We start from the raw sequence: 576,716 nt of genomic DNA, 5'->3' as shown, positions 1-576,716 counted from the left end.
GGCTTGCTTAAAGCTGATGCTGAATTACCAGGCTGAACTGAGGCCTTATCCAGTGACCTGGGGTGTCTGGTTGGCGCCTGGGGAGCCAGGCACTTGAGGGAGTGGGAGGGGGAAGTACGAGGAGTTGGCTCAATCTCCCCGCCCTGCCAAAAAGCACAGATCCGGCTGGCGGAGCCATGGGGCAGCCTTCACCTGCGGTGCATGGTCACACTGAGTCCTGTGTCCTTGGCGTGCCTTGGTACGTCCTGGGTATCCACATCTCCAGTGGCGGCACTGAGCGGGCAGCTCTGGGTGCGCAGGGAGCGCAGCACCCGCCTTGCGGGGTGCGTCTTCTGGAATAAAAATTCTGTTCTTCAAGTCTCCGTATGAGTCTCCGTCCTGCTGGCAGCGAGTCAGGAGATGACTACCGCGGACCCCTTCAGTGCAACACCACCTCTTATAAAGTCATCAAAACCCAGAGGGAAGCCAAGAATTCCTGAGGCTGGATTGCATCCCAGAGTGTCCGGTAAGCAAAGATGTACATTACATGTATGCCTAAAATGGAAACACGAGCTGGTGCTTGCTTCTACAGCCTCAAAGGCAGCAGCCAGCAAATTCTCTCTGGAGCCCAAATGCTACTCCCAGCAGACAGCCCACCATACAGGCTGAGAACGAAGGTGAGCGGCAGGTCCCAGCCCGCAGGTGCTGGAGCATCTGCAGAGCAGCAGCCAGATCGGGCTGTACACCGGAGGATATCTGCAAATAAAGTGGTTGGGTCCCACCACGTCTGTAAGAGGACTAAAATGTGCAGCAGTCAGAAAACGTCTCAGCAAATCAGGGTTTTTTCCTGCAAGTAGAAAGATGTTTCTTAGTAGCAGCTTCTGCCCATGTCCGGCTGCTTTGTGTGACTTCCCTTTTCATTTTAAACTGTCTGTACTGAACGCCAAAGGAAACTAAGCGGGATTATTTTACACCCAAATTGTATATCCCAAAAGAAAGGGAGCACCCTGCTGTGCCAACTAGTGGTTTCCATACAGTGGCAATGCATAGAAAACAGACACTGACTTTGAAAAGTAAAACCCTCCAGGGAGTCACCGCTCTCCCTGAGGAAATACCACTTTCTGTGCACCAGCTCCATTTGTTCCAGGGACATTTCTAACCTGTTGCCTGGATTTTAATGCAGTTTAGGTTGTCACTTCACACCAAGCTATGAGCTGCCTTTAGTGGGTAAGAACAACGGGCTCAAAGGATTGGGTTTTGTTGGTTATAAATATTGTTTATTGACAAAGATTAATGAATGAGCAGCCGGTGTGGAGCAGTCAGGTAATGGAGGCAGAGCACTGATGCCCTCCTGGCATACCAGGGACGGGAGGACCGATTACCCCCCGCTCTCGGTTTCCACTGGGGTCTCAGTGCCGAGCTCCAGCCAGAGAGGTGAAACCGAGCAGTTTCCATGTTGCCTGCATTCCCTGAATATTCATCTCTCCTGCTCAAAAAGGAAAAGCAAAAAAAAAGGAAAGAAGAAGAAAGCAAGCCTCACATTTTCTGTGGCATCTCAAGCTGGGGGGAAAGGCCGAGATAAATGGATACTTTCAAGGTCATTAGCTTGTGGAGCTCACAGTTTGTATCGCCCTGCCAGAGCTCGGCTTGGAGAGGTTATAAATGTTTTTCGTCTGGAGCAGGGAGCTCATTGTTGGAGTTTGGATCCTCTGCTTGGCTGACAGTGAAAAATCCAAATTCTGGTGGAGCAGGGCCCCCCTCCCCGCCTGGGAGCTCTTTTGTCTATTCATCTGTAGCAGAAAACACAGGGAATTAGATGTGCAGTCGAAGGTATTGCGATGCCTCGCCGCTATGGTTGCCACCACCAAAAACGCCGCTGGGCAGCTGACCTTCCTGGCGGCCCACCAAAAGAGACACAAGGTCAAGTGTTGTTTGCTCTCCAAGAAAATTACCTCAAAATGATGTCCAGTCCTCTCCAGCCTCACCAGCTGCCAGCCCCATGGTCTGTGGAGAAGAGACAGGGCGAGGGGCAGAGTCAGAAACCCAGGGTGTGGGGCAAGGCACTGTCTCTCAACCCTGGCAGACTGCAGATTTTGGGGGCTCCCTAAGCTGAGGCAGTGGCGGGCATTTTGCAGCTGCGGCAAGTGCAGCACCGCAGCAGCTGAGCCCACCTGCTGACATGCAGGTGTCTTCTCCTTGCCTCTGCTCCCAGGCCTGCCGAAAGTCACCGCTTTTGGCCGTGTGTTTGTCTGAGTTAATAACCCCTGCACCTGGCTCTTTTCTGCGCTGCTCTGGGCCCCTGAGGGGTCTGGAGGTGCAGGGGCACAGCCACGGTGGTGGCGAAACCCGGCCTCTGAAAGGGGAACTGGTGTCACCCTGCCGGGCTGTCTACATCTCTTCTGCCTTTTCCCGTTGCTTTGCCACCCAGCAGCAACGCTGGGCGCGGGGAGGGTGCCTGCAAGGGCAGACATCCTTCAATCCCATCGCCCTGCCTTGAAGGCTGCTGTACGACGCTATGTAAGACCAGAGTTCTTCCTTCAAAATCGGGTCTTCTCTATTACGCCCAGGCGCGGGCTGGGTTGGCTTGGTGGATCGACACTCCTCCCAGCGTCTCGGGCCCCATGGGTTCCAGGGGACTCAGAAATGGTGCAGATAAATTGTCATTTGGCGTCAATGCCACAGACTGAAATGGATAGAAAATTCCAGCTATTTGGTGCTCAGTCAGGCCAGATGTTTTATAGCCTCTGGTGGAATATCAGTAGGTGTATTTCACAGCGGTAAAGGTCAAAGATGGACTCTAAAATAAGTGGAGCCAGCATTTTTGATGGCTCTCAGATTAGAGGAATATTTACTGGCAGATAATATCTGCAGAACAAAAACTTCTCGCTCAGGAATGGGAGAAGAGTTTTTAGCAATGGCCAGGACCTCTGGGAGCCATCAGGTCTCCCAGACATCAGGCTGGCATGGAGGGTCCACACAGATTTTGCTCTCTTCTTCCAGGGCATGAAAGGCACCCTGATAACAGAGCAAAGCCCCTCTGCCTCTCAACTGTGCACCACTGAAGGGACTCCCTTGGTGGCTCCCTTGGGAACCACAGGGATCTCTGGTCATCATTTCCAGGTCATGACACTGAAGCACAGGGAACCTGAGAGCTGCAACCTCTGAGATCTCCATCACCTCTCCTTCCCTTACTCTGGGTCTGGCTCGCCTGCTGCCTGCACCGGCTGGGTAGCTGTGGGGAGATGTCTTTCCAAGCTCTTTATCCCCACCGCTTCCAGAAGCAAAGTCCCAAGAGCCTCCAAAAAGCTGCTGCTCTGTAGGGATGCCTCAGCACACAGCAACTAACATTTATTCCCACTTATTCGCAGCAGGCTCTGCAGGACAGCTGGACCGATCTGAGATTTAACTGCCAGGTACAGGTCCATTTTGCTACTGAATTTATCCCCAAGATAATCTTCTGTGGAAGTTTTAGCTTATATAAAGATCCATCCCCGAGCATATATAAACTAGAGGCTGCAATAATACAATTTGAAAGTGGACAGGGCACGAATTAGCAGTGCTTTTCCAGAGATATTTCTGAAACGGCACACAGAAATACTGAGAGCAGATGTTATATTGCTTTTAGAGGACAAAAATGGGTCAGACCTTATAGCAGAGTTTCTAACCACCGTGTAGTCTCTGCTGTCCTATATTTCTCAGGATGAGAGCGGGGAACACTAACTCTCCTGCTCCAGGTGTCCCGAACCCCTGGAACAGTTTCTCTCCTAAAACGCTACTGAGGCGCGGTGGTGTGTGCAAGAGGAAGGTCTGCCTCCCCGTCTGTCACCTTCGGAAAAATAAGCTGTCTCCACATCTGAATCAGGCAAAAGTAAAACGATCAGCCCTGGTGTCGCCATCCTAAGAATGAGAGTTTGGGGAGCAAACAGATCCCAGGAAGCGTGGGGCAAACCCAAGCGGCTGCGAGTGCTCTGGATGTGGCGTTACACCATGGCCAGGGGCTGGAGGGGAGGAGGAAGACCCACGAGACGCGTTCGACACCAGGCACGTAGCACAGACCTGGCAGCCGGGGCAGGAGCCGTGCTGGGGCTGGAAACCAGGGACTGAGTGGCAGGTTGCACCCGGGCAGGGCTGACCTTGGCTGAGGTGGAACGGATGGATAGCCACGAGGCACCGGCAGGACCTCCCCAACACACAGACCAGCCTGAAACGTGAGGCCTCCGGACGGGAGCCAGATCATTTGCCATCGCCTTGTCAGCGTCCTGGGATGACCTGGACACTGAACCACTTCAGGCTGACTCGAGCCTGTAGCTCCTCGGACAAATAGCTTACCTTCACCTTAACCCATTCGGTTTGGCTAGCAGGAAACTACAATTCTGCAGGTTTTTGGTAAAAGGTTGGATCTTTTTTCAAGTATGGAGGGTCTTCCTGAAGAATTGCCTTAAATTCATCTGATGCTTGGGTAGCAGTGGTTAAAGGACGCACTCATATTGCCAAGGTCTGTATTGCTCTGTGCTGGCTGCAGGCAGTAACAAGTCAGCCCGAGGCTGTGGTAGCAGGAGAGTTATAGGAAAGGGAACAGTATGCACGGGCAGCCTATCTGTGATTCCTGCTAGCAGGCCCCCATGACAGCAGAAAGCAGGTAGCGACACTTCAACTCTGCTGAGGACATCAGCAAAAGGCCCCCTGCCTCCCTACGCAGCCCAGGCTTCGGCTCCAGCGTCCCTGTCGCAAAAGCAACCGGGACAGGAGGGCTGTGCTCCACAGGCATGGCAGAAATCCCAGACAAAGTCTAAGAGAGAGGCCACCGGTCTCCCTGAGCGCCTGCAACGCTGGGGCAGGGCTGCGGGGCTGCGGGAACGGCCGGACCTGGCGGGGCTCCCCCCCGGCGCTGGGGGTCGCAGCCCGATGGCTCCCGGCTGGGCTGTACGCTAACGAGGGCGAGCCTCGGGGACGAGCATCTCCAGAGCAACGAGGGAGACAATGGCAGGAATGCATGCTGGCCCCGACCAAATAGGCCATAAGTCAAAACAGGCTATCACACCCAAAATCATGTCAGGGGATTTGCTAGCACTAGTGGAAACCTTACCGGGTTTCATGCTTTAAATAAACTGACCTAAAATATCCTAACAAGGTACCCAGTCAGAAAAATGCCAAAAACCAGCCAAAAGCTTACCAAGGCAGTCAGCAATGCAAAATAATTCAGCCATTCAAAACCATTCTTTTTTCACGTCAGTCCTTGATTAATAGGCGCTTAAATTAAGTTTTGTTTGTTGGTTTGTTTGTTTGTTCTTCTGGGATTAGCTGTTTCGCTTTGAAAGAACACAAGCTCCTCAAAAGATAAATGGAGGCGACATGCAGCAAATGTCCACCCTTTTTTGAAAGGCTTAGATGACTTCTGACTCTCCTTCTGGGTTTCCACCTGCCTGAGATGTGAAACAGGAGCTTTGTGGGTGCGCGAGGTGGCAACAGGCTCACCGCTGTGCTGGACCTTGGCGAGAGTGTTGGTGTAGCTGGGCTTTGGTGACTGATGATGAAGCAGGCAGGAGGTTTTGGGTCTTCCCCTTATCCTAAAACACCATCCCAGGGAGGTGATGCCAGGCTCTGAGGTCTCTGGTGGAACAGAAATTGGATGCGCTGCCCATCTCGGTGAGAGGAACAGAAATTAAACTTCATGAACTTGAACAAAAGACTAATCTCTGGGAGGGTAGAGGGGAGGGAAAGAGAGAGGAACCACAGACAATTAGTACTCTGCAGGCTCTGACAGAGTCATTAATGAGGGATAATATCCAATTAAGGAGGAGGATGGGAAATTGGGGGAATGCCTGTATATATTCCAGTAAATTGCTGGTGGCTCCTCCTTATTCCCCTCCCCAACTTTGATGGTAGTCTAAAAGGGAAAGAAACGTTCAAGTGAAATATAGTTGATGGAAATATTTGGAGCCTACAGGTATGTGGCTTGGTGCCCAGATGTCCTGGGAGCGCGTCCCCGCTCACATGCCTCATCAGAGATGCGCGTGTTGAAGGGTGCGCAAGAGGGAGCCTAAAAGGTTCTGGCAATGATTTAACTCAATTAAAGTCTGTGGGAGGGTTCAGCTTCACATCATGAGGCAAACACAGGATGAGTAACTGATATAAAACTGAAAGGCACTTTACTTGTGTCCTTTGTCTTTAGGATGGCAGGAGGTGGATAATATTCCTGCGCTGACAGGGTAAGGCTGGAGCTGGGCAGACTCTTGTAAAGCATTACGGGTTTTTTGTTGTCAAAAAGGTCATCAGCAGCTTGGAAATGCAGATTTCCTTCCAGCAGGAAGTCTTTTTTTAAAAAAACTTCCTACCCATCTCAGCATTTCTTTAAATGGAACTGTTAGTCCTGTTGATGTGACCTAAATCAGCAATGTCCTGCATAAGAGAGAGAAATAACTCACAGTCCCCAGTGCCTCAGAAACACTTGTCTGGATTGACAGAGCGAGAGTCTGTTTCCAGAGAGTCTCCTATAAAAACAGCTGGTAGCAGTTTTCAGAAGTTTGAATTGTCTGGGTTTGGGGGTTTTGGGGTTTTGGGGGTATGGTTTTTTGGGATAATTTTATTTTTAAAGCAAAACCCCCAAAACATTAATTATGTCAGCAGTGTTGGGTTTAATTTAGTACCTCCCTTAAAGTGATTCCCAAAGTAGTTTTGGGAGTAAAGCTTAATTTGTTTAAGGCTTTGCACGTGCTGTGTAGGGGGAGAGCTGGAAGAACTCCTAAGACTTTTCCAGACCTTTAGAGCTTTTTTGAAAACCAGTAAGTCCCTTTTCCCCTCAAGCTTTATGACTAAATTCTCTCCCCAGCGTTGCTGTAAGGAACAGAGACCTTTACATGTCTGCATTTACAGATGGGCTCTAAACAGCATAATCACCGAGTTCTCAACGCTCTGAAGAATGGGACTTCACTTGCTCTCACCGTCGCTCCTTTTCTCCATAAATATATATATACTTAATTCCTCTCACCTCCAGTGTATACAACCAGTGGTTATTGCATGAGTGAATGTTACAGATCCCATTTTTCCCAGGGCAGGGCCCTTAGCATACACAAAGGCACAATGCAGGGAAGATTAATATCAGCTTCTGCTTTGCCATTCCAAGCCCCTGCTAACTGTAAATAATATTTTAGCAAAGATCTTGATGCATCATGATCTATTGTGTTGCAGCGATGATGCTGCTTGTTATGTCTTTAGCAGTGATTTATCATCCTCTGCAATGACACAAATCACGGATGGCTCATGACACTCCAGGATGTATGATCTCTTAGTGGTGGCAGTGATGAATTCTGCGCTTAGATCATAACATTTTGAAACCTGGGATGTGGAGCTGATCCTTTGCTTTTTACTTCTAAAAGGTACCTAAAGCAATAAAATCCTCTCTTTGTTAACAATACGTCAAGTAGCGCATCTCCCCCTTTCACAACAGCTCCATACAGTTAATTTTGGCTAAGCCTCGAAGGGTTATCAGGCAACTCCAGATTACTCATTCCTTTTGCTTTTCCCCTACTACCTCCTAACCTTTAATGTCCTCCTCCTGCATTCTGGTCCCAGGGACATATTTTGAAATTCTGCTGCATGTATAATGAGTATAAAATGTTCCTCTAGGAGCTGGAGAAAGCTCAGATGTTTGGGTACAGTAGGCCCATTCCGACACAACAAGCCTACGCTCAAGCTGTGATCCCAACAGAGAAGAAAGCGTTTCAGGTCTGAGCTGCTCTCATCCAGTGAGCTACTGCCGTATCAGCTCCGCTGCGAGGAAGTGGAAGTACTTGCTTTTATTTATTTTTATCCTGTGGCATCGAAACGCCCCAGGTAAGAGAGGACAGACCAGGGAGGGAGGTGTTGAAGGTTCTCACCCTTCACTGCTGGGTCCCTGCTGCCGAGACAGTGCGCATTTCTTTTAGGCAACACATAGGTTATTGTGAGAATGCAGGTTTTCTGGTTTTAGCGTTGACAAAATAGACATGAATGTGGAAGGCAAAAAAAAAAAAAAAAAAAAGAAGAAGAAGAAAAAAGAAAATCCCAAACAAATCACAGGGGGCCAAATGCTGCCTTTGGTGATGACCACCTGAGGAGCTGCTCTGGCTGCAGTCGGGGGACCCTTTGGGCTGCCTTTGCCTTGGGTACGGGTGGAAACCTGGGGTGGAGGGCTCGCTCCAGCAGCCAGCACTCCCCCCGGGCTCAGACTGAAGTGAAGGGGCCCCTCCTGGCCTCGGCCCCCGTTGCTCTGCCTCTTCCCAGAAGCGATGGGGAAATTAGCCATCCCTTCCTCACTGCCCCCACCCCGGGGAGGACTTGGACAGGCAGCTGGCCAGCCATAAAGCACCACTGGTACCCAAAGGGGAGGGTCCCCGGCTGCTGCTGCTTCCTCGGCAGCCGGGGCCGTAAGGCAGCCATGGTGTCTTGCAGCCGGAGAGGTGCTGGAGGCCCGAGCCAGCCGTGCTCTGTGGGGGCGGCGGCTGCACAGCGGGGCTGCGTGCGCTCCCGCACCCCGGTGCCTGGGGAGGAGCTGGGGCAGGCGAGAGCGTCTTCTTGGAGGGCTGCAGGAAACACAGGCAGGGCGGCTGAGGCGCCCTGTGCCCCTCGGCCTCATCCTTAAAGCCTGGAGGCTCCAAGGTGGCTCGTCACCACTGGATGGAGCAAAAGAGGTGGGCGAAGAGAGCCGAGGAGGCCTCCCGGGATGCTGGGCTGGCTGCCTGCCTGCCCTGGCCCCAGCCCCGGCTCGGCTTCCAGGGAAGCCGTTAATAACCCGGAGCCTGCTTTCCCCTCTGCTAGCGGGGACGGGGCCCCCCGGGGTGCCCCCCTGCCGCTCGCTGCCCAGCCTGCTGGCCCGCCAGCCCCCTCCGCCACAGCTGCTGCCGGCGGGCGCCAGCTCTCCAGGTGCTCCATCGGCCAGGGACGCCCCGACGGCCAAGAAGTTGTCGGTGGAGGGACCTGTACCGGCACCCGGCACATTCGCTCTGCCGAAGCAGCAGACTGTCTCAGGGAGGGCGGGGGATCGGGTCCAGGATCTGCGCTGCCCCCCTTGCAACTTCTTCCCGGCCGCAGGAGGTGGACAGGGGGTTCCCCGACCCCCAGGGCCGCGGCTCGGCGCAGCAGCAGGGCGCTCACCACGAGCCCCGTGCGGTGATCGAGGCAGCCGGAGGAGCACAAGTGATCACGCCGTGAAAGCCACTGACCGTGCAGCCTCAACACCCCCAGAAAGGAGATTTCCTATTATTTCAGTGCAGTGCTGGAGCCCGGGGTGGCGGCTCCCGCTCCCCAAAGCGGGAAAGGAGGGGGTGTTGCAGGCAGCAGCAGCACCCAGGGGCAGCTCGGGTGAGGGAGCGGGACGAAGGCACACCACCCCAAAGCGTCGTCTGCTCAGGTCTGCGCAGAGGATTTGCTTCCAGCCCATCTCTGCCGGACCCAATCAACCCGGTTTCTTCAAAGCTGTAACATGGTCAGACTCGGCAGTGTTTGACTGACGCACCATATCGTTATCAAATCTCAGAGAGCTGACGTTTTTTCCTATTCCTTCCATCAAAGAACAGAAGTCCTAAGCCAGTCAATTAATATAAGAACTCATTTCACATGAGAAAACGACCCTATTTAAGGAAGGAGCTTTTTTTCTAAAACTTAGCAAAACAAGAACCATAATTATCAGCCTGAGACAGCCAAGCATCATGGAAAATTTTACCTCAAGTGGTGAATGTTCAGCCACGTTAGGATATAACAAAGCAAGATTTTAGAATAGAAAATCTTGGGCAATCCTGTTTATAGTCTTCAGTGCTCATTAGTGCCTGTGTTTTCTGTAATACTGTAATTTGTTCTATAATACGATATCATGATATGATATTGCTGCAGTAGGCAATGTTGTCCCCTAAGAAGAGAGTTATATTGAGCAAGAAACAAATATATCATAAATACATACTTTTTAGGCTACATACTCTGGAGTGGTCAGCTATAAAAACACATAGCAGCCTTTCAGACTGAAGCCTGCCCTATTACTAGTCTTAAATGTCCAGGTCCAGAAAGGGAAACGTGTCCCGGTGGCTTGCAAAGGTGAGAGGCACCATTTGAGATACACCACCTCATGGTATCACATTTCTTCAGTTCCCAGTGCATAAATGTGGTTGTCACCAAAATTCTTAACAGTGGGGATCTTACACGTACAATAAATTTATCACATATAGTGCTCTGTAAATATAAATATGTATTTGAAACTTAGAGAGATGCACTAAGAGCAACCTTATATCTTTTAGTATGTAACACTTTACAATATACTTCTCACTATTTTATATTTTCTTTAAAATAAACATATTTCCATACCTCATATTTCACCAAGTATTTTCAACTTAACCTGTGAAAAATGTTGTTAGAAGGACTGTGCAAGTAATTGGGTTATTGAATGTGTGTATTGAAAGTATGAATAATTGGATTTGATAAAGAATTACAATGAGTTACACTGACCAAAACCAGACAAGAATTAAAAAAGAAAATCTAAAAGTGATTTGATTCAGATAAAGAAAATGAAGCATCTTCCTAAGCCAAAACAATTACAATAAAATAATTACGATAAAAAATATTAATGAAAGCCAAGGGATGTAAATGCTGGGATGACAGAATGGGAGAGAAGTGCTCCTGTGAGCCAGTATCTCGGCAGCCAGAGCAGTTTTGTTAACGTGGAGGGCTCAGGTTTAATATTCAATATTCTCCCATGCCCAGAAGAGATGTGAAGCCGCACCACAGCCCTGTTCAGATGACACCCTGGACACGGGACTACAGGCTTAATTGACGCTGAGTCTCCTTGCCCTTAGCGACTGCTCTACCCACTGTGCTATTGAATAAAAGGGGATCCCTTGTCCTTGATTTTATAGGAAGCCTTTTTTAACAGGTGCCTGAATCTTTTGACTATGCTAAAACAGCTAGCAATGGAAATTATGGGCTGGTTTGTCTACCATGTTCTGATGTATTTCTTTCAGCTGAAAGTCTCTGGCAAAATTGCCTTGAATTTGCAAATATGTTTGAGCTGCCCTGAAATATCATTTATGGAAGCACCTGGTATTTTCCAAAATATGATATGATGATGATGATGATGATGATGATAAGAGTAATGATAACAGCTGTTATTGCTCAGGTAACTCTACCAGTATTTTCTTATTTCTTCTTTTACATCACTTTTTTACTCCTTCCTATTTCTTTACCTACCTGCAGCATATTACTTTACGTATATTTTCCTATTTGTTTTACTTCATCTTTTCCACTGCCATGCTGATGGTGCCCTCATGGCTTCATATATCCTCAGGTGCAGAGCCCCACGACTTCTTTTTATATTGCGTGGGCCAAATCCTTCACAGCATTACTCCAGTTTCCCTCAGGTGTGATGCCAATGAAATCAAGTTACATCAACACAGAGTTGTGCAACCGTGGAAAAAGCAGAGCCCTTATCTGTATAATGCCTTGATATATTTTTTTTGTTTTGTAATGTCTTTCTCTGCACATATCTTTATTTACAGTTTCCTTTTTTATTTCTCTGCACCTCGTTTTACAAACCTGGCTTCTTTACATTCGGTAGCCATCACCGTGATCTATCTGATCTAGACAGCTGTGCCGAGACAGGGGATTTTGAAATATTACTGTAAAAACTGGAAGCTTTTTGCCACACTTGTATTCATTTTAGTGGTTATCACTGTAACAGTTAACAAAAGACACAAAGACATCCATACCCAAAACACAGCATATGAAGATTTAATTTTTTTTTTTAAATGGCACATACATTTAAATAGCTCCTACTTTTCCCATTTGGCAAGGCCATTGTTGTGGCTAATGTATGTATTTCTGAAAACAATGATACATTTCCAATAGTATCTTCCACGATTTTTTTTCAATGAGCAATAAAGGAGGTTGAGGTGGGATGTGTTTTATCCCACCACATTATATCATTCCTCTTTTTCCTCTTTGTTGGATGGCAATCAGGAACCCTCATGCCAAGCTTGGGAAGCAACAGCATCTGGCTCCTTGGCAGATTCTGCAGGCGGTCTTGTTGCCAGCCTTTAAGCTGTGTCTGGGTCTGCTGCATGGTTTGGCTGCAGATGGGCTCTCTGGGTTGCCTTGTGCTTATGGGTGCCAGTTTTGGCTTACCTTTGATTCTGAGGACTTTACTCATTTTTATTCATTTGTGAATAAGGACCCATCCAAATGCTTCATGAAACCAATATCAGAGCGTACCGATATTTAAAATGAAAAGGGAAGGAGGCTGTTTCCCTTCCCCCTCCCCTCCCCAGGATGAAACATTATAATAGCATCTGCAAATGGATCTGGATCTATCAGTATTTCCATTATAAATCAGAGGCTTAGAGCTTAGCCATGAATATTCCTCCCAGAATGAAATGCAATGCCGCCACTGGTATCAAAACAGCACCGAAGGTTTTTTCAGACCACCAGGCATTCCCACACTTGCTTTCCCTTCCTTCGGAGGGGGATCATTTTGAAGACGTGACAGTCTAACACGAACGTATGTCCAAAAACATCTGCACAACAAAAAAATGCTTCTTGCTGATGTTTCTGGACTGAGGTTCAATGCCATTTTGGAGCCATTTAAAAGAACAGTGCCTAGGCCTGGAAGAAAAGCTTCGAAATCAGAGACTCCGTGGACACCGAGGGAGCTGTGGCTGTGCACAGCCCTCCTGCCTCTCCGACCCGCAGACCCCCGAAGGCTGGGAGGGTGCAGCAGGGAAGCGCTGTACCCGTCTCCTGTTTCAGCACCTGCTATCAGCTCCTGCCGCGCTAGAGGTGTTGCTGGTGAGACCCGGTTCAGCCACCCTTCTGCCTGGATTTGGGCACCCAAACACCCCCCTGGCAAGAGCTGCCTCTCCTGGAGAGGATGGGGGGAGAGCGGGGCGCGGGGAGGCTGAGCTCCCTAATCGGAGGTGTCAGGCTGTTGTCGGGGGGGAGCCAAGTGCCTCTGCCCAGCCAGCAAGTATGGATACCGCTCGGCACAGATGGCCGGGGGGGGCTGCCCAATTACCAAATTAAGCCTTCAAAACACGATGTGACTCCTAGCATTTTGGAAGGAACCTTTCTGGACCTCGGGCGGAGGTGCCTGCACCTCCGCTTGCCCGGCCTGACCAGGAACGGTGCTTTCTATCATCTTGGGACGGGTGTCTTTGGGGCAGCTTGATTTCTTGGGAAGCAACATTCCTGCTGAGCCAGGGGAGGTGTGAGGACCTGGCGTCCCAGAAAAGTGGGTGGGATGGGGCTGGAGGGAGCGGGGGAGCGTGAGGAGCTTGTTGGCACCCTGTTAGAGTGTACATACGGTAATACAGGCATCGGCTCTTGGGGACCAAGACACTTCCCCTGCCTACGACTGGGCCCTCTCGGTAGTGCTGGATACTGGGCAACGCTGGGTCACAGCTGTCCGTGCTGATTCCCAACATGACCCTGTTTCCCTGCTGAGTGCTTCTAAGTGAGCAGAGCAGCCTCCGAGCAGCCAGCCAGGCACTGAGGACAATGCACGGCAAAACCTCTCCTAATTACATCAGGATCCACGGGCAGAAGTTCCAGTACCAATAACGACAAAAGAAAATTAAAGCAAAAGAAAACAACAACACTTTTTCGAAAGGGTATTTCTATTTTTCTCTTTGCTATACACAATGTAAAATACCACCGCACGAAATTTTGTCCCTATGTATGTGCTGAAGGAGTCACGTCAGTGACACATACTGTTACACGAAATCCAGCTAAACATAAAGCAACATTCAAAGCAGCAGTGTTCTGGTGTCCCTTGCTTCCTTTTTTAAACCTGTCTTTTCTGTATTTAGAGAAAAGGTTTCTTTCCTTTGCATATTTCCCTGCAGTCTATAGGCAGTCTCCGCACATGATTTATAACAATCTTTCTTGTGCAATCTCTTCCAAGATTCATCTTTTTGCAATCCTTTGTAACAATCTTTCTGACAATCTTATGTTCTTGCAGTCTTTCTTAAATGAATCAAGGCAGAATGTCAAATATGTTGGTCTAATGGCTGGCACCTTTCTCCCCCCCCCGCTTTCTTGTTAGCAATGTGAGGAAAAAAGTTAAATCACAACAAAATTGTTATAGGTTCTCTTTTGCAGGTTATTTGGGGAGGGGAAGCGATTCACTTTTAAAACTAGTGATGCTCCCAGTTTGGTGAAAGACCTGAGCACCCGTGCAGTTCCAAGTATGAGAGGAAGCTACATGCATTTGATGAAATTACTTGCCTTTTAAATTAAAGTGCTTAATAAGTTTCAAATGTCAGGTCTCATTTTTGCATGTAGGTCAGAACCTTGTCTAAAGTTCATTTCTTTTTTAGGCTGGTAAGAGCACACGTTACAGATCAAAATAATAACCAAATAACTGGTTAGGCTCCTTAATGTGAACCTCTCCCCTCTCCTGCATGAGTAGTAAGAGAATTCATCAGGAAATCACACACTAGCATTAAAAATACAAGCTAATATTATCTCCATGAAAGACTCCAACATGACCAAAGACTGAGGGTCCAAGTAACAGAGCAGGTTAAGTGCTGAAAAACAGGACTGGTGAATATTTGTTTAAATTCCGTTTGAATTCTCATTCCATGCTGTGTCTTCTGGATATTTCCTTAGGGAAGTGAGGGTTGACTATTGTTGGAGTGGTTGGTTGCTCTTTGTAATGCCCTCATTCACATAAAAACCATGAATGTTTATGTGTTTGTGGTGGTATTTCCTTTTTTATTGTTCTCTTTGACAAGTTTCACCTACCCAGAGGGAAACAGAAGGGGTACTGTGTGGTTTAGGTGATCAACTCAACACCATGAGGGGTGAATGGCAAATAGGAAACTGTCAACTCGAACAGCTCATAAATAAGGCACAAGATGAAAATCATGAGTCTAAACCATTGACAGCCAAAAGCAAAAATATACCAAAAACTTAACAAGTACGTTCAGTGCAGTTCCAGCTGGTCCATCAATCATTCACCAACAGAAATGCTACAACCATGGCAAATAATATTTGAACAAATAGTATTACTAATGTTGGCTGTGTTGTGCACGACTCCTGTCTCACAGAGGAGGGTTAGGCAGGGATCTCCTGCCCTGACTTTAGAACATGTCAGAGGTGCTCCACAGAGATGCGTACTGGCCCACTCTGCGAGTCCAGAGCCACCTCTTCCATCTCAGGTCGTTGCTATATAAGCATAGAAGTACAGGATTCAGTTACTGCTGCTGGTGGTTTGCTGTGGATCTAGGCACAATGGTTGAGAAAGGCATCTTTATTGCTGTCTCACTGTCCAGTTTCTAGTGGGCCAAGGAGCACAGCACAAAAGCTGTCATTCCACTTGGCTCTCATCGCTCTCATTTTTGGCACCAACAGCTGAGGCCAAGGACTGAATGAGCACAGGGGATGAATCCTGCTCTGAAAGCTTGCAGATCAGGACTGAGGCATGTTGGAAGAGCAATGTGAGATACCTGCACACCTCCTTCTTGCATGCTCCTGTTCTCTGGGTAAAGAAGGAAAGTATGATCCCGTGGGGCTAAGGGCTCTTCTAACGATTTTGGCATTCTCACTAATGGTTTGAGAAGGTGGTCAGGTTTAAAAGCTGTACTCCAGGAAGGAGCACTTCTGGAGCAGATTGGCCTTTGGGCTGAAAGCAGCCCCTTGAATTCTCGTCCACAGGTAATTTTTTTAAGAAAAATTTGGAGAAAGTCCATGTCAGATTTTTTATTCATTCTTTAGTTTGATTTGCAAGCAGTGCTTTGCCCTGCTTTGAACAGTCATCCCTAGAACATTTAAACAAACACCTTCTTATGTTTTCAGTTGGGCCTATCTTTTCATTTCCCTTCTGTGGCATTTTACCTGCAAACTTAAGGCTCTTGCCATTTGCCAAGACACATCCTCAACTCCTCACTGGGCAACAACGCATGCACACATGAGCAGCAGCTGCTCCTTTATGTGTCTGGAACAAGCAAAACTTGGAAAGTCGGAAGAGCCGTGTAGTGCAGCCCGATGTATGCAGAACTGGGGTATTTGCCGCACAGCAAGCCAGCTATGTACATGTTGGCCCCGCAAAATGGCAGAAGCCCTATGTGCCTCCTGTGCCTGCCCACTTTACTCTGCTTTCCAGCCAGGGCAAGGCAGCCCAGCATGCATCAAGACTCCGCTGTGCCCCCGGCCGTCCTGCCTGAGGGACCGAGGGAGGGGACAAATCCTCTGCTCTGGCCCCAGTTCCTGAAGCAGAGGAGCCGTCAGCCAAGAGCGCAAGTAAAACAATTGAAGTAAATCTTCAGGTTTCAATAAGATTTTTTTTTCCCTTTTCTACTGTGTAAGCTGTCTCTTGTTTTTATTTTCCACAGGTTTGGCAAACATTTTGCTTTTACAGCTCAAGCTTTGCCCAGTCACTGAGCTGCATATAGGCTTTGCTTAGCTTTTGACTTGCATGTTAAACAAGAATTAGGAAATAAAAGAGATATTATTAGGGTTTGGACTTTCTGCTTTTGGGGTCAACAGGAGCTTTGTTGTCCAATCCTGGCAGAGGAGGACGGAGAGCAGACTGCCTCCTCTTAACGTTGTAACCTGGTAAGTTTGCTCTTGAATCCCAAACCAGGTACGTGCTACCCATCTGACCTCTTCCACAGCCTTGCTTTCAGTCCCGGGCAAGAAAAACCCTTCCGTTACATTCCGCAGCAGCAGAATAGGGTCCAGGATGTTTAAATCTTCAATACTTTCTGTTATTTCCTGACAATACCCAATTCATTGGGCCAACATCTGAATACACATCTTCCTCGCACCATTTCACAAAAGGCTTGGACCCCAAGAATAGGAGAAACCACTGCAATACAACAAGGACATATAAATATGAATGTCAAACTGCCCCGTCAATGAAATGCTTTAAAATGCAGGGAGTGCCATGGTGCAGTGGGCCACAGAAACACAATGAAATGATAATGAGGACAAGCGGAGATGAAGACCACCCACCAGTAGTTTTATGACTGTGACTTGGAACGACAGTTCTCAGTGGGGCCATTGCGACTGGATGCCATTGTCATTTTTAGCACATGCTAAAGTAGCAATTGTGCATGGACATTTCAACTGTTGCCTCTGACAAACAGCAGCCAGACTATTTATGAACAACCCCCACCCCATTCTTGTACGTTTGGCTGCGCCTGTAGGTAGGAGAGAATGGAAGACTGCTACTTTGTTCTGACAGGTTTTCCCATAGTCACTGTCTGCTACTCCTTGCATTCGCCTAATTTTCTCAGGAAGAGAAATTATTTACTCTGGCCCCTTCCTAGCCAGCTCTCCAGCATTAATCTTCTCTTACGCAAGCTTCTGCCCCGCTTAAGCTGTAGTCTCCTTCATACTCCATTGCGTTTACCCTCCTTTCCTAGGAAAAAACCCAACATTCACAATTAGGGTGTCAGAGTAAACTCTTCTAGGGCTTGGTTGTGCCCTTAAGACAAAACTTGGGTTTTGGAGGCATGAAGAAGAGGAGGGACAGACGAGGCGCAAGTACGTTCCTGATACATTGGTTCACCCTGCCAGGGAGGTGCGTGTACTGGATCAGAGCATCTCCCAGGTGTCCTGGCTTAGGTTTCTGCCTCTCCATTCCCAAACGCTGACACTCATTTTCTTGGCAACTCTCCCCAACACCTCACCTCTAGCACAGGGCAGAGGGGGTGCAAACAGGGTGCAGGAGAAAGTTCTCCCACCCAACTTCCATGTCAAAAACAGTTTGGCTCAAGATTTAGGTAAGCAACAAGTCTTCAAAACAATAATTCAAATGCAGATCTTTTCTGTTTTGTAACTCTGCTAGAAAATTACCAAGTCACATTCAAAAAACCCATAGCCTTTTAGGTTTGCTCACTGTTTTATAAATATCTATAGATTTCACAGCACCCTACCAGCTTACCGTTAAGTTTTATTGTATTAAGAAACTCATCCGAAAAGAGGTTGATAACTAACATACTCTTAATTCTTCACTCTTCAGATCCTGTCATAAAATGTGTAGCTGAGAGAGGCTGTTCGCATTAACGTGCCACCATACCAGGTCATCACTCCCAGAGCTTTCATCATGGGATGTCACTGAAAGGTGCCACTTTCACAGCCAAGAAATGTCTAATTTATCCATTAGGCATTCCTTTAGTAGTCATTTAAAGTGAGAATGATTGGGGTTTTTTTTTAACTTTCTATGTTTTACCAAGAAGACAGCTATAGCATCGCTCAAAAAATAAGCACTCATGTTATTCTCAATGGCCTGTGAAGAAAAATATGTTTAATTTTCATGCACATGATGATAGAGGAAGCTGATTCAGAGCGAGCTGTTGGTAAAAGGTGCTTCTGGATGGTCAGATTTAAGGGACTGCAGGAGCACTGAGAGGTGTCCAGCATGGACCAGAGCATTGCATGCCTGGATGGTGTTGTATAACCCCTTTATAAAAAGATTGGGAGTTAGGTATTCATCCCTGAAAAAAAGAAAAAAAAAAGGAGCTAGAGAGGGAGAAGGAGAGGAAGAGGGATGCGTGGCAAACAGAAATGCGCAGCTGAAGGCACAAGGGGTCAGGCACAGCACACCCAGCTTATTAACCACTGCGGAGGTCATTGCACATTCAGGCCTGGTTTTATCCTAACAAAGTTTTGGGAGGAGACCTGAGATATGTCCCTGAGACATGCCTTAGGTATCCTATATAGTCAGTGGAGAGATGAACTGGAGAGCAGCAATTTAATAAGACAGTTCAATAAGCCTCAGATAAGAGTGTCTTCTGGAGCTATCTATCACTTTCTGGAGACTATGACAGAAGTCTAGTGTCCAACCTCAAAATGTGGGGTCCTACACTGTCACAACAGCACAGGTATGGAGCAGGCAGCCAACTTCACTGGCTCAGGAAGCTTCTTACCAAAATCTTCATGAGACTGACAATCACAAAATACGTAGCGTGAAGCTGAGTGGAGCAGGAGCAGCTCTGCAGGAGAGATGTGCTCTGCCTCTGTGACTCCCCCGTACAGCTCCTGTGCTAGGCTGATAGCTCAGGACTGGCAGCAGAGCTCTTGAGCCAGAGGACTGTCTGTGTAATTCAGGCTTCTGTTTGTGGAGGTAGGAGAGCCAGAAAGGCCTGCACCATGAAGTTGTGCAGACCAGCTGCATGCCCAACCCAATCCCATCCCACTACGGAGCAGAGGGGCTCCTGGATAGCAGATGTCATCTCCTGCCTGAGCACCTCCTCCTCATCTGAGCTTTCCAAGGCACAAGATAGGGAGGGAGCGTCCAGTGACTCTCTGCCATGAACGAGATTCAGGTTTGTAGATTCTGGGAGGGGAACTCAGCCTTTCTGTGCAACACAACTTTCCAGATATAAAGCCAATGGATCTACAATGGCTGTAGAAGTGATTGAGAGTAGCACAGGAAATTGAAATTTCCCCTCGCTCTTGGTCTTTGAACTCACCACTCCTTGCACCATCCCATGACTTCTCTGAAATTTTAATCAATGAGTACTTCGGTTTGCCGTGGAAATGTGGTGCAGGTATATGGCAGTGGTCTTTCATACCTCACGGGATGTTTGCTGTTGTGTAGAAACAAGAAGACTCACCTCACAGAAAGTTCAGCAGAATACGCTTGGCAATAGTATTGACATTCTTTGCCAGGCATGAATCCTCAGACTGATGTTTCCAGATCTCAGAGCCTCCGCTTCCTTTTCTGCCTGGTTAGCTAAAAGCTTCTCTATAGTGCTAGCCTAAGTGGGATCTCAGAAACTCACAAACACGCATCAAGGACACTCCCAGCAAGACCTGATGGTGCGGGCTGACTGGTGTCCCCATTTGACAGATTTCCCAGTCGAGGCACATGTTGGTGAAGTGGCATGTCCAACAGTAAAATTTCTGGTAGAACTGAGAAAGGAACTCAGTGACTTTGACTCGAAGTTCTCTGCCTTAACCCTCACTCCTCCTTCCCCTTCATCCTTCCTTCTCCCTGAATCCCCATTCTTCTTAATGCCTCAACATACAGATTCAATAGGCCTTATCATATGAAAAAGAGGATGCTTGTGGCTGGAAAACGCTGTATGTTTAAACTCGGCGTAGCTGTGACAACAGGCAACAAGAAATGGGATTACAGTCAAGCAAGTTCACACATGTTAGTTATGTCCAAAGAGAGTTGCTCTCCTTTGTTACCGTGTGCTCCACTCATCTGTGCAGCTGTGCATCTGGCCTTTTGTTTCTCTACCTATTCTCATAGGTGACTGTTGTAATGAGGAATGACAGACCCGAGGAGCTGACGAGCAGAAACCTCCCGGATGGGGTGAAGCGCGGGACTCACATGAATAAGGCACTTGAAGCAAGGGAATCTGGAAAGATATTCAAATATGTACGAATACGTAAATGTTACGAACAAGACTATCGTATGTCAGCCCCGCTTCCCAGCAGACAGACCTCTGTATGCATTCAGCTTCGCATTGGACCCTCCAGCAAATCCCTCCTGTTTATTCCGCGTGCGTCCAGATACCACAGTGGAGACTACACAGGAGCTCTGATCACCAGTGTATAGCTGGTCCCTCCTCTGGACTGTGCTGGGCTTCTCCCTGTTCGGTACAGCTTGTTCTCCATGCCAAGCACAGACCAAGCGATCTAGCGCAGTATTTTTCAAACTCTGCGGCTGATCTCTAAATGGTGGGTTTGCTACTTTGTAGGGGAGATTGGAGCCTGGCTGCCAAGGCATGTTTATTTTTGTGTTCTTGCCTAATCATTGTCACAGATGATTCAGCAAGAGCAGAACCACCACTCTGCCTGAAAAAAATTCTGCTGGGGCTTGGTCTTGTTCAATTCGGAGTGGAAATGAACAAAAACATATAAAAAGCTGTCCTTGTGCCCCCAGAGGGTACATTTCTGCATTTTGAGGCAGGAATATTAAGCTAAAATTGGAGAAACTGCACAGGTAGAAACATTATTAACATAGTTAATGACTTATGTAAACCAGGAATAATGTTGTCTGGGGGATGTTTTGCTGTTTGCAAAAACCCAGAGACCTAACAGGTACCTGCAATTCCACGTCTTGATGTTATTTAGCCAATTTTCTCCTGCCATGAGGAGGTCAACAGTCATGTACCTTCTGTGTTGGACACTGTCAGGTCTTGTTTACTGTCATTAGAAGGTCCCAGGAGAAAGCTGGTGAGTTTTTGGCAGTTTGTGGCAGAGGAGAGAGCTACAGCTGCAGAGCAGTTGTTGTCATAACACCTATTCATCATTATCCCTCCCATCATGAATCACCTCCTGATAACCAACCCCTCTTTGTTTACATCCATCACATCTAGAAAACCCGCACTTGCTTCCAGGAATCGCATCTCTACCTGGGAAAACTCTGGCCGGTTTTGTGCCAGTATTTCTTCCCCAAACCCAGAAAATTCTCGAAGTCTCCCTGCTGAGAGAACAGGGACAGCTTTTCAAATGTTTTGTTCACTTCCACTTAAAATTCAACCAGAGTATCTAAATTAGGAATGCTGCTACATTCCAGCTCAGAAAGCTGCAGTGCTCTGTTACAAAGAGGGGCTTCGTCTCCTCCTCATCATCCAGAACCCCATCTTTCTGGATCATCTGGTCCATTCGCCTAGGTGGAAAGCTCGGTAGGGGACCCGTGTTGTACCCTTCCTTCTGTGTCTGGTACAGCGTGGAGCACCATGTCAGCGACGCACTAATACACAAGAATAATCAGCTCATCAAATCAGCTTCATTAGTTGGAGCCCGAGAGCACAGCTCCGCTGCCCAGCCCCGCAGACACGCAGCCTGCCTCACCGCTCCATCTGCTGCAGCTGAGCAGGAGGGGTCTGCCCATTCGGCTGTTCACACAGAAGTCCAAAAGCCCGGGACACCGGGGGTACTTCAAGCATGTGCCATGTTCCTGCCTGACGCATGTCATCAGGGGACCGCTGCTCCTCCCCTGACTCTCGTACGTAAGACCAAATCCAACTCCGGAGCGCCGGCGATGAAGCCGCTAGAGCGAGGTTTTAGGCCACTAATGATTTCCCTGGTTTTTGGGTGGAGGGGAGCGGGGTCTGGTCCGAAAAGTCTGCCTTGCGTCCCTATTGTAACGTGGGCTCCCAGAGGCCACCCCGCGCTGCTGGCGGGTGGCCCCACAGCGGGGACCCTCGCTGGGAGAGGGGAGAAGCGGCAGGGCAGAGGCTGCTGGAAGGTGGCTTCTCCCCACAGCAGGCTCAGGGCTCTGCGGTCCCTGTATGTTGACAGCAGAGGAGCGGGACACCAGCAGGTCACGAGTTTCACAGATTTGTTCACTGCTTGGAATTTCTGAGCGAGAGTATTTATGGATAGCTCTGGAGTTATTTTTACGGGAATGGCTCTGTAACTAAGCACTTCAGAAAAAAAATTAGGCCACCATGTAGATGAAAAGGCAGGTGGAGAGGGCTTCGCTTGAGCGTATCCAGCTTGGAAATGGATGGTGCAAGCACCTAGTGGGCGCTTGCTATGAAAGCCCCTAGGACCAGTCATCTTTGCAAATGCTCTTCTTCAAACAATGATGAATAATAAACACATGTATAAATCTCTCAGTCTTTGGTATTGCCAAGGGTCTGTGCAGAAGTATCTGTTGCTTACACTCAAGTTCTCTCTCTCTCTTTCTCTGTGTGTATTTTTAGCATGGATGGAGATACAGTCTCAGAAAATGTAATGACATGTGACATGCAGGATTCATATGTATCTAGGCAGTATGGGAATGTACCATGTAGGAGGAGATGTAACATACTGCTTGGCTTCTAATACCCATTACTTAAGCATAATAAGGCGCATTATGGAAGCAGATAAGGGGGCTCCCCATTGCGCCTAAGCATTAGAAGACATATGTTTATCCCATACCTGTATTTTCCCTTTGCTTTATGTCATTACATTAAAGTCGATTCTTGCAATATTGACTGAAGATTTACACTGGCTTGTCAAAAATACTCTAGGCGTTTGTCTTTAGAAGATGATCAGTTTTCACAAGAAAACAATGATCAACTTGATTGCACCTCTCCCATGCCATTAACAAATACCTGCTAATGAGTCCAATCGGATACCAATGCAACGCTATGGCAAATCATCTAATGCTCAGGAGAATTTCTCTGCTGATTTTAAGAGAGTCAAAAGGCAATGTTCTGTCCCGGAGTTACCTTTGTAACTCTAACAAGAGGAGACAGTGAAGTTTTGCCTTATAAGTGGTTCTAACGAAATGTTTTTCCAAAAAATAGCACGTTTAAGGAAGCATTTAATGTCCACAGTATCTCTGCCACTGGGAGGAAGTGTCTCAAACAGAAGGGATCAGCCTCTTCCCGCCCTTGTTTTCATGTTGCAACCTAGTTTTAACAGGAGCTGTAGCCTGCAAGTGGATACAGAAAAGGGCTGGCAAAGGATCTTAGTATCATAGTTCAAGCAAAAATGCCTATTTTCCTAACCAAGGTTTGAATTGCATTGTAAAGATAGACACTGGAACGGTTGACAGCTTTAACAAGAAAACTGTGACTGCAATCCTAGTGCAAACCATACATCTTGTGAGATCAAGTGGAATGCTCTGTACAGATGCCAAAAAGAGCTGAATTTTTAAAGCCTGTTTTTTTATTAGTAGTTAATGGTATATATTTAGCACTGAAAAGATCATTTGACAGCACATCAGTCTTGCCAGATACATGAGTAAAAGGAAACTCAAAAAACCACATTTGTGTGGGGTCTTTTTCGTCTGAAATTTTAGGAGGAACCAACCTACTGGATGCGAACTCCGCTGAACTAGATGGAAAGACAGCCACTGATTTCCACGGACTTTAGATCAACCATAAGGAGAGGAAGCAAAATGCATGCTAGGATGTTTCCTTGGTTATTTGCCTGTCCTTTTAAATGCTATATGTGACATTTTAAAGTTCAGGTGTTAAAAAAGGAATGATAGCTTCATGAAGGGTTTGTCAGTGAACTGCAGAGTTTAGAAGGCTGTTAAAAATATGAATATAAATGTCTCTGTGCATACACACTACAGGGACAGAATTTAATTTAGCTGGAGCTGGTGGTACCTGACACTTTCTGCTACGAGAGCCTGTTTTCAGTTTTCTATAACTTTGCCAAGTTTTAACCATTCGGTGTCTACCTCACACTGAATATTTTGCATCTCTTGATTCCACCAGCAAGGTGATGAAAAGCTACCCAGTATCGCAGAATGGAGAAGGCAATCAGGGGATCTGGCCACACGGGAGAGGGAGTAAGTGACAGCGAGAGAAGCATGCGGGTGGACAAAGGAGGGGACAAAATGAAATGGAAGGTAAATCAGATGGGGGCAACCAGACATGAGAATGATGGGGTAGGGTGAAGGGCTAGGCCAGCAGGAGAGGCAGCCTGGGAGAGAAACAAAGGAAAGGGTGAGGAATAAAAGACCCCCAAAGCAATCTGAGCAGTAAATCCTTGAATCACGTATTCATCTTCTTTAGGTTTTTTTTTTTTTTCTTTTTTCCCCAGGCTAAAGAAAATGATTTATGCAGCATCAAGCATAAGGGGGCCCCATTCTCCACTGGCTGGTACGCATTGCTGTGAGGAACACAACGGCAGCAACAGCAAAGACAGGAGAAGACGCCTGTTGTCATTTCAAAAGCCCTGGGAATGACTCATTGGTCAGACTGCTCCCAAGAAGAAGAGTTGCTTATCGCAACTGTTTGCTTTCTTTTCCCGTTGAGATTGCAGTTTTTATATTCATTTTCCAAGCACGAGGAAGAGGCTACGGGACTTCAGAAGAGGGCAGAAGAGCTGAGAGGGGAAAGGGAGGGCAAGGGTAGGGGGGGACGAGCAAAGACACACAGTGAGGAGGGAGACAAAGCACAGATGAGGAAAGAAAGCAAGTGAGGACATGCGGAGTGGGGAGGAACCACCAGATGGGGAACAAAAAGCCAGATAACAAAATCTCTCGGTATTTGTAACTCTTCCCCAATGTATGTGTATGTTCCCTGTGCAAACATTTCTTCCCAGAGGCACTTCATCTCCTGGGTACAGGGATGGGTGCAGCGTCAGTAGGAAGGACAGCTGGAGAGGCAGATAGTTTGATGTTGATATGTTAAAGGCTGTACCCCTATAACACCACACCGATAGAAATGCTCGAGGAAAGTCCCGATTCCTGTGTGCTCTCACACCCCAGCTGCTAGGTTTAAAGCCTAATTTCCAGGAAAGCAGCACACATTTCCTTGTGCATTGACCGTGGGACCAGAAGCCAGCCCCACCTGGGGCAGGGTGAAAGTTTCCTATGTTTCGGTCCACCGGGACATTGAGTATCACATCTGTTTTGTGGAGCTGTTTACATGCGGTCCCGCTAATATGCACTCTTCTCCTCTAACAGCCTGTGTCTGTGCGTGTCCCTGATCCGCAGATTAATGATAAGATCATGCTTGTGGTAGCTGCCTTGTTGCACTGCTGCCGGGAAACAGCATGTAGGCAGGGAGGTGTCCCTCATGCTCTATCGGCATGTACCCATCGCAGGCATTTGTGTAAGGGAGGTTATTTTGGAAGAGCAAGGAATCACACGATTCCGGCACAAATGTTTCCAGGAGATGTTGCTCTTCCTGCATCTGTTCTGAAGGGGAAAAGAAAAGGGGAAAGGTACAGGGAGGCTTCCAGCCAGCCCCATTAGCTTTTGCAAATGAATTCTCTAACAAACGCAGCCTTCTCCTTGCAGCATGAATTTTGCACACAGGGTGCACCAAGTTCATGGGCATGCCCCTGTTCATAGCTGCCTGGCAAAGAATTAGGGCAAAAAAGAGAAACACTTAAAAATGCCATCCCGGACTTGTCAGTAAACAGGTTATTTACAGTCTTGGCTAATCATTTTCTGTGATGAATCTGTCACCCAACTTTAGTGGCATAGTCTCTGTGCATGGCCGCCATAGGAAAACTGTTTTGTTTTGTTTTTTCCTGTTCAGAAATTGTCCACACACATTCCCTAAACATTTGATGGGTCTTAGAGTGTGAGGCTTTTCCAAATGGCTGCAGAAGCCCTTCTGCAACTAATCTATCCATGTGAATATTTATTTCCTAGCAATGACACCGTTCCCCTGATGGATGCAAGCATCTGTGGCAGTTAGGCTGCTTTGTGTGACAGGACCCTAAGTGATGACCAAGAGAAGAGGAGAAGATACAGATGTATGGGTCGAGCAGAGGAAGGAGGCCAGGCAGGGTGACTGCTGTGGTTTAAACGCCCCCAGTTGTGAAGAGGTCATGGCTTCTCCTGCTTGTCTCACTTTTCCTTTCACAGATAGTCTGGTGACTACAACTACCACCACCATGTTGGTAAGTAAATAAGGTCCATAACACCAGCAGAGGGAATCAGTAGTTTTTATTCACTAAAATATGCGTTGTTTTTTTTTTTAAAGCTGTAGTCACACAGCTGTAGTCTGGACTCCCACGTTTCAGCTGTTCCCTCTGTCCACAGGCAGAAGTAATGCGTCACTTTCTGAATTGTTTCTTTAAAAAAAAAAAAACGTCAGTTAATCAACAGCAGCAGTAACGCCAAGTGGAAATGGTCCTTTCAGCTTCAGCCAGGAGAGACAGCGTCAGTGAGAGCAGGTAATAGCTGCAAAGCTCAGCATTGTTTTCGGCACGTACTGCCCCCCCTCAGCCCCGGAGGGAGGCTGGCCTGTCTTACCAGCACCCAGTGCCGCCCCAGCGCGCTGGGCCAGGGTTCACAGTGCCCGGGTCTGCCCAGGCACCGAATAAAGCCGATTCTGTTAAAATGTAAGAGAGGCTCAAAACACGGTGCGTTCAAGCGGCCTGCTGCAGGTCCCCGGAGCCGCAGCCTGGCCGCAGACGGGGCAGGAAAATGCTGCGTTCCCCGGCAAGACGCACAGGATTTCCTGCAGTGGGTCAAGAAAACATACCTTCCCATTGTCCCCGCCGAGTCACGGGGAGTCCTTGTGCTCCGCCGGGGACAATGTCAATTCCTACCCTTGGCAACCAAGGAAAACAAGGAAGGTTGTTTGGCATTTTACACGAAGCTGCCGCCTGCCTCCCTCACCAGAAAGGCCCGGCACTGGGAGAGATGGCGTTCCTCATGGCCGCTAACGAACATCCCTTGTTGGCCGTTTGTTGGCTGCTGAGGTGGAAAATCTGCGGCAACCTAAGGAAAAAAAAGCTGTATTTAAGACAAACAAATGTTTGGGGGGGAGGCGGGGAAGAGTGGACACCTGCCAGCTCTTCAAAGCGCGGTGCTGACTCCTGCCCTTGGTCTGTCGGGAGCGGCGGGCAGGCCGCAGCGTGGTGGGGCAGCGGCGGGGTGTGAGGCCTGGCTGGGCAGCCGGGGAGGGCCCCTGAGGGGCGTTTTGGGCCAGGGACGGGCCCAGCTGTGGCAAGGGGGAGTCTGGCACTCAGGGCCTGGCCCAGAGGCACAGGGCCAGCGTGGGAGGCCGACTGCCCTGCAGCGTGCCCAGGGCCGGGCTTGGCGGCCGCTCCTCCATCAACCCCAGGTTAACTGTAGGGTGGGCTTCATATTGCCCTGTCCTGATGTTCAGTATATTTGCTGTTATTGTCATATTTTCCCCCTCTAGAATCACTTTAACATTAAAAAAACAGTCATAGCGAGAAAACTGCAGTCTTATGTTCTTGCAAAGCCCAGGGACTGAGTTTTCTAATGGGTGTTGAATGCACAGAAACCCTACACGCCGTGCTGGACCTCAGAGACATGGCACAGGCCTCACCAGCACACGTCTCTGAAGCGCTTTGAGTCCAGGCCCCGTCAGCGCAGGCTGGATCCCGACATGCTTCAGAGCCCCGTGATGGAGGTCAGGAAAGTCTCAGCTTTGATACTGTTGGGCTGGCACACCTCCAGGATTAAAGGCACCGTTTGCTTGCTGTAATGCTTTCGTGAACCTGCGTTTGCTTTTTGTCATAACACCAAACCAGCAAGTGCAGGATGAGACAGAGCGCCTGGAAGGCAGTGGCAAAGATTATAAGAAACTGAGCATTTTACTACAGCTTAAAGCAAAGAAATTCTCACTCCGACCCTTTAAACTAAGGTCATCTCAAAATACCCATGGAAAAAGTGTAAATCAACTTATTGTTAACAGCGACACACGGATATGTTTTTGTTTTTATAATGATAGAAGAAAATCTCTGAAAAGTTGACTTGAATAAAAGAATATCAAACCGTAAGAGCTGAAAAAACATACAGTCAGTGCATGGGACATTACCCATTATCTCTGGGCTCAAGAAATGTCGTTTCAGTTTCTGGCTAAAATACAGATTTTCCCTCCAGTCTTGAAAAGTCAGTCTGTTCTACGTTTCAGTGCCCCATAGAATACCAGAGTTGTTGTTGGAATAATACCGGTTATTTGCTTGATTAAGGATTGTTAATAAACCCCTGCATAACGTGAAGGTGAAAATACTTAAAATACAGCCCTAGAGATAGAAGTGCATATAGGCCACGCCTCTAGGCTTCAGAAGTGCCCCTGCCACTAAATCAGGTGCAGACCCAAACGGCCACTAAACAGAGCTGTGTCCAGAGCCAGTGTTATTGTTTGGCAAGGTCCTCGGAGGGTATCGTGTACAAGGCTGCCCTTTCAAAGAAAGGGAAAAAGGACACGTATACAGAGATTTCAAACATATTTTAATGTTAGATAAAAAAAAGAGTTGAAGAGTGTTTGTCCAGGAAGGGGGAACATGTGTCTTTAAATTTATCATAGATAAATGGGCAGAGGGAATAGCAGCCAAGATTTCCTTGTCTGAGAGGCTGAAGCTAATACTGTCATCTGTGGTTAAGACCCATTTGTCAAACAGAGTATGCTGAAAATAAAGAAAATCAACTCTCCCTTCCCTTTTTAATTTGACTTAATTAGCCGTAATTCCCCTTACTGAAATAAAGGCATTTGCAATTGCGGGACACATTTCTGTGCCCTTACTTTCGCTAACGCAAATACATAGCTTTGCATGCAGGGAAAGCAAAAGCCGAACAAATGTGCTGCAAAAACAAGATGCTCCACTACACTCACCTCCTTCCTTGGGAGAGGAGGACAGAACAAACAACACGTGGCAGATGTTAGCCGCACAGTTCAGTGCCCTACTGGGAGGCATGCAAATACTATCGTGATAAGCGGGCTGGGAGAAACTACATAGGAGAAAACAGCGCACTTGTTGTATGTATGTCAGATTTGCCCCTCCATAGCTAGGAGGAGGCATGCACTCATAGCACGGCACGGAGTACATACCGCAATTATAATTGGGTGCAATATGTTCACAGCGTTTAAAAAACCGTTGTCTTAAAAAACTGAGTGCCACGTTCAGATGGCTTAAATTCCCCATGAGCCCCTGTGCCTACTGCTTCCTACTGGCTGCTTCTGGTCCTTCAGCGGTGCCCAGCCAAGAGGAAACTTCAGGGCACAGATGGAGTTCAGGCTAGACAGTCCATAACCTTCACTGGATCCCGCTGGCATCCTGTGGTGCGAAACCTGCATCCCAGAATTACTTGGAGCAGTCATCCTCCCGAACCCGATGAGCACACTTGCCTAAAATAGTCGTTTGCAAAGGTGTGGCGAGGCCAGCCTCGGGGCTCGCAGAATTGCTGAGGGGGACTGTGAGCCTCAGAATATCCTTGTAATTTGTCTGTAATGTTAAACTTTAAATAACTGCCTTCCTCTTTCACTCCTTTCTACCTCGGCTAAGAAATGCGACATGCACTGTGTAAAGGGACTGTCACCAGCTGTTAATAAGAAAGCAGCTTTAGCTTCTCTCCGCTTCCCTTGTTCACACGTAGACAGTGTTGGAAATCAGAGAAAACGGGTGTAGCCCCTCTGCTACCGCCACCGCCACCTCCCACAAAGAGAGCAAGTGAGAAAGGGAAGAGGAAAGGTTGAAGAAACGGGCTGACCTACTTAGGTACTGCGAAGGACGAGCATGCAGGCTCTGAGCGCTGGGATGGCTGCGCGCGTTTGTTCTGGGCACCTACTGTTACCCTGGCATCCCTCCAAACAAATGGCTTTACACCCAATTCCAAAACAGCTCCTTCCTCCTCCTCTTCAAAATATGCCCTCCCCACCGTGCACGCTCTCCCTGTGATCCTTGCCGCCTTGGTTTTAAAACGGCCGCTTCCCCGAGCAGGCAGCCAGCCCCTGTCTTCTCACCCACCTGTTAATACCTGGCCTCCTGTTTGTCACATGGCAGCTCTGGGCTCTCGACCAGGATCCCCCCCCTGCTCCTGTGCCGCAGCCACTGCTTCCGGCATGGGCCACCTGTCCCTCCTGTCTCAGCTGAGAAAGGACAGGACCTAACTGCAGGGTAGGTGGCTGTCAGCGAGCGGACCCGGCTTGCGAGGAGTGGTTTCCAGAAGCAGGAAGGAGAGAGGAGGCAGGTCTCCTTGCTCTCGGGAGCCCTGACTCAGACCCCTTCCCGTGTGCCGCACGCCGCCCCCTCCCCTCCGCTGGCTCCGAGCCCCCGAGTGGCATCACTCGAACCCTGCGAGTTAGCCAGCCTGAAAATTATACCCACTGGGATCTGGCCAGTTCGCAAAGCCTAATATCAGCGATTGCAAGGTGGGATCAACGCATTCAGGCGACACAAAGATTGCATTATAAACCCTTTTGGATTTAGATGGCAAGTGATCCTTTTGCTCTTCAGACGGTATTTCTGGCAATTCAGAGCAGTTACAATTGCTCGTCAGAACAACCAAAAGTGCTTCCCTGGCAGCACGGCATATCTTACTGAGAGACTGGAAGAACCTTCTTTGGTTTCTATATAAAACCCACTGATGACTCATATAGGACTCAGAAACTGTCCTAGTTAGAGATAAATGGGAAGATACACTGCAGATCTGGAGAGTGAAGCCTGAGTCACAGAGCTGGAACCGGGATCAGAAGGCAAACTTCCCTGAAGTTCGGGGTCTCAGGGAGACAAAGAGGGGTTGGTTTGCATTTTTCACTCAAGCATCACATTCGGCATTTCTTCTTTCTCTTTTCATTCCTGCTTCCTCACTGGCTGTGTTCTGGAATATAAGGAGTCTCGTAGTTCCTTTTGCCTACTCCCTCTACCACCTCTTGTCTTGCTTCACACCAGTGATGTCTCAGAGGCAATTAGAAAAGGTTCCACTGAGTTCCACAATGCCAAGTCTGCTTCGGTCCCTTACCACAGACTACGTAATGACGTTACACACACACAAACCACAGTGAAAGATCATTACTAAGGGTGGCAAAATCAAGCACTGAGAAGCTAGAAAAGGCCACTGCTAAGCTGGCTTGCGGAGCTTCAGTTTGGCCCCTCTATGCGTACGCACGTTGCAGCAGTCTTTAATTACATGAGCATAATCCTGCGCTGTTTGTCCCACAGAACCCCTGCCTCATCCAGCTCATGGAGCAGGTGGTGCTCGCTTAATGAGCAGCTATTTATATTGGGTCTGTGCTCAGCGCAAGACCCCGTGCCTTGTTCGCTGAACAGTGTTCAGACCCCGGGAGCAATTCACTTTCCTGCAGGCTCTTCTAGTGTACTTACCACTGTCGTACCAGTGGGCTTCATTTTCACAACACCTTTCGGAGATGAGGAGGTAGAATTATTCCCATTTATAGATGGCGGATTACACAGGGAGATGAGAAGGGTCCAGTTCTTTGGGGTGACCCCTGCGGGGCTCCTGGGCTTTCTGTGCTCCACACACAGGCTCCCACCTGCATGTGGGAGCTCAGGACTTCTACACAAAAGACTGTAGTAGGCAATCTTGGTGGAAAATCTGCTTTCAATGATTTGCCTTATATCGTGCCGGATCTTCTAGAGCCTTCTGGGATTTCCTTTGTATACAAATATTTGCCAGAAATAATAGTGGGAAAGAGATTCTCTCAGCAAAACTTTTACAGCTCTTGCACGCTAGTTATCCCAAACAGCTAATTTTAAAATATTAATCTCTCTAGGAGTAATTTTATATACCCTTCAGTTATTTGTAGATTGGAAAGGACTTGCACATCTTCATTTGATACTGATACGTTGCCCCACTTCTTTCCAAGTAGAACGAAAAAATGCACTGAGTATTTCCGCATCATTAACAACGTTGGCATCCCCCCCACCAATAATAGGCTGATGCCAATTCCTTTTGCTTCTACTATATTAAACAAATCATTCTTGACCTTCTCAGTCTGCTGTTTCCCCTGCTCTTTGAACCTACTTTGTTTTTGTTAAAACTTGGTAAGTTATAATGCCTCTTGTTTGATCTCTCTTGCCCTTCCATTTGCGTTTTCTTCCCCTAAGAGATGGCTCCTCTTTGCCTCGAAAACAGAATGAGTTGTCAGACAAATCTGCCCTTTTTCTTAATTGTGAAAGCTTGACCTCTTGATCATATAATGACCTGAGTATTCTTACACATCCTTCTTGGTGTCTTTGCAAATTTTTATTCCCAGTTTTCCTCACATTTCTTATCACCCTGAAGTATTAGCCCTTCTCAAGTGTCAAGTATACGCACTACTGGGGATGCTGTCTTTGGTGTAGTGAGTGCAGTTAGGTCACGATAAAGGTCCCTAAGCAGCCACCAACTTCCAGTCCATTGATTATTTGATCTTCACCCACCATAAGGAAGTCCAAACTGGAATTCCCTCATGCTGGCTGCCATGCCTCTTGTGTCAAAGCAGTCTCATCTACAGTGCTCTCCTGTGAACACATTTCTCCAAATAGGAAATCCATTGGGATCCCCTATAACAGTACAGTTGTTCTAGAAAGTCACCAAGAAATGTGCTCTGCTGCTCATGGTTGGTCTGCCCATTCCTCTTCACGCTTTGGCCTGTTCTGTCTCCTGCCCTCTAAATGTTTTTATGTCACAGCCTCTCTGCTCCCTATTCTTGCCTTCTTGTTTCTCTTGCCTTCTAGACCTCAAACTTATTTAGCCCAGGCTCCTTACCTCACTAGATCCAGTCTCTCCCTGACAGCTTGCTCTCTGATTGATGGTCTACGCCTTTTTTCTCATACTGGCAAACAGGCCTAGATAAGCTTTCCTGAGCTTTCTGTCCAGTTCTGGTGCTCTTCTCCATCTCCACTTTAGACCTTTTACTTCTTGTCCCAGGCCGTCCTCTATAACCACTTCCTTACCACATTTGTCTTCCTTCCTCGGTTCTGTTCTCCACCTCCAATGGTCTGATCATCCCCTGTGACCCAGCCTTCCTCCTGCCCCAGCTCCACAGATGACCCCGTTGTCTGCCCACAGCTCCTGTCTTGTGCTCGCTCACTTCAATACTCCATTGCTTCCCGCCCCCGGCTCCCATTCCCAGCCTACTTGTCCAGCTAATCCCAACCCCACTTGATCTTGCTCTCCTAGCTCTGGTGTCAACAAACCCCTTGCTTCAGTCTTTCCATCCCTTTTCCCATCCTCATGCCAGTTGCTGTCTCCTCTGCATTTGAAACCTCCAACTTAAACAGCCACTATCGGGAGGGTTACTGAGGCAGTAAGTTGACTGAACAGAAAGTACTGAAGGTTTTGTGATCTTCGGTCCTGATTCCCTGGTCATCTGCATCAGAGACCTGGACAGAGCCTCTGCCCACCCCTCTGGAAGCCAGTTGAGTGGCAACCTGATGAATACCCACCTACAGAGTTGGGACATGTTTGCAAGTCCACCAATGTAAACATAACCTGAGGGTATCATACGGATATGGTCCTGTACGCTACAGATATGGCCCCTCTTCTCACTGCTGGCTCTAACTCAGCCGAGAGCAGCTATTACAGGGAAAGGCTGGCTTCTCTCCCGTAACGCTGGCCTCAGGCGTGCACTGTTATGCCACAGAGAGGTGCATGTTCAGTCTCTACTGTCTCTTGGAGATAACGACCAGATGGAGCAAGCTCCATGAGAGTGGCATTCTTGGGGGCTTTATCTGTTAACATCTATAGATGTTAACACTGAGCAGCTGTGAAGTGAGTTTTTTTTTCCCCAAAAGCATGTGTTGGCCAAATTAGGTGGATTTTCAGAAAGACGATATAAGGCATATCCCTGAAGTCGAGGCCAATCCCCTGCTAGATTTCAAGCCCTGCTTCGAAGCATGGGAATTCTACAATGGTTCCAAGAAAAAGTTGCCAGAACATTTAAATTTGGGCAAACCAACATATTTTTCCCAAACCTCATTCTTGGAAAGGCCAAAGCTGATGGATCAGAAATTTTCCAAAAAAAGAAAAAATCAATCAACCTGAACAGTATGGTAAATTTAACTTCAAATGATTAATGTTTGGCACAGCTGTAAGCTGCCAAAACCATGGTCTTGTAATACAAAGCTGTGGGCAGTTTTTACAATAAACAGCAGCCCCAAATCACTTGTAATCATTATTATCCCCCCTTTAATTTTTTGTATGCTTCTGTCTTTCCCTCTTGTTTACAAGTTAAAGTGGATTTTTATGCATCCTAAAAGATCTTGTAAGGTCAACACTTCACATTAAAATAGGCGATGGAAATAGATACTGTGCTCTTACTTTCAAAAACCAAAATCAAAATTACAAAACAAAAAATAAGACTGGGAATTTGCTATTTTTCATTCCACAAGCACACCTCACAAATGTCAAATTACTTAGCTATACAATCAATAAGTGAGGTGTAGAAAATCACTAAATATTTTTCATCCTGATCTGAGTAAACATACAAACAGTGACTTATTTTCATGAAAACGCACAGGAGTGTCTCCTTGGCTCCAAAATTAATTGCCACATCCAAGACAGCTAAAAATGAAAAATTTGGAAAATGAAAAAGTTTTACGGCAACCAGTTTTGTGCAGATACCCGAGGACTGGTATCACTCAGTAGTCGCTAACTGAAAGCGTCCAGCTCTTAAAAGAAGTGTCACCAATGACAGCGTTACGACTGTGTCGCTGTATCTTTCCTTTAATGATACAGGGTGTTATTGCTTGGTGCCTTGCTGCGGATGTTGTAGAGCCAGAACTTCTTTGACCTGAAAGTGGCTTTTCCTATGCAGAGAATTTAATTTCTGATTTACTAGCTAAATTTTTTGCTCCTGTCTTGGTGACTTTTCTTCCCCAACACAAAGTATGCATTCAGATATCTTTTTGAGAGTTGTCTCCTCTGGCTTCCTCAGGGCAGCAGAACCACTTTATTTTCCTTCACGAGATGGCCGAGCTCTGTGGAAACCCTATTAAATGGTTTTAGAATCAACAAGAAATAACGTAGAAATGATCTGTGGAAAATTGCAAAGGGTGGAAACGATGTCGTCATATATTAGCAACGCTCAAAAATAGAGTAAAATAGCTCCACAGGGCTTTTCCAATATTTGTGGAGTGGCACACCTCCAAAGCACACTCAGTAAGGACAGGGTGCTTTCGGAAAGGTTATTTGCATGCACCCACGCATGCAAGCACACACACACACGGACTGCAGGCACAGAGCTATTTTGCTGGCTTGGAAGAAGTCAAGTGTTGGAGGACACTAGTCAATGAACTGCTGCCTGCTGCCAGGCTGAATAGCGTTTCTCAGTTCTTCTGTACCGGCGGTGGGTCACAGATGGGAAGAGCAGTCCTGCCCTGTCCTCGGCTCCTCTGCGACTCCCCAGCAAGGCAGGCAGGAGCAGGACGGCCAGGACCGGCATCCCCCATGGGAGACATTGCACAGGAAGGTGCCAGCAATGCGCTGGGGGTTGCGCTGGCCTCCAGGAGGGGAGAGCGGCGGCTGGAACAAGCTTGCATCCCAGGCCAAAACTGGTTGGGGAGAGCTTTAATCAAAGGATAATATTCACAAAAATTCAGGAAACTGGGTATCATACCTAGCAGAGCCGTCCTGACGTTTCCAAGCACAGTGCTTGCTGATGACAATCTCCATACAGAAATCTGGTGTGCCCTGCTCGCCTCTCCTTATGTTTGTATTAGACTTTCACTGAGGAAAGTTGCAGTCGTAACCGGCTTAGTTACTCATTTTCTCCCCGGCCCCCTTAGCACGAGTAATGAGCACACTGAGGCTCTGAAACGGGTAGACAAAAGATGACAGCATTTCCTGAGATTTATATGGCACATAAATGTTTAGCGTTTGATTTATGCCGTGTTGATGCTATTTGTCAATTGCCTTATTAACACCCAGAAACTTTGAGAGAACGTCGTAGACAGGAGAAAGGAAAGGGAAGTCTTCCCTCTGATGCTGGAAATGAGGAAGAGTCAGAGGTCTACGTGTTGTGGGAAGAAGGAACCGCTCTGTCGTGTCTCTGATCACTGTGGAAGCCACTGCTCTGCTTTTGGTTCACAGCCTAAGGGATCAGAAAGGATCTGCTACTTTTAATAGGTAGCTATAGCTGTACAGCAGATAAAACCTGGTGGATTGGGAGTTGTGCTTCTTTTCCCTCCCCCGTCCCCAGCTTAGAGACAACGTAGCTGCGAGGACGTTGATGTGCCAGTGAAGGCAAGGGTGAGCTCAGTCGCACGTCATTTGCCAAGCGGGTGAGTGTGCGTGTGTGTGCCCGGAGCTGAGTCAGAGCGAGGGCATCTTTGTCGTGGCCTGGGGGAGCGGAGCAGAGGGACCGGCAAGATCACAGCCCCAGAAAGTTTGAGGTGGTTTTGTAGTCAGTAGCCACTGCACCAGTCATCTCTGCATATTTTAAAAATGACAGGCAGTTTGGGCATCTGCTTACATCAATATTCTGTAAATACAAGGATAAATTGGTAGCCCAAAACAGCGAGAAAGCTTTGCATAGGTTCTGTTTTGAATGCTATTTATTACACAGCATGATATACACAGAACTCTTATTCATGTCAGTGGGAGTTTTATGCAAACATGGAAAGCAGAATGTGGCTCAAAATTGTAACTTGATTTGCTGTAGACAGGCCTTTCTGCATGCAAGGCTGCGAAGGCAAGTTCTCCTCTTCACACAAAAAGAGGTGCAAACCCGTTACCTAAACGCAGCGTAATAAGGAGGCTGTGGTAAAGTGCGGAAAGGTCCTGCTAGCTGGCGTGATTTTACGCCAATTCGCCCGTCACCAACAGGAATGAAGAGAAAGAGGGAAGAGAGCAATACTGGAAAATATGCATAGCTAAAATGTTTCCCTACAGAATTTGGTTATATTCAAATTTGCAACTGATTGTTTTTAAGGGATAAGTGTATTTCTAGAGATGGGATATTATTATGGGGAGATGGTAAATTCTCTGTAGATAATGATGTACTTAGACTGCTGGTAAAAAAACAATTTCTATCCCCCTGGCATCATCTAATCTAAAATGACTGACCTGAATAATCATAGGTTTATGGGTTTATAGATTTACTCTTTTGCTAGGTGTTTTGCTTTGTTTTTAAAAGTAGTGTTGAGAAGACCTGCCTTCCTGACAACATGGAAGTTTAAAAAGTAAAACTAATTTTTTTTTTTTCTGATACCTTATCTAAATTTTTTCTTGCCCTAAGAGTTAGAAATCTTCTTATTTATACTGGCCTTCTTGCTCACTAGCACTCTGACTTTTGGATGGTACTGTAGTGACACTTAAATTTGGAATTTCAGGAAGGCATATACCTTAAGTATACCTTAAAGTAGCCAAATTTTATTACATATTGAAACAAGCGGCCACAGGGTTTGTGTAACTTGGAGATCACAGATGAAGAAACACCATCCATGGGAAAACCCAGATGCTTTGACAATACAGCATTAGTACCGTGTAGCATTACAGCACTGACAAAGATCTGCCACTGAAGGCTTGGACATATTTATCACCCAGAACTCCTTCTGTGATTGTAACTGCCACAAATAAACTCCTGCAGAGCACATAAGCTTTGCACAGAACAGACTTTTTTCCCTTATTTTTTTGCTTAGAATAACGATGGTCTCCCTTCACAAGCAAGATTTACCCAAGATATTTTTGAAGAAAATGTAGCGGAAGGAATCCCTAAAAAATTGTATATCAAATGCTTAATTAACACACTTGGGCTGTGAATGCAGATATGTACTATAAGGAAAAAAATAGTCCCCTATGTTGAGTCTATTTCATATTCATTTTGGAAATTCTAAGCTAAGACAAAGTTTTCAAGATATTTAAAAATATACTTGCAAGATTCAGCCTTAGAACTCTGTGAACCTTAACTCTGCCCACTACTGATGGCAGTGTGCCCTATCTATCACTACAGAGAGCAGCGTAGCCTGTATACCTACTGCTGAGGACACTACCTATTCAAGGAATCACGGTGCATTATGGCTGAGAAAACCCTTCTAATTACAGCAAACTGCCACCTGGACTTGCACTCTACAACATGCCATGTGCATCACACATGGGTCAAGTGGCTGGAAAGCAGCTTTGCAGAAAAGGACCTGGGTGTCCTGGTGGACACCAAGTTGACCGTGAGCCAGCAATGTGCCCCTGCAGCAAAGGCAGCTGATGATATCCTGGGCTGCATTAGGAGGAGCATTGCCAGCAGGTCAGGGAAAGTGATCCTTCCTCTCTAATCACCACTGGTGAGGCCACACCTGGAATGCTGTGTCCAGGTCTGGGCTCCCCAGTGTAATAGAGAGAGGGAGTTACTGGAGACGGTCAAGCAAATGGCCACAAAGATGACTAAGGGACTGGAGTATCTCTCCTATGAGAAAAGGCTGAGAGAGCTGGGATGGTTCAGCCTGGAGAAGAGAAGGCTCAGAGGGGGTTTCTCATCGATGTATACAAATATGTGAAGGGAGGGTGTAAAGAAGCTGGAGCCAGGTTATTTCCAGTGGTGTCCAGTGACAGGACCAGAGGCAATGGGCACAAACTGAAACACAGGAGGCTCTGTCTGAACATCAGGAAGCACTTTTTTACTGCGAAGGTGACCAAGCACTGGCACAGGTTGCCCAGAGAGGTGGTGGAGTCCCCATCCTTGGAGATACTCAAAAGTCATCTGGACATGGTCCTGGGCAATCAGCTCTAGGTGACCCTGCTTGAGCAGAGGGGTTAGACAAGATGACCTCCAGAAGTCCCTTCCAACCTCAACCGTTCTGTGATTCTGTGATACTATTAAACATGCTGAGCAGCAAATTTAAGCCTACTGACTAGAGGTGTCCTTTCCACAGATCCTTTTCTCAGGCCTATCCAGATACCTCTGGGCATTGGGTACTACACTGAAAGCAACTCAGCTTTGTCAAATATACTACCTTGCAATTAAACCACTGTCCTGATTTTACCTTTTAAACAAATACTGACCAAGCAGTCTAGCATTTATAGACCTCCAAAGCAATTAGAAAGATTTTGATCTTTCATGTTGTAAAGAGAGTATATGCATGCTATAAGGACATCTATCATAACACTCCTGATGGAATCAGCTTTGATCACAGAGATGTCTTTTATTACGGTAGAATACAGGTGAAAAGTTAGTGTGTGGGGGCTCACTCATTTTTTAAAATGTCTACTGCTTGCTTTTTTGAAACCTTTACATTCCATTTCAAAATCCTGACTTGGAAAAAAGTCTTAATTTAAAACGTTGACAAGTTTTTTGCAGTATTTGATCTGTTTTTGCTAATTCATCTTCATTTTCTGACCAGAAATAACTAATTTAACTAGTACTGCTATTTATTGTAGTAACTGATTTAGAACCGGTGCAACCTGGCGGGGCTGCTTGTGCCAACGGCATGATGGTTACGTCTGCAGCAGAAAACCTGGCATCACTGCTTGTCCTGAGGAGTAAGGAATCCAATTTGGAATATCGTAGCTTTTCTAATCTCAACCCACAAATCCAGCCTTGTGCACACGTTAAATCCCATCCGTTTTAGGTATGACCTGGAAATGTGCCAGTCCTGTCCCTGCAGCACCACGTGGACCAGCAGGTCTGACCCGCAGAAGAATTTGCTGGGAAAGCATCACGTGGCTGCTGAGAAGGGGGAAACGGAGAAACCAGGATGTGACGAGTATCCCGGGGATGGGGAAAGGGGCATGAGAGGAGCACCGTGAGGAGGGGAAGCTCCCCCCTTGCACCAGCCAAGCTTTCACCTCTGTGTGCATGTGTCCTGTAAGTGATTTTCGGTGCACGTAGCATTCCTCATTCAAACCTCTCACTGAGGCAAGTCATTGCCAAAAAGACCCCCCCCAGGAGACTTCAGTCCTTCCTCACATCATATATTAGCACCTCAGATCTCCTGCATTACTGCTCAGACTAAATGTGCATTTAAAAAGAAAGAAAAAAAAAAACCCCACACATTGCAATCTTCCTGTGAAAAAGAATCACAAACATGAGGATAACACCCCAGCCCCGGCTGTCGGGAAACAGTCTCGGTTGGGGGGGGTTTGCTAACTCGTCCCCTCTGTGGCGGCCGAGCCACCTCAGCGCACAGGCAGTGGAGCGTGTGGTGCCCACTGAGGAGTGTGGCCCTTCTCCTAGTATCGCCGCTACAATAGCCGACTCGTTAAATAACTGCAGCACTTGGAGATACACGGAGTGCTCAGTGACCCTCATAATTTCTCATTTCTTCCCTCAGATGGAGTGGTCGGCAAGTTGTACTTATGGTAGTAGTCTGAAAGATGTAGGAGCTCTCGGATGATCTCTGCAAGATGTGCTTTCACTTACCCATGTGCATCTCTTTGTTTCTGAATTTAAAATGTGGTACATCTGAGTGAGGAAAACTAGGTTTCTATGCAGGCTGCTTCTTTCTCAGCTCAGAAGTAAAAGATTTCGAAATATGCTTTTTGAACAAATCTGCTTAGGGGCAGGAGGCTTTCTCTAATGATCAGAAAAGCTCAGAATGACCAAACTGAAGTAAAAAACCCAGAATGGTGGGGAGGAGGGTATCATTATTTTTTACAGATGGTATGTCTGAGCAGCGTTTGGCTTTGGTTCCTGGACCAATGCAGCATGTTCTTGCTGCCGGTAGTGGCAAATCCAGCCTACTAGAGGTGGGGGTGCTGCAAGACACTCCTAAAGGCTCCCTGGGATTATTGCAGCCCTGCCTCATTTGGGGTCATGTGGCCCCTTCTCCAACCTCAAATTTGCAAGTGTCAAAGTTAATAGAAAACACTGAAGGAGGTATTTAACAGAAAACCTGAAAGGTTTTCTGAGCAGGAATCCCAGAAGTGCATGAAGGAGTTTTTAATCTGAGCACCTGTGTCACTGAGGCATCTTTGAAAGCTTTATCCACAGCCTTCCTGCTCTAGGGCTGGTTCCTGGCAATGCAGTTTCTGACTGGAATTTTTTTTGCAGGGATTTGTCTGCCCTTGTCACTGAGGATTTCCCACTGCAAGTACCTAGAGGTGTATGTAGCCCAGGACATGTGATGAGAAAGGGCTCTGTGTATTTTGTGGTTTTGTGGAGCGGTGGTGCAACCCAGGTGGTACAACAGTGCCTCTTATTTCTGACTCTGGTACTTCTTTCTTGGAGAAATCACTAACCCTCTCAGTGCTGGGGTTTCTTGGTCTGCACACTGAGAATGGTGGTACGTGCTTGCCCTCCTCTGTAAAGTGACCCCAGCAGAGTTGGTGAAAATTTCAAAAGCAGCAGACTTTTTCATCGTCTTGGAGCTGCACAAATAGGAGCAGAGAGTTTGTGGGCACTGAAAAGACTCAGTATGTCTGTCACAGCTTGCTTGTCTCCCCAGATAGCAGCTATAGAGTACTGGAAGCTCAAATGACTCAGGAGGGGAAGGGGGAACCTGTGAAGTCAGTGCTACCAAACCCCAGCACCTAAGCGGTTAGGGAGAGACTGCCTCGCTTTTGTGTCTGCGAGTAGGACAAAGCACTCCTGGTGCCAGCCTGGAGTCAAGTCACCCACAGCAAGCTGTCCTGTGGGCAGTGCCAGCGGCAAGCGAGCTAATATACTGCAGCCAGGTAAATGGCCACGTGCGCTCCTCCGCGCACCCAGACTGCTCATTTGGTTGCCGTCTAGACGGCAGTGCCCCGGCACCTCCTCCTGCCTTCCTGCCCTCCTTGCGCACGTTTGCTCGCGGACTTCCCCGTTGTGCGGGGCTGCGGCGCGGCTCGCTCCTCGCCTGCTGCCCAGGTGGGCAGCCAGGCTCCGTTTGCCCTGAGGACACCAGCTCAGGCATCAGCTGGAGGGAGGAACTTGACGGCAGGAGAGAAAACGAGTAGTTTCTCTAGACCCCCGCTTAAAGACAGTTACAGAAATTTTTATTCGCTGCCCGGTGAAACGCGAGTTAGCTGTTACATTGGCAAGGCAAACTTTTATGGACTGTTCACGCCCTTTGGGCACGACCCCGGTCCCGTCTCTAACCTCCCTCACACATGTGCGAAGCAGAAGTGCTTTGTGGCAGGCAGCGCCGTCACACACGCCTGGTGAGATGAGAACCAGACTCGCCTTTTTAGTAGCCTCTAAATGCTGCTGTATCCAAATGAACCTTTTCATTAGACGGGCGTACAGCATGAGTCCGGGCGGCAAAAACGTGAGATTAACTTGTAAGGCAGAGGTCTAGCCATCACAGGGAAGAAATTATAATACCGGTATAGGCAGTATGCGCCCCAAACCTCCACTGGCAATATCCTCCAGAAAATGTAAGCGAGCCCTAAAATTCCAGGTCAGTGTTTTGTGGAAGGGACCCCCCCTCCCCTCCCAGCGGTTTCCATTTCATTTTTTGAATTATTAAAAGATCAAATGTTGGAATGCTGGATAGCCTGAATTCATTTGTCAGATCACGAAGTACTCATAACATTTCTCAGCCTTAATAACACATCTGCTCTTAAAATGTGGTCTCTTGATAATAGCTGGCTGAAAGTGTCTGAATTTAGGGATTATTTGAGACAACAGATTTCCTTCTATTTGGAATTGAATGAGGCATCTGCTCCCTCACCGTCAGCTTTGTGGGATATTCTCAAGGCAATCATAAAAGGGCAGATCATTTTGTACATTATGAGAAGGAAAAAAGACCTCTGTTGGCAATTATGAGACTTGGAAGGGTGAATTAGGGACCCGCAAAGGTACCACTTCATGTCCAAAAAATCTAGCTACTCCATCCATTCTCCCCTCTGCGTCGGGTGGGATGCAGATTTATCCGATGAACAGAGAGGGAGGGGGCAATTCTCCTGTCAAAGCCAACGTTAGCAAAAGGGAAAGAGAAAGAAAACGAGTCAGGAAAGGATGTATGCACTCCATCTTGGATAACTGACCCAACAACATATTAGAGAGATTAGGGCTTGGGATGGAGAGCGAGGCATGGATCCCTCGGAGGATTAAAGGAAATTCTGCCAATATTTATGCCAGTTTGGTACGTTGGAAAACCAGGACAAAAAAATGAATGCTTGCAAATTATTTAACACATATTCATCATCAGAATCTCCTCCCACATATCAGCGGGAGATGATTAATAAAGAAGTAAAAACAAAAGCAATCAGAGCTGAGAGGAGGCACTTTGCAGGTATATCATTCATTTCTAGGCGTGAAACATTACAGGCAGCGCTCAGATGGAGACATTTGCTAAGGTAGGACAGGATGCATGCTCTGAACCGCCTGCCCTGCCGAACACACAGGTGAATGCACACAGACACATGTATACATAAATATACACAAATACATACATATAAATCTATATGCATCCATATACAGCATATGTATGTACTCACATACGTACACATATCTATACATATAGATGTATAGGTATGTATATATAGCTTCTTAGTCAAATGACGCAAACTGCTGCAGCTGGAAATAACTGTCTGCTCATGAAAAGACAGGCATGTACTTAGACTTATTTATGTGGTAGAAAATGTGTTCAGGGGATGTGAGCTGCCTCAAAGCCTTCGTCAGAGGAGAGGGGAGCAACCTGCAAGACACCTTCGCTGCATTTGGGAGTAATTATTTACTAAAAGACTGATCCTGACATGAAACACCCGGAGGGGGACCTCCTGCTGCAGGAAGGGGTTCAGGCAGGTGGGAACGCGTGCCCCACGGCCTCACCATGCTGCGCAGGCGTCCCCAGCGTGTGTCGGTGAAGACTTTTTGAGTTGGAAGGAGGTGAGCTGCCCTGTCTGTTTTACCTGAGATGGGCAGAAGAAGGTGCCTGACACTGAGCTCTGGTGTGCAGACATACTTGTCAAAATATGTAACCTGAGTTTGGAAAGGCCGCTGAACCTTAAAGGAGTTGCCAATTATTTCGTGCTTTCTGGTACCCATCTAGATACCCAAAGACTGACTTAGAAGCCTTGTCTGAGGGTCCGTTTTTGAAAATCTTGGCTCTTCATTTTGAATGACTGAAATCTAGAATAAAACTTCAGGACCTCCCAGCTCCCTGCCCCAACCGCAGCACCAGTGCCATAGGCATTACAACTGCCTCCGTAAAACGGGGTGAGGCAGAGATATATTGTGCTTTCCCGCCATAGAGAGTGTTTGGCACCTTTGCACAGTCTGATGTACATAGGACCCTCCCAGAAACGGAGAGGTCGTGGCTGGGCTTTCTACCCTGGGCAGGTAGCGTTGACGTTGGGTCAGAGCAGGCATCTGGCTCACAGCTGGCTTGGGGAGAAGGAGCAAATGCAAATGCACTGCATAATGCATATTATACCCACAGGTCAGTGAGCATTGCGCATCCTGCTTTGCGCTGCAAAGTAGGAGTCTGCTCTCGTTCTCAACCCAAGAGACATGCTCTTTAGCGAAAGCTGTAGAGGCTTATGCCGTGAAGGTCCGCGGTGCAATCCCCGGTCTTGGCAAGGATGCCTGGCAGCACCAACGCCACCCCGAGCCGCCCTGCGTGGCCCCCAGCTGCAGGCAGGACCCGGCCAGGGAGCCGGCAACACATCCCCGCGCGGGGCCGAGTGCGGCTCCCACCGGGAGCTGGGCTTTAGCATGCTAATCCTCTGGGTGAGGGCAGGGTCTCTAGCTACGGGGTTTTCATTCAGGGACGGCTCGGTTTCAAAGGCAGCTTTTTAGCACTTTGATTGAGGCCTGCATCAATTCTTCATGTTTTATATTAAATATTGCAATTTATATTAGGAGAGGTGTTTGAAGTGTCTGATTTTCCCCGTGGCCACCTTTAAATCTCATTTCTAATCCCTTAGCCCCTTTAATGAAGTTCTCGGTAGTTTACATTGTTATTAAACCTCTGTTTGGGGAATAATCCTCATTATATGCCAAATATAGGTATCAAATATTCATTGTGTAATTGCAATTAAAAAATACGGCCCCCCAAAGGATCTTTTATATTAATTTAAATTATCCTGCACTTATATTATGGTAGGAAATAACCTGTACTGCTGTAAATGTCTTCATTGAAGTAATGTCTGTAGTTATAGTTAGAACACCTCCTTGTTTTGGTTAAATCCTGTTCTATGACACTGTAGCCATGCAGATACAGAATTACAGCAGTATTATATTTGAACCCTTTTTCTTCCCTCTTTGTACTTTAAAGAAGCAGTTGAAATCACTGATTTTGCTTTCAATGTTAGCAAAAGTAGAGTAATTAATCCAGGCAGCTTTTTTATGCATTTGACAAAGCTTCATGTCACATGAACTGTTTTCTCTTTATAATCAGAGAGACAGAGTCTTTACTCCTGAAAAGCCCTTGCAAATATCAAGAGAGTCAGCAAGAAAAATCCCCATATAACAAATGAAATGACTTAAAAATGGAATTTACAATTTCCAACTTAAACATGGAAAAAACAATTTATAATCTTTTGGGTATAGATATCATCGGTTGGAGCACATTTGCAGTGGATTTCGACAAAGTAAACTGCTTACAAGATTATTCATTTAAGCTAGTGTTTGTAGATAATAATACCAACTTAGCTTTAATGTAGCTCTCTTTATTCTTACGCTGAAGGCCCTTTACAAAAAATGAAGGGGTTTTTTGAAGTCTTTAGATGACGAATGTTGTATTTACAGATGATGATCTCTGTATTTGAAAGCTGCATTAACTGGCATCATCTTCAAGCAGAGACGTTTAGGCACGGCCAGGCTTAGTGTTATGTAGCAGGTTGATTACAAAGAAGGGACTCCAGCCCTGACCTCCGGAGTCAATACTCCGAGCAGCCAGTACAACTGGCTGGATTAGCCACAGCAAGACCCACTCACTAGCTTGCAGTCTGCATTGACATGATCGCATATTTTTATTTAAACATTGTGGAAGAAAGCATAAAAGGTCACATTTCTGCCTGCCACATACACCTTTTTTTTTACAGCGGTAGTAAGTATTAAATGGAGAAGCTGTCAGGCTAGAATAGAATTAGGATTAAAACAAATTCCAAAATCGAAATCCCACTACACTTGGAGACAATTTTTGCGGTCAGCCCCCTGTTTCTGCAAACTGAGAAACCCAAATGGGAGGGCCAGGTGCAAATTTTCAAACTCGGGCCTGTCCCTGTTGGAAGCATGATCTCCAAGTGTGAGTGGTGGGAGAGGGGACAGGAATGGGAAGGAGGTTTGGCATGGCAGAAGAACTGGGGCATTCCCCACTCTTTCCCTCTAACAGCCTGCTGCGGTCACTCAGGAGAGCAAGTTGTCCCAGCAGTGTCTTCAGAGAGCCCCGCTGCTCAGGCCGCTTGGACGTTGCTAGCAAACGGCTTTTGGAGGCCGAACACTCTTCCCAAGAAGATATAACAGGGTACTCTTTGGAGTGGCAGCTGCCACCCAAACCATAGTGGGAGTATTTAAACAACAGTGGGACACACCTTCTTCTGTTGCAGTAGAAGGAAGGAGGAGAAGGAGGGAAAGTTAAATGGAGCCCAGGCATGAACGCCACGTCCATGACTCCTTGTACCCTACAAAGACTGATGGCAGCAGTCAGGCTAAAAAAGAGTTTGAAGCCAATTGTGATCCCTGGCGCCAGTTTTGGTTGCTCCTCAGCCTTCAGCTCTGAACTTCCTGGCCTTAGAACGTGGCCTTCCCAGTTAGAACGTGGCCTTCCCAGTCCTGTGGTTGGACCTGGTGCAGGGCCCGGGAGGCTGGGACTCCCCTCCAACACTTCATGCCCTGGAAGTCTTATTGCCCATCACACGTCATCTCCCCTCTTCCCATCGCGCGGCGTCTGTGTGTCACCGGCCCTTAGCACACAGCTCACGTCCCTGGCCACCCACAAGGCAGCTGGGACCAGGGGACTCCTCCTTTTCCTGGAGTCCCAGCAAGCAAAACCAGGTGGTGCAGGGAGCGAAACCCAGCCCTTGCAGGCAGGGCGAGGGGTATCAAGCTCACTGCCTCTGTGGTGATTCTCCTCAGGTCTACTGGGTGGGAAATTCAGCTTTAGTTGAATAGCACTGTATTGCGAGACATGATGGCAGAGCAGCTGCTGACAGATGCTCTTGGCCCAGCCCATCACTGCCGAACCGGCAGAGGCAGCTTGCGGGTATCAGCAGTGCCACTCATTGAGAAGGGGTAGGAGGAGGTTGGGGCCTCTCTGCTCTTCATGTGGATCAAGACCCTAAGTGGCAATTCACCCATCACTGGGATCGCCTGCACTGTGGTGACTCAAAGCTTTTGGCAAGGTGGACCTCACCTTGCCTGTGCCTCCCCCTCCTCCCCCAGCCCTGGCTGAAGCGATTCTGGTGGCGACGACCCCATTTGACTTGCAGTTTAGCAGTATGGTGGTCCCTGGGTGTCCCCCGGGCAGACCCATGCCAGGCTGGTTTCTGTAGGCTCCCCACCTGCAGGAATCACCCTATGGAGGTCAGAGCTGGGTTTATGGTAATGGTCCCGGGGAGCATTTTTCTGGGGAGCTCAAGGGCATGAGGACCTTCCTTAACTGGCAAGACTTGACATCCCTTTCTCAGAGGGCTGGGTTTCTGCTTTTAAATAATGAGCATTGCAGGTTCACTGTCCAAAATTACACCCACATTTCTTTTACCTACAGGTATCTTATCCCCGTCGCTAATTCCGTGCACAGGCAAGCATTGTTAGTACTTTAAGAATTAATCACATACTGTTCGGAAAAAAAATTGACATTTGCATTTCAAAACTCTTACCAATTCTAAACATTTATTCTACAAAACTTGGAAAGATTGTAGTTCTGTTTCAAATTATTCCAGCACCGTGGGCATTGCCACAGAATGTAAAATTACAGAACATATGAGACTGAAACCTGACACCCGTTCTTCCCTGTTGTGAAGTGTCGTTGATGAAAAATATACTAGATTGAAGGAAAAAAAATTACATAGGAGCATGACCTATTCCCAAAGCAGCTAGCTAAATTCATTCTTGTTTCAGAGGGAGCTGGGTATGTAAATAGAGCAGGGGTCCCCTCTTCAAATACAATTATTTCGATTTAAAATAGTAAGAAAACATGAAATAGCTCCTACAGAATAATCTCCTGATGCTCTTGCGAGAATGTTCAGAGTGTTAGCAAAAAAGAAAAAGGGCAGGATACTTTCTGCAAGTATATCTCTTCTGTAACAGTGATTTTGTAATCAGAATGACACAGAATTAAGTAAAATCGGTCTTTATTCTATTCTATAATCCTTCTTCCTTTAAGCATTTTCCAACTAGGCATTTTTAAGTTTTGTAATCAAAGAGACAATGACTTTTGAATGTAATGAACAATCTACGGAGACATTTCAGTCCTTTAAAATGATCTAGAAAAGATGGTGAGATATAGGTAGAAAGGAGCATTTGTACGGAGATGACATGAGTAAAACTGGAATTGAAATATAAATACAATTGTATTTTTTCTAGCAATGTAAAGATAAGTATGTAATGCATGTTCTCATTCAGGAAAAAATCTCCTGTGTGTATTTGTACGTATACATGTGTATATTTCGATGCACACACACTGATGTAGCTATACAACATTTTCATCTGAAGACCCCAAAACGCTTCAGAAAGCTGAGTATTGCATTTTGCTGCTCTTATTTTACAGATGGGGAAGTTAAAGTGCAGAGAGGTTACATGTGCAAAGCACATTGCTTTCTTGAATGTAATAACCAGTAAATGAGTTCCCAGCTCGCAGAAGAACTGCCTCTGCCACCTTCAGCAAACCACCTGTTGCTTTTGAATGAAGAATTAGCCATTTTGGTCCAGGCATTTCATCTTCCCATTCCAGCTGCTAGTTTTCCCTCTACCTGAAGAAAGCGTGGAAAGCCACAAAGAAGTTTTGACATGTTTCAAACAGAGCAGCCCGTTCTTTAAAAAAACAAGCCCAACCTCACGTGGTCCACGCCCTTCATTTTCCTAGATCTGGACCGAAGTCCTGCTTCTCACCCGTGCAACGTTTAATTCGCTTTCTAAAACTCTTCTTTATCCACAAGTAGATAGGAGTGTTATTTGAGTAAGGAATGAGCAAGAGCTGTAGGCTTTAGCCTTTGAGTTACAGAGACAGAATAGCTTGCGCTCACAATATGTTGTATTATTTGAAACGGGGAAATAATTTTTCTTTGTGAAAATTAAATTTAAAACATATGACTACGATTGTCCGCATCTTTCACAGAACACTTACATGTTCCTGAGGGCCCTGATTTCACAAAGGTTGGACAATTTTAGTTTGATTCCCTGGACTGTTCATTTACTCTTCTCTCTCTGATCTGTTTTGCCTCTTACTCTGTTTTATCAAATTACCCGGACAGATAAAAATGAGCTGTCCCACATAGATGGTCTTTTCTGGAGCGTGTATATAGCAAGAAGCCCTCCAAAATCCCAGGACTGCAGAGCTGGCATCCCCCCCCCAGGATTTTATACATTGAAATCCGTACATTTTCATATGACTGATCTGGCCAGTGGTCCGCTGAGGGGTCCGATTTTAAGACACGAGTTCGCACATTCTCTGCCAGCAATGGCCGGGGAACAGCGATAAAGGAAAATCTCTCCACTACCCGTATGGGCTGCCTTTGCTGTAGAGTATAAAACCCTGGCAGACCCCCCCCGTCTCCCTCTTCCTCCCCTCCTCTTTCACACCAAAAATGCTCTTGGAGAAATTTAATTTTAACTGTTTCTTCATCACGTTGTAAAGCCTGCGCTGCTGCAGATTTCTGTGCTGGAAGAGCTGCTGCTCACAGCCAGTGCCAGCAGCAGCCCAGCTCCTGGAGCTGAGAAGTCATTGCCTTGGGCTCCAGGCCCGCGCTGAGCTTCGCTTCCCTGCCGGCGGGGTGGCTGGGGCAGGGCAGGGGCGCAGGCTCAGGTCCACCGCAGGCTCTTGCCCTGGCTCCCCCGAGCCCAACGCCTTCAGCCCTCCAGCCTGTCCCTCTCTCTGCTGTTTGCTTCTAGGGGCTTCAACCTGGGCTGCTCACCCCTGTAGTCCCAGCCTCTCCTGATACCCCCAGTCCTCCACCACTTTTTCTTCACCGCTACCCAGTCTTGCTTTCCAGGCTCCTTCCAGTCAACTCCGCTTCCTCCCGGTTCCCAGACCCCCTCTCCCACGTCATCTCCACATCTGGGATGAACACGGCTGGAGCCTTGGAAAGATGGAGCAGCTAAGGGGGCCAGCAGGACCTGCCCTAGGGGCATATGGGAAGAAAGATCTTCTAAAGGCTGGGCAGTAGCGTGATCAGGGAGAGCAGAAAAGAGGCATGACCCTCACCTTGAGTCTCATGGCAATCAGAAGCACCTTGGTACTGGAGGTCATGAGCCAAACTGTGGTAAGATTAAGGTTTTAATATGAGCAAACTAAAAAGTGTTGCTCAGTCTCATTATTTAAAATGGTGGATCTGTTGCAAACTGCCGGATTAAATCCCAACACTTCCATAAGACACTTTTGGTTTCATCGCCTTTATAATAGTTACACTGGGATTTTGCTCCCAGTATGCTCCTCAGTGGTGCATGATTCACAGTCAGATTTATAAAGACATTTAGGTGCTCCTTCCCACTGATTAAGGAAGTAAAAGCCTAAATTGGTTTAAAAATCTGCCCTTGGGAGCTGCCATGTGTGTCTGGGCACCCGAAGCACTTGAAGATTTACTGTATCTAAAGACCCAGTGAAGATCAGAGAAATTCTTTGCCAAACACAAATGGCAATGAGACATACTTTGCACTGTCAGAAGTACTGCCTTTAATCTTCTTTTCTAACGATCAGTGTCAACGAAGAATATGCTGAGTCTGGGTTTGGGGACCAAGTCTGCAAATTGGGTCTCATGCTGTTGCCATGAAACCAACTGTCATCTCCAGCAGAAGCCAGACCAGACGTAAATGACTGACTTGGTGGCACATTTCAGTGACATTTCTCCCGTTGAATTGGACCTTATTTGACACGTCTTTCTTGGTTTCCGTGGGTTCAGAGGAGAACTAAGATGCCATGCCCACGGAGAAGCAGAGTGCTGGATCCCAGCTAGTCTGCAGGGACCGCGTGCAAATGCGTGCACACCAGCACTTCTTCTTCAGCTTTTGACTTTAACTGTGAACTTGGACTTTTCATGCCTAGCTGGTAATGCCGGGCTCTCTGAGGTACACACATTTGTTTCTAATGGGACGTTGGAAACAGAAGATGCTTCAAGGTACTCGTGTGATTTTTTCTGTTTGAGCTGGTTAAACTGATTAGAAGATGTCACAGAATCAACAAGCAAAAAATGACCTTTTCAAACACATTCAATTTGTTTGAGTCCATTAGGCTTACAAGAATAAATAAAACCTCTCTTAATGCTTCATAATATCAATAATACCCCAGAAATTATTCCGCACTTAATGGCCAATTTAAGAGCATTAAATGCTGTTAACAATCAATTTACTAAGTATTATTGTGCTTCTGTTTACAAATGTCTGATTATATAGGTCAGGTTTGCTTGTAGCGTGTTACCTTTGGTAGCCAACTGCAGTCCTCGGACTCAACGCAGTAAAAACCAATTGCTTTATAAACCTCTCCTACAAACAACAGCAACACCGGCGTTCCCATTCATCTCTCTAGGTTTCTGCTTTGCCGTCAGCATGCGTCCCCCATTGTCACCCCCTCCGGCCCCATCCCTGGGCACGGCCGCCCCTCCGAAAGCAGGTAACGAGGAGGGCAGAGCTGCGGCGGAGCGGGGAGCACCACACGCCTTGGCAAAGGCTTCCCATAAAGTTCTGTCCTCTAGCTGCGGCTACAAACTCAAGCTGGTCGTGCGCACAACTCCAGCACGCCGAGCCCACTACCCCTCGGCACAGCCAAATGTTTCAGCAGCTGCCCTTTTGTCCTGTTTCTTAAATAAACAAAGAACAGATACAAATTAATGACCTAAATTTATGGCAAAGCACACTGCCTTCCCAGAGCAAATAGCCTTAAAAGAACAGATGTTAAAATAGCATTTTGTACTCACAGAGAGAGAAAACGGCTACTGTGCAAATGTAAAAGCTCGGGACGTATAGAAAAGAGTATCTAAAGCATCTAATTGTGCCACGCTGCCTCCCGCTACACCACAAGCCCCGTAACCTTCTGATGGTGCCTTGTACAGAATAATTATTCTCCCCGGGGCATTCCCCAGCCCTTCTTGCCTCCTCTTACAATCCCAGTAAACTTTCTCCTTTCATTCCTTTATATTCCTTTCGGAGATGAAAAGAGCAAAATGATCATTTTGCCAGCATGTTAAACAGCGACTGGCAATCAGGTGCTGTAATCCTCGATGTAATTTAGCCTGGAAGAATCGTGCTCCCGCAACGCACCATCTCAACAAACCATTCCTTTGAATTACCTCTTTGTCTTACCCTGAAGGGCGCATTCATTACGCAGGGGAGATTATTTCTTGCTAATTTTTTTTGCTGAGACTTATCTTGCCAACGCCTATATTTAAGCAATTGTTAATTATACCCATGTGCAAAAAAAAAAAAAAAGTAATTAAGAGGGACAGAGGCTTTGGGGAGGGGGTAGTTATTTAGTTATTTATTTATTTAGGCGCAAAAGCAGAAGGAGACGCAATCGCGCGCGGGAGGCAAACGTGCCTTTCGGTCGGCGAGCTGTCCCCGCCATCCGGCGCCGGCGAAGGCAGGAGCGAGCAGCGCCGGGTCGTGGCGAGAGGAATTAAAAGGCATCTCCGCTTTCCCGCCCAGCGAGTGCATTCTGTTTATACTACACCACATTGTATTTCCAGTCTTACTCAACGTTTTAATATACATTTTCTTGTCAGGCGTCTTGGCAATCGGGTACACGACTTGCAAGATGGACTGAGAATTCCACAGGTGGACTGATTAGTGGGTGGCATTTCTGAGCTCCAGCAAGCTGTTAGCATTATGTCTGTTTGCTTTAGGTACAGATGTGAAATGATTTGACAGTCAATCTCAAAGTGTGTGCGAGTACTTGGGCTTTTTTTTTGCTTTTTTTTTTTCCCTTCTTGGTATGTCAAACTCTTCTTATAATACAATCCTTATCCGTCTGGTTGTCCATTGAAAAAGCATCCCCCCCGCCCCCCCTCCCGTAGCCAATCTGGATGCGTCATGCATTATTCAGGAGATATAATTTGTAAGTGTCAGAAGTGGCTTTGGTTTTCTTTCCTGTTCGCTCGTTTGAGGACCACAGCTGTCGCGACCAAGAGTCCTTGCCGGGCACGGGGGTTATCCCGCTGCAAAGGCGAACTGATTCCTTTGGGCAACTTGTCCGAACGCGAGTTTCCTTAACAAAGCCGTAGTCGTAAGCAAATGGTGTTTGACAAGTGGAATTTTCTGTTGACTTGCTCATTTCATTTCCTTCTTTTGGCAGAAACACTTGGAACTTGATTTTCTTGCAGTTACTATGAGCCCAGAATAATAACTCCTAAATCAACACTGAGGAGGTGGAAAGGTACAACAACACAAACACTCAGTAACAGTCAGGACAGCGACATGGAAATATGAGTTGACATGCAGAATAACCACAAGTGGTGCATAATTTATTGATTGCACCTTGTCATGGGAATGATGAGCTCTCAGCTAGAGGAATTATATTTTATATATTTCACAACTTTGGGGGAAAAATATAAATATTATATATACAAACTGCATATACAGTAACTAATGGATAGAGCAAGATTCCTATTTCCAGTTAGTGAAAAAGTTGTGTGCATCACAAGGCATCACGTTGTCTGGAGCCGGGCAAGCCCGGGAGAGGGCAGGCAGGAGGGCGGCGAGGGGGGATGCGGTTCTGCAGCACCGCTTAGGTGTTCGGGTGGACGTGGTGCCGCTCCAGTGTTAAAATTCCCCAAATGTTGGAAGGCAGATGTATTGTATCGTAAACACTGAGCTTTAAACTTGCCCTAAGTGATGATATAATATTTCAGTTGTGAAATATTATATATGTGAACCCGCAGAAAACTGCAGCATAAAGCGGCATGTGAAGAACAGCAAATTACCCTGGAAAAGTAGGGTAAAAGGTCTGAGAAGTGTCTATTTCTCAACTCCTTTAAAGCTTTCAATCAGGCAGAGTCTCGAGCCTCTCCGTGGCTAGGCACAACCCAACAGCTTCACTCTCCTCGCCTCATCCTATTTGTTTTCAGCACCGGGAGAGCTGCTTGCTCCCAGGCTGGGGCTGCCCCCCTTCCCAAGCCGTTGCTGTTTCCTCCCTGTTTTAATCCCAGGGCGAGCAGGGCACTGACTGAAGCGGACCGTTTCCCTACAGAAGAGGAGGCACAGCCGCAGCATCGTTTGCTGAAGGACAGCGGCTGAGCCTCGGGGCGGGCGACCGGCAGCAGAAGCACAAGCAGGAGGACCACCGGCCGCTCCGCCAGCAGTCCTGACTCGACTGGATGGTTGAAACCCACAAAATAAATGCACAGGAAATCCAAGCGTTCGCCCTATCTAGGTTTCATCCTATAGGAGCAGGCTGACAGGTTAGCCAACTGAAAAATCAGTTTCCGCTACTTTAAATAAATTGATGTTTCCTCTTTCTGCATTGGAAAAACATGTAAGCTCTTTGATTTCTGTCGATTACCTACTACAGCACTCGATTTACAACCCTGGAGTCAAAGCTTTCTCCGAGCAGAAAAGCTGTTTCTCCAAGTGCCTCTTTTTCGGTGCTATGAAGAAACATGTCAGAGGAGACACAGCAATGCACTCCAAATGAGAAACAGGGGCTCGGCTCAGTACTTGCTGGTATCAGCAACAGATTTGTCTATATCACCTTCTGCAGCTAGGAAAGTTACTGCTGTACATTTGCCATTTAAGTTGTGAGCTGGTCTCATGCTGCTTAAGGAACAGCTTAAGTTGGAATAAAAGCAGCTTCATCGGAAGAAACCAGTAACAAAGCCTTGGGTACCACGGAATCGCAGCAGAAAAGTGTCCCTCAATATTGTGAAGAAGAAAGAGCCTTCAGCAGAAAGCTGGTGGTCCTTTTCTGGAAAACGGCAGCCGCCGCCTGGGCTGAAATGCAGTTTGGTTTAAATGCGCTCAGGGCCCACCCTGGTTATGACACACACTTTGCTTGATTTTCTCCCTCCAGACCCAGAAATATGTTTACCACCCTGCTCCAGGCGATATATATCTCACCATTTCCCGTGATTTACAATTAAATCTTATCTCACAAGTGGAAATCATTTCTGAGCTGTTTATAATGTGAATGTGATGGAGACCTATGACTAAATATCTCATTTATTATTTTGCATTAGTCTTCTGACTTTTTATGAGGTTTCTCTATGTTAAAAATAGAGAACGCTTCTGTTAAACACATATTTCAGGTGACCTTCTCAGAAAAAGAAACTACCGGCCTAAGTACACCCAGATGTGAATCATGAGGAGTATGGGAGGGCTGTGGAAGGAGGCGAAGGCCCCTGTGTGGATGCTGCTGAGGGCTGCGGCAAGGGAAGCCGGGCAGGAGGACGCTGCCTGTCCCCCTCCCTGGCCGCTGCAGAGGCACCCGCCGAGCAGCCGGCAGTGGCTGACGCACCTCGGCGGCGGCGGCGGTGGTGGCGGCGGCGGCGGCACCGGGGTGCCAGGGCTCTCTCTGAGAGAGACAAATTCCTCATGAGAACTGGGTCTGCCTTCCTTAAAGCAGAATTATTGACCTTGGCAGCCAGGGACTTGCTGGGTAGGGAGGTGCATTTAGTGGGTCCCCAGGTCGGAGGGGAGCAGAAGGCAGCAGTGCTTTGCTAAACACCCAGGTTTCGCCCCGCGCAGCCCCTGGCATCCCTGGCGCGTGGCTGGAGCCCAGCTCCCTCCGCTCAGCGCAGTCGTCTCTTGCTGTGCTGCTTATTCACACATCCCAGCTCGCTCCGTCTAGCTGCCTGGGTACCGATGCCAGGGAAGCTGAAACACCACAGGCTCTGCAAGCCCACCCAGACCATAGGCTCCAAAGTGCATACTGCTGCCTCTTCCTCCGAAATTAATATCTCAGCTAGCTAAATTAAAGCAAGCAGGGTTTCACCCAGGCATGTTGTGATCACACCTCCGACTTGCAATATAGACTTACCATGTAAACTGCTAAGCAAGGTACAGTGCTCTCCCAGCAGGAGAAGACAATGTCTGCCTGCAAGGAAGAGAGGCTCGGGGCGGGAGAGCGGGGGTGCGGAGCCCTTCTCCAGACGGCTCCCGGGCACCTGTCTGCGCCGGCACAGGAGACCCGGCGCACGGGGAGAGGGCTGCATCAAGAAAGACGTTGCTCACCTGGAGAGCACTAAAGTCAGAAGCACTACACGCGTTTTATAGAGGAGACGGAAACCACCAGAGCTGGGCAAGGTGAGGCGGGGAGGTGGGGCCACAGAGCAGGCCACCGCCGGGGCCGAGCCCGCGCTGCGGAGGAAGCTGTCCCCGTGTATCCCAGCCAAACGGCGTCTTCTAGGATTTTTGTGCGTCTGTGCAGAGCTCAGCGTTTGCAGGTGGGTCGTTTCTTCTGCCCAGCCGCTCGCTGCGCCTCTGCGGAGCACTCTTCAACGCAGCTTCGTCTGCGCCTGACGCGCTGGTGAGGCTGCTGGGTTTTTATTCTTTGCTTCTAAATCAGTAGACGCGTTACCATTTTTTAAAAGTGTGAATAGCTGCAACAGAAGCCATCAATTAGCACAAGCAAACAGGGCCAAAGTCCTTCCTTCCTCCTCCCCCACAGCATATTGTGAGGAGAGCTGTGCTCTTCTACTTTGGAGGCTGCTGGAGAGGCTCTGAAGTTGAGCGATCCCGCTGCCGCCTTTGCATCTGCTCTAGGACGGACAGTACGCTCGACGCGAGGGAAGCAGGATGGGCTTTCAGCACTGGCACCGGGACAATGGGAGCGAGACCAGCTCAACACAGCAGCAAAGGAAGGCAATTTTTTTCCCCTTTCTGTTCCAGAGAGCCTTCCAGGGCTAAGGGAGGTTGCCAGAGGTTGCCAGGTTTTTTCAAGCACTGCTCCCCCTTCCCAGTGTTCAAGAAGCTGCAGAGGGAAGCCCCTCCAGCAGCTTTGCTTAATTACCCTGATCTGTGGAGAGGCTAGAAAAGCCTCTCTGCTGAATAGTTTGCAAACTGGACCGTGTGTGCCAGAAGATTTCTGTTGATTAGACGATGCAGAGTATTAATTAGAATATAGATTATATGCAGGGGCTTTACCATAAGTTTGCTGCCATTTGGTCCAGGCACGTACGTTTCTTGCCACATTGTTTTTTCTCCCAGAAAACCAGTCTCATGGAGCCAGCCCAGCTCCTAAAACAGTTCCCATCCAGCACGGAGGAGGCCGATTGTGTTCCCACTTGTGAGTGAGAGCACTGGTCCTTACCAGCCCTGCGAAGGATGCTAAGAATTAGAACAGCACTGACCAAAACCCACCGAAACGCGCGGTGGGTGAGACCCACCCCTCCTGCCCAGCCCCTTGGCTGGTGCCACCACGCTGCAGTCGGACACTGGTCACCAGCCAAACCAGGCATGGGAAGCGCAGTTGGGTGGCCGCCGATTTAAGTGCCAGCGTGCACTTGGCACGGGCTCTCCCTAGTCCCTTTTTGAGCTACATCAAATGCAACCTCCAGGGCAGGAGGGTTGTTCCAGCCACTGGTTGCTCTGTGTTTGCTGGGGCCTGGGACTTGCATGTCCAGTCTCCCTGGGTCATGCTCTGAGTGGCTCTTTCCAAGTGCAGAAGGACATCTGGGATGCAGTTACCACTGAAAACCACATCGTAATTTTTCAGACCACAGGGCAGATCAATAACCTATCATCTCACCTGCTACTCTTGCCAACAGCCACAGGTCCTTGAGAGCAAGGTACAAGAATCCTATATGAGGCAGTTTGGGAACCATGTGGCCCACGGGGGACATTTCTTTCCAACCTTTCGTTGGCTTACTTCCTAAAGCATGATTTATAGCTCATTATCCATATAAATGTAACCTTTTTATGCTCTTCCAAGAACTGGTACCTTGTGGCATAGAGTTCCAGTGGTATATTACCCATGCTTGAAGAATATTTCCTACTGCTGATCATGTGTAAGTAAATAGAAATTAGAGTCTCATACAGAGTGAACAGGAGCACAGGCTTATCTCCGCTGTGCTGTTCACTGCCTTATATACTTCTAATGTGCCCCTCTTCCTTATCCTATTTCTAAATTAAACAGTCATCCTGTTTTTCACATCTCTCATTATATAGAGGTCTTTCCATATGTCTAACATTTGTTTGAGTCTCAATACATCAGACCATGTAACATGCTGATTCACAGAAATCTCACGTTCTGTAATGACCCAGCCTTTGAAATCTGCCTGCATTTTTAAAAATCTGGCTCAGATTTTGACTTATCAATGTTACCTGACCACCTCTCTTAATCAGGGGTTGCTAGTATTGCTTTCAAGTCAGATTTGACCTCAAGCATTCACGCTTGGTTCAAACTCAAGTTTATTGAAAACCGGAACTTTATTCAACTCTTAAAAAGACAGATAAACATTGCTCTGCCATGTTTGCAACTTGGAAATGTCTTGCTATTACCCCGGATCACAGCTCATTTAAAAGCAGGCAAACCCATCGCTGCCCCTTCTGAAATACCACCTTCATATCTGAGAGCTGCAATGCCTTCAGATGTTTCTGAAACCTCTTCAGTCCCGCAGACGTCACGCTTCTGCAGCGCAAAGCCGTTGCCTCGTGGCGTTAGAGGAGCCGTTGACAGCCGCTCATTCGGTAGCACGGGAGATGCCGTGGTGCGGGGGCGGGCGGCCGGGGCATCCCCGCCGGTACTGGCCTTCGCTAACTCGGTGTTCAGCGCGGGTAGAGGTAAGTCATTTCAGGTCCCACGCAAAAATTCAACTCTCTGTAGAAAACTGGCCAAGCAAAATGGCATCTCTCTTGCTTAATGTTTGCCACTGGAGATATTCAAAAGCCACCCGGACATGGTCCTGGGCAGCCTGCTCTTGGTGGCCCTGCTTGAGCATGGGGTGGGACCAGATGACCTCCAGAGGTCCCTTCCAGCCTCAACCCTACTGTGATCTGTGACTCTGTGATAACACATCTGCCTCTGGGACTCAGCTGGTCACAGCAGCTTAATTAACGACCAACGCTGTAGAGCCGTGGGTGCTGCAGAGCCGTCGTGGGTCTGCAGCTCAGGTTCAGCGCGGGGAGGAGAGCTGTGGCCCGGGTCCTGCCGCGGGCTCAGGCTCTGCCCTGGCCGCAGCCCTGCGGGGCTGCTGGGACAGCAGGTCCCCCCGGGGCCGGGGAGGGCACCTCCTGCCCTGCAGGATTTACTGCAGGTCAGCACGCCTGGGCAGAAAGAAACAACTCATCTGTCACATCCTCAGCTGAAAAACAGCTATTGCTGAACCCAAATGATGCATTTCAGCGTTACGCACAAGTAAAAAAGTAGACCCGTCATGAGGGTCCACACACCCGCGGCGCTGTGGTCAGATGTCCATCGTACTGGGACCGCAGAGGCGTTTCACTGACCCATCCCTGCTCATGGTATTGAGTCTCCCCGACTCCGTCTGGACATTGGAGATGCAGAGGGCCCTGGCCCAGAGGCCCCCCCCCCCCGTTTTTTCCACCGTGCAATTCCCTGAAAAATTTCACATCTCACCCCCTTTACTTCTACCGTTAACCGCGAAGGGCTGTGCCCCCCCTGCACCGAGGACGCACGTTCATCACCCTCTGGTTGTTCCTTGTGACCCTGATATTCAGATCGGCATCCGACCAAATCGATCCAAACCCGGGAGGTTTCCTACGCGCCAGTCCTCCAGCTACTCTGCAGTGTAACCCACCCTGCCTTTCATGAAGCTTCGATGTAAAATGTCCCTGGTATCGTTTCATCCCCTTGAGAGCCTCTACCTGTTGGCTCTTTTTACATTTCACAGACCAGTGGATTTATTTGCCGCTTGTTCTAGCCCCTACTCACACAGAGCATCTCCAGCTTCCTCAGACACCAGTCCTCCAGCCCCATCTTAGAAACCCGTTTGCTCTTTTAGAAAAAAGACTTGTCTATTAATTAAAATAAATTGCATTCACTTTTACTGGTCACAGATTGCCACAGTCACTGGCTTAGGTTCATCTTTATGTTCAGGCAACTAATTTGTATTGTATTGAAAGGTTTTGATCTCTTTTCTGGGGGGCTGATCATTGAGCTCTAACACAAAGCTCTGGTTGAATGCCATCCCTTTGCTGTTTTTAAACAGAGTTAGGACTAGAGAGGGGATGGTTCAGTGCTCGGGACACCGAGCGGCAACACAAGGGACTGTGCTGCAATTTCTTTTCTGGCACCGGCTTCCCGCAAGGCTTGGAATGGTCACTTGGTCTCTTTGGCTCCGAGTGCCCCAGGAAGGGCTCGCCAGCACGGCTCCACCACCCAAATGCAATTACTGCCCATTGCAGAGGCGAGAGCTTTTCCTCGGACATCCTTAAAAAGCCCTGCTCCCCGAGCGCAATGATCTAACCCAGGAGAAGAATGTTTTACCCCTCTAAATGCAGCCCCTGTTAGGCTGCGATTAGCGCAGGTGCGATGACAAGGGACCTGAACCATGTCAATCCGTTTTTACCACCGCCACTTGCCAGGTTTGCATGGAGAAGTTTTGCTGGCGTAGCCCGGGCCAATGCATCTCCGAACCTTATGTACGAGGGACAATAGGCAATCCAGGCCTCACAGACTATTTAAGAATAAACTCCAGACTGTGAGCTGCTCAGACATCTTGGTTGTCGACTGCATATAGGTGCCATCCTAAAACTGTGAAACTGAATACCCTTAATTTAAAAATTCATGCCCAGATCTGTGCTTTGCCCTTCATCCTTGCATTTACAGAAGGCTAAATCGAGATCCCAGATTTTACATCCAAACGCTGAAATGTTCACAATTCAGACTCCTGTGAAGGCTTACAGACAAGCACTTTTAAAACCGCATCGTGTAAACTGTTTATGTGCTGAAGGAAAGCCAGGGATTTTGCTAATGACAAAGAAATTGTTCTCTCCTCTGATAGCTGAAAGAATTCCTCTCATGACAATAAAGCCCCCTCCTTTGCAAATTTGCTTTGGGTGGATGGCAAGATTAAAGAACATCCAGCCCAGCTATGATTTTTCAGATCGCATAAGTACCTTAAAAAGATGCTCATTATCTGAAGTGACGCCTCTTCCCTAATTGCAGTGCCACTATTATGCGAGATTAATTTTTTTTCCCAAACCCTCGTAGATGGTAAAACAACATTTTAGGCTCAGGAGCGAGCCCCACTCAGAGAGGTAGCGTTTGCTAACAGAGATGGGGGCAGGCGTGGGTCCCCCCTGACAGCCGCCCGTGCCGTGCCGCAAGGACCGCACTGCTCCTGTCCTCGCGTCACCCCGCCACATCCAATCTGCTGCCCCAAATCGCAAACGGGAATAAAAAGGAGCACAAAACCCTCGACTGGGAGGTGGTTACAGAAAAAGCTGAGGCTGACACCGAAAACCACGACAGCCCGGACCGACGTCTCCGACAATTTGCCCGCACGGAGAAATGTTTGTTTGTTTGTTTGCTTGCTTCGCCTCCCGCTCCCTCCCGTTCATTCAGTCCTGGTGCCGTGCCAGGGCCCAGCCACCCGTCCCGGCGGGACAGGGCACCGTGCCGGAGGGGGAGCGCTCGCAGCCCCCGCTCGCCGGCAGCCGGCCGACGCAGTAGCTCACCGGCTGGGGAAAACCGGAGGTTTGCCGTCGCTGCGAGAAGTTCGGCACAACCGAGGCTGAAAGCATCCCTGCCCGGCCACCGCAGCGGGCAGGGCAGGCAGGGGAGCAGCCTGCCTGCGCCGGAGGCTTTCCTTCCCGTAGGGACAAAGGTGGAAACAAAGCATCTTTCTTGCCCGGGTGCGTCAGGCGCAATTCGTCCCAGGAGCCAAAAGGGCACCCATCAAATGGCTGTGAGCAGGGTGGCCGCAGCACCCCAGGGCCACTCCTGTCACCTTGGGGCAATACGCGGCAAAGGCAAAGCTTGCACCGAGCCCCCCGAAAGCGCTTGTGTCTCCTGCCCTTACCCAAGCTCCTGGCTCCCACCAGTGTCAGCAACGCGGCTGGCGGGGACCCACAGCTCACCCACGTTTGCAGGTGGCCGTCAGCGTACCAAAGGGGCTCTGGAAAGAGATTGTAACCCCCCTTCCATTAGCTTTTCACAGCATCAGTGTTATCAGGGCAATAGTTTATTGGGGTTTCCTATTCCTCTCTGAAATACTGAAGTATAACATATGCATCCATTCGTACGCTTGAAATTTCTGGGAACTCCGTAAACCTTGTAATTTTAATCCTATTATACGCTTTATATTTAATTGATTCCTAGTCAGAGATGAAAATTTCACAGATATTCTAAAAGAATGAATATTTTTAATCAGCTCATTTAGCTAGGGAAAAGGATACGCGTCCTCTCTCTAAACCAGCATTTCACAGCGCCGCGCAGGTTCCAGCTACTGCGGGAGTCGGTTACCCCTCAAAAAAAAAAAAAGTTGAAAATTAATCCAAAGCTAAATCAGTGACATGATTGTATTCCCATTACATTCCACTTAAATGCATATGTTTACAATATCCTTTAATAATAATAATTATTAAACATAGTAAAATACTTCCAAACTTGGCTCACGGCATCATTATACTTCTAGGGGAAAAAAAATTATCTGAAGCCTTGTCAATATGCCACTTCCTCCTCCCCCATCTTTTAACAGAAGCAGCCTCCAGTGAAATAATCCAAGCTGTGTTCAAGAAGTTGGCAAGTGGGTCCAATTAAATGTGGTTTTAGTGTATTCTGGCATTTGCATATCTAGTTTGCCAAGAAGTAATGTTTTAGGGGAAGAAAAAAAAAAAGCCATAAAAAAAAAACCAACCCACAAAAGAACCCCTGCATCGGTCGAGACAGAGAGTGGATGGTGTGATGCATCGCTGAACTTTGTCCTACGAATCACAGAGATTTAAAAAAATAAAAAAATAAATCATTTTTATCTCAACTATTGCCCCTTTTTGGTTGACAGGCTTTACAATAATCTGTATGTGCTATAAAAGAAAACATACAGGGGGAATATTAGAAAATTAATGCAGCAAACTGAAAAATCAGCTTTATTATTTAGTGAATCATTTAAAAACTTAAATCACAATGACCTTTATTTCATAGAAATATTTAATGCCTTAGCGGAGCCGTTCTCCAGCTAAACAGTGATTAAATAAAGCAGTCCATCAAAACAGCGCCTGTTCTCCAGGACGCAGAGCCGAGAAGTCAATCGCTGTCAGCGAATGATCGTTTACCGCTGCTGAGAGCGGTGCCTTCTTTTCGCGGCTCCTTCCCCTCCTCTCGCTATAATAACCGTCACCGTCCCGCCGGTACCCCAGCCTCTGCTTCCCCTGTGCCGGTGGGTTACCTGCCGACCCCTGGGTGTGGGAGCTCTAATGTCCCAGTGCCATTTGGCCACCATTTGTGGGACGGCACCGAAGGGCCACAGATGCAACCCCTCGCCTCCTTCCCCCTCCAGCCCCGAGCAACACGGACAAAAACACCAGCAGAGGAGGGATGTGTGGAAAAAAATCCCTCCCCAAAACCCCCGCAAGCCCTAATCCTCCACAAGGCTAAGCGTAAAATGATGTTTAATGTATACTGGCCAGCCCTTTCACTCATTTATTCCATAGCCGGGACAACCTCGCTACAAAGCAAGGAGAGTTAATTAATAAAACGAGGCAGCGTGGGGTTATATGGAATCTTTAAAGCCTTTATCAGTTTGCCAGTCCATTAGCGGGGCTGCATTCTCCGCAAACTCCCTGCTCCAATATGTGCAGCAGAGCAGTTAATTTCTTTTGGACTCGGTCTATGGCACCAAGCTGGTTTTTTTTTTTTCCATCTTTATCCAAACAAACTATTAAATAATCAACAAATAAGAATATTTAACCCAAAATAATGAGAGGAACGATCGCTCGCCTAAAAACTATAAATTAAAGCTATCCAGTCACAAAAGAAAGTTGAGTCATCCATTAAGCAACAAAGGAGAAGGAAAAAATAGATCGCACTCGGATGTTTTTGTGGCGTTGGTTGCCTCGTAAATGTGCCTCAGCCGAGGCCCCAGGAGGATGGACGGCCGGAGCCCGAAATCACTCAGAGACCATCATCAGGCAAGAGCTTCCAAAATATTGGAGTACGCCCCAAAAAAAGAAAACAAAAAGACGAAGGCCACCGTGGCCCTCTCTCTGAGCGGCAGGTAGGTTAGGACCCGGCGTTTGGAGCTGGCTGTGGAGGCGCAGCCTTCGCCCAGGAGCAGCACGTGGCCCGGAGAAATACACCACGCGGCCGTGGTACGGCGAAGCCCGGCGGCACCAGGGTCCAAACCGCCCAGCGCCCGTGCCGCAGCGTCCCCGTCCCTCCCCAAAGGGCTGGGGAAAGGGGCGGCGGAGGGACCTCCCCGCGCCGCTGTTGCTCTGCGGGGCCGGGAGCGCTTCCCTCTCCCTGCCCGTGCGGAGAGCCATGGGGCCATGGGGATGCCAGCAGGCTCCGTCCTGCCTGGCCACGCCGACCCCTGCCCTGCCCTGCACGGCTGCTGCGGGCTTGGGCAGCAGCAAGGCTTTCCACAGGGCTGCAACTGAAAGCAAACCCCACTTTTAGGAGGCTCCGCTCCCCTCTCTGTTCCCTCCTTCTCCTCACCCCCCCGGCAGCCACGCAGAAGAGCCATGCTTAAAAATGGCGGGGGGGGGTTTGCAGTGATTTCCAACCCCCTGGTTGTACTTCTCAGAGTAGTTTTCTTGCGGATGCTGTGCTAACAAGATGCTTGACAGGCACCAGGCTGCGCGCTCGCAGCCACGCCGCCGACTGCCGAAATTCACAACCCGCTTCCGAGCGGCGCGACGGGCGAAAGCCTCGTTCTCGGTGCGTGCCCGGGATGGCAAAATGGTCTCCTAGAGAAAATGGGGCTGGGGAGGTCGGAACGAAATGGAACAGTCACAAGAGTATCCATATATCCTGGAAAAATGCTACAGCTGAGGTCATTAGTCCCCTTCTTATTTTTCTAAATAAATAATATGGACACAAACCAGGGGTGCCCACTGAAGACCACCAAGTATCTCAGGAGGATTTGTGATGGAACGAACCTTTCCATAATGAGCTTAATTTCTGCCCAGAACCCCGGGATGAACTTTTATTTAACCATACACCTCTGTTGTTCTCCAGAGGACTTGAAAATTATTTTCTCTCACCAACAAATAACTCTGGGAGAATGCGTTCAGCTCGGATCAGCCGACAGCAGAAAGGCGCGGAGCCAAGCCTGACATCAGGCATCAAACATGGTGCACAAAGGGGCTGGAGAGGTAGCACAGAAGATGTGGTGAAAACACTCCGAAATATCAAACCCTGCCTCCAGCCCCAGGATAAACATGACTTTCACTTCCTTTTTTTTTTTTCTTCATCTTTCTTCAGTAAGTTCAGCAGCTTTGAATAAGTCACATCATTTTACTAAGCAGTGTTGGCCACGGGCTCCCCATCCCCAAAGCCTCATTCAGTAGCAGGGCAGGAGAAAGCCAGGGACTTCTGCTCCATGGATGGGGTTCTCGCACTGACCCAACAATGAGACTTCAAGTGTGGGCTTCAAAACCGGGATTCTGCCATCTGTAAAGTCATGAGGAGGAGACTTTCCTTTCTTTGTTCAAAAAAAAAAAAAAAAAGAAGCCTTTGAGATGAATTAAAAATGCTTCATCCTCCGGCACTGCACCAGGAGCGAGGCTCACAGCCTTGCCGTGGTATATTGCTTCCTTCCTAAGAGCCAGCAAAAAAAAGGAAAAAAAACTCATAATGCTTTTTGTCCTTAATAAGAATCAAAGTGGTGTAGAAAAGAGGCTTTATACCTCCCGTTCCCATAGCCTGATTAATGTGCTCTGTCTTTCAACATGTGCTTTCCCTTAAACCTCATTTTTCTGTAATTTCCTTCATTCTTTTAACAATGTGCTTATCCCTCTCCTAAAAAAAAAAGCCATTATTTACAGATGTTCCCTCTCTTCTCACCACATTCGAGTCCAAAGCGCAGGCTCCTCCTCCTTCTTCTAAATAAAAGGAGATAAGATCGGAGATAAGATCGTTTCAAAAGGTGAGCACCGATATTAAATTTTAGCAATACATGCTAAGCCGATGTCTTTATAAATCATTTTTTTCTGCTCCAGACATAGTCCTACCCTGTTCTGGAAGTAACAAGAGCTACCCGAAGGAGCTGGGTACCTTCAAAAGTGAAATTTTGCATGAACGACTGTAGGACCTATCAAAGGCTCTTGTTAAAAAACCCCAACGCATTAGATGGTCGTGCTTTTGTGTGGGGGAGTCCTGAAAGTGAAGAGCGTCAACCTAAAATAGAAGGCTAACATTAGGACGAGTGCTAGTCATCTACTCGCTGTCTTGAGAGTGACTCACATGTAGTTCACGTCAGGTAGGTCCCAAATCTTAACATCTCCGCTCGCCCGCGGGCTTATATTCCACGAAGAAGGGTTGAGAGATCAGACCCGTACATCTACTCTATTTTTTTAAAACAGCATTGCGATACAGCACCCAGATATACAGCTCCAGACCATCCGGCGGCATTGTTAGTTCAGAGCGTAACACTTTAAAATCAGCTTATACCGTCAGGAACTTCTGTGACTTGCACGTCCCCCGGCCGGGGCGGGCAGCGAGCGCTCCCATCTCCGTTCTCTGCCGAGAAAGGGCGAGCGCGGTAGTTTTAATGCCTTGTTCGAATCACTCCGCGTTATCCAACGTCTTTCCAGAAGCAGCGCTTCAGTCATTTTCAATCCCTCCAGCAGAAGCGTGCCTACAAACCTGCTGTCGTTCGGGGATGGAGGTCCTTTTTGCTGACCTCCGGCAGGCTTGCTGGCGAAAGGGCTGGGAACCGTCCAGCGTGGCCCTACGGACGGCCCCAGTGTTTGCCTCCCACCCGCACCCCGACACGAGACCCTCGGGCTGGGAGGCAAATATGGCTCTGCTGTGTTTTCTCTGCTCGGCAGGAATCCCACCTTCTCCTCCAAGCTGCAAACTCCATGTTATATATTAGAGAGAATAAAAGAGCACGTTAAAATTAGCACTCTGTTAAAAAAAAAAAAAAGAAAGAAAAAAGCTTGATCTACTCTCATTTTTAACTACTGGTTATGGGCTTTAAAAGGTCTCCTTACCGAGATTTTAAAATGCATGGGTTTCTTGATGCAAATGTAGGCTAAGAATAACAAACTTCCGAAGTGAAGTACTGCTTTATGCCATTTTTTGTCCTCACTTTTTTGGAAGTTTTCTCTCTGTGAGGCTTTTCCAATCGTTAACGAAAAAGAAATACATTTATGTTTATCACACTGAATTGGGCAAAACACAACTTTGTGTTCACCTTGTGTCTCGGGAGCCTTTTCTTTTAAGCAGTAGATTAGCGGTAGTAGATTGGCGGTCTTGAGAAATCCTTGGAAGTAAGTGGCAGTGAGTTATCCAACACTTGCAGAGGTACGTTGGTCTGTCTGTCAACAGGGAGCCCAGCGTTCATGTGTTCATTAAATGACATCCTCATAATTCATACAGAGACGTACGACTCTCCATTTCTCCAAAAATTAAGAATTGCCTACTTAGTCTCAGCTTGTTAAGACACAGATCTTTCTCAAAAGTCACTCACTCATTTGAAAATAATGAAATATTGATATTTATAGTGTTTTCAAGCTGTCATATATGTAAGCCTGAAAATCATCTACGAACAGAAATCAGATTCTGGATAGACGGTGCCAGTCGAACTACTTTAAAAAGAGAGAATAAGCCTCAGAAAATGAAGACCTGGTAGTTATAGCCTATGAAGATAGGATATGTTTCATTAAGATTTTAACTATATTTTATCTCGGTATGAATTTCCAAAATTATCTCAACATGAATCCTCACTAAGTGCGAATACGTGGCAAATGCAGTTGAAAATAAATCGTATCTTGTATGATAAACCTCTATCAGTTTCAAGGGGTTTTATTTATAGATAAAGTACATTTTTAAAATTGTAAAACGTATATTGGGAACACATCCAAAAGTTTATAAAAAGTAGCTTTAATGCTAAAATTGATGACAATTTGACAAAAGCCTAAAATGTAGCATTGAGGGTAGTTTTTATTTTCTTAATAGCTGTAAATAAGACTTAACCAAAATTATTTCGGGAAGGTTGTGAAGGAAATATTTAAATCCCTAGCTAGATTTACATGCAGATATAGCATATACCATGTCATAGAGCTGTTTCGAGACAGTTAAGCCTTTTAATATACCTCCTGTAGTACTGAGGCAGTAACATACTGCTTTACCAGTTAAATCCTTTCGGAAGTCATGATGTACAAGTAACTTGCTCTCTAAGCATTATTTTACTAATTTAAAGCTGGGTTTCATGCACTGGGTTGTAATGGCTGGGGATGCGCTGCCTAAATCCCTATCTGGCATGTTCCGGACGGGGCATAAAAAAATCCTTCTTGGTGCTCAGATTAGCGCTGGTAACTGCAGGAATCACAAGCAATAGGTTGCACCAGACCACGTCATGTTGGCTGCTACGTACGAACACTAAACACGTCTTCTAAAGATCTGTAAGGAATAACGGAGGCTGTGATTTCGATGCACACCTAAATAAAAATTAGCAAGTTATTTTAAACTACTTCCTCACATGCACACACATATGTTCACGCACAGTATGCATTTTAAAGCGCAACGCTGAGTTTGAGAAATACCAAAACGCTGCACATTAAAACGTCCTAAAAAATAATCACCAGCTGTATTTTGCAATTAATCATTTATTTGTTTCCTGCAATTCCCAAAATCCCCAGTCACATGGAAATTTCAGCTCCAAGGCTAGACTGTATACGTTCTCCCTTGTAGCCCCAAGCAAAAGCTTGTTAGAGCCGGGCTGTAAAATCTCAAAAAGAAAAGAAAATTTGGCCCCACGATAACAGCCGTGGTACAGGAGAGGCAGAGAGTCCGTCCCAGCCAGGGGAGCACAGGAGTGCGCACTTGTGGCCCCCTGCTACAAATGGTTAATCTTAAGGAGTTACCAAGAATGAAAACTGCGTATGTTCTGCACGAAGACGACGGTGGATTAGTAGAGTGACTGTCTTCTAAGGAAAAAAACCTGAAAGAAACTAAATGAAAGCAAAAAGAACCTGACGGTTATAAGCAGACAACCTAGGCAAGCTCTGTCAGTCCGAAAAATTAACTAACCCAAGAAATTCCAATGTAAGAGAAATACTCCAGGTCAAACACGGATTATTTTTGAAAAAACCTTTTTTTTTTTTTTGACAAAACGTCTCCATCACTCGAAACCGCTGCAGCGTTTGCCGTCACTGTCACAGTTAAGCCGGTTCCACCTTTGGCTTTCCTGCTGCCCGGCTGTGCAGAAGACTCACCCCTCTCTTGCTCTGGCAGAGCTGGGTGAGCCGCCTGTTATTTGCACCGAGAGCATTTTGATTTGACAATCCGTTAAAAGTAATGCTTCTTTTTTAGCCTACGAGACTAAAATGGATAATCTTTCCGAAAAGGACGTAATCTCTCATCGGTAAGACCCATTAACAGGTTTAGCTGAATTTTATCACACTAGCAGGAGCTGCTGACTGTAGGTTTTAATAAGCAGGGCTCTTCTACCCGTGACTATCTTCATTTGCGGCAAAAGGGAACATTCCCACCTTCTGCCCAAAATCATTCGCACAAATAAAGAACGAACTCCTCTCTTACCATCTAGAAAATATTTTTTATTACCAAACTCACTACATTTAATGACATGATTAAAATATGAGTGAAGCGCAACAAAAATTAAACAAGGACTCCTGAACTGGAATATTTTGAAAGAGCCCAGAAGATTTGTGCTTCACTTTTTCCTCCCTTTGAAAATATCTGTTCTGTTAAAATTCACGTTTACTATCCCAGTAAAACAACCTTAATGCTTTGGTTAGATTTCTTTTATTAAAGACCAGGCTCCCTGGAAATATTTCGGTTTGGAAATCACATGGACAAATCGTGTTAATAATGTTTAAGTTTGAGAACCCTGCTACGGAGGACTACATGACAATATTTTAGAATCAGTTTTCTAATTTCAGGGTATTTTTGCAGACTTGAAACGTATTTCACCTTCATTCTGAAGGAGTTTGCATTGCTTCAAAGTGAGGGGAGGGAGCAGGTAGAAATTTTCTCCCCTTCCAAGTTCTCCTCAGCTACAAATTGCTGCAGCGTCGTTGATCATAAAAAGGGGGGCTCAGGGTTTCATTTTCGAAAGTAGGCTGGAAAAATATATTTTAAAAGTTATATATTAGGAGTCCATTAAAAAGTTAGAACATTTGATTATTGTAGAATTAAGTAGGGGGGGGAAGTCAGTCCACCGCCGACAAATCACTTGATCCATCATCTGTAGAAGGAAAGCAGAGGGTACGCTGCGGCGGGGAGAGAAAATGGTGGTGTCCTTCCCCAGCAGGCGAGCCAGCACGGCTGCTGGGCTGAGGCAGCACGGGGGGAGAGGGAATCTGCCCCTTTGCAAATTAATTTTAAAATTTTATTTAGGCTTCCAAGAAGGCGATGCAAGTTTTGAAGGGATACGCTGGTTTCACTTAGGCTGAGCAGAAGTATATGGAATGGTTTGGTATTCGTTTTTACCCTAACGCAGGAGAGCGGGAACAGCAATGAGGATCCCTCCCCTCCCTCGGCCAGAAAGTTTGGTTTTAAACTCCTACCAAGCTCTTCTTCAAATTGCACCTCAAACACCAAACCCCTACGCTTGAGTTTAGAGAAATCATTCGTAATTAAAGAACGTTAAGCTATCACAGGCAGCAGTTAAAAAAATAGGATGATATATTTAGCGCGTTCTCCGTGAGTCTTGGGCTAGAAGTACTCACAGTTAAAACGTGATGACTATCACCGGTCAGAGAAAGTCTTCTGAACCTGTGCAGTTCAGAGCATAAGTTTCCATTCCTGCAATTTGCCTTCCACCATCATGGCAACATGAACGGTGAGGATTTTGTTACCGTGTACCCTCAAGCCAAATAAAATGTTCTCTCATGCTTCATTATCTAGGGACTGTATTAAAAAAAAAAAAAAAAGAAAAAAAATTTACAGCTATTTAGATATGTCAGTACATTAAACCTTATGGAGAGAAGCAACACGCAGGAGTATGTTTCATCTTTTCATTGAAGAAACACTTTGATAGCCACACGCAAGCGTGTGCTGCACATGTATAGACCATCTAGATAAAACCCGAAAGTATAAAGGATATTTTGAATTATTTTGTTGTTAATGGCTAAGTGATGTTTTCCGTTACCCTTCTGAAGAAGGGCTCCTTCTAAGTCTAGTTTTATTTGGGAATCTACAATCCCTGAAAATCTTAATGTTGGAGAACAAATGGTGAATCTGCCTAGAGCCACATCCAAAGCTCATCAGCTGCACGGATTTCAGAACTGCAATATTAGCCGTTTTTCAGTCTTGATGACACTTTAAACCGTCTTAACTACACATAATATTCTATCATATGAAAGCCTACAGAAAAGGTCTGCTGCTAGAAAAAGAGAAATCTATGCGGCTGAAGACGCTAACATTGACAAAAGGAAGCGTTTTCAAAATATCTGTAATAACTCAAGCCACCCCCCCCCCCCCCCAACAAATTTCATTGTTGAAATTGTTATAAAGAATAAAACAGTGAAAAAGATTGTTTTGGCTAAGTACAAATTCCCGTAGATGTAGGAAGATGAGCAGAATAGCGTTAGGCACTGAGATTCACTTGGTCAAGGCACAGCTTCAGTTGTACCTAGGCAGATGACAAATGTAATGAAATGTTTAAATTAAGATTTTTTTTTCCTCCCTTCAAATTGGTCCTGCTGTCTCTGTTCCAGACTTCTAATTTAGCTCTGCTTTCGTACTCCCATTGGGCTCTGCAGTGCTGGTCTCCTTCCTAGGATGGAGTGGCCTCAGACAAGAATTCTGGGTATATCCTGCAACAGGCACCTAAACCAGGTCTTTTTCAAAGGTTTCGCTAAGCTTCATTTCATTTTTTTTGAAGAAACGTTTAGTCCATAAGAGAAATCCGCAAACAGACTTAGGATTATTTTAATTTTCCTCTGTAGTCCAGACAGTTTTGATGTATTACCGGTATTTTGGACATTTTGACTGCCTAGTGTAAGGCTGACGGCCAGTCAGTACCCGGCCAGTGCTTCAGATTAAGTTGTTGCCTTCTGCTCCAATATTCTGATAGAGACTGAACACAAAGGAATGAGCCCGAGAGAGCTCCTTGGGGTGAAATTAAGCCCAGAAAAGGAATTGTGTGTCTGCATAGATTTTTGCATGGAAGCAAAATTTCTGGAATTTAATAGATTGCCTCTGCAAAAGTCTTTGGGGAAGAAAAAAATAATAATAAAAAAATCCTTCCACAGAATGATCGAGAGCTACACACACAGAAATGCTTTCAAAACACAAGCATTTAATTTTTTTTAAATGTTAAGTGAGATGTAAATATGTACGTTAGCAACAAAGTGCTCAAAAGCATACTGAAAACATATTCCATACACAGTTAGCAATAGAAGTCTGTACAAAAGTAATAAAGTTACACATTATAAAAAATACTCCGTAACTATAATTTAAAAGAGGGAAAAAAGACAAGGGAATTGATTTCTCAGTTCATATAATTTATTGCAGTTAGCACACAGTTTAAAAATTCACCAACACACCAATAGTACAAAACTAAACAGCATTATAAGTTATTCCCCCCTCAGGAAAATAAAACATACTATGATTGTCAAAGCTAGATGTCAGTCTAAGTTTTAGAACAAAAGAAGAATGTGAAACTAAGGAAAGGAAAAAAGCAATCACTCACGAGGACCACAAAAAAATCCAAGAGAAAGTCCATTTTCCTCAGACACTGATTGTCTTCTCTAACTTAAGAAAAGAATGTAGTTTTAAAACCTAGAAACTATTCAAGTAACTAAAGATAACGCTCCAAGGCCATTTTCACAGCTTTTTTTTTTTGTTTTAAATGCCATTACAGCCAAATTAACACACATTTGACCAAATATTTCCAAAACAGTCCAGCAATACACAATGGAGTTTTCCATTCAGTATCTTAAGCACAAAAATAGGCTATGTTTACAGTAGTTAAGGCGATCAAATTTTAAACAAAAGCAGAGAAAAAAAAAAAGGGAAAAAAAAAAAGGAAAAAACAGCAAACGTTTTCCATGCTACTCCCATAGACCTTATTTGTAAGTGCAAGACAGGAAAACAAACACTGTGCAAAATGCTTTTGACCTGCGTGTTGGTCATTAAAACCACACGTCAGGCTGCAGTCTCTGCTGCTTGGATACACATAGTCCTTCCCCTGCCCTCCCCCGGCCCCCCTGTCACTCAGGCCTTCCCAGGCCTTTCAGCCCGGGGCTTTTTCTTTTTTTTTTTTCAGTCCACAGCCTCTTTTCAACGGGGGGGAAAAAAAAGAACGACCTATTGTGGTGGAGTGGTGCAGCAGGAATCCTACAAATGCTCATCTGGGGAAATGGACGCACCTCAGTTGGAGCTGGCGTGGGGTCTGTGCAATTAGAAGGGGTCTGGGGTTAGTAAATGCACACCGCACATGCAAATCTCGAAGCCTGGTTGTAAACATTCATTTTTTTTTTTTTCCTTGTTAACGTAGCTAAATCGGCGACTCGTAGCTTAAGTTCTTCTCAACTTAAAGACAGTGGGAAAGTAAATTTAAATTAGGTAAAATAAAAACAGTGCATTTCTCTTCTTCGTAACACCGGCATTTTCAACGGTGTCGGTTTTTTTTCCTAAGGAAATTAAATAATTTTCAACTCACTCGTTAAAGTTATACAATGCAAACAAAGACAAAAATATACTGAAAATCATGCATTTCTGTAGCGTTAATATTTACTTTTCAAGACTCAACTAAGAGCATCAACACAACCTGCCAAGTTCTTTGATACCTCCCCCCGGCCCATGTAATCAATTACAGTATACAATAACAGTAATTCACATTTTTTAAACACACAGTTCATCACTGCTGAAGCTGCAATATCCTTTTTCATCCCAAGCAAACCTTCACGTAAGACAGAGTCCCAGTGATCCCAGTGTACTCTCAGGGTTTTTGTTTTATGCTTTTGTGTTGTTTTTTTTTTTTTTTCCAGTGGGAACTGTCAGAAATCCAGAAGTTGCCATAATAAGTTTTAAGTCAACCGCTTGTTTAAAAATAGATAATCCAGCATTTCAGAAATTTTCCATTTGGGTCTAAAAGCATTCAGGTTTCCAACAGCTAGAAAGGACTCATGCAATTATAGAAATGTAAAGGAACTGACAAAATTGGGAGAGGATTTCTACATTCAGATTTTAAGAGGAAAAAGATCGAGAGCTTAAAAGAACGCAGTGTTTTGGGGAGAATAAAGCCACGTCCAAATTTTTTGAATTGGAGACTCCTTAGAAGTAAAGTATCCGCTGGCTTCTATTCCGAAAAGGGGGAAAAATACGCTCCGTAATTTGTTACTTTGTCGGATTACCTCTACAGTTCATTTTTATCGGAGTGCTAAATTGGTGAAATATTCATGCTGCCTTAAAGTGCAAAAACAAGCTAATAGCCAAACTTTCAGTTCAAGGAAACAAGATTGCTTTTAGACTGTACCACAACTATATAGATTTATATATATATTATTTATATATATAAAAATTTTATTTCCAAAGTTCTTGTGAGCTATCTTCTAAGGTCCAGTCTCTGACAGTAGGTAAGCTCAGTGCTTCGCTTTTGACAGACAATGAGTTCACCAACTCACAGTGAAACTTCCGAATGTGTCTGTAAAGGTCTCCGGACTGCGTGAACCTGCGTTCACACCACTTACAAGCATGAGGCTTCTCCCGCGTGTGAACCACTGCGTGGCGGCTCAGGTTGTGGGAGTACTGGAAGCTCTTCCCACACTGGGTGCAAGTGTAGGGCTTTTCACCTGAATGAGTCCTCTCATGACGTTTCAAGGTGTACATGCAAGAAAAAGTCTTACCACACAGCGAGCAGGTCGGGACATTGACATCGGTAGCAGGCTTGCTGCGGATCCCGTCCTGCTCTCGAAAGTGCGTGCTTAAATGGATCTGCAGGATGTGGGGGCTAGGAAAGACCTTGTTGCAGAGAGGACACATGAAAATTTGGCCAGCGGGGCTAAGTATGTTTGACACGTAAGGGAGCAAGCTGCTGTCCATGTTTCCTTCCACCTGGACTCTCTCGTTCTCGGGAGTTATCATTTCATCATCGCTTGCCTTGTCCTCTCTATCTAGCTCCCTCAAGACCGAATCTTCCCTCATCGGAGCCAGGTGGGCCGGCTCGTACTGTACCCTGTTATTAGTGCTCACACTTTCTTTCACAGTGCTATGTTCCATATCATAGTCATTAGTGCCAACATCACTCTCATCACAGGAAGCCTCTTTCTCCACCTTCACCTGAACCAGGCTGCTTCTAAGCATGTCCTGCGAAGAGAAATAAGAACTGTTCAAATTTTCAACTCCTGAAAGGCTGGACTTGACAGACAGGTCCAGCACGCAGTCAACATCTGCTGAATCCCTCACGGAGGTGACAGACCTCTGGGACAAAGACTCTGTTGAGCTGCAGGGGCTGGCTACTGTTTTTCCAGCTGCTGCTGCGTGCGGCTCTGCCTCTCCGCCAGTCTGGGGAATGCCTGCTGAGTCTGAGGGCAATCTCATCCACATGTTCCCAGGCTCAGCCGCCAAGTCCCTTTTGCTAGGCAGGATGTTCAATTTTTCATCTTCTCCGTCGTCTTCATCGCTGGGCAAGTCTCCTGGCATGTGGCTGCTGCCGTCGGAGAGGCTCTCCACTTTGTCTGAACAACTTGAGGCGTCTTCCTCCTTTTTTGTACTGTCTGCCTCCGTGGTTGCTTTCTCTTTCAGCTTCTTTTTGCAGACTTTGACAATGTCATACATGTGGAGATAACTGGCAGCTGCTAGCACGTCTTCAATGGGCAAGTCTTTGAACTGGAGCTTTCCTTCGTACATGAATTCAAGCAGGAGAGCGAAAGCTGGGGCTGTAACAATGTCGCTGTTCAGATGAACAATGTCCCTTTTGTCCAGCTGGTCCTTGTAAAAGAGGTGGAAATACATGCTGCATGAAGCCAGTACAGCTCTGTGCGCTCGGAACTGGGCATCTCCTACCAGAACAGTGCAATCACAAAGAAAACCCTGATGTCTCTGCTCACTCAGACACTGTAGCAAATGTCTACTGTGGTCAGGAAACTCCATACTGTCTTCATAACCTACAAGCAATGAGATTTTTAAAAATTAAATGTAGGTCAGAATCACAGAACTTACAAATCCAAATTATTCCACACTAAACCCCTCGTATTTATATTGCCAGAATTCTGGTACTGACACCATGCAAAGATTATTTAACACGCACGTACGATGGCAACTCTCTTCCCGATCAACCACTGAAGTTACGATTTCCTTTCAGTGGTAAATAAGCCGTTCTAATAAGTGCATAGGTACATCTGTAATCTTTTTTAAAGTATCACTGCTGTTCATAAAATCTGTTCAACAGTTTTTTTTTTTAGGGAACTTCCTCCAGATTGCGTCCCTAGGAGGGCAGACCCAAAAAAAAAAATTTTTTTCGCTGAGTTTGAGAGATCACAGAAGGGGAAGGAAAAAAAGAAAAATCAGATCATCAACCTTCTTTTTAAAGTCAAATTGTAGTAAGAGGAGAGGTTTGCACGCGAAGAAATGCTAATATACCCAAATCTGAAGGTCTAACATTAATAAAGTATAAAAATTATTTACAGGTGTCAATTTATATCCACAGCAAAATCAAGGTTTTTAAAAATTTAGTTCATGTGCTTTTCTTCTTGTAGGAAGTACAGTTTCAGGTTTTAAACCTTCTCCATACTATACAATAGAACATGAACATTTTTGCCAACATGCAGAATTTACAAAAGAAAACTAACAACCAAAATGCCAACGAGCACCGCTTCCCCTATGCAGAAGAACAGAAATTTCCCTCCCCTCCCACACCAGCCAGAGTTTGCAGTACCAAACTTAAAAAAAAAAAAAGTCATTCAACGTGAGCGTGTGTGCATGTGTGCATATTTAAAATCAGTATCCCGAGTACTGTTCTTACCCAAGTATTTTTCTATTCACCTTCCTTGATGATAAAGAAAAAATAAACTCCAAAGAAGTAGAGAAGTCAAAACTCTAATAGAAAGTAAAATATCTTAAAAACCTGTCTTAATCTATTCTTCTGTGATTGATAGCAATGTTCTCCCAAACCATCTAAGCAGATCGTGGCTCTCTAGGCTGGCAGATATTCTTGAAAAATCCTCATCCCCTCGCAAACCACGGTGTACTAAAACTCACGACACAACCCCTACTATATTCTGTAAAATACCATTGCTAGAGTAAAGCACGAAGATTTACAATACAATCACTTTAAGTGCCCCACAGCCAACATCAATCCTAATCCTTAAGAGGTCTAAAAATAAAGATTGGAGGGCAGCTCACAAGGTAGCTGTGATCAAATTAGGAGGCTGAAAGGACAGAGAGGGACGAAGAAGGAAGCTTATAAACATCTGATCCAGCTGACTGTGGCCATATGGCAGCTGCTGCCCAGATAAAGAGATTAAGAATAGAGGAGTGCGATTACAGCTGTCTGGCCAATTCAGGCAGCTCAAATCTACAAGTTCTAAATTAGTCGCAAATACAAAAACTCCTTCAAATAATTATTGTTATGCTGAAATAAAAGATTTCAAATGCTACATGCAAGAAAGAAAAGAGGAAACCAGTCAAGCCATTCTCCCGGGTACAAAAGTTTTTAAACACATAACTGATTTCTATCTTTCAGAAGCACTACAGCTGTATGCTACTACGGTTCTGAGCTGCTGGATATTTAACCGTGAAGTTTAATGAAAGACTTCCCCACAAACACATTTTAGCCAGAACGGTCCTTTTTTAAAAAAGCACACTTTTGTCTATTTCACTAAAACCCCCGTAAAGTCATTTGAAAGATGCAATACAAGAACATAAAGCAGAAATCTCTTTAGGCTCGCCACTAAATCCATTGCAGTTTTGGTCTCAGAAATGAAGAATGAACTTGCTCTCTCCTTCTTCCAAACCAAGACATTCTCACAATATACATTAAAGTTAATGCTAACAATGTGCCCAAGAACTGATACTCTCCAACTGCAGCCCAAGCCTTTTGACTAAGTCCACTTATCTATTTAATACTCAATTTCATATATTACCTCTAAACTTGGTTAGAAAAGTAATGTGATTTTTTTTCTGAAATTCAATAAACAACACACCAAAACAGAAATATGCTGTATCTAATCTATTGCTACTCCTACCTTTAGTACACATAAACCTGATTAAGTCCTTTCCTCTGAGTCTTGCTGGCTCCAGGTCTGTTAGATCGGTGGAAAAAAAGCAGACTAGGAGAGACAGATGCAAAGTGGAGATGATGTTAGAGAGGAATGAGATACCTTCTCCACACACAGATCTGCACACACTAACTCCCTGTCTGTGTGTTAGAATAAAAGGCTGAGGGATGGCAGGCTGTCAGCTGCTCTGACATCATGTTCAGATGGAAATGCTACCTCCAGCTGTGCTCCTTTTAATGCCATATGCTACTCCTCTACACTCCTGCCACCAGCTTTTTCTTAGGAGAACTTTTCTCTTCTGTTAGTATAAACAAAATACTTCAAAGTCTCTTTTTTTCAAACTTTCTAACAGGGAGGGAAAAAAAAAAAAAAGAAAATCCTAAACATATGGGGCTCTACTGTATTTGCAGCATAGCAACACTTCTGCCTGAAGTTGGAGGACCGCTTTATATACTGACAGCATACCCCAGCCACGGGGTTACCCGAGAAATCCATACCGATTCGGTTTTACTGAGCCCAGAGGTTCAGTTAAAAGAAGAAATTAACCGAACCTATTTACTCAACTCACAGCTCCCCGCTTCGCCGTCGGTCCTTTCAGTTTCAACGTTTAGACAGCCTAAGGGACACCGAGCACTCCCACTCCAGCTCGTTTACAGGAGCGAGGCAGTCACCCTGGCCGGGGCACTCTCTCAAGCCTCCAGCTTTACTCACAAACCGCTTTTTCCCTGCGGGGGCTCAGGCTGTCATTTATTTGACTGCTGTGGCACCGGCCGCCGGCCCCAGCCCCGCTGGCTCCGCAGCCCCGCAGGCTCCCGCCGCCCCGCTCCCCCCCGCCAGCCGCTCGGCAGGGAGGGGAGCGGGGGTCGGCGCGGCCGGCCGCCGTGCCCCTCGTCCCGCCGGCGGAATCGGCCCTGCCGGCCTCCCCCCGGCCCCCGGCGCCTCCGGCGACACTCGCGCCTATAAAGCGGGCTGTTCACCTGCCCGCTGCCGGGCGGGGGACGAGCCCGCTGCTCGCCGCCCCCCGGGCCGGGCCGTGAGGGGAGGCGCGGCGCCGCGGGCCGGCGGCGCGCAGCAAGTTCCCGGCGGGCCCGGCACCCCCATCCCCGCCGGGCGGCGGCAACTTTTCGGCGGGGCTGCCACCCCCCGCCCCGACACCCCGGGCCGGGGCCGGCCGCCCCCCACCGCGCGGGGGCCTGCTCCCGCCGGGCAGCGCCGCCTGGGGCCGGGGCCGGGGCCGGGCCGCCCCGCGGGGAAGGAAGCAGCTGCCCGGCGCGCAGGAAAAGCCGCCCCCGGGTCACGGCGGCAACAAAAGAAAAGTAACCGGGAGCGGCGCCGGGGCGGCCGGTCCCGCCGCCCGGGGAGGGCTGCCCCCGCCCCCCGCCTCTCCGCCCGGCTGCGCCCACCCCCCGCCGGACCCGCCGCCAACTCCGCCCGCCCCGCGGGGCCGCAGCGGCCCCGGCCCCGGCCCCGGCCCGGCCCCGGCCCCGGCCCCGGCCCAGCGGGTGTGTGGGGATGGGGGCAGCGGGACTCACACTCCGCGACGGCCCGAAGTCCCCACGCTCCCGCCGCCGCCCGCCGGCTCCTCTTCGCTCACTTGCCGCTCCGGGATCGCCTCTCACCCCCCTCCCGCCCTCCCCCCGCCCGCCCCCCGCGCCCGCTGGCCGCCGCCCCCCCGGCCTCCCCCCTGCCGGCAGCTGAGGAGCGAGCGGGGCAGCCGGCGGAGCGAAGCGGGCCCCGCGCTCAGCGGCTCCCCATGGCACCGACGGCCGGAGACGGCGCGGAGCCCGGGGCCGGGCGGCCGGGCGCGGGGGAGGGGCGGGGGCCGGGAGGGCGGGGGCGCCGGGCGCACGCAGCACGGGCGCACGCACGGCGGCGGCGGCGGCGGCGGCGGCGGCACAGCCGGGCCCGGGCTGCGGCAGACAGATGTTCGCCCCCTCCCCGCTCCCCACTTCGGACTCCGCTCCCTGACTGACAGCCCGGCCCGCCCGCGCCGCCGCTGCCGCCAATCGGCGCGGCGCCCCGCCGATGAGTGACGGGCCGCGGCGGGCGCTGAGTGGAGGAGGGCGGCCCGGGAAGGCCGGCGGCGCCGCCAATCGCGGCGCGCGGCGAGGCAGAGGGCGTGACCCGGCGAGGAGCCGAGGCGGAAGGGGGCGGGGCCCCGCCGAGCCCGAGGAGGGGGCGGGGCCGCGGGTGGGGCGAGCGTGGAGGGGGCGGGGTAGGGGCGGAGCTTTGCCCCTGAGGGCGCGCGCGGGCCGCGGCCTCGCGCCGGTTGCCGGGGCGGGGGCGTGGCGCGGTGCATGGCGGGACGGCGGAGGGGTGAGGGGGCGGTGGCAGGTGCGGCCGAGGCCGAGGCCGAGGCCGGGGTCGGTGGGCCCGGGGCGTCGGTGGGCCCGGGCGCTGTTGGCGTGTCCCTGCACGCTTGTCTGGCCACGCAGGCGTAGGGCCACCTGTGCCGGGCTAGGCCATAGGCGATGGGTTGGCGTGTCAGTGTGCCCAGCCTGGCCGGGGAGGCCATGGCTGCCGGCGTGCCTGCCCTGAGACAACAGCCCAGCCCCGTCCTCCCTCGCTTCGCAAGGAGTTTGCCCACAGTCGCCACCAGCCCGGTGCAGGCTGCCCGCCACCTGGGCGTTACTCACCGTGCTACCTCGGGGCCGCTCAGTGATGTAAATTACTGAGGCTGCGCCGCCGTTAGGAGCCAAGACATTATTAGCGTACAATTGCTGCGTTACTATCTTGAGCCCATCACCTGCCCCTACTAAGAAGAACAAGCGATCGACTCTGATAAGGACACTTTTCGCAAAATTTACTGAGGGATCCATATCTAAGAGAAACACAAGTTGCTGATGCCTGATTACTTTGCAGAAGTTGATGACAGAAACATCTGGATTTACAGATAAACCACGAGGATGCTGATGGATGCTGCTGCTGCAAGACCTACAAAAATATAGCTGCTTTGCTGTACCACATTTATGATTGGATAGTAAGAAATATGCATTAGTAGGTAATTAAGTGATTCACATCATACCCTCGTGTAAAACCCCTAAAGAAAAATCCCTGGGGTGTGCCCAGTTTGGCTGGGGCACCTCATGCGCATGAATAAATATTTACTTTTGTAAATCCGTAGTTTGTGTCCTAGCCTCTCTCCTCGGTTGGCACAGGCCAGTTGTGAATTTGTAAGGAGAGTGTGATGGCAGTATGCTTTGGCTCCTCTCTCTTTGAATGGATTGCCCTGCCCTGGGCTAGAGTTTCCACCTCTAGCGTTGTGTTTTGGTTTGTAATCTTTGTGCTTCCTGCCGCGGCAGGGCAGGTTACGAGGAGCAGTGCCAGCAGGTGGTTGTCATTTGGGGTGCGCATGTGCCCAGGCCTGCCCGCTCCTGGGCAGCGGTGGGAAGGATGGTGCCTGAAGGGAAAAGGAGCTCTCCAGGCCTCACGGGGGTGCACAGGCAGATTGAGGTCAGCAGCTTTGGAGAATACCACGGCTTAATGGTGGGTTAGGACAGGGCAGTGGAGACCAGGTTTGAAGAGCTAAGGTCTTCCTTAGGAAAAGACTAATCCAAGGAGTTGGGTATTTCCCCATCTCCCCTTCAGCTTCAGGTAAAGAGTTACACAGAAGTATTTGAAGAAAACAAGGCTCACCAACAGAGACCCAGAGTTTAAAGAAAAATAACTCAGTTATGTATTAGTAACCAAAATTGATTGAGTCGATACAAGAGCTGAAGGCACGTACTTAGTCTCCTCCAGTAATACGAAACCGTTATAAAGAAACATACTGAATTCTAGCTGTGCCTAATGTATTTGACAGCACTGCTATGTATATCACGTAACAGCTAGCATCTAGGTGTCCATATGCTTCAAGCATTACATACGTGTATATAAAAAAATATAAAATTTATCTATGTACAAAAGAAGACACTTTTGTCTCTATCCTTTGGTGAACTGGTTGCTCGCGTGGACCTGGTGTGGGATTTTTTAATTACTAACCTCATAGTGTCTCAGTCCATCTTAGATGCTGTTACAAGTCCATATGTAAGGGTTTTTTGTTTTTTTTTCCATTGGCATCCTGTTCCATATTCCATTATACCTGGAACTCGATGGGGTTTTGTCCTTGTCTTCAAGACACAGCAGCTAAGATGCTGACTCTTCATGTTTCCTGATTGTCTCCTCAGTGCTAATAATCACTTCATCTGAGAAAAATCAGTACTCTATTCCCTGCTGCCTGTCATTTCTTGAACATCTTTCCTATAACTACTAAGCTGCTTTTTCTTTCAATTGCAAAAATAAATGTTGAAAGTATTTTAATAGGAAACACTGTTGAAAATAGTTCTAAAGTGTTTTTTTTTTAATCTGAAATATACAAATACCTTATGCAGTTATATATATTTGAACTGTCAGTGAATGTGCCTGAAATGATTACATTAACTGTGTTGTCCTAGATCTGTAAACTGCATCCTGCCTCGTGCTTCCTAGTATAAGCCATCTCACCAGCTGCTCAGGGTCGGTTAGTAAGACTTCAGTTTATGAATACTTACTTTTACAAGTGCAGCTTTACTGAGGGAGGCAGTTTAGTCACTCTCATGATACAAAACTCTGGGAAAAGCGAGGCTGCTTGATACGAAAAAATTCAAGGAATTTATTTGCTAAAGAGGACATTTAGCAAAGGGACTTTCTCAGGTCCTTATAGACTTTTACAGGACCTGGAATTTAAAACTAATCTTAAAATAATATTTCATGGGGCATTACTGTTTATACATTCTGTTCACTTATTCTTTCCTCTTCATGCACATGAACTACCTCCTTACGTTTTAAGATGTACTGAGAAAAATCTTACTGCCCCTCACCTAGTATTTACAGTGCTGACCCCTGATTAAATCAGGTTGTATTTTCTTTTCCATTCTATCATTTGAGTATATGACCTTGGGCAGATCACTTTGTCCTTTTTGCCTCTTCAGACTGGTTTGCCCTCGGGGCTACAGGTTATTTCTTACTACAGTTATATTTAAGAGAATGATCTGCAATTACCATTTATACAGCTATTATAATAAACCAATTTTTTACTATTTCTAAATAGGAGATGGAGTGAAACAAACAACGTGAGTGTAGGTAACACTTTAAGATTAAAAATCTTTTTGGCAGTGAGTCAAACTTCATTGATTTAAACCTGGAACCGTTGACATTTGCCTGCGATTTTTTTTTATGTGAAAGGAACTCTAATTTTTTTAAAGAGTACTTAGAGAGGTTTAAAGACTTAGCATTAAATATAGAAACAAGATGATAGAAAAGTGAATTAAGAAAAAACCCTACACAGGGAAAACTCACAAATACCCTGTAGTCCAGTTGATCCTGTATTAGAAAAAATAATGTAAGACGGGCGTTCCATTGGAAGGGATGGTGAAGCTTTGTTGTAAAGGGACGTAAACATCTGGCAATACACCTGGTCTCTACACATATTTATAAATCACCTCAGGCATCCCAAGGTACCGTAGAGAGCACACACGAAAATTGAACTAAGAACATTCATAAGCCAAAGAAAATAAAAACGGTCTCGATTTAGTGTGGAAAGAAATGAGTCTCATTTACTGCACAAACACAGTTTGGAAAGACATGATGCAATTTTGCACTTCTTGCACCTTTGCACCTGCTGACTTTCATTTATATCCTCCAGGCAACAAGCAAGCCTGAAGGCCTTTGGCTCATAACCAATGCTGACGTTGCAACGTGGTGCTACAGGAGCGCCTGAAGCTCTGGTGGAGCCTCCCTGCTCGCCTCTGATCTGGGAACGTTGAGGTTTCCTGGCGTCTTTTCTAAAACGGTTTGTGTGTGGTGAATCTCCCAGTATTGTTTGTTGCTGCTCAAGATTGATTAATGCGTAGTGAGCTGCTTTGCAGATGCCAGCTTTGCTTGCGAGCCTCAAAATGCGTTCGTCGCATTTGTTTCTGGAGCTTGAATGTTGCTATGTGCTCTTGGAAACTCTTCTTGAGGACAGCCCAGCAGAAGAGCGTGAGCTGAAGTCGAAGGTGCCTGCGTGATATTCGGGTCCAGAGCCATAGATTTAGATCTTAACACAACACAGCTATACTGTGGAACCAGCTGCAAATTTGGCCCTTAATACTTCTTTCTTATACCTGCTATAACACAATTTGCTACATTTTCTTCAAATTGTAGAGCAATGCTGTGCTAATTACCATACATACCATCCATTTTGTTCTCCATGGGAAAACAGAAATCGACAATGAAAACCGCTCACCGGGTTTATGCTCTACAGGTTATTTTGGACCAGAGACCATCACCCATAAGCATTACTACTGTTTTCAGTGATAGGACAATGGAAAGTGGGTACCCCCTTGGCAAATTAAAGCTCTCCCAGCATGCTTTGACTAATAGGACTGGAGGTACAGCAGCAAATATCTCCAAGGTTATATATCGCAGAGAAGTGAAAATTAGGACTTGTGATCATGGCACTCTTGATTTTTTCCTATATTTAATGTATTTTTTTTAATTGTAGTGAAACTTAATTAATGGCAGTCTGGTTTTCAGAAAAAAAAAGAAGTTAAATAGTTTCTGGAGCTGCCATCACACTTGAGGTTCAGCTGATGTCACCGTGGAACTGAGTTTTCTCTCTGGGGAACCAGTGTTGGGGAAGTGCCAAGATAATATAATACAGCTTTTGCATGAATTGGCTAAATGTGCATCTTATTGTGCCAGAGTCTGACTGGATCAGCAACTCTTATCAGCCCTAGCTGTGGTGGGTGAGCCACCAGGCTGTGCTCAGCTAAGAGCCTTTCTTAGCACGTGGGCCAAAAATTTTTCTCTCTTCTCGAATACTATCACGTGAAGGAGAAGGAGCACCATGCACCGAGGTTTGTCACCGAGGTGGCTGCTAGAATTCACGCTGCAAGCTGAGGACAGGCACCGCTGTCTTTCTCTAGGTCCAGCTCTCCTTTTCTGGAGCATAGATTTGTCTAGCTTTAAGCTACAGCTTCTGCTTCACACAGGGAAAATTACCGAGATCAGTGACTTCTTTGTTATGTCCCAAAACAATTTCAAGGCTCTGCGTAAAAATTTGATCATAAAGAATGGAATTGGCCTCGTGGGTGGAGATGTGAACTGGAATTCAGTTGGATTTGTTTGTTGAGTATTAATGACACACACACCATCACTGGAACCAGAATAGAAATGTTTTCTCTCAAAAGACGGCTTGTTTTGGATACAAAGGAATTGGCTTCACATTTCTAGCCAAGGAACACCTGGCTGCTGGAGTCCAGTCTCCCACAACACTGGCCAACCACGAACAGATACTTAGTCCAGGACAGACCTACACCATGTGCCACCGCACGCTCGTGATAACCCTCAAGTATTTCCCCAAACATATATAACAAATGCAAAAGCTAGAGTTCAAATAGGCACAAATCATGATGCACCGAAAGGAAGAGAGCGGGAGAGGTTGTTAATTTGTGCCCTGGCCCCCTGCAGTGGCAGAGAGGTGCTGGGTGGGACTGCTCAGAAGACATCTAGATACCCTCCTTCCACAAAACCTTCTGCGGTTCCTGCTGAGGTCGCATAGGTGCGACTGGGTATTGTAGTCGGAGTAATTCTGAGAAAGCTTGAAGGTGTGAAGCCTTTTCAACCAGCGTGGTGGCCAACACCAGGTTCTGTAGGATTGCCTTGTTCAGAAGTTAATAAATAAAATGCCAACTTAGTTTTACAAAACCGTTTGCTTAATTTTTCTCTCTTTATATGCTGTGTGTGGGTGTACGCATCCGTGCACGTTTGGGGGGTGCCCCTTCTACAAGGACATGCTGCAGAAATAAAATAAGTAATAGCGGCTATACTATTATTTCTCTATATTTAAAGCAGACCTAAAAAATACAATATTTAACCAAAACCCAGTTAAATTGTCTTACGCTTTTTCTGTAATTTCTTTCCTATCATTACAGATTACAAAGACATTTATGCCTAAACAGAAGCTGTCTTCTTCCAATCAGCCTGCTCTTTCTGCTCAGTTCATTCACTAAATCATTTAATCACCCAAGGCCATATGTTACAATCTTGTGTAAAAGGGGTGGAAGAGAAAAAAAAAATGCAAAAAATCTCTGCGCAAGAGTGGGTGTCAGCATCCAGCACAAAATATAAAATATTATTACCAGTGAAAGTGACTACAAAAATAAACTGAGACAGACAAAAGAAAGAGACAAGGCATTGCAAAGGTGAAGGAGACAGTCTTCGAATCTCAATTCTGGGTGGAAAAGTTATGGACTAAATGTTACGTGTTAGTCTACGTGCTCGTATTCTCAATACTCTGCCCTTAATATAGTTGCTGTGCTCTGCTGTAATTAGCTTGAAAGTGCATTAACTCATGCCTACAGTCCTCTTTTTCGCATTGCGTGAATGAGACCCTGTCCCTGACTTGGTTCCCTCTTGGCTCTTCTTTTTCTCTCTCTCTCCATGTACTGGTGCACATTTTGTCCCAGGTATTTCTGTGCGGAGTCATATGCTTTTACCACTCGGCTTCAGCTGCTGTTCCCTGTCACGATTACTTTGCGTGGTTTTCTCTCTTGGCACGTTTGCTGGGTGACAGACCCTTGGGAAACACATGGCTCGGAGCAAATCGTGGGGCGTGTGTGCTCCCGTCAGGGAACGAGGAGGCTTGAGGCAAGTTAGAGGTGGAAAATCTATTATTTTTAAAGCAAGGGGACTTCCCAGCTTTACGAAAGGACCCATAACCCACCCTTTCTTCATACCTTCAGGAAGCTATTGTGTGTTTTCTTGCCAGTGAGCTTGTGACAGTGCTGCAGTTGGAGACGGGAGAGCAGCTGACTGAGGGGTCTCCACCGAGGTACCACTGCTGCTCCCCACTCACAGAGGCTCCCAGGGCAGGGACATCACACTACAGACCGCAAAAAACCCCCTCCTCTAAAACTGCACATGCCGGTTTATCCTAAGACTATGAAAGCATAAAAGATTATATTTTCATTTGCATGGTTTGCTGGTTTTTATTTGGCAGCTACAATAACAACAGGCTACAGTGAGCCCATAAAACAAAGTGAGAACAGCAGCTCATTTTTGTGGCAGAATGTAATGGCTATGGCTAAAGGGCTTACATAATTCATCTTAAACCCTTATGCCTCTACTTACTGATGTTTAAATGAAAATTAAACTCTTAGAGCCATAAGGAGGCTTCTGGTATCTGAAATGGGATTTTGATACCGATATTTGTATCCCACGCTACCAGCTGAAAGCTGCTGTCCGTGGCGCTGGGAGGGGAGAGGGGAGGCCTTTCGCTGGGAAGCACGGCGGCTGGGCAGGGCCAGGTCTCCCCTCCCCTGCCCGCGGCTCAGGCTAGCGCCGAAGCCCCTGGAGAACCGCAGATGGTGGAGGGATTGACTGGCCGAACTGGGGAGTCTGACCTGGGAGGTTGCAACTGTCAGCTGCGTTTCCGTGGTGGGAGGATGGTCACTGAGGTGACCGGCGAGAGAATATTTACCGCTTTGGCAAACTGAAAGGGTGAAGTAAAGCTGAGGCGTCTGGTTTCCTCAAAGGCAGCTTATGGTAAGACCAGCATCTCTGTGATTACTCTTCCTAAGATATGAGAAGACAAAAGATTCAGCTAACCATACCGTTAGGGTAGAGAAAGGATTTTTATTTCCCGGAGGCTTTTAGAAGGTTATTTTGTTTGTTTCTCAGATTTTTCTGTGATGTATCATCTTTTTCCCCCTCTCTATTCTCCAGAAGATAGAGCAGACTCAGGAAGTGAATTACTGCTTAGGGAAGTGTCCTGCCTCCAAGCTGACTTACATAGTAGGACATATGGCATAAGTTATATTTGGACAGATGTGAACAAGTAGTCAGTGGATTTGATAAGATTCTTTATTTAGACTAACTTGCACAGTGTCACTGTTCTACCATCTTTCTCTCCTTCCTCAATCTGATCTTTTGCTGGTTTTAAGTATTTTAAATATACATTACGTCTAACTAGTCTGTGAAGCTTTAAATGCATTTAAGAGCATTCAGTCATGACAACAATATCTGATTTTCTCCACACTATGATTGGCAAATACCTGCTTTTGGTGATAAAGCAGGCACAGATGATAAATTGTATGAGTTGCAAATCCCAAGTGATTACCAGTTTGAGACAGCCAAGCTCAATGCGAGTCATTTTCATTGATTTGTTTAATTTGGCCCCTGATACTTCTATTTCATCGGTGTGGAGTTGAGGCACAAAGTAGTTTTGCACCTCCCACGGGTAACATAGAAATAAATAAGTAAATAAATAAATGGGATCGAATTAATTTCAAGAGATTACTTAGTTCATCTCTCTACCTGGATCCCTGTCAGGATCATCTGTATCTGGGCTGTTTCTGACAAACACTGGTCTGTCCTGTTCTCAGAAATCTCCAGTGAAGGAGACCCCACTGTCCACCCAGGCAATCCTTCCCACTGCTCCATTAGCCTTCCCAGAGATAAGTTTTTCCTGGTGTCTTCTTGCAAGTACTGTTTTAAGAAGCTTGTTACTTCTTATCCTACCCGGAGTGTCCATGCAGAAGAGTTTATTTCTTCCATACTCTGATAGTTCATGTACTGGAGGTCAGCCATCATACCTCATCCAGCCTTGTCTTCTTTAGATGAAACAGCCCTACATTTCCTTGTAGGTCACGTTTCTCATGTTTTGTTTCATTGTTTTCATCTTCTAGTTGGTCCACATCCTTCTTGGCCATGCCCTGGCTGTGGATCCTGCACTTACACAGTTTATTGTTCCTGCCGAAGCAGAGAATTTTGCTTTCGTCCCATCTGCCACGCACCCAGCTTTTTCGGGCCATTTTCCAGTTTGCCAGAACCATTTTGAACTATAATCTTTCCTCCGGTGTGATTGCAGCTCATTCCAAGCTGGTGTCATCTGCAAATTTAAGAGTTGTACTTTTAATCTGTTAATGAAAAAATTGAGTTGTGTCAAATCTAGGACAGCTACCTGGAGAACTGGAGTCAATATAGCCCTTCAGTTTGGCAGCAAATCTTTGGTAACGATCCCTTGTGTACGGCTTTTCAGCCAGTCCTGCAACCACTGGGTAGTTTTGGCTTGACCACGTTCCCTGGTTCAGTGACAAGAGCGTCAGGCAGGGCGAGGTAAGCGGCCCGGCTGAAGGCAAGGCAAGTGTCGGTTACCTCCCCCCTTCTCCCCCGGCCCCTTAACCTGTCTCAGGGAGGAACTGGACGCGTTTAACACGCTTCATTCGTGATAAATCAGTGTGGACCGTCGCACATCTTGTGGACTTCTAGGTGATTTTAAAAAGTTTAATTATTTGTTCCTGGATTTTTCTGAGAAATGAAGTTTGATAACTGTCCCATAGTTCTCTTTTCATCCTCTTTTACGGATAGCCCCCAACTTGTGCCCCATCAGTTCTCAAAAATAACTGCTACTGATCACGCGATTGCTTTAACCAGCCCTCTGATACCCAAATGCGGGAGGGTACGTACACTGCGGACTATGAAATAATGGGCACCTTACCAAGGACTTAACAGAGACTGTCTGGCGGTGCAAAGGAGGGGTCGCGGTGCAGCCTTTCGTCCCAGCGCACCGCTTTCTCTCCGGCCTCAACGGAGCCCACTCCCTCACGTTAGCTCCTAAACCACAACTCTGCAAAATTAAACTTTTCTAGCATGCTGTAACTCTCAGAAGATAGCGTGGGTGAAAAAATACATTCCTCAAGGCTTGAAAATAGATGTACGTGGATATTTGGCATAAAGCTAACGAAAAGAAAAGCCATGGAAATGTATTAACTGCCACAGCGATGGGTTTCACATGGCGGTTCAGCACACAGGTTGGTAGCTTGGCCTAATGCTCACCTTTTTGGTACAGACATGTGCCGCATAAGCATATGTGCCATTTTCATTTCCAGCCCCACTTTTTAATGGTTAAAAGCTAATTAAAACATACAGTGGCATTTTGAATCAATATAGCGTATGGACTGCTGCAAATTCTCTCATCAGGCGTGTTGCCCTCAGGAAGCAACATTAACTTCAACAGCAAAATAGGGCTGTGAGCTCATTAATCATCAGGCTCAGAGACAGTCTGGGTGGCAGCGGCAGCAGCTCCGCGTGTTTCTGGTGGTGAAGATCGGATACAATGGTGAGATATATGAAGTGTTGCACAAACATTAACTATTACAGCCAACTGTCTTTGCAATTGGCATTTATCATCTCAGCTCTTCAGATTAAAAAGCAGAGGCGGACCGCGAGGCGGATTTTTTTTTTCATGCAGTAAATAGGTGTCAGGCTGCTGTAAGAACTCAGCACCCTGGCCTCCTAACTCTGAAGTCCTCTTATTTCCCTGTAACAAAGAAAGAAACCCCCCCAAACAACACCCCTCCCCCACCTGGGAATGAATGGGGAAGAAAAAAATATAAAAGAGGGAGAAAAAGATTCGGTACAGAGGTGAAAGAAGAGTTGAGGAGAAAGAAAAGGAGAACGGGAGTCAGAGATAAAGCTAAGGTTAGAAGAAATTAGCAGTAATAAAGGAAATTGGTTTATGTATATAAACATAGTCTTCAGTGCCTATGAAAAACTTCAAAAGCATCTTGTGAGCTCTCTGCTTCGGTGAAAGGTGCTCACTGAAACCAAAAAGATAGGCCTTTGCAGCCCCTATCCCACTTCTCCCAGTCAAATCAACCTCAGTGAGATAGGGCTCACCAGAATAAAGCAGAAAAGGCTCCTCACGGACGACTCCGTCCTAATCTTGCTGTTACCCAGTTTAGCACGGCACCCACTGAAAAGCAAGGGTTCGCCAACTCTCTTTTGTGCTAAAACCTGCTAAGCCGTGGCAGTTTTGCTGTCCTTGCTGCAGCCAAGAGCCCTTCTTGCCTTTTGTGTGGACTCTGGTGAGCAACCTCCAAGACATACAGCTGGCACTTGTCGTGTGACCCTGCGATTGGTTTGTGCCTGATTTCCCTGGGACATATTGAAGAGCAGAAAGAAAACCTGAATGCTGGTGCTTAGCTTTGTATAGGATTCAGATGCACGAGTTCCAGTACAGACTCTTTTTATTGGGACTTTGTGTTGAGAAGAATTCATATTTTCCTTTCCATCAAGTCTTTGTTAAGCTTTAGAGCTTTTAGCTATAGAAGCTCCGTATGCATGTATGCTGTGGAAGAAGCTAGTCACCTCCTGACTGAGCCTGTATGAACAGAGGGTGACCAGTCAAGCTGGGTTATGGCATTGCTCTTTGTCTTCCTCCTGCACTTGCAGAGTTGATCTTTATGCCCGGCAGCGAGTTTCATACCTTCCACTTTCACCTCTGGAGCCATACAGCTTCTAAGAGCCCCTGCCAGGTTTCTCCTCCTTGAGGTGCTAGGGCCCTCGCTTTTGTTCTCTTTTTTGAAGCAATTTTTGAATTTGGAAGATGGAAGAAAGATCTAGGGGGAGACGTAGGGGCAGAACGAGGAGAGGGGGATGCCTGGCGTGGTGAATCAAAGGCACCTTTCCTCAGACTTTTTCAACAGGTTATTTGGCTGTGTGCTGGGGCCAGTACGACCTGAAGGCAGCTGCTCAGAGAGGTCTGTCCTGCAACGGGGAGGCTTCAGTACTAACCCTCAATTAAAGTGAGCCAGTGCTCACAGGGCCTTCCAGGCAGAAGAAGAAAATAAGATAGCGTAACATAAGAGGGCACAGGAGAAGGATTTTGCTCTGTAATGGCAAATTACCCACTCAAAAATAACATAAAGAAGGGAGGAAAAAATTAACGAATAAAGTCTGCACATTATTTTAAATCACAGAAGTGTCAAAAATGGTAATGCCTATATCAAGGCTGCCCTAATGTAGCTTTAATTTGCATGCCACTGGCATTGATTTGATGTGAATATTTACTCTCCTATTCAATTAAGAAAATCCATAACTGCCACCATATTTTAATGTTAATGTATTTTTACACAGCTCTCTGTTTACCTTATTTTCTCTTCTATAACATTAACACTTTTTTTTTGTTAAAAAATGTGTGAAAGATTAATTTGTAGAATGACGGGATATGTGGGTGTGTAGCACAGGCCAGATGGAAGGGGTGTAACATGACAGTTTTCTTCTGTGGCTTCGTTTTGTTTTTATTGTTGCAAGCGAGCAAAGTATAACTAAAATTATCATTTCTTCTCTGGGCAAAAAGAACTAAGTGGCAAGTTCCTCTTTTACTCCCCGTGGCTCTCCGTGCTCACCGTGCAGCTGCAACCCTGTTCAGCATAGCTGACAGGTTGATAAACATTTGTCTAAAACTTCAGCTTATGTATTTGAAGACCGCTGTTATTTAAAGAAGGGAATTTGTACGCGGCGCTCCATAATTCGGTGCCGTGGAATAGATCTGAATGCAGATTTATTAATAAACAAGAGCAATTTGGGGAGACTTATTAGTCTTCTCTTGGCTGATAAGGGTACATAAGGGTGAAAGCAGCCGCTAATGCTGAAAAAAGAAAGAAAAAGGAAAAAATATATCCAAGACAAAGCCTTTTTAATCTACAAAGCTATCCATTCAAGAAAGCTTTTTAATTGTTGAAAGAGGGCTGTTCCAAGGCCAAATTCTAATTTACACATAAGTATTGTAGGAGTTTGGTATAGTAAATGTCCTTATTGAAGAATAAAGCAATTAGCACAGTAACTCACTGTCATCTGGCACGTAAAGGCATTCCAAGAAAAAGTTAAGTGTTGAGGAAAGGAGAGAAATTCAGGACAGCATGTGGGAGAGGAATATGGAGGCTCCTTTTTATGCCACTCAGGAGAAAAGGAGGGGAGAGAAAACCCACTGCAAACTTAATCTGTTCCCTTACCTCATCACAAATTGACCCAAGTTTCTTCCCTTCTTTTAAGGGAAGGGGGAAAAAAACCTACCTAAGTTCTTACTTAGCGGCTAAAATCCTGAAACCGTGATACCATAAGCAATAGCTGTACATTTTGCAACCTCGTACACAAATGCTTATTCTGCGTTGTGAATGTGCCCGTGTGCCTGTGACCGCGCGCAGGCTTCACGAGCTTCCTCTGGTACTCGAGTCTTCTGTGTCAGTGCTACCTGCTCCCCTATACGTGGGAAGTCATCCCATAAAAATGGTTACCCTTTTTTCCACCGTACATCCACATACATCTCTTGGCTATGTTTTAATGCCCTGCAAGTATACCTGCTGCATCACCCGGGATCTTTAAACAGGCACACAGGGCTTACGTCTGTCTATAGACACATGCACACATGAAAATGCTGTTAAAATGCACATCAGGAAACGTTTTTACTTGCCATTTCAACCACTTTCAGTATGGGTGCATGTATATGTGTACCAGCAAAAGTGTCTGTTTTACTCCATTCTCTTGATTGAAAAAAAGAAGATTTGCTCAAGTTTTCGAACAAAAAAATTGTTTTGGTTTAATGCTTAGCACGACAAGTTTCAATCAGAGAGGAAACTTCTGAAAGGCCAAAAGTAATGGAAATGGAACATTATAATTCAAATAACTACTTTAGCAATAACTTAATTTGATTTTCTACTGTTAGCGTAATAAAATAGAGCTAGAAAGCTGTATTAAATCTTCCCATCCCTGTCCATCCATCCTACGGCAGCTGGAGGATTATTCCGTTTTGAGTTTTTGCCCAATCTAGGTTGCTGGGCCTTAGTTGGGTGGTTTCTTAAATAAAAATAACAAGGTTTTTACCAATTTCTCTGGGAAAACACTGCTTTCTGTTAGTGTCATGGCATTGGTCTGGGGCTTGCTGAGTCAAGAATCCCTTCTCCTTTTTCTTTTTCCCATTTATTTTTCAAACATTAGCAGGTTTATGCCCTAAATTTAATTGATGCAGAGCAGTTTTCCACTTTTCTCTTTACTATTTCCCTCAAAAGTAGGCCTTCTAAACCTGTGAGCAGTTGTAGATTCTCCTCTGGTTTATCAACACTTGGGTGTCTAGCCTCAGTTACATACCTACAATTACTGGAGGGCACTCCAGAGCCACCGGCAGCTTATCTGGTCTGTCTTGGGCTTGGTGTCACTGGGGATGTTTTGCCTGTGTGTCACATTGTGAACTCATATCTAGGACCGAGGAAGTGATGCAACTACGAGAAACGAGGTGAACGCTTCCAGTGCACTCAGGCGAATGCGGGAGTAGACCGCAGTCGTTGGCATTGCACGTCATCCCTTTACGTATCGGCACTGGAAGGGTGGGTTTGTAGATATGCAGAGGCTTTTGGGTGCCGACTTCATGGCTCCGTCCCAGAGCTAAGGGGGTGCAGTGCGAGGGCCTCTAGTGCTGTAGCCACCCTCCCCCACCAGGCACGCAAGATTCGCCCCAATGTGGTTTATATGGCCGCACGTGCCAGCCCTGTGCCTAGTGAGCCTGGTCCATGCCTGGGTAGGTTTCATTTTCTAATTCAGCGACAAACAATGGAAGAAGTGAGCTCAGCGAATGCCATCAGAGAGGGGCAAGTGAAGCCTCATGTTGGAGGTGGGGAGAAAACTAGGTAACGAGAACAGTGCCAGCTCATTATGCTTGCCCTTCCACTACAAATACACCGTGCTGTGTTGAGTGACTGTCGGGAGCTAGCTAGCATTATTTAAGTCCCCACAGCAATGAGCAGTAGCAAGACTAACTATCAGAAAGCAAGGGCTGCCCATTTCCAGGTAGCTTCCTGGCTCCCAGGAGGGTGCTGGAGCTGCTTCCTCCATGCCCAGCAGCTTCCACCCGCTCCAGGGGATACGATGGGTGTCGGATGAGGAGATAACCGAGCAGGAACAAACCATGTCAGCAGGCAGGAAGGTATGTTTGCCTGGGGAGACCCTTTGCAAATCAAACTAGGTAAAGCAAACAAAAAAGAAAAACAAACAAAAGCTTCCTCAGCCCAGGGGGGTCGACGTTGTTTCTGAGCCCAGGCAGGGAGCTGAGCTGCCCCACAGATGTGCTTCCCCTGTCTCCCCAGTCGCCTTCACTATGCCCTGCCTCTCCCTTCCTTCAAGGAAGGAGGAAAGCTGGAGTTCACTCCCTGCTTAATAAAGCCACCTTACGCCATGTTATGCAGCGCATGCTCTGCAGGGAGACCTTATTCTTTCAGCAGCACTTGGCTGTTTTGGGGTGACATTTCTTCTCCCCTTCCATCACACCCCCCCAGCACACACTTCTTTGGAGATACTGTAGTTTGGTTCCTGCATAAAGGGGAGTGGGACATAGCTGATGGCTCTCGGGTTTAAAAACTAGTCCTTGTCAATACTTGTCCTTGTCAATATTTATGTCACTCATCGGCTGCATATTTGTCTGTCTTGATATGGACAAGCAGTTTTTAGTTTCCCACTAGTAATACCAACAAAAAGGGCCTTCTTTTTGCTTCTTAAAAAACCCCAAGAAAACCCAAATTTTCATTGTTAAAAACTCATTGCCAGTACCTTTTTTCTTTTAAAAAATGATAACAACCAAAACTGAGAAATCTGTCTTCAGAGCTGTTAAGACAGTCACAGTAAGGCTTTGAGGATGAACAGGTACAAGTGGGCTTCAGAAAAAAAAAGTATGCATTTCATCACTGTAAAAAAATAAACAAACTCTGCCAAAAAATCAAAGTACTGGGGGAAAGCAAGCAGACTGTCAAGCTGCATAACCTTGTCAACTGCCATCTTCATACCTGATGTACAGGATTCAAATCAGTACTGAAAATATTGATTATGTACCACATTTTCTCTCCAGTTTTCAGAAACTAGTTTGTTTTTTTTCCTTTTCGTCCTGTACATTTACCACACTGCCGCAGGGCTGTACTTGCTCCATAGGTGCAGCTGAGGATGCAGAGGGGTGGCTGCATGCCAGCCTGCTCTAAGTCCTGGGCATCTTGGAAGCGGGCAGATGCCCGATCAAGCCACAGCCTAACCTGGCCCATCCTCAAGGGCTGGGTGCCAGCTGCAGCCCCCGAGCGCAGGTCCCCAGCAGCCCAGGTGGGAGACGCCTTTGGAGATGTCCCGTTTTCTCTCTCTGCTTATGCTCCTCAGTCTCTGGCAGTGTTCTGGACTTCCACGCCTAGCACCAGGGCAGGGTGGGGAAACCTTCCAGGTCTCCTTCCAGCTACAACACAGGGGGCTCACGTCCATCGAGGCAACTCTTAGTGGAGAGGCTGGACTGTGGCCCGGAGCCAGGACAAAACGGTTGGTTTTAGTTTTTCATGCTGATTTTTGTGGTTGCTTTTCATCATTAGATTGCATTTCATTGCTAACAAAAATAATTTCCAGCCTTTTTTCCACTGGTTGGTCTTATTTTGTCTCTAGTAATCATAAAATGCTAGAAGTACCACGATGCAAAAGTTTCTTGTGTATCAGTCACTACTAGTAGCCAGCTCGACATGGAGTCGCATGCTTTTTCCAAGCACAAAAGTAAATTTGACCAATTTTAGCAAGAGGCTGAAAAACATTATGCACATCGCTAGCAAATATTCCTTGCCCCAGCCAAATGAACATTTTGCAAGGCTGAGCAATAGTGTCGTGCTTTCAAGATACTCTCTGCCAAGGATTTTGTTCTCCTGATGATACTTAAGCCTTCTACTGATGGGGCAAAGACGTCTGGGAACCAGCCACAGCCAGAGCTTTCCCGCTTCACCAAGAGCATGGGGTAGCAATAATTTTAGGGAAAGGAATGAACAGAGAGACTCCACTGAAATCAGCTTTAAAGAAATACATAATTTGCCTCTGTTCCTTTGTTTCAAAAACATTAGATACTGGAACATTGGTGTTTCTTTCTTTGAGACCTTAGTCAGCCTCAGGGTGGGTCAGGGGCAGGTGGTTGCACCCTTGCCCTACCACTCTGCACTCCTCAGTGGGTGGGAGCCAGGAAGCAAGATCTAACCGGGCCACCTCATTTCTGGAGAAGCTCTGACCCCTGTCCTGCAGGATGGAGCTCGTACGGAGTGTGCTTATTTGTTGATGTGCTCCATAAAAAAGTGACACTCTCAGACTGCATCCTCTGTATTCAGACTGGGTTGTGTAGGAATGGCAAGATGAGCTGCAAGGACGTCACCTGGAAGGTACTCGGCTTCAACTGTAGTATCCAGAGGAAGGGCATGGTGGAAAGCACCGAAGCTACATTGCCTGCCACCAGCTCACTGGTAAACATACGTTTTCTTCAGTGACATGGGGGTTTCCCTGTAGGAACCTCAAGAAGAGAGATCAAGCAGTTTAGGTCATTGGGCTAGGACTCTGGAGATGGTCTAAGCTCTGCCCTCAGCCCCACAGTGGATTCCCTGTGGCATCCCCCACCTCGGTAAAGGAGGTTCGAGTTACCAGTGCTGTGCTCTGCAGAGCTACTTGGGAGGTTCTCAAATCAGACGGCAATAAGCTCCACAGAAAAGCTTATAAATATATTAAATTTATGAACATTTACTGTACGCTGCACACTGAAATCTGCCAACACTAATCCAAAAGAATTACACATTTTAGGCCTGAACATAACATACTGTATGCAGTAACTCACATCAGAGCAACCCATATGCTACTGTTAATGTGCCAACTGACACATGTTAAGCCACAAACATAAGAAAGGATTGGATTTCAACTGCATTTTTGTATTCCAGTTATTCCTCGGGTCCATTATTTTTATTCACCATCATCTTGTCTCCTCTCTCTAGACAGCCTGCTCTCCCTAATACATCTTCCACTCCCCCTACCAGATTTCCTGCTGGGTAGAGGCTGCCCCGGAGACAAAGCGACTAACATAAGCACAGGCCGAGAAGGACAGAAATAGAACCCCCCCCGCAATAATCTAGGTCACTTAATAGCCTACTTTCAGGGTTCTCGGTGAACCCTGTACCCACTCCTGCTAGGCAAAGAGAAACCCTGAGAAGAAGTGGGTGGATGAGTAGACAGCCAGCCATCCCAAGTGTCAGATCTGACTCCTCAGGAGAGATGCGTCGAGGATGCTCTGACAGAATGTGTCTGAGCTGGAGGCAAATGTTTCTGTATTACATTCATGACACAAGAGTTCTGCACCTCGCAATATGTGCGCACTGTCGCTGCTTGATGTACTAACTGGATTTTTCCAGGGAGCCGGTGAAAACACCCCAATGCTGTTACAATAATTAAGTCTCCAGAAGATTTATTGAGCTAGGATGATCCTCCAGAAATCGGTATGTTTTACATAAAGCGAGTCAGGATCACAGCGGGAGACTCCGAGCATAAATGTGCCCCACGTAGCAGGAAGGAATCTGCTTCTCCCCGTTCAGCTTTCTCAAGGTGTGACACGAGCAATCGAAACATGCGACAAGGGACCAAACTGCAAGCGGCTTCAGTTCTCCCCCCCAACTAGCCAAACTCATAGATTCACATAGGTTTAGTGGCAAAAATTGTGCAAAAGATGCTATTTCATTATGTAAGCAGAAGGGTTTAAAAAAGGAAAACCAAAAAGAAGACAAGAGCACATGTCATCATGCAGATTTAAACGACAATCTTTCAGTTACCTTATCAGATAAATACTACTTAGGGAAGTAACTAATGTATTTTATGTAGGCCAGCTACTGAAGAGGATCTGATAGAGATTTAAGTGATAGATTCCGCAAGTATTTGGCAACGCATCAATAACGTACTGGAGAACCAGACTCCCGAGTCTCTTCTTGATTAAAGGAAAGCAGCTGCTGGAGTCTCAGAGCTAGAAAAAGCAGCTAAGTGTGCCATGTGAGAAACCAGGATTCGGCTCCCACCTCTGCTAGAGCTGACCTGCTGTGAATTGTGAAATGAAGGGAAGAATAGCTGGCTTCTGTTTAAGGTAGGAGGTGAGACCGCACAGTAAAAATGTCCTCCAGTGCATGGGTAGAGAGAGACGACGATGCACATACCCCCAGCCTTTACTTCAGCATATTCCTACGGATTATTATCTCTCTTTCTCTGTCCTTTTGGCCTGTGTGGGCAATGCAGTGTAACCCATAGCAGCACGTGCTGCAAAAGCTAATAATACCCTGGAGACGATGGAAATAGCATCCTTGAGGTAAGAGCTTGCACTTTAATTTCAGCACACAGAAATCTTGTGGGATTCCCTTATTCAGAGTTATAGATCTCACTCTTTTCTAGAAACTTCAAAGACTTTTATGCTAAAGAACCCTTTCAACATGTCCTCAGACTGGCTTAATTAAATTTAGGAGACTACTGCGCTTATATAAAATAAGCAGAAAAGTGTCTACCATTTAAGCATACTACTGTATTTAATTTTATTTTTCATATTATTCCAACTTCCTTTTTTATTTCAAACATACGTACAAGATTTGCGTGTGAGTGACTGCAGAGCCTAAACTCAAAGAGATTAGGCATGTTGATAGCCCTGCTCATGAAAGTCTGCAGGATTTAGGCATTTAAGACAGTTCTCAGTATAAGACAGAGGGCTGTTCATGAATATTAACTTTAATTTGATAAGGAAAGTCTCCCAAGACTCTCTTTCTAATCAATGAAGAGGGAGGTACTACGCTGAGGTCTCTTCATTAGACCTGCACTCCAGAGCCCTGCCCAACTCAGGGGCCAGGGCAGGACCGCCCCTCTCTCCATTGCCATAAGGGAAAAGTAGCAGGGAATAGCTGCTGAGCAACATATCTAGAAGAAGTATTTGGAATAGGCTAGCGTGAATCCTCTCCAGAGTGTGTTCAAAACAATGCCTGCTTTTTATTCCTAAAGCATTTGTCCATAGAGGTGAGACAGAAGTCACTATGTGCAGTAAATGAAGTTCAGTAGCTGAAGTTCAGTAGTGGAAGTTCAATGGTTGACAGAGGGTATGAAGGACATGAGAAGAACCATGCTGTGTCAGATCAAGTGCCCATCTAGTCAAATATTCTGCACTGAGCAGTGACCAAAATACGTTGTGGGAAGAGTATTAGAGCAAGAGAAGCATGTAGTGAAACATCCTCCCCTAACAGTCCCCCAGCCTCCAGCGATTTGCAACTCAGTGACCTTCTGAGCCAGAGGTGGCACCTTGGTGTTTAACTGTCGGTGGATTTTCTTTTCTTCTATGAATTTGTCCAGTTGCTTCTTAAGCCTATATAAACTTTCAGCTGCTTGTGGCAGGCCATCTCTAGCTAAACCAGATGCTGTGTGTCAAGGTGGTGAATCTTCTTTCATGTATTTTGGACCTGCCATCTGACGGTGTAGCTCTTGTATTAGGAGAGACAATAAATAATCCATCCCTATTCACCCTCTTTACACCACTCATTTTTTTATAGATTCTTGTCATATCCCTTTCTTTTCCAGGGTCTACTTTGTCGTTCCTGATACGATGTGCATGAATCTACAAGTTACATGAAAATTAAATTGCTTTGTTCAAGAAGAGCTAGAGTGGATAGATGAACAGAAATGCTTAAGCACAAGTAAGAGGAAACCAGGAAAATGATTAGGCTTTAGTAGATGTGGTACTTCTAGCCCGTGGCTCTCCCAGGGAGAGGTGGCTGGAGCTCCTGTATCAGTCCCTGCAGGTGGTTCTCTTGGGCTGATGACATTCCTCCAGTATTTACCAGAAAAAGCAAAACCTCATGTTTTCCTTTTACCTTATTTTCCCATCACAGCTGTACAAAGCCTGGTGAGAACAGACACCCTTCATGCTTTAGTAGCTGTGCCAGGAAACCATTTCTTCCCCCAAAACATGCTGGAAGAAGCCTCCTGGCTTCTGTAAGGGAGCTAAACTGGAAAATTTCTTGTAGATTACCCTGCCCCTCCCAAAGGCTTCAGTTGACCAGGGAAGAATAGTTGCTCTCCCTGAAAATGGTGATTATGACGGTGAGCCTGAATATGGTGCCCTTGTGTTCACGCACACGCTCTGGCCTCGTGGCACTGCTTCTGCCCGTGAGAAAGGCTGGGGGAGACACACATACCGGGATGCTGCCGGCACGTCTATGTGCTTGGTTAGTATTCCGAGCGAAGGTGTAGCTGGCTGGGAGGAAAGAAGGTCTTTATGGATGACTCCTCCTGAAAGTGAATTTGGGCTACAGTATCGTTCACTGCATACGTGAATGTCGGTCATGTCATCTTGGACCCCATCCTATCCTACCGCTTTTTCAACTCACTAAAATTCAACTAAAATTAATAAGGGGATGACTGGATTTAAAATTTTGCCTTTAAAGTGGCTTTAAAGCTTAATGCTGTCTTATCACACGTGGGGGCATTACAGATGGAGCGGGGACCAAGATACTGAAGTACTGGTGTTTCCTTAAAAATAGATTACATTCCTAGTGACCTTCCACCGCCACGTGTTATCTGGAACTGAAGTTGAATAAGGGAGTCAATGATTTCATTTTCATGGTTTGAAGCAATAGATTTGAGATGTTCGCTCTCCTCCTTCCCCCATTCAAGCGAGAATGCAATCTTTGCAAAGCGCTGCTTTCATTTAGCTATACCCAGTTGGTACTTGTTGCCAAATGGAACGTGGATGTGCCTCAGAGAAGATCACTCTTGACTAATGAAATGGCAATTAGTTTATGCAACTTATTAGCATTAGTATTTATTTTACTTTACGATATTACCTAAAAGCAGCCCTGAGAAATTTAAACTGCGGCATTATCTGTTCAATGCTATCTTTTAAATAAATCGTCCTACTAAATGTAAAAAGCTGGCATTTGTACTGCATGCACCTATGTTATCATCGTCGCAAAGCAGATGCAGAATGTAAGGCGACTTGAACAATCAGCACTGTAATTTGCACAGTAACATTGTTTTAGATCTAATTAGTGCTTATGCAGATCCCTTACAAAAATGTGAAAACCGCACCAGGATGTAATTGTTAATGAATTTAGTGCAAAGCACATCTGCATAAATTCCATTTCAGCAGGAAAAAAACCCCCAACCTCTAAGTTCAACTGCTATTTGCTCAAGAGCCAAAACACTGTGAATTGTGCCCACTATGTTTTAGCCTTGCTCTGCTGGCTTTGATATTTCAAATAAATACTACAAAGTTAAAGCCTCCAGCTGCAGACCAACCCATCTGTAGATGTTTGTTATATTTGGCAGTATTCAAAGATGATTTGCCTTCCTGCTGAAAAATAAAATAAAAAAAGAGGTTCTCTCAGCAAAAAACCAAAATTGAAATACTTATCAGCCAAAAAATAAAGTTTAAAAATATTCTGCGTGGGTCAAGTGGCAGAACTTTTGGAACAGCAGGCATGCATGTATACTGCACCTATAGCTTGAACTCTATACCTCGCTCCATGTGTGTGCATAAGTCCATCTGCAGTCATCTCTCTCTGGTCTGCAGAACATATCCATGGCTAACAAGGAGTGCCACTAACGAATGCAGTGAACTGATCTTAAACTTTGTGCAACAGCTACCTTCATGCTCATCTGCCCTTCAAGAATAGCATCAAGATCTACTCCACATACCTTCATTTCTTCAGAGTTGTTTTCTGGGTTTTAGACAGGTCTCTGGAGTTGGTCTTCCAACAAAGCACTGGGCTCAGATGTTTTTGTACCAGCATCAGAAATCTCACTCAAGAGTTTGAAGTTTGTCATGAGTTTCAAGATGAGAACATCTATTTGCTGGGTCTTGATTTATGGCCTTTAGATGTGAATGTAACTCAGGTGGACTTGCAGCTACCAAGCCTTCAGTAAACTCCTTTGTAGGCTTCTTTATGGAAGTCTTGGATGCATAGTTTTCCTCCCTGAATAGAGTGGAGGTGGTTTTTACAAGACCAAGTAATAATTATGATTGTTCTGACTGGCATTAGCCCATACAGAGTTAGAGGAACATCAGAGCAGGAGTCAGGAACATCCAAAACAGCAGCTGTGCCTTCTTCCTACCCTGGTCTACCTCAAAAACATCTTCTGATGAACTCAAGTCACTCAGAACAAGTGAGTGACCCAAAATTAGAAGTTACATGGTGTGTGATACTGGAGATGTCTTACACAGTAGCACATTGATACCTATAGACACAAGAGACATATACTTGAAATAGATTATCAGTCTTGGTCTTATTTTTTTAATTTCTGGCAGTTTTTCCCCAAAATCTGACATTCATAGTCAGGCTCGGACCCTTTCCCTTGGTTATCATTATCTGAAACATTTTTCATATCTGTAGTTTTTTAAAAAACATAATTTTAGTTTTGCCTGTGCCTTTTGTCTAAGAAATCAGAATGGATTCATGGAAGAGGTGGGAATGGTGGTGCAATTCAGAGAGCTGTCACAGACTTCCTATGGGTGATTAAATCAGGCAAGCAATTTAACCTTCCATACCTTCATTCTCCATTTCTGAAAATGAGAAACGATAGCACTGGTTTACCTCACTGAGACATTCATGATGAATGACTACGTTAAAGATGCTGAGACATTCAGATATCATCTGAGGGACCTACATAAAAATCTTAATATAATCTAGATTCTTGGATTGAAATGGATAGCTTCACAAGTTAATAGATGAGTCTAGTGAGATTGCTATCTATAAATTCGTTAAAAGGAGATTAGTAAGATACATTCTGGCCAGCAGGCTTCATGCTTCCTTTGGCCAGCAAAAGCACGTGCTAAATGCCTGAGGCCCACAGCACTTTAAATTTCAGATGATCCCATGCCAGTGACAACTGCTGCGTCAGCCCCTAGAGACGGAACCAGCACTCCCAAGCTGCTCGCAGTGGGTGTTCATGCTGCAACCTTGACAGCCCGAGGGAGTAACAGGGTAGGAACAAGAGGGAACTGTAGTAGACCTATAGACTGATGGAACTAGAGGGGGACACCTAACACCCAGTGAGACCACAACAGCATTGTGTACATGTGCGTTTCTTCATATAGGTATGCACCATTTCAGACAGAAAACTCCCCTGCCATGCTGAGTTCTGCACAAAGGACTCAGAGAGAAGACCTCCTGGTGTATGTTTTTCAGTTTGAACCAGCAAGCAACCAATTTAAACCAGGCTTTTCATCTCCCCCTCTTTTTCCATATTCTTCAGTAGAACCCAACGTTTCTGGGACCAAAAGATCCCTTTCTATCAAAAGGTTACTACTGAGCTCTTCAAAATTACAAGTTAGGTTGCACGGGGTTTTTTTTTAACATGATATTCACAAATATGGAGGACTTAAGGGACTGAGGGAAAGAGAAAGACTCTGGTAGACAGTAGAACAGTAGAACATGATGGCAGGAGATGAGAGGGTCGACCGAAGGAACGGAAGGAGGCTAGAAGAAGGGGAGGAGGACAGAGAGAAGCAGGCGTCATTGAAAGGAAATGAGGAGACAAAGAGGAGAGTAGATGCGTGTGAACTGCACAGGAAGCTTCCTTTCCAAAAAGCTTAAATCTCAGCAGTTATCTTCGTTTTCTGTTTTGTGAGGAAAAATAAGCACTGCACAAAGATGAGGGGACGGAAATTCATCGAATGCAACTGGTTTGCACCCACTTATGGTGGCAGTGATTTTTGACTGGTATGCTGGGGCATTAGGAAACTGTTTCCATTCAGAAGGTGGAAAGGTAGAGGTTGTGGGTGCTCAGTATAACTGTTTTCCCTTTCGTTCCCTCAGGGTTGATAAAATAAAAATCTCCTATTTTTTCTGAATAGATCTTCAAGTACTTCACAGTTTCCAACATCCAAAGCCTTGTTTTACACGCTGGGAAGTGAGGAGGTACCCAAGCTACCCAGGGTAATGGCAGCCAGCGATACAACCAGTCTCTCGTCTCCTGACCTGCTCCCACATCACTGGCCTGGCTCCTGGACGTGCCACCAGAAAGATTTTCCCACGTGAGCAGCAATTAATGCTTCTGTCTTTTTTTTTTTTTTTTTTGGTTCAGTTTGGATTTTTTTTGCTTACATTTCAAGCATTTCTCCGTGCTCTTCATCTGTTGCTGGAGATGACCGTGTCTATCTGCTTCTTTTGAGAACTAGTTCCTCCAAGCAGTTGCTCGTGCGACTTGAGCAGCCATAGGAGGTGAGGCGTGCTGCTGGCCTGGACCTAGGAAGAGGCAAAATGGGAATCCTGAGGAATCGCAGGAGGGGGAAAGTCTCTCCTCCATCAGCACGTTGGCTGAAACCTGGCATACAGGGAGGACAAGCGGACATTTTCTTTCTTGCTCTGAGAGCCCTTTTCATGTAAACTGTGCAATATAGAAAATTCAGCTGTTCCCTGTTCTCGCAGGTTAGCACGGATAATGAAGGCGCTTCCCTCTTTGCTTTCAGATATTTTTCTAAACAGTTTTGATCCTTGAAACGTTTATACTAACAAAGAAATTCCACTGCCTCCTTGTCTCCCTTCCTCCCGCCCCCACCCCAATAACTCGCTCTGTCTTGTATCTCCGACTTGATTTTTGGCATATATTTGCATACATTAGAAACGGAGAGAGGATTAAAGTTTAAGAGGAAATTGTGGCTAGTGTGAAAGGGGAACAAAAGGACATCTGTGAAGTAGCCCACAACTGGCAAGGAAAGCTATTCCACCTCCAGCACCAGCTGCAGGGGAAGTGGTGCCCACTACCCCAACAAGACCTTCTTTGTTTTGCTGCAAAAACTGGGAGTGGCGGCTTTTAAAGTGACACAATTCGAGGTGAGCAGTTTCCCATTTTGCTGCTTTATTCCAATATTATATGGCAACAGATGTTTCCTAAGGAATTAATTCCTCCCACTATTACCCAAAAAAATCTTCCAAATGCAAAGAGAGTACAGACTCATGGTGCTGGGTCTCTCTGCACCCGCAGGCAGGCGTGCAGGAGTCACCACTGCAAATCCCTCCAGGGCCCACCAGCCCTCCTAAACCTGCCACCTCCGCCCATGGCCGAGGAGGACATTTTCCGGCACCGCTTCGTCCCGCAGCAGCAGAAGGAGCTGGGGGCTGCACGGAGGACATGGGAGATGGGGGGAGGCAATGCGGGACAGAAAGCAAGCTGGGGCTGAAGGGAAAGCTTGAGAGTAAAAGAAGAGGAGGACAAAAAGATACAAACTGGAAGAAGAAATGTTGAGTGCAAAGCTGGCTGTGAGTGAGGTAAGAAGGAATTGAGCCTGCTCCGAGGAGGAGCGGCAGAGAGAAAAGAGGTAGGGAAACACAGGAGCGCAAGCCTTATCCCATCCAGTTGCAGGACCCACTTTTTAATTCTGAAATGGTGGAGGCTCTCCGACTACATTGTAAGTGTCCTCCTAATACTCAGTGAAAACAATACTCCAAAGCTTTGCTTGCCTTCTGCTTGCAGATCCCCTAGAAGATGTAATGTGTTCATCCTCTTACTGGGGACCCTAAAAAGAGATGTGTCTGGAGGCAGACTGGTCAAATCTCTCTCCTAACATTTGCTTTTCTCAAGAGTTCGAAGCGCTGCAGCCGGTCCCCCATCAATATTCTGCAAAAATACGGTTTTGTGCCATGAGTCTGTAAGGCATGAGATCTAAAGCTTATGTCTTTCCTTCCAGGGTATAAGAAGAACTTGGACTGCTTGGCTCCATTTCCCCCTCTGCCTTGGCCACATTGCTGTTCTCTTCTGCCCTGGTTAAATTCCTGCTTGGAGACCATTGAAGACCGTGAGGTCAAAATCAGTCCTGGGGGTTTTCCCGATGTGAGATTAACGGCAACATAACGGTGACAACTACCCAATGTGTGCCGCAGGCTGCCCAAGGCACACAGCTTGCATGTTGGGATGAGTATCTTCCAGACAGACTCATCCATACTACTTTTATCAGGCTGGCAGAGTCCTCCCTGCCTTCCACCATCATCAAGCTTTAATTAAAAAATAAAAGTGGCTCCAACCATCAGCTTTAAATGACTTTCATGGAAAAACCGCTCAGCCAAACCAAAAAAACCCCGCACGAGCTTTCATTTGAACATATGCAACTAAATGTTTTTAAAAGTCTCTGGAAACTCTCACATGTCGATTTTTTGATTTGATTTTCTGTAAATCACTCGGTAACTGCCAGGCTCCCTTCTTTCCTGGTATGGACTTGGAAGAGGAGGAGAGGAGGATATCTAAGCTTAGCGCATACCCAGGAGGGGCAGAGCTGAGCTTTGTCAAGATTTTTTTTTGTTACTTGGTTTTTCAATTTGTTCCCATTAAAACAGGGTGGGATTTCTTCTTAAAGATGAGAATTATAGTTGGAAGTACCAACTGCTCAGCTCAAGGTCATGTAGCTTTTAAGGACATGTGCAGCAAGGACACATGGGGAAGTTTTAGGAAAAAATCTTACTTCTACATGTGATTTTGTAGGAAAATTATTTTAATTCTTGAAATTGTAACCTAATTTTTGCTGTTGTTGGCAAACCCATGTTTAAGGCAATACTGGGAAAGTCCCAAATCCTGGTCTTTGAGGGGCAGATTAAGTGCTGGGTGCCACTGAAAGGTTTACATTTCTACCTATCAGTGTCCTCATAAGCTGCTATGTCGAGTCTTCTGATGAAAATTGACTAGTAAGATGGATATGAAAAACTCTTGTATTTATCTGTACTGATAAAATATATCTGACAAGATAAAAAAAGATCATTGTTAATGGTCAAGCCTGAAAATTAGCCTAGAATATGAAAGAAGAAATCAGTTATTTTCCTGGCTCTTGTTAGCTGAAATAAGCTGACTTTCCATTTCAGCTTCTGCTGGCTCCCATTTCATTGTGGATACTGCCAATCGAGTAGACCAAGTCTCCTTGCTTCGCCCTGTGTTGGCTCCCAGTCACCGTGGAACAGGCTGTGTGTATTTCACAGACAGAGTTAGGCATTGCATATGGAGTTGGAGGGTTAATGGTGATACGGCTGGTGCACCAAAAGGAAAACAGCCCAGGTGCCCATGACATGAAAGCTGTCACTCTTCAGAACTTGCCCTCACAAAAGCCAGGAAAAATTTATGTTCATCACTAAAATGGTAGCATGGCTATATCGGCAAAAGAAACAGATCTCAAGTGTAAAATGCCGTTTTTTCATAGCGGTTTCAAGGCAAAACTGTCCTGAAAGATGGTGCAGTGAGTAGCCAAATGGTGCCGAACTGAGGAAGCCATTCAGAAGTTCAGAGTATGGAGACAGACAACCACTTAGTGTGAGAGGTAGTTCATCTCAGATTGACTGGACCTGACTCAAAGAAGAACCAAGTGACTTGTAACAGAACAGAACAGAACAGAACAGAACTAAACTAGACAAGACTAGACTAGAATAGACCTACAACGATCATCGAGTCCAACTGCCTGACCGCTTCAGGGCAAGTGGACTAGATGTTCATCTGTTTTTAATGAATTTATTTTTTTGCCACACACCTATTTAGCTGTTGGATATTAGCATGTATTCTTCATCATGGTGCATGAAGATTTTACCTTTATGCTTACTGGCTGATTGAAAAAAGAAATAATAATCAAAACAAATGTATACATTTCAAAGTATTGAAAATATCGTAAGTTTTCCTCTATTTTCACAAGAGTGAGCTCTACAGTAAGCACATTTCCAAGCGGCTGCTCACTGTTCCAGCACTATTCTGTGACCTTTTTTGAAAGTACACAATCTAGTGCTGATTCAGGACAATGTTTCGTGCCATGTCAGCCCATCATTGGCAGGAGAAAGAAAAGAAAGGATCCAACCCAGATGTTTCTCAGAGTGTTCTGATAAACTCAAGATTTTAATGGCATTTGCTACAATAGAAAAATAATGAAAAAAGGGGGAGAAAAAGGCGAGTGGGAATGCTGGGCAGTCATGCAGAGGTGATCACTAAATGTCCTTTATGTACCCAATTTGTTCTTGATACTTAAGGACACTGTGGTGCTTGTACATGAACTGGAGCCACTTGTCGCTAGAAAGGCTGCCAGGATTAAATCAGTAAGAAATTGTTTATTCAGCCTGTTCAAACAAAAAATGAATTGTTTTGATGAATGAGATTTTTTTTAATGAATTAGCACATGTCATGCCAGTAGTTTTTAAATGTAAAGCACTGAGAGGTTTTTTTTTCCTTTCATTCTGACATAACTGCCCTAAAATAACTGAAGTATCTGGGCTCCTGCAGCAACACATTACATTATGTATTCCGAAGGACATAGTTGCAACTGTAGGTAGACGAACAGCACTTTAAAAAAAACAAAAACAAAACCAAAAACCAACCCAAAAACCAAAAAGCAAAGAAACAAAAAAGCCCTTCATACACTGTATATATTCTGTAGTAGCTTTGATAACATCATCCTTATTTTCTGCAGCAAAAATCCAGTGTTTCTGTTAAATGTACTTTCAGAGATGATGGACATTTTTAAGTCCCTCAGAGGTCTCAATACGGGTGGAAATTGCACGTATCAGACTAAGCCCTAATCTTCCCTACTGTTTTCATGCAAGAAATACCATTAATTTGGGATTTGAGACAGGAAACTAACCTTCCACTTGCGGAAAGTGGTGTGCCTGCTAAAGCGGAGGTTGCCAACAGAAGGGAGACCACAGCCACACATTTACTTTGCAAAAGGACAAAAGTATCACCAATCCCCGCTGGTTGCTTCCACCTTTCTTCTGCGAGGGGTGGAAAAGCTGGTACTCCTCCTTCTCCCCTGGCAATAAGTGAGCACAAATCAGGGGTGAAGGTGATTTCAGCTGATGTCACTAACTCTGCATCGAAGCAGTTTGGGGTAATCCCAAGGCCATGAGTGGTGGCAAGTGACCAAGAGGTAGTAATGACTTCAGGGGCAGAGTGTTTGCAAAATTAAGGTCTGTGGCCTTAGGTTTGCTTGTAGTTTAACTCTTCAAAATGCTACCGGGATCCAGAAGAAAGTATCAGTCCATGTATTACTTACTCTGTGTTACAACCCTGGTTTGTGCAGAGCACAAAATAACCGTGCAGAACTGGCAGAACTCTACCAGGGGTTCGGTAGAGACCTGGAACCAGACAGAGGTCTTGCAAGTAAGGATGGCAGGGTTTGGGCTGTGGAAGAGTGTAATAGGTACATTCATGAGGTGTAAGTTAAATTAAACAAACCCCACAACCCAAAATCATACATAGGTTCACCTTGTCTGTGTGAGTACTTTCAATATTTCAACTTCAGTTATTATTAGGAATGGGATGACTCATAATTATTAAATCAAATACATTTCCCCTGTTGCTAAAGCATCCATGGCATTGGCATAAACTAGTTTACACACTGCTCATGTCCAGGAATGTGAAGATTGATTCACCTTGGAAAAAACATGTGGCATCAGGCAAGATGAGGTCATGCCCATCGAAACTCCGACATCCTACCCATTCTGGCTGAAAGGGGCATGGCATCTGGAAAAGCCCTCAGTTATAAGCTTGCTCCACGCTCAAAGCAGGGAATCTGGCATGGAAAACCTCCAAAAGCTTTTCCATCCCATTCCAAATAGGCTACCATAGTAACATAATTAAGACAATAGGGATATATTTGGAAACATGGTGCTAATAATAGGTTACCTTATTTAAGGCGCATCTCTTCCCCTGGTAAGTTTTGGAGACGCCTCTAGCTGAAAGAACGGAGAGTGAAGAGAGAATTCACTGGTATACTTGGAAAACAAGTAGCCAAAATCTAAATTATGGTTCAGAAAACACACCACCAAGTCCATTTTATTTTAAAGGCTTTCTCACCCCTTGGCTCTCAAACATAAACATGAAAGAAATAACAAATATAAAAAAAGAAATAACAAATACAGAAATCTATACTGGTTGTCTCTCCTGCTGCGTTGATTGCTTTCTGTGGAAGCTATCATTTGATGAAGCAGAACATTTACAACCTGCTTTGATCAAATGCCATGACATGCAGGAGTGCTTCCAGGGCACCCAACTTCCTCATCTGATTCCCCGAAGTAACATGCCCTTCAGTAGCTAGTGGTTGTTCCTGGCAAGACCTTCCTGCATTTTATTGCTCAATAGACTAGCTAATTAAGACATCAAACTGGTAACGAAACTCCACATTTTAGCCATATTTAGAAAATCCTAGGAAACTTTGCATAATATCTATCCATGCCTAGATAGATTTATCCCTGTTAGCACTTGGATTACAATTCTTCGGTTAATCTTTTTAGACAGTAATAGCTAATGTTTAGAGAGCTTTCACATGAGGACTTGGATTTATGTTACAGTTTTCATGTTTTTACTGTTTCTTGTGCCTATTGATAGAGCAGATGGGCACGTGTTGGTGGTTTCACTTCACCGGTGGTGGAATGAGCAAAAGGCTTAGGAAATGTAACCAACCTCAGGGTGCAAATCAGTGACAACTGGTACAGGAACAATTCTCCAACCAGCAGCCCTGAGAGATGAACAGTACTCTTTTAAAGCTGCCCTCCCGCTTTCTTAAAACGTTGAGGGCAAGAAAGCTTTCTGACACAGGCATGAATAAATGGTAATACTGACCTCCTGATGGGCTGGTTTCTGGTTCCCTGAATCACTTGGAATAACAGCTTGGTCGGTGAATTGGTCTCAGTGGAGTTGCTCATGGAGGGAGCGCTAACTAGAGTGAGGGAGGGGATCTGAATGTCACCGTGTAGAGCAATGTGTCTCTGCCACTTAGAGTACGCAGGCTTGGCAGTTGTTCTTGTTCTGTCCCCGCCCCATCCTCATCCCCTTCTCTCTGAGTTTCTAACTCTGCTGGCAATTGCAGCTGATGGATCTTGCAAACAACTAAGACAGCTCTCTAGCACCTTGGTGACCACCATCTCCCTCCCCTGCCTGCAGCTGATGCTGCCTTGGGGTCCATCTTATGCTCCTTATCCCACTTTTTAAACAGACAAGTACCTGCGCTCTTACCATGGGGACAGTTGGTCCATCCCCATCAGAATTTCACAGCCTTTGGTGAGATCTTTCTGAGACTTATTTCCCTCATGCATGAAGTGCAGATGTTGCCCCTGCTAGAGCCAAGCCCAGCATGGTGACCCACCAGGAGAGGCTGTACACCCCGGCAGAGGAGGCACACGGTGCCTGCACAGTAGCCCTCAGTGGGGGGTTTTCCTGACTATCCCTGAGCTCACAGCGACAGGGCGAGCCTGAAAAGGGGCAGGCAGGAGAAAGCTACAAGGTCCTTTACAAAATAATGGCCGCTTTTTCTATTCTCCATAGTACGAGAACTGAACGTTCTCACCTTGATAGTGTTATATCGATAATGAATGCTCTGTGCTGCTCTTGTTTTGTTTGGTATTGCTGTCTTAAACCTTTGCTAACATATGGACACACACACACTCACGCACACACACCCAAGACGATGAGAAAATTTTGTGCTGAGATTCCCCACCAGCTAAAAAACATTAGAGCCACCACCGACTGTACCAATACATCAAAATGTACAATGCGGTTTCTACAGAGTTTGGAGCATTCTTTTACAAGTTATGGGAATGAGTAGATGATAGCATTAGGGGCAGGATGGGAATAATTAAAAAAAAAAGATCTTTTCAAGGGTCAGTGGAAGGTTAAAGACCCGTATGAGTCTAGAGAAAGACGAGCAACTACAGGAAATTTTAAGGACAAAGGAAAATAATTAAGCAAAGCTGAGGAGCAGATGGGGTAGGGGAAAGAGGAAGAAGAAGGGTATAATGATGAATCACCTTCTGCACTGTAATTTAGTTTTTCTTTCTTCCCCAGAGGAGCACATCTGGTATTCTCTCTGTGGGCTTCCCCTAAAAATGCAACCCCTTCTCCCACCCCTCCCCTGTGGCAGAGAATCTGCCATTTAAAAAGCCAAACTAAAATCTCTCTGCTAACAATTCTACTTGTGTTTGACCTTAAAAGCTACATTATTCCGAGGGTAATCCCTGGAGGAGTATTTAAAGCCGTGCAGCAGCTTGGGGCAGTCTCCAAGGAGGACAGAAGGAAGCTCAGCGTCCCCAGCAAGCAGCTTCCTCACCTCCTCACCATTGGCCGTAGTGGCCCTTTCTGGGTTTCACGCTGTGAACACTGGTTTCGGAACATTTCCTTCCCCAGATAGCCAGTGTGCACTGAACTTTACATAGACCGAGCTTGTACAGACTGACCTATCTGCTACTTTGGGCTGTTTTACTTAGTTTGATCCCTGAATTTAGGGTCCTCCTAATGACCTTGGCTAGGATGGTTTAATACGATGACTGGTAACATACTGTGCTGACATGGCGTGGGGCAACAATTCTGCTTTCACAGAGAGTGACTCCATCAAAGTGGAGCGACTACATAAAGTGAATAGTCTTGCACCAGGGACGAGCCTCTGTTCAAGACATTGGGGTTAAGCTCCTGTGAGCATTACCTCATTTCTTCCCATCTGTCCAACCATGGGCATAATACCTAATAATACCTAAAATACATAATACCTAAGCAGCAAAACTCCATGTAGGCAGGGACTTCCATACGGACAGACAAGGCTGGGGTGAAACAGAGAGGATGCCCACTTCTCCTCTCCTCCTTCAGCAGCGTATGCCAAAGCCAGTGAGATTCCTCCAGCTTTGAACCAGTATATCTAAGAACCAAATCTGGTTCTGCACTTGGCAGAAGCACAGATACAGAAACATGATGCACAGCCAGATCTGCAAATAAAGATCTGCTAGATTAAAGTGCAGATATACAGTACATGTTTTTCTTTCCTGGTAGCCTGGAGAGAACCACCCAGACTTCTAACTTGTGTACGTATACTTTCAAAAGGGCAAAAATGTTGCTTTCATAAATTAATTTCACACACTTTACAGAGATAAAAATAATCACTGTGACATTTTGTTTGTCTTCCTTTTTTCCTGTGTGCAAGCAGCCAATTCTCAATTACTTACAGCCCTAAATTTGTTCCGCTCAATTGTGAAAAGCCCCCGCAATATTCAACAGGAGGGGAAGAATTCTGATTTGTGGAAAGTCATCGTGTTTGCAAAGAAAGCAAATTTCCTCCTCTCCCAATATGCTGTATATACCAGCCAAAACAAGACTCTTATACCGAGTGCCAACTGGTATGAATCCCAACCATTTTATGTATTATATATTAATGTTATAAAAATATGCACCCCGATTTTTTATAACAAGAGAATTTGTTGTGGCAATATCTGACACCACTTCTGAACTGACGTAGATGTGACAGCCTAACAAAAACATGCCTGCCAGCATGATGGCATTGGTTATGGATACAGAATTGCCTCGACAATTCATGGGGTTCTGTACTGGCTTTTCTTCAGTAACAACCATATCAGACTTGCTGAGCTTTTCTCTAGCTACTTATTATACTCTAAGCTCAACCAGGTCTAAAAAAACCCAAGTCTTGATTATTTTGCTTCTTATACGTTAAAAGTAACAGAAACTGTACAGACGCTAGTTTCTTGTTAATTTTTTTGCTGATGGGTGACTGCCCTAGATACTTCAGTTGGATTCAGAGAAGACCCTTTCTTTTCCCTACGAAATCTCATCTCCATTATCCTCCATGAGGGGAGATGTCTCATAGGAATACGTTCCTTGTTCAGATGCTTCTTTGTGGTTTCAGCGTGCAATGAAGGAAAGCATTACATAAATTCGGTGAGGGCTCTGGAGATCTCGTGTGTGCGCGTGTGGAGTATGCACAGACTGCAATGGAAGTCTGGGATCAACGCACAGGTTTTTGTCAGGTTTGCTGAATACAGAGTCAGGGTACGGCACTAGATGTGATCACACGTGGAAGCTGGGAAGAAAGCTCCTGTTCTGTGAAAACAGGCAGGGCCAACAGGAGAGAGCAAGTGTTAATTAACACCAAGTGCCTCTTCAGTGCAATCCTTGTCTCCTGGTGTTTAAGTATATAGGAACTTAGAAACTTTGGCTGATGAGGTATCTGAAGATATAAAATCACATAATTATGTATTTTCTCATGCAAATTCAGTGGGTCCTGACTTATGGCAGTGCAAATCAAGACTGTTGCCAAGGCAGTGGATGTAAGTGGATGTCCTTCACCGCAAGCAAATGATGCACAACAGGCGTGAGTGGAAGAATGAGACACTTGCATGGTGAGTGCAGCCTTGTCCTTTCATTTGTCCTCCAGTCTCACGAATTGTATTTCCAAGACTGGCACACATACTGATTAGTGGGTGGTTATGACAGAAGTAAATTAGATGGTCTATTTACATAATTACCAAAAGGTAGGGGAAAGCCGAACGCTGCGATCTCTACCCGTAGCGAAATAGCCTATGGTAGCAATAGCTTGCCGGGATAGGGAAAGTTTTCAGGGCTTTGGGCTGCAGCGGCAAGTGTTTCCATGAGCCCATTAGGAGGTTCACCAGTCCCTTTTAAATTTCCCGGTCAGCAGTGCCAGGAAGCCCCGACTGCAGCGAGGGCTCCCCGGGGCACGGGGTGATGCGTGCGGCCAGCTGCCGGCGGGGATTAGGAGGATCTGCCCCTGCCAGGTGCTGGTGATGTGCCCCTTCACCAAACATTTTTATGTGCTGATCACCTCCCACGTCGGAGACAGCTGTTCCTTCTCCTTATCCAAACGCTTACTTCCCTTTAACCTTTGGTTTCTTAAACTGCCAGTTTCTGGGTTGCGAAATAGATAGCTGTCTCCTTGATCAGTCAATCATCTCATTGATTTCAAAGAGTAATCCTGCATAAGTTGGTGTAAAACACATTTTTTGTTAGCAAACTGCTTTTCCTGTTTTTCCCCTTTCCCTTTCCCTTTTCCTTTCCCTTTCTGTTTCCTTTTTCCTTTTCCTCCCTCTCCCCCTCTTCTGCTCCCTCTCCGTCTCCCTCAAAACAGAAGTGATTTCCAGCTTTTCTCTGTCAGACCAGGAAAGGCTTACCCCCAGACCCTCCCGTTAGATTCTAGATCCCCTCAGTGCCTGTGATTTTTTTAACCTTTCCCTTCTGTGCTGCTTATAGGTACAAAATCATCGCAGCTACAGGAGACGAGTGGTCCCATTTTCTAATACCAATGGAGTGTGGGACTCCTTTCCCCCTCAGCAGCATGCTATTAGTATTGCTGTTAGTATTGTTCATAGTAACCGTGCAACACGTGTGCAGAAGTATTGGGCCTGGAATCAGGACCCCACTTCAGGCTAGAATTGCTTAAAAATACATGAACACCTGAAAACATAAGTAAGAGGCAACTCCACTATAGGGACGACTACCAAAATGCTGAAGATGAATAGCCCCGAAGAGGTTATTCTAATGATTTACACACTGTCTGAGCATCAGCTGCTTTTAAGGGAGCGTTGCAGATGAAAAGTCCAAAGACTGTAGAAACCTACTGGAAGGCAGTGAAGCCTCATGTATAGCCCTCCCGCACTGAGGGTTTGTGGCTGTGGAGCTGAATTAAACACAATTCAGCAATATCAGTGCCAGAAATCTCAATAAACTGTGCTTCATCCAAGATCCTGGTGTGCTGGGTACCAGAAAGTGAAGAAAAGAATATCCCAGTGAGACAAAACAAGCATCATCGGTTTTTATCATGCTCTGCACTGCCATTTATAACAGTGACTGCATTTGCTCATTGGAGAAGGTTCCTCTGCGGGGTCCAGGGAGGAAAGGCTGTGCAAACCCTGCCCAGGCTCATCAACTGAAATGAAATACAGAGCTGTGCCTAATATCTGAAAGGAGCGAGAGAGTGCTGGAGCTGGCTTTGCACTTCGCAAGTCTGTATTCTCAGGGCCACCTAGAATGAAAATGGAGGCTTAAGATGACAAAGACGACCCAATGCTGAGACAAAAATGAGGCTGTCTTTCCCAAAGTGATTGCAGCTCCTGTGAGACAGAATTAGACCTCTGAAGAGCCAGGACATGCGGTTTGGGGTGCATGGATAGACCCAATATGGAAATTTCACATTTGGACTCAGTTCTTGAGCGTACAAAGCCCAGTAAATCCCAAAGACAGAACCTGCGGAGACATTTGTCCTCTCTCAGCCACAGCCACATCAGAAAACCTGCAGTAGCCAAGAAAAAGCAGACGATGTAATGAGATGACTCTCACCCAGCCCTATATATCATTACTTATTTTATCTCCCAAGGCGAATGTACAGGTATTGGGCCCTAGTCCAGGAAAGCACTTAGGGCCGTTTTCTGATAGCATGCAGGAGAACAGTACTTTGCTCAGCAAACAGCACCGCTGAAGTCTTTGAGGCGATTTATGGAGTTAAATATGCGCAGTGTAAAGGCACCAGCATTTGTTTCCTGAGCATTTGCACGGTGCTGACTCCCGTCGTGCAACTCGCTGCTGGAGGTTATTTGCACGTGCACGTGCTCTGCTAATAGACCTGACTGATCACCCAAGACAAGCAAAGAGAGGCAGACCTGCCTCTCCGACTCCCACTTGAAGCCTGCCGTGAAAACGGTCGGCAAAGGACCTCCAGAATTTGGGAATTTGCTACAAAAGCATACCTGCTCTGTGGGCCAGGAGAGTGTGTTTCGGGGCACAGGCTGTTAATTCCTCATTATTTAACTCCATGAACTGTTCAGAGAGGAAGCCAGAGGCACCACTGGATGAAAGTGCAAATACTCTGGATTAACGTTGGACGAAGAGAAGTGAGTCACCTTCCTCTCTCCAGGGCCCCAAGAAGATACCCAGCGTGCAGCCTAAGCACCTAGACCAGTCCTGGGGGAATGACGTGGGGAGCAGGTAATCTTGAAAATACCCCGATTCAGAGCCCAAGGAGAGACTTCCATTGACCTAATTGAGTTTTGGATCAGAGCCTGCAACAGCTTTGTCCAGATTTGAATTTAAGATCTACATAAAATACTGGGGGAAAAAAAAAACCTAGACAATTTTCTGATATAGCAAACAAGTTACACTGCTAGATGAAAGAGTGCTCATCATTTCAATGAACAGAAATCAGGTTAAAAATTAATTTAGAAAGTTGGATTAACTCCATCAATATAGGAATCAATTCAAGGTAAGGTATGGAATTACAGCAAAACCTAGTGCCACTCTGTTCATAAATGATTGGTTGGTGACTGTTAACGCTTACTGCGACTGCAGTGACTCCAAGGCTCTGGGCACTTCACGGGCTGTAAATGAAGACACCACTCCTTTTATTCTGGGTGTTAGACTTAGTGTAGCAAAGGTACGAGGAAGAGACAGAAGCAGTAAGATGACAGTGTTACCCAGTGGGGGCACAGGGCTACTTCGATGGTTTAATAAGAGCTATGCGTGGGGTTTTTTGGAAATTGGAAAGCTGGTCTCCCTGGCTGTTGAGGCCAGCCACCTGCCTGGGGCACACCATGGCTCTTGCAGCTGCTACGCCCGCGCTTCTGTTTTGCAGAAATGGAGCAAAGGCAAAAGGATGAGTGGGTATTGGCTGGGTTGGGATACTCAGCCAGACCCAGGAATTTGGAATTTTTCCCAGGTTCACGCACCATGAATAGCAGGGAGACAAAAGACTTGCTCCAGGTTACACAAGAAGTCTGTGGTGGAGCAGGCTTCTTGATCCTGAACCAGTACCCAGACAACCAGACCTATATGGTACTGGGAGAGCACGCCATGCACAGTGGGCAGCCCGTGGATTGGGTAAAGGAGGGGATCATCGAGGCTGGTGCCTGAGCGTACAAAGGGCCATTACTCATTATTTACTAACTCAGTGTCCAACCTGTACCTGCTGTCACAACAGCGTGTGCTTTAATCATATTAGAAAAATTGCACTTCTGCTTCCAAAATCAATTTCATGGAGATGTTGCCTCCATAATATACAGGGCCAGATCCTCAATAAGGCAATCAGCAGAGTTGTGTTGACTTTGGAGAAGATGTAATGATTCATATCTGCTGGGGAACTGATCCTCAATCACGGAGCGTTGAGATAAGAGAAAATGTTGAGCTGTGATGACTGAGCAGCATCTTGAGAATGATTAACAGGCTTCCTTTCTGGGGGGATGGGAGAAATATGGTCTATGTGCAGAGAGGCGGCACCAGTCATAGACAGTAATTAAATCCCATGTGACCTTTATTTTGAAGGTTTAAGCAGAATAAAAACGTGCATAGGAGTTAATTTTACGAGTAGGCTTTGGTCTCTTTAGAACCCGGTGGACTCAGGTCAGAAATTTGGGAAGACTAAATAAAAACGCAACACCTAATACAAAAGTAAAAGGTCGTTGTGTATCATGAAGGGACACCCACTGCATGTACAAAGCAGAGGAAAAAAAAAGACGTCCATCATTACCTTTCTTCCATGAACAAATGGCCACATTTTACTGTAGAACACGCCAGGAGCCCGAAGCTCACCCCAAGGTCAATAGAAATTTTCTTCGGGGTGTGTCTGCCGGCGTACGAGGGGGGATTAGCGGCCGCCCCCCAGTTGCCACCCCAGCTGGAACATCACACCCTGGCGGCAGCTCTCCGGGGACAGCAGCGCCAGCATGTGCAGCAACTGTTTGAAGGGGGGATTAAAGCACATCGTAAAAGCTTGCGGCCAGAAGCAAGAGAGGAATGTTTTCATGAGACATCCGAGGGTTATGAAGTGCTGGGTGTGCAGACAGCTATTAAATAAAAGGCAGAGAGCAGAGCACTCACAAAACACAGGAAACCACATGTTTATTTCTTCTCAAGAAGCCCAGCGAGCAGCAAGGCAGCAGCCCAGGCGAAGTCCTTGTCTCCCTCCCCTCGTGCCGAGCGTTGAGGTGGCTCCTGCTGCGGCTCCGCCGTTCATGCGTGGCAGGTAGCGACCGGCCAGCGGTGGCTGACAGCTACGAAGGGATGGCTGTCTGACCAGCTGTAGGGTGTTCCTGGTCCCCACCGGGAGCAGGCGGTGGTGCCGGCAGCGTGGCCACGTCCAGGAAACCAGGAGAGCTATAGCTGTTACTTGAACTCGGCTTGAAGGAAACAGACCTGTTTTAAATTGCCAGGGTCAGCTTATCAGCTGGGCAGCACGGAAGAGAAAAGTTACTGCAGCTACGGCAGTATAAAGGACCTACTCCTAATTTTACGACGTTTACAGACTGGGTTTTGAATGTCACCATTCCTTGTGGCATAGCTGGGACTACAGCTGAGCAACACAGCTTCAACTTCCTTTGCACCAAGCTATTGCCTTTTTGTTTTAGGAGGGTTTAAATTATAGTTATTGCTTGATAGAAAGTGTGGCTGACTAACTAGTGGTTTTGCATTGTACAGCACAAGGTAGGGAAGCACGTGACTAAACAGAGGACAAAGAATTGCTTAAAATGGCTGAGTGCTAAAAACCTCTCCAGCCGCGACAGTACGTACTCATTTGAGGTTTTTCAAGCTGTTAAATATTTTTCAATTCAGTATTTTTATGAGTTTATCCTGGGTCTTGTCCTTTTTTTTTTTAATCCTCTTTCCTGTGAATTCACTTTACTAAAATTACCAACGAACGGTCTCTTTGTGCAGTGAAATCAGGTTGGTGAAAACTGGTTTTGTGCAAGCAGCATGATAAAAGGTGCATTCAGAAATATATCCAACAAGTAAGCTCTCTGCAGGGTGTAAGTCTTCTGAAAAGGGAAGCCGAATCCTGCAAGCCCTTCCATTGCGGGCTTGTGCTGCTATTGAAGACAACCATGAATAAGGTTTTGCAGGATCAGGCCCCAGAGTTCAGCAAAATTTACTTCCTGGCTGCTCTCCACAGCATTTAACAGCCGAAATAAAAGAAGGAACTAATTTCTGTTTTAAATCCTTGGCAAGCAACTTCATCTCGTTGCTTATCTTTTCATGGGAGTCAAAGGATCCTGCCTCGTTACAGCCGCTCACGGAGTAGGGGCTCGAGGGAGAGCAAGGTATTTGCTTTCGCAGATGAAAATCAGGTTCTGACCGGTGGTATTTTCAATAACGTTTAACAAAGCCGCATTGCTAAAGAAAAGGCAATATTGTGGCTTCTCCATTTTTTCATTCTTGCCCTAAGTATGGTTCATTTTTCAGCCAAAGAGTTAACCATTTCTGCGGTGCTCACCCGGCGCCCTGCTCTTCCTGGTGGCTTCTATCAAACTCTGTTTTATTGTGAAGCATTGCACTTTTGGAAAATATAGCCCACCAATTTGGTGGTAAACAAGCCTTGGCTTTAAGACAAAGCTTGTTTTAATCTCCATGATCAGGCTACAGATCTGACCATGTTTTTTAACAAACCTCTTATGAAGAAATCCTATTCATGATTATTATCTATATGAGAATAAAAATGTCTAATTACCTTATATTAAATCTGTATTTATCAATTGTGGCTTTCTCTGGGAAATTGTAATTTGCAGAAATGCTCCACATTCCAGGCTGTAACAGTTGGAGGTGGATGTCCTTAAGGATGGGAAAAAAAGTTCTTTTTTAAATGGCACATTTACTAATTATAAAACGCTCTTATCTCTCTGCAGCCAAAGCCAAAATGAACATGTGCCTTGCACTAAGAAATCCCAGGATTGTCACAACTTGTGCCAGCTGTTGAGGTTATGACACCTGTGCCAGCATCGCCAGCTCTGCCCACTGTCATCTGTTCCAACTGTTCCATCTGCACTGTTTGTACCAATTCTCCCATTTCTGCATCTGTACCTTCTGCAGAAACGGGTCCAACAATGCCAGCTGTGTCATCGGTGCCAAATATGCCAGATGTTCTATTTGTCCACCCTGGGCCAAATCAATGTAGTTTTGTGCTCATTAGTTTTAGCTGGTAGATTCTATTTCACAATTTTTTGAGATGCACTTAGATCGAATCAATTCTAAATCACCACTACAACTGCTTTACATCCATCTCGCCATAAACAGAACTTTGTTTGTCATCCTGTGTTCGGTCAAAATTGGTTTGATCTTATTAAATCACGCATGATGATACAGGTTCTGTCTGAATGACAAGATTTTTTTTTCCTGTAGAGGATGTAGCTGCAGAGAAACGAACAGAAAAAGATAAGGGTCATGGTATCCAGGCTGTAAATAGTCCCCATGGTTACAGTAAAAATTGCCCACACGTTGATATACCGACTGAGAAGGCCCTCGTCCCAGTCTCTTATTCCACCACTGCACATCAGGAGAAGCCCATCCAATATCAGTTTAGTTGCACCAAGTACGTTTAGCTGCAAGAGATAGAGGAAAAGGAAGCTCTGGACGTGTACTGACCATGGGCATGTTTACCAGAGCTGTGCTAAAGGTCTGTTCTCCACACGACCGCCCTGCTCATCAGAGAGGGAGCCGTTGTGCTGCCACTGGCCCTCCACAACCACCCTGTGGCTGCACCCAGTCTTGATAGTTTTCTATTGGCAAGGTTAACCTGTATTGATTTGGGTGACATATGGTCTGCCTTTTCTGTGCTTCACTAATGACATAATATCCGAAAGCCAAATCCGTGAGTCACTATTTATTTGGATTCATTGCTTACTCACAGGACTGTCCCAGTTTATGTCCTTGGCCACATCCCGAAAGATCACGCTACGTTCATTGAAGGTGATGGGACTTCTGGGTGTGTCATGTCCTCTGGGATTTGGCGCTCTGGGTCAGTAAGGAAAGTCAAAATTTGCTACTGTCATGTATCTCAAAATAAAGTTTATTCTTGCATAAGAGAACAAGCACAGGTTTTACATCCCTGTCTAATACAGCTCAAAATAACTTTCACGGTAAAATGTAAGTAGGATGTAGATGGTGTACCATGCTGGCCCAAGGTCTGCAGGTGACCGTGACTGCACGGGTGCTCATTCAGCACGAGTGATGAGCGCACACCTGATCCCTGCTCTGACCCAGCGGCTCCGACGTGAGCTCTTGGCACCTCGGTCCAACAAGCAGGTTGCTGCGTGCGAGGAACCGGGCGCCGTCAGCGCCTACGGCCCCGCGTGGGCGCAAGCGCGCTCAACAGCTTGGGAGCCATACGTGGCATCCTGGCGTCCTGGACCCGCAGTGCTGGAGGTGTCACCCATGGTCCCACCCGCGCCCCCCCGCCGTGGCAGAATTACTCATCCCCACCACAGACAGCAGCGTGTCACCGGAGAGACGCGGCTCTGCCATGTGGGGAGCCAGAAAAAGGGTTTGCATAAACTCAGTCTGCCACTCCGAGCTATTGAAATGAGCAGAGCTGACAGCTCCTCGTCAAAGGAAGGTACAGATTAAAAAATAGCGAGTCAGTTAATTTAGGAAAGGGGACTGAGGCAGAGGGAAAAGAGGCATCTAAGGGAGAGGAAGGCGGTAGGCGTGGAAGGAGGCTGGAGGTCCAGCAGCGCCCTGGAGATGTGCGTGCCGGGGACCTCTCCCGCTGGTGGTGGGGACCCGTGAGGGAGAGGATCCCAGTGACTCTGCAGACCACTTCGGTCCTGTCCTGCAGCTGTCATGACAAATTTCATCGTAAAAGCTCCTTGAGCTCTAAGAGGTTACTGCGCGCAAGGGCTCCAAAGTGCAGTTGTGTCCAATCTGTTTGTCCCTTTCTCTGATGGGATTAAGAAATAGGGAGAAAACGAAGAGAGAAAATAAGAAAGAAATGTTTTCTGCGTCTCGTTTGGGTAACTGAATTGGCAGCCAATGAGAGGGACAGACCTCTTATTAAGAAATAACTCCTGCAGCTTCTCAGGCAAAACTCCAGCTGAAATCTGTGATTCATTACTTTAGAAATTCCGTGGATTTCCAAATTGTGCAACTGGAGGACACCCCGTCCCCCGGTCTGTGAGCTCTGCCATTGTGGTCGGCGGCCACCTGCCAGGCGTTGCCTTTACTTGTACAGCAAATGCCTTGAGATTTATTTCTATGGTGTTTACAACAGTGAGTCTCTGGTCTTCACTCTGACTGCTGCAAAACACCGCCTGATAGTAATAACCAAATAATCCTTCCTCTGCTCCACAGTCTCCGGTGTAGGGGACCCCATCACCGCACTGCTGTGAAACAGTGCAAGGGCTTCAGCCCACCCCTGCCTCCTTAGCAGGGCTTATGGTGGAGTCCTTGGAAAGCATTTCTGAGGCTGTCTTCCTCAACAGCTGAACTGGAAAGATTTTGTCCCCGGCATAGAAAGGAACTTTTTTTCTCCGAGTCAGGTTGGCTAGGACTTTTGGGGTATTTTTTGCCTCTTTCTGTCACACTCTCTGCTTCCTGCAGCCATCCAGGAGATTTGCTCGTGGCCCAGAAGGTGGGAACGGCTTCTCTCCCCTGCTCTGTTGGCTTTCCGCTGGCTTTTCAGTGTTTACTGCAGGTCCTGGGTTTGCTATAGGGCACTGGGCTGTGTTTGGGTGGTGGCAAGAGAAGTAGGGTCTTTCGGAGCTGGTTATCTCCTTACTGCTTCCTACGGTTGGCCTCAACAGCCCAGGTAGTCCCTGCCAGCAGTGCCATCCCACCGGGTGTCTCAGGCTTCTTTGCTGATGGCCTGTGACCTGTTTCCTAAGGGAAGGGCAGTGAAGAAGGACTTGTCACCCCCATCGTTTCACGCTGCCCTTGGCAATGGGTCACATACGGGATTCTTTCCATATTTCACTGTAAAAAATAAGAAGTTTTGGAGGCCAGGGAGATGGAGAGCCAGCCTTTCCTTTAAGAGAAGGCATGGCAGAGCCCTGGGAATATTATCAGCTTTCAGTTGTGTCCTGAAGAGATTTATTCCCTTTTTCCCTAAAGGCCATTGCTTCCTCCCCTTTCAAGTCTTCTTGAATTACATGGATCTCCCCCTCCTTGTCCCAAGCAGCACAGCTGACCCTTTAATCACTCTGTTTGCCACCTAGCTAGCAAATGTAGGTCACTTTCATTTATTAAAAAAAAAAAGAAAAAAAAAAGACAAGACTGGGAATACAGCAGCTCCCAGTTTAGCTTGAGTTTAGCTTGAATGCTTAAAAAGGAAAGAGAGAGTGGCTGAGAGGGCTGTGTGTTAAAACCTGGCATTGTGGACCACTAGCTATTTAAAAACACTCACTTTGCTCCTTGCCACTGCTACCAATAACACTAACATGAATGTGCACACATTCACACACCCCCAAATGATTGTCTCTTTACTACCGTGTTTGTAGGCAGCACAGGCCAGTTCCCATTAAAGTCCAACTCTTGAGTTCACTGGGCATAAACCACATTCAGGATACCTTTTTTTTTTAATAGCATTTTATAAATAAACAGAAGAATTAAAAGTATGGAGAATTGAAAATACTTTATTTTCCATTCCTTCAACAGAGGGACTATCCAGATTGACTTAGAGGGAGGGCTTGCACGCTGGGCAAAAGCAGTGTGCTCCATCCCAATTAGCTCCTCTGGCTGGCCTGATCTTGGGACTGGCCAAAGGTCAAAACCAGTCCTCATCCCACATCCACCCTTGGCAGCTCTCCCTATGGAGGGGGATGCTTCATCAACAGACTCTCCTACTCTGGCTGCCCCCACAGGGGAGATTCTCAGTTAGCAGAGCTCAACAGTGCGATGGAAAAGGGACGCAATAGGAACTGAGATTGTGTTGAAGAATTTTATAGGGCTCCTGTTCCTTCTCAGCTTTTTCACACCTTTCTGGTTTCATCTGGGCGACGGTAACAAAGACAGAAGCATCCTCTTTAAAATCCTCCAGAAGAATTCCCCAAAAAAGGAATCTCCACAGCAAACTCTGCACATGAACAGCCCAATGGGTGTGACTGGACAGGATTTTTTCTTGCAGCAGAAAACACCCAGGCTTTCAAAAAGAATGAACGCACTTCGGTATATTTAGGTTTTATTGCATTCATTTAACGAATGTCATTACTTGTAGCTTAAGAAATGACAGTGAGTTTGTGTGAGCTCTCCTGACACTTTTTTCATTATTCTGGTGGGCAACAGGAATAAGCAGGGGAGGGAGGAGGAAAGCAGCCGAAGGGTGCCAAAAACCGGCAAATATCTATGCAGCAAAAAACGTTTAGGTGGTAGTGAAAAATTTGCAGCATTGAGCAGTGGTATTGGATTGCCTGTAGAAACTTTTTTTAAAATATGAGAATAGCTCATTTGTTGGGTTTTCAAAAAATATCAGATTTCACACTGGGCTGCTATGAAGGGTGGAAATTTTCTTGAAAAATTGTCATTTTATACAACTCTAATTAGCAAACTGTTCATATAAACCCGCAAGCTGTGCAGCAGATTTCACTTCCAACGTCTCTACAGAAAGACAGAATTTCACCTACTTATTTACTGATCATGTTGCAGCATCCTTTTGCTACTTGCTGATGACTGTTCGGTGGCTTATGTAAAATGTGCTGGTGATTTCACGGCATTTCCATTGGACAAGCGTCCACGTGCTAAAGCAGATCACCATCACTGGCACGCTCCTGTTGGCAGTCTTGTTAGCCAGGAACCAAGGAGCAAAAGACTGAATTCTCTTTTCAAGCCGAGAGATGGTACAACCAAAAGCAATTGAAAGATGTGGATAGGGCTATTCCGGGTCTCCTGCACCACTCTTTCCTTCTTGGTGTACCTTTTAGCAGTATGAATATTTATGACTGTACTTTGTCCTCTTACAGACAAAATAAAGAGATGCCCAAGGGGATTCAGTCCATGCAAATAAAAGCAACGTTTGCAAGCATGAGTAAATCTCAGTCACGGTACTTGGCATTTTATGTCAAATACAGCTAAAGCACAAAATTGCAAGAGGGAGAAATGATTTCAGGACAGAACTGTTGTTGGAAGGTCACTGGAAAGAAGCGGAGCCTTGAGCGATGAGTCCTCCCTCTTTCAGGCCACGGGTCAGGCAGAGTTGCCTGTGTTTCGTATGTAGCCACTTGGAGATCATTAATCCTAATTGAATCCCCTGTTTCTTTCAGGTGGTAAACTCTGACAAATACTGGCTGGATCTCTCATTCCTCCTACAGCCAACCTGTAGCTTCCACTGGTTTTTATATGTTTCAAAATGCACATTTATCCTTGAAAAGTTTTTAATGCTGGTAAAAATCCTTCAAAACTACACTTGTTGGACACCATGGCAGAGGCTGACAAGAAAAGATAACACCTGATTAAAATCAAATGTATTTATTTCATTCTTACTTTATTGGTAGCCCGTCTGTAATGAAAAAAAAAACAGACGACAGTGCAAGAAGGCTCATACTCTGCAAGCATCTCTCAATATTTCTAACGAAAAGTTTGCCTTCCTCCTCTAATGTCTTATGCGATGTCATGGGGAACAGAAAACTCCCTCTAACTATTCATTTAATTCCACCGCTTTTGCCAATATTTAGAGATATTGTTGTTGCATTAATGTTACTTAAACTAGGTGCATTTCATTAAAACTGTTACTGGTAATATTTCTTTTGCCATTCATTTGTATGTCAATAAAATGAAATTTCCCCCAGTAGAAACAAGCCAAGTGAAAGTCTCCCTATGCTCTTCACATGTCTCTGTAAACTTAAAGCATTCTCAGATATGGTGTCTTAGATTTCAAGAACTAGCAAGTATATAAAAATATGATTTTTTGTTCATTTTGCCTACAGTGATTGTGACTTCCAGTTTAAACTACACAGAACAATAAAATTAAACTTATATATGTTCTGTTTTGTATCTTTCATGTCGTATTTATCTATGTATGTCTTATTTATCTGTTCATGTACACAGACATTTACTTACAGATAGTGACCACCTCAGAGTATGCTTTCCCAGGTGCTCTATTCTCTGATTTTAGATTTTGTTATTTGGAATTTGAAGAAGCTTTAAAAAATGTTTTAGAGCTTTTCATTATGGATAGCTATAATTTGTCTTAAATATAGAACTCAGACACATCCGTTTTTGTTTATCTTTCTCAGTACTCAATAAATGCTAATCCAATAGCTCATTTGTGTTTAATATATACTCGTTAGGGCTTGGATCTTCTAAGCTGTGCAAGATAGAGTCCCTCCCAAAACCCATCAGCTCCCTTTGGACACCCAATTTATTTTTAATCCCAAACTCCTTTTAAATGTCAGCATAACTTAATTTATGAGCATAACTCAATTTATGATCTTTTTGAAACGTAATAGCTGCAGGTTTTTATTATTTAGAGCTCTGTAGAGCATGATCACAGATGTATTGAATGCGCAGTCAGGTATTTTCTGATATGGCTTTGAGTCTGTAAGTTTATAAATTGGTGAGAAAGCTTTTACTGCCTTTGCCAGATTATTAATCTGTCTTGCCTGATTATTCCTCTTCCTTGCAAAGCACTACAGTTGTTTTGTGTGAAAATAAGGACTCGCATCCTACTGGTTGTCTTTTCTTTCTCTTTGACTTTACAATAAAGTCGTAATGATGAACCGGTGACTCTTCAATTTTATTATCTCAGCAAGTCATGTAAAAACAGAAGTACAGCTTCACTGCAGAATGAAATAGAAAGAAAAAGTGGTTTGAAGAATCTCTTCTCAAAGGCCATTATTTAAAAAGGTATATCACAGGCAAGCCAGAAGTAAGCATATTTGTTTCCACCCTGTTACTTTTTACTTACACTCAGTTCAGTATCGTGCCTGTCAGTGCTAAGTGGGGCATTAGAAGCTCTTGCACAACTTGAATTACATTGAACATTCTGTTTTGCCCTTCATAACCCATTGTCTGATACAATGTGGGGCTCTGGTAGGTGGCCTGGTGTTTGGCCAAGACCCATCCCTCTCCCCGTTGCTCACGTGCCTGGGTGGAAAGCCAAGCGTCTCTTCTGTGGGAGGAAATTCCTCTGCAGGGAGAGCGCTACCGGACTGATGCGGCTCATTCATCTGCCCTGATCCCAGTTATTCAGGGCCAAACGCCTAGGCCTGTGCTCACGGTGAGCAATGATTTACTGGCTTGATGGGACTTAAATGGAAGGATAGTGCAGCACTTAGCGTGAGTGCAGAATACAGTCAGCAGAGAAGAAGGAAACTATTTGCACAGTGGATTTGCCATCCTATTCGAGACTTAATATTTATAGACTTGTGCTGTCACCGGTGCAGCAACATTATTTAGACATGCACTGAAGTCGAACCGTGAGAGAAGGTGATAATAGAAGAACAAGCGTGGTGGTGAGAAGAGAGGCCTGTCAACATCTAAAGCACAAATTTGCTCGTTCCTTCTAACGTATTTTAACTGTAGGGATGGGCATCTCTACGGGTGCAGATCTGAAATGAGTTTAAGTTCTTCACTTACGTATAAGTAAGACAAGGTATATGGCAACACAGATTCAGTGCTAGTATTGGGTCTTCTCCATTTAAGTAGAGAGTCGAAGGTGTGATTGCCTAATAAGGGCACAACCAGAGACAGTTATTGAATTCCTTAATCCATTCAAATATACGCTTTCGTACAGATCTAGAGAAGAGACTTTATCTCCTGAATTAAATGTTGGCTTTGTGATAACAAAGCTTGTGAAAGATCAAGAAAGATTCTGACATCAAAACTATTCATCACCAAAGAAATTTCTGAAGGCTGAAACACTGAAGCTGTCATAATTATGCACCGTCAAAGCAAGCTATCCCCATGCAGAAGACCAGCACAAGTCAAATGGAGTTTAGAGTCCTTGATCACTTTATCACTGGGGTTGTCATGGTACATAGGACTCATGCTGTTCATATTATATAGAGATGATTTTTTTCCTAAATGAAAGAAAGATTGGGTCAGAAGTGCATATTTATGACTACATTTAATATGCCAGGTTTTAAAAAATACATCGATTTTGTTCTATTTTTATCATATGTATTTAAAATATTATATTTTGTTCTTCAGTTTTCCACTATTTTTAAAAAGGATTTTAATATGCAAGCACCAGCTTCAATAAAACTTGTATCATGAACAGCAATTAAAGGAAAATATTTGCCCCGACTATGTTTGGAAGCCAGGCTGTGTCACCGGGGTTTTACAAATAGGAGTTTCCTTGAAACGTTGCTTGACATACACCATGCTGCTTTCTACGAAATGACAATGTCGTTGTTATTTACCAATAATCACAGTCCTCTTGGAAGCTGAACATAAATGATACTGTTCTCTAACATAGGAAATATCCTGTAATTCATGTTCAATGCTGCTTCTTCCCCCAGTAGGGACCACTGGATGATACTCCGTATTGTTCAAAAAGTTCAGTTAAGGAGTGATATCTAATCAAGTTGTCTTTAAGAAAAAGAGAACCTGAGTGGACTGGGATGGCAAGAAAGAAGACAACAAAGTGACAAAGAAAGTGAGGCATGGAGAAATGCTGGCAGAAGGCTTGCATCTTTAGAGGCTCAGAGTTTGACCAGGAAAGCTCACAGTTGTCATCTGATGGGAAGGTAAAGAGAACACAGAAGAGCCAGGGAGGGGACTGTCACAAATGGGTGGTTTTAAGGCCGCGTAAAGAATCACTGGCAAGGTATTGGCAAAGGGTGATTTCAATAGAAATTTATAGAAACGTGACTTAACAGAATTTGATGGCAAGGTTCACTCTATTACTTCTTACATGGATTAAGTTACACAGGGGAAAATCATATTAGAATTGTGTTGGAATGATTTGTACAGAGATTAAAAGGGTTAAAGGGGTATAAAGGTAAAAAGGTAAAAAGGGTTAAAAGGTAAAAAGGGTAAAAGGGGGACCCTCCCATTGAGTCACGAGGTTCAGAAGAGATCCAACTGGACCCAACCTTAGTCTCAAACTTGGACAACGGTTTACGTCTAATACAGAAAGGGATAGGAAGGACCTTCTGTTGGGTCACGAGGTTCAGAGTAGATCCCTTTGTTTTCTAAACTCCTTCTCAAAAAGGAGCCTAGGTGCGGCTGGATCTACCCTTAGTCTCAGACCTGGGCAATGGTTTATGACTAAAGGGTTAAGGGTTTTTTAGCGGCAATTTAGAGTCTTACAGTGCTTAAACATTCATCAATTTGACAGCTGCACAAGGATTAGTCAAGTTGCTACAAATACTACAAAGATTAAAACAACTTAACTACAGGTTATACTTGTTAGTAACTATATAGATAAGCGCGCAAAAAGATCTAGATCAATTAATATATATATAACTACAGATTATAACTGTAAGCACGCAAAAGATGTAGATCAATCAATACATATATATATATAACTACAGATTATAACTGTAAGCACGCAAAAGATGTAGATCAATCAATACATATATATATAACTACAGATTATAACTGTAAGCTCACAAAAAGATCTAGATCAATTAATACATATATATATATATGCATATGGATATGGTACCAAAACTAAATGAAAGGCCTAGAGTTAGTTAATTTATAAAGGTATAGCTGTTAAAAATTCCCCTTGAGTGCCGTGAAATATTCACGTTAAATGCTTTGGCATTTCCCAACGGGTGAAGAGTTGAGCCCCGCGGAGCGTCTCAGCCCAAAATCTCAGTGATCCTCCGAGTATCGCAAATTTGAGTTTGTGGACTCTGAGAGGTGTCCCACTCAGAGGGAGATTCTGGATGCGGCCCGCTGCAGTCCAGGAGAGCTCAAAGGGTCTCACTTGGTACCACTGTTTATAGGTTTGCAAGATGATTGGCTTTAGTCATCAGTAAATTTCCATTTTGGCTACTATCTGAGGTGGTCCAGGGTAGTAATTATGGTATTGTTTCATGGTAACAATGGTATTGTTCCACTTGAGCTATGATCCAGGTAGGGAATGCTTCAGAGCTGTCAGAGATGACGAACTATCTCTTGTTTCTGTTCCCTACCTTGATCATGTAGCTAGTGTCCCTGGTACGATCAGTGTGGTTCCCCACCTCAGCCATGCAAGAGTGCTTGGTACGGCCAAGGGACGCTTAACCGCCCCACTCATACACAATGGCTAAAGCTTAACAGCAGGTTCTGAGATCGTATTGTAGCCCAGAGGAAAAGAAGGGGGGAGCAATGCACCACCACAGGGACATAAGAAATCAGATTTTACAGGACTGACTGTATCCATGAACTGGAGAGAGATCCTCATTTCTCCACAGGGAAACTGCAAGGGTCTTACATTAAAAGACTTGATCACAAGTATCATTTTATATTTATAAACCGGATTGCTGGTTTATCATTTGACTTTCCTTTGCTGAAATACTGCTCCCGCACCTCTTGTTGCAGTGGAGAGGACGTGTATTTTCTGCCTTTGGTTCTGCAGGCCTCTCTGGTGCAAGGGACATGTTGGCTGTAGCAGGAGATGTTATTGTAGCGCAGGTGCAGAGGAAGGGGTAATGATGCAAACCCTTCTTTTAGAAACTCCAAGTTCAGGATCAATTTGCTAGAAATTTAGCAGATGCCAAACAAATATAATCTGCCTTTGCATAGCTCCACTAGAGGAAAAATACTATCGCAATTACATCCTTGGAAACAATAGGTTTTTGGAAAGTGCAGCGATTTCTTAATCTCGGTATTGATCGTTTCCCTTATTATCAGTGCTGTACGGCTTTGAAGAAACTTTTCAGGCAGGCAGACTAGACTCTCTTCTGTCCGGTTTCTGTGCCACTCCCTGGAAGCAAGCTGGGCCACCCGCAAAACTGACATGTCCAGCACCTACCAGGCTGCACGCCGAGGAAAACCTCACAAGTCCCACCTTACTCTGCGGTGGTTCCCCGGGCGCGACCGGGCTCCACCAGCTAACCTGGAAGGTGGATGAGATCTGCCAGAGGCTGAAGTTGGTTCAGAGGGCCTTCAGTCCAGTCCACAGCAGTGCCAGGTGCTGGTCCTCAAGGGTGCCTTTACCTTCGAGAGGGTCCTCAGTCACAGCGCTGCAGGCACAGTGTAGACACAGCCAGTGTTTTGGATGCTGTGTAAATAGCAAGTCCTACGTCCTGCAAATCCATGACCCGCGTTAGCATTTCAGTGGCTCGTGCAGCCTCTGAGAGCTGGATGGCATTGCGTTTGTCAGCAGGGCTTTCCTCAGGGTGTCCAGGTGCTTCAGGGGCAACCGGCTTTCCATGTGTCAGCTCGCTGTCTGTACAGCCCCTGCTTTGAACGTATAGGAAGGATGGCAAAAATATGGTACTCCAGGAAGGCTGTGTGTCTTGGAAAACCAGAGCTGAATGTTTTAAGCTGGGAGCCCTAAACAAATGGACAGTAAAAGGTGTTGGCCTGAATTGCCTTGTCTTAGGTCCCTCTCTATAACATGAGAATAATCCAGCTGCTTGTGGTCGTAGGAGTGTTGCAAAGGACAATGATCAGAATCCATGGTTAGAGCCCTGTGGACAAAACGGTGAGATTAACAATTTGGTATTCAGTGTAGAGTCTGATTGACACTACAAGGGGGGCAAATTAAAGTTTCCTCAGTTCCTCCTTCCTAACTGTGATTATTTGACTTTGCAGCTATAACATACCTTTGACATCTTAAAATGCCACCGTTGATTTCAGCAGAGTTGCATTGACCTGTGTCTGTGGAAGGTTTGCTCCATTATAATTCTGTTGGACAAACACGATGTCTGATCACAGGGGCTTGATTATCAAGGTCTCCAAAACTCAGTTTCCATTTTTCTTTCTAGGAACTTAAGTAGAAATCCTAAAGGGAAAGCAAACATCCAGGATGAATCACTGGGAGTTTTGTGTGAGTAAAAAGAGCTGTAAATAGAACCCAGGGTGGTGGCAAGTTGCAGTACTGAGACATCTATTATTTGTAAGGTCAAAGAATAATTTATCAAAGAAATGTGAAAACTGTGACTTGGTACATCAGCGATTTAAATAAGCACCATCCACTGTAAGAGAAATATCTGTTGCTGTACACGTTCTGTATATTTGAAAGCGTCTCTTTTAACTTCAGAGATATACCTCCTCTCCCTCAATCAAGGAAAATATGCAAATGTTTACCACTTTGGCCTGAGTGTTAAAGGCAGAAAAATCACAGAGAAGATCCCTCAGCACATTGGTACGCTGAGGACGCTGCCTCAAGTGACAGAACGGTCTTAAAGGGCTAAAATGGAGAGAGATTTGGTGAACTTCCAGAAGATGGTCGAGCCAGGAAAGGGATTGTCTGAGCCTTCGCTTTTAAGGGCCACTCCACGCTGCTGCTCAGTGAAAGGCTTAGCAGGCAGCAGGTGTGGGATGCCTGTGGCTGCTGTAGTCGGTGTCGCTTGGCAGGGGTTGTGATGGTGCGCGATCATATTTTGAGCTTCTTCAAAGGAATGAAAGGAATGAACAGAGGTTACTGTAGTGCATTATCAACAGAATAACCCCCATTCTCCACTTAAAGTAATAATCCTCTCTTTGTGAGCACCAGTAATCTGCAGCCAGCATGCACAAAGTCATTTGTAATTTTCTTTCACTTCTGCACAACCTGCAACAGGAAAACACAGACCATACCCAAAATAACTTGGCAAGCCCTTTGCTTATGTGTGTAACAAGCAGAAATGAGCAGGATTGCACTAAAAAGAACATAGTAAAGCCTGAACTTCGCTTGGTGGGCTCGTGGCAGTCTCATGGCATTGCATAAGGTTCCACTTGGTAACAGATCCTTCATTTTTCTTCCTAAAACTTCATTTTAGCATATTAAAATGGTTTCCATGAGCTGTCATTAGAAGCCAGAGTAAGCATGTTGTTTTTTCTTGGGCTAAATGTAAGCTATTACACTTTGCTGAGCCCCTCTTGTTGATACTGAAGAACAGATTGAACAGAGCGAGGCTTATTGTCTCGAGCTACTTGTGCAGAAGTGGTTTTGGAGCTTGTCAAAATTACAAACAACTATGCACAAATTTGAAAAGTTGCTCCACAAATTAAAAAAGCAGCAATTTCTTTTGTCTTTTGATGAAAAGATGGAAATAAAAGACAACAATGGTTTTATGAATGTGCTAACAAATAACCTGGAATAAACAAGAAATTAATTATTTTTAAAACCTTGAGAAAATCTTGAGAAAAATAATTAAAAATCTACCGGTAACTCCCTAGTTTTATAAAAGTTATTTCGGAGGTATCACGTTTTGCTGAAAAGACAGTATTCTTGATTTTTCATCTTAATAAAATCTGATGATCTGTAGTGCCTTCTTTATTCCTTTCACATGCTAAAACAAGAACATTTGCAATTATGCTTTGCATTATACCTTCTATTCCTAAATGCAGTATATTATTATAAATTGTTGGGTGTGAAAAGACAGGAGAAACACAGTTGATGATACCTGAAGTTAGAATTACTCCAAATACACTAACACTAACAGCTGAAGACCAGAAGCATTAGCCTTCTTACTAACATGATGAGCAATGGCCATCTGTCTTCACAAAGGATTCCCAGCCAAAAAAGATTACCTCAGTCCCAGTAAACTCTTGAACTTTTCCGCATAGCAATAAGGGGTTTAATGAAGGAGATACAGCACAAAGGCCCAGACTCTCAAAGGTCTATTTAGGTGTTTAACTCTTGTAGAGGCTCTCTCCTCCATGGAAGTCTCTGCTCCAAAATACTTGAAACAGTATACATCTTCTGTTAGGAAGATACAGAATAAAAAAAAAATTGTCAGTGGAACAATTTTCTGTAAATATCTCAGAGAATCTGGTTCAACTTCTTCTCTCACCTGAACTCGCAGAAATCTGAGTTAGTCTATTAATAGTTAGTTATATTAGGTTTACCCCAACATAATAGAAAAAGGAAAATAAGCAAAAAAAACTAGAACAAGTTGCCTTTTTGAATTTCAAATTGATAATGTAACTTGTATCATCAGAGCTAACTCGCTTCTTGAACGTCTGCTCACAATGCTATGTCAATGCCTGGTGCCAAGCATCTCTTGACTGATACAATGGGAAACAAACCCACAACCCTAGGACTAGAAAGGTATTTGTCAGTACAACCTAGAAAATCAGTCTTTTATTGTAGTGGCACACAAAACTCCATCTCCTCAGTGTATCAGCACAAAATGAAATGTATATATAGTCTGCGCAGAATTACAGAACTTGCCCATAAAATCAGAATATCAGTGTGCATCAGGATCAATATCAGCAAATAATTGCAGCCAGATTAAGGCAAACATCTGCAGATGGAAATGTGTGGATATCTGCAGCCACCCAATCCAAAAGGAATCAAAAAGCCCTACCCAGGAAAATGGATCCTTCCACGTGGATCCATTTCCTTGAGAAAAGCCATAAATTGTCAGAATTAGGTGGTGTATAATCTGAACAAGGTCAAAAGAGTCATTGCATTTTCAAAGGTAAGAGGCCGGACACTACTATCATTGAGAGAAAAAAATAGCACAAATTGGCATGGGTTGTAAATCAGTACTGACAGGGACAGAAAGCAGGCTGACTTCAAATATTAAATAGGTGAAATTGCAAAAAAAAAAAATATTGCAAGATATTACTATTTGGGACATATATAGCACTTTTTCCTTCATAGATCCCAAAGCGTTTCATAAGAATAGATAAAAACTCCTTCCTCCTGAGTTTCTAGTTAGAGTAAGTAGGGCATAGAGGAACCACAGTGACCTTGCTAACATTTGTCTTGCGGTGCTTCCATAACTACCAGCATGGGGAAAAAAGATCATAAGGGCTGTGTTTTATAAAGGTAGTAGGTACTGAACTTATAAAGAAAAAAAAAAAAAGAAAATATCTCAGAAGGAGTTAATGAGGAAGAAAAGACTACAAATGGGAAATAAATAGGAATGAGGAGTGAATGGAAAAGAAAAAGGAAAATATACAAGAGGGTTTGTACAAGCGTGTAAATACGCACACATTCACTGCAGATATACACACACAGATTTCCATAGCGCTTGTGAATTTTTACCAGGGGTACCTCGGCGTCAGGCTCCTGCCACGCACGCAGATTATGAATGCACCTGAGCTCCGCGCGCGGGGCCGTGGCAGGGGGCCCCTCCGAGACCGGGCTGGAAGTCGCTCCCATTAGCATCACCTTGAAAAGTGTCATCCTGAACGGTGAGACGGGCCTTTCTGCTGACAAGGATGCAATCAGCTGAATGACTAAATAGTTTGGTTTCCCGCTGAAAAGCTTGTGAGTTAGTGTTATATTAGGACAATTTTCTCCCCCCCTTTTTTTTAATCTGTGAACTCAGAAGTTTCTTATAAGGAAAAACTGCCAAAGTCAGTGAAAAAAATAAGCAATCCTCAAGAGATTTTAAGCCAATGCAGGCAGTCTGGGAAAAATTTGTTTTTAAGTATGACACAACAATGAAAATCAATGATGGAAAACGGTAGCTTTTTGGTCAGCAGTTCTTAGTCAGCTACATCTGTTTGCTTTAAAGACAACAACTTTAATGCTGTTTGCTTGTGTTCAAATTGCAGCAACGCGGTGTCTCATCAAGAGATCGGTTTTCTCAGTTTTGATTGATTATGTTTATGCCAAACTTTCAGAACTCTTCCTTTTCTGGCCTGATCTGAATCCTGCTCAAATACCTTCTTTTCATTCACTTCGTGCTATTTGGCTCAGACTCATGAAGATCGTAGCTGCACAGATATTATTTAGAGCCTGAATTTCGCGTTCTGAACCCCTCTGTTGAGTGTAGAAAGAGCCCATATCCAACCCAAGATGCCGTGTTGATTTTTCACAGTTAGCTTATAGACAGTATACTTTTTTAACTTCTAAAGGAAGAAGGATCAATGTAAAAGGGAATAAATGCAGTACCCTACTAAATAATTTTTATAAGATCAATCTTTGGATATTTATAATTGATTTCCCATAGCAAGCTTTCTTTTATGACTTTTATTTCTTCATTACTATTTTTTCCTTGAACTGTAATATTTCTTTAATGATTTTCTGTTTATAATTGTTTGCTTTAGTGCTACAGCACTATATATATCTCCTGTTGCTATAGTTGAAAGTAACAGTAGAAGAGCATTAAATAGTTAGATAGTGAAAAACATGGAAATAGTCAAATTCCCCTACAAATTAAGAAGTCAATGAATGACTTGAAAGAAGCAAAAAAATTCAGAGTTTTTAAAATACACATCGGCAAAGCATAACAAAAGCCTTTCTCATTTAAGCATTTAAGGTGTGCAATTATTTGATTTCCAAGTGGGATTATTTATACCAGAAATGGGGTAGTGAGGACCAAATCCCTAAATATGCTTAGGTCTGTATTTGAGCATCTGTGCATTTTATGCCATTGTAAGTTAGCCCCCAAAAGCCACTAGAACTGACCAGGTTCAGTCCAAAAGAGCACTCCTCCTTTTTTCCAAAAACGGTGATTGCCTGGCTATAATGCATGCTTGCTATTGCAGCTCAGGCTCCACTGCCTGTGCATTTGTCATGTAAACATGAAAGATGACAATGGCCACGGGTCTCACAAGACTGGAGCAGTCCCAGAATAGGATTTGGATAACGTGTCCTGAGCAGACCTCCTCCTAGATGACAGATGTCCAAGATATACAAAGATTTCTTTTGTAGCTCAGGGGAAAGCATAGGTGACCTATGAGCGTAAGTACCAACTCCATTCACTTCACACAGTGTGTACGCTGTGACTAGCGTCCCACTTCTTACCCGCTGGAAGGCATTTTTGTTGTCATTGCATAACTTTTACAATATTTGATAAGATTCCTCTAGATTTTCAGTTTGAGGGAGGGTTACTATCACAGTGAACAAGTAATGGATTAGAAGGCATTCTGTACATCAATATTTACATGCTTTGTTAATCCAACGACAGCATGCTTTTTGCTTACCTTTTATGACAGTTGTTTACAACTTGGCATTGTTATTTTGAAGGAATATTTCAGGTGTATTTCTCGTACCAGCAGGGATGGTGTCAAAGCTCCTACTTTGCCAAAGGCCATAGAACTGCTATAGGTAACACAGAGAAACTTCTAAGCAATATAAAGTATATGTGGCTAGGTGGACTGCCTTGAAATGTGGGGTGCCTTGTGGAAATATGCCCTCAGGGCTAGGGATTCAAACGGACTGTAAATGGAAGAAGGGGCAGTCCCCTAAATAAAAACATTCTGAAAATTGCTATGCTCTACCGATATTTTGAGCTTCATGCACGTTTGTACACTCACTGATCCTGGCTCAAGCGTCTCATTGGAAACACAATATTGAACAAGTCATTATAGCGGGGAAAAAAAAAGTCAGGTGCTCTGACCTGATGAATTCTGCAAGAAAAAGACACCAAAAAGATTAGTCCATGGGCTTTCTAGGTCATGTGCCAACTACCACATGACAAGAGTGACTCCAAAAGTTATGCCAGGACCACTGAGTAAATGAGGCACATCCCATTCTTGACAGAAGCTGGAGAAAGCTCTGGAGACCTGTTATTGTTCTTGCTTCAACCTCATTGGGTTGAGTCCCCTGCCCTGAAGGAGGGGTTATTTGAAAGGAAAGTCATCTGGATGTATTAGATAAATCAGAAGCATTCAAATTATTTTCTAAAAGGTAATGATTTACACATATCTGCATAGGAAGGGCCTCATATGATTCAGAGGGTGGGGAATAACAGCAGGAGGGTCACTCAGGGCAAAGGGAGGAGGAGGAGTGGTGGGCGGGATGTGGGTGCTCAGGGGTGGTCATCCGGGGAGACCCTGCACCCCACGCCAACCTGCTTTTGCCATTCGGCAAGGCAGGGGCAAGTCTGGAGACAATAACCAAAATCAGCCAGGGGCCAGTGACCGTCGGGCAAGCCCCAGGTGACGGGGCAGGCTGGATAAAGCCGGAGGAGAGTCAGCCTGTGGCTCTGGGTCTCTCCGGATCAGGGGGGTGGGCAGGGAGGGGACTGCCTCTGCCTCAGGCGTGAGGTGAAGTGAACATCAGTAGTAATCCTTCGCAGGGCTGTGCCTTTGCCTCTACCAACAGATAAACATTTTACAGACACGTTTGTGAATAAAGGAGGGTACTCTTAATACCAACAGGTCTGTAAGGGAGTATTTGGAAAGGTGGAGTTTTATTTGAATAATACTAAGAACTGTGAGTCTGAGTTTTTTCAGACGTACAAAAAGTACAAAAACGAGTACAAAAACATTATATGGTGAAAATATAATGTTTTCACCAACATTATATTCATGCAGGTAAGTTTAAAGAAACTTCAAACAGATGTACGAGTTATGAGATTCATTTGAAATTCACAAATGTTCACAGAGGAGTTTATACTGAAATTCAGTTACATAAAGGTTTCCAACCAAAAGGCAAGGTGTAGTTAATAAAATTAAAGGCTTGCTTTTCCAGTTTAACTATAAAGGTATGCTGGGTTTCTTCCTTACCCCAGTATGATACCAGTTGAGTCTGAATGTGTCAGTTCCTCCTCAGTTTTCAGTTGCTAACCCAAATGTATCAATATATACAATGTATACATATGCACATCACTTTACATGTTACTTTACACACTGATTCATTTTTGCGTAAGTTTTAAGGGTATTTGTAAATATACACATATGATACAAATGTATAAAGTATATACTAGTTATGAAGCTATTTGTATTAATAAATGTTTTTCATGGCTCCAAACAGATAGAGATGTACATTCAGTAAAAGATAATGTGTAAAAATAACTGGTACACATTTAAAATATAGTATATAGGAACATTGAGCTAAAATAGAAAGGTGAGGAAAAGGAATACATAGGAGGAAGGCCAAAAGGGAAATCAAGAGATATTACACTGCTTACGAAGGAAGGACTGACATCTAAACACTAACAGAAACATGAAACAAAATCTGGCTACTTACTTTTGACTATGTTCCCTCGAGTTACAGGGAAATTGAAAGGGTGACATTTAAAACCAGTGGCTACTGAGTAAGAGACCCATCTCATTATTTTGGCTTGCTAGATAATGAGGCAGAAGAATAATAATTAACATATAGACACAGCAGGTTTTTTAGATGTCTTTGCTTGTTATTTCCAGTACACCTTTAACTGACAAATTCTCAGAGGAGAACAAACTCCAAGTGCAGCTTCAGAGAATCAAAAGGCCCTTAAAACTTCTAGGTATGATGAATTTTGGACTCCAACAAATATATTTTTATTTGTTTTTCATGGGATGTAACTGACTTGAGTTTTATGCTTTGTGAAGAATAGCAACAGTGTTCTTATACTTACATTCTTTCAGCAGCTTACCATTCAAAGCTTAGTGTTATGTAATTTTAATTTCAGGTGGAAATTGTTGTGAAAACCCTTTAAGTTTGGTTGAGAGCAAGCAGACCTTTATTTACCCTTTTTTTCCCCTCCCTCATTTGCAATAATTCTTTCACCATAGTTCTGCAGTTCCACTTCTTTATGTAGTGCCTTTCTCTGGATTCAAGTTAAGGGAAGTTGCCTGGAATTTTTACATTTGATACCCATTTATTATCTTCCAGAGAATTTTTGTACACGTAATATCAACATGTGATGTCAAACATCTACGTATACATGTTTAAAGGCTAGAGTCAAACTGGTGCAGAAAGTTGTAGTGAGTCATTGCCCAACTGAGGATGAATCATCCCCTCAGCACCTGGGACTGAATCATCCTTCAAGCAGGCAGCCATTGGCTGCTGCCTTTACAGACACAAACACCATCTCATAGATAGCAGTGTCTACAGTAGGGTTTTGCTTGGCTTGTTATTGCAACCATTAATTGAACAGAAAAGAAATGGCTAAAAAATATCAGGTTTCAGTTTGAAAGTCTTCCAGCCTACTTTCTCCATCCTTTGGATGCTTTCTCATGTCCTTGGAGGATAGTTTCCAAACATCATCCAAGAAAAATGCATGACAATTTGTTCACTGCTTCCATGTGAGAGGTGCAAATATTGCTCACAGTCTCTATTCTGCACAAGATCTCCCTCAGTTATAGACTATCCAGAGCCATCTTTCAGATCATCAGCTTTCTTGCTTAACCCTGCTTTGGGCTTTGATATCAGTTTCTCTCTGACTATACTATGCCATGACCTATAGTTTCCCTGTCGTGGCTTACTGATCTTTGCTTCATGAACTTGGTATGATCTCAGGCTTTCTGATTTAGCTGTCTGAACCTGGCTTGGCCTCTGGTTCTGGCCTGCCCATGACCATGAGTTTGGTATCCAAGTCCTAGACCAAACCACAGGACAATGTTTTCCACTGTCCCAGGAAAAAACAAAAATCTAAGGATTTGTGTACAGGAGTGAGTTTCACCAGTTAAGGCAAACTGATGGCAAAATTACTCCTTACCTCAGTACAGGTTAAAAAAAAAGGAAAAATTATGTTTTGGGATTAGAGTCTTCTAATGTGACAGAAATTGAGAAGAAAAAAAAGCTACTCATTCTGAGATGTGGGTTAGGTATGATATATCTGCTATAGTTGCAGCTATTTAAATAAACACTTTGGCTTATTACAACATACAATGTTTACAAACCCTAAATAAATTGTAAATGGCACATCTTCAAAGTAACACAGATTCCTGATTGTGTGCAAATGCATTTTTCCCCCTCTTATTTTTGAAAAAGAGTATTTGCTATGAACCTTCAAGGATGGTATTCAGATACTGTAGGTACCTATGCCATTTTAGATGCCCCTGGTATGCTGCCGCTCTAGAAAAGTAGAGGTCTTCTGCAGGTTCCACATCTACCTCAAAAATCTTCTGAACCTTAAATGTGCTAGACACCTAGAGACTACAGCAGAGACATCCCTCACTCGACCTAGATAGTATCAAAACAAGCTGCTTTACCTCTCTGCCATAGAGTGAATGCTGCTGCTTTCCCCCTCTGCCAGCCTGTTTTCAGTCTGAAACAAGCTCTACAATAGTGGAAACAAATAGAAAAGTCTAGACTGCAGCTAATGTTTTCTGAAAATTCTCCTGTTGTTCATTTAGAAAAGTGGTTGTTGCATGAGAATGAAAAGACAGACTGCTATGGATGTAAAATAGTGTGCATATATAAATACAGATGTCTTCTTGGCCATTTCTGAAATGAAGGCCAAATTAGCCCAGATCTGCCTCAATAGGCAGGGCTGTTGCTTCATTTCTGCTGAGTCTATTTTCTTTATTGAAACAGAATCTTCCTGTGACGTCTATGCTGTGATTTTGTCAAAATAAGGCTTGTCCCATATTTCTTTCACAATCAGACCAAGTCACAGCCAGTGGTCTTCACACCAAACTGGGAAGTGTCAATAAATTCTTATTATGGGAAAATTATTTCAGATTTCTTTCAACTGACCGAACAGGCGAAGTCAGCAGATTATCCAGAACATGCAAACTGTGATTTCATGTATGATATTCTCAAAGTAATTTAACAGTTTTTCTTTCAAGAAATGGATCTCAAAATGTTTCAAGACTCCAGAGATTATTAACAATCTCATTTAAAAATAATAACTTTGCTGTAGTCGTCTTGGGGTTTTTTTTTGGTGTGATGGACCGTGAGTGCATGGCAGAACCATGGGTGCTCTCCAGGGTCCTGAAACATGGGACTGGACTTTGCAACATGTTATTATTAATTAAAAGCATTAATGTTTCACATTAATATCTTCAATTAGCTGTGGATGAAAAAATATTTATTTAAAAGCTAACATTTAAACTCCAAATGAATAGGGTCAGTCTTGGAAAAGAGAACTTTGATTTAAATATATACCTATATTTATGTCACATTTAGATTCTGCAAAGTACAAATGAGAAAGCAAGCAAATTGAAGCTAAGCAACCCCAGAAATGTAAAATATGATCCCTGTGATTTAAAATATTTGGGAAGGATTCTTCGTGGATGTTGAATTCCTGAAAACAAGGTTGCTGCGATTTGCCAGACCAATTGAAAAATATAAAGTTCTTGCTGAGCCCTGAGCTATCAGTATGTTCATTATTAATAAACATTGCTGTTCTTTCTTTGCATATGTCCCCTAACATTTTTTAACTTGGCAGTGGCTGTTGTACTCAGAAAAAATGTAACAGAAGAAATGTCATGAGCATTTGTCCTGAAAATTGAGGCATTGCACTTATTTTCCATTCCCCTTCAGTACTAACTTTTTATATGAAAACATGATGTGGTGAATATTTTTTCTTTTCGGATTTATTGTCCAAATTTGTAGCATAACATCAGTTCAGGATAGCAGAGATTGCATATACATCTCTATATAACAGTTCTGAGCTCCAGGAGCTGATGCTGTGAAACACCAGTTCAAGCTTTGAACAGGCTGGTAGTAGTCCAAGTTGCTCAATATATAAGGCATATTTCCTATAAGTTATGGTGGTCTTATTGCAGAAATATGCATCCAAACATCTAATCAGCTGGCAATCTTGCAGCCTTAATGAAGAGTCTAAGGAGCCTTAATGAAGAATCTAAGGACTGAATGTGGATGTTGACTGAGCTATCGTCTGCACTTCCATGCCGTTCTCTGTATCAGAGCTCTGGAAGAATGGTCAAGTTGCTCAGAAAAGCTTGCTCTGCTGGGCAATTGATGCCTTTTTCATGGGTAACTAAATGGCTTTTTTTTTTTTACCTACCTTTAATTTGATTTTTCTTATCCACTAACCTAATTAAAATGAATAACATGGTATAAATTAAACTTGTGCTACTCCACTACCTCAAATTTCAGGGAGAATTTATTAGTAAAGTCTCCCTACCATAACCCCTGAGAGATAATTTATTTAGAATGCCTTCTTCACTTCTTACTGTGCTTTCTAAATTATATTAAGATCACATACAAACAGGCAAGGCATAGTTCTTGAACCAGTGAAAATCAGGACTACTGCAGACAATGCAGTATGTCAACATTAAAATGTCAGGAAATACTTTAAATTACAAAGTAATATGAAGATACTTTAACCAGAATTATGGTTTAAGAAAAAACACGTATACATTATAGTCACAAATTAATGATAGAGTTGTCACCAAAAGGAATTATTTTACAGGAGAAAAAAACCCCAAACCCATAAAAATATTTCTTCCGAAGTTCTTTTTCATTTAATTACTGTTTTGGACACCTGATTCAAAAGACTGTATAAAGGAAGAATGAATTTAATCAACAAGCAATCCTCTAGGTACTTCATCAAGAAGAGCAGTTAACAAAGTGGAAAGACATTTCTGGACTGGAAGACACAAGAGTTCGTTATGAGAGTAAGTATAATCAGGCCAAAGTGCAATTAAAAGAACATTCATTATAATTGGAAACACAGAAAACAAGAATTACAAGATTTTCAGAAGGCAGTGAAACAAATTTATATGATCTATTTGAAGAATGGCTTCTTAAATACAGAATTTAAACTAAAATACTAATAAAGACTACACTAAAGACTTCTTGCAAGCATGCCTAACCAAGCACGTGAGCTTGAAACTGAACTTTTAAGAATATTATTCTTGTTGATTTTAGCAGTTCCAAAATATTTTACTGCCCTTATGAGTACTTCTCAGATTACCTTCTCCACTGCATATGTTGATGATCTTTACGAAGGACTACTGAATTTGGTACCACAAGTGAAATGTAATTTTGCAAATGTATAGAGGTTCAAAAAGTACCTGGAGGTTCAAAAAGTACTTGGAGTTTCAAAAGAGTGGACAAAATAATCCCTCCCTGGGGATCGCTGTATCTTCAGGAGCACGCCTCGTGGACAGGAGAAGAATTGATCCCTTTCAGCCAGGGACAACTTTTCCATAGCTGTAGGGATATTTAAAAAAGGAAGACTGGCTATCAGCAAGTTCATTAGCCACTTAACTGTGAAAGGGAGATATGGACTAAAATAATTGCAAAATCACCACAGAGAGGTATTGAAATCCTATTGCAGATTTATTCATTTGACTTCCCAATGAATCTTCTATCCTAGATAATGGACTTAATTTAAGACTTGGACTTAGTGTTTGAAGGTTGAGAAATACTGCTCACAGATTATATTTAGATGATGGTGCAATTCAGTTTCCTGGATTGCAAGGTAAAGATTTAAGTCAGTATTATTTGAGATTGTTAAGATAAAGCTAAGGTGTTTGCATCTGTACCTTTTTAGTGCCAACAGCAACAGCTACATCTACTTTTTTGTTGTTTCCTGGAGAAATCTCTTAGGTTATGATATACTTCCTTGTTTATAAAATAAAACAGATTTCCACTAGAAGATAAAAAGACACTGAATGTTACTTATAAAGCTTGTGCTGCTCCACTCCTAGGAAATTAAAAATATTGTTACCAGATGTTCCACGTGGTCCCCTGTGCTGAAGCTGGGGAAACTCATGTCTACACTTCATTTACTGTTTGAGAAGCCAGATGCAGAGAAGACAATGGTGCTTACAAGTATAAAGTGGCACGCTGAAGAGCTCTGCTGCTCCACTGCCCTCTAAACTTGAGGGCATCAAAATTTCATAGGTTTTAGCCTGGTTTCATAAGATCATCAAGTTGATTATGTTGTCATTGTCTGTTCATCTTCCAGTTCTTCCTAATAACTTTTGAATCCATTATCGAATTCCAGTCAAATTTGGCAGGGATATAGAAATCCCAAAAGTATTATGTTTCTACAAACATTGTGAAAATTTGTAGCTAGGCAGGGAGGAGAAACACAAATAAGGGAAAAAACCTATGGTCTTGAATTCAATAATTATCTGTCACATTCTGTTTCTGAGCTGAAAATATATTTGTATCAACTTCACAGTTTGCACAAACTCATCTAAAGGCCCATTTAGTTCAAATTTAAGTCTTATGAAAAACTGCCTTCTGTCTTGTGGACCTGTACAAACATTGTTTACCGTCATTCCCAGTTTTCTGACTTCTTTCCATCCAATTGCTGCAAGATTTGAATTTCTTTGGAGCACACGTTTATTAAACATTTGGGAAGCATCTCACACACAGTGGGAAATACTGAAAGGGATTAAGAATAAAGGGTTTATCACTTCTTCTAACCTAGAGTGACAATGGTTTATTGTCAGGATAGGGCTCTTCTCTAACAATCAACTTTTTTCTTTCTCACTACAAGAAACAAAGGACATTTATTTTCATGCAATATAAGCTAAGAACCAAATCAAGATGGTAATTAGCATAGCGCTAAAACATTCTTTCCTTCTGTATCAGCATTCTCCATTATCAAATTATTCCTTAAACATTGAAGAAATTGCTGTGGAATTGACAAGTAGAAGCAAGACAATATTCACCTTGTGTAACTTTAGACACCCAAACTACATTTCTGAATTAAAAAGCAAGTCTGCTGAGACCACCCACAAAGCTGAATGGAGACAGGCAGGTTCTTCTAGAAGGTGATTCAGGGCAGGACTCCATTAGCAACAGAGAAACCCTCAGGGAATTAGCCTTCTAACTAGTATCATAACTTAGACTTCTAAATGTGCAGTTGGGAAGTTTAATCAAGAGTGGAGATCTGAAATCCATTTTCATCTTATTCCCATGATTATATGTAACCCTATATCCAGCTTCAAGAGTTATTATAGTAATTCTTAAATACAACCCTTTTGAAACAAATAAACCTACCAATGGTTGCAAGGACTGGGACAGTGGAAAAAACTATTCTAATTTTCACCTATAGCTTACACAGAACTAAGCCCAGGCCTTTAGTATGATTTGGAAAGTTTTTCTAGCTTTGTTCACAACTGGAAAGTGAATATAAAAGGCTCTGGGAGTGGCAGGCTCATTTGCATAGAACTGATTTGCACAAATGAAGGATAGCGAGGAATAAATAACCTGAAAACAAGATGAATGATAAAAATTCTATGAAACTACAGCCCAGGTGAGGTCTATTAGTAGTCCCATGTTATGTAGATGATTCAAAGGAATCGGCTTATAACTTGTTTCAAGAAGATAAGAACAACAACAGTATTAAGTGCATTTACTCTTCTGTTTTAAGATGATGTAATATTTTAAAGTACTGCTATGCAGTAAGAGCCGTGACTTACTTAAACATTTCTGTAGGGTTTTAAACATTCTGATGAATCATTTATAATTAGCTGTGATTAAAAAGTTACTGTCAAATAGATAAACCCAATGAAAAATATGGTACAGAGCACCTTCTCAACTCACAATATCTTTCTTTTTTGGATGTTAAAAAGTAAGAAGATTTTACTGTAATTACAATCCCATACTAATGATTCATAAGGAGATATTATAGTTGGAGTGCCTACTGATAGCCAGCCCTGTTGGCTAGTGAAGGGAGTTAAATGTTTCATGTTCATTTGAAATTTCAGCTTAAGGCCATGCCAAAAATGTTTTTCAGGTCAAAAAGGGACAAAAGTGAAAAGACTTCCAGAAATAAATGCTATGTAATAGAAAAATATCAACCATATGTGCATTTCAGAGTTGTAGATCAAGTTACAAGGTTGGCAATCAGATTTTGACTCCCTAAATATTCTCAGAGTTTTTAATACAACCTTCTTCTATTCTTCCCCTCCCCTCCCCCCCCCCCGAAACTGTTGTGTAGCATTGCTATGTGCAGTAAAGCAAGGTGTCTTGTTCAATTCGGAAAAGACTGGATTTGGGTTGTGAGTAAAATGACATTTAATACTCCGGTACTGTCACATACTAGTGTAAAGCACGGGGCGGAATCATAGGATCTTTCCTAGAATCGATATTTATCTAAGCAGTCTCGGCTTCTTGAAGTTTTCATTAAAATTTATGGTAAGTCAAGTAGATATATAAGGACAACTTTTCTGACCATTTTCAGCCTGGTAACTAAGGAAATTCTTGCACTGTCTATCTTTATGACCATCTGCCTCCCTGCCTGTCCTTTCTCTTCCAATAACGTTTTATCTATGTTCCTTCTTCCAAACAAGTTTCAAAGAGAGGTGAAAGTCTCAGAGAGAGTAAATTCCTAAAATTCTCATGAAAACTGGCCACTGAGTGGAGGAGCTCTCTACTGTTAGTGTTTTCTATACAAAAAAGTCTGAAATATTAACTGGAGGAATCACAGTGGTCTCGGGCACATAGGGAGGACTTAGTGTATTCTTGATGAATGAGATTTTAGGGATCTGCAAGGCAGCTGGAGTCACGAAGTGTAACGATGCGGGAAATAGGACAGAATTAATCTATAAAGAATCCCAGATTCTTTAGTTTCACTACTCATGGGACATCTTATTTTTTGATTTATATTTGTCTGTGTTTAACAACCAGTATTTGTCTCCAGGTCACTATACTGGGGTTCAAAGGAAAAAAAACTGTTCACAAACTCAGGCCCAGAAAGGATTACTGTGATCGTCAATCTGGGCTGCAAGCTAATGCAAACCTCAGCATTTTCCTAATTTCTTGATCAAGACTATAATTTCAGGTGAGCTGGACAAGGGTATTTAATTGTGATCTAAAGTAACAGAGAATCTAGCACACATTGCTTAAATTGTTCCAATTTAATATTGTTCTGAAATTTAATACTCCTCACTGCTAAAGCTATACTTTCGTTCTGAGTTTGTCTGCTCTCAGTTTTCATTCACCAGATCTTCGCAAAGACCCATAAAAAAGACCTTTGCCTTTATATGTTGAATTATACAGTACTCCATAGACTGCTCTAATTACTCTACCATAATTTATTACACAGAAAAAACATTTTACATGGTACAAAATCTTAATTCTTCCTTTCTTAAAGAGACTAGACTGTAATCTTTCACTATAAAGTAAGATTTCAACATCAGATCATTAATTTTTAAATTCTTTTTAATTCTCTCAGCACCTTTTAAAATGTGAGCACTGGACGGACATAGTATTCTAGTACTGCTTTAATTACTATGGTAATAACCCACCTACCTAAAATTATTAAAATTAATACTTTAAGTTTACTAGCATTAATTCACCAAGCAGCTTATTGTGTTACTTTCATTTCAATCCAGATGTCATGTAAATAAATATGTTGTATTCTCGGTGGCCTCAGTGTAGATTCCCTGTTAAGGATATATTAAAACTATTTCAAAATTCCTTGCAGTTATTTTGGATAAGAAAATTACTTTTTGAAAGGAGCTCAAGACTGGTTCCACGAAGACGACATACTGACAGCTTACTAAAAAGTTCACCCTTGAATCATCTATAATAACAGCTTTTTCTTGGTTTACAAGATGAATAGATTATAGAATGAGGCAAGTTATGAATTTCTTACAATAGTAATAAGAACTCTTATCTCTTGTTCTGAAAGGGGAATTGCCAAGAGTTTTTAACATAACAACCAACCAATAATGTTTTTGACAGAAGGAACAGTTACAGAGATAACATAAAACTCTGAATTCTAACCAGTAAATCCAAACCTCTACCTGAAGGAAGATATCACAAAATGCATACAAACGCACATGTAACAAAACAGGACATGAAAATCAAATGCAGAATTTCACAGTGCCTCCTGTGGCAAAGCAAGACCACGGAAGAGGAGCTTCTTTTAGGCCATCATGAGCCGACTGGAGAGACATTCTGAGAGTCCACTCACAATTTTCGAAGTCCACTAATATCAGCATGGATCACCCCTTTGCAAGCAACAGTGGATGGGGCTTCAAAGTTTATGCCTTAGATTTAGTAAGCGAAGACCTTGTTTCCCTAGTGCTATTTTGTTTTCTTCCTACTTCCTACATTGTTTATAAAACACTATTTTATCATAATATTTTTTGCTTGATTTTTTTTTCTGTTTCTGTGGTATAAATTCCATAATTTCTGTTGGGTAGAGTTCTGCTGTCTTCAAATTGGTGTCCAGTTTATAAAACTGCTGTAAAAATGAAATCTGAAACAAATTAATTATTTGCCCGCTGTCTAAATCTAACAGGCAGCAAGTTACTCCACAGTACTGCATTTTAATATATTTAATGAGTATTCACCGTTTTTATGTTAACCTGAAATAAATTACTACTAACTGTTTAGAATGACAATGACTTTAAAAACAATAAAGGAGATATTTCAGTTTTTACATTTTGCATGATAACGGGCTTAAAACAATTAAGGGGGAGGGGACAATTTTGTTACAAAAGATTAAATCCTTCCCATGGTTATGTATATACCATTCTCACAGAAGTCAAGGGCATAATCTTGACCCAAGAGTGTGTCAACAGCAAGTCAGAGAGTTAATTAGCTAGGAAAACAAAAGCAAATTCGTGTAAGAAGAAAATATCAGAGACAGAATTGTTAAGGATAGTACCTAGGACATTAAGATAATGAATGTCTTTCTAGAAAATACACAACGTTCTTGTTACAGCCATTATAATCTTAACCACCATTTTATAACATTTACCTAAAATTTACTTTAAGAGAAGCCTTGTTTTTAACAATCATCTTAAATTCTAGTAAACTGAAGAATTAATTAGCAAGCATGGAGGATCAGCAAACTAATGCTTTAGTCTGTTAAACCATCTGCTCAGGAGCACCCTGTTCACATCTTGGCATTAGGAGAGGATGGGTGAATACTTTTGTCTCTTGCACTTAGTTACAACTTGCCATTCTTTGCTAATGCACATTTTTTTTTCTTGGGCTCATGGTAAATAAAGTTATAAAGAGGTCGATAATTGATCAGATTTCTGTTACCGTGAAGTGTTACTAAACAGATTGCTAACAAATTTGGCAGAAAAATCTTACTGTAGCCATTCCTCTTATTTCATACCAGATTCCTGTATACAGTAGGTATGTATGAAGGGACAGATTTAGCATTATCTTTTGTTAGTTTTGTCTTGTACAAAGCAGACCTTTATCCAGTTAAACTCGCCAAACTAGTGTAAGGTAACTGAAGTCTTCAAGGCAATCTGTCCTTCAGTTCTGAAGACTATTAATGAATGCTCCATTAATATTTTAGTACCTCGTTATATTTCATTATGAACAAGAACATACTTATCAGATCTGAGGAGGTCCTTGTTATCGCAACCCCAATCTGTCTTCGTTTTCTAAACTTGCACGCTAGTTCTTTGATTTCATGTCACAGCTTAGTTTCCAGAAAACACAGGTGCTTTCTGACACGTAATGGGTCAAGGGTAGCATTTGGCAATGAGAGCAGGCAACAGTCTAGTCTAGTGGAATACTTTTATTGTTGACACTAAAACAATTTCCTCGTACTTCAGCCACTCTCTTACAGATTGAGAAGACGGAGGGCTATCTCAGCTACAAATCAGGTGATTGATACAGTAGGAAAGCCATCCAGCAGATCACACTGTGAAGTCTGCATGGCAGCGAGAGGTACAGGAAGGTGCTCCAAGTAACACACTCAAAGGGTAAGGGGCACTGTACCACTGATAACCCCGTTATTTGCCAAAGACAGAGGAACGTTTTAAATAAAGGCGAAGATCTAGACTAAACCTGGCAATAGATGGCTTCCCCTCCCTCCATCAGCAGCCAGCTTTCTCCTCAGCTGAGGCAGCCATGACCCTCTCAGGACCACGTGGGGAAAACTTCCCTAGTCACAAAACCTCCAAGGAGAAGACTTTTGTTTAAAATTCTGTCCCTCTCTCCATTAAGCTTTATACTCCTTGATTTTGCTCATGCATCACAGACTTGATCCTCCTAACTAGCCTCAACTGGCATTTTCTCATTGACTTCAATTAAGGGAGACCAGGACACAGATAAGGTTCTGTGTGAGAAATCACTGTATGCTGGTAATTGGAGAATTTTATTCAAAGACATATTTTATCTGTGTTGATGAAATTAAAATAGGATATGAAAGAGAGGGAGAAAAAAGCTCAGGCAGAAAGGCTGGCATTTTATTTTTTTTCGGGTTGCTTCTGTAGTAGATTGACCTCCCTCAGATAAATCTGTGCACCATGGAAACTATTTTCTCACTGAGGAAAAATTTCCAAGTTCAGCTGAAGGCCTATACATCAAGTTAAGCATATAGCTAAACTGTGCAACTGTGTAATCTTACTGCCCTCTTCCCATCCTTCCCTCCCGTTGTTTGTCATCCTTACTGTCATATCTGGTTTCAAAGCAGGGTAAGGTCATTGGGGTAGGGCACGTGCCTTCCTCTGTGTTTGTAGAGCTCCAGTGCGTGGGAGTACGGGAAAGAAAGGGAAGGAAATCACTTTTTTAGCTCTTCGGAGGATAAATAATAAAGCAATAATAACATGCTGTACAATAAATGCTATCAACTGATATTTACACAGTCTTTTATCTAAAGTCTCTACTGTGTTCAGCATAATTATAGTGCTGCTCAGCAAAATATAGGTGGACACAATAATAATTCCTTTATTGCTATCTTGCTTTACTGCCTGTTCACAGATAGCCTACACCTTGCAGGTCTAAAATAATGATAATATGAGTCTATATATTAGTACCTTCTGCAAGCACTGATGAACTGTGACCGTCTGCGGAAAGGAGAACTTTCTGTGTCCAGACAATTTTTACAATATATTTGGGAGCCACCCAGCAACGTGGATCAGCTCAGCCGGCCACTGACAGCTGATGTTGAAGCAGTTTCATGGAACTGGTGGAATGTTTAGCAACACACAACCTTGTGTGTTGTTTTTTTTTCCTCAACTCTTTGTATATTAGAAATAAATGAATGACTCTCTAATGTTTTTTACCCAAACATATCACAGATATCCAGGGACATGGAGTGGGATATTGCCCTCTGAGACAGCCTCAGAGGCAGAAATGCCAGAAAGAAATTAACTGAGACTCAAAGAGAGTAAAGACAAAGCAGAAAGAAATTAAAGCAATAAAGTTATTTAGAAGTGAATGTGGCAGAAAGGAAAAAAAAATGCACTGTAAAATCCAACTGACCACAAGTAAGTTCTCTTTCCTCCGAGTGTCCAGTGGATTGCAACATCCCCTGCCAATGTTTTTCCTACGTGGCTTATCTGAATTCTGCAGCTTTACAACGAGCTCTTTCTTGTTGTGAGGAATCCAGTTGTCACGAGAGACGACCACAATTTGGATGGCAGTGGTTAAAGTCCTGAATACAATACAGAGAATCCAGAGTCACAGCTCAACGTAAGCTGAACATGTTCACCCCTTCTAGCAGCTGAACTTAAGCTCACTAAGAGACACGTTTCAGCTTTTTTAAGAACTATACATACATGTCATACTTAAGCCACAACTTTTGCAGGCAACACCTTAACTTCACTATAACGAAATGTATAATATATATTTTAAGCATCATTTTATGTAGGGCAAATTTCGTTGCTCTCCTGTCAGTCAGTTTCTACTGATATTTGTGTCTGCTTTTCAAAGAATAAAAGGCAGACAGTAATAGGGAGTTTAAAACCAGAGATTGTCATCTGACCTACTGTCCTTTTTTTTTTTTTTTAAATTGCTACACTTCAAGTTAATTTTTTTTTAAATACATTCTTACATGGAAACACGTTTATTAGCTGACATGAGGAACAAGGAATGAAATTAAACTGAAGGCGATGTAATCCGTAGAGGCAGAGAGAACCGGTGTTCTGCAGGCAGAATCTTCTCTTCTCCTATTTAACTGTTTATTTTCAGGATGTATATCTCTGTAGGCTTAGACCCTATCACTCTGGTAGTGATAATGCTTAACATAAACATGTTAAATGAAACAAGGGGTACATCCTTTGTTGCCTTAAAATGGACAGAATTTATAGAGATTATGTGTAGGTTTTCCCTTCGGTTTCTGTTGAAATTACGATTACAAGTGATCACATAAAAGTTTATCAACCTTCTTGGTGCTGCCAGTATAGCTGACACGGAATGGGTTTTATTCAGTTTGTTTCATGATTCTGTATGTGGAACATGTAACATCAGAGGTTCCCATTTTCTCCTGAATTTACATGCAGTCCTATTGTCCTTCTCATGTGAATTGCAATACTTTCTTTATTAGCATATGTTGTTAATATGTTCATTAAATTCATGTCACATTGTAATTAATCTGAAAATGATTCTGCAGAACCTACAACCTCATTATGTTCACAGTATGTACATCACAGCCATGTTATTTCTGAAAGAGGTATGCCACTATTTGGTTATTAATCAAGGGGTCATTTCTGCCTAATTTACAGTGATTAACTCTTTATGAGAAATCATTCTGAAGCCTTGGAGTGAGATACTAAGCAGTAAATTGATATATGCTTTAAGAAAAAAAAACCAAAACTGTTTCACAGTAGCATTTATTTATATAGCACATTTAATAATCCCTACAAAAAATGACAGGTTAGATTCAGCACATCAAAGTCAATATATAAGGCTGAGCAGCATCAAAAACTTAGGAGTAGCTAGGAACTATGAATTTCCAAGCAGAGCAATGATATTTGATTTCTAAGGAGTAAGATGATGGTGAATCTGATTTTAAAGTCATATTGAACAAAAAAATGACTTGCCTGTGAATAGTTGTCCATATTGTATAGATAAAATTATCCTAATTTAGTATTGCTAAAAATACATGTTTCGTCTCCAGATCAGTATGACAGGTTTCAGCCCACTGTTTCTTTTTCAGCAATTTGTAACAAAATAAAAATGTAGAAAACTATCTTTTCTTGTAGATAAATGTTATCCTCTCTAATAAAAACATTTTTACCTCAGTGCGTGGTTTTTTTCTTTTTAGGTGTAAACAAATGTGCTTTTATGTCAGACTTTCCAGGGTGATTTACACCCAGTATCTACTTGTAAATTTAAGCAAACTTACTGTCATCATAAAAGAAGTATCTCATAGGTGGCTTTTTGAAAATCAGGAGAAATAAACTAAGATGGTCAACTCTACAAATACAGTAATAAGAAATTTGCAATTGTTAATGGCAGGGATTAACATATAGCAGGAATGCAACATAAAATACCACGACTTGCTGTGGGCCTAGATTTTACACTCAACATTTGGCACCTGAACAGCTGATTGCCAGTCTATCGGCCACTGCCCATGCAGATTTCATCGGTCCTTCGTAGGAATTGCAGCAAAGAACAGGCACGTTCCAAGAACTACACTTTTAGTTTTTCAGGAGCAGCATAAAAACAGCGATCAAAGGAGACATTAGTGAATAAAAGTATTTTAATAATTGATACTATGGCTCTATGTAAATATTGATAGCTGATAAGATACTCACTTCAGTAAAGTGTTTCTGAGAAAGAGGAAGACCGAACGGTAAATTCTGGGAAAGGAAGTAATGCTTGGCAAGGTACTTTTTAACTTGTTTTTCAAAAAGATGTGTTAATCACATACATAATCAATTTTGCTTTTCTTCAGAATTAAGGGGACAAAGAGCTTAGGCTGCAGCCTGCTAGTAAGAACAGTGCGGCAAGCAAACTTCATAGTTCTGAGAGGAAACTCAGCAGATTTATGAATGGGATTACTGGTGTGGTTGCCTGCCACAGCAGGGAAAGGATTCACTGCCCCTGGAGGCAACTTTCCAGTCCTGTGCCAACTCGTATGATTATTTAGATCCTCTAAACAGTCTCTCTGAAGCCCTGAAGCGGCACAGGGAAAAGGAGGACTGGTGTTTCAAATGGTTGTAGAGGAAGGTGGGATGTGAAAGGAAGGAAAACTTAAAAACCAAATATGAGGTACATCCTAACGAAACATTTTTTGTTTTGTTTCGGTTTTTAAATGTAATTTTGATGAATGTCTTCATGTCCATTTTTAGAATAAACTCTGTACTGATACAATACAAATACAGTGCAAATGATCTTGCTTCAAGCAACCAGAAATATCCGTTTCCCCTTTGCAGTAACAGGTTCTGACACAAGTCAGTGTCAACTGCAAGTATAATAGATGCATTTATGCATAAAATTAATCTGTGCGCATTATTTAAACCATGAATGATAGAAAGCGTACTTCTGTGCATTAAACTCATGTACGTACACACATACACACAGCCACCTAGCCATAAAATAAGCCGTCGAGGGCACCGTACCTATGAACCTCACACTAATTAGAGCCGCAGGATGATGCTCGGCTGTAGTTGCAGCAGCGCGCAGGCCGGGGATTCCCAGCCTATGCAGCCCCAGAGGCACCCCTGCCGAGGCAGCAGAATGCCGCGCTCAGCACCCAGCACCGGGCTGCCCTCTTGGCACTAGTCGCGTTTCTGTCTTGCTTGTGGCAACAGGAACTGTCAGGGAGTCTCGGGCCGATGAACGGCGGTGTAAGGTTTCTCTAGATGTTTGTTTACCCGTTGGGATAACTCGAAGTCTGCAGATCATTTAGCAATCTTGAGGCCGGTGCATCCACTAAACACTTCAACACGGGATGAATTACAGCATCCTGCTGTGTAACTGGTAGTTTTATTCTTGGAAGAGTTTGCAGAGCTGAGCGGACCGCTCCGGGTACCAAGGCAAGATAAGGGAGCGTGGAAACGCAAGAGCGCGAGAACAAAGGAAATAAAACTCGGGATGTATATACGGGTCTGGCAAGGAGACGTGCTGCTGCGAACTCCAGCCGCAGCGGGAAGAGGGGCAGCGGCAGCGCGCCGCGGCAGGCGGACTCCTGTTCCGCCGGGGCGGGCAGCTGCGTGCCCCTGCCCTGCCCTGCCCGGCGCAGGACCCCCGCGGCTGCCCCCCGGCCGCAGGCGGGCGTCCTCCCGGCCTGGCAGGCACGGCCCGCAGCACCGGCCTCAGCCTAAAGGAAAGACCCAGGCGCGGCGCGGCGCAGCGCCCGGTGCCGGCGGACGCCGCCGCCTGCATCCATCCTCCCGCTCCCACCCGCGGCCCGCCGGCGGGGCGGGACACGCCGCCCCGCTGGGCTCGGCTCTCGCCCCTGCCTGCCGAGCGGCCCGGCTGCCTCGCCTCGCCTCCGCCGCTCTCCCCCCTCCCGCCGCCGGCCCCCCGCCTCCCCCACCCTCACCTCAGCCGCCCCCCTCTGTCTGGCTCCCCCCGCGCTGTCTGGCGGCCCCCCCGTCCCCGCCGCGCTTCTCGCGAGAGCTGGGGATGGCGCCGCCGCCGCCGCGGCGGGGGAGACACTCGGGGGGAGCCAGTGACGTCGGGAGTTTTCCTGAAAGTCAATAACGAGCCCGGCGGAGGCGGCGGGAGGAGCCGAGAGCGGGGCCCGGGCGGCTCCGGGGTGAGTGCGCCGGGGGGAGCCGCCGCCGCCGCCCTCCTGACCCCGCGCATCGATGCTGCGGCCGCGCTGCCCGCCCGGGCGCCTCCCTGCGTAGCGGGGCGCGCAGCTCCATGTAGCCGCCGCCAGCGCCCTGGGGCCGGAGCCGCCTCCTCCCGCCCCCGCGGAGACACCGGCCGCCAGGGACCGCCGAGCCCGGCGGGGGGACAGGGGAGGAGGCAGCGGCGCCCTCCCTCCCCTTCTCCCCCCGGAGCCGCCGCCGCCGCCGCCCTCCGGCTCCGCAGCGGCGCCCGCGGCGCCGCCGCCTCTGCAGGTACGGGGCGGGAGGGGCCGGGGCGGCGGCGGGGCGCTTGGGCGGCGGCGCGCGAGGGGATGCGGGGCGGCGGCGCTGCGCGGCCGGGGGCGGCGGGGAGCGCGGGGCGGGGGCGCCCGTGGCCTAGCGCCGCCGGCGGGGAGGCGGGGGGGCGGGCGGGGGGTCGCCCTGGCGGCGGCGCGGGGCTGAGGTGGGGAAGGGAGGGGCGGGGGCAGGTTATGTAACGGGGCGGGGGCGCCAGGGGCAGGGCAGGGCGCGCGCCCGGGGGCGCTGCCTGCGCGGGGCCGGCGGTTCCCACGCGGGGGCCCCTCCCCGCCGGGCGCGCGCGCCAACACCCCCCGCCGCCTCCCGCGGCCGTGCGCGCGCTGGGGGCGGCGGTGGGGCGGGGTGCCGGTGCCGGGAGTCGGAAAGGGTTTATCCGCCGGGAAGTTCCGTGCGTGCGTGTGCGAGTGAGCGTGCCCGGGCGCTAAGAATAGCAGCGCGGCCGGCGGGCCGCTGATGGCAGCGCCTCGCTCAAGTGATGCTGCTGCTGCTGCTGCTGCCGCCGGCGGCGGCGGCGGCGGCGGCGGCTCTGGCTGCAAGTAAACAAACCGGCCCCCCCGCCCGCCCCGGCCATCATGGAGGCCGCGGCCCACATGCGAAAGTTGACGCGCAGCCGGCTGTTCGGGGTTACCGGCCGCGTTACCGTGCGGAGGTGGGGCCGGGCCTGTGGCCGGGTCTGCCCGGAGGCCCGCCCTGGCGCTGCGGGGGGCCAGCGGGTGCCTTGCGGGGCGGGAAGCACCGACCGCTGCGGTGGGGTGAGCCGGGGGCGGCACGCGTGGCTGCTGCACCCCAAACGCACACGGTGCGGCGGGGGGTGCCTGCGTACGTGCGCACCCAGAAATGCTGCGAATGCGGGATGCGGGTCTGTTTTGACAGGTCAGTGCGGCGCCCCCGAACAAAAAGTTGCCGGATCGCACCGTTACGCGTTGTAGTGTAAATGCAAATGATCGTGATGTAACGAGCAGTAACGGGCTTACAGGCTGCTTCGTCGCTTTACGTGAGCTGCACTGCTCAGTTTACTTTTGGATGGGAATCCAAGAGGTGTGAAATAGCCAGTGTTGTTTCTTTCACGTTCTCCCGTGATACGTTATTTAAAGGGTGTATGTAAAAAACCCAAAATCTTGTTTTCTTACAGCTGAAAAGGAATAAACAATTTAATCTCTCTTGACCTTTATTCTAAATTTTTTTCTTTAACGTAATTATTAGTTGACTGGCTACTTGTATATATCTACATCATCTCGTCGTTTTTACGGAAACATGTCTCAGACTTGGTTCACTCAACCTCTGTTTAAGAGTTTTATTATGAAAATTATGATATACCTGATATCTGCATGGCCAGCTTTTTTTCAGTACTGAAGAAACTTACAGCAGTCTCTTCTGCTAACGTGTGTTTAGGCTTCACTAAAACTTTGCTAAATAGGCAAACCTGGTTCCCCACGTTTTGCATGTAGAGGTCTTCATTTCTCAGGGCAAGAAGCATGCAAATAAGTGGATCTAAACTTCTGACAAGTAACATTTTAAGCATGATCCCTTGTTTCTGCCAGCCTCTGTATAGGCCAGTTCTGGCTGTTCTGCACTGGAATATGGGAAGAGTGTACATGAGATAGGGAAGGGAGCTTATTTTGACTTTTAAAGTAAGTGTACCACTTAAGAAGATTCTGTTTGTAGGACTGTGTGTTTTTCTGACAGGAGCCTTTAAGTTGACCCCAATATCTTTAATTGGATTGGATTGCTAATTATAGTCCATGTGGATATATTTTGATTGGATGCAACCAGTAACTCAAGTTCAAATAAGGGCCAAAGAAAAGCTGCAGAGATAAGAAAATATCTCTGTTTCCTAGAAGGCTACACATCATGTTTAAATAACTAATTTTCTCTCTAATGCAAGTGCGTGGTGTGTGCATATACACAGGTACTATTAACAAAACTGTCCTGTTTTAGACAGTTTCTTCTGTGGTGTTTTCCTACTTACTCTAACTAAGCTTGAACGAATTCAGTAGTCTCCTTAGTTACATAAATAGGTTCATAGAAGGCAGTATTTCAGTGTTTTACTCCCTCATTTGTTTTGCATTTTGGGGGAAGATGATGTGTTGTTAAGCAAAATGCTGCCATTCTACAGGAAGTCGATGAGAATTTAGACAGGTACTAGTTGTTATTTTGTCCCATTTGAAGTAGATACAGTTTTAAGGATTGGATGGCATTGATTTGCACTAGAAAATGTTGACTTTTTGACACTGTAACAAATGCTTTGTGAAAGGGGAAATAGTTTGGAAAATAGCTTAACCCAAAAACACTTACTAGAGCTCTGCTATTGTTTGTAACCCAAGCTTCTGTTTGCAAGATGTTACCAGAAGTTGACTTCCGACTACAGTTTGAAACAGCGCGTGTCTGAAGTTTGTATAATAGCTAAAAGATCCTTCAGACTACTTGGAATTTGTCTAGCACTGATGGATTGAGTGTTCTTTCCCTTTCTGGGTGCACATTTTCCCAATTTAAAGAGAGCTATTGAATAATCATTTCTATACCCAAGAAGCATTATTTGCTAAATAACTTTGAAATACTCAGTTGTTTTGGAAGGTACTACACCATTACTACGGCAGTTCGTGTTAAAATGCATTCGAAATCTCTGTGCCGTTCTTAGCCTAAAGAAGATACAGTTTCTTGTAACTGTGTTTGGTTATAGTTTCTTTTTGTGCTGCTAATGCAACAGGGGAGGTGGACGTGGTGACATGGTAGCCTAGCTTTCCTTCGGTTTTGCAACAGAGACCCAATATTCTTGGGCATCTTTTATGACTTGAGCATACTACTAATTTTAATCGACACTGGAGAGTGGAAGGACATTGAAATACACTGAGTGAAAACTTTGTTGTGCCATACTTCCATTTTGATATGGGTAATGCACAAATGATTTGCTTTAGAAGTAATGCGCCATGCTGTAACTGTATGTTTTGTAGCTATGTTAGTTGTCTATATACCAAAAGCCCTCTATTCTCTTTTTCCCAACTAATAAAATAAACATTCTGTTCAAAACATGCAGTACTCCCTTTGTGAACAACTGTAACAGTTCAAAAAGAGAGGAATAGTGAAGCGTGTGCATCCATGAGTTTCATTTAATGTTAAAAGGTTGCTTTTATTTTCAGTGTTTGTATGGAATTTACAACCCACTTATTAAGTACCTTCTCCTGTAAGAAAAGATTGCCAACTTAAGTGCCCTTTAAAATTATTCTAGAATATTAGATTAATTTGTGTCATCTTGGATTCGCATTCTGTTAGGATATGCCTAACAAGAATGCCGTGGAGGGGCAGGGATACTTTCTAGCACAGCATGTACTTCAGAGGGAGTTTCGCATTGCTTGTGAGGAAAGGTGTGTTTTCAGTGAGAATCCCTCTTGTCAACCAGAACGTTTCCTCTGGGTTGTACGGAAGAGACTTTCCCAGTATGGCGGGGTCTCCTTGGTAAACGCGTTGCACTAGTTATTCTTCTTTGCAACAAGTTGGCATGGTATAGAAAAGATTCTTTTCTAAAGATAAGTTACATAGTAAATGGAAAAGCTGATTCAAAGTGCTTAAAAAAAAATCTGTTAAAGCCAGAGAAATGAAAAACTACTGGCAAATAATAAAACATTGAATGTGAAAATTAACTTTTTAGTGTTTTACACAGTGTAAAAAGTAATCTTTAAAGTTTTAGTTTGTATTTGCAACTTGACTAATTGTATGAACAACATTCTGGGCTACCTATATGAAGAGAAGAATTTATAGATGAAGCTTATGTAGACAAATCACTAATATATACTAATAAAAAGACTGCAGAAAATGCAAGGGTGTAGTAGTCGATTATTTGGCATTTTGTCCTCGTTTCATAGCTCTGGAGCAACATTAAGTATGGGCATTCAGGTAGTTTTGATGCATGCCACGGATTTCAAACAGAGTCTTTTTGTCTTTATTGAACCTGTTGTTCAGGTGTAGTAGGAGGCTGTGGCAAAGTTAATACTTCCAAAAAAATCCCCCTGGGACTGAATATCATTAAATGTTACTGTCAAGGAGAGTAAGCATTTTTGGCCTGTGTATATGAAGATGCTTACTTTTGGTCACTTTAAATGTTTCTTTGATTTTTTGATACTGTTTGTGTCAACACTTATTATGTTTAGGTTAAATAACTTCATATATGTTGAGTCCATCTTGACCAATCCTCTTTTTCCGCGTATTGCTATGTGAGTGTTGAGGTCTGAGTCATACTGATCAAAAATAGCATTAAGAACAAGTTGTTGCCCTGTGATTTTTTTTTTTTTCTTCCTCTGGCTAAAGAACAGTAGTAATTTTAAAATTCCCTTAAGAATGCAACTGGGACGTCAGTATTTCATATGCATGTCTGATTGACTTGACAGCATGGTTTGTCCAACTTCCCTGCATTGTCCATGTGGTAAAGTTATTTGACTGCCTCCAGTAGCAGGAGCAGAGATAAAGAGCCTGCTTCAGCTTCATGGAGATCAATGAAGGTCCTACCACTGCCTTTTTGTAGGTGTGGAATGGCAGTGCCCAACAGTCAAAAACTTCTTGTACAGCTGGTTTAGCACCACAGAATTAATACGGTATTTCTCAGTTGAGTCCCAGCAATCTTGCAAAACAATTTCTACCAACACACATAATTTTTTTTCCCTAAGCTTTTAGTGTGCTTCTCGAGATACGCGATCGGTGCAGCTTGGCTTGCGATATTTTCTTAAAATTACTACATCTTTTTCTAAATGTATTGATATACCTTGAGGCAGAGAGTTAAGGTTGTATGTCTGAGTTTCATGTAATCTGGCTTTTCGTATAACATTTGCCAAAGACTTGCATCTAGTGAGCTCTGCATCTAGCCTTACATGTGTGTAAGCAATAGCATACCTTTGAAAAATACACAATCTTCATTTAAGGTTGCAGAGAATTCCTTCTGTCCTTAGGAAATTCAGATCTCAAGTTGATGAGAATAATGCTTTTTGAAGGTGAACAAGAAGATCCAAAGGTTTTAGGTTAGAAGTTGATTACGTTCTAGTCATACTGCAGTGTCAGAATTTGACGGTTAGTAGGTTCAGCAATGTTTGATTGCTTTGTAGGAAGGAATCACAAAGCTCATTCCTATTGTTGCAAGGCAATTCAGAATTTAATTTGTTCAATATCCAGTTAATAAATAAATCCTACTATAACAGTTTAAAAGTAAGCTACTTGGTAGACATGTCACTGAACTTTTCCCATCTTTTATATTAATAGTTTGAGAACACATTTTTATCTCAGTACTTTCCTTTTCTTGTTACTCATGGCAGTTCACACATTTCTGGTTTTTATTATCTTCAACAGTGTGCTCGGTGTTTTATACACAATATGATGTTGTGCTGCAGAAAAGTTACTATCATACAAATAATTAATGAAACTTTATTTTGTATCTCTTGAAGATATCTTTTAAAATCCCTCATGTCAGAATGAATAGGAATTTCTAGATTCTTTGAACTTTTGAAAATTAGATTATCTTTTTCCGAGTATTCTAGACATAGAAAGCCAATTTTCATTTGCTGTAAAAATATGGAACTTGGGTTTAATTTTGCTTGGTTGTTTGAGTCATTATTAAACTAATTTTTTAAAGGGCAAAGGAACTTTGTCTTAAAAAGGCAAGAATTAGTATTCCTACGCTGATCATCAGCAAGTTAAAGTTATTACATGTACTTTGAAGTGTTGAGTGGAATAACATTATCATAATTGTGATACTCAGCCTAGCTAATCCTTGATTTGACTTCCTTTAAGGCTCAAAACGCTCCCGAGTTCATTGTCTCAGTAACTTTTTTTTGATGTGTAACTTTAGCCCTCCCTTCACCTTTTCTGCTTTAAATGTATTCTTTGGTTAAATTTCAGACCTATACTCTAATATGTTTTATCATGCTGCTTCTGTCTGATTTTCAGTTATTATTGGAGGGGGGGGAACGACACAAAAAGGATTTAAAGCATTTTTGTCGATAAACACAATGCAAAACAATGGCTTGTTAATGTTTCACGTGGGATTCTAAAGAAACAATTTAGTTACATTTAGAAACTTCCTTTAAACCTTGGTAAACAAAGGCAAGGGTGGCTTTGTTCACCCTACTTTAATTATACCTTTGTCCCTTAAAATAACTTGCTTTGTCATTATAATAGGAAAAGAAATACAGAATGATGGTTTCTTTCCTGATAAACTTACTCAGTTGCAGAATCTAAATAAAACATCTAACTTATGTATTAATATTTCAGTGTGCCTGTAGTCTCCTAACTAGGCTTATCTGAGCATGTATTAGTTATGTGCAGCTTTTTGACATACTGAAAGTGAAAACAGAACACTGAAAATATTAAGGCATAAAGCATACGCGTGAACGTGCTTTGAAAAGAGCTATTTATCTTTTCCAAAATACACTGTTTTTCCTTACCACAAGGTGTAGGCAGTGCCGTTTTCCTGTTATCCCCCTCATTATTCCAAGTCAAGGATTATAAAATAAAGTTGTTAGGAGTAAATTTTTGATACCAATATTCTTAAAGACTTTGAAGCTTTTAGTACGAAATAGAGTTTAAAAAATACTTGCAATGCCTCTCATGACGATATCTTGGAATTTTTTATATTTGTTTTAAAATTTGTAAGGTATGAACGTTTCAACTTAGAAAGTATTTAGGGATATCTTTAAGTGTCTTAATTGTGCGTACGTAAAGATTACCATTTTATAAATTCAGGATCTATTGTATTTTAATAATCCTGTTTTTTTGATTTCTTTGTCTTGTCAAACCAGTTCATGTTTTGTTTTGTGTTGGTTTGGGTTTTTTTGTTTGGGGGTTTTTTGTTTTTGTTTTTTTTTAAATTGACTCTAATAAAGTTGAACAAATACTATCTGTCTGCAGGTTCCTTTTTCTCAATCTAAGCACTGATAGTGTTTAAATCAGTCAGTCCTCCTGAGGCCGTAAAAAGGGACATAATCCATTCTGCTGTGTTTGAAGTATAACCAAAATTCCAGAATAGGTAGTTTGTAAAAGCCTGTATAAATACTCTTATACTTTTTAGATAAAGCACTCAACTGAATGTCATTCTTCCATTAGCAATATAGGCTAATTTGATTTAGAAGGTTTTATAGCAATCTTTGTTCTGCAGCGTAGTCTTTTGTGTAATTTTTGATGGTGTGCAATATATCCTCTAATTGTTTGACCAGAATTTTAGATAACAACTTCGGTAAGGGAAGAGGATATGCATGCGTTTTTCATATAAATAAAACTTGGATCTCAGCTTCCAATCCTAAAGACAACTCTGTTTTTAGTTTAGAGCCTTATCTTTTGAATTCCTTGCTCTCTGATTGCAGCTGGCACTGGAGACAGTTACAGCCTGTTCGGTTGTCTTGGAAGATTCAAACTCAGATTTGAGAAAACCTCTTAAGAGCTTGATCTGCTACAAAAAAAGCCCCCAAAGCAGGGAAACAAGCGTGTGTGTGATGGAAGCCACTAGAGGATGACTGAGAGCTGCTTTGTTTGGTAGCGTGCGTCTTGTGTGTGCATGCACAAAATTTTTCGGTTAACTTTCTGAGAAATAAGGAGATAGAGATGATGAGATTTGGCTCTGCTTACGTTGAGGACTAAAGAATCTCAGTGAGTCAGGAAAAGTGAATCAGAAAGATTCACTTGCTGTTTTTTTCCCCAAACATTTTATTAAACAAATGATTACTTGTAAAAAGGGAAAATGGTAGTTCCCTTATATATTAAGAGAATAAGTTGGATGAATCACTAAGTTGATAATCCTACAGGAAGTTATAGGCATTGTCCCTGGAAGCGTTGAAACTGATCCTGTTGGTATTCTCTCTGGTAACTTGAGTTGGTAAATGTGAGAGTATCTGTTTTTTCTCAGCTCCAAAATTGTTGAAAGTAGGAGCCTGTGTTTATGAAAGTTCTTACAACAGAGACCTGAATCATACAATTTACACTGAATTTATGGGCACCGTCTTCTTTACTCAGCTGTCTCTTGTCACGGGGGAAATGGGAGGATGCCCAGATTCCAAGGGAGTGTTGTCTGTTCTTATGAATCTTGATGATTATTCACTTACACATAGGGGTTGTTAAGTGTAGACCTGAACCACTGGTTTTAGTCCTTCTGCTTGGGAGGGATTTCTTTCCTTCTCCCCATCTACCGGGTCTGTGGAGGTACCTGACTGCTGTGATGGGCATGAGAGCCTCCTTTAATTTAAAAGTACAAGTTGAGGAAAAGGTGTCTTCCTACTGAATGGTCCATTGCTCATTTTAATGGTTGGTCTTATAGTTCCCATATGGTAGCATCGTGAAATGAGCTGGTTCTTCTCTATATTGCTGTTATTCTTGAAGTTCAAGATGAAAACTGAAAAAGTGTTGGCTTGTTTTCACCATGGCTTGGGCAAACTGAACCTCAGCAGAGGGATCTGGAACTCTGTTGCATGTAATAGTTTCTGCTTAATCTTTGTTCAGAAACACGCGTTTGCAACCTCTACAGCTAGGAACTTAGAAGTGTAATACTAGGTCTTTAGAAGTGTGCTTCTAGTGTTTCATCTGATACTATAAAAGTGGCTTAATAGCTTTCCAAAGAAGAAAGGAAAAGTCTTACTATTTTTTACCAGATCCAAAAAAATACAGATGTTTACTTCACATGACTGACTGCGGTGGAGTAGATTTTTACACCTGCACCATAAAGCATGCAGACAATAGGTTCTTGTATGTATTATGCATATACATGACTATCTGATACTGTCTGCAGAATACACACAATATATTGTTGGAAAAGTATCTTCCAAGTTCTGTTTGATAACGTGGGGGGAAAAAAAGCAGTCCAACCTGTTCTCCAATTGCTATAAAACACATATAAAAACAAGTCAAGTTTTTCCCTGTAGGAAGCAGCTAGAATGCAAAGTATCTTCAACCTCAGTTCTTAGACATTTTTTCCCTATTTCTGTGGGTTCATCCCATAGCAATAAGGGAAACTATAAAAATTACTATATACCAACCGCTGAAACTTGAAGCAGAATTGATTGCTAACAAGTATTTAAGTTCTATGCCATCTGTGCAGAACAAACATTTCTGTAGCTTTTCTTGAAGTAGTTGAACTATAGATGAAATGCTATCGTCATGTGAGAGTTCTTGTTCCGTGTGTTTCAGGCAACTCCTTTACGTCTATAGACAATCCTTTATTACATCTTCAGGAAAGAAGGTTTCTGTATGACTATTTTTCATTTAGGTCAGTTTTTGTCATGATAAGAAGTAATTCTCAAAAGCCTGCTCTTTTGGAGCTTTGCTGAGTGACTTTCAGAGTAAAGGAATACAGCTGTTAGAAAGCCTCAAAGGCATTTAATAAGCAATAATACTACAGATGCTTACAAATGGCTTCTTGAAAGTGTAGTGTGAATGTATAACCTTTATTTTCATTAGTCTTTTAATGCTTCAATTTATCTCCTTCAGCTTCCTATGTAATTCAGCTTGACTTTTAATTATCCATTAAGGGAGCGACCAATATAACCATACAACTGTTGATAATTCTACTTAAGTTGTTCCTGGTAATATTGTGAAGCTAAGCTGGAGAGAATTCGGTTAGTTTTATCAGCATATTTATCTGATTTTTGTATTTTGGGTGTTTTGTTCAAAATTCAGTAAAGTAGTACATGCGATGGGTGGGATGCAATCCTGCAGACATACACTTGAGGTTGTTGGGATACTGGCTGACAGCAAAATCGGTCATAGATCAGATTTTGATTGAGTAATACGAACTTAATTGTAATCAGTGGATAAATAGGGAGCTTTAAGCATAAATTCATTCATTAAAACTGGGTGTCTACTGAAATCATGGACTTAATGATCAGTATGTGGGCAGATTATTGCTACTTAGTACAGAAGTTCATTTCTTATAGCTTAGTCTCTACCAATAAAAATAAATTACTCAACTTTTCATAAGTACACACCAAAATTGGAAAGTACATTAAATTTGCCAAAAGGGTAAAACATATTGCAGCATACGCCAGCCTAAGCTAAGTTCTCTGTGTTACATTGCTTCTTTTGCCTTTATAGTTGGAAAAAAAAAGTCATTTGTGGTCACTTCTTAAAGAATGCAACGAAAGTCTTGTAGGAAAATCGAACTTAAGTCAGATATTTGGATACTAATGTGCTTACACCTCCTTCACAGAACAGCTGCTTTTAGGTCACAGTTGTTTGACGCTCACCTCTGGCTTTGTAAAGATTTGTGTGTTTGTAGTAAGAGCTGATACCTTGCTGCGGTGATCCAGAACGGCAAAACTGCAGCCTGCTTTCAGGTGCATGTCTTAATCTGTCAGGATCTCTTTCCACGCACAGCTGATAGACTTGCTTATCTCTAGTTTGAAGCATGCAAACAAAAGTTCTGATAATGTATCACCCAGAAAATAACTCTCACACTAGCAAGGTGAAGGATGTGGAAATGCATATCTGGTTATGCCTGCCATACTGACTGACGTGATACAAAGTCTAAGCAGCTAAAGCTAGTGAGATCAGTTAACAGTAACAAAGCAGTCTCACGTCCTTCCAAAACCTTCTACATAACACTTTCTTTTAACTCTTATGAAAGCTTAAACAATATTTAAGTCTTAAGGCAGGGTGCAGTTGCATAAACACAGGTGTCTGGTGTCCTTTTAGACACAACAGGGTATGATGCCAATGCAAAAAGCTGTGCATCACCTGCACAGGTCTTACTGTCAAATCTGCCAGTGCCGTGGAGATGTCTCGGAGGCACTGTATTCAACATCACTTCAACTTTGCAGTATTAATGAATTTAGCATTGTGCTTTTTTACTTTTATGCAGCTGAAAAGTTTTTGAAAAAATAGTTCAGTGAAAGCAAAACTGTAAAATGTAACACACTTCAGTGTTTCTGTAAAATGAAGTTGTACTGCATTTTTGTGGCATACCACTTGAAAAAGACCCCAAGTTTTATTTTGCACAGCGCAGCATCCGTACAGAAGTAGCCTTCCATCTAGCTGCTGTGTGGTGCAAATACACATTTTTCAAATGATAAAAAAGAAGTAACCTGCATGTGTATAATGGTTCAGTTTTTAGCCTGTACTTGGCTAAAACTTGGTTGGATTAAAACAGGTTATTTCCCAGTCCTTTCTCCATTCATTCGTTGCACAGATTGCTTCTAGCACAGTCATACTTGTTTCTATCACATGTTTACAATTGTTGGTCAACCTACAAAATGGATATGCATGTGCTACATTTGACAGTACTAAACTGGTGTGCGGGTTCCTGTTCCATGCTAGCACTATGTAGAAGTGTACTCCTGTGTGTACAGCCGTAGAAGGGTGTTCCTCTACCATCAGAGAAATCCCTTTTCTTGGCTTCCCACCCTTTTCTAGATGAGCGTTACTTGAACGCTTCTCCTTGTTTTGAAGGATGGAGGGGAAAGGCAGTCTACTGGCACTGCCCTCTGGCTTCTCTGCCTACTGGACTGTAGTGCTATTTATCTCTTTTTCACAGCTGTTAGGTACTCTGGGAGTGAGGTGGTCAGAAGAGAGGGTTGTGGCTTCTGAGAGTGGCATGTCCTGTTCCAGGGCTAACTTCCCTTCTGTCCCCTGCAAGCTGAGCTTTGTAGGGAAAAGAGCACTTTTGTCACTGCCTGGCTTAAAGCCTTGAGAGAATGTGCACTCCTTCTTTTCATAAACTAAACACTGGCTTTTTTGGTTAATTTGTACTCTTAAGAAGTTGTTTTTCTGTTCGTGTACTTGCAGATGATGCTGTTCTTTAAAAACTTCTGTAAGTTGAGGATCTGTATTGGTTCTAATGAAGTTATAGTGGAAGTAGGAAGAATGTTATATTTCTGTAGCCTTTACTATTTTTTTAATTCAAGCATTAAAAGAACCAAATTGCATGGCTGGTAAACTGGTTACTACAGATTTTAACAGTTATGAGGATAACCGTCTCCATAATACTTAAGGCTTTGGTTTTAAGCTCCTTCACAGAACCTTTCCTTCCATTTTCTTGCACTCTTGATATGATCAGTGTAGCCGTAATAAAGGAACCACTTGTGCATTGCATGGATTCTGACAAATGTGGGAATGGTTAAAGCTCCTGTAGGTTCAAAGTTAGACCGGTGAAGCAGTGCTGGCATCCTTTCGTTTAACAGCATCCTGTATGAGAGAATTCTATTGTGTGCATTTTATAAAAGTGCCATATGACTTAAAATTTAACACGTTCTGCTTCTTTTAAGTATTACAGTGTTCATGGAGAACGTGCTGTAAGACTAGAAACATGATTCTGTTATAAGGTTAATTAAAAAAAAGGCAGATTTTTAATATGAGCTCAGTCAGTGGAAGACATCAACAAAGACTTTTTTGTTGGCTGTCAAGTGAGAAAAACAGAAGAGACTTAAATTCTTTCTCTAATATTTCCTTCCAGGCTGACTCATCAGTAGAAATTGGGAAGAGCTGCAAAAGAGAAGCCAAACAGACAAGCTGATAACTCAAAGAAATACTCTTTTGAGTTGGGGGTTCAGAGTGGAGCCATCATGAGCGATGTTACCATTGTGAAGGAAGGCTGGGTTCAGAAGAGGGGTAAGTTCTACCTTTTAATGGAAAATTCTTATGACGTATCGTATGCTGTGCGCAGTGGCATTACATGGTTACACATATTAGCATTCTTGATTTATTTTCTGGTCTGCAGCGAGCTAATGTGACCATATGGAATTAATGGCCATTAAGACCTTGGTCTTGTTAATACTTAACCCTCAGCACTGCCCCTGTTTGTAGGGGTAACTGACAGTTAAGAGGAAGTTGGACTCAGTAATTCCCCCTTAACCTTGCTGTTGCAGCTGCTGTCACCCATGTATCAGACTAAGTAGGCTGTTGTGGCAGCTGGAAGAGGTAGTAATAGAAGTGCAGGGTAGAAGGTTGCCTGGAAGCTGTTGCAGATGCGTTACTTTGTATAAAACTTCCTAGATGCCAAAGTCATTCACTGTGGCTCAGCTTGTATTACAAATACAAGTAGTCCCCGTAAAATCAGCATAACACTTGCATAAAGCTCAGCATACACCTAATTACTTTGCGGACCTGAAAGCCATATGATTAAAGAATATGTTCCTAATTGTAATCCAGGCTAAAGCATGATTTTCTGTTACATTTGGATTCCTGTAAATTCTTGACATGTCACTTTATAATGTGTCACCATGTGATTTACAAATTCGGGAAGGTTGCTGTATGTTAAGCTTTGAACGGGAAACCTCTAGAAATATCTAGCATTTGTATCATGTAATGAACTTCGGGTGAAATCTTCCATGCTTCGTGCTGCTCTGTGTTGGGTTGTGGTTGCGCGCATGATTATTTCCGAAAGAACATCATCTCTCTTGCAGAGAGAAGGTGATCTGGATTATAGGGTGATATATGCCATGAGCTTCTGTGATTCTAGCCCAGAAAGATTTAGACTGGAATAGTGGGAACAAAATTACCCTTTAATTTACAAAGAAATGCTTTGTTTCAATAGCAGTGTGTGAAGACAAAGATCATTATTAGCTTTGTTATTGCAGATTGACATTAAATGTCAAAGAAGCCAAGAGAATGAGAGAAAAAGTTTATTATTCTGTTATTATTCCTGCATAAATTGTATTTCAGGATGCATTATGGGTGTTGTAGATGAAAATGGGCTAAACTATGTGAAGCTTAAGGCCTACCTCCTATTTTGGAATATATACTTGTCGTTATACCAAATCAAATTTTGCATGACAGGAACTATTTAAAATTTTAAATTATTTTTCCTTCCCATCTTGTTGTTGTTTACTCAGTTTGAGTATCTGATTTCCTTTTTTGATTATTTCATATACATTTCTTTAAAATGTATTAGAAAATGATCAGGATGATCCAAATAATTTTCTTTTACATGACATCAGTTCCTTCATGTAATATCGCTCATTCTTATTACACCCTGATATCAACTCTGTGAGCACTGGATATGCATATATTAATCACTGGATTAGGAAAAGGACAAGGTACAATGAAACTCAATGTCTTAGTGAATATTTGAAGTTCTGAAATGTAAAATAAAGGTTTTCCTCCTCATGCTGTTTTACTATTAATTGAAGAAAAGCCTACTGATGTCAGTTTTGTAGTAATTATTTTCTTTTCTAAGTGAAGACATTTCATGACAAGCATTTTTCCTTATTTTAATTAACTTTGAGTGAATGTATGGTTTTTTTCCTTCTTGCTATAGGTGTACATTTAAGTGGGATTTTTTTTTTATTAGATCTAACATTGTCCTTAATTTTCTGTGTTGACTTATTCTGGTTGTTGGTGGATTAAAGCGTTCATTTTCTTTGTTTCTGAAAACAAGGAAAAGTGCAGTGGTGTTTTCCAATGTCAAGAATTTGTAAGCATTTAATGCAATGGTTATACATTTTGTGTAATTACAACTTCTACCCTGACCTTGCTCTGGAGCAAGAGAATTGAAATGGTTAAGCGCTTTTTTTTATCGTTGCCAAAAAAAAGTATCCAATCTTAATATAAATTCTGAAAGGTGGAATATGCTCAGTAGACACTTCTTGTTTTGGCAGCTAAATATTCTCTCTCTGTAATAAGAAGAATTGTGGGATTGGGTAAAGCTGCCCTGCTTCTGCAAGATATCATGCTATTACTGTTTTAAAGTAATTCTAAAGTTATAAAGATCATCCCCACTTGACACTCATTGGCTCAGTTCACAGGGTGGTTTTGGTAGGTACAAACCAGGTTCCTCCTGGAGGAAGCTGAGCGTGGGATCTCTTCTCCAGGTGGACACTGAGTGAACTCCAGGCCCAGTGATCGGTCCTTTGGACAGCCCTGAACCATGTGTGTGGTGCAACGCTCAATCTGAGGCTCCAGACTGAATTTAACTTGAAATAAAACTCGTAAACCCTACATGCTGGAAACGTAGGGGCCTGGGCACCAGCTGCTTCGGTTGACTGATCTGCTTCTATTATGCTGAATTATTTGGTCATGTGGATATAGCCTAGGACCTTTTAAAATTGTTCCCTTCAGCAGTCAGGAAAATTCGTGATACAAGAAAAAGAGCAAAAAAAAATCTCTCTGCGATTCACAGCCCTGCCAAGGAGTATGAGGACGACTTGAAAGTACTGGGATGAAGAACGGTTTTGAGGAGCTGGCTAATGAGATAGGCTGTTACAAAGGCGGGTTAGGTGAACTGAATGTAGGAATGAGAGGGGAGGACTAAAAGTTGAGCTGGGAATCTCTCTCTGAGTTGAGACTCTGATAGAGAGAGGCTGGGGAAGACAGGGTCTGTTAGGGCACAGTGTTACAATTCTTAATGGCTGTGAAATGCACTGAGAAAATGTTTGCTTTATTATCCTTAGTGCTGTATCCATGTCAATAATGGAGGGCTGAGGGCTATATGTTTGTAAGCTTTTAACCCTGCTGTTGAGCACTGAAGAGTCAGTGTGATGCTACACAATTGGCTTCAACGCTCTGTTTTTCTGTGTGCTTAAATGATGAACCAAGTATTACTATTTTAAAATCAGCCAGCACTGAAAGTTAAGAAATGCCAGAATTAAGTTTGTTTAATTAAGGATGATCATACTTGGGCTTTGAGTGGTCTTTAGGAGAAGAAGTTTCAGTGTGGTGAGAGTAGATGACATCGAGGAAGAGTAAGCTGTTATATGTGGATGGTCAACCAGGCAGAGATGACAGGTGGAGGTGAGAACTTTGGGCAATAGAAGACACAAACCCGAAGAGGAAGCAGAGCCTGAGAAGCTCAGTGAACCTCAGGTGCAGTCAGGTCCCATCTCACAGGTGAAAGGAGACCCTGAAGCACAGCGGCTGGGCCTGCCTGGGCAAGTAATGCAGTCCAGGGAGAGCAGATTCAGAGAATGAAATAATTGGTGATGAGGACCTGATACCTCTCTACACTCAGTGCATTTGCAAAGTGAAGTGGGTGTTACTTTGGACTGGCTCCTGTCTGCTCCTGTGCCCCTTTGGCAGGGGTGGTGCTCCTGGAGTACATCGTGAGGTTTTTAGTTTCATCTGAAAGGAACCAGGTTTGTGCACTCCAGGACTGCTTCATGCAGCAAACAAAAGTGCGTTAACTAGGGTGATAGGAAGGTTTGTTGCAAAAGCGCTCTCCTTATCTGAACTAAAGTACTGATGCAGATGTACCCTGTGAGACACCAGGACTTGTACAAGTGGAGAGCTGTCTACTCAGAGCGGAGTCTCTGCTCAGGCAAGAAGGAGCGGGAATGTATTTTGTACAGACGGTCTTATGGTTGTCTGTGACTTACTGTCTCAGATCTAGTGATAAGAACCAAGCATCTCACGGCCTTGTGTCTCTGCGCTGCTGCAAAGATACTCTTGCAATTCACTGGCTCAGCGTGTTTTGTTTCAGAGAGGAGGATAATTTTTCTTTCTTCTTTCTCTTCTCCAGTTATTCTTGTAGCCAGATTAGGGGAGAGAGGTGTTGTCTTCCTTTAGGAGTTTCCTTTTTAGATGACACCAACGTTTTTCCTTCTCATGCATACAAGTGAAAGGGAAGTGATCTTGACTAAAAATCTGAAATACAATGATAGGAACCTTGCTGCCGATACGCAGAAGTTAAAACACGTATTTGGCATTTATGCAGTTAGTGTAAGGACTCTGCAGTAATTGCTGAAATGACTTTTACATTTTGGATTTGCTTATAAGCACAACGATTTGCAGAGTGTTTTTTTTTTTAAATTATTGTAAAAGTTAGTATTTTTAATTTTACTTAATGTGTTTTTACTGTATTTACTAAATTAAATTTAATGTTTTATGGAGAGGGGATATGTTTTCAATTTATCAGTTTGGAAACAGCTGTTTTTTTAAATGGGTGAACATGCTTAGTATGATTAGAGCTATATCATTACAAAAGTGGGTTTTATGCATATAATTCAGATGGTATTTTTTATTTTAAAGCTAAAGTTTCCTAACTTGTAGAGTTGACCTTGTCTGTGGTCTATAATAGTCACAACAATTAGATTTAAGAATCATTAATAACTATGCTTAATTGCAACCTAATTTCTTTATATATAACCTGTGCACAAGATTTCAATTAGTTTAAACATATGAAAAGTTTTAAGAGTCTTTGTTACCATGTTATTAAAAGATCATTTGGGACAAAGGAAAAATTGACACAGATGCTAACTTTTTAAAGGACCCAGTTTTAAATTTAACATGTCAACTAACTTTTTCTTTAATTGAAACAGTAAGTTTCTTTTTATCTGGGGAGAATATACCTAATGTGTATTGCATAACAAGATGGCTAAATCATTATTTAAAGACAAAGCAAAATGTTGTCAGTTTAAGTCAGTGCTTCTGTTGTCATACTTAAGTTATCATACCTCTGGGCTTCTGCGTTCAAGTGTGTTACATTAGATAATGCTGTTTGTCATGGCAATCTTTACATGGCTTACATGATATATTTTCACCCAAATTATATTGAATGGATAATGTATCTGACTTGCTTATGGGGGTGACTTTAATATAATCTCACAGTTTTTGATGTCCTCATTTTATCTTGCAACGCTCACCTGAAGTACAGAAGTACTAGTATACCAATTTTATAGAGAGGGAACTGAAGTATAAAATTGCTGTGGCTTAACCATGATAACTTAAGTAGTTTGATGTAATGAGATGGTGGTAAAAAACAGATGTCATGAAGCTTTCCTGTAATGAGATTGTCCTGTAAACAGTGTATCACTGAAGTACTGTAATACCATTTTTCACTCGATGTTTTTCTTTTTCTTTTTTTTTTTTTTTAAATACAGCCTTTCATAACTTCTTAGTATCCAGAATTGAATTACCTGAAGTAGTGTTAGTATTTCTAAACTCATAGAGTTTATAGAATAAGATGTGTTTGATTTACTGTGATGAGATTCACTCAACTGCTGGTCTGTTTTCATTTTTGTAATTCAGGACATGATGCAGGTATCATGGGATTTTAAGAAATAACCGTGTGGAAAATATTTATTGTTGTTATATCTACTATCAAGAAGGATAAATAGTGTAGTGGAATAATTCTGTTGTTCCAAATAGGAATACAATTGTTGTTTAAAGTACAAAATTATTTACAGTCTTAGGGTAACATGTCTTCCCCTCCCTTCCTCCCCCTGGCAAATCCAGAAAAATAACTAAGTAATTTAATTTAATGGGCATAGGGTTTTACAGTTGAACCAAGACCAAACAGATGTTAATTTTGGAATTACACACTGGAGACTGAGTTCACATGGTATGTGTGGTGGTGGTGGTGTTTTTTTCTTTGTGGTGGTTTTGTTTTGGGGTTTTTTTTTTTTGGGTGGGGGCAGGAGTGCCTTGATTGAAAAATTAATCTCAGAAGTTATGGTACTAATTGAGTGTTATTCACAACCTGTCAGAAATCTTGTTTGCAGATTGTCTGAATTATTTGAGTAGTTTAACACACCTCGAACAAAGACAAATTTAAATAGACTATCTTGAACATCTGCTACACAAGAAGTTTAAACTATTTTTTTCTAATTGTCTTAGCAAATAGTAGTTTAAGGTAAAGTCTTCATTGATGAACCACTTGAAACTAAATAAGCCTTTCTTATTCTAGTCTTTCTACTCTAGTTCTATCTAATTAATAGAAAATGTGAATTACTGTAAAGTTCCAGTAAAATATATGAATGTAAAAGAGGCAGCTCCATGAGGACCAAAGAGAGAAAAAATGACAGTGCAAACTCTCTCACATAAATGTTTATACATCTGTATATCTAAACTAGATTTTTAAAAAATTCTCAAATGTTTAGGGATTTCTGTATCACGCATTCAGTGTAGAAATGGATTTAGGTAAATCTGTGAAGTTGCTTGCAATTGGGGAAACATCACACACTGGTTTTTTTTGCTTCCACATACACTCCGAGCAGAGATCTGTGTATTTAGAGACTGTTTTCCTGCACCTACCCCACTGGGAGAGAAGGGCCTTCTGTGCCCTTCCTCTGTTGCGTTCACTTTGTAGTTGAGCACCAAGCTCTTCTTTTTGGCACAATTATAACCTTTTTAACCTTACTTGTCCCTGAAGGAATGTCAGAACCATGTGAAAATCTTAAACTTGATGTAAGTAGGATGAGTGTGGGGTGTTCTCTTTGCTAAATAACTGTTTATTTCAGGCACTTTTTAGGTAGTAAATAGGTGAGTGTTATTTTTGCAGCTCTCCACCTTGGATTATTACTAGTTTCTGCAGGTAAAGGCAGTTTGTTATAGTATTTGAAGCCTGAAACGCAAGGTATTTTAAACAGTCTCAAGATTTTTCTCTGCAATATCCTTGCTGAATGCCAGTTTAGATAATTGTGCATGGTTGATTAATTTTTTTAAAATTTTTTAAATTGTTTTTGTTTCAATGTAGCTGTAATACAGCCTGTTCCCAGTTTTTAAAGGGTTGTACAGTTGCGATTCTGATTGGTAAAAATGACGCTCTTCTAGATGGAGCTGTATTGTAGATGATAATGGCTAAAATTCTGAGGATGTTCTTTGATTGAATATATTAGTTCCTACCACTAATATGTCAAATAGAAGATGCAGTAATATATTCAAAGGGAGGAAGGTGTTGTACTATGTTTGTATTAATAGGGTATTATTAACATGGAATGTTCATGGGAGTATCAACATGCTTGACCTTGGTGCTATTGATTTTTAGATTTTTTAAAAGAAGTTGAACAAATTCAATACCTAAACAGAATCCCTGTTTATTATCATCCTTTCAGTGGCTTGTAAGGCATGTTTCTGGTGCTTATCTCCTTGAGCTTTGGCTTTTCACATGTCCTGAGTTTCATGGTAGAAAAGTGCTTTTACTATTCCTGACAACAAGTTGCTTGTTACACAGGAAAACACCTAGGCAATGGGTTTTCTTGAGTATTCTGGACACACTGGCGTTACATATTCTTGTATGTCTGTTCCATTTCCTATGTAATGAATGCTGCCTTGTTGCTCATGTTTTGAAGGTTTTCTCCATTCATACCGGTTTCTCTTATTCATACCAGTTTGTTACCCATGAGGGCAATACTTCTAAAGAAGCAAGGCTAACATTTTCTGTTGTAGGGATTAGGGAAGCAAGATGTTAACAATTCATTGTCCTTTTCCTGCTCACAACCCTTTTGGCCTGGCAGTACTGCATGACCAGCAGATGTCGAAAGTATGCTGTTGGGGAAGACTTTGAGGAACTGTTTCCCAAATGCGTGTTTTCTATTTAATAAAACTATTACTTTTTATTTTTTCTTAAAGCTTAAACAGTCACATTGCGTAATACCTTTGGCATACTGTAATCTGTTGATTAAACTTAAATTCATTTGTGTTTATGTCACTTTCACATTGAAGATGTTTTTATTGTAAGGATAACTTGCTTGCAATACCAGGGCTTTTGGTATCTCATTAAAAAATCGTCTTCCCTCAATATACCTACGTGCTAGTCCAACAAATCTCCCAAGTCTTTGTGCTTTCTTTTATTTCAGAGGCAATCCATGTACCTCTTCTCACCTCAGCTAGGTCAATCAGCTTATGCCTCTGTGGGACCCGCTTCTTTTATACTACCCCTGCTGTAATTGTCAAAAACATTAATAAGGTCAACAGCTGTGACTTGAAACTAGGTCCTGAAGGAGTTTTAGGACTGGACTGAGAAGTCACAGTTTTAGGGTACGAATATCAAAGAGGCAATGGAGACTGCAATTCAAAAATTAATCTTTGGGAAGAGATCAGGATAGTGATGATTTAGTGAATGAATAGAAGGTGGAGTACAAGGGAAGAAGGTTTTGTAATCACTCGAGTGCTGTCTGGGTTGCCTTCTGTTTTCTTGGAGGAACTGTTGACCCTCCATGAGCATCTCTACGATCTGTTGACAAAATGAGAGGGTTTTTTCCCACCAAAACGTGGAAGGAAGGTGGTAGTAGTGCTTGGGATTTATTCAACCTCAAACTTATTGAGAGCAGTTTGAACTTTCCTAAATTGCAGGCAAAATGGTGTTGCTCAGTCCCAGCAGCACAGACCTTGACTTGTGCTGGGAGGGTTTCCTGGGTCTCAGGGTAGGTCTCCATTAGCACATAATACAGCACAATAGGAGCAAATCTGTCAACAGGTGCTTAGATTTTGGTGCCCATACTATCTATGCATGTTTCCAGAGCCTTGCTTTTGACTCACTGTCTTGTCTGTTCCTATGGACTGAGAGCTTCTTGGCAGTGGGAATGTATGAGGTGTGGTCACAGTGTAAGCCAAAGCTTGTAGTAGATGATAATTGGGAGATTTGCTTCAGGTGTATACTCCTTATCTGTAATGTAGATGTACCTCCAGTCTCATTTTTTCCAGTCCTCTTCAATACCATCTCTAACTATGTCCCAGCTAGTCTGTGTTGTTATTGATTACTTTCCTTGCAAATCAGGGCAGTGTTAGCTTACTTTTTGTAAATCTAAGTACATGTCGTCATTTAACCCGCAGGCAACTAACCACCACACAGCCGTTCGCTCACTCCCTGCAGTGGGATGGGGGAAAGAATTGGAAACAAGGTAAAACTCATGGGTTGCGATAAAGACAATTTTAATAGGACAGAAAAGGAAGGGAAAATAATAGTAGTGATAAAAGAATATACAGAACAAGTGATGCACAATGCAATTGCTCACCACCTGCTGACTGATGCCCAGCCAGTTCCTGAGCAGCGGTGGCGTTCCTCCGGCCAACTCCCCCCAGTTTTTTTGTTCAGCGTGATGTCATATGGTATGGAATATCCCTTTGGCCAGTTTGGGTCAGCTGTCCTGGCTGTGTCCCCTCCCAGCTTCTTGTGCACCTCCAGCCTCCTTGCTGGCAGGGCAGTACGAGAACCTGAAAAGTCCTTGACCTAGTGTAAGCACTGCTCAGCGACAACTAAAACATCAGTGTGTTATCAACATTACTCTCATACTAAATCCAAAACTCAGTACTATACCAGCTACTAGGAAGAAAATTAACTCTATCCCAGCCAAACCCAGGACAGTACATTTCTTTGTAATCAGATCATTGCAACTGACATCTTGTTTATCACAAATCCTGAATTTATAGTCTGCTTTCCTAGAGAGTGCTTTCTTAAAACTGATAGGAAGATAGGAAATGAATGTGTCAGATGCCAGGACACTGATAAGAAAACACGCTCCCTTTTTCAAGATAGATTCAGAAGTTCACTTTCAAAAGGTTCGCTGTCTTACCTATGGGAGTGGTCTTCCCAAAAATACTTACTTACAATATGGTAGCATATTAACCATCTAAGATTAGAAAGTTCCCAGTTTCATTAGTTGTTACCATTTTTACATTGAAATTCCAAACTGCGTAATCCTCAGTTATTCATATTTGAACAGTTGAAGTGTAAAAATTTTACTGAGAATAGCTTCCTGCTGGTCTTTTATCAACATTGTCATGCTAAAAAAGTTACTGAGTAGTCTTCACAGATAGCTGCTAACTAGACCTAGATAATGAGAACCACACCACCAGAGAGAGATCCGATTGTGACTTTATAAAAGTGCTCTGTGCTTTTGGTTCCGAAAAACTCGCGGACAACTATGTTCGTAATGAAGACAGATGTGTAAGATGGTAAATTCTGTAAAGAATTGGGCCAACAGTATCTTAAATTTGGCACTCAGTATTATGGATTTTAACCTGAATTTGTCCAAGTCGCAGTTTCCCTCAGATAAAATGGAAATAGTATTGCTACATCACCTCAGAGGCTTCCTGAATGTGAGTTTGTTTATCCTTGTGAAACTTCTGAGTGCCTTGCATTGCAATATTCATGCTTTTTAAAATGTAATTGTTTATATAGGAAGTAGAATGAGTGTAATAGTAGCTGAAGTTCAGCCTGGTGGAGCAGCAGTGGATTTTTTGGGTTTTGTTTATCCTCCTGACATGTTGCAGAGGAAGAGGTGAAATCTGTTAGGGCGTACAAAGGGAGGAGCTGTTAATAAGATGCAAAAACCCAGTTGTCCTTTATTAATTCTTAAGGTTAGTTTTTTTGCTAGATTTCTTCCGGAGAGACTGGAGGAAGCCCCTGAGCAGCGATCGCTGGGAGAGTAATCCATAGGAACACGACAACATCTCTACCTATACTTACACTCTTTTGACCAGATGAAACTGTGCAGATGGATTAGTGGTATAACTTTTACACACGTGAAAATAGTGTGCTTTCATACAGCATTGATTGCTTTACATTAAAGCTAGTATTCACTCACTTTGTTTTGAACTGTGCTGGCTTTTATAACATCATGCCAGTTTATGTAGTCTGACTAATACATCGGAAACTTCTCTGAATGAGTTTATTATGTTGAGAAATAGCAGCAACTACTGTATTTTAATTAGGAGCTTGTGAACTTGCCCCCGATAGATGCCGTTCCATGTTTACTTGAAACTTGTGTTAAGTGGAAGCTGTTGCTGAAATGGGGGAAGTGTCATGTCCCCTTCTTGCTCGGTTGTGTTGGCACTTGTGCTCGTAATGGTGACATGGTGAATCATACCAGGAAATTTATCGGGCTGAAAATGAATCTATTTTTATTTTCCTAGCTAAGTTTCAGATAGATCATTTCACTGACCTGACTCACTGTGTAGCTGCACAAACAGTAGTGCCGGCACACACGGGAATGCAGGAGCGGCAGCATGGGGGGCAGGACAGCTCCCTCCTAGTGGCAGCCCCCACCTTTGCAAGAGAAAATCGGTTATAGAACTGCACCTAAAACTTAGATTATCACTACAACCAGACTGCAGCACAACTAGTTTGTATTTCAAGATGGTTTTCTTTGAAGTTCCTGTTCAGAAAAGGACCATAGATTTACTCTCTGTGCTAGTCCTAAACGTGATTGAATTAAAAAATGCCTCCAGGAGGTTAGCTAGTTCCTATTCCTATAGGAATAGTTTATAGTTTTTATAGTTTATAGTGTTTATAGTTTTTAAACAAACAGTAATTTTTAACAGAATAGTGACTTGGCTAATGTCTGAAACATTAAGTGGTTCCTTAATCCAAGTGATAGAGTAGCTTTGTAATCCTCTTGGGTTTAGAGTTTGAAAGGTGTTTAAAAAGAGTATTTTAACCAAAAAAACCACCCAAAGCTTGTGATAAACAGATATCCTTTTGAGGCTAGTGAGTTGTTGGCTTCTGGGTATTACTCAAGATTAAAATTATACTTAGAGTTCTCAGAGTTCAGAATATACATACTGTGTTGGTGGACAATCAGTGAAACTTCAGATAATGTTAATTTTTAAGCCTCTTGAGTTTTCCGTAGAGTTTCTGCAGTAGAGTGTCCGTAGAGTTTCTGCTACGTTTGGTAGAATTCCTGTAAAAGTAGATTTTGGCTGAAATTCATTCTTTGCAAGCCTACTTCTGGGTTTGTTTGGTTGTATACCAAAATTTGGAGAAGGATCAAGCTCTTTATGATTTCAACTTGTGCAATGAATATTTGAAATGAATTTTACAAATGTAAACATTTGTATTTGGGATCCCTTTGGATGGTTTTCAATCACAGCCAAGATCTTATACACTTAATTTACACCATGTGCATAGGATTTTATGTGGAACTGCCGTTGGCCCAAAGAGGCTTATGTAGAGCTGATGAACTTTGTTATGTGCAGCAGTGTGGGCAACCATGCTGATATTAGACCAAATAGATAAATTTCATGGAGAGTGACTGTTATATTCTCCAGGCACATACAAACACCTTGTAGTTTCCCATTGGCCACAGCCGTAATGCTAGCTCTCTTTTCTAATAAAAATAAAAATAATAAACTCTCCCCTCTCCCAAACCCCCCAAAAAACAAACCAAACCAACCCAGCTTTTCTTAGGGATCCTTTCTAACACTCTGTGTTCCCTTGTACCCTCTCCAAGAAGATAGCTGTAGATATTATTTAATCCACTAAGAGAGAGAGAGGGAAACAGTTAGGGTCATGGTGCATTATTTGTGGTATATAATAGCTATGTAATACATACTTAAGTCTAAGTGAGGTATTTTCTTTGTGCCAGCCTCCCAAGTATCCGTATAGTCATTAATACGTAATGCCAAAACCGCTGAGTTTATTGGTAGTGAGGGTTTAAATAATTTGCTGTAGATAGGCAAATAATAATAAATATTACCTTCAATAATACAAGCTTGATCCACTCAAACAAGGTCACATTCTAAAAAAATTTAATATTAATAGGTATTTTGAGTGTTTTTGAGGAACATACTTCAATAATTAAATTTATTCTTACATAAGAACATAAAACCTGAATTTGTGTTTCTTGTAATGGATTTTCCTGTAAAAGAGGTAACAAGTTGCTACTCCAGAGCTGGGTAAAATAAGGGGGAGAAAAAAGCTCTTTTTATTGAGAGGCAACATGAGTGCAAAAACATCACTGTCTAGTCGTGCATAATGTGTCTGACCTTTCCTTACAAAAGGAAAATATTTCTATAATAAAGTGAGTTTTGCTGGATAGAAAGTCACAGGTCTTCATATTCAGTGAAATCATTGTCACTGGTAAATTGCCTCACAATAGGTATTTGTATTTTTGTAGTAAATATGATCCTGTGTTAGACCTTTAGCATATTAATAGCCTTTCCTTTCTTGCAGTCCACTTTATTCCCTAAAAGCCATCCGTGGTTGGTAGACTGTTGATGTCAATATAGTTGTAGCTGTAGTGTAGTTTTATGCTGATTAGATGCACAGTTTATAAAAAGGATGGCTTACCACAATCTCTGTCTTTTGCCAATTGACATACTTAAAAATGCTCCAAATATCTTGTCTTCTTTGGGGTTCCTTGAAAATGTGTTTGTATTTCTTCACTTAGAGTGTGCGTACTTTATTTTTTAATACACAAAGCAAGGAATTAATCCATTCATTAACATTTTAATCTTTCCTCAGAATAGGTAAATATTAACAATTACTCTCTACCAAGAAATTTGATGCATTGTGATTTAACCAATGCTTGAAAAACGCATTATTAAATGCTATTTAGAACATACCATATAGGAAGAGAATGGTGTTTAAAAATGCACCATCTTAAATACAAATGCTTTTAGTGTATATAAAGCCTTACAGAGGCTTAAAATCAGAAAGATAGGACTCAACAAAGCATGTAAGGATGGCAGTTTCCAAAGTCCTCATTGTGAGAAAAGAGGTGGATCTTTTTTCAATTTTAACTGCATTGATGTGCCTTTTTAACTATGGAATGGTGTGAGCTGCTGTGGAGCCTGGGATACGGACCAGGTACCAGGAGCAGTAAAGATCAGGAGAACTTTCTCAGAGTCTGTTGTAAGGATAGTCTCCAAGGAAATAGCCTTCTATGCTCGTGCTGTGCTGAGGAGCGCTTTTGTTTCTGAAAGAGAAACATGCAGTGATGGTTTCAGCTTCAGTAGTTAGAGATTCTGTTCCTGGTTTGAAATGATAAAAATGGAAGAATTAGAATGCTTTACAGATATTTTCCTTTTGGTTCATACTGTAACTGCTATTGGTTATTCCTGGCGTAAAAGTCCATCGTCAGTTTTGCTACGCCTTTCCCTTGGCCACAATTGTTCTCTGGTCTTGTTTGAAAGAGTCGCTGGTAAATGCTACTATTTTTGCATGGTTCTAAGCAGCTGGTGGGCCTGTCGAGGGTGGAGAGCGATTGATGGGAAGGATACAGAGAATGGAGACATTTGAAAGATGGGTTGGATAGGCTGGGAATATGAGCAACTTTGGTACAGAAATGAAGTTAACTATCGCTAGATACAGTAGCATCAAAGAAGAACAAACTAGAGAAAGCTTAATGTGAGGATAGGGTTTCAGGAAAAAAAATATTGAAAGCTTACACGGGAGAGACTGGTAATTTTTAAGTACTTAAGAAATCATGAGAAGTTTCTGTAACAAAGAAAAAATCTGTGGTAATTTCTGTAACTTCTGAGATGCTGCAACATGTTCTTGTCCTTCAGTGATTAGGAGATGAAGTTAAATGAAAAGCATTCTCTCTTTTTTTTGTTTGTTTTGTTTACAAAGCTATTACGTAATTATAAGGAAAAAATTCTAGACAAATGTAAGTAATCCCTGGAAACTCCCAGCTCAAATAGTACCTTGGAAAGTAAAGGAATACAGGAAGGGAATAAATTGTATGTATCTTGGTAGTAAGGTGCCTGTCATCTGGGGATTTCAGTCAGGAGCTAGCGTTACAAATTGGCAAGGCAACAGTTTCATGTACCAACTAAATAAGACATGGTCATAAAAATCCATGTTTTAAAGACCAGGGTGTGAAACTTCAACTCAGATATTTCTTCCCGTCTCAACATATGGATGCGAAAGCTGGAAATCCAACAAAGGTACAGACATCTAAATGCCTTTGAAAGCAAATGCCTTAGAAAAATACTATGTATTAAATGGAATGAATTTATAACAGATGCCAAGATTCATTAGACAGCTCAAAAACCCCTTGGCTCTAAAGTTATCCAGAAAAGAAGATGGAATTATCATCTGGAACATATGTTAAGAATGAAGCCAGAGCATCTGTCATGGAAAGCATGCCACTGGGCAGCTGGAGGAACACGCAAAAAGCACCAACTGAAAGAGTCTCTCCATTGAACAATGCCTAAGGTAAAAAAAAAATCGTGGGACATCGCACTGGCTCAGAGTAGACAAAAACTGCACAGGGCCTTTCGGCTTTTCATTTTTTTTCAGTGTGTGTAAACTGAAGGTTTTGGGTGGTTTTTCTGTTAAGATTGCAAATAATAAGGGATGATTAAGAATTGAAGCTCAGAATTAAAAAGTACAGATTAAGTACAGTACTTAATTGTTATGTATTTTCATTTATTTTAAAATATGTGTATAATTTCTTTAGCCATGAAAAAAGAAAGACGACTGTGTAATTAAATAAATATTCAGATGCATTCCCACTGATTGTTTTAATCTATAATAGAGCATTCAGGATTACTTGGATAAAAATCCAGAATTATTTTATCCAAGTAACCTACAGTTAATGACACTACTATGAATTTCCTTTTCTCTAAGAACACTTGCTGTTATCTTTTTGTACTCTTTGTCACTTTGCAGGAGTTCTGGAGTTTCTGAACTAGCAGCTCTCTGCACTATACTGTCTTTTAACTTGCCCTAGTACTAGCCTAATGTTACAAACGTTTGTGTTAGAAACACCTTAGCAGAATTTAAATTTCGTAAAAGACTTCTAGTTGAAATGTAAGCTTTCAAATCTGTTATCTCAATCTGTCTCTTGATCTTGTGTTATGCAAGACATTTTATTAAAATATAACAAACTGAACTAAGTTTGTCCAAAGTAAGTATTCAGTAATGTCTTAGACTTGGTAAATAGCATTATTTTGTGTTCTTTTTTTCCCTTATGATTTTCCAGGCAAAAAAAAAGACGTCTTCACTCAGTAATACGGAGGCACTCCCAAGCAAGTGTGTGTGTGTGATATGGCTTTTTTTTTAAATTTGGGTTGCTTGGTTTTTTCCCTCTTGTTGAATCATCTCATTTGTACGCCACCTAACACGTGGGAACGAATGCTTCTTGTGAGAAGTTTGAACAAAGCGTTCACCTTCTAGGTGCATTTTATGAGTCTTAAGTAGTGAACCAAGACTGTTATTTCCACCTAGCAGGGTAACAAATTTAGGGTAACAAAGTGAATAGCTCCTCAAACATTTCAAAGGTGTATTGATAGCTGCAGCTTTTCTGTTTCTTTCACTTCTAGTATGACGAGTGTTATAGTGATTATTTCTTAATGACTCATAAAGGTGAGGAAAGCTTGCAAATGCAATTCAGCTGCACTTAAAGGCTCAACATTCAGGAAACATAATTTGTTTTTACTTTTCTTTTAAAATATTTATAGATATTTTTATCCCGTTTACACATTTGGTGCTGATGGAACTCAGTTTAGATGTCTTCCTCCCATCCGTTGGAGGTAAGGCGTCTAGCTATTGTCTGTCCTTCAGAGCCTACGTGGTTATGATTTTCTACTTCGATAGGTTCTGCTTCTGATTTGTTGTGTAATTAGATCCAGTTAGGACTGTAGGTGAAACTTCATTTAACAGAATTTTATCAGAGATTGTCCATTCTGCCAAATTCAGAGCAGCCTTTGGTTATGTTATATGGAAAAATAAACCCAGCACACCCCTGAATGTCTTTCCTCCTTTCATTTCCATGACTGTTTGCTCTTTTGTGTGCTTGGCAAATGAAATTTCTGTGTATTTGGTTTGTAATAAAGTACTTTCAGTAGTACTGAAGGCAGGCTTAGAAGTTATGCCTCTGGAAATAAAAGAAGTGAAAAGACATTGTGTGGTATACTATTTCAAGTTATGTGTTGACTAGTGTTTTGAAAGACACTTGTCCTGTGCTCACGGCTAAAGATTTTTGCTGAACAGTATGTAACAATAAAAAATATTCAAGAGCTAAAAATACAGGATTACTACATGCTTTGACCTGTGGTCAGTGAGTTGGCAGGAGTAGCCTTGTATTGTTTGTTCAAGGTTTGTTTGAAGAGAACAATTATAGGATGATCATTAAAAATATTGACATACTATTTTTCAGGAGCAGAAGATTAAAAACACACCTTGAAGAAAGAGGGTTTTTAAATACTCAGTTGGATTGCCTTAAACAAAGTAGGAACAAAAAGAAGACATTGTATAAGTCTTAATTTGAAAGATACTGAATTCTAGTTATTGAGGAGGTGATTGTTTTTGGAAATTGTGTATTTTTCTGCGCATTTTCCTTGCAGTGTTTTGAAACAACGTACTACAAAATCTTAATTTAACAGATCTTGATCTCTAAGAGAGAGAGGCAACCCCTCCACATAGAGGATCTCCAGTAGGATGAGGGGAGACCCTCCGTGGATTTTTGCCAAAGTCTGAAGGAAGACTTCATCCCCCCGTTTTGATGCAGAGTCAAAATCAATCTAGACATACAGGGTAGTAGTTACAACTAAGAGGGGTTGCCAGGTTGATGGTCTTGAATGAGTGATTCTCTGGTATAGAAATCTGGTTTGCACGGATGAGAGTGTGTGGGTTCCCAGAGTACAGCTCTGCTGAGTTTATGCCAGACTTTTGACTAAATTAGCTCTGTAATAAAATCGGAATGTTTCAGTCTTTGTTTTTCTGCTGTGTAGGGTCAGCACGCCTGCATTATTTTATCCTTGTCCCTGACTCAACTTTGTTCCTTTTGTAGCTGGTTTGAGATGCTGTTTTGGGAATTGCCTGTGAAGGAAGACTGGCATTTCCTTCCACTTTCCCTTTGGGTGTACTGCTGAATGTAGTCACTCCCTCCTCCCAGGAACTGTTACCTGTAGTTAAGGTTAACGTGAATAAGTGTTGGGCAGCAACAGGCAAATAGGAGAGAGCTGACTTCTTCCTGAGCTGGGGAACTAGAGCACTGGGTTGGAATATGAGAGGAGATGTATGGATAAAGTCACTTTTTTATTTTAATTCAGTTTGGGATTCTGGTTAAAGTTCAGAGAGAGCTCGCTGCTTCCCGTAGCTCCTTCTGTTGCCAGGCTGGAGAAGATGTGACTCAGACTCTTCCTTTGTGAACGAGTCCACTTGGTCTACTTGAAGATGGAATGAGACATGTTCATATTTTCCCCAGTAAAACTGAGTGGAATAAGGAGTGTAACTCATGTCCAGTTAAAAACAAAATAGAAATTCCCTGCCAAACCCACTTTTCTTAAAATCTAGGTAATCTTTAATTTTATAATGTTTGAAGGTGATCCATGACTGTTGTCAAGGTTGTACTTATGATGATGAAAGAGTGCTTCCTGTGTATAACAAATGTTTGTTGAACAAATGGACAGTTGCAGTTCAGTTGCAGTGCGGATATGTGAGTCTTAATAAGAAAATGGAAAAGTATATCACTTCCTCATTAACCTCACTAAGCTAGGTGAACTAGTACAGCTGTCCTTATGTTGCAAATTACCAACCAAAATAACTAGTTAACTTCAAAAATATTGGCTGTGTTTCCAGCAAGGCTGCCAACTTAGATTATGTATTGATACATTTTTATTGGACTTAAAAATGTAGTGTTGGAAGAGATTTTGAATGTTAGTTGTCTGTCCCCCATTTTGATGCTCAGTAAAAACTAAAAAACGTCCTTGCACGATATTTGTCTGGGGTGTTCTTGAAAGCTCCAGTGACCTTCCGACACGATGTTGTTCTGCAACTTAACAAACTTTATTTGGACCAACTTTCTAACAATATGTAATCTAAATTTCCCTGCTGATCAGTTTTTGTACTACCATCTGTAGATGTGAAGCACAATTAATCACTGTCCTTCTTATGAGACTCGCATATTTTAAGATTATTATATTCCGCCTCCCTCTTATTCCCTACCATATTCTCTGTTCTAGTCTAAGCCTAGCCAGTTATTTTAACTGTACTTCAAACTTGGTATTTTCTTACAAACAAACAAAGAAGAAACTTTATAGTCATCTTGTTCTTTCAGGACTTTTCTCAATTTAGCGTGCCTTTTTTTTTCCCCCTTAATTTGGTAGTGCTCAAAATTTGTAAATGGTGATATTTCAGAGCTTTTATCTTTGCTGATAGAGAGGAATAAATTCTTGGTTTAGTTTTTCCCTTGATTTACATACAAAATCTTTGTTAATCTGTAGCATAGTGATATTTGCCTCATGATATTTGTCTCTTTTGTAACATCATTGCATTGTTGGTTCTTCCCAGATTTTTTCCAAGACAATAAAATTTCTAAATCTGGGCTACTTTTCTAAAGAACTCGTGCTGTCTCGGTGTCTCCGTACATGACTGATTCGTAACCGGATTATTTTTTTTTTTACCTTTTAGAATATTTGTCTTGCTCTATATTGTTCTGTAGCTGATTTGCTAAAAACATCCTTACTCCAAAGCTGTTTTTTCCTATTTTTTTGAGATGCACTTAACTAGTGTGTGGTGGTTTTATTTTTTGTTATTGCTAAAGATAAATAGCTTTTTTCATTATACCTAAATAAATGATCTCTTCAGTGTGTCTGTGACTTTTAACTCACTGATCCGTAAAAACAGAATTCAAAGAAATAAGGAAATAGAGAATTATTCTTCCATCCATCATTTAAAATGTTGAGGAGGGGGAAAAATCTGAGGCAAGATTAGTTAGATTGGCTTTTAATGAGAGGTGACATCAGAGTGATCCAGAATAGTTTGTTTATTCTGGGAAGCTGGATGAATAATACTCAAATACTTTTTTTAATCTGTTGATTTCCATCAACTGTGGTAGTGTTATTATAATCTTATCTTTTATTAACACATCCTATTACATTTAAATTTGCCACTGGCTTTTTTTGCTAAGGATTTTTTGTTTGTTTGTTTTAATGTATTATAAAGACACTTGGAAATAGTGTTTAACTGTTTGTGGTTTTTTTAATCTTTTGTTTCTGTTTGGGATGTTTTAGTAATCTTTAGTCTTTTCTAAAGAAAGAGATGACCTTTTTAAATCAAAATAATGTATTTTTGTGATGTTTTACTTTCTGGAAAAAAAACCAGTTACTTCTTGCTTATTTAAAGCATACTGATTTCACCCGAGGAAAATAAGTATAGTGATATTCTGAATTGTCAGAGGTGGCGAAGATGCCCTGAGCAGTGTTGTACAAAATCTTTGACCAGTGATCACCATAGAGCTCTTGTTTTGATGAAAGATTAGATGGTCTTTACTTGTGACCCCTGCCATCAAGTATTTTTAATAGATTCATACACCGTGTGAGGCTTACAAAATCTCTTTGAAAGTGGGGCTGTGCTTAGGTGGGATGTTATTTACTTCTGTTTGAGAGGTTTCCTTTCAAGTTTGTGCTAGTGCTAATTTTAAAGAGAAAATGGCAATTTATCTTCCATTTTTTTTTGGTGTGGAAGTGTATGTGTTTGTTTCTTTGTTTGTGTGGTTTTTTAGAGTTCCCCCACCCCGTTCTTTTGCAAAAAAGGGCTCTGCGCTGCGATGCTGCGATAGGCTTGGGAGTGGACTCGATGATCTAGGAGGGCCTTTCTGGTGCTGTGATCTCCTTGGGTGTTTCTTTTGTACCAGCAGCTTGTAAATGTGGTTATCCAGGAATTCAGTCTGTAAAGCGTCTCTCTCCTTCCCTTTCTCTTGCCTCTCACAAAATGGAGTAAGGAGCACCCAGTACGTCCATGTTCCTAAATGTTAGTGTGATAAAAGTTTCCTGCACGTATCCTGAACGTTTAGCAGATACACCTCCCTTTTTTGGGAAACTTGCAGGCAGTCTTCTCACTGACATCTCTCTGTCAGACACCTCATATTTCAGAGCTCTAGCAAGGTAATTCCTAGGAGAGCAGTCACACGTGACTCTCTGCTGTAGCACAGAAGTTCACCTTGCTCCATTTAGCAGTCAGCCGCGGACCGACCGTAGCACCTGAGGCCACCGAAGAAGAAATAATCTTCTTACAACCCAGAACGAATTCCTCAGTGGAGGAGGATTCCTCCAGGTTGTTCTGCCCTAGTAAAATGTGGGGGGTTCCTGCAGTGGGTAGGCGTTTCTCCAGCAAGAGAGCTACACTAGCAGGAATTTGCATAGCAGATGAAACCTTAACATGGAGGTTTTTTTTTTTTTAAAAAAGAAACAATTTTTCCTATAAAGCAGTAATTTTTGCTGTTAAGTTCACAGCTTCAGCTTTTGGGTATCTATAGAAATGTTTGGGATTCCAGCCCCAGCAGGGAGGGCCTGTCCCACTAACATTGCTTTTCCTTTTCTAACCTTCCAGCCGGTGACAAGAGAAGCTCCAAAACCTGCAGATAGGCCAGTCAGCTTTAACTTGCTGATCACAGCTGCCCTAATGTATGGGTACCTAAGAATATGTAGCCAACAGTAAACACTGTTTCTGATAGATGTTTGTTCCGATTTCCCTTCTCGCTCCCCCCGCTCCCAGCCCCCAGCTTTCCCTGATCTCCATCACCTAGAACTTCTGACACGATAGGTTGGTGAGCACGCACTTCTGAGGGCTTGGATTATTTTGGAGGTGGGAAGTGCCACGGTAGTGCTAGCTGGAGATAGGAAGTTTGGTATACTTTTCTTGGGAAGTTACTGTACATTGCCGTGTAGAAGTCTACTTAAATTCAGTGCACTCTGTCCTCTTCTGATAGAGTTTTTGTTGTAGCATGGCATTTCACACTCCTTTTGTAGTTTTAGTCTCTCATTCCCTACTTATTAAGCAAATTGGGTGTTTTAATGTGGTGCTACAAGTGCTCATTAAAGCTATTTTTCCAACAGCTGATCATTATTTCTCGATTTTTTTTTTTCCCTTAAATTTGAGAAAGCTAGCCAGCAGAGATTTTTATTTCATTTGTTCTGTGTAAAATAGTCAATTCTTTTTCCATTCTTTGTTCTTACAGCTCTTTAATGCTTAGAAATCTATTTTCAGTTGCTGTAAGTAGCCTAAAAAAGTTTGTCTGTTTTATTCTTACCTGTGTATGTAGTTGGATGCTTTGTTTGTGGTGCCAGACACAATAAGGACTCCATAATCAGCTAGATTATGCTTTTCCAGATGGATCAAATGTTTTGGGAGTGTGAATCAGCTTTCTGCAACCTACTTCTGAATTTTGAAGTCCCTCCACCAAGAAGCATGAAACAAGGGAATAGAAGAAACGGGGCTGTGAACTTTGGTCATACTGTATTTTTAAATTTTCGTAAACTTATTTCAAAATCGTTTTGTTTTTATTGGATATGAATGTCCAGTGACCCAGTTGGCATTGTTTTCAGCAATCTACATGATGATACGGATACTTCTTTTTAATGTGTGGTTTGACTGTACATCGCATAAATAACTTTTCTGGATAAAAAAAACCTAACCCGAATATTACTTGAATAGTTTTTTCTTCCAGTTTAACATTGTAGATTTTTTCTGTGGTATGTAAGTGCATTGATACATAAAACATCACTGAAGTAGTGTAAGATGGTGATACTGGAGCGATTTTGAATCCTTTTGAATTTTGCCTTTTCTACTTTTAGAACTCATTTTGATAGGTATGATTTCTTCAGAAAACGTACTTGTGGGAAGACCTGTATTTTGCCATTCCCTTCAATAAAGTAACGTTTGCTTCATGGAATATGAAGGATGTGTTTGTGAATTAGTACACTTGCACAAATTACAAATTGGAAAGTAAATTATATTTTCAAATATTCACTTGTTTTGTCATATCCCAAAGATCCTTTGTGGTTTGGTACAAAGGTCTGGACTATGAATATGGTCCTTGTACAGGGAAATATCTCCATAGTTATGCTGTAATACCTTGGCTCGTTGCTTCGTTGCCATTAGATTTGGAAGATTTATTTGAAACCTGACCAAAGTGTCGTGATAGACACAGATAGGAGGTAATGCTTACAATTCCAGCCACCTATGTCTGGGGTGGGGAGGAAGGACCTGAATAAAGACCTGTGAGTAAAATCATTTTAGTTCACATCAGAAACACAAATTGTGACTTGCGCTGCATTAAGGGAGTGTAAGGGAAACGGAATATAACTATTAAATATTTAATATATCTGTATTAATAAAAACTTGGTAGTGAATACATTTAAGAAGTTCATTATCAAGCTTCAGACATTGAAATGAGGCTTTTAAGACCAGACAGGAATTACGTATAAATATCTGAGAGCTCCTGTAGAAATTTGTAGTGTTATATGTGAAACTGTGAGCATATCTCAACGTTTTACATGTACAGCGAAACATTGTATAGATAAAAATGTGAAAGCCTGTAGTAGTTAAATCAAACTCTGTAATGTTACTATATCATGTAATTGAATGCTTATGTTCTGCAGGAGGTTTTGCATGTACGGGTCTTTGATGTCTGTGCTGAGCCCTGTTGAGATGAATTTGAATCACTGCCAGTGGCATTGCTCTGCTCTCTTACAGCCTTACTTCTTACAGTGGTAATTTCTCCTTAAAATTATAGATTCCAAGCTAATATGGCACTGCATTTTAAATATAGATACTTTAAGATTGGTCTTAGGGTGAAACGTAATAATAGAAGACTGAACAAAGGCCTTGACCTTGCAAACGAGCGTAGACTCGGCCTTCAGATTGGTACTGGCTTCCTTGGGGCTTCTTAGGGATGCCTCCCGCCTGCGGCCGGTGCACCTTGCGGGTAGAGGAGCCGTGTAGATCCCTGCACCTCGGCTTGAACTCTGCCTAGGGGACCTGTGCTGGTGGCTGATCAGAGAACGTTAAAATGACTAAGTGTGATGGATCAGGCCTATCTATTGTTTTTACCAGGCTTCTGCTGTTATTGTACCTGGATTAGTAAAATTTTTGTCCAGAGATGCATTTTGTGTTCTCTCTCTTTCTCCCCTCTCTCTCCAGTCACCAGGATGTTGAAACATCAATACCAGAATTTTACATCCCTAAGGGTAGAGCTCCCTGTTTTTCTGAAGATACTGCTCCCCCGCTGGATATATTAACTTTTGTGGAGCCTGTGATGTTTACACCTTGGAATGTCTCTAAATATTGAGGTGCCTAAACAAGGACTTAGGGTCTGCCTTCAGACAGTATAGAATTATGCTCATGTAGCTTACACACAAAATTACAAAGTGATGTGAATATTTATATACATAATTTCTTTAATGTTAAAAATGGAAAAGTATTTTTAAGTCTGCTTTTCTCATAATTGCAAACTCATGGAATACAGGCAAAACCATAAAATAGTCTTAAAAATGTGAAGATGACGTTTTATTTCTTACTTATATCTGCAGAGGAATCTCACAGTATATTGGTGGTCTGTTTTCCAGAAATACTCTACTCTAATTCATCCCACCTCGAGCGCTGGCGATAAAAATCTTGATGTGAAACACACTTTTACAGCAGAAGAGTGCAGGTGCAAAATAGAAAAGCAAGCATTTTTTCAAATGGCATTGATTGTTTTCTCTGCAATATGTAGGAACACCAGAATATTTTTAGATGAAAAAGATTAAAAAATTATCCATTGCATTTGTGATAGCTTATATGTTTGGGTTAGTTATTTATCGTTTGCAATATCCATAATGCTATATTAAGCATCCTAATTAGGTTTCAGCTTTTCGTAGGGAGGCTGGAAGGCTCTCGTGCAGTTGTGGTGCTGTGGCAGCGTGCGTGCAGCACAGCTGCTTTCTGATGTCAGTCGCTATTTCAATGCAATGGAAGTGGGAGAGGAAGAGCATTAAAAAGACAGTTTTTAAGAAAAAAGTGTCGTCAGTAAGCAAATTATTTTTGTCTGCGTTGTTTTGATTAGGATATGAAATAACAAGTAAAGTCTGATTGCTACAAAAGAAATTACATCTGGAGAGTTTAACTGGGGCGGTTTCAGAAACTTTTTGGTGAAATGTGTCATTTTGCTCCTGCACTCGGGGGAACTCTGGCTTGTCTTCAGCAAAACTCCTGGTAATACCCATATTCACCTGGCCTTTAAGCAGAGTGGATTCCTCTCTTCTCAGTGCTCTGTGTTTGTTAGGAGTTACAGAGCTGTGTTCAGAGACACTGGAAGAATGGTGGCTTCCCTGTGGAAAAGGGGCATAGCCGCACGGATCGGTGCGTAAGGTGCTCAGTACTTGTTGAGCAGGATACGCGTTCCTGGGTTTGATTCCTCCCTTTTGCTACGCTGATAATGGCATGGTATCTTGTGGGGTTTTTCCTGGGGTTTTCTTGGATTTTGTAGATTACGGTTGAAAGAGACACAGATAACTTCTACTGATCGTTGTGCTCAAGGATCTTGGTTTCCAGAGCGAGGTGAAAAATGTTTCTTGAAAATGTTTCTAATGATGGACTGGCATTTTTCTTTCAGATACACCACACTGGCACATGGGTCTTGTGGGAGGGCAACACTGACATTTGTAGTGAAGGAACTCGTTTTTTGTTTTTTGTTGGTTTTTTTTTGTTTTGTTTTTAATAAAATCAGAGAACATGTGAAGACTTTGGAGGGGTTGCATATAATACAAAAATATATTCTATATCTTAACAGAAAAAATATTTTTAACATGTATTCATTAGAAATACAAAAATGGTTGATTAAAATTACTAACATGAAAAAGGTCTTCGGCCATTAAAAAGTTGGACAATATTTCCTAACGGTTGTCACAAGATCACTGATGCAGAAGTAGAAGGATTGTTGCTTGAGAATACCAAACAAAATTTTGTGCTACCATTAAAACACGTGGCTTGCATACCAACTTTGGTTTCCATGTTCATACATTTACAGCAGTTTGAATCACAATTGATGTTCTTTGGGTTTTGTTGCACCTCTTTGCGTGGCTGACCTCAAAAAAGGGAACTAGGTGATGATGGTAAACATTAAAATTTGCTTTTTAGAAATATATAGATATTCCTACTACGCAAAATTTCAGTTTAAAACCAAGTTTTTTAAAAGGGTACCTTTTTTTTTTTTTTTTAATGTAACACAGCTATTTCTGTGTTACCTTCAAAGCACTTTAAGGACATAAAACATGCCTGTGTAAGGATTTCTTTTGAAGGCAGGTATGATTTCTATCAGAGTGAGGTGTCATCTGCTTTTTCAGAACATTCCTAAGGAGATGTGAATCAACACCTGTCCATCGAGGACAGGGAAGCAACCTTCCTGTCTTTATACCTGTATTGAAGTGTTTGGAGACTGGTTATTAGAAAAATATTGTGAACTCAGTTGTGTATTTTAAGTAGAAACATGCATAGGTGCATGATTTTCATCCCAGTCTTTTTTTAGATCGAAAGACTTTTTTTTCTAAGCGCAACACATAGGATGAACACTTTTAAAAATTAGTAGTCTGCTTATGCTGAAGCACTGCCTGCAGATGGTCCAGTTACTTTGGCTTTTGGTGTTGAGGACAGTTACCCCCAAATCGTTATGGGCGCCAAGTGTCTTCAGCCGCTGGGTGGAGCGGGTTGGGGTGGCCTGCAGAGCCCCCGGGGGCTGCGGTGGATGGGGCTCGGCTCCCTGCAGGCTTGTGCCCTGCCGTCAGCTGCGGCCGGTTTAAAGCTTGTTCCTGCGTTTGTGCCTGCGTTTGACCTCTCCTGTGCAGAGTCTTCTGTTGTCCGATAAGATGCCATCCTTCTCCTGGGGGTTTTCCTCCTGCCCGACCGGTTACACATCTCTCCCTCCCTTTGACGTGGGTGTCCGCTTTCACAAATTTTATGGGAATGTATCAGAGATGCTTGCTTTTTGTCACACTTCGATGATATCAGCTGCTGGTTTTAAAAGGTATAGGGGAAAGAAAGAGAGTTGTTATTTGAGCACCTAATTTCCTTGGTCTCTGTTGTTGGCCGGGCTTTCTGGCAAAACTGTGTTTCCTGTAATTCACCTCATTCGCCTCTTTTGCTCATCCATTGCACTGCCTTATGAAAAATGTAATTCTCCTGCAGAAGCTATCTCAAAGAGAAAATTGGAGCATATGTTGGCTGAACTGTAGTTTCCCTGAGACACCACAGCAACATTTCTAAGTTCAATATTTTCTAGATTTCTTCTAGACAAAGATAAAACTTGCATTTTTATTTAGTTTCAACGCAGAAGACGTAGAAAAGCTACTTGGAATTATAATGTAAGGTTGAATGAGTTATGGGGTGGGCAATAGTAATGGTTTGCTGGTTTTAGAGAGCTTTTCTAGGCAGTATTTTTTTTTTCTTTTCCTTTTTAATGTATGATTTTTTCGTATTTAATTATAGAACAGCTGTACTCATGAATTTTCACTCATGAATTTTTCTTTTTATGTTGTAAATATTTGAATATTTATTTTAAAGTCAATTTTGTAGTCTCGTATTGCCCCTGTATGTTTGACGCTGTAGAAATTATATTTGGATATGATCGTGTTTTACTATAATGGGCCCATTATATTTTGTGTACCCAACTATACAGTAGCAGATTTAATTAGAAATAGTACATAGTGACACCTTATTCTTTAAGTAAGAATGTAGACATTTCTAGAGAAAAATAGAGGAAGATAGAATTAAAGTTCAGCATCCACATCAATAGTTTATGTTTCCAGCAATTCCAGCATACAGAAAATCTCATGGAAAGTTAGAATGAAATAAGCATAAAGGTATACAAAGGCAGTTGAATGAATGCTTTCAAATAGCTGTAGCTGCTGGATTAAAGTATTTGAAAATATGTAGACCCAAATGAGCTTTCAAATTATTTTTCCTTTTGGGAGAGACTTTTTTGTTCTTTCTTTCATTCCTTCTCATTTTTAATTCAGTTATGATATAATTGCACATGGAGTTAGGGTTTGTTAAATGTGATTAATTTTTTTTTCTCCATAATTTAAAAAGACTGGGTTTATCTTAAGTTTTGGCTTAACTTTGAGAGCTTAGGTTTATAACACCTGTAGACAATCACAGGAATAACATAGCTATCTTCAGAGCTGTTCAAAAATGTATTCCATTTTAGTGTTTCCATATGTGTGCTCATGCATGTATGTGCATGGTTAAATTTACATTCTCGTAATAAAGGGTAGTTTTGACAGTGGATGAAGTGATAGGAACCTTCCTCTGAGCTTGGAGGAGAAAATAATCAAGAATTGAATCACTTGTTTTACTTTTTATGGTGACATGTTACATCATGCTGCCTTAAGAAAAAGTTGGTCAAAACATTATTGTTTCACCCTTTTCATTGAAAGCTTTGATTGTTCATTGAACCTTTAGTTGTTAATTCTGTGCAAGGTTAATAGCTTTATAGCTATTAACTCTCTCAAGAAACTCTAACTGTAAGCCATCAACAGTAACCTCTTTATTTTCATATGTTTGATGAGTTTATGATGAAGTACTAATTTTCTTCAAAGAGCTCTATACTGATGTGCCTAATACTTTTTAAGAATTGAGGAAGTATAGATTGTAAAATCAATTAGGGTTTTATTAATTTTTGTTGACACCAAGACTGAATCTTCAGTGTTTTGCAGTAAAAACATTTAGAATTTGTCTGTATGCCTGTATTGAAATAACTTTATGTTAGTATTTCTTCCATAGGTAATGATTTATTGGATAATTTTTAGACTTAAAAAGTTGTTGGAATAACTTTTGCAGATCTTCTGTAACTATCACAACAAAATAAATCAGATTTGTGAATGACATCTACCAAGACTGTTTGTTATGGTTTGTTTGTGAAATAGGCTTGACCCCCACTGCTGGGATGGTAGTTTAGTGTGTACTGTTAGATTAGGTTATATGTCATTTTTGGTGCCATGTCCTTGTGACTTTCCCCGTTGTATTTTATTTTGTTCCAAAACATGGAATGAATCAATTCTCATCATGCCCATGTTAATCTTGAGCATAATTCTCACCAGTTTTTGTGAACTGAGGTGGCAGCTGAAAGTTGAGCTCTTCTGTATTACTTCAGTATATTTGGATCAGCTGGGAGTCCTAATCTGCTCCCTGTCTTTTGTGTAAATGAATCACACTGTGATTTTTATTGGAATTCATTCTCTTCAGGTTATTCCATGTCCAGCTAAGGTAACCGGTATTTTAACACTGCTGGTGTATCCATTCTTTGCTGTATAAAATGATGACTGTCTTTGTAGCATTTTTGTAGTTGAAAAAGTAATATTAATTTAAAACAAATGGTCTTTTTTATTATTAACTACATATGCAAAAAAAGGAACATCTGCCTTCCAAATGTTATTCAATGATTGTAATTAAAAGGTTAAATAAAAGCTGAGGCAAGCTTTGAATTTTGAAGCATTTGCAACAGCTAGTAATCTGACTTACTGCAGACATTTTTGTCAAAGTTGAAAAAGTTAGAGCTAATTAATTTCTTGGGAGACATACGATGAAATTGTAGGTGTGATAACATATTTGAGTAACATATGGTCGTTATGGGGCACCTTTCTAATGACTGAGCACCAAGTTAAATATAGTCTTCCCAGTTTTTCTCTTCTTCTATTAGTGGTTCTTTGTTACTACAATTTAATTTCCTCTTATTTTCTCTTGTGCATGAAATAGGATTCTTTAAATGTTTGTAAGAAATTTAAAAAATATTACTACCACAGTGCTGTGCCTTGGTGAAATTTACTGAGGCAGACAATTCATCTCTCTTTGTTCTAGCCTTCTGATTTTGGTAGCATTAATTGAGTTTATGTACATTTTGACCTGTATTTTGTAAAATGTGAAACTTGCTGCCGAAACTTGTTTAGGTGCGTGTCCTCGAAAGCAGGAGCGAAAACATTCTTGAAAGATTGGTAGAAAATGCATGTTGCTCCCCCTATACGTAATATATTGAAACTTACTTTAATATGCTATTGTAATTTATTATGTCATAAAAAGGAAGACAGAGGTATTTTTGGAACAATTTCTCATTCAATCTACAAAGCCATAATAAATAGTTTCATGAGAGGCGGTTCTGTCATTCCTGAGGAGGGTGTATGTAAAGATTGTATTAAAATAAGTAAATGTTTTCTTTTGTAATGAAAGTAATCAGAAGCTTTACCTTTACCTTTACCTTCATTTATCAATTATTATAATTTAGAGCAAATTTAAAACTACTGTTACAGCGTCAACAAGTGGAATGAGCAACCCAATAGATAATTTAGTGATAGTGACACACAAATGAGGAAGGAAATAAAAATGTTTCAGGTGAAAATGAGGAACAAAATGGAAGGAGAAAAGTCTTTTTTGGGGGAGGGGGTTGGAGAAAGTAAAGGATGCATGAGAAAGCTGCTGTTTGTGGTGGGAGAAGGTAAAGAATGCGTGTTGATGGAGGCTGAGTATGTGTGGGAATTGTATTCTGAGTTGAATAAGAATTTTTTTGCAAGTCATGCTTTTGTCTGTATTGAAGTATCAAATGAAATGAAAGATGTGGCGGCTTTATTGCTATAAAAATGAGAGTTAATTAATTTGGTTCTAAAGGAACTCTATTGCTCATCAGTTTTGCATTGCTGGAGATGACGCTGCATTATCACAGAATCTGAACTCATAGTAGCTGCAGCTTCACTTTGGAAGCCTGTCATACAGTCTATAACTGTGGCTACAGAATGAAGAAGGGATTTTAAGTATTACAAGAAGCATGGTAACCATTATTAATTGAGTGTGGCCATCCTTTTCTTACAGGAGAGTGAAAAATCTGTGCTGATACTTAGAGAAAGAGAGAGAGAGAAAATCTCATATTGCTTGGAAGGAGCAAATGGGGAATTGTGTCTTGGTACTGTGGTATTAGTGGAGAGGAAAACAGCCCGAGAAAGATAAGACTGGGAGTGCCATTTTCACCCAGCCAAGACGTCTAGCACTATGTACAATGTTGTTTGGACTTTCTTTCTTACACTGATTGCATTTCTTTTTTCTTTTAGGTAATTTTTGTAAAAAGGGAGCTTTAGTATGTTTCTTGCTTTTTTGTGTAAGATGCTCAGATGATATTTTCTGGCAGGCTCTTTGGCCAGAGAAGAGAACCAAATAATTATTTCTACCAATGAAATTGTGTTTTGCTGTTTGTTTTCCGCTGGTTATGCCTGGCACTTATAACATGTACTAAGAATTACTCACAAAAATATTTTTAATGGATATAGTAAATTTCAGATAGAGTTAAGTTTCTCACAGCCTACCTCTCCCCAAAACCGTCCAGCTGATCAAACTATTTATTTACTTAAATACTTATTTCTGCGTATCAGCATTAAGAGCGTGATCACAGATGGAAATAAGTGCAAGCAGTTTAAGGTCTAGAAGTCTTACTTGGTTTAACACTTGATGATTCTGCTTTTTGTTAAATTAGAAATATTTCTGTAATTTTTAATTGATAATTTTGTCTAAATAAAATTAACTTTGTGAATAAGTTACTCTTTCCGTAGCAGAAAGTGATTGAGTACCTGTTGACAATACAGGTAGAGGGATGTGGGTGAGGAGGAAGACTTAAGGCAGTTATGTTCAATCCTGGTAAGCCTGATACACTGTCTACATGAGACATTTGTATATTTTTATTTTAGCCTGTTTGCCTACAAGTAGGTGTGTTTAATTCTGGAGTATTTGCATCTGAAATCATCAGCAGTATACTTACTATGCATAAATCGTGGTGCCAGATGTGATGAGGTGAGGACTCCAGTTATTCACATATTTAGTTATTTATTGTTAAAAATCGCTGAAGCCCTGAAGGGACTAGTGATCAGGGAGGAGGGTGTATGTTAAAAATCTAATTAAAAAAATAAGAAAAAAAAGCATCTTGTGGCGCATGATGAACTCTCACATCTAAGCATTTTTGGATGCTTTCATAGCCATCTGTAGAGGGAGGATCATTGATTATGCATCAGCCAGATAAAAGAGATCATTCCGTTACATTTCTTTTTTCACCAGATACCATTTTACTGCAAAATACTACGATATCTTGATCAAATGATAAAACCAATTTTTTAAGGGGTGGTAATAAAAGCATACTGTATAGAGAACACAAAGTATATGCTACAATGAAAGGCTGAGTTTCTCTTAGTGGTTTCTGATACCTGTATAAATCATAGGAGGGAGGAAAATCTTGATGAATCACATTTAAAATGAGTCACCACCCATCCCACTATTGGTGTGCTTTTCCTGCAGCTTCTCTTCTGAGTGGAAACATTGTAAAAACAATTTTGACAAAACATTGTTTTCTACTTAAAACTTGGAATGTTCAGTTTAGCATTATTTAGTCTTCGTAAGTTATGAAACTAATGAAAAAAGAGAGGTATACATAGTTGGTTGTTATGAGAAACAAATTTGCCATTTGCATTTGTTTAGGAAGGTAAAGTATAGTTTATTAAGAATGTACATCAGACCAGTTAGGTTCTATAACGTACAGAGCGAGCAGAAGTTTACGACAAGAGACGTGAAAGAAAGATCCTCATCGTTTCATACAGGAGACTGACATAATTTACAATAAATTCCTGTTCTGTTGCTGATCACTTTGTTAGAGGTGTTAGATGACAGCATAAACTTCATTTGCCTGATACAAGCCCCATAATGATTTTTTTTAAGGAATTCAGAATAGCAGAAACCAAGAAAGCATGATTTTTTTATTTATTTGTTTATTTTCTCTTTAAAACAGTCTTTCAGCTTTCAGTATTGAAATAATTCCAAACATTCAAATGTTAAAATATCACATTTGGCATATGTCATTTCTCATTGAGGAACAGATCTGTGTTTATCATTTTTCTGTGGTTTGGGGTTTTTCTTGGGGCTGGGGGTGGAATATGATAACCGTTTGCAAGTTTTGTACTGCATTTTCAAAAAATTTATAGGAATTTTTATATTCCAGCTCTTTGCTACCTGTTGAAAAAATATGCAATTGCAGAAAATAAATAAAGGAAATTGTCCATTTTCTTATTAGGTTTACCTCAGCAGTTCAACACTGTGAAAGATACACTCATGTATTTTAGATGATGTATGAGCTGGAGCAATTTCTGTTGTTTTATAGTTCTCAGTTATTTGATACTGTGAGTGAATACTGTTATTGCAGTTGCCACTGAGTTTGGGGTTTTTTGTTTTCATTTCTTGTTGTTTTTTTGGGGTGTGTTTTTTTTCCTGAGGAGAACTCTAGATACAGAAATGCAAGAAAAAATATGTTGTGCCAATAGTTGCTCTTTGAAATAAAAGCATGAATTAAAATGTAGGTAAATAATAACGTAACATGGAAAATTCACTGTCAAATGTATACACATAAAATCAAGACTATATTTAATATACTTCACTTAGTAACTAACTAGTCAGTCTTTTAAAGGAGTTTGCTCTGGATGTGATTTCCTCTTTAAAAGCCAACTGAAAAGTTACTATATCATGTGGACTTGTATCATCTCTCACTTTGGGTTAGAACAGACATTTGCACTTGAAATACTTGAAGTTGGTAGCTGTAACAAGCTCTTATCTGTAATGAGAACAAGCTACTAGAGGGGAACGAAACACTACTTCCAGTGGTTTTTACAGCTGTATGCTGCCAGAAATATGTAACAAGTCCGGACCCCTAAGTTCAGATCTTTTTGGGAAATGTACTTTCTGACCTTGCCACTCACTTTTCTTTCCCCTTCTACTTAATCCCACATTCCCTTTCCTTCTATATTCATATTCCTCTCTTTTGGTTGCCCTGTTGGCTGCTATTCATTTGCACTTACACATTCCAGATCTGGCCCTCTTCTTTCTCTTTGTCTTCTCAGACCATCGTGAGTACCAGCTCTTGCTCTGTGCTCCCAGCTCATTTCTATGACTATTCTGAATTTCTCTCAACTCCTAAACTTTCTAGCCATCCATTTGCCCACTCTGGCCACCTTGTGCTTTTTATCTCCTGCTGACCCATTGCTCCATTCAGAATTTTGCAATGCATTTGTCCCAATCTGCATAACTACATGTAGACTGCTTCCTTAACCTCTATGTTTCCTGGGCATCATTAAAGGTAATATTTGGAGTGCAAGAAAGAGCCTTTCTGCTCTCATTCAGTTGCCTGGCACTGTTGCTGAAAATTGATTGTCAGAAGGAGCAATTGCAGGAAATAACCTGGTCAATCCCTGCATCAGGAGAGAGAAAATGGTCTGCGTAACAAGCCTTTGGAGAATTGGGCTGCCAGACTCAACAAGTCTTATCTTAGCAGGTGTGAAGTGAGATATATATGGTTTGTTTTTTGTTTTTTTTTTTTTTTTTTTAATATTCATCACATTTGCGTGCTCTTCCGACAGACATCTCTGACATCAGGTGAATCCCCTGCCGAACTGCAAGTTCCATGTCAAATTTCAAAGCCTAGTTACTAGAGCTTTTTGACAGAAGGTTTACTATAATGTTTTTATACAATAGTGTGACAATATAGCTTCCCCTAATTCCTTGCGAAATAACTGACTTGAGTCAACTTGTTTCAACTTGTATTCAACTTCAGCTAAATCAGTGGAAAGACCACCTCTAGGTAACACGGGAATTGGCTCAGGCTGCTGAGGTTACTCCTGCTGAAGGAGGTGGTGACAGCCACGCTTGTCTGCTCTTTCATGCTTCGAATATGGTGACGCTGCCTTTTAGCACTCTCAGATTTTCTTCCAGAAATTGGTGGTTGTTACGTCCTGCGAAGAAGGAAGGTAGAGAGGCTGAAGAATCTTGACATATTCTTCTCTGAAAAGCCGAAGGTAGTTTAAAGGAATTGATTTGCATTATGAGGAAAGAAAAAATGTTTCCAAATGCAGATACGAGACTTATAATTTAAGTATATAAACTAAATACGAATATTCCATTTACTTGACAAAAATATAATATGTAAACCATAGCTCAAAGAGCTTTTAAGATGTAAATATGTTTAAGAGGATGCGTAAAGTATATACATATATGTAATTATATATTTATTTTCCCCTTTGGAATGAAATGGCCTGAATTTTGATAAATCAGAGTCTTAAAATTGTTTACCAGGTGTGGTTTTTGAAAATTATTTCTAATGTTAATTGTGCAAAGAAATTGGGTAGTGATTACTTCTTGGTTGCCCAAGAAGTCCAGACTTGTTACTCTGTCAAAATAACATGTGTAAGGTATGACAGTTAGTGTAGGTAATCAGCACACAAGGGAGGAGTATGTCCAGCGTCTTGTTTAGCACCCTTGAAGTTTGCAGTCCAGACGACCAGATAATGATGTTTACGGTAGACGTCACTTGGGATTTTTCCTTACACAAGTGTAAGAAGAGAGTTTGTACTCTTGGTGTTTGATGTCTCGCAAGACTCTCTGGGTATGTGATGGCAGAGTTGTTACTTCCTTTTCTCAACTGGTTCTATTAATGTAAGAAGGCTGTAAGAGTGTAAAGTTAAAAAAAACAACGAGGCTAATGGGTTTGGAAGGAGATGGCTTGAAACGTTTGTGTATATTTGCTGAATGTGTTTAGTAAGGAAGTACCATTTAACATGGTTATTTAAGCACTTTGCTCCCAATGGAACTATATTTCTGTTCAAAAATTTTTTTTGTTGCCCGAGCTCCCAAACCTGCTTCTTCTGATTTTTTTTTTTTTAATTCAGTAAAATTTTTTTGTCCTCCTGTTCTCACTCTTCCATTGCAAACACTTGTTGAGATGTAAAACGTGACTAAATAGTCTCTTTCATATTCATATACTGAATTTTCTAACATCTGTTTAAATGCTCAGTTCTCTTCCCTTTCTGTTACTGTCATGATCCTGTACTCCTCCAAAGTCAAGATTATCAATGTCCTGCTTTCCTGGCATCAGCCCTGATTACCAGGGAGTTTCTCAAATAATGATGCCCCTTCTTAGGAAGATGAAGTCGAGAATGATGAAAATGGAAGAAGACCTAAAAATCTAGGAGAAGGATTATACTACTAATTATAACTGTGCTCCTAGTTGTTTATAAAGATGATGATATTTATACTGGAACTCTATGGATAGAGAATTACTTACCAATAAAATGAAACTGCAGAGGTTCTTTTTCAATGCTAATAGTACCAGTGGTTTTCTACTCCCACCCAGTATGTATTTTTTGCAAGGATATTCTTGTATTGGTCAGATACTGAAACGCGTATCATCTGTAGATTATACTTTCTCCTATGTACCAGAATATTTTTGGTCTCTCTGTAACTGCCCACTTCATACACAAATGTGGAAGTTGGGCACCTGATTTAATTTGGAAATTGCATTTTGAAGCAAATGTGGCTTAAGTGTGATCAGCTCTCACTGAAACAATATGTGAGAGCTAGGATTCACACAAGAAAAAGACCTTCCATTTGTCCATCTATCCTTGAAATAAACAGTACTCATGGTTACAGCCCTGTGTCCAAAAGTTAAAACACTCTAATTTTTGAGAGACTTGGCTTCTGTGTCCAAGGGTTTAGAGATCATCATGTAGGTAGAGATTAGAATTTGAGAAAGAATCTCTAAAACGTTTTGATATTGAACGGAAGCCTCCTGCCTGGAAGTATCATTCAGGAGAAGCCACTTGGAAGCAAACACAAACCATTTAACAACATCCATCTCTTAAACTACATCTTGTGACAGTGGAAATCCTGGAACGCGTGCATGAATGAACTCAGTCAGGAGCTTAGTACTATTGACTCAGTTTGGTTATATCTACAGAAGTGACCTGTTCTCCTGCAAATTAACAAGGAAGTAAGAATAGCACCGGTGGTTACTCTAACACATATCCTGTCTCTGATAGTAGCTGACATTTGATGCTAGGGAAGAGTACAAAGAACAGGGAAAGTTAAGTCCTTCTGCAGTTCTTCACAGTTGGCTTTCCTCTTTACTAGCCTGAACAGTTTTGTATAATCACCAGCTTTGGTTCACTACCTCTTACTTTTTTTTACTGGTCATTTATGACTATGTTGGACCCGACGGTAGATCACTGCAGGTCTCCACTGGTGACCTTGCTTTTCATTGTGAAAACTAACCATTTACTCTGCCTTTTTATGTCTGTCCTCTGACCCTGGTTGGTTTTATTTTATTTATTTAGTTTATTTTTATTGCAAGGATCATCTCTCTTGTCCTGTGGAAGTTTAGGTTTTTTAGGTTAAAGTGTTGTTTGTTTAGGTTCAGTGTTGTTTGGAAATCTACACAGTCTATATCAATTGGATTTTTTTCTGAACTGAAGCTTATTAACTCTTTAAAAATAACCCTCAGATTTCTGAGGTGTAATTTCTTTTTACAGAGGCTGTTTTGACAGTTTTTCCATACTTGTCTGCCCACTAATTCTGTTCTTGAGAATAGTTTACACTAATTTGCTTAATTCATATGTCAAGATTTTTGGTTTGCAGTTTTTCTGGATCTCTTTTGGAACTCAAATTGGTAAGCCATATTATAATTGGACGAGTGCAGAGGAAATCAGAATTGCTCAGGAAAATCTGCCTAGGTAGCACTTCTTGAATTATCAACACATGTAAACAAATGCAAAGGCAGACCATCCTTTCACGAAGGCCAAAAGGTTGGAAAAGATAGTCAAGACACCAAAGAGTATTTGCTCTGAAGGAAAGCTGTTACCTTTTCCATTGCTTAACTCATTCGTCTTTTAGCAGGAAGAGACTTGATAAAGCTGTCGATCTGATTGCCTGTATTAACATATAAACCTAAAGAAGGTTATAGCCATGCTTTCCTGGCGCAGCCACTTGGGTGAAAATCCTCAAAAATGTGGTCAAACTTGTAAATGTATAGTAATTAAAATCTTTTTAAAGTCAGAGTTGTCTGAGGAGGAGACAGTGAGTGTACACATATGGGCTGCTGTAAAAAGGCCAGGAGTTATCAGAAACGAGCGGTGATGATCAGTAATGGACAGTTACGGAATTTGCTCATCGAGACATGTAAGACGTTCTCACCTGATCTCAAAACCTTGCAACAGCCCAGGATGCTGAAACACATCTTTGGACAATCTCTTTTCTCGGTACTTTTCCTTTTTATTTCTTGTCGTATCCAAAGTTTTTAGCAAAAGATGTGATTCAGTTGTGAACCCACAATCTGAGGGGATCATTGTGCTCATACATACAGCATACAGTGTGTCAAGGATATTCTCTTTCTTTGACATTGTTTTTGAAAGATTCATGAAGTGGACTTCTTCACATTGGAAGAAAATGTAGCGCATTGGCTTTTAATGTTCCAGAAATCTGATCTGTTGTACAGTCTCTTAAGTTTGTAGGCTTGAATGAGTTGGGGAGGGGTGTTTTAGAGGCAATTCTTAAATTGTTGAAAGTGGAGTAGCTCTGCACTTACACGAAGTGAGTAAAAGGAGATTGAAATGTAAGAACAGGGCTTGAAATAGAATTACAGGATGACACAGACTGGAGAACCGAGGAAGAAAAAAGGAGTTTGAGAAAATATATTTTGTTTCTTACTTCCTAAAAGAGTGAATCCAGATTAAGTTGCCTAGATAAGGTGGCTTACTTATATAATTTATATTCCACATAGCAAACTGCTACTCTGCTGTGCTCAATATATAAATATTTATTACAATAGGTATCCCAAAATATGTAAAAATCTGGTTTGTTTTTTTTTTTAAAGTAAAATGTGCTGACTGTGAGACTGTCAAACCTGCATGGCCTCTCTGTAATTCAGACATCAGCTGATATTTTGATGGTTGGCATCCTTTTGAAATTGTTATGTATTCCAACTGCTGCTGCTTAGTGCTGAACATAATGGTTTTGTCTGTTAGCGAATGTGGAGGTTGTGGCCATGTACTGAGTGTTGTAAGTGATGTCGAAATGTAAAATTGTTTCCCCTATGACCACTGTGATGCTGCATGGATACTGGGAGAGAATACAGAAGAGAGAAATCAAAGTTAATGAGCAGTTAATTTTATCATGGTATTTTTCTTAACAGATTTCACTTAATATATGGCTATTCTTGATGCTGGCAGCAATCAAGAGGCTGATAAGATAAATTAGTAGTGCAGTTCTGGTCTAACACAGAAGCTGCAAAACTTTGAGAATTCACTTCTCTAAAAATCATGGGGAATTCACCCCACGACGAGCACCGGGGAACTGAAGTGACTACCTCAAACTGTGGAGGAAGATTTGAATTTCTTCTGGGAGTTTGTCTTCCAGTGCCGTCAGTCAGTGATTCATCAGCCAACTGCGAGCCTGGAGGTGCATGTTGCTATGGAAGGGGTGTCGGGCATGTGCCTTTCAGCAGTATTGAAAGCATAGCTGAAGACTTTGAATATTTGGGGTCACAAATTGGTGCAGGGTTTACTGATTTTTTTTTTCATTAACTTATTCCTGCTCTTTACGAGGTTGTGAAATTCATCAGATAAAGGGTTATTTTTCCATGGTCACAAAAGGCCTTCTTGATCACTTTGGAAGGTCATGATACTTGTTTGAGGTAGAAAATGCCTCAGTTTTACGTAATGGAAATTTGATGTTTTGGCCCCAAGCCACTATTGACGTTAATGATGATGCAATTTCAATTGCTGTTCTGTGAGATCTGAGCTTTCACTGACTTAAGAAGTGTTTTGCTCAGCACTTCATTAGGAGGGAAGATTTCCACGAGACCTCAACAGCCTGTGAATGTGGAAGAGTGAACAGAAGTTGGGAGATGTGTCATATCAAAGCCAGAGGCTTCAGAGAGGAGCTCACCGATGCGAGAGGCACATACCATGTTTTGTAGACATCTGTGGCAGAAGTACTGGGGGTCTGACTTAAAGGTTGGGAGGAAGGTTTGGGGATATTTTCAGTGAGTTTTGTATAAGTTTTATGTAGGGATATATCTGTGAAATGCCCTTTCTGGCCAGGAATTAGGGTGAACACTTTGAGAGATGAGGAAAATTTAGGTATTGTAATGAAGGTGATGGATTGAAAAAAATACAAGATATGATTTATTAAATTCTTTCCATAAAAAGGTACAGCTCTATAACCTAGTTCTCATTTCAGTATTTTTAATGCACTTTTAAATATACATCTATGTATGTATAAATATCACACAGAATTTGGTTTTATCAGTTACGTAACTGTTACTCCATACCAGTTCTCCCTCTTGCTCACGGTAACATTCAGAGTGAAGGAATTACTGTAGGTAAAATAAAGTAAAAAAGCAGCCTCCCCCTCAAGATCATATGCCAAAAATATATCACTGAAAGTTCTTTTCTTAATGTAGCTATACAAGGAATAGTTTGCAAGTTCAAAAACATACTAGCAGCCTTTCTCAGTGGGAGGTTTAGCCTTGGTTTCAGCAAAGCTGTTCTCTTAACTCTCTCTTTAGTTTGTGGTTTTATCTGAGTTAATGAGCAACTTTACACTTTTTCATTAATTTTTGAACTGTAATGTCTAAAATTGAAATCCCTTCTAAAAACCACTAGATACATTACTATTTTTCTTCATCTCATCTCTTGGAATTCTGTATGGTAAATACCCAGTAATGCCGGTTCTCACTGAATATTCATGAAAAGAGCAGAATAATATCTCATGCAAAATGTAGTTGTCTTCAGTCTTCATCATCCTGGAAAGCAAGGTGTCCTTTCCTTTTGGGGTTAATGAAAGATGCTCATGTGTAAGAATTTGGAGTGTTTAAACTGCAATTTTCCATGAAAGGAACTGAAGCTTAAATCACCAATTACAACGGAAAGGTGGTAAAACTGGGAATGTAAATGATACGGTTTCTTAGATTAGAAAATTGTCTCAGCTCATAGTTTTAACTAAATATTTACAAAAAAGTGGCATGCATTGTAGAGCTCATAAAACAAAGTAGGATTTCACTGTTTACAGAAAAAGCAATAGTAAGAAAGAAAATAAGTTAACGTTTTGTGTAGCTAGCAGATAATTATGTCTCTGCCTCCAAAAGTAGAAATGATGTGAAAGATTGGAAGGGAAGTTACTGCTTCCTCATAACTATGGATGTTGGTGGAGTATATATTCATTGCTGTCTTAAAAGATTTGTTGCAAGTGTCAAAAAAAGAGAATGTCAAGGTGTTTATGACAGAACTGGGCAAACAGCATTTTTGAGTGCTTTTTGGCCTGCTGCACTATTTCTCATGGTTTGCAACAAAAAATAGACGTTTTAGGTATACGATATAGGGCTTGTTTGACTGGGGACTTGAAGGAAGGCTGGAGAATCAAATGGTACAGAACCAGTACACCAGAGTTAGAGTGCGTATGCCAAACTGGACACATTCTGTATTTCACTATTGATTTTTGGTAATCTTGTTAATTGAATTTTGGATATGTATGTTACTTGATTGATTCTAAAGTACAAGTGGTTCAGCCTTCATCCCTACCTGTCCGCTAGGGGGTTGAATTTCTTTGGTGATGCAGGGAATGAAAGAAAGACTCGGAAGCAAGCAGAATCAAAATGTGAAGAATATATTTCTTCCTGCTTTAAATAAAACACAATGACAGTTGTACATGAAACGCTCTTTGCCCAGTGTGATACTTAAAGGAAAGGACCGTGTTGTTGGCTGTCTTTCTCAGTCTCTTAAGCTCACAAAAGTGGCCCAGACAGTTTGCTGACCTCAGATAGACCTTCAAGTCTCTGACTTGTCAGACAAGAGGGGCAGCACTCTTAATTGGCATTCAGATCACAGGCAGCCACTGGGCTCAGCGCATAGCCAAGTACTGCTTTAGGATTTAGACAAAGCCACTCTGGCAAAACATCCCAGTTGTCAGGGTAGCTGGCGGTTTCCTAAAGAACTGTTACATAATGGAGAGACTGAGAAAAGCTTTAGGATGCAAATTTTTTTAAAAGTAAAAATAAAAAAAAAAAGTAGGTGGCGGTAATTTGTGAAAAGAAACATTCCCCACCCCCCACCCCCGCCCCTCCTCGGATGATCTCATTCATTGTTTCCTCCTTCTGTTTAACTTCTCAGGGTCATAAATGTAGTTTGCTGTTTAAAACTGTAGTGATGTCACTCCAAAGGTATTTTGTGGAAGAGGAGAAGGGAATTATCTGAAAGTATTTGGGAATCAACACTTAGAGATTTATTAGCTTTACTAGAGGTCAGCTATTTGCATTTCTTCTTCTTTGTGCTTAGTGTAATGTAAACTGGGAATTCAGCTATAGAGTTAATGTTTACATTTGAAACATCCCGTGGAACAGAAGCGAACGTTGTGTTTATTGCTACAGCTGCCTCCTCGGGTGAAATCGTGATCTAAAGTCTTGCTGGTCCCTGGCCAGATTTACAACCTGCCCCCATGTGCCGATCCCGTTGCACAATGCGAGGGCTTGACGCTTCCTGGTACTGTTCCTCCCCTGCAGTACCAGAGTGACATCATCCCGGGCACTGCTCCGAAAGCCGCTTACAGCCCCTGCCCGCTCTGGGAACAGGATATAAGAGGAGCAACTGCTTTACACTGTATTGGGGTTGTGAAAGTGAGCACCACAAAGGCTACTTAAAAAGAGTTGCTGTACTGTGGTTAGAGTGGTGTGAGGGACTCTAATCTCCATCACAATGCGCTAGCTCTGCCACGGATATTTTGGCGTAAGCAAATTTCATTTAGTCAGCGTTAGTTGTAAATGCATTATAGTGTTTTAGTTATAATATGGCCCTGTTTAACAAACTGCTTTTGAAAGTGTACTTATTTTAAATATTTGTACAAGTACTGCTGTCTCACCCCTTTTAAATACTGTTCCAACCACTAGACATTGCTTATTTGTTAAACAACAAACCAGCAGAGTACTTTCGCCCAATCTGCTGAAGAAGCATTTCAGAAAGTATGTATGTTTTCTGTAAGCATATGATCTTGTTTGGTTTGGGTTTTTTTTCCCAGGAAATTAGGAGGAATGGAGTATGGAGGCAGCCAGAGAACACAACTTACAGCACCCATTCTTGTAGGGAGAGTGTACTCTTTCCAGAAGCTTGGTCTGTGAGGAAGATGCTGTTCTGCCAAAACACTACTGTTAGGTGTTTGAGGGGTCCTTACAGAAACACTTAAACATCACCAGCTTCATTTCTTACCTAGCAAACCAAGACACTAAATGACGTGTTCTAGCTGGTCTGTAAGCAGTACTTTCCCCATTGCAGCAAATCATTAAAAGGAGTAAAAGACAATGAAAGATCAGTTTGGGAAGTCTGAACCATTGATAGTATCATAACAGTATCGGTAATCCTGCCCAAAACGTGTTGACAGTAGTCATGACCCAAATCTCCTACAGCTATGAGGCCTTGCCAAAGTATCCTGCCACTAATCCTGTTCCTCTAGTTGTATTTCATTTGGTTTGTAGTAGTCCCACCTCAAGGGCAGGGTAGTTCCTTAGGCCCAGTTGCCAGGGCTGTATGAACAGTTACAGTTTTAGATGGTCACTTTTGTGTAGGCTTTAGTGCTCTGGAGTGTTAGATTTGAAGACTGCATTGTCCATGCCAGGTTGTTTCTGACAGCCTTTTTAATCGTTCCTGCTAACTTTGTTCACTGCTAGTCGTTTCCGAAAGTGGCATGGTGTCTAACTGCTCCCATGAACTATGCCTCGTAGCTTGCTCTGTCACCCAGTCTGTAGCTGCAACTCATCTGTTGCTTTGGATCTCCTCTCATAGCAGCCCCGAGTGTTTCATTTTTGCAGTAGATAGTCATGTACACAACCTGTATGGAGTCCTTATCACAAAAGGGGGACTTTCTGAAAAGAGATTTTCCTTTCCTTACCAACAATTAAACAAACTCTGATCTCATTAAAATCTTTGGCTGAAGTTTAGTCACCAAAGCTTACAGGCTACAGCTGTGGGCTACATTACTTCATTTGAAGAATATTGAACACAGATAGATGGCTCGTGCTTTCTTCAGCATATTAATAAATACCATAATTTCTCTGGCATTGCCAGTTAGTTCTCCTTAACAGGAAGACTTCAAAATAATATGACAAATATATGCAAGGTCTGTATAGGTGCAATGCTTTGGCTCATGCTAGTCACTTACATTTTCATGCCTGATGGATGCTAGCTAACAAATTACTCTTCGGAGTCCTGAAAGGAAGGGCTGATTGTCCCCTTCAGACTTCGCCCTGTTTGCTTACCTGAGCTTTTGGAAGGAGCAGCTGGTCCATCCTAAAAATCTTCAGTCTTCCTGAGGAAGTCCAGCAGTCAGTTTGCAGGAAGAATATAGTCTTAAAACATTAGTCTGGTGTGAGGCTTGCTAGGAACGTTACCTAAGAACATGAGCTTGATACAAAAATTTCTGTCCTCTTCATCTGCCCAACTCTGTTTTTAGGAAGATCTCACCTTTCATCAAAACACATACAAAAAATGAAAAATCTGGATGCAGCGTTCATGGAAAAGGGGTTTTTAAGAGAAGAGTGTAATGAAATGCAGTAAATCTGAGCTATAAAGCTCAGAATGGTCTCATGTTAAAATTATGTTTCTTTCTTCTCTGGAACCCATGGCTGATTAGTATCTTTTTTTCTTTGACTGATGCACTTAAGACTTGCAATTTCAGAGCATTTCTTTAGAGTGTTTTCATATCAATCTCACATGCATGCTTAAATATGTGCCCTGTAATAAAGTGAATGTAAACGTACGCATGGATTTTTCAGGATGCTGCTAGTTTGTAAAGCTTTAATACTTTTGTCAAATAATGTGTATTTCTTTGCAAATGCTGATAGTGACCTCCGTTATGTACTCTTCTTTTACTCTGTCTCATAGCTTTTACTTGAAACACAGAAACAGTACATGCTTGTCTGTGTAAATGGGATACCAGGCTCTAAACTCCTCCTGATGTTGGAATTCAGTACAGTATTTCTCCTAATTAGTTGCCTTTGAGTCTCACAGAGAGTTTTAAATAAACAAACAGAAAGCGGATGTGTCTGCATGTAACTTTATGTGTGGTGATGATATGAATGAGTAGTAAACACCCTTACAGTCGTATTTTCTGTTTAGCATATAGCTGACTTATTTGACAATGAAATAACTGAACCATATTTGTATATCTACTTGGAGCTGTTCAGGCATTTCACAGCTGTTTGTTCCCCCCTCCCAACCCCTTCATGTGGTGACAGTAGAAGTTACCGTTCCCATCAGAAATTCTGTAACAAATTACTAATGCGTAGTCTATTTTACTGCAAAATCAGAAGGGTTAGCTTAAACCATTGCATATCTGTTCGTGTGCCGAGACAGAGAGATTATGATATACTTAGCTGAGCTAAACTGATGCCTGGCTCTCTCTAGAAGGGGGAAGAAGGGGCTGCTAGCTGCGACCTTTGCATATGCATTTCAGCTACATCTTTTGCTGTAGCAGCAGTGTTCATCTAAGTGAGAAGTGTTGGTTCAGGGAGTTAAACTGACATAAAACAATACACTATACCAAAAAGAAAAGTTTAGCTCCTTGAATTACCTTACTGCAGGTCAAATGAATGGTAGTGTTGATGCTATGCATTTTTTCAGTGGCTGGGTGCTACTGTATTGTGAAATTTGATTTGGGATTACAGTGTGAGAGCTAGGAATACAAATCACAAACATGACTCTAATACAAGACAACATACTCTAATTTACAGCTGTTGGTGTACATTAAAAGCTTGAGGTGACTCTGAATCTTCATATTCGAATATACAAGCTGTAGATATAGTAATCTTTATTTTTTTTGATAACTTGCCAGATTTTTCTGTTTGTCAGGAAAGAAGCAGCAGTGAAAAAGAGATGTCCATGTCATTGTGGGGATCGGTTGTACAATTCAAACTGCTGGGTTCACTACATACATCTTTGCCATAAGAGCTAACGGAGAAAATGGGAGCAGCTGTTGGTTTTGTCATCCTCTGTTTGGGCTTCTCAAAGGATGGTGTCTCTCTGGAAGAAGCCCAAAAATCAGCTTTGCTTGGAATTTTCTAGACATACAGTGCTATGTGGGAGGTCTTGTAATATTGCAACTTTTTATTAATCTTTTTCGTCATTCTTTTGGTCTCTTAGGGAATAACTGCTATGAATACAGCGTATATTGCTTGCCTGGCCCAACAGAACTGAAGCTTTTGTATAATTTCCAGCTGAGCAGAAGTTGGTGGGAAGAAAAGTAGTGGCCGTTGTTAAAAATGTACAGAGCTCTGTAAATCACTCGGTGTGGACGTCCACAAAAATAGAACTCTTCTGTTACAGATGGCAAAAGCATTAGAGGGACCTCAGGTACATTTTGATACTGGTGGAGGATGTCAAATTAACCTGTCAACAGTAGGCTGTCTCCTAGTCTTGGAAAGGTGATACCGTAGATTTTCCTATGCTGATCGTAGATTTTCCTGCCTGTTTCACCCAAGGTGAAAGGGCCTCTTTCTTTCCATTGCCTGTAGCTTGTACTTCTTCTAGTACTGTGTACTCATCATCTTTAGCCCTTCCTCCCAGCTGTGTTCTTACTCCCTGGGCAGTCCCAGTCTTTGCTTGTTAAGCTTTTCATTTGTGAAAAAAAATCTTCTCTCAGCAGGTGCTGAATATGGAATTATTCAGTTCAGTGGTTAAAATCTGGCAAATCATAAGGTAGGAGAATTGGATTTTAGCTATCTATAGGTGGCCCTGCCAAGCTTATGAAATTAGCACATTAGGGTTTGACTTTGGAGGAAAGGCCAACTAGACTTGTTCTTTGTTCATGCTGAACTCACTTATAGAAATGCATCACTGTGGTGGAGCATTTGGAACTGCTGAAAACGAAGAGCTGTGTAGATGCCATGAAAGGCTGAGTGAGAATGGAAAGACACTTGAATACATCATTTTAATAAGAATAAAAAATAACGTAGAGGTGCTTTGTATGTATTTTGTATTCATTAAACAGAAGGAAGCACGTGCATTCTGACCAAATAATTTTTTACAACATTTACTTGGAGCATATTAGAACGAGCAGCTGTCTACAAGCAAGACTTTTCACCACCCATTGTCTGATAAAACTAGAAGTAAAGTTCTTGTTATTAAAAATAAATCTTGTAAGTTCCCGGGGACATTTCTGTAAAAAAGGGAAATCCTGAACATTGAAGGCTTACTATTTTTATGGTGCTATTTTGGCAATTGTCCTTGTTTTGCTATTCACAATGAGTGTTAGATGAGTGACCTGACATTTGTAGGGCTGTTATTTAATGCAAACATCATCTTATAACTGGTGGCACTTTAATGATACGTATGAACTTATCATAGTGCATACTGAACTGAGAGGATAGTCAACTTTAAACAGGAGGCTAGAACCTTCACTTCACTTGAGTTTACAGATTGCAACCAACACAATACTGTACAGGTACAGGAAAAAAAACCCCAAAGTGTAGGAAAACAGCTAATTATAGTAATTGCAGCTGGTTTCAAAGTACTTCTAACAGTTTGTGCATAATGCTTACTTGAAAGCATCAAATGGGCGCTAGTTGTGAAATAGAACACCTGTTTGTTGTTGAGCATGTGTTTATGCAGATGATTTTTGTTGTCAAAGCACCTTGATGTAGAATAGTCCTGTTTACATTTACATTCTCCCCAAAGGATTAACAGTGTTCTCTCAATAAATTTGCAGTCTATTCTCCTCTCAAAGGCTGCTGTTTGGAGGGTGGTGTGAACGAGGCAACAAGTGCTTGCTAATCACTTGAATATACATAATTAGCGACAGTCTGGTGCACTGGAGTCTTTGTACAACCATAACAATACTGATTGGCAGCAGCAGATAACAATAGTCGTGGCAAGGTGCTATTTGTTGAATATTTGAAGGTGTTTTTCTTTTATATTTGCAGTGGGCATTTTGAGTTAATTATGCCATTATTCTGGAACACTCTGACTATGTTGTGTTAATGTCAGAGTCATGTGGCCTGTGGTACACAAAGGAGTAAGACCTTTAGTAACCTTTGCTTCTTTTGAGACTAAGCTGGATTCTTTTTTTCTTCCTTTGTAATTTTTTGAGACTGAGCTGGATTCCATTTTGTTTTCCTTCCTATTTTTATATAACCCAAAATCAAACCCAAAGAAGGTATGGCTAAAAATTTGGGAGACAAATGTGTGTGATGATACTCTTCTTGTATTCTGCAGTGATCAGTTTTACGACTGGCTCTATCTGACAGGTTCAGTACTTCAGAAAACAAATACAAAATCATTGATGACAAAATTTATGGATTACATAGACTGTAATGTAATAAATAACACTGAGAAAATTATCTGGATTGCTTTTCATGTTTTTTATGTTCAAACAAAATGTGTTTTAATATGGCAAAATGCTTAACATTAATTTAAGCGAAAATACTAGAACAAGTAGACTATTTATGAACATCTAGAAAATGAGATGAGTCACTGTGGATTTGGCAAGGTTAAATTGTATCAAACTTCAAATTTCCTTTTATTGACAAGGTAGCAATCTTGTGTATAGGAGAGAAGCTTTGGATGTCATATCTTGGATTTAGTCAGACTTCTGATATTCTGTGAATAACATTTTCATAAGGAAACAAGAGAGAGATACGTTAGATGAAACAACTGTGAGGTTTGTCTCTAAGAGCAAAACTGTTAGAAAACTGTGCTGAGTAATTATTAAAGGTTTGGTATCAAAATGGAAGTACCTATGGAGTAGAATTTTGTTAGGCTGTTTCCTGACTTCTGCCTAAGCAGTACTTTCATTGATGAGGTGAGTAATGGAAAAGAGAATGTTTATTAATGTTTTGAGGTGTCTTGAAAATGAAAGGGACTGCAGGTGTGCTGGAGGATGGGATTAGATTTCAGAATGGTGTCGGTAACGTGGAGACGTGGTGTGTGAGGAGCTGGAAGTTGTTCGGGGGAAGCAAGTTTGACATGCACTCTAGAATGATCTACTCTACAAAGAAATGAACGGAGAACGCGTGGCTAGGTAAGTAGCTGTTCAGAAAAAAGTCCAGTAGGTACCGTGGATCACAAACTGGTTATTAATTATATCTCACTGTTGTGAAGAAGGGAAACACAGGCATGCATAAACAGTAATGGAGCCTGTAAGATGCATCTTTCTGCTCTGTTGAGCACTTAAGGTCTTAGCTGGACAACTGCATCCATTTCTGGGGGCTGCAGTTCAAGATTATAAAGACTATAAACAGAGACCAGCAATGAGAGTGATCAGCAATTTAGGGAGTGTGACCTATGAGTATAGGTTGAATGAATTGCAATTACTGAGGCTAAGTAAGAGAAGAAAAGTGATAATATAATCTGTTCTTCATATGTACAGCAGAGAGGAGAAGAAATTATGGTTTTAAATTGTTGCACGGTAGTTGGCTTACAAACAGGGAAAACTTTTTTCAAGTAAGCATAACATAAGAAATAGCCTATTGAGTCCATCTAGCCCAGTATTCTGTCTGCAGCAGTGGCAGAGGAGATGCTGTTTAGGGAGAGCTTGCAAGCTTGTCCATTTTGTTGCCTTTCATTCCCCTTGCACTTTCCCAGTGTCCAGAACTGTTGTATTAGTAAAGTTAGATGGTATATCTCTGTGTGATCCTTCTAGTATGCATCTATGGACCTGTTTCACTAAGTGCCCTAGCTATTGTATTGTGGTATTTGGTGAACAGCAGTTCTGCACTTACCTACTGCCTTCATGATTTTGTAAACCTCAACCTTCTCCTCTCCGAACTAAAAAGCCCCCGTCCTTTCATCCTTTCTTAGAAAAGGCGGTTGCTCCACCCCGTGGATCATTTTGGTTGCCCTTCTCTGTATTCTCTCATAATTCCACTACATTCTTCCTGAGATGTGGAGACGAGACTGCGCAGGGTAATGAAGATGTGGGCACAGCAGTGTTTTCTGTATCAGCAAAATGACGTCCTTTCTCTTGTTCTCAGTATCCTTTCTGACATGCCCAACATTTTGTCAGTTTTTTTTGGCTGCTGCTGTACATGAACTTATGATTTCACAGAGCTGTCAGTGGTGAGTCCAGGACTCAACTAAACTATAATTTGTGGTTCTAAGGTAAACACTGTGAGGCATAGTTTAGTTTATTTTTTTTCCTAGATACATTACCTCACATTTATGTACCTGCTGTTCATTTGTCATCTTTGCCCACTCAATTTTGTGAGATCCTTCTGTTTTTCCTTGCCATAGACATGGCATTTGACTATCCACTACAGCGTAATATCATCTGTAAGCTGTAAGATTTCATGGACCACACCACTGTCCAGGTCATTGATTAAGATGTTATATAAAAATGATGCCAGCATGGATCCCTGGGGGACCTCCTGACTCTCTTTCTTATGCTGAAAAGTGACCGTTAAGCCTTATGTTTTGTTTCTTCTTCCTTACCTTCAGACTGTATAAGAATCTCTTCTCCAATCCTGTGGCAACTTAATTTCTTTAATTGTATTTGGGGAGGAACCTTGACAAACGCATTATGCCTACTGGATGCCCTTTGCCCTCATGTCTATTGCCCCCCTTGTAGAACTCCATCAGGTTAGTGAGGTAGGCTTTCCATTCACAGCAGTCGTGATGGCTCTTTCCCAACAGATCCATGTGGTCTCATGTGCTCTGTGATCTTTCTTACTGTAGACTTTAGTGACTTACCAGAAGTAGGAGTCAGACTCGCAGGTAGTTTCTGGGATCCCTTCTAGAGTCTCTTTTTGTCTGAAGTTGTGTTAGGAATCCGTCAGCTCGGCGTGTGGCCGTTTTATACTCCTTGGCCAGCACCTCTGTGCTTTCACATTTCATTTCCTTCAGCACTCCTGGCTGACTGTCACCCAGTCTTGGTGACTTACTGACATCTAATAATTCCTACATGTTTACATTAAATCATCTAGCTTTCGCTTGTCTACTACAGGGAATGGTCTGCGTTTGGGTATCTTTCCAGTGTGTTTAGCAATAAAGACCAGGGCGAATAATTTGTAGTGCTTCTCTGCTGTGGCCTTATTATCCTTGAGTTCGCTTTCTGTGCTTTTGTTATCGAGCAGTCCCACTGATTTCTTGCCTGGCTTCCTGGTGTTGATGATGAGCATCATTTGCAAGAAGCTCTTCAAATTCTTTTCTAGCTCTCTTAATTTTGTGTTTACATTACCCTGACATATTTTATGGTCTTTCCTTTTCCTCCTTATTTGGGCAAGCTTTTCATTCTTAATACTAACCTTTCCCCTATAATCACCGTTTAACTTTTCTATTAAGACATCCAGGTGGATTTTGGGGAGGAGGGGAGGGGACAGGTGGGCAGATGGAGAGAAAGGGAGAATTACTTTATTTTCTTTTTGAATTATGGCAGCCATTTTTCCTGGCCTTACACTGTTTTCAGTAGTCTTCTGCCTGTTTGTAAGGTCTTTCGAGCTGGTCCTTTGCCTTTTTTTCTTTTTTTTTCTTTTTTTTTTTTTTTTACTCTTATTTTTACATATATTTTTCTGTTGATGTTGAATATTTGCATATCAGATTTACTTGGGCAGCTTTCTTCCACTCCAGTGCTAAACCTACTCACGAAGCATTCAGAGAGATTCCTGGGAGATGGAGAAATTTTCCACTAGAGAAGTAGTATTATTTTAAATAATAAATTAATAGTAGTTAAAAGTATTAATAGTAGTTTCCATCCTGTTTGCAGATCCAGGGGCATCTGTGGACTGCTTTGGAAGAGTCTAAAAAAGGTTACTGAAAAAACCCAGCTAGCTTGTCCAGGGCATAGGACACAGCACTGCTCTTGGTATTTAGGACTCCATGTTTCTGCTGGAAAATGTTAGGGTTCTATGAACTGAAAAATTTTGAAACCTATTGAGTTAAATAAAACCTTTGGGTTCTTTAATGCTTGTCATTCTTGAGAGTTCCTAGTCAAGTTCTGCAGAAAATGGTTTCCTTGCAGCCTCTCAAGATTCGTAGTAAGAACACAGAGAAGTAAATTAGCATAGGGAGATGGGAATTAAGAGTTCGGTTCCAGTTTCCCTTTTAATATTTAATATTAAAATGAATATTTACATCCTAGAGAAATAGTAGAGAAGAAAAATGATACTGTTTTCAGTGTTGGAGAGGATGACTTTAGAACATGAGATTCTTTGAACCCGTGTGGATATTGAGGGGTATGGGATTGCCTTGCCATGAGAAAGAACCTTAATGGGGAAACGTAAAGAGCTGTTTAATGTAGCAGCGTAAGCAGTAATGGAGCTTTATGACTGAATGTTGAATCCAGACGTATTCAGGACCAAGATGAGGGTGACTAAAAGAAAGATCTGAAAAATACTGAGGAGAACATCTTGACACCCTCAAAACAAGACAGAATGCATTTTGGAAGATAAGCACTAAAAAGACAAGTAGTTTTTTACCAGTATATGCATAATGGGGAAAAATTCTGTGGTCTGTTTCCTTGAAGAGGTCATACTAAAATGATGAGATGTTCCTTTTTGTCTTAAAATCATAGAATCATAGAATCATACAGGTTGGAAAAGACCTCTAAGATCATCGTGTCCAACCGTCAACCCAACACACCATGTCCACTACACCATGTCCCTAAGGGCCTCATCTACACGGCTTTTAAATACTTCCAGGGATGGTGACTCCACCACTTCCCTGGGCAGCCTGTTCCAAGGCCTGACCACTCTTTCAGTAATGTCCTAATGTCCAATCTAAAAAAATGTATGATACCATGAATAAAAATCACAAAATGTCCTATACAGATTTGCACACAAGATACTCAGATTAGCAATGAAATGTGAACTTGTTGAGAGTTTGTCCAAAACTTGCTTAAAGTATTATTAAAATAAAACAGTAAAAATCCAGTTGCTCTTTGCTGAGGTCTCCGCTGACATGCTGTTTGAGAAACACTGTATCAATATTAAAAGATAAAATTACTGTAGTTCCTAGTGTATTTCATAGTCTTTCTTAGCTAGGTACTGCTGTTGCCACCAGTTTGGCACTTTTGTACTTAATATCATGGACAGTTAGAGCTCTCTTATTGAATGTGGAGTGTCCACATATTTCCTTTGCTGTGTATTTTTGTTTTCTCATTATACTAAGTTAAGCCCATTAGTCCTTTACACTTTTCTGTGTGAAGGTACTGACTCACAGTAATAAAGTAATTTCTTAATATTGTTTTGACATGTTAAGTGAATGGTGGTGTTTAAAGACATTGTAAAGGCACTTTCTCTAGCACGTGGAGTGTTGCTGGGTTAAGAATAAAAATGTTGTGGTTGTGGTAGCACAAATACAGACTTAGAGAGAGAGAGAGAGAGAAAGTGCGCTAAAAGTATTGTGTAAGTCACTGTTAATTTTTCTCCTTAAAGGACACAGGGGTCTTACTATTTCTGCACTTTCACCTCAGGAGCAAATCCGCATGAAGGATGCAACCGGGCAGCACTGACCATCCTCTTACAAACAGAGGCCGCAACAAGAAGCTGTATGTTGTCTGCTTTGGTGCTTGTACAATCAACAATAGATCTGCTACAGCCCTCCCACTTGTTACTCGCATAACCAGATCCTTTAAAGAGATGCCCAGTGTGTCAGGGAGAGAGAAGTTTTGAAAACAGTATCCAGAGGATGTTTTCTTTTTATACCTAATCAGATCTAATGGTATGCTGGTAATGAAGGAGGAGGTTCAGGTAGACCCTTGCCACCTTGTGATGAATTTGGCAAGACTTGCTAGCTGGTGGGGTCAGTTATCTGGTCTTGCAGGAAACTGTCCTGTTCCTGCCCTTCCCTGCGCCCTCCTCCCTCCCCTTTTTTTTCCCCTGTTGGACTAGTGAGCTGCACAAGTGGCAGATCAGGCAAGGAAGACCACTGGACTGCAGGACTGGAAGGAGGAGGAGGCAGGGTTTCTCCTCAGCCGGATCAGTGAGATATAGTGAAAAATTGCACCTGGAATTATCTGGGGGGTTTTGTTGGAACTGGAGGAGTCTGAAAACAGACTTCTTTCAGGAGAATGAGAAACTTCTAGAGGACTAGAGTGTTTCTATAGCTTACTGATCATTGATCCCTTGACCCCACCTTACTCTGCCCCATATGGAGATAAAAAGTACACTAAAGAATGCCCAGATCTCTGTGAAATGTTGCTTCCCTTAATCATCTCAGGTTGTCTGAAGAGGACTTGCTGTCTGTAACCAATAATCGTGTCACTAAATTTCAGTCATTCCCTATCAAACTGTGATCTGTTGGTATAAGATCAAGCTGTCACTGAAAACTGAATAGTCTTGGTATAAAATTTAACTGAATTAAACTGTCGACATCCAGAAGGAAAGCTTTTGTTAAAACTGTTTCAGCTGCTCTGCTGATGCTTGCTATTCTTACATGCACACTTGGTGAACAAAAATATGGAAGTCTCTTAGAGGAGTTGAAAAATTTGTGTCGCTTCTCCCTGATGGGGAACTCAAATTCTCTGGGGAACATCAGCATGGAAAAATGCATCAGCATCATAACGGGCACTCATCTGCAGCACAACCCCCAGAAGACAAAGCAGTGTTTTACCTCTCGGGATTAACAAACATGTGTCAGCTTTAGTACTGTTGTTTGGTAGTCAGGTGATAGACTGCCCATATGTCCTCGTACCTCATTCTGGCATGAGATTTTTTTTTTTTTACCCTCTTTGGAATTTGAAATAAAAGCATAGCTTTATTCTGTTGTCATTTGTTCCAGTTCTTATGTCACAGATACGAAATTTTAAAAGATGTTTTAAGAAGTTCTGTACCTGAATTTATTTTTCTCACTGTAAGTCTTTATTGGAAAGGCTTCTTTCTTTGTTTGATTATCTTTAATATACAGAAATGATTATAGAATGTAGATTACTTGTACCAAAAGAAACGTAACTGTATAAACAGTTATGCTGTAAATGCTCTAAATAGGAAGATGAATGTTTAAGAGTTCTTCGGGCACCTACACAGCTCAAATCCCTTCCCGTAGTGCAGCATGGTCCTTTTGGAGGTGCCATGCTCCCAAATTGCACAGGGAGAAAGGAGAGAAGGAAAGGGTTTTTTCAGACACTTACAACTTGCATCTAAGTGAACAAGTGTCCACATCTCTTTTAAGTCTCTGTCTCTGGGATTTGGACCAGTGAGGTGAGGATTTCTTGACATAAGAAAAGGAATTGTTTAGTAGTTAGTGTTTTGCAGGGGGGAGAAATGGAAGATAATAGGTGGCTTCGAAGTATCCTGAAGGTAAAAGGTTTAATTTAAAAATAACTGCAAGCTTGGAGAAATTGTGTTTTCTGTCGTGTAGTACTTTATCACTGGCATTTTAGTACTCTGAGGAAATAATTCGTAGTTCATTTTAAGCAAATTAGAAAATGTGAGCATTACTTCAGTGTTATGCAAACATCGTTATAAAAGCCTGATGGAAGCATAAAGTGTGGATTTCTCCTCACTCCTACATGGGTTTCTATATCCATTATAGATCAGATCCTTATATTTCAGCTATTGAGATTTTACCTAATTTATTATTTTTAAGGGAAATTGCAACCATGATTCTTGGAATCTGTATTCATGGAATTCTGTAATTCATTAAAATAAAAACAAAAGACACAACTACCTCTAATAAATGTTTTGATTAAAATGGACATTTCTGAACCTTCTACAGACAATACCCGCTCAGATGTGACAGCATTTGTGACATCACCAGTACAGACTTTCACAAGGATTTTGAAGTCAGTGTTGTAAGTCAGTTTCCATTTTGTTTTTATTAATTAGAAAATTGTGCTGTTTACTTTCTAGAGGAAAAAATGTCCACTAAAACCGTATCAAATTTGTTTGGTTAATTCAATAGTAATGCAAATACATTTTTTGAAAATTACAGTTCCTTATTGGTCCCTATTATTTTGGTGTCACAAATGTTAAATATTTGGTGCCAGTTAATTATTATATGTATAATCAGAATTTCAGAAAGGCCAGATGTAGGAGGAGATTATCGGTGTTTTCTCTTGTATGAAATTTGACTTCTGCATTGAAAAAAATAATGGTAGAGTTTGCTGAGATCTATTTAAATGTCATCCTATAAGTTATTAGACTGCCTTTTGCATCAAAACTATTTTGGAGGCTAAATCATTAAAAACTTTTCAGTAATTCAGATAAGGTAAAAAATGTACGCTCGTAGTGCAGAAACCATGAAATGTGTGTCTGTTAGCGGAAGAACAGTAACAAACCTCCTCCTGAGATTGGCTGGGTAGATTCGTATGTCTTATCCAAGTCAGTCATCGTTCAGTTCCATCTTGTGGCTGGAATTTTGGGGTTCATAATTTATAGCTCTGTTTTAAAAGTTTCTGAAGTGACTGAAAATGAGGCAGAAAATTTGTGTTAGTAAAATTGCAGGGTCCAGAATTTCACATTTCTGCTTATCAGTCAATCTTTCTTCTAAATCAAAGGACTGGAAAAACTTGAAGCAAAAGACTTTTTAACACCTCACTTGCCTGAATATTTATTGCAATTGTGATATAATAAAATCATGCAAGATAAAATACTGTAAAATGTGTACATTAAAATTGAATTGTATTATGATTCTTATATGGGTGTTACAAGCAGTTTTATTCATTTTAAGGCAGTGAAATATTTTGGAAATATGTAGAATCCTGAGGTTAAAAACTTGAGTTGTTTCTTTTAGCTTCCGTTACTTCAATTTTAGTCTGCAAATTTCAGAAAATATTTTACTGACCAAATTGTTCTTATCTTCTGGCACTGTTTCTAGTATGGGAAGTATTGCATGGCTAACTCAAAATATCAATTTATATTGGGATCTGTGTGTTGCTAAGATTTTGTTAATATCATTAAATTGTAATAACTACTTCACAAATACATGTCAAAGTATTGTATTTCTAATTTTTTTCAAATAGCGAATTTTAAGTGATTTTTCAATTATTTGCCAGAGTACAGAGATTTGTACATAATCCTTATAGTTTACATATTTTTTATCTATAATTTCTGTGTACATGTGTAAAGAAAATGTTGTCAGAATATATTCTGACACATACGTCAGAATATACTTTGCTAGTATAGAATGTGAAATTGTATTAGGGAAATTCTCGGTTTAATATTGCGTCAGAACTATCGTGGCATCGTTGCTTAGAGATGCAGTTGATCTTAGGAATTTGAATCACTTGAACCTGATTTTCTAGCTTAACTGGAAAACAAGAATTGCAATCACATGGTAGACCAGCAGTCTGATTAATCAGTAGTTAATCTTGCGTAAGTTCATGCTGATACCCCTTCTCCCGTGCATCTTTCTTGCCCCTGGCCAGTTATTCCCTGTCTCTCGTTTGTGCTGATACTAGCTCTACAGTGAGCTGAAATTGCTTTGATCTGGTCAAACCCTATTTTCTTGAGGTGTGTTTTCGGTTAGATCATCGTAGGCCTGCCTCAGCTGCGTGGATGCCAGTGCTGACGCGGTGGAGCGGCACATGGGGTGCACTGCACACTTCCTTTGCAAGTGTTCCTCACCTTCCCAAATGCACTGTGCTGGTAGTAGATTGTATTTCAGGTGAACCAAAGTGGCCGAGGACTGGGACTTTAATTCACCATCAATACTCCCTGGCTAGTACCAGATTTGTGCTCGGACAAAAATGCATAGCAGTTAAAAGAAGAACCTGCCTATGTTGAGTGTTTACTCCAATTTCCTGAATGTGAGATTTTCATTTTTTAAGAAAAAGTGCTCACACAAGTTTAGACATGCCTCACAGCGTTCAAGGAGAGGCTGGCTTTTTCTAAAGGTGCTAGTAGGTGTTGGGTGTTGAATTGGAGGGAGGGTGGCTGGCATTGCCATGGTGCAAGCCGCTAGTTACGTGGTGATGTTACAGAACCCAGCTAGAACGGTAGGTGCTGAATGTTTGAAAATCTGTTCCTGAACTCTTCTGAAAATGTGTTCCTGTGAGATGACTGATACTCTACTCTTGGCCATTTGTGTTGTTAAATCCTTTTGTCGTAGTCCTTCCTTTGAAACCAAAGCCTAATCCAGTCTTTCTCTCCTCACTCTGCTTCTCTCTAACTCCGTTTTTTTTTCCCCTGTGTTTTGTCTCTGAAGCCCTTCTGTTCTCTTGTCATTTTTTTTAAAATATAGTTAGCAAAACTGTAATTTATTTGTTTATCATGGAATAATAATATTTTCAGGGTTCCTAAAATCGTGTAACTTTACAAATGATAACATTTTTCTTTCTTTCTTCTCAGTCCTGCATACTTAAGCAAAGGTTACATTAATTGCTCTTTAGTGGTTAATTTAAAACTAAACACAGAGTATGAGTATTTCAGGTTATTCCTGTAACTGTTTATTAATTCAAGTAATTCTTCACTGTATTTCATCTGGTGTTTCTCAGCTCACTGGCATAGCTTTGCCACTCTGAAATTCTTCACATTCTTAATAAACTTGGATAGTTTTACTGTCTTGCACTATATGCAGTGGTGATCCCAGGTCATTGTTGTATATATTAACAAAAATGTTCCTAGCAGAGAACTGTAGAGCATCACGGATTGAAATTTGACTATGTAATCCTATTTTGCTTTCTTCTGTTTACCCAGTTTCCTACTTCTGTTCTGTTCCACCACACAGCTTTTTTCTTCCACACAACTACTGTTTCCTTAAACTTATTAAGAGCTTTTTAAAAGTTGAAATAATTGTGTCAGTTAGTCTTTATCCATTTTATCTTCTTTTATCTTTATTTTCTTAAAGAAATCCCATATATATGATGGGCATGATTTTTCTACTGAAAGGCAGTGCTGCCTTGTTTATCTTATGTCAGTTTGCGTTATTTAACTGTATGAGTAAAACCAGATTTATAAACAGTTTTCTTCGATTACCATCCAGCCAATTGACTTGAAATTTTCAAGGTTTTTTTTTAACCTTTTTTGGTTTTTCTTGGGGTGTAATTCTCCATTTATAATCCTTCAGTTTAACTGTCATCATTGAAGGGTAGCCGGTTTTTGCCAGTAGTTTTCACCTCATTTACAATTTCGTAGTAATTGTGGATGTATTCTGCCTAGTTCTGGGACTCCTTCGTACCTAGCACTCTGCTCCAATACCTCTGTTTTGATCTGGAGACAGTGAAAGTATTTGTCTGTTTCCTGAAGCAGTTTTCTGTTGTTGGCTTCTGAGGTAAAGACCGATAGAAAGAAACCATTCTGGTTCTTTGCAAATACCATTATCCTCAGTTGCAGACTTCATTTTATGTCTGGTTAATTTTTCACCAGATTTTCATCTTTTACTTTGCTTGAGTTTTTTATTTCCCTTGCTTGGAAGTTAACTACCTCTTACTTTCTGTAAGAGTACTTCTAAAATATATTAATTTTGTCATTTAACTACAGTGTTTCTTTTATTTAAAGAACCCTACATTCTCCCAGCTCTGCTCAGCTGGTTCCTTATCTTCTGTGATTCCAGAATGATTTGGTGGCATGAACAGGGTGAAAAACTGGAACTATGTGGTAAAGAGCAAGCAGACCCTGATGGTTGGGTGGTATATTTTCCAAATTTTGAAGGTCCTTATGAATGAAGCGTTTGGATTGCTAACAAAAATACTGAAAAATATGATCCAGCAAGAAAAAGGGGGTGGAGATGGGGGAGTGGATTTGAAGTCTTTGTCTCCCTCCCATGCCCCATGCTGAAGTTCAGTTTCACCTTTAAGTTTACGGAGCAATTCCTTTCCCAAGTACAATGGGACTGAAATATTTTGTGGTTACTGTTAAATGGTTCTTGAATTAATTCCTCTCTCCTGCATGGCTGAAAAGGAAAATACCTCCCGCTCATGCGTTTTAGAGCCAACAGTATCAAGGAGTATTAGTGTCAATAAATTACTTCTCTGAACTTTATTATGTGTGATATTTAGCCAGTTTGAGAGAAATAAAAAATCCTTGAAGTGGACACTATTTAAATTTGGGGGCATGGGATTTTCTGCAATTAACTAGATTGCTATGGTAGGCCAATATATTAAGCTGAGGCAGTTTTGCTGCTAATTACACACAACTTCTCTGGAGTATCGGATATTCAGATCCATTTTATGAATATGGTAGAGAGAATAACAACTGTAAAACAAAGCACTGTGCATGTAAGTGACTGTTAGCGTGTATTTCAGAAGGGATAAATGCTCACCATATGGTACAATTACTGTGTCCAAGTTTTCAAATTAGCTTCTCTCATCCTCCTTATTACTGTCTTTAAAAAGAGAGGAAAAAAACCCAACATGATTTATCTACTCTGCAGCAGAACTCTTGACGCAAAACAGCAGCCCAGTTCTGTCCAGTTTTTTTTTCCTAGCATAATAGAGGCTGTCGGACTTTTTTATACTAATTACTGTGTGAGCCTCAGATGAACCCCCTTCAATTCACAGGGCTTTGTTAAGGGAGGAGCTGTCAATGTGTCTGCCCGTTTGCAGCTGTGCTGTGGCTTTAGCTTGCTTAACATTATGCTGCTTTTTAGACTTGACAGAAGGGATTTTTTTTTTTTTTTTTTTTTTTTTTAATTAAGGCAAAGCAGCCTTGTAGCGAAATGGTTTAAGCAGCTGCATTGTGGGGAAGCACAAAGAAGTTATTATTGTGTCTGTTTAGGGGGGTCGGATGGAGGGGGGAGATATTCGGCTGCTGTTGATGCCGATTGTTGACTTGCCATCTGCCAGATAGGGAGAAGAAAAAAATGACAGCTCCAGCAGGGTGTTCAAGAGGTTGTTTGGAGAGACGCATAAACATGTGCAGATGTCGAACTGAATAATGGCAAGAACTTGAGACGGTTTATGATGCTGCTGTTGTGTGTGCATATACAGAATGAATGTATGTGGAGATTTGGTTAGGAGGAGGGTACATATTAATTATCATTGTCCCCCACCGCCTCCTTTACTTCTGTTAATTAGTTCAGGAGTTTAATATCTTCCCTCCCTCTGTTGTTTATTCCTAAAAAGAGCCTTTTCTTGTAGGGAAGAAAACTTTTGATTTCTCCATGTGGTAGGTTTAAAACAAAACAAAACAAAACAAAACAACTTGATAAATTTGGTACTTGTGGAAGTAGAGAGAGTAATGCAGTTATTTCAGTCTCAGACATTTGGTGGACAGGTGCTATACAAGTTCTTACATAGCTTTGTCTGTCTACCTCACTACTGATACATTGCATACCCCTACTATTGCATCCTGAGCTTTTTTTATGCAGAAAGTGCCAATCGGTGATCGTCTATATTATATAGTGGACAAGTAAATGCTAGGAGTTAGAATGAGATTAGCAACTAATTTTCTCTTTCACTTGATCTTATTTTCAGTTCTTTCTCCAAAGGCAAGGAGCTCATCAGGCATAACTTATATTTTCCTGTTTGACAGTTGCACGCAAAATAAATTTTGATTGCTCTGTAGGAACATGGTTTTCTTTCTTCCACTAAAATAGTTTCTTATTTTTTGTTTGGTGATTTCTGCTGATTCTGAGTTTCCAGGATAATGTGAAAGAAACATGAAAAAGTGTACAAGCATGGAGGGAAATTAAGTTAGCCCAAAAAGGCTAAACGAAAGCATTGTCTTATCCAGGTGATCTCTTTCTTTAAAGATAAAAATGGAAACTTAAAAATAATGAATTTTCTTCTTAAATATTGTGTGCAAATTCAACATTCTGATATCTGTATTGAACTGAAAAATGGAAGATGAAATAGTGGTTGAGGTTGCAGGCATGTCTTCCAGTTACCAGTATATATCAGAGTTTTTTGGTCAGTCACAGCATGACTTAAATATTATCTGAATGAACCTATCCACCGATTCCCAGCAACCCCTCACCAAAAGTGAAGGAACCCCTTTTCTTGTGTCTTCCGTCTTAGCATCAGGTCTGTAGGTCATTGATAACAATAACTTACTGATGGGAGCATTTGATGTCCCCTTTTATCATCACCGTGGCTGAGTGGAAGAAGTCAGTTTTGGATTACGTCAACTTAATTTTAACTGAAAATTCAGGTGTGGCTCTCTCCTACCCAAGTACTGATTTCTGCATCTGAGCCTAGACAGGGGTCAACAGCACTGCAAACGGAGAATTGCTTTTTGCCTGTTAGTTGGGTTGTCCTCCCAACTCCTCCGCAGAATTGTGCCGTTTTCTGTGTTCTGTCATTGGTGGTGTGATGTCCATATTACTCTGGGTAGTGCTGCATTGCTGCTTATCGTGAAGCGTTTCATGCAACCAAAGAGTTCTGCTGATGTGTACTGCAGTAATGGAGCTGTTCTTTCAACTCAAGCAGTTTGAGGAATGCTTCTGCATATCTCGGACTGATTGTTTGCAAATGATGCAGGCTAAATGATAAAGCAAAAAGGTTGACTTTAGCGATCTGCTTGAGGAATAAATGTAGGTGAACAATGTTGGTGCTAGCTTCTTGGCATCTGGCAAGGTCTGGGGCTAGGAGCACGCCTAGTGACAAGGAGAAGGTTCAGAGGAGCTATTTTAAAATTATTGCAATGTGCCAGTTTTAAAAGTGAGACAGTTTGCTTTGCAAAAACATGCTAGCAAGTATTCCAGTTTTAAGAGGAGAAAGTCACATAATTTTTGACAACACATTAATCTGTCAAAGAAACTCAGCTGAATGATAATGCTATTGTCAAAATTATCATACTCTTTTGCAAACAATGGAAAGTTTGAGATTTCTTGTGTAAGCTAGAGTTGGCTGTTTTACAAAAAGTTCACGTTAGCTACATGTAAAAAGCATTTAAAATTTAATAGTCTGATTTAATACATACATTTGTACATGAATTTAAATAATTGTTGCTGTAGCTGACTGTCTTATTCAGTGTAATTTATAGATGAATATTTGTATGCTTGTCCTACTCTTAAAATATGAACACTACTTAAACAGTACATCCTACACTTAAAATCTGAAAAAGGTCCTTTGGTCTATTAGCACTTGATAAAAACAGAAGAAAGGAAAGTAATATTTTTTCTGTTATACAAAGTACCACTTGATGCTGATAGTTTTATACAAAAAAATTATAAATATTTAAAAGTACTGAGAATGTGAAGGTTTTTAGCTATTAAAAAAAATTATGAGGCAATACTCTAAACTTTTTTTTTTGCATTAACCATAAATACATCTCAATATTATTAAAAACTACAAAATTGCTTTGAGAAGCAGCTAAATACTGTAGCATTTTGGGCTTTGATCCTATAAAATCTTATGCAAAAGAGAAATTTTAAAAATGTGAGCAGTGTCCCTAAATATTTCTGGGGTGTAGACCTTGGTTTTCCATTCCTGAATAGCAGGCATATTTAGAAAATACTGATTTCCTTTGTTGTTTAGGGATGCTGATGCAATACAGGACTCTGTTATTCCAGACAGCATGTGTTAATATCAACTTCTATTTAATTTATTTATTGTTCTAATTCTTACCCTTCAAGAACGAAGGGGAAGTGAGAGTGATGTTGAAACTGGCAAGTTTTTCTTCCTGTTGGCTCAAAATGGACATGGTAAAGGTCAATTCTCAATTTGTCAGGATGTCAGCTAACTCAGTGTTTCTGGTACGATTTTTTAAAAGGACAACATTTTGTGCATATGAAAATTGAGTATGTGCTGTGAACATTTATTTTCCATGAGATGCCAAAACACATCAGTAATTTTGTGTGGATATTGTAGATGCCCAATTTGAAAACTGCATTGACGTTTGAATAGTGGTATGTGTCTCTGTGATTGAATATTTTCCTCTAGATTTTTAGATATTTTAGAGAAAAGATTATTAATGCAACAGGAAAGGGTTGAATAAACAGCGGGAGCTGAAGTACTGTTGCATTTATACAAGATAGGACACTGACTCGCTCCAGTAGTCGTAGTGAAAGAATCAGGGTGGGTGGTGATTTGAACCCTAGTGAACCTCCAGCTAGAACGCGTTTGTAGGTTGCATTCAGAGCCTGGGGGGAAGAAAACCCCACAGTAAGAGCAGGGAGAAACTTCCCATTGAGAAGCTTGGTCCTGCCCGTAGCTTTAGCTGCAGAGGTGCGTGCTGAGACCACGGAGAGCCGCTCTGTGGCTTCGCCCTGCCTGGTGACTCCATCTCTCCACTTGGAATTGCTTGGTTTTACTAGTAGGAAGCCCTGGTCTGTGATCACTACCTACTACTGCTTCAGGAAAAAAGATCCTATCGTTTGCCTGCTCTTCAGTGCCTCTTGGCTGGCGTGGAGGAGAGGGTTGTCCCTGCTTTCCTCTCCCCTTGCTCCGCTGAGGAACTTCCAGAGCTTGTTCCTGAGGCTGCTTGCTGCCTTCTGCAAAATCTTAACATCTCTGTGGTTTTCACTGGTTTCTGGCCACACAGCTGTGAACAGCTGAACATAAATTGACCAGTCTTTATATCTGCACTGGATCGCTGCGATGTCATGGACAGTGAAGGGCACTTGAGCTTTCTCACCTTAATTCCCCAATTTGCAGGAAACTTAACGGAAGCTTAGCTGTGGTATAAGCTGATGCCCACAGGTAGCATGAAATGTTTCCTGCTTCCCAGTTGTGACTGTAAAAATTCATTTGTCTAATGTAAGTACAGATGTGCTCAAAATGTCATTTAGCATTACTGGGAACTGTGGGAAAACAGTTAGTATAAATAAATAATCACTGTCTCACAGTATAAAAGACAGAATCAAAAAGCATTAGTTCCAAATTCTGCTTTTCTTTGAACTGCTGGCAAATACTTGGGAGGGGGTGTATAATAAAAATAGGTTTTAAAATGCTAAGGCACGCTAGGAAAAATCACAGTTTTATTTAATTTTTTGGTATGCAATAAGATTTTGTCAAATCTTTTGCATGATGTATAATTACACATTCACATTAGATTGAAGGACCTCTGTTGAATCATGAGAACAGGTATACTTTTTAGTTTTTTTAAACATTTATTTTTTACAGTAGCTTTGAACTGTATTGCAAATTTGTCATCATGAAATCAGAAGTAAGTAAATATTTAACAGAAGTGCTTCACATTTACTAGTGTCTACTGACTTAATCAAATAGTCTGCTGATGCTTCTAATCGTGTGTTAGGTAACACTGCCCTCAGAGGGCCAAGGTAAGTAAATTCAATCTCAAAACCACTGGCATTACTTCTGATATTTTACTTGACCTGACATTAATTATAGTTTTTTCTTTTAAAGAAAAATTGCACATGGTTGTTTTATTTACTTTTTTATAATTTTGTTTGATGCTCTTAGATAAATTCAGTTTTTTTTCCCCTCTGTTTATTAAATGTTAGTGTAGGGGAACTGGAGTTTGATTTAACAAAAAAGTGCCTTTAAAAAGCAAGAAAAAGAAAAAAAGAAGGGAGAACAATATTTGTGTGTTATTTCTATTAAATGCATTTTAGTAAATTGGTGACACAGGCAAGAGGCAAATTTTTGGTGTTCTCTGCTTGGAGGGGGTTTGATTCCCCCCCCCCCCTTTTTTTTTTCCTCCCCTTAAATCTCACTTATGTCTGTGTGACAGCTGTTGCTTCTTTTAAGGAAGCAAGTTTTTGAACTCAGGTTTCTGTTGCTTATCAGCACTGTATATTAAAGACATTTCCTTCACACCTCTAAAACCATTTACATATTGAAAAATGTACATGTTTTGCAAAAGTGATTTTAAAAAAAAATTAGTTTTTTTAAATAATAAGATGAATTTAAAATTACTGAATAATTTTTCAAGAATTGCTAAATTTCCATATGCTTAAGGATTACAAGTGGTAAGACTAACAATACCAACCATCGAATCTGAGGTGAAGTTAGTATGTTTGAAGAGAGAGTTTGAGTTCTGAGGTGAAGTAAAACAATTATGAACTTTGAGTGATACATTTGTCTAATAGGGGTTTGTTGACTACTCATATGGTTTCTTAGAAAGCTCTTCTTTGTGAAACTCCTTAGCAGTATCAAAACTACAAACATTGCATCACTAGAATAAACGTATTTTGTGAAATGTCCTGAAGGCAGGATTCTTGTTACTAGCTGTCAAAGGCAAAAGAGAAAAATCATTAAGGTTGCAGTACCGAGGCGAATACAGAGCCAGCCGCGAGGGTCATGTTCTAAACAAACCTGCATTAAGCATTCTTTGTTACTGTTGTTGGCCAGTGTATTATTAAATACAACATTAATTAAAGAGTTGCATGTTACGAGGGTGCTTTTTGCATGAAGATCAGACTGCATTTTCATGCCTTCGAGAATGTGCTGCTGTCTTATTTCATCTTTTGGGTGCATTCTCTCAGTAGTTATTAAAAAAGCAGACCCCAACAACCTAAAACTGATTCTAAATTTTTATTTTTTTTGTGTGTGTGTGTATGTGTTTATTGTCTGTATATATCTGAGAGATATATATTCTAGTGTCCCTTGTTTCAAGTAGCTTTAAAAACTTTGACTAGAATTAAAGTGATGTAGGAATTACTTGGCTTTCTTCACTGCAGTGGTTGGAATTAGAGACCTCTTTTTACTGTCTAATAAACAGATCCTAAAAGAACAACTTAGAAGTGTGCAAATTTAAGCAAAATAATAATTTAGCTTACATTAACTCAGCAGGAAGCAGGGTACAAACTGATTAATTCTCCATGGCAGATCCACTGCTTTTTTAAGTACTGCAGCTCCATTTCATTAAATTGTCAGGACATCTTGTGGTTTGGTTAGCCTGCCTGGACTTCTCCTTTCTCATGGAATTTCTTTTCACTGGAATTAATGAATTTCAGATGTAAATTTCCTGTTGTTTGCTTGTGTTGAGGTATTTGATAAGCATACACTCCAAATACCTTTACAGCATTGCTCATGCTGTAAAATACACTTTTTAAAATTTTTTTTTAACGTGGGGCTGGTAAGCTAGAAGACATGTGGAAGTGTTTTTTCTTTTCAAATACTCTGCTGTGTTTTCGTATTTTTTGTATGGAGGATTTCTCTTTCAAAGCAGTTCGGTAAGCACATGTCTATTAAGTATGAACTAAAATGTTTTTCTATCTTTAAGCAGATTATGTAGAAGGAATGCAGTTATAAGAGAGCACCTAGAGTGCATCTTGAGAGCCATTAAACCACTTGAGCAGCTAAGTGAACTCTTCACTGATACCAGTGTTTACTTTAGTCTTCAAAAGTGTTCACCCATTTGTTAATTAAATTACAAAATAAATAAAGGGCAGATGATAAATATTCATGTATAGGCCTTGAAGAGGGATTGGAATATTGGTCATTTCAAGACAAAACTAGGTGGGTTTTTTGGGTGTGTGTTTGTACGGACATCTTGAAAAAGTAATCTGACCGTGATTCATGTTGGGGAACCATTTAGGAGAAATATTCTTCAAAGAAATATGTCTATGAAAGAAATATATGGATCCTTACGAAGCCATAGTGTTTTGCAATTGCTTTTAAATTACTTGTCCTGTGTCTGGCTATAGTTTGCAGGGCGAAGACAGAGGTACAGCTGTGCTCATGGATAAACTGGTACTTACACGTCATTCAATATTTATATCTTCTTGTGATTAGCTTTTGTCCAAAGTTGCTAGCTCTCTTCAGAGCAGCTTGGATGTGCTAGTCATACTCTTCTAATGGTTTTTCTCCAGGCGGAACATCAGCTGCATAACTCAGTAGATGATCAAAAATCTGTTCGGTTTTTGATGAAGAGAGTCTGAGTACCTAGTAGAAGCCAAATGCGTTCTAAAGTGCTGTCCTAAGAGGAGAGGAGGGAGTAAATGACCAGGGAAATGTGCGCTGGGTCTCTGAGGCCACCTGCTAGAATGGTCTCCTTTTCTACAGGTTTAGTTCTGGAGAGTGTGTCAGTAAGCGAAGGCTTCTGTTCTTTCCTGAAGTGACTAATGAGTGTACTTACCCTATCAGCTCTGATTCTTAGAGCAAAGTCTGCTCACCTCCCTGTCCAGTTTATTCCTTGCAGAAAGGAGGACTCTCTTTGAAACCTGAACCGTTGGATGGCTGACCTGTTTTAGGCATGTTGGTATTTTCTCCATGCTGTCCCTGAACTCTTCTTCAGTAGTTTCAGGTGCCTGCCTTCCAGTTAACACACCTTCTAGATAAGACTAAGATCTTGATAGATTTTAAACCTAGTAACAGGCACTTTCTCTCACAGCAGTCACTTACTGTTACAAGTAAATAAGATACAATTTATTAGAATTGTACAGAAGATTCTCTTTATGGTCTGTTTAACTTTAAGAAAGCAACTAGGCAGCTAGGATGTTAATATTTTTAAAAGTTATGTTGGATGATCTGATACGTGCTGAACTAGCACCAGAGATCCGAGATAGAAAGTTCTGAGTCAATACAAACGTAACTAGCGCTATATCTGCTCTATTAATTTTGTGGTCAAATTAAGTAACACTTTGACTTTTTCAATTTTTGTTCTACTTATATGAAAATGTCTAGAAGACAAAATCAAGCAGGTACCCTGCTATCTAGAAGCAGGACTAAATAGGAAGAGTTTTGCTACTGAGGGCTGGGAAACATAAGTCAGCCCAGATAGCCTGGTGTTCATTTTTGTCACTCTTTCCTGTTGTCCATCTCCTACTCCCTACCCCTCTTCTCTGCTTAAATACATGTTGAAAATCGGAAATGTTAATGGCTGCAGTTAGATTTTTAAGCCATGGGCATCGTCAGAATCCTTACCACTTGTGATCAAGTTCAGCAAGGCCCTATTAACAATTCCCCTGTTGAACTTCAGTGACAATTAGTTGATTGCTCTGATGGAAAGGTGAAGATACGATTAATGAATTTTTAGATTAGCCTTTAATGGAGTAATCTCCATGTCAGATGGATGCAAACTTCTTCCTGACCTTTGAATTGTCTAAAAGTTACGTAGCTACAATTAACAGGGTGCTGAGGTGGTAAATGGCACTAAAGGGCTGGGCTTAGCCCAGGACCAGTGCAGCCCCTCGACTGGTCAGTTCTGAGCATTTTGCAAACGGTGAGAAGTCCTAGGCACGGTTGGAAATCCTGCATCGTTACATACACTTTTTTTCTTAAAATGTTTGCTTGCATAATGATGAAACAGTGACTTATTTAGTCTTAGTAAGTATTTGTACATACGTTATTTCCTTTGCAGAGTTCGTAGAAATCAAAGACAGGGAAAGTTGGGCAGATCTAAACTTGCCCGTACTTAACTGAGTAATTGCACTTTAAAAATGAAATTCTCGCTGAGATTTTGGTGTGGCATTGTAAAGTATAATACTATTAAAGAGATTTTGCACCCTTAAATAGCAAATAAGTGGCATTAATTAAGCTATCGTGTCTTTGCTGACCCGTTCTGTATGTTTCTGGTCCTGAATACCTCATGGCTAGCAGAATCTTCTGCTCAGACTGGGGTAGGGGGAAGGTGGAGGTGGTGGGTTTATTGGTGGACTTACCTTAAAAGGTAAATGGCTTCTACTTTTTTATTCCTTTTGCTTTCAGATATATTTGTTAAGTATATTTTGTGTAGGTTCCCCCATTCTTCTTGTATTTGCTTAGTGTATGTTTTGAGGAAATTAATGGGTTTTGCTTCGGCTCAGCAGGATAAATGTTCTACCTTGTAGTAGTTTAGCTTTCATTTTGTTATTAAAAGTCAAGCTGTAATGCTTGTTTTTGCCTGCAGCAAATTTTGAACTGTTTATAGGTGTAAAGATGTAGGATTTTGAAGAGTATAGTGTGATAAAATTTGGAATTATAGAATACTACTAATACAGTGCTTGTAGCTTCTCATTCCAGAAGCATCATTGTATAGTCCAGGCTTACCATTGCAATTCCATTTTCTCTTCTTTTGGAGGGAGTTAAGGTTTCCTCTGTAAATTGAAAACATCTGAAAAGATTTGGTATAATTAATGTTAGACACTGATAATATGTTATGTTTTTTAATATCAAAGGTTTTTTTCTACAGTACTAATGAACATTTTTCTTTTCTCCTTTAGGAGAATATATAAAAAACTGGCGGCCAAGGTATTTCCTGCTAAAGACAGATGGCTCTTTCATAGGCTATAAGGAGAAGCCCCAGGATGTGGATCTGCCATATCCACTCAACAACTTTTCAGTGGCAAGTATGTATTTCTAGTATTTATTATTCTCTCAGCATATTGACAAAATATTTGCTATAAACTGCTTCATGTGTAGTTCAGAATTTGTTGGTAACACTGGAAGTTTGATGCCATGTGTCAGACTATTGCACCATTAGTCTTATGTCCAGCTCTGCAAGAGCATTGAAGATTTTACCATGGGTTGGTTTTTGAATATTTTTGGAAGTCTAAGTTCTCAGTTTTGTGTGTGTGTGTCTGAAGTGTCTGTAACTAACAATAACATTTGACAAATGGTTGTTGTAAAAAGAAAATTCCTGGAAAGCTTACTTTTATTCAGATCATTGACCTCTTTTCTCTTTTTCAGTAGTATCTCTGAATTCACTTGAAAACTCAAATTAATTAGAAAATTATCTAGACTGTCAAATGACACAAAATCATGCTAAATTGTTTTTCTCTTGGATAATCAGGTAATCAGCTCTCCAGCCTGGTTAATCAGTAATTTCAAGCAATCAGACAATTTGCATATAGTAGTAAAGCTACAAAGTGTGTATCTGTTGGATAAAGTGCAGGCATTTTGATTCTTGTTTTCCAAGAATGTTTCTAAACAACAAATCTGTAGTTTTTTTGATCTGGCAAAGTGAGATTGGTAGAAGAGTGTTTCTGAACAGAAATGAAACTATTTGAGGAGCAAAACTAAGGGGGCAAAAAATCTTCCTGAGTGTGAGTTGTGGATATCATAGCTGGAAACTTCCAAAGGAACACTAGAAAATTTACCCAATTTCTTTCAAAATTGTATTAACGTACTGCAATATAATAAATGGCAGTGTTTAGTTTTATAGAGGAGTATTGGAGCCACAAGAGCATGGGTACTTAGGGAAAGGGTTCCCTTCATCTGCAATGCTGAAGATGGAACAAATGTTACTGAGGCTAAATTTACCTATTTTCTTGATGAAATTGTTCTTGAGATTGACTCAGCCTTTGTATATGAAGTTAATTTGGGTATTTTATTTGGTAAGAAAATAATCTCGTGCTCCAAGCCCATGTCTGTCCCACAACTAGATAGAGGAAAACTTTGCATATTCTGATTGTGACAGAAGTCTTACAAATGATATTGAGCGTGCAAGGCTTCCAATAATATTAGAGGCTCATTTTGCCATGTTGCTATTCAGCATAAAAAGCAGTGCTGTCTTTAAGTTGTTCATATGAGTAGGAACTGACTAGATCATAGGCTGTTATTCCTTAGTTATTGCTCTGAATATCCTAACCTACTCATTTATAGCAGTTAATAGTTTCCTAGATACTTTTTCCCCAACGCGCAGCAGAAAGAACATTTGTAGAACCACAGTAGGGGTTTTTGTCCTGCTTTACCATCTTCTTCATGGCATATCTAATCTTCTTTGCTGCAGCACCTAGAAGGATGATCCAAATGGTAGTTCTGCTTAGCAAAGAAATGCATAATTAGCAATTAATTCCAGTGCGTTGATACCGGTGGGGTTTTTTGTTTCCATACCCAGAAGTCATCTTACGTAATTCTGATATTAGAATGCTGCCCCTGAACTTTGCCTTGATGGAAATTGGAAGATTTCATATTGTTTTTGAAAACGACACCATCACCTCCCCCCCTCCCCCCCCCAAATATCTGTTCTGCAACTGGGAAGCCCCATAGGTCTGATTCTTAGGCAATGTAAGCTAAAGGAACAGGCACGCAATATTAGAAGAAATACAGTTTTGGTGAGCAAGATGAGTTTTTCTGTTTTCTGGCAGAAAAAGGAGTAATTTAATCAGAAATGATTGCTGATCAGTGCAAGAATAGGGAGATTTTTCACACGTAAGAAGAATCCCATCAAATTAAGTGAAGTACCCATGTAGAATTCACAGGATGAAAAGCAAAACAGTATGGTATTACACTCTAAATTGCAAGGGACTGTAAGTTTTTCGTCAGCTATGTTATCTGTCTGAAGATGAGATCATCAGTAGGGCAAACAAACAAACGAACAAACAAAATTGCTATGCGAATGAATCAGATCTCATGGGCAGTACCTGGTAAATGTCAAGAATTGGTCTCACGGCCTCTGATCCAAGAGTTCCTGAGCTGCTGCAGTAGGTTTGTGGCCACAAGCACTGCAACATATTTTTCCTGTAATAGTGAAGTACGTTTTTCATAAATTACTAGCCAGGCAGATGGAGTGTGAGATCACTGTTAATACCATCTTGATTAGGTTGGCAGGGACTTAAAGATATGTCTTTACAGTCCTATCTTCATGTAATCTTTGTAGCTATCTGTAAAGTGAGAGTGTGGTCTCAGTCTACTTCTTGCTCTCCAAATGATAGACATCTTTGGCTCTTACTTGGAGCTTGTTATTTAAGCAGGAAAGGCCAAGGCTGTGGTATTATTTTTGTAGTACTGCTGGAGTTGAACATTGGAAAGTTCACACAGCTCTGCTTTGTGTGATACTTATTCTGTAGTTTAAAACTTTTATATCCAGCTCTGTCAACCTAGTTACTTCCATCATACGGGTATTTTCCCACCACTGTCTGCTGCCTTCCACTCCTGTGACACCAGCTTTACTTTTGCAAAAGGCTCTTTCCCAGGCTTAGTATCATTTTCCCTAGAGCGGCTCCCTGTTTTCTTCCAAGATAACTTCGAAGTCCCGCACCTGAGCATTACTCTTTCCCTGGTCTTGTGTTGTCCGCTTACTCCGTTGGGAATGACAGGAAGGCTGGAGAGAATGAAGTTATTTTACATACCGCTAACAGTGCGTCCAGTGCTAAACATGTCTTTGTTAATAAAGCCTTTCTCATCGGGTGGTGTTTTGTCATAGGATGGAGCATTCAGAGGCCGTCCCTTTTCCTTGGGGTGATCTGGGGGGAAGACATTGGGAAGCGGGTGTGTAAACGGGTAGACGCTTTACGTAGAGGCAGTGCACGCACACTTCAGCGGATTGCCAGCTGCCCAAAATGCAGGGGAACCGCGCGGGCCTGAAATGGAGGTGAGGAATCTCTTCCTTGGAGCATAAGTATGTCCCTGAAGGCGAAACAGAGTTGACTTAAGGGTATGACAGAGCAGGGCTGGATGGAGCTGAGCCCCGGGGAGGGATACAGGACTGGCCCCTCGGTGTCCTGGACAGGGGCTTCACTTTGCCTCCCTGCGGCCGCTGCTCCCCCGCCTTCGGGCACATGTGAAGGGCAGCGATGAGCACCCCGCGCTGCATCTGCGGAGCTGCCGCAAGGTTGCAGGGGGGAACAGATCAGCCAGATCTGGTGACGCTGGGTAGTGTGTAGGAATCACTCTGGTTTCTCTCCTGTGGAGCCAGCTTATTTTACACCAAACAGAGCCTTCTTTTTTTAACATGGGAGTTGAGAGCGCTGTGTATTTGAAGTATGCTTTTAGTTCCTTAATGCTCGTGCCCTGACACTTGGACTCACAAAAAGGTGTGCCGTGGTATCTAACCATACACTTAAAGATAAGTGAAGACGATGTAATTACATTGGTGGGAAATTCATTGTGGAATCTTAAATCTGGTTGATACTGGTTTTCAGAGGTAAATTCAGAAGTGTGAGCTTACTTGAATTGGCTGGTTCAAAATCAGTTCAGCTCTTTTCAGGTAGAGACAAGCAGTTGCAAGTAATCAAGCTATTGTAGCTTAAAGAGATACTCTTGATTGACTGAGTCATGGTAACTGAGTGGGTGTGCATTCCTAGCCCACTTCAACTGCAAAATAAAATATGTTAATGTAAATTGCTTTTGCTTAGGCATTTATGCAGTCAGAACCAGTTTAAAAATAATTTGGATTCGATTGGTATAACTTCCCTGTACGGGCAGAAGCCTGAAAAAAATGTCCTGGCTTTTAAAACTCCATTATGCTTCTTTGGAACAAAACTAGTACTCTGGGTGACAGGATGTATACCCTCAGTGGCCCCCCCAAAAAGCAACATGGCCTCACAGTGCTGTTTTTAACTGGTCCAGTGTTGCCTAAGTAGAATCGACACTGCTTTGTGTAAACAACTTTGGTCTTTGATCATCATTATTATTAGGGAAAACAGAGTGGGGAAGAATTAGACTTCAATTCTGCTTAAGGAGCATTTGTGGCTTTACTGATAAAAGAATACCTCTCACATATGCAATGAGTATGTAGGTAATCACATAGCACATTTGGGATGAGGTATTTCTAAGAATTGGCCCTTTGCCTTCATTTAGATCTTTACGTGGGGAATAATTGGGAAGAGCTGTATCCCTTCACAGTAGCCTTTGAGCTTTGGCCAAAAATGATGTCACCTGGAATTTCTTTCCTATCTTGAAAGATAGTGCTTTCTAAGCACCCTGTGGTACAGCTACCCTTTTTCTCATCTTTGAAAAGAAAAAGCAAATTTTAGTTATTGTGAGAAGGTAACCTTTTATAACCTTTCCTTTATTTTATTTTTTTCTCTGCAGAAATCATTATCAATGAACCTTGGCTATTCTAAGTGGAGAAGCTGTGCTACTTTTTCCTAGTCTTAATCTTTCAGTAGGCCAGAGACAAGGTTTTATTATTTTGGGGATTTAAAATTCTTCAGAACATGAAAATTGAAAGGTTTCAGGGGAGTGATGTTAGGGCTATAAAGAATTCTGAAGACACTCTCTAAAGAAATGGGTAGGAAAACATATATTTAAGTTTTAAGTGATACTAAATTATGCATCAAAATACTTTAGACATGACCTTGCGTGCAACTCCACAATTAACTTTTCGATGAGATTTAAGTTTAAAGTGCCAGGTGTTTTTTTAATTGTCACAATGCTGGATAACATGAATCCAGAGATAAGCATATAACTGTAGATACTTACAATTACAGTATAGATTTCATTCAAAAATAATAATGGTGCAATTGAATAAATAATGTTAATTCAACATTGAAAATACTTGTGGGGTAAAGGCAATGTATGTGTCATGTACTGCATATCAAATGCGTCTATGGAAATTCGAACTCACATCTAATGTGTATAATCAGTATTTCTGTCTGTGTTGGATGGAGTAATGTTTAGCTTTCTGGAAAACAGGACCAGTAATTTTCTTGGGGAGGCTTTCATATTACTTTATGAATGGTTTCTAGGTGGTATAGTTGGTATTCTGTCATTTGACTTACAAGTTTGGATTCAGTTGTTGGCTTGGGTCATGAATGAAAATGAGTTCCTTGGTCTCATCCTTCCATTTTAATGGACAGTGCTTTCTCAGACACCGGTAAAGCATGCTGTAATTTCCAGTTATCTCTAAATAGGGCCTGGTATGAGCATGGCAGGTCAAAGTTTACAGCCAGGTCTGAGAATTTTTATGCTAGTGTGATACACCCGGTTGCATAAATAAAAGTGGGGTGTTTGCATGAAAGGCAGAGAAGGATGTATAATTTTACTGTCTTCCATGAAAACAATCTAAACCTGAGGCAAAACCCAACAATGACATGCAGAAATCTCCTATTTTCATTCTTCCTCTTTGCATGAAGGGGCAAATGGCAGACTAGTTGTAACGACAGAAAGACATGGATGCTACTTCAGTACTTTTTGGAGTATTGGAAATAAAAGACTTTCCAGCATGATGAAGTGCATCAAGGATGATCTTTTTCAGCTTCAAGAAACTTAATTTCAAGTTTTTTGTGTTTATTATGCAGTCATATATGTTGTTGTATCATCAAAGCACATATAAGTATTTGTCATGAGCCAAGCCCCACAGAAGTGGGATTTCTACCCGTACAGAACAAAAAGTCAGTCCCTGCTCCAAAATACTAAAATTCCAAATATAAAACAAGGGACAGCAGATGGATGCAAACAGATGGGGGGAGTATGAGAAAACAATGAGACAGTATTAGCCTGTAGTACAGACAGTGGTCTCAGCACATCAAAAACTAACCGATTGTCAAGGTTAGATTTTTACTCTCTTCTCCCATCTTTTCTCTGTCCCTCCTTCCCTCCTTCCTGTTTTTTAAGACATACTGAAGGAGAGTTTTAAGGAGGATTTAAAAGAGAACCAGTATGGCAGACAGAGAGAAATTAGAAATGCTTTTGAGAAATGGTGCTGAAATTGGAACAGTAAAAGGATGGGTGGCATTTTGATACTGAATGAAGAGTGATGCCAAGGATGAGGGTAGGCTGTGGGGACAGACCATGTTGCAAAGCTACCTATATTTGATATGATAGAGCTGTGTAAGAAATGAGGAATGCACAGAGAAGAGTGATATGATCAAAGGGACAATGGAGAAAAATGGTCTGTTCAGCAGTTTTGGGGATGACATTTTTAGGGGAAAACTGCATTTGTTGGGACCAAAGAAGGGATATTAAATTGTTCACATAAATCTCTATGTGACCAAACTTATTTCTAGGGTCATAATCCCCATAGATAAAATGTAGTGAGAACGGACAGAGCCTTTTGGAAAGCCTCAGAAAAGCAGGTTTCCCATAGGGAGTAGGTAAACAAGTAGGAGAATCGAGAGAGAACCAAACTGCGGGTGTGTGTGTGGGTGTGTGCATGTGTACATATATGTAAAAACCATGGCTTTTCATAGGTATATGAGCAAAAGCACGTGTATCTGTCTTAACGTTACGAAAACGGTGTATTAGTTCTGCTGCTTGTCTACTACTTGTCTAACAAAAAAGGTCATCTGAGAAAAGTGTGGATTTGGAATGCAGAGTAGTAGTAATGGAAAAAGGTATTTGTAAGCAGTGTGTTCATTAAATTTTGACATAAAGAAAAAATGGGAGTAGCAACTGAATAGGCAAAGGCTGGGATAAAAGTGTTTCTCTTGTGAAGGAAAGACCAAGAGAAGAAGCAGAAATCAAGGTTAAATTGTAATGCAAATAGATAGATACATAGATAAAGATATCTGTATATCGATAGCACTCTGTATATATTTAACAGTGCATATATTCTAAACAATGCAAGCAGTGGTTCGATACTATTTCTTTTATATCGTATGATAGTCACAGGAAGTCATCTTTTGTGCTAAAACTCAGTCTGTATTAGAAATAATTTCTCAAATATGCAACCTTCTGTTCATTTTTTAGTGCAATTTTTTATGGCTGCTTGTATATTTAGTATTCTTGTCTAGCTATATCAACAAATTCTGCTGAAATTGAAAGCTTCCGTATATGAAATAATAAAATGGTATTAGTGTTCTTTCTATTTTTTATGCTGAATGAATGTATTTAGGAAAAGAACACTGGTGATTATATGGTTAAAGTTATAGAATTCAAACTTTAAACTTTTTAATAAAATCTGAACAGATGATCTGTGCTTTTTTTTTTTGGAACTGGCAGGTTTCAGGCCCTCTAATTGGCTTCCCAGCTTTGCAGAGTAATTACAGCTTCAAGCAAACTTTGTCATCTGTGGTTCAGAATGGTGTAAAGTAAACAGAACGTTTTGAAATACAGTTTGTAGTTAGAGTTGCTCAGGAGAGTTTAACTAGCATAACTACTTAATTTAGATAGTAGCAGTTATTTGAAAAAGATAGTCTAACATTTTAGAATTGTCAGATTGTTTGTGGATATGGAGATGAAAGTTAACCTCTCGTATGTACCTGACTTTTTTTTTTTTTAAAAAAAGGGAAGTACTTGAGAAACATCCATTGTGTTTCTTTATGCTGGTTTTATTTCATTTTTTCAATTTTCTGTATAGATCCAAAAATGGCCGAATGAGTGCTACAGACTTGTTGGAACAGAGTTGTCTGTTTCTGTTACTGATATTGTATTTTGCTGCTTCAAAAAAGTGTTATCCCCCAAGGTTTTTCATCCCCTCTAATGTTAAAGGGGAAAATTCTCATGACCGATGTTTAATCCCAGCAAGACAGAAAGCTTTAGGATTAAAATGTGTAATTCCAAGTTGTAGATGGCTAGCATACAAGAACACAAAGTTGAGTCTGTCTGTTTACTGGCTTACTCATCTTTTTGAATGATAATTTAGACTTCCAACTGTTTTGAGTTGAGATTCAGCCCTTTAATTACATATGTTTATGTATAGTAGCAAACTTGAAGACATTATGGTAGAGTGTTCTCTACTCTTGGTAATGACCCAACTATCACTTGAGCGTTTGGAGCCAGCTCTCAGTAGCCAGTTTCACTTGTTCTTCTGTGCTTTTGTAGTTTCCAAGCTATTCTGTCTAAAACTACCATGGTTTTCCCAGTAATTAGTAGAAAAATATTTTGGTAATTAGCAGTAACTGCGTATTACAGCACTTATTCATCCTAATAGATTTTTTTTTTTTCCTAGCTGTAGGTGAAAGACATTCACAAACAAGTTTTTATTCATGTTGCAATCATGACAGGAATGTTGTTTATCCCATACATTTGTATACAGCAGCACATGAAGCATGTGGGTGTACTAAATATCAGCAGACTTCAGTTACTTTTATCTACCTGAGAAGGATGGGTAGCATACCACTTTTAGAAATACATTGGTCCTCCACTTCTTTCTGAAACTCTTTTTGCTTCAGAAGGGAAGGATACGAATAACTCAATTTTAACCTTCCACAAGGAAATTAAATCTTTAGCCACTTTTAACAGAATATTAAAAAAAACTCATTAAGTTTTGCTAGATTTTATTTTTCAATAGCATCCTTCAGTGATAGTGACATGCCATTGTTTTTTTTATGTTTTCAGTGCCATTTTCAATTGCTAAGGTATTTTTTATTACCTTTAATTGATTTAGTTAATCATATGTCATGGAAACTCAGAGAGTAAATACTCTTTGGTAGTTACAGAGCTTAGTATATGCATCCATATATTTTGTTCTTGTCAATAATGCCCATCATGACTTTGAGGACTGTCTGAAAAAATGAATATAGATAGTACCAATAATACATCTATATATTAGATACAGATTTACATAATGTCCATACTAATATATGTAATATATTTATTATACAATCTATAGTATACTCTATATATATAGGTAAAGACCATATTATAGATAGCATTTGGACATAGGCAGGCTTAATTCTGTTAGTTCCAATTTTTGCGTGCTTGAGTTGGCAAACTAAAATTAATGCCATTTTAATGAATGCATTTTTATATGTATTTGCAATCAGAAAATGAATGGTGAAATTCAAAATCTTCGGCTCCATTACAGGCACTGGAGATGATGTGCTTTTTAATTGGTACAGACTTTTCTGCACGTTTGACTCTGTACCTTTTTGCCTTCAGATTGTCCTGATGGCATCACCTCACTTTTCTGTACGTGGCAGCTTCTTTTACCTTCCTTCTTCTAAACTAGCTACTCTAGTTTAGCTGTACTCTAGCTATCTCCCAAGTTTTTCTTTCTCGCACAGGTTCCAGTCTTTTTCCTGTCCCCTTTCCACTATTCTCCCTTTATTCCCTAGTCTTTTGTTCCCGACATCTCCTCTGTAAATAACTTGCTGTATGCCATCTTTCTGTATTGGGTTTTGCCTCAACGAGGTAGTTTCTTTTTCATATTGTCTGAGGAATAGGATGAGGCATTATGAATATAGCAGAAAGAGCTTTCCATTTAGCAGGTGTAGAGGCAGGAGATAGCGGTAGCCTCTGGATTATACTCAATGCATAGATTTTCAATGATTTTATGCTTTAGTAATTGTTATTGTAATTTTTTACCTTCCTCCCACTGCACTCTTATCCCTCCCACATGTAGTGTGGCCAGATGTCTTACATTTTCACAGGAATACTAAAAGGATATCAAAGGTCTTGGTTTGCCAAGTTTTAAGTCTCATCTCTAAAAAGTAGTATTTTCCAGCAGTGTGCAGCTTTAGGCAGACACCCAGCAAGGAGAATTTCAGCCTACATGATTGAAGCATGATAGGATTAAAGACGAGAGGATGGTTTTGTCAGGAGTAAGATGAGATAATCTTAGAGCAGACGATGCTTCTAGTGTCTTATGTTATGAAGGTAGCCCGACACATTCTTTGGAACTACAGCTGAGGAAGTTAAGAAAACAAGTAGCCTGTTAACCCTAGCCTCACCGTCATCCTGATCATAACTTGGACTTCAACCATATCTCTGAAGCTGGGGGTTTCTTTGATCTCATGAGTAATATTTGCACCCACCTACAAGCCCGGTTAAGTATCCTAAGCAGCTCTGCTTCATCATGCTCCCCAAGTTCGTGTCATCTGCTTCTGTCCTCCTTGCTTCTCTTCCAGCTTTTGTGTTAAATTCCCTCTTCCTGTGTCCATCCTGCTGTAGGTCTATCCTCTAAATGTTGAGGATGGCTCTCATCCCATCCAAGGCCTAGCTGACTTTATAAAAGCAATGAGGTTGGATTACTGTTTCTCTTTTGATTCTCCACAGTGTATGCAGGTTTGTTAAATGTAATGTCATCTCCTTGACCAGTGAGGAGTCTGACTTACATAATAATTTATAGATGTATGGTGAATATATAGGTTTGTGCATCAAGGAGTACACACCTGCATAGTGCAATGTTTACTTTATTCCTCTTTCATTTCTTATACATGTGTCTGTCAAGCTTCTGAGGTGTTCTGCTAAGCGGCAAGAAAAAAATCCTATCGACAGACATATCCTCTTCCACTCCTCTTTGCTTTTTCAGATAAAAAAATTGCAGTATGCATGAAAGTTCTGAAATTAAGGCATCCTCACAAAGACCTCCCTAATATCAGTTCTTTCATGCCTGTATGAAGGATGGTCCAGTACAAGTAAGTCTGCTGATATTTGCTGTGGCTTTATACCATGGAGACAGAGGTCATTTCTTAGACAATCATGTCCCAAACTGTTCAGGTGTTCAGGCATACAAATCAATGCCTTCAGCTAAGGCTTTAAGCTTGTTATGAGCTAGTAATAATAAAGAGAATTGCTTTAATGTATTTTCAGTATGCAGCTGCATTTCAGAACGTCAGCTATGAGTATGCATCTTGTACAATTAACACTGGCAACAAAGGCATAAGAGAGAAAGCAAAAGCAGGGTAGAGGGTACTTAGGTATGTTGGGTGTTTAGAAATTTGCTGGGTCTGATACAGTTCCTTGGAGGATATTTAAAACGCATTCCTGTAAAATTGTGAATGATAGTCGAGGTTTCAGGACCCTGAAGTTGTGAAGAAAAAAATATGTCAAGCCAATATAATTTATTTCTGTGGAAGAATAGCATGCCTTGTGAAGTGGTACATGTCATATAACATGACTTTTGTAAAGTGTTGGCATTAACTGGAATAAATAAAATGTAATTCACCAAGAATAAGTGCAAGGTTTTATGTAAAGAAGTCAACTACATGAGTAAAAGGTGTGGGTCACCTGGTAGGTGGTAGCTCTACCAAAAGGAAGTTACAGCGGATTGTAAGTGAACAGGAATTCTGTTGCCATATTCATTATTGATTGATTTGTGAACCTGATAAATCATTTTAGATCACACATTTGATCTGGATCAGCTTTGAAGAAGTGATAGCATTCCAGAACATGAGATATGATGTTGGTAGTAGCTGCAGGAAAACAAATTACACTTTTGACAGAGTAACCTTAACTTCACAAAAATGTCTAAATACATTTGTATGAATAAAGAGTTCTAGTAGGTCAGTATTTTGCAGATGTGATGCTTAGTGCAGTATGCTACATTGTAAAATCTAATACACAGTCTCATTGAACCATTGCCTGAATTATCAGTGTTGTGGTCTTGTGACAAAGGAGTTATAGGCAGTCTACTGTATGTCTAGAGCTGTGTGACAAGGAAGATCTTGGATCTGAAAGCACAACCTGTGAGGACAGATTGGTTGAACTGATTTAGGCCAGAGAAGACTGAAGAGAGATAAAAGAGTGTTCAAATATCTAAAAGGGATAGCTGCTGAAAAGATAAAACGAAGTAGTCAATAGGGCAAGAAACAATATGCTTAAATTATAGGAACAGTTGCATTAAATGCTAAGAAACTATAAAAATAATTAATTTCCTTATAGTTGGATGGAATAGTTTGCTTACAGAGGTTTTGAAATTACTACTTTTTGGGGATTGAAGAAAGAGTTTAGAAAAGTACTTATGAGAAATAGCATAGCTAGACCTGATTCTGCCCTGGGGCACAAAGAGAACTAGATGATTTCCTGGGGCAGCCCCACTGGGGGTGTGTGTGGGGTTATTCTATATTTAATAATCAGACTAGTTTCAACATCTGAATTTTCTCAGATAGGGTATTTTGCAATAAATCTAATCCTGAAGTGACAGTAGCATGGGTAATTGTGGCATGGTTACCATTGAAGGGAAAATGTCATATTCCTCCTGCCAGGTACAGATGGAAAAATGTGCCTGTGGCTACTGCTGTTACCTTGGCATACTTGAGCAATCCGGGATCTAATGCTCTTCTTACCCTTATAACACAGTCCTAGTTTGCAAATGGAGATCGCACTCTTTGTATGGGCAACAATACAAGCTCCATCAATTCCTCTGATTGCTTTCTTCACCTTATGATTATTACTTGCTACCTTTTGTTCAAGCCATTCTGTATTTCCTTATACATGCTGGATACATGCTGGATAGGTATACATACGCTATATGTGTTTTATCCAAGTGATTTTATTTGCTCTTCACCTGTTAACTGGCAATGTATAAAAGAGGCAATGTCATGTATTTCTCTAGAATGTCAACTAATGAAAACAGAGCGACCAAAGCCAAACACATTCATTATCAGATGTCTTCAGTGGACCACTGTCATAGAGAGGACGTTCCACGTAGACACTCCGGAGGAACGGTGAGGGTTTTATTTTAGTTCTGCTTTCCACATTTTTTACGCAGAAGCCTCGGCACAGTCTCTGCTGGGACTGCACAGTGATCAGCGCTTGGAACTGTGACATTCTGAACACATCTAAACAATTATTTGAAGAATTTGTAAGTCAGCTTTTGTAAAATATTATCTGAGCTCATAGCTAGTGTAAGAGTTGCCTACGAGTAGGTGGGATGAGTGTGTTCGAATAAGCCAAAACTATGTCATGATATGTCTCTGAAGTGTTAAATTTTGAACAATAGAAGCCTGCATTGAAGTGTTTTCTAGCCTCGCTGACTTAAATTTTCCTTTTACTCCTCCTAATATGCTCTTTTTTTTGGCATAGAAAGCAGTATGTTTGTTATAATTTAATTTATGTTTGCTTATTAGTTTTTCTTGTTTTGGTATACATACAGAAACTCTTAAGAATTAACTTTTTTAATGCACCAAAAGCAGGTAGGAGATATGGGATGGTGTACCTTGCTAGAATATTCTATACTGTGTCTCTGGTTAGATGCACTGAGTCTTCCCATTGTGGGCACCTGTCCTGTTGAGACTAATACTATGATTTGGCTTTATTGATATTGTTTGTATCAATAAATAACCGACGACTTTGCTTTTTCTGTTGTTTCTCTTTCATTAGTATATTCACTTAGAATTTTTTTTTTATTCTACCTTGGTACTGTTTCTCCACCCTATCTATCTTCTGTGTATGCAACGTAGTACCTGCTACTGCATTCAGTAATAGCACCAGACTCCTCCGGTACGCCTTGCTGGCTGAGCAAAAAGCAGCAGGTACTGCACTTGGAGTGGGGCTGTGGCGTGCTGATGGGCCGGCAGGTGTACCTGTGCTGGGTAGCCAGCACGCAGAAGAGCCGTGGGCTCACCTGCCCCTGCCTGCCCCCCCACGGAAACCCTCGTCTGGGCCTGCCCCTCCGTGCAGCCACTGGTTTTTATGACGCTTGTAGGAATTTAATTACCTTTGAGGGCCTCTTTATCAGGGGAGTTTGAAATTAGCCCACAAGTTGAGTTTTAAGAGGAGACAGACAAAGAGTTGAACACACGGCATGGTTTAATAAATCTTACTTATTTTCTGTGAAAATGTCTCACAGGGAGGGGGAATACCAAAAAGTCTCTTAAAATAGCGAGTTACTGTCAGATATATTGGATAGGAGACGGCATCATATGCTCTGAGCTGTATTATACCTGGAGCAAGTGTTTTCAAGTTTTCATTATTAAAATATTCACGAAATCAGACACTGGTAATTCTTGAAATTAACTGTGCAGTGATCTTTTTCGATGCTGGTCAACTTCCATCACCTTTAACATAATGCAGAATTTGGAAGGAAATTGAAGTGATTAATTTATGAGTTTTCTGCTGTGTAACATGAGAATTGAACATTGAAGCAATGTAGCATGTGAAAAACATTATAAACCATTTATTTGGATGTATTTTGTGAGTTTCTAATAGGGATGTTGGCTTGTTCATGATAGGGAAGAATGGACAGAAGCAATCCAGGCTGTAGCAGACAGACTTCAGAGGCAAGAAGAGGAGAGGATGAACTGTAGTCCAACTTCACAGATAGACAATATAGGAGAAGAAGAGATGGATGCTTCAACAACCCATCATAAAAGAAAGGTAATCACATTAAAAAATAACTGACAAGACTAATATGTAAATAACTTCTGTAGAATGGTCTAGTTGGGTAGAACAATACACGGGGAAGAGTATTTCTACATAAATTTCAGTGTATTACAAGCATAAAAGAGCTTATTTGTTTTATTTCAATAGAGCTGAACTGCTCTAGTTTTATTTATTTGTTACTCTATCTGATACAGCACTTCTGAAAAACAAAATTCAACTGTTCAGGTACATGTTAACATTCTGCTTATTGTTTGAATATTATTTTCGACTTTTCCTTTTTGTTTGTTTACTCTTTTAGAAGTATGGTAATAAAATATTTTCTTTACAAAGTAGATTTGCCCCCTTTCTCATGCAAATAATACCCAGTACAAATTGGATAATTTGCATGAGAAAGACTAGCAGGATTTGGCTTTTAATGACCTTGTTTTTTGCCATCTGGAAAAATAACTCTGCTTTAGTTTTCGATGAAGTAAGAGAGAACAATATTGGGATTTTTGCAGTCCTTCACAGCTTTTGGTGTAAGTAGGAATATTTACATTGTTGGCTATAACATACTTGTAGTTCTATCTCCACAGTCAACAGGATAAACACACAACTAAGAGCATGTTTTAAAGATTCAGTGCCACACAAACATTTGCTTATTACTTTGTGTTTCCATTTTGTCCTGTGTTTCTGTAAGTACGGACTACTCTTGAAGAATGGATCATTCAAACGGATGTCTCTCATCTACTATACAGGATTGACATGACTCAAGAAATGCATTGAAATTGCATGAGAAATAACAACTGGCTTCATTCTTTCTAGCTAGAAGTGAAAACTGTAGAAAACTTAAGTGGAAGTCTGCTGACAGAGCAAAATAGTCGTATAGCTAATGTAAATGAATGCCTTTGAATGATGAACAATGGAAAGAAATGGTGAACGTGTGCCTTTACTCATAGAGCATGTTTTGTACATTGCACTATATGAAGCAAGAATCATAGAAAAATCAGTGGCTGAAAACCATACCCTTAAGAATATAACAAAGGTGTCATAGGAAATCTTAGTTCTCTCATGTCCTAACTTTTGAGAAGTTGAGTTTGCAGTGCAAACATAGTTCTTTCATGTTGTTTCATTGTATGCAATTTTCAAACCTTGTTCTGCTATGGAAAAAGATAAAAAACTAATTATATACAGCTGTAACAATACTCTCATCGTACATTGTCAGGTTGACATTGAACTTTTAGCCTTGTGGCATAGATGTTTAATGATTGTGCTCCAGGGTAAAATATGATAAGTGAGGCAGCGTTCGAGATGTGTCAGTCTTTCTGAGAGGCAGTGCGATTATGTGGAAGGGATTTGGATTTGCTCTGTTAAAGATCTGAGCGCTGTTCCAAGCCTGTGTATCCTCTTAGTGGAATACAAAACCACTGCGTAACAACAAGCATTTTCAAGGTGTCAAAACTAATGCTGTCTAATATAAGTAGTTTATCTGGAATGTATGCTTTCCTTGTTCACAGTGGAGTGCATTTTCCCATACAACAAAAGGAGTTGTGGGAACGGGAGGAGGAGGAAGATCAGTTTTGTTTCTGTCTGGCTGTTTACGCTTTAAGAAATGCTGAAATAAGATGCTGGGACAGTGCCTGTGCAGTGCTGCAGAATATTTAACGGCTTTGGTAACAAGCCAAAAGCAAACTCTACAAAACAAAGGTGAAATGAAAAATGGAGATATTCAACACCTAATAATAGAGCAGAATGGAGTTTTTGTAGCCAGTGAAGAGCATACTGATGACTACGAGGATTTTTTTTTTTGCCAAAACTCAAAATCCCACTGCAGATTTCTGACTGTAGGAAGACTTTAGCGAAAGGTTCTCTGAAGTTTTCAGAATCAAAAATATTAAGTGACAGTAATGACGGGGAGTTGTCACTCCCTCTGTGTTAATTGAAATGGGGAAAAATATGTTTTTTTAGAACTGTTTCTGTTTTGTAGAAATGTTCCTGAAAAGCTTCTGTTTAGGCTTTTATAGTTGTTAATATAATCAGAACCATTTCAGTTATAATGACTTAATGCATTTTTATTGCTTTTTTTGGTATTGGATTTCTTTTCATTTTAGGGATTTTTTGCATAATGTGTCCTACAAGCTTGTTGTGTCACCTGATTTTACATCTAAGCCCAGTGAATTTTGCTTGTGCATGTACCAGATGGTGTACATATGAGTAGAAGAGCATAATCAGATTAAGAAACAAGACAGAGAGGAGTGGTCCTGTTCTTCTCTAAAAAGGTAGCAAAAGGTTTACGAAGAAAACAGTCTTTAGGATGTGGAACTTGATTTGAACAGACATGACAGCAACACCCCTGGCCAGATTAGCTGGAAGAACCAAAAGCAAATTTTTTTTTTTTTGCAATTTTTTTTAATGGTGTCAGTGTGCCACTTAAGTTTTACAGTAATAACATCACTAAAATTCGGAGCACTAGAAATTCTTAGCAAACTGCTTTTATTTCTTGCTGTACTATTCCCTGTAAGTAGCGTTTCTTTCTGATGAAGTCAAATGAACACTCCAAGTGGTATAATCTTCGTGAAAATCAGGAATTTTAAAAAATTAATTCCTTGGTAGGAATTTTCAGCACCTGCAGTAGGGTGTATTCTTTTGAACAGATCATCCATAGGGGCGTAAATAGGCTTTACAGAAGGCTGAACATCATACAGTTCTTTGGTTAGTGCAGTTTCTTGTAGCTTCATTGCTTTTCCTTTGTTTACAAATTTGTTTTGCAGGGTGCAGGATGAGTAAAGAATAGATTTTTCAGAGAAAACCAGGAAGTAGTGTAATGAGGAAAAAGATTCAATCCTCAGAGTTCGGTAGGAATGAAAGAGGTGGGAAAATCATCAAGCAGAAAGAATCCAATCTTATGGGAGCCTCCAAACTTGCTTACCAACATCCCTCAGGTTTAGGAAGTATTTCCATTTTTCCACCAGTTTTCAGTACACCCTTAGCTATGGCATCTGTGTTTTTATCTCCCAAGGTCTTGTGTTCTTTGGCAGACTTTTTGAGTTACCCTGCACTGCGTATCATCTCTAAGCCTTCTGCTGAGCTTCTAAAGAATGAGAGCATCAGGAGACTTTATTCTTAGAACTAGCACTACTGCCATAACCTGCTGTTAAGCCATGGCTCAAAATCTTGCAAACCTATTACCTTCCTCTTATAAATACACATATATTTTTTAACTTGTTCCACTGAGTTTGCAGCTAGATTCATGACTGCTTTGATGAATATTATATAAGCAAATTTGGGGCGACTGAGTCTTTCGATTTGACTGGCTTGCTGCCCTTAGCATCAAACCCATGTCTGTGATCAGTCGAGCCAAGATCCTCCTTCTGTGTACAGGCAAAGGGCTGCTTTTCTGAGCTGGTTTTATTCAGACTCTGATGGTCCCTCTCTAAGTCCAACCTCTCAAAGAAGATCAAAAGTATGGGAAAAAGTTACCCTTTGAGGCTGCTTATGATCCCATAAATTTTTGACTGTTAGAAGTGATAAGTTTTTACAGTCACTAACTCAGTATTCTTTATCAGTAAAGCTGTTGGCCGTTCTTTGTCGGGGAATGTGATAGCTTATGACTGAAGATACGGAGGATTCTGCCCTGAATTACTCATTTTCTGCCTGACTTGTGCTTTGAATGCATTTTGGATTTTTCATGTGTTTTTGTCAATTTTCACTGCTTTAGCACAAAGGCAGTTGTTTTTGCTTGATGGTATCATAGAACTATCAAAGTAGATAACCTGACTTTCCAAAGTACTGACTGTGATATTTGAGAAGTTTTACCTTTAGTTGATTAAGTACTAGTAGCCACATAGTGTTTGGATTACAACTTTACATACTGCATCATGCATCACTAGTTGTAACACATTATACTAGTTTTTGGAAAAGTTGACCATTTAAGGATTTGTCTGTGGTCATAAACTTTAACTTTACGCTCACTTGTGTGGATTTGCTTTAGGTAAAAAGTATACTGAGCCTTTGAAGTCTCTATTACTCATATTTCTTACTGGGATAAATGCAGTTTTGTTCTTCCTGCTGTGAAGTGGTTTTGGGAGCAAAACAAGATCTGTCAGTGCAAAATGTTTAAGTGTGTTTACGTGTGAGCAAAGAATGGAATTCACCAAGATTAGTTTGTTTAGAAGCTACCAATCAACCATTACATGGGAAAAAGATTTAATTCCTGCTGATATAGCTAGAAAATTGATACATGAAAAGCATCTTCTCTTTAATAAAGCTTTGAAATATCCAGCTATCCAGGTGTTACCTTAAGTAGTCTGTTGGAGAGCTTTTGCAGCTTTTAAGTTGCAGGTTGAACACTTGAAAGCTAAGGAATTACGGCATTTAAGTGGTTGATGGAACTTCAGTTCTACCCCTTATGTGAGCAGATTTCAAACTGCTCACAACTGCATAAATTATTTTCACAGTTTGTCGACAGCAACTTCAGATCCAGAGTAATAGTATCATGCACTTGAGCTTAAAGGAATAAATAATTTCAGAAGGAAATTTTGCCCTTTGTTCTTTCTCACAAGAGAGAATGTATTTTGTTGCCACTATTTGCGATTGCACACCAGGGATATGACCAGTAGCTCTACACTTGGAATGTGTGTGAGATATATAGCCACTATTAGAGGTGTTTCTGGTAGGGATAAGCAAAGTACTAATTCCAATTGTGGAAGACACAAGTACAAGTTTATCTGGAACGCCAGTATTCAAGAAAACTGCCTGAGGCTGCAACTAGTGGTAGAGGAGACGCTAGGAAGATGAAAGATAAGGCACGATCTTTTCTTTTCCTCACACGTAACAGGATTAAATATATTTAACTTAGCAAAACTGAGACTCGGAGTATAATTATTCTTTATAAATGTTTTGAGATGTATTATTCACGAAGGAAGGTTATTGATACCTCAGGACAGTACTATAACAGGAATAGGTGACTGTGTTTTCTTTCAGAGCTTTTAACTGCTTTCCTCAATGTTCCTGGGTGCCTTAATGGTCTGTGTGTGGTTATGTGGTGCTACAACCAAGCCAGTAACATGGTGCGCTGAAAGATGTGCTGTAGAAACACACAATGGAAGCCAGTGATTGGCCCTGAGTTGGCCAAAGAAACCTTGCTGTCAATCCAAGGTGACCCTGTGCAGTCGCTGCATTCTCAGTATTGTGCTGTTTTTTCTACATCCTCAACTTTGTATCTAACGCATAGACCATAGGGTTGATGCTTCTGAACTGGCTGTGAAATGAACTTGCAGAACTAAGATGATTAGTGACTCAGGCTTTGTGCTCATGAAAGTGGCTAAACTGCTTTGGGATCTGATATCGTCTGGTCATATTCTTGCTGTGTGTGACACTCCAGTTGAGCTGATAAACCTGCTGGACTCAAATTGTCTGTTGGTGGAACTGGCTCTTGAATGTACTACGTTTAACCTGCAGAACTAGGGTGATACTAGATGCTTGAATGGTCACTACAATGGAGTCACATGAAAGAGGAAAACTTGCCACCTCTTCCTTTTCAGAGCCAGATTGATTAATGTAAAAACCATGTAATTGTAATCTGTATTCAAATTTTTAAAAGTCCATCTCTAATGCAAAGACTGTTCTAGAGTCTTACTGGTATAATATTGCAGTGAGGATCATGTATGTTTCAAAAAGGCCATCAGTGCAGTGGTTGGTGTTAGGCAAAAGCTACTGATACGCCATGTTCTTGTGTCCCTGGTAATACGTGAGTTGATGAGCTTTATTAGATGTGGAACATTCATGAAATGCTGTTGTAGGCTAAGACTTTGTTCTGTGTGTGCTTTGTGAAAATCATAGAATCATAGAATAGTTTGGATTGGAAGAGACCTTTAAAGGTCATCTAGTCCAACCCCCATGCCATGGGCAGGGACATCTTCAACTAGATCAGGTTGCTCAGAGCCCTGTCCAACCTGACCTTGAATGTTTCCAGGGATGGGGCATCTACCACCTCTTTGGGCAACCTGTTCCAGTGTTTCACCACCCTCATTGTGAAAAATTTCTTCCTTGTATCTAGTCTGAATCTACCCTCTTTCAGTTTAAAACCATTCCCCCTTGTCCTGTCGCAACAGGCCCTGCTAAAAAGTTTGTCCCCATCTTTCTTATAAGCCCCTTTTAAGTATCAAAAGGCTGCAAAAATAAGTGTGTGTGTGTAGTATACTGTGCAGTACTTGACTTCAGAGAACTATAATAATAGTATTGAACAGTATATCCTAGTGGTTTAAGGATACAGTTAACTATTATGAACTTAATCGTAGAGTGTACCTATTTTTGAAAACTTTTGTAAACGTTCTTATGGTATTGGTAACAGCATTTGGTGATATGCGGACACACTTGTGTGCATATTGGAACTGGCTAGCGTAAGTCTTGCTAATCCTTGTTCTTTGCTCCTTATAGACAATGAATGATTTCGACTATTTAAAACTACTGGGCAAAGGCACGTTTGGCAAAGTTATCCTGGTCCGAGAGAAGGCTAGTGGGAAATATTATGCTATGAAGATTTTGAAAAAAGAAGTCATTATTGCAAAGGTAAGGAAGGTTATAGTTTTAATGTTGGGTGGTTTTTTTGAGTGGAATAATCACTATCTAATAAGGTGTATTTGATTTTTGATGGTAATTGAGTTTGATAGAAATATGTGTGTATCTTCAGAAAACGAGTACAAAAAAAGCATGTGTACCCATTTTGCATGCCTTCTTCCAGTGTCTTATAATCTAGAGTGTGCTAAAGCATTGAGAGAGTTCACTGGGCAGGAAGATAGTGCAATCCAAGTTTAAAACAAGAAAAAGGGCATTGTAGGGTATATTACATACTTCAGAATTTTTTCTCAGTCAACTGCAGGTTTATTCAGATAAATGCTGTTAATTTAAAGGGCCTGTGGTCTGTTCCTGCTGTTATCTAAGGTGGTTATGCATGGGATTAACAATTCAATTTTTTTCAGTTTTTGAGGAGTAAGAAAAGTCTGAAGCTGATGTCTGAAGAAGTGGTTTAAACTGACGTTGTCCTGTCACTTAAACTTGATTAGTTTAGTGTTGCTCTCTCTTGTGCTTGGTCATAATTTTACTAAGTTCAGACTTGAAAATCATCTGCTCTGAGCTTTGTTTCTAGCAATTCTAAAGTTTTGAATCTCACTTGCACAGAACAAGTTGAGAGCAAGAAACCTACATGCTCTTATCACCATGAGGTGCAATTAAAAATAATCCTAATTATTAAGTAAGGAGGTTTTTGGGGGATGTGGATCTGACTGAGAATTTTGAATGCTTGAGGCTAACAATACCAGTATTTGTAAAAACTGAATGTGGATGGGAACTACGGTGGTTTACATGTATTTTATTTTACAATATCCTTCAGATTTTTCTAATTTTCCTGTTGGCCTATGAAAACAGGACTTACAGATTTTTGCAGTCGTATCTATATATTCATTTGTCTATCTGTCACTCACTTTCTAATAACTTTTGAATATGTTGATCAGTTTCGCTTAAATTTGATAGAGGAGTAGAAACCTCAAAACTAATTATATTTCCTTGAGTTTCATTAAAACCAGCCCTGGTGCAGGGGGAGAGACTTAAATTTATGTCTTCAGCAGAGAAGAGCCTGACATGTGAGTTCTGCGTGCCCTTAGCAGCTGTCTCTCATGCGCTGGCAGGCTGGTCAGCATGTATACGATTTGGACTAACAGCAACAGAGCGCGCTTTTCTTCTTTGTAATCAGGAGCGCTGATTACAGAAGAAAGAAAAGAGGGTATCGCTGCTGCTTCTCCTGATTCTGCATGGGAAGGAGCATCTCAGTGGCCCTCCTTGTAAGACTTCGTAAATCTCTGTAGGTTGCCCTGTGGGTCTCAGAGTCCGTTTGCTGCATGCTGTGGCCCAGTCTCCAGCCTGACATCCTTCCCCAGTGCTCTGCTCACCCGTGGCACCCAGGGGGTCCTCAGGGGATTCTTATGTCTGACTGCTATGAGCTCCTGTTCTGCTGCTGCTCGGTTATAGCCTTCCAGTCTTCAGAGCATTTCAGCTTGTTTCTTCGTATCAATAAAATAAAAAACACGTTTTTGAATTTTAGGGTTTTTCCTTTTACTTTGCTGGCTGTTAAAATATGCCTGAATTTTTAGAAGGGTTAAAACAGATTCTCGAATAACTTTGTCTCTCTCTGTTGAGCAAAAATTCTTGTTCATAGAAGTGTGTATAAAGCCAGAGAAATTTTGAAGAGATCAGGGATGCAACTGTTCATTGATCTGTTTACTTGAAAACGGAAAGCTAGCTCAGTGATAGATTGGGCAGAACCTGGCACTCCCTGAAGCAGACCAGAGTCTGTTTTTCTGCCTATTTGTAGACTAACAAGAAGATTAAGTGTGTGAGGAAACCTGCTTTTCATCCTGTGATGAAAATGGAAGCACCTCGGTCTTTTAAATTTGACTTCCTCAGAACTGGAATTTTGTTTTGAAGGGAGTCCTTCTAAGTTTTCCATAGTATGGTTGTATATTGATAAGAAACTGATGAAAGAATAAAAAATGAACTATGCTTAGATCTTCACAAGTGAAGTAATCATGTTTTTTCCCCTATAGTCACCAAATACCAGTTTTTCCACTCCACCCCAAACTAAAAACAAAAACAGACTTGAGTCTGAACTAGCCCAGTCAGTGTGTAAGTATGAAAGTAACTCTGAAGACGGTGCTAAGGATACTGTCACTAGGTAGAAGAGATCTGCAGCCCCAACTCAGCCTATAATGTGATACAGTGTACACTATAGAAGGTCATACCTGTAACAGTTAGCATAATATGAAGCCAAAAAGTGGTGCATTGACAGCTGTATCTAGAAGGCTGTATAGCATCTGCCCAGTTCAGACTAAATCTGTTGATCCTAAATTTTCATGACAGATTAATATTACACTTACCAGGGAATTGCTACCAGTATTACAAACTTCTGAGGCAATGCCAGAAAAACTGGCCATTGCCAGCTTTTTATGCCCCATATGTGGTGGACCACTGAGGTTTAAAAATAAATAAATAAAACGTTAGGCTTGCTTTTCTCCTTGAAGTATTTTTTGGTTCTCCCTCAGTATGTGGCTGTAGTGTATACAGGCAGTGTTGCACTGCTGTTCGGCTAAATAGCATCATAATTTATTACTGCTAACTCTGTTGTTGTTGAACTTCCTATTTTGACAATTTTTAAAGTCTAATTTGAAACTCTTGACATCTGTGTTTACTTTCTAGTTTAATCATACCTTATCTTCAAAGCATAGCCTGATAAGCATGTGCAGTACAATAATGTTATATTGGTATTATTTGTAGCAATAATAAAGTATATTCTGACTAAATATATTTACTTCTGCAGGATTATAGTTGAAGTTTGTGTTGCACTAAGTTAGTCTTCAATTCTGTGTAATACTCAGCGGCAGCTTAGTACTACAGGAAAATGCTTAGTACTAAACCAGCCCAGGGGCTCCCAGGCTTTTTAGGTCCAGCCCCGGGCAGCCTGGGGTGGGGGGATTCCTGGCATGTGCTACCGGTAGAATTGCATAAAATGGCCATGTATACAGAATATGAACCTCCTAAATGCCCTGCTTGTCTCCCTAGCCCTTAGGAGCTGCTCGCCATTGCAGCACAGCGCTTCTTCCCGCCATCCTCTCCCCCTCGTCCTTGCCTGGCCCCTGCTCTCTGCAAACCTGGTGGCGTGAGGGGCCACAGCCCTGCCCTTGGGGCCTCGCCGTCACCCCTCCAGGCTCCTCCTCGCCTCCGGTGTGCCCGGGCCCCGCAGCCACCCAGAGGGACGAGCGCGGGTGGGCTTCCCGGGGCGCAAACACCCGCGGGGGCCGGGTTAGTGTCTCCCTCTCCCTTTGGCACAGGGCTCATTTTAATCCTCCCCGTTCAGGCTCGCGGGCAGGAGAGTGTCGCTGTCTCTCTCCGAATTGCCCCTTTCTCAAAATCTGTCTGGAAACGGGGGCTGTGTGGATGTCTCGCGTCTCCCGCCTCCCGAGGACGAGGTCTGTGTCCCATGGGAAGGCGGTGGGGCCCGGTCCGAGGAGCCCTGCTCGCCTGGCTGGCTCGGACAGCCCAGGGGGGTGAGGAGGGGGTTTTGTATGGCTACGGTGTTTTAAAGAAAAACAAAACAAACACCAAACCAGGCGAATGTTTAAAAACCAAAAAACTGGCTTTACTTAACATTAGGCTAGATTAGACTAGGTTTTATGGTTGCCTGTCAGTTTCTACCTGTGTACGTTTCTTGCAGATTGATTCAATCTCTCTGAAGATATGTTGTTCAGATGATTTGTACCAGAACTGCGAAGTTGTGATGATTACATTTTTAAACTATCAAATCCAGTATTATCATTTCTTCCTTCCCTGCACTGGATATAAAGTTAAAGACTTCATTTTAAAGCAAGAAAATAAGAAAAATAAAATAAAGTAAAATACGTTAAATTGTATTTTGCCAAACTTAAATTTACTCTAAAATCTTTTTTCAAAAAATGTGAATTATTTTTCATGTTTCTTTCAGGTTCGTTCATTTTCCAAAACTGTACTGTAGCTTTCTGTTTTCGGAAGTATTGACCTTTTCCTCATAATTAATTAAATAACAATTTTATATCTAAATTCAGACCTACTTCTTCTACTCTTTATTTCTCAGGATGAAGTGGCTCATACGCTTACAGAAAGCAGAGTATTGAAAAATACCAGACACCCTTTTTTAACAGTAAGTATTAGGAATTAGTTTTAAGTACATTAGCAGGTAATTTTCAACGTGATGGGTATTCCATTATGAACATAATTTACAAACAAATTTTGAAGTCTTTCTCATGATGATCTGTAAACAAGCAGTAGCTATCTGGTGCTTATGATATCCTTTATCAGAATATGTATTTAAGAGTTCAAAAATAAAGTTTCTAATAATTTTGTAAAGTTTAACTGCGCTGAAAACAAATTTAATTGTAGAATGTAACTGTTGTGCAATTTTTGTGATTTTTGTATATGAACACTTTTTAAATAAAAGTTACTGATTTCACACAGTGTCAAGTAAGTAATTTTTAGCAAGAAAACTTAATTAAGAATTCAATATATAAAAATAACTATTTGTTCAACGTAAGTAGCACATCGAGCAACAAAACTCAAATCCCACTACTTCAATGTCTTTGTCTTCGTATGGTTAATATTTAGTAGAAGGAAAATATTGAAAAGAAGATGAAAATTTTGAGATTCATGACAAATTATGATAGTTCTAATTTTACAACTGACTTTCTTCTGTAGAAGTAATTCTGATTCCTCTCCTTTAAGAATATATTAGAAAATCTTTTCATTGATTTTAAAAGATAATTAACATGTTATATTTTAAGATAGGGAAAAATGATTTTCTTTTTTGTATTAAAATATCGAAGTATAACATGGAAGCTTTCCTATTTAGAAAATCATAAACAAACCCTTTAGAAAGCAGAGGATTGTATTTACATTGCTTGGCTAAAATATTCTTGGAAATTCAGTCAAGAGAAATGACGTCCCCCAAAGTTTCTTAAATTAGAGTGTAAAGGTAAGCAGGAATAGGTGTAATTCCAATCAAATCATGCAACAATGTCACTGCAGTTGTATCTTTATATCTTTCTGATATTATTAAACAAATATTTTAAGGAGACATGCAGTATTTAAGTCACATGAGTCTCCGTACGATTTTATTACGTGTAGTTCTACTGCATTTCATTTCTTTTAGGCCAAGCCTGCATTTCTAGATTGGTATTATTTTTCCAAGCAAAATAAATCAACATTGATAAGTCAAAAATTTTAACTGCGATAATAACATTCGTTACAATTTTAAAATGATACATAAATAAATACATTAATTTGGCACTCGGTGTTTTTAACATTGCATAGTATGTGAAACTAGAGAGTCCTTGCTTTGGAAATGAAAGCAGGTTGGAGGTTAGGATCCCTTTTAAGATTTTATTTGGGAGAAATTAAAAAGAATATGGTAATCTCTGCCTCCATGGGCATTGTGGAAGTGAGCATCATACAATACGATGAGGGAGAATAGCTGGTACCATGTATGGCAATAAGAAACGCAGTAGAAAACTCTGTATTTTAGTAACTATTTAGTATTTTGTTGTAATAAGCATGGTGTTTTCATATCAATGGCCACGTGGCAGAGATGAGGGAAGAGAGGACGGTTTTTGTGTTAATTCATCTCAAGGTCCAGATAGGAAGTCACACTTATAATTACTCTGAAAGTTCTCACCAAGTCAGAATTGTCTGCTTAAGAGGATAAAATTAAATTTTGTTACAGTTTAAGTGCAAGAAATTGGGTTAATACAAGATGATAATTGGTTTGGTTTTGCTGTTTTCTTTGCAAGTCCTTGAAATATTCCTTCCAGACAAAGGATCGTTTGTGTTTTGTGATGGAGTATGTTAACGGAGGAGAGGTAAGTTTAAAAAAGATGTTCTGCGCTTGTAATGGTAATGCTGTCACTAGGCTACACTTTAAAGGATATAATTTTTCTTGCCTTTTTTGCTTTCTATTATCTTTGAAGGGTTTTTTTTTAAATTTTAAAATTGTTTCATTTAAGAAAATGTAGACATGTTTTATAACTATGCTGTCAAAAGTAGTTCCTGTTCTTAAAAATTAGACTGTTGTATCTTGAAGGATAATTTCATGATAGAGAAATAATGACAAATAGCTTGCTTATTGGTTTTTTCTTCCTACATACTGTAGCATCTTCTGGAATGAAATGGTCATAATCTAGTGCAAACAAGCAAAAATCGTGTTGACTAGTCTTGCTTTTGTCCTAATGTGAAATATGCACTCTCTTCTTTGCTATAGCCATTGCAAAAATACCTTTTACTTTTGTCCCCTTCACTTGCTGTGTACTCTGGAAATTTCAACTTAAGCGCTAACCTTCCTACAGTGTCATTAGCCTTTAAGCTGTTGCTGTCCTCCAGCTCTTTACTGAAGAATAGAATATCAAAAACTGTACTCGTCAAATGGAATTACAGAGAATTGCAATCTAAGAAGAGGGCTTTTACCTACCTTTTAGGCGCTGTTTGCTATTCAGACTGTATCTCCTTACAACATGAACTAGGGGGTTTTCCTTATTTTGTGTACTGTATGCTGCACAGTAACCTTAAAGGACTAAGTGTTTCCACTACCTTTTTTTATTAGAAAACTGTTTCTTCGTTCAGGTATTGTTGCAGCATGATACCAGGTTTTGCATTATCCTTTTGCTGTGTTCTCCTACAATAAAATTGTTTTCAACTATAGTCCTAATGCCTGAGCACTCTCAGAGGGCCTGTCTTGCTTTCATTGCTCTGGCGATTTCTGGGCCCAGGCTGAGGCCCATTTACATCCTAACTTGTCCATGGCTGTCCTCTACCAGCCATGGCTAAACATAGTGCTATAGGGTTCTCATACGGGAGGATAGCTTGTTTAACTCAGTATATATAAACCAGGTTCTGGACATCACAGGGATTGAACCGTTTTGCCTAGTTGAACTAGACACAAAAATCTCCCTCAGCAGTAATGGCATAACAGCGTTCTCTTGGTCACTCAGCTGGCTTATTTGACATTGAACTTATGTCACCAATATTAAGTCAGTGCTATCTACAGTGAGTTTTAAAAGTGATGCCTTATAAACTAGCTAATTCTTCTTAGTTTTCTCAGTGTAAGACCTCATTGCACTTCGAAAGTATGTTTTTAACGTCAGCCTATCATTTAGATACTTGTCTTTTTGAAAGATACCTTTCTGTCCTATTTGAACGCAGAGCAGAGCCCACAGAGAATGTTTTGCGACTCCTTTCTTATGATTGAGGATACTCTTGACACTGTGTTTTGATCAGGCTTGTAATCTTGCGTCCCTCTGCATTGGGTGGTGCACCTTTGTGGCAACTGCTGCAAACACCTTGTGTCATGGGGTTTCTTGGTGGCAGCCTGCTTCTGCTTATTGGGATTTGAATGGTTTCAGTGTACTTTGCCAAGAGTGGGTTGCTTTTTTCCAGGTTATGATGCTCTTGTTTGTCAGTGTTGCTCATGTTCTTTGCTAATGGTTCCTTAATTCAGTGAAGCTAACCATAAATTTTTGCCACAGTGGGAAATAATGGCCTTTCAAAGTAGGCAGTTTTCTTTGAAGAAACTCTCTTGATTTGCTTATGTGCTTCTCTTTGACTAGAGATCTGGAATAGTAAGTTGGGCAAACTGTCCTTTTCAGTAGGAAGATCTTTAATCTTACCAAATTTTCCTGTGAGTTTCAGACTTCGGTCACTGTCTGCTAAGAAATACAAAGGACTTCATATTTGTAAAAATAGCCTTGTCAGTAACTCAGAACTACTAAAAGTAAGTTGCACAAAGTTTAGCCACCATTTTAGCCATTTGTAAGGATATCTCCTATATGGTACACAGACTTTTTTCTTTTGCAGTTTCCCTCTACTGTTCTCTTTGTGTTGCAAGGAAGTTTCATTTCCTTACAATGGTTTCTCACCGTTGAAGGTGTTGAAAAGTCATCTTTTAATTATATCCTTCCAGTGGGAAACTGACTGTAGCAGTACCGTGTTGCTTTTGATTCTCTCCAGAGCTGTACTACCTTCAGTGTGTTTCTGTTTAAAATTCCTTTAGATTAAAGATTTCTTTTTAGTTAAACAGTTGTGCCTGAGTCAATTGCTTGGGAATTTTCATGGATTATGTCTGTCAGGAGCACATTACCCAAACAGCCCTCCGAATGAAGGAATTCTTGAAATTTATATCTATATTCTTGACTCTTACCTGGGTGAAAGCAGGAAAATGCCACAATTTAGGCGTCTGCCCTACTACAGTAATAAAAAGTGTAGTCAGCACTAGGAGTCTTCCGTTCCTCTTCCTGTGGTTAGAAAGGAAAACAGTCAAAGAAGGGATCACTGAATTTTATTCTGGAGGAGAAGAAATTGTGTTAAAATGATTCTAAACAAGAATCTTCTATACCTGTTAAAAATCTAATCCATGTTGAATTTAATATCCCGCCAGAATAGTAGCAATTTATCTTTGCCTTACCTTGCTTATGTAACTTCAAATTAGTTAGGCTCAGTTAATAAGGGAACACGTTACAATGAAAATGTAACTGCATCTGTTTTACTGGTCTATGTGTATGCTTTTTCTACAGTGTACAAAGTATTACCGTATCGAATTCTCTTTTGACTTCCTTTTTTTAAAAAAAAAAGCATTTTCTGTAGCTAAATATATTAAAGCAAAACGTTGGAGGATTTTTTTCAAGCAAATTGTTTAGATGGAAATATTGAATACGTTTTCCTTATACTGACAACTTTTACAGTTAATTTTCTGCTGCCTAAGGGCCCAATCTTGAAATCTTTGTTGTTAAGCTGAAAGCTTAACTTTTTCATTTTTAGTGTTGCTGTTGGAGTCTGTGGATGAAATGTTTAGCAGTGTCTATTGATAATAAACTGCGTTGCAGTATAGAGCTAGGAGGATACTTCTAACATTGTGATTACTTCTCAAGACCTTTGTTATACTGAAGGAATTATATTAAAGTAGCATTAAGACATTGAAATTTTATTTTAGAAAAAAAATATTCATCTGTCGTAGTTGAGATGACCAAATTCCATTATCAAGACTCTGAAAGGGCGTATTTTATGAGCGTGTGGTAAAAAAGTACATGCAGTATTGCATGATAAACTGTGTTCTCTACTTTGGTTCAAAATATAGAATATTAGTGTAAATATTTTTAAATAAGTAAAACTATCGGTACTTACAGATGAACACAGGCCTACTTTAAAGAAGAGAAAATGTACATTTTGTACATTTTTTGCTGTCCTTGTCCTATCAACATCTTGAAAAAAATGTGTAAGGCTGTATTGATGATTTTCCTGTTAGTATTGATTTGCCTATCCTTCCTTTTGTAACCCATATAATTTTGAGTACTATGTGATTGCAGTACGTTAGTAGTACATTACAGTGTTCCCCCAACTTCCAGGCCACACAGGATGGTATAAACTGTGTATAAAAAATGATATTCCAAGAATGTCTCTTTATTGTTGGAGAAAACTTTTGGAGTGTATGTTTCCCATTTTTTATTTACGGTATTTTGCTTTAAAGATTGAAAAGCTTTAGGAATGAAATCTATTACATACGTTACTCTGCAGAGTGCACTGATTCAGCTGACTAATAAGTTGATTAACTTCCTTGCTTTGCACTTTCAGGATAATTCCAAATTCCGTACTTTGTAACCAACTTAATTGGTAATTATCTGTGTAATAAAATTAGACTCTAAAATTTGTTCAGATGGTTTCTCCACACCAGAATTCTGAATCTCTGTTCCGCTTGGCATTTTTTTTTCCACAGCTCTTACTTCAGTTCATTAGGCAAGAGAGAACTAAATGGTTTGTTGTAATTGAACAAGTGCTATTACCGTCTAGAAAAAAAGACAGAGGATTTACAACCTACCTAATGAAAAATAACTGAATATTGTTGTACACTTTGTCGTTTTTATCTCAGTTCTGTCCTGTTTTGTTTTCCTAAACTCTAAGTAAATGAGAGAATGTTCCTTAGCCTAAATTATGATAGTCCAAGATAAGGGTGCTCTATTTCTTTGGGTATAGAATGTGCCTAGCAGCAGTATAAAGTCTGAAACAATAAACAAATAATTAAAAATTTCAAGGCTGCTACTGCAAATGCTTTGCAAAAGATTCAAATCAAAAGTCAAATATAAAATGTGTTTAACTGCAGACTTGAGCAAACCCAATATACAACAGCAAGAGCCAGTCATACAACTTTCAACATGCTAAATAGGTTACTAGCATGTGTAGAAGTTTAACATATCGATTGATATAAGGTTGTGTCTTTTATATATTTGGCATGCTTGGATCTGCAGTTGAATATACTTTTATGTTTGATCTTTGTTTTTATTTGTTAAAATTTTTCCATTAAAATTTTTTATTAGGAAAAAACCCCATGGCAACATTGTTGTTCAGTTTTTAAATAAAGACATACCAGGAAATTTATAGCTCCAATCCTCACTGTAACTATAGCACCCTCATGTATGCCATCAAAAATGTTATGTGCAAAATGGCTTTCTTTGTGCCAAAGCTATTTCTATTGCAATTCCAATGAATTTATAGCACATATTTAATAACTGTAAATCAATAAATAGTGCAAATGCTGGAAGCTTTTTCATAACCTTCCATCAGATTTCTTCTTTTCTTTCTCTGACTTAATAAATCTAATCTTCATGTTCTGACAATTGTAAATAGAGCCTGGTGGCATAATTATTCCAAAATAGTGAACCAGCTAAATAATTAGCTGAAAATAATTCTGTAATCTCACTGAATTAGATTTTCTATTACAATTTTAAAATTTGCTTTAGTATCTTTAGCATATATCTGAGTGTATGAATTAACTTTTAACGTACATTTTTATATCTAAATGTACATTCTTCATTCAAAACTAACATGTATGGTTTGATGAAAACTCTGTTAGGTGCTGTAATAAAATGAAGAATGCTTATGAAGAATGACTGTAGTGTCATATATAATGTTAAAATAAACTGACTTGGGAACTCAGTCTCTTTGGTGAACACAGAACTGTTGCTAGTTGTTTCTAGCTGGTCATTTTACTTTGAAGTAAATGAATTTATTTTGAATTAACATCAAGAATATTTTGTTGGAAATAAACTAAAAAAACCCCAAATTTTTGTTATGTTAACTTATCAGATTATCAACTCTCAGATTCCAATTGGGACACCTTTTTTTGTGGAAACTAATACATCTGTTGCTTACAAGTAGCCTGAGGTTTTAGAATTTTCTAAGACTTTGCTGCTCAGGTACTGGATTAGTCTCTTTCATACAGAAAATTGCAATAATCCTTTTGCATAGGTATGAATGTAGGGCTAACTGGAGGTTATATTATAAATTTTTGGAATGTGTTTGCTATTTGTACACATGAAAAAGTGATCTGAAAGTTCGCCTTTATTTTGAATTACTTTGAGTCCATCAAAACAAATAAAACTGTTAAAAATGAGTGACATTAGCTCATTATTTATGAAAGAGACCACAAAACAGGCATAAGTGCATGAATTACATAAATTTTGTATTTTGCTTTATTTGGATCAAGATGTACTTAGCAATGTTTGTTTCCTATTTAAATCTTGCAAAAATGTGTGGAAAAGTGTATTTATTCTTTTCCCAATTTTATAATATGTGAGGCACTTCATGAAGGCAGACTTAGTTGCTTAGTCTGTATGGGTCTTGTGTTTGCGTTGGCAATTAAGCAGTCGTCAGTACAGAAAGCAGGTTACTGCAGGGAGGGCTGATGTCACCACCAGGGATCGGTGCTTAAACAGGGAAACGAGCAGCGGGAGCAGTTGAAATACCTACAAAATAATGATCGTCCTTGTCATGCAGGTATTCCATTTTTATACAGGGTGTCTTGAGAATTCAAAAAGAGATTGAAAGGGGAATGCAGATACATTGAACAAAAATGAAATATTCTCTTTAAATCATGCTGCAGTTTCTGTTTTCTATGAAGTCTCTGCTTATACAAATATATGCTGCCAAAAGGCTCAGTTTAGTGGGAAGTTTGTTTAGGTTCAGAAGAAAGTAATAAACATTTTTTGAAGCACAACTGTCAGGAGTTGACTTGACTAGTTGTTTATAGGATTGACTTTTTAATTACATTTTGAAAAGTCCACACACTGAAAATAGCTGCAGTAATTTTTACACTGTTCTGTGCTGTGTGAGCAGTGTAGATTCCCTACAGGTGTAAAGTAGGATGTGGTAATGACAGATTAAGCACATTATTGGATTTTTGGTTGGTTGGTTTGGGATTTTTTTTTTTGTACCTACCCTGCCATTTTGGAATTCTCATCTACTTGATATTTTTAGCAGTGAAAATAAAAAAAACATGTTGTTGTTCTGGATTTCCTTGTCTATATTTAATTTATAAATGATCACTTTTTCTGTATTTCTGTTTTGTGGATTGTTAGCTCTTGTGGTAAAACCAGAAACATCGTAACGTGAAGGAGTAAGGCAGGCGGCCCGCTAGGTCTTAAGTAGAGTGTAGAAACATACGCACTAATCTTTGCTTGAGGGCTTTCCCAAGCTTTCTTAACACGTTAAATAAAACTAGCCATTTTAGAGAGCATTTGAATTAAATAGCCAAATTCTGCTTTTTTAGGTGTTTTTCCACGTTCTGAGGGTGATGTTTTATCCAATAAGATGCTGACAGCCTTATAGAACTTCACCTTATGGTTTTTCATTGCAGCTGGTTACAGGCAACACATAATGACTAATATTTTTCACTGAAAGAGTTCCGTTGAAAAAGTGTCTGCAAAGTGCTCTTACTTATAAAGTATTAAAGAAGAGACAAAACCATCCAAGAAATGTTTACATTGTAGCAAAGAATACACTAAATTCATAGATTTGTTTCTATAAGCTCTAAGCAGTTGTTGGCTTGCTTTTTCTAGTGACTGTGATATTACTAGCAGTATGAATGTGCTGTTTTTGTAAAATACCAGTTCACCTGCTCAGTCGAAGTCTACTGAAGAACTAGACTTTTTTCAGTTCAAAGGAAAGTTACTAAATTACTGAAAAATTTAAGGCGGAACCAGAATCTGGGTATTTTAGTGGTATTTCTCAGTGGCTTAAAATAAAAATCCAAGGAAGTGGTGGAGGGAGAAGTACAGAATAATGCTGCTGCATACTTTTTTTCCTTCCCCTCTGGTAACTGAAGGTTAAATGAGTAGCAAGCAGAATGCCTTAAACAAGATTGGTATATTGATTAAAACGCTGATTTAACAGCTCGCTTTCTCCCTTTGGAAACCTGGAAAAGATAAGCCAGCTGCTGTCTAAGAGTGCTGAATGTCCACTGAGAGTACACTATCTATCATCACAATATGGTGATGAGAGGTGTTTTATGTTTGTGTTAATTTCCCCCACTAAATCAGTAATTATTACAATCCTGTCCCTGCTGTTTACCCTGCAGCTGTTTTTCCATTTGTCGAGAGAGCGGGTGTTCTCAGAGGACCGCACACGCTTCTATGGTGCAGAAATTGTCTCTGCCCTGGACTATCTGCATTCTGGGAAGATTGTGTACCGTGATCTCAAGGTAAAAAAAGAGAAAAAAAAAAGTAATGAAATTTTTGTTTTTGCAGAGACTATTGGGACAAACACAAAGTAATTATAAAGTTGCACTATTCAGAGTTAATGGGGAAAAAAATCTGTGTTCAGTTTAAAGTTCTGTGTGTGCTGAAGGAAGCTGTTTGATACAATAGTCTGTAGATGGGTACATTACTTGAATTTAACTTGATTAAAAAAAAGAAACTGCATACCTTAGTAATAACACTTGAAGGAGATTTAAACTTCTGATCCTTTTTTTTCCCCCCCATTACTTATAACTTAACTTGGACTTCAACAGAAATGTCAAATGTAATTCTCAATGTCCCCAAAGAAGGGAAATGGGGAATTGGGAAAATGTGACTGCCTTCTGTTTATCTCGCCAAAGAGTTATGTTCTTGTATGATTTGAAAACATTTAAAACAATTCAGAATACTTCAATAGGAAAAGAATTTCAGCCTTGATTTAAAAATTATTTTGTCTTTTGTATCTTGGGAAAGATTCGTAATACTGGCATGTAGTTTGTCTTAGATTTGTCTGCTTATACAGTTGTGTATCCTCTGTTGCCTGAAGCTCCAAGTACTCTGTGACACAGTATGACCATGTTCTATGGAAAAAAACTCTGCTTTCAACAGCAACGTTTTCTAACTTATGTGGGAGGAACCTCTAAATTCCATGACAAGACTCTTTTATTTCTGTGACAAGCCTTTAATTTCTTGTACAGGAAATTGTGCTTTTCCATTGTACATGCGCACTGGTGGAGTTCATTCATGGACTCCTTTGTACAGGAACCGAGGAGAAAGAGGCAATGGTAGGCAAGTTCTGCTTAGGGAGGCAGACAGAAAACAAAATACTGGGTTACCTGTTTGTAGCAGAATCTGTTGTAATAACGTGAAAAGCTGTGACATCTTGGAAAAATATGGAATTGTCTGGTCAAGGAATGATAGGTCATGATTTTTGATTTAAATTCTAAATAATAAGGAAAGAGGAATTTGATGTCATTAATCTTCTATTGCTAGTGTCATCTACTTTGCATCTTCTTTGTATGATACTGTTAGACTCAACAGGAGATACATACCTTTGAATTGTATTTCAGGCTTTATGCAGACTTAGGAAGACAGGGCTATGATTGTTCTTTGTTGGTATTTTCACTACGCACCTTATAATTAGGAAAAAAAACCCTTTTTGTGTTGAGAAAAGTTGTTCAGAAGTATGTTTTGCTTGTTTTTAGTTCTATCTGTATTTAAAGTATTGCTAATAAAACGCTTTTGGGAAAGTGGTGTTAGCCGTGCTTTTGAGATAGTCCACAGTAAATATTGCAGTAGTTTTTATTCCTGTTCATTAAATACTTCATAACAGGCTATAGTCTGTTTTCACATTTCGAAGCAAGAATTGTGTATTTAAAAGGCAATGCAAAAAGCAAAGCAAAGCATGCAGAGGTACAGATAACACAATTCAAGAACAGTGTCCTTTGCAAGTATACAAGGAGGAATTTACCTCAGAGTTTTGTTTTTATCAGTAGCCTCTCTACCCCCACTTTTGTCTGTTATTGAAAAGGTTGTGGAAGATGCAGATATTTTAAGGATTTACGGATATATACTAACTGTTTCATGACAGTATAGTAAGTAAAATGCATCTTGATAAATGTAGGTCATGTTACAACAAAAGAAACCTTACCAAATGACAGCCATGATTGTAAACTTGAATTACTTGATTATATCTTGAGAATATTTAGAAAATTATTTTGCTTGTGTTCTATGGAACCAAACTTGTAAAACTTCAGAATGAAAGGTCACGCTTTGATTGACCTGGGATTTATTGTAAACTGTATTAAAGTGTTAAATAATTTTATAACAGTAAACACTGTTAAATGCTGTAATATAATAGATGCTGTAATTTTTTTTAAAATTACAAACAAATCACATTCTATTGCAAGCAATAACTCTGTATCTTTTTTACAAAATTAATGTAACGCATCAGTTTGTCCTGTTAAGAAATACTAAGGGAGCATTTTTTTCCCCAACACACAGTTAGAAAATCTCATGTTGGATAAAGATGGACACATAAAAATTACAGATTTTGGACTTTGCAAAGAAGGAATCACAGACGCAGCAACTATGAAGACATTCTGTGGTACTCCAGAATACCTGGCACCTGAGGTATGAGTTAGAATATATTCTTTTAATACAGTATAAAATATTTCTTTTTCATTAATTTTAGACTGTGATGTTTGTATGCTGAAAACTGTTCACTGTAGTAAAGAACTGACAGTGCCTAATTAATACTATGCAGTTGTTATTCAGAATTGTATGTGCTACTATTCTTTGTGGTGATTGTATGTATATTGATGCTGTGCTGCTTAGTGTTTAAAAAGGCCTCTAACGTGCATTTTCCTTCTCATGTTTGCCTTCCTCTGTTAAAGTTTTTATCTTCCGATGATTTCTTCAAAAATAATCTGCCATCTGTCTTTCACTTGGAACATATGATCCTGCTTAACTGAGCTGTATAACTAGCGTTTATATAGCCTCAGTGGAGGCGAGGGGGAATAGGAAGGTACTGAGTTTGCTGGGTTTTATCTGAACTCCCCAGTTGCAGGGAGGGGGAGTTGAAATTCTAGATATTTCTGCTAAAAACAGTTGAATGTGTCAACCTCAGAACTGGTTGAGGTGGGCACCAAAACTTAGCTATTTCCTAGTATGCAAGCAGAAGTGGCATCCCAGAGTATGGGATCTTTACCATTAGGTAGCACTTGGAGTGCCAAACATCACACTTCTCAAGGATTGATAAAAAGATGGACACGAGGACGTTGTTTTGGTTCCCTTCGCAGCTCTAGTTTGGCCACATGAGAATCTGTTGTGGAAAGCTCAAGTCACCCAAATGATCTGCTGCAGCATTAGTGTTGACAGCTCTGCCACTGATGCCTACTAAAAAAAAGCAAGGGAAGCATTCTCAAAATTGTGGTTTTGTCCTGTCTGGCTTCAGTTAACAGTACTGATTGTGGTGCTTGGAAATGTCGTTCTGCCTCTCCCTTGGCATTGCCAAACGCTACTCCAGTATTGACATGAAAGACAGCATTATTTTTTTACTTAATGGCAAGGATTCTGTGGATGCTGAATTAGCCCTTATTTCCATTCTTGTCAACATTCAAGATTGCTAATTGACATAGTACACACCTGATACTGAGACAACTTTCTAGTCAACTTAAAGGGCTTTACAAGGCCCTTCAGTCCTACCATTTCTTTTAAGAAGGATTCTTCAAGGGATTCCCCACCTCTTGCAGCAACTCAGCACCACCAGAAGGTCTCTTTTGTGTATTGTCTTTGAAGAAGAATGTGCCTTAGTTTGAAGGGAGGAGGTGAGGAGGCACTGATTCAGCATCGCTTTTCACCCTTTTATTTTTGGGAGTATTGAATCCTGAGTAGCAGCAACAAGCCTGGAGCCCATTTCAACAGCAAGTTTAGATTGCCTTTCATTTTTTATTCTGAACCTTAGAATTAAGGGATGTCAAGGAAACTGGTACACATCACCTTCTGGATACCGCTGGCTGGAAATGAAGATTTTAGGTTTGCAAGTTTGAGAGTTTCTAAATCTCTTAAAGCAAATTTAAAGTCTCCTCCAATTTACACTCAGAGAGGAAATTGAAACTGCTAATAGTTGGTTATAAGCTAATACGGTATGTAGAGTTAATAAAACCATTTTGGATCATAGCAAGATCTTTTGATACATTCTCTTTCTCCAACTATAAAGGAAGCATTGGTATTCTTAGGAGCCACTAACTTTCTTTTCATCCATCTGGTTCCATCTTTCTTGATTCTTTCAGCAGCGAAGAGAAACCTGAGCAGTCATGCTCTCACACTTCATGTTTGAAGTACCTAATAATTTTGGTTGGTTAAGTGTGTTCGTTTCAGCTGTTTGGTGAGTCACCAGCTGCTCTAGCTATGAAGACAAACTCACTGATACCTTTGCAGAATCCCATCCCGTAGTTTCCAAGGAAGACTTGGATGCAGGTTGTTGCTATCCTGTTTGGCAATTTCTGACATCTCCTTTGTGTTTAGTGCAGGGACACTCAGCAGTTGTCTACATTTAAGGATTCCAGAATTATTCTTAGCCTGCTTTGAATCTTTCATGGCTACTTAGGAGAAGTTGCAGATCCACCTGTTTGGCTTGGTACAGTGGCCACTTTCCTTGTGTTCCACACTCAAAATCTGTTCCAGCAACAAGAACACAAGGGATGATACCGTCATCACTGGCATAGACTACAGATGTCATTGCCAGCTCTTACCCCCTCATTGTCTTCTTGTAAGCAGTCTTAAAAACATTCTCAAAGAGTGCAAATATCCCGTTCAGTTGCTTTCATCTGCTTCTCCGTCTCTCACTTTTGGAAACATGTTAGCTCTCTTCCATTGAACTTGGCAAGGGATCATTCTGGGTTTTAGACACTTACCACAAGTTACTTGATCGAGTTTGCCTTTCTGTTCTCTAGCAGTCCCACTCCTTTCCTCCATCTCCCATTATGAGTATTTTTGGAGACCCACCCTCTACAAATCTGTCTTGAAGAAAATTGACTCTTCGGTAATCCTGGGGACCACAGAACTCATTCCCTTTTGCCCCAGAGATAAAGGGTTTAGAGCAAGCAACCTAGATGGGTTACTGATACGGCATAAGAAGACTCAACACCTTTATCCACACATTCTTATTTAAAAGGGTGAAGTTAGCCGTATATAGACACCATTGCAAAAAATGAACTTTCCCTTCATACTCTTTGTTGCTACAATAGTGTTTACCAGTGCATTGGCTGGATAGTTGCTCACCTGAGACAATTGTGTCTATTTTTATACCTGGGACAGCTGACTGATACAGGGACTGTCAAGAGACTGGCTCCTTCAGTCTATTCATGTGCATGTGTCAGAGAATGAATGCGCAAAAAACACTTCTCGTTGCAGTTCAGCCACAGATATCATTACCAGATGTCAAAGACTTACTACCTTTTGAGAAATTGCAGATCATGATAACCTAATGATACAGTTGGACTTTAATCCTGTTACCATGGTGAATTCCTGCTTGTTTATCCCAGGACAAATGGCAGCATATACTTATGTTTTGCCTGGTCGTGGTGAATGTAAAGGCAGATACCTTTTAGCCTTTCTTTAGAAGCAAGATATTCTCCAGTTATGTGGAGAAATCCATTCAGCATCTGTCCTTTTAGTAATACCCTTGCATCCTCCTCTTTCATCTAGGTCAGTTGTGATGGTGCATCTCTTCTGCAGGCCTTTTGGTTCAGTTTCCCATGTACTTGTTGGCTGGTGGTAGAGGACTCTAGGGCAGTGTTCTGTGTAACACACAGGGGTAGCCTGAGGTTGCTGTCTACCCGCCAGGAAGCAGTTGACCCAGGAACCTTGCACTGGCAGGAATCTATACCTAGCCTGAGAACTGACTTAATATTTTGTTTTGTATTAATTCAGTGTTGTGGATTCAGTTCCAAACAAGAACTTGAGCTTGGTTCTCCAAACACTTTTTGGACCATTGTTTGAGGCATAGACTCCTGCTCGCTATTCCATCTTTTTGCAAAAACTAGATTGCAGTTGCTTCCAACAGGAAAACAGGGAAGTAGCTAAGCTAGAATAAGGTGGATTTCCTCCTTGCATGGCATTCTCTCAGGTGAAGGTGTCCTTGTGGATCCATACAGAATTGTTTCCCAAGGTGATTTCAGAATTACTCTTAATCAGAAAATAAGCATATTTGTTGCTGCATTTTCCCTGCAAACCTTATGTTTCTGAGATCAAAGTAGTCCTTCCCACCCTCTGTTGAAAAGGCTCTTTCATCTCACATTGATACAGTCTGACCTTTCATATAGGACCTGAGACTGACTCTGCTGATATCTGGCAGATCCATAAAAATGCCCCTGTCCATGCGAAGATCAAATGGATGGTGGGCCACAGGAAAAAAATGTAATGAGATTGCCAGGTTGGAATCAATTTTCATCTTTGGAGCTAGAATTACTTTTCTGGACCACCACTGATTTATCGTTCGTGGCACCCACCTGGAAGTTTATGCATACATTCACCAAGCACTGTGCTGTTACAGGGGCGTGCAGGGCTTCCAGCTAGGTGGTCAACAGGTACATTCCCCTCCTGTTGTCCTCTCCTAGTCCAGTTATCCAATGCCAGTATTCTACAGTTTAAAGAAAACTAAAATAGCATTGACTGTGCTTGTCTCACATAGTTACGTGCCAAGCGTAAAAGATGGTGGGGTATAAATATGTCCTCTAGGAAGAAAATAGTTGCCACTGTCAAATAGCAGGCCTTATATATGTTTACAGTACAGATACACGTTTTGGTCACAATTATTGAAGAATGAGTAAGTAGCTTTTTATTTGTGAAATTATATAGTCTTTTGAGAATAATTTGGTTATCTGTTAAATAGTGAAATTCCTTTATCATCTGGAGTAGAACTAATGCAAGCCTTTTTTTTTTTTTTTTGGGTAGGTGTAGTGGTAATACTTAATATTTTCCTCTGCTCTAAGAATCTGCGGTATTCCCCATTTGAAAGGTATAAAATATTTTATAATTTCTCATTCCTTAGTAGTTTTTCAGGAAGAAGAGACTGTTTCTTAGGAGTCTGTTTCCATTGTTACCCTTCAAAGTAAGCTGTCACATTAGAGATCATTGTGGTGTCAGAGAATAAACATAGATCCAATGAGAAAAAGATGAATTGTGATCCCATTTAGGAAACACAGATGTATTCTTGATTTTTTTCAGAAAAAAAACACAAAATGCTTCTTCTGCAGTTTTGCAGTGGCAAAGGCAGGACAAGACCATATGTCTTTTCCAGACAGTATCACTTGCTTAATAAAGAAGGAATAAAATAGAGAAAGTACTTGTACTTGTAAATATACCTGTGAGACATTTAAAAACAGTTTGGATTTTGATAGTTTTCAGTTGATCGTCAAGGATCAAAGACCTGCTAATAAAGATACAGACTTCTACAGACTTTCTTTAGTAGAACATTCAGGAAATGAAGCTACTTGGGCAGAGAAATAAAAGTTCTTGCGGCTCTGATAATTTATAGGGGTAATTTCTTATATGAGGTTGCAGTTTCTTGTGCTCTGCATTTCAGTTCAAGTTCTTAGGACTAAGTGCGCAGTCTTTGTTATAGTAGGGCAGTCACTGTGGTACTAAGTTTTGGTGTCACGGGAGATACAAGTTTAAATACCAGAAATTAATTTTGAAGATTTTAATCTTTTTAATAACAGGAGAGAAGATGTTTTGGCTATGAACAAGTCTGTAAGGGACTTCATGGATGATCATTCAAGTGACTTTTCACAGATGTAGATGATCAATGATATTTAGGTGTATTCTGATAACAGGGAAAATGATAGGACCTCGTTAGGTTTTATCAGCATGAAAGTACAGACTAGATGGATGAATGCATTCCTATAAGAACAGTAGTCTTTTATTTAAAAAAAAATATAGCAAGACCCATTTCAATATAGTTTATGCAGTTACTATCACTTAAAGGTATGTGATGATAAATAAGACTAGAGTAGAGTCATAGCCTTTGTCCATAGGCATGAGAAGATCTGCATGTCTTATAACTTATTTTAAAATGAGACCAGTGGAGATGAAAGAAATACTAAGATCAGTTACACAATGCTTGTTTGGCCGGTATTTTTTTTGGTGATCTTTCTTTTAGAAATGGGGGTGAGAGAGATCATGTGAGAGATGGTGTGAGAGATCAGTTACTTCCCTGAGTTTTATCTCAGAGAAATGAAAGGTAAAACTCTTTTATCAAGAAGCAACTGCTGTTTTTCCTCACTTTTCACTTAACTTCTTATTTACGGCTTTTCTTTTTGGGAAGGATATGGCTTTGATGTAGGGGTGGCCCAAAATCTAGAACTTGGCCATCAAAGTTCAGTGGCTGAATTTCAGCAAGGGGAAGCATGGTACCCTGTACTGCTGGCACGGTTATAGCAAGAAAAAACACTTCCCATGTTTACGGGAATTGAAGTTGAATTTTCTAAGAATGTTGTGGTATATGCAGATTATAAAATGTTGTGGTAGAAGCAGACAAAGCATTTTGTCACTGGTGCAGCTCTACATCTATTTCGTTTTTTTAACGCTTGCTTGTATTGGACCAGGATATTTGCCAAAGGCAGTCTGGTAAATTTTTGGACTGAGAATATGATGATCTGCCATGTAGCTCATCTGATATGAGTTGAAACTAAGTGATACATAGGCAGAGAGGGAACCACTGAAATGCACTGAGAGAAGCTAGCATGGAAATTGATGTTTTCAGTTTTTGCAGGCATCATAGCAAAGCAGTGTTTTAAACAGGGATTTTAATGCAGATAGAAGTTGCAATGTGAATGTTACAGAAGAGCTCCTTCAGGTGTGAGGAAAAGCACGAAGGTGCTTGTTTGCAAAGAACTTGATGAAAAGTAGCCAACATCATGGATAAACTGAGGCAGGCCAATTGGGAGAGGTTAGCTAAGGTGAGGATGTAAAAATACCAGCATGTTATACTACAGAGAAAATGAAGTTGCACGGGTAATACAGCCAAGGCCTTTTTCTTTTCTTTTCTTCTCTTTTTTTTTTTTTTTAAATGGGGGAGAGAAAAGAATTTCAGTAAAATAAGGAGGAGGATAGCAAGTGAGGTTAACAGGAGGTAAAAGGAATTCATGAAATGAATCTAATGATCTCACAGGTAGATTGATAGGCCAGAAAACAGCTTGGAGATGAGAAGGTTTTTCTTATGGGGAAAAATGTGGTTGTAGGCAGGAGAGAGAGTTTGGACAAAAGACAATTATGTTATTTTGTTAATTTTCTTTTAATAGAAACTAATAGAATGTTTTGCAGAGAGACACAAAAGGCAGGAGAAATTGATGAGCAGCTTAAAATGAAGAGGAGCTTGCTGGGGAGTTGTTTGGTTAGGAATATAGAGGAACTGAAGGACAGAATAATTTTTGTCGTGGCTTATGCAGTTTCCTTTTTATCTCCTTTTCCTTTAAATTTCATTTGAATTTAAAGATAATTGAGACGTTGAAGTAATGTGCTTCTTGAAATTCTGTGCAACTTTTATATAAATAATAGGTATGTGCCATTATTTTCCACCTCTATAACTACTGGATAGAAAAGGTAAATAGGGGAAAAGGGAATTTGTGGAAAATGGCACAAATTAAGGGAAAGCAGCTGTTAAGATGTTGCTACATGGCATCTGCATTCACAAGGCTTTAAGACCACTGTGAACTTCTAAGAGTTGGAACAATACTGTAAAGATAGACAGTGGAAAAGAAACTTTATGTTAGGCTCGGTCTTCCGTCATGCTCTAGAGAGCAAGTTCTCACTCACATTTGGTTACCTCTGGTGAGCATTAATGAAGATTGATTGTCGGTGGCTTTTTGGGTTTATTTAGGGGAAGGGGCAGTTCCTGTTGTTATTAGGCTTCTTTTTATTTCCTTCACTTCTGTTAATTCTTTTTTTAGAGAAGGGATAATGAGACACTCCACCAAATTGTCTGTTGATATAAATGTATTGGTATTCTGGTTCATAGTGGTTTTGCTAAAGACTTGAGAGGCCTGTAGTGGTGCTCTAACAAGACAGAAAGAATTTCGTATATGAAATTCTCTTACAGTGAGGTCAATGTATTTTTGGAGGGTGGGTAAGTTTGTTTCTCTAGCTTTAGACCTGTTTTGTTCTTTTAATATTAAAACTGTATTAAGAAGTGCATTTACAAGCAGAAATGCTGTGCTGAAGCATGATAGAGTTCTGGAAACAGATACCTCCACCATTCAGCTTTTGTGCCTTGATGGCAATTTCCAGTTACTTTGCACCTACAAGTGGTATCTGCTGCATTAAGGGAATTGCGTTGCATTTGTATGCATTTCTGCTCTTGGCTTAGTGTCTTTGCTTCTCCAGCATTTCCATGAGATTTCATGCACCCTTGTAATTATGAGAGTCCTTTATTCCTTGTCCTGTGGTAGCTTGGAGACAAGACACAGGCTGTGACTGTCCAGAAGTAGGCTGCTTGTAGCATCTTATCCTGTGCCTCAGGCAACATTGTGCAGACAGACTCAGTCAAGATGGATGTGTGAACTCGTGTGGATGTATTTCTGGGTTTTGTTCCTCTCTTTGAATATAATCTTGTTAGTGCTGAGCTAATTATGTAGTCTCAGTTTTACTGTTGAGTTAGAGTACCTGATCAACTTTCCAACTGTAAAACAGTTTGAAAATCAAATGTAGCTTACATGCAAGACCCAACAAAATTAGAAGTGTTAAGTACGTTTTGGCAGTTCACTTTTATTATGCCCAGTCCTCAAATGTACCAGCAGACAATCATCTGAATGTTAGTTATTTTTCACATGCTTATGTGATCACACAAAAAGTACATGCTAAAAAGAAGCAGATGGTGACAGATGGGGAAGGTTGAATAAGGTGGTTTTGGAAACCTAGAAAAATGCACTTCTGTAATAGTGTAAAAATAAAAATTCTTTGATCGCCAAGTTAGAATGAACAAAATAGAGTGCCCCCCCCAAAAAAAAACCACCAAACCAAAACAACTTTACTGATAAAAAGAAATGGAACCTACAAGTGTTCAATGTATATTTAGGAAAGTATGTTATATAGTGTTGTTTTGTCCAAGGATAGAACATTAGTTTTTATCAGCCAGAGACTTGTAAAGGTGGTAGTTGTATTCTTTCTTCCTTTTAAATTGATGCATTCAAATCAATTGTGTTCCATGCTCAAGGAATGCTGTCAAAAGGCTCATGTCACATATTGGTAGTGTTGCAGGTTGTGGTAATATTTTTCTTCTGATGTCACAAGAAAGTTTTTAACCCTCTTATTACAATGGTAAATAAATTATGTGTGTAATGGGGATACCTGTATGACTAGAGCTAATCTGTAACAGGCAGCATTACCTCTTTGTCATATAGACAAATGTAAAGCTCAGTAAGTAGAGAAGGTATAATCAACAAAAAAATACCATCTTTTTTGTGTGGACCACCACATCCAAGGACCTATCCTACTATGAGGATTGAAGATTTGCTTATTCATTTGCATTAGTTTAATGAACTCTTAAGAGAGTTATAGAAACAAAAAAAGATTCCTTTTTTAAAAATTTCAGTGATGTGATGTATTTTATTCCATAAAATAAAAAGTATCTAATCTGATGAATATTGAATAACTAAGTCTTCTACTAATACTGATGCCATAATTAGTTTTTCTTTTTATATTTGAGTAGGTGTTTGTCTTAGCCTATAGTATGAGACATTACTGCTTCCTGGTGAGGCAGAATGCTTTGCTTTAGGTTGTTGGCTTTTGCTTAAAACCAAAAAGCCCCAACTTCTGATAATTTGTACTCATTTTCCTGAAACTACAGTTAGTTTGCTCAGTACCCAAACACTGTAGTTATGTTGTTGTGCTTTGCTTAACTGAGTTTCTTTTGGCTTCAAAAGGATAGTTCAAGTTTATTTACTCTCTGTTTACCTGGATGCTTCATGTATAATCTGATTCTTAGCAGAGGCACAATAGAATTTATTTTACCTGTGGAAATGTGTTTTAGTGTTGGCGTGTGCTCTTGAACAGCTGTCTATTGTATATTTGGCTACATTTTATTTCTGGGTGAGGACCAGTGGGGAGTGTGAGGAGGAATAGCATCTATGCCTGAAAATATTTTCCCTTCTGATTTATGGGAGATTCACAATATGGAATTTTCTCTTTACACTAGAATTCCAAGCACCAAATTATTTTTTTACGTTGAAAGGAAAAGGAAATGCAAAAAGTTGTTCTATCTTGAAATGCTAGCACCTCATAAAAATTCAAATGTGGTCTTTTTTCTGTTTTGTTATCACTTACTATATTTTAGTGTACCACATTGTGTCATCTTATGCTCCTAAGTCATCAAAAATGCTAGTGATTTGAATTTGGGCACTTTTGTCAGCTTGGCATTGCCAGCGGGGCCCTGAGATGAACATGATGGAATGTGGACAAGGCAGGGTATCCAGAGCAGAACATAATTTATTGGCAATAACCAGTATCAAGATCAAAAGATGGGGAGCATTTAGATGGGAATATGAAAGCATTGCTCAGTTACACATACAGAAGAGTTGCTGCAACAACAGATAAATTAGCACAAAAGTTAGACTTTCTCCTGAAGCCAGATAACCAATGATTTAACAAGAATTTGAATTTTCATGCAATCTGGTTAATCTCACCAGACACAAAAACTAATTGTCCACATGCAGTATCAGACTTCTCAAGGGGAAAGATGTAACAAATATGCAAAAAAAAAAAAAACAAACAAAAGAACTAGAAAACAAATTAGCTCCACACTGCCCATAAATAAACTGTTGTATTCAAACCCGAACTTTAAAACAGAGTAATTTTCTAATAAAACCCACATTTTTTGTAAAACAAATAAGTATGACAATTCTTACAAGACTGTCTCAATAACATGCTTGAAGCTTTTTCCCATTAATTTTCATTTAATCGATGCAAACATTATTTTCCATCTCAGCAAAAGCCTTTAGTTTTTCTGAGAGTAACGAAGCATAAACAAAAGCTGAACAAATGCTGTTTAGCATCGGTAAAAATCAAAATCATTTCAGGAAGAATGAGCAACCAGAAAGAAATATCACAGTATTATCATTATTTATTACTTCTTACACATCTTGCATCTTATGGCAATGTATGTTATGGAGACTACTGCTAGTGCAGTGATCATTAATACAGATATGAACAGGTCTGCAGTTTTTCTTCCAACGGTAGAGTTGGTAGAGTTATGAGAGACAAGTGCCATCTTTCTGTAGACTGAAATAATCTTTTGCTTTTACTTGCCACCTTCTATGAAAGGTGTCTGTTAATTCTAGAACAGAGTTATTTTAGCTTTCTGGTTTGTTTGGGTTTTTTGTCCATTGAGTAGGTTTTACTTTTGAGGGGTCTTTTTACTGTGAGATGGTTGTTTTCTTCGTTTTTTTTTGTTTGTTTTGTTTTTTTTTTTGTGTTTTTTTTTTGTTGTTTTTTTTTTTATTGCCAGGGTTGCCATTGACTTCTTACAGTCCTTTGTTAAAATATATTTTTTTCATGTGCAATAGCTTAACTTTTTTTTTTTTTAATTTTAAATTCTACTGAAGTCAGAGTCCCTTGTAGGAGGTTAAACGCATTAATTAGTATTGCATGCTCTTTGCTCTAGGAGGCTTTGCTTAATTCGCATTTATACCAGAATGTACCATTTCTGATGCAGCGCAACGTGTGCCAGCAAGTGAAAAAAATTTTAGTTTGCTTTTTTTTTTTAAGGTTGCGTAACAAAAAGCGAGGTAAGATGGGGGAAATCTCTAGTACAAAAATGTGTTAATAAGATAGTCTGCATTAGGACCAGAAGTAAAACAGCAGTGCAAGCCAGATACAAAATGGAGAAAAACTACCTGCAAAAATTAGAGCAGTAGAAAATTAGAGCAGTAATAGAAAACTTTTTTCCTTGGCTTAATTCTCAGGTATCCATTTCCCAGGGTATCTATAACCTTGATGTTTGTCTTTTCAGCTCTGTATATTAAAAGCAATGAGTATTCATTCAAGTGGTTTTTTTACTATTGACGCAGCAATACTTTCACTGTTCATACCAAGATACAGTTATAGTAACTAAATTTGTATAGTATTTGGCAAACATACCTTTCTGCAGGAAGGATTTTCATACATTTGGATAAAAGTCTATTTCTGTAAGGAAATGCATATTACCTTTGTTCATTAGTGTCAGATTATAAACTTTCTCATTGTTGTAGTTGTTACCACAATTGATAGAAAGTTGTAGCAAATAATACACTTTTTAACTTTTGTTGAATAATACCTGGGTGAATATTTGTTAGCAGACCAACAACTGTAGCAATAAAAATGTGTGAAGGGTTACCAGGAATGCTTAAGGAACATACACTCCACCTGAACTGTAAGGTTAATTGAAAACAGTTTTTTCCCCTTAAATTAACAGTACATTGGTGTATCCAAGTTCTCAGTTTTCTTTCACAACATAGGTGTGCAGACAGTTTGTTTAGATGTTTAAATATTTTCCCATCTGTTCTGTCAAAATTATTGATTGAGCAACAAGCTATTTGTAATGTCCTATCAGAAAGTCTATATCTAATGTATTAAGAGAAACCATAACTAGGTCAAAAATGTAATTGCTTTTCCAGTAAGTTGCCTTGGTTATCTAGCACAAAGTACGAAACCAATATTTTGATACTGTTCTTTTAAAGATAAAACCCAATGCTGACAACCCTTTGTAGTAGATTGACAATGAATTGTATGAAGCCTTTCATGCTCAAGGTTATTGCTAAATTTTGCAGAGTCTGTTTGCAGAGTCCAGAAGTTATAGTAACTGACTACCATTTAGAGGTCTGTGGGAACTATGTTTCTTGGTTGTGTGAATTTCTGCTGTGTAACCAAAAATCTTCCGGAGGCTGTTCATTAGGGATGTTTTGTTTCAAGAAAACGCAGTAAAAACAGAATTAAGGGATTTTCTACATTCAGCTCAATTTGTGTCCGAAGCAGTCACACCTTGTCCAGTATTCTGTGATTAGTGAAGTATCAGAGAATCCTAGTCTCACTGAAGGCAAGGGGAAATACATGACTGACTTAAGATGGTCACAGACTTCACCTGTTATACTGCTGACTAACCTCCTAAAAAAATTATTTTCACAAAATCTTATAAAAGCATTGCATGTGTTTCTATCAACTTCTCTTTGGCTGATTCATTTAATTGCCTGCTTCCTAAGTCTCTGCCCCAAGCCCTTGTAAACAAGGGTTTGCAGATGTGTCTCAAGCTGTGCCTCCCAAAAAACTTTCAGCTCTAGATACTGAAGAAATAAAGAAATAAAAAAGATATCTTTTCACTGGTTTTCACCATAAAAATTAAATGGGCATTTAATTATAGTCCAAATTCTGTGGACTGTAAGCTCGTAAAGGAGTGAAGTACCTGAAGCAAAGGAGACCTGGAGATGTATTGATTGATAAACCTAAAGATGAAAATCTACAACCACTGGTGAAGTAAAGGAGGAAGTCTTTTTAATGGATTTTGTTTTCTGGGAAAGAGAAAACTTCCAGTGGTACTAATGATTTTTATTAATATTTTCGAGTCCAAGACACTGAACATTTCAGCAGTGGGGAATAGTATTAGAAGATTGCTTTTTTTGTCAATAAATGCAAATACAAGAATATTTTTCTTTTCTGATTTGTAGTTACTTGTCAGCAAAATGAATTGTTATGTATGAGGGGCAAACACAATTGAATTACTGCGATCTTAGCAGCCCTGTAGTGTGTTTGTGTTGTCTTAATCGTCACAAAGTTCAGGCTGTGAACAGAGTTTTTTATTTTGTATGTAGAGCTCGATGGTCTTTGCTCTGTGTATGAAGCCCTATTCCATCGTATACTTGGTCATTACCGATAATACTCTCCAGAAACCCCAAAGTGTGCAGAGGCAGTGGAGTCACTAGAGAATACTTCGTTTTCCCTTGTTACAGTTGGCTATTCCCGCTATCTCAGTACATTTAAAAGAGTTGAGTTGCCTTTTGACCACAATACAAATGAAAGTTTTAAGGTAAATAAATAGCTTTCCCTTAGCTGAAACTATAATATTGTCCAGTGCCTCTAAAACATCCATAAAAGCACTAAAGTACCTGCGTATGCCTAAAGTACCAGCAGATGCCTGGCTAATGTTTCTTGCTTCTTAGAAAGTGTGTATGTTACTTAACCTCTTGCATATTTATATATTTATAATAATATTTATTTATAAGACTGGAAGAATACAAACTTCAGTAGCACCTCTGCAGCTTTTTAAAAAGTGTCCGTAGAAACCCAGGCTGTGTCCTCGTACTGCAGGTGTAGGCGTAAGTTTTAGAGGAGCAGCAACGCCTGTGAAAACTGCAGTGGTTTCAGTGCAGCAATGAGTTTATGCGCACTTTGGAACCCTGTTATTCTGCTGGAGTGCTTTAGAGAAATACAGGGTTGGGAAGAGAATCAGGCCCTAATCTTCCCATTAAGTGAGCACGGCTGTTGCAGCTGTTTGTGCATGCAGGAATAACTGGCAGAGCCAGTGTAACCTCTGTGGTGTAACTTTGGGGCAGAGTTTGCCAAGCATTTCTTTCTGCAGCAATGCCGCATCCGATGCTGCCTGCCCTGGTGTTCTCGCTTGTGCTACTGCAACTGTTTGCGTGGCAATTGAGTGGCTTAGGTCAGAAAACTTGATTCAGGTGAAAAATAACCCAGGGTGAAACTTTTTTTTCCTTTTCTTCTTAGTACTGGCCTACTCTCTGATGTAGTGTGTTGCATAGTGTTGGCTAGGTAAGGGAAGTTGTGGTGAGGGAACAGAAACAAGAGTGTGAATTAGGCTGGCACTGCCTCTGAAAGAACCAGTTGTTGAACTAGAGCCCTAAAAACAAATGGAGTAAGATTCCCTCAAGTAATAAAAATGATGGTCATTTTTTGAGTTTTATTTCCCATAATCTATGGTATCATCCAGACTGAACTGCAGTCAGCCCACCTCCTGCTTTACTCAACACTGGGAAGTCACTTGGGTACAGTGATGATGTGAGGTGTAAAAGAGGGATGAGCGAGTATAAATGTTATCCACGCACTGAAGTCACATGGTGCTGGAGCTCTCATCTCCTAAAACCTCACCTAGATCTTGACGAGGTAGCTTGGGATTTTGGCACCCCACGTGTGTGAAGCAGATGAAGGAAGGGAAGTCATATATCTGAATGATCTGACTATTTAAACAAATTTTGTGGAAGAAAGCACGTAACTTCATCTTTACTTCATGAAAATGCACCTGACTGAAGTACGTACTCAGTGAAGCTACAGAAAGAGCAACTAATGGATTCCATGTGATCCGTCTCTGTGATACCCCTAGAAAATATTAATGTATTACTTTACAACAGATACCAGAATGGTTGAGCTTGTGTCCTTTACGATGGTTTTGGTGGGCCTGCTGCCTTTCCTGCTGTGACCTTGAAGGGACTGGGTTGTTAGGACCGTGTATTCACTTAAAGACAGATTTTTTGGGTCCTTATGGGGGGAACAAGAACTGGCTGGAGATGATGGAGGCAGCTTTTAAGGGCAGTGTACAAAGTCCAAGAGATCAGAATTTCCACTGTGTCTGTGCCTGGCCAGGTGCTTAGGCTGGTACCCCACATATACAAGGATACCCCACGAATACTGGAGGGACAGCAGTATCAGTCATCACAGCCCAAGGAGGCATTTCTGAAAGCAGGTATCCACCTCATGGTAGGCAACAGATTGAATTATTCATAGGTATAAAGCCTGCAGCTGTGTGTCATGTTCATTTTAGCACTGAGTTGAAGCCTTCTTGACCTATGTTCAGTGTAATTAAAAACAAATCCCTCAAATCCAAGAATTGTTTGGAAAGGATTCTGTAATGCTGGGGCAGTGTGTATAGACATGTTCTCATGCTTGCCCTAATTGTATGGATTTGGTCGTAGGAGCTGCTGGGCTCCAGCACTTCCATTGATTTGTCACAGTCTACAAATCCTGGAGTTTCTTAACACCATGAGGAGTAGAAATGACTTAAAGAAAATAATTGTGTGTATTTACTGTGAATGCATTATGCGCAATTTCATTACATTTATATTAAAATAAGTTGAGATGCATTTTGCTTTATTTACACTATTTTCAGGCTGTTTTCCTTTTGCCTAAATGAAACCCTTTTGATGCTCTAGCTTGTCTGGCTGGCTGTAAACCAGGTATTTAAACAAAAATAAAGAGTTGCCAGTTTTGCCAGCTGGGGATGAGAACCCGGCTGGTGATATGTGGGTTCGGGAGGCAGTTAATCCAGCTTTTATGCTTTTTTATGATTTTATGTAAAAAGAGGTTAAAAATCACATTTGGCTCTTTCTTTGTACCACTGTTTTGTTGCTGTTGTGGGAATGCAGCACAAGGTTGCTCATACTTTTTATTATTATTAGGTAAAGTCCTGCATAAATTAGGTAAAGCCCCAGATACAGTTCGCTTTAGCTACTGGCCATGTGATTTGCCTTGTTCAGAGAATGATGCGTTTTATCTTCCCGTTGCCTTCTTTTATAAATCACACATGCAAACCACACCTCAACTTACTTGTAAAAAGAATCTACCACTGCCTCGCAATTTTATATATTCTACTAGCTTCAAAAGAAAAGAGTAGCTCACTGTACAAATAGGAGAAATGGTAACGGTGCTAATAGATATAGTAGAAAAATACATAATGCTTTTACTCTGTAGCAGAAGAAACGGTGATTTAAAGACAAGCGTCACATTTCATGTACAGTTTTTCAGCAAATAGCTTGCAATATGCTCAAACTCATAAAACATTTAATTTTAAAATGCAGGAGTTATTTTAGTTAGTTTTGTCATATGTACTTATTCAGATAATTTGTTGTATTTTACACTTCCCAAAATTTCACCCTCTATTTGGAAATATCAATGATGTAACGAGTCTGTGTGTTTTGGCACAGTTGTAAATAGTATGTGTTAATGTGTTAATATTTATGATTTTTTAATCTTATATACACAGGAGGGATTTGTAATACACTTCTTTTCATCATGTTTCCACTACTAATCCTTAAGGACAGTGAAAACCAGGAATATGAATGCATTAATTACTGTGGGATTGTCAAAATCGCCATACTGGATCAGATTGCATTTTGTTTCTGCTAGCAGCATGTACCAGATACTTCAGAGCAGGGTTGGATTTACTGTGGGAGAAAAAGGAGAGGCAGATAAACGAGCTTGACACCCCTTGTTAGGACTGGGTAGGGTAGCGCATGTGTCCTATGATGTGGTCACGGCCGCTTAGTGTCCCCAGGTGGGTGAGGGCTGTGGCTGCCCTTGCTTCAGAGGAAATTACTGGAAGTCATCTTACACTTTTTAGACAACCACAAGATAATGTACTCACAGAAGAAGGTTATTTCTGATCTGTTAGAGGTTGCCTTATTCATTGAAGCCTGAAGGCTTTAATACACATTATCAGATTTTCACCACTATATATCTGAATGACTGTCCTCTGTGTCTATTTACAGTTTGAATCTGGGTGAGCTCTTGATGGTGGTGATTGCATGTGTCTGTGTGTTGTAAAAAGTATTTTGTTTTCTGTGGATTAGTTTGTTGTTTGGTTTTTTTTTTTTAAATCAGTCATATGTGCTGCCTTTCAGAATCTGCCTTTTAATGATACAGAAACAATTCTTTATAAAGAGTTATTTCATTCTTTATAAATATAGTCCAACTGTATTAGTTGCATTTCTTTGATCTTTCTGTTTATTATTTAAGTCTAATTTCTTGTTTTAAGGTTTTTGCCTCTTCAATAGATCTTTCTGCAGCAAATATTGGCAATCTGGCACATAAAGTTGTAGTGCCTTCTGTGTTACCATTTATTGACTTCTAACTGTTCTATCTTTTTTGAGTGAAAGGGTATGATCTTCTAGAAATTCACAGAAATTGGAATTATATATGTATATATTCAGTAACCTTCAGTTTCCTTATTGCTTATGGTTTCATTATGGGTGTATGCTGCTGTTATGTTGTCTTCATTTCTGTAGTTTACTATGAAGGTGTATTAAGGTCAAGACACACTGCTTAGATTCCTTGTTCCAATTCTCTGGGGCTGCTGGTAGAAGGGCTGTGGAGTAGGGCTTAGGCATACAACATTGGAGGCATTATGTCAACAAATTATATAAACATTACCATATTTCTGTGATCATATAATAGCATATAAACATAGTGTCATAGTAAACATAGTATCATAAACATTGTCTCATTTCTTTGCATTAGCACAGTTCAGTTGTTTGGATTACTAATGAAACTGTCAGGAGAAACGCACTGAAGACTTTTAATATAAACAAAGATCATAAAGAAGCTAAGCTTACCTTAGTAAGATTAAGGTGTTTCTAAATTTGAGGCCTTATTCTTACAGGTGGGGTAAGGAGAGAGGAAGTGACTGAGCAAGGAGATGCTTCACTACTTCTCCCAGAAGAACGCTAACCGAGGCAGTAGTGCCCGTAGATGAAGTGTCTCTTCCTAAAACTCTGCACACTATAAATGGGATGGTAGAGGACATAGGAAAGGGGAAAATGCAGTCATGACCATTTTTAGCAGGTCATTCTCAACTTTATATTTTGCTTTTAGCAGTACGGTCCCCGTTACGCCTGGAATTTCAGTGAGCTCAGGTGTGTGGTTCAGTACTGCAGTTGCATGTATTGAGCCAGGTTCTGGGAGCCCTTGTGGCACATTGTGAAAATAAAGTCTTGGAAACACATTCATACAGAGATGCATCAAATAGGCTGAAATGATTGTGTCTGAAATAGCGCATGTCTTACAGCTGGTTTTGGTTTCTGTCTTAGGTGTTGGAAGATAATGACTATGGTCGTGCAGTGGACTGGTGGGGATTAGGAGTTGTCATGTATGAAATGATGTGTGGAAGATTACCGTTCTACAACCAAGATCATGAGAAACTATTTGAACTGATACTAATGGAGGACATAAAATTTCCTCGAACTCTGTCTGCAGATGCAAAATCATTACTATCAGGCCTACTGATCAAGGATCCAAATAAGCGGTAAGTGAAATTACTTGGGTATACAGGCGTAATAAATACTCTCATCATACTGGGTAATGTAAAAATAGGCCAGTGGTGCCTGGTCTTCCTGGCCGAAGGACCTGTCAGTCACAGGAAGGGGCCACATGCAGCCATACTGTCTCAGATTTCCACTTTTTCAATACAGCAACGATACACAAAGTGAGTTTAACAAGTAAAAGGGGAAAGTGCATGTGGAAGAGAACACTTTTTTAATCATTCACAGAAAACAGAAGGATCTTTTTAGGTTTAGATTGTATACTGGAATAAAGGGAAAGCTCTAAATCGTTTTTCAGAGTATGACTTAATCCTGAGTTGGCTGTAGTGTCTCATGGGGACTACGCCACTTTTTGTTGGAAGTGATCATGCCAGAAGACATGTATAGACAGCCACAGATAAGTTTTATTAGGGCATGTAAATAGATCACATATTAGACCACGTAAACTAGAAACTGGTTAAAGAATACATCTTCTGAGTGAAATTTAAATAGAGTGGTTTGAAAGCAAGTATCACCCAGCTGCTGCCTCTGCCTTTTTGTGGTGGGCTCTTCCCTCTGGGATTGTTGCCTAGGAGAGCCATTTTCCAGTGGCTCCTGCACTGGACTAGCAGACCCCTCTGGTTCTAAAACAAATCTCTGTCTTTGTAAATCAGTGGGATTTGTCTGTAGGTCCCCTCTTTTCCCCAGTCTCTCTGTTGTTCCTGTGAGTCTCTTGGCATGTTTTAAGGCTGCAGGCATTTTGTCTGTCTGTCTCTCTTCTCTAGTCCTCCTTCATCCTCAGTTCGTTCTCAAGAAGTTTTCAGTAGTGGGCATTGCTTGCTGGCACTCAGGGCAGGTCTGGTTGCCATGTCTCTCTGAGGGGTTTGCCTGCATGCAGTGAAGTGCAGCAGCCAGTTCAGCACAAGTGGTCAGCCTTTCTGCTGCTGCCCAGCAGTGCCTGTTTAACTGAATTTACTGTATGCAGTAAAAGCAAACTGTGACCAACCAACCAAATACCTGGAGACTAAAGTAAAAATTTGTTCCTGTAGCAACTCCTAATGCGTTTTAACCTCCGAACAATCTGACCCATCAAATATATTAACCTTTAGAATTGAAAAGATGCTTCCTTCTAATTAATCTTTGCAGACATTAGTGTTTATTACAGACTTAATTTACAGGCTTATTCATACTCAAGTTCTGGTGCTAGCTAATGCTAAATAGGGTGGGAGCACAGAGGTTAACTGCAACTCAGCTTTTCTCTGAGCACCTGGATGGGAAGATATTGAGAGAAGTCTGGAGACTACAGGCTAACTGGGATGCTTAGCAGAGACGTAGAGAATTTTACAATGAGTAGTTGAGAAACTACTCATAGAAGAGGAATACAGCTTGGAAATGAGAATAGCTTTATACCTAGTTACTGCAAGACTGAGGTAGTAGTCCAGAATATTTTTGTAATTTGGCAGCAGGGTAATACCAATACGGATTTTTTTTCTTGGTTGTGGGAATTACTGCTCCTTGCAATAAATGCTTTAGAGAGGAATTTCTCTTACTTAAAAGGTTGCTTTTAAAATTTGTCTTTATATCTTTAGCAGTTCCTTTTAATGCAACACAAACTACTTGTGTCACTCTTCTTGTCAATATTTAACATGTATGGGCTGCTTGTTCAGTTAAGATTAGCTTTTCTTCTGTTGCAACTTCTTTCTGTTAGACCGGTAGGATGGCCAGTCTCAGGAAGAAGTGAGATGAGAGCTAAGCAGTCCTGAAAGTCTACGTGCTGTTGAAAGCGGCAGAGGTTCCCTTCACTGGATGTGTGGTTCTTTCTCCACCAACAGCAGCAGCTCAAGGGAGCTCACTGAACTTGTTGAGTCAAATTTGACTTGCTAATGCAACAAAAACCAGCCAATTCTTTCTTGTTTTCTCATTGCAGGGTTAGTTTTCTTCCAGGTTAGTGAGCTGACTCAGCTCACAGTCATCAGTGGGAATGATGCTGTAGATACAAGTGAGAGGGGAGAGGTATGGGCAGGGGTGGGACCCTCCTCTTCTGGCAGCAGTAACCACACTTCCATGAGCTCAGATCACCTTGGGCAAGTTCAACAAAGTAGGTGGAATTCACTTCCTAAGATGATTTGCCAGAGTCTCGCTTTGGCAAGCTATGGGCCACAGTGAATAGTGTGGTTATTTACAATGGCCTTTAAATAACCTTCTCAGCAGGCCTACAATTTATTAATTTATACTAATTGACTCAGATTGAGACTATTTTATGGTAATTGGTTAATTGTTACAGCACCCAGATGCAACAGCAGTGAACACTGTATGAAAATGATGTGTGAGTCATTACTGATTCAGTGCCTGGCACCTCCTTGGCAAAATTTTATGTCAGCATTGTTGGGTTGGTCTGGGTTTTTAATAGTGCCAGAACGTTAGTTGGTCTTTCAAGAAAACTAAACTTAAGTATGTTTTTAAAATGAATGAATTATTCAAAAAGCTCATCATGGACAGTAGTGAACACTGTAGTTGGATTAATCAGATAGAATAGACCATGGCATGGATGCTTCTACTATCACATTTTCTCTCCAGATCACCTGAATTCATATTAAACAGGTGAGAATTACATATTAAATGGGTGAGAATTGTTCCCACATAGTCAAAACCAAATTATTACTTTTCCAACCATTACAATAACTTAGTCTCCCTTTAAGAGTAATGCTTGTTTAATATGATTTTTTTTTTCCCCACTCTCTAGACTTGGTGGAGGCCCAGATGATGCAAAAGAAATCATGCGTCATAGTTTCTTTGCTGGAGTAAACTGGCAAGATGTGTATGATAAAAAGGTACGTCTTTATATGACATTGAATAATCTGGCTTCTGCAAGGTGGTTTCTACTGATAGTCATAGGACTGCTGTCTCTGAAGTTAGTCATGTTTTTCTTTGCAACTGTCTGTGTTAATAGAAATGAATAATTATTCTGAACTATGTGTACTTACTTAATCTTTTGGTTTTCAGTAATAATTTGTCAGTGGTCCAAAAATAAATTTTGCAAACCAACCTAAACTCAGCAAAGATTTTTCTTTTATTATGTAAATGTCCAAATCTTTTCCTTTCCTTTTTTCTTCCTGGGCCTTCAAGAGAAAAGTAGGTGTATGACTCAAGATAATGTGAGAAAATGTAATGGACGTTTATCCTGAATTGTGTTTTTATTTCTGCCTTTTATTGAAAAGTTGTTTTATGAAAATAGGAAAATGAAGTGATTGGAAGGGTCTCATAGCAAAAATCTACTTTCTGATTGTTTGTGTTTAAGTAGAAATCTTTTTCAAACTTATTTTTAAAGAGATATCTAAGAAAATTAAAATAGCATTAGAATACTGAGCCAAAACAGCTTGTGGAGAAAGCGAGTACTGGGAATTCAATTGGAACAGTTTTCTCTAAACCCAGTCCTATTCCTGTAATGATCAACACTTTGGGGATGATTTTAGAAAATGAATTTATCTTACTCAGTAGTGAAACTCAATTTGACTTACGTTGTTTTATATACAGAAGCTGATTTTATCTCAGTACTTGTGTAAGAATTTACTTGTTGCTATAAACCCCTTCTATTTTGATAAAGTCTTTTTTTTTCCCCCCAACTGTTTTACAATGTTAATTTGCCAGTTGAGCTGCGTAATTTTAAAAGATAGATTCTTCTCCTTTTTTTGCTTTGTTCAAATAAAAGGAAAATGGAAGACATACGAATGAGCAGAATATGTTTATGCTACAATGTCAATGATACAAACTGTTTTTTCAGTTGTTGTTGAACTGGGATTTTAAAAACGTGTGGTTGCTGGTGTGGTACTTCTCTGACAAATACCGGAATTGAAATAAGAGCCTGTATATGATGATACAAAATATGGTACTCTGAAGTTACTTGCTACGAGTGTGATTTTTCCCTGGCAGTATCATGAGGTTTCAAGAAACTCTGAAATAAATAATCAGAAGTAGTATATTAATCAGGTTACTTTATGAGCTCAACCACTGGTGGTTATGTAAGGACATTGTAGAGAAGCACTTCAAGGATAAAATCTAAAAATACAAGTTGAGGACCTTTCTGGAGCATAAAAAAACCACTACAATCGATTGGATTGCAATGTGCTAGGGGTGGGTGAGAAAGAAAAAGCTGTTACATTACTCTTGCTCTGTTGAAAAAGATTTCTTAATTATTTTACATTAGAAATGGAGCTCTCAATTCTACACTGTGTTTAACATGATATTGAGTTACGAAAATATAGATACTCTTAATTTTTAAGTGTGTGCTTTGAGTGTTTCCAAATCAACATGGCAAATGTCTTTTAGTCAAGATCTTATTCTGAGCTATTAAAATAAAAGGAGGTATTTTGCAGATATATATAGAAATAAAAATTTATATCAATTTATATAAATAAATAAAAATATATATAAACATATAAATGCAGGTATTTTGCTTTTATGCTCTTGGATATGGCTTATTGGAGTATTACAACTGGAGAAATTGTACTCATTCATTGTTTACTCTGTCCACTGTTGCTTTGAGAAACTAAATTTGCCAGTAAAAAAATCAATTGAATTTCCTCAGTTGAACAGTTAACTTCAGTGATCATAGGAATTGCTTTTGTGCAGTATTGGCACTCGAAGTGCTCTTTATGGAAAAATAACTCATGAAAATGACTTCTGACAGTATGTTTTTCTGTTTAATTAAAAAATAGTTTTGTTCCTATTACAAAGCCATTTGTCTCGTTGGTTAAAATATCCAGTTGTTCCTTCTGCACATGCAGTCTTATCAGTTCTGAAGTATGCAGAGTAAGACTGTGCTCTGAAATACAAACTTCAAACATAATAATAAGGTTAATGAACTTTCACTGAGTATGTTTATTAGAATGCTTATATGAATATTTTTGAGGTTTTGGTATTCTAAAATAACTCAGGAGGAATGTGCATCAAACAAATTTGATTTTCAAATAGATTTATTCTGTGCTTGCTTCTGTTGCTGTTTATTATTAGTAGTATAGTCTTCAGCAGTAGGGTCACTTGGTGAAATTGATAGTTGATATAATTATTTGCATAGTAAAAATATTTCACAGTATTCTTGCCTGAGGTTTATGCACCATGAAACTGTAATTTTCTGGCTACATTTCAGGAGTCTGTTTCTCTTAGCAATGAAAGAACTGAAGTTCACATTCAGAGTAATGGAAACCAAAAAATCATGTGTATGCCAAGTAGTTGCTGGGGGATAGTTTTGTGCGTGTGCACACTATGCTCCTGTGCCACTAGTTTTATCATTGTTACTAGAGGTTAAGTACATCTCTGTACTTACTAGGTTATCACTTTACTTCACGTGTGATTAGAGACACGATTATATGTCTGTAAACTTGGAGTATTTCATGCAACAACAGTAGCTCTGTCAGGTCAAATGGATCCAAATGGTCAAATAGAATTATTAGCTCTCTGATACTGCTAACTAATTAAACTAATTTGATACTACAGAATGATAATAAAATGTTGTATGGCACACTGGAGCAGAGAAGGTCGTTGCCTTTAAATGAAAAATGTATAGTAGTTAGCATTTGTGATCAGATGTATTTATTTTTGGCAGAAAAACCATGAGGGCATATGAAAGAGAGCAGCCTGTGCCAGGTTCTTCCTGTGATCGTCTCAGCCCTGATGAGTTTTTATCTCTGTGCCTGAGTATGAGAAATTGAGTAGTCTGGCAAACTCTGAAGACTTCAAAAGCCCATATACTTCTAAATAAAATATTTGTTTTATTTTTAGCTAGAATCAGGAAGCTTTTTGAAATTTCTCTGTTACTCATTTAAGAATTGTTTTAGCATATTTTTGTTTGGGTTGCAGAAATATTCTTAAGTTGTTGGATGTTCTGTCTAGGGTCTTTCACTGAACAAAAACCACATGGGCATTAATTTAAAGGTAGGAATTTGGGTGTGTCTTCAGGCTTGCAGCTTGAAGCACTCAGGTAGCCACATGTCAAAGGAGATCCAAACCTTTTAGCGAAGCCTGGCTTTCCTCCTGCATGTAATATGGATGAAAGAAGAAGAAAGAAACCGTATGGGAATTTGGGCTGAGATACATATATCTCCTTCTGATTTCTGATAATACCTCCGATTGTTCCTGAAGCAATTGGGGAGTGCTAACAAATTTATTTGTTAGTACTGGGAAGGGAGCAGGGGCAAGTGGCAGTAATGGTTAAAGCTGTGGTGTCTGACTTTGCTGCAAGTGCAGTACTTGCGAAGGCACCTCTCTCATGTGGAGGCAGCGACTTTCAGCATGAAGTCTGACAGCTGCAAGAAGCTCTTCCTTACCCTTCAGCTGTGACTACCTTTGCTTTACTTAAGACACAACAACAGCAGATGATAAAATCCCATGATTGAAGCCCTGAGTTCAGGCCTGGCAAAATCTACAATATAACTATAATCTTAAATGCACATTTAAGTACTTTTGTGTATCAGATTTTAAGGGAAAGGGCAGGAGGGAAATAGGAAAATAGGAAAATACCAACATCTGGTTTTCGGCCGTTGCTATTTGAGTCGTACTATTTTTGTACAATTATCTGCAGTGCAACAAAGCCTGTAGAAATGACCCTCGTTACTTGCTTTTGTGTTGTTGCCATGCGAAGTAGTAAAAAGATCAGAAAACTGCTAACCAGTCTGATCTTTTCATTGTGTTCCCAGTGATACTTTAAAGTACGTGGGCAGACCTAGTGGTTGATTACCACCCCTTCCCCCAGCTGCTTGAATTTACGGGGAGGAAAATATACATAAGGGTGTCTGCTTCTTAAACTTGTTGCTGTAGTCCTGAGGGTTGTGGTTTCTCTCTGTCCATTGTATCAGCATTGTACCACTTGGAAAACAGAGTTTGTCCATGGGCCTGCCTTCATGTGGATTGGTGTTGTGTGTCCTTCCACCACTGGAATCCCAGCTCTTCCTCCTCCCCCTGCCTAGGACCACCACATGCAGTGTCCTGCCAGGGTCCACGGGGTATTTCCAGCTCCTGGCCGTGCTGCGACTGCTGGCTGGGCAGCAGGCTGCCTGCTTCTGGGCTGGGTATGGGCATGAACCAGTCCCTACATGAATGCTTACTGACTGGCTTGAAGCTCAACTCAAATTACTGTCTTTTCTTCAGTGGAAACTCTAGTTTGGGGGGGATCGACAGGGATGTCTCTCTTCTGTTCAGTAAACTAGATTCAGAAATTCTGTGGGAAGTGTATATGTGCCTAGTCTTTTCTCCGTCATAGCGCATTTGCCCAGCCATTGAGAATTTTTTAGGGAAGGATGTACAGACTGACAGAGTGTGTAAACTCATCAGCTCCTGTTTCCTTTGGTAACTGAGCTAATATCAGAAAAAGGAAAAAAATATTCTTAGGAAAGGAAAATCAGTATTTTAAGACTTACATATTTTTAATTAAAATCTTGTTCTTGAGGATCTGATGTTGAAAGACTGAACTAAGGTTCTGTGTTGTTAGTATCTGTGCAGCAAGCATTTGCTATGACGGCAGCTTAAAAGATGTATAAATGAGGAACATGTATTAACAGATACACATCAGAAAATTGTAAAATTTTGAGACAAGCTTTGCTAGTGTCCTTTTAAAATGTTTTATTTTGTAAGTTAATGAATTACAGTTTATGTGATAGTATTTTTACTTGGAACGTCATTTAGTAAGTTAGCTAGTTTGTTAATACAAGTACTTTTTTTTTTTGAGTTGAGAAGTCTGTCTGTGAATTGTGACATGTTCTCAGCAGTTCCAGCTTAGCATGCTTGTGATGAAATACAAAGGCATATTTCAGTGATGTGACCCCATTCTCTTCTCACAGTATAATTTATTTTTTCCACCAGTCTGATTTGGCTAAGCTGTCTCTTGCAGTTTTGGTTCTCCAGGACAGTTTAAGGTAGATGAAGGTTTGATTTCTGGACATCAAATCATGAACACTTAATTACCAATACTTAATTAACTTTCATAGTCAGAAAGAACTGTAACATTTGACAGTTTTTGACAGATGTCAAACTTGAATAATAAACTAGATGGAAATTGTTGAAATACAGCATATGATGACAGTACAAGACATTATTGAAATACCTGTTTTGTAGTTATTTTTATAATAAATTTTCAGAATACATAAGCTGTGAGAAAAGCAGAGTTCATCTCATACATTGTAATTTATTAATAAGGAAGAGGCATACATGTTGGAATGCGGCAGTGATTTTTTTTAATTGGACAACTTGGAATGTCATACTGAAGTTGAACCGTAAGTAAGATTCAAATAGTTATTCCTTATGAATGAAACCTGAGATTGAACAACAGTGCTCACTCTCTAGTATTTATATGATACGTAAAGAATTAGTGTGTTTGGGAGTTTTGAGATTATAATCTAGTTATCTAGTTTATTTAAATGAATAATTCAGTGGGGGTGGTGTATAGCTGCTCCTCTTACTCCTTTCACGCTTTATCTCAGAGTACTGTTCAGCTGCAGTCTGGTGGTGGATGAGATTCTTACAGTAGTGTTAATTTTGAGTTCATTGGAAGGAAAATTCCCTTTAAATTAAAAGAAGGAAGATCAGGTTGATGTTCCTTAAGCATTATATCTTTCATTTGGCAGATCACAAAGTGCATCACAGTTACTTTGAAGTAGCTTCAGCCACTTCCTATACAACACCAAGACAAATGATTCCTGTCAGATTATCTTTGAGCAAATAATGTTACATATTTTCTCTCATACTGAAGTATTTGTGTAGCTGTTCACTAAGCATGAGAAAGCTCAAGGTGTAGGATGCAGCCTGTCTGCTCATCTCTGTGTGACTGTCACGGTCAGGTACTGTACCTGCCCCTTTCCTTCCCCGGAGAGATGGGTGGCAAGTTTCCCAGGTCTTGAACTGTGGAAAAACAGTGGTGTTTCTCTCACACTGCTCTCGATGGATGCCAAATGGAAATGCCATTCACTAGAGATAATAAAGACACTAAGAATTTGATACTGCTGCTGCTGTCATTTCTAACACCAAGCCTTGGAAATGGCCGGGGCAGATTCAGCTTGACAGATGGGTGTGAAATTGGATTTTGTCTTGAACATCAACTCTTACAGTCAGTGAACTCACACAGAGTTTAGACTTTTATTTCTTTGTTTGTACACACACATGCGCACACACGTGTGTGTGTAACGCATGAACAGAGAAAATCTGTATTTCTGGTCCTTAGAGTAAATTGCTGGGTGCTGAACGTGCAGTCTCCTGTCTGGTTTGAGTGTGTTCTGCCTGAATTTGCACAAAACCACTAGAGAAGGAAAATTGTCCCATACTAAAGCTTGGCAGCTGGGACTGAGCAGTGTGATTTTCACACAGACTGACAAAGCCTGTGCTTAACAAAAGCTTATTTTCCTCCTTTTGGACGCAGGTTGCTGGGTGTGCCTTGCAGTGCTCACATTACTCTTGGACTTTTAACTCCTCAGGTCAGAAGTGGGGAAAAGCTGTGGCGATAGCAGCTGGATACCATTTCCTTGTGGCACTAAACATGAAATGCTGCTGGGTGTAGAGAGGCATCTTCATGTTGTGATCATCAGAGCTGTAGTTAATGTTGGGTGTTTTGTTCTTTGTCATTGAGCCTCAGCCTCAGTCTCCCTTGGGATGTATGGAGAAGCTTCTGAGTTCTTATTCAGGCTCTGTGTCAATCTAAGTGGTTATCTCTGCAGCAGTTGCAGCTTATTTATCTTTCTAACGGTGTCGTTGCAGCTGAAATTTGCGGAGATTTTGCTTTCTGTTTTAAAATAAAATCTGACAATTAATGAACAAAGGTGGCACCTCTCCAGAAAGATGATTGCCAAGTTTCTGTAGCGTGGCCTGGCGTGTTGGAGACATGGCTTACAAAATCTGTCTCGAATGGCTCTGTCTCCAGTCTCCTGAATGTGGTGTTGAAGTACCGCGTCCCTCTGCGTACACTTGCACGCATCATTTATGCTATACTCTGTGCTTCTGCTTTGTCTGAAAGATTGTTAGGAAAGGATTTCTTACTGCATTTCTCTCATTTTCTTCTGGAGGCGATGCGTGAGCTCCGTGTGCCGGTTCCTCATTTCTTGACAAGAATTCTGCAGGAACCAGTAAATTATTTTAGAGGTTCTCCCATTAGAATTGGGAGTGTGTCTTGCAAGTATGCCAACAATTATATGAAGGTCAGAGAAATAATTTACTTGGGGAAGGGGGAGGTGTGCCTTTGGTGGCAGATCAGTCTGCAGTGGGATGTCCACGAGGCTTTAGCTGCAGTTGGTTTGCTGTCGGTGGGGTAGAGCAGGTTGAAAGGAGTGATCCCCAGTTCTGGGTGTCCTCACAGCCGTGCTGGTGGAAATGATGCTGTGAGGGAAGGAGGCAAAGTGTATGGAAAGAATTAAGAAACCTTCCTGCTGCTCTCTGTTGAGTTGTATCTGTGCGTCTTAATCTCAGCTGCCATTTCCTCTTTCCCATAGGCTGTAGGGGATGGTTGGTGTATGTGAGGGTATAGCTTGTATAAATACCAGCGTAAGCTGTTGTGGAGAGCCACATGCCTGCATGGTTTGTTTTTGCAGTCACTGAAGTTTCCGACTGCTTTTAATGTCCAGAATATGACAGGTACTGCTGTAAGACGGATGAATCTCAAAACACCAGTGACATAAATTTGCATTGGGTTCCTCCCTTCTGGTTACAGCCTGGAGTTTTGTGTGTTTTACTTGTTTCACCTCCCCAGATAGCTAAACTTCTGGCATAACTGGAAGTTTCATCAGCTGACTTACTGGATGTTATTGATAAACCGTTTTCTATTAAGCCTAGCTACTGAGCATCGAATTGGAGCACCAACTTCTTCCCGTCACCCATGATTGATCAATTTTGTTCTAATGGTGTTTTTCATACCTGATTGAAATTATTATTGTAATTATTTGTTCCTTAGGAGTCATTTAATACTGTTCTTCTCTTCCTAAAATGAAGTTCTCAAAGTATTTTCATAACCATTGCTACGTCAGAAGGTGGAGAGAACAAGGGGGTGATCTAAAGTTGTAGTGAGGCCTGTTCATTTCAGTGGATGAAAAAAAAGAAGGAAAAAACCCCTGACTAAACCAGTAATTAGCCAGTAACTTTTTGAGGAAGACACTTGTCAGCTAATGCATTATCTTTTTCCTCTCCAGTTGCAGATCCATATGTTGCTATATATTATGGTCTTACCCTGCCCATCCTTTTGTTTTTCATTCACTACTTTGACCTAAATCACAGTTGTTAAAGACTGCAGAGTGAGCATTTTCTCCTTCGCTTCACATGGTAGTTGTAGCATGAAAGGTCTCTGGTTTACTTCATAGTAAGAGTGGTTTGTTCTACTGGAGATGTGTATTGCACCATTGGAAAGACATTGTTTCTTGTCCTTGACTTGAGAAACAAGAAAATTTTTCTTAAGCTTGTATTTTCATATGAAAAGTTCTAGTTCTTGTGAAATGGCATTTTCTATTTCTGATCTGGAAAAATGATCCCAATTGGGAAAGTAGTAAAATTGTTATAATAACCTGTTATCTAATGGATTTTTTTCATACTGAATTTATGTAATGTTTAGTTCAGTTGCTGAGAACTGTGAAAGTGTCTTTTAAAAGGATGTGCAGTGGTGGTCACTTGGCCTTGAGTGCATTACTTGGCTTCATGTAATCTTCTTTTTCCTTTTTTTTTGACTTTTTGAGTGTTCTTCTCTGAGACAGAAAAATGAGAAAAGTGGCAGTCTGGAATGTTCCACTGCGGTAACTCTGTGCTTAGGAATTGTGTGGCTGCTTTGCAGGGGGTACATACAACTTTGGAAATCTGTTTTAATAGTGCAGAATTGATTGGAATGGCCAGGACGCATACAAAAATAATTTTCATAAAAGTGCAGGAATTGGTACAATAGAACAGAATACTTTGTTTTTAAACACTGGATGTAAATGGATTTATACCCGGAAGATTCTTGTGACATTGAGTTTATATATGTTAGCTCCTTAAGCATTTATCGTACAATGCCCAAAACCTTTACCTCAAATACCCCTCTGCTGTTGTATGTTTTCCATTCAGCATTCCGGTGTGGTTCTCATATTGCAAGGTACAGTGAAGGTATCTTTCTACACCTAACACGGCTTTCACATTACCAGCTCTCAGTGTAATATAGCCTCTGTGAGAGGAAAACATGAAAAGAACTGGGTGGCAGTTTTCAACATGGATTTGGAAACAAGTCATGTGAGAGTGATACTTGGAGTTTAGCCGTGTTGCGCTGTTGGCTAGATTCTGAACTAGTAGTTTTGGGATTGACTCTAATGGCTTCTGTCTCTTACTAGAAGTTAGAGACTCAGCTGCCTCTCCACAGACCTACTCATTTGATTTGGGGTGTAGGGAAAAAGAACAACTTACTCGTTTTCCTGGTAGCAATTTGGCTGGCTTCAGGTAGAGTAATTTCATTTTGTTTCTTGGTCCCTTTCAGCTTGTACCTCCTTTTAAACCTCAAGTGACATCTGAGACAGACACCAGGTATTTTGATGAAGAATTTACAGCTCAGACTATTACAATAACACCGCCTGAAAAATGTAAGTCGGAAATAATGCATAAGCATAACTTAAAAATAATCAGTTTATAATGAAGCACTCTGTAAGGTTTTTTCTGTTTGAATGGAAAAGCTATTCTCACCGTTACGGTAAAAATCTTCATGTGGAAGTGTGTACGAGTAACTCTCAATGACAGTGTTCTTTTAAAGAAGGAGTAATTACAAAGCTTAGAATATTAGATCACTCTGGGTTGAGTTTTGGGTTTTTTTTTCTTTTTAAATAAGGGAAAACAGCAGCTTTAAATGTTTCCTGGTTGGCAGTTAAAGTCCCAGTTCAGCAAAGTACTTGGAACACGGACCCTGCTTTAAGCGTGTGGACACTGCTAGTGGCTTCAGTGGGTTGTCTAGGTTTAGTGAGTTAGGCATATTTTAAAATACTTTGAAGACCAGAAGAAAAAAAAAAAAAAGACCTGCCAGAGATAAGTGGATGTCTCTTGTGTAGATATCAATTACTGGAAAATGAAATTTCCGGTCAAGTCCTGTGCTTCAGAAGAGCTCTGAAAGAAGTTATTAATATAGATATAATCACTACACTGGGCCTTGCACAGACTTTCTTTGTTGAGTGAACGTAATTTTACCACAGTTTGTATTTTTGTCATCCTCTGCTATACACACAAGAATCATGACCTGATCGGCCACGCTAGGGCTTAACAGAGTTCCTTACCAAGCCAATTAAAATCTTGCTGCTGAGTTCTTGAATGAATTTCTTTTCTAAGTGAGATAATTTTTTTTTTTAAGTCGGGGATGGGGAAGGAGGATCACAAAGGTAGACAATAAAGGCTATAGTTAAGGTTGATTACCTGTTTATAGAGCTAGCTCATTTTTTGGTGTTTTAGGATTCCCAGGTTTAGCTGCAGTTTTCTGTTGGTATACAGACCTGGAGTATTTTCTGGATTTTGCATTTGTAGTGTTTGAACAGTCATTTAAGTGATTTTAAGTCTTCCTGCTGTGAAAGAAAAATAACCCTTTCTTCTCCCGTCTTTCTTGAGAAGAATTTGGTCACATTTGTAATTCGAACAAATTTTGCTAAAATTCGCATTAACTTGGAGTCTGTTGATTCAATATCATAAAGTCATGATCTCTTGAAACTCCACACATGCAATGCGAATGGTAATTTATCCATCGAAGGTTGAAGCAATACAAAATGTGTGGATGCTACCAAGGCTTCAGCTTTAAATTTATTGAGTTCAGAGCAGGTGATCAGTACCAGTGCAAGGAAAAGACCTACCTACCTAAAGTACCTATCTTGGCCTCTGGTAGTGGTGTGGCTGCTGCAGCATGAAGCTTAGCACAGGCTGCAACCCCACCCCAGTCGTAAGAATAATAAAATGGGGGTGATGACCAGCAGCCGTGTAGAGATCAGCTGCGGCGTTGCTGACGTGGGAAGCCCTCCCAGAGAGCTGGCAGGGCTGCCTCACCTGAGGCTGCGGTAAGTAGCATCGCCAGCAGCACAAAGGTGAATTTTCTCTTGTGCCAGGTAGATCTGGAAAACTGCTGCCATTTTTAGTGAACTGCAGTGGTTCAAGGACCACATGGGGTTTTCCCTTTTCTGGGTATTGCAACAGGAAATTATTTTTAATTATTTTTCTTTTAAAATCTACATTGTATTATCTACAGTATGGTATCACCTCTACCTGATGTGATTATGCAAATGGGGGTTAAAATGCATTTTAGGGATGGAAGGTTGGTAACTGTGTATTACCAACTGTGTTGGTAACTGTGTAGTTACTGCTGAACTAAAGATCTTTTATAGTTACAGAAATAATTTCATAACATTTAGGCCAGTTATTTGTATATCAAAGTTTTACAAATCATGCTAAGTGAATATTGAAACTATATTTTGTATCTACGGTAATCAAACTGACAGCAAAACAAAGAAGCTCTGTACGTTAACCTAATTTAAATTGACAGTGTAAAAGGGAGATTGTATTCAAAGTTACAGAACTGAGAGACACTGTTTAAGTCAAGCAGCCTAATGATAGCAATGGTTCAAACCTGCATTAACGCTTAAGTTGTTATATATAGAATATATGAAGATACAAAAGATACATAATTCTGAAAGGTGCATATAAATACATCGTTAGAATTACAGTTTCAACAGGGGTCTTTAAGGATAAGCACTGTTAAAAAATCCATGGGAGAATGTAGATCCAAATTCTCAGAGTTAGGCAACATCTGGTGCCTGGTTTCCATTGGCACTGCAGGAATTATGTAAATAAAAATATTTATGAATTTGGCTTAGTCCATGTTTCCTCTGATCCCAGTAAATACTGTAAAAATAAATAGTTTACTAAAAAATAATATGTAAGAATTGAAACACATAGAACCTGCATGAATTGTTCATTTTTAGCTGCTTTTCTTTTTAGTCCCCTGCGAAATGGAGGATATCTACAGTAAGATGATAATTTCCTGAACTCAGCTTAAGAAACAATGAAAACTGGCTGCTTCAATAGGCAATCGGCTTCTGTGCTACCAGAAGCTAGATGTGCTGGCATGTTTTGATTAGCCTAGAATGGGTAGTAATGATTGAAATTCTCAGGTGATAGTCATAATAAAACAAACCAACCAACCAACCCACCCTGAAATAAATGGTGACTTATTACAAAGCTATCCTTTCAGTGAGCATCATGCTACTGTATGAGCATAAGCTTACGTGGGTAAAGTCTTACTTTAACTTGAGCCTCTAACTTCAGCATTGAACCCTGAAAGACGTACTGCATATCAGGTGAATAATAAAATTTTGTTGCAAGTATAATGACGTTTTGAACTTCTCCCTTAATACAGATGATGAAGATGGTATGGACTGCATGGACAATGAGAGGCGGCCACATTTCCCCCAGTTTTCCTACTCTGCAAGTGGACGAGAATAACATTTTTGTTCTGCTGCTTCACTGTCATCTTAGGTTTATCACTGAAAATGATTCCTGAACATCACCACCAGTACTAGATACTATCTAAGATAGCAGGGGCACTTTCAGAGACCATTCCAAATTGAACAAGTTTCTTTCCCAGATCTACCTAAAATCCATTTTGGTTTTGCATGAAATACGAGATTTTCTCTACTACGCTCTCCTGCTGTTGCTGCTGCCCACAGTCTCAGTATAATAGCAACGTCAAGAAGTTACTAACAGTTTCTTTGAAGGTAGATGACTTGACTTCAGCATTGTACACTTTGTGCACAAGTAGTCATCTATTTTTCCTCACAGTGGAGGCTAAACAAAAAACATGTTGGTCCAGCTTATCTTCTTCCAGAAGATGAATCAAAATTGTAATTAGTCTAAAAAGACTAGTCTATAACATTTTCTTGCATCTGTTTGTGCTGGTTAGAACAAGGAAACATAGGGGTGGTGATGTACATATGCAAGGTTTTTGTTAGGCATATCATTACTTGAAGCAGGTCTCTGTCATTAACATCTGGCTGGATTTTGTTTGAGAGAAGGACTTAAACTGTTGATATATATAAATATATATATATATTATTTTTTAATTACTGTTGGATACTACAGAAGAAGCAGAAGGGCTGGGCTCACCCAGCCTGCCACTTAGAACTTCCAGGTTCATGTGCAATCATGGAGAATCGAACATTATACATGCAAGAAATGAAGGCATAAAAGCAGCAGTTGAAGTTGTTTAAGGGGTCTTATAATTTGCACCAGATAACATCTTTCTCATGCTTTTGTTTTTCTTTCATGATATACATCACCTGTGATGGCTGAAGAATGTAGACAGGCATAATGGTATTGCTTTTCACCAAAATGTGTGCACCAAGGTAAACAGGTGTTTGCCTTACTCATTTTTATTTTGAGTTTGTGAATTAGCTTTTTCTCCAGGTGTTTAACTCTGAATATTCTTTTTCTTCTTTTTTTTTGTTTTTCTTTTTTTTTTTTTTTGTGTTATACTGCGGTAGTATTTATTTTTAGAGATAAGGATTGTATGTGTCATGTTTGCAAATGCTGCTACATCTTAGATAGAACAGGCTTATAGCAGTTAATTTTGTAATATATGGAAGGACTGTACAAGCTGAAGGGAATAATGCACTTTTCTCCCATGTGGAAATTTTAACAAGGCTCTGAAATTGTACATACTGCTTAGAACCAGATTTTTGTGAATGAAATACAGTCTTTTAATTGTTTGGCAATGGAGGTGAGGAATTCCAACTTCATGTGCCAAAGGGTTAAAAACAAACAGACAAAAAAGCTACATCTTGTGCTCCATTGAGGATAAACGTAATGTGCCTGACAGCACAATAGAAAATTTCTGTTCTATATGAAGGAATTGCATTTGAACAACGAGACCACAGCGATTACAAGAAAAGCACTTTATTTTAATAATTAAAATAGTAAATTCTGGGATCAGCCATTCTCAAGTAAGGTTTGCCCTCAACCAAAAGACTCCCGAAACCCAGCATGTTACATGTAACCGTGGTACCTGATTGACTGAATTTAAAACATCACGAGAAACGCTCCACTGATAGGAAAACGTCTTTCCATTTCCGAAGATCTGTATCTAACAGAACGTGTGCATAAACTTTAGCTTTGATCTTCAGCAATGATAATCTTAATAATAAACCCTTTGGTGCTAGGAGTGGGGACATCACGCCGTGCAGGGATAGTGCGCACGTGCCCTTGCTGATGACATCTGAAAACCCTGACTCCATGGGATTATCATTTGAAGTATCTCTGCGTTCGGGTCTTGTTAGCTCCCACGAAGACTGTGATATCGCAGAGTATTACTGGTTGCGCTGTGTGAATGAGTAGGTGAGTCTGAAAGGAGAGATGTTCCTACGCGGATGCCTTAGCCTCTTGATGTGGAAAGTCGAGTGCCCTAGCATGAAGCCCACTGCTGGCAGTGCATGTGCTGGGACGGTCAAGGGGTGGATGGGCATTTTAGCAAGGCAGCTAAAGACGCAGACTAATTTAGACAATTTCTCACCTTTTGTGTTTTATCTTTAGTAATGGATGGATAATCAGTCAGAAATATATCATGATGTATATTCTAACTACATAGGATCTCATTCTGTCACCTTGTAACACTAAACACGTGTAGAGATTATCCCTCTACAGAGGGAGAGGAGCACAGCAAATGCGTTGCAGGCCTGTTCTGCACTGGTAGCGTAGAGGTGTGAGCGAGCGACTGAAATAACCGAGTACTTAATAGACGGGCATTAATTAGTTCTCTGCAAAGGCCTCGTACTTACAGACTAAAACTATGGTGATTCAAAATCTGTGTTATCTGCCTGTGTTTTTTCCCCTGTTTTCAGCTTGTAATAGCAATAAGTTTCTTGACACAGGGCACCTCTAGCTAATGACCGACTGGCGCCGTGCCTCTGGCCAGCCCTTCCTCGCGTGCAGAAGAAACCCTGTGGTTAGCTCGTCGCCTAGCTAGTTAGAATGCGGTCAGTGAATTATTCGAAAACCTTTTAAGACTTCACTCTGCATTGTATTGTCTGCCTTCCAAAACATCGCTGATCAAGTTTATGCTACAGAGAGAGTCAGCGGCCACTTCGTGCTGCCCGGGGGTGGGGGATTCTCTCTTACCAGTGTTAGAAAGATGACAGGCAAACGGGCGAGCGGTGCCGAGAGAAGCTTCAGAAGCTCTTCTTTTGCTGTTCGCAGTTGTGGTTGGATTTGGACAGGAGGTGGTGGCTGGTTGCCTGGGCGAGCCTTTCGAGCACAGTACATTTCAGGCTTTGACTCCAGCTTGTACTGACTTCCATGACATACAGTATGCCCTCTTGTACTGCAGCCATCTCGGAGGAAATAGGTCATTTCTGTTTGGATTTTGGCAGTTTTGCACACAGCTTCGCTTTCCACACTAATCCATCTTCCAGTACATTCCTGTTGCTTAAAGAACGTTTATTCCAGTATTGTTTTACGTTTTTTTCCATCTTTACTTGCGGCTTCTTAAAGCTGACTGTTCTTGCAGGGGCCATGTGCTTCTCCTAGAGTACAAAAGTAAGGTCTTTCCTTACTAACTGCAGGGTCTATATATTACACCTCAATGTACACACTTTGCTGCTACTGTTTGTACTGTCTACAGTAGAATTTCTTTATCTTGCTCCTGGTAGTGCATTACAGGCAAGCATGAAATGTAAAGTATTTATTTAAATAAAAACCTCTAAATTGGTAATTGAATTACCTCCCTGTAGCTTTAGAGTTTGTGACATTTCTTGACCTTGCTAGTTCTTTCATTAGATCCATGCAAGATCTAGTCATATGGTTAAGGATATTACGCAGACACGACTATGAACCCAAGAAACCGTATTACTGTTGGTCATACTTAAACTGTTTATTTCCTTAAGTATATGACCCACAAGGATGTGAAATAACTACAAGAAACTGTTTTTGTACACTGTACATCCTTAGTATTTTTACACGTATATGATAGGGATGCACATTATTTTCCTTCGTACAGACAGCTTAAATAAAGCACTATGTCAATCTGCTACTTCTGTGTTTTTTAATGCTAATTTGTTCTGGAGGTTTGTAAATATATATATATATGTTCAAGCTTGCCACAAAGGACGTATTTTTTTATATCTGCACATTACTATTAAATATCTTAGAGGATAAAATTCCTAAGTTGTTCTGTGTCAGAGAAAGAAAAACTGAAATGAGAAGGCTATATTGCAGATTACAAAAGATTTCTCAAGTTTTGGGTTAAATATTTACTTCATATTTTAAAGTAATTTTATATAGGTTAGATGTTTCAATCCTGAAATGCACAAAGAATTTACTTAATTTCTTCTTACAAGAAAATGTACATCGTTATTTTTTTATCACTGTATATATAATGATCTGTGCATGTTTAGTTACAAGTTTTATTTGCTGTGAAGTCCTAGTGATAACTGTAACTCGCTGTGACGTATTTCAAATACTGGGTGATCAGTTTCAGCTTGTAAATTATTAAGTTATAGTATTGTCAAAAAAAAAAAGTTTTTATGACTAAGCAAGATGTATCTGTGCTTTGGACCAAGGCTATTTCCATACAGGCGGTTCATGTTAACTCTGCGAGGTGTATGTCACTTGTAAAAGTAAATTTGGGTTACACTTTTCAAGCAGTGATTACGCAGGGCTACGTTCCTGTCAGAACACCCACGACTTAAGTGATTTGTCATCTGATGAAATTCATAGCCTCACATCCCACAGCTAGGTAATGTGTTAGGGTAAGGAGAGGAAAAAATGGGAAGGTGGGATTTGCAGGGCACCTCGGAGTGGGACTCTTTGAAGCCCGCAAGCTGGTCCAGGGCCGTTTGAACCAGCCGGTCAGGAGGGCTGAGTGTCCCTAAAGCAGTCGGTCGTCTGGGTGTCAGCTCAGTTCTCGGACATGAAGGCTTCCCTGGAGTAGAGGTGCTTCATCCCGGTCTCAGTTTTTTCCTTTTGTTTCCTTCTTTTTTTTCTCCCCCACCTTGTAATAGGGAAGAGCATGAGGCAGCCAGCCAGCCGTTAGTTCAGGATGCAGGGAGACCAGTGACCAGGACTCACCGCGGCAGCGGCAGCGGCAGCGGCAGGACTGTCTGGTCAGGCTGCATCCCGCATCGCGGGGTCACGCTCTGGCTGCGGACCTGGGATTTCCTGCACTCGATCGCCTGGTCTGACACTTGTAAACTTGGCAATACGAAGCATTGTGTGCCTAAGCAGGAGCGGGGGCGGAGGGGGGGGAACATGAGACAGGTAGACCTGGTGCTGTCTGTGCTTAATGACTAATTAATTGCTACAAAGTGGAGTAGCTGCTGCAGGGAAATTGATTCCTTCTAGACTCCCAGCAACGTAACGAATGGAGCCTACACCTGGGATGATACGAAAACCTCCTTCCAGCGGCATGTACTCACAGCCCAGGATGCTTTGTTGAAATGAAACGTGCCCGCGGGTGGCTGGCAGCGGTGCTCTGCAGGCAGCCACCAGAAGCCACCTGGTAGGTGAGGCCGGTCCAGAAAGGTTGAGGGTCCAGCTGCACCTCAGGCCAGGATCTCAGTGAAGCCTAAGTGTTGGGACTAGGTGCCCGAGTTCCTTTGCGCACGTAGCCTATACGCACTTTCTCCTATTTAAACCCAGATTTATGCTGTGGAATAATAAAAAATAAATTAAAAAAAAAAGTTTGCATATTCCTACATTTATAAATGTATATTCTTACCTGTGTAACCATCTATAAAGTAGTGACACTTTAAAAATTGTCAGCCTGATTACTGTGGAAAAGCCAGAGTTGGATCGGAGAGGACTTTTCTTCATCGGGCTTTCCTGTCCCTAAAGACCTGAGGCCGTTTTAAGCATGTTTATTGTCATATTGGTGAAGCAGTTCAGGGAGGCGATCAGATGTGTTTGGCAGTTTAATATGGCAGGAAATTGAAATAGGGAGGAAAAACCACTTTGATGTTAGGGCTGTACCACTAATAATTCTTAAAATACAAGGGAAGGAAAGATTGTGTCCCCCAGCAAATGGTAACTTATTGCAGGTGTTGTTACTCCTATTTTTGTTACATTTCATGTATTCATGCTGGCTGAGGTAGCTTTATTAATGGGGAACTGTTCCTTGCGCTTTTTCCCCCCCTTTACTAGTGCAATTCTACAACTACACTGAGGATTACAGATACAGAAACTTTTTTCTTATGTACTTAGTTTATCCTACACTAGTTAGCAAAAGATTCAGGTAAATTCTTTCTGAAGCAGTCTGGTATTTGGAAAGTAACTTTTAAAAACACAAGTGCGCAGTTAACCAGGAAAAAGCTCTCCAAATGTATCCTCCAAATGTTTTGAGTTCAATAATTTGAAGCCAAGTTCAGCTGGTGCCCATCCCTGAGACTAAATATTTGCTGGTGGAAAAGTCTAGCATCACCACTCAGCGTTGAGAGCCAGGCACCTCGCTTAAAGGCTGATCTGTACTAACCAAGGGTTCCTTTCTCTTAAAGGCTTTATCCAGTGAACGTTTTGAAGGGAAACCTGCCCCATGGAAATTCTTCCACATTATATGGAATATTTCTCAATCATTCTTGTGCTTTTCTGATGGATAAGTAGTTGTTGGGACTCTCACTTTTGTATAAAAAGTGACAAATACCTTATAAAAATAAAGTTCCTAGGTAGATTCTGGTAATAAGTTTATAAATAGGAGTGCAGCGTGCTTGTGCAGGACTTGCAAACAGTCCCCTCCTCTCTCCTCCCTCCTCCCCATGCACACGCTTTCCCTTGAATTCAGAAGGACAGAACGAGGAAAATAAGAATCCAATTAAGTTTATTGGTATTTCAGTCTGTAAATAAGACACCTATGGTCAATTATAAAAATAGATAAAAACATTTTATAAAAAAATGTGCAAATTATGAATTAAGTCCACACTACGTAATAGCTGTTAAAACTGGCTTGCAAGCCTAGTCTTTTCAGAAAAGTCTCAGCTGTCCTCCTAGGAAGTTTGGTAGGCTGCTAATGCTTCAAAATATTTATGATTCTGTAGTTAAAAACAAATAGAAACCAGTTGAAATTAGCCAGCAAGCGTGCCTGTTTTCTGCAGAGGTGTCTTTGGGTGAGCCTCAAACAAGCCCAAGTTTCAGCCGGGTGCAGAGCAGACCTGAAAGACAGAAGAAAGAGACGGGCGTGTAAGTAAGCAGTCTGTGTCGCGGTGCTGGTGTTTCTCATTTGTGTCACTTCAGCCTGCGGGCGAGTTCTTAGAAGAGGAATACAGAAATGGTTAAGACTGATAACGCAATGTAAACAAGCGCTGTTTCAAAGCCTGCGCTTCCTGCGGGCTGCTCTCCTCGCCTCTGTCTAAAACCAGAAGTCTTACAGGTAGCAAGAACAAGAGCTGTTTGATTTCTGAAAAACAGGATCTCCATGAGCTTTAGCCATCCTTCATGTTTCGCAGTAAATAACTAACTGAGCTCTTGTTTTGGGCTGCGGCTAAGATCCTGCCCCTTCGCCTTCCCAGGAAGGAGGCGGCGGGTTTGTGCCGCGGCCGGAGTGCTTCCTGTGAATTGTACAGCGTGTGTACGGGGCGGGCAGCTGCAGAACGGAGCTGCTGCCCAGGTGCCAGCAGGAAGCCCCTGGAGGGAAGGTGAATTCGTGGTCTTGAAGCCCCTGCATAGCTATTGTTTGCGCTTCCTCAGTAGCACTTCAGGACTGACTTAAGAGCGAGACATCAAACTCTACTGGAGCTGGGGGAGCCACCTAGAATTAAGCCACTGGAGTTCTAAAATTTGAACTTAAGAGATGTAAATGACCTCAGAAATAAAAATAAACTTTCTACTTTGGCTGGTTTTGCATTAGAGGACTAAAGGGTTTTGCTTTTTTTTTTCCTTTGTTGATAAGGCAATTAGGGCTGAGTTAAAAAAGAAGAATTTATGAAGCTGCAGTTCATTAAAGAATTAATTGAAAACAATAATATGGTATTTTTTTCCCAAAAATGCACACACCAACACCAGCTGCTACAGTTGTGTCTGCAACCAGTGCAAGAGGGAAATGAACTACGGCTCCAGAAAGCCTTGGAGCTTGAATTCCGTGTCAGTGACTGGTTAGTGACAGCCAGGGGCAACCTACTCTGTGCTGCAGCAACCCTCTGTGTACGGCCAGCATTAGAGTACAGGCAGGGATTAAAAAGGAAAAAACCCTCCAAGCACTCAGCTCCTGAAGAAGTCGCCTGGCATTGTTGCTGTTGTGGGTGGCTTACAACATCCCCACCCAGCCCATTCCTCTGCTACGCAGCTGCCCTTGGTGGCCCAGTCGATAGCCTGGCACGTTCGCCCGCTGCTCTCCTGCCTGACTACTGAAGTGAGCGTGCCCAGCTGTATCCCGAGGTAGTCCTCCGTTTTAGGCACCCCTTTTCAGACAGTAGCATTCTGTACCACTAAACTCCAAAACATTTCCACCCTGGAAGTGTCATACTGTCATACATGCCTCTAACTCAAAAGCTGCCATTTTCATCATGTCACCTACAGCCCCAAAAAGCCTTTTCATTAGCCCTGCCTGTAGCGGCTTTGAGACCGATACTTCCACCCCAAAGCCTCGGGGTGCCTACGTGTCTTTCACCACCACAGTTACCCAGTGTTAGTGCTTTGCGAGATGCTGAACCTCAGCTTGATTGATGAAGTAGGCATTTCTCCACCTGACTACACCCAGGCCTCAACTGCTATAAAAATAACGCGCAAATACTGGCAGAGTCCCGGTGTGCCCCACTGTACGTAGCCTGGATGCCAAAGTCATCACTGGAGACGTGCAGTTCTCTGACTAAATGGCCACAAATCTGTCACTCCTAATGACCAGGTAACGGGCAAATGAGTTGGTCACTCAGCTGGATAGTCAGGGGCAGGGGCCTTCCCAAAGTTTCTCCTCCTCCCACCATGCTTCGATAGTCGGTGAGCAGGCCTCTGCAGCACAAATTGCCCAGGTTCCTCCCAACGCTCCCTCCCGTCAGCGGCATCTGTTTTAACTGGGTGGTTGGGTATTCTTAGGTGTACGGGTTGGAAGTTTTTGCAGGAGCAGAACCATGGACATCTCAATGATTTAATTGCTATTAACTATACTGGTAGTGGAGGGGAGAGGAGCCACTAGCTTCTTGCCTGGTTAGAAAGCACTCAGGTGGTTTAGGTGCCTCAATCCTCATTTGCACAACTGCAAAACCCAAGGGGCTCTCAGGAGGGCCAAGCTTAGCTCCTGCGCTGCTCCCCAGCTCTCCCCACTGGCCAGACACCGCGCAGGAGGTATGGGCCTCCTACAGCTGCAGGGTCACAAAATCTGAAGAGCTAAATACTAGGGGATGCAGCACTTGAAGTGTCATGTCAGGGCAGTCAGACATGAAGCAGAGGCCTGCCTGTATCCACTCCTGTCATAGCATAACTCTCACCATCTCTGACTAAACTCCATCTAAGGAGTAATGAAGACTTTCCTTCCACCTGCTTTAAAAAAAAACCACAAATAAAAAAACCAACCACCAACCCCCGGCTGTGGAATGTCACTGGCCGTTACAAACACCTGGCAGAGGCACTATTTTTGTACATTTAGACTACACTAAAAAAAAAAAGCTCCCCCCAATAACCTAAGCAGTCTTCAGGTCTCCTGAAGAACAGTTGAGGGCTGTGTAAGGATCAGCCTGAGTCACTTCTGACATCAGAGACGGACGAGCTACTTGTGTGCTGGACATAAAGCTCCTCTTCTGTAACGTACAATGAAAAAAAAGCAAATGGGGCGCTTGGGAGCATGTCAAGCACTGCATTCGCTGCTGGGACCTCACTGAAAATGGATGCTGATGTAAGAAAACAAAGCAAGCCACCGCTCAGGAACAGCTGTAATTCTGACAGTACCTCCCACCGGGCGACTAGAGGGGCGAGGATGGGAATATCGTCACGGGTGCCTATATTTTAACTTCTGTTTGGAAGTAAGGCGGTCTGTTCACAGACATGCTCCCCGTGAGAAAGACATCTGTAATGAGGGAGGGGAGTCGTAGTGGCTCGGCCATACGGAGAGCACAGGGAGAGCGCAGGTTCCTGCCAGGGAGGGGCTGGCTTGCAGGAGGAGATCTTCGGGGGGGAAGGCAGAGCAGCAGCGGCATACGACGACAGCCCTAGCTGGAGGTAATCCCCGAGGTCCGAATCCTGTCAGTCTGCGCTCTCGCTGGCTCAGCTGGCCAGCAACCCCTCCCGGCAGCCGGGGTCTGCGAGGGGGTTATCAACCGGGACAAATACTGTCAAACTGACGGACACCAAGGCAGATCCTGCAAGCGAGGAGCATCCCAGCTTCCAGAAACATACTCATACTGGGTGGGCAGCACTGAGGTTTCTAGTAATCTCAGTTTAGATGTTCGTTTGCTAAACTATGCACATTTGTATTTAGTACCTATATAGGAGCTAAATATCTCTTATCCTGCTGACTTGGAGGGAGTTGCAATGTAAGAGAGACTTTCAAAGGTAGAAACTCAAAACTTGAATCTTTTGAAAACTTTCAAAACAAGAGGTCTAAATCCCATAACTAAACATTTGACTACCTTTACGTGGACCTGAATATGTTATGCTGTATACCATTATTAAATATTAGTGCCATTTATTAAATATTAGTGTAATGGCCTGATACACAGCCCATGCTGTAAGGTCAGGCCACGTTATCATACTGGTCCTTTTTAGCTCTCTGAAAATGAAAATTACAGCGTGAGCATCTTCATCATGTTGTAGGCAGGTGGTTATTCTGAAATAATACTGAGCTTCTTTCCATAATAGGAGATTTAACATTATTATTTTAAAAGCATGTAATTCACTGCTGAGAATGAGAAAGACGTTTTAGAAAACTGTGGTGCTTGTCTTGGTTACTCCTTCAACAAGGATGCTAAAAGCCTTTTAACTCATGTTGCCTGTAAGGGAATTCAGCACGTAGCAGGATCAGGTATTTCTTTTACGATGACTTTTTTCCATTCTCTTTAAAACCCAGAATTTTCCTTACAGTGTCAAATGAGGTTTCTATGAAAAACAGACTCTCAACACACCAGAATGTAGCTGGATTTAAAGACACCTTTTTTTTTTTTCCTTCTCTCTCTCTCCCTTCCTTCCTTCCCCCCCATACAGCAAACACTAACACTAGAAACAAAAATTGCAGTGGAAGTCCTGAGTTTTAAAAACAAATGCTATGAAGGTTAGAGGTTTGTCAGTGGTTTTTTTTTCCCTCTAGGTCCGCTAGATTAAAATAAATGATGCAATTTTAAAATCTGGGACTTTCAAATTAAAGTTAAATAACTCTTACAAGGCGATAGGAACAGCTATAATTATGTAGCAGTACTGTAACTCCAACAGCACTGCTCCAAATACAACTATTTATATAATGTTTCTTTCAACATGACACTAAGTTTTATGAATTATTACAAAACAAATCGTAGCCTTTAAGGAGAAACAGAGAGAATTCTGCTTCCTCAGAAGGAAAATACTACTGAAAGCGACAAAGCTAACCAATTCCAAATCAAAAAACAAACACCCAGTGATTATCCAGACCAAAAACTACCTATGGTAAAATCTGAGTTCTTCTAGAAGTTCCCACCTTTCCCTCCAATTTAAATCTTCAAGATTTTTTTTTTTTTTTTTAAATTCCATCAGGTAAACCTGTCTTTGCTGTCAACTGCTTGTCCTAAATTTTTAAGTGCTTAAAAAAAACAAACACAAAAAGCTCCAACAATTTCAAACCCAAAAAAGTTTCAAACACTTCCTTCTCCCTTTTGTCTTGAAGTGTTTGCCAGATTCAACCCACATCTGCAAATAATTTTAGTCCTCCTTTCCTCTCCCTCCCCTCTCTCTATATATAGGATATAAAAAAAATACCTACTTCTGCTCATTTCTCTTTATCCATCCAGGTTTTTACTTGATTCCATCTGTGTCCTGTTTGAGATCTGCATCCCATTTTTTTTCCTGAAATATGCAACTGCAGTTACTAGTGGCTTATGTTCCAAGATACAATAGCACATTTAGGTTAGTGTATTTTACATAATTTTTAAAAGATTAGGTATGATTGGTTTCTCCCCCTTCCCCCCCCGCCAAAAAAAAAAAATTGATTATAAAGGAGAACTGTTGAACAATACAGTAAAATGTGGAATATGATGTCACTTTCAACTTCCATCAACACCAATTCTGCCATTGATTTTTTTATATATATATTTCTACACTAACTACACACATCTTCCTGTAGTTAAAATCTCCCATTTATGGTGAACTGTTCTTTAGTTTTCTTAATACAATTGTCTGATATTCCAGGCAGCTCTTTTGGGCTGAATTCCAATTCCCAGAGAACCACCGTTGCTTTAAATAGCTGCAAATAGATTTTTAGGACTCATTTTGTAATAATTTTTTTATATTATTCTTCTCTTCTGAGTGTTCTCAAGTTAAAAAGTATCCTCTGGAGCACAATTAACTGGTAATGAACATAAAGAAGGAAGCTTTTGCCAGTCAGGTCTTGATAGCAGTATATCATCTGAATAATTTTTTCCTCTTTTGTATGGTTTTTGTACTTCTGCCCAACTTCATAAAAGCACGCTCACTTCCAGATAAAATAGATTATCAATAACAAAATCCCTGTGGAGCGTGTAAAGTCTGCTCACATTACCAAGAGTGCTCCCTTAAAACAGAAATTTTAATTTTCTTTTCTGAACAACCACCTTTTTAAACTATCTTACAGAGAGAGCACTATGGTTGCCCTGAAATTTGCCGGTAGTTACTACATGCTGATAACCTTACACTATCTTGAGCTACTACAACAGGAAATCCTGTAAAACCAAACACACTGACATAATTAAAGGCATGACAAAGTATGGATTTTATTCTCCTGGGTTAAACGTTTATTAAATTCTTCAGCTCAAAAGCCTATGAAAAACACTATGATTTAAATATTTTTAAGTTCTCAGATGATTCATGTCATGTTTACTGCTAGGTGTGCTACTGGACCAAGTTTCCTACACTGAATGTCTTTTGTTACCTTGTTAACAGAACTGCAGTTATCCTGGGCAAACTCACTCGTTTGCAAGTTAGAAAACATCATGCTATGGTTGAAATAGTTCGTTTACTTAGTCACAAACCAAGGGTTTGATTATTTGACAGTTTTACTGAAAACCTCATTCTGTGCTTGTTAGTTCTTCTTTTGCTGAAACAAGTAAATTAAAGACAAAGAAAAAAACCAAACCATGCAGTTCTCTCCCTTGTTTCCAAAGCACTGACTGACAACAGTAGCCAAAAAAAAGCAACAGCAGCCCATGAGGAGCCACGGGAAGCAAGAGTCAGTCCTGCTGGAGATGCAGCGCAGTGGTTAGTGCTCGGGCAGACTGAGACCACATTCCCCATCTCACACTTGGGGGAGCGGTCATGGAGCAGCAGGAAAGATAAAATGATTTTTAAAGATAAGGGGAAATCACAAGGTGGTAAGGGGACTGAAGTCTGACAAAAGTCAGCAAAAAACTCAGAAGAAACTATCAACATCAAGCTCCTGCTTAAACGTTAATGCTGTTAAAGAACGGATTTCCCTCTTCTCTGAAAAAGGAACACAAAATCTTCTGATAAGCAAGCGAGGAACTGTCACCAAGAATAACTTCTGTCTTATTGTCACCTCAAAACACTTTCTTCATTTAGTTTAGGTTTAAGTGGGACTCAGGTCCAGCTAGCAGTCTCTTTCCAATTGCATGGCTCTTTTTTTATGTCATAAGGTAATGCCTTATTTAAAACAACAGCAACAAAACCCAACAGCTGCCGTGAGACTGCTGGCGGATTTGCCTGCTAAAGCTGCAGAATATTCCCCTCAGACTTTCTTTTCTTTTGGCGCAGTACCTGTATTCGCAGAAACTGCACCTCTTCTGTAAGCAGCTGCTTCTCTTTGAAGAGCTGATTCTGTTTGTTGAGCAACTCCACTAACTGCTGGGCAGTGGCCTGGCAGTGCTTGTCAAGCTGTTGTAACCTGGAACAAATAGATAAAAGAGTCGCAGAGCATCTGAAGTTGGAGTTCACGGTAGGAGCTTTGATGTTTGCACGGGCAGGTGCAGCTCCCCGATGACAGAGCTCAGTCTGGTGGTTGGGTTGAGACTAAAGTATTACTCCTAGGATGGGCATTCAATACATTTTATCTTCACACTTTAAATGAGCACTTTTAAAGGTTTGCACTTCTAATTTAGAAGCCTTATCATAACATGACAGTGAATTTGCTTTGCCATTAAGTGACATCTGTAAAGACCGCAGGACTGCATCCTGGTATCTGTAGCTAAGCAAGCTGCACACTCTCTAGCTGCTTCAATAACCGTCTTCCTGAAACACACACACTAGCCCAGATTGCAAATCCAAATATCCCAACCCCCTGAGACAAACTGGACCTAAGTGACAAAAACTTCCGTTTTCTGTCCACTGCTCTTTGCAACCTGGTCAACGTCCAAAACTCGTTACAGAATGCAACGTTTACTTCAAGAAAGCTTAGTGTTAATTAAGTACGTCAGCATAGATCTTTTAATAGTGTAACAGGGATTCCTGGGGAAGGATGTAAAGAGCCCGTCACTCCAAAGGTCCCCCTCATCAGGGGCTGCAAGACAGAGGAAACCAGCTGGCGGGTATCAGAAGGAACACGCAGAGGCTTTTTGCTTACACTTCAAAAACAAATGCGTGCCCGAGTAGGGACAACACTGCTGTAGACAGGGCAACCGCACCTTGACTTCTTTAATCACAAAACCTGGTGTGGCTTGTTATGTCCCCAGTGACTGTTTATTACCCCTGCCATGAAAAATTTAAAAAGTCTGCTTGGGACCTGTAGCAAGGGACATAAACACAAATAAGCTGGAAATCGTGTTTTTACATTAAACGCATTTCACTCTTTAAATGTAAATGTCTTTAATTAGAATGTCTTTAATCAGATATCTTAGAAGCTTCTTGTCTTTAAATAACAGTACTCTAGAGAAAAACCTACCCATCTGAACACTATGCACTTAGGGAGCATGAACTGACTCTGTTTTTGTCGAGGTTAGTTCTGGATCTAAACTTTACACTTGCTTTTGTAAACTATATCTTGCTCAACATACTGAAATACAGCTTCAGCTGAACAAGGGGTTTAGGCTGTATCCCTCATACAGGTTGTGTTTTTAATGGAATTAGTTCTACGCTTACAATAAGGCATGTGATTTTCTGAATCCTTCTACTTTCAGCTCCATGTGGTAGTTTTGACTTGTACTTGACTGTCATAACTCAGCTAAGATAATCACTCTGAATATTCACGTTCTTAATCAGGATTGTCCAAATAACTGCATTAGTAAACACCCCCAAATTTCTTGATAAAAAGCTAGGAATATCTAGCTGAAACAAAATTGCCAAAATCTATGTCAAAACCAGTATTTACTGGTCTGTATCTGCCAGCCAACTTCTTTGAAATCAAACTGCAACAATCACATAGCAAACACTGTGAACGCCCGTATTTCAGAGTGTCCTGTTACCCTGCTAACGTTTCCTTGCAAAAGGGATGTGAGGAGCTGCAGGACCATCTCCTGGGGATCAGAACAAAACTCAGTGCAGCTAGCTGCACGCAGCGACAGCTGGTTGTAAACGTCCACTGAAGCAAACAAACCCACCGTTTTGATAGCACTGGATATTCTACTAAATACGAACTTACACACTGTGTGTCTGATTTCACACTCCCTATACCTTCCAAACTATACCATGTTGGTACAGGAGCTGTTTATGCTTCGTTTCTTTACTAAAGGTGATTTCAGGGGCGTGGAACTTCAAAAAACAAAGCAAAACTCACACAAACAAATGAAAACTCACCCTTGTACTGTTCTTTGTTTTGTTTTTAAAGATAGTAGCTTTCCCACGAGCATCTTGCTCCCAGGGAGTGCAAGAACAACGGTGGTGTTTGCTGGAGGCAACGCTGTAGTTTCTGACTGGAGAGCTGAGTCCTGCTCACTGCTCTGCCATTGATTTCCTTTAACTTGAGGAGGGTATGTGACCTTTCTGCACTTCTTCATTTGTAATAAAGACATCTTCCAGTCCTTTATTTCTAGAGTACTTCTTACTTTATAGCAGTACTGGTAGTGCTGCCTTCAGACAGCCAAGGGAAGAAGTCCAGTGCTGCCCTACCTATTTAAAGCCTTGAGGCTATGAAATCCTCCTCACGAGAGTCCGACTCAACGACTACCAACTACAGTCTGGATTCAGGCCCTTAGAATTTAAGTTTCTGCTGACTTCTATGTTCAGTTAATGATTTACCCATTCTGCTAGTGTTTCAGTCTGTTTTAAGAACAATCATATGCTCTTTGAGAGACCCTCTTGCACGAAATTATTCTTATAGGCAGCTAAAGACACAGGTAAGTACGTAAACCCCTCGACCCCCATCTCTGCAGCAACACGATGAGCATTGCCCATCGTGGTGGTAGGGCCCATTCTAGCTGCAAGAGCAAACGCCGCTGATGCAGCCCTGAGAGAGGCCCTTCCCCGGCGTGCCTCTCCTCTCGTGGGGAGAAGGCTCCAGCTGAAGAGCCACCACTTCAGTGCGAGGAACTTCCTCCAGTTCTGGCACCCAGAGAGCATTTCCAGCTCATGTGAATTTTACATCAAAACAACACTTTCTACTAGATACTCACAGGCGGCCCATGCAAATTTCAAGAACATTACTAGATACAAGCCTTAGTGCGCTCTGTTGTAAAGCTCTATATCCTTTCAGATCATTCAAGGGGTGATTCCGATAAACTACTGTAAATAGAAGAGTCTTTAATTATGGCAATGCTACTCAATTATGCTTTTCTGTTTTGTGATTTCACCACCCACCATGTTGCATTTAGACTGTCGCCTTGAGCAGAGAGAGGAAGATAACACAGGCTGAGTTGGGCTTGACTAGCAGGCCACAACTTTACTTTTTATCATCTGTATCTATCTCCAGTGCTTGAGTATAGGGTTAATAAAGCTCCTTTCTACAATTCTGGGTCATGATGGATAAAGAGGGAGTAGTTCTAGTCAGTGCAGATCTTGGTCCGTGAATTCCCAAATTCTGTCTACCAGTCTGCTCTCCCAAAACTGCTGCCAAGCTGGCCCTTGGTCCGCACGCTGGGACTACCAGCCTGCTCTGGTGCATTCAGCTCCCGAGGACAGGCTCTGGGCCCTCTCACAGTATCTGCTATTACGTGTGACATGTGCAGCACAGCCACACATTCCCATATGCATTGTATCTGGCCTGCCTGCTGATCTCGTAAATGATTCAAGATGAGAAATGAACAGCTCCACCCACATTCACTGTACTTCCCATATGTTACAACTGCACATCGATGCCTGCCATCATTTTTACAACTGGGTGACAGAACCTTCTGCACATTTTGCTAATACGAGTGAGTGAGGTTGCACAGTCGCCACGTTCACTTTGGCAACACCACCTACCAGGCAAACATGTACTGCGTCCTGAGCATCTGAGTGACCGCTGTATCCTCGCCCTCCATTCCAAAGGAGATCATTTTTCCACCAAAGTGGCAAGAGCTGTCCAATTGGGATGTCGGGCGGCTGCTCCTCCTTGGCCTGGGAGTGCTGAAGGGCAGGAACTGACTCCACGCTCTGTCGTGTTACTTCAAGGCACAAGGTGAAGACCTGTAGCTCTTGAACCATGTTACATTTGGACTACTTACAGGACAACCTGGCACTAAGGAGTAAGCTCCCATTTAGTAGTAATAACAACACCCTTCAAATAATTTTCCAAAACCCAAATTTTCTAAACCAAAATTCCTATTTCTATATGGAGGTAGGAAAGAGGCAGCTTCGGAAGAGAAGTGGTTCCACAGAAGGAGAATAAAACTGAGGCATCACAAGCTGTAACGAATGCTTCAAGGTAAACGTTTTGCTCTGATGCTCAGTATTTGGAGCTCTAATGCAGCTTCATGTCAGACGGCTCCAAGCTACCTTGCTACTTTGCGCAGCTACAACGTGCAGGCGGCTACATCTCTCACTTTGTACAGCAGTAAAATTTGGATCTGAGACGAGGCTATACCCTAGCCTGTCCAGAAATGAAATGGAAAGGGACAGATAGCTTTCGACAGCTATGGGTCGACAACCACTGCAAGACCCTGCAGAAACTAGGTGAAACATCAAACATAAAGCAGAGCTTTGGCACCCACAAGGCTCTTGCTGCAAGCTCGCTGCCTTGGGGGACTCACAGGGCCATTAATCCCCAGGCAATCCGCAGCGAAGGGAAAAGCGGATACAACCGTCAGCCCTCCTCTGGGTTTTAAAGTTGATCTGAAAGAAATTAATATGCAAGAATCTGTGTGCAGTGTCCATTCACCCTGCAGTGGGGATCAGTCCTTGACATAGCAGAGGCATTAAAAGCTATTTACTCTTTCAGTACAGCCAGGTTACTGATGTAAAACGTTTTCGCTCTACTCCACGGAGCTGAATTTGCTGAAATGGTGTGGCTGGATTGCAGCAACCTGCAGCAGCTAAATCACCAAATCCAATAACCACGCTGCATTTACTGGCACACATCTTAATTAGGTTTTAATACAAGTAATCTGATAACTACTTCTGGCCAGCCAGAGCAGAGCTGTCAGAGCTGAAAAGGCTGTTATTGAGCGGCTCGTCCGGCGCGCTGCTGCGGCCGCCTCCCCGCTGACCCCGCCGAAGCCCCCATCTGCCGGTTGCCACGGTAACGGAAGGCAGCCCATCGCGCCGAGCAGCGCCAGCGGCCGCCGGGCACCCAGCGGCGAGCCCAGGGTGCCAGCCGCCCACGGGGGCCACCAGCACTGCAGCCGCGGCTCTGCGGGCAAGGGGGTCCCGGGGCACGGCTCCTACTGCCCCCCAAAACTACCAAAGCCCAAAATCATGAGAATACCTTACTATGCGGCAAACTGCCTTTAAAAAACATTTCCTTTGTCAGGAGAAGAGCACCAAGCTACTAGTTTCTAAGGTCGCTCTCACATCGCTCATTTGCCTGCAGGTGGATGCAGCGACCTGAGGCTCCTTCTGTTACAAGGGGGAAAATCGGGGGCAATGCCACAGACCCCCGCCATGCTGCGGAGACGCAACTGAAGGGGACTGTGCCCCAACATGAAGGCAGTGCCCGATTTGGTAATTGGCCATTTGTGATGTTTGTAACACACTCTGAATTTTAAAAGCAAATGCAGGTTTAAAGACAAACTTATTACACAAAGAGGGAGCAAGCCAATTAGAAAGAAAGCAAAATTTTCCATCAGCAAACTTCTACCTGCTTTTATCATTTTTTTCAGGACATCCTACAAATTTGCTATCATGTACTAAAGTGATAGGAAGTGTTTAACTTGTGGTACTTATCAGATAGTTGTACTACGACCGACTAAAGGATGTTAAATTTGTATACTCAAATAGTCAAGAGTTAGGAAATGCCGAAGCAAAGGTTGTCTGTGCAACTCCTTCCCACCCTGGCTCCCACCTCCACTGCTGTTCTCCTGGCCGGCCTTGCTGATCTCTTCCCGAGGCAATTACCCACCACAACCCTGCTGAACAGTTTCAGCCTAAACCACAATTTTTGGCAAGCCTAATGAAAGCACAAAGAACTTCAGCAATGTCTTATAACAAGGAGCACCACACAACCTTAAATACAAACTCCGGCAATCACAGCTAGTTCCTGACACAGATAAAGCAGGCACTGCTTAAGGTAATCTCCTGCTAGATACAAATCAATGATCAGGCGTGCTTTGCCTATACAAGGATCTGGGAAAGCCAGACTTGCTGCCATGCAAAGAGTTAAGGTGTACGGCTGGTGCTCATGGTGAGCTTGTTTCTGCAGCCACAACTGCCCCAGCTGCTGTCACTCCCCACCCCTCTTGCAGGGACGGCAGCATGAGTCCCCTCTGCTTTCCACCTCAACTCTGCTACTTTTCCATCTTCCCTTTTCATAGCAGAAGTGATGTTGTCTTTTTCATTAAGGCAGCAAAATTCATATTCATCACCTCTTCATATCTTGAATCAGCTCTGTGGACAACTACGACATTTAAACCAGTAGTAAAATTAATTCTTGTATGAGCAACCTGCATCTTCATTGTGGTTGGCAGCACTGACAAATTCACACAGTAAATTTTGAGGTAACTAAATAAGAGTCTATAAATTTAGAAATGCAGACAAATAGCAAATTACCTCCCAAAGTTTCACTAATGTCCTACATTGCTATTTACTTAAGATCTTGAGCCATAGATCAGGACCTTGAGACAACCTTGAGTGATGAGCATCTCAGAGAAGTCCCCATATGCTCCTAAAATTTAAAAGGGAACATCTATACTACCCATCCTTAACTGAACTCCATTCTCCCTTCTAGCTTCAAAAGCAAAAGACTATGATCCACCTTTCTCATGTTAACGAAAGAAACAGAGCATAAGAGAAAAAACCTCACACAAACAAACAAACAACAACAACAAAAAAAAGCCGTAACAGTGAGTAGGAACTAAGGACAGTGAATGAGCCTCCTCACTTCTGTCACACTGGAAGTCCTGACTTCTAACAGGAAACAGGGAGACAGTTCAGGGCACATTAAAACAAGTTTCTGAGGCATTTCCCACTCTCTGAAATCCCTATCAAAATTCTATTGCCACATAAAAGGCCCAGACTGTCATTTGTTCAGGCAGAGAAAGAATGCAATCTATAACACTTCTAGCTTAGTAAGGTAAGCACTTGCCTGCACTACAGGCAGAACAAACTCATCCAACTTATGTTAACAGATGGTAACTAGAGGTTAATATCCCTTGCACAGTTTGGAATCAGACACCTAAAAAGAAAATGTCCACATTTCACCATGAAACCCTTGACCCAAGTGGTTCTTTATCACTTAATATTTTTTTTTTTTTCCTTTATAAGCGTATTGGGTAACCTCTAAATTCCTTTTTACTAAAGGTACTCTTAACTTTTCCACATACTTTTCAAGAATTGCCTATACTACACCTTCTCCAAGAAGATAACAATCTTCACATGCCATGATAACAATTACAAATAGGGTTTAATTACAAGTTTACTTAGGACCAGTAGCTTCCCCTTTGTTTCAGATGTCATCACTGACTATTAGAATATATCTTCACTTCCACAGCTGGCCCAACAGGTTAAACAAATACATCATGTAGGAAACCTGAGCCTGGATCTATTCCTGGGCTTCTAATAGCTCGTGTCTAACGTGCTGAAGAGAGAACATTATCAGCCTGCTCTTTAGTAGGGGGGTGTAGCAGCTGGGCTTAGCTGATATGATGGCCACTTTTAGCCCTCCTGGGTTCGGGCAGGAAGGAAACAATGAAAGAGAATGGATGGCAGGCCGGAAAAGATATAGGTGAAAGCTTCACTAATGTCTATTTGTGTTTGAATCCCTAGGCTTCCTTTAAAGGAACTCAAAATAATATAATTTATGCTAAGAATATGAACTCTGGATCAGGTTTGGTCCAGAGAAAAATAGTTCTGATTACTATTTCCTGCCTATTGCTGAAAAATATTTAATAAAACAATTCTCCAAACCATTTAGGCTATTAATTAATTTAGAGTGCTGTAAAATACCTTAGGGAAAAAAAGGAGGCAAGGCTTGCAGCAGATATATAATCAATATAATCCTGTAACATTATAGTCAGACTCTAATTTTTTTCTTTTTTTTTTTTTTTAATATATTCATTTTTCTCTGATTTTGTTATGTGCCGGACAGAACAGATTTTACCCAATTTCTCAATCAGGAAACAGAGTCTTGATAATGTTAAGACACGCATATCCTATCAAGGTTTCAAAAGTGCCCCCCTCATGTTTACAAGGATCATTCCACAAGGTACATATGTGCATTACGGAAATATATTTTCCTGCACTCGTTTTACCAGTTACAACAATTTTTGTCGTTGGTTTACTTTTTATAAATGTGTGCTCCATTTTCCCCACTGCTTACTCCGATTCCTATTCTTTCTTTTGCTATCAGACAAACTTGAACCTTTACAGACTGCTAGTTGATGTCCACACGAAACAATCGCTATATTTGAGTTGGAGACACTGAGAATTTTTTAATGCAATCTGTCCAATCTGAACTCTTTCCTTCAGAAACACTTTGCCTTTAAAAAGAAATTCCCAGCATGAACCTCATCAGAAGCGACATGTAACAGACAGTACATGTGGTGTTTGGGCAGGCAGCAGAGAATTGAAAAAGAAGGTTTCACTTTTTCTATCCCATGGCATGTGCAGAATGTACATGTGGCCCAAGCTGACATCAGGCATTTGAAGCAAAAAAACTGCTAAAAGCATCAGCTTCTGTTAATTTACTTTGTCAGACATTGTCTTAATTAAAAAAATACTACTGCAAGAAAGGGTAGTGCAGCTGAGCTACAACTGCTTCAGTTGTTTCTGACAGGCGCAATTGCAGACTAACAGAACAGCTTTGGGTTCAGTCCTGCTGTCCTCGCTGAGCCCAGACTCTAGCTGCTACCAGCGAGGACTGCAGGCTTTGTATCACAGAGAGCGCAAAGCTTCTGGTTATGTTTATAGCTATTAGTACCTGTGTTTGAAAGGTAAAATGTTTCTTGCTAGAGACCTTGCAAATGGGAACTCAGTTGTGCCAGGTACAGTCCTTCTGATATGGTTATCTGCAAGGGAGCCTTCCCAGTTTAATAACTATACATCAGTCCTTCAAAAATGTTCTTCAGCATAAAAACCAAGGCTGCTATACTGCATAGTTTGACCACTATAAAAATAAACTCTAAAAATATCAAACACAAAGTGTTAAATATTTATGTAGGCGTCACTCATTAGTTCCTTTGCTTAAACCCCATCACCCTTATTTTCCACAACAGAGGTACAAATATGCCCCTCTTTCCAGTTCATTTCAAACAAGTGATTTTGCCTGTAAGTGCTGGCAGGTGACACACATTTGCTTATTTTCAGGGTTCACACAGGGTTGTTGTGGTTTTCATAAATTACAGTGAAAGTAATGATAGATGTAAGATTTGTATGGAGTCTACTTTTATGCTTGCGACATACAAGAGGAGGAATATGACTTTAAATTGGTGACAGAGATAATTTTTCTGTGCAGCATATTCAGATAGATGTTTTCCATGCAAGGCCCCGTTGCTCTCTCCACAGACCAGATTGCTTCCATTTGTGAGCTTACCAAGTCTGGCCTACTCCCCTTCAAATACAGCTCTATCACACGTGTATTTTCCAAACTTACTCTGCCTAGGAAACAAAAATGAGAATAGGGGGCACATACTGAGTGAGGATCTAGAGAAATGGCTGGGAAGCTGGTCAAGGTGGGCAGAGGATGTGCATGAGACATAGGGCAGAGCTGTGCTCAGATATGCGCGGATATACCCAAGGGATCTGAGGAGGCTTCAGCCTCTGTTTCTCCCTTAGCACTGGTTGGCCAAGCAAGCGTGCTCCCACCTCACAGGGAGCTGCTGCTGTCATGCAACACAGCACTTTGGACCAGGGCTGTATCCGCCTGGGACCAGCCCCAATCTCCCCATGTCCCTCGGTACAGCATAAACCAGTTCTGCAGAGACTGAAAGGAGAGTCACAGCATCAGGGAAACACCAGGTGGGAGGAACGTAACATGAAAGACCAAATGTAGGGGAGGTGGTGAGGGTTGCAAAGAAAGACTTTTGCACTGAGAAAGGCTGAGAGGAACAGAGTTTCATCCTGAGAAACCAGAGGTTTTCCAGAAAATGAAAAAAGCTGGAGGATCTGAGCACCTCTGGGCATCGTCTGCCCACCTTCATGGAGCTCAGCTCTTGTGAATAGAGAGGCCACTTGGTGTTTTGTTTTGGACTACATTAAAAACACAGTGAATTTGCATGTGAAGTTAGTGAAAACTGCAATTGCTTAGAAGCACTGAAGGAAAGCAGGGAAGCATTTTACAAAAAATACATCTTAAAAATGTATTAGTACATTATAGACAGTATTACACTCTCTGTAAGAGAGTGTCTATTTCATGATGTACATATATTAGTCCAGTTGTGCTCTGAATTTACTGCATCAAGCCTAAAGGCTGAACTCAATCATTGCTATGAAATAGAGGAATTTTATTCCTGCTGTAGAGGCAAATATCATTACAGTTATCTTCCAAATAACCATTAACCCCTCCACAATAAGGAATACAACTGCAACCAGGCAGTTTGGAGACGAGTATCAACACATCCAGATCACAGCCAGTGGGAAGGGTCAATTACGCCTTTCTGGTGGCAGCAGCTTAGCTTGTGGATGAGAATAGCTGCTCCAGTGTCTCTGGAATAGCAGCGCAGGGCTGTCGGAAGTACCATGCAAAATGAGCACAAAGGTGGCTCCAGCCCAGCTCTCCCATGTCCTGGCTCGGCACACCAGTCAGCAGTCACTGGACCCAGCACAGGTATCCCACCATGGTAAGACTATCGGCACCCTCCAGCAAAAGAATTCATTCTGTCCACAACTGTGCACGTGCATGCACAGACTCTTCAGTTTCCACCGTACTTTAATTATTGTCAAAAATTCTAGCAAAACTATCAGTCTTTTCTTTTGCTACAAGTTGAAATAAACATGTTATTCATTTTCTTGACACATCTTCAAGGTAACTATACGAAAAGAAGAGTACTTTCCTCTTTAGACTACTTCAAAAGGCCTTGCTTAGTTTTGCTAGGTAAATTAGGCTTTTCTCATATTACCTCTCCATGTTCTAGTCTTCCAGTGGTAAGCAACGGTAACAGTTTTATGAAACAAATGTTTAAACAAGAAAGCTCAGAAGTCTTGATGTGCTTTTGGGAGCTGAACATTCTCACTCACATAAGTAGTTGGACAATTAAAATTAAGTGCCCGAAATCACTAGTAGTAAATTAAGAAAACAAAGCTGTGTCTCTTTGTTTAAAAATACAACCATGGTTTTTGTTCTTCTAAGTAGGGATACAGAAGACAAACACATATGCAAAATGAGAAGCAAGAGATCCACCTGCTATCAATCAATTATTTGTCCCTCTAGACTTGGTAACCTCTGATACTGCTGCTGCAGCACAAATATACCATTACTCAAAATTCACTATTGGAGAACCTCCACAGAGAAATGCACATTTCTGAATGAAACGCACACTTCTGATAATGTGCACCACAACGTTGGTGAACTCATGCGCTAACACGGTGCAGAAAACGGCCCGGGTTTCTGAAAGACTGAAAGCTCAGCAAATGCCCCGAGAGAGCCCGAGGTCCCCGCTGGGGCTCACTGGTCCGACTCCACTCCTCCTCAACAGTCACCACAAGAGCCTTCCAGAGAGATGCTGGTGGTCTTGGCACCGCTCCTGGCGGACAACTGTCCACCTCACACCTGGCTCAGCCTCGGCTGAGCCGATGTAATGAACAGGCTGACAAAACGAACCCAAGTCTCCCTCCCGAGGGAGGATACTTTTGATCAGTGTTGAGCAACATATGCAGGGTTGAGCAGGGGGGCACGCAGGCAGCTCAGGAAAAAGCGTGCGCTGCTGTAACTAAACTGCAGATTAAGCTGAGGACTGCTGTTTCCTAAGCTCCAGATAAGGAGCTTTCTGGAGAGTAAGAAAAAAATTAAAGAGAAAAAAGAGCAGTAATTGTATTTTTACTTTTAAATTATTGTGAATTTAGGCTATGTTAGAGCAGCAGTTGTCTCAGTTTAAGGTAGTGTATTTTTCAGCAAAGATCCTCAGTGGGGAAGATGCTTCTGTAGTTAATGGTTTGTTTCTAATGTCTCTGAAATCATAACGTTACCTGCTCAGTAGGTATTTACCTATGAATGAATATTTGGGTGTCCCTCATGTTATCTCCTTACATAAAAATTGTGATATGGGATCATAATGTACTTAAAGTCTCTTCAAATAAAATAATCCTAATTTTATTGAACTCCTTTACTGCAACATCAGATTTTTAATTTCCTTTGAAACAAATGGTATCGGGGAGATAATACTGCATTCACAGGTGTACTAAGAGGCCTGATTTCATTGAGACATACAGAGGAGTTGAGAGTTCTATTGTGTGACAGTAGAGAAATGACTAAAACCTATTTCTGTTACAGATCTGGACACAAAAGCTTTCATCCTGATCCAGAAAATCCCCGTGAGCTGTAATGCGAACTACAGAGACTCCTGTAAAGCACACAAAACCCCACCAAGAGCCCAATCCTGTGTTGCTAAAAACAAAAGGAATTTTGCCTTTAATAGGAGCAAGCCCCTTGTTTGTATAAAGAGCAACTTGTCAAACAGAATACGAATCCAAGCTGGTATGTTATAGCCACAAGCACAATAGCCCCAATCTTGTTTTTAACTAAGCAAATCCCAGAGAGCGCAGTTTTCCCCCGAAATCTGGGCATTGGCTCCAAATTCAATGAATCGGTGTCTCAAAGGGTTCACGAAAGATGCAGGAAATTTGCAGAAGGGCACGAGCTTCTCATTTCAAAGAGAGGGAAACTATATGTTTTCATTATAAAAAATGAGGGTGTGAAAAAATCCTAAACACACAATAGCTCTCTTTCAAGTATAAAGTTCCGAATTAGATCTCCCAAGTTTCCCGTACATTAAAAGAAGAACACAGAATAACGATCTAAAAATCCTTCACAAAAAGCCAACAAGCAAGGATGAAGCAGTACCCGCCTGGGGGCCAATTGCCTCTCCAGCAGCGGTAAGGCTGTTACTAGGCTTGCAGTACCATTTGTTCCATTACACAATCTCCTGAAGCCTTTTACAGAGAGCTAAAACAACTGCCTGTACCAACACGACACATGGCTTTCCATCCCGACTCTTTGCTAATCCAGACGCTCCAACCATCTTTCTTTAAGATGCCATATGGTTGGCAGAAGCCTGTAGATCTAGCAGCACATCTGCTTGTATGTTACTTCTCCCCTCCAACTCCCCCCTCCACACCACAAAAGAGAGAGCAAATAATTATTTAACATGTAACCAGTTAAACTGCATTTAAAGAGGACGGGGATTATTTAGCTCTAGATATTTTAAAAATATAGATTGTCACACAAGATCGTTTGTCTCTCAGTGATTTGAAAAATACAGCGAAACAAAACAAAGAAATGAAAGGCACATGGGCAAAACGATCGCTGCATTTGAATTATTTAAATGACTGCCATTTCAGACCTTATGCCTGAAGATTTATTTCCCACATTAGTGTGCCACTGAAGAAGGGACTGCATTTTCTCTCTGCTTTTGTCAGAGGTGAATCAGACAAGCAGACTAGGAAACTATAATACACCAAACCATGCTTTGTTAAGCAAGCAGAGCGAGTCTGTATGCTAATGACTCTGCAGGAATACACTGACACACTGATTTTTTTGGTGTGATGAGCAAAGATTATTGACACTGTTGAAATCCTGGTTGTACTGGCATGCAGGCATCCAGGTTGTCTCTTTAGAATCCAGACGCTAGGAAGACAGGCTGCAAAAATAATTTTGTTTGTGATGAGTTATCATTTGACCATTTATGACATAATTGACTATAACAGAGAAGAAAATATACACTTTGGAGCCTGAAATTAAAAAAAAAAAGACCTAGAACATAGAAATTATAAATAAATGCTCCTATAAAACTCTCCTATAAAACTCTCATCGACCACTCTGTGATGAATAACCATCTCAGTTAACGAAGGACAGGCAGAGATGGAAATGTGTAAGGACAGACGGCACAATTTTGCAATTCTGTCTGCTGAGGATTTGCAGCACCTTTTGTTCAGAAACACTATTTCCTCATTCAACTTTTCATGCATCAGTAAAACAAGACATCAAAGAGATAAAAGATAACAGCTCTACCTCAAATGCTGCTCACATGTATTGTTCGTGTGATTATCTGTGCAGAGAGAAGCAGTATGTAGCGTAAGGACCATGAAGCACATGTGTATTTTCTAGCATTTTTCAAGAATAGAAGCTAGACATGTATTTGCTCCAAATAGTCTCCCCACGTTAACTCTCCATTGCAATGAGCACAGAACGTTCCTCTGCCTTCACAAAAACAGCTTTCCTTACAATATGGGGATGCTTGTGTTCGACTAGATAATGTACAAATTGTTTTTTCCCTCAGCTATTTAGGAGTTAGAGTTCCTAAACAAACGACGGGGAGACCGTGCCCTACCCTCACAGAAAGAGCAGACCAATGTTGAGGCTTTGGTTCAACCCAGCACTTTTGAGGACACAACACTCGGTTTCTAAGCTGTTTATTTATGGCTAGTACTTTCCTTTTTCCCCTCTCTGTCTCGAGGCTATTTTAAATTTCATCAAAATTGCTTTGGGTAGTTTTATATAAAAAGAAAATTAAAAAGCCACTTTCTCCTCCCATAATTATCCTCCCATAATTCCACTTCTTTTTCCTCTTTTCCGTAAGAAAAAGATGACAGAGCTTCAAAACACACTTGAATTTCAAAATGTAAAATGTGGCAATGTATTCAATGATGTAGCAATTTAGCTCAGTTTAAATTTGATAGGGCTTGATTTACCAGCTATAAAGAACTGTATAGAGGGTGTTTACAGTAACAAGAAATGTTTATAAATAACTAGAGATTAAGATTTCAGTTAGTTCTATGCATACTCTTCAAAACTTACAAATTATGAAATTATGTTAAAAAAAAAAAAAAAAATCAACAAAAACCCTCCCCAACCTCTTGGATGAATCGCTTTCAGACCTTGTGTGTTTTGCACACATTTCTGATCATTAATCAACTTTATTTGGGATGTTAATGCCCAGGCTTGGCCCACCTGTCCCAATCTTCTTAGAGCATCTGGGAGATGAGAGAGAAATTTTTTTCCAATCATCTGATTGTACACGTTATCTTCTTTTATTTTCCTAGACGGAGCGGTCTTTGTATTTTCCTGAAAGATTCTCAATAAACTCAATAGCACTTAATGGGTCTAAAAATGCCTATTTTATCCATTGGGTTGCTTTGGATAGCAAAGCAATAATCAACCCAGCAGGATGTCTTCTGATCAGGACAAAACCAATGGTCTATGACCACATTTGGTATGTCTCTGAACATCAGCTGTGACTGAAGTTCCAGAAGACGTGCTTGGAAAGCTGTCACGCAGGCGCTCTCACCCCATCCCTGTCCCTGACCAGCAAGTTCCAGCACTGCCCTCTCTTCAATATAAGCCCGTACAAACATTACAGACAGAATTTCAGAAACAGAGGGGCTGGCCAACAGAGATCCTTCACATATGTGAAACGTGCATTGGATTAAGCATTTCAGAACTTAAATTTACTGTTTAGGTAAAAAGTATGGTCCTAGATTTAGGTATTAGAGAGAAAATGAACTTTGTATATGTACTATATCTTCTTGTCCCAGAACAGGTGAATGAAAAGAAACCACGTGTGAAGTCTTGGCCAAGACTCGCTGCAAACTGATTACTGCTTTCTCATTGCTTGCAAGCTAAGAAAAAATAATATACTTTATTCTCTTGACAAGCAATGGAAAATTATGAAGGTGCACGCTCACCCTTAATGATTTCTGATCAAAAGTGCCAATGAGTTCACTGGATTGCAGTTTGGATGACTTAAGAAAAAGATTGGGTCTGATGAAGAATCCACTATCATATCTGGGTCATAGCGACAAATGCAAAAACACGTGTTTTTTGGGTTTATTTGCGTTTGGTTTTTTTTTGGGGGGGGTAGGGTGAGTTTTTTAAGAAGTTTTTTAAAAAAAGACAGTTCTTATTTTATGGAATAATCCAGATTATAAAAATAGGTTTAAAGCTTGTGGTATTCATATTCTAGGTATACCTGAAATGTCTGATATCAATAAATAATAACTGTAAATCATCTACCCAGTTTTATTGGGCATTTCGTTTGTAACGTGTAGAAACAACAGTAATTTGTGGAAATAACAGAATGTTTTTCCTCTTTTGAGACAAAGAGAAATGGGGAATTGAAAGCAAAACCCTTTCAATTTGAAAAGGACTACATGGGGAAGTGGGGATATTAGCAAGGGAATTGATTTCTTCCTTCATAACCACATGAATGCCCTTAGACATTCATTATCAAAACAGAAAGCATAGAACCATTACACTGAAAAATGACTACACTTCATACCGGCATTTTTAATTTTGCAACTCCTGTTTTGGTATCATTTCTATTTCTGGATGGTGACTTCATGTACTTAATTTTAAGGATACAGTAAGAAAATATACCTTACAGAGAAATTAAGTAATCAATAAGGTATCTGAAAGATTTCAATTAACATTTCTACCAGTTTCACGGTATTCAAACTATTCTAATGTAATCAGTTTTATTTTTCTAACGTAATCAGTTTTTATTATTCTAACTCTTAGGTATTACTCGATCATATTTTAATAATCAGGGTGATTCTTCTGAATTGCCTAGGAGCTTACTTTGCTTATGTGCATTAAACAATCCCAAGTAGTAAGCTTTTTGCCTTTTTTTTTTTTTTTTAAAGAAGCCCAACAAGTTTGGCTTTTGCTTGTATATTCTAAAGCTTGTCATTAAATTGAAAAGAACGTTTACAGATTAAATATGAGATAACACAAAAATGGAAAAACCGTCCAAGATGTTCTGCAGTACTGACGTTCCAAATTTCTGCAAGTGTCAGCTCTGGAACCATTATTTGGACTTTTAAACTTTGCCTTCCTCATCTGACACACACAGATCATGGAAGTATTCAGCCTCCATCTTGCAGTTTGTAAAATGCAAAGTGCACATGAAGAATACACTCCCTGATGAATTATCACTTGTTCAATAATGACATGTATTTTACATATACATATTTTACCATATACAAGTATTGTGACCTATTACTGCAAGTTCAACTTGCATTTATTTCTACAGCTTTGTAGCATTTTGGCTTTCGAAATTTTACTTACAATCTAATGTCTCCTCCATCACAGCACTGTTATAATCAAAATTAATAGGCCAAGATAGTCTTCTAAAATTAAACTCTGATCTGAAAGGTACATCTGAACATTTGGGGATCTCTCTTCAGATGCTGACAGGGAGACATGTGAGCGGATGTAGAGAGAATCTGGATATATGGTTCACATATGGGCCTAACAAGAGCAATCTCTTCATATAAAGACACTATTTCTCATGCTAAGTCTACCTTGTTTTCTACTGTCAGCTGAAAGGAATGTTGGAATCTGGGACAGTTTTCCGCATCAGAGTCTGTTATTTAGCTGCCTGATGTCAGAATTATTGTCTCTTTTCACAGGCCCTCTGTAGGTTGGGTTTTTTGTTTTGTTGTTGTTATTTTCATTTTTTTGGGGGGCGGGTTGTTTGTTTAAGACAACCAATGCTACACTCTCTTGGAAAATCTTATTCTTCTTGTTTATTCTTCCACTCAAAGCACCCTGAAATTATTAAGGCACTCCAACCAATAAAGGGTTTTTTTTTTTCAGGGTTCTAATAGAACCATGAGATGACCACCGATTCAACTGTTACAAAAGAAATTTAGTATTTGGGATTGCTGAGCACTGAGTGCTTTTGAGCACAAGTCTTTCATCTGAGTCTAGATACAAATACACAGGTCCCAGGCACAATGCTACAGTAGCTGTCATTTAGGGCTTCCTTTTGCACAGCACAGAATCCAGGATGTCAGCACAAGACAAAAGCAATGAGTACAAAGCAGTGGAAAACAAATCTTGGGTGCTACATTAGCCTGTCACATAGTAAAAGTTTGTGCGAAGCCACATACCATATGACCCAAAGGCTCATTTCACTCAGAAAGCTGCAGTTTAGTTAAAAAAAATAAGTGCAATAGAAAGGAAATCCAGTTGCAAACATGCAGAAAGCAGGACTTGTACTATCGCTCATTGTAGGAAAATCTATTACTTTACCCTGATTAGTGTATAGACATACCTGAAGCACAAAAATTTTGCTCAGAGCGGTCTGGAAGACAATGTCTGCCAACGTTCATTAATGCCTACCGCTCATACCAAGCAACCACTTCACAACTTTATCTTAGAAGACATTAGAAAAGATCAGTACAGCATTATTTCCACACAGCACACAGATGACCTTAAACCAGCAATGCCAGGATCTGTACCACCGTACGGGTAAAATTGAAACACAGCACTTGGAGAAGAACTGCCATAGTTTAAAAAAAAAAATATGCTTAGAAGTCCCTGATAGCTGCCAGAACTCAAAACATTCAGAGGATCAGGAAATGACCAGAACTCATGTTTTATGGATTTAAATAACTGAGGAAAACCAAACCCAGTAGCACCCCTGAGCTGTGCAATCCTAAGCAACAGTATTGACCGAGAAAAAAAACCCACTGGGATAAGGAACTAACCATGCAAACATGCGAGGTGCTATCCAAGCTTACCTTAACTTAGACAAAATGCTCAGGCAAGGCAAAAGTTGCCTCTTAGAGCTGCTAAATTATTTTGGAGCTAAGTCATTACAGCGACAAGGGGCTTAATGGTTTGCAGCTACCTATGAGTCACAGGGTTCACAGACAGGTCTTCATTTAGCTCCCCACGCCCAAAAGAAATGAAAAAGTCTTTTTAATTCAGGGTCCTAATTAGGATGATAATTGCAAGAAATCCCAAACCATCACACTTGACAATTATAACCTATGTGTTTACACCCAGACTCTTTTGTAGCATATTGTAGGAGAAAACTAAGACTTACACTACACTAAACAAAGTACACTACCTTACCTAGTTGGGGTCTGAACTTGGTTCCAAGTTTTGAAGGGCTTTTGAGGGAACTCAGCCAGCAATTCAGGCAAAGATTTCTTCAAAGGATAGAGGCTTGATTTTTTTCCTTTTCTTTGTCCTCCTCTTTTCTTTTTTAAATAAAAGCAACATCTCTGATTTGCGAGCACAGAGTTTTGAAAGGAAGGGAGAAAACACCATTACAAATAGCAAGCAAAGCTTTCAGTTTATGAATCTACTATTTCATCCATGAAATATCCAGGTTGCCTTCATCATCATTTCCAAAACACCACATTATATAAGGCAACAATGGAATACTAGGCTGGTCTGTTTCCCATATTTTTAGTTGGCTCAGCTGGAAAGTGAACACAGGCTATTGCCCCAGGATGAGTGAATAATTTAACTCAAATGCAATTTTGCACAAAATTACTTTCACAACTGGGGGGAAAAAAAAAAGCATGGCTAGTCAGACTCCTTGTTAAAAGTAAGAATTTGATTCCCCCCCACAACCAAACTAGTATAATCCACAAAGTTTCGTTCACAATGTTACTGTTAAATAAGCGAGGTATAAATCTTGACATCAAAACACCAAGCTTTTCTGTGCTACGAGTCAAGTGCGCAAAGTGTCAAGTACAATACTTATGCATTATGCACTGGCCTGGGTGAAATCTCTGCTCAAGAGTAAAATTTATGCTGAAGTAAAAGCAAGACAAAATCCCCAAATTGTACACCGATATTTAGAAGAGGTCTGTTGCATGTGGAACTGGTTTTGATCTTTAGATCATAAACTCCTGGAGGCACAGATCTTCTTTAATTACATGACTACAAAGCACCATGTGTTTCCATTATGCTATTTAAATAATAGATTTAATTTGAATTTACATTTGTTGATGTAAACATTACTGACTGTAACATTACCCTCCAATCTGATGCAGAAAGTCACTGAAGTATTAGGAAAAAATTCCTTCCCATAAAGATTACAAAGAACAGAATCCCCAAATGTCCTATTTGAAAATATGAACAGAAATTAGCTTAATAGGAGAGAATGAATTTTAGTGGAACTGAATTTTTAAGATGATATTTTCACACAAATAACACTAACAGCTCAGGTAACCCTCATTTTCAATTCTGCTTTACAGTTATCTCTTGTGTTTAAGGGACTGAATGAATTCAGATGTTTCCAGCAACCAAAGTTCCACCGATTATTAAAGGGAAAGGTGCACTGATTTATCTTGCAACACTGCTTTAACAGAAGTGGAACTGGGGGCTCTGCTAATGAATTGAACTATCAGGACTCTTATCAGTTCTGCTTTTTACCAAAAATAATTTTACCTCTGCTTTAGCATAAATAGTCCCTGTCATTTAAAACTTTGTTTGGGGTAGCTTCTGAGATCCGATGGGGCTCAAACGGAACAGAGCGGTGCTGGGTCCAGAGAGAAGTCAGGGAAGAACAGTTCAGAAGGAAACATTTTAACACAACAATGTAAGATAAGCTTTGCACATGCACTGTTAATAGAACAAAGAACCCTGGACTATTGCTGAATGAAAGGGATTTAAATTTTGTTTTATAGATGACCTGCAAGCACTTACAATAGTTGCTATTAATTTCTCTGTTTGGGAGAACCTAGGCAAAAAGAAGAAAAACATTTATGTACCGTATAGGTGGAATGTATTGTTCAGTTTGTGTGATGTTGCTATTAAAAAAAAAAATTACTTTCAAATAGTGGAGCTTGCAAATTCTATCTAATCAGAACGTCTAAGAATTAATAATAATAACAACAAAAACAACTAAGTCTAAAATTTGCCAAAATAGAGGCAGTTAAAAGTGGGAGCAGACAGCTAAGATAGAGTGAAAAGTAGTAATATTCTGTAAAGATTGTATTGGCTTTTAGTTTTGATCATATAACTCACAAGGCAACTGAGCAAACAAGTAAGTTACATGAAAAATTTTGAACAAGCAGAGGTTTTTGTTCACTGTGTACATTCAAAAAATTTTTTTTCTTTTTCAGAAGGTCCAGAAATCTTTAAAACATTTTTATCAGGAAACACTCCTTCCACACGTAGAGATAGAGTATCTGAAATTATCTCAAACCAAGAAAAGCATAAAAAGGTAAAGGGAAAAGAACAGAAAACAGCACTGCAAGAAGTCTTTTTCTTCTTTTTTTTTTATTTAAAGAAGCGTTTTTCTTCTTCCATATTACTTAATGGATTTTTGTGTGGTAGAATGTGATCCCCTCCGACCCATTCCTTCTTTTCCGTTTGTCCTTACACCAACCTGCAGAAGGAAAGGGTGGAAATACAGGCCCTTCTGTCTGATCTAAAAACACATAGGCAGAAAAAAAAATCCTGGATGTAAGTAAAAAGATGATGGCCAGACAAAAACAAATGAGTATTTGAAGTGCTAAGTTTGACAAAAGGAAGTCTCCTTATTAGATCCAGATCACCACAAACAGTCCCAACAGTGGAAACATACTCAACACTGTAGGTGAAGAATCACCTGGAATTCACATAATCTTGGATTTTTGATCACATCATCAACAAATGCACATACTTATGGTAAGGTACTCTGGACTGCAAAAATGAACTGTCATAAATATGTGAAAAGAGTAAGATTGACAGCTTTCTTAATATTTTGCACATAGAAAAGACAACCACTATAACTTGTTTTGCTCTTGATATTGCCCATTCCTCCATCTCTAATTCTCATTTATGCAAGCCTTGTAAGAGGGTAAAACCCTTTGTAAAAATGGAGTTTTCTTTAGATATTTGCAGCTTTGGAATAGTATTCAGAAAAAATGCAGTGGATCTGTCAAATTTGTTATGCATGAAGGTACAGGCCTCCCATGTGAACTTACAGCAGCTACTAAATGATTCTAACAGAGGCTAACCACTTCCAATATGTAATGCAGCACAAAAGTAAGTATCTCCTTTTGGAGAGGGGGGGAAAAAAAAAAGCTTGTTAAGTTTCTTGAAACTTTAAGTTCATACATGCACGTTCCATCAAATGTTAAACATTCTCCTTTTACTGCAAGTGATTTACACAGTTGTATAAAAAACTGGATGACCAAGCCATAGGCAATATTTTTAAAAGGTAGGTTCAGACCTTAGTAGGACTTTCAAGAATATCACAATATATTTACCATAAAAGCAATTGTTCCAAGATGGTCCTAGTACCTGGATGTTTACCGCAATATTTCGGTGATCTAGTAAGTGTTCAGACAAGTCTATACAACTACTCTTTCAGTCAAGCCTGAAGGGAGGCAGAGGGGGAGATGCCTCTACATATGGTGGAGTTCTTGAAGAAGTGGGCTTCCTTTAAAAATGGTGGAGTCTTTCTTCCTTTAAACTGAAACATGAGAGTACTAGTTCTGGTGCAGTAGCTGTGTTACCAGCTCCCGGACTGGTTACAGGAGGACTAAATAACAACATTCAGTCTCCCAGATTATAACATCCTTATTTGTATTCATATTACTGAACAAAACTAAAAATAGTATTTCACAACCTTTGAATATTATTTCAATTTAGGGTCTATAAAGAGAGAGAAATTCTAACATTCCTGTAAATGTGAAGGAGTAATGCAGTCTTGGTTCTTGCCACAGAGTATTGATTTTACATATATTTACATGAAAATCACTGTGTAAGCTTTTCATGTAGGAGTATCTTTCTTAGTAATGTTATGAAAGGCTTTGTTTCTTTTGATACAGCTTGAAAACAATCCTGTAAATACTGAAGAAGCTAATGACTTATCATCCTTTTTTCCCATTCTCTACCTCAATACAGAAAACCAAAATTGGGATTTCAGTAGTAGTGAACTCCACAAAGTGCTTTTTCCCAAAGGAACCTTCTGCTTGTAACATTGAGATTAATTTCATATTAAGATATTTCATTGCCTGCTAACGTTAACAACTTCATCTATTTCTTTCTTTGTCAATGAGAGCATCTTCTAGGTTAGGACAAACATGGCTTTGTTCACCTTTACCTAACACAATACAAATTTGGAAACACTAGCCTTCAAGAATTAATTTTCACAGAACATGGAACTATCCCAAATACATATCAGGGTTAACCTAGAACGCGCTTCCAAGGTTCTCGTACGAAAGACTCATAAGCACTTACCAGCCATACAGACACAGTGCTGATGAAATACAGTCTTCTCTGAGATGGGCCACAAAGAACACAGTAGCGCAGTGAAAGGAAAATATATGCAAGATGTAGTGGTCAAAACCCTTCTCTTATTAGAGATGCCATAGGATTTCTAACACTTCAGCAGAATAGAGGCCTTTTTTTAAAAGGATTTTGTCTGAAAGACTCTCAAATAGTGCATATTGCACAGTACTCAATTTATTCAAGTCACAAAGGTGAACTATCAAGCAGACTTTACTGGGATTCGGATCTTTTGTTCCAGAAAGTCTGGAATTTCAAACACAAGCCTTGGGTAACTAACCACCAATCCAATTTAGAATAACAAATTCAATGAAGACGACTGTATTCAGCTTTAATACACATTTTTCCATGTCAACTAAAACTGCAAAGAATAAAGGAGGGTGTAGATGATCATTGCCCCACAGTGATCATGATGGTGTCCTTCCATTTTCAGAGACAAAGTGTCAGATATAGAAATGTTGGTTTTAATTTCCAAGCTGTAATATCTTACACAATTATATACTCCTTATAAAGCGAGCAAAGAACTATACCTTGGTCGCATATCTCAACAGGGCACTATCACAAATAACTGCCTGCTACAGTTAAACTTTTTGGCATGAAGTCTGGAATTCTTCATGCTATATTCCAACTCAGTGGTTTCTACTTTTCTTATTCACTACCAATTTCTCTGAATCCAGCAATGTCAAGAGGTCAACAATCACATTGTTCAGAATACACCATGAAAGTAAGAGTGACCCTATATTATATCTTCATTTTTCCCCTTTGATCATCCCTTTATTTGACTGTATTTCAGTAAATTATCCATGTAGTTTTTATTTTGACAGCTCTCTTTACAGCAGTAAAACAAAATGTGTGCATTGCAAATGGCAAAGATTCAAATTTCAGCTATGTTTATCCAAAATAGCACTGAACTGCTTCTGTACTTATGCTATACTGCCTACAGCCTTACGGAAGGGGAGACAGATGGGATGAATTTAGCAGGGAAACAGCTGTGGCTTGAAGGAGACAAGCAAAAGTTTTGCTATCAGGCTTCATTATGTATCAAGGTACCAGTAAAATGTGTATCCGTAAGGCAGCCAAAAAAGCGTTTTTCATTTGACTAGTGATAATTACCTTTTCTCAACAGCTGACAATGTTCTAAGCAGCATTAAATAGGTATAATAATTAAGCAATAAGATAAGACAGGCAGTGCCTTGCTGGGGATTATTGCTCGCCTCGGGTGTGTTGCGAGGCACAAGGCTGAAGGGTGAGTGACTTCAGCCACCCGAGAAATGCAATAATCCCCCAGAAATGCACTGCCTGGAGTGTCATCTTGCTATTAAAAATGGAAATTTAAAAAGGACAAAATGTTAGACACATTTCCTATGGATTTTATTGACGTGGGTTAACATTATAGAAAGTCAGTGAAGAAATTCCATTTCTGCCCAGACTATGAAAGCCCTTTCCCAAGGATACGTATTCCTCTGCTCAGCTTGTTTGTGCATTTTATTCATAAAACTGACTTGGGAAGCACAAGTGTTTGCATCATCTAACACATGTGTGATAAGGCACAGCAGATTACAACAGCCTTCATGATGGTAAAAGTTAAAATCAAAGTGCTTTTGAGTCACATGCTTCCAAACATTTATTGTCCGTGCTTGGTGTCACTTTACAGATGAGCTTTTTTTAGTTCTAAAACTCTGTGTGTGTGTATATATATGCATATATAAACACACACCCTTTTTGTTTGTTTGTTTTTTATATATACATTAAAAAAAAAAGGTCAGCCATTCAAGTGATCCAAGCAGAGGAAAAAAAAAAAACCCACCCAAACCCCTAAAAGTTGTTTTTGACTACATGCAAGTCACATACCTAAAACTAAGGCTAAACCCCCGGTAGTGTGGGAAGTGCTAGTGTAGCACTCAAAAGGATTACACCACTTTACATAAGCACAGAAAAGATTACTATAATTTCAACCATGCCACTGAGACAACCTTTTGAAACTGGAGACCTGGAAGCATTTAGCAACCTTGACTTGAATCAAATCAGAATTCTAAAGACCATTCAGGATCAAGTCCTAAGTAATGAGATCTCATATTTGGGAAAAGGATGTATTTCTGTATGTATAACTAAAGGTGGAATCTGGCTCTGTTGAGGTTAAAAAGGACTTCTAAAAAACTCTCACTTCCCCTTTCTTTCCCCACATATATGAATTTACTGTTCACAAAGTACAAGTTAAACACAGAATAATCTATTACCCTTTTCCATTTCTTTCATATTTTTCATCGTCACTACTTTATTTCAGAACCAAACTGAGAAGCCCTGAGCACACATAATGCTGTCTTGAGTACACCAGAAATGTAAATGCTAAGTAGCTCTTATCATACTGTCCTTCGTCATAGCCAATTCCATAATCTCTATTTCACTACTACAACTGCGATCAGCAGCTGAGGGATAACACATTTAAGATAGCATTTCCAGAAACTAGCACAGTGCGTGTTACTATTAGGCTACTACCAATTAGCATTATCACAAGGCACAATAAACACAACCATTTTTTAGTACTTAATTTTTTAGGATGGCAATTTTTTTGGAGTGCACTCAGAAATTGGTAATGAATATGACTGGAGCTCCAGAAAAGAATGATACTTTCAGTTAGACAAGAAATATGCAAAAGAAGATTCTATCTGTGTTTTAGAGAACAAAACCAGTGCAAAAATAAGTCTTCAGTCTCGTAATGCAAAGCCAACAGCTCTTCCAATTAATTTGGAAGATGGAAAACAAAAATCATGAAGGGAAAAAAACCCACCTTTAAGTGCAACATTAGTTATGGAACTACTGGCAGAAGACACATCAAGGCTAAACACTCAAAGATTTAAAAGCAGGTTAGACTTATATATGGAAAATGAGAGCATTCACAGTTATATCAACTTCCATAGGAGCAGGACTGGACCCTGCGGAAGCAATCAAAACACTGCAGTTATCAGGAAAAAGCAGCCTTCCAATAGCCTTGCAAAAATCTACTCTCTTAATATAATAAGAACATAAATCGTCATTAGTTTTGGGTCTCCTTCTCTTACAACAATAACCTTGAAAGCAGGCAGGTGCATAGATTTTGTTATGGAGCTGGTAAATTTTCCTGACACACTTGCAAAGCTGCTTAAATGTTATTCATCTGTCTTCATTTTCAGTTCCCCACTATATGGGAACAGAGGGTTTTAAATAGCCTTAGTCTGAAAATCTCAGCATTATATACAGAGATCAAAACCGGAAGGAAATCTGCTACTGCTTAAAGTAGTTTGCCAAATGGGTTAATAGTCAGATTTTACTATTATTGTGAGTTCACTTAAGGCCCAACAGGAAGACCCCAATTGCTGTTAAATATCCCAACTAGATATTTGCTGCTGAACTACTGCATAGTGTTAGTCTCTCAGTGGCTATTTGAAAACATTTTTTTTTTAATGTTCTGACATATCACAAGGATATCACAGGAATACAGTACAGAAAAATGAACTTTAAAAATGCAGATGCAACACAATATGGAAGAAAAAAAAACAAGGTGAGTATAACAGTCTGGGATTTCAACAATTTAATTTTTTAGATGGCCTAAACAATCACGACTTGCTAAAGGTTGTTAAATGGTGTATACTTCTAGGAGGAACATGGGGAGGGTTGTCCTCCAGAGTATATACTACATTGGGAAGGCTATTATCCTGAGTAGAAACCTTTATTTTGTAGCTCTGGATACCTTTTAGCAGATAACTTAAATGAACTCTGACATGCTTTTTGGTGCTATTTCTTGCCATTAAACAACAATGTTTTTATGAACCTGCCAGCAAAGGAGCACTTTGATCCAGCCTGCTTGCTTTTTATTTCACATCTCTGGGGAAAGGAGTGAGGAAGACTGGTCCATGACTACTACCATGGACCAGAGCTGCTATTACCACACACTGAAGGCAAAGTGTTTCAAAGTAGAAGATATGGTAGTGGTTAAGGTGTAATTGGTGGATTAACACAAGAAGGATCAGATATCGCCACAAGAAGCAAGCCCCAACCAACATTAAAACAGTTGCAAGTTTGTGGCAAACGTAGGAGAATAAAATGGGGTTTCACTGGAAAACCATGAGTACACTTCTCTCCAACGATGCACATCTTTTTCAGCATCACTGTGATGATCTGCATAAGGCCACACATTTATAGATCTTGCCATATCAAGGAGAGTCTGGGCTGAGCTGTCAAAGACATCACCTTTATCCACCTCCATTTTAGAGGAGAGAATCAAGAATCCTTCGTTAATGCTAAATTAACATTTAAATTTGAAAACCAACAACTGTGCTGACAACAGAAAGTAACAAGAACAGCCTGGAACCTTATGTTGTGCTGTTTTATGTCACACATATTTCAGGGCTTTTTACATTCCCGGTAGACAAGAACACAAGCTTACTATTAGTGAGCTGAAGGCTTTGACTCCCAGAAGTTGATGGCATGAATAAGAACTATCCCTGTGTCTGTTTTGGAGAAGGCAGAGTACATCAAAGCAGTGGAGTAGAAGATATTCTCAGGAGTGGACAATTACCAGACTCTTAGCAGAGGGGGTGTTAGTCAGAGTGTTGATAGCTGTCCAACACAGAAGCAAGCAAACCTGGCTACTTCTATACCTAGCTTTTCTTTGAGGCATCAACTATCCCCCAAGTTTATGGTATCCCTTTCCCAGATACCATTCTGCAGTTTCTAAAGCACTGAAATTGTGGTGGCCAGCTGTCTTGACGTGCAAAGTGAACACAGACACTGTCATTTTCCCCTCTACGCGTTCTTCCCCACATTGACTACATTGTTAAGCAATGAAAACAGATGCAGCATTAACTAACCCTTAAAAAAGGTAATACAGATAATTATCAGCCCATTAACGTGACCTTAAATGCATGAAAAGCCTACAACAAATTTTGAAGGAAAAAGAATATGTAAGGACATGAAGGTAAATGGAAAACATGAGAAACTGAAACATAAGTTAGACCAAGCAGATTCTGTCACGTCAATCCTAAATTCTTTGACAGTTGATTTTTTGATAAAGGGAATGCAATAAATCTTACCTACATGAACTTCAGCAAAACATTAAATATCATGCCCCATCAGCAATCGTTAACTAAGCTGTTGTTGATAAGTAACTGACTAAAATAAAGAGCACAGCTGACAGAAACAATTGAAGGTGAGGAAGAATTGTAAGTGGATTTCTTCAAGTTTAAACAGATTTTTGAATATTTTGAATTATGACTCAGCACAAAAAGTGGGAGTGGGCTGATAAATTTAAGAGATGTCATCAGCTTAGAGAAGGTCTGGGATACTGCACAGAAAGAAACAGATGACTCAGAAGATTGGAACAGCAGAAACGGGATGAAATTTTATAGTACAAAGTCTTACACTAGGGACTTATCGCATTCTCAGTTCATAGCAAAAGTCTCTGCTAACAACTTGAATTTACTTGGGAGGAAGGGTCCTGGATGTACTTCTTGGATAGAGGATTATCAGCTGCCAATATTATGCAGCTGTCAAAAAGGCAAATGTGATTGTAGAATCCATCAGTCAAGGAATTTCCAGTAAATACATTAATTCCACCATACGAGATATTTAAATGCCCTCATCCAAAACCCTGTAGACAGTTCTGATTGCCCATATTCAAGAAAGATCAACAATCAGAAAACTAAGGGTGATGGAGAGCTTATTGCAAAAAGAATAACAAAACAGGAAGGTTTCACTTATTTATCAGAAGTAGCACTGAATAGATATAACCATTGTCTACGATTATCTGCATTATCAGTGCAGATAAAATAAAAGCAGAACAAAATAACTACTTACCCCAATTTTGGCTCAAGGACAAGTAGGTACAAGCCAAACACAAATAAATTCAGACCAAAAATAAGAAGGATCCCAATCAGAAGATCTGTGGTGCTGGAAACAGTTGTCCAAATCGGAACAGTGAGGCCTAATGACTTTTACAAAGGAGCTCAATACATTCTCAAAGGAATATATATATATATAAAAACTATATATGTTAGTATATATAGTTTATATACACACACACACTCTTAGTGATAGCTGCAGTAGAGGAATACAGTACTCGGTGACCTAGAATACATCTTACAGAACATTATTAAGTTCCCTAAACATCTATCTCAAAATTGGGTGTGATATTTCCCCTCTGCTTGTCATTTGCTTCTTAAGAAGGCTAACAACTTATTTGCATACTATTTTGCAGTGTTTTCTGTATTTCACTCTTGGTATACATTTTCAGGTTTTCTAACAACTAAGGTAATTTTTGCTTTATGTGTCTACTGTTCAAGTAGTTGGGGAATAAATCTTTAAAAACAGTATTTGGGGGCTTATATAATCTTATATAACTTATTAACTATTTGGAATGGGAATATTACACATATAAAAGCATAAATAATATATGCATTTATATACATACTATATATAGACATCTATTTAAAGTGTGTGTGTGGGGAAATAGACAAACATATATATAGTAAGTAGACAAATAGTGAACTGGAGAGGAAGAGGGAGGGAGAGATTTTGAACATCCAGTGTCTATTCCAGACCATGTGAACTGTGTGCAAACACCCAAACTTTAAACAAAAGCCAAATACACTTTCAGACTGTGACAGGATTTGCAACACATATATGTGTGTATGTGTATACACATCATCCGTTGATTCTTTCCTGATAGTACTTTTCTGGAGTATACGTTTCTCAACCTAAAATGTGAGTCTATTGAATAGTAATAAAAAATTAAGTAACAGTGATAGCCCCGAATTCTGGACGTTGCTGAGAGTTTTATCTGGTGGCACCGCAATGCTGGACACAGTGACCACAAAGCTCTTTACTGACTCCTTGCATGAAAGGCTATACAAACAAGTCTGTCTCCAATTGTGACAGCAATCCCGATACACCAAAGGTATGTGGGTATGAATAATGATGCTCAGGAAAAAGTGCAGCATACTCCTCTTTAAACATGGAGGCAACTTTAATATCAAAGATGTTACGAACGCTACATATCTTACTCTCTATTTTCAATATAAAAATTAATGCATTTTAAACTAAAAAGCCACAATATAGTGCATTTTTATTCTATAATTGCATTTCAAAACAGATCTAGTAAAAAGATAGTAACAATTGCCTCACTGTGACTTAAAAAAAATACTAACCTATCAGTAAAATAAAAATAAGGACGATAATATAGTCAACAAAGCGCGCACTGGACTGGAAAAAAAATAAAGGTCTTTTAGGCAATGATCAAAACTGAGTTCTTCCACCCATCATTATTTCTTGAAAACACACACAAAAATGTACAAGAGCTTTAGACAGAAAATGTAAAATTTTAAATGCAACCTGATTGCTCCAGTTATCAAAAAATAATTTTAATCAATTGTTCTACTGGAGATTTGCCAAAGAAATCCAAAAATCTCTATTCAGAAGTGTAATAGTGACAGCAAACCAGCTATTATGGTTTTATGTATCAGTTGCTTGAAACTGTTGGTATATTCTCAATATATGTGTGTCTCAATTGTGACATATATGTGTTGTCTCATGCATACATGATCTCTCATACACTATCACTTAGTAACAACAACAACAAAACCTAAATTTAATGGTGGGAAAAACCTTTAAAATCATCGTCAAACTAAATGTCACGTTTTCTCTCTAACTCCTCGAGTGGTCCATTTAAGAATCCATTTTAGCTACTCTTCCAGATAAGCTTATCCATAAGAATCATACATTTCCCCATAGGTAGAAAACAAATATAATTTGTCACATGTTGTGCCATACAGACATTTCTGCACAGTTGCTGCACTACACTAGAATGTCTGAAGGGGAAGACACCCCAGGTAGTTGGCTGCAGACACATCTCAGCAACATGGCATGTAGTTACAATTTGACACATATAGTCTTTATAAATCCAATGTCTATGAAGTCAAACAAATCTCCTTCTTATTTATAGTAACAGGCAAGAGCAGATCTCTGCCGTCTTGTTACACAGATGGTTGTAACATTTTTATAGTTAACTTACAACCACTGATGCCTGAGGAATAGACACACATCTGCCCCAAACTGCCAGTCCTGTAGGCTCTTCTTTTTAACTTTAGCTACCAAAAATACAGTTGAAATACATGCAACACCATTACCCCCAAAAAGCTACCACAGCAACAAGCCCCATAAAAATTTGCATAAGAATATATTATTACTGTTGATGTTACACAGATTGGACAGTGATCACACACACATTACAGCAAAAATAACAGTAATACGAATTCTAATCACCAAAACCGAAGTTTTAGAGAAAATTCATAGCCCCAGATTCCATACACTGAACTTAGTTTGGAAAAATGCTTGGAAAAAACTCATTGGAAGCTTCTAAATTTATGTTTTATTAAAAAGATTTCAAAAGAGCCTCATACTTCATACAAACTACTGTCCATATGCTCTTTTTTGCTGCTTGATAAAAAGTAAAGGCAGGGCTGGCTCATCTTGGAAAAAGGAAAGCAATTGCCTAGGATTTTCTTCTCCTACTTGAAGACACTACTTCATATTTGCTGTATTTCCAACATCATGGGTCTTTAACAGGAAAGCTACACAGGAAAGAGCTAGCTATATTAAATTAAATGCTTCCCATTTTAGACACTGGCTGTCCACAGAAGAAACTCTCTAAATAGATGACTTACAATCAAATGCTTGCTTTAACGAAAAGAAGAATAGATGCAGAAAAGAAAATCCGTAACTAAACTTCGTACCTGTAAGAGTTGTTAACTAAGTTCAGTGAAAGCTGAAATAGCCTGATGAAATCCTGACCCACGGCAGCTTGGGCAAATATTACCTATTCATAAATATCTTCCATCAGTAAGAGGTCTAGGCAGATTCTTGGTTTTTTCTTCTTGCTCCCCAAATCAGAAGAGAACAGAGCTTGCAAGAAAGTGGATCTGCATTTACAGAACTGGTCTAACGACAGAGGTGAAAATGCATGCCTTGGAATTCGGTTTGAAAACGCATAAAGGAGAGAATGAACCAACATTATGCGTGCAGTTACCCAATTAATTTGATTTTGGATTTTCCTTCCTCCGGAATCTACTACAGAATGGGAATTTGAAGAATTTAATAATAAAATTTGCTTTCAGATTGAAAATTTACCAATGTGCTCTTTGCAACATAACAGACAAGAATTTATTTCTCCAAGATTCAGATCCATAAAGTCACACATGCTGACCAGCTCACTTCCAGTGGCACATCAGTGACCCTATGTCACGTTAATTAATACTTTTGAGATAATCTACTTAGCTAAACAAATCACTGTCTAAAATGAAAAGTGCATAGCTGCAAAAAACATCAAAACAAGAACAAACCAGTGCAAAAAAAAAAAAAATCATACATGTATCTAAAGCAAAGATCCACAGTGTTGCTAGATTAACAACATTAAATGAACACCTCTTTATAAGCTCCACTGCAGTCTTAATGTATCACCCTAGTGCTGCAAACCGTACATCTTTCAATTCAAGTTTGCCCCAATAGCATGCGTCAACTGTATCATTTAAAATGGATATCTACTTCTTTTAATGCCATATTTCACTGAGCAAAAACACACTGAAAAGGATGGATATTTGCATTACATTGAAAAGGCTGATTCAAAATCATCTTTAATGATTGCAATTTAAAGTAATCTCTTTCTTTAAAACCTACTTATATCATTTTGGACTATATTCATTTGCAGCACATATTCAGACAGAAAGATAGGAATGGCAGAGAAAGAGTTATCTTGTTCACTTTCAGGAATGCAACTATCACAATTACCAAACCATCGTTGCTGCAAAAGAAATTCCAACTGATCAACAATTAGATCTTCTCCTTCCACAAAATAGTTGTATCAGGGCCTGTCATATTCTCGTAGGAGAACACAAGTAGTGACAGAGATTTCTTAAGCAAATACCACAGTTCCTTATTATTCAAATGCAAATGTTAGGTCCCAAGCTAAGTCAAAATCATTTTGAGACAAGAAACTTTCTAAAGAGAGCCAGAATAACAACAGCTAGAAAATTAGGTAAAAACCCTCTTTGCAGGATTGTGTTGCAAAAAGACCAGTGCTATTTGTAGTTGCATACAACAGGGAAACATATTGTGTTAAGAAGTAATCATCCTTAACATAATTTTGCTGTGATTATTAGTATCTGAGTGATAGATGAAAATCTGAGGCAAAACACATTATTATTATTTGTTCTTTTGCCTTTACTAAATAGCATAGTCAGACCTCTATTTTGAAAATCAGAAGAGAAAAATCACTATTTTTATTTGGTGGAAGTCCTTCAACACAAATATAAGGAACAGGGAGATTTACTTGTTGTAGTAGTTATGCTTTCTGCTTTTCTTCACCTAAATCTGAATACTTCATAGGCAATTTATAGCATTTGGGAATTGATACTGAAAATTTATTACAGTTTTCATATGGAAACTAAAATTAGATTACACTGAATTTTTAAAGCAGTTTATTATATCAGCCTTGTCAATTATTACCTGGATTTTAAATGAATATAGTGCAAGATCATAATTAAAAATATGTTAAAAGAGTTCACTCTTTAAATGCCGGTGAAGTATACTGTTAATGACTCAAATACCTGATAATCTCTGCCATATTTACATATTCTAAAATATTAAATAAGACAAATGCTATCACTGTCCTGTTTTCTCTCCTTGCTGTCAGCAAAACAGCAGCAGAAGGTAAGGCACTGCCTGCAGCATGACCACTCTGCTTTCAAATCACTTTTCTGTTCTGGATTAATGCTTTCAATCTTTTCTAGTGTATAATCATTGCTGCTGCAGGACAGAATGAGCAACATTTTCCAGTAGATCTATTTGGTTCTGACAGAGGAAAGGTTGTCCTGAAAACTTACAAAGCAGTCTTAAATTCAACTAGATACTAATAATTCTACAGAAGAACAGCTAGGAGGGAGAAGGAAAAAAAATAAAGATTTTTTTTTTTCCCCTGAAAATAACCCTGAGTCCTCAGTGCATGTCCCCCATATGCTAAGAATCCACCATAAGTAAAGAAACCAAAAGGGAGGTGAGATAAATGGAAAGATTATGTGGTCACATAGATTAGGGACATAGTTGTAGCATTTTGAATTTCTTTGTTCTCTGAGCTATAAAAGTTGATGACAATCCTGGGTTACAGAAGAACAGGATGAGGTACAGACAGAAATCTGAAAAGGAAGAGGAAAGAAGGGGATCTGGACGATTGAAAAGAATGTATGGAGAGCTTGTAATAAACAAGCTGATACGGACAGACAGAGAACGAAGAGATGGCGGGGGGGAATCAATAGTTGGGAAAAAAAAAAAAAGAGCATGCTTCAATGCATGCAAGCTCTGTTCCTATCAGGTAGTCAGTGGTCAAAAAAAGCAAACAGAATTTTTCCCAGCCAGGACTATCTAGTCCAAATGAAGTTAAACTGCATTTTGCCTTTCACTACTGACAAGAAGTAGCCTGGCTGATTGGGTTTGCAGAGTTCCCTCTCAGCCATCCCCCTACTTTATCCTCTACCTCCCCAACGATGCCTAGGTTCTTTCCAGTGCCTGTTACACTGGATGTGGAGTGGAAAACAGAACAAGAGAGCATAGATGAACTTTCTGGTACCAAAAAGAAAAGTCTCCACAGTGATCTTTAAGGACATCTAATCTAAATCACAGCACAAAGCATTATCAGTCTGGACACTCTGGCCAGAACAGTCAACTGGTATTGGTGGAAATATTCCCTATTAGTCTTGCTGTAGCTGCTCCCAGCTCTTCCTGAGGAAGTCGCTGCTTCTCTGAAAAGGCTAGTGGTGCCTGGAAGCTGTTAATAGTTCTCTGGTTACTAAGGTCTTCAGTAAGATTTGTCTGCTTATACAAGTTAAAAATTACTGGGAAAGGTAAGATGGTAAACCCCCAAAATACACCTATTACCTGGCGTTATGGAACCCACATCTGTACTCTACATTCATATTACTGAATAACCTCCTCTCCCCTTCCTTCCCCCCTCCTTTTTTTTTTTTTAATATGGTAAGACAATTCATCCAAGTTAGAGCAGAGAACAGCCGAAGCAGCCCACACACATATGTACTAGGCTTAAATTCGTTGGAAGCCTATATTGTTCAAGCTTCCCTTTTATTTATCCAAAATGGCACAAGCAAAAGTTGTTATAAAAAAACTTGACAGAATGCTTGGGGAGGGGGAGGGGGTGGTCATTTTCATAAGTAAAGAATATTACTTTCAAATAACCTAGTGTCATTTTTACGTTTACACAACACAACAGGTCCAGCAGAGCATACCACACACTGACAGATTAACAAGACCTCCTACCTTGACTTCATCCTCTCATGCATTCTCCCATGCTGGATACATTGTTGGTCCAATTCATCATTCCGTTTCTGCATCTTCTCCAATCTGCCATGAAGATACTCTTTTTCCTGACTAAGCTGGTTGACTTCAGATCTACAGAAGTAAAACACAGTGATGATGGATGTTGTCAGATTTCATCCTGCAGCGTGCCATCAATATGTGGCTTCAGCATTTATAAAATTTCATACATGTATATGTAATGCATAAACAGGCTATTACTAGAACTTAGAGAAACAAAACACTGTTTCAAATAATCTTAAGACAAAAGAACATGATACTGAAGGGTATCTGGTAAATATGCCAATGGCAATCACTCAGTCATAGGTTGGCTATGCTAATTTCAGCCGAGTTTAAACAGGCATGTCATTTGGCATTATGCGTTGATGTTAAATAAGATCAATAAATGTAAATTCATACTTGTTAAGCAATAATTTGGCCAGCATTTTGAAAACACATTTCGAGTTCTTTATTAGTAAAAGCTAACATCTAATTTAAAAAAACGGCTACTAAAAACTTGTTCAACCTTTATGGCACTGTACAGGTTGAACTGTCAATAGTGGTACTGTTTTAGAAACTTTATTAACCTAATATGCCCAAAATACCATTACACAGATTAAAAAAAAACCAACAAACAACACATTAAGAGGAAAATGAATAAAACCTTAAGAAACACGGGACAAATCATACAAGCACACCCTAATCTACATAAAACTCAGCACAGCCTTTGAGAAAATTAGTCACTTCTAGCAATTCTTATTCTTCACGGGTGAGCAGAGACACCAGATCCATGAATGACCTGGGACTGCTACTTGCTACATCTCTAACCATCAGCCCATGGAGAAACAGGCATGAGCTGTTTCTTAATATCAGGAAAAGATCTCAGATTAAACTGTGATAAAATATACATTATGCACTTGTACAGTTTAACTCTTTGGAAAAGGTTAATGAGAACATGTCAAAATCTGCTATACCATCAGAAAGTAAGAATCAAAAGCAAGCAAATTTGTTTTATGGCATCTGCCATTCCAGATCTTGAGGTTAAAAAGCTTCAGAGATATCTTTAAATCATAAACTTAAATATGCTGCAGTTACAGCAGAAAGATACTTTACCTTCCTGGCTGTTACAGAATGCAACAACAACTGACATTCTGAAAAATACAACAAAGTGCAGGGGGGAAGAAATACTCCTCCCTCAAAAACATGTTGTTACACTGACAAGTCAAATCTGGAAATGACAACATAATCTTTTCATGTTTAAATAGAGAACAATACATGATATCATCTGTGAATCTAAAAGAACTTAGCAAGGGAAACTTTGGAAGAAGACTGTATGTAATTGAATTTAGATAGGGAGTTACAGCTCTATTAGGGAACATCACTGACAAATACATCAGAATTGTGCTGATGTATTTGTACATCAAACTTAAATGCACAAGAGTTTCCTAAATGGGTACGTAACAGTGGGCAGGATGTTATAGGAAGGTGACTGAAGTCAAATTTTTACACCGATCATTTAACAGAAATACTAGTAACTTAAATGTCAGCATTAAAAGAGTATTGTCAGTTGGACCAATTGTTATCACATAGCATGAATGCAGTCTGTACCTGATACTGATACTGTAAGAAAGACAATCAGTGGATAAAAGCACAGGTCCACTGCAGAGCAGCTCAACAGAGACCTGAGGTAACAAAGCCCAACCAAGTGGTAACAGGGACTAAACTCAAGATTGCATTCCTTTTTTGCCAGCAAAATGCAACAACAGCATTTGCCATGTGGGAATACTGTAAATTATGATGTTTGTAGGGCTTCCCAACTGGGGGATCCTGCTTCTTCTTCTGTATTTATATGTGGCTGTCTCATTCACGGAAACAGCAGATGCAACTTTCAAGGTGGTAAAAATCTCAAAGTTTTAAAGGCACTTACTAATCTCCAGCACATTTGAAGGTGCCTGAAGTCTTTCTGGAAAGATCAAGGGATTCAAATCAACCAAAACAAAATTGCTACTGAAAATTACAATTAATGAAACAAAAGAAGATACTGAATTCATTGAAAACATGAGTAGCATGATCTCTAATCTCTAAAATACAGCTTTAAATGCCTGATGCTTTGAACCATGTTACTTGCGTTCTCTTCTAAAACATCTCTTTTGTAATTACAGTTGAACTGAGCAAAAAAAAAAAATGCATTCCAGTTAAAATATTATTTATACAATGTCCTTTCCAAGTAAATATCTAAGAGGCTGACCACCCGAATTCAAGTATTCCATTACACTGAAATTTTGGAGGACAGCACATATGAAGGGCAGAATACCTATTAAGGTCAATGTTAAAAGGTTCACGTGTGTCGGCATTAAAGAGAGAACACCGGTCCCAATACAAGACCGCACACCAAGAGTCTTCATTATGACCTGACAAAGATTCCCTCTGCATCTTTAAATATACCACTCATCCACCTGAGTTTCCAAAGATTAAGATAGAACAGTTCACTCTATGTGATATTTAAATAACTTCAAAATTGTTGGGTTAAAAAACCAAAAACAAAGAACAACCATAATTGTAATAAGCCTGAACAACTGTACTGAACGTGATAGCACACTTACACTAGGAGTAACAATTTCACCCAGCCAGGTGCAGGACCAGGTCTGCGTAAATGCTTCTGAATCACTCTGCTCCCAAGCTGTCACAGCAGGGACAGGCGAGAGAGGGGGGCAGATGCCGAAGTACACAGTCCTGAACCTCAGAGATAGCCCACACATAATACCAGGGACAGAGGTAAATTAGAAAAATCTATGCATTAAGCACTACGTCTGATGGATCCAGAACAACTAAAGGACACAGCATGGACAGGCTGATGTTGCTCCACAAGAGCTGCTCTGGGTCCAACAGTCCGAGTAGTAAGCCATGGTGGACTCACAAGGAACTGAAGCATGCAGACATCTGGAGTGCCGCCACCTGAGCTGAACTCCGCACAGAGTTGCACTTCTGCAGACTCAGGCTGGCCCCACAAGTCATACAGTTATGTTAATGTATCTGTGGGTGCTTCTGAGATCTGATAGACTCAAAAGACCTGTATGAAATCAATATTATTTTGAAACTGCACAGAGCAAAGCTACAACGTCACATGAAAATGAAAATGTAAAATGCATGCTTATAAGTAGATTGGTAATAGATTTTGCCAAATCTCATTTACTTGTCACTATATTAAAAATAATTGATGATGACTGGGGGGAGGACAGGGACAACAACAAAAAAGCCCTCTACACTTCCGGATCCATTTAACTACCAGGAAAGCCTCAACTTCTATTTAAAACCAAATTTAAGTTTTTATCTACCATCCTTGCTGGAAGAGTCTTGGGAAAAAAACCCAGGTTCCTCCAAAACATTCACATACTGGAGGCAAAGAACCAGCAAATGTTAAATAGTCATAATTCAAAGTCAGTCTTAGGATATTTTTAGGATGAGCTGATTTTTGAACACTAAGGTGGCAATGCTGCCTTTACTCCTCTGAACTACCTTTTGCATTGCAGCGCTTTCTAAGCACTGCTTTTTCCTACTCTTAAAACCAATTGTTTACTTGTACAGCAATTAAATACATGCTCTAAAATATTTTCTGCTGACCCAGTATTGTTGCATATAATTTTAATGACTGATCCTTCAGACAGACTGTTTCACATCTTCGTATGGCTACCTTCAACAAACATTTCACTCCTGGTATTGAGTGCAATGACTGCAGTCAACCAAACATGCAGGAAAATAGTTCAGCTGGGTGTGTGTTCTTTACTTCAATTAAACTCACACAGTTGGATGCCTACTGTTGCCAAACCAGTAATATAATTTATACATTATAGTCCAAACAGTAAAACTACACTAAAAGTCATTTAACAATATTTATAACACCATAAAATACTGTGTTAAAATATATGAACTGCAATATGTACCAAAATTATAAAATTTGTTTCTCATCATCAGTGATTAAAACCAGGATCATTGCTCTAGCTTCAATACTCACAACCCTGGTGACAGATTAGAATTCAAATCTTAATGATCAATTTACAATTAACAAGATAGAAGTGAAACAAATTAAACCAACCATTATATATAACGAGACCCAATGGACTCCCATTGTTCCCCTTAATTACAAAACGCAAATCACAAATACACAGTGGGTAGTGTTAAGCATTAATCTACAACCTAGAAACTCAAACAGTGACAATCACAGAGAAAAAAAAAGAACAAAATAACAGAGAAGAAATCAACAAAGGACTATATTTTTAAACATGCCTATGCATACAAAAACCTTCACAGACAGTATCTTCTTTCTGCACAGCTTGAGGGTTCATAATTTGTCTGACATTGTCTTTCTAAAGCTTTTCTAAATCCTGTGTAGGGGCTAGCTCACAAAAATGGTTCCAGCTTACATATAAACAAGAAAACTTCAGTTTAGATTTCTCAGACAACCTGTATTAAATATAAAAATATTCGTGCAATTCAGAGGCGTCCTACTGAAACTGTGCAAATATGTAGTTGTCACAGATAAATTTGAAATGCCTCTTATTACAAATGGGCCCTTTACTTCCTATCAACCCCCCAAAATTTTATATAACCTTACTCTTGCATCTGTTATTAAAAAAGTTTGAGCGTTTTACCAATTAAATAATGGTACTGCTAGTATAGTTATTTCTTAACCCCATGAAAACTAAGGCACAAAGATTCTAGAAGTATAGCAAGAAAATACACATCCAGGTCCAAAATTCAGTTTATGATAAGGCCAAAAACATGGGAAAAAAATGGAAAAAATCTTTTCCATGCAAATAGGGCACACTGCTGCTTCATGATCTGCTTTTATTAATGTACATGAGAACTAAGTTATAAAATCTTTCAAAAATGATTACTTTTTTTCAGAAGACAAAGCTACAGCTTTCTGTCCCAGACTTGTGGTTTTACACTATATCCAGTGACAATGAGCATGAAGATTGCCTTTGGGAGAGATGCTACTGAAAGATACAGACTGATCATGCATTTAAAACTTTGCCGAAGTCATTTTCTGCATCTGATCTCTTGATCACATAACTTTTTGAAGCCATCTATTAGTTTACCATTTTCCACCATCTCCAGTTCCACCTTTCTGTTCTCATTTTCACGTGCTGTCTCCGTCCCTACCAATTTCTCCATTCTTGTTATTGACTGCAGCAGCTCCCACTCCAATGAAGGCAAGCTCAAGCTATTATAGGGCTACTTCTTAGAACTGCTTTCATACATTCTTCCATACTGTTTCTTGTACAAAATATACCACTTTCTGGAGATCCAAGAGGGCTCCTTTTCCCTTTTTCAGGTTCTTGACATAGTCAGCTAATGCTGCTAGGTGGAGAAACACTTGGCAATCTCTGGTATTTATTTTCAGAGAATAATGTGTTTTCACAGTATATTTTCTGTCTTTCCTTCATCCTTTTACAGTTACTAGTCTGTGACTGTGAGCTCTAGCAACAAAGTCTGTGTGCATTTTTATTGCTGGAATAATAATATGATTTGAATCTATTTAGATTTTGTATTACTTTAGCAGAGGAGCTCTGCATTTTCAGAAGAAAAATTCTGTTTGCTTCTCTCTCAAGTACCCATCACAACATTTGCAAGCGAAGATTGCTTATATTTCCTCAAGTTTCTCATTTCTCCCCTAAACACTCTGGATGGGATTAATCTCCCAACTTCAGCCACTTAACAGCTAGTCAACACTTTATATTCAGTGGAAAGTAGGATGGGCAGTGGAGGCAGTACCTGTGGGAAGCATCATACATTTTTTATACATGTATGTCTGTCATCTACTTATATCATTCCCCTTTGACTGTTCCTGGAAACAGCATACTGGGATAAATGAGCTCTCTCCCTGAATGAGTGTTGCCCCTGTTATGTTACCTCAACAGGATGATTAAATCCACCCAGCAGAGGAAGAATCCTATCTTGAAAACCAATTTTATCTTTGCTGAGTATTTTCCTTACTTCACATAAGCCATGCGCGATGAATCCTACCCTTAATTACCAAACTCGCTTTGCGTGAAATTTACAGAAGTTGCACAATACCAACTCACCACTTAAGTCCTGTTTACTACTCTAAGTATGAACCCTGCAGAAAGTTTCAACAGACTATTTTCACACTTAAACACGTAAACTCAAAATATTTACTAGCACGAAACTACAAAATTCATAATTTTTTTTTAGAAAGATAGTCCTGTCCTATAGAACTTTTAAATAGTTTCCAGGTTTTGTTCTATTCCTGAATTTTTAATGGCTTTGTATATAGACCTATTATTGATTTTAACAAGAGCACCACATAACAAGCGGCGGCAGAATCCGAGCTTCAATGACAAGCAATTTTGATGACAATTATTTCAGAGATAATTATTCAGTGTGTAGTATTGTGAATGGAGCTTTAAGTAAATAATTAAACCAACAGACTACAGTTTTGAGAACTTTAAATATTTAGTATTTTTCATATAATTTCATATAAATGTGAGTTGTAGCTCTGTTAACAATTTGCCACTTTTCATATTAAGAATATGAAGACCAGGAAGAAAATAGCATGCAATTTTTACACTAGAATTGTCTAAGAAATTTGAAGTAATAGCCAGAAACATAATCGGAAAAGCAGAAAATTAGAATTACCCTGGATAAAAATCCATCTATGTTTCTTAAGTGGCATATATTATATTGAGATGATGTGTAATACCTGGGACAAGATGAATAATAATAAATATTAAAATACAAACAAAAAAAAAAAGGAAGCATGTCCTAATAATAAAAGGAATAGGATAAGAAAAATATACTAACCTGTATTTTTCTGACATTTGTTCCAACTTCCTTGCCAACATACAACATTCTTCCTTTAATTTCGCTATGAATGTATTCTGGGAGGTCAACAATGAATCCAGTTCATTTACTAGAAATTATAAAATTATAAAACTAGAAATTTATTTTACAATTATATAAATTTTTAGATAATTTAGAAACAATTTTATATATTCTTAATTTTTTTGGTCTAGATGCTTCTGGTTTTGGTATGTTTTTTAAACTTCAGCTATTTGAACATGGAATTATAACATCATCATTCACCAAATATGTCAGAATAAGCTAACCTAAAGCGTCAAAGCGATGTTGCTACTCAGTCAGGTCCTGTATGACAAGAATCACCATAAAGACTACATATCTAATCTCGTGGTTTTGTTTTTTAGCTGGAAGTTCATTGACATTTCCGGGAGGAATAAAATTGGCAAGCGATGCCTTAGCAGCCTTTTACTTGCTCAACTGGTGCAGAGGATACACTGGCAACCCAAACACTCCCACTGTAGACTCATTTCATTCTCTCCTTAAAAAAGCAGTTATTTTACTTACTGTGTTCTGCACTTACTATGATTAATGTATTTTTTTCTCTTTAGTGATAAGATACACACTTATTGTCCAGTGACAGTTGCAGTGAAACCATTTTATAAATTAATTTTCAGTTACTATCAGTTTGGGCTGCACCAAAATTTGTGATCTAGAAATGAAGCATCTTTATTCTTTCAAAAGGAAGATACTGCAAAATTATGTTTCTTGATTTCTGCTTTTAAAATCATTCAGAGAAAGAGAGACCATTGTTACCCAAATTCCTTGTATGCGTGTAAGGTCATAATACACAAGGGTTTCTTTATGTACATAATAAATGACTATCATTTTCAACTCCTCCTAATTCTACTACAGATATATAAAAACAAACTCAGCCTTAATGTTTTTTCCTTTTTGTATACTGGGACAATATATGCATCAGGAGGGTAAATTACACATCTCTTGTGCAAAACTACACTTGGTCATATGCAGATGTGCTGGCTACAGTAGGGAAAAATGACTCTGAGAGCTTCTCTCTTTTCCTACTGTGTAGACAGCAGCCATAACGTAGCTGTTAGCAATCCCTGAACACACGGGAAAGGCCCTCTAGTACTGTGACAATGCTGCAAAAAAGGCAGAAAATCAGACGGCAGATGTAAATGTGCCTGCTACCTCAGGTATTATCTGACACTGCTTAGGATTAATACAGGCTACATCATTTTTCTAAAGGTATTGCAGGACTGATGGGTAAAAGTGGTATTTTATTAAACATATGAATATACCATGTTCCGTAAGAGCTGAAGCTCCTCCTTCTTTCCATGCTCAGGGGTTAGAGATTTCCTCTCTAAAAATTTCTTTTTTTGTTTATAATATGGACCTCTATTAATGTTGTTGGCATAGTACTTCACAATAACAAAAGGCTTTTTTTGTTTGTTTGGAAAACCCATTTTACTTCCAGATTAAAGGTTGGAAGTTATTGGTCAGCTAAGTCAACGCAATGAAGTCTTCTATTATGAGAACCTGAAGTATGCAAGGGATTAAACATCCTTCTTCTAGATTTGGGGGGGGTGGGGGCACATGGTAGTACTAAAAATGTTTGAGGCTGCAAAGATTAAATAAAGGAACATATCAATTTGGAGCCAGTGAATTACATCCAGCTGCGACAGTGAATTAAGAACCGATTAATGGCTAAAGCTTTTCTCCAGTTTGGATGCTGAAGCAAACTCATTAAGCTTTTAGAGTAGCTATAATGTGTGTACTGTGGGAACTGTTCAATGCTATTCAGGAGACTTTAACTGTAAGCTCAGAGCATTTCCCGCAGAGCTTCTGATGCTATTTTCTTTATATAACATGTGTGCCTGAAAATCCAGCCAAAAACAAGCCCTTTGTTTTTCTACTTTGTTGTGGTCTCTCTCAGCTTTACATTTCTTGAACACAGGTAAATAAACTCATAATCCAGATGGTGCAACAGATGTGAGAGCAGCACTCTGAAATCAACAGACAGTGGGCAATACTTTCCATTTTCTCTTTTAAACGCTAACTAATATGTAATTCGGAATCTCCGGTGTAGTTAGCATCTGCTCCCTTCGGCCAGCCAAAGGTTACAGGTGTTCCTGATGTCATTTCACAGTAAGGCGTGGGCCTGGCTTGTGAGTGAGTGCCCAGGCTCTAATCTTTCCCTACCACCTACCAGTTTTCTCATGCTGGGCCTCCATTTGCTGCATCTTCTGTGTCAGCTCCTGCTCTCTTTGCTGGGCCTGAAGGGCTCGGGCCTTTGCTTCATTGCTAATGCTTTGCTGAATGCTCTCTTTCTCCAATCTATTAAAAAAACCCAAATAGGAAATAAAGAAAAATAAAAATCATATACCGAAGATGATAAATTAAAAAGGCAAAGCAGAACACTCCATTAATAATAACAAAAAAAAAAAATCTGGCCAAGCTTTTCACATTAAACATCCCCCTCCCACGTCAGGTTATACAAACTGACCTTTTCCTCTTACAATGTCAAACATTCTCCAGTGACTAGTAGAAAACGGATAAAAAATATGATCTATCTCCTGAGCGAAAATTAGCCTTTCAGACAAAAATACGATTTTATTTTTAAAATTTTAAACACGACTTCTTTTTCATAAGGAAGTTCCCCAACATCCACTTTGCATTGAACAGATTATTTGCGTTTTCTTTTAAATGCTATTTATTTAATTCTGCAATGAAGCTCAGGGACCTGACCCTGAGATGGACTGGTTCCCAGTGAACCAGCAGGAGACAAGTCAATGGGAGTGACTGCCACAGTGCTCATAACACAGCTACTCTGAAAGCTTAATGAGTTTTTTTAAGCAACCAAACAAGTTTTAACTATTAATTTATGTAAATAGGAGATGAATGCAGCCATTACAATAGAGAAGACTGTTAGCACCACACAGGCCCAGTCCCTTGTGGTTCTGCTCACTGGGGGGCTGCACAGGAAGGTCTAAAGCCCACTACTATTATCGAAGTACGCAAGCAAGAGAGCAATTTACTTGACCAGATATGCAAGATGGGGCAATCTACTCCTCAGGCAAAACAAATGCTAGACTACCACACTCCATTGAAGCATTTTATTTAATGCAAGCCAAGCAAAAACAGCACGGAAAATAAAAACCCAAAAGATATATGCATATAAATTAGAAAAGGTCCTAAACTGCAAATTCATATCTAGACTTTCCCAAAGGTCGTGAATATTTATCTGGTGCACACTAGGATCCAGATTCAAAATTTCAGTGAGTTCACACATTACAAGGATTGATTTCTACATTTCAAATTACATATATGCACACACTTTTCTACTGAAACTACATTTAATAGCCTGGGATAGATTTCAATAAAATCTTATAAACGTGTTGTTTTATTCTAGGGATAACACCTATTTCAGGGGACTACAAAACAGAACACAGGCATAGATCATGTAAGGATAAAGCCACATCTCATGTGGTTGCTGCACTTAACCTTTGGATTGGTGCCTAATAACCCATCCGAGATATTGCAATATCTCAGCATGACACACACAATGTTAAATCTTCTCTCTTAAATTTACCCCAAAGCAATACAAATGGTGGGTCACATTACACTAATTCCTGGTCCTGATGTTGCAAGCCCTACCTTAGGCAAAACTCCCTTTGAAATCACAGGCAGTTTTTTCTGAGGTAAGACTGAGAATGATTTGACACAGAGAATACATTTAGATAGCAGGAATATTATAGCGTTAAGGAAACAAAGCACATTTTTCAAGGAAATTTCATACATTGAACTGCGCTTTATCACATCATTCTCAGAATTACTTCGTAACCATACAGGGGCTATCCTAAGGAGTGATGCTTGCATCATTTGCTAAGTGTAAGCTCCAAATATGGAAGCATTACTATGAAAAATCTTTCCATATTTGCTGGGAACCAGTCTATTTAAATGCCTTCCCCCCTTCCAAACATCTTTTACCTTCAAACAGTTGTCATGAGCACCGGACTGCTCAAAAAAATGCACTGGCACCAAACACATCCCCCAGACACTTTCAGCTAAAGGAAGCGGCGGTAGCACAGTATTTTATTTAATAGTATGTCATGTGAGATGGCTGTGTGCAATTTGCTGTGCTGTCATCTGGCACACAGCTGGCTGGCTAGCGTTCTGCTGGGGGTAGCCTTCAGCATGTACCAAGCTGCACAGCTCAAGCTACCAAGGCAAGCCTGTAAAGGTCCATTCCTCATTGCTAGGGTCCCTCCTGTCGAACACATGCTAACAGGCAAGTTCAAAATAAGTGGAGAATCTGCTGCCACCAGAAACACTCCCTTGCTAAGGGGACCCATCCAAAAGAGACACTCACCTGTGTACTTACTGTACAGAGCAAACTAGCAGGAGCTCAGAAACCATGGATGCATGGTGAATTCCCTATGGCTGAAGCATATTTGGGGTGGGTGAAAACAGATGAGTTTATATAGTTGATAAAAGCTCAACTATAAGACTAGGAAAACACAGGTAAGTCTTATGCAGAAGGGTAGCTGACTAGTCTCAATCTTAGCACCTAGAAAATTTTGGGATTGAGATGCATCCAGTGCCACATAAAGAGCAATATCTGAGGTGCCTAGAGTTGCTGAGGAACGAAAAATTTTCTGGAGCCAAAGCTGTCTAAACTGAGTGGCAAGTCTTTCACCCACACCTTGATCTGACACCTTCCCTGCTCTAAAAGTTCAATCTCTCTGCCTTCCTACAGAAAATTTCCCCGACACAATTTACATATACAGAGAAAAAAGAAAAAAACCCCATGGATAAAACATGCGGAAGGCGGCCCAAGAGATTTCAGGAACTATTGGTAACATTCCTGCTATAACCAGCAAATATTGCAGGAGTTTTAGAAGGTTTGACACTGGCTGCTTATTTGCAATTAATCTGAATTGTGAAAGAAGGGGAGCTTGATTTAAGAAAAAGAAAAGCTAGGGACCGTAGACAGGAGGAAACAGTTATACCCCTCCAGCATTAGTGTTAAGATATCAGGAGTTTCCTCCTACAAAAACGTCAGAATTTCTCATATTGACTAAAGGAAAGCACAGAGACAATGTAAAGCAACGCAACAACAGGCTAATTTTGATGACACAGGTAAAATCTGAATCAGAAATGACAGCTAACGATTAATTGTACCAGAACTTTTTAAAGCATCATCTATAGGTATCAAAAAAAAGGGGACAGAGTGGTTAAAATGCAGCAGCCTGTTCTCTACTAGAATGCAAACACTGCATCAAAATTGGAGACAGTAGCAAAAATTATAGTTCTTTCACATAGTATCCACTGTAAAACACTAAATAAATGCCTATCTGATAATAATTCTGGATTTGGCCATAACATTGATCAGTTTTACTAAAGCAGAAGCACTGCACTCATGGCGACTTTCATTTTTGTTCCACGAAGTCAGAAGCAACCAAAGACTCATTCACACGGAGGCAAGCTCAAACTCTTTTTGAGCCCTGTTCTAAGTGCAAGTTTTCCACAGTAATTTTAGTTCTAAACACTGATTGTTTTGAGCCTGACTTACGGCTGTCAAGAGCGGCCTACTTAGTTAACTTGTTCACATATCTCAATGAACTGGATATCAGTTTGCAGTGACTGAAAGCTATACTTTCTAAATATTCTTGACAAAACAAAGGACACAGTAAACTGTAGCTTGTAGCACAGGAAAAAAACCAAGATTGCCATCACTCGCAAACCTTAAAAAAATCCTTGCTGAAAATGAAGTGAATTCACTTTGACCTCAAAGCTAACGTAAAAGATTGCTGGCTGAATTTGAGCCACCAAATTTAATAATAAAAAAAACCCCTTTCCCACCATTAACAAACAAAAACTGGATGACAGATCCATTTTCAGTAGAAGACTGCTCTCTGCCGAATGGCTTCACAGTAAAGAAAAGGGAAGGATGTAAAGGCTAGTGATGTGAAAGTCATATTTGACATAAATAATAGCTCATCGATTTTTGACTGTAAAAGAACAGAACTTAGATTGATAAAACTTTGATTTCACAACGCAGTTCAATAGTAGGTATTGTAACAGTAAAAATACAAAATGAAAAAATACAGGATGAGTCTCAAATTAGAATTAGGCCTCTGACTGGAGGTTGCCACTAAGTCTTCTGACAAAGCAACTATGATGTGAAGCAACCATGCTCCCTATATTGACTGTTTGATTTTTCCATGAGATCAACATGTGGCATTTTGTAAAAAGCTAATGGATCCATTAGTAAGGACTATGAACTTAATTGGACAAATTAAAATACTCTAGCAATTATCTCAGTTCAGTGGCACACAAGAGGTTATCATAGCCTTATTTTTGACATCTTCATTTCTCATTAATTATAGTTAAAAATGTAATTACAAAATATTTTAGGCTTTCATATATACTTACTTGACACTGGACTTCATAAATTATTAAGGCATTTAGTGTTCCAAATGTTTGAGGTACCTGAACTAACAAGACTGTTGGTCTAAATAATGGCCAGACCTGGAACTCAGCATCACACTCATACTTGGGCAGCACGAGGACCAGTTGAGCCTAACACTAGTGCTTTTGCTACACGCCTCAGTGGTTGAGCACAGACCTCCTCCCAGATAACAGGTAGCCGAGTGGGCCAGCACTGTGAACTACTGCACAACAAATCCCGAGAGAAGAGGGAAAGCGCTCAGCGGAGGGCTCCCTCAGCTCTTCCAGAGGAAATGGGCTTCCTCTCCTGGTACTTTTGAAAATAAATGTGTAGCACAAGCTTCTACACACCAAATGGAAAAACAGTTTTGAGAAGGTACCCAAGCACTTAATTCACAGTATCTTTAACACAATCTGGCCTGCGGCTACTCAAATCAATTAGAACACTTTTGAAAATAGGATTTGAAAGCCTACGTGTATTAGGAACTCTGAAGATTTTAGCCAATAGCTTTGGGCACAAAGGCCCAGCAATGTTTTATGCAGTCTAGTTTGCAAGCCTTCCATAATACATGTCCAGTGGACTGTCCATTACAAGCAGCTTTCTGAATCATTTTCTCACAGGTTATTTCATACTATTATTTCAGCTACAAGTGTCAAGGGAAGAATGGAAAATCAGAATATATCCTTGCCCTTCTCTCAGGCTACAGGGAAAAAAAAAAAGAAAAAAGAACCACACAGCAACATTCATGGTAAAAAAAATTAATAAAACCTGAAACAAGAGGTCACAATACCCACCCTATTCTGTAAGGGGAAACGTAAGAAAAATGTTTGCAGTCTCTTACGTTACTATCAGAAAGCATTCAAATACCGTAATGATAAAGGTCATAAAAGAATGTATACAGAATAAGATCATATGTTGGGTCAGAACACTCCACAAATTTCTTCCCTCTGTCCTCCATATGTATCTTCATGAGTATGTCATACACAGAAGGGTAAGGGCTCGTTTTTTTTCAGGTCAGCAGACAAGCCTAAAGGTTGGTCTGCAAATACGAAAAAAAATACAATTTACCAAGAAGTCATCCTCCCCAGGAATGGTCTTAAATCATTTTCTCTATTACTGTAAAACTCCTAAAACTCTTTCAGACCTGCCTTTCAATTTAACAGCACTACAGTATCCATTTCAGCTATTTGTAATGGAGAATGTGTTTACAGAGTTTTATCTTATGCTATCTGAAGTCTTAGTATTTTCAAACATTTAAGTAAGGAAATACACCACAGTAAGACCCCAAATTCTGCAGGTAAATAAGTAAATGCTGGTTTTAAGTTAGCTATGAGTCAAAATTATTAATTTCTACAGCTTCTAAATTAACAGAGCTCTAAAGCATGTATCTTGCTCATATATCTGGATCAAGTCAATAATAAGACTCAGAGTCACAAGACTTCTCCTCTTCCCTTAAGTCAGGCTTCTAGGAACCTGTTGTCTAGCACTGATTGTTTTGGTTATCTTCCTTTGTAAGGCCTATGTATTTTCATCTAATAGGTCCTTGTTAATAGCTAGGATTGCTATGACTGAGGACATAGCTGGACAGTGTTTCCTGGTTTCCTCTTATAAACACTGTAGATTTTTTGCCATCCAATTTTTTGCAATAAAGGTTTTGGTTTTTTCAGTGCATGTGTAAATCCGCCACAGCATGTTTAGACTGGCTGGATTTTACGGCTCTCGGTGCTTTTACAGGGCAGAAGGAGAGGCATGAAATGAATGTTCTTTTGTCAAAAAATAAATAAAAAAAAGATGCACACATGCATGTTTGTGCAAGAATTATGTAGAAATACCCTTTAAAAGGATCATGATCAGGTCATTTCTTTAAACCTCTCCAAGGAGCTGAAAAATTGCCCTTCCTGTATCCCATTGTGGGAATTACCCACTGAGTTGCCCTTTATGTCTGTTTCTGGGAGCTGACCGGATGCTGATTCTGGAGCCGGCTGCCAGGTCTTCTCAGCAGAAAGCTCAAGTTTCTGGAAACTGCCCCAGCCAGCACACTGTGTTTGGTGAGCTTCAGTACAATCTACATTTCCATGGTCAAATTTTGCAGAGACCTAATTATTAATTTAATTGGTAGAATTGGAGGACTGCGTCATTGTTAAGGATGCATGTGGTCCTGTTTGTGACAATTGAGGCTTAAAAAAAAAAAAATTAAAAAAAAAAACTTAATTTTTGTTTTTACAGTGTAAGATGCCTAGTTACATTAGTTGAGAGATACAGAGAGTTTTCTAAAATGATGAAATGTCAGAGTTTTCTTCTTGTAACCATGTGAAGCAGAACCTACTACAAGCCATTAGAAAAGTTATGTAAAGGTCAAGGGTTTAAAGGTGGTAAAAAATTAAGCATTCAAATTGATTCAGCTCTCTAAATATGCATCTGGAAGGCTAGAAGATGCTACAGAAATAACTTTAAAGTAGAAATACCTTTAAAAAATGTTAGTGGACCAACCAAACAAAACTTTTTACTACCCTGCCTGAGATAAAAGACCGGAAAAGACAGCTCTGCCAGGCTACTACCACTTCACAAAAACACCTCAAAATACAAGAAACACTTTTGGGGGAGAAAACAAGAAAAGATTAAACTCTGCCCACATTTCCAACTTTGTCAAGAGACTAGCTACAATTATTTGACAAATTAGCTTAAAACTATTTTCCCCACAATGCAAATAATTACCCAGACTGTACCCCTGTTCCCAGAATCCAAATAACGTCAACTTGCTATACATTCTTTTTTTTCTGAGAATTTAAATTTTGCTGAAACAGTAATTAGTGCATATGACTTTCTTGTTCCCACTGAAATTTTTTTCCAGCTTTCTCTATTTAGAATGCAGTTACACCATTGGAACCGCCTTATAACTTATATATATTTGCACTGTATATAATACTAAGAGGTCTATAGAAACAATAAAACGCTAAGTCTAAAACTTCCACTTTGCCCTTTACACCCTACCTGAGGCATCAGCAGATATTATACATTAATGGCTGTGCATGAAAAGATTCCTACTCTATTTTTGAGTACTTGCTGTACTTGAAAACTACTTCAAAATTACCACTAACTGGAGATATTGATGGGCATGAGAAAGATGAAAAGTTGTAAGGGCACAGGAACTGAGAGACACAGTCTTACTCCTATGAAAGTTTATGTGATACAAAGAAGCTTGAATATAGTTGAGTACATACATAACTGGTGGTATGTTCCATCTCTACTTCTATCTACTAAATCTATTAACAAAATGAAAGGATTGGATTTCTTACTCATTTTAAATTCCGCATAAAAGACAGAATTTGCAAAGACCTAGCCTATAACATGACTTTATTCTTTTGGTGTTTTGCCTTCAAAAGATATATACAGAAAAAAACCAGTTCCTCAATGTAGACAATAACTACTTTTCAATCTGGATAGTTCTCTGTGTATCAAGTCACAACTAAATATTATCATTAACTGCCCTCTATTTCATTGTTAGAGAAGGAAAAAAGTGTCTCTAACAGTAATTAACATCTCATATTACGTCAAATATTCTGAATTAGAACCAAAATCTGACTTTTCTGGCACATCTATAAGCCTTGCCAGCAAGATACGTACCTTCTAAGTAAACATCCATCCTGCAGTGGTTATTACCAACAGATTGTGAACTATTGCTGATAAGTCCCTATAGAAACAGACAATTAAGTACAGAATAGAAGTTGCATGGGAAGAGGCAACATGAGAAGAAGTGTTTTTTGTGAAGTCTTAGTATGTAGCCCTAAGGACTTCACAGTACTGCGACCCTTTCTCTGGAATATTCTATCTTTGTTCCACGAGCCACTTTTACAAATGGCTGAATGTTGAAATGTTTGCTTACCATAGAAGATTTTTACAGGCATTTACTCTGTATACACAAAGTTATTTAAATTATTTTCACTATATTTAAAATAAAGGAGTAATTTTCTTGACTTATGGTGATTCTTGAATTTGGCACCAGTAGTCTCTTAGGATGCAGCTTCAGGACAGATCTAAGTCAGTTTAAGGCGACATTGCCAGTATAAGGTGCGGTCCCTCTTTTCATCCTCTTATAGTTAGCACTCATGCAACTTACTCTGGAAGAGCAAATGACTCTTTTCAACCTGGTTAACTCCCTGAAACACCTGATCTTCCAGTGTCAGCACAAGCAAGGGTCTGGCAATATGTGGTCAGACATAGCCACATATTACCATTCTAGGGATTTGCCTTTTCAGCAGCAGCATAGACTTAGACCAGCTTCAAACAATCGTTACCTCCATACTCCCAGGCTCAGCTTGCTAATACAGTAACCGTTAGGCCTGAATCAAAAAAATGATGCAGCTAAATAATGCAGATACCTGATCTGCTACGAACTCACTCTGCCAATTTAAATTTGTTCAAAAAAACAATGTTTTTCGTATGTTAACTTTGTACCAGCAAGCTTTATGCTGAATCGGGTATCATCTGTCCTACTGCAGCTGGCATAAAGTCAGCATAAACACTGCATTGCATGCTCTAGCTAATTCAAAAGGAAAGTGACTGTGTGCTCACACCTGATCCGGATCAGATCAGCACAGCTTAATGTTCCAGTAGATCACAGATGCACTATGAATGACTGCTGAACAGTCACCTACATTTTTCACAGACACTAGGTTTGGACACGCAACCTGCAGTTAAGCTACCATAGGCCTGATACTTTGAAGGTGTTAACTCTCCCCAACTACTGCTGAAGTTGAGAAGAACTGAGGAACAGTTCTCTCTGCCTCCAAAGGACCAAGCCTCACATGAACAGCTTGGGAAGAAGCAGAACAATTCGACAGAACAAAGCGTTCTTCAGGATGAGAATTTGAAAGACAGTATTCGATTTTGACGGAATTTGATCTAGGGTAAGCTAGGCTTCTCCCCCATCCTACAGCAAGATACCACATATTCCAGCAAACTGACAAACTTGTGACCAAAAGCAAGAAAGATGAGAAATACTGTGCTAACATTACATTGTACTTGACTGTTGTGGATTTGCTTAGATATTACAGAAACATCCCAATAAAAGACATGCTTATCTACCCACATATCACAGGAGCTAGATATGAACAGGTGAGTTAAAGAATAAAAATCCAACCTTACATGCCTTTTATTGGTTTGGTCAACTGTGGCATAATTTTTGTATTATCCTGATTGTAACTGTCTGCACATTAGTATTAGAAATAATGGACAGGCAGGCTAACAGTTGAGGGTTTTGGTGAGGTGTTTTTTTTTTTTGGTCAGGTTATAAATCTCCCTTCTTTATGCTGTCAAGAGTAAGGGAGAAACGTATTTCAATAGCAACTTTAAAACGAAACTCACAAATTACTACCATTATGTTAAGTGCTAGATATCCCACTGTGCAGTTTTGCTTTGTGAATTTTTACCTTCTTCCATGCACACTTTTAGCCACTGATCGCACAGCCTTTCAGTGTTTTCTGCCTTTTCCTTTAAATAAACTGGCTCTGGCTCCTTCCATCTGGTTCCCCTTCCGTCAGCAACCCTGCACCTGTTCACACCTCCTCTCCTGTTGGATTCCACTGAACATTTCCTCCTCTGCCAGGGCTATTCTGGCACTCGCAACCTTTCTGTCATTCAATCCATCTGTCAGAAGTGAACTTTGTTTACCGCAAGCTTCTGCTTTCTTCTTCAAGAAGCAAAGCCCCTCAAGGTCATTGTCAAATGAACTGTCGGTGCGGATTTAAATCCAGTTCTGCTAACCAGCAGAAGATGAAGTTCTTTACAGTCCTGTATTTGTGAAGATCGGTTTGGGGTACAGGAGAAATAATACCGAAGCAAAAGAGTAGATTTTAATCATCATTTGTTAACTCCAACAGCTAATGTGTTTTTCTTCATATACGTATATCTGTACCTTCTTGCAAAGACTAGCATAATCTGAAAAAGACTTGCAGAGCTATGCAAAGAAGTGGAAAAGGCTAATAAAAATATTACAAATAAAATAATAAATGAAAGATTTTGACTCTCATTTTAACACTGTGTAACAAAGATATTGACTAAAAATGCAAAGAGAAAATGGGAACAGCTGAATGAGTAAGTTTACAGTAAAACCTTAAAGCGGCCAACAGCATTCACTGTAAATTATTTCAGCAGCAGCATTTTTTTTTTTTTTTTTTTTTTTTAAACTTACCTACTGATGTTTCAAATGCAACATTGTTTAAGGAAAAAAAAAATCCTGAATATTTTCCTGTTTTCAAGCCTTGTAAAACACACATATGCAACTCTGTTAAAATACTGTCTTCCACGTTGAGACAAATAGTAAGGATTCTTTGTCAGGGCTGAGACTAAATTCATATTGTCAACAGGATACATTATTTTTAGCAATTCCTGTGCCCATATATCTTTTCAGGAATACGTTCTGATAACCACAAGCTTCTGAATTATTAACTAACCTCCTCAACAGTCTCATTCTTCTAAAATAAGAAATACCTTTCAATTTCACTGCATACCTTGGATATCCTTTAAAAAAAAAAAAATCTTTCACTGAGATTAAATACAGTACCAAAAAATAAAATACGTCTTTTAAGTTTTGTAAGCAATTATAACAAACCACCCATTTTATTACCCTTTTACCAAAAATTAATTTAAAGTAAAGCTTTCTGGGAGCAAATCCAGGAGGTAATCCAATCTCATTAGCAGAAATGTAGTTATACTTATGTTAGGTCTGAATTTGACTCTAATAAAAATTGCATTGACAAATACTGCACAAGTTTAGCTGAATAATAACTTAATACTGATATATCCCTTATACAGGGATTAGTCCCTGCATTTGTTTTCTGATGCTATTTATCTTCTTCCACAGGAAACGACATGCAGGTGAACAAAAGCACTGGAAACAGAAGAGGAACTCTGGAACAAAAAAGAACATGCAGCAGTGTCCCACCTAACTACAGAGAAACTTTTATTCCCCAGTTTGATTTTAGAAGGTAACTGAACAAGGAGAAGCTAATCAAGAACAATTGCTCCTATTTCTACAAGAATGTCATGTGATACTCAAACCACAAGGAAGGCAGAGGCAACCAACAGTGGCACGCTATTAAGCTTGCCACGCTGCCAGCAGAGCCAGGGGAAGGAGGTCAGCCCCGTCAAGTAGCCGACAGCAGAGGCTGTGCTCCTCTGCTCGCTCAGGACAGGCATCTCCCAGCTCGCGCTTTCCCCCCGACCAATCCCCGGCACAAGGGCACTGAGCAAGCAGAGCGGCCAGGCGGCCAAAGCTGGCGTGCTCAGGTGATTTTTCTTCCTCCCTCCCTCCACCAGCTACCTTCTACGGAGATGACAACCTACAGGCTGATGCTCTTCCATGTCAAGTTTGACAAAGTCCCCAGCTGAGGACTCTTTGGGTTCTCTGTTGAATTTTTTTCTAGGCAAGAATTTCAGGAGCAGAATCTTGCACAGAAGGAAAAAAAAAAAACACAAACCAACAATCACTGTGACTGCACAAAATAAACAACTTTGAATATACTTTTGAAAGCACAAGGCAGCTTTTAAAATTGTTTAAGTTCACAAATACCAAGTGCTGATAGAAAAAGTACATTTTAGCTTATTGTAAAAACAAGCTTTCAGCTGTACTTGAGAGAAAAGCCCTAGAACAAGTCAAAAATAAAGATAAAAATCAGAAAAATTTTTCCAGCAGCAAATTCAGCAAAAAATCCAGCAGCCTCGAATACATGTGTCTGAAAGATTTTTATGGTTCAAAAAAAAAAATCATTATCCTGTTGTCATTAGTCACACAAATAGAAAACCTAATTTGACTGAGATCAAAGTAAATATTTGATACACACACATAAACTTCTTACTGTTAGTGCTGAATAATAACTGCTCAAAACAAAGACCTTATAAAGATGTTTGTTTTCTACAGCAGTTAGTCTCTTCTGTATTTCATCTGAATTCACTGCTCGCTCCAAAGCGCTTTAAGTATCGTCACTGCTTCTGAACCACACTCTACATGCAGTAGCAATTTGGCTGCCTCAACAACCTGATGCGATGTATAAAAGATGAAATCATTAGAGAAATTTGATGTGACCAGTTGCAGTTTAAATGCCATGGAGAAAAATTTAGATGAATCTAAGACTAAAATCTGAAAATGTATTATTGCCTTTTCCTTGAGAAATTTGTATTGTAGGACAGTAAATTAAATTGTCAACCATGTTTAAATTCTTTAAAAATGAAAAAAGGTGATTTATAAAGACTTTCATATTCAAAACTAACACACCGTTTTGGATTTATTCTTTACTCCTTCACTTATATTTTCTTTCTTTCCCTTTTAAACTTCATCAACGGCCTTCACATGTTTGTACAATCATTTTAAATATGTTTAAATGATTAAAGAGAAAGATATTTAAATAATTGTGTATTATCTTGACACAAAGTATATCAGCTTCGAAATTTCTACAAGGCACTGCCAGAAGACGACAGAGCCGATTTATTTCAAATCATTCAGTATCAGTCTTCGTAAAGCAGCATATGGTCTTATCATGGCAGGTAAAATATTTTACCTTCTATAATAACGCAGAGCAGCTAATTTATCTACATGCTGTATAATCAGATAAACAATTTCAGCTGCACTATGAAAACCTGTAGGCAAGGGAGAAATTTATCCCCCCGCCTATACATTCATATAATTGCTAACAATAGAGGTTATTCTTTCTTCCATCCCCTTCTTCAATTACCTTAAAGCAAGACCTTCTTTTCAGTTGTGGAAATATTTGCAGTTTCTACAGCTGCAGGACAAAGAACTGAGACATTTTCACAGAGTTGCTCAGGGGAAAAGGAAGGGGAAAAAAAAGCTTTGCAAGATTCTATTGCAAGTAAAGCAGAGTGAATGACAACTTTCAAAGCTACCACAATCATTTACTAATGTGCTGCTATAGCAAATAAGTCTAATTTTTTTTGACAGCACCAAATTAGATTTATTGCAGAAACTGCTGCATAAATAGCATATGGCTATGTTATACCACCTATTTCAAATCCCTGTAATGTTTCCTCCCCTCCCTGCTCAAAATGAATAATTGAGCCAAGCTATAAACCTTCTGCAGACGAGAGATATACAAGTTCAAAAAGCAGATGCAGGAGATGTAGATTTCTTTGTTGAAATTGTCTAAAAAAGTAATCGCATATCCCGATCAAACAAAACTGGGCAGTAATAGGTCAGGTCTCCCTTCAGGATTTTATTCCCCCTTTCCTTGATAAAATTTTGTTTTCATTTCTCTTTCAAGCTGACAGTCATCAACATGGGGCATGACCTCGTAATCCTCTCGCACATGACTACCTCTTGCTTGCACAAGAAACCCTATTGATCTTTACCTCTTACGTGAGTCAAATTATTCGTGTGACTCAAGATCAGAAGGCTCGGACCTCCATTCATTCCTCACAAGCTCTCATTTATGATGAGGGGAGTGCCTCCTCCGAGCAAAAATACAACATCAGAAAACCGGTTTCATTCATCGGAGGGGGCCAACCCTGTGGGAAGGTGCCGACCTACAGCTCTCCCCGCTTTCAACAGGAGCAAAGTTTTCTTATCGGTTTGCTGGATCAGTCCCCGGACCCACGTGCTTTCGTATTTCTGTCAATCGCCAAATTCTGCTCTACGATAAAAGACGAAAACACGTAACCTTATTACTCGACCGGACCGAGAGCAACGACACGTATTGTTGCGGTAGGAGGGGGCACGACAGACCGAGGCGGGACGTGCTGAAAGCCCAGCAGGCCGCCGGGCCGCCTCCCCTCTCCCCTAGCCCGGGGCGAGGTCCGCCCCACGCCTCCCAAGTTTGTGCGGTGGCTGCACGGAAAAGACGTTGCAAGGTCTTCTCTCCGGCCGACGGGCACACCACTGCACACATCGTGGAAGGCTGCGGCTACCCCGCCGCTTGCCTCTCGGTGGTCAGTCCTCCCAGCTGCCCTATCCGTTACTGTCTGATTAGCTCTGCGAAGGAGCCCCTCCCCGGCCAGCTTTCCCCGCCATCTGTTCCACACGCGATGGCTGCCGCCCAGCAGCCTCGCGCTGCCCTCCTACCTGGCACCCGGCTCCCGGCCTTACCCCAAAGTGCTAACACAGGTTCTCGCTGCTGGCAGAGTCAGGATTTCATTACTACTACTTTGACAAGTGCAGGGTTGTTTGTAATTTCTCTTTTATCCTGATTTTGATTGTACAACCACCTCCCACTGATTCAGTTTGCTTCAGTTTTGTTGCTCACAGATTTTACTCTCCACATTAATCTCCCTCTGGCATGTTACTGCATCTGTTCCCTTTTTTATTATTAATTTTCAAATTCCCACCATTTTTGACAAAAAGGAGGTAATCTACACTCTGCTTCTGCCCATTTCATTTTCTTTAATTTGGAAGATAAGTATGAAAGCATGCCAAAGAAGTTAATTCTCCGTTAACAGTTTATTTTCTGGCATCCCAATGCCTTTGTATATGAAAAACAGACAGAAATAAATGTTGACTGAATCACAACAACATAGTTGCAACCGTCCCTAAATTTAATGAAAAGTAAACATATGAAGCAGAATCTAAAAAGTTTATTAGTTACCAGAGTTGTTTCATGTTATGACTCCTCCCTGCATTTTAAAATAATAGTTTCGTACAAGATAAGCAGAATATAAAAAAATTAGAAATCAATCACTGCTTACACCTCATTTCTTCTTCTCCCCTCTGCCCTCTTTCCCTCCCCCCAGTTTAAGTGTTATTGGTCCTTTCATCGGTCAGTCAGTCTGGGAACGTAAAACATCTCTCAGTCATTTAATATTAGTAACAGCATTTCTTCAAACGTTACCTCCTTTCCAGCATAGATGATGGACTCTTTCTGACATGCTAAAATTGTTGGAAAAAGCATGACAGTAAGTGTGCTGCTAACTAATAGACACTGCTAGAAAAAAAACCAAAAGATAATACTAAGTACTGTGCAACTCCCTAGAAGGCTAAGTATAACCACCTTCTATAAATCAAGAAGTTAGTTTATATTTTATCATTTAATAGTATAGCTTAAATAGGGAAATCAATGTATGAGGCATGCTGCAATTCTAACGAGGAATGCTAACGACATACAGCTCAACACCAAAGCTTCAGTGACTAATTAATGCCACAGGAACCCGAAGATGGAATGATAGATTTGTGCACTTTATTTATTAACACATGTAATACAAATCAGCATTAATGGAGTTGTTGAAACTAGCAAGAAGGAGCAATGTATAGTAGGAAGGTTATAGCACTGCTAAAACCCACCGTACTACCCAAATGCCACTTTCTTTGATATGCTGCTTTCTAGAGATCATATCATTTTCAAAATAAGAGAGAAAAGAAGTATCACATAATGGGAGGAAAAAACAAACAAGCAAACAAAAAAATCAAGAACTACAACATCCACTGTCCTCACTGTAATAAACACTTTTATCCTTCAAGAGAGTGACACAGGGATTTCAGGATAGCTTGGCAGGTCACCTGAACCTGGAAGCACAGGTTCTTCTACTGTTTAGTAATTTTTTCCCCACCTCCAAGTTGACATTCAGTACTGCTTGTAATGCTTCATATAAGCAAACAAGAATAGTAAAAAAATAAATTAAATTAAATCTGCTTCAATTCCGCTCAATTACACCTCCCCGCAAATTTTAGATGACATTTTAGTCAAATATATCTCAAGCCATATACCTATCTCCATGCCTGAGAAAATGCATGATGGCATAGAAGAAGTTCAATTTTGAAATTCAGTGATTCCCTCACTTCTTAAGATTTATTTAACTGCTTTGGCATATGCAAACAGGAACTACATCTGACTGCAACTGAAACAAAAAATAACTTCAAATTTGTTTTGTAACAGAAAGAGGAAAGATTTTTAATGACAATTCTGTTACGCAAGAATAGTGAAAAATTTTATTAAATGAGATGACATGCTAAAATCTGGGCAAGCTGTTAACATCTTGCATCTTTTATGTGATCTTTTCCACTAGCACACTAACTTGATTTTTAATGATTATTCTCTCATGAACTAAGAACAATAGATCTGTATGTTTTCTCCTCTCTGAAGAATGGATTCAGATAAGCTTCGTTAGCAAGACCCAACCTCGCCAAAGTAATGGCAATTTAACATTGACTTCAGAAGTAATTTTAATAAGATTCTCCTACTACGGTAACTCTAATACAAATAACCACAAAGCTGAAACTAAGGTAAAAAAATTAATACTTTAAACAAGCACGGTCAGCATCATAGCATGGTGACATCTGCAAAGTTACATGACTGACAATCAAAACTACACAGCAAAAGTTCTGTATTTTCCTAGTCATTTGAAGACATACAAATTAGAATTACTAACTAGATTCAATAGCAGGAAATGCATGTTAATAGCAAGGATTTCTAAGCAACATATTGCTCCAGGAAGAAAGGTGACAGGAAAAGGCAAATTTAAACTCTGTGGCAATGGTTTAGAATAGCTAATTGCAACCTTTTTCTTGATTTTTAACAAGTACATTTTGTTGACTTAGAAGCTGTTTAGTTGGTAATCAATCAACGGTGTCTGAAAACTAGGATGCAGCAAAAGAAGTGGGACTCCTGGAGAAGAGTGCAGTTTTGCAGAGCACTTTCTTTTTCTCATTAAGACATAAGACTGCATGCTCTTTCTCATTTAATCCACTCATATGACATTTATAATCTCATTTTCATACATTAAAATCCAAAGTTCTCGTATTCGTTTTATTATTCTATTTATTTACAATATCCAAACTTAGAATCAGTGGCTTGGTAAAGAACTTTTCTCCTTAGTAATATACGAATTCATACAAAACAAGGAATTCTTTCTGTACCTCCTCAGCTACCTGTAATTTTTGCCAGAACAACCCAGACAGGTCACACGAGGCAACAGAAAGACTATCCACAACCGTGTAACAGCAGTACGGGCCTCCCTCAAGTCCAGCGTTGTGAGAAGACTTGGAGTGGACCAGCTGGTCCTCTCCTGAAAAGAGGGAAATCAGCAAGACGAGGCCAAGGCCAGAATACCCAAGAGATGCACTAAATCAGTGCAATTTCTGCAGCAACCTCCCACAGGCAGGACTCTAGAGCTTAAAATCTGTTTTCCTTGGCAAGTGCCACAGCGAATGATTCTATAACCCCCATAGGACTGCTATTACCACTACCCTTCAAGTGAGTATTTTTCACTGGCACAGCTGCCATTTGAGGTGAAGGGAAAAAAGAATGAAAGAAGGCAGACCGTAAGCCAATAAAGTTCACGTGCAACAACTATGGATGTACCAATCCATTAAAAACATACTGAGTTGAAAATGCAAAACTAATGCCACTAGAAACACGTAACTTTTGTACCTTCACTTATATAGAAAACCTGTTCTGGCACAAATTGACCTGAAAGGAAGAAAAAGAGTACAGGGTAAGGAAAAGTTTCATTTCAGCAGGGGATCTTTTCCTCTGTGACTCAGGGAAAACAGACGCCTATGCGAGAACATCTCTAACGCTGCTCTACCCATCTAAGTACATATGGACAACAGGCAACAGTTCAAGAGCAACGAATCTCTCGTATCTTTTTTACCCTCCCCGCTTCCTCATGACAGCAACATCACCTAATGTATTCCTAGAAAGCAGACACTCCAAAGATAAGGAGGACACAAAAACCTACAGAGAACAAAGTATTAGAGAATTTGGGGAACATCAAGGAGAAGGATTTGAACCTATTTCCCATGCTTCAGTGTATACATTTTTTTGACAATTAGATGTCACCACGGAAAACATTCCACTACTTACAAGCATACTTATGAGCAGAAGCCATAACATGAACACAAAGTATAAGAAATAAAATAAACATTAGGACATTGCAGAAGAGTGGCTGCACTAGCTCAGACAAAGAAGCCATGGCAGTTCAGCATCTGTCTCAAAAAGCAGATGTCTGTGAAACTGTATGAGAACAGGGCCAGCACAGAGCATTACTTGCCCAAAATACTCTTCCCAGCCTCAGTGACTTGCATCTCAGAAAATCCCCAAGTCAGAGATCATAGATTGAAAAACTACCTGAATCATCTCTGTGCTAGGTATCCAGCTTTAAGTACCTCTCCATGTAAAAGTAGGCAATAGTCCTCACTTTTACAAGTTGAGTATTTTCACAAAAAAAAAAAAAAAAAAAAATTGGCTAGTCAGATTTCCTCCAAGATATCCAGAGCTTTATTGCATATAATCAGCCTTTTGCTAAAAGGAGCGTGGTAAGCCATTTGGTTAACTATCACAACAAATCATTATTAATAAAGTTCTGCTAAATCCAAACTTTAGATATCTTAACAACTCACCCAAAACTTTTTTCAAGTTCATTAACCTCTAGCATATTTTTTCTCTAAATACAGGCTGTTAGAGTGGTACTTTCTTCCATCTGTTAAACAACCGTGCTCTGAATTACACAGAAATGTAGCTGAATAAAAAAGTGATTCATTGAATTTAATAGTTCAGGGAAGGCTCTATTTCATTTCCACTTACTCAATGGCAGAATTCTCACAAAGCCCAAAGAGTAAAAGACTTGGATAAACACACAGACTTCTGTTAAGTGATAAAAATCTGAGGGTTCCCTCCCCCCCCATGTAAAATTTAAACTCACTTAACATTTTTTCCTTAAGGACTGAGTAAAAGCCGCCAGATTTGTTTCTGGATATTCACTCCTGGGGGGAGTCGGGGGGGATGGAACAAAACAACCCCCCCCCACTGAACCAAAACCCTGCAAACAGTCAGACAATAGCACTTTCTGTGGCAAAAGGAAAAATTCCTGCAGTTACCGAATCTCAAGCTGCAATGAATAATTGGCATGTTAACCTTCTGGTGTTTTCTAGAAATGTGTAATGAATAATACAGTAAATGGCTTTGGGAGCTATATTCAAGGATGGAATAAGCTCAGGCAAAGTGTCTTGTCACAGAGTGTTTGCATTGTACCACATCTCCACTGAGGCAAGTGACTTAAACACCCTCCTCACATACTTGAGCTTATCTTCTATTCATAGGCAGTAATATTACCTTTTGATTGTTTAATTTCAATGAAGCTTAACACGATTATGTTCACTTAGACGTTCCTGGTCATTCTGCTGCAGAAACTTCAGGTTATTAATCTGAGAACTCCTATGTTTAAAGGTTCTGCTGTACACTACAGTTTCAAATGACATTTAAAATGTCTTTGTCCTACCAAACACAGCAACAACAAAAAGAATGTAGCTTCGCTCTCCCCTGCTCTTCTTCCTGCCCAAAAGCACGCGACCTCATCACCGGAGCTGAACGTTGCCTTTTGTTCACACCAGTAATTCGCTTTCATAAATTATAGTTCATAACTCACTTTGTAGTTCATAACTCACTTATTTAAATCTCCACTTTTAACATGACTGAGGGCTGCCCATGCAGTCAATGACTGCAAGTATCTATAACAACTGTGGGGAAGCCTGTGGCAAAAAATTAGCAGAATGAAATTGGTACTACAGCATGTAATAGGATAAGGGGTACCTGGTGAGGTGCAGTTGGTGCTCAGATTTACTCAGCAGTTCTGTCAGTTTTAGGCACTCCTCTCTGGCTCCTGTCACATCCTGCTGGGCTTGTTCCAAACGCTGTTTGTTTCCATTCAGCTCTAATCCTAGTTTTTCTATTTTCTTAGAAAATTGTAGAACCAAAGAAAGTATATTTAAGAAATGCATAGAGACACATTTTAAGGCAATAAATCTTAATATGATCAAAGCTCCTGAAAAATAATGTTTTAGAACAAAAGTAGTTTGTAGATAAAAACTCCAAAACAAGCAAATTAAAGTATTTGAAATTACATTATGAAAAGCCAAAATGCATATCATATTTAAATACATTAATACACCATCAATGTTATTGTCTTCACACGGCTTAGAGATACACGCATTCAATCATTTTCCGATTTTCTCACGTGAAGGCTTCCATATTTGTGTCCCAAATTCACTGTGTTAGAAAGCCAGAAGGCAGCAGAACAGCGGCCATCTTCAGAAGCTGCTGGACATAGGATAGCTCTTGTGGTCATTTATTTTGCTTATCTATTACATAAGCAATGACACGTGGGAATTCAGCTTTGTCATATTCACATATATTATGCAAGAGAATAAAGGTCATTTTGTGATCTTACCATCATTGAAAATAAGTTATTTATGACTTACAACTGAATCCTAAACATAGCAGCTGCTGTCAATCCTATCATTTTCTTAACATCGTTAGTCCTTATACGTCAACTAAATCAAGTAAGTAAATCTAATTCAGTCAATGAGTCTATTAATTTATTTTACAAATAACGATAAGCAAATTTGCATGACCAGCATCTTTGATTCCAGCAAAGCATACTGGACTTAGTATCTCTAACTGAACCATATTATCAACAGTTTAAACATTTTTCACAAATATTCTCAGAAGGAATACATTTTGCTCTAAGTCCATATACAACATACAAGTACCTGTAGGAATGCATCTGTAACATAATACTATACTTTGTCCTAAGGATGCTTTTAAGGAGGCCAGTGTAGTACAGAATAAGCTAACAATGTAATTTTATCATGTAGTAACTATTCTGCACTAACTCCCTACATAAATATTTATTCATCGTTGGGGCTGGAGGGAACTTGCATGTTTTTCAGTCAACTAAACTGTGAAAGGTCATTTGTAGTACAGAATAAAATTGTTCATATAAGGAGTTAGTGCTGAATAGCTATTATACTTTAAATTCATACCATAACTTATTCTGTGATAGCTTCCTCATGTAGACAAGCCTCAATATCTTCTTCAGTTAATAAAATTATTCATTCAAACATCCTACAAGAACAAATGAATGTAATTCAGTCCCAATATTTGCACTTGAAGCACCTTCGTAATAATGTTGTCTCTTTTCCTCCTATGAAAATGTTAACCTAAACTACTTACAGTAAGTCATGGTGTCGCAGATAAACACCTTCATCCAGAAAAAGGTTTCATAATGTTCTTTTTTATTTATTTTTAATTTTGCTAATTACTAACTGTACACTTTTTCCCCCAACAGCATTCAACAAAGATTCATGAAGGAAATTTTGATTAGAATTTGAATGTCACCTTGCTTTATCACATAGACCACCTACCAAATTAAATCAGTAATTCCAAGTTCGAATACAAAGATAGTGAAACTACCTGCAAAATCGTTAGTACTCTTCCCCTCTAAAGAATGTAACAACCTATTATATTGTCAGAATATTTTAAAACCAGGTGTGCAATGGTATTCAGTTACATATGCTTTGCATTTTCACTTATTTCCAGAGACTTTTGCATATTTTAAATAGAACAACAGAAGTCTCAGTGGGTTCTCTACACTCTATTCTTAACAGCAGCAGTTCATTAATGTTATTTCTCCACTCGTCGTAAACAGGGACATGAGTTCTTCACTGTCTTTACAACTTAAACATAGGGAAGTTCTGCAACATTCTTAACATTTGCTTTAAGAATACCTCCATTCAGCATACCTTTAAAAAAACCAAACCACAAATTAGTCGAAAAGCATCAACTAAGTATTTGAAAAAGCACAACCACAGCTGAGAACTCTAGATCACTCCTTCAGGGAAAAGTTTCAAGGAACAGATGGGCTTTACACAATTGGCTTGAGTTAAACAGGCTCAGTCAGGTTTTGACACAGACCTACAGAAGGAAGCAAATTCCAAGTGCAAGAACCTCTGGTGAAAATGTTCTGCTTCCATCAGCCAGATGTTGAACCTGCAGGGCTGAACCCAAGAATACATCCATAGATTTCAGTTGTCATGGAAGTGCAGAGGGAAATTCTCAGACAATGACTCCATGACAGGATCTTTAAAGATTCACAGGAGTCTTAAGATTTCTATAAAAAGTATCGAGAAAGCAAACATAGGTTTTGAAGAACAATTTTACTTCTGCTACTTTAATCAGTAATCGCAAAATTCAGAATCAGCTCCTTTACATACACACATGTACGTATGTGTTTGTGCATGTGTGTAGGTGTATATAGATATATAAAAATATATCTTAAAATAGCAATATTTAGAGGTACTCACAGCATGAGCTATATGAAGAGTAGGAATTCTACACAAGAATTCTGGCAATGACCATGGCAGAAACAGCAGACAGCCTCATGAGAATGGGATGGCAGAAAAACACCACCCAAGAGAATATGCTAACAGCAACTCAGAAACCAAAAGCATCTAATCCAGGTATATTTAGGGATATCAACTAAATTCTTTTTGAAACACCAGAAAACGTTCATTGAAAATAATTTGGTAGGAGCCACGCATCATCGCACTGAAAACACACAGCCCATACTCTGAATGCTAATGCTACTTTGGTTTAAAAACTCAGATAATAGTTTGAAACATATGAAGCCTCAGAACTTGAGACTAGTTCACGCAATAAAACCAACCCGCTTCCCTCTCCTGCAAACAATAATAGTCTCACAAATGTGTACACTCTATCCTGAAATATGCCAAGTCCAGTCCATCACTGGTCATAACAATATAATCAGAGTTTAAAATACAGAGAAATTATAGAACCAATGAATCTTCTTCACTGTTCCTGCAGGGAACCTCATCAGGCAGCATCTTTCCAAAACTACTCAGACTCAAACTAGTTTTCGTGTTACTTCTAGTTCCCATTTCTTCTACTGGGAAGCTGCAAGCAGTTCTGTAGCTGCTATCTGAGCCCCAGCGTAATTGTAGGGAGAGAAACAGAAACAAACCACCAACTAAAGTATTTTGCTGACAACTCTGCTTCTCATGCAGCGTTAATTTGATCCCTCAGTGCCTATCACTTGTGATACAGCTTTTTACCACATGATCAGAGAGTATATTTTCAAGGTACTTAACTTTTCAATGTATGTGAGAGACAAGAGATGGAGCACAGAACTGCAAAAAGACAGATGACAATCTTGCATTTAAGAAAATCTGAAACAGATTTTCAGTATAACAAGGAACAGAATTATCATAATGTATACGTACAACAAGACTACATTAAGGTTGGAACTGGCAACTTCTGGTGCTTAACTCCACAACTTTAATATTCTTATTACTTCTGCACAAAATTTTAAAAGTACTATTTAATCTGTCTTGCACTGCAGTGGCCTAAACTCCCAGGAATATCAACAGGCACTTTGCCATTGAAAGATGGCAGGCTAAACCTCAGTAAGAGAGACATCATTATTAATAAGTTGAAACACATTAACACCATTCCGCATACATTGCCAATTCAGTTACAAGAAAGAAGTTTTACTAAACAAAAATTAAAGCATTGGCGAAATATCACTGCAGTAAAATTTTATTCTATATCAATTATTTTTTTTCAGTATTACCACCAATGACCTTTTTATATTTTAAGTTATCCACTTTGAAGCATATAGGACCCTTCTATGTTTTTTTCTTGAAACACTTAAAATGAGTGTTTCACTTCTCATTCATTAGTTTATGATGAGTTTACAAATTATCCTCTGATTTTCGCAATGCATTTTTAGGTTAACACCCTAGAGATGCTCATTCAGTGACATGAATGCAACTTACTGGGAAACGTAAAAGATGATTCCTCAAACACCGGATCAATCGTCAAACATCCTTTTAATAAATTATCTGAAATTATCTTCACCTAACAATACTTATGTATGTTGCAAAAATGTGCTGTTTAGTTAACTAGACACCTCTTTATGTCTACAAATTCTGACAAAATGAAATAATAATTTCATTCAAAACAAGCCAAATCAAAGATTAAAATAATTGTTTAATTCTTTTCACACTGATGCTGATTCTATTGTATGCAGAAAAATGCAACTTTAAATTCTAAACTAGCAGATGTTTTTCATAGAATTTTAAATAGCAGCAAACTGACAGAGAAGACAAACGCTTTTTTTTTTAAACAAATGAGAATGATTAAGCAGTGATAAAAGAACTCATACTCTGAAGTAAATGCAAAAACAACTTTAGAAGACTTTTAACAAAATCAAAAATATACTAAAACCAAATGAATTAATAAGTGATTTATGACATTCACTGTTATACCAGTGTGCTCACACATCAGGTAGGAAAATACACAACATTACCTGAAAAATAAATTCTGCACTGACTATACCATTGCACAAATTCTGCAGTAAAACAATTCTGGGGGGGGAAATATTTTTGTGAATTTACAGTACTTCCTTTTTGTTTCATACTTCATTCTCCACCTTTATTAAAGATTAAAGAGGCGTAAAATAGAACCAAAAATAGAAGAACAAATATAAAGTAATAAAAAGTGAAATATAATTACTATGGTGGTTGGTATTTGCGGGTACATCCCCAAAAGGCAATCAACATCTATAGAAACACATACACTTCAAATTAATACACAGTAAAATTTTGCAGGCCCTGATGCTCACATGCTTAGTTTCATTTACTGAAGTAGCCCTTCAAAGCAATGAAATCAGGACTGAGGCTATAATTAAGGTCTTTCTAAGAGGTGCCACCAGTATGGCCATTCACATACACTTAAATATTATATATAACAGTGACAGGAAATTTTTGCACTGTTTAACACTGATCTCAATCCATGTTGCCTTCTTTACTTATTAATATACTAATTAATCAGGGACGGAACAATCATACCCTACTATAACATTAATTTTTAAAAAATATTTCATTTTTAATTAAAAAAAACCAACAAAACAAGGCAGTTTTTGTAGCAAGATTTCGAGGTATTTTACTTGGAGGAAAGATGACTATCAGTCCATATGCAGCAGGGGTCACTTGCAGTCATTTCTATCCTAATCCTGATATCAATCAAGCAACTCTAGGTTCTGAGTGGTCTCTAAACCTCAGACCTCCCAGGCATGGCCATCTGACATAGCATATTGCACCTGAAGAACTATCCCACTTTGTGAAGAGAGTTAGGGCCATCACGAGGTTAACCCCCGCCACGTCCCAATGATGTTTTTCTCCCTTTTGCACTCTATATGAATTACTGCTGCTTCCCATTCAAATCTGAATGAGGATACAAAGCAGTTATGGAAACTAAGTTTGGTTTTAAAGGGGAAATCTCCTTTCTGGAAGTAGTTTTATTATAAAGCTATGAGAATATACAAATAAATAGTAAGAAATACAGTGTACACAGGGCTTAAAAGAGTCCACAAAGACCACCTCTTTCGAAGAGGTCAATTCACAAAAATCATAAGACAACTGCAAATTCTACAAATCATTTAGCCCAAAACAGAAATGTGAAAACCTTTTCATGACATGAAAGGCAACTAACATGAGCAGAGACACAAGAAGAGAAGCAACCCCAATAAACGTCCACGGTTCCTTTGAAGGGTTTTCCCTATGGCTGGCTCACAAATCAATTGACCTCTAAAGACCCTAACGAGGGACAAGCAAAGACATAACCTACATAAGCAATGTGGGCTGTAATTTGTTGGGCAGCTATTATTCTAGCCTGAGCTGGTGGGACTCTCGAATTCCCCAATGAGAAGTAGTTTTGTGACCATTTTGTCACTTGTACTGCAAAGAAATGTAACGGCACCTGGCAGTACTGTGGCAGCCCTTGTGCTCCACTAAAAGGCAGAGCCTCAAGATCAGAGCCATTACCTAAGGAAAGGTCAGCAGCCACAAACCCTCTGCTGCCAAAAAGATTGAGAATTAATAGAGACAGGATGCTGCAGTTTGCTAGGAAGAGCAGGGGTGCTGGAAGAACTTCCTGGGAATAGCATGGAGAGGGGGATGCTCTTAAATGCACACATCTTTAAATCCCATTGAAGCAAACTTTCTACCTGTAATTGTTAGCTGAGGCAAGAAAAAATTCATGTTGCTAAGTATCTATTTATGAATACATACACACACAATTTTTTAATTAAGCAATAATCTTAGGTGTCTGTCCTTGCACAAACTCTCAAAGAACAACATGGTCCCTGGATACAGTGGATAAATACCCTGGGAAACAGACAAGAGTGAATGGCTGAAACATGTTATACAAGGATTTTACCTCATTGTTTCCCTGAAAATATTTGCTTTCAATTTGCCAAAATATTTGAACTGCAATACTATTCAGGAACAAAACTTCCAAACCCATAGAGATTACTACAGTCACATTTTGACAGACAACATTGCTGTATTAGAGATTAGCTCAGCAGCCACTAGCAGAGATAAGAAAGTGATTTTATTCCACAGTGGAACAAGATTTTCTTTTTTTTTTTTAATGGATTGCACTGGGTGGGGGGCAGGGACGGGGGGAGAATGAGGTGGTGCAAAATAGGTGGTTTTCTTGTTGATAAAGGAATTTCAGAAAAGAAGGGATACATATAGAAAAAAGGAAGGGGAAGATTACTCTTACTTCATTATTGAAAAACAGGAGAAAATAAAACTTACTCCTTTTCTCCTTTCAAACACATATTTGAGATTACTGATGTGGGATTGGCTCTTTTTTCCTGGACAGCATTAACAAATAGCTGGAAAGAAAACCTATGCAGTAACAACCAAAAAGTGATAGTCAGGGACTTTTACACTCTTTTTCTTCTGATTGTTGGCACAATGACTATTGATAAAGCAACCATTTTTCTAGTCTAAGAAGAAGAAAAAAACAACAGAAAACAAGCATTTCTTTAAACATAATGCATATACACACATATACCAAGAGCTATGCAATTCCTCTCCTACTTTGAATAATGTTTAATGCACATAAATGATTTTCTCTTTCCATATACTAATGGGGTGACATTACACTGGATGACAGTACATGGATCAAGGTTACATGGGCCCACTACACCTATGAACAATAAAATCCTGATTACCAACTGGGTCATTCCTCTTAGCAGGCCAGCTGTTTAGAGGAAGCAGACCAGTACAGAAAATGCTGACCAGTCAAGTACAGAAAATTCTACTACTGGGAATCCCAGTCCCAGGGATTTTTCTTACGGAAACATGACAAAGTATTTCATGAAGGCTGCTCATACCACTGATCCTTGAGGAATGGAAGGTTGACAGAGGAAAGCAATGCCATAGCAGAGCAGCAGCAGCCATATCATAATTGTAATTAAACATTTCTTTTGTTATATATTGCAGGGTTGTAGATCAATGTTTTTCCTCAAAAATCTTCAGATGAGCTAGTAAGTTCAGTCATAAAAAAGAATGATGTTCCTCCTGAATAGGTCAGAAAATTCATATCAAAGCAAGGCATAAAGTATATCATTTTACCCCCTCCTTATTTACGCATTTTCAAATTAGTGCACTGAATGCCCAAAACTGAAAATGATACATTAAAAAGAGTTCAGTTACAGCAAAGGTTATCACATTTTCTTAATGCTTTCATGTCCAAAAGCAATTTGTTTTGCTACTTTTAAGGCCGTTATATTCAAGATTAGACCAGGAAAGAAAATGTGATGCTAAGAGTTTCAAGCTGTCTGCTAGGTTTTGGATTTTTCCTCCCTGCCAAATAGTATTCAAGTAGGTTTTCTGGTTTAACAGAATTTCTTTTCAAAACAGAACTTCCAGAGCATCTTTTTAACTAATGAGGTCACAAAATCTTAGGTATAGGACTGTTACAAGAATACATATAACACATAATCCTAATCCATCTTCACCAGCATTATTAAAACTTGCAATTTTATTAAGTTTCAAAACATCTGGTGATATCCTGAATGTCCCAGCTTGTGAAAAATCTAGTATTTTAAAGCCTGACTCATGGAAGCCGGATCCTATTCATAAAAAGACATTTCAGTGAATCAGTGTCTTCAGAAGGTTGTATTGGTCTTGCATCGGACACTCTGCAGCATTTCCAGGATATATACCCAAATTCTTGGCCTGCATTATTTCTGATGAAGACAGAATCAGTAATCTCTCCACTTACAATGTCTAAATTAGGTTACTATAAATCGCGGATTTATGACAAATGAGATAAACATTCCCAAAATACCTTTTGGCAAAATGCTTTTGGACTGCAATTTTGCCAGATTTTTATTTGTCTGCAAAATTGTCAGTCTATAGTGTACAGAGACATCATTTAGGTTCTGTCATACTACACAAAAATGCTTTAATGTGTAGCTCTTTCCATTTGTATAGACTATGTATATCAGCTACTCTCCAACTTCTTTTTATTTGGGCTCATGAAATTCCATACAGGCAACTCTTAAAAATATATGGGTTTTGGTATAGCATTTTTGGAGCTTTTCATTCTGTTACCTACAAGGTAGGCAACAAAATTCTGTAATCCCCTGCTTCAAACTACGTTTGCCCAATTTTAAAGACAGTATTAAAAGAATAGCTTTTTACAGGTTAAGATTACCAGCTTGGATTTATTTCTACACGAAGTATTTACCTGATTCCTCAAAACATGGTAAAATAAAATTTAAAGCTTCAGTTAGTTTCTGAAGTTGGATTTAACATGTCCTATTGCTTTATTACAAGGAGACCACAACCCCCAGTAGTGCAATGCTACTGGTAAGAACTATCTAATAAGGGTGACGCCCAAATTGGCTGGGATTGCATAAACCAATACTACAAAACTCTTTTCACTTCTACATGCTGAAGCTTGCAAGATTTTATAAACCAAATAAAAATTATTTACAGACAAACAGAAAGCAAATGATGAACAGTGTACTTCATTTTTATTTTTATAGTGCAGAGCAGAAAAGAGCAAGTGATGCTAACATGAGGAAACGATTTCATAGTGTGTCAGAAGTATGATTTCTATTAGAAATACACAAATTATGCCATGCAGCGCTTCCAAATTCACAGAAAAAGTATTATAAAAGTGAAGTCCTGCTGTGTGAAATATGCCACACAATTTTGATTCTGATAACAGCTATTTAGATTAGGGCGTGACTTTTCTCTGATATAGCTGTGCTAGTACAACCCCTAGTGTGGACACAGTTTACTGCCATGAAGGCATTATACCCGTATAACTTATAAAGCTTGTTCCTAAGAAGTAAAAGTATTAAGCAAGGCACTGTTATTTCAGCACAGCTACATCCACAATGGCAGGGCTGAGAGAGAAAAAGAGAGGGCAGTAGGTTATGCTACTTTACAACATACTGGGCCAGATGAACAGATGCAGTTTTTGTGTAGAGAAACTGTGTGATGTATGTCTTTGCCCACCCCCCCCTCCATAATCCTAAAGTTAATCAGGATCATGATGGATGACATTACAAAACGCTTATTCAATTTAAATGGTAACATTGCTCATTGCTTCTTCATTTTTATTCTAAGAAATATTCATGTCAAATATTAATAACATGTAGTCATACCAAGGTGCCAATATTTGTTATTAGTCTTAACTGGGTAATAAAGATTGAAGAGATACGAGAATAAAAGAGGGTAAGACCAAAGACCTTTAATTTTTCTAAATGATACAAATTCAGTTTAGAGGAACTTTATAAGTATCAGTGCATGTTAAATACATAGCTGTATTTACTGACATATAAGTATATGTATCTGATGATCCTAAATTGTACATATGGGGATTTCTGCCTATTCTGACACACATGAATAACTTTAATCCCTTTTTAAAAGTCACTACATATAAACTAAAATACGTCTTCAAAACTAAAATTTATCCACAGCACAATTAAAAATACAATCATACCTCAAGAAACAGTAAACTCACTTTCAATATATCAAAAGACAATCTGAAAGACAATTTTTTGCTTTTAAAAGAGAAAAATGCAGCATTTCATATAGAATAGCATGAAAATATTCATACATTATTGTCTCTCTACTTTTAAAAAATAAATATGTATTTATTATGAACAGATGGTGGCCAAGGAAGGTATCAACTCTCTCTTAGCCAGAAGGTCAGGTCATGGCTGAGAGACCAAAGAACAATTACTGTTTGCTATTCAGTGCCATCTAAGATGAAACATTTTAGGTTTTTCTTTAAATACAAAGATAGATGCGATTGAGCTGTTTTCATTTCATTTAAATGAAATAATTTGCAATGACTTATTAACATTTGTTAAAATTTGATTTTAAAAAAACCCGCAAAAACCAAAACCCCAAAACATACACACACTCTTTTTGGTTGCCTTTTAACATATCAAATAATATTAGGACCTACACAGAACTTTCTTGGTTACTAGAGCCACAGCTATAAAACAGCTGCTAGATGCTGAGCCTGAGAATTTCAAAATAGTTTGTTTTCCTTTTTTTAAGGAACCAACAATCATATTTGAACAATACAATTACTTTACGTAATTACTGAATTACTCTAATAATCTTTGCTGACAGGAACTCCCCCCTCCCACCACTTCACTTCAATTATATCAAATTATAAATCACCACATTTTGGTGTATTCATTCCCACACTGAATAAAATACCACTATGTCGATACATGAGGTTAAAATATTTTGTTAAATTTTGCAATTTGTTCAAAAGGCAATCCTGAAGCAAGTTGGAGAACAGGATTTAAAATCCAAGATACTTCTTCAAATATCTTATTAAACACATCCTGTTTTATTTGTATGCCAAGATTATGCCAACTCTCTTATCTGTGATATCTGTCAAGACACAGACGACAAGCCTGTTTTTTGTTTTTTAAAGTGTCCTTAGGCCTAAAGGATGCAGGAGTAGAAAAAAAAGAAAAAAAAAGAAAAAAGCCAACCCTGAAAACAAAATGCTTTAAGGCCCCTGTTTTTCTGCGCTGTATGATTTTCTATACATGTTATTTTATGTAATAAACTTCTCTTTTGGATTTTATGTATCTTTTGATTATAATTTGAATTAATAATTACTTGCAGCCTAAGCTCGCACTTTATTAAGTTAATAAACTTACTGTCCTACATGAAGATTTTGAGGAACTGGTAAATAAAAATATGATGTTAGAAACACTGCATTTTTCCCTACATATATTCTTACACAGGGACCGATTTGTTCACTTATTCACAAGAAAAAATTATTTAAAACCTGTTGGATAGGTTGCTCTAATAACAAAATGCATATAAAAAAATTATCCTCATGTGCATCTTATACATCTGTGTATTCAGAAGACATCCACTCTCATGTGCAAATCACAACTTATGAAGGAATAACTGGAAGTTTGAATATCTAGAGAAAAACGGCTAGAACCTCAACAAACAGGGCACTTCACAAGATGCAGATTACACCTGTTCAAGCTGTTTGCCAAGTATGTCGCAGGTTACTCTAATAATCTTTCTTACTGCATGGGATGTTTTCTCACAGACTACCTGTAAGGCGTATACTGTTTTTTGTATTATTAAAAACCACAGTTTTAGATAATCAGCAATTATTGCCTAGTGGAATTTTTATATAGTTATTTTTTCTAGAAGGTTATTTTTGTTTTGTTTTGTTTTTTTAACTTTTCTATGAATCCCAGCATTCATTAAGCTTGAATCTTTAAAGAAACTGGAAGATAAATGATTTTCATTTTTGGTATAGTTAGGTTATACTTAGAGTCTTTAATGTTTTGTCAGGCTGCATGTATACGTAATTATGTGTGGATTTATTTGTGAGAAAAAGTGTATGAACATATGTATACAGTACATACAATTTAAGTACACTGTATGAATACATATGATAGAGTAATTCTATATGAAAGCATGGGATGAGTATATGTAAAACTGAACATACTAGGGCTGAAAACAAGAATAAGATAACCAAGAGGTATTTATTTAACAGCAATAGCTGGCTTGTTGCCATTAATTTAGAAACCATTTAACAGTAATAAATGACCACTATTAGAAAAACGAATCATTCCAGCTTCCGAAATAACCCTACTTAGGCTTCTAATAACTGCAAAGTTATAGCAGTATTATCTCTTACCTGGTCCTTAATTTCAAGCTCCCTTATAGTTTTTGTTCTGTACTCTCTGAGCTCCTTTTCTGCCTCATCCTTCTTCATTTTGGTTTGATTCAACTGATAGCGCATTTCTCCACACACCTGTTAGATTATACAGACATCATGAGCTGTAGCTTGAAGAATCCATAGCCCAGGGTTTGGAAGCAATTAGATCTTTTGGTGCCCTCTAGAGGTCATTTAAATGCAACATATTTTAATTTACAGATATTTTAAGACTACATATGGTAAATGTTTTTATATAAAAAGGTGGATCTGAATTCTCTATATAGTCATTAACTTTGAAATATGCAGTGCCTTCTAGATTCAATTATATTTGGATCAAGATTTTGCTAAGTATAAATATTTATGTTGTAAATATATGTGCTACTAAATACAGTTAAACTACAGTTGCTGGTTTTATATTCTTCTCCCATTCTCTCTAAAATCCGAAGAAAGTCTACGTCAACACTTTCAAAACCTAGAAGTAAAGGATCTATCACACTCCTATATAAGGGCGTAGTTTCTTATCTTGCCAATTTTCCACTGTTAAGAAAGAAAATGTTTAGATGTTAATACGATAATTTTCAAAGTTAGATCAGAGCATTATAGACTTACTACAAACTGAAGATAAATTCTTTAAAAACAATGCCTAATCCAAATATATGCATGGGCCAGAAGAAAGGGATCAAAGCAACATTTAAAGAAATCTAGTATCACTTCCACAAAAGGCAACAATTATTCTCTGCTGTTGGGATGTTCATTATGTTACCTCCTCATTCCTTTCCACCTGAAGGCAGCTCAACTTCAGAGGGTCTGGAGAGGGATTAGGGGAAAGAAAGAGAAAGAAAAAAATCCCCACACCAATCCCTCCCACATAACTTTCACTACTGCTGTGCAGGGATGTTATTCTCCCATTTCCCAGCCTAAGACTTTTAAAGGATTCTATTTGATCTTATCTGTTGGGAATGGAGAAGGATGATGGACAAGCTGTTTCCTTTTTGTCCTTATCCTGTGCAATCACCTCCAATTTGTGCCTGTCCATTTCACCTTAATTAACCAAACATAAATATATGCACATTCCCTAATGAGAACGCAAATGTGTTTACTCGCAGGTACTCTTAGAGAACTTTCCTTCCAACTCACTCTGCTTCCCTGCCCCACTTGCTTCCTAGATCTGCACACTTTCAATTTGCTGCTACAGCCCTTTGTGCTTCTCAACAATCTCCTCACACATATTCTACAACGCAAATTAATTTCTATTTTTCAGTCTTATATCTCTTCTCATTTTCACTACTTTTTTTTTTTGCTGCTTCTTAAAAGAAAGGTAAGGTAAGAGTAAATATACATGCTACATATGTTTAGGAAAAAATAAAACCCCAACTGTCATAACTTTAAGAAGCAGCATCACTTATAAATTCAAAGGACAGCTTGTGAATTTAGCCCTGTTGCAAGTAACACAAGGTAGCAAATGCTCTGAAGAATGGCAAAGTTATAAAGCATTATCTTTTTTTAATACTGAAATATCATATGCAACTAAAAAATTCTGAGATGCAACTGCATGGATTGCCAACCCTGTCTTTCTACCTCCTCCTTGCTTTATATGAAGGATGTAACAAAATGCGGTATGTCACTTCCTCCAAGCAAAATAAAAAAAATACTGCCATCCTTGCCTTCAGCTCCCCCATACATCGTACAAAGTGAATAACACAGAAGAATCAGCAGATGGTGCTGTCCTAATAACGGATTTTTCAGTCGCCTTGTAGTTCAGAATGAAGGAAGATGACTCTCACTCCAAACTTTTTTCCCTGACTTCTGGTGCATGCAGAAAAAAATGTTTCAGATAAAACTCAAAGAGCAAAATGTTGCTATTTGCTATTTTTAATAATGGCAAACCGAGTTTGGAAACAAGGAGTCAGATTCACAAGCAGACATAGATGTCACTTACATAGTCAATGAAAAAGGTCAGGGTGATGCACATAGTGCCGACAGCTCAAAGGTCAGGACCTTCCTCCAAGATGTTTGAGACTTCTCAATTCAGAACAGGGACACAAATGGAGTTTTCCAATCTCTCAGGACAGTGCAATAAAAACACAGCATAGACTACTGCAAGGTGGCCACTTATTCCACTTTGTATTGATTAACATCAACTGAAGCAGGGACTGGAACCACAGTGTCACCTCTCCTGGGAGACTGCTTCAAATCCATAGGCTATAAAATCGTTCTTTCCAGAACAATAGATGTTTATACATAATACCTTTTTTTCCTCCACCTCCCCGTAAGTGGTGCTAGTCACCTGTGAACCCGGTCTGAAAAACCAAAAGTGTGTTTCAGAAATGGTAAATCAAACCATTTTGACATTCTTAAAATGCTCCCTCATTTGTCTTTCAGCTGAAATGGAATTAAATTTTCTAATACGTTTGGATGACTTTTTGCTGTAAATTTTCTGCAATACTTTCACCTGCTTCCACCAGCAGGGGCAGCAGAGGAAGACATGGACTGATGAAAACCTTTCCAGAAGTCTCTAGAGCCTAAAGAATGAATTACTTGCCAAAACCTTGCAGTCAACAACTGGGGAGGTAGGATTGGCCCTAGGATTATTGGTAAGGTATATAGACATTTCAAGAGGCTGTAACAAATTTGAGTTTTGGATGGCAATTGTTTTTTCTTTCTTATGTTATGACCCATTAAGGCTTTAATAGGTTGAGAAACGTGCAAAATAAAGCACCCAGAAGTAATACACATAAATAGATAGACGTTAAGCTATAATTCTTAACTGGAAGAAAGATCTCTTTGTAAAAGGCATACCATCAACATTAATGAGTAAAGCAGTACACTGCATACCAATTCTACAGGAAAGCACTTGAAAAACAGTGATTTGATACAGGTCCCTTTATTTTAGTGCTGCATATCCCACAGAACAGGGTTGAATACTATGGTGTCTCATTCACACCAAATGCAACTTTAAATGAAACACTGGACTGCAGTTTTCAACAGTGATTTGCATAGTCTGCGAGGTAGAAAGCTTAGCTTTTGCATCTCAAGGTAACTGGCAGGCTGAAAAAGTTATGTTTTTACTCATAAAACTGTGCCTCTGGGATCTTCAGATAAAGTTTACATTTATCACACATTCTTTATCAATAGACAGGAAAATGCAGAAACAAAAAATCTCTCATCTTTCAAGTCACAATGATAAGGAAAACCAAGCTCAATACTCATTTATAAAATGTGCCTACCTTATTCATCTCCATTTCATGAGATGCAAACTGATGTTGTGATGCTTCTAACTGGTTAACTACAGAGTTCTTTTCCCTTGTAATTCTCTCTACCTGAGCCTCCAACATGGCCACATTCTCAGACATGGCCGTCACCTGCAAAAAGCCCAAGAACACTGTAATGACACAACTTCACCAACCACAGATCTAAATCTTGCAGGACTTTCTCCTTGAAAGCAACTGTAGTTATGTAGCCAAAATACATAGCATTAAAAATACAATAAAAAATTAAATATATACAATAAAAAGATATAATAAAAACATAAATTAAAAATATAGCAGAATACAGCTAAATGATTTTAACAATAGGTTCACTATTTTGAATTAATTTATCATACAGTAGTTTATTTGAAACTTTTCATCAACTGGACTAATCTCCAGGGCTTGTTAGTATGGACAAAGTGTCAGAAGCAGCTCGTTACATTAGTCTTGCAGCTGTAAGAGTACTATTTAACACCTTGTTATCCATCCTTACGTAGATTAATTTAAACCAAATCATGTTCCCCCAGGTAAAGAAAACTGCCATTGCAACAACAGATCTTAAACTAATTTTCAAGTTCAGAAAACATTTCAGCACTATACATCAAAGCATGATGTCGTACAAAAACCATATTGCAATAGTATATTAAAAATTCTAATGTAATTCATATCAAATTTTGCTGAATGGTAAAAAAATGTAACAATAAAAAAGAGACAGTGACCCTTCAGCTATTTAGCCCTGAAGCTTACTAATATAAGTGGAAATAATGGTGTCTGACAGTTCTAGGTTAACTTACAGGAATTCAAAACCAAACCTAGAGGATTATATATTCATAACTATTTTTCATTCATTATACATCCACCTGATTTATGTATCATGCCAATTCTCCCCTTCAAACAAATCACTTCATAAAGTAAGCGATAAAATATTCATATGGAGGTTGACTTGATGCACAGTATACTATTTCTACCATTTCATTTTCCTGAAACATAAAAGTAGTTAATCATATGTAGAAATAAATCATGCATATAGATCATAGTTTTCTACAAAGTCATCCCATATCTTTAATTACCAAGAATGACATCATCATATTGTCACTACATGTTGTTTAATGTGTATGTAGGATTTAAAAAAAGGACTACAACTACTCAAAGTGGGAATCAGTTCCAGTAAAATGCATCTCAGTGGGTGATGAAATATTAAGTGACGTGGTGACACTAAGGAGTGAATTATTCTACTAACAAAAGGGATGAAATGCTTGTCTAATAGGCTGTACTTTGGAGTGCATACCCTGCTCTAAAGCAAATCTGTAACTAAACAACTAAATGCATAACAAGGACGACTTCCAATAGACAGCAAAGACTCAAACTAGGAGTTGCTTAATAATGTTTCATTGTCTCCGGTGTAAGGCTATTTTTTTTATTTCAGTTTGCCCTGGCAACAGATTTCTTATAATGACTTACAACAGTTCACTTTCTTAAATACCGCTTAATCCCTATTATTGTAGTTAATTCCTGTTTTAATATCTCGAACTGGAGTCAAAGGCTTTGACTTCCTGTAGCAGCTTCAGAACATTATTCTACCATCTCATAATACTAGAAATACAACCATATCACTGTGGTTCCCTGTCTATGCTAGTAGCTTTCCAGCCATTTCACAAGCAACCACACTACTAAAGAACCTCCTCTTTTTTAAACACTTAAATAGTTTATCCTGTTCAGTCTGTGCTCTCCAGATTTTATAAACTGTACAGCTTATTTCTAAAAGAAGCCCAAAAATATGGAAAAAGCCTACAATCAGAAGAGAAATTCACTATATTGTTTCCAAACCTCCTCCAGAAAACGGTTGAAGAGGTTGCAAATCAAACAAGCACGAAAATCACTAATTCATGGTGCATTTCTCTCTCTCCTCTTCTTCTCATTTCCTTCTCCAATCTTAGAAGTGCCTCCTCTGTCACATCTCGCAGGTTTACTGCTGTTAGCGTGACATTTCCTCTGTAGATTCCATTGGGCAGAAACCCCTTATGTTTTATACTCAAATTACACTAGCATGTAGAAGTGTAAAACAAGGTTATCAGGGCTCTCTTATAAGGGTCACAGTATAAATGATGAGATAGATTCTGTCTCAAAGAGTTTATAAACATCAGCGAAAGTGGGAAAAGAGATTCCAACACATTTCTGCAGGTGGGCAAATTAAGCATATGATAAGATCACTTTGAAAAATACCATATTAGTATGCAATTACGATACTGTAACATTAATATATATCTGTATATGTAAGCTCAAAGTAGCAAAGAATCCTGATTTTGACATCTGCCAACTTCTGAATGCTTGACTTGGCAACCTAAATAATAATCTTTATAAGAAGCTAGGTACAAACCCTGCATCACATATTGCTTAACCCTTTCCTACTTTGACAAAGCGCACTAGAAAATATTACGCAAACTAAAATAAAGTGCATAACATCAACAACTTAGTATGTATTTAGACATAGCATAAAACCCAGTTATTCATACTCAAAGGATCACTGTAAGTCACCTACTAGTGCTATAAAGCAGTGGAAGTGGAAGATTTACTGAGCTCTCAAATCCAAAACTGAAACAAAACGAAAGACAAGCAAACAGAAAGTTTAAAGAGGACTATACGCTCATTATAATACACAAATAGAAAAAACCCAACTCATACCATTGCTGCCAAGTCCTCCCTTTCCTTCTTCATTTCTTCCCGCAATGCTTCTTTTTCATCAGTCCTTTTATTTAGCTGGGCAGCTAACTCCCTTTCAAGACGATTCTTCTGCCGTTCCATTTCACTTTTCAGCTGCTCACACTGGACTAGAGCCTAGAAAAAACTAATTTTTTAAGTGGAAGAAATCTAAAATTTTAAACAGACATGGTATTAATCTAATGCCTTCAGAGAAACCAATTTGCTATTAGAAGGGACATCTTTTATTTTTTTACATAGTTATTATGATGTTTATACATACCCTACTGTGTTAACATCTAGAATAGGACTAACAAATTGAAAACAGATGTACATGTTTGTATGTATTCACATGCCCTACTGTCATTTATAAATCTATAAGATTTTAAAAGTCATAGCAAAGATGGAAGCATTTTTCAGAGTATATTTTCCAAATAGGTAGCTGTTCTTCTAAAACGAAGATGATTATTTGCCTTGCATTTAAAATTCATGAATGTGCATCATTAGAACCAGCCTCCAATATCTGACTCCCTGCAAACACTGTAGTTACTGCCTAACTGCATAGCTGAAGGAAAAATAAATAAACAAATAATGTATGTACTTCTACTTGTTTTCCCCCTGAAGTGAATTCCTGAGTGCAGAAGACTAAGAAGAAACCTGGAAGACGTAAGTAAAGATACAAAGAAATTAATTTTTTTTTTTTTTTTTAGTTTCAGGTATGTCAAATAAAGAAGATTAATTCTACCAAAAACTCGTAAGTGTCCTGCTTAATTTGAAGTGCTAAAACACATGTTATAGATGTGTTTTCTATGAAAACAGAAGAAAACCTAAGTTCATATGCAAGAAACACAGTAGACACTATCTTCTAAAAAAGCTAGGAGGAAAAAAAAAAAAAAAATCTATCAATTTATGCTGATGTATCCCTGCCAAAGGGAGAGGAGTTGAGTGTTATGTCAGTTTAAATCAGAAATACACTACTCCATTAAGTAAATCGAAGTATTCAAAGCACCTAAAGGCACTTGCTAGCCCATGAGTAAACTAGATTTCATTTCATCATTTTATTGATATTCAGCATATCTTATGTCAAGGAAGCTGAAGCAACCTCCTTTTAGGATTCCTACCTTATTACCTTTTATTTTTCAATTAGTTTTTTTAAAGTGCTTATTTTTCTTTCACTCAAAGCCAATCCCCTATATGCAATTTCCTTGGTGTTGGGCTCTTCACAAGGGAAGAAAATTAAACCATAATTTTTAAAGAATGCTTTAACAGTCTCCAATAGTTTATGTCAATTCTGCAGGACCCTCCTCAGGGTCTCCTTCCTACCACAAGTCTACCTGGGTGAGGGAATCCCTCTGTTGATGCCTTGAATCCTTTTCTGTAGGAATTTATCATCAGCATCAGCAAACAATTGTCTGCATAAGACTGGTGTATTTTGGTAGACATGTAAAACAATGCAACTCTAGAAGAAATAAGTTGCAAGAAGAAATGTGCATTTTGTTAGCTCCACTGTTTTGACTACATAATGAGCAGTTCAAACATTTATACACTCTTGGATTTGATTCCACTATGGAAGTTTAACCTTACCAGATCTCCTCCTTGCTCAGTGTAATAGGCAAGAGGTCACAAACTACAGAGACAACCGAAGGACAAGAAAAAATGGCAGTTTTAAATAATAAACACCTGAAGTTAGACTTTCTGTAAACAGGGTGATGAAACTGCAATTATAACACATTGGGGTTCCAAATGCTAACTCCTCACTTTTCCTGTCTGGACTGTTCCTTTGGATTCCATGATAATCACAAAAGAAAACAGCACTTCACCTTAAGAGTAGAATAGGACTTGGAAAATAAAGGATGGTTTGTATTTACCAAGAGAAATACCAGTACATGTAAATATGCTAAATTAATGCAGCATAAGTAAAGGATTTCTGCCTGTTCCTTCATATGACAACAGTTTTCGAGCATGGGAAAAACTTGTATACAAACAGATAGCACTTCACATTTCCTTGCTGCAGTAAAGAGGGTGGCCAGTAGAGACCCTACGGAGCTGCTTTCTTTATGTGGCAGAAATAGTATAGGTATGAAGACCCTTTTTATTAAGGATTCTACAAATTCGTCTTACTAAGTTTTATGCTTAGTCCACATTTCTAACATGAGCTACACTGAATAAGAATTTATAGGGATTTTCTTTTTAAATATTAAAATAAAGATTTCCAACTCCAAATGAAAAAAGGGGAAGATCAGATAACTTCACTTCATGGCATAGAGGAGGAAAAGTATTTTGTGCAGTTTTACATAGCAGTAAGTGAATAACATTTCTATCAGACAACTGTGGAACCCACTCCAAAAAAAGTAAACAAGTAAGCAATTTAAAAATTTAACTCCTCAGGGACAGGATGTGACAGGTGAACAGTGGGCTCAGAAGAATTCTTTCTCTCTTTGTTCAGTAAAAAACAAGATGCTGTAATACTCTGAAATTAAATTTAAGAAGTACACAGGATTTCCAACTCTCGTTATTTTTTTCCCCACTTTTATAGTTAAAGACCCTACACACACACACTCTCTCTCTTATAGCATTGGATGAATAATACCAATTTGATCAATAGAACAATTATATCAATCTTGTCCATTATTAAAAACACCAGCATTTCATTTAAAAAAAAAAAAAAACAACCCTCTCTCAATCCCATAGTAATTCACTAATAATACAGTAGATGTCACTAAATATCAAGGAAATAATTTAGGTCAGTATCAGTGGATTGTATATAGTAACTAGGGCTAACACAAGCATTAGATCAAAACTGGTTTTATCATTATTATTTACATAGCACCAAAAGCTTCCTGTAGGTAGCATCAGACAAGACTTCTCATCTTCAAAGAGTTATGTTAGCTAATCAGTTCTTGCACTGCACTCATCTGAGGCAAAAAAGTTGTTTGTAAGCATTTTAAATATGCTTTCCAGAGTAGCTCAGAAATGTGACATGAGAATTACCCTCCTACAGGACATGAATGCCTTTGAAAATTCTACCATTTAATTTCTATCACCTAGCTGTGGAACTATGTCAGAATTTAAATGATGGCCTAAGAATGCAACACGCCCTACAGCCTTGATGAGAATTTAAGAACTCAAATATAGAGTTCATGTTGCTGCTCAGAAACAGCCACACTGTTTTTTAAATCTACTACATCATATCAACATGTGATAAAGGTCTTACGCGTGTATTCTCTCATCAGCATGAAAACTAATTAGCATTTGCAGTAGATCTAAATACTGAAAAGCTCTCGTTTCTTGATGAATTTACCTTTGTTTTTTCTAAATTGGCCTCTTCTGCCATTTGCACAGCTTGTTTAACTTGCTCACAAGCATTAGATTCTCTTTGCTGCATCTCTTTCATGTTTCGTCTCAGTGAAACAAGTGCATCCATCAAGTCATCTCTTTCTCTGCGTATAAAGAAAAACTAGATATTTCTTCTATATCTTTTCTCAAGAGAAAAAACCCCAACAGGTATATCAAATATAAAATGTTAACAGATAAAAGACATAAGGGTGGTAAGTGAAGCAAGACTAAAGCCAGCATGGGTTAAGAGTGAAAGACAGTATACTGCTGGCTTGGCAGATATTAAAAATATCATTTGTTTGATGACCAGTCCTTCACTTCAGAAAGACGGACCATTAATGAAACTGCCAGTAATGACAGCAGAGCTCAAGCCATAAATATACTGAAGCTGAGCAACATTTTGTTGGCATTACAAAATGGGGATCCATGCTAAAAACAAAACAAACAAACAAAAACCCCAAACCCCCTCCCCTCCAAAAAAAAGGCAAGTTTCTGAAAAAACGGATTGAAGCAATATGAAATTACACTGTCATTAAATGTAAAATAGGGAGCAAAAAAACAAAAGGAAGGATTAGGTTCAACAAATAATTTAGATCACTAAGTATATCAAATGAAAATCAATAGCCCTTTGCTGCAAACTGGAACTAAACTAAACAATACGACTTCTGGATTCTACATCCCCTCTGAACTTTTGTTAATTAAGAAACTGATTTCTATACCAAACGGTGAAGCACAGTCAGTAAAACTGTAATACTTAACTTCACCTTTTCATTATTTTGATATGTTGAAAGCTTTTAAATTAAGAGTATAATTTTCTGTGTTTTAAGTGCAACTAGAGATTCTGGATGAAAACTATTGGGTTTGGTGTTTTTTTTTTTTCCTTCATGTTGTGTGGAATGGTAACACAGTTGTATTTGCCAGAGAGCTAACAGTCATATTTTGAAATTTCATTTCAACAAGATTTGGACAAAGTCCCTTTGAAAATCCTACTGAAATATCTTTCTTTTTAATAAGTTGCATCACAGGAAGATATAACTTTCAGATTTTGTTAAATCTCAAACTGAAATAATGGTTTAAGAAAGATAAATAGGGCAGCTCAAATCTTTTATTTCAAACTGCGCTATAATATAAGATGGCAAGAATGTACTGATTTATAGTTTGCTCATATTTTCCAGTGTCTGTGACAAATAATTACTTTTTTTACGAAAGTAGATTTTGAAACATGACTTTTCAGCAACAGAGAGCTTTCCCAGAAAATTCTTGGACTTGACAATAGAAAAATACATAAATCTGGCAACAGTCATCTAATGCGTAGAGATAATATCCATTTGACAGACTATATGTACTATGTCCTTTCAGGTCTAATTGACCCACTACCTCATCTCCAGCAGGCTCATTCTAAAACTTCAGCAATCCTAAGAAGCTTCAGATATCTGACAATAAATAGATGACTGTTTAACAAACTTTAAGAAAGTTGCAGTATCCTATCATTATTACTAGCAAGTAGAAAGGGAGAGATTTTTGAAGATGATTGACTAGCAGAATTTCTTAAGGAAAAAACATTTTAATGCTGTTCGGATTTCTGAATTATATATATCACATTCAGCCTGTATAGCTGGTTTTTTAAATAATTTAAATGAAAGCTACAATTAAAAAAAGGCTGCAGCAAATAATTTCTTTTTTTTTTTTATCCAAAGGAACTTTTTTCCCTGACTTATTGTAGTTACGGAGGAGCAATGCATCCTATCCCAAACACCTGACCTACTAAGCAAATTCAAGGGGAAAAAAAAAAAAAAAAAAGGATTACACTGCTGATGTATCCTAAAAGTTCCCCAAATGTAAGGAGAATAAAGTGGAGCCAGAAAAACTGCTAACTACAGAAAGATAAGAAATTTTTGCAAGAAGTAATCAATCAAAATACATGGACTTCCATAATATTTGTTCTGACAGAGTGAAGGGTTTGTTTGTACAAAAAGTGCAGGAAACAGACTATCAACATTCTGATTATCTGGACAGGCCAAGGTATCACAATTACAAGATAACGACTAACATTCTTTCCCAGTTGAAATAAGTAGCAAAACTACCATGGATTTCAAAGTGGTTGGGACCTACATTCACATTCTGCCATTGATTTTAGTATTACAGCTTCAACTTGGGAGTCCATTGTTCTGTAAGTGCACATCTCTCTGTGAACACAACCCAACACATTGAGACTACTTATATGGTTTAGTGCAAGCCACTGTACTTTCAATGAGAAAATAAATACCCCCCAAACCTACTTTGTTACCCTCTCAATGGTCTGCATGTGAACATTAGAATGAGTCTGTGCAAGAACTGCCTCGTGTTGTGCGCATTTCAGACACAGGCCACCAACCCGGCTAGAATTTGTGGCTGAAACAAGTGATTTCTGGTGTTTTAGCCTTTCTTCCAAATCTTTGCATGTCTTCTGAGATTCTGAAAGGTCTTTCCTAGAAAAAAGAAATAAAAAGTATTATTTGAGCAATCAAACATTTCTACAAGTTATATTTATATTTACAAGTTATATTTATATGCAACATATAATTACAGATGCAACCTAAAAAGAACTGTAAGAATCCCTGTAATGAACGTTATTTTACACATTTCAGTAGGCTAAGGAAGACTTTAGCAGAGAAATAATAGTTGAACTGCCCAATCAAAATTATTAATAGACAAAACAAAATTATATTAATTTGTTCCTTCCCTCTGTAGTATCAGAAAAGTGAAGTTACACAGAAAATTATTAGATAAAACTTGTAAGCTTACATATTGTCTGACAGAGTAAAGGATTCATTAGCAAGAAACACTATAAGCTGTATAAATATTTCAATACCCTATCTAACATTTTTTCTGTTGGTCTTACTAATAATATCACTAACTTCACATTTCTTCTCTACTCTAAAATTAAGTGTAAAATTACAATATAAAGTAAAAGTCCCCTATGCTCCCTAGACAAAATCCAGATGTATTCAGCACATTTGCTCTGATCAGCAATACACACAGAGGTCAACTACATCTCCAGAAAAAAAACAGGGTAATTTTTTTACTTGTCTCTGAAATTTTTACCAGGTGCTCTGAAGAATTTTCTCCAGAATTTCCAAGCATCTGTCAGGCTGGGGAGAGCGCAAGCAGTAGGAATGCTGACATCAGGAAGTTCCAGACAAACGCACACTGTGCACATATAGATCAATTTGACAAATTGTGCAATGAATCCAAAGCTTTTGGTTTGTTACGCAGGCCATCTGGGCAGCATACACATAGTAAGTCTGACACATTCTGGTTGCATTGGATTTAGTGTGCACATGATACATACACTGCATGCATGCTTATTTCCATCTGGGAAATCTTCTGTGCACTTTTTCCAATTTTAGTAGTTGGTCTATTAAATATAATCCACTATAACCTGAACAGAATTTGCTCTGCATCTATCCTTAGACAGTCATGGTACAATAGACTTATTGTTGGGAAATCTTGGACAGAAATCAGCGAGTCCTATGTAAATTCATGCTTAAAATTAAAAACAAGGATAGTCCCACTGAAAGCGATATAATTTCTCACTTTAATTAAAATTTAGCAAATGCTCAAGCGCTTTGCAGAACTTACAGTTTGAAAGATCATGCCCCTTAGGAGAAATCAAGAGACTGAATAATGTACTTGTGGAAATTTTCAGACTATTTTAGCCTCCAATATTTATTTCTAAGCATATATAACACTTCAAACCAAGGTGATGGGGGAGGGGAATTGGATTACATAGCTGAAATTTAAGATCCTCCTTTACTTTCACTAGCACAATTGGCTTTGCACGTTTAAGATTTCACCACTGCAGAGTGCATATTTAAACTTGTCTCCCTACCAGTAACTCTTTTTACATACACACAAAAGTCTAGAATTTTCAGATATATGAAACCACAATTTATTTAGGGAAAAACACAATTAAACAAAGTCAGAAGCAGCATCATGAATGCAGGTGTAGAGGGGGAAGTTTACTGCAGAACACCAAATCCTAAAGTGGTTGCCTGTACCTCTGTTTTTCCCATAGTTTGCTATCTATTCAAACCTTAATATTTTGAGAAATACATGAGGACTTATTTTCAAATATTTTTGTGTTTAAAGATATGCAGGTTACATGACTGGAAACACTGCCTGCATGCTTCAAAACTATGCTTTCCTGCTCCAAAATCATTATATGGCCTAAACTAGTTCAATGCTTAAGATTTCTAAAACTTGCGATATGAAATATTAGTAGAAGAAAGCTAATTCTGGAAGAGCTCACACAAGTTAAAATTTTAACTTCTCTTTTTTTCTTTGATTGGTCTACCTTAACAGACATGATGTTTCTATAAAGAAAAAGAGTAAAAAGGATAAAGGCATTTTATATCAAGTTGTAATTTCTACTAATACAATAATTCAATTGAATTTATAAAATTTATATATTTCTAATGTTGCTACATAATAGCAGTACATTCAATTTTGCCACATTTATGTTTGAGAGAACTTCATGTAAAATCAGCTTTCAGGGACACTATCAGAAAACACGACATTCCGACATTCGGGCATCTCTTACTTAAATTCCAATTAAGAATGGTTCATGTTGTTATGAAGTGCTAATTTATTAACAATAATTTTAAGAACAAAAATAAACATTTCACTTTACCTTAGAGATTGTATTTGAGCATCAAGGACATTGACTTTTTCTTGATAAAGAAGTTTTAGTTTCTCCTTTAGAAAAGATGGGAGAAAATAAATGTCTTTTGCTTTCTTCATAATATTGTCTTTACAAATAAATCTAGACATTAGCCATGTTCATTCTTTTTCTCTGAAGATACAAACTTGTTGAAACACTAGTGTCAGAGAGATTTAAGTATTTCATACTTGTGAAAGTCTACAAAATGAACAACCCTCCCATTTTCTTATTTCCATACATCTTGCCAGATCCTCATATGGTAAATTGCTCCATCTTCAGTTGCAGCCATCTACACTAATTTACACAAATTGATGATCTTGTCCCAAGTTTGCTGTCACTCTCCCACAAGTCAGCAGAAATAAAAGAGGAATTCTGAAGAACTTCAAGTAGACAGGCTATTTATTTTTAATATAGTGAGTTACTCTTATTACCAGGTGAAGAACTAGATATATAAATCAACCACACCAATGTTAAATACAATGGTGATAACGAACTAGATAAAACACCAGAAATTTAGCTCCCTATGACGTGTAGAAAGAAGTCACAATCAATATGATTCTCTTGCTTTAAATACGACAGATGTAGAAAAAGTGCAATTACTGTAAAAACTAGCTTTCAAACAACTGCAGGCGTTAGGGATCACTGAAGAGGTTTTCAGCTCTAGATGAGGCACAAAAATGATAAAACTATATTTTACTGGGAAAAATTAATAAATACACATAATTATCTTGAAGAATTAAAGTACCCTTTAAATTCCACAGCACACATATGCACATGGATAAAATACACCAAAACTTTCAGTTAACCATGTTTTTCCCAAAAGATGGCAATGCTACCCCATTGATTTAGAGCAAAAAAATTAAGAATAACTTCCCAAACGAAAAATACAGGATAGAGATAACATTGTCTTTGAAACACTAGGGCTCCTCTGTATCTCTAAAAGCGCAAAATGTGTAATTCAGCTTAGGGAAAACACACTGCACAAAGCGACTTTTGTACCTTACTGAGCGTGCGCTGCTCCAGGAGCAGAAAGACTCATTGCAAAAGAGCTTGCCTGGAGGGCTACCTAAATTACACCAGCTAGTTCCCACTTGCTTGTGCACTGTGTTAGTGCTAAGAATCTCCAAAGTACAGTGGAGCCATCACTGACAGGACATTCTTAAAGTAAGACTTATCTCTGGGAAGTCAACATCTGCAGATACAACCTGCCATCTGTGTCTAACTGGATAATAATATTAATTAGGGTATAACGAGAAGATGAGGTTTAAGAGAATAAAATTTGACCTCAGATTAAGATTCAGTCAACGAAAACTTCTGTATGTCTTTTACAAAATTAATCATCAGAACTGCAGCAACAACAAAGCACCAAATGGTTTTGCAAAGGTATGACTCTGCGAAGAAAGTTAATACCAACCAGTTCTACAGGCCATTTTTCTATTTCTCCAACAGCTACTGTAACAAAAGCCTGATCTTTGTTATGTGCTGGTGATGAGGTGACAGGCTGATGCATGCTACAGTCATTACCACCTACAGGCCAGGAGTTCTGAGTATTTGCCTAAAACAAAAATATTAATGCTTCAATTATAATTATGTAGGCTGTTTTTTTGAAACAAATATTAATTATATAAGTATTGAATCTTACCATTTTCATTACAGTAGAATATATGACCCAATAAACAAGTTAATTAGGTTGGCAACCTATGATAATGTTGTTATCCACAGAAATCCATGTTTACAAACTCTCATTGAATTTTAACTAAAATTCAATTTGCGGATAACCATTTATATAGCCTTCCTTAAAAAGAATCAGGTCCCTGAACACTGATTAAAACAACAACAGAAAAATACAAACTTACCGAGGCATCTAAAAGAGTTTGTTCTCTCAACATATATTCCCCAGTTAAGAATTTCAGTTTCTGATGGAGTTCCTCATTTTCAAGTACAACTACTTGTACTCGATCTTTCATCCCAGACAATTCCTCCTATACGATACAGGAACTGCATGTAAAAGGATCCTTGAGAAGGCTATCCACATTTAAATACATCTTGATACCAAAAGTCTAGATTAACATTCTCAACTATTTTAACCCTTTTAGAGAGAATAAGAATACTCAAAAGACAGATTTTGTATTTTTGTAGCTAGGATTTCCATATAACTTCTTAAAAAAAAATTGCTTATTTGTATTTGTGATAGGACGTAAAAATGCCTTTGAAGACCTTTAAACACTATACAGGCACCAAGACGCATGGTAAGGCTCAGTATCTACTGAACTGCGTTTGGCTCAGTTTTGGTCATTACAACAATCAACCTCAAGACTAAGTGTAAGCTGTTTTTAAAGCAATTCTTCATATTTAGGGGACCAGGGGTTTAGTAGGTGAAATATGTTGTCTAGTACCTTGCAAAACTTCACTTCTGCTTCTAAATGGTTAATGTACTGTGACTGATCATTGAGTATAGGAACAAGATCAGAAAGGGCTGGTAAGTCTCCAGTTGCAGCTTCTGGGGGTTTCTGAAGGAAGTAAAGAATAGCATGTGTTATATTCCGGTTTTCCATTTATTGCAATAAGATGTTGCTTGCACACAGAATACTATGTACGCTTAATAAAAAGTCACCAACTACTAGATCATGAGGAAGGGAGAAACAGTTAGAACTTAAGTTCTTCAATACAAAAAGTAAATATGTCACTTCTGTCAAAATGTACAGCTGCTTGATTAAGCACATCTATAAAGCAGGATTAAATCATATCCACAAACCAATTTGTAAATGAAATTCATACCGCTATTTCAGTGTATCATCCATTTTAGGCAAACTTAAGGGAGTATTTTCTTCTCTGTGAAGTAAATATAAAAATCCCTTGAATTTTAATGAGTTGTGGATGTGCATCAAAGGCAACTCCTCTAAACGTTCATTAACAATTGCTACAGAAACACAACTATGTCTGCAATTTTAATACCTCCATAGAAACACGGGAAAATGTGTAATAGGTATTACGTTTATCAAAGAACTTGATTGTTGGTATTTTAAAAGACAATTCTAAAAAAACCTTTCTGAAGACCCTATAAATAGGTAACATTTTTGATAGCCTCACAAATAACTAGTTAAAGAAGGTAATGAAGGGACTCCTTGTCCATTCAAGGTAAACAATTACATCTCTGCCTTGCGCAGCAAGATTTAAACAGGGATTAAACTTTTTACGAAATGTGAAAAACACAATCACTATAACTTTACAGCATTTACTCCTAAGAATACAGTACAGATAAAGAATGTAGATAAATGTTACTAAAATGCCCTTAAAATCATAAATTAGTTTCCTGAAAACTACAGCTTCTCTTTGATCCTATTAGCAATAAACAGTCCTCAGCAGTCTCATGAAAAGGACTTATCTAGACATTAAAAAAAAAAAAGTTTTTATAGTTTAATAATTTATTTAGTTCTAATGAAGTATAACATACTTTAAAATAATTTTAATGGAGTGACAGTATTAAGCATAAATATGTTAGTCTGTAATGAAACTGCCTTTGAATAATCACAAAAATATTTAATAGAGTCTCTACTTTCAAATTTAAATAGATCGGCTACTATCAGATCCACACTTGTCCTCTTTATGTATTTCAATATTGTTTTATTACCTTAGCTTGATATTCCACTATTGCAAATTTCATCTACTGAAAGAACTAAGTACAGTCTAATGCTAGTTGACAAATATGAACTATTTTAATTCCTGAAGCTAAAAGAAAGTATATCAATGCAAGCCATAATGTTTTGGTTTTTTTTTTTTTAATAATTAAAATTAAGACAGCCAAACTGGGACATATCTCTAAGTAGAACATACATTCTCTTATACAAAAGATGTCTGCTTTTTTCCACCAATTTACTGAACAGTTTTACTCATATTTGTAAAAGGGTAAATCCCTTCTTTGTATTCTTTTCTAGTAAGGATACAAAATTCACACAGCGTTGTTAATGGGGTCATCTCAGAGGAACAACAGGTACATTTCTAGCATTAGTTCACTATTCTGGATGAAAACTGGCATCTTTATGCTGATCCCTAGCCAGTTTTGAAACTGATACAATTCTAACATCTGTGATCTCGAGTCGGAAACACAGCTGGCATGGGGCTGTTTTGGATTTGTGCTGGCAACAGTGTTGATAACACAGGGATGTTTTCGTTACTGCTGAGCAGTGCTTACACAGAGCCAAGGCCTTTTCTGCTTCTCACCCCACCCCACCAGCGAGTGGGCTGGGGGTGCACAAGAAGCTGGGAGGGAACACAGCCGGGACAGCTGACCCCAACTGACCAAAGGGATATCCCATACCATATGACGTCATGCTCAGCACATAAAGCTGGGGGAAGAAGGAGGAAGGGGGGGACATTCGGAGTGATGGCATTTGTCTTCCCAAGTAACTGTTACGCGTCATGGAGCCCTGCTTTCCTGGAGATGGCTGAACACCTGCCTGCCAATGGGAAGTAGTGAATGAATCCCTTGTTCTGCTTTGCTGGCGTGCGCGGCTTTTGCTTTTCCTATTAAACTGTCTTTATCTCAACCCACCTCACTTTTACTCTTCCAATTCTCTCCCCCATCCCACCAGGGGAGAGCGAGCAAGCGGCTGTGTGGGGCTTAGTTGCCGGTTGGGGTTAAACCACAACAATGTGAAAAACTCCATTTCTATTCAAATTATTTTTCACTGAAAAACAGTGCTAATGTTTAACCTGAGAAACATCAGCGTAATGTATACAAAAGTGCTGAAGAATGGTTTCACTAAGAGGAAAATAATATATAGTATATTCTTCTAACAGAAGAACAGAGAACTTCTTAACACAACTTATTAACTCACATTTCTTTATTTAGAAGCCTCTACCTGCCCTTTCACAAGGCGAATGCCTGGTAGATCATTTGTGATTTATTTCTTTTTACCATTTTTACTAAACAATTGTTACCAATTAATTATATATTAATTGGGGGATTTTTCATTACTATTCTGATAATATAACATCTGTTACAGACTGAAAGAACAGATGTTAGGGGAGGCATATATTTAAAGTAGGCCAAATATTAAAATCAGAACTGAAAGACCCATCTGACCAGTATGAATTACCAAATGTTTATGCCTGAGTCTCAGAAATGCTGTTCACATTTCCATTCTTAATACTGAAAAGTTTACCATATAAATACAAGGATTTATAAAATATAAATGCTTGGCAGCTTTAGAGGCCAGCATTCTAGATGGTAACATGGGATGTTGGGATGTTTTGCCAACATCGCAAATAATTTGGCCCACCTTGTACTTTTCCAGAAGTAATTTCAAACCTCTAATGCCTCAAATTTCAAACCTCTAAACCCCAGAATTAGACGCTCTTCTGCTGGCAGTCTTTAATCTGCTGCCCTGTAAACTGTGAAGAAACAACAGGAATCAGTCAAAGGCACTCCAGCTATAACAACAGTGTCAGGAACCCAGGCTAGGTACAGTTAGGTTAGCCAAGACCCAGCCTGTAGATCTGCAGTTGTTGTATGAAGCAATCTTGCTGGGCCTTGACCTCAGGTGATGAGGTAGAGAGCAAAAGGAAAATCCCTGCCCAACCATCTGGGTGTAATCAAAGAAAAGATGTACTCACTTGATGTCTGTTGCAACTTTTTGTCAATGGGCAAGAGAAGGGAATTGTGTTAAGACAAATGTTATTTATATGTATGAAACGTTGTAAAGTTTACTAAACAGTATACTTTCTGTGAAATATTATATTTAGCTATAGACACATGTAGTCCTCTACTATTCAGTCGTCATCAGGTACTTCAGCATAATTCAATGAGAAAGGTTAAGGTTACTTATAATCTAAGTTTGCTTTCCTTGACCTTTGGGGAATCTGATTCTTCTTATACAAGAAGCATTTCTGCAGTGTCCAGTAAACCACCAGACAAGCTTGTATTTTATAAGGGTTTGGGTTTTTTTAGTGTGTGTGCATTTTTGTACTTCCACATTTTTTGAGCTTTACACTTGGTCTGTCTTCAGAACACTTTCACATCCTGGTTAGCAAGCAGATGGAGGACAGTTGAAAAGGAGAATAAGGCCACCACTTCACAAAATCTCTCTTATTGGAAACTTCAAGAGGAAGAAATGGGAAAATGCCCTATTGATACAGTAAATTCCCATCTTTTCTCTGTTTACTCCTCCAACACTTAATCCAGTCCCTGAAAGCACTGTCACATTTCTTAGAAAAAGTATCCCGTTTTCTGAATTTTTCCACTCTAGTAAAATTTCCCAATATAAGTAGAAAACTTTGACAAAGATGGATTAAAAGATGCTTTCCCTTCCCTCCAAAGGCTAAATACAAATTGATACTGATTCACGTCATGTCAAGATCAACCAATGATGCACCATTCCCTTGAGCTATAAAACATGAATTCTATCCTGCACCATTATAAGGCAAAAGTACCTGGCAGGACAATCAGACTAAACTCATGAATTTTAGAACACTCAGAAAAGTTGAACTTTAAATAAAATTTCTCAATGTCAGAACAGTAGAGCTAGGCTCATTACACAGGCTCAAAGCAACACAGCAGGAATATAGGCTTTAGATTGTTCTGCTGCTACCCCAACATTGACAGCAAAGAGCTGCTTGTCTTCCTTAGTATAAACCGAAAGTAGTCAGTGTAGACCCTCAAAAGATAAAACTGGAACAATGCCTTTGAGTTACTTTCCGACAGGAATACTAGTATCTAGCAGTATCTTGCTCTGTAACACTGCATGTACTTCGGTGCAGTTCTGCTGCAAGAAGGCTAGATCTGAGAAGCCCATGTAAGGGTGTAAACTAACTTTGACAGAGACCACTGCATTTTGGCAGAGAGCCTAGAAAACCTGTTGTTACATGAGCATCTCTAATCCTCTGAAGAAAAAGCATAGTTACAGCATAAGAAGTTACAGCCTTTGAGAAGCCTTAAAGTACAGTCAAAGGAAAACAGAGGCTGCTTTTACAGATATTTGTCCATATAGTCAACCCCAATTGTTTCTAAAACAAAAAGGATGAACTTTTGGTGGAAAGAAAAAGATGAGAAAGCTGAAAGCAATGTGGACTGTGACCCACACTGCATGGTCAACAAAAGAGGAGAAAAGTCTAAATCCTGTACTATAGATTTCTTTTTCTTCCGCTATGGTCATAAGCATACCAAGTTCTGGCCATAGCCTCAGGAATCTCCTATATTTCAGAATATAAAATGATTCAGTGCTTCTTCTTCTTCCTGGATACTAGAAAATTGATCTCATCATGCATGCTGTTCATTCAAACAAAACAAAAGAAACAAGAAACATACATAGAATGACATCTTCCTGCTTGACAGAGAGACTTCACTTTCCATTCCTTCTTGATGTTGCAACAAAATTTTAAGTTGATTAACTAGGAAGAGATAAAAAACATAATAACCAAAAAATACTTACTTTTTTCATTAAAATTAGTACAATTTCTAACAATTTTTAAACTATTTGCTTTCAGAGTAATCTTACCTGCGTGACTGCGCTGCAGTTCCTGCCAGGCTGCATTCCCACTTTCTTCATTGCCCCTGTCATCATCACTGTCCTTGTCCATAGAGGACTGGTCAAATCCAACTTCACTCTCACTCTTTGCAAACTGTCTTTCCTCCAAGGCATATTTCAGTTGATGGATGCTTTCACTAGCACGCTCTGAAAAAAAGTCACATCATTAGCCACAATAAACAACATAAAAGAAAGTATTTACTGACTGATATTTTAAATTTGAAAAAAAAATGGGAGAACTGAAAGCATTCAGCATCTGTCTGATCTAGAATCACCTCCCTTGACCTGCTGGCCACGCTTCTTTTGATGCAGCCCAGGATACAGTTGGCCTTCTGGGCTGTGTAAGAACACATTGCTGGCTCATGTCCAGCTTTTCATCCACCAGTATCCCCAAGTCCTTTTAGGCAGGGCTGCTCTCAATCCCTTCATCCCCCAGCCTGTATTGATACTGGGGGTTGCCCCAACCCAGGTGCAGGACCTTGCACTTGGCCTTGTTGAACCTCATAAGGTTCACACCGGCCCACTTCTCGAGCTTGTCCAGGTCCCTCTGGATGGCATCCCTTCCCTCAGGCAGGTTGACCGCACCACTCAGCTTGGTGTCATCTGCAAGCTTGCTGAGGGTGCACTTGATCTCACTGTCTATGTCATTGATGAAGATATTAAACAGCACCGGTCCCAACACAGACCCCTGCAGGACACCACTTGTCACCGATCTCCATCCGGACATTGAGCCGTTGACCACTACCCTCTGGATGCGACCATCCAACCAATTCCTCACCCACCGGACAGTCCGCCCATCAAATCCATACCTCTCCAGTTTAGAGAGAAGGATGTTCTGGGGGACCATGTCAAAGGCCTTACAGAGGTCCAGATAGTCCATCTGTAGTTCTTCCCACGTCCACTGATGTAGTCACTCCATCATAGAAGGCCATAGAAGTCCTTCCTGGTCAAGCAGGACTTACCCGTGATGAAGCCATACTGGCTGTCTCAAATCACCTCCCTGTCCTCCCTGTGTCTTAGCGTAGCTTCCAGGAGGATCTGCTCCATGATTTTCCCAGGCACAGAGGTGAGACTGACTGGCCTGTAGCTCTCTGGGTCTTCCTTTTTTCTCTTTTTAAAAATGGGGGTTATCTTTCCCCCTTTCTAGTCAGCAGGAATTTCACCAGACTGCCACGACTTCTCAAATACGATGGATAGTGGCTTAGCAACTTAATCCGCCAGTTCCTTCAGGACCCGCGAATGGATCTCATCAGGTCCCATGGACTTGTGCACCTTCAGGTTCCTTAGATGGTCTCAAACCTGATCATCTCCTACAGTGGGCTGCTCTTCATTCTCCCAGTCCCCGCCTTTGCCTTCTGCAGCTTGGGCGGTGAGGCTTGAGCACTTGCTGGTGAAGACTGAGGCAAAAAAGTTGTTGGGTATCTCAGTCTTCTCCATATCCTGGGTAACCAGGTCTCCCATTTCGTTCCGGAGAGGGCCCACATTTCCCCTAGTTGTCCTTTTATCACCAACGTACCTATAGAAGCTTCTTGTTGCCCTTGATGTCCCTGGCCAGATTTAATTCTATCAGGGCTTTAGCTTTCCTAACTTGATCCCTGGCTGCTCGGACAATTTCTCTGTATTCCTCCCAGACTACCTGTCCTTGCTTCCATCCTCTGTAGGCTTCTTTTTGTGTTTGAATGTCTCCAGGAGCTCCTTGTTCATCCACACAGGCCTCCTAGCATTTTTGCCCAATTTCCTCTTTGTTGGGATGCATCGTCCTGAGCTTGGAGGAGGTGATTCTTGAATATTAACTAGCTTTCTTGGGCCCCTCTTCCCTCCAGAGCTTTATCCCATGGCATTCTACCAAGCAGATCCCTGAAGAGGCCAAAATCTGCTCTCTGAAGTCCAGGGTAGGGAGCTTGCTGTTCTCCCTCCTCGGTGCCCTAAGGATCTTGAACTCCACCATTTCATGGTCACTGCAGCCAAGGCTGCCCTTGAGCTTCACATTCCCCACCAGCTCCTCCTTGTTGGTAAGAACAAGGTCCAGCATAGCACCTTCCCTTGTTGGCTCCTCTATCACTTGGAGAAGGAAGTTATCATCGATGCATTCCAGGAACCTCCCGGATTGCTCATGCTCTGCTGTGTTGTCCCTTCAACAGATATCGGGGTGGTTGAAGTCCCCCATGAGGACCAGGGCTTGTGAACGTGAGGCTGATCCTATCTGTCTATAGAGGCCCTCAACCTGCTCGGTCTTCCTGGTTGGGCGGCCTGTAGCTTGACCCTAAAATATTTCCTAGCATACGCAGCTTTGATGCTTTTCAGTGAAGCTAAAGCTCACGCTATATTTCATACAATGTGCAGGATTGGGCACCAAGAACAATGTTTTTGAATTCTAATGATGTCACCACACATGACAAAGCAATGTATAGCACAAGTAAAAAAAAAAATCTGAGCAAATGAAGTAAAAACTCAGCAAACCGAGCCAACATAAAACAGTGATTAAATAAAGACCGATGACTTCTAAAAACTAAATAAGAACACTCATCATTCTGGGAAAAAAAAAAAACAACAAAACAACAAAAACCTCTTTCCAGATAAATACAAATATTTTTATGAACTCTTTCAAGAACTAATTGACTTACTGGAGGGTGATACAGTAATGGTCTTTTCTCATTTTCAGTATTTTTTTTTATTTGATTCAGCTGACTTCACAAAAATGAAAAACTTTCCAATCATAAATGCCATATCACTCTGATATAGCTGAACATTTCCAATATGCCAGAAAAGAAACTTGAGAGATTTACAGCTGAAAGATGACAACTGGATTGGGAATCAGAAAATATGGGCTTGGTTTTAGATAATGATACTTCTAGTTCCCACCATAGGACCTCAGGCAACTCACTTATTACTTCTTTCTTTCTACTGCCTATGTACAAATGAAGATGAGCATTTCATTTCTCTTCCCTTTAAGCAATGTATATACTAACTAGAAAAAACAAAGTAGTAACCTAAGTATGGCTTAGGTTACTAATAACCTAGTATGGCTTTATGCAACGTTCAAAAAAGCAGGTTCTACTGTAATACCAAGCAAACCAAGAAAATGACCCATACATCAGTCACAAAGCGTACATGCTCAGTGAGACAGTCCACCACCACGATTCACAGCCACTTTGTCAGGAATATATGAAGACATGTTTCTTTTATGTTTCTCCAAAGTAATGCCACAGTCATTTGTGACTACCAGTCAAAACTACCCTGAATCAGAAAAGTTTCACTAATAGCTAACAGTTATTAATAATTTAAAACAAAACAAAAACCCACACTCTCAAAACCTTACTTGACTTTCAGAAACATAAAATCATAGCTATTTTCTTCACTTAGCCCTGAATTCTTTGGAGGGTTGTTCTCCCCTAGGACTACTGCATATGAAACATTTACGTATAAATGCCCACAGAACAGGAATTTCACTCTTGTGAGACAAAGCTTATAAGGTAACATCTTTTATAAGTAACTGCTACAACTAGAAAAATGGCAAGATTTCCAGCACGCCTTCTTCATTTATTTTTACGTTTTTAATCTGTAAATTGAGATGATGCATAAATAACTAACTCAAAATATTTTTTTCTCATAGGCAAAAAAAGCTTAAACAAATAATCATAGTTAAGAATTTGCTAGGTAGAATTCAGAAGACATGCCCCAGAGTATAATATACACTGCTGGTTACAAATGTTAATAGCTCCTTTCTTCCAAATGGAAAGGTGAATAGCAGTTCAAGTCAGAGAACAAAAGCTAGATATTTATTTCTGCCTTCACTTTATCTTTTTCAAGTTCACATCACCTTGACTGAAGTTAGGAAATCGATTTTTGTCCCCACTGTAATGGTTTTCACAGTCCTTTTCAGTCTTTTTCTCTGCTTGATGTAACTTACCAATAGCTTATGAAATATAAATACCCCCCAAAAAAGCATTATATTTAAGAACATGGTTCTCAGTTCAGTATGCCAGCCATCACTCACTTTTTGGCAATGCTAGTTTTTAATGAAAACCTGACCTGCTTCTGACCTATTAATTTTCTCTCAGCGCTTATTTTTAAAGCCAGTCATCTTATGACTCACATCACCACTTTTGATTTTCAGGTACTCCATCCTTTAACGAAGTTAAGGTAAAAGAAGACATAAAAAGCACATTTAAAATAGTAATAATTTATTATAATAAACCCAAATACAATTCACAAGGCAATAACTCAAAAAAGAGGGGTTTAGGTCAAATATTTCTCTATTGGCATACTAAAGCTATTCATCCATTCTTGAGCGTTCCAGGATGCTATGAGCATGGGAGAGCTAATTGAGAAATGGTAGAAGTATCTCATTGATGCAATGGCTTAAATATTTAGCAAACTATGTTGCAACTAGTTGTTGCCAAGAAATGTTCAATGTCAGTTAAGTTGTTATGTGGTGCGTCATTTGATAGCAATAAAATTCTTTCATTTCCCCATTCACTGTAGACCTGTCAGAGAACCCCAGAGTATCAATATTTGCTCCATAGCCAGTGAAGAACAACAAACCAAAACAAACAAAAACCAAACAGGCCCGTATACAGTTTTTCACAGAACTTCTCTCTCTCCGTAATATTACAGCTTCTGAACGCCAAGCTACTACTTTATCCTCAAAGATAACATAGATCTTCTTATGTTTCTTACGCTTTTTCCATAAATATACTGGGCAGTAGTAGCGAAACACATTAAAATCATTATCAATGGCCCACTGATGTCTACTTTTCTTGACTACAGTTTCCCGTCTCTGGAATAATGTCACCACATTTTTGAAAACTTCATCACGTATTTGCCAAAGTTTCTTAAAAGCCTGCCGATTTCCAAATTACAAAAGTTGCTGCCATAAGCAAAACACTCACCACTGGGAAACTGGGAGTTAGGAGCTTCCGATGGTCTGTCTTTACATTCACTAGACACCAAAGAGCTAACATTTACTTCAGTAAGAGTTGAACTGGATGTGTAAAAGGGAATAAGTACATTATAAGATTTTTTTCCTAAATAAGGGACATAATTTTGGGCATTAGGATAAAAGACGATGCATTACTGAGTAGAAAGATTACATTTGTTGTTTCTGCCAATGTAAAAATATTCTTTTTAAATATGGAAGAAGTAGAAAGAACCTCTGTGGATGCAGACTATTGGACACCAAAGAACCTTTGCTTAAAGACAACATGATAATTTTGTAATGAACTTAGAAGTCATTAATTTTTAAGTGCTCATACATTCAACCTAACTTTTGCAGTTAGGCTACTCCTGTAATAGTACATTTCATAGAAAGAGGGCCTCAGTAAAAACATACTGCAGGAAACTGCTCGCATGCCATACTGTGATTTGAATATCTAAAATTCAATCAGCACTTTTCTTTTCTACATCTTAACAAGACTCTACCAATAAAATCCAAACATGTATTTCTATTGTATGATAAAACTTCATTAATGTTTAGGAACAGCTGAGGACAGAAATGAAATTGGACTTATCTGGATTAAAACTTAAAAAAAAAAAGATTTTATTTACTATAAAGCTCTTTGGTTTTCAGTGTTTAAAGGATCTGAGATGGTTAAGAAAAATGGCAAGCTGGCAACAAAACCTGATGGATCAAACTCGATACATCAAAAAAAAGATGCAACTGCTCCACAAAAATGCTGTCAAATTGTCAACTATCATGTATAAATCACAGGCAGTACTTGCCACAAGGGACAGGCAGATAACTTATCTAATGCCTTAGCACTGACATAGCTGACCAAACACCTAATAGAAAGAAATACATTACTGCTTATTATTTCAGAGATAGAAGTAACCAGGGTTCCTAACCCGGGATTGAGACCATGCCGTTCTAGGTACAAACATATTCCTACCGCTCAATTCATCTAAACATGAATGCTACTTTGGACTAGATTAAGTTCAGAAAAGTTATTGCTTTAGGCAATACCAATAGGGCCCTGACTGAAACATTAACTAAGGTTCAAAAAGCACGTGCCATATTTCTACATCCTGAATAAAGATACTCCTCTGTCCTGAAAGAAGCATTGATAACTCTGGTTACTTTCTGTACTCACTGTAACTACAAAATCTAAGTATTACTCCCTGAAAATAAAGTACAGGTATCCTTTTTTCAGAGAATTATCTTTGTATAAATATAATTGGTAGGAGTTTTTTTTATATGGGAATGTCAGTACTACTGCTGAACAACAACATATTCTTTTACGTTGGAGATACGTTACAGATCCATTTAACTTGTGGAAAAAAACATTAAGATAAAGGCTAGAGTCAGGACACTCTGAAGTAAAATACAACACGGAAGAGGTAGTTGCATTTCCAAAGTAGTAATCACTTTTGGGGGGTGAGGGGCAGGGGGAGGGGGAAACAAAAAAAAACCCAAAACATTGAGAGAACAATTTGTCACTGAAGTGGAAACAGAAAAAACAGAGAAGCCATTGAACCGTGTTTGCCTTGCCTAAACAAAAGATGTTTTTTAAGACACTGCCCAAGACTGTCTATAAAGAGCACTCCTTCAAATGAAAGCACCAAAGCTACCTCATTCATGAACTCAGAAATGCCACAGAAAATACTTTGGGAGCTAATGGAAAGCTTAGCAAAGGAACCAACCATCCGAAACTACAGAATTGCCTGAAAGACATGGAAAATAACTCCAGCTGGTAGAAGTGTTAAGCCACATAAATTGAACAAACTACAACTGTAGGAAACAGTTGCCATAGGTCTGTCATCTAAAGCTAACGGCCCAGTTCTAACAATGTTTACAGGAAGAAGTTATGGCTATAAATTCAACAAACAGGTCACTTTCTGATATCCCATGGTTCCCTAGAAAGCAGCCCTAGAAAGTTAGAGAAGAAGGAATTACACTGATTCTTTAGGTCTTAAAAAAAATAATGTTAGAATTTATGTGAAACAATAACTGACAAAACAGAAGATTAGACCAGTTAGTGAAAACAGAAAGATGATGCCTATTTAAAGAACACTTTACTGTCCAAAAGTATATCAACTTTGACTTTGTTTCTATTGACACTTAGAAATCTAAAATAGTACATCATGTACCCCTTCTGGGGTATCATTTCAGCCAAATAATTGCTTAAAAATACTGAAACTGAGAATTTGCTTGTAAGTTTTTTTACTGTGTTTTGTGCAGTCTTGGAATTTACTTTACTTATCATTCTGATATGCAGCTATTCTTCTTCATTGGCTGCCAAACACAAGTATGCTACCATGCTACTAACATAGTACATGGCAGCTTTGAGACTGAAAGTATGCTATAAATTACTACCTACGCTGCTAGGATTTTACATGTAAACATTCAACAATAACAACAAGTGATATCAGGCTGTTCATAAACCAGGTCTCAAAAAGTCCTAAGATGTGTTTAACACTCAGATGTTTCAAAATAATGAATCATGGATCCATTTGATTTGGTTTCTTGGTCTCCATAGTTGCTTTGCATTATGTGAGAAATAAGTGGTTTTCAACACAGCTTTTACCAAATTATCATCTCTTACAATTATAGATTACCATTTACAATTTAATTCTTAGCTGCTTCAGCGTCACAGCTAACTTGGAGAGCTGGTAACTGGGCCACACACTCATTTTTCCTAGGATGGCTTTGACTTCACATCTCTCCTACTTTACTTTTGGAGTCACATAAAGCAGCCACAAAATGAAACTTTATTTGTAGAAGTCTTATATTTTCATCTGTTCCTCTTATAGCTTGCATCTTCATTCTCTGAAGTTACATAGGACACTGCACTCAATAATGGAGTGGAATACAGAACAATTTCCACATTTTCTTAGGGTAGATTTACAAGATGCGTATTATCAGGCACTGTCACTGTACCTAAAACGGATGGTCTCCCCCTCCTTTGCTCCTCCTCTTACACTGACTGGCCCAAAAGTGAGCCATTATTAAACTAGCAGAAAACTCAACATAAAAAAGTAAGTTAGCAGTTCTCTGTCCAAGGAACTAGGTGAACACTAGAAAGAAAGAAATGGGCTCTAAATAGTCTTCCCCATATATTTACTGCTGTTGCGAGAAAAGGAGAAAGTAGCAGGAAGCGATCATGCTCTGCTCTTGGCACTGGTGTAGCAGAAGGCCCGTTGGACATTCACACTATGCCTGCCAATTTTTAGTTATTAACATGAATACAATAGCACAGCACTTACTCTCCTTTACAAAGTACCTTTATTCCCTTGAGAATAACTTTTTATTAGAAATGTTATTATCTCCTAAAGAATTTGAGGTTCATTTGAAATGGTCTCAATTGTGTGCAAGTTTACACAGTAACCTAATAACCCCAACTGGACAAATACCACCCTCTTAACTCTGTATTACACATAACATTAAAGACTTCCATTATACAAGGTCTACACTATTCCGGAAAAGCCCTGTTAAAGGACCTTTGTTATTTCCTCAGAACCTCCCTGTTGGGCTCTAAGATCAGTTATGTCTTAGTCAGGTTTTTTGGTCTGGCTTTCTGTCCTCTGGCCACTACACTCAGTTTACCGAACACCTGGGCTCCCTGTGTGCCAGTCTTCTGAGGGATTTCCCTTTACAACAAAGCACGCTGCACTGAAGTAATCGATTACTCTTTGAGAACATATACGCTCTTCCATCAAACTGAATAAGGCTGTAAAATGATTCTTCTGATCTCCAGCATGGGTGGTGATAACCTGCTGCCATGTATCAGCCTGGGTCCAGATGACGTTAAGCACTACAGGCAATTTAAGAACACTGTATTCGAAAAACATCAAATAATGCCCTGAAATTCCGGAATTCAGATGACAGGAATGATGTGAATTTGGAGAAAAATCTCAAGCTGTGTAACTATATAAGAAAAATAGATAAAGAATTAGGTTTGACAACTTAGGCAGTAACAATGATCTATTTGTCCTACAGTAAATTCCTAATGGTAGCGGTAATGATGTGAGAAATGCTGTACAGGTCAAAGGAGTTAAAAATGGTACATCACTGAGAAATAAAGAGGTTCATTGAGAAACATAATGGAACTTATGTTATATTGCCCTGCACTGGGGTTATGTTTGTGATAATACCCTACTGATACCTACTCACTGAGAGGCACACCTGGATGTATGAAATCAAACCTATCTTGGCATTGTATGGAAAAAGTCCACGTTTCCCAGAATGGAAAGGGAAGCAGCCACCAGAACGTCATGTTCTGAAATGATTTAAAAAACATAATGGATCCAGTGTAAGGGGATCCAGTCAGAAACAGATAAAATGAAAGTAAGTTGCATGAACAGAATACATGCATCCAATCATTTGAGCTGTAATATTAGTCTTATACACAGTTAAACAGCCCAAATGCAAAATTCTTGAGAAAGGTCCTTTGAAAATACGAGTTAAAGAAGTCAGTTACAATGTCCAGATAACTTGGTACAAAGGCATGCTTCAAAACTTCACACATCAAAAGCCTAAAAGCTTGTCATGACTATGAAGATATCATATATGTGACAGTCCCCAAGCACTTCAACAGATTTTCTAGTTGAAAGAGAAATTCCATTGGAACATTTAAAATGCACAAAGAGCCCAAGACAAAAATCAGAAAGATTGGAGCTCTGTTGCAAAATGCTTCAAAAGCATATTTTCATGACAAGCCCGGTCTGAATCAAGGAACAAACTATAAAGTCCTTACCAAGCTTACCAAACTACACACACAAAAGAACATTTACATAAAGAAGTATTAAGCAACCTGAAATTATGGGAAATCATAGTAGGCTTGGAGAGCAAAGGTCTTTGGCTTCACCTGCTGTTACCACCTAAGGAAGCCGAGAACATCGCATTCTGCAGGGAGTCCAAGCAGGTCAATATAACCACTGTATCCAACAGTGGTTGGATGCCCCAGCAGGATGGACGTTGAGCAGAGCATGCTGCCTGCGCACTCCAAAATTTAAAGACACCAACACATCTCTACATCTCCTTAGATAAGAATGAACAGAAGAAATTTGCCTTCTCCACTGACTGCACGCCACCTTTTGGACTTGCCAGTAATCCAAAATGCCAGCATTGACTGGTCTTCATTGCCTAAAATGAAAAGGCAGGTCAACCACTGAGCTATCACAGAAAGAGAACATGAATTTATAAGATGTTTCAGTAACAGCGTAGCCCCTTCCCAGATTCGCATAAAAGCAAGCAAGCAAGCGTGAAAAAGTATTCTAGGTAAAAGATAATCACAAGCACTCTGAAAAGAAATGTCTTGTGAAATACACCAAATTTTCAACATATTGGCTGAGCTTCTACTTTTGCCTACACTAGTGCAGCAGAAATGAACAAAAACCGTTGAAGTGTGGCCTTTCTAAATGAAGCTATGTCTCTGTGAGTGACAATATTGTCTTGAAGCAGAAACATAGTGCCATTAGAAGATTTATTAAGCAGCAAAATCATATGTGTTCAGCTACGGTTTTAAAATCCTAATTTATCACTCCTCCTTTTTCAATAAAAGTCATAGCAGAAACCCTTTGCCTCCATGAAAGTCCAAATCCAGTACAGGAAAATTATCTAGTGGTTTTCCATACTCATCCACAGAAAAAGGAAACATGGTACAGTACTAAGATTACCCGTGTCTATGTATGGCAATTCATAGGTTTTTATTCATTGTTTTTACATATCACAAAAGGAACTCTATGCATATCAAGAGATGCTCTGATATTTGTCATTTTAACTATTCTACCTGCGAGTGCCAAGCAGCATCTACCTGCCCACTTAATCTACAGGAAAAGTAAATAGAGATGATCCTTCAAAGTTCTGTCTTCTGGAACAAACAAAATCCATCCTCAGCGCAAAGAACTGATGCTATTTTGAGAACAAAATATAAAATACTTGTTAAGAATCAAGTATCAAGTAGTTGTTTAAAAATATTTCCATCGTCTTAACTTTTTGCAATGATGTTTCCTATATTGCAACTAAACCTTTAATTCACTAATGACACAACACCTGCTCTGTGACCGGAACACAACTTTTTGCACCAAGTGGGGTGATGTACCCACAAACTATCTGCTGGCTTTCTTCAGAATTTGGACACTTACTTTGGCTAGTCAGAGCGGTCTTTAGGCTGGTAAAGCCCAGATGCCATACCTGAGAGATCAAGCACTCTCTGTCAGGCTATATACAATGCTTCTTCGATAAGAAGGCAGGTATGAAAACAGTTTACGACATGGGAAATAATCACTCTCGTAAGAATCAATTTGCACCCTCTTCTTTACCGCCTGTCTAGAATTTGATGTTTCAATGACAGCTGCAACTCTGACACGAACAACAACAAAAAAAACACCAAAAGAGGCAGCGGCCCTAGCAAAGCCAAGTTATGATCAGACAACGAGCGCGGTCGTATGAACTGCACCAGCGATCGGGTTTAGGGAGGACCAGAAGCAACTTCACTACTGCCGCCAACCGCACCGGGAGCGGCGCGGGCCGCGCTGTCTCAGCCCGGCCGCCCCGGAGAGTGGCGGGACGGCCCGGCCCCCGCGCCCCCCGGCTCCGCACCACCATAGCGGCGCACACGGGCCGGCATCGCTCCTCGCCGGGCACCCGGCGTCCCGCCGGCCCCCGCCGGCAGGCGCTGAGCGGGGTAGGGGACAGCCGGGTACGGCGGAACCCTCCAATAGAACCCAGGCCGGCAGCAGCGCACCGGGGCACCGGCTGAGGCGGGACCGGCCGGCGGGAGAAGCAGCCCGCCCGCACCCCGCGCCGCTCTGCCGCCGCGGTGCCCGCTCACCTCGGAGGCGCCTCTGGTACCGCTCCAGGGACTCCTCCAGGGCGGGCTCCCCGCGGGGCGCCCGCATGAGGACGCCGCCGGCTCCCGGGGAAGCAGCCGGCGCTGCCTCGCACCGCGGCGCCCCGCAGCGCTGGTGGGTAACAGTAGTTCGACCCGCTCTGCCTCCCCGCGCTCCGCAACCGCCACAGGCTCCCGGAAGAACCACAACTCCCACAATGCGTGCGGGGAGCCCCTCCGGCGCCTCAGCGTCGGCCGTTGCTACCCGCCACCGGCCGCGCCCGCCACAGCTGAGCGTGGCAACGCTCGGGATCCGCCACGCCCGCCCCAGCTACGCCAAAAAACTACAGGTCCCAGCATGCAGCGCGCCGCGCTGTGCCCCTTGGGAGGTGGAGTCCCCGCTGGCCGCCCGTCTCGCACAGCCGGCAGCGGGAGGAGGACGGTCGCAGCCTCCTCTTTCCCCTTTGTTGTGGATTGCGGCTGCATTCGCGCCTGCGCACAGTGCAGCTCTTCCGCCTACGTCCTCGGGTCCGCAGTGGCTGGGTATAGCGCAGGTCCAGTCATGGCCGCGGGGGATAGGAGTGGGAAGCGCTGTTTACCTCCCGCCACCGCGTACTCCGGCGCATGCGCAAGGGGCGCCCGGCGGTCGGAGCGGAGAAAGCTATTGTCTAGAGCTGGCGCAGGCGCAGCCCGGCTCCTCCGCCGCTCGGCCCTTGACGCCTGCGCACTACCTCCCCCGCCCCCCCCGCATTGTGTGAGCTCGGGCGGCGCCTGCGCAGTGCCGTGCCCCGCTCTGCCCGTTAGCCGCTATGTGCAGGGAATAACGTTGGAGCCGTTGCCAGAGGGACACCGACCGGAGCGCCCCGCCCCCGCCCCGCGGGAATGCCGGCTCAGTGAGCACCGGCGGCGACACCACCACGAGGGACGGCCCCTCCCCGGCGCGGCGAGCCTCCTCGAAGGGGTGAGTGAGGATGCTGCCGCCCTGGCCGCGGGTCGGGCGGGAGCCGTGAGGGGGAGAGGGACTGGGGTCGCGCCGTTTGTCCGCCCCACCATCCGCCCGGTGCCTATTGTGTCAGGCGGCCCTCGCCCGCCGGGCCCCGGCGTCGTGCGGCGGGGGCTGCGCCCGGCGGAGGGGGGCGGTAGCGCGGTCCGGCCACAGCCCGCTCCCCTTCCCCCGTCCCCGCTGGGTCCGGAGGCTGCTCCGCGCCCCCGCCTGCCTTCCCCCTCGTAAGCGCGGCGGGACCGGTGGCGGGGGGCAGCCGCTGCCCCAGGGGCATCGGCGCGGACTGGATGCGGACGGCGCTGCCAGATGCCGCTGCCCGCGTCCCCCTGCCCCTTTCCGCCCCGCCGCCCGATGGGCGCCGGGCCGGGGACGCCGCCGCCGGCACACCCACCCGGCCGCCCGCGGCGCGGGTACTGGGGCTTCGCAGCCTGCCTTCCCCTCCCGCAGGCGGATTTCCGTGATTCGAGGGGACGTTTCCAGAGGTCTGATTTTTTTTCGGTTGCCCCTATTTCACAAACTGCCCCGGGGCTGCAGGCGGCGTGTTTCTGCAGATTTAAAAATCACTGATGCCGTTCATTTGAGATGCGGCGTTTCCCCCGACCCCTTAAAATAACGTCTTCTGAGAAGGATGATGGAGAAAAGCAGTTGCTGTTGCCTTTTCTCTTACTGCGTATTTTCACCCAACGAGGCGGGTCTCTTGCATTCAAAAATATTCTCCTGAAGGCGTGATCTTTTCTTTCTTGAGGCTCTTCCCGGGGAAAACATACAGTAACCGTTTTTTTTGTTCCCGGTGGCAAGAAGAAGCGCCGGGCCCACTTTGTCTTTCTGGCGTGGAAGCGAACGGGTTACTGAGCTAACAAAAACCCGATGGCGATTTTCGAGCAGAAAGCGTGTTGCAGCAGGGGAAGCTGGCGTCGAGGCGGGCGGCGGAGCCCTCCTCCGCCCTCAGCTTCTGCGCGCGCCGCCGGCTGCGGGCGGGCGGGCGGGCGGGCGGGGCGGGGGGGGTGGGGGCGCTCCTCGGGAGGGCTTCCCGCTGCATCCCGCCGCCCGCCGATCCGGCGTGTGGCGCGGCGTCGGGCAGAGGTGCTCGTACGTCTCCCGCGAGCCCGGCTGGGCGAAGCGCGTGCGGTGGCCGTTGGGCGTAGTAGGTGTGGGTACCAGCCTAGGGGAGCCTGCTGGTGACAGGAGTGGGGATGGCGTGCGCTGGTTGCCAGCCTTTGGGGCGTCGTTTTGGGCGTTTTTATGATGAGTTGACAGTTAGTCCATCTGTTCTTACGGCTTGATGGAAAAAAATGAAATGTCGATGCTATGCCGATGAGTTGAAGATACATAAAAATTGCGTTCTTATGACAAGAGATTACAAATAGCATCCACTTTGAAGAAGTTATTTTCTTCCCGGTGAAAGCAAAGGTACTTATAAAATATTTAACTACTTCGAAAGAATAAAGCCTGATCTAGCACTGCGATGATCATCTTTTCTCCTTTGGAATGCCATTCAAGACATTGTGACAGTGTTCTTGGCGCTGGGTTTGCTGTGTAAAATGATACGTGGGACGGGATGGGTTTTGTAAACTGAACCAAGACATGATTAAATATGCTGTGATTTCCTATGATTAATTTCCTCTGGGAATTACTTTATGTCCAGATGCTGAGAAGTCTGTCTTACTGGAACTGAACTCTGTTAGTATGGAAGCTCCTCAACTTTAAATTCTACTTAAAGGGGAAAAAAGTTAAACATAAATGCCACAAAGAATCTCCCCTCACTCTTTGATCATTATTTTTTTAAAATATTTTGTCACTTTCATGTAAATGTTTTGTTGTTGTTGTTTGCTTTCCTTTTTTTTGTCTGAAGGAGGTCAGGGAGGCTGGCTGAATAGAATAGTGTAGCTGAGGATACACAGAATTTTGTCAAAATCTCAAGAATCTAAAAGTTATTTGTAATGGATCAGATAAAAATGTTTTCTTTAATTCTTTTAAAGAGAAGCATTGTGGCATAAAAGTTGTTACCAAACTTACTTTATCATGGTACTGCATTTTTTTTTTGACAGGTGACTGCTTCCCATATCTATTCTAACTGACTTACTTTTGCAAAGAAGAATGGGTTCTTGCTATATTGTGCTTCATCAGCTGTAACGGGCTTGGCAGGCAGAGTTTTTTAACAATTCTGTTGATACCATACAAGCCAGAAAAGAAGCGGGTTATGAAAGTGAACTGGAAAAGTCTATGTTCACTTGTAGGTGGGAGCAAGGAAGCTTCCTTGAGTGACGGGAATGAAATCTGAGGCATGGGTAGCAAGAGATAGATTTTTGAAGTACCATTTCCAGTTCTTGCAAATGCAGGAAAAAGGTATTTAATGTACATTGATACTGTAGTATCTCCTTGAGTCTCCTAAAAAGACAATTTCTGTGTCAGCGCTGCATTTCTTAGCTTTGGAGACAGCGTGGAACTGAGGTAAAACAGATTGTTTTTACTTTAGCTAGAAAGCCAAGAAAATCTGTGAAATTCTGGTTTTCCTTTAGAAAATTTTCAGCAGGGGAGTCAGGCATTGAATCCGTGCAGAGAGCAGAATTTACTTGCAGAAATTCTCATATCTGCTTCTAGCACTTGTGAGGTTGTAAAAGGACACAATGGCATGCACTTCCCCCTCTTGGTAGAACATGCTATATAATGTAGTAAAAATTGATATGGTTGTGACCAGGAGCTGTTTGAAATTCGAGAAAAGAAAGTTCTTTATTACTGGGGGATGGAGCTTCAAATTTGCTAGCTAGGAGCTAGTGTTAGATATGTGTATCTTAGACAAGATACACATCTTCAGCTAAGTGAGCCTGTGGGGGTCTTTCGTTGTCCCTGTTAGGATTATAATGCTTTTGCCGAATGCCTGCGTTTCTTCCGTTCTAGTATTGATCATTGTGTATCCACGCATTTTCAACGGACTGGTCTACAGAGAGCAGCTTCCTTCAGTGCACAATGCTAATGCTTTCCTGGATTGGAGTCCATCCAGTGCATTGAATGAGGCAGGTGTCCTGGGGAAAAATAGTACGTGATCCTGTGACTTAAACTGTAACATAACGCATGCAAATTAGGGTGGGAAGAGAGTACAAACTACTTGTTCAAACAACTTTGTGTATCTGTCTGTTGTACAGTTATACATCCATAAAAATATTGAAATAAATTGCAAATACTTGGCTCACTCTTGTAGTTTAGTTTCTCCCACTCTACCCCCAAAAAGCTGGGAGGCTGTTTTTATTTTACAGGTGCATTTGTAGTTAGAATGACGTTTTTAATTAAAATTTTGTTTGACCTTCAAAAAACCCATATATTTTAAATCAATATTTGTATTTTTTTTATCATGTATTATGTCAAAAGCAGCTTGTCCTAGAAGTTTCAAATAAAACCCGCAAAGATGTTTTAGTAGATTGCTGACATAATTAGATTTCAGAGAGGGAGACCTGTGTTTGGGAAAGTACTCAATGCTGCGTCACTGAAGTTGAAGTGTATCATGCAGGCTCTTAAATGGTGGATAAGAAGTAAGTCTGGGAGTAGGTGCACGTTAAAGAGACTGACTAGCAGTTCTCATATCTTAATGCTTCTGCATGGAGTATTCCCAGTTACTCACTCTCCTCTGCTTTTGGTACAGCATGGCTGTACTGTTCTGTTGCAGTGGCTTTAGTACTTTTCTAAGTACATGAGAAGTTGGTTCACTCCACTAACCCAGCAGAAAACTATTCCTTTTCTTTTTGTTTTGCTTGATTCTTTTTTTTTTTCCCCCTCCTCCCTTGGGTTAACAAATTGAATTATCTTATTGTGTGATCAGATGAGTGCCAGAGCAAGTACACAGAATGGGGACAGCAGTGTCACGCCTGAAAGAAGGGAATACTCCATTTTCCAGTAGCAAAGATATATTTGGTCTGCTTAGCTGTCCTGTCTGGCTGTCCCCTGTGCCACTGTAGACTGCTGCGGTCAGAAAGGGGGTGGGTTATGTGTGAATCCAAGAAAACAAAATAATTAACATACTGGGTTTCTTCTTATTGCAAGCCTTCACTTACTGTCCTTGATATGTAAAATGTCCACAGCCACAGACTAAACATTCAGAACATATCACTGGATGAAAAAAATGTTTCTCTGCAAAGTAGATATGAAAAAAGGGAGGAGAAGTGGTTCTGTTAAGTGGTGTGGCCTTTGTACAAGGAAAAGCAGGATTTTTGTGCAAAGCTAATATTGGTATTTTCTCTTTCACAGAATTTAAGACTGTAAGTTTTCAAATCTTTTCATAGTTTTTTCTTGCCTACTTACTAGTTTTGAAGTGCGTGATTTTTGTGAATTGCTATTTGGTATAGAGAAATTGTTTTTATTCATTCAAACCAGAGATATGGAGCATCTTCTCTTTTTTTCATCCCCTGAATAGAATGCTCAATAAAACATGATAGCTTTTTCCCATGTGAGCCTGACATATTTGTCAACTTTGTTTCTCCGTCTCTTTTTCTCCTCTTAGAAATTTTTATTGAAAAATAGACTTTTCCTTAGCTAGGTGCTTTTTAGAGCTCCAACATCATCCACTGGTGGGCCTAGTGAGCTGATTTAGGTCCAACAACTGCAGCCCTCTTGCAGTCTAGCTTCTTCAGTTTGTTCTGCTGTGTTTATTGCAAAAGGGTCCTCTGTTTACTTGTTTCCATTCTTGTGAACTAAAATGTTTTATATTCTGATCTTTTCCATGAAACTAAGAGGGTATCTTCCTTGACAAATAGCTGAATCTTCTAAAGTCTGTGTGGTGGGCTTTCCAGATCTCATCTCATTTTGTACCTCATTCCAAATGAGATTCTGGTTCTGCTCACTTTGTTTCTTTCCAGGAAGAACTGCAATTATTGAGCTTTTCAGCGCAATAATAACAGAAGTGGTGCCACTCCCTGGCATTTCCAAGATGTTTCTTTGTGCACAGGGTATTTTGTTAGTCTTCAGCTGTGGTATTGCATGCAGAACTTGTAATCAATCCATTAGCTAACCATTATGGTCTGAAAGTAGCAATACACTGAATGCATTAAATCAGATGTACTTTCGACTTTTCCCTCAAAATGACATGCTTAAATAATTTTGTTGATGATCTTTCTATTGAATTGCAAATATTTGGCCATCTAAATATGTGTTCTCTTCTGTGTTCAAAACCAAAGCCTTTTCAATTATCTCTTACTTGTCTTCTTGTTGTGGATTACATTTCAAGATTAGGAAGAAAAATGCAGGAAGTGATATCTTCTCTGTTTTCTCATGAACATACGATTTTCTTGTTTTCATTAATCTCACCTTCTCCCCCCTGCCCCCCATGACTTAACTGATTATTTAGTCCTGTGGAGCTACATCATTGCAGGAACATTGATGTCAGGAATTAGTCTACTTAATTTTATAATTTAATTTACTAAATAGAAGACACTTAATGAGTAATATTGTAGTTTTACTTTTTTTTTTCCCTTTGGAATTTTCGTAAGAATGGCTGCATAGATGGACCTGTGGTCTGGCTCAAACCCAGCATCTTTTCTGCAAGTATAGCTATAACCTGGTGCCAAGGGAGGGATAAGAAAGGTGTAAGCATATATGGTATTTTCTGCTAAGGCATTGCTAGTGTCCATCTATTTTCTGCTTGGAACTTTTGAGTCAGGTGTCATTCTTATTAAGGATTATTCCTTCTACTTGATCTGCATTTCTTCAGCTATGTCTTGAAAAGGCAATTCAATAAAAATGGCCTTTTATATTTTTCAGACCTTCTGTTCTTATACATGTTCAGCTGTATACCAGCTTAATTTAATAATTAAAATCTTGATTTCCTATGCACTTTTGTTATTACAAAAAAGCCACCCCAGTTTTGTGAGGTTAATGAAGATTACACTTCTGCTCACCCATCTCCCCTTTCTTTAAACGATAATCTTTTCTTTTTATTGTACTTGGTTTCCAAAGGGGATAGTCATGTAATATGAGGGTTCAACCCTTCCTCCTTTTAGAAGGATTCACAAGTGATTCACAAGGTGATTCACAAGTCAAAAACACAGCTTGAATTTTAGCTTTAAGTTGACTGTGAAACTGGCCACTGCAAATCTTTTTTGAATTGTAAGCAGAAATTATTCAGGAAGCCATTGAGGAACCACTGAGAACCCAGAACTTCTTTTTCATTTAGCTTTTGGATTAGCAGAGGGTTTTGAAGAATGATCGCAACTGTTTGATAATTATGAAACCACCACAATATTTTCATGTTACAGATGATATTGCCCTCTGTGGTCATTTTGTGTTTTACTGTTACAGTTCTTGCTGATAAACATAATAAAGGTCTTGTTCAGAAACTACTTTTCTTCTAAATGCTGCTCAGTCATCAAGCTCTAATGGTCCTTTAAACATCATGCTAATTATTTTATTGGGCCATATTGGGGATAATTGGGTAGTGTCTTTATTTTGGTGAAGTCTACACTAACCTGAATCTTCAGCAACCTTAGTGAAATTAATCTAGGTCTGTCATAATTCATGCCTGATTGTTAAAATAAATGGTTTTAGTTTTAACTATTACCATTTGGATCACAAATTCTGTAGCATATTTAATTAATCAAATCTTAATTCATCAGCTTCTAAATACACCTTGTGATCTCTTTTTAGACCAATTGCAGTCGTAATATATTGCAAGGAATCCTATATGTAACTTTTTCTTGCTGAGTGCTCTTTTGAGAGGTGCGACTGCATGCCCAGTATCAGTCCTACATGTATAGCTTATGTAGCATATCAAAAATAGGCACAAATTCATAAAGGTCTGAAATGCCAGTTGAAGAATGGAAGCGTATGGCTTGTTTTTCATCTGTTGAAAACAGATTCGTAATTTAGAGAATAGTGTCTACTTGTTTTATGGGGAGCTGCAGAGAGACTTCTAATGAACATGCTAATTTTTTTTTTACTTCTTCCTCTTCTGTGGATGGTACTGCATAGCTTTGTTCTCTTCAGTTTTCTTCCTAGTTGGAGAACAGCAAGAAAGCTAATGTTGCTGGCACAGAACTGGAATTAGTGAAAAGGAGTAGCTTGATATAGTCAATAGGTGTATTGCAAAAAAGACTAAATAGTTAAAAACAAAACAAAACAATAAACCCCAAAAAACCCAAGAATGAGCAATGGAAAAATATATTCACACAAAAAAATACCAGGCCCAACTTAAGCTTGGACCTTAAGCTTGGGCATAGCTTGAGTCAATCACTTGAAAGTCCAGAGATGTCACAAGCTTTTTTTTTTTTTTTAAAGTTTGGCAATAATAATGTTTGAAATAAGGGAGCCATCGCAGAAAATGTATTGTTGCTTCTATTAATCGTAGTTTGCCACATGGAATTTATTTTGTGCTGAATCTTCATACCCTGTTTGTTTCATTGACTCTTTTTCTCATTCAAAATTCTATTTTTGACTTCCTTGAGCATGGGTAAGTGGTCTGTCTGCCCCAGGTCTTGGTGAAGTCAGTGAATCTTCAGGTACTGCAGATGACTTCTATGTGTAGCAGGATCTGTTATTACACAACAGTGCAAGGCCCAATATAATGCTATTGCATTATATTCTTTAGCTTGCTATAGGAACTTTTATTGCTTGGCATTATCCAATAGTGTCTTTTTCTTTTTTCCTGGAATAAATATTTCTTTCTTTAGTATTTGCAGCTTCTAAATCACATGTAATTGTCTTGCATCCTGCATGTGTATTTTTTCTAGCTTTCCGTAAACAAACACACACCCTTGCTTTTTTTCCATTTTTGTGGCCTGATTGCATTTTCTTTAGCATACTGTATTGGCAACTTCAATTGTCAAAGTTAAATGCGTTCAGGTGTTGTGTTGCTGAAACTGCAAATAGCAACAGTCAACTTCCCCCTTTAGGGCAGACTGATACTCCAGAGTCTGGTTTGCATTGATCTCTTGCAGGATTATCATTGCAAGTGTATCGTTTCAAAATGCTGCCTGGTTACGTGCTTTGAGGAGGTCAGTGTTTGTAACAGAACTAAGAACTAAGTTATCTAACAATTTCAGTTCCTGATGTCTGAATCGCATTTCAGTACCCGCACATAGTAGAAATGTTTTAAAGTTTTTATTCATCATGCCTTGAGCTCTAGTTTGTTAAGAAGCAAGAAGGTTTTTTCTGCTAGAGCTTCTGACATTGCTTTCATGGTCTCTAATTCTATTTTTTTTTTTTCTGGTTTATGTACCCTACACAATAACCATTTTCAGTTGGTCCAGTTAATATTACTGGGTATTTACTTAAATGTCTGACAAGGTGAATTAATTTTTATTTTTATATTGTCTAGTCAGCTTTACTATAGCACATAGTAAGGTCCTTTGTAAGGTGGTACTAAAAAAAAAAGCTGAAACGTCAATACCAAAACATGACAGTGAACCAGGAAGTCCTGAGTCATTCCTTGCCCAGTTAAGGCAAATTGAAATTTAATGTAGTTAAAAAAAAAAAAAAAAAAAAGGCAAACATAGTGATATTTTTAGTGCAATTCATAAAATTACTTCAAACAGCATTTTGGGAGAAGACTAGGTTTAGCAGATTAAGATCCTTGAGTTCCAGTATTTTATGGGTGTTTCCCTTGGTGCAGTTTCATTCCAAAACCAAGAAAAGCATTATGCCTTACTATTTTTATCTATTGTGCTTTTTGGGGGACAATGCCCTACCTTCAAAAAGAAATTGTACTCAAAGATGTCTGTATTGTTTTATTTGTATAGCTATTTCCATAAGAGTTCTTCCTTTCTTTCACATTTGGGATCACTGATCTAAGGCAGATATAGAAAAAAGACAACATTAGTGTATCCTGAGGTGAGAGACTAAAGATTTGATCACTGGTTTATGATGCGTTATAAAAAACGGTTGAGGCACATGAAAAAGAATAAAAATACACACTAAAACTTTTTTAAAAGTATATAGTTTTAATCTGTAATATGAAAAACTAATTTATATTTGAATAATAATTCTTACTGTTGCTGTAGATCTGTCTAAACATAAAAATTCCTATGAGGCTTGAGTGGATTTGGTGTAATTGACCTGCGTTCTCATAGCAGCCTAAGCAGAACTGGCTGCTGGCTGTCCTGGTCCTGCCCGGTTCTTCCCTTTTCTCCCACCCGTAGCTGCATAGCCCCATTCCTTTTGTTTTGGGGCTAGATTACTGTGTGTCAGCTTCTTGGAACCATTCATTTGTTTGCAGGAGTGGAGAGGAGCACACGAGTTAGTCTGCCACTAGTTGAACATGCTGAAATAGCTCAGCTCAGCTGCACGGCCACGTGAGTCCTGCAGCCAAGGCAAACGGAGTAGTCGGGACTTTGTGGCTGGGGCAGGGCAAGAGGGTTGGGATCCTGACAGCGGTGGGACTGGCTTTGGCTGGTGTGGAACTGCAGCTTCTTGAGTTTAGCATTTATATCATGAGCCTGATGACAGGCTCATTTGCCTGTCAGTTGAGTCTTCAACACTAAGGTTGAAAATAAGTCAACACAGTGACGTTCTGGACGTGCAAGCAACTTATGACAGGATAATCTATGTATTAGCTTTGTCTGTATTAACTTTCCCATAGTAACTCCTCCTGTGTGGCATGTGCAAGGAACACGAGGCAGTTCACACAAAGCAAGTTACTTGAGATTTGCTGCCATGCAAGTGTAGATGCAGGAGCTGCTGATAAGGAAGACGTGCCACACTATAAATTCACATCCCATACTGCTGACAGTAAACTGTACCTATATTTAGATCTTTAAATTTAATTCAGCCATTTCAGCTAGTAAAACTTTGGGCAGAGGCTGCTCCAATTTCTTTATAAATTCTGAATACATTGTGTACACTGGAATTTTATCACCTTTTCAGATATTAAAAGTTGTGGATGATTTGAAAATAAATGTGTTTTCTTTCTCTCTGAACCAAACTTGCAAAAACATCTGAAAAGCACTTTGAAATTGAGGAGAAAGTGGGAATAAAAGTCAGTCTTTGGAGCTCCATTGTTCATAGAGTTTTTCTTACTACTTAGACTTAAAATACAAATAATAAAGGATAATTGTTCTGTCATGATTATTCAGTATTCTTTTAAATTTCAACTGCCTTTCTCTCTGCAGAAGATTGCAGATCGGTAGTTACTGGTATATTCTAGAGCAGCTGTTCCTAACTGTAGAGCTTGACTTTTATGGATGTATTGGCTGACATGGTTGGACCTTTGTTATTGAAACATCTTCTGTTTAATCCATTATTGTGCTTGTGTGTTTATACTTGCAATACCATGAGAATGTACTCATTCTGTTAAAAATGCTTGTGTGCCCAGATGGGATGGCCCTCAACCTGTTTGTCCTGTGGACCAAGTACAGGGAACATGTTTCTGCTTTCTCTTTCCCTACCTCTAACTTGGAATAGTACATGGCATGTACATCAAAGGCTAAAGGAAAAAAGCAATTCCAAATTTCTGGCAACATTGGGAAAGCACTTTGCTTTTGATTCAAAGTAAAGCAATCCTATTAAGATAAAATGGAGAGAAAAACATATGCGGGAGGACAAGTAATGTCTGGTTTCTCAGGGCTGTGTCCTGTATCCCAAACTGTGCTGAACCTCAATATGCACATGTGCTCGCTCTTACCCACTTGGTTGGGAACCAGCAATATTCTGTGGGGAAGATAACCTGAATGGCAAATATCCTGCAAAGGCAGAGCACAGAGGAGCCATGCGAGTGCAGGGTGGCCAGCAGGCTGGAAGGAGGTGGGAAGTGTCGAACTTGTAGCACTGTGTTTCTGCCAGTGGGATGATGGACTTGTTCCTTTGAACTTGTTCTGCTCAGCCTTCCATTCTCCCAAAACTGTTAGGAGCTTTGTATCTCTGAAACCTCCAGCTCTCCAAAGCTTGCTGTTAGGAGGAGCGGCTGGTGGAAAAAGAGTGACTGCTTACGCCCCACTTCCTCAGGTAACTAAAAATGGGTTCAGTAAGAGTTTTAATTACTAACTGTGTGGTAGAAGGAGAACACAGTTTAAAAAATGTAAATAATTTTTAAAAATACACACTCTTGCTTGAAGTAAGAAACATGCCTTTTAAAAATATGTCTGGGGAAATAAAATGAAGGCTACAATTGGGCTATTTTAGATTAAGCAAGAGATAATATTAGTCTTCTATGTGACAGATATACTAAATAAATAATTACTATCTTTTCAATAGGAAATATACAAGAAATAAAATCCAGGAAGAGCCAAGGCAAAATAAACAAACAGAAATACAGCACTAATTTACTCTAAGATGTTAGGTGTTATTTATTAAACTATCAAAAGTGTTGCTCAGTGGGTACCAATAGTGATAATAACTTACCATGAAAACGTAGAGTAATTTAAGGACCAGAGGATGTGAATTGTTCCAACCTTTAAAAAGGGAACTGATGATGATCTGTCTTTCAACTTCTTATGCTTTTGTCTGTATTAAGTTTCACGTTAAAATGATTTAAAATATTTTTGGTAAACCAGCAGACTATTTCTCTATTGCAGCAACATGGTCAGTGTTGCTTAATATACCTTTTACTTTTTATGCAGCTGAGCATAACTAAGTTCCCAGTCAAATCTTTTTGTTGGAGACATAAAATGAGTAACTTCTGTAGTGACTGTGGGTAGTTCTTAAAAAAAAAACAAAAACCAAACCCCCAAACTTGTTCACTAAAGTGGTGATGAAAGGGATGACTCAATCCCTGTTTGTGGATGGGGTTATACTATCACTTCATCTTGTTTGGTTCCGTGTCTGGAGCAGTGTGGAGTTCAGAGCTCTTCCCATTTAGCCTTCCCTTTCACATCTCTTCCTTTTATTTATTATTTGTTTTCTTTAAGGCAACAAAATTATTGAACTTACAAAGGAAAATCTATATAGGTTTCCTCCCATAGAACTACTTGAATTCCAGATTTCTGTCTATTGAAAGGCACACTTGCATTAATTTAACAGCCTTTAAAAATATTTATAGTATGATACTAATAAAAGCGTTTTTCAGTGGTCTCCAAGTGTTCTGAAGTTAACCAGATTTTCATTGTAGTATTCTGCAAAACATATGCTAATGTTGTACCAAATCAAATTTAAATCACCAGTCATTCTTAAACCAGCTTATAAAGGTCCACCTGAAAATATTCTGCTTACATAGCAATTAGGGCTTCTGATTGTGATTTAGTTGAGGGGTTGACCTGCTCAAACAAGTCCTTGCATAAAAATGTCAAGCTGCATACTCACTGTATGTGTTAATTCTAAAAGTTTATAGTGACAATTTCACATGTAACTGATCACATTTAGTGAATAAGAGATAGTGTAAGAAATAGAATTAAGACTTACTATGCTAGTAGCTATATTCCCGTTTGTTGACCGCATACAAGAAAGGAGCGAGTAGGCCCTGCAAGCAAATGTGGAATAGCTTCTCTCCAGGGAAACCATTTGCTAGGTACTGATTACAGACTGGTTTAAAGTCTTTGCAGTAAGTAATACTTATTTATACCCAAGAATAATGGGTATTCTTGTTTGTGCAAGACCCTGCTTTGTGTCTTCCTAAATTCTCAGTACTGTCTTTTTGGCAGCTGTTTTCACGTGATCATACATTGAGAAAATGTTAGTGTTGTATTTGTTACCTTTCAGTTTCATTTCATGGGAAGGAGAGAGATGGGAAGGACACATTAAAGAAATGCTATACTCCAAACTGCAAGACTAGATTTCTATTGAATGATCTGGGATGTGAGTAAAGAACTGAATAAATAATTAAAACATAAGTCATTTTAAGCCTTGCTTTACTCTATTTTTGTATGAATCTCCAGGAAGACGACTTCCCATCAGGAAAAGATCTTAAAAATCAAGTCCCGTATTATTGGCTGAGATTGGAAAGTGCTGAACCTGAAGAAAACTGCTCCATTTACATCACAGCTACCATGCTAATTTTTAAAGAATTTTGGTTTTAAGCTTGTCATGATGTTAAATACTTTGTAGAACACCCATGTAGCACAGCTTAATTATGACACAGTATCAATGAGCTTTTATTATGCTTGTGCACGCACACACCCTCTTCCTGTCTTCAGTCAGTGAGGATTGTCTAGAGCAAACATCACTTAACTTTAAGGAAAAATTTTGAGCCTTTGGTTGTTTTGTAAAATAAGTACATCCAACTTTTTTTTTTTTTTCAGTAGGGCCTGTGTTACTGATCTTGGAACAAACAGCTTAGTGTATTTCCAAGAAAAATACATCTGTGGACTTGGCTGTTGAGAATAATTGTAAAAAGCTCCAAAGCATTCCATAAGGGAGAGGGAAGAATGTATCAAATATTTTGTATGGAGCCTACCTTGGATATGATAAATATGTTTTTCATGTTACAGTAGAGATGTAGCAAATAATAATAATTGAATATCTTTTTCAAGTTATCTATCTGTAATACTACGAATGGATGTGGAGATCAGTAACATTGATTTCAATAATTGTTCTCTATTACTTCCACTTCCATGTTCTGTCTACTTATGCATTGTGTCAAGAAATAAAATGGAATTGAAAACCGGAAGATAGATGTTAAAATAACTTAAATACATGGGGTTTTTTTGAGAGTATTCTTATCTTCATACCCACAATGTAAATAATTCCCTGTATTAAAGAAGAAAAAATTTGCATTGCCTTGAATTTAATTTAATCTTGCTAAATAACTTGGGACATGGAATAAACCCCATATATTTCACAATTTTGGGGAAAGTGAAATCACCACCCTTGGGAGGTTAAGAGGTCCAATTTTATTTGCAAAGTGGTGTTTGTCTTTTCAGTAGTGCTCAGGACTGTGGTCGGTACTTGGCCAATGCAAATAAAACCTCCTCGTCATACACAGCCTACAAAATAACTTGGAATATGCCATGATGGAGGCAGTGAGAATAGGAAGTGGAGGAGGAAAAGCCCTTGACTGCTTCTTTAAGAGTACATTCTGCCTGAATGCAATGCCTGATTTGTATTTATTTATTTATTTTCCTGTTTGCTTATCTTGGCAATAGTATAGTCTGATAATATAGTCCGATATGGAGTAGGGGGAAAGGAAGTATTTCTGTAGCTTTCATTAAAGGAAGCTTTTTCCCAAAGACAATTTGGTTACGGTTTCTTTGGCCTGCTTGCCGCAATCATTTCTAAAGGCTACTTATCAGATGTACTATTTCATTAGCATACTGGGTATGCTAATCTCTGTATAGATGACCGTGTTTGATCATGGTGAAATAGGAATATTTTTCTTTATGCAGTTCTTAATCTGAATGAGAGTGATGGACAAAATATGAAGACTTGATTGTTTGATCATATGTTGAGCTACTCTTAGTCATTACCCTTTATTTTAATTGTTTATTGAAAGCAGCTTTTGAAAAGTGTTGCCTTTCAGTTTGGGAAGACTGCAAAGAAGAACATTGAGAGGAATTATTTTTTGCTTATGAATGTAAAGATTAGGAATGCAAAATGAGCTCTTCGTTTTATTTAATAAATGCAAAATATCCTCATTGTCTGTTATCAAATGATAAAATAGGATCGCTTTTTTGAAGTCTTAATGGCTTTATCAAAGTGGCCAATAACTAAGTATGCCTTTAAGAGTTTTAAATCTAATGTTTAAACTGAGACTACCTTAAAACTTAAAAAAAAAAAAAATTAACTTAAGAAAAATATATGCATAAAAAGGCTTATGATTGTTGTGTAGAATGTTACCATGTACACTACCAGTCTCATGCAAAGTTTTCTAATCAGTCTTTTAAGAATTTTTGTGTTTACCAATATTCTCTGTAAAGATAACCCAGTATTTTATTTTTTGTCAAGTTGCTGAAGTCTTAAGTCTTTAATTCAATCTGCTTCTCAATCCTTTCAAATCTCTCTCTTTTTTTTTTTTTGGAAAAGGGACTTTTGTGGTAGGGAAAAGCATGACTGTCTTCATAGTTCCTGTAACATTTAATTTCCCTTTCTTAGATACTTTAAATGGGAGATTATTTAGTTTCAATTGTGTGAGTTTGCCTAAACTTGGTAGAAAGTCTTAATGTTGGACTTCGTATTTGTTGTAGACATCCTGATTGTTTATTCATGCAAATAATATCTTTTTGCATACTGTTACACTCAAATGATTGATAGCCATCAGGAAAGCCTTATTTTTGTACATTTGTTTGCAGTATTTGTATGTTGATATTTATATAGTAGCAAAGGAAAAGATCTCAGGCTTTTTTTTTTTTTAGTCATTATTACATCAAAAACAGAGTAGGATATGGTCTTTTAAGTCATTGTCCCTCAAAATCAAAACCCCAAGCAACTTTCAGTGCAGCTGCACTGTTGGCAGAAAAAGGGGTTTATTTCAGTTGCTGTTCTGACAGCTATTCCTGTGTGTCACAGCAATAAAATAGATGTAGATCTAATTCTGACCTGGACCGGAGGGAGAGGATGCTTGTGCAGCCCCACAGCTGTAGCCACATTACAGGACAGATGGAGGGCAACAGCGTCCTGAGCTGTTTTCTTGTCCTTACTCCATCAGACGCAGGAAACAGCCTGTAGGGCAAGAAGGGTATCTGGGTCCCTTCTGTAGAGATCTCAAGCTCTTTGAATGCAGGAGGAAAATCTCTCTCTATCCAGCTAGAAGGCTTTTATGCCTTTTTGTAATTAAAATATGAGGAAGAAATGCTTCTTCCCACAAATGCTCCTGAGGAGTCTGCTGTGATAATCTGACCCTAGGGCCAGATCGACAGGGTGCCAAACTGTACCCTCCAGCTTCATCACTGTGAACCAGAAGGTGTGGGTGTATGTCTCTTTTTTTTTTTTTTTCCTTCTTCTCCCCCCCCCCCTTCCCTTCCCTCCCCCTTTCTTTTTGTTTTGTTTTGTTTTTCTTCTTCTTCCTTTCTCTCCTAGCCAGAGACCCTCTGAGAAATACATTGCTGTTGCTTTATTGATTTGGTAGAACTCTAACTCTTGTTGTTTTAGTTAGTCTTGTATGATAGGTAATATAAGTAATGTGCATATCTACCTGTGTTGGATGTGTATTAATAAAAAAAAAAAGCTGGGGGCATGACTCAGCTTGATCTCTTCGTGCTTTATAAAGGCATTTTCTTGATCTGGCTTTTGTTTCTCCTCTATGTTTTATTATATTTAATTTTTTTTCTTCTTAAGCTTAAAATAACTTTTAAAAAATCTTTTTAAAAATACTGGATCTAGCAGATGTTGCAATTGAACAATTTTCTCTGTAAACAAAAGACCAAGGTGATTTTGTAGACTAAGATTCAAGGAGGTTTACATACTCTTATTTTGCCTTCTTTCCTCCTCCAACTCTGTGTACAAATAAAAAAAGAAGAAGAAAAGGGGGACAGCAAAAAGAGGAGAAGGAGAGCAGTTTTCCAGGGTAGTGGTTAAGAGGGTTTCTTTGATCTCAGTGGTTGCCTTGTTCTGTAGAATTTAGTCATGGCTACATCTTTCGATGGACACTGAAAATTACATATTTTAGATGTAGTATAACGCTTTAGTGTGATTTTTCTAATCTTTTTTTCAAGAAACTGTGGCCAAATTTGGATATTTGGACTAAAGTGGAACAGGTCAAATATTTCAGAAGCAGAATGAATACCTGAGGCTCTCATTCAGTTACCTTGTCAGGTAAACCTTAATAAGTTTAAGAGATAAGCCAATAGACCAAGGAGGACTGCAATTCTTCTGATGTGTTTCGATTTAGTGATAGGGACAGTCATCCTAAATGTACTCCTGTTCCCCATTTGAGGAAGGAAGTTAAATTGAATGGATGCTTCACTTTTCTTCCCTTGGGTTTCCTGTTTTCTTCCACATTACTTGTTTGCATGCTTGCCATCCAGTTCTACTCTGTTATGTCAGTGTACCTCGAGAGTAATTGCGTAAAATTTTCATGAAATTTATAACTAATAGCAATATTTCTTTATATCAATGTGAATGGGAACAGTTTCTTGTTCAGGGCTGTATATAGTATTTGAATGTTTCTAGAGGGATGTGTTCAGGTGAATTTTCCAGTCAGTGAAATATTCGATAATAGCAATTCTACCTTGTTGGACAACTGCTGAAAATCTAGGATTGTTTTGGTCAGTTTTCCTATGTATGTAAGCTCATCTTCTCTGGGGGATGTTGATGAAGAGTTTCAATGTTTTTAAATGTAATTTACCTTATTTATGCTTCCATTGATTTATTTTTTTATTAATTTTTTACAGCCTTTTAAGGATGTATTTTTATTAACCTTTATGGATATTGTTATGACACTAACCTAAGCCTCAAAGTGAAAAGTATTGTCACTTGACAACTTGATCCAGCTTGACTTGACCAAAGTATTACTTGGGTAGTGTCTTCTCACTATGCTAAACTTTTATAGCTGTATCCCATGTTGCTTGGCAAGCAATGGCCAACACTGAACTTTTCTTCCTTCCCCTTGTGAAGTATACTGTGAATTTGGAAGGTCCATAAGTTCTTCAATATCATTAGCCTAAACCATTTTAATTTAGATGGGTACTTATTTATTTAAGGGTTTTGAGGAGCAATGTTGCGCACTAATGTGTCATGAATTGAATTCCAGTTCCCAATGAAAGGTTCTTCAGCCATGCATCTTTATTGTTGTTGTTGTTTTTTGTTTTTCCTGCACAAGATACCTGCTTTATTAACAAATTCACTTGATGGACTAGCCCTAGGAGTTGGTGAGAATAGTTTCAGCCAGGAGGCTGTTGTCTGTGGAGCCCTCTGTCTCCCTTTCTGGGATGTCAGCAATGTGAATAGTGGAAGAAGCAGGGGATTATGATGAAAGCACAAGGATAGTTTCATGACTAAAACATTTAGAAGATACCCTAGAGTATGAATTATTTTCTTGTATTTATAGTCCCTATGATGGCAGATGAGCCATCTACCCATACTTTGGAAAGGTGGTCTTAATTTTCTAGCCACCCTACATGTGACTTTAACCTACTTGCAAAAGAATTAGGCATTCTGTTGTAACAGAAGTAAATGAGACCATTTGAACACCTGTAGTGTTGTGTAAAACTGGGTACTTTAAGATGAAATGCTGATGGTTTTGGAACTTAAATAGTCAAGATTAGATACTTTAGTGTTAAAAAGTGCTCTCTACCGTTTCCCATTTATCATAAACCATTTATAGAGATTTTGTGGAGATTTTACCGTGTTAATGAATTTCTCATGGTGTGGTGGTGATGAGCATGGCGGATAAAGTTAGTAGGAAGTTAATAATTCACAAAAGGTTTTCAATGATGTGCAATAAATAAGGCATAGGCTAATCAATTGATGAGGAGAGGAGGGAAAAAAAATACTGATTAATTGACTGTTAAGCTTTTTGTTTTAACCTGAATAGGGTAGAGGTCCTGCGTAAAATATTATGCAGTGATGTAGTTTAAGGTTATTTTCTAATGCATGGATTTAAGAAGGTTAATTATGATTGCACATGGAACACTGCTTGTGATACTGCCCAACTTCAAAGTGTTTTACAGAGTAGACAATATTATTGTGGTGATTTCCACTTATAACTTCCTAGATTTAAATAAATTATCTTTATAGATTACTTTTTAGTATCAATTATATTGATACAGTAGTCTCCTCAGGGTTGGAATTACCTTCACTTTGCTCTTTTCTTTCTGTAGCATAGATTTCTCTATTTCAGTCAAAAATAGAACTGCTGGCACCAGTCTCCTTAATTACATTGGATAGACAATAAAGCAGTAGTGGTAGGTACTTTTCCTGTGGGCATTGTTTGCTGACAACATTTCTTTGTGACTTGGGAATCAGCTTTAACTTCAGGTCTTCTCCACTTAATACTGGCTCCATTAGTGGTCTCTTAATTCTGATTTCTCCTTTGTCACGGCTTACACCTGATGTTTGCCTTTCTTGATTCCTCATTCCAGAGTCTGCTAGCTCCAGCTCAAGTGTTTTGTCCAAGTGTGGTGGCGTTCTCTCCTTCTGGGTCTTCTACGCTCATGTTTGTTCTCTACCACCAACAGTGGATGAATTGAGAGTACTGAGGAAAGATGCCCTATTTTTGGTTCTAACTGGCACTATAACATGAAAACTTAAAGCAAATTGTGGAGCATGCTCTGTGTAGACAGATGTTGAGAGAATTTATCTGTGTACTTGTTGAACTAATATACACATGAAAAGTTTTCAAAAGCCTATTGCTTGTCTGTATTTGGATAGATTTGCACAACAGCAGTAGTAAAAGGTACAAACTGATCCTAAGGCCTCCTGTCACATTTCAATTACCAATTTGCATATATGAGGTACTACTTATAATTTTTTTTAAAGGTAGTAATATAGAATATTTTCCTCTAACCTTGTTTCGGAAATATTTGAGTCATTTCTTCTGAAGATTCCCCAAATATACTAAGCAATTGTATGAGAAGGTAAACTTAATTATAGCAAAATTTTTAGCAGCTGGAAACAGGAACTTAAAAGGGCAAATAATGGGCAACATATTATCATAAAGCTGTGTCTCAGTCTGATGCAGGGTTTTTTAATGTTATTTTAAAATTTTCTTAAGTAAAATTTTTTGTACAGTAACAGGATAATTGTATACCATTAAGATTATACTATTTTCACTCTTAATATGGAGGACTGCGGTGCTTAAAAGTCAGAATTTCAGGCATATATTAGGTTTAGTTTAGATTTTAAACATAGCTTTTTGTTTCTCTTCTTTTGTAGGATCAGCGTCTCAGTACTCGCTAATAGTTTAGTTGGAGAAAACAGTTGACTGTTTTCAGTTACAGGCAAATACAAAAATGTAGACTGTAGATTGCTCAAATGTGAGATTATTAAGGATTTTTGCTTACAATAACATTACTGTATCAAAACTATAATCTTGGCAGTGTTTCTCTTGACATATTTGAAATCGGTTACACCCATCTTTTGGCTACATAATGCAGGGCTTTAGTTCTTAGGACTGAATTATATTTACAGGGATGATGCAGCCAATTTCCCTGTTGCTGCATCATCTGTTTCAAATGGCTTATTATCCATGTGTTCATTCTTACATACTGGTTACTGCCTTTTGAAATTCATACTCCTTCATCATAAAATGCAGTTTCTTCTGCAGACAAGGAGACGTTTTGCGGTTGCAATAGATGTCTCGGCAACTGACTTCCACGTATCTAGAATGAAGAATTGCTTTGAATGATCAAGTCTTAATGATGAAATGCTTACTAGTTTGTTTAAAGATTACAACAAAATACTGCCATTTGAGGAAAGACTAATGAAACAAAATGTTTCAATAAAGCATTTAAAATTAATTTTTCTAGGGAAGAAATCATAATATTTTTGGTGAATACTTCATCTAAAAAGTGTAGTCTGTACTGGAGTAAGGCAGGTCCATCTGGGCCAGTATCCTGTTCCCCATAAACAAAGACTAGGTAAGGAGGAGAGGTTATTAACTAGGATGATACCAAGTGAAACCTCACCAGAGCACACTCCCTGCCTCTCAAAATGCACAACTCATGCAGTTCCTGAGCTGTAAGTGGGGACATTGCATTGAATAGGTGTGATAATTTTTTCCTCCATGAATGCTTATTGCTTTTTGAACCCAATGTAACCTTTAGTATCATAACATTTAATTGCAAGAATTATCATGACCTAAATTTACACTGTGTAAAGAGCCACTTCTTCTGATGATTTTGCACCTGTCATACAGTAATTTAATTTGGTATCTCCTAGACAGTGAACAATCTTTCATCCTTGTATTGCTCAGAATACTACAGCCAGAGTACTTAATACAGCAATGTGTTAAAAATATTGTTAGCTTTCATGAAGTTTTCAGGGTGCAATGTAATTGTTCATATACTGTCTATATCACTAATAAGTATGCAGTTTCATATCAAATTTTTAATGCACTTTTTTTTTACTGATATTAAGCAACTGTTGCCTACTGTATCCTGTTTTCAGCCAGTTTTGCTATGCAGAATTTCAGCATAGCTTTGATCAAAGACATCAATTTATTCTAAAGAATACTTTAAAGTATGTATCTAGGTTGATGATTTGTCACAGTTGAGACAGCACTGTTTGAAAAGAACAACATTATTAAGTTCGATAGAAATGGTGATGGGCTTTTAACTACAAATGTGCTGCCAAGCTGTGTGGCAATGATTGCTCTTTGTAATACATTTTAAAAAAATTATTTCAGATAGCTTAATTTAATCTGTTTGTTGTCAGGCTTTATCATTTGTGGGAGGTTTGGGGTTTTGGGGGTTTTTCCTAGCTCAGTAGTTGTTGGCCTACTTGTCTGTTTTATAAATAAAAATAGGTTTTCTCCTTTATTGATAGGCTACCTATGTAAACTAAAACATAGTATTTAGTAAGAACTTTTTCAAATAGTTTATATCCTCTTGGAAATTTTCATATGGATTTCTAATTAGAACAGGAAGGCCAAATGGTGTAAATGTTGTTATGATAAACAGATGGGAGATTTAAAAGGCAGTAAAATGTAGGTGGAACAAGGAGCTTTGATATTGGACAGCATGCTTGCTGTCAAACATCCATTTAATTTACTTGTTAAAAGCTGGAACCTAGGCTGGCCATTTTTGATTCTTCCTGTTCCTTTCTTAAAAGGAATGGAAAAAATGTCATTTGATTGACATAGTTTATCTTCTAGTTTTAAACTAGGTTAAATTAAAAATACAAATGTTAATTTCCTTCAAAGGTGCTGAATAAACTGTTTTAATTATTAAAACACTTACTTGATAACTAGATGTCTTTAAATTTTATTTCAGCAAGTTATTATTGTAGATTTAATTTGTAATACTCATATTTTCTATGAATAAAGTATAAAGTATAATAGAGATGCTGTATCACTTCTTCCATGAGTTGGAGAACATTAAGTGGACATAAGTTTCATTTGAAGAATGTGTTGTGATACAGCTGTGGAAAGATAATCCTATTGTAGGTATTGCTGTATAAGAGAACATTTTGTTGTAATATACATTTACTTTTTTATTAAGTGAATGTTTAGCACATTAAATCTTTCTAATTTCTTCCATTCGAATTGCATTTTTTTTTCCCACTGAGTTGACAGGTCTGGTCATTTTAGCACCTGCCATGGTATGCTTTTGACTTACTGTTTTATAAATGTCTGTTTTGTCATTTTCAGATGCAGTTTTGACCTAACTCAGTCCTCTTTAAAAGTCTTCATAACGTGCGGTGTCTCTCCGTGATTGTAGTTTGCCTAATGGGGCAGTACTGGCATTGTCATCTTACTCAGTTAGTCTTGGTTTTGAGAACCTTGCTGCATTCTTGTTACTATGCAGATTATGCTCAAGTCTGCTACAGGCTTATGTCTACTTACAGTACATTTGCTACCCTTGCATAATTTCACTAAGTGACATACAAATAAAAGAGAAGAGAAATGCCAGCTATTTGGTACTGAGAGGAATGTAGTCAGGTTGCTTTTTATTTTATTCAGCTTCTCTTTTAGTGCATACAGAGTGGTAACCAATGAATGAAATGATTGGTTTGGCTTGCTTTTTCTTAAAGAGAGATTTGGAATACTTCTTAAAGGCTTTTCTAAGTATCAACCACTGAATTACTCTGGAGAGTGCTTTTAATCATATTTTTGTCCAGTGTCAAATAGGCCATATTATGTGAAGAAGTTTTTCATAAAAGATTTTATCCTGTTCTAAAGCTTTGTTTTCTTTTGTATTATATGACATTTTAAATAGCTGAGGGTTTTTTTCTGTGCAAGTATGCAATATGTCATGTTGTTTATTGGAAAACTAAGGTAAAGTTTTGTAGAAACGCTGCTTTCAGTTTTATTATATATAAATAACTTCTAAAATGTTCATTTTCCTCTGCTTTACAATTCTAAATGTACACTGTTAAATTTCCAAGATATAAGTTTTATTGAGAAAACCTAACGTTAAATAAGAAGCAAAACTTCCTTTAATTTAAGCTTTCACTTGGTGCTATACAGAGGACCTGAGCTTAAAACCAAATGAGGTAGTTCTTTTTCACAGGAAAATGTAATGACACACATGCAAGTTACGTGCTGTATTTACTGAACATTTGCCACGTTGTTTATTGGTTGTGATAGTGAAGCATTAATGTAGCAATTATCTTGATAATAAGCGGTCAAATGTTAAAAGCTTTCTGACAACTTGACGTATGACTTTGGCATTAACTAGCTGCTTGTTCATTTTGAAGAAGCTTACCTCCAATTAAATTTGCCTAGTTGCATGAAGCCTCAGACTATGTAAATCTGGAGCCTGTCACTTCCTGTGATTGCTGGATTCAGTACATGCTATTGAGAATGCCATACTTTCAGAGGCTTTTTGTATTCTGCTCATGGTGTTTGCTAAGCAGGAACTGTAGCTAAAAATAACTAAAATGAATTTCTCTGTCTCTCTCTCTTTCTCACTGCAGGATGACGTAGCTTTGCCAAGGATTTATCAGCTAAGCAGAAAATGAGCTTAACATCCTGGTTTTTGGTGAGCAGTGGAGGCACCCGCCATAGGCTGCCACGAGAAATGATTTTTGTTGGAAGAGATGACTGTGAGCTGATGTTGCAGGTAATTGCATCAGCCTTCCATGTGCAACTGCTCAAATCATGAACTTAATGCATCAGTTTTATATTCCTTTTGAAAATTAAATTCCCCAGATGTTGGGGAGCAATTGTTTTGATTAATCTTTTGTGTTCATGGAAACAGTTAGTTTAAATATATTGACATCAATCGTACAGTTACTGTTGAAATGCAGAGGATCACATTTTCTTCATATAAATCACATGCAGAATGCAAGAATAGAAGATGAAATAAATTTTGCAATATGATCAGTAAAGTAAGTAGACTGTGTACTCTATAGAATGTGATAATGTTAAGTGCACTGGATGCTTTTGAAAAGAGCTTTCTTTTTTCTGCAACTTGTAATCTAATTTAGTCACATGATTTGATGTAACTCTATCCCCACGTCCTGATCTTGTTGTACAAAGGCAAATGAAATTAGTAGAGAAGAGTATTTCTCTATTTCTAAGGAAGTTGAATGACTCAATCGCAGTAATAGTTTCAGTGGAACTGTAAAAATATAAGTCTTCGTCAAAATAGTTTGATACTTCAGTAGCTTCCTCAATTTTCAGGATCACTATGCGGAACTCTTAGAGGTGTGTAACTGTTATGTGGCCATGTTGCATGCACTTTGCCCTGTCAAAGCTGTAATCCTCTGAGCTGCTTCTTTCTAGTATATATATTTTTGAATGGTTAATGGTAATATTTTGGGAGTTTCTTCTTGAATTCTTGAGTTACTGTAGAACTCCTAAGAGGATTGAACTTCAAAACTCTCAACCCTTCGTACCATTCAATAAAATATTTTCTTTTGGATTTTTTGTTTCCAGGAGTTGTGTATGCAGCCATTAATGGCCAAATTAGAATCTCACTTGCAAATGAAGTGCCTAGAAACTTATTTTTATGTGTATTACTCAGAATGTAATATCTCTTGTAAACTGCATTTGGCTCTCAACCTCAGAAGGCATCCAAAGGTTTTATTGGTGGATGGAAACTAACTTTGTCCTGTTAGAAAGTAGTTGAAAATACTCTTAATTTCTCTTCAAAGACAGGCAGTATGATGTCTTGGTGATTTATGAGGAAAGTATTAACAAAAAACCCAAACAAAACAACAAACAAACACAAAAAACCTCCAACACCCAAAACCAAAAGAAAAGCAACCAAAAAACCCCACCCCTTTGGTTCCTGCTCAGAAGATTATAATCAAAAAACACTTTTATTTCACCACTAGCTTGTCGTAGTGGGTTGTCGTCTCTGAATAAGGGAGACTTTTCTTCCTTCTCTCTCCCCTGTGCCATCGCCTGTCTGTGGTTGATCAGTCCTTAGAGTGAAGCTGAATCCTCAAGCATTTATTATTTTGTGTTACAAAACTTCAGTCATCATCATCTTCAAATCTTGCTGCCTCTTTGATTAATATTGTGAATAGATTCCAGTCATTTAGAAATGTTATTTGTTGTGTATTGACTTCAGAGGCAGTAAAAAGAATCGAGGGGCCTGGTGATTTTCAGGAATATTCTCTTTAGCTTGCTGTTATGTTAGGTCTACATGCCAGCATGACTGTAACATCACATACTGCTGAAGGGGGAGGAACCCACCAAAAGAGAAGCTAATAATGTGTTCTTGTTCTGTATGTATAGCTCTTTGTGTGGGACCTTCCTTTCCACTCTTGACAACTTGGTTGTTCTCTTACTGCAAAGCATGTGGACAATGCATGATAAAGAAAGCAGAATTTAATGCTTTTATTCATAATCTCTTGACAGAAAACATGTTACAAAAGCCTTATTAAAAAGCATTTCAAGTCTGTTGCATGCTTGATAAAATTAGACCTCAGATCTGTACCTAACCACTGTTCTTCTAACAGAGGTTTTGTTCATGTCTGGGAATACAGATTTGCTTTGACTGGGTTATTTTGTAAATATGCTCAAACATAGTGTGCAGTCTTTGTATTTAGCTAGCTGCTCCAATGCATCATCCTGCTTGTGGATAAATACCATATCTTCCCCCTCTTTCACCATTATTTTTAGAAAACTTTTTGAATCTTGATGGGGGAATCATTTCCAAGTTGAAAAATTCTACATAATTCATAATATCAAACTTGTTTCCAGAGAAGAATATTCTTATTTTCTGTATTCTGAACATTTTCTTAATAGTCTGGATTGGATTGAAGAGCCTTTGTCTAAAATAATGCTATTTACAAACTTATTTTAAGTGAGGATGGAGTTTTTCTCTTCATATTCACACAGCTCTTAGTTATTCTGTGATTTTTATTATTTCTGCAGTCATATATAAATCCTTGTCCTGAGTCTGGCTGGGATGGAGTTAATTTTCTTTATAGAAGCCCTTATGGTACTGTGTTTCGGATTTGTGACCAAAACACTGTTGATAACACAACACACCAATATTTTAGCTGTTGCTGAACAGTGTGTGCACAGTTTCAAGACATTCTCTGTTTCTCACTCTGCTCCTCCTACACACACGTGAGTATGTTGGGGGTGCACAGGAACTTGGGAAGGAACACAAGCAGGACAGCTGGCCCAAACTGACCAAAGGGGTATTTTGTGCCATATAACATCATGCTCAGCAATAAAAACCAAGGGAGGGGGCTTTGGGGAAGGCAACCACTGCTCAAAGACTGGCTGGGCATTGGTCTGCTTGTGGGAGGTGGTGAGTGATTGCCTTTGCATCACTTGATTTGTTTTATTTCTTCTTTCTTCTTCCTCTTTCTTTTGCTGTTTAAACTATCTTTAACTTGACCCATGAGTTTTCTTACTTTTGCTCTTCCTGTTCTCCCCATCCCACTGGGGCAGAGAGGAGTGAGTGAGCGGCTGTGTGGTGCTTAGCTGCCAGCTACAGTCCTATAAAAAGTAATTTTGATAGTACTTAAATTTGAATGGAAGCCTGCAGTAACAAATCAGAAGGAGAAATGGCATTTGAAAGATTTGCACAATCTTTGCACCTGTAAAGATTGTCTTCAATGAATAAAGATGTGTCCAATTATATGTAAGTAATCTGAGCTTGAGGAGAACCTTAATGTTCTGCAGAATTTCAGGTGTTTCTCTAAAATTCACAGACTTGAGCAATCATTCTTACCATTACAGAAGATGTGACAAAATAGCATGAAGCTTTATGGATCTTTTGGGTTATTTCCATTTTAACTCATTTTTAATAGGAAGAGCACATAAAGTTAATAAAATAATTGATTACTAATACAATTCGTATTTGAATAACATAATTGAAAGAAGTTCAGAAATTTTTCCCATAACCTACGTAAAGATAGGGTAATTCTTGTGCTTGCATTGCTGCATCACTTGAGCGTGGAAAAGTGTAATCTCTGCTTGACATTGTAGGCTCAGCAGAACACCCACATCAGTGAATTTGATTTTACTGAGATAGCTTGTTTTCACTTGAAGAAAGGTTACTAAGTTAGTAGAAAATGAGCTATACTGGTATATATCTTCATCTACCATTAAGAACACTTAACTGATGTGGTATACTAGTGCAGCTTTTATTGGCATGGACCTTATTGTTCATTTGTCTGTCTCTTCCTTAATTCTCCTCTCCCCTTTCATATCCTGATCCTCCTTCCATACACCTCAAGACTGCAGAGCAAATTGGCTCAAATGAAAAGTCTGAAAGTATAGGCAGAAGAGGACTGATTTCACTTCTTTGAGGAAAAAGCGAAGCAGTCAGAAGATGGCATGGAAATTGAAAAGAAGGAAGGAAAATAATACTAGCAAGTCTCAAGAAATCAAGAAGGAACGAGGTGATAAACATGGGATTCTGAGAGGAGAAAGCATTTCCTTAGGAGTCATGATTGCATGGTCTGATGCCTTGAACTGGCTGATGCACTGATAAACTGGGACTCCTAGAACTGATAGGCTGCAGGTGGTGGTACAGAAATAAGCACAGAAGTCTTAAGCAGAAATTTACCATTCTCAGTGCTATGTAGTCCTGAACAATGAGTTGAGTGGCAAGGATAGAAGATGCGAACCTGAAACTGGAAAGAATGCTCCTGGAAGAAGTTTGCTGCTATACAATCATGTGAGGACATTGCACTAGCAGAATTGCCAGCAAACAGACTGAGATCAAGTGTGCACAGCTGGGGAAGATGAGCTGTGGGCTCCATCCAGTTGGGAACGGTTCTAGATGTCGAGGTGCTGACCACATGCATGCATGAAGGAAGCATACATCCAGCCCCACCTCTTCCTTGTTTGAAGTCAGCACCTCAGGCTGCAAACACTTGGCCATGGGCCAGTGCTAAAAGAGGGACTTAGCTCTTAGGGAGGTGGTGTTCTCAGAGGAAATAGTAACAAGGATTGTTCCTGATCTATGGGTTGACGTTTGGATGCGAAATAAAGAATTAATTAAACAAATGCTGAAGTGGGAATAATAATTCAGGAACTGCTCAGAAATTTAGTGGAGAGGCTATAGCTAATTTGTTTAGGAAAAAGGAGAAACAATTTCAATGCTTGTATACTATGGTAAGTATCCCAGGCAACTTAATGGAATACTTACTGATGCATGACAGAAAATGTTTTTTCAGAGAGAACAGCAATACCACAGAATGTTTTGAAAGATGCATGTAGTTAAGGAGAGAGAGAGAAGTAAAGGTGAAGTTGATGATGTTAGGTTAAACATCAGTGAGACTATGGTAAACCGAAAAAAAAAATCTTTGGATAACATATGGCTGGATCTGACTTATAATCACATTTTGGGAAACTTTAATAATATAAGACAATAATTCTTCTGAATTTGTTTTAGGATTCTGCTATGGGCATCCGGGGCCAGAGTTGGGATTGAGTTTTTTTGTATGGGGGACTAATTTTTTTATATAATTTGAATAAATGTGCTATGTAGAAAGAAAAAAATCATGCTACTTGAAGAAATAGCCATTAATGCTATCTTGATCTGTTTTTGAAATACCTTTTTTTTTTAATATGTTTTAGTCACGAAGTGTGGACAAGCAACATGCTGTACTTAACTATGATGCCTCTACGGATGAACACTTGGTGAAGGATTTGGGCAGCTTGAATGGGGTAAGTTAACATCAGAAATGGATAGTCCTCATAGTCTTTTGTATGATTGTTTGTTTGGGGTTTTTTTTGAGCAAAGAGAGTATGACTTAACAAGTGTACATAAAAACCTTTTTGATGCAAGATTGGAAATGGGGGATCATTCGAATGGAAAATGTAGCTTTTGCTGGGGTTTTCCACTGCATGTTATTTAAAAGGCTGCAGTAAATTCTATTAATAAGAGGGCCTTGGCAGTAGGAAAAAACTCAAAAGAAGGAAAAGGAGTATGTTACTCTTCTGTATTTCAGAAATGTAGGGGGAAAAAAATAATCTTGATTATATTGTTTAAAAAAAAAAAGGTATGTCAGTCTCTAAAATGTCTGGTTAAGAAATGGATTTTTATTTCATATGCTATTCCTTTTTTCTCCTTTTTCCATACAGAAAAGAATGTAAAACTGTACTTCATATGTGGAAAAAAAATTTTAAGTGTGCAATAACGATGTTGTATGTAAACCTATTTAACTAATTCTGTATTTGCATTTAGTTTTTCCAGTATTCTTTTTGTCAAAATGTCTATGAATAATGTGTAAGTGTCAAGTTATTACAAACTAATATAGGAAAAATGCTAAGTTATGAGCAAAATAAAGTTTCATATGACATTTTATATTTTAAGGCTTTTCTAGGAATTGTGTGTACAATATTCTAGGTGAGCTTCACTTTTTATAAATGTTTTGAATATTATAATAGATTATTAAAAACTTAGTAACTTTGTCATATTTTTGTAGCCCTTTAGATACTTCTTTATGAGCTGTTTATACACACTAGTTACGGTTGTTATTTTATATAACTTTAAATGTTTGGCTGTGTCATGAATGTGTACAGAATAAAATCATGAGTTCATCTGTGATTCCTTATTTGAGTTAATATTTAGAAAGCTACTGGTAGTGAATAGCTTTGTCAAATATTTAAAAAAAAATAGAAGATGAAGAAGGAATCTCAAGTTACTGCCTGTTAGCATTGATCCAGATTTTGGTGTTTGATCTTGACCCTGTTAGTCTGTCTCTGTTAGCTTTTCTCTATTTTAAGGTAACTAACTCAGCCTTCCAAAGAGTCAACTCCATATGAAACCAGTGTAACCTGAAGGGTTATATCCTTTGAACAGTTGTAGACGTATAAGAACTTTGCTCCTTAAATATTTAATATACCTCTGTATTTTGAAAGTCAGTGCACTGTTTCAAGGCACTGATCAAAAATGAATTCAGCGCATAGTAATTTTTTGCTGAATCATTTGATTTTATTCCCTAATTTTATGTTACTCCTGTAGTCAATAGGCATACTTTCAGATTTTCGTTGCCTTGTCACACAACTTGAATTTAATAAAAATATATGTTAAAAGGCCTTCATTCAACTCCTTTCTTTGCCTCTGATAAAGAGCTTTCAGTTGTTTGCTTCGCTTGATCTGATTCATTCTCAGGTTTGAGTTGTCAGTTGCTCTGTAGCTGTTTACCCAGAGACATCAAAGGAACTCTTTCTTCCCACAGTTTTGGGATAGGGAGTATTAAGTCTTAGGAGTTCAGTCCTTGCTCTTTGTCTTCTCAGTGCTTTCCTTACTGTCTCTTTCCAACTGTGCTTTTCTTACATACCTCTGCCTACCTGGTTTCAGGTCAAAAGAGGAAACACATAATTTTGTAACACTGTACTCAATTGTGTGGCAGAACAATATATGCAATGCCTCTGTACCAAGTGGTGAACTACTAACTAGGCAATAATTCTTTTAGTCTAGCTACTATGTCCACTGAGAATACACCTCTCTAACAGCCAAGTCCCTCTTTTAGTGCTTCATCAACTTCTACCCATTCTTATTTTGCTTGCTTCATCAAGAGCAAACGTTTATTTTGGGTCTCCCCAGTTAGTCCCATTTCTTCGGAGAACAGATATTTACTTTTCTTAGTATACAGGACCACTCCATTCCTGGTGTAATGCACTTCAACCACTCAAGAATTCAGAGTTTAAGGGGAGATGGCTACTACCAATACATAGGGCTTTTCTTTTGAGTTTTATGAGTCCCAAATACTTTCAGTAGATGAACTGTTAATTGCACCTGATGCCCTAATGCCTGAATATTCTTATGTGTATGGTTGATTCACACTCAATTCAGTGGAAAGGTTACAGCAGTCTTCATCCTGGATTTCATGCATCTAGTTTTGAAAATAAAGCAAAAGTAAATTTTAATCAGATTTACATGATACAAAGTTTTATTTCTAATAATCCATCATGACTCCTCCTGGTCATTCCTGCTTATCTTTTATTTCGTACAAAAAAGATTAAGGAATTTCTCTTTTCCACAGAAAATGTGTACAGTTGCTAAGATAGAATCTATTACTTCAGCAGTATCAACAGAATTGAACTGTATTTTTTCCATTGACTTGTGACCTCAAAAACATACCGAAAAATTATCAAACATCTATGGCCCTGTTGAATAGCATTCTTCTCAGGGATATTTACAGGACAGTGAAGTCCTTTCACACCGGTGTTTTAGGACTGGATTGCAAAATGCTTAGCAAACTTTGTGAAGGCTTAAAGAGAGTTGACTCTCACTATTTGAAGAATAAAGCTTTGGAAATCATGTGAATATATAAAAATATGTATAGAGTGATTTAAAGGGGGAAAAGGATTCCTTACTTACATAGTAAGTAGCTAGCTTTGTCTTGCATCCCAAAGCCTGTGGTGGGATTTTAAAACTCCACTGGCAAAGCAACTGAGGCTTGGTTGTTGTATGCCATCAGTTCAGTCATGAGGATGCGTGTAGACTGCACACACTGCCTTCAGAGGTCTCTGGGTTGAGTACACTGCATGCACATGAATTTCAGAACTCTGACCTGGGAAGAAAAATGCATGCGTACAGCTGCAAGGCGGCCTAAATTTTGGTGATTCACTAAAATTCAAGCTGCCTTGAGGATATTCTTCACATGGAATTTTGCTCTGGACTCTCACAGTGTTAAAGTGGAATAAATATGCATTAAACACCACTCAAAGTTTCATGCTTACAAACCAGTAAATAGTTGTACTTTTATTTCTCATGGAAGATATTTTCTATGAAATAGGTAAGCAGTTTTTTAAATAATGAAATAAACATTATTTTCATTTAGAAAAAGAAAACAAAAGATTGCTTTACTGCTTGGGGGAAGGACATTGTTTCTGTCTTTCCAGACTGTATCTAATACTAGATTTAGACGAGCAACACAAGCGTTCAAAGATTCAGATTCTTGGCTTACTTAACTATTCAAGTTTTTTTTGTGTGTGTGTGCCCCTAATTTCAAAGTGCTTAAAAAATGACAGATTTCAGCTGTGCATTCCTTAGAAACATGTACATGTTGTTGTAGAATTCTTAAGTTTGAAGTAGGATGATCCTGTGGGGTTGCAATATTCTGAGTCCCCAAAACTGGAACAAACCAATAGTAAATGTGTTTCAGAAAGGCACCCTGGATATTTAATCTATCTGTAGTATTAACATGTAGTTGTTATGAAAAGTAAAAATGAGCAAGAATCTGTAAATTTTTAAGGTATGGGAAAATACACAACTGAGAAATTATTCAGAAAATAATGCAACAGTATCATACCAGCTAATCCATAAATATTTTATTTGCCTTGAATTTGCCCTAAATTAAGGCTTCATTTTGGATTTTAAAAGAAGATGAAGGAAGTAACACCAAAGAACAAGAGACTTTTCACATATAGCTGATTATTCACATTTCTTACAAAGAAGATGCTACATTCTTATAAGTCCAGATGCTACTTTCTTTTCAGGTAAAAGGAGAGGGAAGATTTCAAGAAAGCCAGGGGAGAATGTATGGGAGAGGAACTTAGAGTGTAAATTGTAGCTTCTTAATGCAGATTTGAATTGAGCCTTGAGGAATAGTTTAAGGTAAAATGCTGTGCAGAAGTTTTTTGTCAGCTCACACTGTAGAAAGATTCTTCAAGGATGTGTAACTCTGAAAGGGACTTAAATACTATGCAGAGTTATATTTACTGTTTTCTTTGTAGCCTGATCTCTAGTTTTTGTAATAGAGAGCTTAATATTCTATTCTGCTAGACAAAACGTGTCTTCACCGTTTTATATTTCTCTATCACTGAGTGAATTCAGAAGATACTGACACAATATAGAGTTTTCTCTGTAGGTAACAAATTCAGTTTAAGAAACAATTCACTTCCACAGTTAGAGAGTCAGCCTAATTTGGAGAGTTCTAAGAGCAGTGGTATGACTCGGAATGAGCAGAAGGGTCAATTTGAGAGCTGTCACTGGGAGGTGGCAGTTTCTGGGAGAAGTCTCTACCTGAAGATGCCCCTCCAATGGCAAAAGGGCAAGTTGTGAGAACAACATTCTCAGTTCCTGATACTCACTCCTACCTTAGCGTGTTAGCATCCTTGGTTTCTGGTATCGAAGTCACCACATACAACTCCAAGTCTTGCTGATGTTAGTAATGTGGGCAGTTTGCTTGACGCTGACAGCCTACCTTCCTAAGACTGTAAATCAGTCTCTAAAGATGCAGATCAGGTCCAATGAAGGAATGAACTTTTTCTTTCCCAGTTCTTACAAGGGCTTATGTCTGGTTTAGAATTTTATGTAGGTGACTTTCTAGAATTTTCTTTAGGGCTTAAATAATCCAACTTCAAGCCCTATTTATGTTCATTTAATTTTTTTCCCACAGAGAGGAAATTGTTTTCTAACTCTTCCAAATTACATCTCTGAAATCCATTTTGACTTGAACGTGTATTATTATTACTCCTTGCTGCCTCTGTAATTAGTCATTGTCTATATCTCAGGCTCTCTTGAAATTTATCCCAGCATGTTTTTGCAAATTCCTTGTTATTTTTCACTGTTAGGTTTAATATGGACCTTGAAATCAGGGTGATTGGTAATCTGTACTGCCTCTAACAGCCAACTGATATGGCTGGTGAAATTCAGCAAACTTTCAGGTACATAATAATCCTTCTCCAAATCACTGAAAGCTTGTCTGACTTCTCCAACTATGTTTCCAACAGTGATTTCAAGGAGGAGAGGATTACTTACTGTACAGTAACTGAATTTTCAAAAGGTATTGTCAAGCCTATGGAATTTGCTCTGCTTTGTTGCTAGCTGGTATAATAATGTTACTTCTGCTTACGAATGTTGTTATACCTACTCTTTCAAGAGTCGCAATATATTGAAGTTGCAATATATTGAATTCTTTATCACTGCTATTTGGAACTAATTGGATTAACTTGGTCCATTTTTCCTTTAAGTCCCTGGACAATGTTTAGAAATTACAAACTATGTCAGAACTCTCATATCCAAGAGTTAAGTGCTGTACAAATGTGACAATAAATAAATTCTGACAGCTAATGAGGACTGAAAAAGCAAACTACAAGAAAAATAATGAGTGGAGGTGCTAATTTGGGGGAACATTAATCAACATTTCAGTAAATACTGCTAACAAGATTAAACCTGAAAGAAACTTTTCAAGGCCAGTGTGATGTCAGCAGCCTGGTTAGTGACTGGTGTTTAACCTTTCTTTTGAAATATTTTGTGAAGCAGGTGGCAATGTGAGTTTACAGTTCAATTCCCCAGTGAATCACTAGTAGAAGATTTGCGGTGCTGAAAACTTTATTATAAAATTAGTTAAGTGATTTGTCATTTTATGATTTTTGGAATTTAACAGTATCTTCTTCTGTCCTCATTTATTTCTGTAGACTTTTGTGAATGATGTGAGAATTCCAGAACAGACATACATCACTCTGAAGTTAGAAGATAAATTGAGATTTGGATATGATATCCTTGTCATAAAAATGCACAATGCCCTGACACACTTTTCTTGCTAGAAGTATGGTTGTGTTAAATGAAGGGTTCTCATACTATTTGAGAAGCAACTTTGAAATACTTATTTCTCTCATTACTACAGAAATGCCTATATTAGAGAAAATGGCAGGTTTTAGAATACTGTACCTTGGCCAGAACTATTGATAAAGTACATTTCATTGTTTCTCACCGCAAGAAACCTCAACTTCCAATTACTATTTAAAACCTAATGTGTAACTTCTGTGTTGCTAAGAAACATTACTTTTCTTGGAGGAAAATACACAAATATTTGTATCATTCGAGATTGTATACAAGTAGAGAAGATTACAAGTAATTACTTAGTAAACTACCGACTGGGGAAAAAAAAAACCCTTGTAATATTACAACATTAAGGTATATACTCAATGTTCTATTTACAAATAGTAAATAATTGTATTGTGCATTTGCTTTGATGAGTATGATTGTAATGCTAGTCCTAACAGCGACATATTTGTAGAACAAGTGTCACCATTCCAATGGCAAATAGGCTACAGAACTGTTGCTTTTCTGTAAAATCCTCTTGTGAATTGAGAAATCTTTCCAGTATTTTCCTTAGCACTTCCTACATACTAATCTTTTTACTGTCGTCAGAGGAGAGATGAGAGTCCCTGAAGAAGCACTTAAGGTAACAACGTGCAGTTCCTAGATGTTCTTCTGTCATTGTGTAGCTATTGGTAACATAGGGGTTTTTTCACTCTTTGAGGATGTTTTTTTCTCTATTTAATGTCATGTAGCACGAAAAATTCACAAGCCAACTCCAGTTATCCCAAAAATCTTCAGAGGCAGAAGGGTCAAAGCAAACCAGCTCCAAAAGCTCAGAGTCCAAGGTAACAGACTCCACAGCTGAAGTGCACCACAAAACTACAGAAGCACTGAAATCTGAAGAGAAATCAATGGGTAAGGTTCATTTTTGCTGCAGAAGCACACAAACTTGAAAAGGGTATTTATTTGCTTTGCTAGGATGCTTGTGGAATTATATAGATAGCAAAAGCTCCACATATGTGAAATTTTAAACATACTCTAAGTGTAATAAATAACTTTCAGAATTGACTTGCTGCCTTTTTTACTGTAGTATCCACATGTTAAGAAAACTCACGAAGGGACATTGAATCAGCATTTATCAGATTTTTGCATTTCTCCTTCCCAAAATCACAAACTTTCAGCATTTGTGGCAGGAAAGTGCTATTTTTTTGCAGTTCTACTGAAAATATTTGTTCAGGAACAGTTTGTACTTTTTACCACCACCACTGTCAAGTATGCTTCCCCCCCCCCCTTTTAAAACGGGTGGGGGCTTTGTTTGTTTGTTTTATAGATATTAGCGTTCGTTGTTAGATGCATCGGGATAGAACCTAAGTGTTCTATTGTGGTTTAAGAATTTGTAGAAACTGTAGTTTCAGTCTTGTTTCTATATCTTTCATGTTTATATAAAGTGTTGTGGTGGTTCTGCTGTGGGTGTCTTAACTTCAGTGTGAGGCTTGCCAAAGTTTTATTATTCATCTTCTAGTAACTTGCTGTGTTACCTGCTACTACAGGAGATAACCACAAGAATGAGAAAGGAATTGGGTATTGTTGCTTCCTTAATATGGAGCTGACTACATCTGACTCCTTAGGTCAAGGCTGTAGAGTTTTGTTTAGGTTTAATCCATTCTCCTGGAAGACACACTTCAAAGAGTTCTCTTCCCCACATGTAGCATTCTGTGGTATAACTAATTAATCTGTGTGTTTTGTTGGCTGATCTAGCATCCTGTTAAGGGTACATAAAGCCTATCCAGTACTTCAGTGTTCCTATTCAATATGGCTTTTCAGCATTCGGATCCTCTTAAATTTTCGTAAAGTGTCACAGCGGGGTTTTTTATCCTCATCTTCCATTTTTCTCTTTACTTTTCCAAAAATAACAGTCAAAGTTAACGATAGGGATTTATATTTGAGTGCAACTCTCAGAGCTTTTGGGAGATTGATTATTTCACTGTTGCTGTATATATGCATAGCTGTTTACTATTGCTAATTCAGTGCACCAGCATCAACCATCAAGTTTTTAAAAACAAGTCAGTATTGATTAAAGTGTAATGCTGTTTGAAAAAAGAAGTACTTAGTATCTTCAAATCATATTGAAACTTTTGGCACGCCTATGAAATTATATATCACCTTTGAAATGGCAGTGAATAAAACATTGAGTAAAAACGTTGAAATTCATGACAGGCAAAGTAACAGACAAGTTACAAAGATGAATTTGAACAGAACATGTTATTTTATATCAAGACTGTTTAAAGTATCTTCAGAACATCTGTATGATACTAGAATAGCTAAATCTCCGTAGGATGAAGTATTCTCCCAAGAGATCAGATCAAAACTAATCCAGTCAATTTATCATCAAGGTAGAAATCTTAATTATATCAGTGTTTTTTCTTATTTAATCTTTATGTTTAAATGTGTTTAATCGTGCGTATACATCCTATATAAGAAATAGCAATTTTAATTGTACTGTAATTTAACTATTGCCTTTAAAAAAAAAAACCATTGAAAAATGGTTGTGCTCAGTAATGTTTTACACAAGGTAACTTTCAGCACTCTGCAGTAGCTGTCAGCAATTTGGAACCTTGGCAACTTTGCAAAATTTGATCAGTTTTTCATGCAGTGAGTTCAGATTTCATTGAAAGGTCAATCTGGGTAAAAGTGAGAATCTTCTCACAGAAATAACAGCGGACAGCTTTTAGGAATGTACTGCTATGCTGATGACTTCAAACTGAAAGCAGAAAATGATGTTTATAGATACATCAGGGTAACAATAAGAGATGTCAGCTGCCTTTGCATAAATGTTTGTGCCAGAAGTTTTGATCAGGTCATTAGTAAGCTTTTATATTTAGAACCAGATCAGTTATCCAGCCTCCAAGTTTGTTTTGTATTTCGGCAAATGCATGCAACCAATTCACGTCAGCTTCCAGGAGAAACGATCCAAGCAAATAACTCTCTCTTCATGTTATCTTAACCTAAATATCGCAACTAAAAAGAAAAGTAATTTCCCCTGCTTTGGGCTGATTTTATAGATCTTTCTGCCATGCCTCGTGGGACACCTTTGTATGGACAGCCAGCCTGGTGGGGTGATGATGAAGCTGATGAAAAAAATGGTTGTAAGCCAGATAGCAAGCATGAAGAAAAAATGCATGAGACAGGGGCTTCAGGTAAGTCTGTTGTCTTATTTTTGTGGGGTTCGTGCTTTTTAGTAAAGTACATATATTCTTAACTAGAGAACTAAACAGATATTCATGTTTGGAAGTTTCATAGACAGTTTGCGTAGATGAGAGCCTATTAAAATTAAATTAGTTTAAAAAATTTATTCTGTGAGAAACTATGCATTTCCAGAGACCAATTTCACATACAATGTATCAGTTTTCTAGTATATAATACAATTTGTTTTCAGTAAATACAGAAGATAATGTTACCCGAACCAGTGTGTCTTATTTATCAATTTAATCCTTATCTGTCATTTTATATGCTCAAAATCAGAGATTGCATAGGGATATTTTATCAAAATAATTTCTGAAAATAAATGGTGCGATATTATTTTTGTATTCGACTTCTAGCTATATAAGATGATCCATGCTAACATTCTCTCCTGTAATTCAATAATGCTGCATTAGTGGAAATTACATTTCATAGTTCTTGCAGTAAAGATTTGTGTAGTCTAAAGTTAAACTGGTAAGGTTTATTTCCCCATAATACAGATACTTTTTTTAGTTTGCTTGTCTATACACAGTATGTATTGCCAAAACTTAAATCTCAATGTCTATAATTAGGCTTCTAAATCTATCATCAGGCATCTAAATAAAGTGACTGCTATTCTAACAAAGAGAATAACCTTAAAACTTATTCAAGTTAGGACAAAATTCAACCATGTTTGTTTACCTATTTAGATACACATTTAATGCCCAACAGTTTTAGGTTTGGAGTTTTTGAAAGTTTCTTAACTTTAACTGAGGTGGCGATTTCTCTCTTCCTGTAACAGTAGTTGCCTTGGTTATCATGAATCCTATTTTGCAGGAATTGGAATAAACTCTAAAACCATGTAAAATCAAACTAAACTAACACTTCAATGTAATGAAGTCAACGTTAACTCTTTGGAGTTAACTTTTTGTCATAGCCTTTAATGACCTTTTTCATATTAGTCTAAAGTTGTCATGACTCGGACAGTAAAGTCCCTTAAGTTTTCGACTAGTAGAAAAAAACCAGGTGAAAACATTTAAATTAGTGACAGTTTTCGTGCCACTTAACTTCGTTGCATATAAAAGAACTGCATCATAATGCAGTACAGTTATAGAATGCTTTCTTACTTGTTTGGGGTTTTTTGTGAAAAATTTCTTTTACCGTATGCAGCATGAGTAGAGTATGCTATTGTGTGCTCTTATGGAGGCTTTTTAAGTACAGGTTTAATAACCTATGTTAGTAATCTATAACTCTACAGTTCAAATCTTGTCTAGAAGTGTGTTCTTCAAACACTTTTAAGCATTCCTAAGAAATACAATTTTTGTTCCTAATGGCAGTAATAATGAGAGACATGACTGTTAGGTGTTGTTCCACTTCCATTTTTCTCAACAAAAAGGAAAAGCGTGTAAGTCATTAGTTACAAAGAAAAAGAATTAAGTCCTTGCCTTCAAGTCGTGCCATTGATAGACTTGCTAGCCACAATGATTCTCCTTACTTTCCAGATTAAGGGGGCATTAACTATTAGCTATGAAACCTGTGACTCTGTATCTTGCTGTATATGCCAAAACAGGCATGGTAAAGTCTCTAGTATCTGTGTTTTTATTGCTTAGATGCTAATGTTTGTAGCAAACTGATATAACAGAAATATTAATTCATCAAGCTTTTTATACTCGTGGGTATCTATCCCCATTGTTTTAATTTAAAAACCATGCATGTTATTTGCCCTCATTAAATATAGGATTATTAAAAAGTAATATCCTGAGGTCTGTGGTTTTGATGCCATGCCATTAACAAGGCATAACATTCTTATTTTTTCATAATTGTAAATTGCTTTTTCAGAAGCAATATTGCATCAAATGGTTTACATGGTCTTGTATTTATTTTACCAAGAGATTTTTGAGAAAGTGGTCCGTGCTTCTGTCTTAGTTTCTGAGTTCAAAGAAAAATAAGGTTCTAACTTCCTCTCAAACTAATCAAGGAGGTGTGATTTGTTTCAGTAGTAGATGAAAATAAGTTTATTCTAGACAGAACTTGCCAGTGATGGGGATGTTTTTGCCATGCTTTGCCTTAGTGATCATAAGTCATCATGAAGTAAATGATGAAAATAGAAGATGGACTAATATTTTCTACAGTGCTTAACTGATTTTGTTTGTTTTCCAGATATATACACTATATATAAAAATAAGTTTTGGGCCCGGAGCCTTCTTGGCAAATACAACATTTCTTTTTTTTAAAATGTACAACATATGTTAGAAATTCCTTTTGTTTTGTTGTTGTTGTTTAATCATGAATTTATCTCCTAAGAATAGAATTAATCTAAGTAGAGTGTACGAATAGCTTCTGTTTCCTCAAACTGAAAGACTAATAAATCTGCAAGAATGGAATTCAGTTTGAATAACCACATACTAAACAAAAGCTTATGTGAAATGTTATAGAAGGACACTGCTGGGGAAAAAAACAAAACCTGACATTTTTTGCAAAACAATTTAATTTGGGAGGATGTGGAACTAAAATCCCATGTATAGACAAGTGATTTATTTATCTTGATCACTTAATCTCTGAGTAGACATTAGTTGTATGTTTTACTAGTCTGGTTTTTGACTGTTGTAGATGTTTCTTAGTAGTGTTGGTAGAGAGCCTGAGAAGACAGACCAGATAAGAGTTGGCATTTGCCTCTATGGACACGTTCCCTCAATCTCAGAAAACTAACTATGTCTGTGTAAAGTGTGCAAAAAAATATCCTGAATGTTTTCATACAATTATAAAATAAAGACATTAGCTTTTTGGGCCTCTTTGGGCCTCTATTACATTGCATGAAAACATTAAGTTAATTTTCAACAAGTTAGTATGTATTTTCTTCATGCACTTAGGTTTTATAACATAGATGAAATAATGATTGGAAATCAATATAAAGAAACACTTTAATGAAAAGAAATTGGAAACTTCACAAGACTGTCATGTTTGGATTTTTTTTAAAAAAGTTGAACTTTAATTTGATAAAAAACGTTTAAGATTGATGCTGTTAGTTGTTCTTTCATGGGCTAAATTGTATTAAGTATTTAAAACACTAATTTGGAACATGCTTCTTAATATAAACTGCCTAAAAGTAAGTACATTACAGGTGAATTCATGTATGTAAGTTCTCAAACTTTTTGTTCAGTAATTCAAATCGATAAAGCCTGATACAATTTTAACAAATTAATCCTATGAAGAATCTGCTTCATGCTTTAGTGATTTGGTACATGATTATTCACTGAATAGAAAAGAAGGCATGAATTACAACAGATGGGGCAAGGTTTAATGAGGAGATTGAAATGGGAGATTTGTTTCTGTTAAGCCAACTATAGACAATTAGTCTTTACAGTCTCAAGTTAATAAGATTATTTCAATGTTACTGTCTTTCTGTCACAACAGAAACTCATTAATGGAAATTGTTTGCAAACAGAGCAGAACATCCTGGAAAACTTTAAACAGAAAAAAACCTTTCTGCTTTTTTCAGACATGCATGTTGCTCTAATTTAATGATCTACTAGTCCGTATTAAAATGAACAGTTGCATATACACCTATGGTGTGACTTTATTTATGCTGCAGCTGTTAAACTTATATGTTATTGGCAAGTTTACCAGGTATGTAGTTGTTATTATTGCCATGTGTTACACCCTCACTTACTGGAGAAGCAAAAACTACATTCTCTGCTGATCTCAGTAGTATATGTGGAATTTTACATCATTAATGCCTTTTCCAGAAATCTAAGAAAGCATAGAACTAAATTTTTAAGAATCTGAAGTAATTTTTTCCATTTAGCTTGAAGTATTTTTTAATTCTTTCTAGCATTGCATAACAATATGTCAGATTAAATGTTCCTTACATTTAAGAAACAGTGTCATTTTAAGGTAAAGCAGGCTGACTGTTATTTTAGAAATTCCAGTGTAATCGGTATGTGTAGGAGATTCCACACATGTTTAATCACTAGTATTAACATTAAAGTTCCTAGAAGTTTGTTCTAGAATTTTGCTGAGTTTTGGCCTGGAATACATGCAAGTGCTGCACATGTAAGACTTGCTTTGCAAAGCTGTAGCAGCGAATCTATATGGTATATCCTGGGGAGCTCATAGGACTTTTTAGAGTCATCACAGCAGTATATTTAAGTAAGATTAGTTTTGCACTTTTTTCACTCTAATTCCTTTAAAGCATGCAATTAAATGATTTATTATGAGAGGTGGGATTTCTATACACTGCTATTTTATGTTTTTATTTAGAGAGAGCAATTTTGATATTACTTTGTAAGACAGGTTATGACAACATTAAAAGATTAAGATCTTACTTAATACTACATGAATCATCACACGTATTTTTCACAATCTTGTCTTTAAATAACAAATGAAAAATATGCTTCAGCCATAAGCCAAAAAAAGAACAGAAAAGGTAAGTGGGAAATAAAAAGTAGTAATATGGAGAGAAGGAGAGAGGAAAAAAGAAATTCTGTTACGCATTTGAAAGTGCTAACTTCAGCTTCTTTTTGTTGAACATACCATTGCACAGTACCAAATATAAAGTTAACATAAAAAATATTTTGGGGTATTGTGTAAATATGGTATTTTGGCTGCTGCTTACACCTTCTGCAAGTAAATATTTTGCTCCAGGTTTACAGACATTTTTTCAATAAGTGCTTTTTAAATTCCAGATAATTTTCTTTTACAAGATTTATTTTTAAAATTGTATCTTTAAGGCAGAAAAAAAAGAACACTACTAAAAAATCTGAAGACTCTGCAAAATGTTTTCTGAGGTTTCATCCTGTCTTTGCAGATGATAATATATTCATATACACAGGTAATTTCTTGCCTATCTGATAGATTGTGTTGAATAGCACAGAACAAGTATGACATTTCTTGTCCAGTCTGGCAAGTAAAATTTTAAGATTCTGACTAGTTGTGTGTGCAACAGATTAAGAAATAAAACTTAAAAAACCAAAAAGTCCTAGAAAGTGTAATCAATTCTGCTAATGTCACAAAGTGAATGTTGCTTTTCTGGTGATCATCTCTCAGATTATTCTAGTAAAAAATATCCCTGAATCTCCATTTGGTTAAGCTGATGATTTCCCAAATACTACATAGTTTCCCCCTTAGCCTTGCCTAGACTCATTATTCCATTAATAGTCTCACTACACCTGTGTAGCAGCTGCAATTAGTGCTTCCTTTCTTGCCTTGTAGAAACTGTTGCACATTTGTCTCTTGTAACTCCAGACCTTTGTAGAATGAGAGCTCCTTTTTTACAGATAACCTGGTTCTTTTTCTGCCCCTTTCCTTTCTTGCCAGTTCAGAAATCTCTTCAGTTCCTGAAGAGATTGCAGTGCACAACCCGTCCGTCTCCTCGTTTTCCCAAAACACACTTTCAATTCCACACAATTGCCTTTTTTGCTGTATAGATACTATGCTTGTTTTGTTTAAAAGTTATAGAGCTGTGATGACCACTATCTTCAGTATTTGCTTGAGGGTTTTCTCTTAAAACTATCTGTGTTTAGTCTGATAGATAATTTCCTTCATCTTGGCAGATTACTTTTTATAATAGGATTTCAAAGGTAAGGCTAATTTATAGATCGGTCTTTGTAATATTTAGAAAGCTGTAAGGACTTGCATTTAGAATTTGGGTGAAAAATTCCAAAGGGTGGTTCAGATCAGGATCTATATTAATTTTTTGTTTCCTCATGGTTTTCAATTCCTATTCTAATCAGTTCTGATGTATTTAACTCTCTAAAAATGCAAGTACTTCAGACTGAAAATAGGATTTTAAAGTAATTAAAATTAACTTGTACTTCAGATTTTTTTCATTATATAATTTCTAAGAATTTTTGTAGTTTAGAAAAATTTACATTTTAGTTACAGTTCAGTTTCTCACTTCTTTTTATTAAACTCACTCTCTCATAATTTAGATTCAAACAATATTATAGCATCTGTTTAATCAAAAATATTAGAATCAAATACTGTGCATATCATTATAGTATAAACAGTTGATTTCAAATGTTAAATTTGGTGCAAGCAAGTTTCACAGGGAAAATTTTTTTATGAAGTTATCCATCAGTGCTGACAAGCCAGTGTATAGAACCCCTCATCCTAAGCCTACCATACACCTAATGCAGTTTGGCTACAATCTTATAATTTTCAAAAGATGGCGATGAACCAGTTATTTCATATTTACTGAAAAATATTATTTATTGCGTGGCCATTAGATTGCTCTTACCTGGCCCCAAAGTAGAAATCTTTCTCAAAACATACTGTATTAGCCAGTTATCTTTTGAAGGAGCACTGTATCTTGCTTAATTATTGGTTATAGGAATTGCATGAAATTGTAGGCTTGAAGCTCTAAATAGAAGCATAGGGAAAAAAATAAGCTACATATGAACTGGCTCCCTGGTGGATTACTCTCCTGTTCAATGACAGTGTTGCATACTGTAAGGATCCTGGTTCTAGATTTGATCCTACTAGAGCTTGATCCATTCCAGCTTGTTAGCTGGATGAAACAAACAGAGAGTGATGGTAGTTTACCTAAAATTTAGTAGCTGCAAAGTGTGACTTTTGTTTATTTCTGCACATTTTCTGTCTAAACATAGAAGCTTTTTTAATGACCTTTGCATCGGTAAAATAGATTCATTCTATATTGTTTGTCTGCTGGCATAAGTGTTTTCAGGAAGGGGACTAAAAAGGCATTCCATTTCCCAGGGAGGGGGAGTAGTGAGTTGCGGTTGTAGTGCCTAAAAGCTACCCCACAGAGATGAGGTAGCTGACAGTGCAGTGAAAAGCATTAGCTAGGGTATTCTTGGAATGCAACAGCACAATATAAAAACTGTCTGAATTCTGAACATCTTTTGTGTTTGCAACAGCTACTTTTAGATAAAATAAATTAAAACAGCTGTGATACCTGCATCAGGGTTATTTTACCCTGTTGGTATCCAAGCATGGCAATAATAAAGAATGTGTACTGTTTTTGTTATCACTCCATAACATCATTCTTTTTTTAACTTTTCCAGCTATTATGCTGTCCCTTAATTAGTTCTCTTTCTCTGTATCAAATTACCATCCTGTTTAATTTTTAACCTTTTCCTAAATCTTCACAAGAAGCATGTGTTTGTGAAGAACAGCTTAGGCACATTATGCCATCCTGCATCCTTTACCCCTTAAGCTCCTGGCTGTAGTATAAATATTTCTATTGCTACCTTATTGCGTAATAGTTTCATACACAAATGTTAACTGTCTCAGCTAGTGTGGCTATTTTTAGCCCCAGAAATCTATTAATTGCATTCTTATTCCTTTACTTGGCAACTTAAAATTATTTCTTAAACATCTTAATGTGGTTCATGATAAATCATGTAGAAACTATTCAGAATTCTTTTGCTGGAATGTAACTTGCCATTGCTGCTAACATCTCAAGCATCTGTTGCTTATAACGCATCTCCACCAGATATTTTGGCTAGCTTACTAGTTCACGAAATGCAACCACAAGGTTTGTTTTCTTAAAGGCACATTGGTAGCTTTGCTGCAACCACAAGAAGCTTTAATCTTCGTTCAGGCTATACAGTGGGACTTTCAATTACTACCCTGTGGTTTTTCCACATTCTGCTTTCTTTACCCAGTTAGAGCATGGTTTGGTAACAGTCTGCATGCTTCCAGCTATTGTTACTTTTTCTATTCATCTACAAATTCTGGAAACAAGGAAGATAAGACCAGATGACAGTAGGATTTAGCTCGATTCTTTGGTTTTATCTTTTGTAGAAACATAAAGTGTTTGAATTCCAAAACACTTCCAATGCTTATCAGCATTAAACTTTTCAAGCCAGCATTAATGTTTATCTTGCATTAATGTGTGAATTGTTTTTCCAAAGAATTTTACCAAACAAAATGATACCAGCTGTCCACTGCAGGAAATGAAAGCCATATCACCAGCACTTGTTATGGGGGCACCTTGATTTGATGTTTTTCCGATAGATTGGAATTGCAATAATGATCATCTCAACTATTTCTCTAATGTGATTTACTTGTTTTCCATGTGGTAATAACTCATCTGACCTTTACGACATCTAAAAATTTTTGGAATGCAAATTTCCTTTGACAAATTCTAAGTGAGCTTTTTGCCACTTCACACTCCTTACAGCCAAAGCTTGTGCAGTCTTTTCAGTAATACTTCTAATATGTACTTCTGGAATTATTTTCCACAACTACGTAGCTCAATCTTCTCCACAATCTTACTGTTGATTCCAGAAATTACTCAAATGTGCTTTACAGGAGTTCGGAAACTTCTTGAAGAACCTGAAGTTCCCAAGTATTGTGAAATCTATTTTTTATTTTTCTTAATAGGATGCAGCACAGATGCCAAGCAAGGTGAGGAGCAATCTGCAGCTGCAAGTGAAGAACTTTATCCTTTCTGTAGGGAGCCAAGTTATTTTGAAATCCCTACAAAAGAATTCCAGCAACCTTCACAGGTAGCGGAGAGCAGTATTCATGAAATTCCAACAAAAGACACCCAAAGCTCCCATGCAGCAGGTGCAGGGCATGCTTCCTTTACCATTGAATTTGATGACAACACTCCAGGAAAAGTAACAATCAAAGATCACGTGACAAAATTCACATCGGAACAGCGTCACAAGTCAAAAAAGCCTTCTTCCTCCAGTGGTCAGGACCTGCCTGGGCTTCAATCGGTGATGATGGCCGCAGAGAGCAAAGTAGCAGATTGGCTAGCACAGAACAATCCTCCTAGAATGATATGGGAACCAACAGAGGAGGATTCCAAAAGTATTAAGAGTGACGTTCCGGTGTACTTGAAGAGACTGAAAGGTAAAGTGAACAATTCCAGATATGCTTATTTCTGAAAGCAACGATTCCTCACCAGCATCCAGTGAGTGGATCCCTGAGCCCTTGCGGAGTTCAGTTGAAATCACAGATACTCCACATGCGCACAAGGATCTGTGCTGGGAATTTTATTGCAGTATTAATTCTTAAGAAGAGGTTAGAAAACCAAATCCTGAATCATCTTACAATGAGTATACTAATTGGAGATATTCTAGTACAGCTGAAAACATCAGGTATTTAAAACATTGATCTTGAAAGGGAAAAAACCCGAACCTTCATTAAATTTTATATATTTCACTTTTTCCCATGCATTACTTTAAAAAGCTGAATTGCTTTTTAGAATCAAAGCTTTTTTGTTTTTTATGTTTTTATGTTTTTAGCAACTCTTCCAATAGCATATGTTCTGTGAATATTCATGTGCTCTAAGAAAGTCATTTATGGTAAAGAATATAATTATTCTGCTTAAATCAATCATATATGATGGAGTCAAGTTTGAGTCAGGAATCAGAAATAGACCAAGAGCTTCAATTTTTATACTTATCTTGCAGAATATTGTATTTGTTAGAATGCTGCTGTTGAATGGAGTTCCAGGTGATTATACATGTTCATGTACTGCAGACAGTGACACTTGAAATAAAATTAAATCAAATGTTAGGTGTGAAAAGTGCACTCTTTTGGATGCCACTTAGCAGAATAGAGAAGAAGTAGTTTTGGTGTTCAGATGAAGATTCCAGTGACATTCAGACTTTCAGAATGAAAACTTCTGAAGAACTTTTTCAAGTCTCTATTATTTTCAGTTTTTAATATCAGCAGGTTAACTCTGCAATTCCCATTTTTCTTCATTCTGCAACATTATCATGTCTAGTTCTTAAACCAGCTGGGACTGGGTACAATGTGCTTTGTCTTACTGATCAAAAGTCTGCTTTTTAAGGCTGACTCTTCCAAATTAAGCTAAAAAATAAAATTTTGAAAGCAGAATTGTGTCAATGTGCTAGCATTAAGATAATAGCATAGTATTTCTTCTAGAGTATATCACAGAGTATTCTTTGGTCTTCATGATACTGTGTTATGTTCATGAATATTCTTTAAAATATTAGCCATGTCACTTTGATAAATAGGAAGGGCTTTGTTTACAAGGCTTTAGCCTTTTCCTGGTAGAAACTCCTCAAAGTTTGATAAATTTTCATCTGAAAGAGGTGTAAGTTATGGGGTGCATATGGCCATAATAAATATCTGAATTTTGTAATCTTCTGTGATCTGTTTGTATTCTCACTCACTACTTGTACTTTTTCAAATCAGAAAGGTAGAGAATGTAGCTAGCCACTTTGAAAGTTTGATTTAAAAAAAAAAATTCTTTTTGTTTTTCATCCTCAGCTTTTTCTTATAATATCCTGTACTGAAGTGCTAAATTTATGTTATATGACTTTCACTGTGGTGTTGATATTTATTGTTATTATTTGGAAGGATGTGAACCATCACATAATTTTCTTAGTCACTGTACAAATAAGTAGCAAACAGGAATATAAGTTAGGATTTCAGCTGTGTATTCAGTGCTATTAGTCTGATAAGTGAGGTTTCCCAATATGTGATTACTATTTAAGTGAATAGTAGCTGCTTATCCTAACTATGTAAGTGAGAAAACCTTAAAAAACTATCCTCTTGAGAGTAAAAAAAAATAAATTGTACGTTCAAGTAAGACTTGATCCAAAAGAGTTCAAAGAAGGTAAAACTTCCTTCCCAGGAACTGAGCTAAAACTTAAAAGTGTATACACTTTCATTGTACGTGAAGTTGCTCTGAGTCAAATGGGATTTACTGTGTATGAGTATCCAGCCTTCCATGCATTTTCAGATGTCGTTACAAAGTATATTTATATGCATATATATGATTTATTAAATACGTATTCCTTATTCATAGATCTCAAAGTAGTTTGTGGAATGAGTAATTAACAACCATTTTACATGCATACATCAGATGTGGAGGGGAGTGAATGATGAAAAAACTCATTTTACTTCTTGGAAAGAGTAATAAAGAATTCATTCCAATTTTCAGTAGACATTCCTCAAGATAAACTGTTGTAAATGCGTGAGGAATCCAACAATATGAACTGTGGCTCTAAATGGGTATTTTCAGCTGCCAGAAGGACTGTTGTAGGGTTTTCTTTTTCTTCTTAACCCTGCCTAGAATGTTTCACTAGTCATTTGTAATCAACTGGCTGTGTAACAAAATTAATATAATTGGGAAACATACTGTAGTATAGCTGGGAAAATACTGGCTTTTGTAAGTCACTGATAAGTATTCACAGATGAGAATTTTGGTGAAATTCAATGAAATTTGGAGAATTCAAATGCACTGCTGTTACTGATCAGCTTATAATGTGTTTCATTGTTTCGAGTTGAATGCATTACCAGGAGCTGTACAAAATTTGCAGAGCCAGGTACTGAAAACTGTTGAAGTCTAAACAGAAAACCAATTTGAAATTCTTTCTTTCTTAGTTTGCCAGTTTCTTTTGTATGTATTGGGTTGGTTTGTTGGGGGTTTTTTGTTTCATTGTGCTATATATTCTTTTGCTTTGCTTGTAGGGAATAAGCATGATGATGGTACACAAAGTGATTCAGAAAATGCTGGTGCACACCGGCATTACAGTAAGCGGGCAGCACTTGAAGAACACTTAAGGCATCATCATACAGAGCTGAAAAAGTCAAACCAGAAAGTCCATTCCACAGAAAAGCAGCAAGAGCCAGCTGGTTTGAGTCAGACGGCCTTTATGATTGAATTTTTTGATGAAGACCATCCTCGAAAGAGACGTTCTTACTCTTTTTCTCAGAATGTAGGAGCTCTGTGCCCAGAATCTTCATCTCCAACGCCTCATGCGCGAGCTGAAAGAGCGAAACCTACGTCAGGAGAGAAAGCAGTCCCTTCATCTGTGCAAGCTGGCTCATCGCATCACAGAGCAGTACATGGTGTTCATGCAAAACTTTTAAAACAAAAATCAGAAGAACCCTCTGCTGCATTACCTGTCTTACAAGCTGCATTGTTAAGGAGTTCAGGAAGCCTTGGCCATAGGCCTAGTCAGAACCAGGAGACGGACAAAAAGTTGAAAAGCCAACATATTTCTGCTGCTACTGAAAAGGACAATGAGGATGACCAGAGTGACAAAGGTACTTACACTATTGAGTTGGAAAATCCCAATTCTGAAGAAATGGAAGCCCGTAAAATGATTGACAAGGTGAGAAACCTAAAAGGTATACTGATGTTAAAGTGGTATGTGATGTGTGGGCAACAGTCTACCACTTCAATTCTACTTATTAAAGCTGCTACAATAATACCAGTTTTTAAGCCAGGCTGTAATGATGAAATACGGAATGTAATAAAAGCAGCAGCAGGCATTTGGCTAAAAATTATTCCTACTTGATACTGCTGTTCGTTTAGTTAGTTTTTATACGTTTTCAAAAGATTTAAGTACTGTAAAAATACTAGGCAACAGAATTCAATTAACTGGTATTTTTATGAGAGTTGTTAGATTTGAATTTATAATGTCCCTGTGGAAATACTCACCTTTTCTTAAAATCCTAAGTCTCTGTAGTTTTCCAATATAAATTGGTTCCATCCAGGTTATCATAGAGAAATAGATTGTAAACGTTTTCTGTACTTATAAAAAAGTATATTCAGTAACAGTAACTTAAATTTCAGCATCCATTATAAAGAGTAAGTATAAGAATGGTTTCATTTTCCAAAAATGTTTATATGATAGCAATGTCATTTTCCTAGTTTGAATATAGGTATATGCTTCATTAGGCTTAGGAATCTTATGATGACCAAGTAACTTTTGGTTCTTGGTAACAATATATATAACAATATAAATAACAATGCAAGTCATATAACTGCAAATAACTCCTTTTTTGGATTCAACAGGAAGATATGGGTAGGAGAAGTTACGTTTAATCATTTGGCTTAACTGAGTCTTGAAGAGGATTTTTTTTCTGTTATTGTTGTGTTTTCCTAAACAATCCATTGTGGTAGAATGCTGACATCAAAATCTAGGCAATTTTTTGGCCAATTTAACAGGAAATTCATTGCTTACTTGTTACAGAATTATCTGAGGATTGATTTTGTATGTCTAAAACTTTTTCAGAGCTGAACAAATACATTAATACATTTAGAATGAATTTTGGCTAAACATTGAAAAATATTTTTTGAAAGACAAGCTAGCTTTACTGTTTTGATTTTGTAGAAAAATGCTGACATAGTGGGGAAATGGGAAATTTTATTACAGATGGTTTTATTTTATAAAAGGTGCTTATGGAGCATTGGGCGGGGGGGATTAAAATAAAGAGAATTGCCTTCAATAAAATCATAAAGATAATGGTTTTGCCTCTTACGGATTCAGAAAAGGAGACTTTTGACTTCTTTGAGTCAGTATTCAAATAACTTCTGAGAACTAAAAGTATTCCAAAAAAGCAAGTGAATATTAAAGAACGTCATTGCTTTGACTTAGCGACTACAAATATCTACATTTAACTCTTAAGTTATAAATCTTCAATTAAATTGCATCAGAAAATGTGTAAGTTCTGTTTTTGCTAAGTATAGTTATGCAACAGAGTTTATTTGGAAACCAGAAAAAATATTAACATTTGGAAATAGACAATTTATGTACTTTATAAGAATGATAATACTGTCTAATGTTTAATAAGTTTTGAAATTATTTGTGGTCTTTAATATCTGTCCAGGATATCCGCAGTCAGGGTTTTTTTTTAAACAAATCTCTCCTGTTACAGGAGAGATTCAGGAACAGGAGGTGATTGTAAGCATTAGGGACAGGAGGTGAATATAAGCATTAGGGATGGTAGTAAAGTATTGGTTAATATTCTTAGTGTTGTATAAAAACATTCTGGATATCATAAATACCCCTTACTGCTAACATAAAAAGGGTCACCACTAGAAATTAAAGATATACTAGGAAGTAAAGCAGAGACGTTTTTTCTTTGAGGTCTTCTGTATCTTTTCACTTAGTATCTGTATTGAAGTGTTATGAACACTATATTTTACACCCAGTTCAAAGAGTCCTGCTGCACGATATTTGATCGGTAATATGAAAGAAGTATGATACTATTTTTATGAAGTGCAGAAAAACACCCAGTGAAGAAAATCAAAACCAAATGGAAGCCAAAATTTCTTCCTCCAGCTGAGCTCAGCTTTGCTTCCCTCCTGTTTTAAATTGCTAATGCTGTGGATTCTGTTACTTTGCTGAAGGTGGGTAAGTGAGGAATAAGACAAGGACTTTTATTAGCCTCTTGACTGCTGTGCTGCTTTATTGAGGATTTAGGAGAATTATTGGTATATATTTTATGAATAATTCCAGTATAACCTCTTTCTTTGCTGGCAAGTCAGCCCTTTTTCTCAGCAGTTACAATGTCTGCCTAATTGAGTCCCATTTAAGAATGGGTCAAAAGATGAACTGAAATTCAAGAGTTGCATTTGCTAGGATTGGGGTGAAAATGTACTACAAATAACAAGGATAACTTTCTAAAACATTTGCACAAATAATGCAGTCTTGTCAGTAACAATTTACATTAGAATGGTGCAAAGATCCGTGTCTGGTTTACCTGAAGGATTTCCTATGGAATAAAATACTTCTGGGTTTGGGTATTTTTTACCTTTTACTGGAAGAAAGGGTGAGAACGACCAAAGTATCCAAAGATTACTTTTAGTGTGACTTGGGAAACCTTAGCCTTAGCCTTACTCCTGTAGGCAGAGTCTATTCTTTTCTCTGAAAAGGAATGTAAGAGCAAACCACAAATGCAAGAGTGGCATTAACTTGTCAAAAATCAAGGCATGATTAATAATGCTTCTTTGAGTCAAGAATCCAAGAGAGGCGTGCAGGAAGTCAAAGTTAAAATTCTCAGAAAAATGGAAAAAAAATCTATCTATATAATTAAAAAAAAAGGGGGGGGGGGGGAAGACCTTAATGTTGAGCTATATTGTTTCCTTCAAAAGCACCATTTTGCTTAATGCAGCCTTTTACTAAAGATTCTAGGAAATAGATACACTTATGTTAAATGATTTTAAAAATCCAAAAAGGATGCTGTCCTGCTTATTCAGCATCTTGATTTCATTTAGATTGCTAGGGATCTGTTTCTTCTTCTACTACTCTTTCAGTCTGTAAGAAAAAAGTATTATCTCTACAGCAGAAAAGGAGTAGAATAACAAACAACATACTCTTTTTTTTTTTTTCTTGACCATTTTAAAGCATGGCTTTTGAAAAGAGAATGTGAGAAAGATGCAAAAATAATCAGAAGGAAAGAGGAAGACATTTTCTAAGTAACAGAGAAAAGATTTTTAGTGAGATACTTTTCCCTAAGAGAGAGGTGTAGTCATTTATCTGCAGTGATGACTGTCTCGGAGTGAATGTCTGTCGCTTACATAAAATGATAGATTCCAAAAACATTGAGGCTTGTGTCTTACACAACTTTCAACACCTAGATAATTTGCTGAGCCAATGAAATTAAAATCAGACAAGATATCAAGATCTGACAGGCAAGGTCTCTGGAATAAAATCAATTTAAGTAAATGCCCACAGACACTGAACTGAATAGGAAAAGAGAAATCTGTTAAATTGTTTGCAAATTTGCAAGATTTAAAAAAAAAAAAGATTTTATTTTAGGGTGAAAAAATAAAGTACATCATAAAAATAGTAAGCAGATAGTTTTCAGTTGTAAACATAAAAAAAAAGATGCGAGACCTGTACACGCCTGGAGTCCTCCAGAGATTGTTCCAGTTTCACTTGTATGTCAGGTAATCATTTGGATTGATTGTATTTTAAAATCTTCTATGCTTAGATCAACCATGATAGGAACTTATGTAATTACTTAGTATTTCAGGAATAGTAATAATTATTTCTTCTGTGCTGTTATTTGAATTTTATTCATAAATCTTAAAGATATTGTCAGAGGAAGTAAATATCACTGCCTTGTAACCAGCTTTGAACAGGTTACTTATTTTTAGAATTGGTGTGTCATGTCTCTTAGAACAAAACAAACATCTTGGAGAATAACTAAAAAAATAAATTTTAAAAATTAAATAATAAGTAAAAAAAATTAAAACCATCAAATTTTTTAGAGGCTAGGAGACATCCTGGCTATCTTATTAGGCAGAGACAGAGCAGCAGTCATCATAAAAAGATTGTTGTTTCTATTTTAAAATACAATACATACACATGTCCAGGACAAATATCAAAACATGAAACTATCATAGAAGGAAAATGAGCACGGCTTAGGGCTGGTTTTGTTTGTTTTTGCCTAGGTGAATTTCATTTCATGGTATTTCTGAAAGGAAAAATTTGTCAGAGTTCCCATGGTAGAGATAGTGGTTATAATTTGCAAACAGTTGCAATCTTCAGCTGTTACTCACTGTAACTGCCTTCTTTCCTTAGTCAACTGGTGAGAATGCTATCTCCACAATATTTCTGCTTACGTAGGATCCAGCTGTGCTTTTCGCAAGTAACACAAACCCATGCTCACAAACTCCATCTTGTAGTATTGAAATTTTCTCCGAAACACATATTCTGGGACTTCTGACTCACTTTATTTTTTAGTAACTTGACATTACTACTATTTCTTTCAAATTGTGTTGTTTTTTTGATATATAGAGACTGAGGGAATACTGCCAGTATTACCGGTATGGAAATGTGTCGTACATTTCCCTCTTCCGTCACTAGTTTACTTGCATTTTTATTCTGTCATGGGTTTCCATAGGGTCCTGTGTCACCTTTAGTTTACAAAATATAAATTCTAAGCAAGGTCAGTGCTGTTTCTCACAAACTCCTGTGTTCTTTTCACTTGTTCTCTACAGTATAATTATATGGTTGTGTCTTAATGTTCTTTATAAATAGAGAACACTTGAAAAATAGCAATAAACTTTGCTTCCTAAAAGTCCTTTCATTAGCCAATGACATTTCTGCATCCAGGTGTTCAAATGTCACTTAAATTCATAGAGAAGTATAAATTAGTTAGTAGGCAAACAGGTTTAGAAAATAAATACATTAATAACATGAAAGAAAGTTATGATTGAATAATAGATGCTGGCTCTCTTTTTATACTTGTAGAGCTCTTTTTAAAATTACCATTGAGAGCAATTTCATTAATGTGTAAAGAAGAACAGCTGCTCTTACATACTACAAAGATCACCTCGAATGTACCAGGCATACAATATTCTCTACTCAGATAGCTTCAGAAAGCCACAACTCTTTCTAGCAGAATACTCCTCTTACTGTTGCAGCTAACAGCTAAGTACAAAATAAAACAAATTCAGGATCTTGATTGGATTTAGAATATGTTTTCAGTGTTACTTTTAACACATACACGAGTAAATGGGGCACAGTTCTAGGATTTGTTTTTCCTTTACATCTAGCCGTTCTGCCCTTTAGATAGGTTCAATTCTTTCTTCTGTTAACACTTAACAATTGGTCTCTATTTTGCACTATGTTATAAATTCTTTATCTGTTTTACTTACTATTTTTTTTATTTTTACTTATTATTTATGTTTTTATTATTTTTTAAATAATTAAATTTGTTCTATTAGACGGAAGTTGTTCTCAGCAGTCAAATCAGGTTAAAAAAATCTTCCTAGGCCACAGAAAAGGTAAGTCTGTCAGTGGGTGAAGGAAGTAAAAATTATGTTTCTGCAGTTCATCTTCCTTTTTGTTGATATAAAAAGACTGCAAATTATCAGACTAATGAGTTTCCTTTTTCAATAAAGCAAACTACTACCAGTAATAAATTTTAATAAATGAATGTGCAAATAATTCTGGATGTGTTTGGAATATTAAATACTTTGAGGCTATTGCAATAAATAAAAAGCAACTCGATGAGTTTTTTGCAAGCACCTCGGGGGTTTTCTTTGGGGGGGTCCTTTTTCTTCTTCAGCCAATTTCATTTCAGGGTATTTCTGAATGGAAGTACTTTGTAGAACTTACACAGAAGAGTTTAACTCTGCTACAATATCTGTGGGAACGGAAGGAACAGAATAGAGGCTGTATGTGTGTTTCAGTTCTCAACAGCCTAGCTAACCAGGGAATCTAGAATGTTATAGCAGCTCATATGCATATGGAAACATTGGGCTTAGATAAAGTTTTCTTTGGTCCCAAAATTGTTTTCTTCAATTATGTTATATTCCTTTAAATTTCCTGATAAATAATAGATTTTTTTCCACTAGCAAAGTAATTTTAGATCTCAAATTCAACATACTGATTCCCAACCAGAAGTAAAACTTGAAAAAAAGTACCAAAATCAAACCTCAGTCCATCCTTCTGCCATCTTCAAAAAGAACATTTGTGATCATTTAATGATTTTGTTTTCAGTGCAAAGCTTATATTTTAGATCAGATTCCAATTCATTTTAAATTGGAAAAGGATGCTGTTTTAAAGTCTTCGTTTCTGTAGATAGACAGGCCATAATAATAATGACCTTGTTTTTAATGTACATGCTATCATCTTTAATTTTACTTGATTATGTATTATGCAAAGAGTGTACATAAAATATTATTCTATTGACACAATCTTGAGAGAGATTCTTTTCTCCTCTTTAAAAATTTGGAATAACTAATAATTTTGGAGGGAGAGGTGTGTTGCTGTTCATATAGATACCAGGTTTTCGGTTTTCATTTTCTACATCTTCCTACTCACGATGATACTTATAGCTCAGTTTCGTTTGACTTTTTTTTTTTTTTGAGTATGTGTATGAATGGGAATCTATCCTGAAAGGCGATTATAATATAATGGAATCTCCTTACTCTTTTTGCTCCCAGGGTATGTCTGTTCATACCATATTATATTACTGGCTAATGTGTTCCTCAAAGACTGTGTACTTTTGAATGATTTTTTTTATTGTTGTTGCTTTAAGTGTTTATAAAGGTTGTTTACCAGATCTTGTCTTCTCTGTTGCAAACGTTAAAGTTTTATCAATAATCTTGCAGATAGCATGAAACGTTGTATTAAGCATAAAATAACTGCTAAATGAAGAATTGTGGACTGACAAGTTTAAGATTAATGTTATGCTAAATATTTTTAAAGTAAGAGTGACAAAATCATAAGTAGGTATTTATTACATTATTACATTTGTATATATCAGTCTAGTTCTGTGAGTATAGACTAATTCTGTAGTTTTCCATCATTTGTAAATAGTGTGCAATGCATAGCAGGGATTGATTTTAAACCATGGAGCCATATACCAAATCAAAACATTTTTTTAAGATCTGCAAGGTTTATTGGAAAATGTATGTTCTGAACTCTTTTAATAAAACCGTGTTCATCCAAAAACTTACATTTAGAGTGCAAGTGGAGTGAGGAGGGGGAAATGTTTTTCATTGTAATACTTCACGTACATGTTATTATAACTCTTCTTGTTACGAAGGTAACATACACGTTATGGAACTCCTCTTGGCAAATTTTTGTAGTATTATAAATGACAAACTACCTGAAAAGAATTAATGGGCAGGGAGTAAGTTAGGAGAGAAAAAAAAAATCTTAGCATGTTTCAATGACTGTTTAAGGAACCAAGACAGATATATCTCTTTTCAGAAAATGACTTTCAGATCTTCTGTCTTTTCACACCCTCTGGGTTTAATTGGTTTTACCATTGCTTCAGCAATTTCTTCTAGAAAGAATGCCTTTTAGCCCCACAGAGTGTCTTGGTTGCAGAATGGCCATATTTTATGAATACAATGCTGAAAAAGCAGTAGAACAGTTGAAGCCTATCAAATCATCTGAGCGTATAAATTTTGTCAAGAGTTCAGAGGATGTTTGTAATCTTTTTTCTTCTGAGGGGAGGGGAGGAGTCTTACAGTCTCTAAACTTACTGTTTCCTTTTGAATTTGGAATTCTAAAGAGAATTAATTCTTCACTATAGCAAACAGGTACAAAATATGTATGCATCTAAATATGTAACCGGTGTCTGGTAAGATGAAGTTATTAGACTTGGCACATTGATCCTTTTCATTCACTTATGTAGCTTTTTTTATACCAGAGTGTCTTGTATCTGATTCTATATCTTCAATACATCTGATTCTATATCTTCAATATATAGTTAAAATGACATAAACAACTTCTGTGAAAATTCATGGCTATTCATGAGATATGCCCTCCACAGAACACAGTCTGTTCGCCTGGGATGGCTAGGATAACTGCCAAGAACAAGCAAAAATTATTAAAATCGGACTTCTCAGAAGCAACTTGTTTAACGCAGTTCATGTAGTAGCTAAACACAAAGTGAGCTTAGGCATTGTACTGTGGCTCATCACATTTTCTCAAAGGTGAGAAGAAAATGTTTGCCTTTTGTCTTTTCTGTCTGATCAGTAACTCTGACTTTTAACAACCAGTTTACTGTATATTATGAATGTCTGGACTACCTTCTTTGGAAAAATTATGAGGACCTCAGTCTGAACACTAAGCGCATCATTGCCAAGATGATCTGCAATATGGATCTGAAGCCTCTTCCATTTCCCTGCTCCCTGGAATCCTATCTTCCCATCAATCAAGCATCCTCTGAGTGTGGTTTATCTTGCTTAGTACATCCAAACTGTGTCCAAATCCTGTTTGTGTTTCCAAATTCATGTCTCTTCCCTCTTTTTTTTTTTCCCCCTATTTTTTTTTTTCCTTGCTGGTCTGACTTGTAACAGTTCACAGCTCAGTTTCTGAAATCTACTATTATCAAATACACTCATCATCTTCCTTTCCCCTAAAAAGTTATGAAACAATTGCTATTATAATTTACGTGCCCATCACTTTACAATGCCAAATACCTTATTCCAAATTTAATTACTTGCTCCTTGTTTTACTTTGCCATGGTCCTTTTGCCATGATCTTTAATGCACTGTGTAGTACAGCCCCTTGTCTTTTACCTGTGCTCCGCTTTGATTTAGTTTGCTTTTTTTAACCGTTCATCTTTGAATTCCCTTTTACATATTTTTTGTCTTTGGGTTTTGTTCTGCTCCTTGTATACAGATTGCTTGCACTGAAATTAATAGCATTTAAATCATCATCCTTTTCAAATACGTCTCCACATTGTGGCTGTAACTCTTGTTAGGATCTGAAAGAATAGAAGGAGAATTATTCAAATACTTTTAGTTTACAAATACCATCATTAATGGATAGGTTCCTAGTTCTAGCTCTCTGAATTGCAACTGGAATCCTTGTTATTTATTGGTTGGTTTTCTGTTAATCTTAATAATATTATTAGTAATTTCGGCATATCCTTTATGTTAAGACTACAGCGATAAGACTATTGGGGAAACTTTAGAAACTCAAAATTTTAAAACTAGATAGAATTCTTCAGATTTGTATTTTGAATAAAATCTATGCTCTTAGTTTGTGTTAGTGCTCTTAGAAGTGCTTTCTAATGCTTTGTGTAGTAAGTATGTATGCGGAACAATAGAATCCCTGTTATAATATACATAATTTGCTGTAAAACTGAGTGAACATATCTATTAGGAGTCTCAAATGAGGCCTTTGTTTTCCATTTATATCTGTATCTTCAGTAATGATTTGGATGAGGAACTAGATCTGTGGACAGTAAGTACTGAGTAATTATAATACTGTAGAACTGCAGTGTGATATTCATAAACCATGAAATAGTTTAAAATTAATGTCCTGAAATTAAATAAAAGTAAGTATAAAGTCCCAACATCAGGAACTGTGAAAGGCATGTAAATGAGATACAACTGCAAAAAAGTTTTTTCTTACTCAAGAACTTTAAAGTTTATAAAAAGCACACAAGGAAAACATGAAGTGAGGTGTTTTTTTTTTTTTAGCTAACCCATTTTCTTCCTTTTGATTCAGAAAAAATGGTTCCTGTTGCCATTAGTTTTTCTGACCAGTTTTTATTTCAATTTCTAGAAGGTCTCATATATATATATATCAATAAAGAAAAATGGCTTCTGTGGTTTTCAAGAATCATCACGTTTGATAACTAATCCTAAAATCATTATATTGACCTCTAGTATAGTTCATCTGTGTTATAAAAGATATTAATTCATCTGTTGGGGGGCAGGGGAGAGAGGAAAGGAGAGTGAACAAGACCAATTCCCAATCACTAAAGCTAGCTCATGTTAAAGCTGTGTTTCAGCTATGGTGACAAGCAGGTATGTTCTGAGTCATGAGCTGTTTTCACAGGGAAACGGGTATGGCCTGCCAAAACAGATTACTCTGCTTTCCATAAAATTAGCCCTTGTGGAAGAGGACAAGGCACGTGCTCAGGCTTGGTCCTGTAACTCATGCTGTCTCCAAAAATACGCCACTACTTCTTGCAATGATTGCATCTTGCTTGTATTGTGTTACATAGATTTTGTTAATTCTTGTTTGTTATTGGATAAAGAATTTTAAGAATTACTGGTTTACATAGGTAAGGTTATATTCGCATTTACAATATTGGAAAAACTGCCGCAGACATAAAGTGATGGAATTTATTAATATCTACATGAAGGTGCAATTGTTTTGCCATCAGTTATTTTGTACTTCGCCTCTGTACTTTTCAGGCTGAGTTTGCATTCCAGCAAGTAAAACAGCATGATGCTTTGGGACTTGCTGTATTTTTAGCCTGCTGTTTTGTCCCTTTGTTTTTCTGATGGAACCACAGGATGTAAATGGAGTATCACAGGGGGATCTTTGGAGAGCTTACCGTTCATTGCTTTGAAATTGAAAAGTATGTTTCATGAACTCCCTTTTCCCCTGCTGATTTAGGAGACTTCATTATATGTCAGCCATAGTGTTGGCAATTCTGCATTGAGAAATTATTGGATTTCCCTTTGGGCCTTCTCAAGACTGCTTCTTTGAGCTAGAAGGCTGACCTGAGATGCTAAGTTGTTATTATCTAGGATCACTGTTATTAAGGATCATAGAATCATGTAAGCTGGAAAGGAGGTCTCTAGTTCAGCCCCCTGCGCAAAGCAGGGTCAGCTTTGAGGTCAGACAGATTGCCCAGGACTTTATCCATTTGGGTCTTCACACCCTACAAGGACAGAGACTAGGCAACCTTGCTTGGCTATCCTCGGAGTGAAAAAGCTTTTCTTTATATCCTGTCTGAACCTCTCTTGTTTCAACCTAGGCGAGTTATCCCTTGTTCTCCTGCCATGCACCACTGTGAAAAGCCTGGCTGTCATCTTGATACGCTCCCCATAGGTACTGGGGGCTGCTGTTAGGCACCCCTAAAGCCTTCCCTTCTCCAAACTGATCAAGCCCAGCTTCCCCAGACTCTCCCCACAGGGAAGGTGCTCCAGCCTTGACCATCTTGGTGGCCCCTGCTGAGCTCCCTCCAGTTAGACAATGCCTCTCATGTATTGGAAGATGCATGCAGTTGTTGTTCCCTTGCCATTCAAAATGTCCTGATTTGCAGTGGAAATTGTTTCATGCTTCATAACAATGAAGTTATTTTTAAACACCACCACCACAGTTCATACAATGCTTCTGACAGTTCCACCACTACAGCCGTGTGGCAGAGACCCTGCAGGAGCCCCATGTAACGGCGCAGATTGGTACAGTGCCTAGATTTTTCTGCATCAGTCAGATATCAGGGATTCTGTGAAGATTATCCTGGTTTTTTGTTTTGTAACTTTATGAAACTTGAAGCATTCAGGATGAAATAATCTAGTCTTTCTGCTAAAACATAATTTCATGAAAATAAACAATAATAGGACAGAGCAGGGCAGAAAACTTTCCAGAATGATTGCTTATAGGAAGCTGTTAGCTTGGAAATATCTTTCTCTGGTATTTTCATTTTTAAATGACATCTCTTTAAAAAACAGCATTGATATCTGTTGTTTTTTTTTTTTTAAAATATTTCTAGGAATTGTTTTCTTCATGGTACATACAGCTACCTAAGTTAAAAAATAAACATATTACTCCCCATCCCCCAGACTCTCTCCAAAAATGCAAGATCATCCTTTTGTGAAAGTCCTTATTGTTTACAGTGATACAAAAAAGTGTAAAAGATTTAGGAAACTTCTTTTTTCATTGAGAGCTGTGTGCTGGATACGTGTGATTTGAGATGATTAGGAAAGTTCTTGAAGTCGTAAATTAATGCATAGACTCCCTTTACCTCCTTTATCAAAAATAAAACAAAAAGGCATTCTTCTCATTTTTCAAGCAACTCGCCGTGTCCAAACCTGTATCTTGGAATGTGGCTTCATCTTTTTCTTCCCCAAAACACATTTAATCAAAATACAGATGGTAGTTGCTTCTGTTTAAAGCTGTAGCTGCTGCTTCTGACAAATACAAGCTTTACAGAAAAAAACTTCAGTCTTTTTGAATAAATAGGTAAGAGATGCAGCGATGGGTGTCATCAGCATTTCCTGAGGATTTTTTTGGTTTGGTTAAGTTACCTCCTAGATTTCCCTTAAATGACTTTGACATCATGAAGATATTTAAAGAACAGAAACGTCTGAAGAATTGGAAGCCTTGAAGAATGTCATTCAGTCTTTGTAGGAAGATACAGGTCTCTATCCATTCAGGCTTCAATCACAACAGCCCACTGTTTGCACACATACCTTATCATAGCAACCCGTAAAGTACAAATTGCATTTTTCTAAACGGTGGAGAAACACTTCCCAGCAGAAACCTTCAGGTTATTCCATGGCTGTTTCTTTTGAGGGTATATTCTCATTATTCGGTGAACAGTGCAAGTGGATTGGTTAATCCTGAAATTCTGATAGTATTGATTTTCTGCAGATGTGGTACAGGTCTGTAAGTGATGTTCTAAATTTTGTCAAATATTAAACATGAGTTGGTTTATCTTTTGCATCGTTTTCATATTCAAAGTCTTAATTATGTATTAATGGCATTGTTTTCAAAGGGTTTTTATATATCACAGTTCTGAAATTTAGTCTTTGGGCTAGATCACACTTGTGTGAATCTCTTCTTTCTTGCTGAGAAGAGGAGCTTTACAGTAGTGTTGCAATGGAACTTCGACAGGGCAGACGTATGCACATACCAGTGCTCCTAGATGTAGAATGAATCTGTAGTGCAATACTATACACGTATTGAAGAAGAGGCTTTCCCTGTCTTTCTAATAATAGTGTCCCCAAATATTTTGCTTATCTTTTCTGGCCTATGATATCCCCACTATATATTCAGGGTGGGAGCATTAGGAGTAGTATTAGAAGGTAAATCTATTACTTGGGTCTTACTGCTACCCATATTACCTTTCACAGAAAAAAATAGGCAATATTCAGATTTGGTTTTGTAGTTATTTCAGTAATAGAAGAAGAATAACAAAATTGGCTTAAATAGGACTTCAGTTCTAGAAAGAAACCTTAGGTGCTGCAGTTTGTGGTTCAAGTAAGGAAATTTGACATGATAAATGAATATGAAGCAATTTACAGACAGCAATTTACTGCTGTAGTCCTGATTAGATGTGGAAATGTTGAATTCATATTTTCCTTCAGGTGCTTATGCGATAAAATCAGAATTTCCTTCATTTAAAAGAGTGTGTAAAACTCTGTAATCAATGGAACTACATTAAACAAGGAAAAAAGTGACCGCAGAATAGCGATATAGTCAAAGAAAGAAGGCAGTGGATGATATCTTCGAAAATTGCTACAACTGAACAAATCAAAAGTGTATCATTAAAGAGAAAACATATTATATCACACCTTTTTAAAGAAAGGAAATATTTATTAAATACTCTTAAGAAACTGGTCCATAGGTGTATCTAGACATGATTTATGTGTTAATTGAAAATTGAGGAGCATTGCCTGAATTTCAGAATTGCAGAAAGCAGGCTTTTTGCACGAGAACAAAATACAAATCAACACATTTGAAAAAGCTTCCTCAGTTGTAAATGTATGAATGCTATAGCAACATCTTTCTGGACATTTAGAAGAGCATAAGCACGAGTTGAATGACAGGGTGCTTTTTTTTTCTCTCTCGTTCATCTGCTTCTCAGACACTAAAAAACATTATGGTTTGTGGCCATCTAGTGGTGAATCCATTTTAAATACACTAACCTTGTTCAGAATTTTAATAAACCAGTCCTCTAGCTTTACTGTGCAAAACTGAATTACAGTTTTAGGGAGAAAATAATTCTGTATATCTTTTTCTCTTTTGCACTAGTAATTTTTTCTTACAGGATGATAACATCTGTGAAGGTCATTTCCTTCTTTGCTTTTCTTTGTCTTTCTCTAAGACAAAACAATTTTTGATGTTACAGTTTCTTTTTAGCAGCCGATTCTAACGTGTGGGGTTTTTCCATCTTTATTCTGTAATTTTTTTTATGTCCAAGTACTTAGCAGTAGTGAATTTATCATTTCTTGGGCAGAAATTTATACATTTTATATATTATATGTTTTGAAGATATAAAATATTCTCTAAAATAGCTTTGAGGTATACATCAATTCTGAAAGCAGTTCATATTCCTTAATTTGACAGACAATATGCTGGCTCTCCTGCTTGAGTCCTTGTTACTAAATTGCCTTGATAATAACATTCTTCTAGTATTTTTCTCTATGGTTTTAAATTTCATGGGAAAATTATTCTATAGCAAGCGGAAGGGATTAATGCAAGTATCAGTAGGAAACAGTGTAGTAGAAGAACTTTAGCAAGTCACATCTTGAATGAGATGAGGCTACATGGTTTGTGAGACCTGGTGGACTTCTAACATCTGCTAAGTCCCTGACAAATGGAAAACTGAAATTTTGTTTGTATTAGAGAAGTAATTCAAGAAGCATGTTAGTAGCAGATGTAAGCATTTGTATTTCTTGTTTTCACAAGATAATTGCAAAAATCTGAAAATTTGATGGTTCCAGTAATTGGTTTTTTCCTTAATTGGGAAATGGACTGTAAAATGGTTTTTGTAATGATTTTGGCCTTACCTTTTGTTTCTTTCATCAAAGTGTCATTTTTTCATGTCTGACCATTCCAACTAGCAGTTCCTTGAATTTTCACAGTGTTGACAGACTTCTGCTCTTTTTTTAATTGCTGTAGATATTTCTTCTATTTAATTTGTAGATTTCACCAAGGTGACAGATAAGTATAATACAGCAAAAATTATTTAAACTCACTATCTAGCATGCCACCATCCATCCATTAACATTGAACATTGTATCAGGATGGTATTGGGTTAATGTATGTAATGGTTTGTTTCATTTTCAGGTATTTGGAGTGGATGACAGCCAGGATTATAATAGGCCTGTTATCAACGAGAACCAGAAAGATTTAGTAAAAGATTGGGCTATAAATTCTGCTACAGTAGTGCTGGAAGAAAAAAGACCACTGAGTACAACTGGATTTCTTGACACAGAGGTAGAATTTAATTTTTGATGGTCTTCTTTTTTCTTCCAATGAGAGAGAGCACTAATAACTGACCAGTAAGTGTGAAACAGCAAACAAAATCTTGCCTAGAAAATACTAGCTCAGATCTATAAGTATTTTATATTTCTTAGGCCTTTATTGCATTATCAAAACTTCTGTCAGAGACAGGCACATTACATTGTGAAGGTGTTTTAAACTTTGCTACCTTTCTATGCGCACTAACACCTGTGTATTGGAAATGTAGCAGGAGCTTCCTTGCAACTTTGTATTTGCAACATACATTTGCACCGTATACGCTTTTTGTAAGTTATGCAGCAGAACTGAGGAAAAGCTGGTTATGTTTTATAGCCCAAAGCAAGTAACTATATTAAAATTCAGAAATAAGGTGTAGGCATTTAATGTGTGATACAAAGTCAGCTAGGAAAAAAATTATGGATAGTACATTTCAGATTTTTTTCCGAAGCCGGAGGACTTCAGGTTTTTACATTCATGGTTTGAGTTCTCAAGTGAGATGCCACTCATGAGAAGTCACTTATGTTAGTTGCCTCAGAAATAGTATAATTTAATCAGTTGGTGAAAGATTAGGCAAAGGAAAATGCCTGTTCTTTATATATGATTCAGAATATGCACACAGCTAGATGTAATCGTATTTCATATTGAAATCTCGGGAGACATTCTGATATTGTTGTGATGGATAAACTATAAGTTGAAATGTGTTGGGAACGGAACAGGCTCACACTGGAGCAGAATTAATCTGGTAACAGTAACGAAGCACACCAGACTTATTTCTACTTGCCATGGCAAACTGTTTCTGAAATATGATCCTGTAAATTAGCAAACTTTATAAATAAGCAAATTTTCTGGAATATATCAAGAGCTTGAAGTATGACTTTGTGTGCCTGCCATGCAAATACATTGGTTTTAGTATCTACGAATCTGTTTCTTGTAGAGAAGGTGTGCTTCATCATGGCTTTATTTTAGCTACTGCGCAGTCTTGATACACTATATTAATGTATCTAGATTAGTATCTTTGAATAGTTTCTCTGAGGTTACTGCTTCCAGTAAATTATTGCCACACAGCATGGACGTGTCATGTGGAAGAAGTTGACAAACTTTATCTTTCACCTTGCTGCTTTGCATGAATCTATAACTACAATCTTTCTCTCTCTTCTTTTTCATGCCTTTTGCAACATTCAGCTCTTTTGTGCTGTATCAGTTTTCAAGATTATTAAAAGTATTGATATTTTTCCACTTCTATAAGTTCATAAGCAGCAGAAGAATATGTGATTTATTTTATGAGCATAATTGAGCTTTCCAAGTGTCATATTTTGCAAATAACAGGGCTTGATTTTAGAAGACTGAGACGACTTCTGCAATCATAGGGCAGGTTTAAGAATCCTTCTGGCAATGGCATAGTAAAACTCGCTTTGATTTAGGTTGAAATTACAAGAATGATGCCTTTTTATTACTGTGGATGCTTTGCTGAGTAAAAAAGTCTTTGTATATTGGGAAGGGAATGGGTGATTTGGTATAGTCTTAATTTACAAGATTATTATGAGGCATGATAGGGGAAAAAATGAAAGTTGTTCAGTAGGTAAAGGAGCAAAACTGACATAAGCAATGTGGATATAGCAAAAATTAGTGTAAGAAGAGATGAGGACCGATGAAGATGGAAAAAAGCTTACCAGAGAAAGTTAAAAATAGAAGTTAGTTGATACATACGTAGAAGTAAAAGAGAAGCTAATTCAGAAAAATAGAGGTGTGTTTTGTAGTATCATAATGGAAGACAATCATAAGGATAACTGTTGAGAGAAGATTGTAATATTTAAAGTCTTATTTCCAAAACTTACACTCAGTTTGTTTTATCATTAGGAAAGGGAGAGGCAAATATGTTTGATTTGTAAAGTATGTGGGTATCATGTTCTCATTATATACAAACTTTTCTGCTTGTAGTTTTTGGAAGACTTACTGCATTACTGAGCTGTAGATCATAAGTTAATACACCTTATTGAAGATCTTGGCTAAATAGTCGGGTAACATCAGGGTAGCTCAGTGTTCCAGGCTTGCATCCACTCAGATTGTGGCTGGACCTTGTTCCAGCTGCCCATCACAGTTGTACGTGTAGATGATTTAGCAGGATGAGGCAAATTCAGAACATGAGTGACATAGAAAAAGCAGAGAATAAAAATTTAAGAGATTTCAATTCAGGAAGATGTAAAAGATGGCTTGGGAAATTATGAAGATTTTATAAAACCGATTTTGGGGTTGAAAGGTTATTCTGAACTTAAATATCTTAACTTTACAGGGCTTGTGAAGTATCATGAATAACGTGCTTGGAAAGGACCTAAAAAATTCTCAACTTTTCCTTTGATATGACAAGCTTTGGTGCTTTGGAGTAATGTATGTCATGAGACTAAATAAAATGCAGAGTGAATGTCTGTTGGATTGAACCTGCATGCACTGGTTCTTGCCTGTTCAATGATTACAGATAGGCAGTAAAAATACTAAATTTAAAATATTTAAATGTTTTTATTTTCTATATTATAAGCTGCCACTTGCCAACCAAGGTAAGTGTGATTTAAGAAAAAAAATTAAATAAGATAGAGAACAAAGAGAATATTATTGTTGTTGTTATTATTATTCTTTATTCTTACTATGTGAGCTTGATTAATAAAAATACTGCAGACATTTGGGCTATGATTTATCCATTCAGCTTCCATTTAATTTTCAGTGGCCAGTTACTTATGCTAACCACAGTTCTTAAATAACGTACATGCTTTATCAACACTGTCTTTGATGTGCTTCTTAATGACATGGGTTTTGTTTGGTTTGTGGGGATTTTTAAAATTTTTTGTTAAGACTGCAGCACAGTTAGAAACCTGGTTCTGCATCTGCAGGGTCATCAATGCTATTGACTACAATGTTCTTTTTCCCCTTTTGAATGCCCATTTCATGTCTTTCCCACTGAAGATAATACCGCTGACATTCTGAATACTCAATAACTTTATTTCACGTAAATACTTGCTATATTGCTTCTTAGAAGTGGAGAACTGCTGTGTGCATTTAGAGGCTGCGTTTCCTTTTGTTTGTACTCTCTAATTACACTAATTTCCTGTCCTTCTGTAGAGCAAATCATTCAGTCTGAAGTTTGATACCTGATTTTTGTTTGAACTTAGATACTACACTGAAATGTAGGATAATTGTGTCACCAATGTCATAAGGCTGTGAAAAGGCAAATATAACCCTTGGATACCCTGGAAAATGTATTGTCAGTAGAAAAAGGAAGTGTTGTCACTGTGGTAGAAAGTATTGGTGAAACTTCCTCTGAAGTACTGGCACTAGAATTGTTACCATTCTTGGTTAAGAAGGGTGAATACAAGACTAGAGAAGGTACAAAGAGGTCTACTCGGGTTATTAAGGGAATGGAGATTTACCTTACAAGAATAGATTGATACAATTCATTTAGTCTTAACAAATTAGGAGCTGAGATGGGTACAATTGCTGGGTTTTGCTGTATAAGTGGAGTAAATGCAACAGAAGGAAAAAGAACTATTTGAGATAGATGTCAATGTTGTTCCAGGAACAAATGTGAAGACATTGGCTGTAAATAAATAAGAGTATGGTAATTTGAAAAAAGATGATCACTTCTGGAGGAATGTGGTTCTGAAGCAGGTAGAGTGGGGAGGGACTAAAAGAACTGCTTTCAAGATGGCACTTCAATTTATGAAAGGATGGCATAATATGATTCTTACAACATGAGATGACTGGAGTATGTGTCTGAAAAGGCTTCTTGGGGTTTTTTTATTCAGCTTGTTGAAATTTATTTAAAAAAATAATATTCTGCTCTGAAATGCCAAGTATTGGAGATGCTTCCAGGTGTCATGTGTGTGTGCTGTGGGGTTTTTTCAAATGCAGAGCCTGAAGCCCTAAATCTTCAGGCTGAATGAGTCGTCCACAGAAATCCATTGGTGCATTTTCTGAAGATCTGTTATTCCAATATAATTTGTATATGCAATAAGCATAAGGGAAAGCAGATTTAACATGAAATTAAAAGGCTACTCTCTCTTATGTAAACCCAGGTTTTCTGAAAGACTAGGAAATTCCTTTTGGTATTCAAGAGAAGATTTGGAGGATTGCTTACTTGAAAGCCTGTAAGATGCAAATTGATATGGATTATAGGAAGAACATTAGGATAACTGAATGTGACTTTTTTAATGTGTGTTTTATAAACCTTTCACCTTTTGGATGTGCTTAAACTACTATCAAAAGAAACTGCTTTTCATAGCTTTGTTGTTTGTGCTGGTATATACAGAGAGTTGGCAAAACACACATTTACATCCGCTGCTACGTAGAAAACATTTTTTTGGCAGTGTAATTACTTTCAGGGAAAAGTAATTTATCGTGTTGCTTTACTACAGTTAATCTGCAAAGTCTTAATATATTTCTCTGTTGTGAAGTGGAATTCAGATTTCTGATACATATCATATCTGTATCTCTGGAATTGGTTAGGTGGTACACAAGGAACTATTGGATTTTTCTGTAGCAAAGATAATTGGGAGTTCTATCATATTTGGTTTTGGCTGTAATTAATTGTTTTATTAAAGATCGAAGTTAACTAGTACGGTCAGGAAATAGAGAAAAGAAAGTTTAGAGATATGAAAGAAAAATGAGGCTTCAGCAATAGTTGTCAATGCACAAATGCTGCACATTTTTGTATGGGGTTTTTGTAATATTCTTTCTGGCACTCTTTTCCTTGCATTGTGTTCAGAAATGCCCATAAATAACAGAAACATTGAATTGCCTTCCTTTTCTGTTATTAGACTTGAATTTTATAACATTTTGATTCTAAGAAATGAATTTACAATGTGGAAATTTGTATAATAGTTCAAACAAATGATTTGGTGCGTCTCTGACTTACCACATTCATAATACTCTGAAAGAGATTCCTGATGCTGCACTTGTTTGCATTAATTAGCATCATTCATTTAATCAGGAGAAATTCAAGATCATAAATTCAAGTCCTCTCAAATGTCTAAGTAACTTTTAATTTGAAAGAAGTCATCATACACTACATGACATTGTTCACCATTCCATTTCTGCTAAATAAATTCTATAAAATTTATAGAGTTGTTTCCTGGTCAAAGACTAGAATCCCACAGTGGTCAAGGCATTAGGCAAAAATCAGCATTTTGAATAGAAGCGCAAAGATTTGAACAGGCAGCAGAGCTTCAGCTAAGCTTTGAAATAGCACCTACAAATTTCCTTATTAAGCAAGTTACTGGTATCCCCATGTCCTTCCCGTCTCTTTGTTGATCTTGAATTGTGATTTTTCGTTTGACTTGCCTATGGTTATGTAACTCCTTTGGAACTGTAGTCAATTACTTCTGTCATTTGCAGTGCTTTGTCTTTTGAATCCAATAAATTAGACAATGTCAACTTCTATAAAGCCTTTGATAGCCCACACAGCCCATGTGTGTGCGTGTATATGCATATATATATGCATCGACAGTTGCCTGCTGTCTTTTTTTGGAGATGTGAGCAAGAGAGACTATAATATATTGGATAAAACAGTAATATTGCATTACATTTAGAAATCAGTTTTTTAAAAAAAAAAACAAACAACTTAAGGTACTGTAACAACACATCATAAGAAGATGGTTTAATTTTATATTTACTTTTTTTACATTTTAAAAATCTGCAAGGTTTCAGAAGGCTTACTGTCAAGAAAGTAAATTAATTTCCTTTCTACGTCAGCTGCAAAAAATGATCCGATACTGATTACATTGACTTCACTGTTACCCAGTAGGAGGTTTAAAACTAATCTTTGCTTCTTTTTTTGTTTAGGCCAAACAAATAATCTGATCTTCCTTTCCTTTCCATCATAAGTTATCTTACTCTTTCAGTCCTTAAGGTCTCTTTCTGTAATGAAGTAAATACAATATTTCATCTGAACAAGAGGGTCTTCTAAACTGGTAAAATGTCACTTTCCTGTCTTCTTGAAGCACATTTTTAATTTTTTGAATACACATACCCCCACACCCCATGGATTTTTTTCCTGCTCTTCTAAGCTAAGGACTGAAATAACCTGGTTTTAAAACGAATGTGTGTTTATATAGGTTCTGATGTCTAAAAGTTCACTGCACTAGAAAATGCTGGTTGTTCTGTACTGGTTCTGCAACTATATAGATTTTGTTTGTTTGCCATTCTAGAGCTGGTAACTCTAAAATTTATTGAGGTAAACTCCTTTTTCAACTTCCTCCAGGAGAATAGTGTCTGACATATCTATTCAGGAAAAACCTGGAAAGAGGACATGCTTTTTATCAAACAGTTGTAATTTTTCTTCTGCTTTTTTTCTTGCTTAGGAAGGTTCTACTGCCCCTGGAAGTAAACGTTGGGTATCACAGTGGGCCAGTTTGGCTGCTAATCACACACGTCATGACCAAGATGACATCAGATTGGAGTCATCTGTGCCTGCTCCATTAGAAAACGGTATTAAAAGCTTGTCATAATTTCTGCTGAAGAAACCTATGAAAGGGAGAAAAGAGTAATTATGTACCTACATAAGCAGCTTTCTTACTCTTAGTACCTCATCCTCACCTGAAATTCTTTCATGTCATTGAGAAGAAACAGCATGAAAACAAGCTCCACAGTAGTGGTTTGCCATGGCAGAAGAGTGCCAATATTAAACTGAATGTTACTAAAATAAAAAATATAAAAAGTTTAATATTAAAGAAACTTTCACTTGAATGCAGTTTGGGTTGGTCTGCATAGTATGTTTTTTCCTTACATCTTTCTCATTACTGGCCCCAAATTGGACTTTAATGGATTGGTTGTTAAACAGTCCAACCTGAGACTTCATTATTCAGTCATTATTCAGCTGAAGCATAGCATACTTCATTATCTTGGAAACATAGAAAACCTTCTGTGTTTCTTGAAAACCATAGAAACCTTCTCCTCAGCAATGAACAACTTTATCTCCCTTTCTTGTGAGTGCCAGATGTTCAGGCTATGTCTCTCCTTAGTTTAACTATTCACATTTCTTATTTTAAATGGTTTGTTCTTTAAGATCTACACTCTTGACTATAAAGGAGTTGCTTACGTTACTTTACTTCTCCTCTGTTGTTTTATTCCTTTCAATTTCTCCTTAGAGATGATGATTTAACACAGAATTCTAGTGTAATATTTATGCCGATACTTGTGTACTGAGGTGGAGTTAATGTAGCTCTTCATTACAAAATTGACTGGTAACTACAAAGGGATGTCATGTTAATGAATGCTTCATATTCTGAAAGTGATACGCTGTTTAGTGATCAAGAAGTAACTAATTATTTGTCTACTACTTGAGATACGTTTTTCCTGTAATTCCAGCATTTCCTCTTATTCTAGCTGACTTTGAAATTTTCAGCATCAAAGCAAAGTTTAAAAGATTAGGGGAAAAAATGTGGTTTAGAAGTAGAAATGCTTTTCTGTGTACACCACTTCTGAAGATAAACTACCACCTACAGAACATGTCCAATAGCCTCTTGTTAGGCATTGGTGAGTAGAATAAATTATTTTTTTCTGTAGTTTTGAGCATCTCTTTAGGTTTGTTTTTTGTTGGGTTTTTTTTTCCCAAAAGTTACATTCACAAGTGTAATGTGTGTTTTTTACTTTTTTGTTATAGCTGCTGGCTTTCTTCAGATTTTCAAGAATCTGTGTCTGTTACAATTTCAGAGCAAGCTACATCTTTGACCTATAAGTTAGTCTCTCAGAAGATTGCATTTTCAACTGATAAAACTGAGTCTTTACTGCTTTCAGAGCGGAACCCTGTGATTCTCTCCCTGCTTAGACTGCAAACCTGGTCCCGGCACTCTGCCCATCAGTCAGGCCTTCTGCAGAAAAGAATTTGCCTATTACAAAGTTCTTTGTTTTTTCGCTGTTTTTTTCCCCCACCGCCACCTTGGTTCCTCAGACCAATGTAAAAGTGTAGTGACAGAGATTTCTCTAAAGTGTTTATCTATTCCACATGTCATATATTTAAAAAAAAAGGGGGGGGGCAAAAACCCAATAATGATATTGTCCATATTTTTCTGCCCAAATGTTAGGTTTCTTGGTAAGTTTAGATAACTCCCGTTGTTCCTGACCCAGGTTAGATGAACTGAACCATTGTCCGAACTGTTCAATCTTGAATCCCATAGGCAATAATTATACTTTTTTTCTTTCAACTTTTATTTCTCCTAAAACATCTTAACTTAGTTGTAACTAATACATGTATTTCCTAAGTGGATTTGTGATAGATGTATTTTACTGCCCTGAGATTTAAGATAACACTAATAAATTAATTCAGATACTTTCTATGCTCTTTATAGAGATCTTACCTGTACAATTTATTCTTTACTGGAAAAAAGCCAGTTAGCTTCTTCACAAAAGAGTTAGCTTTTAATTCTGTGTATTATTCTGGCACAATGAAAGGAGAAAGAACGTGACTTTTAATTCTAAAGTTGAATAAATAACTTGACTACTTTAAAAAAAAAAAAGGTGAAACTGAAATATTACTGGGAATTTCTTCCAAAATGAAGCTGCTGTTATGTATTGATTAGTAACTGAATTTCTATTCAGGTTTGTATTCAGCAAATGAAAGTATATGTAAGCATGTTTAATTAACTGGTTCATCAAATATAGTTATTTTTCTGATAATTTACTTTTTGAAGTATGTTCACATGGTTTTAAAATCATAGAAGGTGAGGCCGTTTATTAAAGCAAGCAATAAAATACATTCCATCTTCATAGTCTCATTTTACTTTCGGGGGAAGTTTACAAAGAAATTTTGCTTCTGGTGTTGCATAATGCAAACTCCTGTATCAATGCATGGAAGAATTCTTACCAGTAACTGCTGCTTCTATAGTAGCTTTTCGAGCCCTTATAGCAGTTGAACTTTGCATAGGATACTAAAAGTCAAAGGAGATGGAAAGGGAAAAAATTAAATTATCTGATATACCTTGTACATAGAATTAAATTATCTGATATACCTTGTACATAGAATAATGGAAATCAAGAGCAAATTTTGCACTACTTGGAAGGATCAGGTGTACATACAGGGCACTTAAAATCATAGCTCTTGAGACTGATCCTTTGGTTGGTTGATCAGGGAGTTTGGTGGTCTTTTGTTTTTTATATTGTTTTAAATTGTCACTTTCAGATGGGTCATTAACTAGGATCTTCTTCGGAGAGAGGAATGCTTCTTTTACCGTTATAAGAACTTATAGAATCATAGAATCATTAAGGTTGGAAAAGACCTCTAAGATCATTGAGTCCAACCGTCAACCCAACACCACCATACCCCTACACCATGTCCCTAAGCGCCTCATCTACACATCTTTTTAAACGTCATGATTTAAGTGAAGCAACTACTGCGTAGTGCATACCCATACTGCAAGAATTCTAAAATACTTAAGGAGAAACCCAGAAAGCATTCAAGCACCAAAGATGTAATGAAGATACAATTTGATATATATGTCCAAAGACCGCTTCACAAAAACTTTCTTGTTGGCTTAGATGCCTGTATTTTCTCTAGAAAGCTTAGTAGTTAAACTTCACATAACATGTATATAGCCAAAGACAGTGCTGAACAACTCCACACCTTTCTTCTACTAAAGACTGTTTGAAATTCACCAAGAAGCAAGTTACATGCCTAAATATATATAAAACATTCGATCTGGTAGGTATGTCCGAGAGAAGTCAATCTTCACAGATAGCAATCATATTGATTTTCATTGAACCTCTGTCCTGGTTTCAGCTGGGATAGAGTTAATTTTCTTCTTGGTAGTTGGTATAGTGCCATGTTTTTATAATTTCCAAGAAAAATAGTCCAGGAATTAGAAAACCTTGCTTAGATTTCAGAGATACCTTCTGCTTCTCAAATGAGTGTCCTAACACGGATTATACAAAAAAAGGTGTGAGTCATTTTGCATTCTTCATAAAAGGTGTCACACTGTGCAAAGAGAAAAGAAAGATTGAAGAGCTCAGATAGAAAGTAGCAGATATGTACAATTGTATACATACAGTATGATTGTTATACTCAATTAAGTGCTTAGAGAATTCTTGCAGAGAGGGAAGCCCTATACTCCAGTTTATATTCCTGAAACAACCAATGTTGGTGGCAAGCCCTAATAGGAAGATCCCAACAGGTTATGCAGAGCAGTTGTTTATAGATCTGTCCTGGTGAAAAGTGAATTGACAGATGTGCGTTAGTAAGTATGTCTCATTATATTGCAACAACTGGCAAATGAATTTGCAAAAAGAATTATTTTCTATCCAAACATTCAAAGTCAGAGCAATTCACAGAGCAATTCATATTATCTCTGAGTAATAAAGGCTTGTTTCTGACAGCATGACTGCTATGTTTGTTAAATGGGCAAGGAGAGCACAGTCATCACTGTGGAAAAATAGAGTTTGGTTTCTAAAATGGGGGTATTGAGCATCAATTATTCCTTGCAACAGTTCATGGGATGGCCATATTTTTCTGTCTAAAGAGCATTCTATATCCACTAAAAATTCAATGAAAGTGCTTTAGCAGTAGTACTGCGTTCTTTTGATGCTTTTTATACATTTTCTATATATTTCTATACTACAGTGTTTTGTTTGGGTTAAAAGCATTCTGTTTGCTCTCTCAACCATAGTAAGTTCTTTCTTCAGGAGTAGGGCTTTTCAATACTGCTGAAAGAGTGTCTCCCAGCACTGCAGCCTCTTCCTCGAGGGGAGGTTTCGCAGGGAGAGGCTGTAGCCCCTTGGTGAGACAAGACCTTGAACTGTGGAACAGGCAAGCAGGGAGGAAGGAGGGGGATCTTACTCTATTCAGTAGCTTTGAAATCTGGTGCTGAATGTGTTTAGGAATGTAAGACTTGTTTTTCACTCCCTGTTGTAATGGTGTGCTGATATAACAGTGATTTGTTGTGTACCTATTTTAAGCTACTGTGAGAGCATAAAAACTTTACGTGCATATATATATGGTCCCAGTGTATACAGCTGGCTAAAAGAGTTTGGTTTCAGGGAGAGCATATCTCATGTAGCTCAAATTCTTGTATCTATGAAAACTTTCCTTTTTATATGAGAGCGATCCTAGCCCATATTATGGAACATATATACTGAAAGTACAATGAGGCAGGAAAAAATATCTTAGTCCCTCTGCAAGAATGACACAAATGTTCATGAAGTGTTCCCTTTCCTAGTATACAGTCACAGAGTGTCAGCAAGGTAGTAGTTAGCTCAAGGTACCACACAAACAGGCAATTGTTCAATCACAACCAAAATTATCCACGTTTCGAAAGAAATTCTGCCTGTTTGTAGCAGAGCAGGAGGAAAGGATATTGTTCTGTCTTTACACTCTTACCCTGCTTCTTAAATGACTCCTTCCCTTTTCCTGCAATATGCTAGTTTTAGGAAGTACACTTTTGGAAGATGGCTTTTTCTGTCCTGGTCACGTCTCTGTGATAAACCAGAAATGGTTCATTGCAGTAATTCCATTGCAACCTTTTAGACATTGCTTTCATAGACACATGCTCTGTATCAGCACCTTGGATTGTGTAGAATGAACTGTTCTTTTGTATGACACTCTTAACGTTCTGCTTAGAGTAATACAGAAATACTTTTTTGGTATATGTAATCGCTTTAATCAGGAGATACCCATTCTAAATTATGTTAGCACATGATTTTGTTGGGGTTTTATTATAAAATGTGTTGCAAGAGTGAAATGATAATATAGCTAGTTATGTACAACTTACTTATTATAGTTTGGACGTAATGTAATCCACAGAGTTTCCATTCTGTAATAAGAGGAGTGTTTCCACTCTTTCCTCTAAAGAGGAAATGATGAGAATAGGACAAGCAGTAATGGGCTAAATTGGAGAAAGTCCAGCTCATGTTAAAGAATAAGAAAATTATTTTAAGAGTTATCTACCCAAATAACTTATAGGCATAGTCAAATCTCCATCAACTGAGATTTTTAAGAACTTGTTAAATGTTTTAAACATATATTTGTCTAAGTATAATTCATCCTGCCATAGAACAGAGGGATGGACTAATGACTTTTTTCAGTTCTGTTTTATGTTGTTTTGTTAGTCTTACACAGTCTTAAGAATTCAATGTTTCTATTTCCCTTGCTATTGAATGACTTCTCAAATATTTTTTTCTTTCTCATTTTTAGACACAGACATCAGTGAATCTGGTATTTCCATTAGAAGCACTGGTTCAGCTGCTTCTATGACCAGCCAAGGTGAGCGAAAGAGGAGGACACTTCCACAGCTTCCAAAAGAGGAGAAAGTGAATGAAAGCTCAAAAGCAAAAACTACATCTCATCAGAGATCAGAAATAGGTGAAAAGCAAGACACTGAACTTCAGGAGAAAGAAACTCCAGCTCGTGCCTCAGACGCTGACAGCAGAAGTGTAGCTAAGTCAAGCAAAACAATGAATGGTCTTTCGCCCAAAGCTGCTGGAGACAAAGTTTTTTCTTTCCCCAGCTCTTCCAGTAGAGAGAGAGTTGAAACTGGCAGAGAAACTTCTGTGGTGAAACAAGCTTTAGCAAAAATTCAACAACAAGAAAGAAAGGAGCAAGGACACTGGACACCCACAAAATTATCCTCTACAAAACCTGCTTCAAACCAGGTTGAGAAGGGTAAGGAGGAGATTGCTATGTCACCCAAAACTTTGGATAATCAAGACAAAGCTCCTGGACATGTTACAGATAAAGCAGAAATGAAGTTGGCGCAGAGTGAGGGAAAAAGAAGAAAAAATGAGGAAGCTATTAAAGGACAAAGTCCTAAAGCATCTGGAGGAGATAAAAAGGAATCTTCAAAACCATTAGTGAGGCAAGGTAGCTTTACTATAGATAAGCCTAGCACAAATATACCTATAGAACTTATTCCTCACATTAATAAGCAAAGTGGATCTGCTGCCCCTTTAGCATCTGCAAACAGGATACGTGACAGAAGTGATTCAATGGACACTGATTCCAGTCTAGATACAACACTCATTTTGAAAGACACAGAAGCTGTAATGGCTTTCCTTGAAGCTAAATTGCGTGAAGAAAATAAAACTGATGAAGGTCCTGACACCCCTAGCTATAACAGAGATAATTCCATATCACCAGAATCAGATGTAGATACAGCCAGCACAATCAGTCTCGTTACTGGCGACACTGAAAGAAAATCCACGCAGAAGCGGAAGAGCTTTACAACCTTATATAAAGATAGATGTTCCTCTGGTTCTCCTTCAAAGGATGTTTTAAAATCTTCTGCAACAAGTGCCAGAGAAAAGATGGAAAAGAAAACTAAAAGTCGATCTTCAGATGGTGGGTCTAGAGCTGATGCTCGCAAAACTGTGCAATCCAGTGGAAGAATGAGACAACCATCAGTAGATTTGACAGATGATGACCAAACATCTAGCGTACCTCATTCTGCCATTTCTGATATCTTATCATCTGACCAGGAAACCTACTCTGGCAAATCACATGGAAGAGTTCCTTTTGCCTCAGCCGATGAACTTTTACATTCCAAAATGGAAGGAAAGTCAGCTAAATCAAAAACCTCTCCTGTTGCACTTGGGCAATCTAGTAAATCTACCACTCTTCCAAGACCTCGTCCTACAAGGACTTCTCTCTTGCGCAGAGCACGGCTTGGTGAAGCCTCAGATAGCGAGCTTGCTGATGCCGATAAGGCTTCAGTGGCTTCCGAAGTGTCCACTACAAGTTCTACGTCAAAACCTCCATCAGGGAGGAGAAGTATTTCCAGAATAGACTTACTTGCTCAACCTCGCAGAACTCGACTTGGCTCTTTATCAGCACGTAGTGATTCTGAAGCAACAATAACTAGAGGCACTGCCTCGTCTCGTACCCCAGAAGCTATTATCAGAAGTGGTGCAAGGTTAACATCAGCAGGAGATAGTAATAAAGTTTCTGCTAGAACTCGAGCCAACAGCATTTCTCGACTTTCAGATTCAAAATCCAAATCTTTGGCTTCAGCTCATAATTCTCCCTCAGGTATGTGAGATTATTTGAACTAATCTTATACAATACTAGATTTTTTTCATATGTGGTATTTTTTTTCATTTTTTAATTTTTTTTAAGGAACAATTCTTATGAAACATTTGTTGAGTGTTCGTTGATGCAGTCTTTCTCTCTGGAGTAAGAGGCTTCCTTGACAGGGCTTGTGGATGTTTCTCACTTAAAATCATGAAAACAAGGAACTGTAAGCCTTTAACTCTTTGGATTTTTTTTTTAACTTGAAACCAGTAACAAAGAATGGCATTGAGGCATTCAGATGTGGCAGCACTGATTTGCCTTAGCACAAAAACAGAGCAGAGATCTCTTTGCTCAAGTCATAATAGTAGAAGTTCAGAAGGTCAGCAGCAATTTTTACTACATAAAAGATATAATATTTTTTTGTAAGGTAGGCTTGTAAATATACTGAACAGCAAGTGTTCCCTGAGGTATACCCTGAGCATCTGTAGGAGAATTATATTTATAATTTTAAGATTAGCTTCCAGAACCTCAAAGCTGAGATTTGTTTGGTAAGAATAATAACAATGAAGTAACAAATGGAAAAATTAAACACAAACACTACCTAACTAAATATTGTAAAGTTAAGTACATTTACATTAAAATGTTTGCCTTGCCTTGGAGTAGTTTCTGTTCTCTGTTCCAAATCATGATGATTTATGATTGCATCATGATTTCCAAATCATGTTAATCTTCTTTTGTGTGGTAGTTCCTTTACTATAATATTATCTTATGTGTGGAAAGAAAAATTTGTACAATTGATTAATTTTAACCTACTATTCTGTTAGAAGTTAACATAACACTTCAAGTGCAAGCTATGTGAAAGGCTACTAGTTTTCTTCCAACAGCAATATTAAATCAACCAAAATTAAAATGTGGTAATTCTAAATAAGTCAACTTTCATGTGGAATGAATATCTAAAATTGATGTCCTCTTGCTTTTTGAATTGTAATACTACCAGCTTGACCTTATTTGAAGCCAATCCACAATCTAAGAAAAAATAAATAGAATGGCTTCCAGTTTTGTGTGTTGCTACTGAGATTATATATTCTCCTTTACTGCTTCCCATTCCGAGTTGATATAAACATCTGTGACACTTCAATTTCCCACAGTCCTACTGCCCTTTTGTTGCTTGTACATCATAAACGTACCTTCTTAGGATTCTTAGAAGTGTTTATTCCCCAGACAGGTCTCTTTTGGCTGTGTCATTTAATAGCTGAATAGAAATTTCTGTAGAGATACAAATGAGGTGTTCACTGAAATGTAAATCTGTTTAATATTATGACAGGTGTCTACAAAGATACAAAAAAAAGGTGAAACTTCAGAGACAAACTCAGTCTTTCCTTGTAAGATATCATTGGAAAAGTAGCATGTTTTCGATTTTAATGAAAGTTTTAAATTGATGTGTGCAGCCTGAAAGGTGGCAACATTAGGTCAGAGAAGAGCATCAGTTAAGACTGGTTCTATATGTTTACTTTAATAATCAACACTAGTTCACATCGTGTTATTGCTGATTTTTGAAAAGGTAAACCCCAGATGTTACTTGTTACTTCGCTGCTTCTTGTGTTTTTTCACAAAACTATATATGTATGTTTTGTGCCCATGTGAACTATTGCATGCTTCCTAAACTTTTCCCAGGTTGCTGCATTGAAGTGGTTTGCTGCTTCTGTTCAGGGGAGTGGGTGTACCTTTTCCTCCCAGTCTACTAGTCTATCACGGTCCTCTTTGTTTAATGTTCATTTCATTTACCTGCATTACACAGTCAAAGTTTACTGTAGCTTGTATAAAATACCCTGTTTTCAAGAGAAAAAAGATGCCATCTTCTCATGAGCTACCCCAACGTAATAAGCTAGATATTTTAAAAAGACCATTGTTAGAAAAATCTACAGTAGAAATAGCTTCTGTCACAAAAAGCTTTATCAGTTTGTGTATCAAAATCAGGGAGAAGCCTGTATCAATGTAAAGGCGAAAATCTGAAAGCAATTAATAAAGCAGTCAGATACTTTCAAAACAAAATCATGGCTTAATAAATTAATCAAGTCTTGTTACTATGTAAGTAAAGAATATTATTACTACTGTTTAGGATTTGGACTTCCAGATTTTGTCTGTATCAGTAAACTTATTATATAATTTTTTTACTGGGCTATTTAGAGTATACCTTAGGAAAATCTGAATTGCTTCAGAAGTGGTGTAATCTTCTAGTATATGTAGGAGTGTGTGTATATACATATCTCCTATTATATATAGGCCATTAGTTAGTACATCCCCATTTTCCCATTAGCATCTTATAAAATGATGCTAATAACTACCCAACACATCAAGTTATTAATATTACTTATTATTTTATCCTTAGATAAACATATTTAAAACATCTTTGAATAGAATTTTACTTGTATGCAATATATAAAGATGGAACGTAGCAGAAGCTTTTCGATCCAAAGCATATAATTCCTGAATTTAATTTTCTTTATAGAAAAGTCAACAATTCACTTAATTTTAGCACTTTTGGAAATTACTGATGAAGTGCCTGATAAAAGTGCCTCAACTGTTTGAATGTGTTTTACTTCAGGTGCATTTAATCAAGGCATAACAGTGATGTATTTTCTTCTCTCCCTGGACCTAGAAAGACTGGAAAATGAATGACCATTACCAATATAGGGTTTGGGTGGCTTTTTTTCTTTTACCAGAAGACTGGTTGCTATCGAAGTGTTAAAAATGTTCCATGGGTCTTCTCATTAGAGTTCAGTTAACGTTACCACATTGTAGATCACTAAACATTGGCAGCAGAATCTTGCTTCTTAAATCCAGTCTGCCAAAGAGAAAATTATTTCTGCATTTCCCAAATCTTTTTGAATGTCCAGATATACATGCCTGTAAAAAGGAGGCAAAAAAATGTAGTCACTGGGTTTTTTATTGTCTTGTACTTCATGTAGATGAATTGCAATATGATAACATTAAAATTGTCAGAGCTGTGAGCAAGTCCATAATTTCAAGAATCTTTTTTAGTCCTTGCTTACTTTTAAATGAAAGGGCAAGCAGATAAATGGAACATCTTGGATGAGAATTACCAGCATTAAAGTAATTACCAGAGTGTTTCTGTGGTAGGAGGCTTGATAACTGACAACACTGTGAAGACATGTGAAGCAGAATTAGTAATTTTATAGCACAAGCAATGAAAGATTTAATCCAGGCACTGAATCATCAAATAGCAGAGTGTGATCAATAAAAACAGAGAAGACCAAAGACCTTTTTTCACAATTGTGGAGGAAAATTGATGATGTTACAGAAGGAGCTTTGTATTGCGAAAACGAACAGCAGGATCAGATGTAGTGCAAAAGTACTAAGCTGCAACTGTAAAATTAAGCATTGAGTCAGAACAGAGAAACTTTGAGCAACTAGTTGTGTTTGGCAACTCTGCTGGCTTGCTGACCTAGCTATCATTGTAAATAACTAGCAGATAGGATGATCAAAGTTGTTGAGGTAGCTCTGGGGAAAAAAAAAAGGTTTGAGCATGGAGAGAAAACAACACTTTTTAACTGCACCTTAGTATTATTGCACTACTGAACACCAAATTTCAGGATCTTTGAAATGGATGAACCTTGAGAAGGCAATGCATCAATGAAAGTGGAGTATTTTATAAGGCATATGCTTAATAAAGTCTGTCCTCAGATCTTAAAAGTGAGATTATGGTGTCCAAATCATTAAACTTGCCAGTTTAAGGTGTTGTCAACACTTTATACTTCTTGCAGAGTAGTCACCAAATTAGGTATTTCAGCTGATTATTTTAGCCAGGGTTTTGGAGGATTTTCTGGTTATTGGTACTGATATTCACAGTCTTTGGTGTCCGAGATAACTAACTGCACGATAGCTTTCAGAAATCTACGTAAAGGATGATGACATTTTGGGGCTGCATAATTTATAAATAGTATTAAAAGCATATGTGTGCAAATGTATAATGGGAAACGTGCTTGGATATTGCTTGTCATGGATCATACAACTTTGAGATTTTTACTGTTAAGTCTACAATAACCTTTTCCCCATATTAATGAGAAACCCGTTGATAATATATAAATAAGCAACATTTTAAGGCCTTAAAATTTAATGCTCTTAAAAAATGTAGGGGGGTTTTATGGTACTATGTAGACAATTGTTATTGATGTCATTTCAGTTAGTATCTCTGAAATGTTTAAGCTTTTACAAAATTCAGTATTTTTGATTGAATGTATAATTTAATAATCTTTTCCTAAAAAGCATGGGTGGAAAAGAGGACCTAAGACTAATCTCATCAATATATTTTATTTAAGCAAATGCTTCTAATCTGAATGTTTTAATACAAATTAACATGATAAAACACTATTTTGTACACAGAGAAATCCAAGCTTCTCCCAGACCCAGATCCTGATGTTGAAACTTACAGTGGTAGAGTACTAGAAATCAAATCTGTTTCTGATATTTCACTTCTCATTCAATTTTTAGTTTTTAAATATATGATTACATATGCTCATTGTACAGTGCTGAGTTGCTGGACTAGCCCACTTGAGAGATTTTAAGATAAATTTTGTACTAGTTTTGACGCATATAATTTGAACCAGGACAAAGAATTTAAACAAAAATTCATGATAAAATGTGGGCCCAACTCATAAAGCTCTTTGGACTTCGGTCACGCATTGCTTGCATGCTATTGGTGGGGAAATGTGCTTTTTCTGCTTATGTTCTACTTCCCTAAGATCAAAACAAGTTTGAAACCTCTAAAAAGAGAACAGTAGCTGACTGGAGAAACATTTTCATTTTCTTCAATAAGGTTAGAATATTAAAAAAAATTGGTAGAACCAGACATGATTTGAAGCCCACATTTAAACCTGAAAAAAATTATACAAGCATATTTTTGTTTTCAGCGATTAAAAATGCATTATTTATATGAGGGAAGGGATGTAAGCTTATACACCAATGTCATATTCTACATACTGTAATCTTTGAGAGCCTTATACAAATCTTTTCTCAACTAAAAATTACTTTCATTATTTGTTACTTAAATTCATATTGATGTATACTTCGTTTGTAATGTTTTTTTAAAATGTTTCAGGAGAAATCATTATTACTTCTTGCATTTTTCTTATGCTAAAACCAATATATATTCCTTGAATCTATTACTTTTAAATTACCAAGAGGTGATCACACACTTTTTAAGATTTCTGCAGTAATTATAGAGCCTCATGAACGTCAGTGAGTTTGGGGGACTAAATCCCTTGCAAGAATTTAGCAGGTTGTCATGATGAGCATTCCTTTACACTTAGTGATATCTCTTCCTGCTGGGAATGTTTGAGGACAGCATATCTGAAATGCATTTTCTAGACTTTAGTAATTCATAAGGGGACGAGAGCCTCCTATTTAGTTTTAGTTCTCTTATACTTCAGACTGTCTTCAGCAACATTGCTGTATATGCTTGATGTGCTACATGTGAGAATATATGCTTTTTGCTCTGAGGGTTCTGTTTTTGTAGATGTGCTGCTGATTTTTATAACACAGTATTAATTTTAACATATTTATTCTGTACTAAATACATAATGCATCATCTAGGATCTTTATGCTTTCCTTATGTAAGCATGCATTCCAGGCTTGGTGCCAGCTCCATCCTTCCTTCATGTCTCTGCATTTTTTTGTGTATCACGTAAACCTTGAATGAAACTTGGGACAAAAATCTGCAGAAAAAGTGCAATCTGACTATATACTTAGATGTTAATGAATTGGGCCCTTGTTTTGTAATACTGTTTGCTTGAGCTCATATACAGTTACTGGCTTTTACATCTTATTTCACTCACCATTATACAAAGAGCATCCGTTTTATGTTTTTATTAATCAGTATTTATTATTTAACACAAATTTTGTAGCTTTCTTTTTAAGATGTAGTAAATAAACCTTTTGTGAGGTATCTTGGGGATTGATAATGAATAGTTGTGTATTTTTGTGATGTTACTGAAATAATATTGTTTTTTCTTATAAAAGATGCAATAATAATTCTTTTTTAATAATTAAACTAATTTAGTAAGTGCAAGATGGAGGCGCTTTCCTACAGATTATGCTTCCACCTCAGAAGATGAATTCGGATCAAACCGTAATTCCCCTAAACATACCCGTCTACGTACCTCTCCAGCCCTGAAAACCACACGACTGCAGAGCACTGGGACAGCAGCTCAAAGTAGCAATACATTCAAGCACAGAATAAAGGAACAGGAAGACTATATTCGTGACTGGACTGCTCATCGAGAAGAAATAGCAAGGTTGGTTTTAAACCTCTAAAATAACAAATATTTGTACCTGGCCAGTTATACAGGTACATATATAGGAGAAAGAGAGCTAATGGATTTTTTGTATCACTCTACTTATCATTTTCATTCACTAACTGAATGGGTAGTTTAAAATTCTTCTAATGAGAGACTGGCAGACAGAACACTCATGTTACCAGCACATCTCTTTCTAATGGAAAATGATAGTAATTTCTGACTTATGATAGTCAGATCCCAGAATATGAACTTCTGATTGCATTAGTGGGACTTGCAGAGGTACTTTGTGTAGAACTCTTGGTTGCTAATGGTGTATTTCCTGAGGATGAAGTGTATCTGGTTTTGTAGTACCTTTACATTCGTATTGAAGTAAAATTTCAGATCAATGCATAGGTGACAGAGAGAGGAAAAAGTGATTTTGGCAACGTGAGAGACCGTGTTCTCATTTTAATTTTTGGTTTATTGAGACATTATTTCATGTTAGGTATTTTCTTATTTGAATCATATGTATTCATCAAAAAGTAATTTTTTTTGTTGCAAGTCCCTGGCATTATTATAGGAATTCCTCCATTATTGCTAATAGCACTCTGCTTCAAGTGAACCAAGGAAAAGGTAGTCAGTTCTGCATTCTGGTAACCAATTATTCCCATACCATGCAATACCCAGGCAGTGAAGACTTCAAATAGCTTGCACTAAATAAATAAAACTATGCAAGTATATAAATGGTATTTAAAACTTAGATGCCAGTGTTCAGGTTCTGAACCTTTTCACAGAACTTAATTTGGAAGCCTAAACAAGAAAAGTGTTTTCCTTTTAAAATTATTCTTAACACTGTGGTCTCACAGATGTGAGGCATTGTGTTTTGCTTAGTGTGATTAATTATTTTTTGTCTCCTCTTCTTGGTAATATTTTTCAACATTTGTTTTACTAGTGTGGTCTGTGCAAAGGGAAAATGCTTAAGGGAGTCTGATAGCATCTTGATAAATCATGAAATCTTCAAAGGCATCTTCCTAAAACATCTCTTTTTTTCCAAGAATCTGAAGTTAGAGATGGATGTAGGGAGGAATGTGTGCATATGGGGAAGAAAATTGAGGATAGCCATAGCATATCACTTCCGCCTTATAAAAAGTGCTGCTGAACTTCTACTTCGCTGAAACTTCTTCATACATTTTGCTCATCTAAGAGAGATTGACCCTGGGAGTAATTGGCGATTCAGTCAAAACTTATTTGATGGTTAGGTTCGCAGGTTTTTTTCTTCCCTGGGGCTTGTTACCATTTTCTTCATTTAGATACTGGTTTTAAATTTATTTTGAAGGCTATGCATTTATCCTACCTTTTTCAACTACTTTATTTCCAGTGGAAGTGGTGAGAGGCTCAAATCGGTATTGCCAAATTTGTGATTGTTCATAGAAATCTCACACAAACTGCATATTAAATGATCATTAACCTTAAATGAGCATATTTAAGGTTAAGAAAGCTAGCACTCAGCAGTTGAGAAATACCAGACTACTGTCATCTATTGTCACTGCTTCCAACACCAGTTTCCTTGGTTAGCCTCTGTTGAGCCCCCCTGCTCTAGGTCAGTAGTTGATCCTTTCTGTGCCTCTGTATCTCTTTGTACTGATTTACAGTATTACTCCCCTGGCTTTAAGTTTAACTTCTATCCTTTATAAGATAATTTTTGTCTCTGCTCCCTTTGCCTTGCTAGCCATAGTCTCCCCTCTATCATTGCCTACCCTGTGGTTTTTTTTCCTTCCCAGCCCTCACTCCAACCTCTATGATCAGAGTCTCTTCAACTCTCTTTAGAGTTTGAAAAAAGGAAAGGATAGTTATATGTTCTTATTAAAATTGGTTGATTTAATTTTTTTTGTTGAATAACTGATTAGATTAGGCAGGTGTAAAGATAAGTATTTCATAAAATAGATGTGCAGCTGAAAGTAGTGTAGAGACTTATGACAAACATTTCATTGCATCCATGTTACCATCTTATTGTATTTTAACTGGTCTTCCAAGATTGACCCAGTTTGCACTTTTCACAGACTCTACAATTTACAGATGTTAATAAAATTGAAAAGTGGAAGGAGGTGTTTAAAAAAACTTAATGGAATAACTAAATTTGATCTAAAACCACTTTGGCCTGGAGGGAATATATACTCTCAGAATAACAGGAGCTTCACATATGTTTTATTTAAGAATTTTGAAGTATCATTACAAAATAAACTGACTCAGTGTACGAAGTGTGACATAGTAGACTAAGCATAAAAATGTTTTGGGTAATCCAGCAGTTCAGAACTATTACAGATATCTTAGAAGAATTCCTATTTCATTGTGGTTTTTCTAATACTATGGGTATTCTTTCAGTACAGGAAAATAAGAACTAGAGTTCCAGGCTGCTGAAAAAGATGGTCATGCTCTCCCCATCCCAAGCCCCGTGTTCACACCTTTTCCCTTGCATTGGAATCTGTGTCTGTCCCTTGTGTAGCTGCAGGAGTCTGCTCACCTAGCGAATCTGATGGAAACATTTCCTGGAGCAGGTTGGAGTGTTAGGGAATTTGAGGTTTATTTTAGTTTTGCCTCCCTGAATTGATTTGCCGTGTATGATTGCTAGGTCTGATGCAGGAAGCATTAGAAATCTGCAAGGCAACCTACAGTTGCAACAGAGTAAATAGTGTGTACCTAAAGCCTATGTCTCTTGTCCTTGATTATACAAAACATACTCCTTATACTTAAGCAGTACTTTCTGTTTCTAAAAGTTAATGTAGAATGACTTGACAACTTCATTTATGAAAAGTCAGGCCAGCTGGTTTCTAATTTTCTTTTTCATAGTGCTTTTTGTTTAGTGCTCTGTCTATTTTGTTTGTTTCTATACAGAAACATTATTGAGTACTGACTATAGCTTACTGTCACACTGAAACGAATTCCAGATTTTGTTCACTTGACTAGTGTTTATTTGACTACGACAATTGTCTAACAAGTTGCTTGCCATCCATGTTAGAGTTGTTTATTATGATATTTTCAGGATTCATTTGAATTCATTTTTATGTAGACATCTGACATTTTATGTAATTTTGATTGCTTGGTAAGGACTCAGTTGAAGTGGGTGTGGCATGTTGAAGCATTGCTGACTTCTGTGGAGAGTTAAGTCTTAGTTGATTGATACTACTTTTGATTATGGTGTTTAATGACATTTGTTTTCGGGAGGATTTACTGGTAATTGAAATTTCCTGGTTTTTATTTTCTTTACAACTATTCATTAAATACCAAAATTTGTCCCAGAAATTCGAACGTGATTATTAGCAACTTATCTGTTTAAGAAAAAAAGTGGTATGGTTGTGTGAAACAATGGAAATAGGTGCTCTAGTATCTCTACTAGAATATTAGCTCAAACCTTGGATTTTTAATGGCACATTAATATATAAGAACACGAAATATAAATTAAAAATGACCCAAAAGATGTAGTAATTAGGTTAATTTAATTAATGTAGTAATAGGCACTTAACATATTTTGATTTATTAAAATGAGCAATTGACTTGGTTTCTGCTTTAGTGTTCCAGTCTTTAATAGTTTGAATTCAGAAATACTGTCTTGAGTGGTCAGGGGTAATTGCCGCACATTCTTCTACAGCCTTATCCCGATTATATGTGTATCTGTGCTGCACAAAGTTGCACTTTATTGCGGATTGCTGATGGTTAGCCACAAAATCCAGTGTTGGAATTTGACTGGAAATTTCTCTAATTATGTCTGCCTTTCTAGTTTAAATCCTGCTCACTCGGTCTTAAACTGTCTCTAGGTCAATGGTGTTCATTCTTTTTGACTTGAAGACAGAGTGAAAATAAAGAGCAGAAAGAAGCTTACCTTTACAAGCACTGGCCAGCATGGTGTGCATCACTGTCACATGGCTGTGCAAGTCCTTCCGATTAAGTGGCGGGTGCTGCTGTTACAGAATCCTTGGTGGTGCAAAATTAGCACTGTTGACTTCTATGCCTTCGATCCTCTCAGACAGAAAAGATGATCACTTCGTGGGCTGCTCTGAATTCTAGTCTTCTGAATTGATTGATCCAAGCTGGAGATTCAGGGTGCCATAATTAGTAGAGGGCTTTCAGCTTTTGCTTTGGTGTTGTTTTTTTTTTTTTTTTTCTTCCCCTGCTTCTTTTGGGTAGTCCTGGGGAGGAGTAGCACAAGCAGAGCTAGGCAAGCTTCCTCCCTGTGCTGAGCAGGATACAGAGCAGAGCTATTTTTTGATGTGATGGGTCAGAAGAAAGGAAAAGGAATCTTCAGCTGAGAATTCAGATGTATTTGTGTAGTGCTATCATATCCAGGTTTTTACAGGCATGTTCTGTTTTTCCAGCTAGAAAGCTTGTCTTGACTAAATTTCAGGATTTAGGGTACTGGTCTGGAATTTCAGACATGTAAGCAGCTTGATCTGAGCAAGCTGCAGGGCTGCTAGATAAGCAGAGTTCCTGAAGAAGTTCTTACCAAGTAGGTTAACTGAGGTATAAATTAAATATGTTATGGATATTTCAGATTTACTGCATGTACACAGGTCATCTGTGCAGTATTTTCAGCATATTTCAGTGCATCCCATGTGTCGGATTTACTGCACGTTGCACACATCTCTGTCTGGGAATCGTAGAAAGAAAACAAGGATGTCTGTCTTTTGAGATTGCCTTCTACCTTCTTCCTCTAGAAAGGCACGTTACTAAAAGCTTCAGTTAAAAATTTGCTTTTATGGTTCTAGAGCTAAACTTTCAGTGTAGAAGGCCATACACGTTTTCATAGCACAATTATCAGGAACTAGAACTTAAAAGCTCAAAGATGCAGGTTGGGCTCTACTGGTCCAGAAGTATTTGTAGGGAAGAATGTAACACTCTCTTTATTACTAGGATCAGTCAAGATCTGGCTCTCATCGCACGTGAAATCAACGATGTAGCAGGAGAGATAGATTCAGTGACTTCGTCAGGCACTGCCCCCAGTACCACAGTAAGCACTGCTGCCACCACCCCTGGCTCTGCCATAGACACTAGAGAAGAGGTAGGAGATCTTCATGGAGAAATGCATAAGGTTCTTCCTTTTCTTTATTTCTTTTGCTTTTAGCATTTTGCATAGCCTTTTTTAGTTATTTTCACTCAACCCGTATGCATGATCTCTACATTGTTTTTTGATTTAAAGTTCCTTTATGTTTCAACAAACAACCCAGAAATTATTCTATGAACACAGCTTGTCAAAAGGATGCATACTACCTGTCTGTCTCTTTTTTTCCACGAAACATAGGACAAGATAGTTATTTGTTTCTTGCTTCTCTGTAGCCTTAGATACTGTTGGATAGTATCTAAGTGCATTTAAAGATGCTAGTGTGTATGCACAAATATATATAAATGTATACATTTAATACTTTGCATAGCTATTAAAAACAAAAAAGTCCCTCTTTTCACAGGTGACATTAAAGTTTCATCTTCTGAACACTGGAATACTTAGGTACCATCAGTTAACAATAACTCTTTCTTAATAACGTTGTCAAAAATGGCCTTGAAATAAGTTTGCCTTCTGCTTCTAATAATTCTTATTTTCTTTTACTATCTCTGGTGTGCTGTTCTATGAATGTATTGACTAACTTGTTCTAGTAACCATCACAGGTCTAATGCTGGTAAACATGTTAATCTGAATTAAAATCATCACTTTCTACCATATTACGATTCACCCTAATATGTTGTAAATGTTTACTGCATTTTTTTCTTCATAGTATTCCTTTCAAAATGTGTTTATTCATTTTTGTGTGCATAAAGTTTGGTTAATACATTAGTTTACTGTGTTTAGTGTAATACTGTCATTTTCTGTGGAAAAAAAGATATAAACAGTGATAAGAGATCTGTGAGTTGTGTACTTAGAAGAATTGTAACTGCACTCCCATAGATTTTGTTTTTAATTCTCATGGACTTATGGCTAAACTTTAAGGAAGTAAAGTGTTCATTTTCTCAGATCCAGTTAGATCGCTCTGATTTTTCTATTATTAAACAATTATTTTCTTCTTAAAAAAATACTGTACAGTGTGTACATACTACTGCAGGTGGCAGTATCTCCTTTAAGTAGGTATAGGTGTTTCTGTAACACTATGACTAATCTGGAGAAAAAACCTAAATTTTATAGTCCTGTACTTAATTCCATGGATATATTCCATTAATCAAATGAATAAATTATTCAATACCAGTTTATAGGTAACTATTATGTTACCTGTCCATAAGCAAAATTTCTGTGGGGTAGTCTAATTTGGCCATGTATATCTGGTATTTGAAAAGACAACCTTCATTTTTACAAGGTATTGTTACATAAGAGATACATCATTTTATACTATGCAAGACAACAGAATGATTTTTATTTGATAGGCTTCTTGTAAACTGTTTCAGAAGGAAAAAAATATTAATCTGATCTTGCATGTATCCAGTAGGTTTCATAAACTGCATTTTTCTTTTACCCCCAGTTGGTTGACCGAGTATTTGATGAAAGTCTCAATTTTAGAAAAATCCCTCCACTAGTGCATGCCAAACCACCAGAGGGGAATGGTCGGCCTAATGATGCTAGACCTCAGCTAACAGATGCCCTTGATCCCCCAACAATTACCCGGAGAAGGACTTGGAGCAGAGATGAAGTGAGTACATGACAGGATTCTCTCTAGTAATGTGTCTATTTTAAGCTTTTACAGTTGTCTCCCCACTTAATATTCTAGACACTATCCTTTCTTTCCTACCTGTAGCAGGTGGCATTAATACTGGAAAAAAATATTTGTGTATTATTTAATTTGCAAAATGTTAAAATATGATTGATTGTATATGATACTAATTAGAACACAAGTATGACTTTTTTAAAGATAAAAAAAAAGATTTCAAAATATATGGAATTGTTTGTATTTAATTCCCATTAAACTAATAATATCCTTTTTTATTGAAAACCTATTGCAGGTTATGGGGGACAGTTTGCTGTTGTCCTCAGTCTTCCAATTTTCTCGCAAGATAAGACAATCCATAGACAAAACAGCTGGCAAAATCAGGTGGGTTTTTAAAAATTACTGTTATTACTGAAAATGTTCTGCTCCTGTCAACATTCCTACTTGTAGAAGAGATATGTATAATACAGATAGAGGAAATGTATTTAGTAGCAACTTGTGTTTTAAAAAAGCAATGTTACCTATGGCCTTTTTAGCGTTCAGAAAGATTTGGGATTAATAATTTTTCCACTATTGCTTGTGTGTATTTCACATTATATGAAGATAAATATCAGCAAAGTTTACATACCCATCATACTTCCAACAGAGGAGCTGTTCCAACACATGCAAATGCTGTGCAAAATCTACACAACCTCTATGCAAGTCTTGTAAAACTCCCTTTCTTAAAAGATAAGATTAAAATGTTGCTGAACTGTAAAACCAGGCCTTGTATGTTTGCCAAGTTGTTGTAGGGATCACCTGTTTTAGGAAGAAAAACAAATGGTACAGAGGAGAGCAGTTTCAGTAAATCCTTCTGAAAATGAACTTGCTCTGGAGACAATGTGGTCACTATTGAGTTCTAAATCTAAAATAATGGATGTAACCATCTGTTATTTTTAATCGAAAATTCCTGCTTAGATAGTTAGATTCCTGCATAAAATGTCGTAGTAGCTTACAGGAAGTATAGACATGTCAAAAATGATAACATGTTGCTCTACCATCAGCTCCATTTAACTTGAATGAGTGAGCGTACAACCATTTGGTGACCACTTTGGTTGACAAGAATAAATGAAAATTCTAAATACAAAGTTCAGGATTGTATAATTCACATGTCCTTCTTCATGTCTTTGTGCAGTTAATAATTTTAAAATAGAGTACATTAAAAATAAGAAAGTCATTTGGCTGAACTTCATGTATAATTTTCTGAATTATACATGAGGAAATACTGTAGTTGATCAGTTTGTCTAGGAAGTGTCAGATATTGAAATCTTAGATGGGTGACAGATTAATCACCAAATCACAAATTTATTCCAGCGTAGGGTGATACAGCTAGTAAAAGCAGCAAAATACTAACATATCTGAAGCTTATATTCTTGTGGGAGTACCAAAAAAGACTTGACCGTAGAAATCAAAAAGAAAAAAAAAAAATCTATATAAATCGGTAAAAACTGCAGGTTATCTGCCATTTCTAGTTCTGCTGTTTCTAGCAGGAAGAGTATCACTGAGTGAAGAATCAAGTCTTTAAAAGCCTGCAGCCCATTCTTATTATTTCTGTTCTAAGGTTTTTTGTGTGTTGTTTTTACTGGTGGTTACAGGTAACATTTGTGAGTACCTTATTTCCCCTATCTTGGAACATGTTCCTGGACTGATATTCATCTCATTTCTCTTTTTCCAACTCACCATTTTGGGGCTGCAGGATTATAATATTGGAAACAGGCCATTTGCTGCCTTTCCCTCTCTGGTTTCGCCAGCTATGTTCTTTTATGTATCATACTATTTATTTGAATATCCTAAACAAAAGACATAAATGTCTTTTGCTGTGTAAATTTCAGATACAAATGAGTTCGTGAAATGCAGGTGTACAATACAGTTACTCTCAAAAGCTGTGCCAAATTAACAGAGTACAACATCATTATGCGGAATTTATTACAAATTATGCAAAAGTTCACAACTTGAACAAGTTTAATCAACCTGTGCATGCTGTCATTTACTTTAATAGCTGATCTCAAAAAAACCGAGCAAATAAATACATGTGAAGAGGTACTTAAGCGTGACCATTCTTTGAAAGTCATTTTAAAAGGCGTTTGCAATTTGGAAATAGAAGCAAAATATTACATTGAGTTTTGTTTTGCACATAATTCTCTGCGAAAATACAGTGACATCCATAAGGAACTCTGCTTACCAATATTTTTTTTTTCCTTTTAAAGCTGCATCATTGGAACAAGAATCTTGCTTATTGACTGAATTATTTGTGGTAGGCGTCTAGGATGATACGTATCTTAAATTCCTCCAAAGCAGTAGATAGTAGATACTCTACCTTTTTCATTGTGCTGATTTTTCTTGATGGTTAGCAGTTTCTGATCTGTAAATATGTTGCTAGCACCGCTGTAGTTTACTTAACATAAAAAACTGAGTTCAGTACAGTGAGTTAAAACAAATTTATGTATGCAAATTCATTCAGAGAAAAGCAGGTAACTATAAAATCAAGTCTTACACTTCTCTGATTAATTTTCTGAGCTTAAAAGGTAAGTCAGCTACATTGTAATCAATGTAATAACGATGTGATCGTGTATGATATTATAAACATTTTATATACATTTAAAGAGAGAGGCACTGGATATTTCCATGAAAATACGGTGGAGACATTTTAATTAATAAGCAATTATTTGGCATATTCCCCAGAGCTGTGATCAAAACTTCCTTTTCCTGCTGCTCAGAATGGATTTGAATAACATGATGTTATTCATAACGTCATTACTATTTCAAATCAGAAAAACAACAATAGTTTTAGAATTGTTTTTAGAGAGCATATATAAAGCAGCTAATACCTATTACAGATTTTACCTTAGCTTTGTTTTGATGTGCATGAATTCAACCAACTGGTGTGCTTATATTCCTTTTACTGGAGTTAAGCCAGTTAAAATTTCTGCCCAGAACAGATGGAGTGAGAATCAATCAGGATTTGTCAAGCTAGCAGTTGTGTATTTTTCCAAAGTACTTGAACCTGAAAGGAGAGGAGAAATTTATAGAGGCACCAATAAGGGTAGGCCAATAAGCCTGACTATGTTTTAAAAGTCCTATCTCAAATTTTCTCGTTCACCAATGTAAACCTCTCTAATGAGAGCAGAGACAGTATAGGCCAATTACGGTCCTTACAAATCGCATCATACGTATTAAAAAATTGCATCCTTCCTATCTGGGTCCAAATGGAGAAAGGACCATGCTTCCCGTGAATGTGAAAACTCTTCTTTCTGTTATATTTTAGTTGCAATAGCTAGCTTTACAAAAAGACCAGTTTCACTTTGGCTAAAGTATTAGGAACATAAATATTTTCAGTCATTCTTGACAAGTGGATCTATCAGAAATTAAAATGAGCTGAAATCAATCATGAAAATAAATTATGAGGGTAAAAGGAAATATATATCTTCTTGCTTGACTAGTTTCTTCCCCACTTCATTAGGGCTGCCATTTCTGTTTTCTAATTTATAGATAATGTCCCGAGTTCTGTATCATTCCTACCTTATATTAAGAAATAGGATTGAGAGAAGCTTTTGACGCTGTATTCCTTGGCTAGGTTCTCCCAGTGCTGGCCAAACTGTTTTTTTTCCCCCAAGTCCTAGCATGGTGTTCAAATTGAACCAGATTCAGGTGCCTGGTTCTTTCCTTTCACCAAATCCTCTATACGTTTGTAATTTTCTTCAGGATAAGGTCATAGCTTGGTTATTGCTAAGTTACTTTTTTTATAATTTATTTTTATTCATTACTTTGTATAATCAGCTAGGTTATTATCTGCTGGTGTACACAAAACTACATTGTATTTAAAAATTCTGCAGCATTCTTGCCATGTATCCCGTAACCCGGTCTTTGCTAAAAAATTACTGTGGTGGCTTCTCAGAAAACAGATAAGCCATTTGTGTGCTTTTCTGCCTTTTATATGTTATAATGACTTTGTAGGAATTTTCAGAGATTACAGAGGGAAGAGGTAAGTAGGTTTTGCAGTGGGAAGACCTACGTGGTTTTATCAGTGCTCTACAATGTGAATACAGTATTATTGGCTTGCATTGTAGCAGGAAAGTACCTCTTCAGTCAGGCAAAATCTAGGCAAAGCATTCAGGTCAGTGCAGGTACTACTTGTCAGTCTCTCCGTTTGCTGTGCATCCTGCAAAGTGCAATGAAGAAAAATGGAGACTGAGCACAACCAAATAAGAAAGTTCAGACAGATTTGCCCCAGAAAGTAGGAAAGGCAAAAGCAGAAGGCGGCAGACATTTACAAATACGTTCTTTTAATATAAAGAGTGTGGTTAGAAGGAAGAAGAGCAAAGGAGACAGGGATGAAGACCCCTGGGAGGTTAAAATGTACTAAATGAAGAATTGAAAAAAATGTTGTAAAAAAGAAATAGGCTTCCTAAAATTACCGCAAAAACAAATTGGCCTGTCCACTTTATAGTGGAAATAATAACATTTTTTAAATCACTGTTTTCATTTTTTTCCTCTTTTTTTTTTTTTAAATAAAATGATCTATGAAATGGAAAGCTTTCAAATTCTAAAAGAGAAGTAAGAACATTATCTCTAAAAGAGGGTAAGACTGAAAACACCACATACACAAGCAAAGGCATTAATCACATACATAGAAATATTTTAATATAACATGAGCAAGAAGGTAAATTAAAAAAAAACAAGCAGTGTCACAATAACTTCTATATCTTTCCTACTAATGCTGTTTACTGCTAACTAAAGCCTTATTTTTTATGTTCCTGCTGATTTCCAGAGTGATATAAATGCTTTTAAAGGAGGGATAGTATACCTGTGTAAGATTCTCTGTATACTGAATCAAAATATTTCTAGGAGTTGCCTGGTTTTTAGTGTGAGATCCTATAAAGGATTTAATTGGCTCTGCTTTTTATTTATTTAAACTCATGAGTGTCAGGCAAGTCCTACATTTTCCATTGTAATTGGACTTTCTGATATGTAGGTTTGCAGATGTATGGCTTTGCAAGCTTTTGCACTCCCTTTCAGAACATAAAAGCAATCTTGTCAGATCTCTGGTGATGAACTTTGTTACGAGATGATGGCACTAGTTGAGGCCATAAAGTGTTTCATGTTTTCTTTCACTGTAGTTTTGATTATTTTTAATTTATTTTAATTTAATTTTTCCTTCCCCAAGAAGTCGGTATTAATGTTTACTCTTTGTATGCTTTGTACATTAATACACTAAAGTCACTTGCAGAAGTGACATTGTGTCATGAGAGTAGCACTTCCTCTCAGTGAAACATCTGACAAAAACATGTTCTGAAGCAGCAGCAAGAGAAGACCTCAAAGACAGAAGAAGAGTTAAAGCAGCTTCTGGATGGGCTGTCTACAGACATCTGTGTACTGATAAGATAATACAGGGTACATGTTTTGAAAAACTAGACTTTCTTGACAGGGTAATAATAGAGAGTGGGATTTTCCATAGGGTGTAAATAACTGAAGAAAGATTTAAAGAAATGCAGTACTAAGTCTCCCAGCATTTTTCAAATTCTTAGTCTTTATGAGATGCTAGGTATCATGAATTTCTGCCTTAAAAATTATTTCCTCAAAGACCTACCTACAGTAATAACTTCTTTAAAATGTACTGCTTTTTGGTCATGATTTTAAATTGGTTTGTTTGTTTGCTTAGTAGTTTTACTGCAGCTATTTTTGTACTTCTAACTCTGAAATACCAATTAGAAAAGAAGTGGATTTGGACTCTATGTCATCATGATGTCACTTAAAAAAAAATGAATACCCGGACCTTAAATATCCGCATGTTCCTTTTTTTTTTGTTTCAATTGTGCAAATGTAGACAGTTTAAATGATGTTTATGATACAACAATGAAAACAAAAATTAAAGCAAAGCATAAAAAAATGGGGAATCTCACAGTACGTAAACACAGTATGGGTTTTACAAATAATAGAAGTGACTTCTTTAAACATGTAATACAAGTGTTACTTACATTACTAGATCATATATATACAATTTCTGCTTTGAGACTTTTCAATGAAAGCAACTTCTATGAAATGCATTTTTCTTTTAATTTTCTGAATGGTTTATTTTTCATTAAATTAATATAAAATACAAATGTAAAAGAGTTGCATTTATTTACCATTGTTAATCTTTCTCTTCTGTTTTGCAATTATTATAAAATGCAGTGTTAATAGGGAATTCTCTGACTACTATAAAATAGTTGGATTTTTAAAAAAATGTCTCAGTGCTGGAGGAAAGAATCAGCTGTGTCTTTTCAACACCATAAGCAAGTATTTAGCTACAGAACTGCCATTTTAATGTTAGTAATAATTATGTTACTGAAACCCTGTGTGCCTCCCTGAAAATTTAAACTGTATGGTTGGATTCTGTCAGTTTTCAATATTTCAGATTTTAATTTTATTCAGTGCTCTATGCCGCTTTCTTGTATCATGTATCTAATCTTTCAGTTTTAGTTTGTTTATTTTTGTCTATTTTAAACATACTGTTCCTGAATTAATTTCTTCTAGAATATTATTTAAGGACAAAGACAGAAATTGGGAAGAAATTGAAAACAAGCTGCGAGCTGAAAGTGAAGTTCCTATTGTGAAAACATCAAGCATGGTAGGAATAGTTATCTTTTCTGGGATTGAATGAGCCTCTTATCTAATTTCTAAATGATCATTAGAGGAATGTGTTATTTTCAATTATATAAAGGCAAAAATCTTTAAAAGGTTTTATTTAGACAGTATATTTCAAGAATAAATCTAATCTTCAATAATTACTAAGACTTACTATCTCATAAAGAAACAGTCTTAAGTAACTGTTCAGGTGAAATTCTCAGATAAAGAATGCAATAAAAGGCATTTAGACTATATATAGACCATCAGTAGTTTTATTTAACAAAAGGTAGCAACCATTAGTTTGAATGTTGGTTTGCTTTTGAATGAACTTGTTTTACAATCTAAAGACTACTTTACATACTGATTATTCATACTTAATATATAATACTTAATACTATTAATACTGATAATTAATATTTAGAGAAACAGTTGTATTTTGCTGTATGTGAATGAAAATAATCTCTAGACACATTGCAATAAAAGCATTCTTCAATGAAAAATAATCATGCTGATTTTGTGTGGAAGCGATAACCGTAGGGTACCAACTACAACTCTAGTTGATTCATGTAGTCTTCTACCCCTGCCTAATTAGGGCCATTTCATGACCAGATTGTGTGACAGTGTGAGGGAACAGAGCACACATGTTGTCTCCTAGTATGCTTCTCCTCTGCTTCTAAACAAAGAGCATAGTGTTTGAAAAACATCTCTGCATGTGAGAGCAGGCGGAGGGTCTAGCTACGTTATCCTGTCTGGAGTATTGTGCTGTTAAGAATGTCAGCTTACAGAGGCAGTTTTCTTTTCTGAGGGAAAGATGGGAGAGGAAACTCCTTCTCACATACTTTGTACTGGACTGCTCAGAAGCAAACTGTGAAAACATTTCCTCTGGCATTGAACTGGCTAGCACTTCTCTGTTAGCTCATCATGAGTTATTAAACTCATCCAGATTGATTTTTCCTGGAAGTATTAAAAACTTGGCCCGTAAATGCAGAGTGGTATATTTTTTAAGAGCAATCATTAGTAACTCAGTGTCATAATTTATTAGATACACTGACAGTTTGGGGTTTTTTTTTAAAGTTTAATTAAGGAAGTTACTCATGGAAGTTTCTGATTTTAGAAATATGATAATATAAGGAGTTTCTCTTATCCTATCCATTTCCAGAATAAGATCAGAGTTTAGTGTTTCATATTCTAAATGCCATGAATATGGAGCTTTAAAGCCCATTAAAAAAGAAAAAGATTAGTTGTGTATTTATTCCTAAATTCAGCTTTTACAAAATTTTTTTTCAATGCATTAAAGCATCTTGCATTGTTTGAAAGTATAGGGTTTTTTTTTTGTCTATGCACTGATTTTCAAGTTTCTGCTCAGTTTTCAGAGCAATATGTTGTTCAAATGCAGTGCTTATTTTTACCTCGGAATTAAAAGTTAACGGAGGACAATTGTAGCTGGTGATTGTTTTGTCCTTGGGACATTTATGTCCAGCTCAGATGTGGAATCTGCTTAAAGATAATGATTTTGTAAAATCCAACATAATCAATCTCTTTGTCACCCACGAAAATCACATTACTTAGTACAGAATGGGTTTCTGAAATGGGTTAAATGGGTTTCTGAAATCAGTGCCTTTGAAAATTCTCAGCTTTTGAAGAGCACTGATAGCTCTCCTAGCAGTTGGATTAACAGTATTCTTCAGTGTAGGATCCTTCAATTGTAGGATTTACATATTTATAATTTAAGATGTGGTACATTTAATGATTGTTGTGTTTCTGAGAGCGTTGCTGTGGCTACGTCTGTGTTAGGAAGTAGTGCAGCACAGAGGAGAAAAATCTGTAAGGCAAACGAGTGCTGAGGACCCAACGTTGGTGTGCTGTATAGGGTCTCGTGGGCACAGGGCCCCATGGTTGCAGACAAAATCCCGATACAGTCATCTTGCTATTCTGACTCACATGTGAGCAAGGTTATAAATCACCCTGTTCCATTAATACTGGGTTTATACTGCAACTTTTCTTCAAAGGTTTGCTGTTACTTTGCCCCATTTCTACAGAACCGTGGTGTCTGTAAGTCTGTGCTTGAGAAGAAGTAGTGCAGGCAGATGGGCAAGGGACAGAGCGAGGTTTCGTTGACCCTAGCAGTCAGCCAGTGCGGAGGAGCTCTTGATTTCTGAGTGAGCCATGCCTGTCCAGCCTCAAGCTCTGCCACCCATGACCCATGGTGGACATGGCTGGGCCATCAAGGGTGTTCTTGGATACCAGGAGGGACAACCCAAATAGCATATTGCAAAGGTTGGGGAGGGGGATTGTTTGCTACTGATAGGTAGTTTGAGTCTCTTTTTCCTTAATGAAATACGTTTGTTTCTTTCCTAGGAAATATCATCAATCTTACAGGAACTGAAACGAGTTGAGAAACAGCTGCAAGGTACAAATCTTTTTCACTTTTCTCTTTTGTTGTTGCTTGCTTTAAATTTTTTTAATATATACCTATATATGTATGTATATAATGAAATAAAGTTATCACATTTTATTAAAATATATTCACAGTATCAGTTACATATATTAGTATCATATAATTGCTGGCACATTTGGTAAAGAAACATCACTGAGTTATTTTAAAACAGGAGAGTGACGATATCTTTTTATATAGGTGAGAAAAGGCTCAACTAAAAATGAAATAGTCCAGAGAAACTCAAAGGAATTATTTGTGAAACATTCGTAATAGAAATATTTTTATAGGTAAACGTTGAAGCGTAGGTGATAGAGAATCCTGAGATTAGGCTTTATAAAGTACTCTTTGCACATCAATAATACCCTCATGTGTAGCACAATTCAGTATAAGGAATGCACTGGGACCATAATCTATGGGAAATCTCAAAAAAAAAAACTTTATCTGATACAATAAAATGAAAATTTAGGATTAGCTCTTGACATCTTCCCTTCACACTACTGAATCCACTCTCTGTAATTGTGGAGCCCGCAGACTACAAAATAGAAAAGTTACTTTGCTTTTCATGTGCAAAGACTTACCTATGTATAAAACTGAAAGTAGTATATTGTGCTTACAAAGTCTGCTATTTAGGCATGTACCCATTTCTCAAAATCAACTTAAAAACTGAGTATATTTTAAAAAGAACTTGCAATCTTATTTGTGTGTTGTTTATACTTAGTTTATTATTAATTTGGAGTGGTCAAATGCATTAGTGGTCCATGTTTATACATAATCATTATTGTATTTGTTGTAAATTTCCTATATTTGTTATTTTTAGTATTCAGATTTAGTCCTACAATAAAACATGTTTTAAAAAAGAATGTTTCAGGAGGAATCATTAGCCACCTTTATAGACAAATTAGTATTTGTTTCATGCTCAGCTATAATTAAAAAAATGTTATTTTATTACAAATTATATTGTGTTTAGAGAACATAACAAAGAAATAAAGCCAAACCATTTCCTTGTGTACGCAGTGGTGTTCGAATAGATATTAGTACAGTTTTGGAAATAAAAAAGAGAGAGTTTCTGTTAAATGTGACAATGTGTTAATAGTACAGTAAAATGAAATTGTACTAGGTGCTTCAGTTTGCCCTCACTATGTGGAGGGAGAGGGACAATAAGTCCATCATTATGCATTAAAAAGGATAAATGATTGCTCTTTTATACAAATTTCATTCAACCATGGAATTAACAGCTATGGATGTTTGGGGGGGGCGGGTGTTGAATGAAGCATAATAAAATGGTAATGTTAGAGAAAAAAACCCTTAACCATGACTAAAAATCCTATCTTTCAGTCCCTATAAGCCAATCATAGATGGTTTGTCATCTCTCTTTCCTGTCCACGCATCAGGCAGTGTTTAGTTTGTGCAGTTTCATTTCATCTAAATGCTTTTAGATGAATTCATGTAAATGCTTTTAAATATATGTATAGGCTACATATATGTTGGATACACCACTCCTTTGTAGTGGGCAACAGACAATAAAAGCTCATGTCTGTCATCATAAAAATAAAAAATGTTTGAACAGGATTTTCATATTTTTTATGGTAACAGAAAATCTTATATTTTATGGTTTCTTCCCTATCCCTTTCATCTTTTCTTGATTGCTTAGCAATTAATGCTATGATCGACCCTGATGGTACCCTGGATGCTCTGAGCAACTTGGGATTCGCCAGCCCCATCTTACCAGCTCAGCCGAAGCCGAAGTCCAGTCCCGTTTCCCAAAGTACCCGCCCTCAAGTGCAGCCAAACTGCCAGCCCGAAGCTCGGGCTTTTCGACCCGCCGCCGTCCCCGTTGCAGCTGAATTTGAGAATGCTGAGTCCGAGTCAGATTTCAGCATACATTTCAATAGGTTTAACCCAGATGGGGAAGAAGAAGATGCCACCCTGCGTGAGTGACATCTCAGTGTGGATACAAAAACTTTTCATGTGGAATGTTTAGGAATAAAGGAAAAATTATAATACTGGTTTTATAATTTAAAAAAAAAAAAGGCTTGGTTGAACAGCAGTTGTTTTATTAAACCAGTTTTCTTTAACTGTGATGCTTTGATTGTCACACAAATCCTTTTCAAATCATAAAGATACGCATAGATACCAGTGTAGGAAAGCAGATTGTGGCAGGTTTGCCCTTTGTGGTTGTGTGCTTTGCAAAAGAATTATTATATCAGCAGTTTTCCCTTAATAGATTTATTTCTTTTTAAAAGCCATGCAAGCAGTCTAACATTTAATGTTACTGAAACCCCAAATCTCTTTGCCAAGCTGCTCTAATGAATGGACTTCCTCCACTAAAGTTTGTACAGAACTGTTGAACAAGTTACATTTGATTCTGAATTAGATGATTTATATAGGAAACATTATCTTTGACTACAATGACACATTACTGCAAAAGGTAAGACAGATTTCAGAAAGCATTCATTCTTGTGTACTGAAAATCTCACAGTTCTGTGATTTATATAACGTTGTTGCTGCGTAAATTGTCTTGGGGTTTACAAAGTTCACGTATTATGTTTGCACTAAGATTTGCTGGGAGTGATAGGTGAACATATCGGTATCATTAAACAGCAAGCAGTGTTTTGGTGTACATAGAAAACTGATAATACTGTACTTGTATTATCATTGCAGTGTTTTAATCCACTTTCTGAAAGGACTATTTGGCACTTTTTGATCTTCAAATGTCTTTTTTAATGTTAATGAAAGTAGAAGTATTTCATATCTCATTTCTGTCCAAATGTTTGTTGAAACTAGGAAACAAATTTAAACATACAGCAATGTGGGACATTTTAAAGCATATTGAGGCAAATGGGCTCTCACCAATTAAAATGCAACATAAGCTTACAAAAAAAATTACTGTTCCTTGGAATCATCATGAGATGTAAAATTTTCTTTAGGGGACTTGGAAATAGAGTTGTCATAATTTGCTTGATCGATAGATGCACTCCCAAGCAAATGATTTTATTTGCTTCTGTATATTTTCCTGTAGTCTTGCTAGTAAAGCTGTCTCTGTCTCACATATTTAAAAGGATTCTGGAAGACGACTGCTAACATAGACATTTTGCTTCTACCACTGAAAAGCAAGTCTATTTAAAGTTTCCTATATAAGCCTATTTTCCTTATAAGTTGTCCCAGTAACTTAACATTTGGAAATAATAATAAAAATAAAAGTAAATTACTTTGCATTTCCAGAACACTGTAATTTGGAGGAATGTTATTTCTGTTAATGTAACTAATAGACTGGAATTTTCCTATGTTTGCATCAGTCTCTATATATTAAGGTTAAAGATACAGTTTTGCAGCTTTTATGAAATGGTCTTTAATATTTCAGCAATAATCCTATATGACATTTGTTTAAAAAAACTACTTTCTGTACACTTTTAAATTGTACAGGCTTTCAGAAGTCAGTTAAAGTTGGACCAGTTAATAAAAATGCAAAAACTTTTTTTGTAGAGATGTAAAAACAAAACCACTAATCTGTTGTATAATGGATTTCATATTTTCTTTAAAAAAATTAAAAGCAAACAGCCTTCATGTATGGCTCAATATGCTCTGCTCCAGCTAACTGTGGAAGCCTGAACTACACTAGTTTACAGAGGCTACAAGAAAAGTTTTAGAAGGTGCAGAAGGGCAAAAATAAATCAAAACTAGAGCTAGGTTTGAAAACCGAGTGTACCAGACCATCACCATAATTCCTTCTTTTGTTTAATGCCTGGGAACATAATTTTTCCGCAGACTCGAGTGGAAAGTAGGAAATGGCTAGGAAGGATTAAAGGTGCAGGCTCTTCATGCGAGATTCTGTTTGTGTTCTTTCAGGCCTTTATACCTTTACGTTCTGTAATAAGCAATTTGCATTACTATGTTCTTATTTTGTATGAACACGTTCTCCTTATTTATTTTTGTTACATTTATTATGTATGTTATTTTGTTATATGCATTTACAACTCCATTTTTAAATAAAGTGTTTCTGGAACTTTACAAATGTGTGAATATGTAATTGAGAGCTGGGAAGTTCACACAGTCTTCCTGTCTAACTTACCTTTACTGAAATAGGAAATGACATTTTTTCATAAATGTCTTTTCTCCGGAAAAAGTTATATTATTGCCGCTGCTGCATCATTTATTCTGTGCTGACAGTATTGGCTCACTTGCCCGTACTCAGGTTCATTTCCACACCTGAATTGATTTTTCTGTGCAGAGCTAGAAGCAAAAATGATCCAGTGTGCCTGTGTTTCCCTTTGTAGAATGAAAGTAAATGAGGTTTAATGCACCTGCCAGGTGCAACAGTAGGTGCTTTTCAGACTGCTTTCCTTCTGCTTCTTATATTGGAAAACTTTATCGAACATTCTGATTTGGCTCCAGACTGGTTCCTTTTTTCCTTCTGTCCCAGCTTCAACTCCATACATGCTTTCCTGCAAGACACTAGATTTCCTTTTCTGTAGCTAGCTTCAAGCAAGAGCAAAACTGTGAGTTTAGTGTAAAGCTGCAAGAATTCTCTACCCAGCTTACGCATTTCAGTGTTGCCGAGCTTTGCTGTGACTGGGCAGCAGCCAGCTCTGATCTTGCTTCTGTGCCGCTGTTTTTCCTTTGTATCCCCTGTCAGTTGCATTAAGACTGCACTAGCGGCACACAGTAACACTCAATAGCACTCAGCTCTAGAAGGGCAGGAGATTTTCACTGCTCTTCAGAGATGCCAGTTTGGTATAGTGAAAGACATGAAGAAGTTAGAAGGGCTTTCCAGGTGCTCAGGACCTTTTCATATTCCCCAACTTCATTGGCTGCTATTGTTTCCTCACTTGCTGCCAGTACCCCTCTATCTTTGCAGAAGTAAGGGGCTTGCACTTCTAGGTTAATATTCTCATGCACAGAGACCCGTTTATGTAAGTGATAGGGTAGCATTTTGTTATTTCTTCCCACATAATGTTTTCATCTCTCCACTATACTTTGAGCCAAGGTTATGCAGAGGTGTTTTTCAGAAATACTCGGGAAATCCAGCCAGATTGGATCAGTCCCCTGCTTCCTTTTGACATCAGCAAGTGGGGCTGACATGCAGTGCCACAGAGAAAGCGGAGTTCAAGCCTTTTCTGATCAGCACTGTTGGTTCCTCCCTTAGCTATGTGCACTGTTCTAATTGTACACCCAACAAGTACTTCTAATGACACTCACATCTAGTTGCAGCACACAGAAATAAAGCTAAGAGTATAATTTGCCTGACCTGGTAACAGCAAGATGGTGTTTCACTACAGCATGTACATTATACCAAAAGCAACTGGTACTTCAGTCTCAGAAGAGAATGCTGCTTCACACCAAAAACTGAATTTCAGTCAATGCCCGTTGGAAGGCCTGTGTAATTTTAACTGGAAAGATTTCAAGCATAGAAAAGATCTACAACTACTGCTTTGACACGCAGCCATGAAAAGAAAGGGTACGCAGGAATGCGTGAAGCATTCTGTGAAATAGTGAGTACAGTAAAAGGAGGCCACTCGCTACGTGCCAAGGAGATTTTAGACCACCGAGTCTTTTGCAGCTGAAGAGAATTACAAGGAAGAAACTTAGCCGCTTACCGAACAAGTTGTTTAGCTTCATCTTGATGAATAATCAGATTTTTCAAAGCCCAAGAATGTCATCTTTGACTTCAAGTAGAGCAGATCTGTAAATGCTGCCAGGGTGGGTTACAGTCCTGGCAGTTCAGCCATGCTTGCCGGATACTAAATACATCCGACAATATCGGTCTTGGCAATATTGCCCAAGGACAGTTGCCTAAATCTACAGACCAGCATTTCCAGCTGCACAGGCTCAGTAATCTTGTAAAAACAATTTTTGTTTTCAACTTGTTAAGCCTTACCCAGTGCTGTTCCTGCAAGTGACAGCCCACAGAGAAGTGGTTGGGGAGCAAGGCATTTCCGTTTCAGATTCTTTTCTCACTATTCCTACATTTCTGGAGGAAAAGGTGTAGTTAGTAAACAAGTGGGATTATGGAATCCTGGAAATACTTTAAAGCAGGATAAGCTAACTGGAAGCCTTCTGATCTTCACCAGTTCCACCAAGACCAGAGTTAATAGTGAAAAAATAAACCCAGTGCTCACTTTTTCTCGCTAACAACTTCACGAGCGGTTACTGTTTTGTAAGATGTTAACATTCTTACCTCTCATCAGAGAGCTCTTAAAATGACAGGGTATTACAAAATGCCCTCTTTGGGGAGGCTGTATTAAAATAGGAATTTGTAGTTACTGAATACCCTCATGGGAAGGCAGGGCAACATTTTCAAAAGTTACGCTTGCAAAAATTATTCAGGCAGTAGGGCCTTAGGGGTGGAGTGAGGGGGTAGAGATTTGTTCGTTTCAGGGATAAACCCTACACTTGCCAACTAACGTGTGTCCTTGCTAAGTTCTGTTGCTCTAGTCCATCAATTCCTTAGGGCTAGCATTTTTAGGCCTGTTTTAAAAATTAATACACATTTATAATATATAAGGCTTTCTGCTCCTATAGAGTAGCTAAAAGCACTATCGGGACTCTAGAGGTCTTTATATTATATTAAAAAATAACAGTTTAGCAGCAGCATGACTTATCTTCCAAGCAAACTGTGGTCTTTCTTAACAGAAAAAGCTGAATTAATAATAAGGATTTTAAAAAAATGTGCAACATGAGGTTTCTAAGTTCTGTATGTCTATTCATGCACACATGGACCTGTATGAAGCTGGGTACAAAGAACAAGGATTATATATAAACTTCTAAAAAGTCAGTGGGTGACTTTGCATTTCATTTACAGCATCACCTCTGAGGTAATGTAATTTATAAGTAAAGAAAAATTCATTGAGGCAGTAATACAGACGTGGATGTGAGTTGTGGTTCAGGTTATCAGTGACTGATTTTGTTGAGAGATGAGAGAGATGACTGCAGATAATTCAGGAGATTTTAAAAGTATTAAGAAATGAAATGCCTTAATAAAGTTATTGGAGAGAATTACGTAAATGGTATTTCCCAGTATGACAACTGATCAATAAAAGAGCAGGCAAAATATCACGTTCTCAACAGACACTATTGATTAGGAGACCCAATAAAGTTCAAAAGGCTAAGCAAACTTTTGTAAAAACTCTAGAAAGAAATCAAATGGCAGAAGAACAGAAGTCAATGGGGGGTGGGGAGGGAAACCGAGTAGTTTGTGTCACTGTGCGCTGCCGTTAATTCGAGGCAACTTAAGTGCAAAGGAGAGCTGGGAGATGCAGATGGCACATAAGAATTTGGCCACGAGAATGGTGCTTTCCGAGCCGGTTGGAAGCTGTGCAGGAGTACACACTTTCTGGTCCAAGATGTGCTCAGGTGCAAGAGAGACTGCCGCCTCCCTGCTCCTTGGCAGAGGACGGCAGCTGGAAATACTTAGGAGTTATTATGTGTGTTAGTAATCACATCGTTTTTCTCTCTGCAGAACAGCTGGAGTTTCTCAGGTAAACAGACTGAAACAATAGAAAGCTCGCTCCATACAGAGGAGCAAAAACCCCCAAACAAATTTATATCCTCCCGTGCAGTTTATTTTATGCTGTTTTCCTAAAATCATTTTTGCACCTCGCAGATGAAATTTATTTAACAGACTAAAGATGCAGGTGTATAATATTGTGATCTTATTACCTGCACACTTGGGAACTCAAGAGCTATCAAAAGTTTGCCGCACAACCCTGTTCATTCTTCCTTTGTTTCCAAACATGCAAGGACGTATGCAAACCGAGCTCCTCATGTCATTGCTGCTGTCAGTACAATGGACGGCTGATAAAATGGTCATTTACAAAAATCAACTTTTTTAATGCAACTTACGCAATGTTCTTAACACCTTACAAGTTGCTTTCTTCCCATTGCAAGTCTGAGGTAAAAATGGTGCTTTAGTGATTTCTTGAGTTGATTTTGTAAATGCACAACCTCCTCAAAGAGAGCTCCTCTCCAACACCTTTGCACATTTAAAAATGCTTTTTTAAGCATTTAAGCATTAAATGGTTTTTATTGAAAATCACATCTGTGGCTTCACTGAAGTTATTATTCCGAGGGCAGCAGAAGTTCAAAAACAAATTTGAAAACACAGCTTAGTGGCCTATCTCAGCGCTGACATTAGCACCAGGCATACCGAACTTAGGAGAGGTGCTATGTTTCAATCTACACGAGCAGGGTTTGCTCTTTGGTGTAAGCAGCATTTGCCGCTTGGGGTTTTTGAGAACGTGTTTTTAGGCTTCCACACTGATTGAGTACCTAAATTTCTAACTTTGGCCAATTTATTTTTCAAAGTTCGAAGTGGCATTAACATAGAAAGCCATCATTTCCTTTTTAACGATGAAGTGATTTTATTTGGAAAATATGTCGATTTGATGCAACTGGGAGAAAAGTGTTCAATGAAGTCTTGCGTTTGGCCCCTAATGCTCCAGCACTCTATTACAAGTTAAGCACAGCTGGTCTCCCTGAAGTCAATGGAAAGGTCCATGTAACTGAAGCTACATACTTGCTTAACTGAGTGCAAAACCAGATCACTACTTTTTGGTTTTTGCTTATATGCAGTTTTGTAAAATTCAGAAAAGCTGCCCCCACCTCGGCATAGGCATTTTTTGAAGCATTTTTAAATGAGTTGATCATGAGCTTTAACCTGAGATTGCAAAAGCAACAATTTTAAAAATTAGTAGGAAGAAATTCATCCTGGCTGACATCAGTGGTTTCTTTTAATTGATATTTAAATTCCTCCAGATGAGGAAACATGCTGGAACTTGTCCTACTGCTTAAAATGCAGTGAGCCAAAAGATGGAAAGCATTGGATAGTAGGAAAAAATCTATAGAATCATAGAATCGTCTAGGTTAGAAAAGACCTTTAAGATCATTGAGTCCAACCGTTAACCTAGCACTGCCAAGTCCACCACTTGTCGCTAAGCACTACATCTATACGTCTGTTAAATACCTCCAGGGATGGTGACTCCACCACTTCGGTATGATTAAAAAGCAGAGCTGAAGGAAATTTCTAATTAAGGATTTTCTCCAGGGAGACACAGTGAAAAGCTTGAAGCTAAATGAGCTTTGGAGAATCCCTGCAGATCAATGAACCGGTCTTGCCACTTTCTGGAGCCTCCCAGACAGCAGCACTGAGGGCTGGCTCGGGTAATTTTACAAACATTAGTATCGCTTGTAGGCTTGCACTGCAGTACCGAAGCCAAAGAAACAGTTACAAGATTTTACCTTCCAGTGATGCTTTCCTTCTGAAATCTTTCAAGCACTTCACAAACATTTATTCTGTTAAGAAATTTCTGTGAGGAAATAGCTTCATCCTGGTCTTACAGATGGGAAAACAGACTAAGAAAAATCTTATTGTATTTGCTGTCTAGAAAGTGCTGAGGCAAGGCTTTGCCACGAGGAAATCCCAGTAATTGACAACGTACAGCCTGATGGTAGTAATAACGTGCCATTTGATCTGACAGTGCCCATTTTTCAATGTCAAAGTTATTCCTGACTCCCGAGTGGATGTGACAGAGCCCATGACCTGTGTCTTTCCAGCCAGATCAATTTTGCTTACTTCTCCCTCTCTTTCCCCTGTCTGGGTTTCTAACGGTGCTCCTTGCTGGCATATTTGGAGCTGCTGAGATGGAGATACCTCTCCCAGCGAGCCGCGTTAGCTAGCTGGTCTTGGCAGCCTCCCCAGTGGTCGGTTGGAACAGGAGGCTAACTTGGCGTCTTGGGATAGTTTCTTCTGTTTGTTAAACGTGGAGTTCTCACAGGCGTAATCCTCAGTGCTGTGCATGTCTTAAAATTTTCACAGGTCTCCTGAAAATTTATTTTTCAGGTTTATCCCTATTTCTGTCCATTAGACAACACTGAAAGCAGTGACGTGTATCAGTTTTATTTGAATTAATATGGTCTGCCTGTGCTTGAAGTGCTCTAATTCTCCATGCAAATTATCTTGATTTATGTGCATATATTTAAAAGTGTCCAATTTTTTTAATCTTAAGATTTAATGGACTAACTGAGATCATACCAGTAGAAGTTTTAACCACTGATACTCGGGGCTTTAGATTTGCTGCCAGCAAAATACTACTAACTAGTTTTGCAGCACTGCAGAAGCACTGTTGTAGCCACTTATTTTAGTTCTCTAATGTAAGGATTCCATTTCTAAATGTATGCAGAAGCCCAGAGTGAAAGGCATCTAAGCAATTGGATTTTGTTCAATTGTCCAAAAATTATCAGCAACATATGAAAGATGATATTTTGTACCCCCACAAAGTTAAGTCACAAAGCAGTTTCCCTGTAGGACCGTACGCAGCTCTAGACCCCAGGTGTTTCTGGAGGGTGCTGTAGAAACCCTCCGGTCTAGAGCCTCAGTTACTGACTGCGTGTGTATTGTTCATGTACGTTAAATGTCCACAGGATCGTGATACCAAACAAAAAGTAGTGGTATTTAGAGGATATAGAGTTCAGAAAAGAACCAAAGCCATTCACCTGCCTGTCAACTTTTCAGGAAAAAAGAAAAATACGGTGATGTACCTTGTGAGCACATGTTTACGTCTGGAAGAAAAAAAAAATCTGAAGCTTCTAAAATTTTCTAGTTAAGCTGCCATTTTACCAAGAATTCAAGTGTTAAAGTTGTAATCTTGAGAAAGGCCACATGGCCCATTAAATCTGCCTTCCTTTGAGAAATGATCAAGTTTCCTAATTTCTTTGTCATGGCTATCACTGAATTACACAAACTAATGACAAACCAGAAAGGCTTGCAGATCAAGCTTTCATTTTACTCAGGGGTCCGAAGGACAGAGCTAAGTGGATAATCCCACGTTCTGTACGAGTGTTTTTGGCATCGCTCTCGAAGGAGAAACCAGGGGCAGGAGAGACAGTGACCATTTTAAGAGAGTCAGGTTCTCCCTGGCCCCTCCTGGCTCTGGCTGTGCCAGCACTCTGGCTCTCCTGTAAGGCAATTTCACCAAGGAATATACTAGATTTGTCTCACTGATTTTCCCTCTGACAGAAACCAGTGCGCTGAAGTCCAAGGAGGGGATAATAAGGACAAAGCGGTGCTGCTCTTCGTAGCAGTAGAGCTTCTAAGGAAAGAAATTGTGACCTGGCACTCCTGCTGAACCAAGCTACAACAAATAATGCATGGTCTCACGGGAATCAAAGGTTTTCAAAGTGCATTACCATCAGGACTAGAAATTCCTCAAGCAAGTAAAATGAGAGACAAAAAAAGAAACTTCCCAGAAAACATTTTTTAAAAGGATTTAACTTTCCCACATAGAACTGAGGAAAATAAATCTTTGATTGGACAAACCTCTATCAAATTTTCAGGTAAACCTGCAAAACCATCTACAGCTTTCCCAGTCTGGATTTCAATAACTAATAGGTCACGCTGCAAAGAAATTCCAAATGTTGGAGATTTCTGTGGAAGTTGAGTGCCTGGGTGGAAAATCAGGCTCTCCGGCAGAGGCTCTCTCCTCACCCAGGAGGACTCGGGTAAGAGGGCACGCTGCGCTTCTCTAACTCACTCATTAATTTTCTAACTCGGGAACTGCAAGGACTGCAGGAGCTAGTGGCTGGCAGAGCAATTTCTGCAGTTCAGCAGACCTCGGTCATGGGGGCCATTGCTCCCCGAGCAGCTGTGGGCTGTGTCGCTCGTGGGACGGGGACAACCCTTCCAGCCCTTTCAGCAGACACAGAAGAAGAGGGAAATGCCAGGAAGGGCTCTGGAAAGCGAGACTTCCTCTATGTCTAATTTACAGGATAAAAAGTGATCACTGATCTTGTTCATTACATTTTGAAGATTTTTGAAAGTCTTCAAAGTAAAGCTTGAGTAAATGTTTACATCTGTTTCCTAGAATGAGTGAAACTTTTGGTGATGCAGAAACGAGGGCAGATGTTCAGTTAAACGATAGGTCTGTGAAACTGGTTCTTACACGGGGTTGCTTGCAGCAACTAAAGAAAATTCCTCAGGGGCTTTATGACATCCCTTGAACTGGTTCAAAAAACATGAAAGAGGGGAGGAAAGGGCCATTGCTACACTGAGATCCCAGAACCATTGTTGCTAAATCTGGAGTGTTAAAAAATAAAAGACATTTGACAAGTGAATAGGATCCACAGAATCAAGAAAAGCAGGGAACTGGCACGAACACGGGAGTTTTTTGCCCAGATGTACAAATAATGCTGAAAAATGGAGAAGCCAAGATGCTATTGCTTGGGGTCAAACAGGGAAAATGACTGGGAAGTCAAGATACTAAAAATCAGAGACCTGGACCCTGAACTTTGGGCAAGAAGTCTTATTAACTGAGCTGGTAGAGTGCTAACAAGAAGTCAGGATTTAATTATGGGAAGTAATTGGAGAAAAATTAATGGAAAGGTATCTTGAGTACTCCTGGCATGGAAATTCCCCTTTATATGTGTTACAGGCAAAAATAATTTTATTCCCCAAATTTAAAATCCTTCTGCATTTCAAAGTCTCGCAAATGTTTGTTTTTTTTAAAAAGTGAAGTTCTCATGCCAGAGCTATAATTTGAATCATTCTGGCTAAACTTACACATTTACTAGCTTATCATTTCTATGTTTATTTTTGACTTACTGGGAACTTGACTAACTAGAATATTTTTATCCCCTCCATGTCAGCCCATGACCTACACATGCATAACGAAGAGAATAACTTTGGCCATTACTTACTTCTTTGTAAGTACTTTTTATTTGCCTGCTGACAGATATTCAGAAGAAAAATTAGTCATGTGTGAATGAACAGTTTTCAACTTTTATCACGCAGAAAGACGCATGTACAAGCTGTTACAAACGCAGATCAGAGATAGCCTGATCAAGTTGGTGCCTTTACATACATGCCCCAGCACTCTGAGGGATTAAAGCCTCCATTGTAGCTCTATGGAGTATCCTCCTCATTCTCCAGCTGAGTTTATGAAGACAAACGACATACAGGAAGAGTTTTGAAGAGCCATCGCCACTGAAGCAGCGCAGTGAAAGCCAACGGGACCACCTCAACAGCGATGTGTTTCCAGAAGTGCTTGCATGATTGGTGGCTGCTCGTCACCTCCTCACGTGTTTGGCTGCCCTTGGCCTGGCCGGCAAGATTGAGCACAGCGGAAATAAGCAGCCTCCTTTTTTTCCACCAGAAAATTGGATTACAGGGATTTATTACTGTCAAGTCCTGGTGAGCAAGGGAGAAAGAGTGATATTTTATTTTTCGGTTTCTCTTCCCTTCCTCTCTGGGCTGTTTGTTCTGATTTTTTTCCCTATTTTTAACAAAGGAAGTTCTGCTTGGTGAAAAAAAGATCCTAATGTGCTTTGCAGAGAATTCAAGTCAAAGCTGATAATCTGGCTATCAAACCCCTAGTATTAACATTATAATTGAGCAAATAAAAAAGTTTTCCATGGCCTACACAAATCTGGATTAGACTGATTCCTCTGGTCCTTGTCCATCATAGCATTATTCAAAAAATTACTGCTCGTGCCCAGTTAACCATGACATTCCAGCCCTGAATATCCCTGCGTTCAAAGGAATGTCACCATCTCAAGAGCTGTTTGAAGACCACTTTGTGGGCCTTTCAGTACCCTCACAAACATCCCGTGCTCCACACTCCTTTCGTCAAAACACCCTAACAGTTTTGGATGACCTCGTTGCAAAGAAGTGAGCACACACTGGCTGTACAACGCAACACATAAAGGCAGCAAAGAAGGACAGCCATGCGCTTGGTGAGTGGAGTGGAGCACCGCGAGCTGTTTAAGATGTGGACACACACAGTTTCTCTGCGGAGGAGATACTTTAAAGAGGCCGGTGTTCAGCAGGAAGGCATATCAAGCAGCTGCTCTCCGGGGAGGAAGCAGAGCAAGCGCGCGGGTGAGTGCGCAGTCAGGCGCTGCATTGCACGGTACCTCAGCAAAACTTCCTCTCCCTGTTACACCGAAGTTAAAGGAGTTTGACCAGATTTTCACTGACAGCTGTATCTGTATCTTAACATATTATATTTTTATCTAGGTCTACAATAATTAAAAATTCTTGCATTTCTAATGGGAGGAACTTATGACTAAAAGCAAAACCTGTCTTAAAAGACTCATGAGAACTTTACTTGGCTGATTTTCTTTGTGCTGTTTTAAACCGTAGCTTAGCATAACACAGATTAGTCATTTATTTTCCTTTTATTATCAAGCAGCTTTCTGAAGAGCAAAGCAGGATCGCATATTTCCATTTGGGTTTTTAAGGAGCTCTTTTTAAACGCAGAATCCAAGATAAATCAATTCTTATCCACAGGGTAGAGATGGATGTAACTTAATTCTGCAGTCCTCAAATTCTGGATGTGTCTGCCAACTGCATGGTGGTCCCTGAAGCCTTTCTGTGGAGTCAGAAAAGTGGCTCCTCTTGTCAAGAATATTTAACATTTTCAGATTGTTTAACAAGCCAAGAATTCCTGTATCCTGTACAATGAATCCTGTAAGTTCACTGCATCTCAAATCCGAGTCAAATATTGACAGCTGAGAGTGCGTTTGCCAGGCTGGCCTCTACGCTTATAAATGAAATTGAAGGAATTCATTATTTTTTTGCTCCTTGACTAAATATACAAGATGACAGTGGCATCTCAAGAAGCTGAACAACCCACTGGTTTTGATTTCATTCATATAGAAACAGAACCGAAGCTGTGAAGGAGTCTCTCCTAGCAAGGCAGGCAGCCTCTGGGACATGCCACCTTCTCCTGGAGAAGGTCAGGAAAGGCTGTTTGAGCAAGGACAGGGCCAGGGCCATTGAACACCCCCTCCTGCATCTGCTATCACTCGACATGACCAAAAAAATCTGAATTTTCACGGTTTTGTTATGAGTCTGAGATCAATCATGAGCATCCATGACTTTGTCATCTGGTGCATTGAAGCAAATCTTCATATGGGGTTGATGACAACAGTAATGGAAATGGGATGTTGGGACAGAAAAAAAACATAGGCAAACTAGGAGCCTCTCTTATTTGACACATTTCACCTGTTTGCAGGTTGTTTCTGTATCTGACACATTTGCCAGCAGCTCAGGCTCTGTGTTTTCTTGCAATTTACCATCCTTATTTCTAGCTGCCTCTCTGGTTGCTGGCAGGTCCTTTAGGCAGTCACCTCTAAGAAAGCCCACACTGGAGCTCCTCAGGGTAACTGCTTCTCCCACAAGTTCAAACCATTTCTTCTGTCACTGCATCCATTACACAGGTACAGTCACAGAGACTCCATCCCGTTGACACCACACAAGAAGAAAAAGCAATATTTCAGCTTGATATTTTTGTGCCTGTACTTATTCCCTAATTCTCTATAATGTTTTCCAGGGGAACATCAAAAAGAATACATGTCAGCTGTGCTCAGCAATGTAATTAAATGCTCATGTTGACAAGCTAACCCTTTGCTGCAAAATGCCATTTGGTACTTGGTTTCCAGATTTGTCACGCTCTCAGCAACACGTATTATTATTTACATCAAAAGGTGTATCACAGAATCACAGAATCATAGAATAGTTTGGGTTGGAAGGGACCTTTAAAGGTCATCTAGTCCAACGCCCCAGCCATGGGCAGGGACATCTTCAACCAGATCAGGTTGCTCAGAGCCCCATCCAACCTGACCTTGAATGTTTCCAGGGATGGGGCATCTACCACCTCCCTGGGCAACCTGTTCCAGGGTTTCACCACCCTCATTGCAAAAGTTTCTTCCTTATATCTAGTCTAAATCTGCCCTCTTTTAGTTTAAAACCATTCCCCCTTGTCCTGTCGCAACAGGCCCTGCTAAAAAGTAAGTACTTTAAGTACTGAAAGGCCGCAATAAGGTCTCCCCGAAGCCTTCTCTTCTCCAGGCTGAACAACCCCAACTCTTTCAGCCTTTCTTCATCGGAGAGGCGTTCCATCCCCCTGATCATTTTTGTGGCCCTCCTCTGGACCCGCTCCAAGAGATCCATGTCTTTCCTGTGCTGAGGACTCCAGAGCTGGATGCAGTAATCAATGACCTATAACTGAGCTTTCAAAAATTATGGAAAGGAAAAGGGTAGGCTACCACATTTGACTATTTCCAGGAGTGTGAGTTACCTGAGCAGTGACGAACAATAGCTATTGGATGAGAAATGACCGAACAGAATTAATTTAAATTAGCTTGAGATAGCTTTAATAAACTGCTATAAATAAGCAATTTGTGCTATGTAATCTCAGCAGTGGAACGCATGAAGAGCTTGTGCATTAAGCACTTAAATAGTGACATTATTATTGCTACGGCCAGATGCTTACGGGGGCTGAACAACAACAGCTCTTCTTGATTTCAGTGCAGCTGTGGAGAGCCAGCTCCTGTAAACAACCTGCTAGTAAGGACTAAAACAAGCCTGGCTCACTCAGGGAAGACTAGCTGTAGCAAAGGCCAGGCTTTGCCTTGGCCAGGAAGAAAGCTGGCCATCACCAGCCAGGTCACATAACAAAACTCCCGGGGCTACAGGTTGCCCTGCTTTTGTGCACTTCGGAGAGGTGGAGGAGGGAGGAATTTGAATTGGAAGGTCTTGAAAGAAGTCTGCTGCAGGCAGGCAGGCAGGGTACTTACTGTCCATGAAATGAAAAGGTGAAAAATGTAAAATAAACAATGTCTCCAACCTTGAGACTGAAAGAACCACCAGCTTTTACTGCTGTCTTTCTTGCTCTGCCTCCACCATTTTCTTTTTAGACCCAATTGAACCTTAAGCCCTGGTAATTCTTCCACGTTTCAACACACCTAGAATGGTCCTAGGTATGTTGTGGCTTGTTCAGCAGGACTGCCCAGTCCTGACGGTCTGAGAACAGGGGATGTCATTTTATATGAGAAGATGATGGTATTGGGTCAGTCTCCTAGTCTGGCTTTCCTTCGCCTAGCAGGGGCTCCTTTGCTGTCAGAGAAATGAAACCAAGACAGTTACATCTATCTCCTATTTGATACTAAACATTATAATCTTGATATCGGTGGCCTTTAATTACTGCTATTCACATTTACACTTCAGAACAATGTGACACAAGTAAGTTCACTATCTAATTTTGGGGGTGGTGCTCTCATTACCTACAGGGTACTTTATTCTTTGTCTCATCTATCTCATGACGCTTTACTGAGCTGAGAGAAAAGAATCTGACAAAGTGGTTTGTAAAAAAGCTACAGGGTTTTTTTGGTTATCACTCCTTCGACATTTTCCATCATAGAACAGAAGGATTAAATCTGCCTTTATAACTTCTACATTTCCCATGCACATTTGAGAAAGTACAGACAGAGAGGATAACATGATAGTTGATCATTAAGGAATTAAGCTTGAGGCCATGAGAAACAGCCCTTAGGATTTCAGCATTAGTCATGGAGTACAGTTAATGATACCAAATTAAAGTTCAAACTACCACATGGCTTTTCTCAAATGACATTAAAACCACCTCCTGATTCGCAGTGCAATGTGCAATAGCTCCTGCTAAATTTCAACTCTCCTGTCTCAACTGCACAACCAAATATAGCAATTCAGACAAAGATAATTAACGGTGAGGCTGTGTAAATGGCTGACAAAAAATAACTGGTGTCTGTGGCTGCAAACTTTGGCTGTGGTATTCCTTTGGGCATGCGAAGTAAAGTGACAAAAACATTAGTTTGCTTTGCTTTGTATTCAGTCCTGCTTCCCATATACGCTGTGAATTTCTGCCAGTTTCTTCAGATTGGTGCAAATAAGAACCAATCTCTTGAGGAATGGGGAACTTCTTCCGTCTTTCATCCTCTTTCTTTTTTATGTTATGTATAGCCATTTGCCTTAGCTTTATGAAATTTTTTCATTAATAGGAGGAATTTGTAGTGAAACACTTCAAACAACTAGACAACATTTTGCAAGCAACTCCCTGCAGCTTTGCCAATGAACTTTGATGATAATTTGTAATGTGAGCTAGGATTGCAAACCATATCTACATATATATTTCTGGTGCTAAGGAAGGAACCAGGACTTCTGCTAGCTGTGAAAAGAAATTGAACATATCAAACTCATTTCACATGTGACTGGCATCTGGAGATGAAATGCTTTCACCACACTTCCGAGTTAGTGATTTAAAGCTTTAGATTTTTATTTTACAGACATTTGGAATATGGAGTATGTGGTTAAGAGAAAACATGTGAAATCCTGTCTAAAATAATGATTTCAGATATGATATGAGATTTTTCAGATCCAAAGAACATGCAATTTTTCAGCTTCCTTTCTTCTTTTTTTTTTCCCTTTTAACTGCTCCTCATCTCTGGAGAATATGCTGAAACACAAAGCTGAAGTGCAAAGTGATTAGAAAGATTTGTATTATATTGATTTACCTTCTAGTACTTAAACCAAGGGTTCACACTACCCCATTTCAGCTGTTTACCTTCACTGACACTCACTCCATTGCAAGGAATATGGGTAATTGCTGAAAATCAGGTCGTTTACTCTAGACTGAGTGCCTGCACTACACTCTATCAACTCAAAATGTTATCCATCTCAGCCCACATTCATTCTGAGCTTTTTCTAAACATTTGTAAGGTTATCCTGGCTATTTGCCACGTACAGACCTTGAGACAACAGCCTCTTGCTTCTCGATCATTCCCAGCCCAGCAAGAGGGGAAGCCTTAGAAAACAATAGCAGATGCTCAGGTTTTCTGTTCTCTATGCCACCTACTACTGCTGTACAGCAGCTATTTCTTCTAGAAACTTTTCTGTCTCAACTCCACACAAGTGACTCTTCTGCTCACCTTCTACACATCACCAGATGGCAAACTAAGGTGCTATTGTCTTGGGAAAGAATAAACAGATCAGGCCAGATTCTTTAATACATGGAATTATTGATGGAAGTGTTTCTACGCTTACTTTCTTTGCAGCGCAAATATATCCGGAACTCAAATGTTCATTGTAACTAAAATGAGGGAGTCAGCAGACCGTGATGGTAGCTGGCAGATCTCTGTCCCCTCCACTATGTCCATCTCACTGGCACAGGCTCTTGTTTCTCACCAAAGAGCTCAGAAAAGCCAGCGCACAAGTCCTACACACACTAGACGCACCTGCTGTGCGGCTGAATGAGCACCTGGGAGGTGCTGAAATAGCACATTGTTGAGGGAAACAGAAGAGCAAACATAAACTAGAAGGGACTGTGGAGATTGTATACCTCTGCACTAATACTTGTTCCCTTCTCACTGTCTCTCTTTTTCTTGTTCTTTCTTTCAGGAAAGCTGCACCTGTCAACCTTCAAATCAGCCAGTGTATGACACAAGCCATCCAGCTGTGCGGCAGATGGCTGAACTGTGCTTTGTCCTATATACATCCATGCAGAATTATTTATAAATATCAAACCTGATACAGTGAGTGACTCAGCCGAGTTTTGCAGTTGGTAGCTGGATTGTTCTGGGCTTTTAGAAACGGTGAAATTGCCTTGCTTGACTCAAATAGACATCACAATTCTTAAAAACAGGTCTTGGATTTAAAAGCCATCGGACCTGCTGGTTGTGTAGCAATGTGCAGTAAAACGGAGGTGTTCCCTCCTTCAGCCACTTGAGGCTCTGGTCGGATGATGCCCTACCTGCAGCAGTCATGGGGGAAAGGGACAGAAACATCCCTTGGGCTTGTAGCTGCTATATGACAGCAGGTAGGGGACTGAGGGAGAAGCAGCACTGCTTACAAAATGGTTGAGAACAGTTGATTCCTTTTCTTGACCTTTATTCGTGCTGAAGTGTACCTTATGAATGACTTTTAGCCAAGTCCTCTGTTGGTAGACTCTTCCAGTTTTACCATCCCAGTTCTGACCCATGTCAGCTGTCTTGTACAGGTATGTACCTTGTACTACTGTTTTCTGCCTCTCTTGTGATCACCATTAGAAACCTCCACTCAAGAATTCTTGGGAGTAACTCAACTTTATTTAGACATTAATTTGACAGATGTCTATTTTTTAACATAGATAGACGGATAGACAGATACGCATATATGTTTAACATGTATATAACCCATATATAAATAGTTTAAGAAATGTTTTATTTAAAACAAACCCCCATGCAAGTGATAAAAACGCAAGGTCTTCTGTCAGCTTCCTTGTATCTTTCCACTGTCTTTCAGGTATGGTTGTAATGCAGATGATGATATTGCTCTGCTGAATGATCACCTCTTGCTAATATTTAAATTAAGGGCATTTTCAGAATAAAACGTTAAACTCTCTTCCCTCATCTGCTTTTCCTGCACCAATTTCCTGGCAATTGGACATTTTCAAATATAAATGAACCTCATTATAAACTGATCAAGCTGTTCTAACTGCAGACAGGAAAAAGGGAAAAAGAGGAAAGGACTATTAATGTCCAGTATAGCGTCTCGAATACCTGGGAGGTTCTTGGACCACCATAAAGGATGACTTTCTAAGAATGTGGATAGTAAACATAACTTGACACGCTGGAGAAAGCAGCTACAAAGTTGTTCACTGCAGGCTAAGCATTGTTTGCAAAGAAGCACACAGGTTTGTATGGAAACTCATGTGTACAGAGTCCAAAGCTCCTCCTGCAGCACAAAGTAAAAACCTGAAAACACAGATCTCTTCCAAACTGAGGTGGGCTCATGTGGCAAGAGTCAGTGATTTCTATTTCAGGTAAAATGGTAGAAAGAATCTGAGTTTGGTTTACAGGATCATCTGCGTTGTCACTAGATGGCACATTGGTCTAAAGTTTCAGAACCATCACTGTGGAGTTGCTCACAGTTACAGCAACTGCATGGACAAACATCAAGTTATAGGTGGGAAACAGCTAGTAATTATGGATGTAATCGCTCTCTGTGTGCGCGCGTGTGTGTACACACGTTGGTGTGTACAAGTCCCAGTATGGTGTATAGGAATACAGTTGCATGGATGCTTTTTCTGATAATGTTGCTCTGTGTATAATACAGTGACATTAGATACAGACACTTGATGTTTAGGTACTGGTATCCAAGATAGGGATGGGAAGAGAAAAAAATCAAGATGTCTGTCCGACTATCATCTGTACGTACTGGTCTGTTTTGTACTTGAAGCAGGTGAAGGTCAGGTCAGACTGTACACATCAATGCCTCCTTGAAGCAGCTTTTTTATCTAGGACCTCATATTTAAAAGAACATGCAAAGGACCTGTCGTGGTTTAACCTGGCAGGCAGCCAAATACCACGCAGCCACTCACTCACTCCCCCCACCCCCAGCGGGACGGGGAGAGAGTCGGAAGGGTAAGAGTGAGAAAAACTCGTGGGTTGAGATAAAGACAGTTTAATAGAACAGGGGAAAAAAGGGAAAATAATAATGATAATGATAAAATATACAAAATGAGTGATGCACAATGCAATTGCTCACCACTCGCGCTGACCGATAACCAAGTAGCGATCGGCACTTCCTGGATCACGCCTACCGTTCATATACTGAGCATGACGTCACATGGTATGGAATACCCCATTAGCCAGCTGGGCTGGCTGTCCTGATTATGTTCCCTCCCATCTTGTGTACCTAGCTCAGTCAGTAGGCACGGGAGCTGTCCTTGTACTAGGAGGGCACTTAGCAACAACTGAAAACATCAGTGTGTTATCAACATTCTCCTCATACTAAATCCAAAACACAGCACTAGGAAGAAATTTAACCCTATCCTAGCCAAAACCAGGGCACATGCAAAGGACCTTAGGAACTCCACTTGTAAATGACTAAAATAAGTGGCCTGTGGAGGACAGATAACAAGGATTTTTATATTAGTTTGCAGATAGAGAGGTGTAGGCTCCCTCCAGTATCTCAGTAAGGTGCTATCAGATGTTATTTTAGATGACTGTTCCTGAAATTTGAAAAAGGGCAATGAATCAGAGCACAGCACACTGTATTGTGTGTTGTCTTTATTTTAAGCCACAAATAAGAGCCTCATATCCTTAACTGCTGCCCTTTCCCCCACCCCCGCCTTGTTCTTTATGAAGAAACCATTTGCCAACTTCGAGAAGCCCACTGCAGCTTAGTGAAATGGGTAACTTGAACATGAATTTCTGCAATGCACTGTGACTAGCAGCACATTTCAGGGATTTGTTTTCCCATTTGTAGGAAGCACCTTCTTTTCCAACCATTTCCAGTGCAGTCACCTTCCTTTCCAACAATTTTATGCCTTCTTGAGGAAGATACATGCAGAGATTACCTTGCATGCTGCCTTTTGCTCATGATTATCTTTCTCTTGACCTGTTTTCTGGTGTGGTTTACCCCATGAGACTGGTGTTCGTATACTGAGAAAATGCTTGGGTTTGGGATTTGAGACTGCTGGGAGTTTTCATTATCAGAAGTAATTTCCAATTCTGAATTCTCAAAAGAAGGCAGAGGGCTAATAAAAAGTAAAAACACGGGACTGAGGTTTATCTGTGGAGAAGGTGCTGCATGTCTTTTATTAATTGCATAAGCATTCAATTTACCCCAACTCTTCTCAACTCACTGGAAAAAGTCAGGCAGGTTTGGAAGCTTACTAAAGCACAGTAATAATTTTCAGTATTGGTAAGGCTGTTCTGTAATGAAGCAGGAAATCCACAGAGGAATCAGCACATCAGGTTCATTTTGAATTCTACTGTGCAGTAAAACTGATCCTGAACTTAGATGAATTAAGTGGCTTTCTATTCCCCCCACTATTTATGTATTATACATTGTTATGCGTTAAGTATTTTTGTCCTGAGATGTGGGACTGACCATTTATAATAGCATGTATTAAATGGAAATTCAGATTCAGTTAAAATCCAGGGAAAAGGCTATTAATTCAACAACTGTTTTTTTTTCCTTCACATTACAGAAATTGATTTTCATAAAAGACCTTTACAACTGGTGCATTTTGAAAAGTAGTGGTGCATCTTTGCAATTGGATTTATTCTTCTTTCAGGGTTCAATCCCACTACTGAAATACGATTAGATTTTACCAAGTCTTGAATTTTAGCCTTCAGGAATGAACTAACAGTTCTGCTGTGACCTTTGGGTCACAGGAATTAAAGGACTGTCCCAGTTCTTGAAGCAGAGGAAAGCTGTAAGGACAGTCACCATTGGTAGTGTCTTTTTACCAGAGATTTTTTATGGTGGGCTGTATCTTGCTGAGTGTGATTCTCTTAGTTGATATACTCAGAAGAAAAATCAAAAAAAGACAGATGTGATCACATTGTGCAGGTTGGGGTAAACAGAGGGATGTGCCAATATCCCTTTTTTGCACCAGTGGAGAGTTTATACTTTGTTCCATGGAACAGAAACAAAAGATAAGTCTAACTTGTCATCTGTTCCTGACCATGGGAGGGGGTTAAGATTTGTTGGTTTGTGTTTTACAAGATGCTTCTGAAAAACTTGTATATCTTGGGTAAGTGAGACTTCTTGTTCTCTTTGGTGGAACAAAACAAGCAGCCAGAAAGAAGAGGCAAGTCTTTCAGGAATAAACCACTAGGAATGGAGTGGAGATGGAGATAATCTGTCTTTTTAGGGCTGTTCACCCACTTTTTTCTTATAGTCCTCCAACTCTCACCGAAGTCAGTGGAAGATTTGGACAAGAAATCCAGGATCAGGTCTTAGATCTCTTCTAAGAGCCGTTAATCTGATCCCTTTTCAGGAATCTGAGAAATGGCACGCTTACAGTTTTGCTCTGGTTACTTGTAGATAATAGGTATTTTTACTCTGGTCCACACATAATCAAAATTCACACCTTCACCAGTAAAGAAAAATCAGAAAAGATAAAAAGAACACCCAGGCAGATGAGAAGCATAGTGAAGAAAAGACTCAGTGCCAGAACAGAAACTAGTATGGCTGAATATGCACTAAAGGTTAAGGGACTTGTTTTGTTTTGTAACTTCTATAGGCAACTTAAAATATTGGAAACTTAAACCTTTCTCACAGATGATAAATAATGTCAGCCCAAATCCTTTCCAAAACTATTATTTGGGAATTAGATATTGAATATATTAATAGTTTCACTCCAGTACCTTTCATTAATGCAAAGTTAATGGAAAAATTATTGATTGGTAGTTCGAGCCATACAAATTAACTTTGCTGAATAGTAGCATACAGAGTTTAACTACCCGTGAAGAAGAGTTTCACTCATATAAATGTTCCTGTTTTAGGTAACAGCCACAGCAATATCTTTCACACAATGTGGCATACTACAACATAGGCAGTGTGGATGACGTGCTTATTTATTTTGCAGACCATGGGATGATGTTACCAGTATGGACCACACCTATTTATTAAGAGGAAAATGTTTGCCATCTTTGTGCTTGTGGAAAAAATTCTGAAACTTTAACCCAAATACCTCCAGAACGTTCAAACTGGAGGGCAAAATGCTTCATTCTGAATATCAGACTTACTCCATGTAACACCTTTTCTCATACTCTTCTGTATGAATAACTCGCACAAGCACTGTGTGGCTCAGGCAGTAGCTTGTAACAAGGTGCTGCTGGGACTCACTTCTAGGCAGTAGCCCAGCTTAGCAGCTTTCCTGTCATGTGAGCCTGCATGTGTGTGATTTATTATGTGCATTCCTTGACGGTGGCATTCATAGGAGCTCTGGAAACAAACTTACATTTCTTAGATTTTGAAGATGATTTTCTAAAACCTTAGTATCAGTCACATCACCCAAAGTATTGGCAGCTTTCCTTCTCTAAGAAAATGACCTTCTGTGTTTTGTGCCCACAAATATGAACTCAAATATATTAGTTGAGGTTTAGAGAAGGACGAAAGTGAAATAGTGTCAAATGCAGGATTTCAGAAATCTTGCAAATCTTGCACATTCTTCAGTTGCATCAGCCTCTTTCCCTCTAGTCTGCTTCCTGGGGAAACTGTAACAGTGAAATAATGTGAAATTTATTTTCCTGCTCCCTGTTTTCTCAGGAAAAGCATGGCAGTACTCTGTATCAACACACATCCCATTTAAACTGTCATATAAACAAGTAAGGTAAAACAACGAGGGCTTGGCATCCTAGGCTTCTTTCTGTCTTTCAGGAATGCCCAGTGTCTGAACTGTCATCCACAGAAAAAAGAAAACACTTCAGCATAGGTTCACCAGCAGGCCAGCTACTTGTCAGCGTAAGAAAAAAGTCCTCATAGGTGAAGCCCGGTTCCAGTTTAACAATATAGCATGCTTATCAGTTGATCCTCTTTTGAGCAAAACATCTAGTTCATAATACGACATGGGTTATGTGACATTTTAGGTGACAGTTGATATAGAAACACAGCTGCTCAGCCAAATTTTATCTGCTGATGTTTGGCTACAACATTAATTTTATCTTTGCTTTGAGCTGTTTATTACCAGTTGGTCATTAATCACAGATAATGACTGATACTCTGAAGATTAACACTTGAATGCTTTCTTCTAAAATTGAAAAATATTTCTGTGTTCAAGCATATTCCACTGCCATGCGACATAGAAGCAAACAAATGTTGCACTCCTGTTATAACGGTACTGCTGATATATGTCTAATTAACATACTCCAGATGTCAGCACTATTAAAATCTGTCACTCATCTACATAACTGGTAATTTGTTATAATGAGCAAAATACCTGGTTTTCAGATAGCAAGTTGTTTAAAAAACAAAACAGTTACATTCTCATCCCAGAGCATAATGAATACCAGCAGAAGAATCGTACTGTCAGTAAGATTCATTCCACCAGGTAAAGTTAGTGTTATCCTATCTATTTACGTCAGGAAATACCTGATTTGTGTTTCAACACTACAGAGCCTGGCATTAACTCTCCCTTTGCTACTCCAAATCTTCCAAACACTTATTTATTAACAAGTATCACCACCCATAAAGTATTCATGCTTCATAGCAGCAATAATTCATTAATTCTCACCAAATAAATACATCAGCTGAAGGCCTTCTTGCCCCCAGTGACTAGCTTAACGTAAGCTTTATTAAGATGTCTTAGTATACATGCAGTGCTATTTGGTGATATCATGGCTATGTTTCAAGCTCCTAACAAGGCAATTCACATTAGGAGAGCAAGGTGGAGGGATTATCATGCTGCCTCATGCAGCTCCTATTTATAGACTGTCATGGTGTAGCCCGCGTGCAGACTCTGCATGCTCTGGGACGCAGCAGCGCTCCATCCTCTTTCTACTGACAGTACTAAAACCTCCAGAGCTTCTGGAAGAATCTAGCTGATTATCTCTCAGCTATGAGAATATAAAAATACAATGAAAACCAGCTTTAAGATCTGTTCTCATGTCATAGACTCGAAACACAAAATTAAATTAGCACAGTATGTCAAAACTCATCCCACACTCAACGAGGGGTAAACAAGGAACTTCAAAGGTAAGCAAGCAGAGTATCTTTAAATAGCTGAAAGGTGGATGAAGTAAACAGCTGCTGATTAAATATCTAGGTCATTAATAAAAGAAGGTTCTTGAATTAGTCATCCCCTTTCTGTCTGTGGGATATTAAAACAGTTGCAATGCCATGCTAATTATGGAGCAGTGCAACTGAGGATCAACTCTGATTTGAGGCCCTCTCAACAGCATGAGATACAGAGCAATAACTGTACTGATTCTGTTCTTGCTCACAGTAGTTTCATAGTGGTTGAAGTGGAACTTCAACTCTATTGACGTTTTACCTTGCGTTGGCTCTGAATCATCAAGTTACTTTCGAAAATGCAAATTAGGGGTCTCCTTCACTCCAAAGTACCTTGCTCCAGTGAGGCTTTTCCTGTATGTAGTTGACTACTGACAGCAGACTAGGATGTACGATGGAGAGATGGCCTTATCTTAACTAAAGTGAACTTGATTCCAATTTTACTTCAAGAACGCTAGATAAAATAACATTCACCGAATCAGAAGGGAATTGAAATTATTCACCACAGAGTAATAAATATTTACAATATCATATGGGTTACTGTTCTTCTATTTAAAATATATAATCTTTGACAGCATGCCTCTCTTCACCCCCATCAAACTAAGATGGCCAAAGACCTGGGAGCTACTCTAGTTATTCTCTACAGAATTTATCTATAAGGTTTTATGAGACTATTTTTCCTCCTCAAAGTCAGTTCTCACAGGAACAGCCTGGATTCCACTTAAAGTAAGCCAATAATTTAGCAATGATGTTTCAGGCTCTGTCCTGAGGCTTTTTCCTTGAGCCTTAAGTACTCGCCAGGCTCTTACTTCTGGCCTCTCTACATGTTCAGCTTGGAATAAGATTGTCATGAAGATGCAAGTGAGAACCTCGAGTACAGATGACCCCTGCTCCGGCCCCTGTTATCCTTACAGCTCCTTGATTCTGTGTCTTCTGACCACCTGTCCATCTACTTCCTGGAAGATGGATGGCATTTTAGAAAACCTTATTCAGCATTTAACCTCTCATTTTTCCTGCTCGCTACCAGCAGATTCCTGCTGATTCCTGATGGCCAGCTAGCACCTGTTATAGGAAGCTAAGGATGTGTTCCTATGCAGATAATTGCACACAGAGGGATACTTATGTTTTGGTGAACAGATGAAGAGAATAGGCCAAGCACCATCATTTTGGCTTCAGTAACAGAACAATTAATCTTCATAATGTAATCTCACTAAGCTTGGCATTCATAGGTTTGGGTGGCAGTGCCAAATGAACAATCATGAAAGAGAAAAGACACTAACCAGCAGTCCAGCAAAGCCTCCTATTTGTGCAATTTGAAGATGTGATTGACAGTGCTCCCAGCATCTGATCTTGGGCAACAACTCCCAACTGGCCTATAATGCATTAAGGTTGTTACGTTTATGAAGCAGTACTACATTTAGTGCTTGAATTGTGCTTTTTCCAGTTTCTTTTTATGTGGGGAGTGACCACCTTGGGGTGGGCGATGCTGAAAATCCAGTGTTGGGAAAGAGATGCAGAATAATTAAGCCAAACTCACTTGACAAAACACAAAATATCCCTTTCTGCTGAATTCAGTACTGATCTACCAGGAAATCCTTCTCTCTTCCTAGCAAAGATGCCTTCCCATCCATTCTTGAATTACGAGTTGAGCCTCGTTTAGTGATTGAAGTACATTTACTTGTTAGTATTTTTCTAAGTTACCATGTTCAAGCACACATTCTTAGTGCTTTAAATGCAAGGAAGAGGAAGCCACAGATCTGCAAAAAGTTTTTATTAGAATGTGCACAGACACACACTAAAGCAATTTACATGAACCAATTAAATAGCACCCCATGACCCTAACAAGCAAGCACAGAGATACAATTAACTGATATTTTATTTGCTAAATGAATTGACCTTTACAACACAATCTATACAATCAATTTGCCATACCATAACCCTTGCAGACTGGCAGTCCATTCACATCAGGAGTCTAAAAAAATAAGCACAACAGGCATTTCAATACCCTGTAACATATCATTAAAACATGTCCTAAGGTATTTCACAATCCATAAACCAGCACAAGCATCAGCAATCGATTACTCATTACAACCACCACATATGGCATAGATGTTAACTTGTACTGCATCTTAATTTTCCTTGACCCTAGCTCCATGTTGTTTGGGAGAGGCCACTTGTGTGAACTGGTGAAAGAGTCCTTCAACACAGCGAACTTTAACATACAAAATACTTCTCTTCGGTTTTGCAGACATGGTATCCTGGTGTGAACTTTCAGTTCTGTGCTATGTCTGTAATATTTGCATTTTGTGCTTCTGAATTGAGTGCCACTTTTCCTTCAGCCTCTCAAACAGGTGCTCCAGCACCAAATGCTGAAAGCATATTTGAATTTCTTTGCAGTCACATGGTTTATATGCAGGGGTTTGCCATCAGCTAGGAAAGAAAAGACAGAAAGTCCCGAAACAAAAGCATCCTCCTGATTGTTTCATCACTGACAAAGCCAAAGAATATGAATGCTGGATATTCTGAGAATCCTGTGCTGCAACTTGCCAGTGCTTTGCAGTGATGTTCATGTGGTTTCCCAAATCTACGACGCAGTACTCCTCTTGGTTAACATGCCTCTTGGCTTTTGTCTGAGCACAAACTATATGCATCTGAGTTCTTATGCTACAGTCGGAAATCTACTTTATCTGGAAACCATACTTAATTTCAGGTACTTTCTTAAAATAAGAGTTGCCAGTTGGCAACAGCAATATAACCCTTCGTGACTAGCAACAAAACAGTTGCTTGCCATGCATCTGTAGCGGTCTGGGGAAGCTGTATCGTAGATAGCAATATAAGCCCACATCCATAAGACCATGACTTTCTTTATTTGTGTGCTGTGGTGCAAAAGGTCTTTTTCAGACCCTGTGGTTTTGTCTGTGTTGCCAAATAGATCTGTGTTAAGACATGAGATTGGGTAATGTATCATTAATCCTTCACACTGCTTAGCTCCTGACACCATTTTGGTCTGTGCCAACTAGCACTCTCTGAGACGATGCCCAGGAACAGTCCAGGGAAAAGCATGTGCCAGAGGCCATTCCCAATATGTTGTGTGAACAACGCTGCACTAGGCTTACTTCCTTCGGGCCTTCACTATCCTTCAGCACTGTCCAGCAAGCTCTGTATGCTCAGACGCTTCTACCTGCCCTCATGTCACACTCAGAGAAGCAAAAGGAGACACATTTTGTCTCATCCTGCAAAAACACCTCTCTGAGGCATGGTGGCACAACCTCTGAGAACAGAAAATCAAACTCCACGTAGAACCCAGAGGAGAATGTGGGTCAGGTGCTAGTCAGTGGGGATGTAGCCCATGCCACTTGGCTTCAAGGCCACCGAACCGTTTACTGGCTTTGTTTTATTTAAGAGTATAGAAGATAGCCTGCTCATCTACTTTCTTGGAAGAAGGAGCTACTCTTAGCCAAGTTGTGTCTGCAAATGAGCATGCTCCTGCTATGCTGCAATTCTTCAGTGAAGACGGGACAGGGAGTAGTACTTGTCGTATTTTTCAGCTCTGTTTTGCAAAATACTTTAATGACCTCTGTGTCCATTTTCTTTCTATTCTATAATATTAAAGAATCCTCTTTTGTCTATCTAAATGATTACTCCCACAAACTGAAATTTTAAGACTGTGCTTAAGCAGAGTATCACCAAAAGACACCTGGTTCTGGCCAAGGAAATACCTTGTTAAGCCAAACAAGCTCCACACAATTGACGGTGGACTGAAATAACTTCTGCCCCAGGGGTTGTTCAGGAAAGAGTACATACAACCATTTCTTGAAAGGCACTGTGCTGGATTTGGCTGGGAGGGAGATAATTTTCTTCACAGCAGCCTGTTTGGTGCTGTGTTTTAGATGGTTGACCAAAACAGTGTTTTAGCAATTGCTGCGCAGCCCTCAGGCTTTCTCTGTTTCTCACTCTGTCGTCCCAGTGAGCAGGCTGGGAGTGAACAAGAGGTTGGGAGGGGACAGAGCCCCGGGACAGCTGACCCCAACTGACCAAAGGGATGTTCCAGACCATATAAGATTATGCTCAGCAGTAAAACAGGGGGGAGTTTTTCCAAAATAGCTGTTGCTTGGTGACTGTCTGGGCATTGGTCTGCTGGCGGCAAGTTATTGCTTTTGTATCACTTGGGATTTTTGTTTTTTTTTTCCCCTTCACTTATTAAACTGTCTTTATCTTGACCTAGAAGGTTTTTTTCTTCACTTTTGCCCTTCTGATAGTCTCCCACACCCCACTGGGTGAAGTGAGTGAGTGACTGGGTGGGGGCTTACCCGCCAGCTGGGGTCAACCCACCACAGACATCATTGTCTGTCTGTCAGTCTGTCCATCTCTTAGAAATCCTTCAGTTTTGAATTCTAACACCATTCAGAGAAGCACAGAATGGAAACAGGTGGACGTGGCTTGGTTACATTAGGCAAAACAAGGAGGATGAAAGAAGAGTAATTTGCCTCCTCTTGAGTTTGCAGACCACAAACCTGAGTATGCAGATACTCATCCCTAAAGCATGCGGCTCCATTTTGTGTCTGAGTTTAGGAATACCTACCTGGAAGAAGAAAATCTAGTAACTGTTAGTGAAAAGAATGCAAGTATAACAAGGTCATTTAAAGGAAGTCATAGTAAACTTTTTACTTACAGTCTGGAAGAACTGTAAACTCTATAGACACCAGACAATAACCCCTGCAGAGTCTTGTTGAGCATCATAGCTGCAACAATGCTAGTGAATGGAATTTTTATAAGATATCCTGTGGCTGTTTTCCAGGTTGGACAGGCATTACGCTTTGAAAAATTATGCATATCTCAGTGAAGGACAGCCAGAGCTATTCTATACTTACCAATATTGGCTTGTGGAATTGAAAATGATTAATTCTCAAATTTGGTTCCATTCATTCTTAACCATACTTAATAGTGCTTTTAATCAAAGAGACCTGTTATAAAAACTACATAAATTCAAGACAGAAAAAAATCTTTAAAGAGTAGGAAAATTATTTTTTAAAGGCAATTCTGGGCATAGTGCCAAAAGCTATTAAACTAATCAATATCATTTTGGGGGAAGTAACTGGGGATATAATTTTGTCATCCATACAAATTTTGGGAAGGCTGCCATCTTGATGACAGTAGAAAACATGAAATTATGTAAGTACTAGAACTCTCCAGGTCTCCAATCTGAAGTCAATGAAGTTACTCTGACTGACACTTCAAAAGTGATATTAGAATTTGACCTAAATTTATAGGAAGTATATGCAGAGAAAAAAATTAATTTTCAGAGATACCAAATACTTCAGACTGTAGAGTTAAATTGTCTTCCCCAGACTGAGGGACTCTTGTTCACTGTACAGCCAACCAAGATTTTAAAAAGGGCCTCTAGTTCCACATGGGAAGCATTAAATATTGCCAAATCATAACAAGACTTCAAAATGCACAATATTCAACTTCCTTCTATTTCTTGTTTGGTTTTTCAAAACCATATAGTTTACAGAGAGACTAAAATAAAAGAAATCATTTTAGTGCAGTGACTTAATTTAGAGTAAGATAATTCAGCACTTCATCCCCAGATTTCCAGATAAGAGTGATTAATACTGACTTTCCAATCTACTGACTTCTCTAATGCCAATAATATTTCCCAATGACTGAATATGCCATGAATTAATATCTTCCTTTACAAGGCTCTGTACAAACAGCTAAGAATATGAAGAAAAAGTGAGAATGACAACACGTAACTGTGTGCTGGTCCACAAGAAGCACTATGAATATACTAAGCCAAACTAAACAAAACCAGACTTTGATTTAGCTTTTGTCTTCACCACAGATCAGATTGACAGGGAGGGCTTTGAAGGCAGGCAACCAGGTAGTTTTGCCTATTGTCCGGGCAGTGTGGGCCGGCTGCTCCCTGCCACCCCAGGGAACCAGGAGCTGCAGGGGGCCTCCTGGGCAGGCAGGGCAGGGCAGGGCAGGGCGTCACCAGCCAGGGCCTGTCCCACCACCCCAGCCAGAGAGCGGGGCAGGCCGGGGGGGGGGGGGCAGGGGCAGCCCCAGCCCTAGGCATCGGGCACCTCCCTAGGAAAGGGATGAGGCCAGGATGGGCCATCAGCTCACGGGATCAGGCCTGGTGAAGGCAACCAGGGTCAGACACAGCCTCAGGTTGGTGACAGGGTCAGGCTGAAACCAGGCCGGGAAATCAGTCTATGGGTCAGAGTCCAGATCAAAGGGATTCATGGCCTGCCACATATATGGCTGTGATGCAGCAGGAGCACTAAGTAGCTCAGGTGATATATTGGTAGAGCCTCAGCTTCAAATCAGTGAAAGGGTCTTGGGCCTGTCTGAGGCCTCCCCAAAGTGCTTCCTGGGAGCCTCCCTCCAAGGGCACCAGAGGAAGGGGGCCGCGCTCAGCTGCACCAGCTCTAAATTGGCCCTCAGCCCTGGGAGCCAGACCTCCCAGAGGGGAGATGTTCTCAGGGCTCTGACACCTGTGTTTGAAGACCTCTTTACACACATAATATTGGGGCATGGTAGAAAGTTTTCAGCTGCTTGTATGAAAATTTAACAGATGGACTGGCGTTTTTGGCAGAGTTCTATGTTTCAGTGGTGGAAATGAGCAGCATGGAGACTCTCATCCTCCTTCTACTCAAAAGGAAAATCGAGTTCTTTAGTCTGGTGAAGGAGGAAGTACCAGCAGGGAGACAGGGAACTGAGCTTCCTTCAGCACTTCAAATGCACAAGAGTGGAGTAAAATGTATTTGTGAAAGCCATGAAAGAGGAGGTTGCAGTGGGTAAAACAGAAGATGAAGAACGTCTGGGTGGATGGTGCAGAAGTGGAAAGACTGTCTTAGAGATATTACAAAACAAGACCTATTAAAGCTTTAGGTGGGACTCAACTGAAAAGTCTGAGGAAGGGCCCAGTCGTGGCTAATTACAGAGAAGCTGCTGAACCAAGTGACAGTGACAAGGTTGGTGGTGTTTTTCATTGCTGCTTAAGAAAGGTTCATAAGCCATTATGAAAAGCTACAAACCGTGGCATGGTTTGCTACAAAACACTAAATGGGTGCATACTTTTTAAACAATGATTGCAAATGGTCATACCATTAACAGAGTTTAATATCACTTAGATGCAGGCTGGCATTTTTCTGCTGTCTGTATGTGCAGAGACAACTTAGTTCCAGACATCACTGGTTTAAATTCAAAGAATGCGGCAGAAAACAACAGTCTCAGATCAATGGCTGTCATCCTATGGAAAGTGATAAATACATTTCCCTTCCAAGAGACTGTTTCTAAACAATGTTTTAATATCTCTATAGAAAATAGATGCAACTCATGGCTAATCTGAAAATGCAATTGATTCCTACATGAGGGACTGACAATTTTTTGGTATTTACAAACTTAGAAGTTGTCTCTGATATACTGCAGTGCTAAAAAGAAATCAGATGCATTGAGACACATATAAATGACACATTTCTCTTTACGATATGGTAGCAAACATATTTTAAATAAGAATCCATACTAATTCATTCTCTAAAGTAACTTGATTTTACCAATAAAGCTACAAAAATTTACATTCTCATTTATATCTAAGGTAGGCAAGTTTAAAAAGTGATATTCGATCAGAACATTATTATCTACTTCACTTTGCATTGGGGTAGGTAGATTTAAGATCATCGAATCATAGAATCATTTAGATTGGAAAAGATCTTTAAGATCATCGAGTCCAACCGTTAACCTAGCACTGCCAAGCCCACCACTAGACCATGTCCCTAAGCACCACATCTACACATTTTTTAAATACCTCCAGGGATGGTGACTCAACCACTTCCCTGATGATGAATTAAGTTTTTGCATTTATCACAAGCCTATCTGTCAGAACCAACCACGTATGACTGATGCTGAAGGAAGCAAATGAGCTGACAAAATGGCAAGAATTTGGAGGAACTGTCGCAACAGTGTCTGGTTCTGTTAAAACACATTAGTCAAGGGAGGCTGAAGTTTGGAGTTAGAGTTTTTTGTTTAGTGACCATGGATTCAAACACTTGGATTATGTCTTCTGTAGAGTTATAGTTTCAGAATGCCTTGGCTAAATCATTGGCTTTAAAAGATCTTACTTGGCTTCATTAAATGATGACCACGTTTACATTGAGTTTTTGAGGTATGGTGTTGACATTTTAACTTTCTTTCTGGCTTCATTCAGACATATAGCCAAAGGCTATATCAGGAATCTGATTCTTACTACGGCTTTTGATATTAGGTGGATTTAGCTGCACAGCTATAAATCAAAGCGATAGTTGCTTCACTCATCTTTTCTTATCACAGATTTTGGCTAATTGTTTAATCTCAGTGGTTGTTTCTTTAGTTAACTTCAAAGGTATATTGCTGGTTACAATAGTATTGCTAGTGGGGCTGTTCACTGCTTTCTACACAAAAGAACTTGTTACTGTTTGCTTGTGTCATTTACAGTTTGAATGCCTGATGCTTCAAGGAACGTTGTAAAAGACATAAACTAGAATGGTTCTGCAGCAATACCATTCCTTATTTCTGTATCTCCTTCCACATTTGTTATTACTAAAGAAATTTACTGTGTATGTAATCATTTTATTAGCATTCAGCAAATCCTCATGGATATTTCCTGCCTGAAGTTGTGACCTGAGTATTGCTACAACAATTGAAAAATAAACACAGAAAAATAGAGAGAAGCAGCAGTTTTAGACAAATTCATGAGAGTTTGGTGAAGTTTAAAGTTATGAACAATTTAGAGAGGCCAAATGTCAGGACTTCCATTGTATAATTAGTAATACTTTCATTCTGAAGGGAAAAAAGTTATAATTCAAAGCATATAGTTTCAAATACGTGCATTGACTTAGTAAGGTGAGCCAAAGGGGCTCTCTGAGGTAAGTGAAAAAGCTAACTGCACACAATATGTTTCTGCTGCACAAAGTCCTTTCACTGTGTGAGTCATCAGCCACTAGGAGGTCTTAAGAAGATCTCTAGCAGTTTTTTTCTTGAAAGGGTGGGCTGGAGAATTAGAGAAACATAAAAACTAATTAAATGTTGTTGATGCTACACTTAAGCGTGTTCCAGCATTCAACTAGACTTTACTGGATTGAAGGTACTGTTATCTCAGAGATATGATGACATTTTCACCACCATATAATGAAGAGAGATTTATGCTCATTTTAAATAAGCTAGTTTGTTTTCTGGAAGCAGTTGAAAGTCCTCCATTGTAAGGAACATTTTCCACATCTTAGTTATCCTTGTGATTTATTTTCTCTAAATCTTCTGTAATTTATTTCCTACCCTTCTTAAGGCTTAGCCATTAGAACTGGACACATGACTCCAGTGGCATTAACATGGATACAGAAAGTAGTAATGTTTTAGCCCATGCAATCTTGAGTTCCAAGCTGTATATGCATAATTTTCTTATCGCTCTTGGTCACAGCTTCACGAAGAGTATGCTCATATTGATCTGACCATCCAGTGCAGGACATAGTCTTTTTAAGACATAGCATAGAGTCTCCTGTCCCATAAATAAAACATCCTATATTCTCTTGGTGAGTACGGGGTTTATTTGGTTGCTTACTTTTTTTTCCCCACTTACGGACAGTTTACCCAGTACCATGGGTTGACTTTTGTCAATAACCTGTCCTTTTAATTACTTTCTAACTCTCCAATCTCACTTGTAAATATTATTAGTGATTTTAATCTTCTTTTAGATTCAGAGATTATACTTCAGAGTGAGGTACAAAAACCTGAAGAAATAAATGTAACTGCTGTATCCTGGCTTAAATGTGAAGATTCTACACATGTAATTTTAATTCCAAGAAAGCTTTTTTTATAAAAATGTCACAAAGCAATTTACTAAATCAACATTTTCTTTTTTGAGGGGGTGTATTTGCACCCCAAATTATAATGCCATTAAACAATCAAGTTAACGAAAACATCCATTCTTTCTATCCATGCTGCTTAGCTTTAATTACATTGTCATCTTTAATTCCTCACTAATAGAGTCCTTTCCAGCCATTCTAGTCTCTTGGCCAACATTGATGTCAGACTGATAGTCTCTAATAGGTGTTTTTAATATTGGTATAGCATAAATTTTCTTCCATTATCTAGAATTTTGCCAGTGTTCCAACAGTTACCAAACATCAGCATTAATGATTTAGAGCACTCACAGAATTACAGAATCACAGAATCACAGAATCACAGAACGGTTGAGATTGGAAGGGACCTCTGGAGGTCATCTTGTCCAACACCCATGCTCAAGCAGGACCACCTAGAGCAGGCTGCCCAGGACCGTGTCCACACAGTTTTTGAATATCTCCAAGGAGGGAGACTCCACAGCCTCTCTGGGCAACCTGTGCCAGTGCTCAGTCACCTACATAGTAAAAAAATGTTTCCTGGTGTTCAGATAGAACTTCCCGTGTTTCAGTTTGTGCTCATTGCCTCTGGTCCTGTCACTGGACACCACTAGAAAAGTCTGGCTCCATCTTCTTTACATCCTCCCTTCAGATATTTGTACACATTGATGAGCTCCCCCCAAACCTTCTCTTCTCAGGTTGAACAGTCCCAGCTCCCTCAGCCTTTCCTCTTAGAATCTTAGAATCACAGAACGGTTTGGATTGGAAAGGACCTAAAAGATCATCTAGTTCCAGCCCCACTGCCATGGGCAGGGACACCTTCCACTAGACCAGCTTGCTCAAAGCCCCAACAATTCCTGGGATGGGGCATCCACAGCTTCTCTGGGCAACCTGTTCCAGTGCCTCTCCACCCTCATAGTGAAGAATTTCTTCCTTATATCTAATCTAAATCTACCCCCTTTCAGTTTAAACCCATTACCCCTTGTCCTATCACTGCATGCCCTTGTAAAAAGTCCCTCTCCAGCTTTCTTGTAGGCCCCCTTCAGGTACTGGAAGGCTGCTATAAGGCCTCCCCAAAGCCTTCTCTTCTCCAGGCTGAACAACCCCAACTCTGTCAGCCTATCTTCATAGGAGAGGTGCGCTAGCCCTCTGATCCTCTTCGTAGCCCTCCTCTCGAGGGAGGGCTCCAACAGGTCCATGTCTTTCCTGTACTGAGGACTCCAGAGCTGGACGCAGTACTCCAGGTGGGGTCTCACCAAAGCAGAGTAGAGGGGCAGAATCACCTCCCTCAACCTGCTGGCCACGCTTCTTTTGATGCAGCCCAGGATATGGTTGGCTTTCTGGGCTGCAAGCACACATTGCTGGGTCATGTTGGGCTTTTCACCAACTAGTACCCTCAAGTCTTTCTTGGCAGGGCCGCTCTCAATCCATTCTCCACCCAGCCTGTATTTGTGCTTTGGATTGCCCCAACCCATGTGCAGGACCTTGCACTTGTCCTTGTTGAACTTCATGAGGTTCGCATGGGCCCACTTCTCGAGCTTGTCCAGGTTTCTCTGGATGGCATCCCTTCCCTCCAGTGTGTTGACTGCACCACACAGCTTGGTGTCATTGGCAAACTTGCTGAGGGTGCACTCAATCCCACTGTCCATGTTGCCAAAAAAGATGTTAAATGCGTCGGTCCCAATACCGACCCCTGAGGAACGCCAGTCGTCACTGGTCCCCACTTGGACATTGAGCCGTTGACCGCAACTCTTTGAGTGCAACCATCCAGCCAATTCCTCATCCACCGAGTGGTCCATCTGTCAAATCCATGTCTCTCCAATTTAGAGACAAGGTTGTCGTGCGAGACAGTGTCAAATGCTTTGCACAACTCCAGGTAGATGACATCAGTTGCTCTTCCCTTATCCACCAGCGCTGTAACCCCATTGTAGAATTTGCCCTTCTTGAAGCCATGTTGGCTGTCACGAATCACCTCCTTATTTTCCATGTGCCTTAGCATAGATTCCAGGAGGATCTGCTTCATGATCCTGCCAGGCACAGAGGTGAGACTGACTGGCCTGTAGTTCCCCGGGTCTTCCTTTTTTCCCCTTTTTAAAAATGGGGGTTATCTTTCTCCTTTTCCAGTCAGCGGGAACTTCATCAGACTGCCACGACTTCTCAAATATGATGGATAGTGGCTTAGCAACTTAATCCGCCAGTTCCCTCAGGACCCGTGGATGGATCTCATCAGGTCCCATGGACTTGTGCACCTTCAGGTTCCTTAGATGGTCTCGAACCTGATCTTCTCCTACAGTGGGCGGTTCTTCATTCTCCCAGTCCCCGCCTTTGCCTTCTGTGACTTAAGCAGTATGGCTCGAGCACTTGCTGGTGAAGACTGAAGCAAAAAAGTCATTGAGTACCTCAGCCTTCTCCATATCCTGGGTAACCAAGTCTCTGATTTCGTTCCGGAGAGGGCCCACATTTCCCCTAGTTGTCCTTTTATCACCAACGTACCTATAGAAGCTTTTCTTGTTGCCCTTGATGTCCCTGGCCAGATTTAATTCTATCAGGGCTTTCGGACAATTTCTCTGTATTCCTCCCAGACTACTTGTCCTCGCTTCCATCCTCTGTAGGCTTCTTTTTGTGTTTGAATGTCTCCAGGAACTCCTTGTTCATCCATACAGGCCTCCTGGCATTTTTGCCCGATTTCCTCTTTGTTGGGATGCATCGCTCCTGAGCTTGGAGGAGGTAATCCTTGAATAGTAACCAGCTTTCTTGGGCCCCTCTTCCCTCCAGGGCTTTGTCCCATGGCATTCTACCAAGCAGATCCCTGAAGAGGCCAAAATCTGCTCTCTGAAGTCCAGGGTAGGGAGCTTGCTGTGCCTCCTCCTGCTGTGCGCCCGAAGGATCTTGAACTCCACCATTTCATGGTCACTGCAGCCAAGGCTGCCCTTGAGCTTCACATTCCTCACCAGCCCTTCCTTGTTGGTGAGAACAAGGTCCAGCATAACACCTCTCCTCGTTGGCTCCTCTATCACTTGGAGAAGGACGTTATAGGAGAGATGCTCCAGTCTCTTAGCCATCTTTATGGCCCTTCGCATGACTTTCTCCAGTAGCTCCATATCTCTCTTGTACTGGGGAGCCTCAAACTGGACACAGTACTCCAGGTGTGGCCTCACCAGTGCAGAGTACAGTGGAAGGCTCACCTCCCTCAACCTGCTTGCAATGCTCCTTCTAACGTAGCACAGGATACTGTTGGCCTTCTTTGCCCCAAGGGCACATTGCTGGCTCATCTTCAACTTGGTGTTCATCAGGACCCCCAGGTCTTTTTCTGTAAAGCAGCTTCCCTCTACTAACCTCCCTGGAACTCACAGAATTCTTAGCCAGGTCATTAGCCAGATATGGGAAAAACCCCTAACTTTAGTACCTACTGTCGACTCTTTTTCTGGATTACTTATTGATAGATTTAAAAGTATTTCATTATCATTGAAAAGATACTTATATTTAAGTGTAAGTGATTTGGATATAGTTAGTAATAGCAATAACTAAAATATACGGTACCCAGAAATTATTTGAATCTTTTCTGGATAGACACATCTGAAGAATAGTAATGAGAAACTGCTTCTTTACTAACAGATGTTTTCATTATGAAATCTCACAATGATCACTTGTCCCCTGGTCCTAGGCAACATCTACATGCTTCCAGTAAATGAAATAGGTGACATGATCTTGAACATCATCAAAAAGCAAATGTTTCCCTGCTATGCTTCCTATTTTAAACTACATATATACATACTGCCATTATTGGGATGGCTGTGTGCTTGAAAAAGGTCTGTCTTTGTAGGATAAATACCTTATTGCAAACCTGAGCAAATGAGAGGTGATGATTAAGCTTGTAGGAAACCATTTTGGAGAAGCCATAATGTAGTCTGCTTTGGTTAAAGGTTTACATCCACACTTGAACAATTTGTCTTTGACTTATGAGAGTCCCTGCAAGCATCCAGAACCCTGAGCAGTGGTGAGTAACACTTCCTGGGTGTGTTCCTCTAAGTGTTCAGCTTTCACTCATACAACTCTATCACTTTCACTTGTGTGAAAGGACAATTAGGTGCATTGTTATTCAAATATCTTTCAAATCTTGTAACATAATTATCAAAGGGAAAATTGTGACTCTCCATTTAAGAGTAATTGCTACAACAGATCCAAATTTGTTTTGCAAGGCAGAACTTGTCTTATAAAAATCCTAAACTTGCCCTCTAGCTTCATTTTGGTGTCAATAGCAAGAATCAAAACTCTGCTATGTACCTCTACTCAGTGTTACATTTAACACCCAGATAGCGTCAAATCCAAACAATTAAATTTCTTTGTTTGATTTTACAGTCATGTGCAATCATCTCATTTGCTGTTTATCTTATTTTTGCTGAACATACCTATGTTTATTTATTGTACCTAGAGATTTTAATTTAAGCCCTGACATTGTTGCGCTGTGTGCTGTACGAACACACAATAAAAGCCTTTGTCTCACAGGGACTGCTATCTAACTATATACAACAGGCAAAATGTTCGTAAGGGAATGAAAGGCACATGGTGTGAGTTATCCAAAGTCATACAGAAGATTTATGTGAGAGCTTGGAACAGAATTGTTCTGAACTGTTTTGTTCTCTATCTTCTGGATGCATATGCCTCTCAACATAGGTCAAAATCTGGGAAGAGTACAGGAACTAGTCAAACAAAATTCCATTGTCTTCAGTATGACTAATGTGCATAAACCTAAGCCTGAGTATAATGTTTATAGTATCTATCTAGGCCACAAGTTTCAGAGCTGCTATTCATGGACAAGAAATGGAGGCATGCCGGCAGTCACTGATTTTCTTTTTTCCCTCAGTTCTTCCAGTGCTTTGACTAATTTGGCTTCTCATTTAAAAAGTAAAGATCATAAATAAGGAAAATACTTGCATATGGTACCTGCTTTTAGCATATGATTCAAACCTATTGACTTCAGTTGTTCCACTAGAATTAAAAGGCAGACTCTAAAGTCGGGCATAGTCTCTGGTCTAATCTTGTTTGCTTGCATGAAGTCATGTTTCTTTAAACACAGTGGGCAACTGCTTTATTTCAAAATTGTCACATCTGTCGTACCCTGACCTCTACAAGTTGTGTCTATGCTCTCAATTAATCATGCTTGCAATTGCCGCTGCTGGCTTTCTCCTTCAAGCCGCACAGGCTACAACCGGTGACCCAGAACCCTTGCATTTGCAATCACTACACCCACTACTGACATAGGTGGCTCTTCTCTGCACTGGTTATGCAGCCCTGTGTATTTGGGCTGTAGCTTCTATTTGTTGTTCTTACTACAGAATGGGACTGGGTTGCTCCAGCTCATGGCATCCACTGGCCTCAGTGAGGCTTGTAATTCACTTTGAATCCCAAACCATACCCATTCTCCTCCCCACTCTTACT

At 39.7% G+C, this 576,716-nt stretch overlaps 4 protein-coding genes across 23 annotated transcripts; 2 read left to right on the top strand and 2 right to left on the bottom strand.

Annotated features, from left to right (window-relative positions):
* Positions 1-72,581: 72,581 nt before the first annotated feature.
* ZBTB18 (zinc finger and BTB domain containing 18) lies at positions 72,582-80,067 on the bottom strand. Of its 5 annotated transcripts, none has more exons than XM_075146563.1 (3): positions 79,853-80,067; positions 78,288-78,371; positions 72,582-76,208 (listed from the first exon to the last, which is right to left on the bottom strand). In XM_075146563.1, the coding sequence occupies exons 2-3, from the start codon at positions 78,298-78,300 to the stop codon at positions 74,626-74,628; spliced, it is 1,596 nt and encodes a 531-aa protein (XP_075002664.1). In that variant the 5' UTR covers positions 78,301-78,371; positions 79,853-80,067; the 3' UTR covers positions 72,582-74,625. The 5 variants fall into 5 exon arrangements, with proteins under 5 accessions (XP_075002664.1, XP_075002665.1, XP_075002667.1 ...); XM_075146567.1 differs by lacking the exon at positions 79,853-80,067 and having other exon boundaries at positions 75,161-75,408; positions 75,521-76,208; positions 78,288-79,088; XM_075146564.1 differs by lacking the exon at positions 78,288-78,371.
* A 77,434-nt stretch (positions 80,068-157,501) lies between these two features.
* AKT3 (AKT serine/threonine kinase 3) lies at positions 157,502-313,486 on the top strand. The gene is made up of 14 exons (XM_075146562.1): positions 157,502-157,787; positions 170,245-170,399; positions 239,676-239,801; positions 252,338-252,449; positions 253,956-254,100; positions 260,524-260,655; positions 264,746-264,811; positions 266,454-266,522; positions 274,058-274,180; positions 276,219-276,347; positions 294,560-294,774; positions 297,513-297,600; positions 307,233-307,335; positions 310,137-313,486. The coding sequence occupies exons 2-14, from the start codon at positions 170,354-170,356 to the stop codon at positions 310,220-310,222; spliced, it is 1,440 nt and encodes a 479-aa protein (XP_075002663.1). The 5' UTR covers positions 157,502-157,787; positions 170,245-170,353; the 3' UTR covers positions 310,223-313,486.
* Positions 313,487-315,438: 1,952 nt separating this feature from the next.
* SDCCAG8 (SHH signaling and ciliogenesis regulator SDCCAG8) lies at positions 315,439-433,849 on the bottom strand. Of its 16 annotated transcripts, none has more exons than XM_075146550.1 (20): positions 433,324-433,849; positions 432,280-432,401; positions 421,523-431,633; positions 421,333-421,415; positions 416,423-416,536; positions 415,883-416,008; positions 415,441-415,581; positions 413,997-414,061; positions 411,604-411,792; positions 409,290-409,428; positions 405,974-406,126; positions 403,271-403,405; positions 400,023-400,139; positions 387,750-387,892; positions 367,975-368,102; positions 365,751-365,859; positions 358,890-359,021; positions 323,618-323,744; positions 321,633-321,715; positions 315,439-316,908 (listed from the first exon to the last, which is right to left on the bottom strand). In XM_075146550.1, exons 3-19 carry the CDS (start codon positions 421,602-421,604, stop codon positions 321,665-321,667), a joined length of 2,034 nt encoding a protein of 677 aa, XP_075002651.1. In that variant the 5' UTR covers positions 421,605-431,633; positions 432,280-432,401; positions 433,324-433,849; the 3' UTR covers positions 315,439-316,908; positions 321,633-321,664. The 16 variants fall into 16 exon arrangements, 15 of the variants coding, with proteins under 15 accessions (XP_075002651.1, XP_075002649.1, XP_075002652.1 ...); XM_075146548.1 differs by lacking the exon at positions 432,280-432,401 and having other exon boundaries at positions 421,523-421,699; positions 422,362-431,633; XM_075146551.1 differs by lacking the exon at positions 432,280-432,401 and having other exon boundaries at positions 421,523-421,699; positions 422,515-431,633.
* A 157-nt stretch (positions 433,850-434,006) lies between these two features.
* On the top strand, positions 434,007-539,100 carry CEP170 (centrosomal protein 170). Its single transcript, XM_075146544.1, has 19 exons — positions 434,007-434,281; positions 457,682-457,827; positions 462,762-462,851; positions 468,558-468,636; positions 469,269-469,327; positions 469,437-469,599; positions 471,747-471,881; positions 480,253-480,729; positions 483,325-483,971; positions 498,879-499,028; positions 505,400-505,526; positions 511,219-513,048; positions 519,110-519,344; positions 524,232-524,379; positions 525,824-525,991; positions 526,302-526,390; positions 532,559-532,652; positions 535,010-535,061; positions 536,740-539,100. Exons 2-19 carry the CDS (start codon positions 457,723-457,725, stop codon positions 537,024-537,026), a joined length of 4,935 nt encoding a protein of 1,644 aa, XP_075002645.1. The 5' UTR covers positions 434,007-434,281; positions 457,682-457,722; the 3' UTR covers positions 537,027-539,100.
* The last annotated feature ends 37,616 nt before the right edge of the window (positions 539,101-576,716 follow it).

The sequence above is a fragment of the Calonectris borealis genome, chromosome 3, assembly GCF_964195595.1.
Source record: "Calonectris borealis chromosome 3, bCalBor7.hap1.2, whole genome shotgun sequence".
Lineage (NCBI taxonomy): Eukaryota > Metazoa > Chordata > Aves > Procellariiformes > Procellariidae > Calonectris > Calonectris borealis.
Note: the sequence above shows the minus strand (reverse complement) of the source record. Positions and strands in the feature narration are given on the sequence as shown.

Coding starts and splice junctions, on each gene's coding strand:
- AKT3 (XM_075146562.1), top strand. CDS start 170,354: ATGAGCGATGTTACCATTGTGAAGGAAGGCTGGGTTCAGAAGAGGG. Junction 294,775..297,512: donor ATCAAGGATCCAAATAAGCG/GTAAGTGAAATT, acceptor CCCACTCTCTAG/ACTTGGTGGAGGCCCAGATG. Junction 307,336..310,136: donor AATAACACCGCCTGAAAAAT/GTAAGTCGGAAA, acceptor CCCTTAATACAG/ATGATGAAGATGGTATGGAC.
- SDCCAG8 (XM_075146546.1), bottom strand. CDS start 433,390: ATGCGGGCGCCCCGCGGGGAGCCCGCCCTGGAGGAGTCCCTGGAGCGG. Junction 416,009..416,422: donor CAGAAGTGAAGTTTTGCAAG/GTACTAGACAAC, acceptor TGTATCGTATAG/GAGGAATTGTCTGGGATGAA. Junction 368,103..387,749: donor CACCAACTGCACCTCACCAG/GTACCCCTTATC, acceptor TTTTTTTAATAG/ATTGGAGAAAGAGAGCATTC.
- CEP170 (XM_075146544.1), top strand. CDS start 457,723: ATGAGCTTAACATCCTGGTTTTTGGTGAGCAGTGGAGGCACCCGCCAT. Junction 457,828..462,761: donor ACTGTGAGCTGATGTTGCAG/GTAATTGCATCA, acceptor AATATGTTTTAG/TCACGAAGTGTGGACAAGCA. Junction 526,391..532,558: donor AAAACAGCTGGCAAAATCAG/GTGGGTTTTTAA, acceptor AATTTCTTCTAG/AATATTATTTAAGGACAAAG.